The sequence below is a fragment of the Strix uralensis genome, chromosome 2, assembly GCF_047716275.1.
Source record: "Strix uralensis isolate ZFMK-TIS-50842 chromosome 2, bStrUra1, whole genome shotgun sequence".
Taxonomy (NCBI): Eukaryota; Metazoa; Chordata; class Aves; order Strigiformes; family Strigidae; genus Strix; species Strix uralensis.
In genome coordinates, this window is record NC_133973.1 from 7,292,112 (window position 1) to 7,855,590 (window position 563,479).

A 563,479-nucleotide genomic window follows, 5' to 3' on the forward strand; every position below is an offset into this window, starting at 1 on the left:
TGGCCGGTCGGGCGGCAAAGCATGAGGTGGCTTTTTGAGACAACATCGCGGAGACCTGGCTAATCCAGATCCGCGTAATCATCCTGGGGACCTCGTAAGATAGGGCCTCGTGCGGGCGGAATGTGTCTGGCACGACAGCCGCGTCCCTGGGGAGCTGCCCCGAGCTCTGATGGGAGCACGGTAACACGTACCGGTACCCTACGAGGACACCTGGCTGCCGGCCCCCGGCGCGGTTGTTTTCACAGAATCACAGAATCATCTAGGTTGGAAAAGACCTTGAAGATCCTCCAGTCCAACCATTAACCTCACACTGACCGTTCTCAACTCCACCAGATCCCTCAGCGCTGGGTCAACCCGACTCTTCAACCCCTCCAGGGATGGGGACTCCACCCCTGCCCTGGGCAGCCCATTCCAACACCCAACAACCCCTTCTGGAAAGAAATACTTCCTAAGAGCCAGTCTGACCCTGCCCTGGTGCAGCTTGAGGTCATTCCCTCTTGTCCTGTCGCTTGTTCCTTGGTTCAAGAGACTCATCCCCCCTCTCTGCACCCTCCTTTCAGGGAGTTGTAGTGGGCGATGAGGTCTCCCCTCAGCCTCCTCTTCTCCAGACTAAACCCCCCCAGTTCCCTCAGCCGCTCCCCATCAGACCTGTGCTCCAGACCCTGCACCAGCTCCGTTGCCCTTCTCTGGACACGCTCGAGTCATTCAATGTCCTTTTTGTAGTGAGGGGCCCAAAACTGAACACAGTAATCGAGGTGTGGCCTCACCAGTGCTGAGTCCAGGGGTAAGATCCCTTCCCTGTCCCTGCTGGCCACGCTATTTCTGATACAAGCCAGGATGCCATTGGCCTTCTTGGCCACCTGGGCACACTGCTGTCTCCTTTCAGCCAGTTTACTGGAGGGCATCGACCGGGATAGCAGAGCTCCCTGCCACTGCCAGCTGCCCTGGGACAGCTGGGGACCTGCTAGAAATAGTGCCAGCTCTTCAGTGGTGTGAGCTGTCCAGCTCTCCAAGCCACTTCAAACCCGTGGGAATGTTAAGGCAGAAGAGCAATGAGAAGGGGCGTTGATGAAGTGACAGGCAGAAAACACCTGCATTACCCTTTATAAATATTAAAGGTGACCAGTTTACCCTGCTCAGACACAGTTTGCTGTCTGCATGCATGCATAAGGGAGAGTTCCCCGGGCTGTAAAGGGTTTCATGCAAAGCGAAAGGAAAGGTCAAGCAAAGGCCTAGATAAGGTAGCTGCAGGAACCGGATTCAGAGGAGTTAAAAGAACAAAAGCAGGTCCATAAGTTTGGGAGACAAGTTACACCTGCAGCTCTTTTCAAAGTAGGGTGCTTTTCACCTTTTAATGATCTAACAATAGCACTGGAGCCTTGAGTACTCCCAGATGATGGAGAACAGAGTGTGTTTAGCCAACCTGGCAGACAAGGCAGAATCCCAGCCAAGGAAACAGAAAGGCAGGGGAGAGGACAGGTCGGTTCAGCCTGCTGAAGTTAGCTGGGCTGGAGAGGACTTCCAAGGTGCAAAGCAGCATCCCCAGATTGTGGTCGGAGTGACAGGATGAGAACTGAATTGAAGCAGCAGGCAGCAGCTCCCTTCAGGGGCCCCCCCCAGCTGAGCTCCAGAAAGGTGAGAAATCCAGTCTACAGGTGTAAATGCACAAAGAAAGCGAGAGAGAAAGCGTTGAGGCATGTGTCCTGCAGGCAGACGGAGCAGGCACAGAGCCAAGAGTGGCTTCCACTGCCAATAATGCTGCCAGTGCCCATGAGTGGGGTGCCCTTGATCCCAGTCACAGCAGCTGCTGGTATCTGAGCATAGGAGGTTTGATAAGAGTAATACCAGGCATTTAGGTCTGTTATCAGTCTTATACTTTGCTTTAAATGTTTTGAATCTTTGGGGAATTAGGCTGGCCTGTGAAAAAAAGTCCCAAGTTCAGCTGGACATGCTGAATTAATGAAGGTTAGCACTCAGGTTCTGGTCTGAGTGTGGTGTAGTATGGAAATTAAGCTCTCAAGAGAGGTTAATTTGGGAGCATTCCAGGGAGGGAAAGCAGCTGAGCTAATAAAATAACCTCTGATGGTCAATGTAGTGGCACAGGTGTGGATGGGTCAAAAAAATCCAGTTTAATAAACACTTAGGGTCAGTCAGGTTACCTGAAGTTAACTGATCAAGGTGAAGGAGACCATCTTCTTTTACATGAGACTAACTCTTCCAATCTGATCACTCCCTATATCCTCACATCCAAGCTATGAATCGCACCTTGATGAATGTTTTTGCATAATGTATCAGAGATAATGGCCTTTCCCATCTGTCCACCCAGCTAAACTCTTCCATCAACTTATATTTTTGCTTCCTCTTCTCTGGTTTTAACAAAGAGGACCCACAACAATGCCACGCAGCAGGCAGCTGGACCCTGCTCACTAATCTTGCACTAGTAAAAAACAGAAAACAGAATAAAGTGAGAAACTCTGCCATGAGGTGATAAAAACCAAAGAACCAGAGTGTGACAGAGATACCAAAGAGAGGGCATATATGAAAAGAGCTGTATTATCAATGGTACTGCAATGCACTCCAACCAGTACAGCAACTAAACCTGACATTTTGTTGTTACTACAGGATCAACAGGCTTCAACTGGTCTGCTGGCCACTTCAGCTGTCTTCTAGTTTTGATCTGGTAAAGTGTAGTATCTTCAAATATGTTCAAGTCTTCACTTGTTAAATTGCTTTCACACACAGTCTGAAAAAAAAGATCAGTTCATGAAGACTTTTGTTCTTCAGTCTTTTTGCCCTTTGCTTCACTCTGCCAACTGCCAGTTTTTCTTTTGCTTTAAAAGGCTGAGCAGAAGCTTCCAATTTCTTTATAAAATGTTTCTTTTTGTTTAGTTCATTGCAAGGAAGTGACATTTCTTTAGGTTTTGTAGTTTATGATGACCTTTCCAAATGCTAAAGCATCTGTGTCTAAACCATGATGAAGTTTTGTATTTCTACAATTTTGTGCTTGTTTTCACTTCCTTACACTTTACCAAAGACTAAGAGTAATTCTTCATCCTTTGGTTCTGTCATACTGGGTAATATGCATATCCCTGTAAGTCTGCCAGTGATTTTCCATGCTGCAGTGGTGTTGTTCTGTAGCTGAACAACATTAAATATAGAACTATATTGAATTAGTTGTTTTTGTGAGCCTGTGCTACACTATATAGACTCTGCATCTATTAGTGTTTTCTCAGAGATGCCCAGAACATTCTCAGAAGTGTCCTGCGCTGAAACTTAAAGGTTTTCACAAGAATCAGGAATTTCCTGCACTCACCGCCTTGGCTTTGATCAATTACTAATGTAACTGGGAGCTTGAGGTGCAAAAGTTCTTGATCATCAGCACTAAAGTCACTGTATTTCCACAGGCCAACATTTCTGGAAAGTTATTAGGGTAGTTCACATTTTTCAAAGGCAAAGTAAGTCCTGTGGAATAGATCCATATTCATGTATTACTTCTTTCTTCTTGAAATGACCACAATGATCCCTTCTAGCATCGCAATCTGAGCACACAGTCTGCAGTCATTATTTGCAAAGCTGCCTCTTCAGTTTTCTTCCAAACACTTTCCAGTCTTTCCTACGGCTCCCACGTTCCATGGAAAGTCTGACACAGCTTGAAACACCATTCACATCCTCTCAGACCGGATGGTGACTGGGCTCCAGTAAGTGCACTCTTTGTGAAATCTGGTGGTTCCTGTGACTCTGTCTTCATGTTTCTCATCCTATCCTTCCAATCATTACTTCACCCACAGCCAAGCTTTGCCACAGGACTTTGGTCTTTGGCCCATTTCACTGCTCTCTCTATACCTCCTCCCTGTGTTGCTGAGTGTATGCAAGCATATATTTTACTATTATTTCTATGTGGACAAGTCACAAATCAACCTCTCCAATTCAGATCCCGGTTTGTTCCAAACAACCCCTACCCTTAGATCTTTATGAGGAAGATCAGTCCTTGCTCATCCTCAATGTGGCTATAGCAGGATGATTAATACTGCCCTAATCTCACTACATAAAGGACATTGAATTACTCGAGTGTGTCCAAAGAAAGGGAACGAAGCTGGTGCAGGGTCTGGAGCACAGGTCTGATGGGGAGTGGCTGAGGGAACTGGGGGGCTTTAGTCTGGAGAAGAGGAGGCTGAGGGGAGACCTCATCACCCTCTACAACTCCCTGAAAGGAGGGTGCAGAGAGGGGGGATGAGTCTCTTGAACCAAGGAACAAGCAACAGGACAAGAGGGAATGACCTCAAGCTGCACCAGGGCAGGGTCAGACTGGCTCTTAGGAAGTATTTCTTTCCAGAAGGGGTTGTTGGGTGTTGGAATGGGCTGCCCAGGGCAGGGGTGGAGTCCCCATCCCTGGAGGGGTTGAAGAGTCGGGTTGACCCAGCGCTGAGGGATCTGGTGGAGTTGAGAACGGTCAGTGTGAGGTTAATGGTTGGACTGGAGGATCTTCAAGGTCTTTTCCAACCTCGATGATTCTGTGATTCTGTGATCTCATTCTCCTACTTCCTTGCTTGATCGAGGTAGAGAACACAATCTTCTCCTAATTCAGACCCATAGCCCATGCATGGTCTTCTGCTCTGAATACTCCCTACATCCTCACATCCAAGTTCTGAATCACAGAATCACAGAATTGTGATAAGTTTTTGTGTGCAACTGCCCTTACTGTGTCACTTCAAGCTTTGCATCCTCCCAATCTTTTCTGACATGCCTCCCCCCTCTCCTAGCATTTCTGATTCATCACTAAGACACCAGCTCCTCCTACACCCAGTTGGCCTATAATACCAGCCTCCAGCACCTATTCATTAACATTTCAAGTACTTCCATGCTTTCTTCTGTGCTTCCCTATGGCATGAAAGGACTTGAACATCAGAAAGGAATTTGGGAGCCGTGAAAAAGTATTAGACTATACCAGTAAATTTGCAGCTATGAAAACTGAACTTACTCATGGCAACTTTTGTATAGAGGCACAAAATGGGCATAAATATCAGATTGTAAAAGAAAACATGAGATCTACAAGTGTGTATTGGGATCAGCAGCAGCACTGCCATTCTTTGGCTGAGAAATTGAAAATAAGTTTTCCACAGATGCTCAGAAAAAAGGGCCAAGAGCTGCATGGCTTCAGGACCTTCAGACCAAATAGTTGCCTGTAGTGTGCACTGGGAGCACCATCCCTAAATTATTGGAGCTTGTTAAAAATATGGAAGAGATTGTATAACAAGTTAAATATATCATCTGCATGGTGGTTTGGGTTTGCATATGATGGGACTTGATGACTGAGGTTGTCCCTGGAAATAAAACCCAAGCTGATCATTCAGATGGACACAAATCTCACACATTTGACGTTTTACATCCAAGCACAATCTGCTTTAAAAGAAAAACAGGATTTATGCCCCATTTGTGCAATCCTAAAAATAGAATTGCTAAGACATCTTTACGATAATGGAGATGAGAAATTTCTAAGTAAATAAATTATAGCTTCCCGTTGCCAAAAGTTTATTACAGAAATGAGTCAAGATAAAGATTTTCAACATTATAAAAAACAAGTCAGAGTCCTCTTAGAAACATAATTAAAAAACCTGTCACCCATTGCTACAGGCATAGTGAGATGGACAACACTTAGCAGTGGCAGATCAGTCGATGTTCAAAAGGCTCATGTTTTTCTTAAAATTCCAGCCCAAGTCTGGTAACCACTACAGGGGAGCATGAAAATCAGCTTCATATTTCACAGTGATGTGTTCTTCTATTCTGGAGAGGGCAGATTAAAATTTGGCTAGAAAAGAGAGAGATTCGCTTCCTTACAGCTATGTTTTAGAATATCTGCATGTCCCTGTTCCTCGACAGAGATCTTCATGCCTGCCTCAATGAGCCTTCCTGCAGGCATATGGGCCCAACTGCACTGATTACTTTGCAGAACTGGGGGTTAGAAATTACAAAGCCACATGCTTTATAATTGCAAACTCCCTAACTTATCCCAGTCTCGTTCAATGATCTTCTCCTTCCCAGCAGGGCCCATCTGTCACCATTTCACTGACTCCATGTTTTAATGAGATCCAATTTCACTCTTTGCTTTCAAGTTATTTTATTCTATATCTGTACATTGAAAAAAAATGTTTTCTATTAAAAGAAAGTCAGTCATAAATATGTAGAAAACTGAAGGGTCCCTGCATATATTGCCATTTGACATTTTATGACTGCATTGTTGATAGTTCTGCATTATCTTCATTCCATGCTAAAAGAGTAATTAAAAGACATTTCTCTTTAGAAAGAGAAAACACATGAAAGAAAGATGGACATTCAAATCTAAACTTCCTTAGAACTACAACAAGCTGATAAACCAGTCTTTTGGAAGCCTAATCTTCAGGTAAAACGTTATTCAGCTCATGCTACTGAATTAGACTCGGTCCATGGACAGTCAGTGAAGAATTCTGCTGTTAAAGGAGAATATACCACTTGATGTAAAAATAACATCAAGAAGAAAGGCTCTACACAAAAAGAAGCTCTCCCAGGCTATATCTATATTATCCTTATACCTGGGATCTCCTAGGCTAGCTCAAGCTTGATGGTGGAGTTGAAGGCATCGAGGCAAATTGACCAGCCACAGTAGTTGTCACTGTGGACTATATGAAATTCATGTACCAATGCTCCCTTGTTTCAAATGAATCAAAAAAGCCAGATCATGAGCACCATCACCAGCTACAGTGGGCAAATGCATGACTTTGTTGCATGGACACTATGCTCAGCCAACAAATTCCTGGCATACTATTGTCTAGCCTGCATGCACCTAGCTCACTGCGGACTGACATGTGCAGCAGGGAGAGCAGCATTGCTGTGGCCCAAGCATTGTGGTCATCCTTGCTACCTTGTGAAGCCATCAGGGTGCCTATCAGGACTGGCAACAGTAAGGCAGGGATTTCCCATCCACCTCTGTGCAGGTTGAAAGTCAAGCCAGTGGAACTGGTTTCCATGAAAGATTATATTCATCACCTGAACACAAGGCCTTCTCTTGATTTGTCAGTCTACCCATTACGCTTTTCAATAATCCTCCCCCTGACTTATCTAATACCTTCTCCCTCTCCCCCATCATTCTCTCCAAGTCATCTAAAGCCACCCAGCCCTCAGGTGGCCACCGTTCTTCCTTCCCACAGTCTCTGAGCTGAGTTTGTGTTTGGCTCTGTAATTACACATACCCAAACATCAGGCTAGCACTGCAGGGCTTCCCTGCAGAAGCTGCAATGGAAATTTATCCAGCAAAGGCCCTACATGGTGTCTCCAAAGTGCCTCTAGTCAGCAGCTAGGATGTGCCTTATGCACCTTCTAATACCCTCCCCGCTCCCACTGCATGAGGCTTTCTAGCTACGAATCCTGGTGAGTCCCTGCCTGTATTCCAGCTGTGCCATGTGACACTGAGTGGCCTCCCACTGCTGGTCTAGGATTTCCCAGATGTACATAAGTGTGTGTTGAGTAGTAAGCCTGAGCTTTTGGGTCATACTGCATTTATTAATGTATGAATCAGAGAATCACAGAATCATCAAGGTTGGAAAAGATCTTGAAGATCATCTAGTCCAACCATTAACCTCACACTGACCGTTCTCAACTCCACCAGATCCCTCAGCGCTGGGTCAACCCGACTCTTCAACCCCTCCAGGGATGGGGACTCCACCCCTGCCCTGGGCAGCCCATTCCAACACCCAACAACCCCTTCTGGAAAGAAATACTTCCTAAGAGCCAGTCTAACCCTGCCCTGGCACAGCTTGAGGCCATTCCCTCTTGTCCTGTCGCTTGTTCCTTGGTTCAAGAGACTCATCCCCCCTCTCTGCACCCTCCTTTCAGGGAGTTGGAGAGGGCCAGGAGGTCTCCCCTCAGCCTCCTCTTCTCCAGACTAAGTTCCCTCAGCTGCTCCTCATAAGACCTGTGCTCCAGACCCTGAACCAACTTCACTGCCAAAAACGTATTTATGATCAAAGTCATACATACACAATGAACCAAGCAGTTGCTGGAAATGCTGGTCAGGCTCAACTGACTGAATAGCAGATGGATGGTAACTGAGTCCAGGGCATCCCTGTGGCGTTAGCTCTACTTGATGGGTATGCTCAACTGTGTGAGGTCTGTGTTTGAAACCATCATGACTTCCAGACATACACCCGCACAGCTGGAACAACTATACAGGAGAGTTGCAGCCACTTGGATCTACTAGATACACTGAAATTCCAGCAAGTCTGAAATTCTGAATACCAAAACAGAGCTTCTCTGGGGAAATCTAGGCATGTGACAACAGGTGAGGAAAAAAACTGTTTCTGCTACTGCCTTTACTGGTCGTGCTGACCAGTGTTGCCACCATCACTGGAAATACCCACAGAGATTAGACTGGGAACTTCTGCTCTACTATATCTATGCATATATACCTTCATCGTCATTATACATTCTCTTTCTTTTCCCTTCCAGAAACACACACACACGTGTGCACACACTGACAACTAAGAACACTGAGCCATCTCCCCTCAGGAAAAATGAAACCAGCTTCTTCCCTTCTCTCTCAAGCATGAATAAAAATCTGCTGATCTTACCTGAACATCTTCGGAGCTCTGCAGCTAGTCCTTTCATGCCTCAGGGAGCCTACCCAGCCTCCCTATAAAGGCTGTGATGGAAGTTTATGTTCCATCTGATAGTTAAATAACCATTGGCAGGTTATTGTGTTGTACCATTGCTAGATTTTCACATACTCCTTCATGGATAGATGCAGAGGCTGAAGTCAGGCTGAAAGATAGCAGCATGAGTGCTGTGCTTACTGTTTATGTTTTTCTTTTTGTCACCTAAAATTTGCATTTAATAGGACTGGAATGCAATGGAATCCTTGAAGTGGAAATCACAAGTCCCAGTAAATATAGGAAAAAGAACAAGGCAGTGGAAAATGATGCCAGGTCCTGCACTTGAGTCACAGAAACCTCATGCAACGCTACAGGCTTGGGGAAAAGAGGCTGGAAAGCTGCCTGGTGGGAAAGGACCTGGGTGTGTTGGTTGGTGGCTGGCTGAATATGAGCCAGCAGTGTGCCCAGGTGGCCAAGAAGGCAAATGGCATCCTGGCGTGTATCAGAAACAGTGTGGCCAGCAGGACTAGAGAAGTGGTCTTATCCTTGTACTTGGCACTGGTGGGGCCGCACTTCAAATGCTGTGTTCAGTTTTGGGCCCCTCACTACAAGAAAGACATTGAGGTGCTGGAGCGTGTCCAAAGGGCAACGAAGCTGGTGAAGGGTCTAGAGAATAAATCTTATGAGGAACAGCTGAGGGAACTGGGATAGTTTAGCCTGGAGAAAAGGAGGCTGAGGGGAGACCTTGTCACTCTCTACAACTACCTGAAAGGAGGTTGTAGCAAGGTGGGTGTCGGTCTCTTCTCCCAAGTGACAAGTGATAGGACAAGAGGAGATGGCCTCAAGTTACCTCAGAGGAGGTTTAGACTGGATATTAGGAAAAATTTCTTCACCGAAAGGATTGTCAAGCATTGGAACAGGCTGCCCAGGGAAGTGGTTGAGTCACCATCCCTGGAGGTATTGAAAAGACATGTAGATGTGGTGCTTAGGGACATGGTTTAGTGGCGGACTTGGCAGTGGTAGTTTAATGGTTGGATTCGATGATCTTAAAGGTCTTTTCCAATCTAAATGATTCTATGATTCTAAGATATTGAATGAAAATTACTAGCTTCAGAACAGAAAAAACACAATAAAAACAGAGTTCCAAAGTCTCTGGTGTGACACCATGTAAATAATCTGGCAGCTCTAAAGATTACAAGAGATGCTGATGAAATCTTGAAAAAGTTCAGATTCAACCAGCACTTTCTGGTGCGCATGAATATCATTAGGGCTAGTAAAACGGATGATGATTAAAGGAATGGCACTGGTTTGCGGAGTATTGGTTGAATTTCATATCGGGAGATAAAGGGGAACATTGTTTTGAAATGCTAATGCAAAGTTAGGAAGAACATTGTGTCCATAGGAAGAATTGCTACCCATTTTCTCCGTAAGAGTTCAGAAAAAAAAGAGGAAGTAGGTTTTTTTTTCCCCACTCTGAAGAGTTTTGCTGTTTATTGTGGGGGTTTTAGGGTGTTTTGTTTTCGTTTATTTTTTTAATCAGCTCTATTCATTAATGATCAGAAAACCTGTGATTCTTTAAAGAAAGGAATATCTAAAAGACCACAGAATCAAAATCCCAAAGGCCTTTAAAAGGCAGAAATTACGTGATACTAAGCAACCCATTTTAAACTATTTCAGTAAAGACTAGTAGGAAAATGAAATATCAAAGGAAATAAACATGCCAAACAATGTCAGCGAAACAGCAGCTGGCAGGTGTAATAGAAAATGTTCAAATGCCAAGCAAAAGCCCAGCAATTGTAGTGATGAGCCCAACTAGCTCACAAAGATGTACACATAAGACAGGAAAATATTTGGGTTAAAGATGGAATGAGTGGGAATAAGCTCCTCATAAGCAGGATAAAGGAAGATTGTGCATTTTCTGAGAATACCTAATAAAAACAGGCACAAATGGTTCATATTCTAATGTATAAAACGGACAGAACACCATCAGGGAAAGTGAAAGCAGAAATAGAAATAACTGAAATACAATTATTTAAACACGGAACAAGCCTGAAATGTCAAAGAGTAAAATGCCATGCTGGGGGAGAAATTCCAGGCCTGAGTAACCAGGCAGCATCAATTCAGAGAAGAGGCAAAATGGTGAAATAAAGGTGCAGGGGTATACCCAGGCAACTGACTAGTTTTCATCAAAATCTCAGGGGTAGCACATGTGTTTGGCCTAAATAAGATGTATGCAACTACAGAAAATCAGCTTCCTTAACAAACCTGACCCAGATCTGAGCGAGCCAGCTGCGTCACACAGAGTTGTACTCACAGGAAAGAGGTGTCTCTCCGAGACAAAAGAATATTTATAGAAGGCCTTAGAGATCACTGTAACTTGCAGGTTTTTTTTACAATTGTCCTTCTGATGTGTGTGGTAGATATTGCGTCACGGAACTCTTTCATAGCATGCTCTGTGGGTGTGACATTTCTGTGCAGACACAAAGACCTGTGTAGCTATTTCCAGGCCTGGTTTCTACCTGATGCTTGCTCCTACACTCCTTCTCTCCTGGCTGCTTGCTTGCATAGAGGAGCAATTCTGGCAGAAAGCCTGTGGCTAAACTGATGCCCTCCCCAACCCGTTGCTCTCCTATCATTAGGTCTATCAGTTTCTCAATTTATCAGTTATATTTTTATGAGTTTATGACATCCCATGTCCACATTTGCTGCCTCCTTTGTGCTATATTTGAATCAACCTGGGTTGCACCTACATCTCAGTGTGCAAGGATGTTCCAGAAATTCGTTCTTCATTCAGTCTTCTAGCAATTCTGGTTTTAATTTGATTGGACTAATTTATAGCCATTAATTTTTGCTCAATGCTACTGTTAAAGTACTAGCATTATCATTCAGTTTTTATTTCTCTTTAGGAAGACTTTGAAGTTTAGTTTTGGCTGAATTTTTCTCATGGCAGATATTCAGAGATTGTTCATGGATATCCCATAATAAATAATGCAAATGCCTGTAACATTTGGTGTAGATCTGTACCTGGTATAGTTCTGCTTATGCTATTTCACTTTTTTTCATGTCTATTTACCTAATTACCAACAGGTAGAACAAATGTGTTGTTTACATTAGACAGAAGGTTTTAAGTACAGCTTTATAGCACTAAAGTTCATGTAGAGTTGGTGACAGTACATAAATCTTAGATGTTCTCTGCCATCAGCTACACTTCATATCCCTCACAGACATTGTTTAACAATTGAAATGTATTAGGAAACTAATTTGGCACACTTTTAAAACCATTTAAATGTACACAGGAACATAATAGTCTTGGCACAAACCCTGGGAAGCAAAGAAATGAAAAGTTGGGGCAAGCAACCTACTTCCACCTTCCACACCTCTCCCAAAGGCATGTGAATTGTACAAGTTACCCTCCAAATTAGCAGCTCAGCTTCTCATCTTTAGTTGCCTGGGGACCCCCACTACCTGTCTCACCAGCCCCCTCTGCCTCGGGGACACAGCACCAAAGAGCCACACCACCAGTCACAGACAATCCTTTAGTCCTGCTTCCCTTTTTGTCAGTTCTTTCTCTTCTTAGAAATGTGCTGGCACTGCTGCACTCTTCACTGCCTGACACGAGGTATGATTAATGACAGTTCTTAAAAACTACAAATGCCTTTTTTGTCAGCATGGCCAACAACTAGTGTTTCATATGCTAGCAGCTTCATCAGTCTTCAAGCAGGAAACAAATCATGACACATTCCCCACAGGTCAGAATAAATGTTCCACTGCGGAACATTTATTCTTTATCATTACCAAAAGAGAAATATACCTAAGAAGAAAGCACCCAAGATTCATTCTGAAAAATCCTTCAAAAATTCCCTTTAGTCTGCCTTTGTTCAGTGCTCCAGCACACAGGTTGTGGGAAGAAGATAAATATGTGTCTACACTGAGCCCTTTTTTGGAAAAAAAGAAAAAAGATAGAAAAGTTGAGATTAAACAAATCTCAATACCTACATCATTGACAATATAGTTTTACTGAATCAGTAATGATCACTTTGGTTAGGCTGCATAAGGGTTTAAATTCTAATCCCTTGTTTGCAATTACCCATAATTGTCTGCTGACAAAAATTTCCCATGCCTGGTTTATCCCGTTGCTGAATTTTCTTCTGTTAAGTTTAAGTAAAACCAGTTTCAGCCTCTTTCATCAGGAAACCAGGGGGAATTCCTGTTTTGTTACCATCTTATCTCCAAAGTATCTCAAACTTGAACAATGAGTTGAAAAAGTTCTGATTTAATTAAGTGACGAGACTTTGAAAATGATGCCTGCAGTCAGGGCATTTGTGCCACAGCCAGGGAGGATTCAAGATGGCTTTCCCACCAAAGAAAAGCCAGCCCGTTTTTATCAGACCCTCTGTCCTGATTTGCACCGAGTTCTCCTGAGCTACTTGTCTACAAGCATGGTCTATCAATCAACAAAAGTCTTCCACTCTTTTGCTAAGAAAATCGGTGTTTTCTTTCAAAACCGTCTGGTGGAAGCTGTGGTCCATTGTACCTACGGTTTTGAGCTAGAGAGATCAAGTGAGAGTCTTCGGGCTCTTCACCGTGCCTCACATCACATGTGGAACTGCACCACAACACGGGCCTGTCGAGCACGAACCCATCTACCAGCATGTGCTTAGTCACAGCGTGGCTGCCCAAAAGCAGACTCAAAGGAACCCACACCATACACAACCTGTCGAGCCCACTGCCAGCTGATGCTCACTGCTGAGTAACGAAACACGACTGCTCAGTGACAGCTTCTGCTTTGCAAATATATGCTGGGAGCCATCATTTAGCCAGTTATTAATCCAGTTACTGGGGGCCCTCTTCTCATTGCACTGTGCAAAGTTTTTGATCAGTGTAATGAGGTACTAAATCATCCATATGTACTATATCAATGTTGTTGTCTTTATCAGTGTAACTTGCTGTCTTCCCAGCACAACTGTTTGAGCTGACTAATTTCCCTAAAACTATGTTAAGTGACATTAATTACAATCTTACCCTTCAGGTCTTTCTCAGCTAATCCCTTAACCATTTTTCCTTTACTTTACCATGACTGAATCAGGGTGACTAACTTATAATTAGCAGTATCATTCTCATTTTCTTTGAATATTGACACAATATTATCACTGAGACTTGATTTTTCTGCTGTTTTCCCAGAATTGTTCCAAGATTTGTTAAAAATTAACAGAGATGCAGAAGTTAACTCGGCCAATTCTTTTAGGACTCTTAGGAGCAAATAATTTGGGCCTCCAGTTTTAACAATGTTAGCAGCTGTTACTTAACATGCCAATAATTAGTGTGTCACAAATTAGTTCATCAGTCTAATTACTCATACATCTATCACACTGGTTTCTTCCAAATGTAGTAAAGAAATTATTCTGTCTTTTCAGCACTGTTAGAAGCAGTTTTATCAGCTGTATCTAGCTGTGGCCAAACATTTCTGGGTTTATTTTTTTTCACTGTTACTGTTCTTAAATAACTTGATGTTGTCCTTAGACCTCCTTCTTCGTCAGTCTTATCCTCCTGTATCAATTCCTCAAGATTTGTGGCTCCTCATTCATCATTCTTATGATCTGTTTCCAATTTTTCCATTTGTTATAAATAGTTTATTTGTTTCTAATCATGGCTTTCCCTTAGCAACTGAAAATAGTATGGCCAACGTTCTTTTCCCTGATGGTGACTTTTGGACAGTTAATAAACCCTCTTCAAGAGCCACCATCTTCCATTTACATCATTCTACCCAGATATATTTCCCCAACTGATTCTGCTTATAACTTTCTTGAGATTTGATAAAATAAAGCTTTTGAAGCTGTCCGTGTTTGGGTCTTGCCTGTGGTTGGCCATGCTAAATATAATCAGGCTGTGAACACTGGTCTCTTGGCAACCCCAACTTTCAATTCAGCAACTTTCATCTTCATTCCTTGTAGTGAAGTCCAGAATATTTACCTTATGCTAGCTGGCTTTTAAGTTATGTAAGTGGCATTTTACCAGCTTTTCAGAGAAAGTGGTTAGGTCACCATCCCTTTGAATGCAGAAGACAAGATTAGATCTCTTTTTAAAATATGTTCTTTGATCTAGTTCTGAAAAAACATTATCCAGCCTCTGCACAGGGAGGGTCAGCCTAGGTGAACAGGGAGGTCCCTTCTGCCCAGGGAGTCTGAAAGTCTCTGAACAAAAAAAGAAACTCTATTGATGTTTAATTGGTAACTGCAAATCTCCCAGTTTTTAATTTCTTCATAACAGTGCAGGTTTGAATTCTGCCTATTGTAGAAACCTGCTTAGGTGTAACTCATCAATGTGGCTGCTAGCTTTCTAACCCTTCTAAGTTAAAGGGTTGGCACTTTTCATATTCCTCTTATTCTTTCCTTCCACCCTGCTACCTCAGTTGTACTTTCCTAGACAGTGTTAGTTGGCGCACTGGTCTATAGGCATTCAGGAATCTGATTTATCTCTTCTTGTAGGTGCACAGCAATAACATGAGAGGTGAAAGACACAAGTTAGAACATGAGAAATTCCAATTACACAACAGATTTTTTGTTTTGCTTTGTTTTGTTTTACCTTGAGTGTGGTCAGATACTGGAAGAGGTTGCCCAGAGAGGCTATAGGATCTCCTTCCCAGGAGGTGGTCAAGACTCAACTGGACATGGCCCTGAGCAATCTGATCTAATCAGACCTGATTTGAGCAGGGAGGTTCCCCTAGATGATCCTCAGAGGTCCTTTCCAACCTAAAGTATTCATGGTTCTATGATCTACAGGCCTAAAACAACGTAGTTGTATCTTCCCTTTATAGTCCTACCGCTGAAACTCTTTCTTCCTCTCTGTGCTTAATCACACAGCAGAGGTGTTAACATTCAAGTCGTTAACATCTGAGCAGGTCAATGTCATTGATAATGTCAGTGAAATTAAAATGACTTTTTTATAAGGCTGTTCAATTTCTTCAGATCTTTTCCTCACCAGACTGCAAAGCAATGCGTCATAAAAACAAAGTCTTTCAATACATGTGTTATTTCAAATGTTAGTATGCCACAGTACTGCAGTACTCTAATGCTGCTCATGACTTTTTGTAGGGTAAAAATAGTACAGAACAGAAATAATGCACTGAAGGAGGTGTTTGAATGATACTACACATAGGCAGACACATCTGTCTCAATTAAAGAGGTTTGGACTCTACCATTCTTGCACAACACTAGTTTTGGTACGTTGCTCCTTCAGGCCTACATAAATGAATGCACTGGGCAAGGCAGGTGGAGTACTACAAGGTATGCAGGGCTTTCTGAGCTTTGAAGAGCTTGCCTTGCAATATAAATGTAAATCTAGAATGTATTAAAAAAATATATTTGTGGATCATAATGATCCTTTTTTTGCACATTCTGATGGACTAAATATTCCAGAGCATTGCTAATAAACTCCACAGCTTTTCACTTGAATTTGCCAGAACTGAAATGAGATAACAGAAGTACATTAAATAACGCTGAAGAATATTTCAAGATCCCTTGACTGTTATATATAATGCAATTCCAAGGTGAAGTACAAAGTGAGTTCTAGAAGTTACAGTAGTCCAAAGAATAGAGCCTAATGATGAGGGATGACAAAATACAATGGGAACTGCAGTGTGCACCAAATAGATTTTTAGGAGACCATAACTACACAAACAGTCCATCAACTGTCCTGAATTTATATATAATTAGGAACAACTGGGGTTTTTTTCCCAGTTCATACACTGTTAATATAGTATGCACTCACACACAGGTGTATATAATGTAATGGTCTTAAAAGATAAGGTGAGCAAGTGTCTTACACAGAAGTGTATAATGTACTGTGAGGAACACAGGTACACATCAGGAGATAAAGACAAATATTCACCATCAGGTTGACTATAGTTTTTACAACCTTACTGCATTTCTGAAAGGAAAAAACCCTACACCTGTGAGCCTTTTACAAGGATGATTACCTATTAATAAACAAATAAGCTTAAAATGCATTCATATCTGAATAAAGCAATATTTCCCACTACACTAACTAAAAACAAGCAAGAGAATGCTCAAATTAACATTACAACTGGAATATGGTGAATTAATATATTTTTAAGGTATAGTATGAAGTCAACAACTGCACTTCAGATGAGTGCAAGTGGGATTCAGATTGTGAAATTACCTGTTTGAGCCTTAAAAATGCATAATAATGGTAATAAAACAAACATAACCTTCTTTCAGTCTCTTTGAGGCAGCTGCTAGACATACCAAAATTGCTGTTTATTGAGCAACTTCTGCCATTTTCCATTATTCAACCTAATTGCTCCCGTTTCATTCAAAATGGCTTAAAACCCTCTTTCCCATTTTGGCAAGCTAATACTCTACAAACACCCTCGCAATGCAAGATGATTTAAGATAGCAATTTCTACATATTTGGACACGTACAAGCTGTTGTGCACACACACTTAATCACAGTTTCTAAAGGTTACAAAAATTACTCACCAGTAGGCAAGCTATCTGTAGGCTAGTTTGCAGAGTCTTGAGCTGTCGTCTGCTTTGGATTGGCCTCAGGACAGCAGTAGTCTGCATCTTGCTGGTCCAAGAGGAAACTACCTGTGCTGCTTACCGTTATGGATGGGATCCTTCTTTCTCTGTAACCCCCCAAATGTACTGAGGGATGTCACATATTGCATCTCTGAAATATGCTGTTTCGTCTCCTTTTGCTGTCCCCTTTGACTTCAGTGGATTATCTTCAATTTAGCCCCATGTCAAACCCTGAAAACTGAACAATTTTGCTGGCAGTTTGCATATTGTCACCCTCTTTTAAAGCAATGATAGAAGGGTCTCAAAATATGAAGCTTTCAGGATAAGGAAGACATTACTGCACAGATCTTTTCTCAAATCCCACATAGGATAAGAGATGACTTGATGATGATGACAGTTTCTCTCATTTCCTCTGGCTGTTTAGTTTCATAATGACCTAATTCACCAACATTTTCTCTGACTTCATTGATACACCCAGTGCACCTGTCAATATTTTGTGTTCTCTCAACAGTTCTTCCTTCGTTCTTGGTCCTATTTGTAAAGGGTCAGGGAACTAAAGTAATTTTGTTTACCCTAGCTAGAGAAAGGTCACCCGTGGCAAAAGAATTGTCTGTAGTTCCATTAATAAGAATTTTAGCTAAACAAAGAAAAACAGCATTAGCAGAGCATAGCATAGGAGAGTATGGAAAGAGAGGTTTAAATACCCAAGCTTTGTTCAAAGGGACTTATTATTTCACTGCTACTTCCAAGGGATGGCTTCAAAGAGAAACTAGTTATTCTCCAAACTTACAAAAAAACCCACACAAAAGTGATTGTAAATTGTCAACTTAACCTCTTATGTGATTATTTCTATTTTTCAGCAATGAGATTAATTTATTTTAAGTTACATATAAAAAGCAAATCATTTAAGAGCAAAATCATCTGTTTCACATGCCAGTTCTCTTTTATAACATTTCCACACAGTGGACTTGCACTGTAGAACAGACTACAGTCATGTTATTTCATTTTCAGCCAGTATTTATTTTTTATTAGGAGGAGTGCTAGATTCTCTTATGCTCTGGGAGAACTTGAGTTGAAAAGGATGTGCTTTCTGCTCTGGTCTCAAATATCATAATTCTTCCAGTTAGCATAATATAGAAAAACAGTGAGTGAGTCTATAGGATGCATGGGCAGGAGCACTTCAGTACATCAGCATATATACAGGGTTAAGTAACCTCATTGCCTGAATTTAAATTTTATGTATTTAATTTCCTTGTATGTTACCATCACTTCCACATCAAAGAATCACATTTTGTTTAAACAAGTTGCTAAACCAGAAGCCATGAGAAAGAAATCCTCTCCAAATGCACTGGATACTTTAATCTTCATCTCACAAAACTCAGGCATTGCATATTAAATAAACTTTGCTCCCAGTTTAACTGGAACATCCTGTAGGACACAGCCAATTAAATAACCTTAAGGACTGAGGTAGTCCTTCAAATGTAGTTCCCCTGCCCCATAACAGAAACTGCTTCTTCCTCTGAATCAAAACTAAACAGGGTGTGCCTGAGACATCTAATGCAATTCTCATTCCTAGACAACTGTTACGACTTGCTGAAATGGGCCCTGGGACCAGCAGAACTTTAAATCTCAGTATTTCCTGGCAGCTAGAGTGTTTTCCCAGGCACTGCTGGCCATTGCTCCTAGGAACTGCAGTAGGTACCTTCTACGAGATTTTCTTTAATCTCCAGAAGTTTTTGCCATACTATGAGATGAGATGTGGGATGTTGTTTTCAGCAGGCATTGGTAACCCCCAGTGACCAAAGACCTAACCAAAAGCAATGCAAGAGCTGCCTCTGGCCGTGAGAGGAGGAAAAAAGTCTGTCCAGTTAGGGCCAAATCCATGAAAGTTTCTCAGTACCTAAGATGGCTCTTGGGCTGGATTTAAGACATCTGAACACAGAATGACAAACATGAAATCCCCTTTTCAGATGTTACTTAACCTAAATTCCATAGACCTCCAGGGTTTCAGGTTTCCAGGTGACAAAACTTGAGATGCTTAGAGAGGGTTTATTAATTCAGGCCCGAGCAAGACCCAGTCCCAGCCAAAACCCAGGAGAAAGCCTTTTCTCTCTTCGTTGTGTTTGATGGACTTGACATAGTTGTTTGTCTCAGAACATATTTATTGAATCAGTCTGCACAAAATCAGATTGCAGGCACTTATTCCTTTTGAAATATGATTAGAAGGACGATGTGTCTCTCTGCCTATTAGATTGGGACTATTTCTACAGCTGCTTAGTGGTTAGAGTCCTCATTCAGAGGTGGAGAAGGTGCAGTACAATTCCCAGTCCTGCCCGTGAGATGTCTGTATCCTTTTTTCTCTCACGTTACGGAACAGCACTGTAGACAGCGATTCCCTGGTAGACGGCAATTCTCAACCACTCCTGAACCTGTGAAGTAGAAAGAGGGAATACTGCTTTAGCTGCATGATGAGATCAGTCACACAGAAGAGGTCATTCTTGGTCTTTTCTTCTCAGCCCCAACCCACTGTCAATGCATTTGTCATAATTATATTTAACGCAAAACTCTTAATACAGTCCTGGGAGCAGCAATATAAACCCAGAGCTCCCATGTCCCTAAAGAAGCACTAGAAAATGGAGGTCATTCTGCTCCTTCTACCTTCTCTGACCCAGAGACTTTGTGATTCTTCTGTGCAATGTGGAACTGGTTCAGAAGTGATTCGGTCCTACTCTAGGACTGCCTTTAGCCTGGTACCTGGTCCAGCAGTGTGAAAAAGTAAGTCAGAATCTTCTCATGAGGACCATGAACCTGGGCCCCCTGTGTCCTGAGTGAGTGGCCCAGCTCCTAAAGAAGAGAAATGGGATTTACTTGCACTTTTCTGAGTGATGCATCCTTCTTTTTAAAAGAAGGTGGTGAAGGTGCCTGTTAGCAGAAGCTTCTAGACTGTGAATCCTGAGGGAAAGCAGGTACATATTAACACCAAATAAGAAAGCCACATCCTTGAAAGCGGTCAGATTGAAGACACGTTTGTGCGGGCTTCTCCCATAGACTCATGTGGGTGGCTCCCTCCTCAGTGTGCTAGTTGACAAAATTTCCGTTCTGAGGTACCACATTCTCCCCATGAACTGTGCAAACTCTATTTTTAGCACCTCTTGTTTTCTCAATGTGGGCATGCAAAGCCTTAATTATAATAGCAGTCTTGCTGTAGCCAGGATAGTCTAAGTGAAGCAAGATTTGTAGAGAGATGATGTTTGCTATTGGAGCAACTCATATAACAGGAAAAAACAAGCAGGCTCTCAGGCCTTTTTCAAGTCTTTTCAAGCTCTTCCTGTTTTTTCCACCAATATTTGGCTCTAATAACAGATATTTCTCCGTCTACAAAACTTGCCTTATCAATTTATGGCAAAGAATGTATTACCATTTTTCCTAGATTTTAAAATTTGTCCTGTACAACCCACTTGGTGAATACTCAGGGGTTGCTTTCATTTCTTTGAGTGAGCTGTGGCTGAAGCAGTATAAGCAAGACAGCTTGGTTTCTCAATCTTTTTGTGCTTTGTACCCTCAGGCCACTTAGTAGAGGTTTTAGCCTTACTGGTACCCAAAAAGACTCTAGAGGGATGATTTCATAATCGTACCTCCATAGTCTCAAGATACCTCCTAACAATGCCTTGGGTACTTCCCTGTTGTTTACTGCTACACACCTTTGTCTCGAGCTCATCTTGCTTTTTAATCAGTCAAGCATCATTTCTGTATCAATATTTAATGTTCTGGGGCTAATGAAGAATGTCTTGGCATCCCTTGTGCCTTTAACAGAAAACTGAGATCATACACAGGGCTGAGAGGGTTCTCTCACCATAAACTGGGTTGTTCTCTGCCACAGCATCACCCCGGATCTGGGCTGCTCACAATTTCCCACCTGCCTCCCAGGTGGCGACTTCAGCCTTAGGCAATGGATCACACAGTTCCTCTGGAAGCTTTCTGGGCTTCCCACGGAAGGCAGCACTTACTCACTTTCAGGCACACCATTTCCTAGATCCCCTCCTTCAGGATGTCCTTTACCTCCCTCCCAGTAAAACCCAATACCAGCTTTCTGAGAAAACCGCTCCACAACCTCACTGTGATTCTGTACAGCAGATCTGCTTGCCTTTGACCATTTTATCCCATGCTTTTCCCACTCTGGCAAGTATCTACAAAACGTCTGCCTACCAGAAGTAAAATCTACTTATAACACTAAGCTGGTAAGTAGTACCTGTGTGTACAATAACCAAGATTTCTGCCATCCACACTTTGACCCTCTGTCAGCCTGGAGCATCTACTGAGCATGGGGGATACAGTCTGAGCTGCATTCACACCCACGCTGTGAGTGGCCCTGTACGTGTCCACATGTGCTTCCATTAATCTCTTGCACATCATCTTATCATAATGTAAGTGTCCTGTGGTATCACAAGCAGCTCCAGACTGGCAAATCTTTTTAACCTGCACCCCTGCTGCACAGTTGTGAATTTCATCAAGGCTCTGTGCAGTCCGTAGTATCTTGTCCTTGCTGCTATATATGTCCAGGGGAAATCTCACAGAGCAGGAATCTAGGCTGCAAGGAAACATCTTTCCAGATAAGTGTCAGCTTTTATAGTTGTGCTGTATTAGAAATAGACACAATGTTTAGTATGACTTATTTCAACAAAGAATGTGTTTCCTCTTTGCTAACTTGGAGATCTATTTTCAATCCTTACTTTGTTCTCCATGTCGTTCCTTCAATTTCAAAGTTTTTCTTTCAGAAACAAACAAAAAAGTGGCTGAACAGTTGATGAAAATTCACTCTTAAGCCTGGGTTTTCAAGTTCAGTCTGTCTTTTTGAATAATTGCTTACCTTTTCTTCATGATCTACCATCAAGTTGGGTTTTTTCCCCACTAACAGTCTTAGACAGTGTTCTCACTAACCTCTTAAAAACCTTATCAGCTGCCAAGTCCTAATTCTATTCTACAAAATTCCCCCCTCTCTGTGGTATTCTTATGTAATTTTTATGTGTGTCAATTAAAGACTGATCTAGTTTCTTTTTCTTTGCCTACACACTGTCTCTGTCTTGCTCCAAGCATTTTCGATTCTCTTCTGAATTAGCCACATTGGTTTCCTATTTCAGGTGCCACTCAACAAGTTTTTAAGGGAGAATCACAGGCAATACATCGCAAACTGAGCTATCAGCATCAAATATCTATTATCACCTATAACGGTATAGGCAAGGCTAATCTATAAATGCATAACAAAACTTTCACCATGAGCAAGGAACCAAACCCCACCGCATCAAAAGTTATTCAGGCTCATACAAAGGGCACTACGTCCTCATCCAACTGCAACCAGCCTGGCTGGCTGGTGATTTGGCTCAGATGAAAACTGAACTCAATACATTTGGATGACATTCAGTTTAAATGGTGAGACTCTGTAGGCAGAAAGACAAAGAATATTTAGCATTTCCAATCTGATTACTTCCAGTACAACTTTTATGTCTCATCCATCATTACTTTTGGTGATATCTTAAGAGGGGGGGGGAGATGAAAATCCTATGCAGCTCTCCTGTTTTTCTTGGTAACTACAAGACAAAGTTGCAAGCAAGTTAAAAAAACTGAAGCCTGTAAAACCTCCTAGGTTTTAGAATTTTGCTGAACTTGTTTGCAAAACATTTAAATTAGATGCAAGTAGTTTTTAATCAATCTAGTTGAAGAAATTATTCTTTTGGTTGCTTTCACAGGAAACTTGAGTTAAAAGCATATTATAGTTCTCTGATTGCTACAGACTGGAGAAAAAACTTCCCCTTTTTCACTCATAGCAGCCTTCTTCTCTATTTTTATTCAGAGCTGTTGAGTAGTTTGTCCTGGACAAAGAAAGATGTGTATAGAAACTGATTTGGAATTAATTTCTAATAATGTTTAATAAGCAATAGATACAGGATGGATTTTTCTCTCCAGACAGCCCCTTTTTGAATGCCATGTATAAACTGTGATTCATACAAAAAAGTCTCAGGTGTGAATAATGTTTGATCTACATCTGGCAAGCACAACTGCAGTCATTAAGCTGGGCTATTATGAGGCTCACTGCATGCTCATAAGATAACTTAAAACAAACCTTAATGGATGATAAAGTTGCAAGTTTTACTAAGCTGTCAGAATCAAAATGAGGTTACAGGAGAAATCAATTCCATGTAAATGTTTGGCAGTACAGGAAAATGAAGTTATTAATTTATCAAAGAATTATACATATAAATAGTCAAACACATAAGAACAACTTCTTTACTCAGTCATATAGAAAAATCAATTAGAACATGGCAAGCATGGCAGCTGTGGTAAAGGTATAGTCTTAAATTTCTCTAATTTCCCATAAATGTTATGCAGTCAGTCCCACTACCACCTTTCTTATATAACAATCCATTCAACTGTATTTTTAATGTGTCATCAGATCTTAAATTAACTTGGTGACTTTCAGCAGCAGAGTATTGGGGAAGGACAGAGAGTTTTGTCTAATCTCATTCAAGAAACTTCAGTCCTTGTCAACAAATCTATTATTTCTCCTTCTATTAATACAAGACCTATTTAAGAAACGAAAGTGAATGGAATTTGCCAGCCATGAAAACTAAGCCTAATCAAAAAGGGTTATTTCCTTCAGGCAAAACCCAAGTAAAGGTTTTCTTGAAGACCAGGGCTACACAGCAGCTCAGGGACACTGTGAGTAACACTGACACTTGTGAGAGAATTAAATGTACTTTGAAGGAAGGGGAATTTCAACTTAAAAAGAGGAAGCTTCTTTTGCACAGAGGGTGCTTGCTGTAAGAAGCACGTACATATTTGTGATAGGAAAGGGTTGATTTTCTGTGATCTAGGCTTTCTGCATATGGTGGAGAACAGGCACTGAGGACAGAGGAAAGAATGAATATTTCTGTTGTCAAGATCCATACTGGAGTATTTTGCTGCCTCTGAGACAGAAGTCTGGAAAAAGAAATAAGGTACTCCCTAGTATTGTAATAATGCTTTTGATTGAGTGGTTTTGCTTTTTTATTTACCTGATAATAATTTGAGCAGTTACTGAGGCAAGCCTCTGTAATGCTTCTATAAACAAATAGGATCATACATTTGTAAAAATGTAATTGCTATTAGTAAAGCGACTCCATATCTGCTCTCTATTTCATTTGAGTCACAGCTGCTAATCGTAGCAGCCTCACACACATCCCTTATTTCCTAGAGCAAGCTGACCAACCCATAGCAGAATGAGCCAGAACCCATTCTATGGTGGCATCAATGTGATTATTTCCTGAATTTCTGGAACAGAATGTTTATAATCAGAAACTGGGCAAAAGGACTAAAGTGGATCTGCAGGGCATTTTCCAATTATGCATGTTATAAGGATGGCAGTCTTAATTTACAGCAGTACACAGGAGAATCAGGTCCTTTCTTCCCAGCTACTGTAATTCTGGTGGTTGAAGGGAGGCACCCAAAAAGAAAAGGCAAAACCTCTTCCTTTAGCTTTGTAAATCAGTTAACGTGTCATGAGAAACCCTGTGAGAAAATCAGTATGTGTTCCCAGAGTGATTTCTGCACTAGAACTGAGAGCAGAAGGGCTTGACTCATTTAACTGCACTTCTGAATATCACATCTTCATTTCATAATTGAGATTAATTTATTACGAGAAAATGTAGCTCCTGATCAGTGATCCTCCTGTTTAAGAAGCAGCATTGAGGTTTGTGTCACATGCCCAGCTGGTTATGAAAGACACTGAAAATAAAGAATGTAATACCTGAGGACTAAACATATAATATATTGTATAGCTGCTAATCCTTGTTAGGTGTGTTTGAGTGTAGGTTAGGAAGCAACTACAGATTCATCCTTTTGCGTACAGAACATATCTTGCCATCAGAGGTGCCCTGCAAACTGTGATTTGAGATTATGCCTGTACTACATTGTGTAGCCATGCTGCCATTTCCAGGCAAAGTGTCCTGTGCAGAAGTAGGAGACTCAGAAGAGGGACAGCTTCAGAGTGGGCATTTGAATTCCCTCTTCTGTATCATGACTCTTGAAGAACATCCAACAGATGACTGGTATGTTAATCAGCTGGCATCTCTAAATTGTCACCTGTGTGGGAACAGGGGTGCGCTCCTTCTCTGTTTCATTGCAAAGTCAAGCAGGTCAGTGTGATCTGTTGAGAAGTCAATTCAGCAATTGCTACTTCCTATCTGACAAGTTCACCTGACTATCCTTGAGGCAAGTGTGAGGACTGGGAAAGGAGGACAGACATCACCTGATGTGGTACCTGTGATGCAGAAGTGGTTCAACCAACTTGCCAATTCTGTGGCCAGGTGTAGCTTAGAGTGTGGAAAAATATGTCAACCTGACCTGTCCTTTAGGTGGAACTCAGAATAACCACCACAGCTAATCCCAATGAATGTCTCATTCTGGCTGATGACGTTCTTCCCCTCCGAATTTCCCCTGCAGTTACACTTGTGTGAAGTATGTGTTCGCCTCCTATGATTTGTGCTGTGGGACTGCGCGTCGTTAGGCAGTCGTTGTGCTGTCTTTCAGAGATACCCACCCTTTAGTTGTGGATGAAGAATTCTGCTTGCAGAGGCAGTGGAATGCTCCATGATCTTTGGACCAAAGGTATTACTGAAATAATTGATGGTGTTTAATTGTTATTAAAAGAGCAGTTTCTGGATGTTAGAGCAAAGTGATCTCAGAATCATAGAGAAAGTCATAGTCCTCCTGAAGATCTTAGATATAATAAAAGGATATTGTTGAAAGAGGAGATGGTGGGAAGGAATATAAAATGTATTCAGAAATCAAAAATTACAGAGACAGAGGGTTTTTTTAATGTAATAACAACATAATTAAACAACAAGCCCTGATTTTTGAAATGTAACGTGAAGTAAAAGATTGTTCTAAAATAATGAACAATAGAAAAAGTTTAGCAATTGGTTGTAATAGTGCCACCTTCTAACTGGAGAAGCACATAGGAAACAAGTTGCCTGGATAGTGGTATGTTTTTAAAATGTGTCCCTTATCGGATATTTATATGGCATAGTATTTGGATGGAGAGCATCTTAGAAATCTTTGACCTTGCCACGTTAAGGGAATCTTAAGTTATGATTTCCTTTGATAACACTTGTTCAAATGTGTTTACAACATGGGAGAAGGCTGGCAAATGCATTTTTAGCAGAATTTCATTTAGAGGTCTCTAGGATAGCGTTCAGGTCAGCGTTGGAAAGTCTTAGTCACAGATGTCCTGTCTCCAGGAGGCTCGCAGCACTGCTCATGGAGCTACTTGGTGTTGCAACAGGGTGGAAATTTTAGAAAAACTCCCTACACTAGAAAAGTCAAGAGTCGCTTACTAGCTCAGTGGCCAGTTTTATTTTGAGTTCATTATGAACTGTGGGGGAGGAGAGTCTTCTCATAGAAGATACGTACTTGATATGAAAAAATCAACTAATTACATGTAAGAACATGTAAGAAAGGAACATTTTGAAAGGAACTGAAGGGCAGTGAAGGAACTTAGGAGTCAAAGAGCACACATTTGACAGTGTCTTTCAAAAGATAATGACTACATCCAAAAATGAAAACAGGAGAAAAGAGAGCAAATGAAAACACAGGCAAGCATACCAGATATAAAGCTCTTGTTTACTCCAAGACCTTCACTCTTCACTGTGCATACTGGGTTTTCGCATGCTGGATTCACATGCTGGACTGGGAGGAACAAGAGTCAGAAAGCACAAGCCAATCTGAAAATAAGTTGCACAGGGCTTTCTGGCAATTGCCCTCAAAGTAAAGGCAGTGAAGTTGCCTCTTTTTCCTGAACATCAATCTTAGAGTTCTTCAGGGAAGTACTTGGCTGTACTCAGGCAAGTGGGAACTACCTCATGACTTTTCTCAGACTGGTTTGGGCCAAACCAAAGCAGTCATGAATAGGGACAATAAAGTCTGTGTACTCACAGGGTTTCTTCTCCTTTCAGTGATTGGACTGCAGAGATAGTAAATAAAAGATTGAGTGTCACTACTGACTGCATACTGACATCATTTCAATTAATATACTTCTCCATTTTTCATCTCTGACATGCACACATGATTTGTAATTGTGAGGCCTGGGGACATCTCCAGGAATGGCTGACAAAGCCTCAAAAGACAACATAGTTCTAGCCTTATTTAGCAAGAAGAAACAGTTACATCCCCATGGACTGCCCTCACATAATTCTGGATGTCAGAGATCATTTTTAAGCCATGGGTCTTCAAACCATTCCCATCTCATCAGTTATCACTGGCATCATGAAAAAATGCCACTTGCACAGCAGGATGCAGCCAACATGTGAACAGAAAAACTGCACATCCACACACAGTGCTCTGAAGTGGAGCAGTGCCCATGCACTGGGCCATGGCCATGAAGAGGGCATTTGGCCTGCACCATTTGCCAGCCATGGGCCATACCCTGTAGCAAAGTCTATCTTTCCCCTCTTACCTAGTCCCATTTGGCTGCTAAATATTTCTGGGACATAACCAACCTTTCAACAGGCTGCAGATATAAAAGAGAATTGAGCACAGAATTTGTATTGAATATGTCAGAGACATGGTGTAAGTAGCCATCACAGAGACTGTGTAATTCTCCTCCCTCCCCTCGGTCTTCCGGACACTGGCTCCAAGGATTTGCATTTGTGGTTCAAGGCATCTTGTAAAAAAGGGGAAGAGAAGCTGCTTGCAGCACTGAGGTTTCAGTGTCCCGATTCATGATTCAGCAGCTCTCTATAAGGCAGCTTGCGTGAGAGAAGCAGCTTGTCACACTCAGTGACCTCCCTCTGCAGGGAACGTGGGTGTACCCTCCTCTGCAGACTCACGGGATCCTTCATGCAGTCATCCCCAACAACACACCTTCTCTCGGAAGACAGCTGCCAGGTAACCATGTAGGATCTCTGAGACTTCTGTCCTCACAGCTCCACATCCAAACCACAAAGAAAGGCAAGACGTGTTATCTGGCATTTTTGCCTGGGTTTTATTTCTCTCCATTATTCTTATTTTCAGTTCTGGTTTTGGTCCTTGCTGTTGTGAGACAGTCTTGCAAAACATGATTATCTTTAGCAGTACACTCTCTCTACTTCACTTATACTTCCAGTTGCTAAATTGTTTTAATTTCTCCTCTTACACACCTGCACTAGATCCGAAAAATAGGGCTATCCTTTTTTTTTACTTGACTGGAAGCAGAAATTCTTATGCACAGGAGGGAAACACGACTACTGAGGAGGTTCTGTAATTTTCAGTGCTTGGCACAGGCAATTTTATTTAGGCAATCAGTTGTGTGGAGGAAAAAATAAAAGTTCACCATGTAGTAGGGTGGCTGGAGCAGAAAGAGAATGACCTCTGTCTACAACAATGGATTCTGCACCAGCCCTCCCTCCTCTTCTGCTACTACAGGTGGATCACAAACAAAATTATATATATTCTCTGAGACATTTGGGCTTCTTTCTCCCCTGTTCTAAGAAAAGTCAGGATGAATCTGATCTAGAAAAAATACCATTCACAGTTCTGTACGTTACAGTGCACACGCAAAAAAACATGTCAGCAGACTGAAGGGAATTCTGTATTAAACAGAAGAGGCTCTTGCTCCTAGAGACATGGGGGAAAGGTAAAGACCCAAGTGTACCAGCTTAAAATAAAACATGACAAAAAATGGGAAACCATCAGGAAGCTGTACTACCAGTGAGGACAGCAGACAGCAATCTCACTGTTTTTAAGTAGTATGAGAGCTGAAGAGTTTTTACATCTGCTCCAGCAAAAGAGGATTCTCTGGAGCTATTTAAAGGAGAGTGAAGAAATATATGGAGAAGGTACAGGAAAAACACAAAGGTGCTGCTAAAATGCAAATCAGCAACCACAGGCCAGTCAGATGCAGGTTCTCTCGCCAGTGCATGGGAATGACATTTGGCTGTTTACCAGGATTATAGACCATTATACCACATGAACCCCAGCAGCCATACAAGTATTTTGCTTATGAGATAAGTAATAGGGTTTTTTCTTTTTTTTCTAAACAGATGTGAGCTTTTCTTGACCGCAAACTATGTGCTGTTTAGGCTCAACTCTTTAAACCATATACGACTTCTCTCAGTTGTCTTTTACTGTTGTGAAGGATAGGTTCCTGTTACAAAACTGAAGGTCACACACTTCATCGCTTCTGGTAGTTGACATCATCACGCTCTCTCCCCACCTCCTCCTTCTGTGTCACCCTCTCCTCCCCCTCCACTTTCAATTCCCCCATCTTCTTCCCCACACTGCCAGGCCAGGCACGCGCCCCACTCCTCTTTCCTCCGCATCAGGCATTTAGGGTACTCATCCTGTCCTTAGCACCCTGGGGGCTTTGCGTTCCTCCCATGGCATACCCCGTCTGCAGTAATCTTGCACCACTTCACCTTCTCTGTAAACCAGAGATCTGGCATGGCATGCTTCTTGTTGCTAAAGGCTGTGAAGAACAAAGAAGTCCTTGCACCAGTCCATGGGAAAAGGTGAGGTTAACATTCTCAATAGTCTCTCTCTTGCTAAAACTTCTTACCACTTCTTTGGGAGTACTGGAGAAGGTACTGGAGTGTTTTCAACCTCTAAAATATTTATTTCATTCTTCCTTCTTACAGTGTCATGGAGGTCTGCATATTCTTCCTTCATGCTATGATACTTCTCCCAGGTAAAAGACACATTTTTAATTGTAAAAACTGTTTTGATTATTTGTGTCCCACTATGTGATACTTTCTCATCCACTAAGTTGTTCATTCCTTAGTAGTAATTAAACATTTCTGTGGCACAATCAAGGTCATATAGCCTATGTGACATGTATTTAAATTGTGTGCAGGGACTCTATAAAATATATAGTAAGTACTTTCTCTCTTCAACTTTATATCTTTACATTACACTTATTTTATGTTTCTTTAAAATTTTCAATTTAAATCTATTTTTAAAATGTGTCTATATCACCTCTATATATCATAGAGCAGAACAGTATTAAACTGAAAACTGATAGTTTGTTATGGGATAACTAGAGTTGTAGGCAGCCGTGGAGATAATTTTGCAGTCTGGTGCTCTCAAAGAGCAGTCAAAACTTTTCACCAGAAGAGAGATTGTAAATCTTCTCCTCCTTTTGAGCACAGCAGAGGTGTTTGTATCTTCTGGGACAGAGGAGTGCATTTCTCACTCCAAGAAAAGAGAGTCCTCCTAGCCCATCGCCACCAATAATAATGGATGCATGCACTGATGAAAGCGGGAAGAAAAATCATCCCTTGTGTAATATGGTTCATGCTTTCTTTGCATGAAGGCATAATTGTGTTTATTGAGTATTTCTGTTAGCAAGATCAGCAACAGAACAGTTAAATTTGACATTTAATCTGTCATTAAACTCTAGATTAATTACAGAACAGTTAAATCTGACATTTAATTTCTCATTAAACTTTAGATTAATTCTTCAGTGAGACTGAAAGTGTTCACCTGTTTCTGACCTTCTGGTCATATATTCCCTAGACATCAACATTTACCACACAGTGTGCACTTTACATTTTCTTCAAAACTGCAATGCTGTGTTATTTTATTAGGAGAATGAACTCAACTTTTTAAAAAGAAATTGTGCAACTCTATATCTCCTTTGTGGCAGAATCGCACTACACTCAGGATGCTACATACAAGAACGGTTTGGACCTTTTGCCTGCATTTAAGTCCTAAAATATAGATGCTCACAACCTCTGTGTGGTAGGCTTTCCTTGGAAAGTAAAATATAGGAAGGAAAATAAAAAACGGTTTTATGACCTGGACTCCACAAGACTAAGTGAGTCAGTTTGAAGAACTATGTGTCCTGTCATACCTAGTGGGAGAATTTGTGTCTAAATAGTGGCGTTTTTATTGCTGCTGTTGTTAAGTGTTGCCTCTGTGAGTGCAAATACTTGGTGTTCTTTCTTAGCTGATGGAAATCTTAATTTCTTCTCTCTCTTTGTCTAAGGTATTGCTGCCAATGTGCATCAGGTGAAGTCATTTCTCAATCACACTGCATACCTATCCTGCTATTTTCCAAACTCTCAGAAAACAGACATAAAGGATTTAAGAGTTTTTTGGCAAAAAGGCGCCGTTGAAGTGGTGCATGAAGTATACTATGGCCAAGAAATTCATGATAACCTTAGTCCTAAATATGTAAATCGCACCAAGATGGATATGGACAAATGGACCTTGCAATTGTCAAATGCAGGAATTGTGGACGAGGGACAATATACATGTATTATACAGCACAGAGATAAAGGATCGCCAAAGGTCATACACAAATCTGAGTGCTTACTGCACATCATTGGTAAGCAATTGGTTCTAATTGTCATCTGGTCTGGGTTTTTTTGTGGGGAGAGGGGGTTCGGTGTCACTTTGTTCAGTCCAGAAATGCATGGTAGTGTCCCCAAGCCACTGAAAATGTACCTGCACTGGAGCAGAATTTCTAAAGATGCTTTCTAAAGAGCTTCTCCATGGAAAATCCTCAGCTCTGAATGAAAAGTTCTCAGGTGGAAGCAATTAGAAGAAGTAGAAAATGAGGCAATAATTTGCTCAATATTGTATCATTCCTGATTCCCACCCTGTCATACTTTACAGTGAAAACCATTTTGCCTTCTTCCTCTTGCCTCCTGCAAGTTTTATGGCTTTTAGGACTCTGGAAAATACACTTCTTTATTTGCATCTGATGCACTGCATTCTATTAAAAGCAATAGTAGTTAACATCGTTGGTGGTAAATTACAATTGAAACATAACAAGATTTCTGCAAGCACCCAGCTCTTTTATGATGATATAAATTGCAGGGAAAATAAAGAAAAGAGCAGCTTATATGTGGAGGAGTAGAAATTCATATGCTCAGTTAAAGTAAGACTGAAAATATCTCTGAAGAAAAAATGCAGGCATTGATGAGATTCAACCTGATTTCTTGCATGTTATCAGAGGAAAAGGCAGAAAATCTTTTAACAGGGGAATGGGGTTCAGTGAGGAAGTAATCTTTTCTTAATATTTTCTAATATTCTAGTAATTCCTAATATATTTTCCTAATGTTTTTCTATTTTAAGCTGCTCTGCTAGTAACGTTTGTCTGTATGCCTGTGTTCTCTTCCACTATGATAGTGCTAGTCATTAATAATAACAGCTTCTAACTTCCACTAGTGTTTTCAGGCTTCAAAACTGCTTCAGAAGAGAACAGGCCATGGTGTTACAGCACCCAGAAATGGAGTACCATGACATCTGAGCCTATTTAGCTTTGCTCTGTCAGCAGGCGTTCCCTCATTTCACAGATAGAAAACCTAGATTGTTAATTTTGATTCTGCCAGAATCTACTTGACGAGTATTTTCAGCAAAGTTTTAGAACTCAGAAACTCATAATGTGCACCCAGTAGCAAGGCCTCTAATTTAAGAGATGCTTAGCCTCAACTGTTCAGTTAATTCAAGCAGTTAAATTAGTTATATCAGCTTAGCCAACATCTGAGCAACGTGTTATAGAAGTCTCATACTTAGGCACTAAAATTCTCCCAGACCTTTTATGGTTTAACTTAGGAAGACTGCTTTAAACTCTGCTGCTGTGTTCCTTCCAAATGATTCTGTTCACAGAATCACAGAATCATCAAGGTTGGAAAGGACCTTGAAGATCATCTAGTCCAACCATTAACCTCACACTACCAGTTCCCATCTACACCATATCTCTCAGCGCTATGTCGACCCTACTCTTAAACACCTCCAGGGATGGGGACTCTACCACCTCCCTGGGCAATCCATTCCACTGCCTAATAACCCGTTCTGTAAAGAAATACTTCCTGACATCTAGTCTAAACCTTCCCTGGTGCAAATTGAGGCCATTCCCTCTTGTCCTATCGCTTGTTACTTGGTTAAAGAGGCTCATCCCCAGCTCTCTGCAACCTCCTTTCAGGGAGTTGTAGAGGGTGATGAGGTCTCCCCTCAGCCTCCTCTTCTCCAGACTAAACCCCCCCAGTTCCCTCAGCCGCTCCCCATCAGACCTGTGCTCCAGACCCTGCACCAGCTCCGTTGCCCTTCTCTGGACACGCTCGAGTCATTCAATGTCCTTTTTGTAGTGAGGGGCCCAAAACTGAACACAGTAATCGAGGTGCGGCCTCACCAGTGCTGAGTACAGGGCTAAGATCCCTTCCCTGTCCCTGCTGGCCACGCTATTTCTGATACAGGCCAGGATGCCATTGGCCTTCTTGGCCACCTGGGCACACTGCTGGCTCCTGTTCAGCCGGCTGTCAATCAACACCCGCAGGTCCCTCTCTGACTGGCAGCTCTCCAGCCACTCCTCCCCAAGCCTGTAGCACTGCTGGGGGTTGTTGTGGCCCAAGTGCAGCACCCGGCATTTGGCCTTATTGAACTTCATACAGTTGGCCTGAGCCCATCGCTCCAGCCTGTCCAGATCTCTGCAGAGGCTCCCTACCCTCGAGCAGATCAACACTCCCACCCAGCTTGGTGTCGTCTGTTCAGTAAGTTCCCAAAGGAAGGAGCAGTATAAAACCATATTTTAAAACAAAACCTTGAAAATAATTAGAAGAAAAATACAAAGGTACTTGTGCTTACCTACTGTTTCTTAATTGGAATCTCATATCATACGTGAAATGGTTTTTGTAGTACAGCGTGTCACACTTAAAATGGACATGAGAAAGATTGAGTGCTGTACAAGAATGACAGGGCAGTCATACAAAACTATCTAGATCACCTGGTGACCAAGCCCATTCAGAAATACTGAAGTACAGAAGTACCTTCTAGTACAGTTTACATGTGCTATTTATATGTATTACATTAGGAAAATACATAGATAGATACATGTATATTATATGTATTGGATAGAGTCAGGATGATTTATAAAAGAACAATGAACACAGATCATTCTCCAGAAAGAAAGGAAGGCTTCACAATGGAAAGCTTTCGTTCTTAAAACAGGCAAGGTAGGGACCATGGTGACAAGCAGCTTAACTGGAAATTCTGCTGCTGTAGCATGGCTCTAGTGCTTCCTTTGGATGGATCAATAAGGGAAGTAGGTGACACTAGGGAAGCTGTGTCAAAATATGCGCTATTCAAAGAGTTGGGAGTGAAACTGATGTCAGAACAGAGACTCTACAGTTTGTGTCCTCATTTTAAAGGGGATGTTTAAAAAGTTAAAAGCGTGGAGGTCTACTAGAGTTATCTGCAGGCTGGAAAAAATACGGTCCAACTGGAGACATTAAAAGATCGATCTGGTTACCTTATAATGCAGGAGACTGAGAAGAGTCTTGTTTTCAGAGTGTGGGAACCTGAAATACACATAAAATACTGGATTTTTTTTTTTTTTTAAAGCTAATTACTTCAGTGAAGATATAAAAACAGTCAGTGGCTGGAAACAAGTGAGAAGTAAGGCACATTGTCACTTTAGAAAATGGAACAAAACCAGGTAGGATGATTAACCCATTGAGGGCTTAATATTAAGGGCTTGATGGATCTGCTGTCTCTTGAGGTATTTAAATCTAAGCCCATAGCCTTTTTGGAAGACATGTTATCTTTAAATGCAAAAGACTTCCTGAAACATGTTTTTCTGTTAACAGTCCAAAGCTTACATATATGTAGGCCACACCCTTCATAGAACCAACATCACTTTTCAGTAAATTGAGGTTCCAGAAGCCATAAAACCAGAAGTGCTTTGATCAGGGTATATTCCACTATTTCCACTTGTTTACTGTCAATAAGATTGAAACTCTTAAATCGCTTGGATGATCTGGCAGGTTTCACAGCCATGTATTGCATTCCTACCCTCCCTATAAAATGCCAAGGAGAGAATAAATACTCCAGACCAGAAGCTGGACTGAGCAGTCAGCTAAGCAAGTCAGATCTCAAGGAGAAAGAGGAAACTTGAGCTCTTCTGAGGGACAACTTAACTAAGTTTTGGGGTATGAAAAAGGTGGGGCTTCTTCCGTTTTGAATTCACAGCCATGGACTCTCATGGGGCTCTAAGTGACTAAGCTAAATCCTTATCTCTGTGTGTTGGCATACAGCAAATAAAAGCAACATCATATTTCTTCATTCGTATCAAGAATTCACTGGGGCAAGGATTAGAGCCTGGATCAAACATGTTGAGTGTGTGTGCAGAAGAGTCAGACCTTCTTAGGCTCATATTTTTCTAAGAATCCTTTTCCTCTTCTCCAATATTTCTCCATACTGTCTTTAGTCCTACTGGCACTAAAATAATGAAGTATTTTCAATGAAGACTTGAGTCCGTTTCTTGTTTTTTCTTGTGTTTTTTTTTTTAACTTGCTGTATGCCAACATGCAGTCAGTATTATGTCTACATTCTCTCCTTCTCCTTTTCTGTTATAGTCTACTATTTCTACTACAACCTTTTAACCGAACAAATCCTGGTTAGGAATATTTGGGAGATTATTTAATAGAGAGTATTAGTTAAAAGCTTCCATTTATCATTAATATTTTATGTCTAAATAATTCTTTCCAATGCTGTTTCACTAATTATTTCTTGCCCGGGAAACTTGACTATTATAAAGCAACAGGTATGTTTTTAATTGACTGGGATGAGCTGAGCTAAGGGAGGCCTACTATCAAGTTGAGTGAATTACTTTATATGCTGCAAAATGATTACTCATAATACTGACATACACCAAGGATATTTCTACCTATGACAGCACTGGACGCCCAACCTACCCAATCTGAAGTCCCTCAGATAATTTCTTTCTCTACATTTCATGGTTAGAAGTTTCTGGTTTTCCCCTTACTTAAAATCAGGAGGTTGAGAGTAGGCAGCACTGTGTCCCATTCCCATTTTGTGCTTATGCACTGACTTGCAAGCAGGCCAGGTTTGATTATTCTCAGGTGTCAATGGACCTAAAGGAGGTGGGAGAGACAAGGGCCCATTGGCTGACTGATTGGACTTGTGTCCTTGAAACACCCTGAGGACAAGGAGCAGCAAGTCTACATGTACACCAAAAATATAACAAACCCTTCTTGGGACTCCCATTGTTTTCCTGGGAAATGTGTTTATACTTACTTCTGCCTGAAAATCTTAAATAATTGGCAGGAACTGTCACAAGATGTGGTATGTCTGACTCATGATGCTTTCTCTTTGGTCTGTTTCAGCCAACTATAGTCAACCTGAGATAGCACAGCTGAACACTGGGGAACCAAAGCCCAACGCATACTTGAATCTTTCCTGTTCTTCCAGCGGAGGTTATCCAGAGCCCAAGAATATGACTTGGCTAATTTCACACGAAAACATAACATACAGGCGTATGCATCACATGGATGTTTCACAGGATGCTGTAACAAAGCTGTACAATGTTACTACCAAGCTGAATATCACAGTTCCTACAAACACCCTCACTAATATTAGCTGCTTGCTTCACCTTGGAGAGCAGCTGGGGAGCCTTGTCTCAGTGCCACTAGGCATAGGTGAGTCTCCATTCGCCCATTCCAATTTTTGCACGGGTAGGAGCAGTGCACACTGCAATAGAGCTGATCACAGATAGCAGCGTAATCAAGGTAGGGAGTAAACCCTAAGTAGCAGTAGGAGTTGGTTACAAGCCTTGTATGTTCACCAGCAGCCATGGCCACCAAATTCCCTCTCCTTTTCATATGGGAAGTCTTATTATAGCAAGGAGAGAAAACAGAACAAAGGCTACTGCTACCCAATCCAGAACACAGCCCTGTTCATCCCCTCCTTAGATGCTGCTGCAGTAGCAACAAAACGACCTGGATGTCAGGATTAGGTGGCAACCAGTCTCTGGAGGTGACATTTAGCTGTTAAGAGAGGTTGCCACTTCACAGAATCAGAGAACTGTTGGGGTTGGAGGAGGCATCTGAAGATCATCTAGTCCAACCACTCTGCTCAAAGCAGGGTCAGCAGGTAGCACAGGGCCTTATCCAGTTCAGTTTTAGAAATCTCCTGGAATAGAGACTCCCCAACCTCTCTCAGCAGATTGTTCCAGTAACAATGCCCTGACAGTAAAAATGCTTGTTTTCTGATGTTTAGGTGCTTGAGCTGCTATTTTTAATCATTCCCTAGAGAGGGGCAGAAGGCTAAACAGAAGAGTCCCTTGGACCAGATTTGGCTCACAAACTGCCAAATAGACTGTGCTGAGTTTAAGTGTAAAGGCCATGAAACTTTGACTAGTCTTAGAAGCATTCCTGGTGGTTTTCATAACATTTGGCAGAATGAAGTGCGCATTCCAAAATGACTATTTGGGGATTTTCTTTCTCTGGGATCATGTCTTTTTTCGGACACCTCTTGCAAGAAAAAGCTGGGGAACCAAGTTCCAGTAAGACTTTACTGCTGGATTATGTCGGGGTTCCACATGACTGATCCTTTCTTTAAACTAAAGATGCATTTTATTTATCTCCTAGGACAGGAAAACATCCTTTGACATATTTTTGTTCATAAGTTATGGCACAAGCGTATCAAAATAAAGACAATTCCCATATGGCTTGCACATGTCTCCTTTAGACAGTGTTGAAGAGGGAGAGCTGTGCATCAGCTGACAGGAACAGGGAGCCAAAAGGGAATGGTAGCACTGCAGGAAAGTCTACAGGCATGCACCTTACTATTGCAGATGTAAAAGAAGCTTGCCACTCATTCTGAAAAGAAGTTCCACAGTGCAGTTTTCTTCCTATAAATTTAGCTAGAGGGTTAAGTCATCAATGCTAGATATTCCAAACTGCCTCTGATGTCCTTACATTCTAGGATTTTTAAATAGTATATTAAAATACAATACAGAAGTCTTCTGAGGTTTGCACAGCTCTACATGTTGCTCATGAGTGTTAACGTGGCTCTATTAGCTATAGTGCTGCATCCTCCTCTTCCCTGTTGAATTCTTCTTCTCTCCTTCCTGGCTTTATGAAAGTAGCCACCTGATCAGCAGTGATGGTGGATAAGAAACTAGGAACTCCACAGAAACAAAAGCTTTGTTTGGTGATAACTGAAGCTCTATCAGTTGCTGACCCTGGCAACCAGAACCTCAAAAGCACAGTAACCAGAAACAGAGGGAAACTCCTTTGCATTCCCTGCTACTTTCACATCCCTTATGGCATTTCACTAGGGTTTGATCATCATTTCCAACAGATACCAAGTAGTAACATATCCCAGGTTCTTCAAACTTGCACAGTAGCACAGAGTAGCAGCAGCACAGTAGCAGCCTCATAGGCTCTTGTATTAATCAAGTCACTGATCTCTCACATTACCCAAATTTCAGAAAGAGTACTTTACCTTACTGTTGTTGAAGTGGCTGTTAAGACTTGGTAGTTTTGCTGTTTATTGGAAATTGAAATAAAGCAATGTGGATAGTGATTTGCTGACACTATTAAAGCACTGTAAAAGCAAAGGCTGCTGAGGGCCTTTCCCTACACTTCTAATTCACATAACTTTGGGACAGGTTGTTTAAGCTAACTGTCACCAAATTAAATCTTTGCTGTATCTCCTCTGTTTTCTTATTTAGAGATACAGGGGGAAGAAATGGAGCAAGTGAAGATAAATTTCTTTGGCCCACTTATAGCTGTGATTATATTGATCACACTTCTTCTGGGTTTTGTGATATTGAAGAAGAACAGAAATATCTCATCTAGCAATCAGAGTAAGTTATTACTTCTCAGTTTCAGCTTTACTGTCCCTCAAGTCACAGGTTTTGCTCTTTGTAATCATCCCTTTACCTACATTCAAGCTGCTGATAGAAACTTAGGTTTCATGCTGGACTTAAGCTAAACTTCCTTGGACAATTTATTTCCTGCAACGACTTAGCCCATCCAGCAGTAAGTCAAAACACCTTTCTCCTGTCTTGTCCTGGGATCCACCTCTCCCTCTTCTTTATGCTCTGTGAGACTGCCATGGCACCAGTTTACCACTTTTTCCTGCAGTTTCATCCTTTTTTTCTAGTTTATTGGTAGATTTGGCTCCTAAAACCATTGAGCTGTATAAACCTTCCTTGTCCATCACCATGTATAAGAAAGGTATAGTTGGGGAGGGATGAGATGAGGCTTCCATCAAGTGCAAGTATCTTTGTCATCAGAGCTGAAGGATCCAAGGCATCGCTCCACCACAGGCTGCGCAACACTGGACTGGAAGAATCGTCTTGTACTAGGAACAGAATTTGATCTTTGCATTGCATTTCTCTATTTTGTTCCAACACTAGGTTTCAGCAGTCCAGGATTTATTCTGCACTGAAAGGATACTCGTGCTGACATCAGAGTCTCTTCTTCCTTGTAGCAAGAGGGAAATGTATTCCTTACAGTCAGTCCTGTTTCCTTACACAGCCAAGGGTGCTGAGCCCCGTCTCATTCTTTCTCCAAATCCTAAGACAACTAGACATTTACTAGCAACTCTTTTTCAGCTCCTATTTCTCACATTTCTGTAAATCACATATTCATCTATTTTAGGTGTCAGCCTAGCAGTCTAGAAGCCATCCAGCTTGAAACTGAGGCCATCAGCCAGACTGCTGACTGGGAACCAACTCTGCACATAGCAAGGCCTGAGGTCCTGTGTTCTTAGATGCTCTGCCAGAACAAGAATCCTCCCCAGATACCCTACAGAACAACATGCAACTTTTTTGTCTGGTGGCTGAAATCCACTGCCCAGTCTTCTCTGCTTTTATTTTTGCTCCAGAATGGTAGTAAATAGATGCTCTGCCTGTCTGCATGACTATCTTCTTGCTGTATCTTTCACTATGCACCGTGACATTGTAAAATCCCGAGTGTCAATGAAGAAAGCAGAGCTGCGTGGGTTACAGAAGAGAATCTCAGAAATAGAAAGAGTTAGGCCACAATCTGTGAATCATAACCATCACTGGAAACATGATCAGAGGCAGGCTATTAATCATAGGCCATGAACGCTTTTGGCAGAGCCAGCGTGGCTTTGTACCAGTAACTCTCTTATAAAGCTCCACAGCAGAAAGAGGAACTTCAGGGCACTTCCCCATCTTCTGAGAAAAATCGTGCAATTCCTATCAGGCATTTGAAACTAGAAATCACCTGAAGGAAAGACTTGCTTTAAACATAATTTCTGGTTCATTTTTTTTCACTACCATTCAAGCTTCATATACCCAGACAGTTAGTACCTCCCTACTTTGTTCCTCTGTATTCTGACTGGATAGAACATGAAAGCATGAGGTATCACTCCTATGTGTATAAGTCTACATATACAAATTAAGCTAAGCAGATAGCAAAAAATATTATATAAGTAGGTCATGTTCCAATTTGGTTGACTGCATTCTCCCTTCCTTAATTTTGCTTCAGACCTTGAAGGTAGAACAATCCGTATGCTATGGTATGCTCAGCTATAGGAAGTAGTTTTACCTTTCAGAAAATATTCTCCATTTCACTCAAAATGTGCCAGTTCTCCAATCTTGAATGGTCTCTGCACTTTATATTCTTCAATAGCATTGACATCTTTCAGGAGAAAGAATGCAATAGAATTGAGACAAAATTCTTCTGAGGTCTTGATTGTATTTGCAGGTCTGACATTTTCAGCAAGAGCAGGGACATTAGCATCACATTCTCAAGACAAATTTCAGCTCAGAGTTGAAGTTTGGGGACATAAATTCTCTACAGTTTCTGCTGGGTACAAATATTATTTTCTGTTAAATGATGTTGTGAGTTGCTAGGTTCCACCTCAATTTTTGTTCCATTTTCAAGTGTGTGAGAGAATGTGCACGTCCTTTTGAGTTAGCTAAACCATTTGAGAGTCAGTTTTTTAAGCTATCACACTAACATTCCAAGTATTTTCATTCAGATTAATATCATTCAAATTTTATTAAAAGTTAAAGGTTTTATTTTTATGTAAAAGTTTATATTTGCTAGCAAACTTATTTAATGACTTATTAAAATATATGTCTTTTTCTGTTTCTTGGTGTTTTATTCTCCTGCCATTAAAGCAGTATTTTGGGGAATAAATGGGGAATACCCACATTTGCTGTTCTCAGGGAGGAAACACTCCCAGATTTTTCTTGGAAGCAAATGAATAAAAAAGGTATTGATGCAATGACCAAGAATGGCACAATTGAAGGTTTTGTATGTTCATTCATGGAGCTGGATATATGTGCACAACTCTTTGTATATGTACCTCCTTGACCTATACACCTCAAAGATTAGATACAAAATTCCAGTCTGAAAATTTGGCCTTTTGATTCTATGCTGCAGGTTGTTAAACATACCTCCAGGGCGTCACACAATCTTCTCTAACTCTTGATTAACATTTGGTTCCTTAAATGTGTTTAACTATCAGGTATAATAAATCAGGTAGATACTCACTAGGTTTGTGTTGTCTCTCCTGCTTTTTTTAACACTTACTGTCATTCAGTTAATTTTTTTCAACATTTTCCCTTCCCACCCGAGTCATCCACCTCAAATCCTCACTAACATTGAGCTTGTCAGAACAACAGCTAAATCCTACTTTGCTCCTACCCAAACAACAAACTTTGTGAGTCTTTTGTCTTCTGTATGACTAAATTCACATACATACACTCTTGAACTCACAGTCTTGGAACTCTCTTACAAGTCCTTAAATCCTGATGTGCTGCTTATCTGGTCAGCTTTATGCACTGAGGAAAAAAACCATCACCAAACTTTCATGTTTGTCTATAGGAGAAAAACAATAACCAGTTCCTCTGTATCTGGATAAGATACCTGGAAATCTATGGACTCAAGAGTCCTTCTCTAGAACTTCACTTAGCAGAAAAAAGCAAGAAATTCTGAGCATTTGGAAATTCAGCAGTTTTTGCAACAGGTCTTAGTACCTCTGAGGGGGCTTTCCACCCTGATACACTTCTACTATCACTATCAGCAGCTGTAACTAGTGGAAAAAGTCACATGGAAGGTTCGGTTTATCTTTTGACAACTCCCTTTCATCCTTAATTTGTTCCTAATTAGTGAAGTTGTTTGATTTTACCCCTTGCCATCCCTCTACTTTAGGCTGCCAACCTCCTTCTATTACCTGCTCAATTTCTCTACCTCCTCTTTTCCTGCTCTCACAATCAGCTCTAATTCCTTCCTTCAGCTAAAGACAGTTAAGCAGAAAAATGCAGAGGGGCTTCAGGGAAAATCTTAAGTTTGTCTCTATCTGTTCAAAGGCATTAATCCTCTGTGCTAGCAGGTGTATGAGCACAGTAGCAAAGCACAAGAGAAAGCTCATGTGCTGGCATTTTTGTCCTCCATACAAATACATTCAGATTTCCAGACTATCTCCTCACCCACTTTGTAGTTTTTTCTTTGACAGCATGCTTTCAGTCATTTAGTGACTCTATAAACATGGCAAGCAAACAAATGAGCATACGCCCACTACATACCACAGCATGTAACAGCTTTACTTAAAAACACCATTCCTTTATTTTTAGGTGTATTACATATTTCAGAAAATGCTAACAAAGAAATGGAAATGGTGTGTTAAACCAGTATCCAACGCCCAAAGGTAAAATCCTGTCATCAGACTTACAGTTATGATAGATGGCTTCAGGTTCACTGGTTAACCAGGACTGAATCACAGAATAGTTGATGTTGGAATGGACTGAGGGAGATTGTCCAGCTGAACCCCCCTGCTTGAGCAGGGTCACCTGGAACAAGTTACCCAGGTCCATGTCCAGACAGCTTCTGAATATCTCCAAGGAGGGAGACTCCATGACGTCTCTGGGCAACCTGCTCCAGGGCTCGGTCACCCTTCACAGTAAAAAAGCATTTCCTTATGTTCAGAGGGAACATCTTGGGTTTCAGTTTGTGCTCATTGCCTCTGGGCCTGTCACTGGGCACCACTGAAAACAGCCTGACTCATTCTTTTTTGCACCCTCCCTTCAGGCATTTATACACACTGATTCTCATCTCCAGGCTGAACAGTCCCAGCCCACTGAGCCTCTCTTCAGAGGAGAGATGCTCCAGTCCCTTCATCATCTCTGTGGTCCTTGCTGGACTCCCTCCAGTATGTTGATGTCTCTCTTGTTCTAGGGAGCCCAGAACTGGACACAGGACTCCAGGCAGGCCCTCACCAGTGCTGGTAGAGGGGAAGGATCACCTCCCCTCAGCCTGTGGCAACGCTTTCCCTGATGCAGCCCAGACACTGTTGGCCTTCTTTGCCACGAGGGCGCACTGCTGCCTCATCTTCAACTTGTCCACTAGGCCATCCATGTCCTTTTCTGTAAAGCTGCTTTCGAGATGATTTGCCCCGGCCTGTACTGGTTTATTCCTCCTGAAGTGCAGGTCTTGGAATTTCCCTTTGTTGAGGTTCCTCTCTGCCCATTTTTCCAGCCTCTGGAGATCCCTCTGGATGGCAGCACAACCCTCTGGTGTGCCAATCTTCCCAGTTTTTTATCATCTTTAAACTTGCTGAGGGTACACTTGCTCCCATCGTCCAGGTCATTAGTGAAGAGGAAAGTCAGTTAGTTTTACTGCGGATTTCTTAGTGTCAGCCAGTGCTACTGCAACAAGCAATACTTTCCTGTGGTCAACAGGTGAGGGGACAGACAGTGAAGTGTTGCATTTCTAGAATATTCCACAGTCACTTCTGAGAGGATTGTCATTAAGAAACCATCTCATGGCAAACATCCCTTAGTGGACTTTTTCCTCTTCAGGTGAATTATTTGCTACTGGAGGTTACGTTTGACCACAGAAATATGGCAATTCTATTAAAGAAATATAGTTCCTGTGTGTATTACCTCTAAGTTTTGGGTTCAAATTCTCTTTCTGCCTCCTTACCAAACTCAGCAGGAAAAAGCAAAAAATTTTGAATATGAAATATTTATCTACACTGGAATTCTAGGCTGTCATAATTCATAACTGGTCTCTCTTTGCTTTCCCCTCTTTTGCACTGGGAGGGCCACAATGCTGGGACTGGGAAGGGTCTAAGGAAGACCCGTTTTCTGATCTCAGGATAGGCTACCAGAAGGTTCTCAAAAAATAGAATTAGGCAGGAAAGCTGGTGAAAGAAGAGAAAGAGGGGGGAAAATGGATGAGGGCTGACAAAGTTTAAGGAAAAGAGTAACACACCAGACTGGCTTGCAACAGGAAGCCCACATGCATCAAGTGCAGAGCCCAGGCACAAGCCCCTGGAAATAAAAGGTTCTGGCAGCTGTCTGCCCGTTGCCTTCTGGGGAAGGCTACTCTCCAGCCAGCAGCAGTGCCACGAGCAAGGAGAGCTTCTGCACAGAAGTCCTGAAGTCCATATTCTCATAGTCCTTGGCTTGCCATACCTTCTTATATACTTGTGATTTTTATGGCAGATATGCAAGATCAAATTTTCCTGCACTTGGTGTGTGCTTGATGCTGAGACCTGCATACATTTTGTCCACTGCTTTTGTTAATAAAGCTCCTAAAACAAAAACTCATTAAAATCATAAAAATTATGCCTAGCAACCCATTTCTAATAAGCAGTGCTTGCTATTTCAGAAGGACATAGAACTAGGAACAAATGGAAAGATGAGGTGAGAATAGCTCCAATTGCAGTTACATGCATACATGCACAGCTGACATACCAGGTATATTACCCACCCTCTTCTGAAATACACAAATTAAATCAAAAGCATAACTAGTTTGTTTTGGAATAATTTTCTAAAGCTTTCCTCAGCCTAGGTCTATTGCTGTTAGCAAGAGAAACTGCTCTGTTTTCAAAACTGTGTTCAAAACTGAGCATTCAAAACTGAGAACCTCTTTACCACCTCAACAACTTTCTGTTACACCCTTTTTCATCTTTGGCCTTCCTCTGTCCTGCAAATATTACACAATCCACAATCTGAGAGGGACTCTTCTCAAGGGTCTCAAGATGCACCATGAAAACAGCTTTCACTTGCCTTTCAGTTTGCCAGAACTACAGTCTGTTTCACAGCTGAGAGGGCTAATGCAATCCCTGTGGGTGTGAAAACGGGGTTATGATGCAAAAGCAGAGGAAGAATCTTTTTACCTTGCACTGTTAAATGCACTACTGTATCCAGAACCATATTTCAAAAAGATGTTAAAATATTAGAAATAGAAAAGAAGTGATAAAAAGTGACTAGGGCTCTAGAAAGCAAGTTGACAATGTGAAGTTTGTGGAGTTCAACCTATGCAGATGATGAAGAAATGGAGAAAGGGCCTGATGAATCTGTCTAGCATTCCAACACTTGGAATGACTGGTTAGGTAAGGAAGATGTGAGAGATCCCTCCTACTGGGTGACTCTTGTACTGGGGAGCCCAGAACTGGCCACGGTACTACAGGTTTGGTGTCACCAGAGCTGAGCAGAGGGGAAGGATCACCTCCCTTAGCCTGCTGGCAACACTCCTCCTAACACAGCCCAGGATACCATTAGCCTTCTTTGCCACGAGGACATGTTGCTGGCTCATGTTCAGCTTGGTGTCCACCAGGACCCCCAGGTCTTTTTCTGCAAAGCTGCCTTCCAGCTTGTCAGCTCCCAGCATGTGCTGCTGCATGGAAAGGAGACAAAGAAGTTGAGTTAAAAGAGGCAGAGTAAGCAGGTTTCTAGAATGTATCTGAAAGAGACAGCGTATAGTAAAGGTTTGTACTGTGGAATAGAAAGGAACAGATTTTAAAAAAATTAGAGGGAGAAAAATTATGACACCTAGCGAGAGACTCTGTGTGGCAAGAAAAGCCAAGACAAACCCAAGAAAAGAGGAGGTGCTCAGTAGCACATTCCCTCATCACTAGATAGCTTCTTGACAGCATTATCAGTGGTCACAGCTTCCACTACTCCAACTGCCTACAGCAACAGAGCATGTTGTGAGTGAGGTAGAAATCAAGCTTTTCCTATCAGATTAGACATGTAGCAGAGGAGGACTCTAAAACTCTGAGATCTTCTTTCTTCAGAGATTTTCTTTCTATGTCTGGGATATTGTACAAAGATCCACTCTCCGAGTACTGTTTGGAAAGTGTCTCAGATGAGGTTTGGTCTGATTGGATTGGCTGAAACTGGCAGAATTATGCTGATGGGTAACAACAGATCATATGGCCAGTCATCTTTGTCCAGATGTATTGGAAAAGATCATTTAAAATAATGGACCTCTCAACTAATTAATTCTTCTGCTTTAGTTCAACTATGGTTAGAGCTGATTATACTTAAAAAGTAAAGATATTGCTTAACATCTTTGAAATCATGGGGAAGCAAGTTAGAAGTGCTCAGGAGTGAAAACCAGATTGCAGACCTAAACCTGTATAGGATTTGAATTAGACTATAAACACTAAGAAGGTGTTTTTTTTCAGTTGGGTCAGTGGTTAAGTCCTTCAATATTATGTATTGAAGAAAATGCAGAAAATGTATAAAAACCACTGTAGTACAAGACAGAGTAGGTTTTATCAAGCAAAATATCAAAATGTTCTATCAGCATAACACACTGATACATCAAAACCCAGCTTCCCCTAAAGTAATGCAAAGCAGCTGCTTGATCCCAGAAACCAGAATTAGGAACCATGACACATACTTATTTTCTTATATCAGTTTTTACCACTCCTTACCTTCCTCTCATTGGCAAAAAGCAAGTAGAAAGCTGGATTCAAGGGTATCACATCCCAGACATTCATCTGCAGGGGAATTTTGGGAGGCTGACTGTAACTGGCCTCTCTAAAACCCAACATGAGCACCTGCAGCAGCAGTACACCACTGAGGAAAAATGCCTTATCATGACAGTCCCTGGTCATCCCGGGGTTGGCTCTTTATTTCCTATTTCTTCTCCTTTGCTTTCATGGAATGCTTGACCTGCAGCGTGGACAGGCTCCTGAGCAAACCTGGTGGCCTCCTCCCGCCCACCCAACCTCCCTGAGGCAGGGAGCATCTCCCAGGGGGCCCGAGCTACGACCTATGGCCTTTGTTCAGGGAAAGGCCACCGGTGCTCACCGGTTACACTGACACGCCATTACCCTTTTGATTCTACATCAATTTTTTCCTTAAAGAAAAAGAAGTGTGGGGCAACCGTGAGGGCTGGGCAGCCTGTCTCGGTGCCCTCCCCTGTAGCAGCTCCCCTCAGGGGAAGAGGCCTGGCTGCCCTGACAGATGGAGGTGCTGCTGTCAGAGGGGTTTATGGTGAGGCGTGGGGTCACAGGCTGAAAACAACATCAGGAGGTTTCCAGTCCACTGTTCAGCTCCAAACAGGGTCGGCTCTGAGGCCAGACTGGGCAGCTCAGGGCTCTGTCCAGTCAGGTCTTGAAAACCTTGAAGGATGGAAATGGCACAGCCTCACAGGGAGACTTGGTCTACTGCTTGACTGTCCTTGGAGAGAAAAAATTTTCCCTTAGACCCAGCCTGAGCCTCTCTTCTTTCAGTTTCTGTCATCTCTCATCCTCCCACCATGCACCCCTGTGAAGAGCCTGGCTCCATTTTCTCAATACCTCCTTGCAGCTGTTGGAAAGATGCGACCCAGTATCTCTTCTCCAGGCCAAACAAAGGGAGCTCCCTCGGCCTCTCCTCACAGTGCAAGTGCTCCAGCCCCAGCACCACCTGGGTGGTCTCCCGGCAAACGTGCCCCAATTTATCCACGTCTTTCTTGCACTGGGGAGCTCAGGACTGGACACACTATTCTAGATGTGGTCTAAGAAGTGCTGAGTAAAAAGGGGTAGCATCGCTCCCCTCGCTCAATCTACTGGCAGTGCTGCTGGCCATACAGTCCTGGATACCATCAGCCTTTTTTGCTGCCAGGACACTCTCCTGTCATCATCCCACCAACATCTTCCCCCCTACTGATGGGACTCTTTTCATCTTTCCCCTAGAAGCCGCTAGCACTTTTGGAGATGAGATATTGAGAATCTACACATTTGCTCTGCCAGTCCTTAACGTTACATTGTAGTTTTCTTGTTATTTCTCCTCCTCTTCTCAGGCCTGGCTCATGGCCAATACCACAAGTCTACCCCACTCTCATCAAATTCTTTGCCATTTGTTCCACTCACATTTTAGGAACTTATCATGTAAAACTAGAGAGTAGCCAGAAGACACAGACAAAAGGAGATTTATTCACGTGAATGGAACTGTAAGGCAGTCTGAGCAGGAAAGAAACCATGGGATAAGAAGACTGAGGTTTAGAAAAGCAGGGAAATTAATGATAAGGTGTGTTTGAAAGAGAAAAATATTCAGATAACAGAATGCAACAGGGAGAATGGAGTTCACACAGACCATTGAGAATCTGGACATCAGAGACATGGACAGAGATTCTGTAAGGGGAGAAGTTCCTTTTTCATGAAAATATAAACCCTGCAGGTAGAAATTGCAGTTGCTAGAAAGCAGTTTACCTCTCAGGGAAAATGTTAATAATTTAAAGTTTACTTTTAAAAGGGAAATTATGAAAAAAAATTGTAAAAACTGGAAAAGAATCTAGTCAAAACATTTAATTTCAATAGTGTCAGTACTATACAATCCAAACAAAATAAGGATCAGAATGAGAACATATAAAATATCAAAATAATTATTTTTGAGTTTTAATTATTTGCTCCCCCCAACTTCTAAAGACAATTTTTGCAAATGGTTTTCAGCGTTTTCCAGAGGAATAAAAAATCTGTTGAAATTTTATTTTTAATACCTAAAGGCTTCTCTGCACTGAATTCTCTTTATGGGCTGATTTCAGCTGACCGAAAGAGAAACACTGGGAGATTGATCTACCAGTGATAAAAGAGGCCCGATAGTTTTGGTTAGATAGATTCCACTATCTAACATGTGTCATTAGACATGTATCAATATAAGTAGAGTGTTTTTTAAGCTACGTAGTAGAGTACAACTCCATTGTGTATACTCTTCTCCATTGGCTGTATTTCCTAAATCTTTTGTTGGTGTGAATAAGCACCATTTCAAAAATAAATATCAATATGAAAAGAATGCAAGTAAGGAATACTGCTAAGAGCAAGAAGGTCAGACAAGAAAAGGCCCTCTAAAGAGTCTTCATGTGGCAGAACTGTGAAAAAGCAAGAAGTGTAGTATTAAATCCTTTCAGTTTGCACTAGCACTCCATACAATCGAACATCAGCCATCTGAGACATGAAAATCCATTCTTTTACATGCCTCGGACAATTTCCAAGCGTTTAGGTAGGTTGAATAGGCATTTGTTGGGGAAAGCTCCAGCATCACTTTTATTACACACGCATAAAGACTCCCGCTGTGCAATGTAGCATAGTACTGGTAAAAGTGTGAAGCTGGGTAGGGGTGTCACAGCGACATTTTGTGAAGCTTTCTTTTGCCACATTCCCCAGTGACCTCAACATCTTAAGGAAAGATAGTGTTATCATGTCCTTATGGCATTACCTAAGGCAGCAAGCAGAGGAGATGTAAGGCTCTGTCAGAATGAAGCAAGTATTCCTGTGATTATGGATTTTTAGCAGCCAACTTTTGCTTTCCCTGGGCATTTTAGGAGGTAAACTGAAGAGCACACATGTTTGAAAGTCCTGGAGACATTACTGTAATTATTTATTAGGTTTGTATAAAAATGTTACTTACCTCTTACTGATCTCCTCTGAGATACTTTATGTACATTCCTACTCTGGCTATACAAGCAATGTTAACTGAAGTTTTTGCCTTGACAATATATGAAAAGTACTTTAAAACTCCACTCTTTTTTCTTCCCTTTCTCCCTCTAACATGTGCAGGGGGGCGGGGGGGAAGAATAGGGAATCCCCCACCCAGTCCTGGCAGCAGCTCAGCAGCTCTGCACATTCCAGGAGTACCAAATATTCTGGAAGAAAGCCATAAATATAATTTGAGCTGTTGCAGTTGATACCTTGATTGTAGTAAGAGCATCCTTTTTTTATCTTTCACTGTACATGTCTGAGCAATTTGAAGTAAAATAACAGTCTCTGTGCTGATCTCAGCAGCCCTTCGGTCTCTTTTGCTCAGAAACAAAAGTCGCTGGACCCTCCATGGACTTAGCCCTGCTAATATGAGAAGAAAAAGCTGCCTGAAGCCAAACTGCACAAGAAGCTTCAAAAACATGCAGGAAAAGCATTCAGAGAAGTACATTTCCTGATTCAAGTGCACTTCTTGAATAATCTCTAACATGTTAACAAATATAGTATTTTGATGGCAGGCAAATGCAATGGGTCTTTGCCTCCCTAGCTCTTCCAGGTGATGCAAATACAACCAAAGTGTTGTTTATGTGAAAAAAGGAAGAAGACAGCAGATCATCACCAGCTTAAGTGATTTCTCCACAAAGATTCTGAGTGAAAAAAATTGAGATCCCCTGCAGCTCCTGATGAAAAGTTTCTGAGCATTAGTTAGGTAAATCTAGATCTTGGTGCATCAGGACCTTCACAGTAGCTCAGTGAGAGAAAATCAGGAAAAAAATGCATCTCTCAGTGTATTTTGGCAATACTGCTACTGAATGCGTACTCAACATTCATTGGGAAGATCCACTGCTTTTATTTTAAGCAAGTAGACCCATATACCTGGTAAAAATACGGTGTCTGGTAAAAATATGGTGTCTGGAAAAAATGAGTTAGATTTTACACATGGTAGAAACTGCAGATTGTTCTAACATGCTTGTCTGGTGGTCTTCTCCCACTGATTAACAGAATTGTCTATTATTGAAGTGGAACAAGCTTACTCTATTCCTCATTCTGAGAGCTGGAAGCAGCTGATGTGATTAAGCAGCTGAGTGATAAAGCCACTCTTAACTGATCTTAAGAAGATCTGTGAGAAGAGGCAAAATTCTGAAATTTTGTACCAGAAAATATAACAGGCCCTGGAACCAATCATGCATGAACCATGCTGGGAACTAGTAGAAACATCATAGCCCCATCATTTATCTTTCTGATAAGTACACATAGACCAGCATCAGGAGGAGAACTTACCTGTGTGAGTTTGCATATTTGGAAATGTGGGTGTTTTCAGCTTCTTTACTGGGAAGGAGTAAAGACATCTGCCTGAAGCTCCATTCTGTTCAGAAACTTCTGCAGCAGAGTGCTGGGTAGAATTTATTTTCAGTGAAAGAGGAATGTGGTTGCCCTGCTAGTCATCCAGCCTAATGTATAATTAAACAACTTGTGTGATGTATCATAAGACAAAAAGTATTAAGATGCATTTTTTTGTGGGAATCCTTTTTAAACTAAGTAAAATTTATTGATTCACAGACCAGAGGAGGAATCTGCCACCTTTAAGTCATAGAAAAAATGAATTACAGGGTCCTCTGCAATGTCCCTGGCAAGAGTGAAAACCAAGTAATTGGTGCTGCAGACCCTTACCCTTAACAACTTCTCTCCTGCAGCCTAACCCCCACATGACAATAGAGAATTGAGATCTGGCCCAGAGTTATCTTCTACTGGTTTTCCAGGAGACTCTGCTATGGAAACACATCCTGAGAATGACCCTGCAATGGAGTGTCAGCCACAAGGAAATGCATCTGAGAGATTAAGTTGCCTTCAGTGAGGGAGCCACGTGAAGACCTGTCTAATTCTGTACGTGTCATATTCATCCTGTGGAGGAACAGCTCACTACTGAAATATCTGAGATGGACCACAGCAATTGTTTAACATTGCCTACAGACAAAAGGTTCAAAGGAAATTAGAGGGACAGCTGAAAATTCCCAGGAGCTTATTTCCTGCATTTGAAAGTAGATAGGAAAAAATTAAAATGGCTGTTACCATTAGCTGCAATCTGATTTACAATCTGGCATAATGAAACCTTTTAGCAATAGGGAAAGCCTGGAACCGAAACAACAGAGCTAAACAGCTCCAAAGAAGAGCTGAGGAAACACTTAGGAAACTAACTTTAAGGGAAGGCATTTGTGAAGGTCCCGGTGTCTTTGTAGCACCGAGGTGTATGTCAGGGCAGATACAGAAATCGGCATTGGAGCTATGTAGTCGTTTAGGTGCTCCATTTGTCAGCATCACTATAATATGCAAGCAGTTCCCAAGGGAAGCAGACAAGTACCGTCATGCTGTGCCAGCCATGGGAGAAGTGAAGCGCAGGGTTAAGCAGTCAAACTGAAGCCATACAGGAAGGCTGAAAGAGCAAGGTACTGAATCTGATCTCCTGAGAATCACTCCACTGTCTGATCCACAAGGCCATTCTTCCTTGTTGAGCCAACTACTCAGCAACTGATCTCAGTCACTGCAGATCACTTTTCCAACAGGAAACCCACATTCTGGGCTTTGCTTGAACCAGGTTAAAAAAGGATGTAGATGTTTCTGAATGGCAAATGGATAATAAGCAGGTTTAGAATCTGGGCAGACTTTGATCTGCAAGGGAAAAAGAGTACAGCAGAGGAAACAAGAAGAAACAAGTCAGGTCAGAGGCTTGAAAGTAGCAGTTTGGCAAATGTGGATTAAAGGAAGTATTGGTTTATCGCTTTAAGCATCCTATATTCTTATCAGAATATGCTTTTGTACTGTCTAGAGCAAATATCCCTGCTTGTCATCCATCCAAACAAGTATATTTAATCTTTTATTAATAACTGCATCTCTTAAACCAGCCATTGGCATTTCCATGGCTCCTGGATCCTAGACCGTTGTACATGTGCAGTCAGTACACAGCAGTGTTAATAGATTTTCCATGGTAATCCTTCTGCAGTTCCTTAGAAATGCATTGCATCAGCAGTACAGTGCAGATACAGCCAGTGGGAAGTGCCAGGAAGCTGTCAGTAGGCAGTAGGGACCAGTTTACTAACCCGATCAGGAATTTTTGAACTTTACCATGCTGGGGACAATATAGAAATAGATAGATTGCCTTGTAAATAATTTCTTGTATCATTTGCAGCCATAGGGAACATGCTTCCCTGTGTGCACAGCCATGTGGTTAATTGATGCCTCCATTAATTCCAGCCCCTGTAAAAAAACCTTCTTGTTATCATCTCCTCATCTTACGTGGTCAGGCCTCCTGCTCAGGATACATGCATCAGCACCTTTTTTTCTGTGCTGGTCTTGCTGACCTGTACCTTTTGACAGCTCTTGATAAAAAGCTAGTTACCACCGGGTGATGATATGTTTGTTACTGACAAACAGCATGTGCTCCCAGGCCCCGTGTGAGGAGTTTTGCATTGCTTTTAAACATAGTCCTTAAAACTGATTATGGATTTTCTGAAGTAGCATTGTTCATTAGGAAAAGCTAATTCTTTGAAACCAGCCCTGCTAGTGAGAAAGAGCAGCTTTTCAAAAATTGACTCAGTAAAAGTCTGGGAAAAAAATTATGTGGTTATGATATCTGAATTTAATGTTTTCAGAATGAAGCCTTCTTTTTCAACTGGAAAATCTTTTTGTTTCCAATATTTATGTTTTAAAAGGTTTAAAATATTCAGAAGATCAAATGGAAAAAGTGGGTTTCAAAATCAGAGTAACAATATTTCAAATCTCCCCAATCTTTTTTTCCCCCCACAGAATTTCCATTCACTATGTTTTATAAGTGTAGGGTCTTTCTGCCACTTCAGGAAGAAGAAATGCTTCAAAATCAGACCTTCACAGGAATAAAAAACAGCTTAAGACTCCTCTGTAAACTGTCTCTATTGTTTTCACATCATTGATGCCTATCCAGATATTGCAAATCAGGCACTCTTCTAGCGCAGTTCTTATTAGGGCCTTTGCCAATAACTTTGCCTATTTTCCAAACATCTGCTTGTGTTTAGTGTGGTTCATTTAAAATCACAGACACTGGCGAAATGAATACATTCCATCATACCCTTTTCTGTAGATCACTTGGGTACTCTAGGTGTTATTCAGACTTCCTAGATCAAAGAAACAACCACTTCATATTTCAGTTCCAGGGTCTGAAATGCTGCAAGAACAATCTGATATATCTGTAGAGTATTGTGCTATTTCTAGTTTCATTCCGGGCTGATGAGGTCAAGTGAAGAGCTACGTAAGCACTCAAAAGCATAAATCGAATTTGAACTTTGAGCACTCATGTTTAATACATTGGACAAAACATGCCCGGCATTGTCAAGCTCTGTATTCAGTAAATAACTTCTTCTATACTGGCTGCATCAGTACTGCAATGTACAGGGTCCCAGCTGGAGATTTGATACTTGGGGCTCAGGGAGTCAATCAGCCTGCAGTAAGGCTAAGATTTAAACAAAAGTGTGGCTGCATTGTCTAACTGCATGTGTTTCAGTATGTGTGCTCTTACAAAGGTGGATAGAGTAGAGGTGTATACGCATAGAAATTGTTGCAACTGTGGTTCATTCATTAGAACACAGCACTGAGTGTTGAGTATCTCATCTCTAAAATAGGAATAATAATACTTCCTTGCCTGGGCAGGGATCAGTCTCCCCTTTGGTAAATCGCAGGTATTTCACTACAAAGTCACATTTTGGTGGTCTTTTTGGCTATAGGAAAGGCTAGTCAGTTACTGATGACCCTACTAACAAAGTATTGGCCCTTTTAAAAATTAAATCCTTGATGCTGCAAGGACAAGGTCCACAGAGAAAGGAACAGTCTCTGCTGTTGCCAGCCGTTGCTTTCTGATTGCTGACTTGACTTTGCACCTCAACTCTCTGCACATTAGTGTCCCTGATTGTTAGATAAGGTAATGGTCCCCCAAGCTACAAAAAGGCTTCAGCATCCCTAGACAAAAGGCACTGTGGAAGCACAAAAGAACTGTTTACATGAGTTAAAAAATAACTTTTAACCTTTGATCTTGAAGATCTATTTCACGTGAGCACCATATGCTCAAAGGCCTGACAGCTTCAGCCTCACCATTTTCCTGTGGATGCACACTTTGACTTCACAGCCCTTATGCTTTTAGCTTGATGGCATCCAAGATGTTTCTTAGCAATCATATTCTGCCAGCAACACACATTCTTTGCTCCTCAAGATCTGGGAAATTTGCTGCATTCCTCTCTTTTCCACACTGGTCTTTGGAGGAGTTAACCTCTGAAGAAACCCAAGCAAACAAACAAGAAATCCCACAAGCATAAGGGCTTTGCAGCATGTTGAAAATGCATAGGGGTGGAAAAACAACTCTGTAGTTGTCAGCTGAACCCGATCCAAACAATCTGATCAAAGATGATAACTTGACTTTGTTTTGTGCAAAAAGACCTTTGTTTATACATCGGGTGCACAACATGGGGAAACGGTTAGGCAACATTAAAGTAGCTGGCCTGAAATAATAAATATGATGGCTAGAAGAGAGGAACAGCAGCCTGCAGAAGAAATTAAATTTTTATAGGCCTTCTGGTGACAAAGGAGATGGTATGGAATGTGGAAGGTTTACTTCAGGGCAGATATTTTTGAACTGATATCTTGTCTCTAATATTTGATTTAGGGAATGTTGTGGGGCTATGAAAGGGGCAGGAATAGGAACAGAGATGGCCACAAACACCTTACATATGCACCTGTATGGTGATCATGTTGAAAGATTTAAGAAAAAAAAAAAAAAAAGGAGAATGCTTGCCCAAGCTGAAGAGTCACAAAGAGAATGAAAACATGAGAAAGACAGGAGACCAAACAGCAGCCTCACACTGAAAGCTGTGAACAGAGCCACTTGAAAGTACAGCACAAGGAGAGGAAAAGGCAGATTCTTTGCCTGCTCTCCTCATCTCTGCCTTTCCCGCCTAGCAGTCTACTATCACATTGCTCACATATGACTTGATCTCATATCCCAATGTATTCAACGCCCCTCTCCATCTCTCCCTCCCTGGTCCCAACCTTCCTAAGCACATAAGAACAGCCATCCTCAGTTGTAGGAAAGATTGACTTAGGAAAGTAGCATACTGCCTCTGTAGGCCAGTGGTAAATGCTGAGGGAAGGAGTATAAGAACAGTCCAAATGATGTTCAGTTCTCTCTCAGGTTTTAGAAATCCATCAGCTCAAGTCCTCCCCACAGGCCAGAACAGTCCTGGGTGGAGCTTCCTTTCATGAGATTGTCAAATCCCATTTTGAACCCATTCATACTTTTGGTCTCAATGACATCCCTTGTCACTGAACTCCAAAATCTGTGTGGAAAAGGCATTCCATCCTTTCGTTTGTTCAACACTTCTCTATATCGTTTCCCTTGCCTCCCAAACCACTTCTTGTATTATGAGAAATGGCAAATTCTTTTTTTGCTTTTTTCCAGACTATTCATGATTTTGCAGACCTCTATCATAACATATCTCAGCTGCCTCATCTCCAAACTGAACAGCCTATGTAGTCTCTCCCTGTACATAAGCTGTTCCTGTACATGGATTATTTTTACTCCTTTACTCTGTGACTGTTCCAGTTCCAGTATATCCTGGTTTTGGTGGGAGAGACCAGAGCTGAGGACAGCATTCCAGATGTGGACACGTGAGGGTTTTAGTCTTCCCATGGCATCTCCAAGTCTACTGAATTCAACAAGACGCTGAAAGGCAAATAGCTGATAGCTGAATTGAACCACTTGTAATCAGTGTAAGTCCTCTTCTACTATATAAGTACTTCTGAAAAAACAAAGAATAAAAAAAACCCAAATTAGCGACCATCAAATTATCTTGCTAGGCCCTTGTTGTGTATCTTGTAGGCTTGTTAACTTCTTTCTGCTAAAAATCCAGAACTATCGGTGTCATGACAATAGGTCCATTTGGGTTTTTTCAGTAGTGACTTAGTTATTGAATCAGCTACCAGGCAGAGGAGTGGATGTGGCCATGCAATCAGTTAGTTAAACCGGCCAGTCACTGACAGATAATGAGGTAAACAAGATCATACCAAGATTTGTTACAGACAATTAGACCAAGTCACAGCTGGTAAGGTGGAGAGGTTTCCAAATACCCAGCACTAAAGGCCTATGTAATATATCACTGCCCAGCAGGAGAGACTGTTTGTTTGCAGAGTTACTCATTCTTGTAAGCATTTGAAACTAATCTCTGCAATACAGAATATGGACATTAATTCATGAGTTGATTCCTATTTGCAAAGAAGTGGCAATACTTAACCAAGTGTGTCTTTGGAGCAAAGGACTTTTCAAGAAGCAAAATACTTCCTTAATTGAGACGTTTTGTCATAGAACCTATTACAACTGATGTAGAAAAAGAATGTAGTAGGACATATAGCTAAACGATAACACCTCTTCTTCCCTTGCCCTTCAAACGTGATGTCAATATTGACCGATAACTGAGTATTTAAAGGCCACCCCGAAAATTCTCATTGTCTATAAAAGCCTGAAGACTCACTCTGCCTAAAAAGTATGTTCTAAGGCATGATAAGGGTGCAAAAGTATATGACAAAAAGTAGGTGCAATACAATAACAACATTTTAAATTACTTTTTATGTTTTTAAAAGGAAACAGAATGTACTTTCTGATGTACATTATAGATCTATCATCCCATTAGCAGCTGTGACACGGAAGACAAGAGGAGATTAATTATTTCCTTTCTTTAATGACTAGATTTATTCAGTAATGGATGAACAGTACGTGTGACCATTTCACAGGAAAGCAGAGGTGGCTAATGAGAGCTTCATTAAGACTGATGATCAAACAATACCGTAATAAAGGCATAAATTCAGAGGCTGGGATGTTATAAAGACAGGAGAAAGCATTGTGAATGTGTAGTCTGAACTCTTCTGTAACAGACTGTTGGATTTGGAATTAATGTCCTGATTATTAAAAAAAACAGTTTTGAATTTAAAAGATTTCCATTGCAGGAGATTGTATCAGAAATTGTTGGTAATTGTTCTGACAACTATTTGCCAGCAATATTACAAAATTTACCTTATTTCAAGTCTGAATTTGCTTAAATTCAAATTCCAGTAAGTGTCTCTTGCCCTGCTAGGTGTCTGAGTGTAAATGCAGGCAAATGGATGTGTGTCCATTTCTGAGGAGTTGAGGTCTTACCCATCTCTTTTTGCCTAGCTTGGAACACCAAACAGGTAAGGTTATCTACTTTTTGCCTTACCACCATAAAATTGTCTTTGGCTTTGAAACTGAAGAGCTCTTTATTACCACTTCCCCCTCCACACACCCCCCCCCCTGCCATATTGATACTTGATGGCTGTGATAAGCTCACACCTTCACCTTCCTTTTCATAAACTAAACAAACCTGTCTCTTTCAAATTTTCACTGAGGCATTTTTTCCAAATCTTTAATAATTCTTATGTGTTTTTTCTTGCTCATCTCCAGTTTTAAGGCCATCTGTCTTAAAGTGAGAACATTTGCACTTGATACACTATTCCATCTGTTGGCACAGCAGTGCAAATCAGAGGTAGAAGATCTCCAATTTATAAATTAACAGTTTTCTGTGCAGCATTGTTCAGGTGAAGCTGATGTTCATCTACATGTCCATTGAGACGTCCAACTGCTTTCATAGAAGTTGAGGACTAAGCCATAACGAATACATGCACAAATATCAGTGTGTGTGGACTTCTCATCATGAATAACCAACATCAGCTGAAGAGATTAGATTGTTGTGAATGACTGAGTAGAAGTGCTGAGCTAAGACTGATGGCATTTTGTGTGAATCTAAAATGATACTGAGAAATACATTCATCCTGGTTTTAATTTTTTTTTTTCCTCCAAATTTTAAGGTCCTCACTGAAGTATCTTGGTTAGAAGCAAAAATTGCCCCGTGCTGCCTCTCTACTCCATAGAGACAGACACCTCCAGGGGGTTGTTCAGATCTTTTGATGGGGCCTTATGCTTTCACTCACCTCTGTGATGTGTGATACAGTAAGTATCTTAAAGGATCTGCATTACAGATCACTGCTTGCACTGCCAGTTCTTCATCTGTCTATTGTTATTAGAGAACAACAGGAGACAGCAACTAATTCGTAGAAAGGCCGATCCCTGTGATTTATATGGAGGAGTGCATTAGCATTCAGCCTTCACTACAGTAAAAACTTCCACTTATAAAGATTGTAGGGAAAAGTAGCTATTAACCTTCATCATCATGAATAATTAACCACGCCAGCAGCTGAACTTAAGATTCATCTCTCAGTTAATGTTTGTCCAGACAGATAATACCTGAACTGACCAAAACGAAACACAAAACCCACACCACACCCAGCCAGTCAAAATCTGCTCATGCCTGCAATCGCATGAAGCAGAATTGACTCTTTAAATAAATAACATTTTAAAATTATTTTTAGTGTGTGAGCTAATTAAGATCCTTCTGTGCTTAGAAGGCTGTTTATTATTCAAAGTGTAAATTCTCTGGGAATGCTACAATTTTGGGACAGAGCATATGCACAATTCAAAAGTGGAACAGAAATTAAAAGAGAAAGGAGTTGGAAGAACAACCCAGAAAAACGATCTTATGTGCATATGGCTAGAAAACTGGCTAAAATGCAGCACTTCTGTGACATGGTCTCTTAACAGAAGTGCAGCAGGACATCAGGCAGGACAGAAGCTAAGGAGCTGTGGGAAACCCGAGGGGATATCAAGAGGCTTCCCAAGAGTAAATGAGCACTTAAGGTTTAGTTTTGACCTTGAAGTTTTTGAATACATACATATAGGTCCTCCAAAAGCACTTCTAAATACAGGGGGGAAACATTCTTAAACTGTGCAGCTGTAACTTCAAAGTCTTCTGATTTCAACATAGTTCTATGTTTGTTTTGAATCCTATGGTATAACATTTTCTTGGGTTGTCAGTGCTGAAAGGATGTTTGGAAGTCTCCTTTGAGGTCAGATCTGATGGTTCTCCATCCCAACATTTCACTTGCACCAACTGCAGACTAACACAAAGGGAATAACGTTCAGGCACCTGCAGACTTCATAATCACTATTGCCTCAGAGAGATGTGCTGCCTTTGTGCTTCAGTCTGAGGAAAAAAGACAGGACAGCATGTGCAAGATTTTTCTGGAGCTCTCCTGAACCAAACTTTGGAAATATAGAGAAGAAATAAAGGTATGAAAATGAGGGAAGACAGTGAGAGAACTAATACCAGAAGGGGAAAAAAAAAAAAAAAAAAAAAAAAAACAACAAAACCCAAAACCAAAAAACTGACTGAGGAAAGATCAGAGAATACAGGAGGAGCCTGACTGGAAAAAGCAAACAGCCAGACACTAGTAAATTTTGCCTTCAGTTCAGTTATTGTGCTAATGCTGGAAAGCTTCATCCTCGGTGGCCTGCTTTTTCACACTAGTTGTCTCTCTTAATTTATGAGCAAACAGAGATGCTGTTCACCACACTGATTTTTAAACAGTTGTTAACAGGCTTTGGAGCTGAAATGTGGAAAGCAAGTCCTACCTCTCAGAATTATTGTTTGAAGCTGGCAGCCTTCTGGTGCGTATATCACTACATCCATTTTGACTGGCTCACATCTGAAAAGTTTTCTTTGCAATCATACAATGTGGACATGAAACTGTTATTTTATCCATGGCTAGCTCCTGAAGTACAAGATGATTCTGTCATGAGGGAAAACAGCCAGCGCACTAAGCTGCCCCAAGTAGGCCAAATGTGACCTATAGATCAAACAAATGGAGGGACTGAATAATAAACAAAGCAGCTACAATAGTTATAAATAACATTTTTAACAGAAAATTCATTGCTGAAAAGTGATAGCAAAGTAGATTTTAAGAAGAGTGTGCTTGGCTGTGATTAATAGAGGGACAATGTTCTCTGTGTGCTTCTGCTTTGATATTCAGCAAATACCTTGGAGCTTTTGTTTTGGTTTTTCATACTCCCCAGGGCAGGATATTCCAGGGTTGCTCAACAAATAACTGCTCAAATGATATTGCTTGGGCTGCTTGTATCTGCCAGAGTAGCCCTGCCCAACTGGACGGATCCTTTTAAAAAAGCTAAGGAGGGAGAAGAAACACTTAAGGATAACCAAATAAGAAGTGACTGTGCCTGAAAAAGGAATATGAGAACAAAGACGGTGAAGAGGGAAAGGAGTAACGAAAAGGTGAGAATGGACATCACCAGCTATTTCCAGATCTGTACATGAGGAACACAGACCCTCGCCAAGAAAGTAGAACATTTCAAAATTAGTTTGGAGGTGGTCCTGGAAAATGTACATGCAGAGTGATTCTGCAATGGCAGCAGGGGGGATGGACTGGATGTGAACTTACCAGGTCTCTTCCATCTCCAGTTTCTATGAAAACAGTCACCATTCTTTAGCAATATGATAAATATTTTAAAAATCATAGATACAAACTAAATAAAACATATTAAATAACAAGTTCAGCCAATTTAATCATGACTTTTCAACTTTTTAAACCAAGACAGCAGGGAGGAAGAAGGAACAGGCTTGAGATTTTTAGTCCTCTTTGTTTAAGGCTAATTCACATAGGACACACCTTCATGAGACTTGTTCAATAACATTTGTGGAGCTGGGCTGGAGTTGTTGTTGGATTGTCCTCAGTCCACAGGGCTGCTGGTTTTGTCCAATGCACACTGGGTGCTGTCTCTCTCTAGCAGCCTTTAATTCAGATTTTGCCTTGTTTATGTTTCACTCCTAGGCTGGACCAGTAGATTTCATTTTGGATAGTGTAATACCAGCCTAGTCCTTTCAGCATTTAGTCACCAAAAGCTGATTCCTTTCTTCATTCCTGCACTGACCAAAACAACATCAACTGCCCTCCAAGAGCAAATCTGCTCCTCTGTAAGTAATCCAGATACACAGACTTCATGGTCCTCAGCAGGGGAAGAAGAATTTTTGCCTTGAAAAACAGAACTAATTATTTGAGCACGTGGTGTATCCATAAAGTCTAGCTGCAGCAAGGGGACTTGTGTTCCATGGGACAGCCACTAGACAGTGATATAGGCACATCTACACAGCCAAAGTATGTAGGCTTCACACCCCTGTAATAGCCCCAGCCTCTCGCTAGCATTTCCTTCACAGCCTAACAGCTCAAGTTTTCTCTGAATCCCTGTCAAAACTCAGCTTGCATATGATCCTTCTGAGTACTCATTGTTCAGTCCTAGCAGAGAGGAACAAAGGCTTGAATATTTTCTCCTACACAAGCCAAAGATGAGGAACGTTCTGGGGTAGAGGGAGCCAGGGATATGACTTGCCTCTGGTGCTCAGCTTGTCCAATGGAAAGAAGACCTCAGCCTTCTGGCTTGTCAGTCTTGAAACTATCAGTCTAGCTTCTTTTATTAGCAGTAAAAGAAGTTTAAGAAGTTGAGGCAGACATAGTCATTATCCCTGTCACATACTTCCCTGAATTTATGTAACAGAACAAAACAACGGAGAGCCTTATTTGGGCTTTATCAGTATAATTCTCTTCAGCACATCAGGCCCTGGGAGCAAGACTCATCCATCAATAACCTGGCTCAATTTTGGGCTTCAGCTTCCCAGGCAACTGCCTCAAGCCACTTACATTCCACACCACAGAGGTATTAAGCATACCTCTGGCAAACACCAGCCGCATCCTCAGAAAACTTTGTCAGAATGAACATCAGATTTTCCAGTTATCCCATCTCACTTTGTGTTGCATTAAAGGGTAAGAGTGTTCTAGCCAGTCCTCAAAGATTAGAGGGACTAGGGGAGGCTGGACTAACCTTTTAATAGGCCAGTTAGTCATGCCTATAGGTCTGACACCAGATGCACAAACAGCTCGCATGCTGTAGGTCCAGTCACGTTCAAAAGAAGCAGTCAGGTATACTCATAGTACGGTCTATTCTGATGCAACATTTACAGACTTTTTGAGATTGCCACTGATAAATACACTAAACTGCAGAATGGCTATATAGGTCTACAAACAAAAACGCAACTGATTGCAATCATAAGCTTAATTTCCCGGGTAGTCACTCAGCCTAGCTGAGGTCACAAATCTTACCAAATGTTGTCCCTTCTGAGGGGCAGCAAGGAGAACAAACCCGTCGATCTGTCCCTGCCATTTGGTGTCAAATTCTCATCCCTCTGAGTTAGCTGCGAACTCAGGGTAGTATTTATCCACTATTGTGCCAAGTGTGTATGTGTGGCTGGGTGGGACTGTTGTCAAGCCCCTGTACCTTGAGCTGTAGCACAAAGCATTTCTTGGCATAACTTCCAAGAAGTTGTGCAAAACATTTCTTGGGAAAAGCTGAAGAATGGGACCGTGCGCTTCCACCTCGCTTCGCATTCCTCCTCAATGCCATGGCAACACAAACCACTGGATCTTCACTTTGTACTGTGCCTGCTCTAGGCAACAAGTGTTCGGCCAGTGTGGGTTTTGCAAGTTTTTTCACTGTTTTGTGCTCCCAACACTTCCAACACTTTGCACCTTGCCATCTAGCCTTTACACCTTCTTCCTGACCCTTTATTCTTCCCCAACCACATTCACATCCTGGATAAGGGACATATAAAATGGAAGAGGCTAAATTACAGGAGCAGCAAGCCTGTCCGAGCACCAGCGCACCCTCCTGACTAGGGCCAGGTTGATCAGGAAGCATTCCAAGCCCTTTTGGAGAGATGCCTGACTGCTGCACTTGAGAGCTGCAAGAGTTCTGTTTGGGATGTCACCTATGCCTTTGTCCAGATGATGGACAGAGTTGTCCCTCTGCAGAGTTTCTCCAGGAAAATGGGATTATTTTGTCCTTCACACCTAGAGGGGACCAGCAGCGGGTGGACAAAATGCCAGTATGCAAAGAGCAACCTTCAATAAAAACTTTATTCTCAGCTTTATAAACTGACACCTGCCCTGTTCACATCAACACATGACCTCACCGCTCCCCATGCCTTTGTGAGACTCCATCACCTCCTGGCACCTGCACACCCCCTACTCTGGCTACTCACTAGGAGATTAAGTTGGAGTGGCGAAAGTCATCCACAGTGTAGGGTGGGTGTGCAATATGATCCAACAGAGTCGTTATCCTGAGCAGGGATCATTAGAGGCATCATCAAAAGAATCAGCAGCTTAACATAACTTGTCCGACTATGCCCTAAAGGACAGTCCATGAGACCCTATTTGCCTGAATTCTGCACAATAAGATGCCTAATAAGATACATAAATCCTCAGGAGGTCCAACTGACTACAGATGCCACCCCAGTCAATGATCTCCTCCAGGAGTTCTTCCCAGCAGTTGCCCACCTCTCTCCCAACCCATTTTCACCTCTGAATTACTAACATGCCAGGGCATCTGATGATATACAGTTGGAAACCATACCAGCCCTGCAATCAAACAAAACCCTTGCAAGAGAAAAGTAGCTGTTTCTGAGGGTCCTTCTGTCCTTCTGAACTCTCTTCTTGTTCTGTGAGACACCCCTTGTTAATCCCTGGATTATCTCTCCACTGACACCACAAGTGTCTTTCCATCACAAGGGACCTGCTGCAGGCTGACAGACTTGCTTGACAATACAACCTTTGATCCTCTGAAATCTAACCCTGAAGGACACAGTGCAGCAGAGCTGACCACACTACCCTGGAAACCAGAGAAGTCTCTTACCATCTCAGCTTTTCTCTTCTTTACCCTTAAGTCTGGTGCTCCAGCTTGGCCCTTCCTGGCTTTTCCTTGTTTAACTGCTTGTGGTACTTCCATGAAATATTCAAAGTTGGTTTTGACTTGTAGTTTTAAAGGAACAAACAGCTTAATGTTCTCTGTAGTTCTGTGTATGTCTTTTCACTCTCACATGTGCCTTTGAGGTAGAAGTGATCCTCAGTATTTGTTGGTTTGCTTCTTTCACAGGCATGGTATCACTGAGCTACTAATGCTGTTCAGTATTACAATAAAAAGGGAATTAAATAATAACAATAATAATAACAATAACAACAACAACAACAACAATAATAAAATATTTGGCTTTTACTTGTTATTATTATTGTGTCTTTTAAGTGTATGCTGCATATGGCAAAGACAGAGAGAAGCTGGGATATAAGGACTAACTCCCAAATCAAGTCCCTACTGAAGCTGGCTTGGATCCAGAGTAGCTACTAAAAATGGCAGCTTCATCTGCAGAAAGGGTGATAATGACTGAAATCAACTGTCATTAGCACAGGACTCAAAATATTAGTGTTTCCCTGGTGTAAGGAACTTACTCTTTCTTTTTCCTCCCACCTAATTCAAAATAAAATGAGGCCATGTGAAACAAAACGAAGGATAGCATGGGTTTCAAAAGGACAGCAGGGTAATTCTTCCTCTGGAAAGCTCTGTGGCCAGCTGCTTAGGCTATTTCCTTGCGAGGTGAGAGATGTGGGTTCCAACCTCCTTACACACAGGAGGAGCTGAGTCTTCTACATCCTGGTGAGCTCCCCAAACACTGGGATTTGAGGGTGCCCTGACAAAGCCTGTTCTGGTACAGTCTGCCTGAACACTGTAGACGTTCACTTTGTTCCCTTCGTGAAGAACACCTGTCGTGTTGCTCAGGCTTAGATACAAAGGCCCCGGGTGGATGTAGCTTTACTACTTTCACTTGTGTAGCTAAGCTCCAGAAAGCAACCAGTTGTCCAGCCAGAGTACAGAAGCTCCCTATGGGCTTGTCCTGTTGCCCCTCCATTGTCCCATTTTTATCGGTGGAAACAGTTTTTCTCTGTTGCTGCTATCATGATGAAAGAAGCAATCACAGAGTGATGAAATGACCAATAATGGGGAGCTACAATTAATATCAAGAGAAATCAAAAAAGCAAACCTTCTGTCACACTGTTTCCTATTTGATACAAACATGCCTCAAATACGGAGCCACACAAAACCTATGGCATAAATCCCATGGCTGGCTAAGTGGGGGGAGTGCAGCAATGAATACAGCAATGTCTGACTTACAGATTTTGTGGAAGAAGTTTGGAAAGATACCACAATCTGACATCTGACCTGGATCATTTCCCATCTTAAAGGTTTTGTTTTCTTCCATCTTTTCTGTCTCTGCCCCATAACTACAGCTAGATGATTACTTGAAATAACTGACTCTCCCTTCTCCTCCAGTTTCTGCACAACCAGAGAACAGCCTTTAAAAAGTTGTTTTATTGCCATGCTACGGCATAGTCCTGAAAAACCTGACTCCAAATACTCAGTGTACAAAGAAATCTCCACTGTTTCTTCAAACAAGAGTTTCTTTTGATTTGGGATTTGAAACAGTAACACTTTTGACTGCTGCAGGGAAGTGGAAGAAGTTTGCTTGGGTCCCTAAATGAACATTTAGTTTGACCTGAATAGGGAATTCTCTGAATTTCTAGACCTTTTATCTGGAGCCATCACCAATTAAGCATGATTAAGAATTGAGGAAGCTATTCACCTTTGCAATCAGGGTTTCTTTGTTTTGCTTTGGTTTGGGTTTTTTTTTCATCATCCTTATAGCTACTATAAGGATGATGAATTATTTCTTGAAAAGTTAGTGTACTGCAGTAGGAGTGGGAAAATAAATACAATTATTTACCAAATTTAACTGCGTTCTGATACACAAAACACTACTTGAAGACTTAGGTGACTTTAAGTCCGTTGGTAATTCTGCAATACTACATGGACTAGCCATTTACTAAAAGTTAGGTCCCGTGGATCTCCTTCAGAAGTAAAGGTCTCTGTCACCTCTTCAGGGTGAAAAATACAATACACTTTTAACATATTCTAAGAGTCGCTCTCACCAGTACGTCGCAACTCTAACACCATTTTTGTTGTTTTTATTTGGGAAAATGAGGACTGGACTCTCAGGACAGATGCAGACCACTGGGGTTGGGCTGTCGAATGGCACCTGAATCTGAGAACAGGGCTACATGCTACTTTTCCTTAAAAAAGCATTTTATGAGGTTAAGAGATTTCAGGCATAAACTGTATAATGATCCCAAAAAGACAGTGTTACGCTCAACCAACGTTGACAGGCCTTCGGGCGTGAGAAGCAGTGTAATGGCAGTGCTAGCCAACGATGACGAGAACATTTTGTTCTCCGCATTTTGATTCTTAAGATGAAAATAAACTGCCCATTGGGGTGAATGTCGCAAATACGTATCCGCACAACCACACCACGCAGCTTAAACTGTGCAGAGCGAGTTGAGGATTGTCTGCCTCAAGAGATGCGGGTGTCTGGTGGGGTCCCCCGCGTGGGTTCGGGTACCGGGGAAAAGCGCAAACCAGGCGGCCAGATTTTTTCGGTGTGAACTGGCACAAGCTCCCAAGTCTTGAAAAAGACACCGGAGCGAGCGCTGCTTTCCTTCCCCCCGCAGCAGGGTTCAGAGCTCGGGTACCAACCCACCGACCGCCGCTGCCCGGGGCCGCGGGGGGGGAACCACCGGCGCCCGGCAGCCCCGCGGGCACCACGGCCGCACCCCGGTGCCGGGCAGCGGAACTTGCGCCTCGGCCGGCGCAGCGCAGCCGCGGGAAGGTTCCCGAAGAGGTATCGGACTTCCCGGCACCTGCCGGCCGGGATGCGGGATGCCCCGGCCGGGGCGGAGCGGTGCGGAGCGGAGCGGGGCGCGCCCGGGCGGGTCCCCGCGGTCGCCGCCGCCCCCCCGCCTTGCGTGGGCCGTGGGAGCGGGCCCGGGTGCCGGAGGCGGCGGGGAGGGCTGGGACGGGGCCCTGGCCAAGGGGTTTCTCTCGCCCCCACCCCCCCTCCTCCCCTCGCCGCCGGTTCCCGTGAGGCTGCAAGTGCCGCCGCGGCAGCTGGGGGGGGGGGGGGGGGGGGGTTGCGGCGGGGGATGCTGCCGCCGCCCTGCCCAGCGCCGGAGAGAGGGCAGGAGCTGGTGGCGGCAGGAGCAGCCCCGGCGGCGGGACGAGGTGAGCGGGGAGCGGGCCCCCGGGAGCGGGGCCGGGGCGGGCAGGGCTCCCGCCGGGACGGGGAGCTGGGGGGGGCACACGGGGAAGGGACGGAGCGCAGCCCTCGGGGTTCGCACTGGGGCGGCAGGGAAGGAGCGGGGAGCCCGCCGGTGCCAGCGCCGGGGTCCGGCTTCGGGGGCGCAGAAACCCGGAGGAGCAGAGCCCCCGGCGAGGCGGGGTTGGGGCGGGGGGGGGGGCAAGCCGAGGGCGGCGGGGAGCCAGGGGCATTTCAGGGCTGAGCCCGGCCGGCCATGCCAGACGCAGACGTAATTGCACGGAGGGACCCCTCCGCCTCCCCTCCCCAAATCTGGGGCAGGGTAGCTTCTGATACATGTCGGCTCAGGCAAAAGGAGAAATTTCCGTAGAGCTCGGAGGTGTTTTCTCTGGCTGAAGTTATCTAGGAATAATATTGAGGGGAAGAACAGTAATTCATAACAAAACTTTAAAGAGCAACAGGTTGTTTTACTGAAATCGCACGCGCTGGGAAAAAAATCACTGCGAGTGGTCCTGATAGAAAACGGCTAATAGCAGTGTCGTGCAAACCGATTTATAACACAATTAGGAGTTTGGGGAGCTCCTAACACAACTCAAACCAAATTTCACCGTACGTCTGAAGCGAGATTCTAAAAACTAATGAATCTGACCTTAAAAAGCTTCATTTTTGACTTCTGTGGATACAGGATATGAGCCTTAGAATTACTTTCATATGTTTAATTGTTTGAAGTGTTTCCCTTTTTACTGATGTTTTTCCTACCTGAAACGCATGGTCCATTATGCACAGCCCTCCTGCTCACTGCCAGGCTCGGCCCCCCCAAAACCATCCCTGGGTGTCTTTCTGTGCAGTCCTGGTGCAAATTACAGTTAACCCCGATGGACACCCCGGGCTAGACTCAGAGGAGTAGGGGAGGTCATGGGCCAGTAGCCCTACATCTCCCAGCCATGTCCAGTGCAGTGCTCCTGGCCGGGCATGTGCGGGGTGGGGGAGAGTGGTTTTGCAGGCTTTTCCTGATTTCCCCTTTCGAGTAGTGGCTCAATCAGTCAGGACTTTTTTGCCTCCTACTCGAGTTTCACCATCGGGTGTAAATGCAAAGAGGATGTGCTGGGAGGGGCAAGGTCAGAGGAGCATTGGTGAGGCGTTGCTAAGGCCATTTCTTAGGCAGTGTAGTGTCCCTGAAAGTGTTTATGCTAATTGTGGAACTTAGAGCTCTTAACTCCTTTCTTGATTTAGCCTGGGGATGGGCAACTGTGGACTCCTTTCACTTACTGTTCTTACCTTCTCACCTCACCACGCTGCAGGACTGAGCTCTCCTTTCGATGAGAAATGCAAGTTCCAGCCCCCAGGACAGGACCCAGTTCTGTTCCCTGTGCATTCACTGGGGTCTGGTCATTGATCCCAGTGTTGTGAAGTCTGAATCCATACATCTGCTCTAGTTGCGAGAGTGGAAAAACTGGGTAGGATGATTATTAGGAATATTTTTGCTGAGGTTTACTGAGTGGTGGTGAAGGGATCTGACGGCTGTTCAGATGAAACGCTGTTTCAATAACTAGCTTACATTTAATTAACATAATTTAAGTTGTTGAAGAGTAGCTCATTTTAAAGCAGATTGATTACGGCAGGTTGGTGATGAGAAGGCATACAGAGCATCCCAAAGTAATTTCTTTTATTCTAGGATATGACATGGCTGATGTTTAGGGTCATGTATAAAATCATTAGGGTGACCCCAACTCTATGCCCAAGTGTGTGTCAAATCTTATCACAGTATTTGACACCAGCCTGTCCTACCCATAACCTCTCAAAGAGGCTAGTGATGGAGTGGGTGGTATGCAGGCAAAATTTTGACATCATTCTCAAAGTAGCAAGAGAGCAATGTTGACGGAGAAGGTCGTAGAGTTACCTCCTGTGCTAAACTTTATGGCTCAATGGAAGAATTCACATCACAGGTCTGTGAGCCTGATGCCCTTTGTGCCATTCTCAAACCTCAATACTTTCTTGATATTTGATAAGCTTGTTATAATTGTCTTCTGAAAGGTAAGCAAAAATGTCCAGTGAGACAGTGGGAGCTTTTCAGTCCACTCCCATTCCATCTGCATGTTGGTTGCAAACTGTTGCATCTACAGTTAGTTGCAAACAACCTCTTCTGCATAACTTGATAGGCTTTCTCAGTCACTTATTAACTGCAAGAGTGTGGAATGCTTTACCTGCACTAATTTGTGCCAACAATTGTAAGAACATTATTGACACTCAAGTAGACTGAGGGGGGCATTGACAGAGTGGTGGTAGGATTAGTACCAAAATCTTCTCTGCTGATGTACCAGGGCTAATTCTGTATAAGCACATTTTTTGTTCAGCTGAAAAAGTTAGGATAGATGAACTGCTCAGCTCACAAAATATGAGAGGCTGTAATCTCTTCATGTGTATGTGAAATGCTAGTGAAGGCAACGCAATCTAGTGACTTAATTGTAAAGACGATTCCAGAATCTCTTCTGGGCTTGGACACTGACCTGGGGCAAACCATTTCCTCTCAGTTTTCTGGTTTCAAAAGTGGACATAAGAACCATGCCTCATGGGGTCTAGTTAGAAATGTCATGTTTAGAAACAGGGGGTTCCAAAGCACACTGGAATTTCCATGCAAAAAGCTCCGTATTGTTGTAAGGTATGGTTACCATATGGGAAAAGGCAAAGCAGAGGGGTTCAGAAGTTTCTGATCCTTTTTTCTTGCCATTTTCAGGAGGGTTCAACTGGCTGTTGTAGTTCATAGGGTCAGGTGACCACTTCTCTGTTCTGCAGTCTTCATGTGGACCTTATAACTAGATCCCCTCTACCTGAAACTAGTTTTACTGATTTAAATCCATTTTGGAGTTGGAGGAAAAACTTCATGCTGCTGAACTTGATATTTTCAATTTATTAATAGTTAGCTTGGGGCACTTGGGGCTGCTGTATTAACCTGTCTCTGCCTACAGTGCCTGGCAGTGGGACAGTAACTACTTGGTGCTGAATACTTTGGTGGACAAGATACTGAATACCTCGGTGAGTCTCTGATATGGGTATTACAGTTAGTAAGTGCCTGGGTTCTGATGTTTGCTTCTTGAAAAATGTGGTGTTAAATACAGCTGTGGTATTGCAGATAGAGATATGCAATATTGTCTTGTGCAGAAAGTGAGGGCCGTTGTGCTGTGTCCTAAGTCTGGAGGTAGATTTGAACCATTGCTCCTCAGGACTTGTCAGAGTGGAAGTACTCGTGGTTAATTGTGGCACTTCACATGCTAACAGTGACCATTCCAACACATTGCACAGGGAATGGGAATTTGTGATGGCCCAAAGAGAAGAAAAAGATGACAGAGAAAAGAAAGAAGGATGGGGAAGGAAAAAGAGACAGGAGCAAGGGTGGCAATAATCCTAGCAAAGTGAACATTTTCCAGTAAGCAGTTCTGAATGTGATGTAAAAAATAACAACTGAAAGTTTTATTTTACTACACAGAGCCCAAATTCTTCCTTTGATCTCTGTACAAGCTTCCTTTTGGCATCTGTGGGAGATCAGTGGAGAGAGGGGAGTGTGTAGTCTTGAATTTATGATGCAGCCCGTGGACAGTCATGAAATGGAATTCAGTCCTCTCAAAAAATGAATACATAGCCGTGAGTCAACCAGAAAGGTACACTCATGGTCCTGAAATAAGTGATAAAAATCAGTCTGTTCACATACATTTTGCAACCAAAACAGTAGGTAAGTTATCTGAATACTCTGTTCATTGCAGCTAAACTGTTGGCATCTATTTAAAAAAAATAACTCCGTGTCCATGCTACTGTCTACAGGAATTCCTTAATACACTTGGTTTGTGTAATAGTTTACACAAATACTCTATTTTTGAGACTTTTTCCAGTATTCAGCATCTAGAAAGAGTTATTTCAGCTTAGTCAGTTAGGAACACATTAAGTGGCCTCTAATGAGTAACAATAAATACTCTACAACACTGTCTTAAATTATGGGATCAGTTTAGGAAATTTTGCTAATTAAACTTATTACTTGAAAATAGCAATATGTGAGCTTTAAAAGGTAGGTGACAGATACATCACCCTTTCTAAGCAAACCAAATACACAAGAATTCATAGAACTTAAGATGATTGATTTCAGGATTTTTTTCAGGTGTTTATCATGAATAATCAACATATAGGTCTATTCATCTACAGAAAGCCACTTTAACTCAAAAGAGTTTGACATCTGATGCTTCTGTTTGCCTATTGTGCCACTGCTCTACTTGGGCACTTGATATCTTGAATTAAAACATTGGGAAGCTAGGGGCTTTGGGTTTTTTTACATAAATTTTATAAGAAGCAAAACATTTAGGAGGAACCCAAAGCAAAATCTAACATTAAAGTGTGACTATGAATCATCCTTGCTCTGAGAAGCTCTACCTCCTTTCTGCCTTCGGTCAGCAAGTCCTTCCAGCACCATGACACTACTCAGGGCAGTCTGCTGGGTTTTGCAAGGAGTAAGGCTGCTGACCTGTTCCTGTTACCATTACTTGTCTCCACTTAGGAGGACATCTCGTAAAGGAAAATAGTGGTCTACAGTATGCTCTGCAAACAGGAAAGAGACCTGGTCCCTACCATAAAGTGCTCTCAGGCAGATTAGGTTAAGGACATGAAAGACATTTCATCTTTCCATTTCCCGTCATGATCTCCTCAAGGCAGAACTTAACAGATGTAGTCCTTTTCTCCAAAAAGTACCATCTAACCTGTATTTTCCTCTTTCTGCTCTCTGTGCTTTCTTTTTACATCGTAACATTAATCTTGAAAAGGGGACATTCATTCCCCATTTCTGGGGGATGGCACCATTAGTTAAGCATTTGCTTGTGAAGTTTCTTTGTTTGAGAATGGCCTGTGCTAAAGGAGCACCACTGAAGACAAGCTCTTGGAGGAATGTAATGTTATGGGGAGATTTCCTCTGGCCCCATTACTCCTGGCTCCTCTAGTACCAACTGGTAGCATGAGGAGGGGATGGAGATGGGAGCAGACTGACTGTTTCAGTGAATGTGCAACAGATCTGCATCTCTTATACTGGCTGTTAGTGTCAAAGCATTCAGCAGACTCAGGAGCTCTCCAGGAGCATCCACTCACGGCTGTGTTCACATGGTCCATTGCACAAAACTCTCCACAGAGGCAGGGCAAAAAGGGAGGTTGAGATCTGGTGGTGATGGGTTTCATCAGTGACTTTACAGGACTGAGGTCGCTGATGGGTTGTTCATCCAGTCTTCTACTTAAATTCTTCTTTGAAAAGCCTGAGCTGATCTATAGCTTGCCGACAGTTTTGTTGGCATCCTTCCTTCTTCTAAGGAAGGTTCAGGTACCTTTAAAATACATGGCGAGTACCATTTCAGGTGCACAGCAGTATGCCACGTAGCCTGCAGCCGCTGCGCCCTGGAAGGACAAGGGTCTTTTGCAGGTCCTGTGTCATGTCTGCCAGACCGGTGCGGTTCTCTCTGATATTCTAGCGAGGCACAGTGTAGGCAGGTTTAGATGTCTAGACTAGTGCCTCAGTAGTTGGTGCTTGTGGCAGGAATCGCCTCCTTGTTCCCATCTTCTTCCATCTCTCACCTCATTGCTGTCTTTGGCACACGCAATGCACATTTCTGCTCAGTTCTTTGGCACCACTTTGTAGGAAGCCATGACTGAATGGGTCCACATGTACCACACTCAGTCTGCTATGGTAGCTGCTTTCAAAATGGCCCATTTAGCTGTATGTGTTTTTAAATATTTTGAACATGTCATAATTGGTTCTCATTAGGAACTTCTGACTAACCCTGAGCTAGCCAGCTGTCCAAGCCCTGCAACAGCAATCCAGTTTTCAGATCTCTCTCTTCGTTTATGTTTTAGAATGTGTTTTACATTTAGCCTTTGAGGAGGAATTTAACAAAGCTGTACCCAGTCTACACCAAGCAGTACACTCTACACCATGTAGTGTTGCAGCTGTTCAGATGCCATTCTTTCTACACAAGTGTTTTGAAAGTATTTTGAATTGTAGAGGTAGTTCCTTCCAGGAGAGTTTGTACTGGAGAGACAACAGTCTGCTCGAAGGACAACTAATCTACGCTACATTTAAGTCCCACAGGTATTTTATGTCTTCTGCATAGCCATATATTTTGCAAGACTGTCATATTCTTGCACAAATGATAAAATGTCAAACCCTGCTGATGAGTTTCCTCCATTCAGTGGCCTTCCATCTATGGAGAATGCACAGATTTATAAACCAAGCTGTAATCTTAAATCTTCTGCTGCTTGTATTTATTATTTCAGGGAACCTGCCTACAGTCCTTATCTTACCTTAGGGAGGCAACTGTAATTCTCCAGTTTTATGTATTAGAGATAGAAGGGGCTGGATCCAGTTAGTGAATGATAAACTGGGTGTAAAACTCTGGTTTCTAAACAACTGAAATAGGTTCCACCTATTGCGCAAAAATGTCCTTTAAATACATTAAATACTCCATATGATACCCTTGTCTAAAGCATTGTAATGAGGATACAAACATTAATATCAACAGTAATGTGTGAATGTATTTATGAATGTATAAGCATGAATTCATGATATGATTTAGACTTCTGTCTTTAACAAACATACCTATAGCAGATTATGCTTCTTTTACTTCCCAGGATAGTCTTAGGTTGAACAATTGTGGCAGCTAGCTAAGGTACAATTGCTGCTGCTTCCATTTCTGATGAAGCAGTGTTTGCACAGTTACTGGTCTCTGATGTGTCATGTCCATTTTCATGGACATTTGCATACCTAAGCCTTTGAAAGCAGCTGTCAGTCAGAAGCTCTGCTTAATCTTAAGGAGAAGCCTTTACCTTCCTTCCTCCACAGTTAGATCAGAGCATGTCCTTTGAACATGCTGCCTGGGAGCTTTCAGTTGAGAGCTCTGAGCAGAGTCTCTCTACGACGTGGTGCAGGAGGCACAGTGTGAATGTGCTGGCTTGCAGAGATGAGATCTCGACCCTCTAGGCTTAAGCAGCAGCTGGATGACACTTCTGAGGGTGGAAAAATCTCTGTGACTAAAGTGGATGATGAATATCTCAAGAACCTCCAAGGACCTGATCTTTAGTTCCTCAGTGTTAATAACTGCAATCCCTTCCTCTTCTGGAGTGCCTGCAACATTTACTGTATCTGTTTCACTCTACTTAAGTGTTGAAGTTTTGGGTCACAGACATGAGAGCTAGAAGTGTTTAGTTTTAATGGAAAACTGAGGTTCAAATGAAACCACATGGTCCCTGATCACCAAAGTCATAAGTACATTCTTGCTGAGTTTGTGCTCTGACCACGGATGCATCAGTAACTCTGTGGCTGGAATCTCACACACGCAGGATCTGATGCCATATATTAGAAATAGCCAGAACAAAGCAGATTAAGTTTTTTGGGAGTTGTTTTGCTGTAGTTATTTCCATTGCTTTCACAGAGTCTATTTCAGTTTTCAATTGGGGCAATTAAGTATTTTATGAAGGAAGAGCAATAAAAATTGGCACTCTTAATGGGAAGGAGTTCACTACAACCAGAAATATCCATATGTACTGGCCAGTGTCATAGGTAAACAGTATGGAGAGATGTGCAGTGGTTCTTGTTGTTGGACTTCCTGTGTGCAGTTATAGAGCTGGAGGTACTCAGGTAGGGGCCTGGATCTAGCCATTTTTCAGTATTTGTCAAAGTGGAATTCCTCTAGCTGAAGTAGGACGTGTCTGATGTTATATCATCAGCACTGGGGGCAGCCAGCAACACAGTGCAGTGAGAGATGCTGCGGTGGTAGCACTGAAACCAGCAGTAGTGAGAGGGTCCGGAGGAGATGTGGAGACCTGAAACCAGCAGTAGTGAGAGGGTCCGGAGGAGATGTGGAGACCTGAAACCAGCAGTAGTGAGAGGGTCCGGAGGAGATATGGAGACCTGAAACCAGCAGTAGTGAGAGGGTCCGGAGGAGATGTGGAGACCTGAAACCAGCAGTAGTGAGAGGGTCCGGAGGAGATGTGGAGACCTGAAACCAGCAGTAGTTAGAGGGTCCGGAGGAGATGTGGAGACCTGAAACCAGCAGTAGTGAGAGGGTCCGGAGGAGATATGGAGACCTGAAACCAGCAGTAGTGAGAGGGTCCGGAGGAGATGTGGAGACCTGAAACCAGCAGTAGTGAGAGGGTCCGGAGGAGATGTGGAGACCTGAAACCAGCAGTAGTTAGAGGGTCCGGAGGAGATATGGAGACCTGAAACCAGCAGTAGTGAGAGGGTCCGGAGGAGATGTGGAGACCTGAAACCAGCAGTAGTGAGAGGGTCCGGAGGAGATGTGGAGACCTGAAACCAGCAGTAGTGAGAGGGTCCGGAGGAGATATGGAGACCTGAAACCAGCAGTAGTGAGAGGGTCCGGAGGAGATGTGGAGACCTGAAACCAGCAGTAGTGAGAGGGTCCGGAGGAGATGTGGAGACCTGAAACCAGCAGTAGTTAGAGGGTCCGGAGGAGATATGGAGACCTGAAACCAGCAGTAGTGAGAGGGTCTGGAGGAGATGTGGAGACCTGACAAGAGGCAGCAGTGTGGTGGGAGTTGAGGTGGGCACAGTGCTGGCACTGTCCGCTCTCTTACAGACCCACCTACGTGAAGTGTGGGAAGAACATCATCCTGTACGTGGCTGTGGGAGTGAACAGGGTCAGCGAGGTGCAACAAGGCCGAGTGCTCCCCATCTGTTATTTGTATGAGGATGACATGCTTTTCCTCTGCAATGCTTGGTTCCTTTCTCCCCTAATAAACTATTCCTTGCTTTGTATGTCAACATGTTATTTGTAGAAATAGACTTATTGCCTGCTAATGACACTGAGACATAGCACAATTTCTGTGATTATAGGTGGGGACTATTGCTGGTGATAGCTGCATTTGATGGGTTCTTTTAAGAACCTTTAGATTGGTGGCAGTGCCTGGCAAACGCCACTAAAGATCCCAATGACATCTTGTGAGAAGAGACTATTGACAAAGATTGTTATTGAGGAACAGATTATTTTAATGCTACTATATCTAAATAATTTAAATAACTCATTCTGAAATTAATTCTTTTTCCTGAAAGTTTTATCATTTTGCCAAAATATCTTTCCTATAAGCAATGCCATGATATTGTTAGAGTTTACAATTTTTAAAGTGAAATCTTATTCTGGGAGGTGATTTGTAGTAGTCTCATTTTCTTATTCAATAAGTCTGTTGCCATATTTGTCAAGGTGATAGCTGCAGTTACTAAAGACTAAAACAAATCTTGGGCACTGTGGATTCTATTTACATTGCAAAATCGGCAGAGCTGACACAACAATTTGTATCCTCTTGCTTCATGTGCATTGCCTAGAGAATTACTGACTTGTAATTGAGAATTGTTGACAGTTGTGCCAACAAACCGAGGGATACAGAGAAGTGTAGGTGACACTGAGGGCGCAGTTTGTTCTGACAGCTTTCTGTTGCTGTTAGCAATTTGCAAACTGGCAGGTAAGTTTGGAGGGATGGCCATTAAAAACAATAACATCTTGTAAATTTTAAAGAATACACTTGCACGCAACACATGTGGACTATTAAGATTTTGTTTTTATAGGCACTTTTTGAAACAGCCCTATGTTAGATGGCCTTGTTTGAAAGCTCTGCTTGTAGTAAATCAGAGCACATTGAAATAGCTGTCTCAGAAATAAGAAAGGTTGATTGAGACAGGATTTGAACATACAATTCCAGACAGTAAAAATAGTTGACAGCAGCTTGGCACCCAGATACTGTCTTTCATCCAAAGATCTAAAAGAGCTTTTAAAAATGTCTAATTACAGCATAATGGGTTCCCATTTTGTATCAAGGATTATGAAAGCCGAAAAAATACACAACTATAATTTTCAGGTTTGGATTTCTATTGTTGGGTACTTACATTCATACTATACTTCATGTGACTGATCTAACTGTGGGTTTAGATGACAGTTTGCATTCAAGTTTGAAAATGATCTGATCTCCAGGCCCAGAGATGAAAAGGGGGAATTTTTGATGAGTGTATAAAACATCTAAAAGCCTAAAGTATTTTGTTTCTCACTGTGATTTGCGCTTTTTTTTTTTTTTTTGATAATTTGTCTCTGACTTCAGTCTGTAGTTGCCAGCTAACATATCTTTATGATGCTTACACTAATCACAGAATCGTCTAGGTTGGAAAAGACCTTGAAGATCATCCAGTCCAACCATTGACCTAACACTGACAGTTCCCAACTACAGCATATCCCTAAGCGCTAAGTCAACTTTACTCTTAAACACCTCCAGGGATGGGGACTCCACCACCTCCCTGGGCAGCCCATTCCAACGCCTAACCATTCATTCTGTAAAGAAATACTTCCTAATATCCAGTCTAAACCTTCCCTGGTGCAATTTGAGGCCATTACCTCTTGTCCTCTTGTAATGTTGTGCCACCTTCTTCAGAAGCAAAGCAACTACAAAAATTATTCAGGGAACATTACAGGAACAATAACTAGGAAGGAAAAAGAAGTCATGATTCTTAGTTAAGCATGTAACAGAGCCATGCTGGTGTGTACTTAACAATGTGCATTTCCTCCTAAATGAAGGATTTTAGGTGAGCAAGAGTTCACATCCTGTTGGGGAAAGAGATTATCAGATCTATACCTCTTAATTAAGGGAACACAGTTTCACTAATACAGCTGGCGGTGGAGCTAGATAACTCATGGCCCTAATCTTTTCCTTTTGATACTCTGGACTGATAGAAATTGAAGATGAACACAGTGATCTACGGGCACTCTCTGCTTTGCCTATATACTTTGTCCAGTTTAAATCTGAGTGCTCTCATGTTAATTTTACAGCATTGTTTCATCCAAAAAGTTAATGGAGCACAGTTTTTAAATTGAGATGTTTCTAAAATCCAGACACCTACTTCCTCAGTACCGGCCAGCTTCCTTAATGTTTCCTGTACCTGTGGAAAATACCTGTGGGAATTAAAGTTCACCTTCTCCCAGTGGAACTCAGTTATCCAAAACCCTGTTGGAACCGCAGGCAAGTAGGTGATGTACAGAGCGGCCCTGTAGCTACATGGTGGCACGCAGGGCTGGGGCTGGCCTCCCTCTTTGTTACTGGATTTGGGCAACTGCAGAGGTGGTGGCATAAAGCTATTTTTGTTTCACCTTCTCTGGTCTTATGCCAAGAACAGCTTGGAGAGCCTGGGTAGGTCTTGTACAGCAACATTTACTTATGTGTAATTGTTCATTGCAGCACATAGTCCCTTCTCAGTCGAATGTTTAAGCTAAGCTTTGTAACAGATGCCTAGATTCATTGTTTTCTGCTATTTTTAGCTTTTATTAATAAAGTAATAAAATCCTTATCTGCATGGATTGTGTAAATCTTGGAGGAAAAAAATAAATCCCTTTTCCACTGTTTATTTAGTTTGTAAAGCCCACTGCAGTTCTGACATCTGTTTAACACAGTGCACGTTTACAGTGCAACTTAAATGGTTTAGAGTAATAATTACATATAAAAATATACAGATGTCCTCACTCTGAACAAAATCCATAACTATATCAAATGGCAAACCTTATCCCAACTCTTACTCACTATAGCTCTATTCTTCCTAAATGCCTGCGGAAGCAGAAACAATCTTGTGGTTCCCCTGCAGATTTCTAAATGAACTAACCTGCTTACACTATCTTCTTGCACCATTTCTTCAGAAATATTCTGCAGGTTCCAAGACTCAACACTGATACATATAAAATTACAATAACAGCTGCCTGACATGATATTATTCTAGGAATACTGTATGACTGTGTAAAGATTGCATGATAATGCAAATCTCACCTAGCTGAAAAATCAAAAGGTCATTCTCATTCATTCTATACTGAGATGAAAAATGAAAAAATGGATGAATAGAGCAGTACAAATTTGAGCTCATGTGGAGCTGAGCTAGTTAATTCTTCAGCTCAGCTCTAGTTCATGTGCTGCTATGACTGAAGTTATTTCATCTCATTTAAACAAATAGCAAAATAATCATTCAGGTTCAGCTGTGGCTTGAGGAAAAGCTCCTTCTCCCTGGTTACAGGATGGTTTAATACATAAGTAATCAGATAATTACAAATTGAATATAGGTAAAATTGATAACAGGTACTGAAATTTTAATTAACTTTGCACAGATTTTAATATTTATTCAGAAATTTGTATCAGGAATGAATTTCCTTTGCAGTTCTTCATGTATTGTTTGCTATTCTGTAGTCTTAAATCATTATTAGTTTAGAAATTAGAAAGCACGTATGCAAATATTGGCAACTTCTGAGGTCACATTATAGCAAGAGAAAGAAACTTCCTCAAATGTCATTGGTCTGAACAACTCTTCTGCACTCACAAATTAGAATAGAGTTTGAACCTTTGTTCAAAGCTGTGTCCTCTTTTAATCCACCTCCTGGCTTCTGATTCTGTGCCTTTTTCTCACACTGCCCCTAAATCTCCTATTGTCACACCTTCCCCACGTTGGTAGGTTTAGTTCAATCCTCTTGCTGTGTGGTCTGGCCAGTGGCAGAGTGTGTTTGAACGCTGCAGATGAGAGATTTGTTCTTCAGCCTAAGTTAAAAGCCCTGCTTCCAAGACCTGAGCCAGGGGTCTGAGCTATCTGCCAGTGTGTGTGTGGGTACGTTCACAAACAAAACAGCAGGTTCTTGTGGCTTTGTGTGAATAGGGAAGAGGGAGACTGAGAATGTTCTCGATGATACTGCTCTGAAGGAAAAATGAGGGTAGGATATGACAGAGAAAGTGAAATAATGTCAATCAAATCATGGACGCATATATAAGTTGTGTTGGGAAAGGTTTTTTTCAAATACACAATACAGTTTTGGGTCAAAAAGAGGAAGACCCATTTCATAATTGAATGACTGTAACCCAATGTGCAGGTGCCTCACTCGGAATGTAGGATGGCCTGGTTCTGGTCTTTCAGCCAGATCAGGGCCAAGTAGACCTGGTTGAACTCTGGAAGTTGTGTGTTGCAGACAAGCACCCACCTCGCCAATGGCACTGGTGTTCCTGAGCAACGTTTCTGACATTTCTGCCTTAAAGCTGGGAAAGGTCTTGTAGTTCGTCTGATATGGAATGGAAAAAATATCTTAAGTTCTGACAGCATTCATTACATGGGGGAACTTTTTTTGACATGGCTTCGTTGTAGGAGTGGCTGACATGGTTTCAAAATTCTGAATGACACCTACATGGTAAACAAATACTTGGACAGGTGTGAGCCAAACTCCTGCTGCTTTTCAGCATCACTTGGGTTCTCAAGAGTCAGATTTTTAGACTTAATCAATACCTAAACATTTGATTAGTAGCCTATTGGGCTTTTTCAATGTCCCTAATCACCTAGCTCTTTCTGGGCTTCATCTCCCCAGGTTTGAGGACCCAAGTCTGGAGTGTCCTTTGAAATGGCATGTGATTATGGTGTGTCATAAACTATTAGTATTTCTTTGATTAAATGTAGTTTAGAATTAAATATATTCTCTCTCACTGAATCTCCAGTTCTTACTTTCAGTTCTTAATTTCTTCATTTCCTATTGTTATCAATCATAACTGTCTTTATTCAGCAATGTTTTTGGTGGAGGTGCATCAGAAATAGGCCTATATAGGTATATATATATATTTGTAGGTCTATATAAGGCACTGTGGCTTAGGGAAAGCTAAACTAACTACAGTGATTGATCCATTTCAACATGTGTCAAACACATTGACAGTAAATGGTACTTGAACAGATGCCTGTCTCAAGGCCTGAACTTAAGATGATGGACCTGTGTAACCACATTGGTTTGGAACCCATGTCTTTGCAAATGAGACAGCAGGTTTTTTCCCTAAAACCTGTGTTGCGTTAAAGCTGCAGGTAAAGATCACTTTGCTTATTTTTACTGCACTGACATGATGCAAACTTTATTCAACGTAGCTAGATCCCAGAAGACACAGCATAGCTGACAGATTTACTAGCAAGGCCAAAGCCGGGAACAGCAGTCTGGCAGGCAGACACACTGCTGGGTTTATGTGATTCTAAATACATAAATACATTAAATACCTGAATATAAACATATGTTTATAAATTCAGAAATATTACCCAAATATATAAATAGGAACAGTCATGGTATCTGATTCATAGTTCTTGATAGAAGATATGATGACAAACACATGGTAAGAACAATTGAGTTAAAAATGGCACACCTTTGAAAAAGGAGAAGGAAGAGCAACAGCTGAACTTGGGTTTCTGGATTTCAGCAGAGCGTTCCTCATTTTTTGTCTCCTAAGTACAGTTTGAGCATTGTCTCTTCCTGATGGTCTTAACATGCACAATAATACGTTTGGGGACACTTACCCAACTCCATCCTTCAGTCGGGAGAGACAGAAAATCAGTACAGGTTTTTAAAAACACCCTGGATATATATGTCAGTCAGTGGAAAATTTAAGCACCAGAGAGAATTTACTGGCCCAAGAATATAGCAGGCTTGCAAAAATGATTTTTTAAAACAGTGATGGTGAATAGTCATAACAGTAAGAATATTCACTGCTAACAATGACACTTATTGGTAGAAATATGAAGTCCTTTTGCCTCAGTGCTTAGACAACTTATAACTGTTGGAGATGAAGGTGGGATCTGAGGTTGGAGGTTAATTATCCCTGCTCAGCCTATCTTGTTCTGAAATGACCAGCAATAATTTCTTCTAGAGAAAGAGCCCAGGCAAGTTATAGAGCGATGTGGATCCATTTTATTTCTGTGTCTGTACATTAATTTTGGTGCTCTTACTGGGATGCTGATAATCAAAATAACATGCTCTTATACTCCCCTCTTACTAATCTCTCTCTAAAATAAATAGGAGAAATCTTTTCTGTCTCTCGAGAAAGTCCTTTGCTGGCTTCCTCTAAACTCTGAAGACACTTACTGTCCCTTGATACTGATGTTCCATGTTCCAGACAGAGCTATTAGTGCTGAGCCTCCAGACACAGAATTGAATTTACAGGCTCGATGTTTTAAGGCTTCAAAGAGCTGAAAGGGTGGAGAGAGGCTGGCATGAAATGATATACTTTTCCCAATTTCACTTTTTGAAAATCAAATAAACATTTACAAATAAAATCATGAAAGCATTTTTTTTAAATTAGATGTGTAAGCATTAGCTTTTCATTATATTCTCCCACTTGCAAATTGTAGCAAAGAGCCATTTGTCTTCCAAGAGTGTGGTGGCAAGGCTTAATTTAATGTTTGTTAGGAAGTCTTGTATCCTTGGAGAGAAGCTATGAGAGGAGTATGCAGTATCATTATAATATATGTAATTATAGTCTTTCTTTTATTTTGCTGAGGAACAATGATGCAGTCTCAACATCCTCTATCCTCCACAGAAGAGGTCAAAGCTAATTGTTTTCTCTCTATTTACTGGCTAGGGAACCAGAGATTTCTTTCACTGCATTCAACATCGCACAAGAAGTAAATGACTGAGCAAGAAATGAAGCTGGCAAGAAATAAGGCATATACAGTGAGCACTCAGAATCTTACTGATATTTACTGGAGTACCTCCTACTACCGTTTTCTTAGCGATGTTTTTGGATTAAGCTCAGAAAGAGGTTACAAATGCTAATGTTAGCTTTGTGCTCTCCTTGATTCCTTGCAGAAGGACCAATAGGGGGGTGCTTTGTTATGTTTGAAATTGTTTCCTTCAGCTTTGCAAATAGCAAGAGATGAATATGCTGTCTTCTGAAGGTTAAGGAGCAGTCTGTCTTAACATTTTATAATTTGAAAAGGTGATTGTGCTGAGTCTTTAGCAAGGCTCTTTAACAATGTTATCAGATATAATCGAGTAAAGCAAAACAAAAAAAAGGAGAACAATTTGATTAAAATTTGCTGCTCCCAGTCACTTTCTAAATGTTTGTTGCCTTGACTGTTGTGGGGGTACTTTTTCACTGCTGCTCTGATATTTTCATAGAGTCTTCTAGTTTAAAGAAATCCAGATTTGCTCAAGTGCATTCCCATGGTACACCTTAGGTCTGTCTTTTCAATAGCAGGAAGGGAGATAATATGACTATTTTTTCCATTGATAGATTAATTTTAAGAGTATTCACTTTGTATCACATCAAGTCTTTTAGCTGGCTAGAGATCTGGTAGACTTGGGCTTAGCAAGGGTGCATTTTGAATATTAAATCTGTACAGTCAAAAAGAGGAGAAAACAGGACATCACTTTAATGAAAAGCCTCAGGAGGGTTTAAGAACGAGTTTTCAGGTGCAGTGTTTGCACTTCCCCTTGAAAGTATGGGTAGCTCTCATGAAAGTGAGCTATCAGTGAAATGACCTCTTGCTCGTCTGTATTTATTCTCCTTTTGAGGCTTTGTCTTTGCTCTATTCAGTTTGTAAGTCAAAACAAAGTATCACACCGTTGCTAACACTGCAGGTTTAACCTGCTATCTGAACATCAAGCCAGGCTTGTTCTGCTTCACTACAGTAGCACCCACAGGAAAAGGACTCTGGATCTGGAACTTATCAGGGTGTTTTGTTTATGCTCGAGACAAGTATACATGTGACCTAGACTTCAACTTTTACTGTGCTGACACTATAGGAAACACTCCCCTTGTCAGTAAATTGTTATGTCAATGCCAGAAGTAGTTACAACAGTTGTAACTAGTGGCTACTTTTGTACCTGGTTTTCTGGTCATTTGTTTAGATACTCTAAGAGTACTGCCTGAACAGCTGAAACATGACAGCTCTGCTAAATTACTTAATTTCTCAACAACCAAAGTTTAGATAATCTGCAGCAGAATTCAGTGTCACATCGTTCTCATTTTGACAGTGACACATCTGTAGCATGCTCTATACACACGTTGGCTTTTGTTATGCCCCCAGGCTTGCGTTATGCCCCAGGGAGCTTGCAGTAAAACTGCCATGAGACATACAACATCACATATACCCCTCCTTTACCCAAATACTATGCATGTTTTTTCCCCCACATTTACTCAGAAGAAACAAGCCTCTTTTGAGTTATGCAGTGATTGCATCACCTGAAGAAATGTCTTATTTTTTTAAGATCTTGTAAATCTATCAAATCTCTGGGTTTAAGTTGGTTATTTGCATCTCCCTGTGCAAGTCTAGGGAGATAAAAAGAGAAAACAGTGAGTTAGCTGCACTTGGGATTCTCGCCAGTCTTCGTGGGATGGAAAATTCCTTCTTAATTCCTTATCTGACTTTAAATTTGACCCTCAGCATGTGAGCAAGATAGACCAACACACGCACTTCAGAAAAAAAAGATCCTCTGTGTCCTAGCAGGACACTGGTGCAACTTTTCCAGGGTCCCAGTCTAGCTGCTGCCAATCAGTGAAGCTTTGTCTTCCCTCAAGCATCCCAGAGCGTGCGGGTAAATTGGGCATCAGAAAAAAGAACTGTCCTTTCCCTCCTGCAGGCTGTCAACAGAAGCCTTGAAACATGAGATTTGGTTATAGAGTTCATCTCAATGCAGAGCTACCAGAAAGATGAGTGTGTTGAGCACAATACAGAAAGCCAGTGGTCCCCAGGGGAGAGTTGTAGATTTGTATATTCCAATGTTAGTGATCACTTATACATTAAAACTGTCTTCTTCACTGCTAGCTTTTGTGTTTATCTCAGTTTTTAACAAATGTGGTTTCATTTTACTATCTAGAGGACTGATTAAAAAATATTGAGTAGGGTCAGAATGGGATTGACCTCTGAGTGATGTCTTTAGAAATTACTCCACTCATTGATATCATCCATTTAACAAAACCTTTGAGATCTATCCATAAACTAGTTTTGAATCTATTAATTGCAGTTTTTTAATATGTATGGCCTTGGAGAAGTCCGTATTGTACTCTACACAGTTGCCTTTATTAAGTCAGCTTCTCCTAAAAAGAACAGTGGGGTTTTTTTGACAAGATGGTTCACATTCATTGCATTTTATCCTCATTGATTTTTAGAAAGAATGCTGACTTAACTAATGTCATTATGGTATCCAAAATTGATACTGGGGTATGATGCCTATAATTTCCTGGGCCTTCCTTCTTTAGTAGTTATTTAATACCTAGCTACACTCGCAGTTCTCTGACCCTTTGGAATTTTCCCATTTTTCCATGAGTTGTTCAGTATCAACACTAGTGGTTCGGAGAACTCCTCATTGAGTTTATGTAAGACTTCAGGCCTGGTGATTTGAAAACATTTAATTTTAGCAGATCTCGTCTCACATCTCCTTTTATTACCTACAGTGAATTTTGTTGTGCTGACGTAATATGGGATGATACATTCTCCAGCTTCATTCCAAGGACAAAACAATGTGCGAAGGACAAAATGTTTATTGGATATTTCCGCCTTTTTTGGATTGTCATTTACAGTTTTATCACCCGTATGTAGCAATGGGCTCATGGCCAGTCTCAAGCACACTAATATTTACAAAAATATCTTTTTTGCCTCTTTACCTCTGTTAACTATTAATACTCCTTTGATTTTACTAGCTTGCCTCGTAAGTTCCCTGCATATTGTATCTTAGAAATTGTTATTAACTTTTATTTTCCCCTTTCTTCCACGCTACACATAAGTGATTTTTATGTTTTATTGCCATCTTTTATCCCAGACAGTTTCTGGTTTAGTATAAATATTTTTGTGCTTAGAAGTGTGGTTTTGGCCTGTGATTGGCTAGGATTAACACTTTATTTTACATTTACCATTTGATTTTACACTACCAGTCAATTGGACTGATGATTGTTCTCAACTTTCAATGTTTGTCCTGTTTAAAACTCCAAGTCTATCCTGTGGAACCAGTCCTCTTTTACTGGTTGATGCCACATTCTGCTTGCATATTGTAATGGTAACCAAATCACCAGTATTGGTACCTAGGCAATTGCTAGTTTGAAGAAAGCACTTAAAACTTCTAGTCCATCAGAAACAAGCCTCTGGCTGACCTGTTCCAGCTTCCACAGGGAAACTTTTATGTTACCACTAGAGCCCTGGGAAACTTAACCATTGTTTTGTTACTGGCCACTTGACAGGTACAGCACATACTCTTCACAAGAGCACATCCCCCATGACACGGTTTATTTCAAGTTAAACACAGTTTATTTCAAGTTACCAAGGAAATTGTAATAAGAAGTGGGTCGGAAATGTGAGTACAAAGTCATTAGGAACAATTCCAGTGAGATTCCCAAATGAAGCATAAGGGGCTGCCTGAAAATCCTTGATTTTTTTTCCTCCCACTGGCTGCTCATGCTTGCTCCGTATTGTTTGTCGCCCCTGTTGTTGTGCTAGTGGAAATGTTTATAGGGCTGTGCTGTAAATAAGACCACCAAAACCCAATCAGATTTTTAAAATGTCACCAGTGAAGATGTGTTCTGATTTATAGCAGGGTCCCCTGGAACTTTTATCAGCCAAATATCTATTCTTGGAAGTTTTAATACTAGACTGAAAAAAGCACAGCATAGTATATTTTTGTACCAGTCCCTAAGGCTAAAATGGATATAGGTTGTCCTTTACACAGTGACAAGTATAGCTTTCACGCTCACTTCCATAGCTTCAGTGCTGTATGAACAGTCTTGGCTCCAGCCTAAGGGGACTCCACTCTGAGATATGGTAGGGCTCCCTCACAGAGAGAAAAGGAAGAAAAAGTCAGCTGAATACTTGAGGTCTTGTTGGGGATGATGAAAGCACATGAGAAAAGGACCATCAGGAGGGAAGGCTGTCCTTTCCACTATGAAGTACACTTTGGGTTTATCTTTTGGTGAATGGGAATCTGGTTTATCCCCTGATCCTGCACTCACGTCATTACTGGAGAACAGATCCCTAAATGAAGAGGCTCCTCACCTTTTGAAACTTAAAAATGGTCTGTCTTGCCTCCTTCCAGTTCTTTTTCTGAGATTTCCCGAGGGCAGAGGTAATATTCCCTTTAGGGGTTTTATAGGCTGTCAGGAAAAATTACAGGAGTAGCTCAAGAGAGGGCAGGATGTTCTTCCTTTGGTAGGGAGCAAACTTCCTCCAGGAAAGGCAAAAGTATGGCTAAGAAATGGTAAACAAACATTTGGTTAATGGCACGAGCTCCTTCTATCCTGTGTCTGGAAGTGACTCTTGTCACTCGAGTTTCTTCCCACTTGCCTTTCCCCTCCCACGTAGATAACAAAAGCACACATTAACTCTGCCCCTACTGAGAACCATGTGGGGATGGAGTGAAGCGCTGTGGACAGGGCGATGACTCCCGTGGTGAAACACGCATCCAGGTCTGGCCCTCTTCTGGCATTTGTTCATTTGCCACATTAATCCTGACAACAGCACAACCAGTCAGCATAATGCCCCATTATAAACAAAGATACACACATAAATATCTAGTTGAGGTAGAAAATGTGGATTTGTTGGGTTTTTTTCCTTTTCTGCTCTTTTCTGTTCTTTTTCCACTCACTTAAATAAGCACAGCAGAGCTGTTTTTTTATCACGCTCCTGCTCCTGCATTTTTCCAACCCAATTAGGCCATTACCAGGGCTAAATGAGGCATGGAGCTTCCAAAAGTCACACCGTCGTCCCGGAGATGAAGCGCGTATAGCTGCAGAGTTGGCAGGCGGGCGAGGTGGCTGGGACTCACCGGAGTGTGACCCCGGGTGTTTTTCTGTTCCAGAAAGATCACCTTCAGAAAGGAGGTGGGGGAAAGTCAATTAAAAAATATTATTTAAAAAAGCACTGTGTTAACGAGGGGTTGCCACGTTGTGGTCAATTAACGCAGCTGTGTTTCTTAGGGATGTACAGAGAAAGTGGGTGGCCACAGCGTCTTCTGATTTCTGGACGGTGTGGCAGATAGGGCCGTGAAGACCATGAAAGCCTTCATGTATCTTCCAGTGGTTCTGGTATTAGTTTTTTCCTTGCTGGTCAAGAGCTCCCTCCCCACTGCAGCCTGCCCCCAGGTCTATAGTGCTCCTGGGCAATCCCGGTCTGCTGGAGGACAACTGGTACTCCAGCAGCCAGGCTCCCTTTCCAGCTGAGGGCCTTCAAGTCATTTGTACCGTGCCAGCTTGTGCAATAAAGCAGGGCGCTCTTCAACTCTTTCCATGACACAAAGCTCGTATTTGCTTCTATTCCCAAGCTGCTGGGAACTCTTTGTGCTGGATCTAGAAATGATGCAGAGGAGAGGGTCATCTGTCCTGCCCTGAAGCTCTGGTAGCCCTCGCCAATCATTCTTAAATTATGAACTGGAAAAAATTATGTCGTAAGTGTCTAACACAAGGGGAAAAAAAGGCTCCATTTAGAAAGACAGAGAATGCAAAACCTAGCAACTAGACTCATCAAAGACAAGCCTGGGATCTCCTGCTTTTTTTCAGAGAGGAGCTCTGCCAAAAAGGATTATAATTTTCTGTCATACACTGTTTTAAGCACATAAGTTTTTGTGTGCTGAAAGAAAAGTAACACATGCACTTTTATGAATTTTATTTTTGTACAATGAAAAGAATGAAGTCCTTTGCTCTGAATGCAGATTATTTTAGAAGCTGAATTCCTTGTCCCTAACTTCACCTCAGTTCTGCTGTCTTTACTCACACTGAGCAACATCTTAGTTACCAGCTAAATCATATGAAACTTCTTGCAGAATGTGGTAGCAGAATCAGATGCAATACTGAATTCACCAGCTAAATAATTCTGGAATTGAGAAAGATGCAATTTGTAGCCTTTTTCTGGTTTAAAAGAGTACTAATAGATCTGTTGAGATAAATGTAGTCAAAAGAAGCCCACACTTAGGCATTATTAGACATGTTCTTCTGAATCTAGCTGCAGCAGTTTGAGGTGTTATTCTTACATCAGCATGCTCTTCACCTGGGCAGTCTCCCCAGCAAGAGCCACGCTCCTGATCTGCTTCAGTGCCAAATCTAGCCAATTTGGTTAATCGCATCTTCACAGCAGTTTGAGCTGTACTGCCAGAATTTGCAGGAAAAAGCTAAGGTGAAGGCTCAAGATCTATTTTGATGACTCTTTGGAGCTCCCGATGACCTCCAGTAGTAGTGCAATAAAAAATCACTGGTGAGATTGGTACATCTTAGGTGATTGTATCAACTGAGGAGAATAACAGGGAATTTCCAATAGGGGAATATCACTCAGGGATATATATTTTCTTCACAGGAACGTGTATGTCTCAGTTGTGGAGAGAAATGAGCTTGAAAAAAAGTTAAGGTGGTGATTATTTTATTCTATGGCTGTTTTTCACAAAACTATTTGCTTAGGACATTAACCAACTGCTGACTAGTGGAGCTAGAAATGTTCTAACTACTGTAACTGTCTAGCACAACATTTTTGAAGCAGGTATCACTGGGTACTGCTAGAGGCAGGCTTTTACACCAAATGGATTTGAATCTGGATGGTAATTTCCATCATCCTCATACATTACAGGGCAGAAAAGCTGCATCTGTAGAGTTCAAGATGAATCCCTAAGTGGGATTATTGAAAAAATGTTTACACTTGTCCTCTCTATCTTTTACAAATTATCATGGAAAGTTTGCTTCATACGTGTAAGTAATATGGTGCATCCCTGAAGAGGGAGTGCTACGCTGGGTGCTTGCATGTTGCTGCTTTGGTGTTGCTACTTGCCAGTCAGTACTGGCTGTATGTCATGGGTCTGTGGTATCACCTTACTGACACCTTTAGCAGGGAGCTGCAGCCCCACACACCCAGCCAGCATTTCTTAGGTGAATAATATAAATAATTAGAACTGATAAACAAGTCCTTGCATATCACATTGATCTTCCAGTGCATTGCATAGGCAGATAAGGGTCACTGTTCCTATTCAGGGGTCAGTGTATACTGTACAATATTGTATTCCACGCTGTGCTCCGTCCCCCATGAGACATGCTAGCACAAGCCGGTTCTGCAAGGAAGAGTCAGCATAACGTGCCTTCTCTCGCCATAGGACTAGAGTGGGACATGTGCCTGTCCGTGCCAGTTACTCACCTCCCCTCATGCCCACATTTCTACTCTTGATTTTCTTCTTTGCCTTCCCCTGGTCTATGTTTAGTTATTTTATGGGTCCAGCAGAGCTTGTATCCTTGTTAGAGTCCAACATTTCTGATGAGCTTACTGAGACTCCCTTTACATTGAACTTATTTTTCTTTTCTGAGGACCCTATTCACTCCTGCCTTCTTTAACAGGAAGAGGTTACACATAGTATACAGGCAAAAGAAATGCAAAAATAAGAAAGAGTGTTTTGGCGTTAGAATGAATGGAGGAGAGAGAAGAAAGCTGGAGAACAAACAATAACTATTCCGTTCAGAAAATCATAAAATATAGCAAATAAACCATGGAAAAATAGGAAAAAAATACATCTGGGGACAGTAGAGAACTAGAAACGTAAGATAAATGGTAGAATAAAAGACCACAAACAATCTATATGGATTTATTAATAAATCATGCTGGACTTAATGTAAAAATAAACCATCCAACACAAGGAAAGTGTTTATTTGTTTTTAATAATAGTATAAATGAGAATAGAACAGCCAGCCAGGGGCTACTTTAGTCTCTGATTCAGCAAACCACTGAAGTACATGCTAAGCTTTTAGAATCCACTAAATTTCATTAAAGTCAAGTCTCACTAAAGTTGAGCGCATACTTGAGTGTTTTTTCTGAATTGGATTTATGTTGAAATTGGCTCAGAATTACAGTTGTCCTTATTGTTTGGTTCACTGAGGATTCTGCAGGGAGAAAAAATGAGATCAAATACAGTGTTTTGCTTCAGACGCAGAGGTTTTAAAAATAAAATAAAGTAAAATTAAAGTAAATTACTAAGCAAAATTTGGTTTTCACTTGAGAAAGGTGAATCGGAAAAAATGTTCAACTCTCAAATCTGTATTTTATTTTATTTTTTTGCTAGAGAAAAATCTGAATCAGCTTTGATTCAGGTGATATTCAGTCTGACATCTGTTGACATGGATGAAGCATCACATTTCTGAAATTATTTCTGGCCACTATTACAAGTTGGGAAGCCAAGCTCCAGACAAAGAAAGTGATTGGCATAAGGCTGCCCAGCCAGGCAGGAGAAAGAAACAGGTATCTTGTCAAGGATCCTTCCCCACACCAGCTCTGGGAGAACATCACTTCCAGCAAAACCATACCACGTTGTTATCAGAAACCTGTTATCCTAGTTTATTTAAAAACTGCACTTCACAGAGAGATTGACTTTTGTAGTGGCTTGCACCTAATACTGATGCATCACAGAAGGTTTTGGAAAGAAGAATTTTGCTGATACAAACAAGATTCTTCTTCTCATGTTTATTTACATGATCCGAGCTTATTTGCTCCTGCTATTTTGTAAAAGAATGATCAAAAGCTGGCTGATTAACTCAGAGAAAGATAATTATGCTTTTCCTTATTCTAGTGTTCTGATTCTGTTATTTCATGTTCCCTAACCTTTCAGCTTGCTAACCAGCAGATCTTATGCTGGCCAACCAGAAAGTGTGACATTTCTTTTGAATAACACTGCACTAAATTGTGTAATTTTAACTACTTATAAATTACCAACTACTTTGGCATCATTCCACCACTCCTCGGTTCTTTCCTGCCTCACGATGTAGCACAGAAAGGAAACAGTTTAAAATGGCCTGATCCTGGTGACTGTCCTTCTAACCTATTATTTTCTAAACAGAAGAGAGACAAAAATTAAAGACAAATGTAGGGTATAGTGCATCCAGGAGTTGATAACAAGGCTAGTTCCCTCTTATTCTTTCCAAGCCAGAGTAGAGCAGCACAGTTTCATAAATTATGTTCTTGGATTGGCATTCGTTGGCATTCAGTAATTGAGCTGAAGCCTCTTTTCATTTGCTTGTAGAGAAGTGCATCTTTAAAAAATGCCCTGACGCAAAGAGCATAACACAACCATATTGTTTTATGGGCATGCCTAGCAAGGAAGAAGGGCTGTGCTAAGGGGAATTGAGCCCTCATGTCAACCCCAGAGGTGTTCCTTGTGAGAGAGGAAAAAGACAGACTAGGAGCTAGGAAAGATGGAGAAACTTCCCAGTTACCTACGCAGGGTTGTTCTGTAGAGTAGCCGTGGACTTTACGTCTGTGGGCTGTGAACACAGTACCCATTAACACTTCTGTATCTTCTAAACTCAGCCCTAGAAAAGCTATTAATCCTGCAAATTAGGAATTAAGAGCAATTCAGTTGAGTGACACTTGCTGGCAAAGCTTCTGCATTGGATGTAGGAGGAAAGGCTTGCTTGAGATGCAGGAATGTATATATAATATGCAGGAATGTAAGGTACCCTGAAAGGCACACAGGTTGAATGCCTGGCTGTTTCACCTGCAGGCAAAAGTCTGAACTAATCAAATTTTGCAAACAACATCCCAGTGCCATATGCACCATCCCACAAGGATGAAGAGTGTCTTTATTCTACAGAGCATCCCCCAGGCTTTTTTTCTCCATATGTTCAGGAGGGTCTAGTCACTTCCCAAAAATATAGGGTGGGGTAAAATAGCTGTGACTGGAATGCACATTTGTTACTATGGTTGGTGGGACTTTCTTCAGAAACAAGGAAAGTTAAGGAACCAACCTCATAAAAAATTGTAATGTTAGCAAAATATTTCACTTCCTATTTTATTGCAACTCTTAAGGGTCCTAATCTTCCCTGTACATGAAGACAAAAATCCTTGAAACTACTGAGAAGCCTTAGACTGGTATTATATCTAAGGTGTCTTTTCACCCACTTTAAACAACTGAAAAGATGGTAGGCTCTTATCGGGAGAGGTAGGAAACAACCAAGTTAGTAAACCATGACACAGCAAGAGGTCAGAGTCTGGAACACAGAGAGACAAAACATGGCAGCTTTAAGATGTAGAGTAGATGGATTCCCTGGTACATATATTCTCTAAATCTGAGATTGCTCGACGGTCCAATGCAGCTCCCAGCATAAATTAGGGTAGTCAATAACTAGTGGGTTTATGGTGACTTCCCAAAAGGCTGCAGATGGGCTGCTGTGCCTCTGGAACTCCCTAGGACTTGGAAATCCCTCCAAGCCCTGCTGTTCTGCCACGGCTTCTGTGCAGCGCTGTAGCTCCTCAGCATTTCTTAGCAGTTCATTAAGCAATCTAATGAATTTGTCACATGTTGTTTCTTGTCTAGTCATTTCCCAGTGAGCGCTGGGGGCACAGCAGAATGCTTTGCTTGGTAGGATGCCATGATAACCTCATGCATCTCAGTACTCCCTTTTATGTATACAGACATGCACTTTTGTTGCACTTGTACTGAAGAAGGCACAGGAGTGGAAAGATAAGAAGTTGCAGAATCGCTTGATTCCCTTCTGGTATTTGTTTCAGAGCTTTGTGATATGTCTTATAGGAATAAGCTTTAGCTCTTACGGCAGAAAACTCTTACCTTTCAGAGGAATAGAAACAGTCATGCCTATAAGGCCCCTAGAGCTGCCTCTCAGGGTAGCTTACAGCCACACCTGTGTAGAAATGGCTCCAAAGACATAGGTCACCCTCCACATAGATTTCCACCGAGCACTCACTACTCAGAAACCACTTACAGCTCTGTGTCTGCTAACACACCCCTGTGTCTGCTAATGGTGTTTGCTGAGTGCGTTCAATGAATCTCTAAGGTATTTTCTATTACCGCTTCTGTTTCTGTTTTTTTGCTTCCCACCATCAGCAAACAGAATTATTTCCACAAAGGGTATAAAGCCATGCAATCCCAGCTACATTGTTTGGCATGTGATGGTGTGCGCTTTATGAGCCAGTGCTGAAGTGTGAGGAAGATCAGAGACCTCGTAATCACACATTAAATCCACACATGATAAATACTGGCTGTGGGCAGGTTTGGATTTTTACTTGGTTGTGCAAGAGTCAGGAGCTGATGCTGTTACTACCACCAAATTTGTTTGAGACTCCTTGAAACAAAGTGTTCTGGTTAGTCCTGGCTCCTTTTTCCATATCTGCAGTTCCCCAGAGGCTCAGACATCAGTCTCTAGCAGTTTAAGCTTCCTTGTTCTCAAGTTGCTGTGTTGAGCAGAATATCAGCAGTGATACCCTAGGCATATTTCTGCCACTCTGGTATTTTGTAGTGCTAAACACAGATCAGGGTGTGACTCCACGCTCTTTCGTAGTAGGCTCTTTACTATTTGGACACCAGTCCGTGATTTTAGGAGTAAAGAAAAACTAATTATATGAGTGCTACATGAAAATAACGTTACAGGTACGAAAATGCTAGAAACTTAAATGGTAACTCACTGACAAACTTAACAACATCGGGCATATCAGATGTAGCAGAATTAAATGTGATACAATTGCCTGGTTTACTATTTTTTTTTTTAAGTTTAGCTTATCTTGGAGAATTGAAAATGTTACTCTAGGACAAGTGCTTAGGTTTTTCTTGGCCAACTTAAACACGTTCTTAGGCCTACTTTTCCTTCTGCAGGCTATTCCTCCCAGTGCTAAGAATATGGCTTTCTTACTTTGAACTGGTCAGGTCTTGTTATTTATGAGCCTCAGCAGATTCTTCAGTACCATGGCTGATTTTTACGCAGTATTTTTGTCCTCTTAGCTTTTCCAATGCCAAGTGTGACTGTAATGTATCTTTTTTTAACTTATATTTTCTGTAGTGTAATAGGATATTAGCATCCTGATTTCTGCTAGCAAAATTCCATCAATAACAGATAACAGCCCCTTAAGCTAATAGCAGGGCATGGAAATACTGTCCTGGCGATGCTGTGCTGATGGTCTTGATGATTCTGTAAAGTATCATTCTCAGTAAAGCTCTAACATTCACATTTTGTATTTAGTTCAAAATCAAGTGTATGGGTAATGTTTTTAAAACAGAGTCACTATTGTAGACCTGAGTTTTGCTCTACAGTCTTCTTGTCTCTGAACTCTTCAAATTTTTTCAAGGCTGAGATTCCATTTCCCAATCATGCTATTTGTCCAGACAAAAATCTCCCTATTTTGGGGAGTGTGGTGTGTAAGAATTATCTCTTTTGACATTGCCAGTAAGTACTTTATAGTGATTTTCAGTTAACACCTGCCTTCTTTAAAGACCGAACAGTTACTTCCACAAAGTTCAAACACAGCTCCTCCCTTTGAGCACACTAGCAGTCTGGGTTTGATTGGTCTTTGCATCCCTCATTTTGACCAAAGAGGTACAAGAAGGCTGAGCTAATGCCTGCTCTGGTGACATATGGGAACAATTTACTTTTTCTCACATTGTCATCCCTCAGCACTAGAAGTCTTGCCTGGTTTCAGAACTATGAAGACTTGTGTCCTGTGTCCATTGTCCACTTCACAGAAGTGCCCTCCTTTAGCTGCCTTGAGCAATGAGATCGGGCACAAAGCTGACCACATATATCCTCCCTGATTTCTATTCTACCTGAACCTCTTCCTTGACTGTTGAGGGCAGGTGTGTTGCTCATGGCTTCAACCTTACCATGGTCTAACCGTATGCTTTGCATTAATAAGAGAATTTCAAGGTACAGCAGGATATCTTCTGAGGAGTTTCTATCAGTTTAGCAAATTACAACTCTCCATTAGAGTGAGACTTAAAGAATCCCAGATTTAAAAGCCACAAAAACTCTAATGATTCTGCCACCTGCATTACACAAGGTATAGGACTCCAGCCAGTAATTATTTTATCAGATGCACAGCTCCAGACTGAGCTATGCTGGACCTTCTAGAAAGGTGTAGAAACTTTGAGATTTCAACAAGCAAAATCTGGAGAGGGAGCACTCAAGCATCTTCTGACAACGCAGCATTTCATCAGAAAATAGTGATTTGCCAAAAGCAAGAAGCTCCATGGAAGTCTCCTGGTGGGGCAGTGCTTTGCTGAAATGCAGCTGGAGTTTCCACAAGCTTTTGCTTAATGTCCAACAGGCCCCAAGGGGTGGGTGAGCAGCTTGGATCCTCCAAACCACCCAACATCGCAGCTCTGGGGCAACCTCGCCTGCAGGCTTTTCTGGCCATGGGACGTCAGGCCTTCCAGAAGCAGGACAACCCCGCTGAATAGGCTGTGTGGGAGTCCAGGGTCTTTTGGGGACTGGGAAAGCCCTGTTTCCATGGCCAGGATCAGGAATCTTCCCCAGCTCTCTGCTGTAAAAAGGTCCTGAAAGTCCAGGAGACTCAGCTGAGCCTGAGCGTGCTGATTCCTTGTTGGTATTCAGGTTGATCACATGAAGTTTAGCAGGTTCTACCTTTGGGTTGAATGGGAGGGAAAAGCTTTTGGAAGATGAGAATCTCTTGTGAGGTTTCATGGCCTTGTGGATATTAACATGCTCAACTTTGCCTTGTGTTCAGCTGATGATCTACCATAACTTAACAATGTCATGCTGTTCCAAAAAAGACAAGTGCCACGCTGAGATGTATAAACAGGGCTGTAGCCTGCAAGACACATGAAGTAATTCTACCACTCTGCTCAGCACTGGTAAAGGCCCAACAAGGACACTGTGTCCATTTCTGGGCACTGGTCTGCACTAAATGTGGAGACATGCTGGAGAGACGCCAGAGGAACAAAACAAGAATACTCTGAGCTCAGAAAAGCATCTTTATGAAAAAAGATTAAATTAATTTAGTTTGCTTGGTCTAAAAGAGAAAAAGGGGAAGTGAATTCAAATCCCAAATAATGCGATTATGAGGAGGGAGGCACTGGACTGCATGATAGATTAGAGAAGACAACAGGCTTAAGTTGCAACAAAAAACATTTGAGTTAGATGTGAGAAAACATTTGCCTTGGTAAGAGCAGAGAAGCATTGGAATAGGCAGCTCTGGGTGTCTGACAGGTCTTCTTCCTCAAAAGGATTTAGAGAAAATATGCTGGGAACAGCACTACTCCTTCTGAGTCCTTCTTGGGCTAAGGGACAGGGTGCGTGACCCCTTGAGATCCTTTCCAATGCAGCTATTACATGAACTTGAGCAGCTGCTGTTTAAAGTTGTGGTTAGTTACTGTTTGATTGAGAAGTACTCCATAAGCAGTATGTGCCATGAGTGTGCCATTCAGCTTCTTTTCACCCAAAGAACAAAGATTTATTGAACATTTCTGGCTTTTCTGCATGATTTAGTCTGAAAACTAAAACATCCATTCAACTAGCAAAATGGTACCGATTGCTGCAAACCTTTCAAACGCCCACAACTCTACCCTGAGTCCCATCTTTCACCCCCTCAGGTATGGTTTCTGCCATGACAACAGTAGCCTGATGTCTCCCCCTGTTCCTGGAACCACTTTAAGTTCCTCCACTGAAGGTTAGGTGAGATAGCTGCCACTTTACTTCCACTTCCCAGAGAGTTCAAACCAAAAATGTCTGATAGTTACAAAACAGAGTGGAAAGAAAATATTAAAGAATATTTAAAAAAAAAGGGGAGGGGGATTAAAAATAAGGCTGTGTCAAAAAAAAAATGGAAATGGCAATACTTATTTTTTATATTTTTCTTGCAAAAGATCTTATGGAATTGTCTTTTCTGAATACGTATACAGAGAAAAGGTGTTCTGCATTAAAGAGCTTATAATCAAAGAATTTATGCGCTAATACTAAATAATGTTTTAAATGTAAAAGTATTTGCAAAGGGAAAAAAATAGCAATGGCTTCCAAGCTTCCTTCTTAATTCAATTGCTTCTTAATTTAACCTTTTTAATTTATTAGCTGAAAACTACAGGACTGCAGTAATTTGTTCTTTTAGTAGTACAATTTCCACATATATTTTGCTAAGTTTTATGTCTTCAGGCATGCGTTAGCAGGTAATTTAATCTTTGTCTGCATAATGCTTTCCTTTAATAAGGAAGAGGCTCATAATCTTAATCCAATTAAAGAAAAGAGAACTGAAGGAAGATTTGCCACAACAAAAGATGATACTAGAGGGTATTATCTTGGGGTACGGGCAGCAAGCTAATAACTGTTCGTCAGGAAATCAGCATCTTCAAATATTTTTGACCTCAGGCGTGAAGAGCACTTGAAAGCAGCTGGGAGACCTGTGTCTCCTATTTAACGAGATACTTGGTTTCCCAGCTATAGTTGATATTTAAGTATGGGGAGCTGTAAATTTTAACACTGAGATTTACAAGGAGTTGGGCATACACTTAGTTTTGCTGCTTCTGGATATCATTTTGTGCCAGTGCATCTTTGGACATTTATCCCTCAGTTTGCTGCCTCAGGGATGTTTTTTATATATACACAGTCCATCTGGTTCACAGACAGCACCTCTGATATTTCAGTTCTGTGGCCTGTCCCTGAGAATAGCTAGTTCCAAATTATTCAGGGGGATACCAAGTATTACCCTATACCATGACTGAATAACTCTGTTTTCATTGTTTAATCCCTTGCCATGCTCTTGAATGACATCTTGGAGTACTGAGTGCTGTAAATGCTGTTTTAAAATGAACCCTATTTTACCAGTTTAGATCTTTCCACTTTGCCTACTGTGAGAAAAGAAAAATAAGAATGTGAATTTACTTTTTCTACATTTAATACTTCAGCCACGTACTGTCTGGTGGCAAAAAATGGTTCCTAAATATTCAATAGCATCAGCTCAAACCCCTCTGTAGCATCCCAGCAAACTAAATTACATTGTCTGTTCATGATGAAAACGCTTTCCTTTTTCATAAGCAAAGAACCCCGAAGGTAAAAGAAAGCCTTATTAAAGGAAAAGCAGAAAAACAGAGTAATAAATCAGCAGGCTGTGGTCTCGAGCTCACCCTCTTCCCACAGCAGATGGGGAAGTCACTGATCCTGTCCCACCTTGGCTAAGTCCTACGCGTGGTTCCTTGCCCAGACTCAGGGCAAAGTTTTCAAGCAAATTTCTTGAGAGTTTTTTTTAAACCTCCGGTCATGCCCTTTTTATTTGCAGAAGTTCATCATGGCTTTTAACACTTTATAATCCTCACAACACTACTGTGATCCTAGAATCAGGAAAACTGTTGTTTGTATGCTGCTTCCTGTGCTTTTCTCTCAAGTTGGTACCATCTATTTGGTAGGAGGAAAACACCGGCCTTTATTTTTTCCAAGTTTAGATGGCTAACTAGCCATTTTAAAAAAAAATCTGTTTCTGCTGCGTGCTTTGGTATTGCAAGGCTAGCTGTATTTGCCTACAGATGGGATGGAAGGCCATTGCTGGCCACCTCCATCTCTGCCCCTGAAGGAGCATTGCAATCCCCCAGGTCTCTTTGCCAACTGGGAGGGAGGTAGGGGAGGGGATGCCCCAGGCTAAATAGCATTAGTCAGACCATCCCATCTCTGCAGCTTCTCTTCAGAAATTACTCACCCTGCTCCAAATGCCTGGCCTCTAAGTGCTGGCCCCACCTGTGCCGGGCCTCACCTCAGTACACTGTATCAGCTTTTCTTTTTTTCCTGCTTCTTTTTTTTTTTTTTTTTGGTAACTACTGAAGAAATGAATATCCAGACCCCCTCTTCCTCTTATTTCCCTTTCCTAGGACCCCTCCCTGCTCTCCTGGAAGGCTACATTGCTGGCTGGGGTGACGACTCAGCCCTGGGGTGACCCCCCAGCCTGCCCTTGGTCTGGGCACAGCAGGATTTGTCCATTCCTTAGCAGATGTGATTGGCAGCATTTTATTCATGCTATCCTCAAACCTGGCAGTATTTAAACAAGAATGCTCTGCCTTGGCACAACTGCTGTGCCTGTGATGCCGTCTCCCCTGGACACCCTTGCTCTGTAGCAGATGTGGGCAGAGGGCTCCTCACAGAAAGTGGCCTCTGGCCAAAGCTCCAGGCTGATCTTCTTTCCCTTTGCCCGCAAGTGTCAGCCATGAGCTCTTGCCTGCTGCATCAGCCTCCATGTACTGTTCATCATTTCAGATCTTTTCTGCTCTTCCCTTTCCTTCATATCCTCTCTTAATTTAAACAGTGCCAACCTTTCCAACCATGAAGTCACTCCTGGACACGTAACTTCTTTGTTGGCTTTCTGAGCTGCTTTCATACGTGCTATATGTTACACTGGGACAGGTGTATCTGAGCCAACACTACCTGCAAGCATATTTAAATTTAGTTTAATAATACTGCCGCATTACTTTCCAGTGTTTAATCACACTTTGCTACCCAGGAGAGCATTTTACTTCCTTTTTGGCTGCTATTTCTTACTGAATTGTCCAGAAGAGGACCCAATTTTAGCCTGTTGTTACTAATTTTCTTGTGACTACTCATTCTGGAATATGCACAGAAGCTAATCAAAATGAGTGCAAAAATATTTTGTTCAACTCATAGTTGCTTCTAAGAACAGAAGCTCCCAGCATAGCTTTACATGCCTGTGCCAGACAGAAATGGTGAGAGATGTCTACTCAGATAGATCAATGAAGCAGGCAAGGAGGCAAGTGTAGTCAGCTGCACCAAAGGCAGAGCACCCTGCTCCACTGGGATGTGTCATTCACACTGGGACCAGCTGGATCAGAGCTCATGAGACCGGCCTCACTTGTCAGTCCCAGCAGCCCCACAGACCATTTGCAGGCCCCACAGCAATTCACAGAATCACAGAATCATCAAGGTTGGAAAAGACCTTGAAGATCCTCCACTCCAACCATTAACCTCACACTGACCATTCTCAACTCCACCAGATCCCTCAGCGCTGGGTCAACCCGACTCTTCAACCCCTCCAGGGATGGGGACTCCACCCCTGCCCTGGGCAGCCCATTCCAACACCCAACAACCCCTTCTGGAAAGAAATACTTCCTAAGAGCCAGTCTGACCCTGCCCTGGTGCAGCTTGAGGCCATTCCCTCTTGTCCTATCACTTGTTACTTGGTTAAAGAGACTCATCCCCAGCTCTCTGCACCCTCCTTTCAGGGAGTTGTAGAGCGAGATGAGGTCTCCCCTCAGCCTCCTCCAGACTAAACCCCCCCAGTTCCCTCAGCCGCTCCCCATCAGACCTGTGCTCCAGACCCTGCACCAGCTCCGTTGCCCTTCTCTGGACACGCTCGAGTCATTCAATGGCCTTTTTGTAGTGAGGGGCCCAAAACTGAACCCAGTCATCAAGGTGCAGCCTCACCAGTGCCGAGTCCAGGGGTAAGATCCCTTCCCTGTCCCTGCTGGCCACGCTATTGCTGATACAAGCCAGGATGCCATTGGCCTTCTTGGCCACCTGGGCACACTGCTGGCTGCTGTTCAGCCAACAAATTCATGAGGGTCCTGCCCACCTTTGGATGTGGTTGAAGAGCAGACTGCAAAGCAGGTGAAGCAGTTCAGCTGGGGAGCAGATCACTCTTTTTCTTAGGGACTCCATGCTGTTGGTTCACCCACTGTTGGGAGTGTGCCCTTGGAAAGACAGCAGCAAGGAACAGATTGAAAGTAGTAGAACAGTTTGACTATGTGTCTCCTTCCTGCCTGATCCGAGCAGTGCTTGGGGAAAAGGACAGGCAGAGTAGCAGCAGGGATGCTCTGACCCTGATTCTCCATGTGGGTGGAAACTTTCCTGAGTGGTCCTCACACTGGGATGGGGAGTGGGCTGTCAGCAGATGTAGAGAGCATGACCCCCCCATCTGCAATAAATCTGATGCACTCCTGAAGCACTGAGCTTGCTGCACATTCACCACCTGTCTGGCTATATGTGCAGGAAGGCTAGCATTGTGTCAAGGCAGTGGGTCATGGTGTAAAGCTCTCTTCTGCAGCTGGCAGTCCACACCTTACTTCCTGTCACAAGATCAGACACCCATTCTGTAGATGAAATTGTAGATATTTACATGGGCCATCAGATAGCAGGAGGGCTTTGTGAACCAGGACAGAATGGAAAGTGACTGCAGTGACTGTTTGCCTTTCGGTAATTTGTCCCATAGGACCTGGCAGATTTAGCCTCAGTCAGCTGGAGAGTGAGAACATCACTCTAAAACATGTCTGGTATGCTTTTACATATCTTTCCTGAATCCATAAGTGGTGGGAGGAAGATGACATTTCCCTTAGCTGAAACGTGACAAAAGTGTTCCCTTCCTTATTCTGTTGGGCACCGAAGAAGCAAGAACCACCATCCATCTGCCAGGAAAAATGAGAACCCAAAAGCTTGGGGACACTCCCTTGTTGAACTGCTCTGTCACCTCCTAATCCTGGCTTGGGTTAAAGTTCTGTCATCTTGCTGTTGCATGCCAATACCAGAGGCACCTCAGTAAAAGGTACCAGTCAGATGTTAAGACAATGTGCTCACGAGTGATAGACAATACAGGATCCTGGCTAGAGCAGCGTGACCAAACACTTAATTGCTTGCAGAGAAACATCCCAAAGTGTTTTCTGACTGCCAGTGTCAGCAGCAGCTTGACATTTCATGTTTCAGATTTTGAGGATGGTGTTGAAATCGCCATTCAAGAGTGGGGATCTAGCAGTCAAGTTTGTCAAAAATGGGAGTTTCTGACTTTGGATTGAGTCACCTGGATGCTGCGAACATGAAATACGTATTTTTTCATATGAAAACCAGGATGTTCCTACAAAATCTTTCAGTGTGACTCCACATTTCCTGGTAGAAAATTGTTTGCCTAGACATATTTTGATCTCTAGCCAAAGATTTGATTGGTCTTGCCAATAAAAATGCTCTTGTTCAAGCCAGGACCAAAGAATAGTTTCAAGTGGACCTGCCACAGAGAAGTGCAGCGTCTACCCAGCTGTGTAAGTGTGTTGACCTCAGAAGCATAAGAATGATATGAGCTTTTTCTCTCTTCTCCCATTGACTGCTGCATCTGGACCTTCATTTTAACAAAAATGTATGAAATATTTTCAAATGCTTGGTGGTCGTACAGCATGCATAACTATTAAGGTTGTCTACTATAAGAACCCCCATGATCACAGTGTTTCCCTGCAGTAGCTCCCTTTTTGACCTAGGTACATTTAGCGCATAAGTCATCCTCCTAAAAAGGTTCTCAGCACTTGAGAACTCTTGATGACTTGCTTCAGAAATTAACTGTCCTCAGGTTTAGCAACATATGCCTAGCTTCTATTCTGAATTTGCCTACCTTCAGATTTTTACTACGAGTTTTTAAACCTATTCCAAATAGGCTGAAGAGCTGTTTATTGTGAATTTTTCATGCTACCTCCTCCCCCATAGTCATACCCATTTTCATACGCCATAATTAAGTTAGTTCTTCATTTGGCAGGCCTGTAGACGTGCCGCAGGGAAAATGTATTGAGCACAGAGAACCTGCAATATTTCTCATCCCCAGGATGCAGGCTTCAAAGCTCTACAGCTAAGCTTGCAATGACATGATCACCAAACATTTCAAGCCTTCATGATTCATCATGGACAAGTATCTTGATTTCAGATGCTTCCCTGGAAGTCATCCTCACTTTCAATGTGAAAGAAGTCTTTCTTGTGACCTTGTTTCATTTTTAGCAAGGATAAGCTCAAACTAAAGAGTCAAGAACATGCAATGGAAAGGAGGGGATGGACCGACACCACACCAAAAGATTATCATAGTTATTTGCTTAAGAGAAAGGTTTGATTCTTACTGCATTTGATGCTTCCTTATTCCCCCCCTTGCCCATCGAAGTGTCTCACAGTGTGCTCTGTTCATGGAGGTCTGGTCACAAGTTTTACAGGGTCTCCTGTGACAGTCACGCAGAACCATAGGAAGATTTAGTAACCCACCTTGTGCGTGTGATAGAGAATTAGGCATCTGACACTTGTTTGAGGAGGTGTAGCTGGCAGCACCAGGGTGCCTGGCTTACTCTGTCAAGGTTGGTATGTGTCCCGGGTGGGTTGTTGAGTGGGGGCAGCCTCGGGGGCATACTGAAGGGTTGATCTGACAAAGCAGAACCACTGTGGCAGTGTGGGGCCCTGGTGTGTAGCTGGGATCACTTTTCATATCTTTCTTTTACAGTTCCCAGAGATGGGCTCTCCGTAATGCTTTGGTTATGAAGAAAGAAGGACCACTGAATTGTTGTTTTGCAATGGAGAAGACAGAGGGAGAAACACCAGCACTGTGGCTCCCCCCTTGTTGCTTATCTCCCTGCAGACATGTGTCCCAAATCCTCTCTGTGTTGTATTAAGGAAAGGAAAAGCTTAGACATTACGACATCTGCTTTCTTACATCATCTTTTCCAATTTTGCATCCTATAACCCCCTGGTGAAAAGAGGAACAATGACTTTATATAGCTGCTGCTTGATTCTTTTGCTATTTACCTGGAACACTGCTGCCTATGGGCCAAACCAACGGGCACAGAAGAAGGGAGACATTATTCTCGGAGGATTGTTCCCCATTCATTTTGGAGTGGCTGCTAAAGACCAGGATCTAAAATCAAGACCAGAATCAGTGGAGTGTATAAGGTAAGCCACAAAATGGGAAAATAAAAAGCTTTGGTGGAGAAGTCTTGACCTTTCTCGACCTCAGGTGACATGCTATACATTGTGTAAATATGGTCTGTGATTTGATGCTTGTAGAGGCAATGGGAAGGTATGGTGTAAATAACAGAAAAAACAAGTGTGTAAAGACAGGAAGTACATGTGTTAAACAGTAACATAAATAATATTTGGACAGTGAAAGAGGGCAATTTTTGTCTTACCCAAAGCTGCCAAAACATGAATATACTGATCTATCTGGCCGTTCACAGTGGACATTTGAATAATATTTGAAAATGAACCTTCCTAACAGAGGGACAGAAAATAACCCATAGTGCTCTTCAGTTAATTTGATTACAGTCATGCATAGCAACATGGCTTCGAAATCAATTTTTTTTTTCCCAGTTCTGCCTCTTATTTTCTAAGACTTTACAAACTGTTTAGTTGCCTAAACAAGTGAACAGGTGAAAGTGAGATAGGTCACCGCTTTTGAAAAATCCCAGTGAACACATAGATGTCTCTTTAGGACCTTTACAAAGTCCCAGACTTGAACTCCTTACCTAGGCTTTCCTCACCCAAAGTCCTTTTCTTCTGTGTAAACAGTGCATACAGGTTTTGTCTTAAGTCTTTGACAGTTAACCTTGGAGGGAGAAATCCACATCAAAACAAATTCTCTTATTAATGAAGTGTACCCATTTTTATGATGAAACATGAGGAATTTTTAACCTTACAACCCTGCACATAACACACATAACAAGTAGAAAGTGTGCCAGAAACTGATTGCAACTGAAATGTCATATAAACAAAATATAAGAAATTGATGTGGAATTTTGTCATGACTATGCATGGAAAAAATACTTCAGTGTTATGGGGCCTCTTGTATAATCATATGTGGAAAAATGTGTATCTGGAGTTATTTGGACCTCTCATCCTAGACTGGGGATCTAGCACAATTTTGTCGCAGATGGCAATGAAGAATGGCTGACAGCATTCCTGCTATGCTTACAGATTTCAAGTGCGGTTTCACGCCGAGACACTGAGCAAGACTCATCCATCTAGGTTATGAGATCATCCCCAGATGCTCTCATAGAGACCACCCAGAAAGAAGTGTAATTAAGCAGGGGTTCATTCAGCTTCTGTGCATGCACAAGAAGGTCATGAAGTAAATGTATGTGGAATGTCTACTTCATGGAGCAAGAAGCTCTGCCAGATTCTCGGCAGTTTTTTCTCTCCCAGATGCAGCATTTTAAGAGTGGAATGCTGAAAAGTGATGGATGTTTTCAGCTCCGTTGTCTTCTTCACCTGCTCCAGGTGGCAGGCAGGACAGTGCTGATATTTGCAAACTGAACATAGCTTTCATTTCTGTCAGCGCTGGGTCAGCCTCAGTGACTGTCTTGCCATGGTCACATTATTAGAACAGATCACAGGAGAATGTTCCCCCATGAGTACTACAAGTGTATGGTTACCAAAAGATTTGTTAATGAGGTAGCACTGCCAGCAACAGGCAAATCCTGAAAAGCCAGACCAGCTGTTTTAAGGACACAATGGGAGATCCTTCTGGGTGGCATTTGATCTGCTAAAACGTGTCTTCCACCTGAAATTTGCCTGGGTAAAATCTGTGTTCATCTTACGCCTGCACCAAGAAGCTGCAGGTGCAAAAGAGAGGAGTGAAGAGGCGGGCAGTCATGGCAGTTTGCAGCACTCCGTCAAGGAACTGGATAAATTGTGAGTTGATAGCATAATGCAAATAGAGAGGGAACGCTTAATGCAGGTCAGAGATCTAGCTGCAGAGGTAGTAGTAGCTACGATAGGAACAAGGGGATGATTGGACCAGAGATGGCTGGAAGTTCCTTCATGATACACGTTTTTACCAGAAAATGTCCATTTCCAGGAAAGGTTTAATTCGAAAGAGATTGAGTTGAGAAGACTTTTTGAGACTGGTCATCAGATTTGAATGATGAAGACAGGACAGTTTATGTGTATTCCTTGTTATTGGTACATGTTAAATTGAGAGAAGATATTTTTCCTGAAAGGATTTTCTATTTTAAGCAGTATTTAAGTCAGAAAATTCCTTTGACTGGGCTTGTACAGAGATCTCGCAACACAACCATGGTGGTCCTTTTCGGTTTTGGACTCTATGATCAGGTAGTAGCCTGTGGCAGAGTTGTGCATGCTGACTCTAAGAGCCCAATACATTCTTCAAGTCATGAGCTGGAGTCTTTCATGTCACATTTGAGTTTCCTTGCTTCTGGGCAATTGGTTAGTCTGGAAGGATCGAACTCATATTTTCAGGGAAAGAGAGAAAAAAAACAACAAAAGGCTCCAGTTTCTTCCCAAAGTAAAATTTCCCTAGTCTTGTAGTGTCAAAAACTTTTGTAGGGTGGGAGGTCTGCTAGAGGAGCATAACTGTGGCTGTACTTGGTCAAACCAAAGGTGCCCAATCTGTCCCATACCTTTGACTGCCCTTATTGCCCTTTTCTGAGCCTTCTCCAGCACTGCTGTATCTTTTCAAAGCTGAGGATAATCAGTTTATACCTGTCCCCTTTTTAGATGGCTGTGTACAGCTTTTAATCTCTTTATTACATAGGAAAATGTGTCTCATATCACATAAGAAAATTAGACCCATGTCACTCTAGAAGTATGGGCATCCTCTCTCTTTCCTCATACTCTCCTCCATTAGGTAGCAGCAGCAGCATCAGACCATACAAAAACCTGTAGCTTTGAGACCAAGAAATGACCTAAGGGTCCCACTGAAACCCTGTGGGTGGTTTCCCCGGGTCTCTTCTGGGGTTCAATATCAAGCAATTTATAATGTGGCTTTTCTTTCTTTTGAGCTCTTTCAACCTGATCTGTGCTGTTTGGACGTTTCCCTACACATTTAGCTGTCTTCAGTGCCATACCTATGCTCCCAAATAGGGATTCTCAAAATGGGCAGAGCAGTTTTTTCTCCACATTTTCAGTTTTCACACTCTTCATACTCCTGTGGCACGGCACGTTTCTCCCCAGCTCAGCATGAAGTGGCCTGAACCTACTGTGCATACCTTGCACCTGATTATTTGGAAAACTATATACATAATTCATCAACGAAAGGAAGGGGGAACAGTATTGATCTGTTCTCCATTCTTTTTGTGCTGTTTCTACTGAAAATGCATCTTCATGCTTTAAGCACTGAATTGTAGAGTCCAGAGTGAAAACTTACTCATGATTTTGCCACATCAAATGTCAGATAGGAGCACAGAAAGTGAGACCAATTTTGTTTCCTGTTTATTGTTTAAGCAATCAAGTATCCCGCATTTGATATAAATACACCTTCTGTCTTTGTATGTCTCAGGTGCTGTTGCAGCAACTTTCTTTGCAACATTTGCTGATGCCTATCTGATGTGTGCAGTGGAGGCAGAGGCTGAGCACAGCACAAGCAATCTCTGACCCCCATTCCCTGTCAGCACCCACAGAGGCCTATTCATAACCTCATTTCTCTGTCCTTTCTCGATTTCAGGTAGATTAGCAGTAGTGGTGGTGGTGGTATCGTCAGTATTATTGTTAGCATTGTTGCACAGATGGGCCATAGCCATGTATTCCTCTTACTGTAATGAACTGTTTGCAGTGAGGATAAATCTTTACTGAGCTGACATACAGTGTTGCCAATATGGTATCACTAGGTCATCATTTTTAATGCATATTTGCTGTGTTCTGATCAGCTGTCTAGCCAGGGTCCCGCACTGTGACACATAGCTCTCAGGCTGTGAAACTGTGGTGAGACATCATCCCCATGTCATAGTGCAGGACTTCACAGAGCATGGGTCTGGGACACTGTAGCTCACTGACTTTGTCTGTCCATCTGACAGAACAGAGAGTTTTAATTCTACCCCTTGCTGCTGTATTTGCTAATCCCACTGCAGAACTGAATGCATAACATGGTATTTAGAATTTCCTCTGTAAGACCAAATTATTTGCTTTTCCTCTTTCTTTTCCACCCACCTTCTGAATTTTAATTTTTCAATTTTCTTTGGTCTGCACAATTTGCCTTACCCATGCTTGTAAGAGTAGTAAGCAACTCATTATACCTACTGACTGCAGGAATCCAACAAACGACTGAAGGTCTCCCCTTTGCATAGTTTAGTAATAGCAGTGGTAGTAGCAGCAATAACATGTAATTAATGTACTGGAAACCTAGAGAGGACAGAGAAATTAGTATGTGTATACAACTACTAGAGAAAGAGGAGTACTGGCGTGAGCCAAGAAGCATATGCAGGCTTTGCCACCATTCTTGAACAAAAGTACCCGTCGGATATGGGAGGGTAAGTGAAAGCTGTATTTAGAGTTTTCACATTACTTTCTTCTTCTTTTCCTTCATATTCTATTGCTTTTAATTTAGTGCCTTGCAAGTGTTGATAAATGAAGGTCATGAATTCACATGAGGCTGTGAATTATTCCTTTATGGAGACCAACAGGGATCAGGAATAATTTCCCTGCTGGATCCAGACAGTAAGAGCTGTTCAAACCAAACCAGACAAACAAACAAGTAAAGAAAGAGGGGATGGAGCTATGGGGAGCTTAAACCACGCAGTGAGCTTGTGTCCCTTAATTTACATACCCTTGCTTTGTAACACTGGCTGAGACATTTAAGCCATCCTGAGCATCCCTTGACAGACATATTTATACGAACTAGAAAGAAACCTGTGGGAATCAGTGAGATCTTGCAAGTTTCCTATCTAGTAAACTGGGCTACTGCAAAGATAATCTGTCCCTGCAGATGTGACAATTAAAATGAGGATTTGTGGAGGAATTGTTTCTGATTTCTTTTTCCCAGTTTGTGCTACTGCCTGGGAATAAAAAGATCAGTGACATACTCTGGCAGTTGGGGAACAGGCATCAGAAGGGAAACCTTTAAAGAGCTGAGTGTAAATAAAAATTCCTATCTACACATTTGGGCACTGAATTATTTACATTAAACTCTCATTTAGAGCTTAATGGCCACTTTTCATAGCACCACATCTCAGAAATGTTAAAATACAAGACTATGCCAATGTACCTGAAAGTACCATAGCAGAAAATAAGTTTTGGAGGCTGCTTATTTTCCACCAAAATACCAGTGGCTATTTAAAGATTCTGGAAATGTAATGAAAAGTTTGCTTCTGTTAGCAAATCCCTTGCAGTTTCTTCACGGAAATAACCAGTCAAATTTCTGCATGGTTGACAGAGCGTTCCAGTGATTAGTCATATTTAGTCACAGCAGCAGCACGGCACAGGCAGTCAGCTGGATCGGTGTAACCTGCTGCCAGGTTCAAAGGCTGCTCTTACCCATGTACACACCAAGCCAAGAGGAACCTATCTGTAGCCCCTTGCTGAGGTCTTACAACACAATGGGAGATAATTTATCCACAAAATTTCCATTCACAGGGATTGAAGGAATCATGATATATTGCTTCATTGAGCCTAGTTTAGTGGCACTGCCTTTATCTGACCGTGTCCGTGTTACAGCACTGACACAACACTGTATCAGTTAACAAAATGAGACCTTGTCTGAAGGTCTATCAGGTATTAGAGAAGACAGAGTGAGGTGTGTTTGTCTCCATCTATCAGATCCTCTTCTGACCTGCTGACGCTGCTATCAGCAGAGGTGCAACTGAAGAGAACTGCAGGTCTCCCGCCCAGGCTAGTTTGAGGTAAATTATCAAAAGCGTTTCAAAGACATTTTGGAGTCTAGCTCCCAGAAAACACCCCCTACTCTCCGTTTTCTTCCAAAATAAAACCGATCCAAACGCAAGTACCTGAAGTACAGGCCTTAGGCTGTAAATAAACATTCATCAGGAGCGTATGTCAGAAAGGAAAATAAAATCAACTGTGTATTGTGGGCCTTAGTCTGCATTTACTGAATTAAATGGCAAATATTTTCTCTGAAGTTGAGGGGAAGACAGTCCAGTTCTCACTGCTTTTGAAGGTATCACCTGAAGATACCACGTTGTGACATTTAAAAAAAATTAAATCAAATTGCTGTCAAACAGGCAAAAGAATTTTGTGTCACGTTGCACCTGTATAATTTAATGTGAGCAGGCTTAAATTTAGTTTTACACATACTCGAATGTGTGAAGCTTTTCACAGAAGTACAGTAGTACCTTTGAACTTCCCAGCTTCTCAGCAGTCTTCCCTTTAAACATAGAAAATGCTTTCAGATTTTTTTTTTTCACGAGGAGCCTGAATATAGTTCCTTGCTTCAAATCCTATTTTCATTTTAATTAAAAATATCTGTAAATACATTTAGCTTTTTTAAAAGAAGTGTCACAAAACGCCTCCTTGCTGCCATTCATCCCAGTGAGCATTACTGACCACATGAAGGAACGTGGTGTGCCTGGCACGTCTCTTTTCTGTGCACAACACGCACTGCCTCGTTCACTCTGAGGCTTGCCCTTTTATTTCAGAGCTTTCCCATTGCACCTCGCTCCTTATTGCTAGAGCAAAAAATACTCTCACCAAATTACTTCTAACGGTAACCCACACTCCTGTGTCCATTTTCTAAAGAGTGATCTTTAATAAGCTAACTGTCATTTTGGTCATAAGTTATAACTAAGGATTTTTATTGGCCTCAAACTTTTTGACTTGAATAGATCTGTACTGAAACCATGCTGCCGGGTCTTTGAGATACAACCTCAGAGCAGAACCTCATTTGGAAGTTGGCCAAAGATGGCTGGAGCAGGTGAAATCAAGTTGAATAAGTGAAGTTTTTAAGACTTAAAGATAAACTTTAGATGTGATATCTTTAGCAATTCTGATCCCAGATGAATCAAATCAAACTCCTGGAATGGGAGTAATGTGTCTATGTTCATTCAGCTTTGAAGAAGTCAAACATAGCTAACATCAACTTTGGATTTTAATCCAGCATTTAATCCAGCAGTTAAAAAATGTTCAGGTCCTATATCTCAGGGATTGAAAGTTTGTGATTTCATGAAGCTTATCTTGAGAAATCTTCACCTTGGTAATGGCAACACCTCTCAAAGCATTTCAGAATGGCAATCATGTGAAACCTAAAATTTACCATTTTATATAGAGTCTGTTCTTGGGCAGGCTGTTTCCCCAAGCTCTTCCAGTTCCAGGGCCCATCAGTTTTCCCAATGGATCTCAGTCGTAACAGCTTCCCGTTTTCAGCAAACTAACTGCTGTCCTGACCCATACTGCATTACATGGAAAGGCAGGTTTCAGTTCATGAAAGATTCTGCTGTACCAGCTGAATTACCCTAAAACACAGCAGCTTCACAGGCACACAACTGGTTGCTTGTGCAGCTTTACAGGAGAAAACACAGTAAGCAAAAATTGAGAATAGCATGTATCAAAGCTACTTTCTTCCTGCTGCTTTTCACAAAGAAGCTTCTCTCTTTTCTGGAGAAATAGTCACTCACCCTGCATCAGCTTCTTTCACTGCCAGCCCATGGGATGCTCTAAAGAGGGACTCCCAGGTCCTGCATTACACTTGCCACCATTCCCCAGCTCTGGTTTAGCTCTATGCACAGCTGAGAGTCAGAAAACTCAGCTTCTCCATTTCAGAGAACAGAGGAGGCTTCAAAAAACAGTTTCAATTTCACAGGCCAGCTCTGATGGCATCTTCTGAGCTCGTGTCTAAGCCAAATGTATGAGAGCACTATAATAATGAGCAAAGTTATTCCTTGAAGGAAAGCACTGAAATATCTAATTAACAACTTAGCAAGTTACACTAGAATCTACATGTATAGCATGTCTCTGTTCTCTGGTATAAGCAGGCTGACATGCTCTCTCTCACAATGTGAAGTGTGTGATGTGAGGCCAAATTTCCCTGAGCAGGGCTCCCAGGCACCTGTGCATCCAGTGGCATGCCAGTGCTGTGTCTCAGCTTGCTCTGCCTGCCTAAAGCCCTGAGGAGCTGACACACCAAGTATCCCTGAGCCCAAGTCCTTGGCAGCTTCGTGCTCAGCACAAGCTTAGCAGACACTGCCATCTGCATTCAGAAACATGTCAGAGGAGCCTGGAAGGAAAGCTGGTAGGTGTAGCTTTGTGTCAGAGCATTTGCTCAGGAATCACAAGATCCAGGTTTAGGGTCCTGAGCAGAAGGGACAGGCTGGAGCCAACACCCCAGGTATGCTCTCTTTCAACCTTCCCAGACTTCAGGGGACTTAGAAAGTTCATCTCATCCTCAGGACCTTTGAAGAGAGCTCCCAAACTAAGAGCTGAAAACCAGAACAAAACCTTGTAGCATGTGCACACCTCTTCTGTAACCACTGAAGACAGAAGCAAAGCCTTCTAAATTTAGTAGGATGCAAGAAATAGCATAAATTGCTTTTGCCTTTTGTGTCTGGAATTCTCCACTCTGTCTTTGTCTCAGTCCTGGTCTCCTCTCTTCTGCTTCCCTCCTTCTCACTCTATTTTATTTTTATTTTTACTCTTCCAGGTATAATTTCCGAGGCTTCCGCTGGCTCCAGGCTATGATCTTTGCCATAGAAGAAATAAACAGTAGCCCAACTCTCCTTCCCAACATGACCCTGGGATACAGGATATTTGACACTTGCAATACAGTCTCTAAAGCCCTGGAGGCCACACTGAGTTTTGTGGCCCAGAACAAGATAGACTCCTTGAACCTGGACGAATTCTGCAACTGCTCAGAACATATCCCTTCCACCATTGCAGTCGTGGGGGCAACGGGCTCCGGCATCTCTACCGCTGTGGCCAATCTGCTGGGACTTTTTTACATACCTCAGGTACGCTTTCACCTCTCTTGTTTAGGTTACAGAAGTGGCCTGCCTCTCTGCTCTGCAGAGATTAAACAAAGATTGTTTAATCTTTGCCGTTTCCAGTAGAACCTCAAGGAGAGAAACAATACAAAATATGAGGCTTTCTTATGGTAGAAATATGTCTTGCTAGCAATTTGCAATCCCCAAACACACAGGTTACCAAGCAGCCAGTAACAACTTTCAGCCAACAGCAACTTAGTCTAGAGGACTAAAGTCGTCTAGAGTGGTTTAGTCTGTGACCACAGGTACTTTAGGTCAGCCATTGGCAGTTGCCAGCCTTGACAAGTTAGTTGTGATGTTGCTTCACCATGGTCACTGTCTAGTCATGCCCAACTCCCACAGAGCCCAGTTAAGGCATAACTGAGTCATTGCCAACTACTCTTAGGTCTCTCATCATCTCTGGATCATTCAAGTAGGTGATCTGTAAAGTTGTTCCTTGTGCTGTGAAGGTTTCTTCTGGGCTGACATGCCTTTCTTTTGCCCTAGGGTCTCCAAAACAAGGTTTGTGAAAGCATGTGGATATGCTCTCCCTTGTCCTGGGATCATCTGTGTGGTGGTGTAGTTGTGCCAGCTCCTGTGTTGCAGCTTCCTTCTTGCTGTCTGCTCACTCTACTGGGGCCAGTGCCAGCATCCATGGTCCCATCCTTTTGTTTAACAAGCTTGTTGCTCTGCTAAGACCCCAAGCAAAGTTATAGCTTAATGTTGTTGCTCTTGATTTTAGATTTCCACACTGAAGACAGCTTCGGAAAAAGTGCTTGACCTTGTCCATTTCTGTGTTGCCTTGTATAGACTAACATTTCCAGTTCCTCTTCTAAATTGAATACAGGTTCCAGAGCTCACAAGAGTCCTCGTAACAAGATTGTGTCACACTGCACTCTCAGTCTGTCCTGAGAGGGTATATCTTTCCTTCAGCCAGGGCTCCAATTCCCATCTGCACCACAAATGAAGAAGGAAGGATTCTTGACTGCCTGGTGCACAGTAGTATGTCTTGTCTATTTAATGTTATCAGTCTGACTTCCTTGCAGGAGCCTGAAAAAAATGGCCATTTGGTCTCTGAGCAGGGCAAGAATGGTTTAAGCTAAGACCAGTATGTGCTATCTAGGTATTGCCCGGAGTAACATTGGAAGGTGGTGTGCAATAAACACCATGATGGCATTTTAAGGGGTATTGTTGATTTACACATCACATTACCGGGTGAACAAGGGCAGCCGAGAAGGGTTGGTGGGTTAGACTGAAGATAAGAGGTGTTTGCAGTTCTCAGACTTTCGCTTTGAACAGGAAATGGCATTTGTGCTATGAGGCAGTAGTCTTATCTAGAGGTTGCAGAAACGGGTAGATGTCAGGAGGTTCAGTTCTAGAACAAAGTCTCATCCAGGTGGCTGAAGTATGGCAACCGAAAGCAGGCTTTTAAACTGGGAGCTGTTGGGCATTAGAATACACATTATCACTGCCATTTATAGCAAGGCCATTAGCAAAACCATGCTTAATAGATCCTGCATTTCAGTAGAAGTTGGAGGTTTTACAATTACAATTAATGTGAGGCTCATTATTCATTACATTGACATAGAAACTGAAAATGTTTTGACTTTTGTTCTGTTTCTCAGTGTCTCACCTCAGTGTTCCCTTACAGCACATGCAGGAGCAGGGTACCTTGCAGGAGTGGGGTACCTTGCCTCTACCTCCTAGCAATAGGCTCTAGGAGATGAGAGTAGCACTTGGCAGGAGCTTGTCCAGGGGAGAGTATAGCTCTGTGAAAGGAGGATTTAATCCTGTGGCCACTGAAACTGCATCAGGAGACCTCCTTCTCTTTCTTCTTGCAGAAACATTAAATGCCAGAGTTTAAGGAGGAGATAAGGTTTTCTGCAAATTTCCACTTTGTACAAAATGAACTGTTTATAGAAGACTTTTTCAAATGAGAGTCAGTACTAAAGAGTTCAGATACCGATCTCAAAATGCAAAGATAAGTGACTTTTAAAAGTTCTCTAGATCTTTAAATTATTCTCTTCTGGGTTTTATGGTTTTCTTTCTACTTGTAGAAAATCTAAGTTATATCTTAACAGCATATGGCACTTGTTCTGATTAGGAAAAAAAATATATTTCTTGATAGCTTTAGAAAAGGAAATAAAATCCCATTTTAACTGTAAAACATGGTGGCTCATGAAGTGTGGAATGCCTACTGGCTCCTTTGCTGATTCTGGCTGGCAATCAGGAAATACTGCTAAGATGGAATCAACCGGCATTACCATAACACTCCGCAGGGTCAAGGCAACTGATACACATCACACTCTTCGACTGGCAAGGATTGTATATCACATGCATATGGTTCCTGATGGAGCCTGTTTAAGGATGGAGACAGAGGTGAGAGACGAGGAGAGACAGACAGAGCAGGTTTGGGCCAGCAATACCGGCCTGCTGCCTCATGTCTGGTTCAGGGCAGAAGAAGCCTGCATTTTGTCTGAATTATGTGCATTGCCCTCATTGTCTGAATCATGTGCATTGCCATTGTTTATCTAAAAGATACTTTCTTCTTGTTTCTGGGTTCAGCAGGAAGTGCAGCAAGGTGCATGTAGGCCCCCCATAGCTCACCTCTTTGCCATTACTCCAAGCTAGTGTCAGTGTCTCTGCACCTCAGATCCTTACAGGTGGACAAGATCTTGCTGCAGCCTCTCGGGTCTGAGCCCCACTCCTGTATGTGCCTCTGTAAGACAGTCACAGCTGCAAGAACATACAGACTTTCAGAGTGGATCATGTGCAACCACAGGCTAAGAGTACGTGACTGCCAGTGTGGTGCTCAGCTCTCTCTTCATCCCAACCAAGGTTACACAGGTTGACAGTGATGCTAGATGAATGTAGGCAATTTGATGCAGGCATTTCACTTCATGGTGTGTTTTGCTTGTTTACTGTGCTCTCACAGGTCAGCTATGCCTCATCCAGTCGTCTCTTGAGTAATAAGAACCAGTTCAAGTCCTTCCTCCGCACAATCCCCAATGATGAACATCAGGCCACAGCAATGGCAGACATCATCGAGTACTTTCGCTGGAACTGGGTGGGAACAATTGCAGCCGACGATGACTATGGCCGGCCAGGGATTGAAAAGTTTCGGGAGGAGGCAGAGGAAAGAGATATCTGCATTGATTTTAGCGAGCTCATCTCCCAGTACTCGGATGAAGAGGAGATCCAGCAGGTGGTGGAGGTCATCCAGAACTCCACAGCAAGGGTGATTGTTGTTTTCTCCAGTGGCCCAGACCTGGAGCCTCTCATCAAAGAGATTGTCAGGCGAAACATCACCGGCAAGATTTGGCTGGCAAGCGAGGCCTGGGCCAGCTCTTCCCTGATAGCCATGCCAGAGTTCTTCCGTGTCATTGGCAGCACCATTGGGTTTGCACTGAAGGCAGGACAGATCCCAGGCTTTCGTGAGTTTCTGCAGAAGGTGCATCCCAAGAAGTCCACCAACAATGGCTTTGCCAAGGAGTTTTGGGAGGAGACGTTTAACTGTTATCTACCCGATGGGTCCAAAAATTCTCCAGCTTCAACTTCGTTCCACAAGGGCCATGAAGAGGGACTGGGAGCTGGAAATGGAACGGCTGCCTTCCGACCTCCGTGCACAGGGGATGAGAACATCACCAGTGTGGAGACACCATACATGGACTACACGCACTTGCGGATATCCTATAATGTGTATTTGGCAGTATACTCTATTGCCCATGCCTTGCAGGATATATATACCTGTACCCCTGGGAAAGGACTCTTCACTAATGGATCCTGTGCAGACATTAAGAAGGTTGAGGCATGGCAGGTAAGTCCTTCATTTGTGTGCCTGTGTAATATACTCGCAAAAAAAGAGAAGCTGTCTCGGATGCCTTTTAGGGTGCCTTTCATAATCCTGGGTTTCAGACACAGCGTAAGGCTCCTGGGATGTAGCACATCGCTGCATGTGGGTTAGGTGCACACTCCCACCCCACAGGGAATGTAAGGTAAGTTGTGTTAGGTTTGCCTGCAGTAAAAGGGGCTTAAACTAAGTTAAATTTTCTTGCATTTGCTACAGGCCAAAAGTGCACACACAGACAATTACCACAGTCTGGCTGACGCAAGGTAACTTGATCATATATTGAGCCCTTACATAAACAAGAGGGCCTGGAGAGAGCACATAAACAAGGAAAACAGTTTTTAGAGTTCATTTTCTTTGGCAAGCTCTACATCTTTTGCAATCCCACAGCAATTTTCCATACAGGCTGTATTTTTGCCCCACAATTTTAAACTTACATAGGATCAAACTAAAGCAGGTTGAGTAATGAAGGAAAATAACATGTGGCTATTGGGCAAATAATAGATAGCTGCTTTGATCTGGCAGGGATATTTCTGAACTGATAAAATGATACTAATGACTTAGTCACATTTACCCATTCATTCAATGTGTTCCACCCACCGGCACATGAATGGTATTCTGGCATTTTGTCTTCTGATCCTTTATGAATACCCTATACCTTACCATATGTTTGACTGTGCTATCCGATGTGATATTTGTTTTTAATATCTACTGTATGTGTTTTTAATATCTACTGCATTCTTAAATAACAGAATTAGGTTGTAAGGCTATCAAATGAAGATATTGCAAATATGTAGCAAATTCTGTTTGACCCTTTCTGGTCATCACAGAAAACTGGCCCAAACATGCCTGAAATTGGAACAACACGGGTGAATATGAGGATCACATACATACCCATTTGCATGTGTAATTTCCTCTACTTGGGATAGTCTAACCAAAATAAAGGCTATCCATGCCACAAACTTTGCAGATGTTGGGTCAGCATTCACATGTGGGAACTGCAGTTTGGTTCCTGTCCAGTATCAATCAACTCAAAAACATCAGTCAGACCAAAGTAAAAGGCTTTGTCTTGGCATTTATTGGAAATCTGCATTGCTCTAGGTACCTGATTTACTGAAATCACTTTACTCAGATGAGTGCAGGTTTGACCCTGGTTTAGGGGAATCCTGCGATTGCTGGCTCTCTCTGAGGTTTCTGTCTTTCAAAGCTATTCTGCTTTTCAGGAGCATACTGGCAGAAGTGGGCAAGTCACAGACAGATTTAATTTTCCCTGTGTTGGTAAAAAGGATCCAGAATAAACATATTTTTAATTTTTCCTTTATGCCTTGTCAACTTGGGAAGTAAAGCAGGATATTCACAGAAACACAGAACCATCTCGGTTGGAAAAGACCTTGAAGATCCTCCAGTCCAAACATTAACCTCACACTGACCGTTCTCAACTCCACCAGATCCCTCAGCGCTGGGTCAACCCGACTCTTCAACCCCTCCAGGGATGGGGACTCCCCCCCTGCCCTGGGCAGCCCATTCCAACACCCAACAACCCCTTCTGGAAAGAAATACTTCCTAAGAGCCAGTCTGACCCTGCCCTGGCGCAGCTTGAGGCCATTCCCTCTTGTCCTGTCGCTTGTTCCTTGGTTCAAGAGACTCATCCCCCCTCTCTGCACCCTCCTTTCACACCGTTCATATCATAGCTAAGTAAAATAATGTGGTGTCTGTTGAGGATTCCCCAATCAGGAAGAATGTCCTCTCATTTCTTGGCTGGTGCTGAAGGATGTCTGCATCAAAACATAAAGCATCCTGCTGATCTAGGCTTTGGGGTATGCATATTTACTTTAAAGGAGGGAATCAGCATCAAGAAAGACTATGTGGGGGATAACATGACTGGGCTGGAATAGCGGGTGCTACAAAGGAACAGGTTATACTTGAGATGACCACCATTATGTGGTGTTGGTCATCAAGCATATTTGATATTTGTGCATTTTTTCACTTCATTTCAAAATCAAACACATGAATAGCAGGTAAATGCCAAATTTGTGTGCACACCTACTTCATATCAGGCATTGCGGCCCATTACCCTCGGGAAGCTTTCCTCAGCCCTGGGAGTAATGAGTTCACCTCACAAACGTGCATCCTCCAGCATCCCCAGAGTGGTTTTCTGACAACCAGACAGAAGAAAATCTTCCCACTAAAGTCAATCTCATTTGTAATGGTACTTCTGCCAGTGGTCAGTGCCAGCTCCCTCTTCTCACGATCAGCTCAAGGGTTTCCTGAGCAACCTGAGAGAGCGAAGGTGGCGTTAGGAAGTCTCCATGCCTGAGACTGGAGGCAGAAGCCACTAATAGTGTCTGCAATCACTGACCAGGTGGTGTGTGGGGCAGATAAGGCAAACCCGGTGAACTCATCGCTCCATTAGCCTGAGCTCCTGTTTAGAGCAGCCCTTGCCAGTGGGGTTGGTGGCTGAGGGGGATAAATGGTGTGTTTCATAATTTAATTATGTACCATTTAATGGCATTATCCCATTAACATATACGAGTTATCATCTATTTGTTGTCTTCTAATTGTTGATTTTATGTACTCGTAATAGAAACCTCTTGGAGGAACTGTTTTACATCATTTGTGGAGGGTGCTTGTGTGGGTCTATATATAAAAATAACATTTTTAAGTCAGTGGTCAGCTCATCTGAACTGGACAGCAGGAAGCCTAGCACAGAATTACTGTCAGTTAGTTAAATTGGGTGCCATTCATCCTATTAAGAATTTACCATCTACAGCTTAAGAAGGCTCTAAGTATGCTTCAGCATGGAAAGCATGGGATTTTTCTGTGTCTCCCAAGCTGAAATATCACAAATTAACAACCTTCTTCTTTGGCCTGTCAGCTTGACGTTGGTGCCCAGGAAGCTGATGGAGCAGCTCATCCTGAGTACCATCACACAACACATGTGGGACAACCAGATGAGCAGGCCCAGTCAGCATGGGTTTATGAAAGGCAGGTCCTGCTTGACAAACCTGATCTCCTTCTACGACAGGGCGACCTGCTTATTGGATGAGGGAAAGGCTGTGGATGTTGTCTACCTTGACTTTAGTAAGGCCTTTGACACTGTTTCCCACAGAATTCTCCTGGCAAAACTGGCTGCTCGAGGCTTGGATGGGCACACGCTTTGCTGGGTAAAAAACTGTCTGGATGGCCGGGCCCAAAGAGTTGTGGTGAATGGAGTTAAATCCAGTTGGCGGCCGGTCACGAGTGGTGTCCCCAGGGCTCGGTTTTGGGGCCACTCCTGTTTAACATCTTTATTGATGATCTAGACGAGGGGATCAAGTGCACCCTCAGTCAGTTTGCAGATGACACCAAGTTGGGTGGGAGTGTTGATCTGCTCGAGGGTAGGGAGGCTCTGCAGAGAGACCTGGGCAGGCTGGAGCGATGGGCTGAGGCCAACTGCATGAAGTTCAATAAGGCCAAATGCCGGGTGCTGCCCTTGGGCCACAACAACCCCCAGCAGCGCTACAGGCTTGGGGAGGAGTGGCTGGAGAGCTGCCAGTCAGAGAGGGACCTGCGGGTGTTGATTGACAGCCGGCTCCACAGGAGCCAGCAGTGTGCCCAGGTGGCCAAGAAGGCCAATGGCATCCTGGCTTGTATCAGCAATAGCGTGGCCAGCAGGGACAGGGAAGGGATCTTACCCCTGTACTTGTGTGGTGGTTTAGTCCCTGCCGGGGTCCGAGACCACGCAGCCGCTGCCCCTCCCCCACAAAGGGAGTGAAATACAAAGCCCCGGGGCTGAGATAAGGAGAGGTTTGATACAACAGTGCAACAGCAACAAAACAAACAACAACAATAACAGTAACAGTAATAACAATGAACAGAGCAAGATATCTACCGATACAGCAGTGAGAGCAGAGAGATTGCATAACACACGCGCTCACCGATTCTCCCGCTGATGTCAGCATGGTATTGAATAATCCGGCTAGAGCTTCCCCCCCACTGCTGGGGAAACTTAACCCTATCCTAGCTAAACCAGGACAACTTGGCACTGGTGCGGCCGCACCTCGATGTGTTCGGTTTTGGGCCCCTCACTCCAAAAAGGCCATTGAATGACTCGAGCGTGTCCAGAGAAGGGCAACGAAGCTGGTGCAGGGTCTGGAGCACAGGTCTGATGGGGAGCGGCTGAGGGAACTGGGGGGGTTTAGTCTGGAGAAGAGGAGGCTGAGGGGAGACCTCCTTGCGCTCTACAACTCCCTGAAAGGAGGGTGCAGAGAGGGGGGATGAGTCTCTTGAACCAAGGAACAAGCGACAGGACAAGAGGGAATGGCCTCAAGCTGCGCCAGGGCAGGGTCAGACTGGCTCTTGGGAAGTATTTCTTTGCAGAAGGGGTTGTTGGGTGTTGGAATGGGCTGCCCAGGGCAGGGGTGGAATCCCCATCCCTGGAGGGGTTGAAGAGTCGGGTTGACCCAGCGCTGAGGGATCTGGTGGAGTTGAGAACGGTCAGTGTGAGGTTAATGGTTGGACTGGAGGATCTTCAAGGTCTTTTCCAACCTTGATGATTCTGTGATTCTGTGATGTCTGTGCTGTCTTTATTCTGAGCAATGTATATGCCTGCAGCTGCCATGTTTTAAGAACCTACCCTGCTGCCAGGCAGAAGATAATCCAGGTGCGCAGCTTTGCAAAGAGCAGCTAGTATTCTCTGCATGTGCCATTGTTGTATCCTGTACAATACTGATCAAAATCACACTCATTACTTCTTTTTGCAGTGTTTTGTTCAGGTAACAAAGACATGCCGGGTAGTCCAGAACAAAATATATAAGCAATTTCTGTCACATTTGGAAGAGGCAAAATTTTACACAAAGCACTAAGGAATAAAGTGCATGACTGTAAATAGCACAACAGAAAGAATCCTCCTAAAGGACTCTGTCACCTCTGATTATCAGATGCCCATTCTCTTCTGATGGTGGGCTGTGATTTTTTTTTTTAGGAGACTGTATTGAGTAAGGCCAATTCTGTGTTTGCTCTGGTTCATGGACTGACCTCCCCCAGATAGGAGCTCTCCCATAAGCTACAGAATAGCAATGGGAAGGTATGGAAAGAGGTGGGACATGGGCTCAGGACTCCTGTACTGATATTCCCTCTTTGTCAAAATTCCCTGCATCTTTGGCCTGTTTCTCCATAACTGCTCAGTCTGCTTTTGAAGCCCATTTTTCTTAACACCTTCCTTGATAAGATTTCCCAGGTCCCTCAAGTTCTTTCATTTACTTGATCTCTGCTCACATGGCTATTCCCATGGTCACTTCTAACAGCAAGTCCATCTGTTCTTCTTTCAATTCCCCTCTGAGTGAAGATTTATAACGCTTTGGGGCATTTGCAGGAGCATCTCTGGTGTCTCTCTCTCATTTCAAACACTGGGTAGTCCTGCAAAAAATAAGGGGAAAACTGATAGGGGGTCTGTCCTGCAGAGCAAATATTTACTACTTCATATTCTTTCTGTGTGAGAAGAGGAAAAATCTGTCTTTTCTTCAGACAGAGTTCACTCTGTGTTTCTGCCCATTCATTTGGCTTCTTGATGTTTGCTAAAAAGCAGCTGATGGTCCTCTCTGTCTCACAGTAAAAGCATTGCGATTAAATGGGGAAGAGAGGTTCCCGTGGATTTGAGAAGGCAAAGGTGCACAGTCACAGTGTCACAGAGCAGAGCATCCTTAGGTGGACTGCCAGATGATTTGCAGGTTGTGGTTACACTAGAGGCTGTGAACTTTGGCAGGTTCATGAGTGAAAAATGAGATAGCTCATCTAGGCACCACGGGAAAGCATGCTGACAGGCTGAAAAATGTGCTGCCCTAATGATTAACGGGTTAAAGACATGCTCGTGTAAATTATTGTATGCCTAGAAATCTCATTGACCTCAGACTTAGTGAAAAGCTGCCATATGCTCTTCCACAAAATAAAAGCAAATACAAATTCACTTCACCTAGCAACACCTACAGTCTTTCATTACACTTGTGCACCTGCCAGCCAGCAGTTCCTTCCTCTGTGCTGGTGATACGCATTATGAAGAGGTAAAAATGGATTGGTGCCTTCTCCAGCTTTACTTTTAGGTATGTCTAGCTGGCTGGAAATTGATTCTGCAAGGCTTTAAAGAAGTGAATGATGCCTTAGGTGACATACATCTCTCCAGACCTTTTAGCCTAATGTCTTATCTAATCAATTTTGTGTCTGTTGAACTATATAGGCCTGTTCGAACAATTAAAGTGGTGTATGGTAAACAGCTGCTTTGTGGTATAGAGACTGAAACAGTAATAGAACAGGTATTAACTGAGAGTGGTCTGAAAATTAGTCATTCCGGAAGAATTGAAATGAAGGCAGAGGAACCTGCTGAATATCAGGCAACTGCAAAAGCTCACCTAGTCTGCATTACAAATGCAGTGGAGAAGAATTTGTTATGAACAGAAAGCAAGCATTCACCAGTGTGCCTTTGTTGTGGGAGACCAAATTGAGAGGCAGATGACTTGAGCCACACACAGAAATGTGCAGGTCAACAGAGCAAACACAGCTGTTTCCCCACAAGGGCAGTAACAGAAGATCACTTATTCATCAGTTTGGAGATAACATCAGCTGAGAACATCACTTGTGAGCTCTTCCACTAAGCAGACAATAAATGCAGTATTATTTAGATGGCTCTGCAACTAAAAGGAGAAAAACTTAACTGGACCTTACTAAAGATGGGGTCCTGTAACATCACCAGTAGAACATGTGCAGGGAAACCATCACCCCAACAGGGTTGCTAGAAGAAGGGTGGATGAACTGCATGCAGCAAATACACAACCTCTATGTCATGAAGTAAGGAGTTGTGGTTATTAATTACTTAGTAGAGAATGGCTGAGATTCTTCTGAATCGGGGTAGTACACACTGCATGATGACAAAAAAAAAGCAGTACTCCTGCCCACCCCCAAACGTGTTAAATTTTTCATAAAAGTAATTTTTAATATAGTCACTTATATGCTGCATTGCAACAAAAGCTGTATTTGAAAAGAAGCATTTTCTAATATTTATGAAACTCATTTGTACCTTTGTTGCTTGGGGAAAAGAAGGCAACTTTGCAGCCTTATTGGACCTGGGAATTTTAGGGAAGGCTCCATGAGATGCTCATATAATGTCTCTGTCTGTAGTGACTTCAGATAATCATTATCCCTTGAATTACCAAGACATCGGTATCTTTTACTAAGACAGAGAATGTCTTTGTTACACAAAAGAATCTTCTTCTAGGACTGACCTTGCCTGATGCTACTCACAAATGGGGCTGGTGACAAAGGGCACCTTGAGAGCCCCCTAAAGGCACTCAGAAAGTGAGGCGAGGAAACAAGTGGATTCATGAAAAATTCAGTTTCATGTTATAATCATTCCTCTGACTTGGCTGATTTCCATTTATTGCAAGATAGGGTTGAAGCTAACTTCAAAGGCATGATAATCATAGCAAAGTTTATTATTTCTTTTCTTTCTGGGTGGTCAGCCATCTTCACAGACACTTTACTAACCAGCCATATAGTTTTATCCCCAAAGTGAACTTTCATGCACTATGAAGGACTGGTGTTGCTTCATACAGTGGATGAAGTTTCAAGGAAGGAGAACAAATTACCTTTTATGGCATATAAAGGACCCTTTTGCCTTGTAGAATTAAAAGAGTGATCTCCTCACTGGACGAGAAGCCATAATTTGCTCAGAATTCTACCTGTGTCTCTAGGAGGAATTACGTGAAGGTTATTTAGGAACTGTAGAAATCAATGCCTTGACATGAGATTTCTTGGCCAAGACTTATACTGGTAAAGGAAATGGAAAACACAGTTTTAAGCTAGTAGTCAAGTGGAACACGTGCCCAAACACAGTAACAGTGAATCCACTGGGACTTCAGTTGACCATTGATGAAACCTATGACTGTGCTTGCAACAGATGCCAATTCTAAATGTCCAAAATGGTTGCATGAGTTCAGTCAACTCAGTGTGACTATAGGAAACTTTAGGACTCTTCCTTTTTTTTTTTTTTTTAATGGATAGTGGTTCTTGAATAGATTATAAATAATCACTGAACTCAGGTTTGATGAATGACCAAAAGAAATGACACCAAGTATGTTGGTAGTATCAGTTGGTTCTCATTCTACCAGAGAGAGGCAGCTTACCAAAGCATTGAAGTAATTCATCCTATAGATCCAAATAGGAAAGAATTTACAGTCAAAAGCTGACTTCCTTCTGGCCTAGAGAAAGGCACAATTCTTCAAATCAGTGTCAGCAGTGTTCTGTGCATGATGCAGTTTCAGACCTTGTTGGGACTTTGAAGAGACTGATCCATAAAGGGCTGTTAGAAGAAAGCAACAGCAAACGGGTGCAGAGACGCACATATACAGAGTCGTTCTCTGCACAGCTGAGTAGAGACAGCATTAAACACCTCCCAGAAAAGACATTTCGATCAGATTTTGATTATGCAAGACACTATATGTGAATTATGCTACGTGAAAACACTGAGCTTGTAGGATAACCATTGGCTCTATTATTAGCTTTAATAATTGGACAATTAATTATGTATTATTTAGTATTAAATTTATAATTAAATTAATAAAAAGAGCCCTATCTTAAGCTTTTAGATACTTCACCATAACAGTTATTGTGCAGTATGATGACCTCTCAAGAACATTAAAATATCATTTACTCAGTCAGAATTTCTGCCAATAGTTCCTTCACTGTTAGTACACACGGCACCCTGGGCCATTGTACCCAATGGATTTCTCCACATTATATTTGTTACAAATGAAGAACAAAGCAATTATGGCACTAAGTCTAGACTAGGTGGCCATGATGGTTTTTTCGTATCATGGCTGTAGCTAAAGACAGCAGCATACAGAGTCCAGTACAAAATACCATCTAACAGCACTGACAATTAGCTCTCACTCTACCTGTACCATTGCCTTTGTCTGTCCAAAGACCACCTCTTTCCACAAAATCTTAATAGGAACCTAAAAAATGTTCAAATGGAGTCACTTTCCAAATGATCATGCAGTTCTAAATCCTTTGTATAATAAACTATGTAAATTTAAGCCACATTCAGGGAAGTAATCCTGATCCAGCTAAGGGATGCTTCCCATTGGAAGTCTAGATATTTCACTTCGGAAGGGCTGTGTTTGCCAGCCACACTTGTATTTAACAAGATTTATTTTCCCCAAAGACATGCTGACTAGTGGACCTTTTTTATTAGTATGATCCATGTCAGGTCACATCTATTGTCGCAGATCGTGTCTTATTTCTAGTTGGGATTCAACTGACCTTTAGTTTCATTGGTCCTTACTTGGCCTTGCTCTATTAGATTTAAAAGTCCAGATGAAGTACTCATCGTTTTTCTCCATACGATATTTATGCACACTGATCAAATTATTTCTCGGTCTTATCTCGATAATTTAAACAGAGTGGGGTTTCAGTCATAAGATATGTTTTCTGCTTTATTTCTGTATCTTGCCCATTTACTCATCCTTCTGTTTGGCATATATTCAGTATTGCTTTAACAGCCTCCGCACAGCCAGACAATGAAAAAAGTCCCACATTTACATACTCTTATTACTTCCTCATTTATACGTGCACAAGTTACATTAGCCTTCCTTGCCACAGTGTGCAATGGAAAGGTCACGTTAAGTTGGCAGTAATACTTTGCAGGATGTGGTACCCTTTCTGTGCTGGTGGCTTGAATTTCTTATGCCTTGATGTGTAAGTCTGAATTTCACTGTATTAAACACAGATGTTTGAGAGCAATCTGAGGGAAATACTTTGTCCTGATAATTATTTACCATTACCGTATTCCATGCATTTTCTGCAAATCTTCCCAGCAGCACTTTTGTATTTTCTGCTAGAGTATTGATGAACATATTGGGTAACAGTAAGTGGTTTACTGAGGCTGGAGGAATTCCCCATAAACTGATCATCTGTTTCTGTTGGTATCTGTTTTTACAAATCTGTTGGGCAATTCTTGGTCCATGAATGGATGCTTTACATTACATGTAAAGCTCAGATATTTCACTTTTAAAGGGATGTGCTTGTCAACCAAACTTGGATTTAATAAGATCTGTATTCCTCGAAGCTTTACTGACTGGCAGCAATTATGTTTCTGTCCTATAATCTTGTATTAATTGATTCTCAACCCAAAATTCTTGTTTTCCCATTGTTTTTCCTGGGATTGATGTCAGGCTAACCAGCCTTTGGTTACAGAGGACATCCCTTTGCCTTTTACAGTATTGTCTTTGCTTGGCAGCTGCTGCAGCCATCAGAGGCAGACTCTGGAGCAGCCACTGAAATACAAGTCTCTGTAAGAGGGTTTAGCTCTGATTCATGCCCTACACGGACTGACATGGAGGGAACCTTCACGCACACTGTTGGGAGTGCATTACACGTGCATGGGTACCAGAAAGGTGGATTGGGATTGCTGTGGAATAATATCAGATAGCATACTGACTTCATTCAAAGCCAGTGGCATTTGTATGCGTGTATCATAAATCTACTGTATTAGAGCTCTTTTCATTGCTTGTGGAGTGCTGTGATGAACTGTCTGGTTCTGCCAGCCTTTTAGATCCAATTTAAATTGCTTGGGCTGTTCTCTAATCTCTTTTTAAGGACCTTCTACCTCCGTTAATGGCACATTATGGCTCCAAAACAAGTGCCCTTGGGATAAGAATGTCCAGGCTTTTTTTCTGATAGCAATGGCAATAACATATCATTCATTTAGCTTTCCCTGCTCCTCCTTAGCTGTCTCTTTAGCTTGTCATCCTCTTTAGCTATCTCTTACAGCCTTAGGTCATGAGGATCTAGCATACATGACACCTTCCAATTTTAATATGTTCAAGAAATTTCTTAATATGTTGCCCGGTGATATTTTCTTCTTTGTTCTCCAGTTTTTTTAATGTTCTACTTTCAATTAATATACTACTTGTGTTTCACAGCCTTGTTTGAATGGCTGTTGGATTAATGCTTTTAGAGCACACCATAATAAATACTGCAGTTTGAGCTTTATTTATATGATGAGGATAGCAACATATCATTACCCCTCAATTAATGAGCTTTTATTTTAATGAACAGAGCCAAATTTCTGAATTGATAGTGGGTTTATCATGCATGCAGTACAGTCATTCAGTCCTTTCCTCTAGCTTGTCCATGGATTTTCTCCATTCTGTTGGGTACAGAGACTTCCGTCATCACTGGCCTACACTTGTACATCACTGGGGCAGAGACTAGTCAGAAGCGTGATTGATTTTGTACAGCATTATATTTCACATCTAGGGATTCTCCACAAGACATTATTTTTCATTTTGCTACCATGATTTTCGTCCTGATTACAAGAAACTGCATTAATGCTCACAGTATTTGTAAGGAGGGGAGAGATGCTGTCACTCCAGCCATTTTTCTCCAGAAAAAATCTACTGCAGTCAGTAGATCAGATTAAGTCTGTTTGGGATGGCACTGAACTGGGACCGAGGCTATTCCACATGCCTTAACTGCTGAAGTTTCTTGTAGGAAGGGTTCTTCTGGACTCTAGGGAACTAATAGTAAAATATCATACTCTGGGCCATGCAAAAGCTGTACCATCATACAGCTGGATCTTAATTTAAAACAGAAGAAGGAGAAAATGTTAGAGGAAAAAACTCTTTGGTCATCTCTCTTCTCCCCTGGAGTTAGTCGCGCTCACTAATAGCATTTAATTGAAGCGACACCATCCAAACAAGCATTCTGACAGACTCAAAATTAAGTTTCCCCTTTTCCCATTAAAAAAGTAATTACAATTAAAAATGAAATTGTGACTTGAAGGTTACATTTTTAAGTCTGACTTTAAAAAAACATATTTGCACTAAATTTCAGTTGACTGGATTTCACGTGATGTTTTCCTATGTAAATCTTTGGTTTCAGAAAATCCTGTAGTTGAGATGTATGCAGAGGATGTTCCCACTGTTTATTTCCTCATGTATCATGTGGATCCAGTCAAGGCCAAGCACATGAAAACTTTCTTGCTATATTTTCCAGTCACATCACACTTAGCAAAATCATTATCCTTTATCATAGCAAGTTTAAGTGATGTGCTGTTAGCTTTGCATTAAGGGTTGACCCAGCGCTGAGGGATCTGGTGGAGTTGAGAACGGTCAGTGTGAGGTTAATGGTTGGACTGGAGGATCTTCAAGGTCTTTTCCAACCTCGATGATTCTGTGATTCTGTAAGCAGTATAAGCTCAGGACTTGCATTCTATAGACACTTAGAACAGCAGGTGTGCACATCGTCAGCAGAAGTTTTGGAGGACCTTCAGGAAATGAAATATCCTGGTCCCATCCTTACTGTGTCCTGTGACCTCAGTCTGGAAAACCAGCCATGCAATGCCAAAATGCTGTAAGATCATTTCTTGATTCCTTTGGGAACCTCTATGACTCAGCAGACAGGTCTTTCTGAAGCATTTTAGACCCAGTTTTGTAATGGCATTTAGGGAGTTGCAAACACCAGTAAATATCTAATGGGATTTTCTAAATTATGTCAGTTAGACCCGACTTGTGTAGACTGTTGCAAAACCCACTAGGCTTGTGTTTTTGAGTTCTTTCTGGACATCCTTATAACATAGTACTGTAGTAAATCTGACCCTAAATCAGATTAGTCCCATTTTATATCAAATCCCATTTTGAAATGCATGCCTTTGCCATTTTTGGTTTAAGTGACTTGCTCTCACTGTTGTAGCAGCTATTGCTTTGTTACTTCTGTCACCTTTCACTGTCAAGAAAGCATCAAAGCTGCTGCAGTTTTGAATCAGCAAATCAGTGTCCCTTGGTCGCTGGCTAGAAAGCCACATAAGCTAACCCATCGAGCCTGATTACAGGCAGTCCAGCCAGTCCTTGTTGTAGGAAACTCCATCAGTTTCCAAGCAGACTGAGCACTCACAGCATAGCATGAGACAAAGGAAGCACAAAGCATCTTCCACTGAGCAGCAAGTGAGGTGTTTCCAACACAGTCCATCTGAGTTCCACCCTCTCCCAATTCCTGCAAATTTCTATTGGAGAACCTGCTTCTCTCTGACAGAGAAAAAGCAAAATGTACGCATGGATGCCCACGTCAGCACTCGAGCAGAGGGCACTGGTCAATGGAAGAGGGCAAGAGAACCATCTCTCAGCTGCCTGGGGATCTCCTATCCACGATGGAAGCAGAACCAAACCAATTACCAGTTAAAATATGCCAATCAGCACATCTTGTAATGGCAGCTTGATGTCCTGTACTTCTCTGGAGACCTGAATAAAGTCAGTCAGCTTTGCAGGGAAAGGGGTCTCTGCTTCTGTGAGAATATGTCACCTCCTTCCCACAGATCACTACATGTGTCATAAACAGTTAAATAATCCTGCACTTTCACTTCTTTTCAAATGGAAGTCAGAATGACTGTCTAAGAGCTATCATCACCACCTCTGGACCTCTCTAATCTGCCTTTTATTCTTCTTTTCTGATCAAGTGACTAGAACTAACTGCATTTTCCAGGGGAAACTGTACTATCGATGTACATATTGGCACCGTATTTTCAGTGCCATTTTCTTTCTTACTTTCATATCCTAATATTTTGTTTGCTCTTTCAACTGTGTAATGCACAGAGTGTTTTTACTAAGCTGCCTGCTATAATGAATGAGTCTTTGTCTTGAGTGGTTAGTTAATTTAGTTTCCAATAAAGCTTATGAATAGCTTCAATTATTACTTCTAACATATGGCACATTGTCATATGCATTTAGCCTTCAGTTGTGCTGTCCGTTGACCTACCTTGCTTTACGAGGATGTCATTCAGCTCTTATCAAAGCATAACAACTTTGAATGTTGTTGTGTTATTCTCAGCCTTTCTACAGGCCTTCCTGAGTCTTGAACTAACTCTTTCTTTCATCCTGTTTTTCAAGTCACTGGTAGATCTAGCATTTCACCAGAGCTGGGATGTCCACCCCACGTTGCCAGAATTCCTTTGCAGTATTGTCACTGAATCTCTGGCTGACTATCAATGCTCTCTCTCTTCAACTCTTTGACACCAGCCCTTCTTCCAGGGTTTATCTCCCTTTGTTCATCTGCACTGTTACCAACGTGACAGTTTCAGTCCTGGAGTAAAGCCCAGCCCTTGTACAGTAGGTGATGACTAGTCTTCGTTATTTTAGCATGAAGTGCCCAGTATCCCAACTACAGACCAGGCACTCCTTGGGCACAGGACTGGACACGTGCAACAGAAAGACATGCCATTTTTTGGTGAGGTGTTTACAGTGAGAATCCCAGCTCTGTTCCTGGATCACTTTCAACCTCTCCACCTGGGTTACCCTTATAGTGATAAATAGTATTAACAGTCGCTTCTTCAGAGCAGAAAACCAATAGAAATCAGGCATCTTAGGTGGAATGTGGTGTGCAGTAATGAATCACATCCTCCACTGGCTGAAGAACTCTGTTCTGAATGGCCTTCAGAAAAAGGTGAGATTGATGGTGTTGGCATATCCTGCCAAGTTGGTTTTAAAAAAAACCATCAGCACGACATGTTGCCGCCATTGGTGTATAATGGGCAGCAGGGGAGGAGGAGAGATTATAGAGCAAAAGGAGAGTTCAGCTCCTGCCAGCAAGAAGAATGCTGTGGGCAGAAGAGCTGGGTGCAATTCATCTTTCCCCACCTCATGCTTCTGGAAACGGGTATTAGTGACTCAGGGGGCTAGTGCCTTCCTGCCTGCTCAGGTCCTTCATGTCTGAACTGGTTGATACTGTGATGATGGCCTTTGGGAGAGCCTAAGAGTTGGCCCTACATAAAAAACAGGCAGAACGAGATAATCCAAAGTAGAGAATGCAGCAGGAATTAAACATTGATATAGACAGTAAAAATTAGAGCTTTACTAGCATGTAAATAAAGATTCACATATAGACAGATGGAAACAAAAGGGAGACAGAAAAATAAAAACCAATTGCTTCAGGGAACATTTATTGAAAAGTATTTGACAAATGGCTCTTTCAGAACTGGCATGGGCATATTTCCTTCTGATACTTGACCACTGGCAGAAACCAAATCATGTATGCCATGACCACTGGGCTAATGTGATAGCTGAGCTCTCAAGTTCTTATGCCTAGTACAGCATTATGAAAGTATCTTCTCTGGGTGCTTTATTAGGAATCTGAAACAAGAGGGGAGAATGGGCCCTCAGCAATTCAGAATGAAAGGAGAACTTGTCATCTTCAGTACAGTTGCCAGCTTTTCATCTTCACATTGAGCCATGAAGTGGAACTGTTTGCTGCTTTCAGGATGGACACCCTACCAAAGCAAAGATGGTACGTTTGGTAGCCATCGATCCAGAACTGTTTTACAGGCCTGAAATACAGCTAGGTAGAGAGAAATTAAAACTCTGTGTGGGCAAATGTATGTTAACTGTCAAGAGGATTCCTTGTAACTGCATGTTAGGAGTGGGAATCGTTTGTCTTTTATGAGACAGACACCTATAATGTGCCCAGGTTCACTTCCCTTGCAGGACCATTTGACCTAGTGAGGAAACATGCTGGAAAGAAACTGCAGAAGGAAGCCAAGGATATTAAACCCTTGCTGGTATATGGAGACTAGTTAAGGACCTGTCACAGCTGAGACAGAGTAAATGACAACCCATAGCAGATCTGGATACTGATGTTTATTTAAGAATTAACAAGACTAGAGCTTTTAACCTGCTTGGTATCTCACACACTCGTTTGCTTTCCCCGCACCATTACATTCACTAGATCTCATCTTCCCTTCGTAGCAGGGACATTGTGTCTGTCAAGGTGGCAGTTGTCAGTTCATCCTGTGCAGCTCCTCACAGTTACCAGTCTCGAGCATTACTGGCCAAGGTCACTGGGCATCCCCCAACATTCATCTCCACACATCTCCTTCATCTCCAGGATCTTTCTCCACTTCCAGTGTTTTTCATCCAGACATGATCTTCACCTTCTTCTTTCTAGCCCTGAGCCCTAGGTTTTGGTTGCAATAAGCCTTCTAACTGGTGGTTCTGTCTCACATCTTGTTACTAATTGGAGGATTCAAGACATGCCACTTTGTTTAGTCCAGCTGCTATCAAAAATGTACAACTAGTACATACTGCTTGCAGCTAGCCTGTGCTCCAGAGTACAAAAGTTCAACTTCGGACATTCATACACACACAGTTATCTGCTGCCTGACTGCGTTTATAATTTAAGTGGTTTTTTTTGCCTGCCACCAGCCCTAATACTAGTGACACAAAGTAAGTGTCTGCTGCAGATCAAGGTGGAGAAAGGCTAAGGAAGCTGGCAAGGCAAAACACAGTATTAAGTGGTGTTTATTAAAAGTGAGACAGCATCCTTCAAATCACTGAGTTATGTCCAGTGAATAAAATTGGAAGGATCATAAACTCTGGCGGGTTAAATGTAAAAATAAAATAAGGCAGGCCGAAAAACAGAATAAGGAACAGGCTGTAAACGGATAAAAGCTCATAAATTCTTTTTTAAACACTTCAGCAGTAGGACTGTCTGTTGAGCCATAGGTTATCACTGCAAAAGACAAGGTAAGGCCATGGCAGAATAGAAGTGTGCTCTTTATGGGCAAACTTGAGAAGATTACTGAGTTTATTTATTAATGGGGGACTTGTAGAGGATCTGTTTGATTGGAGTGACTGTGGAAGAAGCTATGGGACACAAGAGCAAAACGAACCTTCGTACCTCAGTACAAGTGAATGGTGTTCACCTGAGAGCTCAGCCAGAGCTCACAGATGAAGTAGCTGAAGTGCTGGCTACAGTGACCAACCACTCACTTGAAACAGTCATAGGCCCTGAGACCTAGAAAGCTGAAAGATGTGACATCAATTTTCTGGGGTTCTGGAGGAGACCCAAGGAATTAGCAGAGCCTGACTGAGCCCATTATTAGAAACTGTAGTAAAAAAAAAATTAAGAAGGAGGGGAAAATAGAATATTCTGAGGAGAAGTCACCATGACTTTTGTAAAGAGAAGCCCTACCTCACAAACCTCCTGAAGTTCTTTGAAGGCTTTGGGATGAATATGGATAAGGGAGCTCCTATTCATAGAGTATGCTCCACCTTCTAAAAGGCTTCTGGTGGTCTGTCACCAAATTCAGTCCTCGCATGGATGAACAGTTGGTTGAAAGATAGTCAGCAGAGGATAAAAATAAATGGTGAGTTCTGACTAATCACAGATGAGATCTTCAAGCTTGAACAGGTCCTTGGGTGGACACTCAGCTCTGGCTGAGTAGTCAAAGAAGCAAATGCACTGTCAAGAATAGTCACACTGGAAAAGGGAGAGGTAAACAGAGTGCCCTGGGGCCACTTCATTAACCCTTGGTGCACTTCATTATCGTGTGCAGGTCCCAGAATTGATGAAGGACACCAGGAAAGTTTGGAGAAGGGTCAATGGAACAGCTTCTGTACAAGAAGCAACAAAGTCAGGGGAAAGAGGTGGCTGAAGAGAGATCTGACAAAGGTTTGTAAAATCCTGAGAGGCATGGAAAAGGTGACTTGCAAATGACAGTTCTTTTGTCTTTTCCAACATAAGCATGAGGGTCATCAAAAGAGATTAGTAGCTGCTCTGTTCCAACAGGCAAGAAGAGCTGCCTTTCACATAAAATGTAGATCTCCTTGCAGTAGGAGACGTCAATGTGAAAAGTTCACACAGGTGCACAACACAAATGTGCAACGTCATGGAAGAAAAATCCACCACAGGTTATCAGGTACAAAGACCTTTGGCCCAGGAAGTCACTGAGCTGCAAAATATGTGAGAGTATTCTGGGGAAGTATCACGTCCCCTTCTTCTCTTTTGTAGGCATTTGCTGTTGGCCACAGGTCCTGGGGAGATGGGCTGCCAGTCTGAGACAATACAACTGTATTTATGTTATAGTTTTATGATCCTTACGTAAGAGCGGAAACCACATGACTCTGAGTATCTAGCCCGGATAAAGCATGGGATGCTACATGGCTGGGAATGGCCTTACCCAGAATAATGGAAGGGTGACCCAGAGGGCAGCTTGCAAGTCCTTTCTGATGTTTTAATTAAAAGGCATTGCAACATGGAGCTTGTGACAGAGGGAGAAAAAAAGAAGGAAACATTAGAGAAAGAAACATCTGAAGACAGCAGCTTGCACAACTCTCTCCCTGCAGGCTTCCACCAGCTGCTGACAGTGTATTCAAGCCACGAGGTCAACACTTCTTTTGTAAACTCTTAGTTCCAGGGTATGATACATGCACCCCTGGCACATGCTCTTGCCCTCACTGAAGCAGGGTCTTTTAAGTCTTTGTGGATTGAGTCCTGGGTATTTATGTTTCTATCTTTAGTTACAAAACACAGTGACACATTTTTAACTGTAAAGCCTTTAGCTAATCATTGATAGACAGGTGCCTATAAAAGAGTTCTGTAGTTATTCAGAGTCTACAACTTCCTCTTTTAAAGTTTAGTGCTTGTATATTCCTTGGATGTTTAAACCATATTTTCATCCTATAGAGAGCAGAACTTGTGTGATATACAGATATTATCCTGGGATTTTCTTACTGTCTAGAACAGGAACATGTCCTAGCAGCCGTTCAGTTACCATTTCACAAGCTGCCCCTTAGAAAATGAAGGCAAACTTTGGTACTTGCTGGAAAGAGAAATCAAGTTTTGTTACTCCCGTTGCCCCTCCATTTGGGATTTTAAATAGGGCATTTGTCTTTTCTGCATGAGCTGATACACCTGGGCTCTCCCGCTCCCCAGCTATGGCTGCATAGCTGAAGCTGCTATTCTGTGCCTGGGGAAAGACAATATTACGTGCAGATCAGTGCTTTTATATGAATATTTACCCACCAGCTGGAGAGATCAGCTCATACATGAAATGGTTTATAACCTGAATACTCAGGTGTAGTGTGTGTGTGTGAGACCAAAGGAAACATGCTGCTAAACTAATCCTACAAAACCCCACCAGTAGCCAGGGGTATATATCACTTTCTAAGAAGCCTGATGTCAGGGGGTAAGGCAAAGGAATAGACTAATTGAGCTGAATGTTATGAAATTAAACAAAAAAAAAAAAAAATGCATCCAGGGAATCCAGAATTTTCTCCACCTTTCATCTCGCTGACCGTAAGACCAGCCAGCCTCCTGCCGCTGCAGCTGGCCATGAGAGGCAGGACTTAAACTGAAGAATCTTCAATATGGCACTTGCAGGATTGTCCCCTAATGTGTGTAGTAACTGTAATCAAAAGAAGTGCAAGGTCTGCACCTCCTGTCAACCCAGTCAACCCAGCAGTGACACCCAGTCAGGATATCCTGGCGTCATTCAACAGAGTGCTACAGTGCTGCATGAGAGTGCAATACTGAGCGGGAGTGAGGAGAAACGTGGCATTCAGCTCAACATAACAACTTAAATCTGATCTGGACATCAGAGCTGTGGTAGGTGCTAGAGCCTGCAGAGGAATGCGGGTTATCTGCCTGGGACCTGCACTGCTGACGGACAGAGTTCCTGCTAACACGTCCAAGATTGCAGCCCCACTGCAGATGAGGCCAAAGTGAGTTGATGCAGTACAGACATCACCGTGGATCTGCAGACCCTATGTCACCTGTTCCGACCTCAGAGCTGCCTCTGCTCTGTTCTTGCTGCTCCCTGATGGAGCTGGGCAAGTAGCATCTTCCTGGGTGCCCCTCAGGGATGAGGGGGAGGAGAGGGAAGCATTCTCCTCTTTTCTTCCCTACAGCAGGCAATGCCCCAGCTCTCCACAGCAAAGGGCCAGAGCAGAACACCTTATTTTGCCGTGTCCAGAGGGTGAGGTCTTCCAGGGACAGGCTCTTCAGTGAGATCATTTCAGCTGCACACCTTATGGGGGAGCTGGTCTACAGAGGAGGGCCAGTGGGGATGAGAAAGACAGAAAAAAGTCTTATCTCCACCATCTCAGCCATTATTCAGACTGAATACTGTGGCTATATTTTGATGTACTTCCATCAGCGTCACACAAAGCTGAAAAGGTATTGCCAGCCATGTCCTCGTAGTGCTACTATGATTTTTCCAGACTCTCTCAGGCTGCCATCGGTATAGGCAGTGAGAGGAGGGTATCTCTGTAGCTCTGGGGATTTTAGCTTGAGATAGAAGGATCCCAAAAGGAAACAGAGAAAAATGAGACAATTTAGCAAAACTGACAGGAATTAATGAAGTTATTCTGCTCCTCTGTCCCTGTGTTTCCAGGTAAAAAGGCTTCATCAAAACAATATTGTCTGTTCTATGTGTATGGGGTGAGGAGGGCTCTGCCTGCCCAGACAAATTGATTTCGTTTTGATTTTTCTTACATTTTGCCATTCAGGACTGTATGTTTGGGCACTCACAGGTGAGAGAGACAGGACTGGGCTTACATGCTGTCACAGGTGCTAGAACCAAAGCAGCAACTATGCCGCAGTGGTCTAGGGGCAGCTGACAGCCAGGTGCCCTCAGAGTCACCCCAGCTTTCCACAGATCAGCTCTACAGAGAAACTAATGAAGACTATCCATTAAATGGGGAAAAAAAATCTGAGAAGTGCATAAACCAGCAACTAACTTTTGAAGAAAAACATGATGTGGATGAATCATATCACAGTTGCCAGTACAAGTTTTCTTTCATGCTGCAGTTTCTTTGGTCTACCTGTCAGGCTATCTAGATTGTGAATTTTGCAACTGCAGTTGTCCCTGGGATTAACAGCTCTTGTCCACAGCATATGACAGTTAAGGTGAAAATCACAGGAGTCAACATGTGGGGACAGGCTGAATGTGATTACTTGAAACTATGCGACCAGGAGACAGGCACCAAAAAAACCTGGTATGAGTTCTCCAGGCCTGCCATGTGGCGAGCAAGCTTGATTTGTTGTTTTTTACTGAAGTCATTGGGTTTGGGGGGTTTTTAATCAAAAGTCAAGTTTCAATTGTCTCTCAAGTATTCCTGTTTCTGAGTGATTGATCCTTCAGAGATGAGCAATGCCAACTGAGAGCGTTTATGCAGAGTGGTTGCAAGAGCAGGGTGAGAAGGATGCATGCGTGACTGAAACACTTCAGTGGATGCTGCCACTTCTGTGCCCCTGAAGAAGAGCTACGGGCTTGCAGAGGTGGCTCAGAGGGACTGAAGAGGAATGCCAAATGGCTGATGGGGTAGCAACTGGTAAACACTACAGATGGGTGCTGACCACCCTGAGGACCATGATACCTTGTGCTGTCTACAAGGTTTGTACAGGCTCTGTGTGTGTGTGATGACTATGAGAGAAAGCCTGATACTGTTGTGATTAACTGATTTTTAAGAGCTTAAGGACTGTAGTAAAGTGATTATTTCCAGTTCTGTCCCCACAGAAGATGTGTGCTGTGGTAGGGTTTTGACACGCAGGCATTCACAGTCTCTCTCTTCCCCTCTCTCTCTCTCTAGGTTCTCAAGCACCTGCGACACTTAAACTTCACCAATAACATGGGGGAGCAAGTGGATTTTGATGAGTTTGGAGACCTGGTAGGGAATTACTCAATAATCAATTGGCATCTATCTCCGGAGGATGGCTCAGTCGTCTTTGAAGAGGTTGGGCACTACAACGTTTATGCCAAGAAAGGGGAGAGGCTCTTTATCAATGAAAACAAGATCCTATGGAGTGGATTCTCTAAGGAGGTAAGTGCTTAAATCCTGACAGCAACATTTCCCAAGTTTCCACAAGCTCAAATTTGAACTAACCCTGCACACTCCTCGTATTATGGCTCCATGTCTCATTAAAAGATCCATTCATCTTACTGTATACATGGTCTCTGCCGTAGTCTTTCACACCCTCGTTTATGCACTTCTGGAAATAACGGGCAGCTGCTTCTCCCCTCCTATACATTTGATGAGCCCAGGTATTAATGGTTCAAATAACACCTTTTTTCTGACCCATGTAGATAGCTTGGAATTTTGCAATGCTGGTTCCACAAGGATGAGAAATTCATTACCCAAGTCTGATTGTTGACTAACTCACATTTTCCTGAGCTCAGTAGTTTCTTCGCTGAGAACAGTGATCTCTTCCACTCCCACTGTGTCTGTATCAAGAAGTGTCTCTTCGTGCTCCTAGTTAAATTCTCAACTCTTTCTGCTGGCTTCACCCTCCAAGTCCAGAGCCACCTTTGACTTGTAAACCAAACAGAACAAGCCCTGTCAATCTGCCCAGGTTAACTTGGACATGGTGCCCAAATAGTGGAGATGCCAGTGCCTGCTACCTTTTTATAAACTACCAGAAGGTGCTTGTGCGGTCTCAAAAGTGTGTGATGTAGCCATTGACTTCAGTCAGGCCTAATTCCTTTTCCGCTTTCTTGCATATGTTAGATCTTTTCAGCACAGCTGTCCCATCACTAGCAGCCAAGGCTGTGTCTCCCCCGCGTGATGGGAACATGGTGCAGAGATCTCCAGATAAGAGCCAGGTGAACTGCCGTCATAGCTGGTAGCAGCCCACTCCAACCCAGACACCCCAGCTCCCGGCGGAGATACTGAGCAGGCATCTGGGTTGTGGCCTGGGAGGTGACAGGGAGCGTTAGCTTAGAAATATCGCTGCCAGGCCCTGCTGCAATGTTTAGACATGTTAAATGAGCACCTGATCAATGAACAAGGCAATTCGCTTCCAGGTGATTATTCATGTTGGCTGGCATATCAGGTAACTGCCTCTGCAGTAGCTACACTTACCTAATATATTTACACCATCATTTAAGCCTTACCTTTACTCCAGATACTCCAGCTTCAGTTATGGTTTAAATCCAGAGCTCTCTGAAGGAGGCATGGGTCAGGCAGAGCATGTTACCACAGAAATACTGACCTCAGGCTTTTCTAAGCCCAGCTGGAGTCTCTGAGCACAAACTACAAGTGGAATTAAAAAGACCTGATATTCTAACCCCTCCTTCTGATCATTGCAAATGCCACTGGCATCTTTTCCAACAGTTACGATTTTATTGTTTTTTACTTAAACAGAGTAATTGGGTTCTCTTGGTCTAAATCCCTCCAACAGTTCAATATTTATCTTCATTCTCTGTCTTAAACTGGTAAAAATGTGACTGGATGTTTCTGAAGTGTCATGCCAGGGCATGTAAATTGTGTGCCAGTGGAGGGGCTTGTGATCTCTTTGTCTGCTGCAGCCTTTTTTTCAGTTTATAGAGTTTGAATTTCTTCCAGATAAAAGACAGTAGCCAATACTTCACTCATTGAAGCCTTCTGTGCTTCTGTCGTCCTCAAAAAAAGATTAAATGTAGTTAATTTTAACACAGGAACTTCAGCACTGGCCAGACTTGCAAAAGAACAAGTTAAAGAGTAGGTAAGATGAATAGATTCATTTTGGCAGAACTTGATGAAATTCCCCACAGAATACTTAAGAAGGCAGCCAAAGCAATCTCAAAAGTACTAGTAATTCATCTCTGAGAAACGTGGGGGTTGGGTGATGTCTCAAGGGATTAGAGGAAGGTAATCGTAATACCTGTTTTTAAAAGCAGATACAGGAGAGCCAAGGGAATTACCAACAATTGGGCTGAGCTTCAGTAACCTGAAAGACTTGATAAAAAAATTATTAAACAGTTTATAAACACTTAGAGGATAATAAACTGATAAGAAAAAGCCCACACAGATTTGTCAGGATGAAATCATGCCAAACCAATATAATTTTCCTCCTTGGAAGCTCAATCAGCTTAGCAGATAATGGGGAAACAGTGCATGGCTTCAGTCAGGCCTTTGATTCAGTCTGTTCAAAATCATCAGTGGCAGCCTAGGGAAAGACAGTCTAGACTGATGAACTCCTCTCAGTGGGTGCACTACCTGCCTAAAGACTGTCCCGAGGAATAGGTATTAACAGCTCAGTGTCTTAATAGCAATAGGTAGTAACAACAAAGAGTGTTTCCAGTGGGGAGCTGCAGGGATTTGCCCTGGATATGTGTCTGTCCAATTAATTATGCAATCCTGATTAACAGCTTAGAAACACTGTGCTGCTATAGTTCAGAGTGAAGGGCAACGGCAACCACTGTCAGCTGCGGGTGAATACCTGAACCGCAAAACAGGCATCTCCGCATAGGAGCTGCCGCTACCGAGGGCTTGCTTACGCTGTGGCTGAGGTCAGTGCCTGCACGCAGGCAAAAACTACACCCGGGACTCACTGCCTGAGTGCATCCACACAGGAGGTTCCTGGAGATCAAGCAGCACTTGGGCAAACTAGCAGCAAACTTCCAAAAAGGTGAACGGAGGTTTCCAACCAGAGCAGCTCTTAAGTATGTGCAGCTCATGGTACTTTGCTGGCAGTGGAAAATGTGGGGTTAACTCCCCTGAGCTGAGAAAGCCATGTTCTGTGTCAGCTCTCTTTCCTTAATTTAGTTGGGAAAAGGTGAGCTCAACCTCAGGTTATGCTTCTGTGTAAAAACAGTCCAGGCTTCCACTTACTGTGCTGAACTCCTTGCTGCCAGTGTGCGTTAGGCATGTGGTGAGCATGCCTGTGCAACCATTTGCTGCCAGGAATCCAGGAGCATGCCCAGGTGGGCTCACAGACAGCAAAATGCCTAGCCAGCAGGTGACACAGCTCAACATTTGCAGCAGCAGAAGTCTGGAAGCCTTTGGATCTGCATGTAGCTGCTGATTTGCATCTTTAGATGCTTAATGTTCTAAAAACAGGGCCTTTCTTTCTTTCATATGAAAACTCCTCTTGCTTAGTTAATTTGCCTTTTTTGTTTCTGGGTTTGGTTTTGGTTTCTGGGAGAGGGTTTTCAAGAGAACAGGAGGAAGTGGATTCCAAGAAACTGTTTTAAATCCCGTAAATCATTAGCAGTCAATATGTAATATATGGAATTGGGGATCAGCAGTCAGAGCCCATCATCTCCAAGGGTGACTCAAATTCCTGCCAGTAGAGATTGTCTTTTCTTTTAACCATATAATGACTGTTTACCAGTGTGTGTATCATGGGTCACATATCAGTTCACAGTGCCCGCAACACAGTAGAGATCACGAAGATCTGCTTATCTTCCTTACCATCCCTTGATGTGTTCTTTCAAAACATCACTGCGGTGGGTTGGGGAAGGACTATTGTGCAAAATGTGTCTGTTCTGTGGAGGGAAGAGGTGAGCCTAATCAAGCAATAAGAGCCTCGGAAGGAAGCCCAAGGTCCCACTGTAGAAAGGCTGCGTGTGTGGCACTGCCACCATTAACCCTCCTCGGGCTCTTTTCTTGCAGGTGCCTTTCTCTAACTGCAGCAGGGACTGTCTCCCAGGCACGAGGAAGGGCATCATTGAGGGAGAGCCCACCTGCTGCTTCGAGTGCGTGGACTGCCCCGACGGGGAGTACAGTGATGAAACAGGTAATCCCCACAGAGAGAGCTGAAATCGCTTCTCTGCAGTGCTGAGCTGGAGGCTTCTTTGCCTGGGGGGCTTCATAGGAAATCTGGAGGGAGTTCTTCTGAAAAGCTTATGGGATTTGAGTCCTGTGGTCTTCAGGTCCTGTCTTCTGCTAAGCCTGCTTGTCCCTTCTGCTCTGAGTTAGGAAAATTAAGGCAGAGAACCTGAAAAAGGACTTGCATTTAGGAAGCCTCTCTCACATCCACAAGCAAACTACATTGCACTGTAGCAGTAGCTTTTGTTCCTCCAAAAGCCTGGAGGAAGAAGACACTCCCTACTCTAATTCTAAATTCTGTAGTTATCTGTCTGCTTTTCCTCATGTTGTCAGGGTTTTATTTCATGTTTTTAAAAGAAATAAAGTCCATTCCATTCCTGACTTCACAAGCAGAGAGAGATATTTCCCTTTATGGGGTCACCAACCACTGTTTCTGTTGAGCACTGGCACTGCAAGAGACCAGAATCTCTGGGTCCTATCAAACACACATGGACATCTTTGTCATTGGTTTCAGTAGGAGCTTGGATCAAGCCCCTCAGGTTCTGCAGTGAAGGGAAAAGGTAACCTCAGTTTTAGAGTGGGCTGAAAAATTCTGAATTTCCAACACCATTAGCTCTCCCTCAGTGTTGGGCATCCCCAAGGTAAGGAAGGCAAGTAAATCCTGTTGGAACAGCAGTCCCCTGCATACTGCAGAGTGCTCAGGATCTCCTCACGCCCGCTCCGGCAGCACCGTCCCAGCGCACGCTGCAGACCTTGACTGAGATGAAAGCTTCAGTAAGCTGCATGCAAGACTGAACAATTGTTCTCCTTTGGGATAATCTAATTTGCATCCTATCAGACAGGAATGATAATTTTTTTAGCACACACATATAGTACTACAGGATGCTTGGGAGTAGCATTTTCAAATTAAATAGAAGTAATTCTGGTCATGTGTAATAGGGGTCTTTTGGTGTTTTTCACAGCATTTTGTGAGCTGGTGTGCTGGTGAAATTTGTGGGTCTGAGGGGGTAACTGCCTTCTGACTGCTGCTATTTTGGCTGACAGTAATGCTCTTTATTTCCTGTACTTGCCAGTTTTATAGGCATAGAGAGCAGTTTTACAACCAGTCTCATCCAGCTGAGACGGTGATACCACAAAAGGAGACAATCTGTCGTGTCCTCTCCCAGGTGTTTGCTCCCACCGTTTGTCTGAGAGCAGTGCTGGTACTCCTGTGACCGTAGAGCGAGTTGGATCAGGTTTCTGGTCCTCCTGAAAACAAAGTCTTAGCTGCATGACCTCTGGTGGTAACACAAAGGAGGGGGCAGGAATGAGCAGCCTTGGGAGAGGAGGGAGATCTGGCTTACTCCCTTCAGTAGCAGCATGGCCTCTTAAGTCAGCTCAAGACAACATCTTTAGGATGCAGAGCTAAATAGCTGCCCCGTCTCTCATAGAGGTGGTTGAATTCTCTGGTACGTGAAATTAGCTCTGCCTTGCCTGCAGTTTGCGATAGGTCTCCAGGTTGCAATAGGCCTCCAGGTAAAAGGCACAAGAAAAATCAAAATGATCGGCTGAATGGAGGTAAATGAAATGACATGTGGTGATGGGAGCTTCTGACTGAGCTTTTGCCTCGAGTGAAAGTTTTTCACATGAACAGCTTAAGGTGAGGCAACCAGTCATGAGGAAAGCAGTATCATATCAGGTCACGGATGCTCCCTATGACCACCCCTTCAAAAGAAGAGAGCTTGAAATAGGATCATCTGGGTTGGAAAAGACCCTGAAGATCATCTAGTCCAACCATTAACCTCACACTGACCGTTCTCAACTCCACCAGATCCCTCAGCGCTGGGTCAACCCGACTCTTCAACCCCTCCAGGGATGGGGACTCCACCCCTGCCCTGGGCAGCCCATTCCAACGCCCAACAACCCCTTCTGCAAAGAAATACTTCCTAAGAGCCAGTCTAACCCTTCACTGGTGCAACTTGAGGCCATTCCCTCTTGTCCTATCGCTTGTTACTTGGTTCAGGAGACTCATCCCCACCTCTCTGCACCCTCCTTTCAGGGAGTTGTAGCGGGCGATGAGGTCTCCCCTCAGCCTCCTCTTCTCCAGACTAAACCCCCCCAGTTCCCTCAGCCGCTCCCCATCAGACCTGTGCTCCAGACCCTGCACCAGCTTCGTTGCCCTTCTCTGGACACACTCGAGTCATTCAATGTCCTTTTTGTAGTGAGGGGCCCAAAACTGAACACAGTAATCGAGGTGCGGCCTCACCAGTGCCGAGTCCAGGGGTAAGATTCCTTCCCTGTCCCTGCTGGCCACACTATTGCTGCTACAAGCCAGGATACCATTGACCCTCTGGGCCACCTGGGCACACTGCTGGCTCCTGTGGAGCCGGCTGTCAATCAACACCCGCAGGTCCCTCTCTGACTGGCAGCTCTCCAGCCACTCCTCCCCAAGCCTGTAGTGCTGCTGGGGGTTGTTGTGGCCCAAGTGCAGCACCCGGCATTTGGCCTTATTGAAATTCCTCCAGTTGGCCTCAGCCCATCGCTCCAGCCTGCCCAGGTCTCTCTGCAGAGCCTCCCTACCCTCGAGCAGATCAACACTCCCACCCAAATTGGTCCTCTGCCCTCGTTAGCTGGGCAATCCTGACTTTCTCATTAGCATCAAGCTCTGCTCTGGAAGCTATGCTCTGAGTCTCTGTCTGTGCTTAGGTGCAAAGCCCAGAGGGACGTTGCTGCTAAAGGGGTTTTCTGAATGTTTGTTCCCAGAACCCACTGCAGCAACCCACTGCAATCCCATTGGGATCCCGGAGGCTGAGGTAGGTTGTGACTTCCACTCACTGCTCTCAACCCCTTTCCACTGCCATCAAGGGAGTCATGACCCTCCCCACTGGAGCACAAGACCCATTTGGGTCAAAGAAGAGCAGAAGCGGCAGGTCCTTGCCTTTGATCATGGCAGCTATTGGAGACATGCATTGTCATCTCAGCAGGCACAACTAGCTTCATGTAGAGGAAAGAGATGGAGGCACCCATTTTCCCTTTGCAAGTATCAGTGGGACGCTTTGCTGGGTGTGGGGAGAGTGATATCATTAAGACGCATCTCCCCCTGATGTTTCGATATGAAATGGGAGTGTGCTGGGAGTCAAGGGCATTGCCTGCCTTCAGGGAAGAGCAATTGAAACACTTCTGAGACTCGCCTCCGTGGCATATGAAATAAGCTCTCAAAGCACTTAAGGAGGCAAGCACGTTTTTAATTTTCTCTGTAACAGAGACAGGCAGGATGTTTCAAATGATGATAAAAGTGTGAGAGGTATGAAGACAGGCAGAAGTAGGTGATAAAAATGAAGGAAGAAGAAAGAGAGAGGTGCAGAGCCTGTGTAACAGCCAATAGCAATCAAAGTTTGCAAAGTTTTGCCAAGAAATGGATTCCAAAAATGTGAGTGCAGGGGCAGGACATTTTTAAGCCGGAACTAAGCATGCTTTGTGTTTTGCTATATAGTCCATGGGAGGCTGCTTGTTTCAGTGTAAAACACCCTGAGACACCCACTTATGATTCTGGGAACCTGAAGACACCTGAGGGGAACACCCCTTATATTTAAGGTGAAGGCCTTAGCTGCCATATATCATCCCACATTTCAGCCTCTCATTCTGACAAACATTCCTTCTCCCTATCACTTCTTTTTCAGATGCAAGTGCCTGTGACAAGTGCCCTGAGGATTACTGGTCCAATGAGAACCACACATCCTGCATCCCCAAACAGATAGAGTTTCTGTCCTGGACCGAGCCCTTTGGGATCGCTCTGACTCTCTTTGCTGTACTGGGAATTTTCCTGACTTCTTTTGTCCTAGGAGTCTTCACCAAATTTCGCAACACGCCCATCGTCAAGGCCACAAACCGCGAGCTGTCCTACCTCCTCCTCTTCTCCTTGCTCTGCTGCTTCTCCAGCTCGTTGTTCTTCATTGGTGAGCCCCAGAACTGGACTTGCCGTCTGCGGCAGCCAGCTTTCGGCATCAGCTTTGTCCTCTGCATCTCCTGCATCCTGGTGAAAACCAACCGTGTCCTGCTTGTCTTCGAGGCAAAGATCCCCACAAGCCTCCACCGAAAGTGGTGGGGCCTCAACCTCCAGTTCCTCCTGGTCTTCTTGTGCACGTTTGTGCAGATTGTCATCTGTGTGATCTGGCTCTACACGGCCCCGCCATCCAGTTACCGAAATCATGAACTGGAGGATGAGATTATCTTCATCACCTGTCACGAAGGCTCACTGATGGCCCTCGGCTTCCTCATTGGTTATACCTGCCTCCTGGCAGCCATCTGCTTCTTCTTTGCCTTCAAGTCTCGAAAGCTGCCTGAGAATTTTAATGAGGCCAAGTTCATCACCTTCAGCATGCTGATATTCTTCATTGTGTGGATCTCCTTCATCCCTGCTTATGCCAGCACATACGGCAAGTTCGTCTCTGCCGTGGAGGTGATTGCGATACTGGCTGCCAGCTTTGGGCTTCTGGCCTGCATCTTCTTCAACAAAGTCTATATCATCCTCTTCAAGCCCTCCCGCAACACGATCGAGGAGGTGCGCTGCAGCACAGCTGCCCACGCTTTCAAGGTGGCCGCCAGGGCTACACTGAGACGAAGCAACGTGTCCCGCAAGCGCTCCAACAGCCTGGGGGGGTCCACCGGCTCCACCCCTTCCTCCTCCATCAGCAGCAAGAGCAACCATGAGGACCCTTTTCCTCTACCAGCCTCCGCTGAGCGGCAGCGCCAGCAGCAGCGCGGGTGCAAGCAAAAAGTCAGCTTCGGGAGCGGCACGGTCACCCTGTCGCTGAGCTTCGAGGAGCCGCAGAAGAATGCCATGGCCAACAGGAACGCCAAGCACAGGAACTCCCTGGAAGCCCAGAACAGTGACGACAGCCTGATGCGGCACCGGGCCCTGCTCCCCCTGCAGAACAGTGAGCCCCTCAGCGCTGAGCCCGGCTTCCAGGCAGCTTCCAGCCCAGAGACCAGCTCACAGGAATCGGTGGTGGGAGACACCAAAGAAGATGTACCAAGCCCTGAGGCGGAGCCTTCCCTGCCATCAGCTAACTCCCGAAATTTTATAGGCGCTGGAGGTGGCTCTGTCACAGAGAACACAGTACATTCCTAACGAAAGAAGATCGTAAAAAGCACACCAGTCCCCAAGAGGAACTTGCTCACCTCTTGCTTCTGAACGGGAAAGACAACAAGGACACACTCCTGTGACACAGCCCCACCAGACCTTACTGTTAGCGCCGGCAGCGTAACACACGTGCCTCCAGAGGAAGGACTGTGTCTGGGGAGCCTTGGGCTGAATTTGCATTTGTTTTGCTGAAACCAGGACATCTTAGAAGGACAAGTGAAGATCGCCACTGGTGGGGCTTAAGCAGAAGTCTGCATGCTGCCTTGCCTCCGTAAGCTTTTCCTGCCAGACTGCAACTCGGCTGACTATGGGAGGCACTAGGCAATTCCACTATACTCTGCTTTTACATTTATGTATGATATTCCTCTTTCCCACTATGTATAATATTCCCTCTTTATCCAGTATATGTGATCTGTAACCATGTGCATCAGGACTATCAGCTCTACAAAAGCAAGGTACACGGTTTCACTTGGGGAAAGCACGGTCATGGGGAAAATAAAAAAGCCCCCAACATCCTGCATGCTGTGTACAGCCAAGGGTGTGAACATGTAAAGTATTTAATGTGACAGAGCGCCCTGCTATTTATATTTAGTAATGTCCCGATCTCTCCTTTCTGCCCAACAGGAAATATTGGACAATACTCTTCATAGACTCCATTGCACTAGACCAAGCTACTAGGTTCCTACTGGTTTCCTCCAGCTGAGGTGACTTCACCTCCAGCCTGCCTGCTTTGGTGGAGGGGGAGAACAGCTTGTAAATTCCCCCCAGAGAACGTTGCGAGAGCACAATGAGATGTATCCATGATTGATTATGTCGCTAGTAGTTGTATGCTTAACAAAGTGTTGCTGCTGTACTATTCCACATGGCATACATGGCTAACCCTTTCACACCATAGTCAGTGTTGTGCTTTGCCATATTAATCTGCCTCACACCTACACGGAGCATTGCGCTAGTTGTGATGATACTGGTGGGCCTGATACAAAGCAAATGAAACAAGGTGAAATGGAGGAGTTAGGGATGGAGAAATAGCTCCCAGATGTGGTAATACGATTGTAGGAGTGGATGAGTATCTGAAGTGTGTGTGCTGGTAGGTGACTGGATGATGTAGACGTACAGGCCTCGGCTCTGAGACACGCACAAAGACAAATGGATAAACTGGGTATGTTTTGGTTCCTACAGGCCACCTACTAGGTTATTTCCCTCCTGGCCCATCTTGAAGAGAGGGGACCTAGCACTGTACAGGTGGTCTGCACCTAAAGAAAAACAGTAAGGACTTCAGCAGAGACACTTGTCCCACTCCCCCAAAAGCAGACATAAGTGCTCCTGGTTTTGCAAGGCATGCCTGGTTCTTCTCCATCCATGCTGGAAAGGTTGAAGTAAGAGAGTCATTAGAAAAGGTATTTGTTGCAGCCTGATGAGAGAAAAAGCACCCCTAGACAGCCCAGAAGGACGGGGTGGGGTTATGTTGCAGAATTTATTTCCCTCTTCTCACATCCCAGGTGCAAGAACAAGCGTCTGATGTGAAGATGCCAGTACCCTCCCTCATCAAAGATGAAGGCAGTCTAGACCGCTATGGAAAGGGAGACGGGCCTGCACCTCGCTGTGAGCAGAGACGAAAGGACTGTGTGGATGCGTTGGTGAAAATACCACAATTCTCTTGTTACTGTTTTTGCTTGGTTGTTCTTTTGCCAGGGCAGGCAAATAAAACTTACAGGTGACATTACTGCATAAAAACTTTGTTTTGCCACCTCCACTTGTTGCTGACAAGGAAGAGGAGCTTTGGCTTAGGAGAGCAAAGTGGAAGCCCAGAACCCCCAGGAGCACCCCATTCAGACAAGTTATTTTAACCCTTTTGTTGATCTGATACATTCCCCTTGCAGTGGGCTCAAGTTTTAATTACACCATGTAAGAACCAATCCAACTTTAACTGTAAGGCCTGCAAATTACAATATTTGATTAATGCTGTGGCACAGCTGGTTAAAAGAAAAAAAAAAAAAAAAAAGGAGTTCGAAAACACAAATCCTTGTGGCCACAATTTTGGAAACCGCATTCTACTGTTGGACCCAGTGAGAGTTGCTCACTGTTTCTGAAAAACCAGGTCCCCTCCTCAGGCTGCTGACTGTGACCTCTAGGCTTAGTTTAGGCTATGGAATTGAGACCCGTGGTCTCCTGAGTTTAAATGCATGTACGGAGATGGGCGCTAGATGGCAGAAAGGGCTAAAAAAAGCGTTTCAGTTATGACCCACTCTTCCAAAAATTCCAGTAGCCAAATAGTTTTAGTGCTAGTGAATCATTCCTACGGGCCAAACCCAGTGCAGTAGTCCCTGAAGCAAAGCTGACAGCTCTGAAAGCATAGAAAGAGCTTAATGAATGAAATGAAAACGACACAAGATACAAACCGAAGACTGCACGAACACACGCGATGTGAGAAACAGAAAGTCACATCGCTGCCTTGTTCTCAGAACAATATTCACAGGCTATGCACACAGTAGGTAATGTTGACATTTGGGTGGTTTTCATTCTTTGGGTGGTTTTCATTCTTTAGGTGTTTTTCGTTCTTTACATCTACTTAAAAGGCATTTGTACGCTGGCATACAATGAGGCTCCAACAGCTGCCATAATTTTATAGCAACAGACCAGCCATGCTCAGTTTGCTGGGGAACCCCCATCCACCCTCACTGCACACACACTGGGACCTCTAAGCCTCAAGCTCCATGTGCTGTGTGGGAGCCACTGCTGCAGCTCATTGTAGTGAGGCACACGCTAGATGCAGAAGTTCAGTAAAAAAGGACCCCCTTTGTGAAGGTGATTTGCAACCAAACCCTTTTTCCCGTGCCAAGTCTAGGAGAAGAGAAGGTTTGCTCAGACACCTGTCCAAAAGCCTGTCTGTGTGTCACACAAGACAACACTGATGAAAACAAGTTGGGTAACATCCTTCTCTTGAAAGCTCAAGCCTGAGAACCTCCACTGGCATGTCCTACCAGAAGCTGCCCAGGTGAATGGCTGCCCCATCCCACCCCTCACGGCTCAAAAACCTGCTGGAAAGAATGTGCCAATGTGGCCTTTCCTGAACCATCCGGTAGCGAAGCAACAACAGAGTATGTCAGCTCTGTGGTGGAATTTCCTTGGCTGGGGGGCAGGGAACCATCCCAGCGAAGAGCCTGATCCTTCATCCCCACCCTGCTCACAAACCCGGCAGAGCTCTGCCTGCCCAAAGCCCCAGAAGAGCATTTATTTCCTCTTAGCAGAGAGATGATACCATGGGAAAGAAATCCTTTGTCCCTGTTCCGTTTCATGCTTCTCACCATGTCATCCCCACCAGTGCAGGGGGTCCATTCAGTACGCAATACCTGCTGCTGTTAAATTTAGGGTCATATTTACCAAATTTACCAAGGGAAGGGGGGCGGTGGGTGGTGGGTGGTGTGTGTAGGTTTTTTGATGTTGTTGTTGTTTTTACAAGGAATCTGAATGTTCAAACTGGGGGAAAATTTGGCTAAAGACCTGATCATTCGAACTGAAGTCTCACCAGGGGGTTTCTTGAAGGCGGATAATTCACCACAGCCTTCAGTTTGCTGGCTGAGGAACAGCAAAATCAGCCTGGGAGAAGGAATGATGAACATGGTGAATGAGTGAGTCCCGGAGATGGCACTTTCCACACTGCTAGAGCAAACATGTCACGTAGGTGACAGCTGCTGGAAAATGTAACACACTAGAAAAGAAAAAAGCTGCAGTTCAGGACAGCCCTGTCCTCACACGGGACTGTCACAGAGGCGTCACCCGCCGAGGCCAGGCCGCAGGCCTTCCGTGGATCATTCTGCACGCAGTTTTTATTGCAACTCTGGCTTTTGGCTTTTTTCTTTTTTAACCGGCTAGCGGACTGCGGCACCTTCTGCCAAGCCCGAGGAGAGCCGGTCCCGCCTGCACTAAAACCTCCCCGGCCTAAGGGCGATCGTTGCCCCCGCCGCGCTGAGGCGGGGCCGGGCACTCCCGCCCGCCACCCCACAGCTCGGAAGACCCACACGCAGGTTTAAGCCCCCGCGCTAGGCCCAGGCCCGGGCCCAGCACCGCCCCCGGGTCCGCCCCGCCGGTAGGCCCGGCCCCGCCTGAGCGGGACGGACGGGAGCGGCGCGGGGGGGAGCGGCAGGTAGCGGCTGCCGCCATGTTGTGCGGGGGCACCTCGGCGGCCCGGCCCGCCACCGACGAGACGCAGCGGATCGCGGACGAGGTGAGGGGGTCGTGCCGTGCCGTGCCGTGCTGGGGCTGAGCCCCGGGAGGGACCCCCGGGCCTGGGAAGGGCCTGGCGGCGGGTCTGCCGGGGGCTTCTCCTGCCGGGCCTGTTGGCGGCCCGAGCTCCGTGCGCCGGGGGGCCGCCGCTCCAGGTTTGGATGCAGCGCTCGGGCCCCGTCCCCCGGGCGGGGGGGGTGGCTGGCGGCCCAGGTGCGCGGAACAGGGAGACGCCTTTCCTTCCCCCTCGGCGTCAAGCGGGAAGGCTGACAAATTGGGGGGGTGTTACCCGGAAAGCGGGTCCGCGCCCGGCGTGCAATCAGCCGAACTTAACACACTGAGGAGAGATGCTGTATATATTCAGGCCTGGGTACTCGGTGGACTTTTCCACAAATCAAGCACCACAACAGCAGGTTTCCATGCTCCTTTTATACACAAAAATCAGAGGTTAGTACTTTTCCAAATACACCTATTGGTCGGTTAGTGATTAACATACAATTATAATACAGCTCACATAATGCTTCTACTACTACACATGCTCAAAAGTTAGTTTCATTGCCAAGTTAATTGAAGAGTCACTTTACCAGGTTGTCAAATAACTCATCCTCAAGACAATCCCAGACATTCTCTTTATGGTCCAGGACATTCTGCTTGTCTTCTAGGGTTTGGAGATTAAAGCCTATTCTTTACGAATTTTTTACTGCTCTTGAGCACGCTTCAACATCTCACTTGACCAAGCTTCAAGAGCTCGAAATTGTCCCCATATGTGTGGTAACTATAGCTACTTGCATAATCATTAACCATGGCTACTAGCAGATGTAGTGAGTGGTCACGGGCTCTCAGGAGCCCTCCCAGTGCCTGCTTGGCCTTGTGTAGTTTTATTGACTCCAGGCAGAGCGGGTTCAACATTTTAAGAGGGCATTTTCAAGGGATTTAGAGAGGAACCGTAGGTGGCGTTGAGTGCTGGGGGAGGGCTGGGTGCTGCCAGCTCCAACCCTGTGTATGTCCCGGCCCTAGAAGGTCCCTTGAGCTTGAGGAAGGAGCTCAGATGGTTGTTAAAAAGTGTAAACCTTGTAGCCACAGGGTGGGTTGGTTTTTTGTTTTGGGTTTTTTTTTTTTTGGGGGGGGGGGGGGGCAGGGAAATAAGCAAGAAAACTTCTTTGCTGCTTCTGCTCTTCCCCCTACACAGAATTCAACTTTAACCACTGCCAGCTCCAAATCGTGATACTACTTACAGTAACTTAAATTACTGCCCATGTTAATGAAGTACATGCTTTTGCTCTAAAAATGCCAACGTATAGCTAAGTTCTTTCAAAACACAGGGTCTTGTTTCAGTCATGGGAACTCAAGTTCCTCCTGCTTTTTGGTTTTATCAGCTAGGGTATGTCATGTCAGTGAAGAAAGATGAAGGACAAGCTCCAGTTTCTTATGCTCTTTGTTCCCCAGGATTTGGGGATCCTGGGGAACAAATGGCTGGATTTGTTCCCCAGGCTGTAGCAGTTTATAAACACATACAGAGCTCCCAAAGGCAGAGCAGTCACTGAAATTAACATTTAGCTTGTAGAATCTGATGATTCTGCATTTAACAAAAAGAGAGATGTGCATCTCCTAAGCTCCAACCCGAGTTTGCAGAAATGAGTACGTTACTGAGAATTGCTGAGAGTCACAGTTACTGTTTTGACCTGAAAAGGCCTACTTGTCATGTTAAAGATAATGCAAATATGCAATTAATGTTGCACGTGGACTGAAAACTAGGTTCGAAATTCTGAGTTTCTGTTCTGTGGCAGACTGCAGTGGTTTGGTAGTCCAAAAATAAGATGAAGAGTAAAAACGAAACCCACTTGGATTCAGAAGTGAACAGAATTAACCAAAAATCTGGCATTTCCGTTTAAATCATGTAAATATTTCAAAGTTTGTCCAGCTTGTTTTGACTGCCAGTTTATTTAATGACATACAAGTGGGAGAACCCAAAACTGAAATTCGCCCATGCAGTCATAGCCTCGTCTGGATACAGACTGTGAAGGAAACTTTAGTTTTGTTAAATCAAGGTAGACTTCTGAAGTTGTTGTGCTTGCTTAAAATCAAATCTTTGTGCAGATGTGTTAGAGCCTGCCAGTTCTCTTGCCATAAATACAGTTACTGTTCCTGCTTTTCCAGTTCTTGTATTCTTTTGTAAGAGTTGTGGCACTGGCTGAACGTTGTTCAGATTTGTGGCCCTGGCAAGTGCTGCTGCTCGCCCAGAGCAGGTACAGTGTGAGACAGAGCAGGACAGCTTCCTTCTGACGGTGCCTGGCTTAGGAGGCCCATAGGACCTGCCTCTCCACAGCAAGGATTTCCACCCAGGCCTCTTCAGCCTTTGGCTTCTCACTGGCAGCTGTGGCAGAGGTTAGTCAGGGTGATTTTGAACCATCTGCTTTTTACTAACTGCTCTGGGAGTAAGCAAACGGGCCCCGCAGAACAGCAGAGAGCCTTCAGGGGGTGATAATTTTCAGCCCTGTGATTGAATCACAGCTTGTTTGAGTGGGAAGGGACTGCACCTCCTGCCCCAGCACAGGGTCAGCAGCCCCAGGCAGCTTCGGGGCTTTGTCCAGTCAGGTCTTGAAAACCTCTGAGGGTGAGAACTGTACAGCTTCTCTGGGCAACCTGCTGTACTGCAGGAATGTTCTCAGGGGAAAATTTTTTCCTTATATCCAGTCTGAACCTCCAGTTTCAGTTTATGACCATTGTGTCTCATTCTTCTGCCATCACCCCTCAGTAAAGAGCCTGACTTCTTTTAGGTACTGGAAAGCTTTCCTCAAAGCCTTCTCCAGGCTGAGCAAGCTCATTTTCTTCCCCTTCTCACAGCACGAATGCTCCAGCCATCCGCCCTCATGGTGCCCTTCTGCTGAGCTTGCTGGAGTTTATTGACATCTTTCTTGTATTGGGGGCCCAAAACTGGACACATTATTCCAAATGTTCTCTAACAAGAGAGGTGATAACCACTTGCCTCTCTCTTTTTGGCTGGGCTCCTGCTGACACAGCCCTGTATGCTGTTCCCTTTGTTACCACCGCGGCACAGCATGTGTTCAGTGCACCAGGACCCCCAGGTCTAGACTGAGATCATGAACTTGCAGGGTGGGCTGATACCAGGCCTTTCAGAGAGTATTCCTCTCTGGGCTCTCCCTCCCTGTACTGACTCCGGATGCCCATTTGTCACATGCTGGGGTGAGTCATGGCCACAGGAACACCCTGACCAGCTGCCTCTGGCTGAGCTGTCTGCAGTCCTGAATCCAGAGTTTGCTTTCTGGTGGAAATACAAAATGTGCTGAGCCAGGGCGATTTTGAGACCTAGGAAACCAACCTTGCACAGCGCCTAGGATTGCTGAGGGAGCACGGGACAGGATGAGGTCAGGGGGATACTTATGTCTGCCCTCTCCTCTGCTTCTTAGAATTTGTCATAGCAGCTCTGGTGATGGAAACAAACCACTTGCTCCATCCTCTGACTCAGGAGAAGGGGAGGGGGGAGGACTGAATGTCTGCGCTTTCTGGGGCTGTGCCCTTCCTTGCATCTTAGACTGCAAAGTTGGTGGGTGCACTTTGATTTCCATATGGCAAAAAACCATATGTACAAAAGCATCCAAACATCACTGTCTTGCCTTTGATGTATAGTTCGCAGCCTGGAAGAAGCATAGAGGTGTGACCTCTGAGAGAAGATGTACAGTATGGTCACGGCCCCCAGATTAGTCACTGGTGAGCTGTCTTGGAAAGGCACTGGCATTCGGTCCTGTGCCCTCTCGGTGCTGGAGAGGTGGGAGAACTGTTGCAGGAATTGTTTCTGTTCCTACGTTACCTAGAGCGCCTGAGCAGTGGCAAACTGGCACTTGTTTTTCCCCAAAGAAGCAGGTGAGATTCAGGCAGGAGAGCAAATGTGTTTATTCCCCTTGAATTTAGGAAGAAGGGGAATTCACCATATAGCTAGAAAGAGAAAATCTACTCACTGCTGGTACCATTGCACTGGGACTGGAGGGAGGGCTGCATAATGATGTAGTGCAGGAGGTAAGGCCTGGGCAGAACTGCGCTTGCAGCAAGGACTCCAAGACTAATTCATCTTGCCCTTATAAACAAAGCCTAAAATCTTCTGCGTTCCTGACCAGGAATTTTACTGTATAGGTGTGATGTTATAGAGAGCCAAGTGTGGGAAAGAAGAGCTGCAACTCTGATGAGCTTGAATGACTCGAGCGTGTCCAGAGAAGGGCAACGGAGCTGGTGCAGGGTCTGGAGCACAGGTCTGATGGGGAGCGGCTGAGGGAACTGGGGGGGTTTAGTCTGGAGAAGAGGAGGCTGAGGGGAGACCTCATCGCCCGCTACAACTACCTGAAAGGAGGGTGCAGAGAGGGGGGATGAGTCTCTTGAACCAAGGAACAAGCGACAGGACAAGAGGGAATGGCCTCAAGCTGCGCCAGGGCAGGGTCAGACTGGCTCTTAGGAAGTATTTCTTTCCAGAAGGGGTTGTTGGGTGTTGGAATGGGCTGCCCAGGGCAGGGGTGGAGTCCCCATCCCTGGAGGGGTTGAAGAGTCGGGTTGACCCAGCGCTGAGGGATCTGGTGGAGTTGGGAACGGTCAGTGTGAGGTTAATGGTTGGACTGGAGGAGCTTCAAGGTCTTTTCCAGCCAAGATGATTCTGTGATTCTGAGCTCATACCTCCCTCCGCAAGTTCGTCTGACTTCTTGAGCACTGGTTTTATGCTCTGGAAACTGGGGTGATAACTCAGAATGCTTTATGGTTATTTTTTTGGAAAATATTTGCAGTTTGGAAACATTATAGATTCCAGCAGACATGCTGGAAAAACTGTTAAAGCATTGTAAAACCTTAGGCTTGGGTAGTTTGCTTTCAGAGCTTGATTTTCGGATGTCTGTCTGTTCTGTGATGCTGGGTGACTTGTTCTGAATTTGAAAAGAGAGCTAATGCTGAAGACCCTTTTTCTTCTTGTAAGAATGATGTATAACTTCTCCTTAAAAAGACCTGTAGTGTTGTGCATGTAGATACTGAACCACTTTACATTCATGGTTAGGTACACAGGATGGAAAGGGAAGCTGAGACATCAATAGAGGAAATTGTTTTTCACAATAAATCTTTCAGCATACCCACGCAGTTCTCTTTTTGGAGGCTCCAGACTTGGTGTCAGTCTGCGGTGACTGAATCACATGGCTGTCTTGGCTTTGCTGCCTGTCTAGATTCTGGTCTTACTTTAACACAAAACTTAACATTAGTCATTTTAATCTTTTAATAACTTGGAAAAGCAGGCATGCTCTGGGAATTCAGCAGTAGTGACCTGGGGGTACTGAGGCACACTGATAGTGTGGGCCTTAAGTCCTGAATACTTGAATCTTGCATCAGTCTTAAATAACCTGTTGTTTCCTTAAGGTGAAACCTCATCTAGAAGCAAAAGAAGGGAAAACGTTTGATGTCTTCACTGCAGTGGAATTTAAAACTCAGGTGGTTGCTGGAACAAACTACTTCATCAAGGTAGAGGACACTGGGCAAAGCAATTACTATTTTTTTAAAATAACACGTGTAATGTTTGGAATGGTGGGTTTATTTTCTTTACTTATCTACAGAGGGATACTTAGAATTTGGCCTTAATAAGAAAAAAATCTGTACATTAAAAAAAAATATCCATCCCCCCACCTCTCAGCCGATCTCCCTGCCTGTATTAAATGGAGATAAGTGTACTCCTCTATTTTTGTAATGATTTTTACTTTTCAGTTATTTTGTGAAACTTGGTTTTGGGGATGATTACACATCTGTGCTGTTGAGCACTAATCCTGGATTAAGTGATGTCCGGATGCGTAAAGATACGGTGAAGTATCAAACCTGCTCTGACTCCGCCTGTAGTGATGCCACACATGAAAATCAAGCAACTCTAATCAAAGCTTTTAAGTGCTTGTTGTGCCAGATGAGATTAGAGCATTTTGCATTTATTTAATATATTAATCACTTCTATGCAACTCCATTTCCCTACCTGTACATGCCCTGTCTCAGGGATGGGGAGGATTAACAAGCATAGGTGGTATTTCCACAAAATCATGACTCCCAGACTGGTTTAAAACAAGACCACACCTTCTGAGGTGGCGGTTTTTCTTACTGCCTCTCTGCTTCTCCAGCCTGACAACACCCCAGTCTGCACCGTCCCTCCTGACGCATTACTCCGTGGAACTCACCGGTTTTTGTGCTTTGCAGGTCCATGTTGGCAACGACGAGTTCATGCACCTGCGGGTGTTCAGAAGCCTTCCCCACGAGAACCAGCCGCTGAGCCTCCACAGTTACCAGAGCAGCAAGACTAAGCATGACGAACTGGCTTTTTTCTAGCAAGTTTATCTTGTGCATTTTCCTAATAGTTCCTTATGTGCATTTTCTATAGGCTGCAAAATGTTGATTCCGGTGCCAACAAAGGAGAAAAGAAAGTGTCTTCTTTTTTTAAACTTAATGCTGGAAAAAGTAATTTCCTTTTATGCCATTCCCTTACTGTGCAATATCTAAATTCTAGAGTCACACAGCTCTCCTTTCACCTCTGCTAATGCAAACCCAGGTAAAGTGCACTGACTTCAGTGCAACTTAACTGGAATACCATGGCTGAGTCCTGTTTGTGGACTTCCTTAGTCTGGGAATTGAAAGGGCAGTGACAGTAGCACTCACATATTTGCAGCAGGGAGCAAGAGGAAAACCTGAATCCTTTCTGTGCTGTTTTGCAGCTGTGAATATATCTGTAAATGTAAATTGTGCTATGTATTTTATAGGCAAAGACCTGAAGAGAGACTTGAGATGAAGCGATTTTAAAGGAAGAGAATGAGGGTTATGATCTTTTGAAACAAGCATTCCCTTGGTAATCATATTTATTCTCTTGCAGCAGTAGGAGATAATGTCCAGTAGAGGGTGTACGCATTAAAAAAACCCAACTTCTGTACTTTCTCAGTCCTAAGGAAAAGTCCTGGAAAGGAACTTAAGCTGGACAAGCCTTTCTGCATTAATAACAATAAATATTTCTCTTGAATTGAGATGGCATATTTGACTGGCGTTTCGCTGTTCTCTTTACTGGTTTTCAGTGTTGGTTATTACCTTGTCAAGAGTTTTTTTTTCATGAGTGTTTTTCATATTCCAGATAACCTTATGTTTATTTTGTGTTTTAATTAGAACCTGAGAGAGACATGAAAGATAACAAGAAAGGCTTTTGCAGCTATAGCAGCAGCAAAAGGGACACTGAGGAAAATGTGGGCTCTGCTCAGTGGAGCCGGGACACAGAAAAGGCTGAGGCACTCGCTGCTGCCTGTGTCTCGGCCTTTACTGGCGGGACTTGCCTTCAGGAATTTGAGGTCCCTAAGGTGAGTGGGAAAGTCTGGAGAAAGGAAGACTTCCCTCAGCAGAGCTGGATCAGGTTAGGGAAACACTTAAACGAACTGGACATAGACAGTGCTGTGGACTTGAGGGGCTGCACCCACGGGTGCTTAGGGAGTTGGCCAGTGTCACTGCAAGGCCACACTTCACACCCTTTGAAAGGGCAGCAGGGCAGGTTCCTGAGGACTGGAAGAAAGAAAATGTTCAAGAGGCGCAAGAAGGAGAATCTGGAGCACTACAGGCTCATCAGCTTCACCTCAGTCCCTGGAAAGTGATAGGGAGCCATTTCCAAGCACATGAAGGACAAGAAGGTGAGTGGAAGTAGCATATGGGTTTACAAAGGGGAAATCATGCTTAATCAACATGGATATCACACTGGTCTAAAATCACAGAATCATCTAGGTTGGAAAAGACCTTGAAGATCATCCAGTCCAACTGTTAACCCAGCACTGACCGTTCCCAACTCCACCAGATCCTCAGCGCTGGGTCAGCCCAACTCTTCAACCCCTCCAGGGATGGGGACTCCACCACCTCCCTGGGCAGCCCATTCCAACGCCTAACAATCCGTTCTGTAAAGAAATACTTCCTAAGAGCCAGTCTGACCCTGCCCTGGTGCAGCTTGAGGCCATTCCCTCTTGTCCTATCGCTTGTTACTTGGTTCAAGAGACTCATCCCCAGCTCTCTGCACCCTCCTTTCAGGGAGTTGTAGAGGGCGATGAGGTCTCCCCTCAGCCTCCTCTTCTCCAGACTAAACCCCCCCAGTTCCCTCAGCCGCTCCCCATCAGACCTGTGCTCCAGACCCTGCACCAGCTCCGTTGCCCTTCTCTGGACACGCTCGAGTCATTCAATGGCCTTTTTGTAGTGAGGGGCCCAAAACTGAACCCAGTAATCGAGGTGCGGCCTCACCAGTGCCGAGTACAGGGGTAAGATCCCTTCCCTGTCCCTGCTGGCCACGCTATTGCTGATACAAGCCAGGATACCATTGGCCTTCTTGGCCACCTGGGCACACTGCTGGCTCCTGTTCAGCCGGCTGTCAATCAACACCAGCAGATCAACACTCCCACCCAACTTGGTGTCATCTGCAAACTTACTGAGGGTGCACTCGATCCCCTCGTCTAGATCATCAATAAAGATGTTAAACGGGAGTGGCCCCAAAACCGAGCCCTGGGGGACACCACTCGTGACCGGCCGCCAACTGGATTTAACTCCATTCACCACAACTCTTTGGGCCCGGCCATCCAGCCAGTTTTTTACCCAGCAAAGCGTGTGCCCATCCAAGCCACGAGCAGCCAGTTTCACCAGGAGAATTCTGTGGGAAACAGTGTCAAAGGCCTTACTGAAGTCAAGGTAGACAACATCCACAGCCTTTCCCTCATCCAATAAGCAGGTCACCCTGTCGTAGAAGGAGATCAGGTTTGTCAGGCAGGACCTGCCTTTCATAAACCCATGCTGACTGGGCCTGATCATCTGGTTGTCCCGCATGTGTTGTGTGATGGTACTCAGGATGAGCTGCTCCATCAGCTTCCTGGGCACCGAAGTCAAGCTGACAGGCCTGTAATTTCCTGGATCATCCTTCCGACCCTTCTTATAGATGGGCGTCACACTGGCCAGTTTCCAATCTGTTGGGACCTCCCCGGTCAGCCAGGACTGCTGGTAAATGATGGAAAGCGGCTTGGCGAGCACCCCAGCCAGCTCCTTCAGCACCCTCGGGTGTATCCCATCCGGTCTTGTGTGTGTCTATGTGATGCAGTAGGTCACTGACTATCTCCTCCTGGATTGCGGGGGGGTCATTCTCCCAGTCTCTGTCCTCTGGCTGAGGAGGCTGGATTCCCTCAATACAACTAGTCGTGTTATTAAAGACTGAGGCAAAGGCAGCATTAAGCACCTCAGCCTTTTCCTCATCACTCGTTACCATGTTTCCTCCTGCATCTAGCAGGGGATGGAGACTCTCCCTGGTCTTTCTTTTGCTACTGACATAGAAACGTTTCTTGTTATCCTTGATTGCTGAAGCCAGAGTAATTTCCAGCTGGGCTTTAGACCTCCTGATTTCCGCCCTGCATAGCCTCACAGCCTCTTTGTAATCACTGTGAGTGACTAGCCCCTTCTTCCAAAGGCTGTAAACTCTCTTTTTCTCCCTGAGTTCCAGCCAAAGCTCCCTGTTCAGCCAGGTTGGTCTTCTCTGTTACCGGCTTCTCTTACAGCACCTGGGGACCACCCGCTCCTGAGCCATTAAGACTTCCTTCTTAAAGAGTGCCCAGCCTTCCTGGACCCCTATACCCTTCAGGATCGTCTCCCAAGGGATCCTTTCAAGCAGGTGCCTGAACAAGACAAAGTTAGCCCTTTTGAAGTCCAGGATGTCAATTCTGCTGCCCCCTCTCCTGGCCTCTCTAAGAATAGAGAACTCTATTATTTCTTGATTGCTGTGCACTAGTCGTCCTCCGACCGCCACATCAGTCCTTCTCTGTTCACAAAGAGGAGATCCAGCAGGGCACCTTCTCTGGTCGGTTCTCTCAGCAGCTGTGTCAGGAAGTTGTCTCCCACGCATTCCAGGAATCTCCGGGACTGGTCCCGCTCTGCTGTGTTGTATTTCCAGCAGATGTCTGGGAAGTTGAAGTCTCCCACAAGAACAAGGGCAAGCGATCGTGAGATTTCTCCTAAATGCCTATAGAATATTTCATCCACCTCTCTGTCCTGGGTGGGTGGCCTATAGTAGACTCCTACTACAGCATCTGCCCTGTTGGCCTTCACCCTGATTCTAACACAAAGACACTCCACCCTGTCTTCACTACACTTGTACTCAAAGCAATCGTAACAGTCCCTAACATACAGCACCACCCCACCACCTCTCCTTCCTTGTCTGTCCCTCCTAAAGAGCTTGTAGCCATCAATTGGCACACTCCAGGCATGGGAGACATCCCACCATGTTTCTGTAACAGCCACTACGTCATAATTTTCCTGTTTCATCATGGCTTCAAGCTCCTCCTGTTTGTTACCCATGCTGTATGTGGACATTTATATCATTGTTTCTAAAGAGCCCTTTGTTAAGAGGTAATCTGCTCTTCATTTAAAATAAGTTGCCCAAATAGTGGGGAATAGGACATAAGGTTCTATTGTTTGGTTCATTTTCGAGTTGTATTTAATGTTGGGTGATGCGAGAAAGAATCTTAATCCTTGTTCAGCGGACTGGAGAAGGGCGATGCCTATCCCTTGGTTAGTTCCATTCCACATTTTTATAAACCCAAGAATTAATTTCCACACAAGGTTTGAAGGAGTCTTACTTCCACTCCCACCTTGTTTTCCTCTCCCAGGAGAGGAGGACCAGGATCTGCATGAGAAACGGTAAATGCATACTAGAATTATTACTAAAAATTACAGCTGATAAACTGATACCAAAATACAACATTGACAGTATTCGTTGGGGTCTGACACTCTTTTTGACGAGGCGGATTTGTTTGGCAAATGATGATCCGGTTTTCTTCCTGTAAGAGAAAAGGGAAAACGTGGTTCTTTCGAACCGGTTTCAAAAAGAAGGGATTATCCATCTAGTATTAATTTTGTGGCCTTTTCCACTGGCATCAGTAATCATCAGATCGCCCTGTTGATTTGTGGTGAACTGTCTTACATAAGTCCATAAGCTATCACCTGGCTCACCTGGTAGGGATGGCAAAACGGGTTTCCTGGCTTAACTTCAGAGCCCTGGTGTTCCGGAAAGGGAGGTATTGGTCAGGGCATTTTCTCATCTAAAAGTCTTATCTGGGCCTTTCCACACTTTTATTGGTGATTGTAGGCTAGTAAGGGGTAACCCATCCATAAGCTCCCTGGGGATTTCTTTGCATAGGACATCTTTCCAAAGTCAGTTCCTTGTTATCCCTGACCCGTGGATTTTTCCAGGGTGGTGGTTCTTTCAAGGGCCAGTTCTCAAATTCCACTCTCCTAACCTCGGCTTTGCCTCTTTGTTCCCCCCCCCCCCAGATTCCTACATTGTAGCAGTAAATTCACAGAATCACAGAATCATCTCGGTTGAAAAAGACCTTGAAGATCATCCAGTCCAACCATTAACCTCCCACTGCCTTTTCCCAACTCCACCAGATCCCTCAGCGCTCTCGTGATCAGCAAGTACAAACCAGCCTTCTTCCTCAGTTGTTCCAAGTTATTACCACCGTGTATACATTATTCCACAAGCTAATTGACCTGACAACTACATGTCACTGATCTCTTCCAAATAGCATACTTAAATTTTATTTTAATACATTCTCTAAATAATGTTTATCACTGTATCTGTCAGGTGGTTGTTGTCCACACTGTATGCTGTAAATTCCTTTAACTGTTCTTCCCATGTCATACCTTGAAATTCCTCTACTGGACTTGCAGCCCTCGTCTGGCATTGTTCCACTTTATCTCAGACTTTTGGAAGCCAATGTAGATCCTATTTCTGCATGTCAAAACATTTGCAAGGTACAGCAGGAAATGTGCCACTGTACAGAATCCTACTCTAGGCAGAGCATCCATTAGACAAAAGAAACAGGAGAAAATTCTGTTACCTGACTTAATATCCACGAAAAGAAAAATCACTTCATGATGTTTATGAACTCTTTGGGACAGTCTGTGGAAGCAACAAAATTTAACATGAGCTTAGAAACCATTGTGTCATTTAAGTAAACGGTGGCTCCCCTGCAGTGCTCCAAGCTAATTTGTTGTTTTTCTGAAGCCAAGCATTTTTATGTCTGAATATATATCCATGAGGGAAATGTATACATTAACGCATACATATGTATAAAATAAAACCAAGCAAATAGTAAACCAGTCACTATTAAGAACTGAGTTTTTAAAGACTACAAGAATATACTGTGGAGATAAAATAGGTGCTGTACTCACTCATGTCTCTATGAAATGTACTCATTCAAATCAATTATCCTTTCACAGATGTGATTCCATAAAGGGATAATTAGTTCATGTCTGTTACCAACTCCTGTGCAATCTCTCCCCAAGTGAGGGGGAATTCCGCCAGGGCAGGTTGGGTTTGGTTTCTTCCTGGCATTAACATTTCTGCCAAGCGCTCAGGGGTTGGGAATGCCACCCTTAAAGGGTCTTGGATTGGTGTAGCACATAGTTTTAGGGAGTCAGGAGGCCCTTTATCAGAGGTTTCATTCGATTGGGGTCAGCTCTTCGCAGCATCAGGGAGGGTTGGTCGGGTATTAGATGCCTGTTGTGCATAAACTGAAGACAAGCAGCTTTCTGCACACTTTGGGTAATTTGGTCCAGCCCTGGAGTCCACCACTCAAATTTAACAGACCACACCCCCCCTTCCTCTTTTAACAACATCATATCTAAAGCTAAACGGGTTTGAGGTGTCATCTTTGATACTTGTTGGGCTTGTAAATTCAGTTCTCCTAAAGCATAACTTGTCCAGTTACTTAGAAGCTGGACTTGCCCGGTGATGTTTTCTAGAACAAATTGATATCACCTCAGGGTTACAGATGGAGTAAAGACGTTTTCAAACATTAGCGCTGCTAATTGTCCGTGGGTATAATAATCAGGGATTTCAACTCCCCTCATTGCCCATTTAGGTCAGGCCTTTGGGGCATCTGCTGTTTCTCTACGCAGCCATCAGGAAGGGGTAGTAAAATTGGAAACACGAGAGGGGCACGTGGACAGGATGACCAGTCCACGTTTTAGGCGATGAGATAAACATCTTGGCAGAGGAGAGAAGATGGGTGTTATTTACCTTGAGTTTAGTAAGGCTTTTGATACTGCCGTCCATAGCATCCTCATGGGCAGACTGATTTAAGCACGTGCTCGGTAAGTGGGCTGCAAACCAGCTGAATGGCTGCGCTCGAAAATTTCAGTCTGGCTAGAGGTCGGTCCCCAATGAGGTAGCCTCGGGCTCAAGACTGGGACCAATACTGCGTAACATCTTCATTAATGACCTGGCTGACGAGCCCGAGCACCGCCTGAGCAGCTTTGGTTATGACACAAAATTGAGAGGAGCGGCTGATACAGCGGGTGGAGGAATGTCATCGGGCTGCAGCGACAAGCAGATGAGCGTCTCCCAGCTGTCAGCAAAGGGAAATGCACAGTCCTGCACAGGGAGCGGGGAGGAAAAACCAGTAAAGGGTAGGACCTGGGAAGCAGCTCTGCAGGAAAGGACCCGGCCGTTGTCTTGTTGACTGCCAAGGTGGCCAGCGGTAGCCACGGGCTGCCTTAGGCAGCGCACTGCCGGCAGCTGGAGGGGCTGTTCTTCTAGCCAGCAGGGATGAGGCCGCATCTGGAGCACTGGCCCCTGTTCTGCACTCCCCGGCACTACACTGACACGGGTGTACCACAGCTGGGCCAGTAAAGGGCCACCAAGACAGTAAAGGGAAGAGCCAGGCTCTTCTCAGTAGCGCTCAGTGCAGTGAAAGGGCAAGAGGCAATAGCCACAAACTGAAATACGTAAACTCCATGTAAATACAGGAAAAAAAATACCTTTTTTTCTCTTTAACAATTGCAGGGATGGTCAAACAGGGGACCAGGCTGCCTGGAGAGGTTGTGGAGGCTCCATCAATGGAGAGTGCCAAAATTCTGACTGCACACAGTCCTTAGGCTCTGACCTGAGGGCAAACAGCCCACACTTAGATGACACTGCTGCGTATTCTTGGCCACAGGCTGAAGAAACAACGAGCAGCTTTGAGAGGCGAGAGCACAGTGACTTTATGTGAGTATTATTGGGCTTTTTGTTGCAGGCGTGCTCTGTGTATAACCAGCACTGCTTAGGAAGAGCCTGTCCCATCTCCTGATTACTAGGCGGGGCTTACTTGCTTTTGCTCATATCAGCCCAAAGAGTCCTCACACCCCCCTTGTAAAAGGAACAAGATTTTAGAAAATTCTTTTTCTCTTAGGCTATTATTAATAGCAGGAATAATTAATAAATAGATATTGGTCTATAGGTTTAATTACAGAATCACAGAATTATCTAGGTTGGAAAAGACCTTGAAGATCACCTAGTCCAACCATTAACCTCACACTGACCATTCTCAACTACACCATATCCCTAAGCACTATGTCAACCCTAATTAATAGGGTACAGGTGCTCTAGGAACAACACTGACAGTTCAATGCAAATATTGCTCATTTGTCCCCTCTACAGCCCTCATCATGGCGGGCTTAAAAACCAGTCAAGCTGAATTACCAAAAATTAATCTTAGGTATTAAGTTTTAGACATAACAAAAGATAAGAAATAAGTGATTAACTTGGGGTAAGCAATTTAGAAAGGCTAGGTAATTAGAAGCTAGACATTGATTAAATATATGTTAAATAGAACATCTTGAGTCTTTTCTCAGAAGTCTAAAGGTGAATTATGGTGAATAATTTAAGAAGATGACTGAAGACTGCATCAGTGAGCAGTGGCGTCAAAGAAGAATTGGAACGGAACGATGAGAACTAGTTGAAGCTGTGGAATAGAATGGACTTTTGAAATTGATGATGAATTGAGAGCTGAAAGTTCCTGGGAAATCACCAAAGACTCTTTGTATTGCATGACATGTAGAATCATACACATAGAGGGTGCTTTTTCTCAACTGGTGCCACTCACTGAGGTCATGGCCCAACTCTGAGTTGTTAATAAAGCCAGCCTAGAGATATCCGCAGTCTGGTGAAATTCTTTAACACCCTCCAATATGGAATAAAGGGAGAGAGTGAGTCTGGCTTATTATAACACTTCTTGTTTTGCTAAAATAAAGTAGGCTTGGAGACACGGGGTCGTCTTTGGTGCTGGTAACTCCCCACCCTGAAGTGTTTTCACAGTTCAAAAAGCCAAGTGTTACCTCCAAATGCTACTCTGTGAGAGTAGGGTTGCAGTAATAATGCAGGACTTGCTGCACCTGAAAGATTTGTAACATTAGACTGAACATGGAGCTGAAATGGGTGTGCTCTGTCTTACTGCTATAGTACCTCAGGTGGCAGAAATAGCCTTGAGTAGTATTTCAGAGCCCACTCAAGCTTTACCAGGCAGCAGACCCTAGACAGGACATGCGGTAGATTAACAAATAGCTTTCAAAACTTATTTTATTTTCACGTGTTTACTGACACAGGCAGAATCCACATGCGAGTTGCAGAGGTGAGGCACCATTCCACATCGTCTCTCAGAAGTAGTCGAGAGGATCATCCCTGGTTTTGCCAGTCTCAAAACTGACAAGGCTGGGACCTTGGTTCTCATGAGGAAGGCTCTGAAACACCCTTAAGTGGGCATAGCCAGTGTCGGAGTCTTGGACCTAGAAACCAAAACAGCGGGCAAGTGAGGATCAAAGCAGGTTCAAACAAAAGGATGCTCTTTACATACTTGGAAGAATCTCTTTCCTCTGGAGCTTAATTTTAGGTGTATCTCCCTTTTTACTTCAACAGCTCTTAACCCAAGTCTGGACAGTAACTGGTAGCGGAAACTGTCTACACCTGCAGAAAACTAATAAAAACTTTCTGACTCATGTGAATGGAAAATGAGTGGGACTGCTTGGGTGTGGAAGCACCAGAAGGCGCAACAGGAGAAGGGTTTTGATAGCATCCTATTTCAGTCATCAAGATTCCAACACATCAGCTCACAGCTTCTTGGGACACTCAGGGTAGGAGACAAGAGACAAGTAAATCTTAATGACTCGGGGGTGGGGCAAGATGCAGAGACAGTGTCAGCTCCTAGAAGGTACACAAAGGTCTATCCACAACTGGCACATGGTCCTAAGAAGCAATGACAACCTGAAAGTCAGGAGCCCTTGTCTTCAGAATTACTGCAATCCGTGCCTGAACAGACAGCTCAACACATCGCGATGCTTGTGGGAGTGAGTGTGAGTGCCTGAAATACTTTTTAAAATGAACTCCCCTTCCCCTGCAGAAAGTCCTCACATAAAGACTTGCTACAAAGTTGTATAATTTCGTGTACACAGAGCCAAGCACAACAGGTGCTAAACTCTCACTGTGTGAGGTGTATATATATATATTTCCATTAATAATAGAAAGTTTCACGCCTTAAGCTCTAAGAGGTTTTTACGTGCTTTCTGGTGGCTGCGTCGTGGCACTATGTTTGCCTTGGTCTGGTTTACATTCAAGCTGTAACTCTGTTGTTGGTAAAATAGTAGTGATGTGGAAAATTCAGAAGTATAAAAGAAGGAATCTCATGACAGAGCTCATTCCAGTTAATGCTAAAATGAGTAGCTGTTTCCTGTCACTTGCAAGATTGGGAAATAATCTGTTTTCAGTGTTGTAAGTGGATTTCTTCCAAGTTTAGTAACACGTCAGTCTTCCTTTCTGAGTAGTTTGGTCATGAGGCTTAGCATGGACAGCAGACAAGTATTTTACATTGCTTAGGTCAGCAGTAAGATGGAAGAAATGCAACTGGGCATGACTTCTGGCTTTGCTGCAGCCCTCCTGTAAATTTTCACTAAATCTTCACTACTCAGTACTTTGTCCACAAAGCAAAAGCACATCTCCCAGGAGCAAGGGGAAGATAAACATCATTGATGTAAGTCTCAGACTAGCCATATAACAGGTAGTCTGTCTGCGCAATCCCCTGGTGCCCACAGAGCAGAAATAGCTGTTAAGAGTTATTTTCAGGAAGGACCTGGGAAAGAAGAAGGTTTGGCAGCGTCTGTCCTTCCTGGGATCAACCGAATATGAGAAACGTGGCGCCAGTGCTCATAATGTCTCTCTGCAGAATTACTATCCCCCAAACCCCACCTGCCAATTCCTTTAATAAAAAGATTCTAACCCTTGTCAAGGGAGCATATCCGACCAGGCATATGTCTGCACACATGTGGCGTTAAGATACAGCATGTTCAGTATTTAAATACTTAAGTACTTAATATACAATGTTTGTATATTAAGTTTGTACTTAAATACAATGTTTGATCTGCTTCCAGAAAGCCAGCCTGCCACTAAGCAATGCTTTCTGGCCTTTGCTTGCAAAATATGCCCAGCAATTTCTTATATGTTACTTCACAGAAAGCTGCTCAAATCCACAGGTAAGCTTTTCTAGTAGACAACAAATGGTGCTATCAGAGGGCTCCAAATTAAGCGTTACCCGTTCTTCCCCCACAACAGAAAGGGGGTTTTGAAAATATAGGAAGAACTAGCAGGCAAAACTGTACCTCTGCAGCACCTGACACAGAACCGAAACATCAACACACATGCTTGCATGCACAACTAGTCAGCAGAGTATCACATAATCACAGAATCATCTCGGTTGGAAAAGACTTTGAAGCTCCTCCAGTCCAACCATTAACCTCACACTGACCGTTCTCAACTCCACCAGATCCCTCAGCGCTGGGTCAACCCGACTCTTCAACCCCTCCAGGGATGGGGACTCCCCCCCTGCCCTGGGCAGCCCATTCCAACACCCAACAACCCCTTCTGCAAAGAAATACTTCCTAAGAGCCAGTCTAACCCTGCCCTGGCGCAGCTTGAGGCCATTCCCTCTTGTCCTGTCGTTTGTTACTTGGTTCAAGAGACTCATCCCCCCTCTCTGCACCCTCCTTTCAGGGAGTTGTAGAGGGCGATGAGGTCTCCCCTCAGCCTCCTCTTCTCCAGACTAAACAACCCCAGCTCCCTCAGCCACTCCTTGAATATGAGATGAGTATGAGATGCTTGCATTAGATTTTTTTAGATTTAAATTAAATTTGCTCTAACTCTCCATCAGATCCTCAGGCTGACTTCAAATTCATCATAATAAACACAATTGGAGGACACAGAGGCAACAGGAAAGCTACTTTGCCTTAAAAGGAAACAGGAGAGCAGAGCTATGACTAGTTTAAATAATTGCAGCTGATAAGGCAATCTTTGAGGCTTTGAGCAAGATGATCCTAAGAAAGTTATCATTCACATCTGAAGCAGCACAGTGCAGGTTTTATACGTTTTCATATTCCTGTTCTACAGTAGCACCAAACAGAGCAATTTTATAATCACCTGGAGAGAGTCCCTAACTCTATTAGTGACATCAGATGGTCTTCTACTACATTTGCTTCTCTTTCTTGCTATAAGCCTCTATATTGTTTGACTACAGAGCGCTCCCTCCTATGATACATACAAACCTTAATAAAGTAGTTGATCCCAGCAACCAGCTGAGTCCTATACACTATGGCTTGAAAGATGCTGCATGTCCTGTTTACCCTGCTTTCAAACTGTGGCTTCACCTGTAAAAAAGAAAGGGAAAAATGGTTGGGCAGGTTCATATTTAGGCTTTTCTTTCAATCTGTCACTCCGATTTTCATCCTTTCAAACACACACCCTTAATCAAAGGAGCGGAGAAAGAAGCGGAGAAAGGAAAGGAAGAGAGTCACCACCACTTGATCCAGCATTGTCTCAGGTCCAGTAATCTTGGGTGGTGGGTACACACCCAGTGAAGTTTTCTGTCGCTTTTAAGTTCCTCTTATCAGCAGATTAGCATACTAGGCAAAGAGAGGCAGGTCTGTGTGTGCGTTGAGGGAGAAATGGGGTGCATCCAATTGAGTCAGTGGTTGTGCTTGCCCTGCCACCTTTACTTCTCCCCCAGTTCCCCCAGATTTTTGCTGACTTCCTGCTTCTTGAGCAATCACCTGGGTTCCTAGGGCAGGATGCTCACCTCTTATCAGTTCTTACTACCTCTTGGCAAGGTCTGCATGGTATCGGCTTACACAATGGAGCCACAAAGTATCTGGCTTACACAATGGAGCCAGTGACTTCCCTCTGAGGCTCCCCTAAGGAGCCTGTCAGTACAACCATAAGGGAGTGGGGGGGTGCAACCTTCAATACACTCCTGCTTCCTTGGGTGACATTCCTGAGACTAATCACAAAGGCCACAGCTTGTCCTTGAGGTTTTCTGTGTCGATAAATGCTCGAGGCATTAATTCTTTCAGTTCCTTACAGCATTGCCTCCAGCTTTCTTTCAAATCCTGTTAGAATTAGACTCCTAGTTGACTCCCCCGGCCCCAAAAGCTGTGCAGCTAAACTGCCTCCTGCTCAGTATAGGGAAACTGCCACCTGCTGCCCTTTTAATTCTGTGCCAAAGGAACTAGGTAGCAAGCCATGCTCCCTAGCAGGGTACAGCCCACAGCAGCCCCAGGTAGAGAGCAGTGCCTGGAACACCTGCGCCCCTGCCAGCCAGCCTGGGAGGCTGCAGACCCCCGTTGTGTTTCACAGCCTCAGAGCTGCACTCGATCTGTTTAATGTTTTTCTTTAAGGGCCTGCAATAAACAGGGTTATTTGAGGGTATCAAAGACAACCACCTGATCAAGTAGTTCCTACGAGTTATTCTAGTGCTGGTGGAAGCCCTGCAGCTAAAGCTGTAATTTAAACTAAATACAACCTTAAACATCTAGAACCGTGTAAAATACAAACTGCTGTAATAGTTTAGCCCAGGACTAAACTACATACTTGCATCTCCCAAACTGGAAGTACAACCTTCAGACTATGAGCCAGAAATCAATCCCAGACCTGCACAAGCATCATTAGTCATTTACTGCGTAGCAGCTGCAGATACTGTAGTTCCAGAAGAAACAGTGCTCTGTGCTGATAGCATTTATGCTCACAGCTCAGGTAGACATGTTTATGCACAGTACTCAGTGTAAGCCCTGTAGATCTTAAAATATGCACAGTTCAGACATCTACAGCCTTTTTGCATACATATTAAAAAAAAAAAAAAAAGGTGTAATAGTTTTTCCTGAAACACACAAAGTATAGGGCAAGTTTTAAGTTCACCAGCAGTCACAGTGGTATTGTCCTCTCAGAGGTGAAACATCTGTGTAATTACTAGGCTGAAAGGGCAGGGGGATAGCAGGGGAGACAGCTGTGAGCAGCAGTGGAAGCCTGGCCAGGTGTCTGAGGCATCATGATTTAGGTACCAGTGACTGTTTTACTATAGTTGTTTGCATCTGATGACACAAATTCCCTACAGAAAAGCAACTGCAGTGAATGTAACCCGAAAACTTGTTTCTGTCATCTACAAAGCGTAAACACTCGCCCCCGAAAGGGGCCGGCAGCATGTCAGCACTTCTCACCACCCACCTGTTCCCCAGAAACGCACAAAATTATTTGGCTTTCTCAGCACATCTACCTACAGCTGGCTGCCACTCCCCTGGCATTCCTTCCTAGCAGGCAGGTCCTGGAAAGCACCCTAAGAACATCCAGATCAACTATTGCCAGAGACAGGAATTAATCCAATTCAGCACATTCAGGCTCCTCATGATCTCTCACTCTGCTCTTCTGAGCAGCTTCCACAGGGTTTCTGTAACAGAGAGCCAACAGCTATACTTTCAGCTCGGGAGCTGCTAACTCTAACATACCAGGGAAACTTCATTTTCCAACCCTCTTCCAGCTGGCTGGGTCTGGGGGCTCCTACGATGCTCCTAAGCGGCAATTTTTGGTAAATGTTATTCCTCTCTCAGAACAAAACAAAGCCAGTTCTGTCCAGATTTATGATCTCTCCCAACCTCTGACCCCTATGTCCCCCATTTGTTATTTATTGACAGAGCCTTCAGTAAAATCAGGCAGGCAGACAGCTCCTTAATCCTCAGATGGAAAAATATAACACTCCTAAGCTCTTACCTAACAGCTCCTTAAACCCAAAACATTCCTCAGTTTTAGGCGACAGCTGTAAAGCAAGGAGCCTGAATAAATAATATTCCCCAGCTCACTAAGGATGACTACAGGCAAGGCACAGGTATAAGTAAATAATTATGTAATCCCAAGAGCAGACAGACCTTGGGCATCCCAAGGTCTGCAGATGCTCTTCACAACTTCACTCAAATCACATGAATTGCTTCTCTGCTTAGCAGAGCATAAAAACCCACAGAACTGCACCACTAAAGCGTGACGCCGTTATCTGGCTGGAAGCAGAGCAGGATTGCCTCAACGTAAGGTGTGTCTCCACAAGAATATTTTCCTTGGAGAACTATACCAAAGGCTCTGCAGTGAAGTGTGACCTTTTTCAAAGGAAAAGGACCAGGAAGAATTCTCTTTCCAGAGCTCAGTACAAAGCAAACATTTCACCTTGCAGAAAATAAAGAGCAAAAAATCATGTTTTCATTTTCCTGAAGTTACTGAGAATGGAAGAATACCAAAATTAAGACCAGTCCTCTTCTGGAATCAAACAGAAAATCTGTACGTCCACATTTCAGATTCCCTATTTGCCCTGTACTCTGTGAGCAGTAACACAGCCTGAAATGAACGTTCACATTTTTAAGCACGTTTGCCCACTGACAGTTAAGCACCATGGTTTCATCTCTGATACACACTACAATAGGGTAGGCTCTTTTGATCACACATAACACAACCTAGCATTAAAAACAGAGCTTGGTACCTGGCAGGCTACACTGTCCTAGCAGTGTTCAAAGGAGGCCCTTAGGGTACTTCATAGACTCATTAGTCAAATTTCACAGCCCCCAGATGGAGACATTGCCCTCCCTGTCTTACACATGAGGAAATAAGAACTGCAAATACACAAAGGTGCCACAAGACCCTGCCTAGGATCTCCCCTCCAGAGGTAAAAGGGAATTTCTGATCTTTGCAAGTGCTGCTCCTTCAACTACTTGTGCCAGCATAGGACAAACAGCGATACTGCTCCTGAGCTATTCAATCACTGTCCCCCAATTTTAGATAATCCTTTCCTCTTTCTGTTCTGCAGTAAATTTATCTCCCCTCTGACTAGCCTGTTATCACATATTCCAGCCCTCACCCATGTACACATGCTCAACTCTGGCAACCCCAGCTGTGACTGATCAATAAAGCCTTACAATGGAACAAGGCTCAGAGGAGGTGGGCAAGGGCGATGTGCCTACAAAACGCAGAAAATAGTGCAGGGTGTGACTGACCACAGCTTCTGCAAAGAAGCTGATTTTTATCTCAACACAAAGAGGATCAGAGGCGAGCAGAGAGTGTTCATTTTAGATTATCATCTAGTTGAGTGGATCAACTGGTGGCGTAACTCCCTGAGTTCATTAGAAGAATGTGAACGCCATTAGAAGAATATTAGCCAGACCAGCATGGGGGCATGAATACATGGCTGTGGCCAACACAGAGTATAAATCTAAGCAGTGACAAAAAGAATTTTGAAGAGAACAGCGGGCTTGAGCTGGCTTCAACCCACATACTTCTTCCTGGCAATGCTGTGACAGTGAGCAGATTATAGAGACCAGTAACGGAGAGCACAGTGGTACTGTGATTGAACTGTGTACTGTAATTGCTGTACGTTGTTAAGAGTGACTTACATCTGTATTGTGTTACTGGTCTATTTGTATCACTCTGCTAAATCAGAAACCTCACGCAACATCATATATATTCAAGTAAACCGGACATTAAACATCATACCCTCCACATGCGGAATATCTAAAAGAACCTGGTCCAAGTACTGGGCTCCGGCATCAGGCTACACATCCTGCTTACAGATATCTCTTGGTGGCTCTGCCTCTCCGCATGTGCAGCCCAGCTCACCTTAGTCCGGTTTCATCATTGCCTGGTCTTTGTAAGCTCGTGGGAGACGTGGAATGGTGCCAGTGCAAACTGTCCTCTACAGCACAGCAAAGGAGGGAGCTGGGAGCCCTGCGTGCACAGGAGTGTGCAGCAGTATTGGCCAACACGTCCAGCCCCACTACTTCCAATTTGTTTCTTTGAGGAAGGCATAAGGTACGCTTTGTGCAGTTGCCAAAGGGGGAAATGCTCATCTTCCAGAGCTGGGAGGGTGAAGGGGATTGGGTGGGTGGGTAGGAACACAAGATAGGAGACACGAAAGGAGCTTTCCCATGCCACATTGTTCCCCTCCTGCTCTTCAGGATGTGCTTTACACTCTTTTAAGAGCTGCTGCACTGCAGGGTGTTAAGAGTATCTGCAGAGGTGGTGTTCACACAGCTGCTTCCAGCACAGGACTGCTGCCTGTAGCCAACCACCATGGCAACTGGCCTCACCCTGCCTGCCTCATGCCAAGCTCACCTCGCCCCGCTGGCTCACCCGCGGCCCCTGCGCTAGATGCCAGCAGAGAACACGCTGTTTATCCATTGCCCTCTCCTGGATGTATCTTTTTTTAGAGCATGCTACCACATGGTTTGTCCTATCCACGTCTTTCAGTGAGGGATTAATTCTACCAGGTACAATCTTCTCCCTTCAAATACACCACCTTTAATTTCAAACTAGTGACCTCAGAGCTGGCATAGTAGAGCTGGTCTTTGAATTACATGCAAACATTAACCGAAGGCAGCCAGACAAGGATGAAACAGCAAAGTGGTTTATCTCAGTCTTACCATACACTGTGCAGAACGCTGAGGGGATCTGCATTTTCAGCACTAGCTTCTTCAGTTCAAATAGTGGTACAGAACCACCACCTGGTCTCCCAGTCTTTGCACAAGCTTCCAGACTCAGCCCTTCACACACAGAGACTTCACCTTTAGATAGGTTGCAACTCACCTGGTTAACAATATGCTGGACTTCTGGAGTAGCAGGCTTAGTGTCTGATAAGCCCCCAGTCATCATGGTGGCAGGTAACTTCTTTGAAATGCTGGGTGATTCTGAAAGAGGGAAGTTCAGCGCAGTCTAAGCAGTCACCAGGCATCTCATCTATATATACATGTGTCATGAAGTCATATGACCTGTAACATACGGAGCCTACCATTACTGAACTGGAGGAGAAAAATGGGGAAAATGGGGAAAAAGCAATGTAAAGCACTGATCATATTAACAGTAAATGTAAAAAGCACTTTAAAATCTTAAGTGTATATAGTCTTCACATCAATAAGAAAAGCAAACAGCCTGCAGCCACCCACAACTTAAGACAGTTGGTTTGGGCTGAAACTAGAACCTCTTGCCTCTCCACCCATGTGCGGATGACTAGTCTGTGCACTTAGGAAACAGATCAAAGTCACACCCAGTATTTCCCAACACCATTCAAGGTCAGAAGAAAGCATGCGGTAATTTCCTTAGTGCAGCTCCCATTCAACTTGAACTTGTGTTGTCTCAACATCCTTCCGAGTACGAAACGGGAGCAGACTGCAATTTACTTTCAGTGACTTTACTTCCCTCTGCCTGACCGCAAAGGTGCTAAGGTACACCAGAACCAGAAGGGGAAAAAATTAAATCCTAAGGTCAGGTGAGTACTGCAAATAAGTTATTTCTGCTTCCTTCCTATCAAACTTATAGTTGCATTCAGGCAATCATAATAACAACTGAATATGCAGTACCATTTACATTTTTATTGAAACTCTGGTGCCAATGTCCTGGAAGACAAAGTACAATCCCTCTCACTACAGCAGTTGTGTGTGCACAATAGCTGTTCTAATTTCAAGGTACTTACATTTCACACACTGTTGAAATATGTAACACACAGAATATACCGTCGGAAGTATTCACTCTGCAGTTACAGTCACAGTCATGTTCATGACCATTTATGAATGTACAAAGCTCAAAGCACATGCAACCTACTGAGAAAAGGCTAGCAACTGTTAGCAGCCCTACCTGGTAAGGGCTTCAAGACCACAGAAAAACTAGTCCCCTTTGGTATCCCTGCCATCCCCCTCTCCAGCAAATGGGAGGAATGTTGTTCCAGAGCTAGGACCACAGAAGTAGCAACAGGCCAGACAGTTTTTAGTCCCTAGGGGTGGGTCTATGGGAGGGGTGAAATGAGAATACACACTGCACACAGGCAACGGGCATTTCTGCTGGAATTAGCATTGGGGAATTTACTAGAAACAAGCCTGTTCACAGCCAAAGCAACATTGGTCGTGCAGCACAGACTTATCGGTGTCCTAACCAGCCTACTAACCCTCCTCAAGGATAACAAGTGATGCAACAAACTGTAAACAAGTACTTTATATTTAACTTCAAGGCCTGTTCTTGGTACAAAGGACTGGAGATTGAGAAACTGAGCCTGTAAGGGCCCTAAACTCAACAGATCAAGGCAAGAGCATGTTACCGATAAGGATGTTGCAGAATTTCCCGAACTTGAGTGGCAGTGTTACGGAAGTGGATGAAAGGCATTTGAGGAAAAACAGTTGTCCTGAGGCAACATCTTTCTGAACAGAGAAGAATGTTCCCAGTTCTTGAGAATAAAGGGAATGGGAGGTGTTAAAACTGGAAGTCTGCCTCTTTCTCCAAATTCACCACCCGACATGAGGAGTTCCTCGCAGCCCAATCTGCAGAGTTGACAATTCAAGCTGATGAACTCAAATGCCATCTTTTGCACAAGACCCTGCTGATTCACTTCAAATGCTGATCATCTTCCACCATGTTCCTACCATGCATCTTATTCACACAGCAGGACAGATGAGCTAACTTAACTGGAAGAACAAGCTCACCTTACTCATGCCAGAAGCCACAGAATGCATCCAACAACCATACAGCACCAGTGCTAAATGAGGGTATTTTTATAAACTTCTCCACTCACCAGGATGCTAACTCCCCTGGGAGTAAGCAACTTCCACTAACTCCCCTGGGAAGGGATGTTGGTAAGATCCCCAAGGCAGCAGTGCCTCCCTGGAGAACTCTTGATTCTGATTAGTAAGAAATACACTGAGCACAAAGACTAGGAGGACTAATTTATAATCTTGGGGAAACTCTAGGTGTGAAACTAAAGATGTTAATGTTGTGTGGAAATCATTCATTGGACTCCATATTTCTGGGTTTTCTGGTTTTTGACTTGAAAGCATAAGAGCTAATTTTTTTTTCCCCCAGAATGCACAGAGTTGTGCAGAAGGGAAGGGAAATCAACACTAATTGTCAGTAAGCTGATGCTGAAGTTTACACAGGCCAATCGGCCTGTCTTCTTTCTGTGGGAGTGCTAATGGCTGTCCCAAAATCTAGTGGTATTTCTAAGACCGGGATGCAGTACTCATCCTGCACACATAGTTCACGAAGTCACTTTGAAACGCTGACATTTCACAGACCTGCTATTGAGGATGATCCATGTCGACGGACTATCCCAGGCAACCCTCATCTACACACCTCTCCTCATTAAACTTTGGAGCTAATGAAGCAGCATTTGGAACATTGCCTTGAAAAGAACAGCTGTTCCCATTCCATCTCTTGCACAACACCGACAAGCTAGTGAGTGTCTCCACTTCAGTATCTGAGATGTGTTTGATATTACATACCATTCCAGCCTACGCTCACCATTTGCACAGATGGCAATTTCTCTTCACTTAACAGTACTGCTGCTAACTTGGAGAATCTGTGCTGGGAGAACAGCACTAGTATTCATCGCAGTTTTAAAGCTGAGTAACATCTCGCACTATGTACTATTCCAATAATGAAGAAACAAATCTTTACAGCTTGCAGGTCACTACTCTTTGATCCTGTGTAAGCAATTTTAAGAAGTAGAAGCTACAGTCAATAAAAACACCGGTACAGTAACAAATCAAAGCAAAAAAAAACAAAACAAAACCCCAGGGTTATGTATTTATGAGTCATTTTTAAATAAGAAATTAAGCCACTTCTAGAAATGATTGTGAAAGCTAAGCCAGTAGGTCAGTCTTCCAGTTTCGCAGTGACAAGACACGTAATTGTGACTGGATGAAATGACATGTGGTCTGCATCATTATAAGAGCTACTAAAGGAAAGCAGCCCTCCATCTACCAATTGAAGATCTACTTGTCATCATCACAGTAACAACACCCTTGAATTTCAACAAGCTTGTCTGAAGAAACGGTTTCCTGCTACCCACTGATTTCAAAAGATTTCCAACATTGTACATCAACTAGGATTAAGAGAAACCTGAAATTCAGCAACAGATAGTTACCACGTCCCCACCTATGCTAAGCCTATGGGACCAGTAAAAAGCCTCTTCGCCTCGGTCTGCTTCAAGACAACCAAATTCTATCCTTATAACAATTGTGTGAAGTAGGTACTTCATCAGTCTTGACTGCCTACAGGCTGCAGAAGACAACAGCACTGAGTGCCAGAAAAAACACGCCTCTTTCTATTTCACAGAAGGAAATAAGCAGCACACGCTTGAGAGGACTTTCCAAGCTATTCTCCATTCCATATTCTCCATTTCCAAGCAACAGGAGAGCCCCAGAAGGGCAAGCCACCTGCAGGAGATCTAGACTCTAGGCAGTTGTGCTTACTTGCAGAAATAAAAGCCAGAACCAGGAAAAGGATGAGATCCTGGTATTTGTGGGGTCCATTGTTTGATTCACAAACAACAACAACCAGCCCAGTAATTTTGTGATTACCTTGATGCTGAAGTTGAAACAGGACTCAACTGCAGACTAAGCATGATCCTAGAATGGACAGGAGTCACTAGACAGACATTTTACCTGCCTTGGTTTAGGATGGCTCAGACCAAGGCCATTTGCGTACCATCACAAACCATCCCACTTCACAGGCAGATCTGAAGTACTCAAAAAACAGCAAAGCCATTTTCTCCTTCCCTGTACCCCCAGGCATGGCATGCAATTCCAGTTACTCACCTTAACGTTCCACTAAGTTCAAGAGCAAGATTCAAACAGTCTCTGATCCACACGATTTGCCATGTACTATAAGATATATCCGTCTGTGCTCAGAGCAAACTAAACAGAGTAATTCAACTTTGTAGTGCAACCCTCTGTATACAAGCTGCAAACACCTGAAGAAGGGATGTTTGGGACCTAGAAGTCTTCTTATGGTGTCAGAAGTTTGTCATATACAGGTTTGTATAGAGCTACTTGTTTGGCCTTATATTCAGAGGAAAAATAGTGCTATGTTGGGGTTGGGTTTTGGTTTTTTTTTTTTCCATAGTTCTCATAAGAAATGCTAGGCTGGTCTACTGCAAAAAAAAAAAAAAAAAAAAAATCTGTGTATATATCACACATCCACTTCACAGGTCATTTTCACAGCATCTGCTTAAGTGAAGAAGTTTTCCCACAACAGCTGAGCAAACATCTGGATGGACAGAGGAGGACAATGATTAATTCTCATTACAATCTTTAGTTTCTACAGATATACAATACAAGCTTAAATTTCAAGAGCAGTGATGCCAACTCTATACACGCCAGCAGAAGTTTCTATCATACAACTGGCTTAAAAGGAGAATTTGTCCCTGCAGTTGTAAATCCAAGCCCTGGAGAGAACAAATATTTTAGACACCTATATTAGAGGTCAGTATTTGAAATCAAAACTAACTGTTCTCAACAACTCATTAGTGGACCACCTCCTGTGGAAACTAGGTTACTGGCAATTCAGCCCACAGTTCTGAGCAGTATTTGATTTCCACTTTGAGGTTACACAATTACAAGAATTTAACCACTGAAGAACAAATATGCTTTCTGCTGTCAGAGTTGCAGAAAAATGACGAGAATACTTCAAGAGTGAGAAGAGCGCTCCAACTGGAGTAAAGTTCTGCTTAGAGCAGTTGCAGTACCTTGGGAAAAAAAGGGAAAAAAATGAAGTTTGAACATTAGGATTTACATCCTCGAAGACTTAAAATAAATTTCTGCCTCGTTCTCAAAGAAAAGTGAGAATAAATGACTTTGCTGCCTAAAAATAAAGGCCGCCAAGTAGTCCGAGTCTCTACTGGACAAAGAACTATAAAACAGATGATGCTGAACAGAGTTTAGTCAGCTTTCAGTAACACAGGTACGTTCCTCCATTTACTTCCCACCTCCCATACATGCACAGCATTTAGGGAAATAAGAGTATAGAGTATATAGTCATTTCAGTGCCATTACTGAATTCCAAAGTGTTTGCAAGATAAGGCCTGTATTTTTAAGGCTCTGTTCAAGTTCAATGGTTCTTAAAGACTTATCACTAAGTAGTAAAACAGCTAGCAACAAAGCAGTAATGTAACAGCCAGCAACCAAGCAGACCTTGTCATTTGACTGTCAGCCAATTAGCGTGAGTAAAAAATAAAGGTATGATTATAGCAATTCCGCTTTCCTCCTACTTATCTGCTTTTAAACGCTGTGTTGCTTCAGCGGTGTTGCATTAAAGCTTTCTAAATACACCACTGTGGCCAGAATCAACAGGATCAGATATACACAGCTATTTTCTCAGTTCAAATACAATTCACCTGTAGAAGGATCAGCTGTTTTCTCAGTTAAAATGCAATTCACCTATAGAATTAATTATAAAGGTTCATAAGGAGGGACAAAAATGGGGCCACCAGATAGTTAACTGTCTCATTCCCAAATGAGACATATCTTTATCGCCAACCCAAAGTGGTTTTAATTGACACCATGTTCCCTATTTAAAGAAAAAATCCAGAACTTGGTAACACAGACCAAAGGCCAGCATGCAACAGACGCTGCCTGTCAGTTTTGTGGGAAAATGGCAAACCTGTATCCACATGCAACTCTGAACCAGCGCTGCTAGTGCTGAGTAGTTCAGAACAACGCCGGTAGCTTCTTACTTTCAGGGATGCTGAATCTACGCTTGCTGATCATTCTGTAATTTTTACCTCTTTTCAGATTTTAGTTGGTTATTTGCACAAACACGCCACGTTCGCTGATAGTTTAGCAAGCACCAGTTCAGGGCTCGTCCCTGCTCAAGGCTGGTTTTCACACTTTTTTCCCCTCTAGGACTGCTGAAGCTGTAGAAATTCAAGAAAGATGCCAGTTTCGCATTCCATTTGAAAATTATTTTAATACTATAAAACTCATTTGTTCACATATTTTGTACAAAAGATGAGTTGTTTTCTCTTAATTACAGGAGAATCATTTCAACCTTGATATTTCAGCTAAGTAGGTCCAAAACAAAATAAGACTGGGTTCTACTGGTTCTGGAGGGTCCCAATACAGCTCACCCAAGGTCTCTTTCCAGTTTGGCTCTCATGGTTATGGACCACCTTGATGGAAAATACCCCACATCATTGACTCTTCGGAGGCTTGTAGTGAATTCGGCAACGCTCATTAAATACCTGAGACACCAAAACAGAAGAGCAAAAGCAAATCAGCCCTCATCCAGGAGATGAGCAGAACTTCAGAGCTAGTTCAGGCAACTACCTCCTCGCACAGCGCCCATCTCAAGCTGCCCAGCCCTGCCGTACCAATACATGGTACTTACCAAGGCATCTGTCTCCATTCACCTTCTCTCCCGGCTTTAGTGAATCCAGAGTTTGCAGCCTGATGCTGGGGGACTGCACAGCACTAAAAGTGTTCTCCCTCAGATAAGGCAGGCTTATAATCCTGGTAGTCTGTCATCCTCAAAGATGATAATGCCTTTTTTTTTTTTTTTTGAAGTGGAAGGCTCCTGACCAGCTGTGTTCTGTTAAATTCAATCTGGCATTTAAATTTGGACACTGTATTCTTCTCTTTCCTGAGCAAACGCATTTTACATTGTTGTGACAGCTAAGAAGAGGTGCAAGGGCTCTCGAAAGCCAGGTTTGCACTTTTACTTATCTAACCACAGGTGCTGATGCTGTCAGCCCTCCTATTGCAAAGGGCACACTGCTCTCACCTCTGGCAGCTTCCTGGGTAAAATTTAGGACACAGAACTAGAGACTGAACTGCAGGCCTTGTCAAGCAGACTGCTTACCCTAAGAAAATGTGACTATTTAAAGTAAGGCAGTCTGAATCAAAAGCACAACACATAGGCTCCACAAAAGTTACAGGTGCTCTTTACAAGCGATTTTGGCTCCAAACTTTGTCCAGCGCACGTCCTGAAAAGCGACACGAGCACCACCTAGCACCAAGTTGAGGCACTGGCAGTTATTAGTTGCCCCACCAGCACTCCTGCAAGAGCAGGAGTTTTGCCGAGCTGTCCAGGGACTTTTCAGATCCAAATGCCTGTGATCTTCAGGATATCAAGTTTCATGAACTCTCCCACTGGCTTCACGTGCAAAGTGAGTGGTCTTGTAATTTTGGGGAAGTTATGCATCACTTTATATATTTTAAACTGTATCTTCCTAGAATCTTCTACAGCTCACCTCCTTATTCAGAGTTCAGAACATACGGCAACTTCAGCAAAAGTGAAGTTTGGAGCATGCATTAGTTTTAGCACTGATTCTTAAAAATTTTTGAGTAATTTTCAACTTATTTTCAAATTTAATTTACTTTAAGAAACAGACACATATTAAAAACTGCTTCATATTGCAGAAAACAAAAGTTGTGATACAGTTTCTTTCACACACACGCAGCCAGCCTGTCCCATTACGTTACCACATGCAATGGACACCTCTGGAAGAGTTAAGAGCATGTAAAGGTCTGAGATCAGATAAGTGATAGAGGAAACTGTAGAAATTAAGAGCCACAAAGGGTTCCCATTCAGAAACATTTTAATACTAAGCAAATTGCACCACTCTTGTCCATTGTCTGTCAGACATTTTAAGGGCGTATATGTCTTAAAGGGTACTGGAAATACACTCTAAGACACCATGAGGGACTCTCGCATCAAACAACAAACCAGCTTGCTGTCATGAAAACTTTTAAAGCATCTTTAACAATGACTCTGCAGCCTGTGGAAGATCAATACTGCAATCTTACTAACCAACTCCTACTTTTAGGATCACTGACCCACAGATCTCAGTGTGTTAGTCAGGCCACTTAACTCCATCAGTCTACCTGGGAAATGCTACGCTAATTTTTCAGACAGGAAAAACAGTGTCTGAGAAACCTTAACATTTGTGTTACTCTGCAGAAGTTTGATTCTGCTGTCTTTTACGTATTAATACAAAACACTGCAATGACAAACTCCACTGTGGAGGTGCTGTACAGGGACTAACGCAAGTGTCTTGTTTTGGAAGTCAATTCCTTGTTTGGTATCAGCCAAACAAAATTCCACTGCATGCATTTCTATAAAGCAGCATCTTTCTGTATGCCACTATTGCAACAGCTACCCACAGTGTGTGTTTGAAAATAACTGTTTCCTGATCAGATTTTTCCAATCACTTTTCAGTTGGTTAGGGTTAATGTAAATATATAAGTGTACTTTCCAATTAAAAGTCTGCAACAGTAAAATAGAGTGCAGTTCCTCACCTGCAAACCAATAACCACTTCCATGTAACATACTGCATTCAGTTCACAACTATGGTTCTAATTCCTTCCGTGACATATTTTTACAGGCAGCTAAATGCTCAAATATCCCTGCACCATGCATACCTCACCGTTTATAAACTCTCCAACTCCATCTTCAGAAAAAATTAGACATTTCTGTCACTAGCAAAAGCTTAATGCACCTACAGGAAATTATTGGCATCAGTGCTAAGTTTAGTGCCAATTCTGAGCTTCAGAATGAAGACAGAAGCAGCTGTTGTCCCCCTAGAGCAGAGTCACCATAAAATATTTGCCACTGGTAACCTGCAGCATGTTGTTAAGGCTGTGGCGCTGCTTAGTCATATCTGAACTGGTTTAAAATTAATTAAGCTTAAGAGCATGATTAGCTTTTTCAGACAATACAGAGGTAGTACTGATGGCAAAACATACCTGGACAACCATGTAAATTCTCATCTAATCAGCCTGCATTGAGCTCTACTGTGGTGACTAGACCTCCAAGAATACACAAGACTTAGAGCTGTATTGCCTTTACACTGATGCAATCTAGGGGACTAAAATCCTGAAGTAGAGATTAAAAAGACAGCTGCAGCTAGTACTAGCTATTCGTAAAAATCCTTTTTGCATTTAGAGAGGGCAAGAGGTTCTCTACACAGTACTGAAAGCTCTGAAAAGCTGCAACAAACCAGAAGAGGATGCTAGATGTGAAATGCTGCAGTGACAGAATACAGCCACCTCAGAATTTAAGTTCAGTGTTAAAATCACTTTGTAACAAGACAGTGGCTGGGGCCATCAATCCAGAGGGTGATCTGCCCCCTCTGTTGACACAGGAGAGCAACAGCAAGCCTGCCCCTTGCACCAGGGAGCATCAGTCTGGACTTACAGAAGCTCTATCAGGAAAAGGTTCAACTTCTACAGCCCCACCCTCCTCTGGCCTCTGCTCAGAAGCCCGATCATTACCAAACACGGACAAATTTGAACGACTCATCACTCCAACATTGTTAGAGACCCAGCAAAGCTTTTCAGACAGGGTCACCACAGAAGTCTACAGAGTCCTTAGCTACTAGGCAAGAGGAGAAAGGGAGTACTCCACAGTCCTTCCTCCCCTCTAAATCAGATGCTTTTCTTTTCTTTGTAGTGCAGCTGAAAAGCTTTGATCTCTGCATCCAGAACTGGGAAAATGACTGACCTAAAACGTTTTCCCCAGCACTGCCCTCCCCTATTTCTAATTAACCTGCCTCATAAGGCACCAGTCCCACATCTCCAGTGCAGGACTGTCTGTCAGGACAGAACATCATCGCTATTTTAAATGACTGAGTACCTTCCAGCTTCTGTCGTTTACCACTTCTTCAACATTCAGCTCCGACTGCATCAGTTTCAACTGCAGAAAGTAACAGAAAGAGGGTTATTGTCAAACAGGCCTCCCTGCAGCCGTCATTATTTACTACAGTGGCAACTTTCTAGACCACAACCCCAGGACCAGCTGCATGTCCCCTCCGATAGTGCAAACTGAAGGGCACGATGCGTAATCCTCCTGAAAGCCTGGCCAATACGCAGGGAGACCGAAGTCTGCAAGGGCATGGTGAAGGCAGACTTGCCATGCAAGCCTGGCAGAGGTAGGTCCTGATTACTAACGCTCTGTTCTTAAATATTGCCCGTCAAGATTTGCCAGCAATTAACTGATTAACGTTGATGGCTTCACAGACAAAAATAACTACACTTAATTCAAGCACTCGGCACAGGGAATGCCAGTGCTGGGGTTAGCTCTGCAGCCCTGAGTTGTCAATTCCTCCACACAGGCATTATTAGAGTAGTATAGGGAGCTGCCAACAAAGCTAGGACTGAACACAGACCTCAGATTCTGGATTTAAAATTAAGATCATAAAGAGAGCTTCTCTGCTTCCTTTGCTGTCTATTCTGTGCACTGACCAAAAAAGGGTCTACAAGAACAGACCACGTATGTTCACGCTATCTGAACCAGTTAATGTTATGTGATCACAGTAGGACAAATCAGGTTTACACAGATGCAAAAGCTCCGGCAAGAGCTACCACAATGCACAGTTCCTCAGCACTCACTCAATCCATGAGAAATCCCTTTGTTTTGCACCCATTAGAAATTCCAAGGGGCTGGTGTGACAGTTGTGTTCAGGTGACCTGTGGTAATTTAACCCTGCCACAAGGCCCTGAAGCAATAGTAGGAGATATAAGAACCATCTGCCATTTTTTCCCTACATTTAGGATGTACTTTTGTTGGAGTCTTTAACGCAACAGACTGACGATCGGAGTTTATCCATTTCAAAGACATGGTTCCAATTAGAGTTGGTGAACAGAGGTGCAAGCCAAGACAGCAATCCCATCAAAAACCTTCCAAGTAAGATGTCCAGACACACACAGCTACTACAGTTGGTGGATGGACTTTTACCTACTCAACAGGACTTCAAACTGTTTGAAATAACAACCCAGCATCCACAGAGAGACTAGATGACCAGGACTAGTCTCTATGAAATAACCCAGAAGATCCCTGGCAGTTCAGAGAAAGGTTTTTCCTGCTGGAGGATGTGAATAGGTTTATAATCATCTGGACTGTCACATTAATTGCCTTTGACACCAAGCCTAAGTAAAACTACTATTTTAGCCTTTTCCTCAGAGTTACAGACCTAAACACCAATATAGCATCAATCAACATGGCTACAGAGGAGGATTTGTTGTTGTTTCTAAAATATACTCTGACATTTTAACAAGTTTTCCTAACTCACTTGATAAAGCTAATAATCACGATACTGTATGTTTTGGATTTCCAGAATTTATTTGGTTGGATATTTTGACACTTCATTCAAGTAAAGATGATAAAAAATTAATACGATAATCCAATGATGTGTTAATGTAAGCGGATTCAAACAATTGGCTGCCAGACTGACACTACTCCAAGTTTTCTTATTCAGTGACCTCAAAGTAATAATTTTGGATGAAGTCCTCCAATATGTACCATTAGCAAGGTAACAGAAACACAAATAACAAGAGAAACCAGATCAGTATCGCAACCAAGTGAATATACATTTGAAATGCATAATCTTAAATGTAGGATGTGTTCTATCAAGATAGGTTATTTGAGCTGTAGGAAAAACAGAAAAACAACTTTCACACAAGAACCAAAAAAAAAAAAAGCGGGGGACTACACCTCATAAAGTCCAACTGCAAATTTGAGGCCATCTCATCAAAAGATTTCTGGGATGTTTCCAAATCATGGATTGCTTTTAACATTTGAGATTACCTCCAATTATTAAACATTATCACTGTGATCCTCCTCATGGTTTCAGTGATAGGTTTTGGGCTCAATAATTAAACGATTTAAAGAACTGGCTCTGCAAACAAAATTTGTAGAAAATACTAAGCTACCATTCTAGTTTTCCAAACTAATAGGGATGCTTGTTAGCAGTTCCACAAGTGAAGCTTTAAGAATAAAACCACTTGCCTGTCACCTGCTTCCTTAAATCTGAGCTCGTGACAGAGCACTTCTCTGAAGAGCACATGAACAAACAGTTCACTCACGCAGTGCCCGGGAAAAATCAGATGTTTGAGTTCAAATCATCCCCTCAGGAAACTCTTTTACTACAACTGCATCAGCATCCAGCTGCTCTTTGAAACGGGGGCTACAACAGGCTCCTCTTGGAAGTACGTGGTAAGTGGATTTTTGAGGTAGTTCAGCACCGCAAAAGCAACATTTCAAGACCCATCTCCAAGTCTTGTAGTACTGCAGCAGGGAAAGCCACGCCCAGGATACAGGACCATTTATATGTATATATTTATATAAATGATGGTGGGATGTCTGGCTGTTATGAGAAGAACTCAGTGTTACATTGGAAACGCGAAGTTTAGAAACCCTGGTTAAGATAGTCCTCAACAGAGGAAGGCTCACTAAACTGCTGAACACAGACACACCTAGCCAGCATATGCAAAAAAAGTAATAAGCTTATTTAGTACGTGCTGCAAGCATACAGTGTGGAAAAAAACGTAAAGTAAACACGAGCCATGAGGAGCAGGTCTGGAAGAGAAATCAATGGAACAGTTCACGTCCCTGCTAATCTCTGCTCCTAGAGCTACACATGTGGTATCCTTTCCCCTATAAAGGAGGCCCTGGAATGAGGAAAAAGAACTTCAGTGGGATTCCCTTCTCCAATTCTGATCCTCCATCTAGATCACCTCTGTTCACCTCTGGTTTTCATCCAGAGGCCAGAAGGTTGAGAGGACGTTTGCACATTAAAATGCCTTCTGTAAACCCAGAAGTCTCTCTCACACCATCACAAGGTACTCAAAAAAATTAATCCAAGAAATACTAAACAATAAAGAAAGTTGGTTAAGTGGATTTCAAGGTTGCCTGGCAGCTCCTCATAGAGGACAGAAACTCCAATTAATACGCCAAGTAAGAACGATGCTTCTCAGGGCAACAATGAAAAGGGACAGTTTTAAGGCTGCGTAACCACGTGGTGCAAGAAACATATATAAAAGCCATATTTCATTATCTTCTGGTGTTTGCATCTTGGCACTCATACCTGCTGTTTGCAGACATACTAGTTTGACAAGATCTCAAGAAGGCAAAATGAACCTTCAGGCATTTTGAAAGGACTAAGCAAGCCCCAGGTGGGGCTAAGTGGTGTCAGTCAGTGAAGGTTAGAGCCACCACGGGGAAACACACGTGTTTGTCTACGGCATTTGTGTCATCGGATCTCCAAAAATGCTCCACTTGCAGGGCAAAAGCAGCTCTGTTTTGAGGGCTAGGGCACATGGTTGTTACAAACCCAGCCAACGAGAGCCTTGGAAAAGACTGGGTGAGTCAGTTGGAGTCCCCTTCAGGTTGTCTCCATCACACTGGTCTTTCTGCTTGGGAAACACACCCTCTTCTTCCTCTCTAAGTGATCTCTCAAAAGCTCCACCACTCACCTTTGTCTGCTCTTTCCTGAGTTGCTTTAATAATGCTACGTCATCCTGGGCCTTTTCCCTCTCTTCTCTGAGAGTTTTCACTACACTGGAAGTCTGAGCGATGCAGTTTTTGATGATTCTCTCTCTGCTGGTGTGAGCATCCATCAACTAAGTGGGGAGAGAAAGAAAGTCACAACAACTCAGCAGAGAGTAAAAACCTCCGAGTTACAAGTTAAAAGAGAGACTTTCTAAAGTCAAGGTGTTGCTGTGCCTATAGAAATCCCTTTGACTCTATAATCTGCATGTTGAAAGCGACACTGCTTTGAGCAGCAGCTACCAACGTGATCCAAAGTCCAAGATATTACAAACAAGGAGGAGTCCTGCAAAGTAGCAGGAAAAGCGTGCTAGCACCCATTTCTAAAAGAAAGGAGTGGACTGGGCCGACACCATCCACTGAAGCCTGAAGCACACCTGGAAGGCTTGGTACTGCAGCACAAATAAGTTCCCTGCGTGGTTTTAAACCGAAGTAGCTGTTACATGCACGTGGTTTAGGTGCGTAGAGAAGTCGAGCATGTCAGTTAACAGATACATGAGGCACGATCTATCAAGACAGTGGTTTTCTTAGAAACTGAGGAGGCTTTACTGGCCACTGCACATAACAAAACCCCAGGAAGGGAGCTGGAAGTCAGAGGAGCACACACTCACAGACTGGTACAGCTCTTTACACGTCTGGCTGGCATCAATCTTCCCCACAAAGGAAGCTGTCGGGATCGTAGTGTTTAATTCGTGGACAATTCTGTCATCGATCGTCCTCATCACCCTGAGCAACTCCTGTATAAAAAAAAAAAAAAAATTGCTTATATCTCTGAGAAAAGCCTACTACAAAAAAAAAAAAAAAAACCCAACGCAATTGCATGAGTCTTTTAATAGAAAACTATGTAGATTGCTTACAAACAGCAGAAAACCCCCCACCAAACAAACAATTTCCACGTGCAGGAGTACCTGCTGCAAACCAACTCGTTTCCTTAGCAGCCAAGGCCAGAGGTGGGGAGAGGACTAGTCAGTGCCGATTAACTACCACCCCCTGAAGTCCCCCGGCCCCGCCGCAGCAGCCGGGCCCTGCTCGCCCCGGTTCCCTCAGGACACCCGCCCGCGCTACCGCCAGGCCGGGGGGCCGCTGTCCAGGGCCCCATCCCCACCCGGGAACGCTTCGAGGCGGGAAACCGGGCACGACCTGCAGCAGGACGGTAACTCCGACTGCAAAACCGCCTTTTTTTTGTGGGGCAAGATATTTGAGAAACAGGCCAGTTGCCTCCGCCGAGGTGGACCCTGCTCACGCCGCTGGAGACACGCGTGGTACTTCACACCATGAAGCCGCCCACGGAGGTTCCCACACAGCGGGCTCCCAGGAAGGAGCCCCGAGAGGGGGATCCCCCGCCCCGCTCCCTGCCCGAGAGGGCCCCGCGCTTCCGCCGTGGGACGTGAGGGGAAGGCCGGGCCCTGCCCCCTCCTCGCCGCCGCCGCTGCATCCCGACCATTGCGGGGAGGGGTGACCTCGCCACTCTCCCTCGGGGCCGCGCGGTGGCGGCAGGAGCGCGCCGGGCGCTGGCAGGCGGCGGAAGCGAGCCCGACCCCCGCCCTCCCCGCCCCTCCGCCCCGGCCCCACGCGGGTTACCTGGAACTCGGCGAAGTCCTCGCAGCTCGCCGCTCCGCTGGGCGCCGCCATATTGGAAAAGCCGAGGCCCGCGGCGGCGGCCAATCCAGCGGCGAGGCGGGATGACGGGCGGGGCGGGGGGCGGGGCCTTGATGGAGCTGCGGGGCGGGCTCCGGCGGCCCCCTCAGAGGCGGGCCCGGGCCGCAGCGCGGCGGGGCCGGCCGCGGTGCGGGGTCCGCGCGTTCCACCGCTCCTCTCCAATCGCAGGCCCGGGGCGGAGCGCGGCGCCGGCCCAGCGGTGACATTGAGGGGCGCCGGGCCGGGCCGAGGCCGCGCGTTCCGCCGGGGCGTGAGGCTGCGCCATGTGGGGCCGCGCCGGTGAGTGACTGCGCCGGGCCCGAGCCCCGGGAGGCTCCGGGACACGGGCTGCCCGCCGGTTCGCCCTCTCCCCAGTAAGGCGGTGGGCGAGGCGGCGTTGTCAACCCCGAGGCGGCCTAGCGGTTTTTTTTTTTTTAAAAAAAAAAGATTTCTGCCTTTTTTGCCTTCTCTGAGGACCTTGAAAAGGGTTTGGTTTCGTTGCGGTGGGGGGGTCGCCTATAAATGTAAATTTATCTTTTTCAGAGCTGGAATGCATTATGCCTAGAAAATAAAGGGCAACAGTTCCTCATAGGAGAGACCTTTTCAGCCAGCATAAAGAAGAAAAAGAACTCGCTTGATATTTTTTAAAGGGCCCTTTTACCTTTCAAAGTTGTTTTTTGCTCCCTCGGAATTTTTTCATCATATTAATTGATCCGTTACAAGCTCGCTCTTGAGCGTATGTTTTCATATATACGGTGCCCTGTCCTTTTCTAATACACTAAACAGTAGGTATCTCCGTACGGCAAGATTCTGCTTTTTTGGCTTATTTCTTGACTCTGTCAAGTCTGTGACTTGCTTTTGGGATGTGACAAGATTGGTAGAATGATGGTGTGTGGTCCTTGAAATAGCACTGTCCAAAGTATATCTGAAGCATGTAAATAGATAAGTTCCTTGAAATTGTCACATGCATTGTGTTTTTAAAATTGCTTGTAGGCTGTAATCGTGCATTCCTGTTTTTCTCAATAAGGTTAACGGGCAAGCTCAAGTCATAACTTATAGATAAGCTTTAATTTCTTTGGTAGGCTCTGTTACAACTAAATCTGTTGTTTCTTGATAATATTAGATTTGTACCTATTGTTTTTCTTTCTTCTTGTGTTTAAGAAGCCCCAAACACTTCCATTTAAAAGCTAGTATTCTCACTTTCCACTATTCTGTGTTAGATTTGGCTCTGTTGCATCCTCTGCTTTCTCTTCCAGATAGGGCTGTTAAACTGCTGGGAAGAAATATTCCCTCAATTCTGAGGATGACTAAAGGAGTGGATCCAAAGATAAGCAGAAGGCTTTGTATTAAACCCCAGGAAGAAGGTCAACTTCAGCCAAGAAGTAAGAGTTTTTGATAATGATCATGCTATGTTTCATGCCACAAAATACTTAGATATGCAGGCTGCAATCATCTGAACAGGAATTTTTGGCTGATGTAGATGCTAATGTCCCTGATTTTGTGAGAGAGAATTCTCATCTTTATACTGAAAAACTCAGCATTAAATTTAGCAATAAAATCTTGGTTTTTAACAAAGCTAGGGGCCAGTATTTCTTCTTGTGACAATAACACAGCTTTTGCTTTGTAGTAGGTCACTGGTATCTTATCTGACATGCAGTGTTACATTGAGGCTCTTCAGCTGTGCTCTAGAACTGACTGTTCAACCCCAGAGTAAACTGTCGATGTCTAGGGATGTCGGATGAGCTAAAATAACGTCTGCAGTTTTTCATAGTACAACCAGCTGCAGCTGTTCACAAAATTGAATGTGCCCAGCAGAAGAGAGTCAGTCTGAATTGTTGGGTTGGTTCACGTTTGAAGGTGGAGTTGGTCAGGTAAAGCTCAGGCCATGAAACAGTGTTTCACTATATATGGGACAGTTAGGATGCTCTAATCAGGCTTACTGTGTAATAAGTTCCTGTCATGGCCTACCGATGCTAGATAAAAGGAGCATACAAATGTGAAGCATTTTGCATGCTTCTGTCTTAAAAACATCATGCAGCTGTACTGGGTAACAGCAAAGCTCCTCCTAACAGCGCGGTGTCTCCAGTAGTGGCCAGTAAAGGAGTTCCCTTACATTTCTGTGAAGACTAGTAGGAATGGTGACCTACTGCAAGTATCTAAGGAAGAGGGCAAACATAACATAGTGTTTCTCCCCTACACTGCTGTCCCAGCGGTGGCATCTTTGTGCTCAGTAGTCCTCACTGGATTTTTCTTTCATAAATTTGCCCAGTCTCTTGAGCCTGGATGTATTTTTAGCATCCACATTCTCCAAGAAGGAATTCCTCAGCTGAACCATGCTGTGAGAAAACAAGTACAGTCTTGTCTTTGTTTTTGAACCTGATGCATTCTTTTTTTCAGTCTGATGTTCCTTTATTCAGTACCCTTTCCAAAGCAGGACTTGTTCCTTATAACCCACGCTCCCAATACCACTTCTGATTCTGGTGTCCTCTGTTGTGCTGAGGGGAGCTTCAATTACTGCTTTTCCAGGCCAAAGGCTCTCAATCAGTGATACTGTTTCTTACATGGTGGCCATTATATACCTGTGGCCATCCTTACCAATTTTCTCTGTGCCCGTTCTATTCCAACTATTTCCGAGATGAGGGATCAGTATTTCACGTGCTTTCCAAAATGCTGGAGTCACGGTTTTATCCAACAGCATAATAATGCTTTTGTGTTGGCCTGTGTTCCTAATCATTGCTAGTAATGCTGTTTCCCTTTCTGACTATTACTGAACATTTTGCCAAAATCTATGAAACCCTGAGGACTTACTCCTCAGCAGTAATGGTTAGGTTAGAGTCGGTCATTTGTACGTGAACTGGAATTGCTTCCTCTTTATATACGTGGGGTTTCACTGGCCATCTCATTAACTCAGGATTCTGAAGCCCTGTGGCTCTTTGCACCTAGCCCTCTTCTTTGTTTTTGAATAACTTAGTGTTGTCAGCAAACTGTATATCCACCCCACTTCCTAGATAATTCATGAATTCACGAGACAGCACACATCCATACAGGTTACCTCCCATTGTTTTAAAAAAAAAAAAAAAAAAAAAAAAAAGCTGTCTATCTTTGCACTTTGTTTGCTAGATTTTCATGGTATGCTTCGTATGGAAACCTTCCCCTATTACATTCTCAATATTTTGTATATGGAGTTTGAAAGACTGAGCTGAAAACTGAGGGTCTGCTCTTTGCCTATGGTCATCTGTTTGTTTATACCCCCAGATAAGATAAAATCTTACACTGCCTGGAAAAGTTAACATTTTGTGATGTAATGGTGCAGCATATTGGCTTGTTTGTAGAAGTTCCATTTGATTTTTATTTTTTTCTAAACTAATTTAAATGTAATAGGAAAACTGTATCATAGCACCTTAGGAAGCTTAGATGCTGGAGCAGGTTATGCAGATTTATAGAGCTACAAATATACAGGTCTTGGGCAAGCTTTGGCTTTCCCTACCTGGCCTCAGTTTAATCAATATTTACAGGTTTGTTAATCTGACTGTGATATACTTTTTGTTCCCTAACCAACTCTAGCAATCACACTTAAAATTCTGCATTGCTCTTCCTAACTGGTTGCATTACACCTGTGGCAATTCAGCTTCTCTGACTGTTGTTTTTGGTGGTTGTTTGGTTTTGTTTGTGCGTTTTGTTGGATTTTTTTTTAGGTCGGTCTCCTTTGAGGGTGCCTGGACACAAGCCTACAGACTGGGAGAAAAGATTTTTGTTGTGGGCAGGCCATTTCAAAAAACCAGAAGATATACCAGAGACTGTCTCGTAAGTGCCAGTTTTGAAGCTGTAAAAGAGACATTGTCTACACAGGAATAAGTTACTTGAACGCAAGTCCAGAATAACTTTTCTTCAATGGAATGGGTTTTCACAGCTGAAAATTCTTAACGCTGCTGTGTTTGGTGTATCGTCTTGTAGATGAGATGACCTGAGCAATTCTCTTTTGCTGAGGTAATATATCCCTTTGGCTTTTTTTCTGAAGGGATGACTAGCATTTATAAGTTGTTTCATTAGAAAAACATCACAAACGAGTTTATACTCTTCTCTCCCAATCAGAAAAGCTTTTTGCAAATGTTAGTGCAAGCATTTTCTAGCATTTTTCTTTATATGTCAGTCTCCCATTGTGTGAAACTTTCATGATGTAGGTATAAAATAACTGAAACTCATTTAAAAATATCTATTAATGAATGTCTAGAGGGCATGGGCCAACTTTCTTTACTCTTGGAATTTAAACTGACAGTGGAAATACACAGTCAAAATTTCCCTGTTACTGGTGGAGTGCAAACGGCAGTGCTTTGCCCTGTGTGAAAAGTAGAAAATAAAACTGGATGTTCTAGCTTGCCTGTCTAAGGTGAAGATCAAACTTAACAACAGGCAATTATTAGTTTAAAAAACATTCCTGGTGGTAGTATAGTTATCTTTTAAAACATGCTTGTAATACTTTTAGATATATTTATTTATTTAAATTAAAAAGATAGAGTAAATCTTGTACTACTTGGGTAAAGAAACTATGTAGCTGCCTTCTAAAAGATACTCTTATTTGTTTGGATGTACTGTATGGGAATTGAAAATCCATCCGTGTATCTTGAGTTTCTTCTAAATGTATCTCAATGGATAAATATTGTAAAAACAAATTCTTCAATGTTGTATTGAATCGTTTTTCTTAAAAATACATTTGAAATACATGAAGGCATACATTATTAAAATCTATAGTCAGTTCATATATTTTTGCATATCAAACACTTGTTATGAGTGTTTTTAAGAAAACAGCGGAGTGATTGAAGCCATTTCAATGGTTTATTGAAAGGACAAACCGACTTCTGATAAAAGCTGACCGTTTTTGCAAGTGCATAGGGGATTCTTGTTTTTATTTAGGCAAATAGTTCACTCAAAGCTGAGAAGACAATTGAGAACTATAAAAGCACAAAAGCTCATTTTCCAGTTCTGAGCTGAATTAAGAGTGGGTTGTAAGGGCTTGTGATAGAACTCAATAATCTTGCACGATGTGGTGATCAGAAGTAACTCATTTATTAAACAAACGTTAATCTTAGCCACTGAATTGATTTAAAATGCAAACCGTGTTCAGGTAACTACCTTTTCCTCTTGTGTATTCTAACACATCTAAGGTACTTCAAAAAATACCTAAGTTTTTAAATCTTATTTCTGTGCATTTCAGCTTAATTGCAGTCTGCACCCAAGTTGTTCGTTGCAGATTATTAGCAAAAACAATTAACCTGGAAGCTAAATGTAGCTATTAGTTTCACGGTAGATGGATGTGTTCCCTATGATCAGAAATCTTGTACTCTGATCGATATTCTGAAACAGTGATCAAATCACTTGCCCTCCTCTTGAAAAACAGTAGCAAAACTCTCTTCAGTTCTTGGGCCCCATGCAATTTACCTTGTTGAACTATCATGGATCCTTCAGTATCTTTTCTTCCTCCAAGTATAAGGGTGAAAATGTCAGAAGATTCCATATTCACTCACATTTGTGTACAGTGATAATTTCCCAGTTCCATTAAATCCACTGCCCATGTTAGTTTTGAGGTTTAATTATGTAGTTTGATGCATTTATTCTTTCATCCCATAATGTTGATGCTTTTCTAGTCATTTGTAACTTTGTAATGTGCCAAGTTTAATCAGTGAGAATGTTAGACATCCTTGAGAAGGGAGTCAACTGCTCTAAATTCTGCAAGGGGAGTTAAATATATAGGGTTATTGTGGAAAGCACATCTAAAAGCATTATGCTTCATTGGCCCTTCTTGCATTGGTATCTCTAATATGAACTTTAACTGCAACTGAGATGTCATTTGGATACAATGATAATTTTCAGATGACCTAACATGATTTTTTTGTTTTAACTCATCCCGTGTACAGCTGGAATGCTTTAGTAACTGATAGTCTTCTTGTGGAAGACTTCTGGTTTTTAAAAGGTAACAGTAGACTAGGCAACAGGTTTCCCAAAGGAGTAGTATAGCTACTGGTGTGGCTAGATAAGCCCCCTAAAATAAAAAAAAAATAAAAATTTAAAGGAGTCCTCTGTCCAAAGCTGATGTTGGAAAGCTTACAACCCTCCATGCCTCCTGAGTTTCTTAGGAAAACAGATTACTTGAAGACTATTTACTCTAGCAGGAGGGAAGTGGTAACCACTGCTCTTTTACCAAGTCCTATTCAGAATTTCTGAGCAGTATTACCTTCAGCAGCCAGCGTGTAATCTGTAGCACTATCAAATCCTGTAGTAGAGGAAGCGTTCTTGCTGGAAAATAGACTGCATCATAAATGAAACTATTCTAAAGTTCAGGCAGAAAGAATTGCTAAGCTATGATAATGCTTCCTTCCACCCAAGAAACTCCAACTGTTATGTATTTTATTCCTGCTGACAAATGGTTTTTACCATGCTTTGCCACTGAGGGAAAATGCATGTTTTACAATGTTAACTACACCACAGTTCTAATATGGATGGAGTGTTCCCTGGCTTTGCAGATATTGGAAGGTGGTAGTGAGCACAGAGGGAGCTGACATGAAGAAAAACATCATATTAGTAAAACTATCCCTCTCTTTTTCCTGTCCTCTCCATAGTGAACATAGGTACTTAAATAGTGCAGCCTTCCTCCTCTGCATTGCAGTCAGGTGGTCTGGAAAGGCACTATGGTCTCTTAACAATTCAATACCCAAAGTTAAAAATATTGGGGTTTTTTCCAACTGCGAGAGGAACGCATTTGTGACCAAGTATCTCCCAAGGTAGCTGGGGATCAGCCTTTCCCATTCTTGTAGAATCTTTTTGTGAAAAGAGCCAAGTACCATTAGCATTGTATGAAACTGTATAGATAGCATGCTAGGAGAAATTAAACAATTAGCCAGATGATTTATTTGGGTGTCTGATAATGAGTCTGTTCTTTTATTATTATTTCTTGAGGATTGAAACAATCAGAGCAGCAAAGACCACACTGCGTGTGAAGTTCAGCTACGTAATGATTGTCTTGACAATAGTGGGATGCATAGTCATGGTGATTAAAGGGAAGCAGGTAAGTGCAGATTTTTGGCTGGCGAGTGCAAATCAGTCTTCACATAAACTTCTCAGTCCCTCCTGTCGATTTTTAGTATTGTTTTGTTTGGGTTTGTGGGCTGGGTTTTTTTTTCATTTTATCACTGAGCAGAAATTAAAAATAAGTCCTCCCAGAAGTGACCCTCATTGATTAATTCCCAAGTCAGAAAAGGGTGATGGCACTGTTAGACAGCATACACTTCCCTTAAAAGGAAAAAAGAAAACTCTTTTTCTCAGTGCAATACTGAATTTTAGCTTATGTTGGTTTAACCCCTTAATTTTGCTGACGGGCTGCCAGAGTTCAAAAGGAAAGAGCACCTTCTGTTGTGAGGATCTGGTAGGCAGGTAAATGCTCCTTGGGCCCTATTACAAATGCCTCTCTACACACTGCAACACTCTAGAATCAATATAATGGAAATAGCAAATGAGTATGTTTCTCCACAGACAGACTTGGTAATTCTTAAAAGTCTTTTTAAACAGTGACGCGATGGTCAGTAATAATTCTGTGCCCTTTAATTGCGTTAGAAAATAGTCTTTCTTGAGTGTGGATGGAACAAGTTTCCCCAAATTATCATTTGTTGAATTGAAAAACTTTCAGAGAAAAGCTCCCACGTCCTGTAGGTGCTGAACATCCTTCACTGGTGTAGAATTTGGCAAGACGCCGAAGAAGTTCAGCACATGGCAGAATTAGGTCTACAATTTAATTTGCATCATATGAAGAGAGTAAGCGTAAAGTTAAGATTCCAAGTGCAGCAATGGTTAGTCATGCTTTAATTTTATGTGTTTTTTAACACAGTTGGTGAACTATTAACCTTGAGGTATTTCTATAAAGAAGCAAGGAGCGCTTTGTGTGTACTGAAGCCAAGCTAAAACCTCTCAGCAGCATTACTCTTAAAATCAAGGAATGTGAATATAATCTGTGCAGACTGTCATGTTACTTTGGATAAAAAGCACAGTGGTAACAGAAAAAGAGTCCACTACATTCTTTTAAGCATGACTGGAAGCAGAAAACCCTCAGCTTAAAGCATCTATATGGGCAGAAACTTATTTGTATGCTGCCTTTCTCTGAAGCAGTTCTTCTGATGACATTAATGTTCAGATCTTGTTTCTATAGACCACTAAGTGTTCCAGAGAAACCTTAAAACTAGTAACAGGGTCTCAACCCCAGCACTGTGAACTGTTGAAGTGTCAAGTGACGTTTCTGTCAGCATTTGCCTATCAAAATGAAAAGGATGCAGCACTCTGGAACAAAACAGTGGAAAGGTTTTTCCCTGACTTTAGCAGAAGAGATCAAACACTGACAATTAAATTAATGACCAGATTAATGACCAGTATTAAACGCTGACCAGAAGCACAGAATGTATCTCCTAGTGCCTTAACAAAAAGGTTTAATTTATTCCCAGAGAAGCAATGAGTTTTAAGCCAAAATTGTCTCTGGATGTTTTAACACTCTTTCTCTTCCTGGCATTAAAGTTGACAGAACTGTGCCTTGGTAAGGACAGGCCAGGTATTTTGTAAGCTATTGATTCAAGTTTCATCTCTGTGGTCCTTTAGGTGACAATTACTGCTCTTGCTTTGTCACTATGTTGTAGGCTGTGAAAAGGCATGAATCTCTCACAAGCATGAACTTGGAGAAGAAAGCTCAATGGAGGGAGGAAGCTACTCGGAGCACATCTGCTAAACCTTAGAGGAGGACATGAAGAGACCAAGGACGGGGGAAGAAAACCTGAGTCCTTTTCAAGCACTGGAAGGAGGATATAGTTACATCTGTCCTGTATGTTAGTTCTGTACTCTCATGTTAAGAATGAATACAGGATCTTGTAATCAATAAAACCAGAAATACCTATTTTCTTTTCCTAACAACTTGCCCTTTCTGCCAAACTCTCCTCTTCAGGGTTAGCAGAACAGGACAAGTGAGCAAACTAATAAACAGAAGAGTTGTTTCCCACATGTGCCATGCACTAGACTAGGCATCTTTTAAAAGACCGCAGGAGCTGGACCTGAATTCTTCATACCAATCTCCTTTAGGAACTCTTACGCTCTTACTTAGAAGAAGACAACTGGGACACAAAAGGACAGCCCGTTAGGTTTCTGCTTGTACATCCATACTTGCACCAACAAAACACCTTCACTGGGCGGTCATCTGCTAGCACTATCTGGGGTTCCTTCAAGGCCCCTCCAGTAAGAATGGTGCTGTATGTAGTCTATATTGTTACTGGGGATATACTGGCTTCAGATATTCCATATGTTCCTCTTTGTGCAAGACAATTCTATAGGGAGCCCTTGGGTCAAGAATAATTGTATGACCTGCATTAACATCACTAAAATGATCAGTTATTAGAAAAATCTGCTTACCTGTTCTAGGTCCAGTATATTCTGGCTGCATTTGTGTAAGTGAAGAATCACTTTTGGTGAAGAACTGCCCTTTAATGAAAAGAGGAGGGAGGTAGACAGTGAAGTGTCTAAGCACCAGTGTGTTGCAAATGACAATCTACGGTTTTTACACCAGAGCTGGCTCTGATGAGCAAATGTCCAAGGTAAGGGAACAGAGATGACTATTTTGAGGAATACTGAGCAACAGCTTCAACCTCTGCTATCAGATTTACTATTTAGAAGCACATGAGTATGAGAAAGTCAATCAGGCATTCCTGCTCTCTGCTGCAGAGTTCTTTTTTCCAAGCCTTTTAGATTTATTTGCATTTTCCCCCCTTTAAGTCGTCATCTGTGCTTTCATGATACAAGCCCACTTAAAGATCATCCGCCTCAAGTTTTAAAAGCAGCAGACTCAGTAATACCTGCAAAGAACAACTCCCAACAGTCCTATTTCTGGCATTCATCCCAGAGGAGTCACTTACTGTTCACACTGAACAGCTTGCAGCAACTGGAGACAGTATTTTTCCTCCTTTCAGTTCATTTAGAAGGAAATGCGGATTGGAACTGTCAGGACTGCTCAAAACTCTGTTCTTTCACAGGGCTGCCTGCTAACTGGCCCTGGGGACTCCAGATTTAGTCAAGATTTAGTTTATGAACTTCCTGATACTGGGAGGCAGATTATTTTTCTTGAAACTTTCCTGATTATTTTTGTTGTACTACTAAAAATTAGTCCTATTGCTGAATAAGTTAAAAGCCCTACCAAAATGCAGGGTAAATCTTGTCTTTATACCTGGAAAAGAGAAGCAGTAAGGTATGTAGTGCAGTCCTCTCTAGCACTTTGTCCTTTAAGAGCTAGAAAATAGCTGCTGCAGTCCATCTTTCTATGAATTGTATTTCTGGGTACCACTATTGACAAGATCTAACCAATCAAACAAGCTGTGCAGTCATTCCACCACAGAAGTTGCAGCCTTCAGGTGATGCCACACCTGTCATCAGTCACAGATTCATCGAGGTTGGAAAAGACCCTGAAGATCATCCAGTCCAACCATTAACCTCACACTGACCGTTCTCAACTCCACCAGATCCCTCAGCGCTGGGTCAACCCGACTCTTCAACCCCTCCAGGGATGGGGACTCCACCCCTGCCCTGGGCAGCCCATTCCAACGCCCAACAACCCCTTCTGGAAAGAAATACTTCCTAAGAGCCAGTCTGACCCTGCCCGGGCGCAGCTTGAGGCCATTCCCTCTTGTTCTATTGCTTGTTACTTGGTTCAAGAGACTCATCCCCCCCTCTCTGCACCCTCCTTTCAGGTAGTTGTAGAGGGCGATGAGGTCTCCCCTCAGCCTCCTCTTCTCCAGACTAAACCCCCCCAGTTCCCTCAGCCGCTCCCCATCAGACCTGTGCTCCAGACCCTGCACCAGCTTCGTTGCCCTTCTCTGGACACGCTCGAGTCATTCAATGGCCTTTTTGTAGTGAGGGGCCCAAAACTGGACCCAGTAATCGAGGTGCGGCCTCACCAGTGCCGAGTCCAGGGGTAAGATCCCTTCCCTGTCCCTGCTGGCCACGCTATTGCTGATACAAGCCAGGATACCATTGGCCTTCTGTCTGTCTCTGTAATCATTGCAAGTATGCCGTCAGTTAAGCAGAGCAGGCTACCACAGATGTGTCCACTCATTTAGTGCTGAATGCAAGTCACACGTAATTCCACCGCAGGTACGTGAACGGATCTTCTGTGCCAGCTCTGGTTCTTTGCCACACCAGTGGGCACACAGGTGGGAACCAAAAAAAAATCTTCCCAGATTGTGTGCCTGCGCTCATGTATGTATTTAATGAGAACAAAAAGGAGACTGTTCAAACTACTTCAGGTTACCATGAAGAGAAACTTGTGATGTGATTTATGCTTGGTGACTGCAGAGCTTAAAACCACGCATCTCAAAAGTATCCCCCTTTCAATAAGCGCCTCTGAGTGCACTCTGTTCATGGAACTGGGAGGTACCTCATCTAGTTTTGTAAATAAAACTATACAGACTCATGCAGCTGGTAAAGTCTTCCAAATAAAAACATGTAAAGTATCACTTAGAAAGCAAAACCTCAGAGCAGCAACGGTCGCCAGTTTTTCATTTTACTTAAATTTCTATAAGCCTTATGCCGTTAACTGAAAAATTGAACTCTGGTTCAGTGATTTGACAAAAGCTCCATGTAGAAATCACATATCCTTTCCTCTGTCACACTGATATCACCACCATTTCAGTATCTCCCATTAAAAACTGCATTGCTGCGCACCCTGTGTTTTCTTTCAGCTTCCACGTAGGCTCCAGAGTCTCAAATAAAAGCCTGAGCCACTGGGCTTTGTGCTGTCTCCAGCTCACTCCCAACCACTGCAGTATTTTCTTTGCAAGTAGTTGGGTCCTAGAAAAATGACGTAAACCTTTCTCAGGGAGGCAACGAAAGAAACCACCTCTTTCCTAGTGTGATGGCTTCCAAAAAAGCACTTCTAAACACAGACAATGGTTAAAAAACCAGCACACGTTTCTGGCCTAAGCAGCCAATCTAGCTGACTGGAACTTCTTAATACACCTCGGATCACCTAATGAGCTCACAGCTTTAGCCTACAGACTTTTAACAGTGCCTGATGGAGAGGAACATAATAAGCCCTTAACCAGTATTTAATTTTCTTTCTCTCCTTTGGTCTGCAATAGCATTCATGTTTATTCAAAAAAGTCAGATTATCTATCCTATAACCATACGCCGTATCACTGTACCTGTTACAGAGGCAACTGAAAGCTCCTAATGCAACGATCAATCCAACAATTCGAACAGTGTCTCCAAAGAGCATGCAGGATCCCTACGGACGTGGCCATAGCAGTACACAAAGAGGTTTGTCTATTTTTCTGCTAAGATTCAGAAGCAAAGAAATCATACTAAAGCTGGCCCAGAGAGGCAAACTGCCCAGAGGTAAGCCAGCTGTTCTGGAAATCCTGGGAGAAGCAGAGAGGTGTATTACCGGGAGCACTGTCACATGTAGGACCGGGTGGTGCAATTTGGTTCTTCAACAGCCTCAGTGCCGACAGTTAAAAGAAACGCAGGTTCAAGAACACGGAGGTTTTCCGGGGTCACTGCTTTCCTCCCTTCCTTTAAGATCAAGTGAAGGGACTTTGACCACCAGTACTTGGTTCGCATCAAGGAAGCAACAGAGGAATTTAAGAATAGGCCGAAGTCTCTAAGCAGCAGTTGCCTCAAATGATTGTTTGCGTGTGTGGTGTCTTCCAAGGAGTCCCAAGCACCGGTCCTAGCTTAGGTACTGAGCTCTCAATAACCTTCTGCCCCATCATCTGTTGTATCTTCCTGAATCCAAGAGAGTGGCCCTGCCTGCCACGTTCCACTGGGAACTTTACCGACAGAAAGAACGATAGCTCCTGTTCACCGCCCCAGCAAATACACAACTTAAAAAGCATTATAAGTCTGTGGACAGGACTGCTGGATAGCAACTCCGGGCAGTCCTGCATCTTCTTTTCTCTAACACCCAGTTTAAAATTAGACATTGTTAAAACCTGAGTGTCATAGTTCCACCTCGTTACTGACGCGGTAATAAGAACTCACGAGATTCCTGGTTCTCACTAATCACAGAATCATCGAGGTTGGAAAAGACCTTGAAGCTCCTCCAGTCCAACCATTAACCTCACACTGACCGTTCCCAACTCCACCAGATCCCTCAGCGCTGGGTCAACCCGACTCTTCAACCCCTCCAGGGATGGGGACTCCCCCCCTGCCCTGGGCAGCCCATTCCAACGCCCAACAACCCCTTCTGGAAAGAAATACTTCCTAAGAGCCAGTCTGACCCTGCCCTGGCCCAGCTTGAGGCCATTTCCTCTTGTCCTGTCACTTGTTCCTTGGCTCAAGAGACTCATCCCCAGCTCTCTGCACCCTCCTTTCAGGGAGTTGTAGAGGGTGATGAGGTCTCCCCTCAGCCTCCTCTTCTCCAGACTAAACCCCCCCAGTTCCCTCAGCCACTCCTCAATCTCTTCACCTTAGCAGCCTGTGGGGCTTTTGCAAGGTGCTTAGATTGAATCTCCACAAGCAGACAGAAACAAATGTGTTCATTTCAATTTTTAGGATAAAGGAAGAAGAAAATAAGTGAGATCACTTTTCTGGCACTACTCACTGCATGGCAGAGCTAAGAGAACCCAAGAACTCCAACAGCTCCCTGGCCTATCCTCTACACATGAGACCACGCTGCCTCCTACTTACACACAAAACAAGAACTGATTATTCAAAACACAGTGTGACCTTCACAGAAGTGGAAGCTAGAGGCGTTCCCTGAGATAGGTCCTGTCTGAGCAGCAGCACATCCTTCACGAAAGCAGAGAATACTGGTTTCAATGTTTCTAGCACAGGACATAACCCTTGTTACTCTCATGTCAGTCTAAAAAAGTGCCTCGTTTCTCATCGGAATGGAACTTACAACCTTTTTACAGTTCTTGCTGTTTCCAATTTTTTTTGCATCCTTTAACCGCTGATAGCAACACTGAGAGTGTTCCTGTAAAAAACTGTTTCACCAATGCCAAATATAAAGTTAATATAAATTCTCCATTTATACTAAAGATTTCTTTTTGTACCTGTGAGCATTACACACAGAATCATGTTAGGAAGCAGTGTTCAAGCGATAATGTGTAACAATCCTCGTAATCTTTCAACGGCACTTTTCCTCCAAAACAGAGTCCTTCACCTGTGGCCTGAATGTTATTTATTAGACGGGTAACGTTACACTACACATTTGGCTCTATTAAAATGCAAATATTTTACTTGCCCTTGGCTTACAAAGTAATTCTGATCAGTCTGTATCAGTGAGCTGTTCTTTTCGTAATTCACAAGTCTGATCTCCCTTCCGTACTCATAATTTGCAGCCTTTGTTAGAAGTAGGTTTTGTTTCTTTTCAGCCTATTAACAAGGCTGAGTAAAGCAAGGCCAGGAACTGGTGGCTGGAAGATCCTGATGGAAATACACTCAATTAAGCGCCATTTAAAATTAAATTGAGACCTATGACTTAGCCACATTTTAATCCATTTAATGTGTGCCATGTTGATTTTTGTATTGTTTTAGTTTTCAGTCAAAATATTACGCAGTACCAGTCAAATGCCTTACACAGTCTAAGTATATATGACAACAACATTACCTGTGTCAACCAGGCCTGTCACTTCAAACAAACATACCAAGCTTAAAGATTTATACTTATCTGCTCTGAATTCACACATCCACGGCAAAAGTAACAAACACTGGCCAGGCTCCTTACACAGGAAGGCACACCATTCAGCTTAAATGGACTCTTTTTTAATTCACTCATTTAGAGGCAATTGTCATTATTTTCTTGGGGGGCAGGGGAGGGAAACGCCAATGCACCACATTGTTTTCACTAGCCTGGAAGAGAAAACACTTATATATATATAGATATATAGATATATAGATATGTATATATATACACACATATGCACGTGTGTATGTATATACGTGTGTGTGTATATATGTATATATACACACTAGTGTATATATACACAGAATATACATATATGAATATACAGAATATATGCACACACACTTTGCTCAGATTTGTTTACAAAATATGTAGCATTTTTATACCATCCAATAAGAGGTACATGATTTTAAACAAATCTTATAGAAATGACATGTTATTGGAAATTTACACGTAAAAAAATCCAGCACAAAAAAATCCAAAAGCTAAAACAAGATTTTGCTACTAATCAGTGCTTCTATCACCCTTCAAGAAAAGAGAAACACAGTTATTTTTATGTGATGTAAAGGCAACATTGAGGGGTTTTTTGCTTTTTTTTTTTAAATTAACCACCAAATTTAACCCCCTAAAATTACAAAGAATCGAAGTCCATTTACAGATCAAGTGCAGTAAACTAAATGTTCCTTCAGCACAAAGCAGCACTAGAGAAAATAACTGGGAGAGGGAAGGTGGAGGCCAACTGGCTTAGCTAGGGAGGCAGCAGGTGGCTTCTGCAGTGGCCACACAGGTCAGAGTCTCCATCCTGAAGCACAGACAGAACTGAAGACTGTATTTAAATAATGGTCACACAGAGCTGATGTTCAGGCCTTTGCCTAGCTTCTTTCAGCAGTTTGACAAGTGATTTCTATATTTTTATTATTCTGTATTCAATGGGCTGTTTTTACTTTTGCAGTGGCTTGTCACTGAGAGGAGTCACGAGGAGGATCTTGCAGACAGTTCTGCCACTAACATTTACCACAGGTACACGACGCTGCAGTTGTCGGTGGCAATTTTGAAATGTTTACATTGGACAAATGCGTGTTCCAAGCGTCCAAAACAGCTTGAAAGAACATAGCCCGATGCAGGGGGGAATCCATTGCATTTACAGAAATGGAACTGCCACTTTCAATCCCGTGGCATCTCCCCAGTTGTGTGAAGAGTTTGGCGTCCGTGTCAGCTGAACTCGGTGAGGAGTGGCTGGCCTTCGCATCAGATGTCTGTGATCCAAGCGGGTTGCGGAGCCAAGAACATGCTGCTAGCAGAAGGGCAGTCTGCAGCTGCGGGTGACAGCTGTCATGCAGTCAGCGATGCCTTAGAGATGTCACCTGTAGGAACCATGCGTTCCATGCTAATTCACCTGAAGTCCCGTAAACAGCAAGATAGGAAAAAATTAAATGAAAGGGCTAGGCAGATCTGGGCGTCATATTACTATCCTCTGAACGTAGTGTCATTTTAGTAGTTAAATACGGGGCTTGACCAGGAGGACTCTTATTTTCAGGTGAGCTGGCAGGAAGCTCCTGTCTTGTGAAAATGAAAAGGAGATCTAATGCTCCTTGTGCTAAGTTTTACAAATTAAGATTTCTGTATTCAGAAGGTAATTTTTCAGAAGGTAAATCTGTTCAAGTCACGCTGTGTAAAAATGTAAAGAGGCAGACAGGAATTTTTCAGCCGTTAACTATAATACCGAGGACCAGACTCTGGAGCATGAAGTCAGAAAGGGCTCAATTTTTAAGGAAGGCCCAGCTGCATCAAACTGTGCTGGCAAGCAGAAGTGGGGGAAGCTTCTCAGTTCTAGAAGCCCGTTTGGAAAGTCATTTCTGAGGAGGCGGTAAGAGTGACCTATTCACAGGCTCTTTTTTTGTGCATGGAGAGGAAAGACTGGGAAGGGTATACAAATCTCCACAGTGGTCTGCAATCCAGCTTGGGAGCTCAGTGTTCAGAAGGGATGGGGCCAGATGTGTTCAGTATTCTTAAGAACCAGAAAACACGTCCATTGCAGCCTGTTGTTGCAGGGGATAGAGAACTTACTCCATTATTTTTAACATGTTCTATATGCCAATAACCCCAGCTGGCACATACAGCAAAGTAGATCTATCGCATGTGAAGATTTAACGCATCTCACACGGCCATCCAAAGAGGCATCCAGGGAAGAATATGGGGAATGAATTCAGCTATGTTCTCAGAAAGTCTGAATGTCTCCCTGGACTGCAGGCACACACTGCAGCAAATACAAGAGAAAGGCAGCCATATCTTGGATGCCAGGAGTGTGAGGGCTAGTGGAGGAGGGATTATTTTCCTGTAATAGGAGCAGGGAATATCTCAAAGTATAGAAAGGTGCCTCAACTCCACGAAGATGACAGTGGAGAGGTTCAGAATCTAGAGGAAAAGGGTGATTCTGGTGACCCCTTGCCAAGGAGGGGGCATCCTGCCACAGAGAGCCAAAAGTTTTCCAGACGTATGTAAGAGCATGTGCACAAGGCAAGCAAATGAGCGCAAACAGGGTTATGGAAAACATTGAGAGAATCACTCCACGGGTGGCTTGTGGCTCGACAACAGGATCGGCTAAGGTAGAGGAGCACACAGCACAGGGGCACCTCAGAGCTGGAAGCCTTCCATGGGAGCCTCGCACTGCTGGAAGATGTACTGTTGCTGGTTGAGGTCCACCTGTGGGGCAATGCTGCTGTCTTCATCCTCTGTTCCAAAGTAGTGCTCAATCAGATCAAAGGCCTTCTGATAAATCTCTTGATTCTCATGGCTCTGCAGGAATTCAATCTTGTCCAGGCCTGCAGAGAAAAGAAGTACATAAAAGTTAAAGATCAGTGAAAGCATATGACCACCACCATTTTCAGTCTGTTGTGAACATCAAGTTCCATGACAATTCTCTCCCACCTTCAGACATAGCTTCGGGTTGACATAGCACTGAGGGATCTGGTGGAGTTGAGAACGGTCAGTGTGAGGTTAATTGTTGGACTAGATGATCTGCAAGGTCTTTTCCAACCTTGATGATTCTGTGAAAGAATGGGTGCCTCTATGGAGACCCTTACCCAACTTGTACTCTCTACAACCAAGGAAAACCAGGTTTAACTACAGAGTTCCCTGTTACTGTGTGATGTGTCTCATACTTTCTGTCTGCCTCTACCCTTTCACTCAAAAAATGAAATTAACAAGCTTGAATGTGTAAAGAACAAGGCCTCAAAGACTTTTTCTGAGGAGAATTTTAAGACCATGTTTCCTGAAAGTGTGTCATCACAGCGCTTTGTTTACAAGGACCATTGACTACAGAATCACGTAACTGCAAGCTGGAAGAGATTTCTAATAATCATCTAGTCCAACCTGCAGCCCTGCCCAGCACTGCTGCCACCACCAGATTAGGCCAGCTGTGTCTAGCCAAGTCTTCAAAACTTCCAAGGATGGAGACTCCATTACCTAATCTGTATTACATGTATATACAATGCAGTTAAACTCATGCAACCAGTTTTTGGGCAAACATTAAGCAGATGGGCAAACTCAGGCCTTGTAGTCAGAAACAAATGAATATAATGCAGCAAGCTAAACTATCTTTGATACCTAGGAATGATGCTACAATGAAATCCAAGTCTTATCACTCTAGTAAATCTCTAATACTGGGAATTGTAGTGGCTTTCTTGTCTGCTCCTTTTACTATGTATGAAGACTAGAGGAAACAATTCTCCAATACTCTATAGGCAACACTGACATGAAAAGGGAAGTTAAACCCTCAAAGCAGGCAAGAAAAAAATCCTATTCTGATCTAACTCTTCCCTGGAAGTCAAGGTAACCATGAAGGGAAGCATGGTTCAAGAAACCATTTTCAGTGATGCTATCCTCTTCTATACTGCTCTTAATATCACATTTTTATTAAGTACTAGAGAATTGACAAGAAAACTAACCTTAAGAGCAGCAGTACCTCAGAACTGAGGTGAAATCATGCCAGTACATGCCAGAACCTCAGCACAGCAAAGGCAAACAAGGAAGTTGCTGCTGTAATTCTACCGGGCAGCAGAGAGGGAAGGGAAAAGTTTGAAACCTGAGCAACAGAGCAGTGCACCTGGACTTTTATCTGCTGTGGAGTGAAGATACTGAGGCTGAATGACACCCAGAAGGCTCCCTCAGGGTCAAAAGAAATTAAGAAAAGAAGATCTGCACACACCATCTCTAATCTACATGCAGACAAAGATAATGCAAAAGATGGAGTACACTGGTAAATGGAGACTTGTCAGAGAATGGTTAATTTTCAGATAATAATGATGAGGAAATTAATAGAATTGCATCTACTGAAACTCTAGTGGGTTCCTGATCATCGCTTTAACCCTTGCCTCCCACAGACATTTTGTTCATACCATACGCTTCTTCAATAAGAGCGCAGTAAGGATTAATGCCCGTGCCACTGCGTTTGGACTCCTGCTCTCCAAGCCTCAGGATGTTCTCCAGCCCGTTCAGTGCTACTTGCACAATCTTTGAGTCCATTACTGTAAGGAGGTCGCAGAGTGGTTTGATGCATCCCAGTTCTACTAAATACCTGAAAAACACCGCATGGAATCCAGTAAATTGTCTGCAAAATTGTAATTGGTGGAGCCATTTAAGCACTTAGCATGAAGGTCTAAGAATCAAAACAATCAGATAAAATATCAATTTGACTTGAAGAAACTGAGAAATTATAGATATCTATTTGTATCTAGTCAATTCTGCTGAAACAATGAAAGTAACTTTAAAATACCTTCTCTATACAGAGAGATGAAATAATAATTTACTTTTGTAATATAAATTTATAATTCTATAACTATACTTTATATTTTATATTAATATCAACTATATTAATATTTCTATTTTTATTATTTTATACAAAACTGCATATACGCATAATGCACCAGTATAAGTTAAACACAAAAAACAGTGCACACGATGCCCTCGTCTGAGGGGCTGAGCTAGTCCTCTCCAGACTGCTAATGCACTGTTACACTGTACAGTGACCACTAAGAAATTAGTTTAAAAGTTGCATTTAGTTTTTTCAGATAACAGAAATGGTTCAATTAATTAAGTATTACAGCTGAAATACTTATGTGATTTCTCCCTGAAGGAAATGAATGGCTTATTCACAACTCACAACATTCACAACATTCAAAACAAAGCCAAGGTCTCTCTGGATACAACACTAGAAGCATACAGAAAGTATCTGTTTCTAGGTTTCTAGGTTATCAGTTGGATGTCTTGCACAAATAGTAATTTACTCAATTGCACTGAAAGGTTTGAACTATTTCGTACTTGATCTGTTCAGCAGAGCCTCCAGATGTTGCATTTGTGATTGCCCAAGCAGCTTCCTTCCTTGTCCGAAACTCAGCCGTTTGCAAAATATTTATAAGAGCTGGAAAGATGTGGGCATCTATGACTGTCTACAAAAATAAATGACATGTCAGGGTTATAATAAAAATCAGAAATAACTTCCTTGTCCTGAGCTAATTAATGTCTATGCTCAGCACAACACATTAAACAACGAAATGTTACTTATCATGGATCAAAAATCAGTTTTCAGATTTACATTCAAAACCCTAGTTATTGCCAGGGTCTGTGCTTATCCCAAAAGAATTCAAAACACATTCAGACTGAAGTGACTGCCATATATACTGTGTTACTTAATCATACCTTGACAGCAAAAGAATGCCATACTTTCCTTATTTTTCCAAGCAGTGAACCACTCAGCTATTAAGTCAGTAAACCACTAAGTCATTAAGATCCCTTAAACAGAGAAAAAAAAACTTAACAAGCCTGTGTGTCATACTGCATTTCCACTGGGTGAGACAACAGAGCAAAGCGAGAATGTAATTGTAAGAACTCCTCAAAATAAGCAAGCAACAACATATTCTTTCCTGGTGAAAAGACAAAGGAAAAGATGGTTTGGTACTATGGTTAACTGCTTGGCTCACCAAACTGATGTCAGTGAAATGAGTCAGCAACTCAAAGTTTCTAGTAACTTCTTCTGGAAAGAGCTTTTTGCAGTAAGACACAAATAAAACCAGTTTAGTTACACATATATGACAAGGATCCGAAACACTGTCATAAGGATCATTCATAGAAGGAAGAGTTCAGCAGTACATTTTTAAACTGCCGTTTTACAAATATAAGTCATCACAGAACTGATAAAGGCAAATTCATAAAAAGCCAGAGATCCTTTTCAAGGAGCTCCACAGAAGAAAGCTAAGATCAGATACAGCAAAAAGCTATAGTCAAGTCACGGTGTGGATGACTACTAGTGGGAAAAAAAAACAACAACAAACCTGTTTGATATTTCTTTTACCCTTACTGCATCCACACTGCACCTACTTTGTAAATCCATATCACGTATCAGTTGTACCAACAGTCCCATGAACACTGTCCTTTACCACAGAATTTGCACTTCTCGTAGAGCAGTCTGGGGCCCTCAAGGAAAACCACTCAAGACTTCCATCATGCCACGTTATATTAAATTTGTACTTTGCAAAGAATATATGGCAAAAAGTCCTTAACTGAAATTTTTGAACGTGAATGCTGGAAGTGGTAGGTCATAAACAAGAACCAGCTACTTCAGAAAGCCAGAAGATAAAAGAAAGTATCTTCAAAAAACAGAATGCATTTTCCCCCCTGACATATTTTACTGGGAAAAAACAATTTTTAAAAATATACAAAAGCAACACACTGTAAGGTTACGTGGAACATGAGAGCATCTGCTTCATTAAGGTTATCAGATCAAGGACCTTTTCAGCTCAGAGTGAGATATAAGTAAGGGAAGGTGATAAATAAAACACATGGTGACACAAACCTGATAGACAAGGGATAAGAGAGACAATCACAAAGAAGGAAAGACTCTAGTCACTAATTAATGGGCCATTAAGAAACTACAGGCACAGCTTTGCAGAGAGCCAGCCTGGACTTTGTAACTGATAAGATGGGGACAAGTGGGACTGTGCAAAACTTAGTAACAAATCTTTTCTTGACTATTTTACTGATTGAATTTGGGCCAGGAACTGGATCAGACCCTGTGTCTGTGGGTCTAGCAACTCGAGTGGGTGGGGGTGGAGGGGACACAGACTAGGGAGCATGTTTCTGGGGTGTCTAGAAAAGATTAATTCAGGGACAGCAACTGGTGTCAGACCTTGGGTGAAAGGGCCCCTGCACCTGGAGCAGTGATGGTCCCGGTGTCAGCCACTGGCACAGGATTGCAGTCCACACAGCCCAAGTGGCTGGATGCCAGCTACTGGGGGGACTGGGCTGAAGCTGAGTGAGGGCCTCAGACCCTCAGCTGGAGTGGGATTGCAGGTGACATGACTTATGTGCCTGGGCACCAGCTCTGTGCTGATTATCCACAAACATGGTGGTGGGAGTGGAGGATCACAGTGTACATAATTTGCTGGCAAACTGGACTAGACAGCAAGTAGGAGGCCCAGGATCCAGGTATGGCCAGAGAGCCTGTGCTCATATTCAAGGGGTCTGCAAACGTGGGGGATGCTCGAGACAAATCTGTGCATCTGCTAGCAAGAATCAAGCTGAACTACCCTGTGAGTAGGAGCCAAGTACAGCAAGTTAAGAGAGCTCAGGATCCAGCCATGGACAGCAGAAGGGCAGAGAGCCTACACTGATATTAAAGAGATCTGTGAATGTGCCTGTGAGGACATGTCTGTTTTCACTAGTGAACTTCAGTCCTCATCTGCTGGAGAGGAGAAAGGGGACTTCACATTCTACACTTCTGTTTTATATGAGTCCAGGTAATGCTATACAAGGGCGTTGTTGAGCTGGAAGCCCTTACAAAGAACAATGTGATACGGGATGTTAAGTATTCTCTGCCAAAAAAGCTTGATATAGATCTAGGATAGGATACATGAGGGCACTAAATCAAAAATCTCATTATCACTTCTTAAATCCTCTCCCCAAAGAAAATGTAATTTTACATGAGATTTATTTCCTTAGAGAGTGTCTTCTTAAAACCAACATTTTTAAGTACTAAAATCAGAGTAAGTTCCATGCTACCATGGAACTAAGTCAGCACATCTTGGCTGACAAGCAGTAACATACTTTGAGACTTCTTAATGCCAAAAAAAAGTTACCTTAAAATGTTTAAATTGAAACATGTAAAATAGTAGGAGAATACCAGAACAAAGGGAACTAGCAATGGGAGGGCAGCAAGGGGGAGAATCACAAAGATTGTTACTGTTTTCCTTCTGGCTCAATTTTGAACTCTTCAACGCAAAGACTGGTGGGTAAAATTACTCTCAGAAGAGTGGAGAAATGTGCCTTTGAACCTTTTCAGAGGGAACTTAATCCAGATCTCATTTCTCCTAGGTGAGTGCTCTTATTTCGATTTCTATTTAATTCTATTTCTTATCCTATTGTATAAAAGGCTACGGGCACCCTGTTTACTTTCAGCTCTACAGTGAAGCTGGCTATTGTTACCCAGCCAGCATGGGTTTAAAGCACCTCTCATAAGGCACTTCACTGAAAGAGACTGGCTCAAGAGAGAAGCAGATTGTCAGGTACTATATTTTTATGTTCCCTACTGCTTGACATGCAGCCTCCTCACCCTAAAATGAGTTTCAGTTAAAGGTACTTAATCATCCCTCTGTGCTACAGCAAAGTTTGTCAACTAGCCGTCTGCTGAGAGTTGAAACTCTCAGAGCTTAGATTAAAAAAAAAAAAACAACCCACAATCAAAACCAACATTAACTCAGAAAATAGTTTGCTTTAACCTTAATATCTTCACTAGATTTCAAAAGTCCAGTTAAGCTCAACAAGGGTGGAAACAATAAAACATTAATACAGAGAAAGTGCTAGCAGCATCTATTATTTACACCCTGTGTCTTGCAGCCTTGCCCACAGCAGTTATTCTTGAAAGCAAACTAGAATGACTAAGGATTCTTAGCTCTACGCTATTTTATGTGGGAACAAGTTATTGTGGAAACAGGTCACGTTTCCCTTTCAGTTAAATTCCTTCTAAGTGATAAAAAAGTAAACTGCTGAAATAGAATTTGGTTTTGGTTTTTTCTTGAAGAAAAGCAAACCTCAAGCAGAGCAAAATCCTAAAAGACTGTGGCAGGATGAGGTACTTAAAATTTCTGAGGATTTACAAAGTGTTAATTCAAATTACTTCACTTTTTTAGCATTACTATACTGTGTGTGCCTAACACGTGGAAGTGTGTTGAAGACTAAAGTTAATGTAGTGCATATAAAATGATCAAGATAAACATAGCTTCCAAACAAAATGAATACAGTTAAGGGATTTCAGTTCAACAAGATCTTCAAAAACATGAAAAATAAAAAGGAAATGAAAAAAATCAAGTTGTAAACTAGAATTGATGTACAAACTACTGCAGATCTCACTCTTTGTCACCTGTTCAAATGTTCCACTATTCCTCAAAAAATTAAAAGTGCCTTGGCCATTCATGAAAACCGTGGGCAACTGCCTCACACGTGCCATAAAGGATGTTTAAACATTCTTTCTGAGCAGCTGATGCATTGTTACACTCACATTTATGCCCTCTAAAGGTGACCAGAATTTTTCAAGTTTAACAGTAGGCCAGCAGGGTAACCAACACTTAAAGAAACACTCTAAAACCTGTATCCTTTTTAGCAGTTTTATATGGATTTTTCTATGGATTTTTCCAATCCAAATCACTCCTGTGCTTGCATGCAAGAACATACTAACACCCTGCGTCCAACAGCAGATGCACAGGAAAGTGTAAGCTCTAGTCATGTTTATTTTTCTTTTTCTGTTTAAGTATTCACAGTTGCAGCAGTGAGCTCCAGTTAGACTACACCTGTATGAGAAGATATGTGCTCATCTGTCCTAAACGCAGCACCTAGTAATTCTTTGAAGCTTCTTCCTTCAAGGATCTTGCTCAAAAAACAAAGAACCATCATTCCCCGTTCACCTTCTCAGATGTCTCTTGCATTGCTACAGCATTCTGCCACATCTCCCTTTGCTTGTCTCAGTCTGCTGAGCTGTTCCTCTCATGGAATCCAGTTGACATTTTATGGTTCCTCCTTACCATCCACTCTTCATCCTCTGAAGCTGGATCTACATACAGGGCTACAGTGCAGATTTATACTAGAACAAGAATAAGGATTCCCCTTTTGGTTTTTTTTTTATCCCTTTCCTGATGATTTTTAGTATTCACATTGGTTTTAGGCTGCTACTACTAGGCACTGAAGTGGTATCTTCAAAATACATTAGAAATCTCTTTTCTGCATAATAGGTAATCCAAAACCCAACATTTAATACATTAAACTAACACTGAAATTTTTCCCAACTGCATCCATTTGTATTTGTTGGAAATGAACTCCATCTTGACTTGGAACTACAAGTCTTTCAGAAAACTGAAACTGAATTTTAACTGAAATCTTAATTTTCAAATTTAATTGGAAATTGAATGGAATTGTAATGCTCAGTTCTTCAGCATATCTGGCCCCCACTTCTGAAGTGTCAGCTTTTTTGTGTTTGGTTTATTTATTTATTTATTTTTAATAGGCAGTATCCCTGTGCTTGTGCCCCTCCAAGGGGGTTGCCCGTTTCTTGGAAACATTCTGTCCTTATTTATTTTAATCAAGCTTCTTCACTTCACAGTATTTGATTTTTAAAGAGTGAAGCTAGGTAAAAGTGAATTTTCAGAGTTTTATTACATCTGCATGAAAGTTGAATCTAAATACATTGTTGTCACTGTTAGGGAGCAGGTCTTCAGCAGCAGTATATGAAATTAGCATTTTGAGCGGGTCAGTACCAAGTGAATTTGCTTCTCCTCCTTTGGGCTCCCATCAATAAATCATGGTATGCAAAAATACATACATACATTTAGTATGCAAGTGTTGGCATCATATGTCTACGTATGACTCATCCCATAAATGTGAAAGCATCCAAGTCTTACAGCATGACTCTTTCTGCTCCTGCAAGCTCTCACATTACCTTTAACAAATCAAGATTGCAGTCACCACCCTGGCTGGCAGCTGTGAATACAGCCCTACTGCTATGATCTCCTCCTCCTGGCTGGAAATTTCAGTTCACAGAGGGTTCTAAGTTACATGTGTTCCAGTTACCCTGTTTATTGATTCAATTTACAACTGCTTTTTAAATAACATAGCAAATATTTGTAAGCCAAAGCCACTTAAGGTGATGGCCTGAGTACAAAACCACTGCCATCTGAAAGCCAGGAAGGAAGCACTTCAGGTCTCAGATCTAATGGATTTTTATGTTGTTGACACAGATATGTAAGCTTACATACTCCAAACTGTGTATAAAGCAAACTTCGAGCCAGTTTACACAAGGTTGCTACTGCTGTCAGGACAAACCTGCACTATAATGAACAGCACCTTGTTGAAAGGTGTCTCCAGATTTTAGGGTCTGTCCTACAAAAAAAGGTAGCAATATACACCACTGACTGCTGAGGTTTTCAGGTAGAATAAAGGAATTGAAGGTATTCTAGCTCTGCTGCCCTCAATGTGGTACGATGTATGGGATTCACCACATGGTGAAACCTGAAAACAGATTTTGCACTTAAACGCCAACTTAACCCTGAAAGAGATTAATTTCTGACTTTCACTGGTCCCTCAAACACATATGACCTTGTCAGCAATGACAGATTTTGCTCCTAATTGAAACCCTTTTTGAAGTCCTGCCACCACAAACAGCATGTGAAGATTTTAGACCACTCGTGCAAACTATGGCATAAACCAAACACACTTCATATTTAAGTAATGTGATACACAGTTTGCCTGTGTAAACCACAACTCTGTGTGAATCATGTTACTCCTTTTCCATGTCCCCAGCGTTACTGTGGTCTTTCTGGAGAAGAGCCTCTGACAATTCTTACCTTTTATCTCTTTTCCCCAATTTATAAAAATGTGCTTCATTCCAGAGTTTTTAAAACTGACAGGCAATGTATCATCTGCTACACTTGCCCATGTCCCATTTCAGCAAGGATAAGAAACCCTAAAGGAGGAAAAATATGGCACAGATCCTGTTGCTACCATGCCTAGGGGTACTCAGGTTTCCAGATGTTCTTGTGAGAATGTCAGATATATTAGAAAAGAAGTGATAAGTTTCTTAACCTGTCAACAGGAGAGAACTCCTATGATGTCTTCACTGTCAGATATGGAAGATTGTGTCTGATGTACTGCCTTTCAGAGCTTTTCAACGGGTTGCGAAGTTAGACACAGAACATTTTCTGAGGTATGTGATAGCCTTTCATACCCTTCAGAAGGGTCGACAGTCAGGATTTAGCTTCAGTTGTGCAGTTCTCCTTCTGACTCCCAGGAAGATGTAGTTCCCCTTCTCCCTGACTGGGGAAGCTATCCACTGAAGTACAGCAAAGCTGTATACAAACTAGGAAATTAACAAACAAAAACTATACTTAGTGACAATCACGACTGCATCAGGATATACACATCCAACCCAAACCTTAAAAGCACAGAAATAAAGAGGGGAAAGACTGCTGTATTCCACCACGCTTTTCTGTTGCCTAGGCACTGTTGATAACACACTCGTAAAGGCTTTCACTTCCACTTTTGGTGGGGGAAAAAACCCAAACCTCCTGTGCTTTAAGATGAGCTACAAAAGAAAGTTCAGCACGCACTTACACACAGTTCATGCATGTTAACTTACATTGCCTTAGCACTAGAAAGACTTTACTTGATTGTGTTTGAGTGCAAATCTAACGGTGACAGGCTGCTGCCTTACCTTTAGAAATGGCAGTGAAAGCCTCTGGAGTGTGCTACCAAACAGCATTGCAGGCATTATGAAAGTGGAAATGAATATAGAAGTCCTTCCCTCTAACTTTATATTTCTATACTTTAGAGTGGGTGGATGGAGGGAGTATAACCCAATGCAATCTCAAACAACACTAAATATAGCTCTGTCTGTTAATATATGTTAGGTAAAATGCCTATTAGATTTATCAAAATATTCCATTTTCTTCTTGGTGTGCAAAAGGGATTACTAGATTACACCTTAGGGCTTGAGCACTGCTGAAAGCTTCCATAGTATTCTAACATCCCAACTGCTCTGGAGCAAAAACCCACTAGTTACATCAGCTGGTAACTTGCAATAATGTGGTTTACTATGCCAGGCAAACATTTAACTTTCAGGAAAAAAAAAAATAATTACCATGTGCTGAAGTTATTCTTGTCTGATTTCTGTCTAAAAATTGTGCATGTTCAAAATCCGATTAGTATCACGGAGGCTGGAATAGATCTGGCTACAGTCTATGACCTCTAGTAGGAACTAATTGAGTAATTTGGAGGGACTGGGGAGAAAGGAAAATAAATTATTTATTTAGAGCTGCATCTAGTATTTTAGAAATCTGTAAGGAAGACCAATTCTCAAGAAGTAATGTTTTAATTCATCACAATGTGAAATTAATTTAGAGAAAGAAAAAAGTTTTCAACTCACAGATGAAATGGGTTCATCCATGAACTTACTTAAATCAGACATTCTTCCCAGATGGGAATTCTCCTTTGTCCTCACAGCTACTAAAACAGACTAGGCTTTTATCTCCATTTTAGCACATGACCATCTTCAAGAAACACTTTATCAAACAGCATTTACCAACTTCAGAAATTATTTTAAAGTGTTTTTCAGCTCAAATGTTTACAGTGGTTTTGACATTGCGTAGTTGTCTGAAGTAATACCTCAGAGAAGGAGTTTTCTGAGACAAGCAGACACATCAGCTCTGGAGCTAAAAGGAGGTTTCATCACACCCTGCATCGCACATGACATTCTCTAGGTTCAGACTAGAAACTAAAGAATTAGAGCCTTTCTGGAATTTGTTAATACATCTGCGATGAAACCTTCCTTTCAACATGAGATTATCTTTGCAATTACACCTGCAATTGCCAATTTTATTTCCAAGAAGCAGTGGCCTTGAGATCTCCGATCAAGCATGTTGTAAACACTCTCCAATGTCCTTTACTTCACAACTTTCCTCTAACTGGCCTCCTTGTGCAGTTCCAAAAATCTAAGCCTCATGACGGACATGATTTGCAGTATGTCATAATTACCAGGATAGTTATCTCCTGCTCAGAAACAGAAACATTCTTCTTTAATCTCATTTTTATAATTGCCAGTATAGATTAAACTGGGCATGCATTTAGGGCAGCCAGCATTTCACTATATAGCATATGTGTGCTCAGAGTTCAAAGGCAGCTCAATTACTCTGAATGGGGTCTGTGGGATTCTTAAATGAACTATAGCTTTCACTTTTGAGAAGCTGCTTCTCACATTTTTTCCCTGGACTCAAGTAACACATCTACATGCTTCAAACCTTGTCTGTGACATATTCTAAGACAGCTGCTTTAAGCTGGATTCTTTTAAATCTACGTGTATTTTGGCTATTTGGCTGACCCTGTGTTTTCTTCCTGATGCAAGAATCCTGAGAAAGCTTCTGTCCACACAACCACAACAACAATTTTGTATGCAGGTAAGGGGTTTTTGTACTTGTAGAGAATCACCTGCTAGAAATGAAGGTGCAATATTAACGGTTCATAGCATGAACCGTTAATAACTTCCCTCTCCCTGCCTTCCCACATCAGAGCCATTCTAACCTGTTCTCAGTAGAAAGGGGGTTGATCTAAACTGGTGATAAGACACCCCAAAACCTTTAGAAACTACTAAACACACACATGCATAGATGTACCTGATGATTTTATTTAGCTAGATTAGGCAAATTTTGTTTTAACAAAGAAGAGATTATTTTACCCGTACTTGTTTTCAAATGTGACAACAGTTTAGAAAACAGGATTACCAAGGGTATAGTTAAGACTGTCCACCTAAAGCCTCACTTTTACATGTCTGAATAGTGGATACCAGGTGTAAGAATACTGTGCAAACAAGGACAGGCACTTACTCCTTCACTTGAACAGGACGATGTGGTACAGTGAATACTTATGTAGAAGTCACAGAAGTGAATACACTATCGAAATAGCTTCTGGTGCACTAGAATTTAAGTTACCTCAGGACTCTTCACAACTGCATCTTCAGTGGATCAAGAATAGGAAAATAGAGATCCTAAAGTTTTGAAAAAATACTCTAATAACAAACTTTCTGTTGGCACTTCTGATACTTATTTCTTTATGGAATGACTTGTGCGGATATCTGATTTTCTCAAACTCTTCTTTTTCTTAAGTCTGCAACATTCCTATATGATTGTGCATCCTGAAGCAACTCTCTGGTATGAGTTGGGAAAAATCACAAAGTTAAGAAAATGTATTGGGCTGGATTGTTCCCCAGAACCCTCTTAGACTTCCCAGGAAAAGCTGAAATGGCCTTATAGAGAGAAAATACTGCTCCTCCCTGTTTCTAAGGTGGTAGCAGCATGGATAAAGCAGCCAAAAGATTCTTCACTGCAAGAAAAGCAAGGCAAAAACATTTTTACCTTTGTACAAGCAGTAGTAACTACCTTCTCTGCACTGCTAATTGCACAGCAATTACAACTGCTGATGCAAGAAAAAACAGTGGTACAGTTGCTGATTTTACACAGCACTTTTTGTTAGAAATTCAGCTAATCCACAGATTAACACACAAGCCACAATAGAGGCAGAATCAAAATTCTTGGAGCTCTACCAAGGTTAGATTAAGTAACCATATCGTCCTCTGTATCTGACAAAACACATGATTTTCGATGGTAAAAGTAAAATCTTGACTGAGAAAGCCAGAGCAAATACAACTGTAGGAGGTTTCTTTGCTCACAGTTCCACTTTCATCTTAGTCACATCGTTACATCAGACAAGAAGGACCTACACAGCTTTCCATCTTACTAGGTTTTGTTTTCTTGCCTACTCATTTCCTAACATAAGCATCTCTGAAGTTAGATGAGCATTCACTCTTAATTCCAGGAAGTTTAGCAGAGACCGAGTTATCTTCCACAAAAGTCTTAAATTCCTATGCTTTCTGAGATGAAGACCTCATTTAAGGTATTAAGGCTTTACACTGCCCCTTCAGCAGCTGAATGGTCTTTGCAAGTGCCGCCTGCAAAGGATATGATATACTTTTCCTCAGGAAAACCATGCAACCTTTTTACAATCTCCTGCGAGTTTTCTGCAAAAAGAGAAGTAATTCCATCCCTTCGGTGAAGAGGGAAAACCACTTCATGCTAATTGTGATCATAGAGAATGAATATTCCAGAGCCATCAGATATAAGGCTAGCAAGTGTCAGGCTGTCTTCCAAGGAAAAGGATATGGAGGAAAGAAGTACTCCTTGGCCACTTTTGCCAATGTATTATGGGACTTGGTTTACTTTCTGTGCGAACATGCATTGTTTCTGCCTGGTTACTAATGAGTGAGATAAGTATTTCTGATATTTAGTACTTCTGCTATTTATTTCTATTCCTCAAAGAATATACCTTCAACTGCCCTTTCACGCATCCTCTGCCATCTCTGAAAATACTCTCTGTATCCAGTGAGGGAGAAGAGCATTGAGAAACTTAACTTCTTAAATTTGATTTACATGAGGAGACTTTCATTCAATTGACTTGATGGGAACCTTATATATTTATCAGATAAAGCCTGGTTTCAATACAATCTGTTTTTCCATCACTTCTAAAAAAGAGAAGGCATTGTCCTTGAAAGACAAGCATAAAACTCCCCTAGTATTAGCTGTTCTGAAAACACTCCATATCCAGGGAAAATAAAATATATTTATCAGCTTCTTCTTTATCTAGTCAAAGAAAAACTTTTCTTCGGGGAAGAGATAGTCAATCTCTCATTTATAGCATCTGGAGACAAGTCCTGGGATTCTCCCTGATGACTGACACTAAGTCCAGACTCAGAATAAAGATGTGGTCTTTTGGAGGCCTAATTGTAAAGGCTGACAGAAGGGAGTAACACTTTGATTTGCTTCTGTGTGCTACCACTTAACATGAAGGGATTACAAAATTTGGTATAAACAGAAAGGACGAATCCCAAAGCAACATGTTAGATATTCAGTTTAATAAACAGCAATTCTAGATTTGGCTAAGCACAACTGCCTGTATCAGGAATTATAAGAAAATATAAACAGGAATAAAGAAAGTATTTTACAACGTAGTTGTCCATATCTGGTGGTGAAGTTACTTGATTCTCAAAGTTTGTAGCTTACTCTTTTCATACTTGAGAATTTCTGTATCTTAGTGATTGTCAAAGGCATGAAGCCAATTATTTAAGACAGTATGAGCTTAGCCTCATGTTGTCATTCTCTAGCATGACCATCTCCGCCCTTATAATCTGTAGATGATTATAAAATTAAATAATTTGAATTTGAGAGATGACTGGGCCACTGAAATATTCTAATTATGCACAGAGCCTGTAACATACTACTACTTATATGTAATTATATATCTGTGACTGTGCATGCATATAAATATGCACTTTATACACAAAAACCAGTGTACCGCCTGATGTGTGTTTCTTCTAGCCTGCAAGACAAAAATTACTGATCATAGCTGAAAAGGTTACCTGGATCTGGGCTCTGTTTCCAGCTGTTATATTAGATATTGTCCAGCATGCTTCCTTTTTGATAGATTCTTTTGGGCTGCTTAACAAGTGCAGTAAACTCTGCAGGGCTGAACAATTCAGAATTACCTGAATACAAAAGAAAAAAAAAAAAGGGGGGGGAAAAATCCACAAAAACACAAACAAACCACACCTTAGAGGATATTTAGGATAAAGAATCACAGGAACAAGAAATACAATGTCTTCAAAATCTAAAAAGCATATCCCATCAGATGATCCCAAAAAACTTAAAAAAACCCCAAACATAAACAAAACAAAACCAGCAAGATCTACGAAATAAATGTTTGCAGAAAGCTAATGAGCAAAACAGCTGAGTAATTCAGGTAAGACATCATGCCTTCATTATGATTTCAGTGTGACCTGAACACAAGAAGATACATTACGACCAAACAAAAATGACAGTATTTTGCTGTTGGCTTGTTTTCTGTATTCTTTTATACTTGGAAGCTCCAACTACTTCTGTTTTCCGTATCAGCTGGCACAGTGGGGCAGACTGATGCCAGCGTTGTGTCCAGTGACATTATGAATGGGCAGTTCTTATTAAAAAAACAATTGTAAAAAATTGCCATTTTACAGAGCAGAAAAGTTGCCGGAAAATCTGCATTTCCAAAAATCAAAATTTTAAGTGCCCAAAATACAAGAGAAAACGCCCCAGAACTGTTATTAAATGTTACAAGATAGAATATTTAATTATGTCATGTGTGACAGTGAAGGGCTTTTTGACCCTCTAAAAGGACATAACAGGATTCAATGACTCAAAAAAATTTTTTTTTTTTTCTTTTTAATTAAATTCCAACTTCTTACAAGTAAGTCGGAAACTGGAAGAGCCTACCAAGAAGCACAGTAGTTTTTTGCCTTGTATGGCAAAAGCAGTCAGCTTAGAAAGAACAGTGTGGTAATAGAATTTCATGAGAAATTCTTCAGTTTGTGGGGGTCAAAAGGATGAGAGAGTCAAGCTGAATCATGGTGATGACTTCTGATTGTGGGATCTGTGGACTGAATTCTCTTGCTCATATCCCCACACAACACACACCTCGACACATATTCTTAAAACCTTTCTACTCCACATTGATTAAAAAAAGCAAAGATTATGGTTCAGCATTTTATCAGGTAACTGCTGGGACAAATTATCTTTTTCTGGATGCATACTATCTATGGGTTTGGCCATCTCCAAGCACTGGCAATTAGTAGTTGGAAATGAGATGTAAAGCAAAAGTGGGTTTGTGCTCTGAGGTTGTACAGGGAAGTTTCCAGGCAACTGGTCTTGTATGTTGCATTCATATTCAAAAATGTATCAAACATCAAAGCTGGGCTCTTCCTTCTGATTAAGGATTTTTATAGGCATTCTGTACCCCTCTTCAGCATACAGCACAATCTGCAGACAGGACTATAAAGCTATCCTACTTACAGAGTTCTCTAGAATTTTAGGAAAGCTTACGCTATGCTCCTCTGAAAAAACTGTGCCCAACAAAAAAGTTTAATCATTTTCTTGAATTAAAATCTAAGATTTATGCAGTATTTAATAACCTGCATTACATGTGATTTAGTGATCCTTTGTGGATTTGTTTTTCATGAAACTATGAAATCACAAAACACACCTCAATCATTATGACTGATCTGCAAAACAGATGCCACTGAAAAAATACAAGAACGCCTATGCAATTCAGCTACCCAAAAATTATTGTAACAATCAAAGAATCGTGTTAACCTCCTCCTAGCAATAAGATATTCAGTGTCCTGTTGCCGCTAACTCATCTTTATCTCTGATCTGTCACAGAACTACAGAATTCCGAAGGATATATTTTTATATATATATATATAAAAAAATAAGCATTGCAAGAAGCTTCAAGATTAGGAACCCAGATTTTAACTTTGGCATAATTTACATGGAAGGAGCAATTTAACACTTTGAACGGGGAATCATAAGCTTCATGCATCGACACCTCACTGACAGTCTCTTTTCTCCACACTCTTCACATCATCTCATACCTCTAACTGCCACCACTGCCTCCCAGATGTCCATTTCGCTGCCTCCACTACACACACCTCCCCACCTCCCAGCTACTACCACTTCTTGATCCCATTTCTGCTATCAGCTTTAGCAGAGTCAACAGCCCACCACAGCAAGCCTCTTTGAGCCTGTCACTTCAATCCAATTTGGTTGTGCATTTCCCAGACAGCTCCGGACCACATGGGCATGCTTTTTAGTTTGTGAACTAGAGATGGAGGCCAAGAGTCAGTAAAATTTCAAAAACTGTAGCCTACTCTGTACTTTTCATAAAGAAGTCGGAAAAAACTTTAACATAAGGTACAACAGCAGAAGCCCGGAACTGAAGCTTCTGCCCTACATGTAAAAAGAGACTGCCACCAGCCAGTGGATCACAGGTAACACATGTATGCAAGGCACAGACTCTCTGCTCCCACAGATTTTTAAAACTGCTGGGAGCTGCTGTCTCTTGCAAAACCTACCAAGAAGCAGGATGACAACCTAGTGCCTCTGAAGCACCAGATTTCCTGGCTCCCAGTTTAATTCCCATACAGTGGTGGGAGTCACTGCCTCCTATCAATGCTTCTCCAAACACATGCCCAGACACAGCTACATACCATCGAAAATCTGACCAGACACTCGGTTTTGGTATATTCATCATAGACTGTCAACAGCATCAAATGTGACAGACCTTCGATGGCTCTACCACGGCACATTATTCAGCATAAAATTCAGCCTAAGAGGCAGACTTGCTTTAAACAAACCAGGAAAAACAACTCAAAGGGTAATACTCAACTATATACAAATCCCAGACGTAGCTATGTAAGAAACACCAGTTTAAGACTGAACAGAAAAGCTATGAAAACCACCACGTTTTGAGGCAACTAGTGTCATCAATCCTTCACTTTCAAATTCCAAAAGGAACAAGAGGAGGTGCCTGTGAATAGGTTACCACAACTAACAGAAAGATGAACTGCAGTACAACACAAGAAAAAGTGAATTCATACCTGGGTCTGGATATCATCTCCTGTGACGATGTTCCCAACAGCTCGTAAGGCAGGAGATACAACTTTGTAGTCATTGTGCCTAAAATTACCAAGGAAAGATCTAAGTGTTAACCATCCTGAAGCATCTCCATCTTTACATTCTCAAGGAAGGAACACCCATCAGCCAGGAGAAAACTTCCCTGCTAAACCTGACTTAACTCTCATATCTGAATCAAAACACTCTTTGACTTTAAACTAATGGTAAGCCTTTCTAGGGTTTCTAAATATTTAGGCCTTTAGATATCATTCAGCAGCATAAAAATAAAAGATTAAAAAATGCAGTTACTTCAGAATATAGGCATCCTTGGGAGGGAAAAAGTAGAAACACTTAATGTAGCATGCACAAAGGCAGAGAACGAGACAGAGGAACACTGATAGACGCTGCGTGTTTAACCCATACAGCTGTTTGACCATCGTCCATCATCATATTCATCCCTCCATCATCATTGTTAAATCAGGATTGGAATAGGAAGGGTGAAGTAAGGAATTTTTTCTCAAATTAAAACACTTCTTTATAAAAAGATACCTTAAGTAATACATTCTATTCATTAATGCAGCATCTGATTTGCTTTAATCTTAAAAGCCAGTATATATTCAGATTTTATAAAAATCAGCAATTATGTGCAGGAAAAAAACCTCTTAAACAGCAAAACTAGTACAAGAAGAGTTCCATTGTTTCTGTTACTCATGACAAATAGAGAAGACTGAAGACAGATAGGTAAAATTAAAACTCAAATCTTGCTTTCTGGAAATTACTACATCTCAAGACATATCTAATTAAACTTCCTATTGCTGGAATCTTGGTTTTAGGGAAGAGTGCATAATGCATTTGCTCAGAACAAGTTTCTTACATTAGCAATTCCACAAGTCTTCTGCAGACTCCTGCATCAATCACAGCCTGGATTTTATCATTGGGGCCATCAGACAAATAGGACAAAGCCCAGCAGGCATCAGCTAATACATCTGTATCATTAACAAAGAGCAGCCAGGAAAGCACACTAAGACAAGGTGAAACCTGTAAGACATGAAGAGGAGATACAGACATTGTGCAATTAAAACGGCCAGAAGATGTATTAACAAGTCAGTTAATTTTGTATGTGACATTACAGGACAAGGCACTGCCATCTCAAGGATCAATACTCAGAAAATTTCAGACCTAGGGTTGCGCTTCTGTGCAGGGCTGTAGCTACATAAGCACAGAGGAGCATGTCAGCAGAAAACACTGAGAATTCTTCAGCCTCTACAGTACAACGTCTGGCAACTTAAACTCATACTTGTCTGCTAAGATGTGCCATACTTTGCACTACAGGAGCCAAGACGTACAGAGTTTTGTTCTGCTGTGGGATGGACATCTCCAGTTCAGGAACAGTAACAAAAAGCTAGGAGGCAGCTATATTAAAGTAGTTTATTCAGTAGTTGTGAATGTCTGCCCAAAGGAACATTCAAAAATTTCATGTGCAAGAAGCCCATGCAAAATTCTGAAATGTTTCTGCTATTTAGTTTAAGTTTCACCACCCTTATTGCTTATTTGGCTACCATCACCTCACAATACATCTCCTTTGAAACACCTCTTACCTTGGCAAAATCTGGAGGAGGATTTTTCCCTCTGCAGAGGTTTGATAGAGCCCATACAGCATTTCGGGTCATAGTGAGACGGTTCTGTTTTGAAAGCAATCTAAAACAAACCAACAAAAAATTCCAACCTTTGCTTTTTAAAAATCAAAGCCAGGCAACCATGTAGGGCCAACCACATGAATCATTAAAATAAACTCAGGACTACATTTTAACATACACCAGCGCAAAATATGCTAGATTTTTTTCCTATAAAACTACATCCTGAGGAAAAATATGTTTGTCAGCTGGATACTAACACATGTGCTAGACACATGAATCTTAGTATCCTGACAAGACAATAATCGTTACACTAAAAGTGTGTTCATTGAATTGCTTAGATACTGATGTGGCAGATTAACAGTCATAAGGCACAAGAACTGTGACAAAATTAAGTAGAAGGAAGTGCAGGTAGTTTTGGAGAATACTCTTTTCGCTCAGCTGCATTTTTATGTCAGTCTCAGACTATCAGCCCCACTTTTACACTTTTCTACGTTAACTTGGGAAGGAGAACAAAACTTATCCTCAGGAAACGTGTGTAATTGGGTTTAGGGCTTCCCAAACATTCAAGACAGTCACATATCTCACAGCAAGCACCATTCACAGACTTTCTGTGCACACTGGCTCCAGTTCTGGCATACGAGAGCCTTGCCCACTGGATTCCTGTTAGAACACAATTCTGCAGACCACCCCAAACCAGTCTCTTCCTGCAGTTGTTAAGGGGTGGCATGACACCAGCTGCAGGGTTCAGCTTCTGCTCCCTAAAACAGAGGAAGCCCAGCAACGTGATGAACTGCAATATTGACACCTTCATGAGATCTGTACACCAAAACTGCCCTCTCACATTAGGACTATCCCTGGCATCAGCCACTGTTACACTGTGAGTCCCCTTATGTGAGATCAGTCCTAGCACTGACAAAGATGCGTGTGGAGTTCATTAATTAAGCCACTGCGAAGCCTCTAAACAAGGCATCTTCCTGACAACTTAGGAAAGACTAGCCACAGTGCTCTTTGGCCTAGGAGGAATGCAGTAAGGCAAGACCTAGTTTTTCCACAACTGTAACAGCTCAGTTTCTTTTTCTCATAGGCACCCCACACTGTACCAGTGTCTTTACGAGAGCACTGGAGAACTCCACTGCTGCAAACAGAGTTTGTGAAGGACAGAGACCGAGTAATCCTAATTTGGACATGACAGCACAAAATGGTGTCACTGCTTCAGCAATAATATGTTCCTTCAGCAGAGGACCATCAAGATAATTAGCAGACTAGAGAAATGACACACAACAGGAGGGTTAGAGACCTGGATTTGTTCAGCCTTAGAAGAAGACTGTGTAAGGGGAGATATAACTGCTGCCTACAACAGTTTAACAGGTGGATACAGAAAAAGAGGAAGCCAGATCCTTCTCAAAGGGGCACAGTGACAGGACAAGAGGCAACCATCACAAGGTAAAACATAGAAAATTCTGGTTAGGTATCAGAGCACTGTTTTTCACCATGCCATGGTCAAATACTGCAGCAGGTTGCCCCAAGTGGTTACAGAATCTACCTTTAATGTTCCAAATCTGACTAGTTAAGTAGCTGAGCAATCTAATCTGATCTCACCTGCTATGAAGAAGGGCTTTGCCTAGATGACCTCCAGAGGTGCCTTTCAACTTATGTTATTCTATGACTCTATAATAAGCCCAGGCATCCACCCACTCTGTATAATAAAATATTGTATCTACTAAATATAGTAGAATAAAATAGTTCCAGCTTAGCTACTCCTAAAACATGTTTCCAATTTAGCTCCATTACAAAAGTAGTTTAGGAGCTCCCATTAAAAAGTCTGATTAGTCCATAATAAAATAAATCATTATTATTCTTCCAAGGCAAAAAACCTTCAGTCTTAACACTCAAGCAAAATTCTGGAAAACACGTTAAAACAGACTTACTGCAATAAAGGAGGCAGGATATTACAGTCCAATACATAGTCTCTGCACATAGTGCTGTCTCCAGCAATGTTGCCAAGAGCCCATACTGCCTGCAATGAAAAACAGAATAGTAATGGCTTTTATTCTCACAATTCAACCAGTTCAGTGTATGTATTAGAGTGGGAGATACTCTGTTCTCACTGTTAGATCCTGGACAACGTACAGAAGGGGAATGCATTCTGGTTCAGTATTACACATATAGACCTGAGTTCATTATATGATTCAGGAATATTTACACAGATCTAAGAGGAATACAGCCAACACGTATGTCTCCAAAGGCTTTGCAGGCAGACATAACCTTGCTCTGTCCACAATGTAAGAGATGAGCTTATCTCCTCAGGCTTAGGAACATACTAATTCTACACCCCCTCCTGGTTCAGAACTGGTTCAAGTCCAGATGTTCATAGAACATGTCAAGTTTGTATCTATCCAAAAAATGTGTGTGGAACAGCCCATATTAGTATTTCCTAAGAAGCCATAAAAGCATGCGTCACTTACACAGTCATATTAAGAATGCCAACACCAACTAAGATGAAAATGAGAATCTATATGCAAGATAAACCAATATTCAGAATCAAAGAGTTCAAATGGACAGTGGCATATATTCTTTAAGAGAAAACTACACAAGACAGACCAGTGTTGCCTATTAAGACATATGCACGGCAAAATGCAACAACAGGTATTTTCTCCCTTGGACATCAGTACTACTGTAACCCTTCATTTTAAGAAGAAAAGATCTAAAATACCACAAGATAATTAAAGAAGCATGAAAACCACCTTCTGTAATATGATGAGAATAAAAGATTTAATTGGTTTTGATTTATATGTTTAGGTCAAGTGGTGATTTAGATATCACTGTCCAGTAGTATGAGAGCTATAACTAAAAAAATTAGAAGTAGTCTGTATGAAGTATAAAAAACATTCCATGAGATTTACAGACAATATTTTGTCACACAAGAAAGTGTATGGAACTCATATTTGCTATTTATTTCAAGTTAGCAGAAGGCTAACTACCAAATAGATACATGTATCTACTTATTTGGTAAGACCCATACAATGTCTACATAATCACTGGAAATACTTCCAATACTGTATGTAGAAGACAAAAGCAATCCTATTTATCATGGACAGCAGCTGGATGTCCTCCCCAAATTTCTCTTCAGTTGAAGACTGTGTATTTATCTGCAGTAAAATGTGCTACAGTGCGTAACTATTTCTCCAACTGAATGTAGGTAAGTTTCCCACACAAAATAAAAGATGTTTTTCTCTCTGTATCTCTACTTGAAATAAACTACTCCTCTAAAAAAATTGACAAAATAAGCCAAATTTGTTACCTAAAGGAAATTCTCGGATAATCTGAAATAAACCTATTTATTCATTATCCATATGATGTCAACTGATTTGTGCATTAGATTTCTACTGTAACATGTTTTTAAATGGTGGCAAAAAGATGCTACTTTAGAAAGCAAAATCCAACCACTGCAGAGGCCTAAAACCACTAGCAAATCCTGCAAAATTAATACAACTAGAACCAGATGTAGATCCAAAATGTAGATCCAAAATGTAGATCCAAAATGTAGATCCAAAATGTAGATCCAAAATGTAGATCCAAAATGTAGATCCAAAATGTAGATCCAGATGTCAGCTTGCTAGATACAAAATAAAAAGATTCCTCCTCTGTACCAGTATTACCAATAACACCATAGATTGATTGGAAGTCCCTAAACTGCAAGTTGGTAAGAAACTAGGAGACTATTCTGGGGAAGGATTAGTTTGTTTTGTTCTCCTACTGTTTTCCAGGCTTCTGCTGTCAGCTGCAGTCAGTGACAGGGCACCAAGCTATACTGACCTTTGCTGTGAAGCAGCACAGCCATTACTATGCAATGTCCCCCCCCAAACTGATCTTAATCATGAAAACTTACTTTTCATTCCAATTCTTATTATTTTACAACTGTTGTGACAACAGTTTGTTTGAAATAAAGTATAACCTTGGGTCTGGCAGCCTCATGGACTCAAGATGAAGAAGTCAGCTACTGGAAAAATTTAGCTCTCTTATGTCTCTCAAATGTCTCTCAGAGACATTTTGCCTCCTGCAAAATGTCATTTGTATCGGAATGATAAAAAGCCACACTCGTCACTCACTGTGATGCTTGTATTTCTGCTGCAATGAGAAACCTGCGGAATGAATCAAAGATTTTAGCTGGCCCTGAAAAAATTTGTGGATCATCTAAAAACATTTAGAGGTGAAAATGTTAGAATTTCCAATAATTTTCTTTTATTGAACACGTGGGTAACTTTGTATGAAGATACAATCTTCTTGCCTGGACACCCTTACACATGTTAAAACACCCCTGGAAGCCATATTTCACTTGTCTGTGGACTTTTGTTTCTGCCATTATAGCAATATCTATTTTTAGGGTTGACAACAGTGATAATCACTTAATCCAAGAATCCATTCTGACCCTGAACAACAGACTGCTTTTGCAACAGCAAATCTCACATCAAAAAGTCTGACCAGGGGAGTCAAATAGCATCTCTACTGCTTTCCCAGTCTTGATTTTTTTTATGGCAAGAGAAGTCTGGCCAAGTAGTCTGGTATCACAGGACCTGGTAAGAGAGAATGTTGTAAGAAATCCTTGTAATGGTAATGACTGATAGTACACAAGATGCAAAGAAACTGAAATATCTTTAGAAAAGTATGCAAGGGTTCATTCAACAAGATATCTTTCCTTAAGGAATTACTTCAGCTCTTCAGATAAGTGAGGAACATAAGTAAAGCTCATTTAAACTCTTCTCGTCAGACACTGCTATAAATACAAAGCTCTGTCATGGTTCCCACAGATGACATGTGAACTGGTGTCTTCAGGGTTTGTTTGTCTGGATAATGTTCAATGATTTCCACTGCTGCTTCTGCACACTCCTCAAAACACAAATGGCTTGCTTCCCATAACATTTTGGCTTCATTCTACACATCCCAAATGTTTTTATCTTCTTTTCTGGATAGTTGCAGAAGTAAAAGGATATTTAATTCCATTAAATTTCAGAGTTTATGAAATTTAAAAAAAATTTTACTCTAAAAAAATTCCATTTCAGTACTTTCCAATATCTACATCCAGACCTGAAGATGAAAAGAACCTGTAATTTTAAGATGTGTGAGCTGACGTTTCAACCAACATCTTGAGTAGCAACGTTGTGTGTGAACTGAAAATGCAAATGCTGCCTTGTCAATTGACAGCATCTATTTTTATACACCTGTATAAATTTCCATTCACTGCTAATAGTGGAGTAGGGATTGTTGCAGGTCTCCAGTTTATTTTGCTCATCATTAAACTCCAGTATTTCCTCCCGCAGTGCTGGACAACTTCAGTAGCCAGTAAAGCACAAGTTTTGTAGAGTATTGCTGAGCCATATGATGCCTTCTGCGAATAAATAATCCATGTGTTTTCTGACAACCTTCCACTTTCCCCTGATTCTGAAGGCTCTCAGCCATTATTTCATTAGGCCTTCAGATATTTAAACCAAGTGCTAAACCAATCAACAGTGCGTAAAGTCTGTGCCTCTTGGTGAAGAAGAAATACTATCAAGCGTGAATCAACACTTTCTATACTTTTGGCCACTGACTTGGGAATGGATCTAATGCTGGAACGAAGATGGTGAATATTAGCTTGCATACAACTGTGACTGGATAAGTGGACACAAGGAAGGATACCAGAAGGCCAAATCTTTAAGGAATTACTTCTACTATGTCCCAATACAGAAAACACCTTTCTTTCAGTGGCTGGGGTGGTCATCGTTCCTTATTTCTCACATCTCATCCATCCAGAGAAGGCAGCTCATATTCATGCCTCAACTGTTTTTCCTGATTTTGATTATTAAGACCTAGTTAGAAGGACTGCTGATGTAAAAGCGAAACAGAACTTGGACACCAGACTCACAGGTCACCTCTGCCAAACAAATGATGGTTACTAAAAGGAACAGCAATACAACTAGAAATGGAAAAATACTGAGGGAAAAACACATTGGTTGCTTTAGCTGAAAATGCAAACGTTTCCAAAGGAGAACAGGGCAGCTGGGGATGCTCCTGCCACCGGCTGTCCAGCCGAGCACAATGACACGTATCTGTCACTGTGACACAATCTCCATCATCTCAGGCAAGAAGCATAATGCCTTACATGGTTTTTGAAGGAAATTCAATGTTCATCAAGGAAACCCAAGTTGACATCTGGGTTTTAAATACCTCAGCAGGGGAACTCAAGAAAGAACTGCAGCTAAGACAGCACTGAAGCTAGATCAACCTTAAGCATAGCTTTGAGAGAGTCCCTCAATATAAATAATTTCAGGCATATTTAAATTTCTAGATCTCTTTTGGAAGAAAAAAATGTGATAAGCGGAAGAAGGCTAGGACATATGCCACTGACTAAATCTAAAAATCAGTACACACAAAAACAGAAATGGGGAGATGCAGTCAAAGTGCTTTTCACAAATAATGAAGATGTAGTTTCTGTAATAAACAGTTTCTTTGACAGGAAAAATGGATGCCAAATGATTTGACCACTGATCACAGAGAAAGACTGATACACAATCTGAGAAAGACTGATATACAATGCAAACAATGAAAGAGTTAAAAAATGGTACGGTAATTAAATGTCAGCCTGCATAGCTTAATGGGAAACAGATCTTGCAAAAAGACATAATTTCATTAAAACACATGTTGTTTAATAAACATAGTTATAAAGATTCCCTCACACAGACTTCTATGAAATCACTGATTTAGAATCACACTAGACTCAGAAACTAGCATATGCAAAAGAAACAGTGCAACACATTAGGTTAAACCTGGTTTATAAATATGAAAAGTAACTGTTGGAAAAATCATGATCAGATAAAGCAAATTAGTATCTGTTCCTGAGCCACTGCTAAGGGAAGTTTGAAATAAGAGAAAAATTCAATGGTGTAAGTCTGTAAGACTGACTTACTGTAACACAACAACGGTGGACAACGATTAGCCAGTAAGTCAAATTAAGATAATATTAAATATAAATTATTTTTATTAAAGATTATTTTTTTCATTTATGTTATGCTACATATTCAAAATTATATTACCACTAACATTTCCTTCTACAGAATTACTAACCCACTTAGCACAAAGAATGGCTTGCTAAACCCAGGTTTCAATATCTCTTTTTCTCTTCATCCTTTACTATATGGTTGCAGGACTAGCTTCTGGCCCATCTGCCCTGAACATTTTCTGTATTTTCCCATAATTTTGAAATTTGTTGCAAATGTACTAAGAGTTGCTTGCAAATAATAATCTTCACAATACTACTGTGAGAAAAAGATAAGAATCACCACTTCACAAGGGAGGAAATTATGGCCAAATATCTTCCTGTTTCAGAAATCCAGCTTGAGAAGTCCAGGACCAGATCTGCTCAAAACACAGACCTAACTACAAAAGTCACTTGCAAAAGTGCTGAGTTGTCCTCAACTACAAAACGAAATGGAAATATTTCACATTGAGCATTCAAAAAACACAGAACTAGTATCCACTTACTGAAAACCGATATAAGTGGATTGTCCAGCATCAGACACTAAGCAGAAGATACATTTATCTCAGAAACCTGCAATCGCTTTAATCATAAGAATCTCTTCCCTTTTCTCCTTCATTCACTATAACATGTTCCAACTTTAACAAACAGGGCCACAGTGTGACAAATAAAAGCCTCCTTTACTACCCACTTATTTGTTACCAGGGCAACAATCTGTACATACACTGAATGAGACAAGAGTCATCTGGAAAAATACTATGCAATTGTGTACTAATGCTATCCTGTAATGCAGAAGTACGAGACCTAACTTTTAAATGCTTAATGCTTTTAATTTTTGTTTTCGTAGATATTATGGTGAAACGTTTGGGATTTTTTAAAGCTATTGGAAAAAAGCCAGAATTTCTTTTATGTTGGCCTGCATTAAACCCAAAGTCAGCTGTGAGCAGGGCTGCAATCTCTACACCTGCAACACAGAAACCCACTATGAAAAAGCGTAGGTAACACTTCACAGTGGTATATTTGTCTTCTTTAGCACAGCTTACCACAGAGCAATTTGTAACTGGTATTTAGAGACTTACTGGTAACAGAGAGATCATGGATTCAGCACCTGAATTGCATAGAAAAATATTTTCTGGTAATTACAACTCACTCTGCCTGCTGCAATCTGAACTTTAACATGTCAGCAGTTTATTAGGAGGCAGAGGGGGAAGGAGACAGATAAACTACTTAACTGTGGCCCCTAAGCTCTTCTGTTAATTCACACATCTTAAGGCTGAAGGCTGCACAACTCACTCTAAACAGGTTTGCTCTTCCCACCAGCTCTCTGAACATCAGCAGGGATAACAACAACCACCTAATAAAAAAATTTAGCTCTTGCACAGAAGATCATTAGGAGCAAAAAAATGGAGTAGCCCTTCCCACACTCAAAGTACCAAACATTCTGCAGAAACAGCACTGTTGGAAAGTGATGCCACCAATTTCAACCCCCAAAAAACAAACTAAAAAGCATCATATAGCTAAGTCTGGATGGATTTTCACATGGGCAGAACACAGCATTTATCTGCCATTTTGGCAAGCTCCCTATCCCATTTCTAGTTTCTACAACAACAGACTCATTTCCTCAAAGGAAGATAAAAAATGGACAAAAAAATATACTTATTCCCTTAAATATAATTTTCTCAAGCACCTGAATTTCTCTTAAAAAACCTTTTCAAAAATAATTCAGCCTTAGACAGACTGTTGAAAATGGAAAGTTGCAGAGTGGAACAACTAGAAAGCTATAAGCAACTGAGAAAAAAAAAATCTGTCTTGTGGAAAATGTTAGGCAACCTCAAGTACAGGTGGTACATTCTGAGCCAGCTATAAGAAAGGCAAGTTACACAAAGCGATCCAATGCTTATGAGTCGGGACTCCTCCAATCATGCATCTCAATACAGCCAAATGCAAGGTCAGACATCTAGGAACAGAGAATAGAGGTCACACTTACAGGATGGAGAACTGAACCCTGGAAGTCAGTGACTCTGAAAAGAACAATGGATCATATTGGATAATCAGCTTAACCTGAGCTCGCAGCCAGCTTGTGGCAAAGAGTCCGCAAAGACATCTTGGATATTTACACACCAAAGTATCAAGCAGAAACAAAAATGAGGTACTACCTCTGCAAACAGCATTGCTGAAAGAGTGCTACTGGAATATCCAGTGCTTTTAATTTCACCACCACAAAAGGATATTGAAACAAAGAAACATTCAGAAAAGAGTCACCGAAAAACAAACCAACCACCACAGAAATACCCTCATAATAAGAATTCAGAGCTTAATTTCATTTGCTCAAGAAAAGCTTAACCTATGATCTGTAAACAGCTATAGGAAAAAACAGAGAGCTTACTAATTGAGTAGACAGTGAAAGAAAAGCAAATACCTGGATCCAAAGCTAGTCAAATTTGTATGGTAAAGGTACATACTTTCAATTTAGGATTAACTGAAACTCTATTTGTTAACATATTTCATCACCCTAAGTCTTCAAAGTAAGATTTTATGTCTGAAATACATCCTTGCTCAAACACAAGCTATGGACCTCATGCAGAAATTACTAAGTCAAATGCTTTTCACGGATCCCTTTGGGCCTTTAAAAATATTCATCTACTCTGCAATGAACATAGAGAACAAATTATAGTTTTCTCTATAGAGAGCACACTATAAATTCCACTCATGCTTTATCTTCAGGAGAAACAAGCATGAACATTTCATCTCTAAAGCAATTTTTTTAAACAAGGCTTGTTGAATTCCTCAATACACAGAAAAATATTAACCCATTAGAGATCAAAATGCAGTACACCATTGGCTGTTGTTAAATATGATTTCCAGAAAAAGAAAAATAGAATGCTTGCTTAGATATCTTAACACATACTAGGTAGAAAGGTACTGTTCTTCAAAACTGCCAAACACTACATTTCCTCTACAGGCTTTCTTACAGGATAGCCTTGTTCCTTTTCTGGCAATTAAAAAAAAAAAAGCCATAACAAACCCAAACAAACAGAAAAACAAAAAACTAAAACAAAAAACCCAACCCCACAAACCAACACACACACAAAACACCCAACACCATTCTTATCTTTACCTGTTCCTGTACATCTTCAAACTCTGAACTAAGCAGCTCTATGAAGATGGGGACGGCTCCTGCTTGGATCACTATTCTAGTCTGAAGAGAATTTCCCGAGGCAATATTTGTCAGCACCCACGCAGCTTCAAACTGCAAAACAAAATACAAAAGAAAGTTTACTAGGAGACTTCTGTGCCACGCCAAAAATGAAGACTATGTGTCTTTTAAAGACAGAAAGAATTAGCATAGGGAAGGCACAAGATATTACTAATTAACACAAACAATTTGTAAAGTAAGAATCAGAGTGAAGAGTTATCAGTATCACTTGAAACCAAAATTTGCAGAAGTTCCTTATAAGAACAAGATCAGGTTCGCTGTGGCTTTTCAAATGTTATTTTTTGCTATGCAATTACATTACCTTTGGTCTGTTCTACTGCCTTTCCTTACTAGCTAAGGACCTATACACAAAAAATGAGTCCTCCTACAAGACATCCGATACCTGCATTCACTGAATCAGCAATGATATTCCTGAAGATGCACAAAGAGACATTGTTTGACAAAGCTTGATTGATATAAAGCAAACAAAAGCCATTAAGACAAAAACAAACCCCTAAATAAAAAAAGGGAAATGTGATTTCAAAAAAAAACCAAAACAACAAAAACCTTTGTGATCACAATCTGGTAGAACTCTACAACTACAGCAAAGTACTCCAACTCTGGTGATCAGCATTGCTGCCAAGAGTTATTAGCGTATGATATTTTTATTCAAGACTTGAAGCAAAACTGAGATCCTGAATTAACACTTTGTATCTTTTGCTTTAACTGTTTTTGTAATTTATCTTTATTTTAATTTCAACTTAAGCAAGCATTAACTTTTTAAGCCAAAATGTAAATTTTAACACTACCTGATACAGAACTCAGAAAATACAATTTTAGTAGATTTCTGCATGCTTTTCAATCCAAAAATTATTACACTACACTACTAAATTTAAATCCTATCAGATACATTCAGAATCTAGAGAATGAAAAGACTGCTAAAAGTTGAGTGAAAAGGTAAAAATGACCTAACAATAAAAATGGAAAGTTGTATGGTATAAATGACTGATTTTGACATTACTAATGAATTTTATTAAGCTGATGTTGATCCAGCAGTATTCCAGTGAAAATCCTGATACACTTTCCAAGACTAGCTATCTCTGAAGAGCAGCAGGGACTTATATTTAGGATTTAATCATAAAAGCAACTCCTGCTAAGGAGATGCACAAAATCCTGAAATGGGCCTGAACTAAGAAGTCAACAAGTAAGCCGAGGCTTGTAAGGCTTTTCATTTTTAAGCGTTATTAATTATTAAAGACTTCGGTTTTAAAAATACAGTTAATACTGCCCTCCTGAACAACTAAAGGAGACATTATCTTCTGGTAAAATGTGATCAGAATAAACAATTTCAAAATACACCATTGTAATACACAGAGTATAGGCTGCAATAACGCAGAAACACACAACATCAAAACTGAAATACTCATCATTAATGAACTAGAAGCAAAACATTCAGGCCAGAGTTTAAGGCCAACATAAAACATACTTGCTTTCATGCAATTTTACTTTCTCTGAAGTGAGTATCCAGGGTTTTGTGATACAGTATAACAGGATTATTAGTCATCTTTCAACCACAGAGGTTTCTTACTCATGTTTTAGAACTTGCCCTTTGGCTTCCTAATGGATGCCACCAAGTTGAACTAATCACAGCTCTGAGACTCACACTGTCTCCAGTCATATACCCATAACAGAAAAGAAACACTATGTATAAACAGATTAATCAGACCAAATAGCAGGTACTTCTTGCTCAAATCTGTACTTTACCTCAAATATTTATAAAATAAGTTTTGATTATGAGCTAATCACAAGATCTCCCCATCTTTTGTGGAATGAAGTTCTGCTAAAACTGAGCTCTTCCCAACATCTAACTAGAATAAGGGTGAATTAGGTGATGCACTTGTGTGAGCACCACTGAACATTTCAGATGGTGTAAGTTACAGAAAGGTTAGTTGAGTGACAGTTTCTCTCCTCCCTCTCCACTGTGGACACCTGATGCTCCAGGATGTATAAACTAAGGAACAGCCATATACAAACAGCAACGGACAGAAAAACAAAACACTTCATGGTAAGTTAATTAACAGGAAGAAAACCTCACCCAAGGGATGATCTTGGTATCTCTGTGGTATTGTTCTTTAAGATTTCTCTCGCCATCACAAAAAGATTTTGTACATGAGACAAATGTACTTGTTCACGTATGGTTTAAGTGATCATGGAGAAGAGGGGAGCTTTTTTTTAAGTCTTGAAATCACTTGAGTAAAAACTGGACAAAGGAATTCCAAACAAATTAGGTCTTCCTACCACTGATACCAGAAGCTCAGTTTTTACTGAATTTTCCATTGACAACACAGAAGAAAAACTGAGCATAAAGTCACATAAAGTTCGAAGTTCATCAACATAAAAGTTTCCATATTCAACTGGTGATAAAAGTGCCTACAGTATCTGAGCAAAAGAAAATACTTTAGTGTTTCCAGACTGAGTTGAAAACCCTTTCCTTCTATAGCTAAACTAGAGTCAGGAATGCCTAGAATGGCAAGCACAAAATCTATGCTGGTGCCAAGGACACTTTTGGAAACACCGACAGTAAAAACAAATACAACAAAATACAAATACAAGAAAGTGAGGTTCCAAACTGTTCACAGCAAAAAGTTCTACCTGCAGACCCTGAACTGCCAGGCAGGCAGACAGATTAGGCAAGATGAAGGAAAATTAACCAGTTGGAACGGAACATCAAGAGCAACGTGCTCAGGTTTATATTTTCAATGCTGTGTTACAAAGTCTTTAGGACAAGCTTAGAAGTTTCAACTTTGACTGTTTTTTGCTCTTCCCATGCCAAAACCAATACATGTTACACCAGTCAGGCCATGAGAATTTCACTCATTCTATGATTGCTTTTGAAGTTTTTAAAACTAGAGATGTACCTGCATTTGATGAAGTACCCTCTACCCTTGTTTTCCCTTCCTATTCAAATACATCCTTCACATTTATTTTAGGAGTTTGTTGCCCTTTACCTGACTGTCTCAGGCTTTCATGCTAGAGCCCTATACATAATAAAAAGCATTCCTTTTTTTTAGTATCACATTGCTTACAAACTTTCCACTGGAGTTGCAAACCAACTGACATAGTCTTAGTTACTGTCCACAGACTGCTCAAAGGTAGACCTTTGGAATTCTGTGGATATCAGTTTAAAAAGTAATTCTTGTAAATGATACCTTTTCTCTAATGTGTAAGAAAGTATCAATTTTTTGCATATCTCCACTCACCAAAATTTGGATTTCACATGACATTAAAAAACTTGTTGCCTTACGCATTTTGAAAGAACACTGATTCTAACTTATGTATTGCATTTCATGGTTACTGTTAAGATTTTTTTTCCTTCCTTTTACTGAATGATTCATTTTCTTTCATTTTTTACCAGCCCAGAAGAAAGAACTCTGACCAGAAAAAAGGACAGATGGAAATGAAACAAAGCTCAAATAAGCAAGTCCAAGCAAATTAACCACCAGTGTAACAGACACCATTTTTTCAAACCAAAGCAAGTAAGTTTCAAAGTTTCTGTGTTTCTCATTTTGGATTCTAATTCTAAACTTTTATTAATTTAATAAAATTTTAAGTAATAATTCTAAAATATTTAAAACTGTCTTCAAGTAGTACAAAAAAAGACAAACACTGAAGTTTAGCTTAAAGGCTTTTCATCCATTGAGGTCCAAATTTTAAACTCTGTTTTCGTTACATGACAAAGTGTTCTCATCCTATCAATCACACAATGCAACTCAGAGGTCTCTCTCTCTCTCTCTCCTGTCCCCAGAGGTCCTGCTAGAAACCCTGAAGATAAGATAGCTTTTTTAACCTAGTGAAGAAAAAAAGAGGAAGTACAGATAATAAAACAAATCACTGGGGTTTTTTCCTACCTAATTTGCATCACCAAATGCCTTCATAATATAGGAAGACAGATATATTTATATTTGTATACCTGTAATGTACAGTTTTCTTTTCGTTTGAGGAACTCCACAAACCTGGCCACCACTCCTGGTGTGCTTATGACTTCATCTATTGGGGGATTTGGTTCTATTTAAAATAGAAAGCATAGTTAGATACATTTCTTTGTAGGGAAATTCTCAAATTACTGCATCAAAATAATACCCAATGACATACTGACTCCTCTTTTCTGAGAATGTGTTCTTTTTCTACAATACTGCTTTACCTTTACTAAAAGGCAATGGATTCCTATCTGTCACTGTAAGAAGACTCCAGCCCGAATTTTGAGGTAATGAGGTAACATGATTCAAAACACTAATGCACTCAGTAATTTAGGCAGACCAGCTTCACAGCAGTAGTTCTGTGATGTCACTCTGGCATGCACACATGCAGAGAAACTTCAGTATATCAGCATATTTGAACCATAGAGACACTGCCTACAATATTTAAACTTACATTCATATCTGCACCACTTAGTAGATACACAGATGTCAAGAAAAAAAGTGACTATTACATACATCTAAGCTGACATTTTGCAAAACAGAGTTTCATCCAGAAATTTCTGTATGAAACTCAATTTTTATTGCTGTCAAAGTGAAAACATATGCCAGGGACACTTCTACATTTTTCTCCAAGAATTTCAGGCCTTACCTTTAGAAAGCAGCTTTCGGAACTTCTGGGTGGCTGAAAGCTGCTGTTCTGGACTATTGGAGAAAATCATCTCAATCATATCAGAGGTGATGACTGCACTCTAGGATTCAGGTAGGGGAGACAGAATGAGAGTGGTAGAGAGCAAGAAGGAAAACAAAATCAGGATTAGTGGTTAAAGGGTACAACATTTGCTAAATCTGTACCAAGTTCATCTCTTACTGAGTAAAAACCTAGATAAGACCATCATGGACAACAAATGAGTCATCATACATGTACATCTACATAAGCAGCATCATTCTTAAGTGTAGTCTTTTGTTTCTGGAAGCCAAAATTCAAATTTTACTTAAAATACAGCAAGAAAATTACTCTTCAGAACCTCTTACCTGTATTCTCTCCCCCTTTTTTCTATCTCCCCTCCTCTAAAATAAGTGTAAAATTGTCAGCTTCCACAAAAGGGAGTGCAAATTGGAATAGCAATTACTGTTATACAAGAACACCATTTTGATTAAGCTATTGCTTAGACTTCTGTAACATGTACATTTTGACTCATCCTCTTACACCAAAATGTATGGGATCTGTCATTTCTAGAAGAGTTGACAAACCTAATGCTTGTCATTGTAATCAAGTAAGAGTATTAAATCTTCCATAATACTAAGGGTTTCCACTAATACAGCCAAATGAAATCAGCAACCTTTCTTATGCCAGGTAAAATCTGACATTCTGTTCATCACACATGCAAACCCATGTAGAGAAGCATAAGGAGATTTTTTTCTTCCATTTCTGATCTAAATCCTTAGATAGATCTGATCCAAACCCTCCTTTAGATAGACAGGGAGATAGACAACAGTGCTGAAAATATTTAAGCTTTGTCTGCAACAGCTAACAGCTTCAACTGTTAAGACCCTGAAATAAGTGATATTAAATTAGTAAACTGTATAATGGTAGTATCCATCTCAATCAGATATGCTTCTTTCCTTACTTTTTACTATCTATTAATTTCATATAAGCTTCCACACAAACGATTAAATGGTATTTAGGACTTGTCTGACATTTAAATACTATCTCAAAGACTAAAACAATATATTTTACTAGTGATCTACCACATTGTTTACAGGCATTTCTCTGTTTCTCCGTAATTTTCAAGGCTGGTATAACCACCAACAGAAACCAAGCCCAGCCCAATTTCTATGAAAACATCATTGGCATACTCTGAATACAGACACAAGTGAGAAAGTCCACACAGCAAGTGAGGACTGCACTTTCCTTAGACCTCTCTGTTACAGCCTGAGTCCCTTCCCTTACCATTTCTCTTTCCAGGAAGAGGACTGTGGTAAAGAAACAGGGGGAAAAGCAGAAAAGTCTAATTTCCACTAAAAGATTTTCTGTAGATGAAACTCCATCTTGGAAAGGATGCAGATAGACAAGCTAGGTTGTTTCCAACACCCTGGCGAAAAACAGTGCCACTTGAAAGCCTGCTATCAAAGATTTTCACTGAGTCCCTTCTTACGTTGTAAACTGCAATAACACATTGCCTGATTTGTATTTTCATGTTTCAAGCATTATGAATTTCAGATTAAAAAACCCCAACAGCTGTGGGCAACAGTTGACAAAAATCACTCATAATGGTGAACATCAAAACCAGGAAGTAATCAGCCTGCCCAGAACAATGACATGTTATTTAATTTTCTTGAAAGCATACCCACCTAGCAACCACTCATTCTATCTGTAACATTTTTCTCTCATGTAATCTGTTTCAGGGCAGTTCACCGAGACAGGTGTTTAAGAGCTGTCCATAAGCTCTTTGAATGCCATTTTTCACATTCTTCTGGAATTCCATTCCCCTCAAGTCACTGCACAACAGGCCTTCCCAGCTTCAACAAACAGTGTACTCCTTTCTCATCACTTACAGAAGTCATCTCCATGTTGTTCATCTGAGCCTCATGGAAGCCACCATCTGACATCACTTCCTCCTCCGCTTCTTCCTCAGCTGTTGCAACATTTCGGCGTTTAAACAACTAGAGAGAGAAAGTATTTAATATATATTATATAGCCAACATATGTACAGCATGTCATGTTAGGCTGCAGTAAAAATGACATACACTATCACCTGAAAGCAGCTGATATACTGGCTACAGGACTCCTCTTGACAGTAAATGGAGAAAGTTTAGTCATGGAGTAAACAAAAACAGCAATGTGCTAGAATACTGTTTCCCAACATTCCTGAAAAATTCCCACTGATGCTCCTTTCTCTGCTGTCCCCCTCCATCCCCAGGCTATCTCTAGCTTGCAGACAATTGCTTTCTTGCAGAGGATGTTGGGGCTTAAAGACCTGAAAAATTGCTGTGTAATAGATTTTTGTAGAACACTGCAGAGGCTGGGACAATTGAGGTGACACCGCAAAGAGAGGGGTTTGGAGGATGATCACATGGCACTGAAGTTATACTGGGATGAACAGAACCTGGTTGCTACCAATTTGAGATGTCATAAGGAGAACTAGAGAGGCTACAGCTTCTCCCCTTGATTCATCTGTCTCCTTGGAGGAAACACTAGCAATGACAAGATGGCTTTGGGGGTTCTGCTTGACCTGTCAAGTTCAGGAAGCGGGACTCCAGCACTGAGCCATGGCAGATTTGCACCACTGCAGACAGGCAAGACAGGGTCCTGACATAGACCTGCTGTTACTCTTCTCTCCAGAGAAATTGGGAAGGAGACAGTATGAAAAACTGCTAAGTCTACAGCAACCCTAGGTCAGTGACAGGCATCCTTACGGGATGCTATTCCTTCTAAGCTACTGGATGATGCGCCCACTCAAGCTCAACAAACACGTGCCCAAATACAATCTTCAACCAAAATTTATACATTGCCAAGTTATGTGAAATTCAGAGGCCTGAAGTTGTTTTTGAGGGGTTGTTCATCTAAAAAGACAAAAACAAAAAGCAAAAAATGGGGAATTTAAACTTCAATGAGCTATGTGCCAAATACGTAAAGGAAAAGTACCTGTACAAGGTCTGAACTTGTAGAGCTGCAGCTCTACTTGCAACTCCACTTTTCCTCCATTGTTAGTCCAGTCAGGACTAACAATTTTCCCTAACAGAAAGAAATACTGCCACATGCTTTATTTAGCCAACCTGTGGTAATCAGGTCCAAGGGAGGTTAGAGGCACAGATAAGACAGAAGATGACTCATCATTTTCCTAATTTAGTAACAGCTTTACAAATAAGAACGACAACATTCTGTGCTACCTGTAGTCTGGAAATGCTACCTGTAGATACTGAGCAAAATCAACAAGTATTGCAATTCCCTCTCAGAAGCCTTCCCTGCCCTTCCTTGAAAGCATCTGATAGTGACACTGTGAAAACAACATTAAACAGATTAGAGACTTGACCTACCACTCCAAACACAAGCATATTCCTGTCTTCATTTGAACTCCAGAAACCTCCACACTGATGAAAAAAGCTTTGTTACAACTTTGAAATGGAATCAATCCCTTAAAGCTTCCAATGAACACAACTAAGAACTAAAGGAAGAACTGTTCAGTGCCATCTGTTTCTATCAGAAGATGGTTTTTATCACATCTTGTCACTGCTGCTGTTTCTTGATTAAACCTGCAGAGCACCTGCCACTTTGCAGTGTTAATGAAGTAGCAAGACATGAGCAGGTAGAGAAGCTCCATTTCCAAGCATTTTTCTCAATCACTTTGCTTGCAACATACACTAAATCCACTACTCAAGGTACCAGCCTTATGGGCATAAACATCAACTCAAGAAAAGTTTCCCTCAAGAAAAATCATTACTGCAACTTCTAAGTACTCAGTCAGACCTTCTCCTCCTCCTATTCTAGCTGCAACATTTCCTTCCATTTCACCCCAGCTTATCACTCTTTGAACAGAGATAGAAATTAGAGCCACCACAACTCAGGTAGAAAAAAAAAAAACAAACACAAAACCCCCACCATAAACAAAAAGCAAAACAGGAGTTCCTCAATCACCTTCAGTGCAAGCTCAGACAGCTTTGTTCAAATCATCTTTAAGCTGCTCTGGCCAATCTTACACTTGAATGAATGAGGAGCACTCTAAGTTTTGTAGAGTCTCCAGAAGAGGCATTGAAGTCTGCAAGTGACTCTGATTTCAGACTCACTATGTATGAATTTGGCAAAGCAGGAACAACCAGGAATGGGCTTGAGAGACGCAAAGAGCCAGAGACAGTGCAAGACAAGACTGTTTAAGGGCTGGTTACAGTTACCACAACTGTAGTACATTACCTGTTCCTCCCTCTTTTGCTTCCGTAGCTGAAGACCCTCTTCCTCCCGCCTGCGACGCATCTCATCAGGGTTTAGAGATTTGTTCTTGTAGCTCTTCAGTCGGAAATTCTCTTTTCCTGAGGTCGTCATGATTCCTTGAAAATGCAATCAAAAAGAGAAGTCAGAAAATAATTACTCTTCAACAAGACATCACTTTATATTCTGTCTCCATCTCTTAATCTCTGTAGCCATGCGCTTCCAACCGCTCCCCTCCTGTATCATCACTTAACTTCCAATAGCTTGGAAGGTATAAAGCAAAATTTCACCGATGTGTCACTTCAATGTGCCAGTTCTTCATATCAGACCAACAAACTTGTATTTTACTCTCCGAGGCTGCAAGTCATGAATAAGTGAAATATTTTATTAAGGAAGAACTGAAATCTATGGCAGAGCATATAGCCTGGGCTAAAAAGATTACTGCACTAGTAGATCTTAACATTTCTTCACATTGGGAATTAGTCAAACTAATTATATTCCTTTGTTTTCACTCAGAAGTGAAGGGGTCTTTGCTGCTTTTTGGCTTAATTCACTTTGCAAGTCAGTACAGGGGCTTTTTTGCACTCCAAATCCACATTTTAAGTTAATGCAACACAGCCCTGTGTTCTTTCTATCCAGACAACGCCTGCAAGAAAAATGAAACTGAGTGAGAAATTTTAGGCGACGATGGTTTAACCACTGAAAATGCTCACTCCTGCAAAGAAAGCAGCACCATTTTTCCTCTCCTCCCCATCCCTAGCCTCTAATCCTGCCACTGTTTATGCAAAGGGGCCTTTTTCCAAGTACTGTCTTATGCAACTCAGTGGATCAGCATTTATAGCTACCCATGATGATTTTCACATGTACAGTGCTGCACTTTGGAGCTACTTAGCATAAAACAATAGCTATAAAACTGTGTGGAAAGAGCACATCCCCCCTTAAATCAATGGGCTGTGGATCAGGTCTCTACTCTTAGTGCTCCGTTCTACTGCTACTTCTCTCCTTACACCTCTTCTTTAAATCCAAAAAAGGTTGGGAACCAAATTCTAAACACCTCAGTATTTCCATGCATCTAGATACAAATGCAGAATCTCAAATACATTGTACATACCCGCAACTCTAATTTAGGAAACTACACTATATATAAAATTACTCTACAGGGCTAATGTGCTGTATTAAATATGCTACCTACCTCAAATTCCATAAGCACAGAATCACCAGGTGAGAAATGATCTCCTGTGTACTTTCTACTTTAAAGTGGAGCAACATGAGTGCGTACAGACTCTCAACAGGTTAGGTTTCCTATTTAAAATACATCAAACGTACAATTGAGTCTACTCTAACCTCCTCTTCTTTCAGATAGCACAAAGAGTTTTAAGCGATTAAAAAAAAAAAGAGGATACCCAAATGTGCTTCTTATTAGAGCCTCCTTTTAAGTCGTGGCTACCTGACAACCACTTATAAGAATTCTGATGATCAGAACTGACTTTCACAGAAGACATTTCAGGCACTACTTCAAGCATTATTGTATTCTGCCAACTGAGATTTAAAAAACTGTTAAGCAACATAAAACTACTGTATTCAAGATCAGTTAGTCACAGATTGCACTGAATGCAACATAAAAACCTGATTATATAGGTAGCAGCCTAATTATGCTGAAAAGTCTCTTCCTGAAATGGCTTTTTTTTAAAAGCTCCTACAAAAAGACAAATTTCAGAGTGCCGGAAGTTCCCTCCATCCATTATTCTTAACAGCTTAGAGACCCCTTTTCTTCCTGTGTTTAAGTGACTGAGCTTAAAGTATTCGTGCTTCTTGCAATACGCTTAGCAATAACATTTTCTTCCCATTTTTAGTTTAAGTGACTACTACCTGTATATTAAACATACAAACTATTTGGGGAAGCCCTGGATTTTAACTGTAAAAAGAAGTTCAGGCTAACAAATACTCAAGAGTACAAAATTTCTTTTGTTTCTAAAACATTTTGAAATAAATTTTTTATATTTTAGTATTAGCAAAATTACCTCAAACACCAGATGGACAACCATGAGCTAAAAAGATGTATCTAACAGGAAAATGGCTTTGCAACCACTCTAGTCAACTTACCCTTGAACGTGAACAAACACAGGCATACACAACAGCCAAGATAAGGTATCAGGCCTTCCATGACACTATTAATAATTATCCATTTTTATCTGAAACACGTCTTCTCGAACTCACAAGATTGTATTTGCCTTTATTTGGGATTTCAGGACTTTGATAGCTCCTGTGGTCATTTCACACCTTCACTTTCAGTCCTTAAAGTTCTTAATTTAAACAAATCCTCCACATGGAACATCTTCATTTCTTAATACTGAATTTCACCTCATTTCTATTATGTAGCCCCTTCATATGATGTTCCAGTGTTTCTAAACATCAGTGACACCATCCAACATCATCAGCAAGTTTCCTTAGTGTATTCTTCCTTATTGTACTTATTTACCTAGTCTCCCCTCGTCTCACAACTTGTGTATTAATTTCTTTCAATTAATTTTGCTTCTGACTTTAAGGTAATCATTTTCATTTTCCTCTCAGAGCTCTATTAACCCTCTCCTTTTGTACTTTATATCATTGTTTCACTTACTGAAAATACAGGCACAGGATTTACTTGAACTCTCTGACTTTACCTCAACCCCTCTACCTACTGACTTCACAAGAATAATCTTCTATTAGTTACATCCCTTTACAAGCTTTAGCTGCAACTTTTGGCTATGCTCATTTCTGACATTCAAGACAGCTCACTTTGCTGACTAACCCCTTCTTCTATTTTCTGAGTAATCTGTACACTTAAAATCCTTTCAAAATACTGTATTCTATTTTACCGGGGAGTAAAGCCTTCCTACAAATTCCTACCATCAAATGACTGGGAAGACAGTTTCTTCTATTAAAGTTGAAAAAATTAAGCTTCCTTCATCATCGAGAAGTTACCAATTCAACTAGTGATGAGTTCAATAATTTATTTCATAGTAGTCTCTCACTGGTAGTAAATAAACAAAATCCCAACACAGCCACATATCCATTTTATATACCTGCCTATCTAACCTGTATAACTATTAAATCCAAAGTTATTTTCTAAAAGCAGCTTTTGTAATATCCTCAAGATCTCCCAAAATCAATTCTTTCTTCATCATTCTTTTACTAGTTCCCCAACTACTGGTGAAAAATTCAATGACCACATCCAGGACTTCATCTAGCCCGCATTTACTGCTAGCATCTTTAGACCTATTCAGTGTGAGCACACAGATTATTTTTAGGACTGAAAACACAGCAATCCTATGTCAGTTGTTGCAGTCATCCAAGGATTGTTTGCTATAAATCTCCTCTTCCATTTTCAGGATGTAGTCTTTCCCCCAGGCTAAACCACAGAGCCAAAACAACTTCAAATTGCCTCACTCAACTTCCGCAGCTTTGCTGTGGCTTAACTGAAAAGCTTTCAGTGGTCACTTTAAATTCACCAATGGTAATTTCTTCATAGCAAATAGCAAACCCTGGATCTTCTCTGCACTATCAAAATGAATGCTACTTCTGGTGAAAATCCGTGGTGGTTGTCATGGAAATGTTCTACCCATCTTTTCCTTCCTAAAGATAGCATAGTATTTTCCACATTTTTTTGGATACTCCCGTCTACAGATAAAGACCTCTGGTGACCTGGTGATGAGTTTTCATGGTGTATTCTTTGGGGTTTTGTGCAGCACCACTCACCCACATGACACTTTCTCCTCCTCTGTTTGGCTGCCATGAAAAAATGATTTTTAGTAAAATTAAAAACACCGTCTATACCCGAATAGATTTCCCAAATGAAATTATGATCCCCAAATTATTTGCTGATCAAGACAAGTGCCCTACCAAATATGGATGTGTTCTAAGCACACATTTCTAGGAGAAAGGAAAAGTACTGCATTTCTCCTTGCTCATCAAGTCGAAGAAATTCAGAGGCCCTGGAAACACAGAGTCACTTACTGCAATGACTGACCTTGTCCCAAGCAATCATCTAGATAGGAACAAAAATGAACTCCCTGTCTTCTTAAATCAGATATCACTGTCACTAGACTTAAGGGCTTTGCCAGAAGGAATGCCATATGACTAATACTCTTGGATATTCCACACGTCAGATGCATCCAGATGTAAAAATAAAGGCCTTACAAATCAAGACCTGCATAATGGTATATATAACACAGGTGACTGAAACTAAGATTATCAAACACACTGCTGATATTAAAGACTGTTAGAGACAAACTGCCCTTCTTCGGCATTAGGGGTGAGAATAAGGGAAAAAAAAGTATTTCAGAAGTGCAGACCTGTACAAGAAATTCTACCTTCCAATGCAAATGTATCACAAGAGGAAGGCTTGAAAATGAAGGCGGACAAGGAAGTTGAAGAGAAAAGGTGTTAAGTGATAAAAAAAGTTATCCTGAAGATCCATGATCCAACAAACTACCAGTCTACATTTCCTAACTAACACAGACAGAAGGAAAGGACTCACTGGAAGCATACTTGTGAGCTCTACTGTACTGTGAAACTGTTGTCTCTCTTTTAGATTGCTGCCAGAAACACTGAAAAGATACGAGAGGCACTGTCAACCCCAAAAGGACAACCCATGTTGGAAACAGCACTGTCGAGACAGAACTCCAAGCAGTGAGAGGAGCTGGAATTATTCAAGGTAAGAAATGGCTCAGCTATGCTACAAAACCTTTACTTCCAAGGAGATTTTTGTTTGTTTATTGGCTCTGCATAGGACTCTAGACCCTCTAGGGAATTAAAGTTTCCTCACAATCATGCTTCTTGACATCATGCCAAATACCTACAGCCTGGACAGATGTTCAAGCAATTCACTGAGCTCTGATTACAGGATGCATCATCTTCTGACACTCTTAGTGAGAGACTAGAAAACCTATCCAATTTAAAAAACTATCCTGAAAGCAGCACTTGGTTATTCGTTACTCTTATCAACACACTCCCTACAAATCCAACGTTTTGGCCACAAATATGTTTGGGTCTTCCCCCATGAAGTGTAGATTTTGGAAACTCATTTTAATTTGCTTTTTTGCAATTCTAAGGCAACGGGTTCAGGATGCTAACATGAGTATTTATATCTTGTGGAAGTAAACTGTCAGCTTTCCTGGATGTGACAGACAACAAAAGGTCTTCATAATAAAGCCATGAATAATATAGGGCATAGAATGATAAAAAAATGTCACCTGGGATTAATGCTATTTTCCTGGAAAAGCTTACAAAGCAACATCCTACATCTGCCATCATCCTAGAGAAATGAAAACATATCCACCAAGTCTCTACACTGTTGACAGTGTTATCTGAGGGAAAAAAGAAAATCAGGAGACTGACCTCTCTTCACTGCCACCTCCTGTTGTTTGAAAAACTGGCTCAACCAGATAAACATTTTGGTGAAGCTGTATCTGCTGCTTTTCCAAAATTATTTGAGAAAGCATACTGGATTACAGGGAACTATGGGAATGCCCATCAGTAGAAACACCCATATTACCTGAGGGACAGGGATGTTACTTTCTAACTTCAAATGCCTTCAGACTCTTGCAAAGCGCAGGACATCTAGAGGAAAGGATATTTAATCATCTGAACTACAAAAAGCTATTGTTCAAGCACAATGTAGCGATTTCTAAAACCTTTGCTTAACTTTCTTTAGCTGTAAAACGGGATTGAGAAACACGACTCACAGTCACTATAAAACTAACAGTTACAGTATTTGTAATGACCTGCAAAGTAAGTTTTGCTGATGATATATCAAAACCTAGCATCAACGAGAATACAAAACGATCACGTGAATTTCATTTTCTGTGGCTTGGAAAAGCTGCAGCAGCAGGCATGAGTGCTATTCACTAGCAGGAATAATAGACTTCAGTTTATGTAGAATAGCAGGGACCCACACTCCTAGAGCAAACATCACACAAGAACGATGGAGAAGAAACAGAACTACCACCTTCTGCTCTCCAAAAGGCCAGAAGATTAAAGGAGCTTCAAATGTAACATGAGTTGTAGCCAAACACAGTTAGAATATATAGCCCTGAAACAGGGTGCAGACTTTTAGGGACTTTCTGTCAAAACTAGAATAAGAACGGGACTTCATGGAATTGCTGTCCGTCTCCGTATCTTTCAAATCTGCTTTATTTTGCAGGCTTCCTAGTCCTGTTAGATTTTTCCATGTTCAGTAGTAGGCCTTAATTCACAATTGTTTCTATTTTAGCACCTTCATAAACTTGTGAAATAGCAAACCCAGTACTAATCCATCTAAACTATAGCAAATTTGGCATGTTCTCTTTCTAGGCCACTTGGCAAGTTTGACTGGTACTTGCTTAAAAACGAGAACAATCTTAAAGCTTAAGACAATTAACACAAGGCCTGAAAAGACATACAATTTTGCACAGTATGGAACATGGTATTACAGACAAATTAAAAACCTCAATATTGACTGTTGCTCAAAAGCAAACGAAAAAAGGAGAAAAGAAAATAAACTGCATTATCTGAACAATGTTAAGGATCAAGCTTGTAGGAATGTCACATTTCAATAACGGGACCTCCTCATCTTCCACAAAAGTAAAAAGGGCTGAAAAGGTGGTTAAAATAAAAATAAAAACCCACCATATCAAAGGTATTTCTGCAGAATGACTAATCTTGAAGAGTCAATTGAGTATACCCCCAGGTAACATTCAGAAAGATCTTTTGTGCTTCCAAAAAAATAGGGTTTTTTTAAGAGATATGCCTAAAATCAGGCCAACATCAGCTTGACAGGCCCCTGATCTTCCTTTTTTTACACTAAAAAACACACTGAAAGAAACAAAACAAAACAATCAAGGAAGCATATTTCTGGTTGAAGAAAAAAAAACACTAACAGAAATAGAATTACTTGACACTTAGTGTTTTCTCAGAAACTGATCTGACACATCAGCCTGTACTACTATTTAAGCACAGACAGGCACACAACTAGGCACTTAAGTCAATCTTCAAAAGTCTAAGGATTATGCTTTTTTTTTTTTTAAGAAACATCACTGAAGAGATTTAGTAGTAATGCATTTACAAGGTTTATTGGAAAACAGTTTTAGAGGGGCGGGGGGGAACAATAGAAGATTATACACAGTATATCTAGCACTTCATTATACATTTACTGTCACAAAAATAGTTCCAAGATGTTTTGAGTTCCACTTTTTTAAAGATCCATTTCGACTTAACGAGGCAGCAGATACAGCTTTCAAAGTTCCAGAAAGCTTTTCACTTGAGCAAGAGGGCAAAAAACCTGACTCTCAAAGCCAGGTCAACTGAAAAGGAAAACATCTTCAAATTTGTTAAATGAGTCCTTCTGATTTGAGTTGCAAACACAAAATTCCTTTACTGCATTCAAAGTCATTGCACTGCAATAAATCTGTTTAAATGAAAAAACCTCACGCTGATTTCTATAACCCCACAGTCCACAATCAACCTGAAACCAAAAAGTTCCCACAAGTCATAAAACAAAGCAGCTAGTGATGGGGAATTAAACTTTTCAACTGCACAGGATTATACTAACATTTAAAAAAATAACCTCACATTAACGTGCCCATCTACACAAAATAACAGAAGCGATTAACCCTGTGTGCCAAAATAAAATGTAATCTGTTTTTCTTTTAAAGCAGAGATTAATTTGTATTTTGATTAAGATTACAGCACATCCTCCCAGCACTTACAGAACGAGCTGACCCACAATGTATTTTCTGCAAAGTCATATCTAAAAACTGGACTGTTTGAAAAACAAGTCATCTCTATCGTGTAACAATCATCATCTGTCAGGAAAAAAAAAAGCATCCTAACATTTGTAACATCTTAACATGCCCCAAACATTCTTTATAAGAGGACAAGAGTGCACCTTGCAGCATTACTTATTTTCAGTATATAAAATCCCAGACACTTTAAAACAAATTAGGTTAAAAATAAACTAAAATATTAATTCAAGTTAAATTAAAGTTGACTTTGCAGTTTCGAGCAACTTTTGTTTGGGGTTGTGAGTATCAGAAGGCACTGAAACCAAACCTGCCTCATGCTTCCCCTGATAACAAATCTGCCTTCAACAAATTTCTTGGTTGCTGTGACTCAGCATTATGGAAGATACATGTGCAAAAGCACAAAAAAAACAGTAAGTCAAAATTCTACTGATTTCATACTAGCTTTGGACATCAGCAACCAAGAGAGTCACATCAGCCGCATCAAGCCAAAACGCACAGGAACTTCGAAGTGGATGATGATGCTCATTCTGTCTCCCTCATCCCGTTTACACCTAGTACCCCTCTGACCAAAAGCTCTCGAATCCAGCACACAGCACATTCACCAAGACACCTCTTTTCCCTTCTGATCATTTCTCAAGACAAACCAAGGTAAAACAAGAACTCATAGGCACTTAAAGAGGTGATCACATGAAAGCTATACAAAGGAGTTTAAGAGGCAATCTCATCCTGCTTCAGACAAAAACCACAGCACAACAATCTAATACTAATCACAACATTATGATCTGACTTTACTTAAAGGTAAGTTGTGGTTTGTGTGCCACCAAAAGGTGGCTTGTTTGACAAAATGACATTTTCATGTATCAACAGGTGAATTTGCTTTCAAGTATAACTTCAGATTTGATAGGCTTACATTCGGGATGTTTAGCCACAGGATATTTCTAAAATCAGCATATCACTTCTGTATAATCTCAACTTTATGCCCAGACTGTAAAAAAAAATAACATAAAGATCTGCGTGTGTCAAACTGGTTAGTTTCTCACAGAACATATGAATCCTCCTGCTGAGCCTGGCAAGCAGTCTGAACTGCCAAATAAAAATAGAAAAAGAGAAAATAATTACTCTAGATCATAAGGAAGCTTTCAGCAGCTGGTGACTAGCTAAATCTCAAGTCTCATCGCACACTCTTAAAACTCAGAGTCTATTACTCTCCGTATACATCCAGGAACACAGTCGTATTTCTTTCAATACTAATGCTTTTAGCTTCTGCCTCCTCATGACACTAAGCATTAATTATGTTTCAAGAAAGTATTCACTTTATCACAACTTAAAATTTCTTCTGTGTCACTGAACTCCATTTACTCCTGTCTTACATGAATGGATCAACAGAAGTGACAATGTGATGTCCAACCTACCACTTTTTCATACCCTCCTCCTCCTAACATCCTTTTTAAACCAATTCTGGTGAAAGGAAATTTACTGTCTGTCACCTGCCTTAGACTACCTCTGCTTTTTATCCTCCACATGAATTACTAAGCCTGCACAACCTTTAACACAGCTCAAGACATTCATGAGGTGGCATAATATAATTCCAGTCCTACTGTTCTACAGGTTTTATATCTAGCAGAGGTGTTCACTGCATGTTTTAACAAAAACATGTTTTACCCGAGTTCCCCTACCTTCTTCAACATACTTTAAAAGTACTGATATTTCTATGCGCCTTGCATCCTACTGCTCACATTTTGTATCTTGGAAAAAAAGAGCAGCTTAATCCATTACTTGCTAGGTAGACTTCAAAAACTGTAGCAGACTAAGGATAGATTTTTTTCCTCAGAGCAGAAAAAAACTGACTTGCTATCATATCACTGCCCCTTATCTCTGCAATTTACATCACCATTTTTTTCATTGGTATTATTACATGATTGAAACAAGGACTTCCATTATGCTTTAGCCCCTTACTATGAAGTTGGATAATTTTCATATCAGTTCAGCTTCCACTCTTGCTCTCTGAAAAAAGAGGTGATCTGGTCTTTCTAACTTGTTGTTTGCCCATTACATCACCCAGAACCTCCTGTTTGGATATTTCAGCCACTCACAACATTTCATCAAGTCAGTAATTCCTTTAACATCTTTTATTTTTCTTGACTTGCTCATCACCTGCTAGGCTCCCTCACACCCCTATTCCCTTTGGCCATCAGAAGTATTTAAACAAATCCATTAAATTTAGCTGTCTGTTGCTGCTCTTCTATTTTCCCTTATGTTTCCAATTTACATTAAAACCCCTAACCCTAATTCACATCACTTTTTTTTTTTTCTTCTATCTGCTATATTTTACACTTTTTCACATTGATTCAATTTCCATTTTTCTGGAGGGCACTGTTTTACACCTCTTGCCACAAAGTTATGTTTTCCAACCTAGCAACTTCTTTACTGTTGCCTTTAAAGGTGCAGTTTCCTTTTGTGTTCTTAAGGATATGAGTTAAACCCCCCATTTGCCCCCTCCAGGTCTTGTAAAACACTTCAGAAGAAAAATTCCACAATCTTGTGGAGGGACAAATAGAAAGGACAAGCCTGCCAGACACAAAACGGTCTAAAACAAAACGTACCATTCTGTTCACTTTAGCTTATTCAACAGAAGAGGAAAAAAAAAAAAAAAAGAAAAAGAAAAGAGCACTGTATTGAAACACTGAAGTTGAAATAAGACTATCAAACAATCTGGTTAAATAAACATTTACACTTAGAAGTCTCTATAAAGAACCTTTCAGAAACTGCGACAGTGTCTGACTGTAGTACTTTTAGTTCTCATAGTGTCTTTGGTCAGTGCTGCTGACGGGAGCTGTTGCAGCCTTTCCCTTTCTAAACGGACTAAACTGTGACTTCTCCAGGAACCAGCACTCAGCTAAATATACAGGACCACATAAGCAAGCCAGCTCTGAAGACATCAACACAGAGAACATAACATCAGAAAAAAAAAAAATTCAATTGATGGCACACCAACAGCAAAAGGTAAACATCCTGGTACAGTGTTAGACTGAGAGATGGGATGTAACAGACTCAGTTTAGAAGGGTTTGAGGTTGGGGGGGGGGGGGGGGGGCGCAATCCCAAACCCCCAAAACAGCCATATTTCTTGCAAATGAAGCATTATTGCATCTGTTTGAAAGATTATGACAAAGGAACCCATTCTGAGAAAAACCTCTACCTCGCATGTCATCTTATGTTACCCTGCCTCAAGCCACCCTTCATTTTTCCTGGCCTATGGGTATGTCTAAAGGGTAATTAAAAGGTGCAACCACAGTTCAAGCAGAAACAAAGTTGTTTTGAACGAGCTAGTTCACGTGTCAATGCACATGGTAATGTTTCAGGGAGAACAACATAATGAAGTTACAATAAAAACAAGGACGGATACACCAAAGATTAGCTTGATTCAAACCATTCATTTACAGAGTGGCCTATTAACTATACCACTATAACTATTAATTGCCACAGGTATATATACAGAATAGCCTTAAAATAACTACTTTCTAGGGATAAAGCTGCAATCCCGTTTCTAGATAGCTCACAGACATATCCCAACTTTAAATCTTTCATTAACATTAAGCAGTCAGAGCAGAAAATATGCCAGCAAACAAAAAAAATCCAGAGAAACGGCAGCTTGAATAAAGGATAAAGAGACTATTAAACACAACCATTCAGCACCATTTGGGAATTCTGCAGAAACAGCAGCCCAGTATTTTCACAGCTCATGACATATCTTTTCAGCCTGGAGTTTCAGTTTTCACGAAACGCCCTCAAGAGGCAAAGCTTAAAATCATCATTACACGTATTCTTGTACGAGCAATACGAATTTAAAGATTATGAATGGGACGAGTTTCCGCTGGTTCTAAGGGTCTCTGGAGACATGACAGTTGGAAACAGCCACGCCGGCTACAGAGAAATCGCAAACCCTTCATCACATATAGTCAAAGAGATAATGTTGTAGCTGGGGTAATGTGAGGCTACGAGGTGACGTTTCCGGGGAGAACGTATAGTTTTTGTAAGATCGATTAAGATCGCTAGGGGAAAAAAAAAAAAAAAAAAAAAAACACACCAAAAAAAACCAAAAAACCCGTACAAGCTCAGAAGACCCAGGAGAAAGTTTCCCCTCCCCTTCCCCTCGAGCTGAGGCGCTGCCTCTCCTCGCACCCCGTCCCGCCACAGGCCAAACGCGGCCGGTCCCGCCGGCACGGAGCAGCACCGAGGAAGCCCGCCCTTGCGGCACGGAGTTACCCGGCTCCCCGCAGCCACCCCGCCGACTTTTTAAAGACAAGACTGCGGCGCTTCCGCGAAGCGCGGCGCGCCACCGGCACCAGCCTCGCGGGTGCTCCCGGGATAGGACCGGCCCGGCCCGGAGCTCTCCCGCTTCCCGGGAGTACCCCCCCCTTTCCCCCTTCCCGGGCGGGTGGACGCGGGGCCGGCGGGACGCGACCGGCCCCGCCCCGCCCGCGCGGCCCCCGCCTGTTGCACGCGCGCAGGCCGGGGGCTCCCGCAGCCGGCGGCACCCCCAACCCGGGCCTCCCGCAGCCCGGGACGAGGCACCCCCCGCCGACCCCTCCGCGGGGACCCGGCCCTCCTCCCGCGCTCGGCCCGGCCCCGCTCACCGCCCGGCTGCCGTTATCCCCGCCGGCTCGGCTCGGCGGGGCGCGGGCCCGAGACCGGGGCTCCCCGCTTCCCGGCGGCGCGGGCGGCGGCGCCCTCTTCCCCCCGCCTCGCCCCGTACCTGCTGCCGGCGCGGCCCGGCCCGGCCCCGCGCTGTCTCCTCTCGGGCCCGAGGCGCGCGAGCGCCGCTCCCTCCCTCCCTGCCTGCCCAGCGCTGGCTGCCGCCGGCACTGCGCGTGCGCCCAGCCAGCTGCGCAGCTTCCGGCCTCGCCGCGGCGCCTTCTGGGAAGGCGAAGCCCTTCCGGCGGCGGCGGCGGCCGCCCCTCGCGCGGCAGCGGCGCCCTCCTCAGGGCGGCGGCACCGGTAGGCCGCAAGGCCCCATGGGAAAAAACTACGGCTCCCGGCAAGCAGCGCGCGGCCCCCGCGCAGCCGCAGCCGGGGCGCGCTGGGCCCGCCGCAGTGCGCCGCGAGGCATGCCGGGAGCATGCCGGGAGCGGTAGTGCGGCGGGCGGCCCGCCTGAGGGGAGCGGGGAGGAGGCGCCGCTTCCCCGCCTGAGGGGCGGTGTGGCGGCGGCCGGGCGGGTCGCAGGCCCGGGGATGGAGGCGGGGGTGCTGCGAATGGCAGGGCGGTGTTAGGCGGCCGCGGGCCTCAACCTGTCAGCGCTGCCGCCTGGGAGCTTCGTGACAGGCCGCTGTCAGAGACAGGGACCACCCGAGGGGCTTTGACAGCCCGGGATAACGTAACGAGCTGGTATTTCCACTTTCATTAGTGCTTCCTGCCATGCAGATTGCCTCGGTGTCACGACGAAGCACGTCACTGCCGTCGTCTGCACACGCGGAGGGGTACGGGTGGAAAGCGAAGCCATTTCACAGTTTCATGGGCGGCGATCGCGCAGTAGCACCGAAGGCAGCGGAGTGGCAGTAACAGAGAGAGTGGCGGTCACTGGTCATAGAGTCAGGACAAAAAGCCACAATAGCTGCTCATCAGCCACGGTGTGTGTTTGGATAGATACATACATCAGGCTGTGTGACAAAAGTTCACTTGCGCACCCACAGAAGAGCACAGGGAGACGAGGGCAGGAGGGGGATCCCAGCCAGCACCCTGCCGGGCTGCTCCCAGGCCCACCCAAGGCCCATCTCAAGGAGCACAGGGGCATGATGGCAAGCGGGGACCCAAATTACAGACAGAGGAAGGGACACCCTGTCCGGGCCCCTCCCAGGGGAACCTCAGCCCCAGAGCACCTTTAGGGCTGAGGGGAGGTTGCTGCGTACAGGGGTGTGGGACACACGATGGGGTGCAGGGGAAGAGCGTTTGGGGATTGCACAGGACTCATTCGGGGATGTTTAGGGGAGGAACCAAAGGTGGGAAAAGGAGGATCAAGTGTGAGAGAACAGAGGGATACGGGAATAAAAAAGGCTGGTTGCCTGTTAACTGGTTTGTGATGGTTTGTCTGGCCACGCCCTGCGCTTCAGCCTGTCCCGTCTTCTCATCAAACTCCTCCCGCACTTTTCCCGGGGTGAGGGACTCTCGTTACCATGTGCAGGGGTGTGTGGGGGGTCTGGGTGCCAGCGGCAGGGACTTGTGCCTGTGGGGCAGCACCGGGCATGGGGGCGAGTGGGTGAGTGGCATCGAGGGTGCAGCTGGAGCAGCCATCAAGGGGGCCTGGGGGCTGCGAGGGGGCTGTGAGGGAGGAGACAGCTGCTGGGGGGACTGGGGGAGTCCCGGCAGCTGCCAAAGAGGCTGGCGGGCCTGAGGGTCCCTGGGGGTGAGACCATCACGGGGGAGCTGGCTACTGGGGGACCGGGGGGGACTGGAGAGGCTGGGGTTGAGGGGCAGCTACTGGGCAGACTGCCTGAGCCCAGCTGCTGGAGGGAGCCACACTGCACATACGTATGTGTATATATATATATATATATATATATACACACACACGCATGCTCACTAGAGCACCTGCATCCTGCTCAGCCAGAGGAGGGGGTGGGATGAGGCAGCTGGTGCTGTGTTTGTGTGAGTGCTCTGTGTGACCATCCATGTATATATGTTTAAGTGGTGTATGTGTGCATTTGTGTCTGTGCCTACTGGGAATACAAGCTCAGCCTGGCTGCTGCTTGGACTGGGGGGCATGGAGCTGCAGCAACCTCACCTCTCTCTCAGGCTACAAGATCTGGCCCGATTTTCCCATATCAATAGATATTTCTATACGTATATGTATATAGATATATAATATACATATCATATACACAGGTATATTTCATAGGGTTTCTGTATAGCACAGCATTTCTACCCATAGAATCGAGATATGAGACATTAAAGCAGACAGGCAACAGCTTTCTCCCAAAGCATTTGCACCAAAAAATAAATGAGTTACACTTTTCTTTCAGAGATTTCACGTTTCTTGCACCCTACCAGTAAGCACATCTGTACTGCAGCAGGAGGTCTGGTTGCAGTATTGCTTGGCATTCCTGAGAGACCTTGAATCAAATTAGCACAGGTAAGCGTGGCAGCAGAGATCTGCAAGTTGTCCTTTTTTTTTGCCGAGAGTCTGGTTTCAGGTGCAGCTGAGCTAATACGATGGTGTGCTGCAGGTACAAGGATGAATTCCTGTCACCCATTGCCTTCGCTCTTCTGCTCCCTCCTCTCCACCACATACACGTTTTCAGGCACGGTGAACTATGTTCGTTCTGTGTGTCTTGTGATACCCTGCCCTAAAAGACCACCGCAGATGATGCCTTTTTGGAGTACAGCCATCACCTGCAGGCAAGGATTTACAAAACTTGGGGCTCGCGTTACACGAGGCTGCGAGGCAGAGTATGGAACAGAGTGAGGCAGGCCCAGGGCAGGCTGTTTGGGTCTGCGTGATCACCGAGCAACACTTGGAAACAGTAAAAAACGCCACCAGAGTTCAGACTGCCTGAAAACATGGAAATCTAAAACCAGGCTGACATCAGGTGCCTGTAAAATTAAGACGGAAGGTAGCTTCATTTCTGTCAACAGCTACTTCTGAAGCTCTACGTATTTTAGTAATCTGGGTTAATTCAGCTGGAGGGTGTTTACTCCTAAACCAGTCATACAGAATTTTGAGAAGAATTTTTTACTTCATATAAAAGTGAGGCACGCCAGCAGCATGTTTTCTAAACACAGTCTAAAAAGATGACAACATTGAGGGCTGAAGAATGACCCTGAACTGTGGAGGGTTGAGAGGTGGAAGTGGATGGGGTAAACAGATCAGCGATCATCTTGTGATTAGGTGAAATTTGGGTTTAGGCATATTACCACTGGCCCCTGTTTTCCTCAGTGCAATGGGATGACAGAAAATGGTATCACGATAATACAGCCCTTTCTAAAAAAGGCCACGGAGCCAGACTGCTAACCATATTTAGCACTACTAAATTACGATTGGCACCAGCAAGCCTTGGTTGTCACCTACTGACATTTTGTTCAGCCCTAAAAATGAAAACACAGTTGCCTGCACTGTTTCAAACAGAGAGAGTCACTGGGGACTCGCAGATAGGGAAAGAGAAAGAGAAGACAAAGGCATCAAGTTTATCGTGACTTAGGATCTCAGAGCCACCACCGCCACAGCCAAAAGAAGTTGTTGTGTGTTTCTGAGGTGGTGAAAAGTGGTCGCATACAGCAGCAGGGTCATAAGAGGTGTCTTTGCATCCAGGCAGGGTGAGCACCCACCAGGGAGAAGCAGTGCCCGCCCCATCTGCACCCCTGAACCTCACTGACATGTGTCCGTATGTCTGTACTCACCGTGAGTAGGCAATGCTCACCATGAAATTCATGAAACTCACCATGAAATGCTTTAATGGATCCATGCTGATGGTGAAAAGGTATTTCTCTCCTTTGCATCCTCAGGTTTGGCTGAGGAAAGGTGACCCTTGGAGCTGCTTCCTCCCAGTGGCTGGTGGGACCCTCTCACTGTACTGTGGAGGGCCTGGAGCTGGGGAGTCTCCTGGGGGTCCCTGGGAGGCAGACAGGGTGACCTGCCCGGCTGCTCAGCTCGGGGCCATTCCCCCTCTTTGCCCGCCCTGCCCAGGCCGATCAGAAACCCGCCATCGCTGTCTGCACCAGTTGGTGATGATGGGAGCCAGGAGCACGGCAACAATTCCAACAGCAGAAACCACAAACTGGTGTGGGCACCAAGGGGAGTTAAGTCATAAAGGGCAAACCTCCATCAGAGAGCAGCAGGGAGCTGGCAGAGGGCTCTGGGAAGGGTTTTGATCTTTTCCTCTCATGCAGGGGGCACAGAGTATTGTTGATACTGCCTCTCACAACTTCTCTGCGAAGTATCACTCCAGAAGTGACAGTGTTAACAAATACAGTGGAAGAGACGGCTCTGTAAGCTGAGCTACATGGTCACATGCACGGGTTTTATTTTTAACATCCCAAAACTACTTGATGTTTCTGCCTGGGCTTGCTCCGTGTCCTCCCATTCTCTCCTCTTTCTTTGCTCGCAGTTCTCCCTTAGCCACCTCACTTCAACTCAGCTGAGCACAACCAGGAGAGCAAGTGTACACGCACAGGGACTCTATGATTAAGGTAAGGCTTTGTAAATAGAGTTGGAATCTTTATTAGTCAAACCTTATGCAATGTTTACTGTATCGAGCTATGAAAATCAAGACATCTTCAAAACAGCCTTAGTAATTAAGATGAAGTAGAATAATCAGACACAAGATGTCTTAAATGACACCCTAAAACAGAAGCAGCTGGTGAATGTGAACGCTTATATGACATGCTACTCCAAAAAAAACCCTCCATAATATATTCAGTGGGTTAGCCACAGTTTGCAGCACTGTATCTGGGGTTTTAAAAAACTAAGATGCTGATTCTAAGATGGGAGCTTCAGTAGCAGGACAGATGATAAATCAAAAACTCAATTTCTTTAATTTTCAAGAAACTCTGAGAGAAGTGAGACAAGGAGATACAGTAAGGGTCAGAGAGGCAAGAGCAATCTTCTGGCAAAAATGCTAAGACTTAAAATCCGGTGAGTTTTATAGATTCAGACTGCAAACTGTATGTTTGTAAGCCAGACTGAATAATAAAATGGTAAAATAAGAATCACAAGTGTTAGAGGTACTACTGTACTACTTAGAGTTGTAGCTGCTTCACAATTTTTATTCAGGAATCTTTTCTTTTTTGTTTTTATGACTTAGACTTCAACCAATAGCTCTGAAATTCTCTATGCAGTGCATCTGCCTTGGGCTGGATTTCTTTTGTTTGCTTAAAACCGTTCACTTGATTATCTCAAGAAGTTTTCAGAAAAGTATGTTAATGAAATTGTTACCAAGGCGTAAAATAGAACCTGAGCCCAAAGGAAAAAAAAAACCAGTTTGGACCGTTGGGGTTTTTTTTTCCTCAAACTGGAACTAAACTGGAACCCGTTATTTCAAAGCACTTGCTGGACTCAAACCAAAACCAAACCCATTTCCCAGTTATTGATGCAAAGTGAGAATTTGCCTGACTATGCCTCTACCAAGGGACGCCTCCCATGCAGGAGGAGCAGCAGAGCAGCTCCATGCCACAGCCTCCCCCTTCTCCCTGTCCTGCCTGTCTCCCACAAGACTCCCCAACATGCTCAGCACAAGATCCTGCTGCTGGGCTGCCCTTGCACCCTACCACCAGTCCAGGGGACCACTTCAGCACCTGAAATTATTGGGTGGGTTTGCCTCAGGTGAGCTATGGCTACGTTGCACCAGGTAGGGAGGAGCAAGAAATATTGCTGATCCAGGTCTGATGGGGGGGTGCAGTGCGGGGTTTCTACCAGCCCTGTGTTACCCCTGCCTCACTACTCCCTACTCTGAACTCTCCCTTACTCCTCACGTAACAGCATGAGTGTATTTTGCTGGACAGAAATCGCATGAGCAAGTTTCAGTGCCACTTCACTGCCTGTGTGCAGCACAGATTTACCAGGTGAGGGGGAGGCGTGATGGTGCGACAGCTTCTCTTGAGCTCCGTGGTCCTGCATTCCAGGTTTAGGGAAGCTGAAGGGAAGCTGATGTGTCGCTGTGAGAACCTGAGCAGCAGGTATGCTCTGGAAGAAAAGCAAGGAATATTAAGTCTTTGCCAGACTGATCCGCTATACTGTGGACCTACTCCATCCTTGTCATTTTAAAGCTTTTTTTTTTTTTCAGTATAAAGCAATTCCAACCCATTCAGTAACTCTGAACTAGTGGTTATTGCCATGAAAAAGCACAGCCTCAGCCAGCTGGTCCTCAGCAGAAAATACAGGGAGTAGCTACCTTAATTATCACAGTTAATTGTTCCATCTTTGGGCTAATCTAACAGGTCAGTTGTCTCACGGAAAACCTTTTCACTCTGCATGTCTTATACTGAGCATTTGAGATTCACCAGAAGGATTGCCCTGGAATCAAAGTGCCCATATAAAATCCATGTGAACTTGTTCAAGGTCTGAGCCTCAAAGAAACTGTCTTGCACATGCTTACTAGAAGGTTATTAGTGTTATTGATAAAGATTTAATCTATACCCTTTATTCTCCCTTTCCACCTATCCTGAGCTGTACCATATTTATTGCCTGACTCATTTAAAGGTTGGTTGGCAACATGTATGTGCAAGATCACTCTGAATGGTGAGTGCAGGACAGGTGTACCACGAAGGACAGTGACCTCACACCAGGGCGGTCAGGCTGTGGCTGTCCCTGCTGTGGGTGTTGAGATGTGGGGCTTGACTCACTTAGGGGTCACCGTGATTCCAGGTGGTAGCATTCTTGGATTTGCTGTTTATTTTGTGTCAAAGGACAGAACTTTAGAAAACTTAAGACTCCTGAGAGTCATGTACAAATGTGGTATGGTACAGTTTCCAATGGCATAGTGTTTTCTTCCTCAGCTCCAAGAAATAAATATATCTGTTCAGCAAAAGGAGACCCAAGCCTGATTTCTTGCTGAGGTTGTTAAGTATGTAGTGATTGAGGAAGAGCGCTGCATGAAAAGGGAAGAAAATATCTAGTTTAAGGAGACTTTGATGCTCTCCTAGAACATGTGATTCTACAGCTCGCTCTGCCAGGGTTTTTGTGCAAGAGGCATGCAAATGCAAGTGAAACATCAGAACCTGAGCATCTCCAATATAAATATATATTTATTTATATAAATATTATCTTTAATTCTATTTATTTCCATCTTTCTATACTTTAATTCTACACCTGACAAATAGAAGTAATAGTATCTTTTAACCTCAAGTGCACCTCTAGGTACCGCAAAGATATATTCATTATTGGTTGTGAACCCCCTCAGATACTAAGACAGTAAATGTATTGAAAAACCCTGTAAGGAAATTCATAACTCTGTATTCAGCTGAAGATTTAAGTATTGTGATAAAAAGTAGATAAATACCATATACTGGGTAACAAGGATTAAAAGAAATAGAGAATATCTCCTATCTTCCCAATACACTTCACCGAAAGTATTCACATTCTTTGGAAATATTTTCCTGTTGTAACATTATATATAACTTTAACATTCTTGGCTCCAGCATCTGGATGCAAACTTTCCTGAGATTTTTTTAAGAGCTCCTTATCATGTTGTAAATCTTAGAACGATTGTTTTATGTTCATTTGGAACCTCATCGCAGTGGCACTCTTTAAGGGGGTTTCTGGTGGCCCTTTTTGATGGTTCCTTAAAATGGGAGGCATCCCTTGATTCTGTGTGCGAAGATCTCAGATATGATGCATAACCTTAGTATGTCCTATGATCAGTCACATATAGCAAATACCAAATAAGAAAACAGTTGTATTGTTTTGGCTCATTGACTGCAATTGAATTAAATATATATTTACTGAAAATAAAATGTAATTGGTTTATAAACTGTAAATTAATGTCACTGAACAGATCTGCTCCAGACACAGACATATCTGCAGTTAAAATAGCAGTTGTATATTTTTAAACCTTACTTGATTTGCTGTCATGACAGTCTAAAAATAAAGATTTACCAAAATGGACAGACTGTGGACTGTAATTTGCATCCTTTCTTTCCACAATAGCTTGAACATGATTCAAGTAAGCATTTTTGGGTTGATTTTTTTCTAACCCAGCTCTTAGGAAATTTTGCAAGTTGCAGGGAAGCAAGAAGTGTACAGATTTAGATAAATGCTTCATCACCTGACATATCTGTGTGTCACCTGCCTTTGGATGACATGTACCAAACTTACTGAGGCAAGAATTTGTAAACTTTCAGCTCAGGGTTTTGAAAGTTGTAGTTTGTGTACTGACAATAATACCATCAACTAAACCACAGAGCTAACTAGATCATCAGTTAAAATACAGAGCTCCTGATTACTGGCATGTCAGAATAAAAAAAGCATTCAAACACTGATAAATATCAGAAAAATTCTCTATCCCTCCTTCCTGTCCTGTCCTGTAGCTTCACAGATTTCATAATGAGAAGAGAGGCATATAAATCATTTGTCTGAAAATAACAGCATATACAAGTTAGAGATGAGGTAAACTCAACTAAAAAATACCTGAATAATGATGAAGACTGATTCTAGATCTGAGTGCTCCAATATGGTCACTTTTCATAAACAAAGCATGTATTTCTTTCTCTATATGTGATTCAGATGTGGTTTGTTTCAGCATCCAGCAGGGTGAAAGCAGGCTCCTCTCCAGAAACTTTGCCATCAGCCCTTTCTGTGTTTTGGAGAACCATAAGGCCCGTGCCTCTGATGTATTTTTATTTATCAGTTATTGCTCTCTGAGAGTTACTTTTGCAGTGGAAAGTATTGTTCACACATTCATGTTTTCATTGCAGTGTAATGTACCCAGCCTTCCTCTGACCTTATGCAAGTCATAGCTGGGACTATTTTTAGAGATTATATTTGCAGCAAAATGTTACAAGAATGAGAGCAGCAAGGATGCTGCCAATGTGAAATAAATCCATCTGTATCTCCTGCTTCTCTGAGCCACATAAAAGTAGATGTAACTAAACAACCTAAAGCAGGATAGATGCCACCCTAGACCACATGTATTTAAGGGCTGGATGTGTCTGGGTCCACCCAGGGCAGCACCCTGGTGTCACCCCTGTGCAGAAGCCAGTGCTTCCCAAGACGAGGCAGAGAATGTTCTACTAGTTCTAATGTTCTAATAGTCATGAAATACTAATTTTCTGCATTGCTCTCTCTCTTTTCATGCAAACAAAGGTGAAGGTACCCAAGCCTTATACTCTGTAAGTTTGTCCCTGGGTAAAGGGACCAACAAGAACATGTTGCTTTACTCTGCAGGACCAAGGAGGAATGGGGTTGATTCATTAGGAGGTGTAAACAGGTATTGGTCAGCGCTGAAAGTTGGCAAAGGATGGAACGAAGATGCGTTGAGCAATTAACGCACACCAAATTCAAAAACGAGTATGTGGTGTTTAGTGACTGCAGGAACCCACAAGCATTGCCTTTCCCAGACATCTTTCCTTCTTCAGTGTTGTTCATGACTTCCACTGCCGGGGTGTGAAAGTGTGAAAGAGGAGAACTTAAGACAGTACCTTCACCAAAGAGAGGGGAAGCAGCTTCACGCAGTGTCTCTTCCCCTTGAGCCTGAGCCCACTTCCTCTGCAGCACAGCCCTCCTCAGGGCCAGGTCACTTAAGCCTGGGGTTGCAAAAGCACTCATATCTAGGTAAATGACACTACTGTATTTTTTTTAACCTTAGGAAAAAGTCAAAGTCTAAATTATTTTACTAACAACTTCTATTTTTTCCCCAGAGAGTCTGCTGGGCCTGTAGTAGTTCCTACTGCATAGAAAACGTGGTGGGAAGACTTGTCAAAAATCTTTTTCTCGTTTTGACAAAAAAAAAAAAGCACCCTGAGTCCTGTTTGGAAACAGAACTCCAGTTCCTCCTTATTATTAGCTTTTTCCCTTCCACAAAGATTTTCAGTCCCTACAGTACGGAGTAGAAAGTCAGGAGTTTTCTACTTGCAGCAGCTCTTCTTTGGGCCAAGTTACTGATACCAGTGGAAGGTATCCAGGGAAGTAGCTCCAAGTAATGATTGAGCAGCCTCTAGTTCTCTAATCCAACAACTGTGTAAGAGGGGAAAGGACCACAGGGGGTCCTACATGTTGACCCTTAACAGCATTTCTTGTGGACATTGTTGAAGAAGACTGCTGGGCTGGATGGACCACCGGTCTGACCCGGAATGTCATTTCTTAGATTTTTTACAACAGAAGACATGCCTTATGCTAATCACCATCTCCATTTACTTGCTGTCAGACTCTGTGCTTCTGTTTTCCCATTTTTAGGAAGGATTAACAGATATTGCCAGAAATTATTGCAAAGGTAGAGATATTATAAGCAAGGGGAACTGGGGACTTTTGGAAGCAGACTTCATAAATGCATTATTTTTACATTAAACTGATTTAATTAACTGGGAAATAATGAAAAACACAATAATGAAACCAAGCCAGTGGTTCATTATGACACAAAACCAGTAATCTGGTACTGACAACTTTTTATATAAGGATCTTCATACATCATGTTCTTGTACTTCTGCTTTTTGTTGTTGGACCTCAGGAAAATTGTATGTCCTTTTTATAGCAAAGGTTTTTAAGAGGAGGAGAGGAAAAAAATTATATATATTTTGAAACCACGTTAATATGGAAGTGTGAGAACAGAAATGCAGTCTTCCTCAAGAAAACATTTAACCTGTCTATATAATAAAGCTGGTTGAGATTTCTGAAACATTTGGTTTGGCAACCTCAACTTGTTCTTTTAATCCAGTCTGTCAACTGCAAAATGTTAAATTCATGGAGCTGTCTGGTGGGAGCTGAATATATGAAACAGAGACTGATATTGTTTATTGCTTGTTGCCTGGGACCACTTCCTCTATTTTCTGGCCCCTTGCGGTGTCACTAACACCTTCATAAATTGAATCTAACATATGATCAGCTCAGGATCACCTATTCAGTTCTGGATAGTGTGTGACACTGACTTGTCGGAAGTATGTAGGGTGAACTGAAAAACTAGAGCAGCGGTGACAGTTTTCTGTAGGATCATGCTCTAAAACAAATCCCAAAGGGGGAAAAATGTATTCTTTCTCAAAGAGACACCCTGTAAAAGGAATGCTCAGGCTGACTTCTCCCCTGCACCATCACAGGAAGGGAAAAGCTCTGCTGAGGTTAGACCTTTGTCGCTCCCCTTCTGCCCTAACTACACACCTTCCTATCTACTCAGCACTCACTGGTGACAGCAAGGGGAAGAAAGGTGAAAGGCAGGCTGTAAAAAAAAAGTGAAAGAAAATTGATTTATCTGAGTGAGTATAACCTTGCAACAAGCCTCCACTGCACTCTGGAGCTTCTCTCGAAAGCGCAGACCGAGGCATTGCCTTATTCTGGGTTTTGACACCTGAAAGTAGATGTAGCAAATAACCTGCCTGAAGGAAAGTCCCCCCCCCAGTCTTTGTTCCACAACGTGCAGGCATAATCTAGGAGTGTAAGGGTAAATCAGGAAAGCAGAGTAAAGCAGGCCAGGCAAATTAGCCTTTACCCAAGCTGTTTTCCACACTGGAAAGTGGGATCATGAAGATAATCTTCACTCTCAGCCTTGCTGGTGTAGAACAAAGGGAGATTCATTTGCACAATGTCTTTACGGGGGGATGACAAGACATGTAGGCCGAACGACCAGCTAGTTTTTCTACAGAGGAGAAAGAAACATCATCTTTCCTACTCAAGCAGTGTTGCAGAAGTGGGAAGCTCCCTCGCTGTGCCTCTGGCACTCTTGATTTCAGCAGCTCGGTATTGATAGACCCAGTGTAAATACTCAGTGTAATACCCAGTGTAAACCCAGTGTAAAAACAGCTCTCTCCCAAACCCTGGCTGCTTCTGCTGGGCTAAAGAGTAAAGACCTTACTTATATCTGTGCCGCTATCAGGCCACGCTGTGCCGCAGGGATCAGTACTGATACGTGACTGTATGGAGCTGGCAGAGATTTGCCCACAGCCTTATTCCCGCTAGAAGTGCGTGTGAGCACCTCACGTGTAGAAACCCAGCACAGGCACGGAGGGTCTGTGGCCATCCTTGCTCCTTTGGGCAATAACTCTTGTCTTCTTGTCTTTGCTACACACAGCACCGGGCTCAGAAAGCTCCCCCTGGGCAGCACAGGCACTGTGAGAGATGTTTCAGCCGGCACTGCCGCGCGCCGGTTGAGCCCTCCGTCTCCTGCATGGTGATCAGCTGCCGCTTTCACTGCGGGGCCACCTTCCACATGTGCAAAGAAGAGGAGCATCAATTGCTCTGTCCCTTAGAGCAGGTCTCCTGCCTCAACTCAGCCTACGGCTGCCCTTTTTCCATGGCCCGCTTTAAGCTGGCGAAGCACCTCCAGGTCTGTCCAGCCAGTGTTGTCTGCTGCTCAATGGAGTGGAACCGCTGGCCAAATGTGGATTCAGACACAACCCTCCACAAGAACATCATGAAGGAGACCTTGAACGAAGAGTGTCTGGACACAGCTTTGGCGCTCAGAGACCAGAAGATACTTTTCAGGACTTTGAAAATAGCTGACTTGTTTCCAGAGTGGAGGAGAAAGGTTGAAGTGGTAGAGCTAATGGATGAAGCCATGGGTGGGGAAGAAGGTGCTGTAGGAGGAGTAGCCTGTGGTTCCCAAGAAGGTGACAACCAGTTGTCTGAGCTCAGCCAACGTGATCGTGAAGATCTGGCAAAGGACAAAGAGGGAATGGATCTGGGGAGTTACAAAACCTGGGAGAACATTTTCAGCAAAGAGCTTCTGGCTTGCAAGGTAACAGGCTCAGCAGCCAGCACGGGACAAAAGACAGAGGAGGCCTCCAAGAAAACAGCATCAGCCCCTCATGCTGACAGTTCTGCAGAGAAGGCAAAGGAAGTACCTGGTGGTGCAGAAGAGGCGAAGGACCAAAATCCTGAACAAGTAACACCAAACAGAGAAATGACAGGACTGGCTCCCTGGCAAGAAGGTGTCCTGGAGAGGCTGAAGAAGGAAGTCGGTGTAGGTGATTACAACATGTATCTGGTACATCATGGGGGAATGCTGATCCGCTTTGGCCAGCTAGCTGCTTGCACTCCCAAAGAAAAAGACTTTGTCTATGGGAACTTGGAAGCACAGGAGGTGAAGACTGTCTACACCTTCAAAGTGCCAGTCAGTTACTGTGGCAAAAGAGCACGACTAGGAGATGCACTGGGCCACAAGATGCCAACTTCAGACAAGTCAGTGGATACCTCAGAATTGGGAATAAACCTAGAAGAACTACCTAAGGCAAATATAGTTAAAGCCACACTGCTGTGTGCACTGGAAAAAGAGCTGAAAGGCCATGAGATCTCCGAAGCAAGGGGTATCGATGGACTTTTTATGGATTTTGCAACACAGACATACAGCTTTCCTCTGGAGCCCTTCTCCTCCAATGCCGTTCTAGCAGATATTCTGGATGAAGAAAGCCCACCAGAACTCCACGTGGAGCTCTACACCGAATGTGTAACCAGAAGACACAATAAAAGCAGTTCAGCTTTCACATTCACTTGCAGTCATTTCTTCAGGAGGGACGAGTTCCCATCCCACTTCAAGAATGTGCATGCTGATATCCAGTCATGTCTGGATGGATGGTTCCAGCATCGTTGCCCACTGGCCTACTTGGGATGTACTTTTGTTCAAAATCACTTCCGCCCTGATGGACTTAAGGCCAAGGTTATATATAGCAGGCCTCTCAAGACATTTGCTATTAAGCCAGAGGTGGACACCCTCCTTTCTGAATCAGGGAAGTGCAATTCCACAGTGGCTAACCAAGGGAGAGATAAGGACTTGCTGAGCAGCCTCCCAGTAGAAGTGCTCAAGTACATTGCGGGGTTCCTGGACAGCTTCAGTTTATCTCAGCTATCGCAAGTGTCAGTGCTGATGAGGGACATCTGTGCCACTCTTCTTCAAGAGAGGGGAATGGTCCTGCTGATCTGGGAGAAAAAAAGATATTCCCATGGCGGTACTTCATGGAAAGCTCGCAAAAAGGCAAGTGATGGTGACACCGGGAAAAAGACAGTCATGGGTTCTCTCCAGATAAAACACAAGTGTAGCAAGAGATGCTGCATATAAGCATGCAGATGTGGGGAAGGTTCACAAGGTTGTGAATTTGCACCACAGTTGTCAGGGGTCAGGACTGTAAAATGCAGTACCTCTAGCAAAGGTAGGATGGTGTAAATGGACATCTTCTGACTAGCTGAAAGTCCCCACTCAAGCTTGTCTTGGGTAACCTGTTTGCATGTGCACCATTTTTAGACACCAGGCACTGAGAATTCCTGATACCTAAGGGTTACACATGGATTTTTGAAGAACTTGAAGTTGATACTTTTTCTCGTTCTTTACAAGCTGATCTAGCCTATGTCAAAAGTAAAACATGATTTAGAATGCCAAAAAGGTAAAGAACAAGGAAGTATGGCTGTGAAAGGAGCTCAGGTGTTCGCTTCAAGCCTCAAGGGCTTTCATGATTACAGTTCACAGGACTGCCATGATTTGTTGGGTTGTGAGCACCTGAGGGAGCAGCGTGGGGACAGGAAGCCTTCTGCAAAGCTGATCTCCCACTGTTTGTGCTGGAGAATTACCACCTTTATTGGCTGTTGAGGTAGTCTGAAAGAAATATGTAATCACAGCTCAGTCTAAGTCCTAGTTGAACAATAGTTATTCCAGATTTTTTTCTGCTCTAACATAAAACTGTTCGGAAGAATAACATGAGAGACTCCAGCATGACCAATCCGACAAGACAGAGATCTAGGAACAAATAATTTAGAGATCTAGGGAAGTGTCTAAGGACCTGGCTTTCAGGTGGACCCCTGAAGATCTCCACCTATCAATTCTTATCAAATGGAAGCTCAGCAGTTTATTAAGAGAAGGTACTCTTTATTAAACATGAAGCGTGATGAATTCAAAAATCTGTGTAACACAGTTCAGTGGCTGTAGGTTGAATTAGCCCAATCCAAAACAGGAATTAGCCACTGAAATAATTTATTGGAGGATGTGGCTTCCTTCAGTAAAAGGAAGACATTTCGGCTAAGCAATGATACAGCGATTAACTTCAGTTATTTTAGCGCAATTTCAAACTAGCAGCATTGAATTTAAGGACTATCTAACCCTTTTCATGTTAGCTCTCTGTACTGGCCACACAGGAATTTTGTCTCCAATGCACAGACTCTGCTTGAAAACATTCTGTTTGTAATTAGTCTGAATTTCTTGACTACTGTGTATAATAGCTATGATTACTTAGGACTAAGACAGGGTCAGGTAATCTTAAGCATAGTACACCCACATACTGTCGTTCTTCCACAGGAAGAAACACTTTCAAGGAGAAGAAATCCACTATGACTTTAAAAATTCAGTTGATTTAACAGTATGCAGCAAATACTAAAGTGGCTTAATCACAGTCTGTCACTACGTTAGTATATCACTAAATGGTACATGGTATCACTGCAAACGGAATTGGAAAATTTTAACTGCACGTTTCTATTTTTCACAAGCTTGTATGTCCTCTAGGAATAACTTTAACCATAGATTTCCCAGGCTTGTGCTGGGGTGGGGTGAATAACAACAGTGTTGTAATGTTAATTACTTTGAAGTTGCTGATAGATGCTTTGGAAGGTCTTTATGAAGTCAGGTTTCTTTGAGATATGGATCACACAAGCAAGCTGTAGTCACTTTGCTTTGTAAAGCTCTTGGATCACACTGTACATGCGACGGAGTTTTCTGTAGAGGTGTGGTGGTCAGGTGTCCTGGATTTCCTCATGCCCTGCACTGGACTGCCCTACACCAAAAACTGTAGGAGGATACTTTCCCATTAAAAATGGCAGGTGATGGCTAAAGCAGCAAAGCCAGCAAGTACGAGGTACATCACAATACAGATCCCATTTTTGCTTGTTATGCCAGCCCTGCACATCAGATGTTCACCAGCCTGTCCAGTACGAGTAATGCACACCCACTATAAACATATACAGCTTTTTAAAATCCTTTCTAAGATGGGAAACAGGAATTTTACCAACATTCCCGTTTCCCCTCCCTAATTTCTCTCTCTTTTCCCATATTAGATCTGGCAGTTCAGCAGCCTGTTCTCCAGAGTGAACAAATGGCAGCGCAACGACGTCGCGTGCATGTCGGAGCACCTGAAGAACTGTCCCTTCTACCAAGTGGAGCACAAGACAGACCCCGTGCTGCTGACAGGCATGTGCGAATCTCGAGAGCAGACTCGAAAGACTTTGGTTTCTACTTTCAAGCGCCGAGTCTGAACAACCTGTTTCCCCTTCGCCGTGCTCCTTTCGGAGCCCTTGAAAAGAAGATTTAGGAATTTGGGTGTAAAGATTGTTGCTTCCAACTCTCCTTTGGATGTACAAAACTGGCTTTTCCCCAGCTGTGTTTGAAACATCCTGCATCTTTTTTTTTTCCCTGAATTAATTTAATTGTTCAGACTTCACTGCTCACTGGTATCACGTGCTTTCTGCTTATGTTTCTGTTCCTTGCTTAATATGGCATCCCAAAGAAAGCAATAAGGAACTTGTTTGAAAACAGCACCTTTGCAACCTTGAAGGTAGGCTGCTGCTCCTGCACCGTGTCCCTGAGAGAAGCAAGAGCAGTTAATATACCTAGCTTGACTAGGTCTGAAACACCTTCGTTTTGGCTGGAAAGCCAAGTTCTAGGAGCACAGGTAGATGCCCTCCTGCCTGGCAGACCTAGGGACTGCTAATCTGTTCTGAGACACGGTCAAAAGAAAAGGACCCCCCAAAATTAAGTGAATTCATGAGAACTCCAGTGAGGACTCAGGAATTCACTGCATAGCCACAGACCATCATTTAGGACCCCAATTCAGGCAAGCGTGCCTAGTTGAGCACAAGCCTAAAGCTGAGCTCATGGGAGCATTCAAACCAAACCAAAGCAAACAAACTTGCTCTTTGTTAGAAATAACCAAGTAGCAAACAGTTTTAGGGGCTCAACTGGCTTTTTTTATTTTTCAGTTAATAACTTTCTCTGGTTTATTTAAAAATCCATTGAAGCCATCAAAGAATATTTGAAGTAATTTTTAGAATGCCTTACCTACTCAGTTTTGCAATTGTAAATTGCAAATTGTAATTGTAAGCAACTGGAAACAGTATGTCAAAGAAATACTATTCTTTTCTGTAAAAGAAAAGGCATTTGGCAACCCATTCAGTAATGGTACGGGTGATGTTTGCTTCAGTTAAATGGGCTGGAGTATATGATTTTTTTTCATTATTTACAGAGCAGAAGGGTGGTTAGGATTTGGTTTATTTCGTAATAAATACACTAATTTAAGAACAGAATGAGCTTGTTGAGGCAACAGATGAGAGCAAGTGGGCATGTTACCAACAGCGTCTGTCTTATTACACTATTTAAACCCATTTCAGAGGCACTAGTTAGAAATGTTAGTTATTAGTTGTGGTGGTGGGTGGGATTCCTCTGAAATGGCTGTAAACTGATGCAACAGCTTACAGCTGCTGCAGAGCCACAGCAGCACCGACTCACACCCCTTTCTTTTTTAAGCTCATGGTCAGAAGTGCTATCTCAGGACATGAGGTCTGGCTTTCATCTCACCGTCTCAGGCAGGAGGACCTCACCAGGAGCTGGGATGTCTGCTGGCCTGGATCACTGCTCTCCTCGCCTGGGCTGGCCAGGTGAAAACTGGCCCAGGTGGATGGACAGACACCGCGCTTGCCATCCCCAGTCTTGGTGCAGATCTAGGGTGAGGTGGCTATGCAAGAAGGAGCCCTCTCTTACCGATAAAGGTTGCTGATGAACCTGAGCTCAGAGCTTAGTAATGGAAGGCATCACTTGCGTGGTGACCAAAACCACGCTGAGTGCAGCTTGTCCTTGTCTACACTTCCAGCTTAAGTGGTCCCTGTGAGATTTATAACCATACAAGGATGTTTTTCTTCTCCAGACACACGCTCTCAGGAGCATATGGTCTGAGTTGTGGAGACAGGGGATTGGTCCCCGGAGCAGGAGTAGCAGCAATTACTTTTTTTTTCTTTAATGCTATTCTGTTTTCTGTCCTTAGAGATCCTTTCTGGGAAGTCTCATAATGCTTTACCCATAAGAATAAACTTGTCTGTGCAGGTATCCTGCGGAAAACACAACAGGTACATCCCAGTTTTATGCAGAGGAAACCGAAGTGAATGAACACAGGGAACCTAAGCTGGGCCAGGAGCAGTTAAAGCTGGGTGCTCTGATCCTTCAGCCACTGTGCAAAACCAAACTGGCCATCCTTTAAAGTTGCTTACAAAAACTCACCTGTCCTCAAAACATCCCATATAAGTTGCCCAATATTATCACTCTGTTTTACACAAGGAAGTTAACAGAAGTGAGAACAGACAGCCAGACTTCCTAGACTGGTCTCTACATCAGGGCCTCATCCTTTGCATATCATGTACCTGATTTTGAAAGATGCTGAGCACCCAACTGTAGCTACAGACCACAGTAGCTGTAAACACATGTCCAAAATTCGGGTGCCAGTATCTATGCTGGATACTTAAAAATGGAGCCAGTCAAAACTATGGGTAATCTGGTGAGAGGAAAAAAAAAAGATGCTTAAATAATAGGGTCTCAGAGTAAGTCAGTGTTCAAGGCTAGTGTAAGAGACCATGAAAAATTTCAACCTGTGAACCATCTCTCACCAGATCAGCCACTTAGCTGCTGTAAACTGGTATAGCTGCCCTGAAATCGTGGCTTATGGTAGGTATGAATTGGGCTCGTTTTACCTTTAGTGCCAGTGTCACTGGCACTGCTGCTATTCTGCTTCTGGCCTCCTTCTGTTGATGCCAGAGGATTTAGTTCTGGTATCTCCCTGCTCCTGGAGATCGTATGACTTCAGTTGCAGCCTTGTTACCACTGATCCTGCTTCTTCCCTGTGCAGGAGGTGTCAGAGTCAGACTACGGGGAGGTTGCAACCCTTGCAAATGTGGTGGTTAGGGTGTGGGTCGGAGATAGGAACGTCACAACCTCTACCTCTTGGGATCAGCCAGGGTGTGCATACAACATCTAGGAGACTGGATCATTTTCCTTCTGGTATTGCTATAGGGTACACTGGAGAGACACAGGCTGTTAATTCATGGAGGGAGAAAGAGACAAATTCGCCCCTGTCAATATATATGTGTACTTCTGTAAACTGCAAATTTGGTTAAGTAACCTTCAGCATACACAGCAGAAGCTGAAAATCCACAGTCATCTTCAGGTCAGTCTAGTTAACCCGACCCTGCAAGAGGGAAAGCTGTACAGGGAAGTGGATATCACCCTTATACCAAAGGGCAAATGCCAGCTGGTAGCCATTTCTTACTTTAACTCGCATTTAATGTGGGCTGGTGTCAGATGCAGTTTAATTAATCAGAGCATGAATGCCAAGCTAGGTCAATGTTGATGGTCCTGCTCATTAGCAGAGTCAGCAGAAGCTTTGGAGAGCTGCAAGGAACTGAATTTTCCTGCTCTGTTCATCTTGGTGAGGACAATGCCAGCTTAGGTAAAAGGCGAGAGGCTTCAGTTTGGGTTCAGCAAATCCTTAGGCTCCCAGTTTAAGCTCGTAACTTGACCAACGGAAAGTTAAAACTCTTCCTAAATTTCAGCTTGAGGGATTTGATTAGAAGAAACTGGGCATTTGGTGTTTTTCAAAACAGGTCTTTTGCTGTGGCAGGCTCTGAACTGGAAAAGGGGACCCAAGCCTGGCAACTGAGGTTGCTCTTGGTCCAGATCACACACTCCAGACCTCCATGACTTTTGACCCCATTTGTGCAGCCCACACGTCTTGTGCAGGGTAAGAGCAATACTCCACACACTCCAGGCTGATGTGCTTTGCAGTGTTTCCACTTGTTCGAAGAACGGGAATAGAAATGACGGCATTGTGGAAATCAGAGAGGTCAGAGCAGGGCAAAAAGGCTTGGGATGACAGAGCAGAAAGACGAGAAACAGGAAAGGTAATGGGTTTGGATAGAGGAGACCTGCCTGATGGGGAGAGGCAAATGGAGAATGGTAAAAAGGCACACCAGTGAAGGGAAGTGGGTTGTGGAAAAGGTGATGGCAGCTGCAAATGTTTTAGGAGCAAATGGTTCAGGCACTAGGAAAACAGGAGTGACATTTAGGAGAACAGAGAGTAAGGGGAGTGGAGAGTTTCTTTTATTTTGTTTCTACTGACAAAGTAAGATATTTGCATGAGCCTGGTGAACTCAGTTAAAATGCCGACTCTGTTTCGAATTGTAATTTATACAGTGGACCTCACTCTCTGGCACAGCCTCTGTTCTGGGTTAGAGTATTCAGCCAGCAGATTGTTGAAACATGAACTAAGAGGCCATGGTAAAACCACAAAAAATCACAGATTTTGATGCTCCTGTACACTGATCATTTGCTACCAACAACCGACTTTCTGGATAAATGCTTCTCCTTGAGGAAGGGGCTGGAAATTCCCCATCAGTGTCATACACAAGGCAGATGATAATTCTTAAGGGGTGAAAGGGTAGGTTACCTGCTGACACGTCCCGTAAGTCCAGGTTGGAGGAAAAAATTACTTGCCAGGTCTCCAACTCCAAAAACTGAGTGAGCGCAGATAAGGTAAAGTTCATCTGAACCGTGTTTGTTATTTTGCAAAAGTCTGTAACTCCTTGTTGCTTTCTTAAGAATAAAAATTATTATGGTTTAAAAAAATCCAGCAAAATCCAAGTCTTAGCTTGTGTTCTTAGATTCATCACATGTATGTTTTCTCTGTTTTCAAATCAGTTGTGTTAGTTCCTATACCCTCATATTCATTACACTCCTTTCCTCTGCTCCACACTTTACTATAATTTTCCTGGTTGAAGACTATTTTATGTTTATTTAATTTTAACAATTATTTTTATTTTTGACCCCCTCCTCTTTGCATAGCTACTTTCTCCTTCCTGGTTCAGTTACTTATGTATATGAAAAACCTTCTCTTTTTTAAAAAATCTTTTTTGCAGATTGACATTACATTACATCTACATTATATCTACATTATATCTACAAACATTTGAAGAAGAGTTTTCTTTGCCAATCGCTCTCCTTACTCTTCCCCTTGCGACTGTTCATCCAGATAGCTACAGAGGGACTTCTTTACTTGGGGTGCAAGTTCCACAGCCACTGTGCATCTCTCTCAGAAATTCTGGACATCTTTCACATCCAGTTTCCTTACTGCTACAGTCCACATTAAAGACTCTTCTTAATTCCTTGGGTTTTAATTTCTTTTAAAACAGAACCTGCATGTATAGTACAGGCCCATTCTTATTTAGCTTCCCACTTAATTTATATGTAAGGAAATTATGATCACACACTCCAAATTTATTTCTGATGACCACCTGCTCTATGACTTAATTGCTATTTACAACTAACAAATCTTTTGTGGGTTCAGTGATGGTTTTGTGAAGGAATTTGTCATCTGTCATATTTGGAATTAGAGGCCTAAGGCCCATTATGATCATGAGAGATTATTCTCTGGTCCATAGCTCTGAAGTCAGTTTCCCCAGGCAGCGTAGTGCTTCCTGGGATTTACCTCTTTTAATATTAGCTGTCTCCCTACATAACCAGTTATGAACTTGAGCAGTTCACAGCTGACACCAAACTGCACCAGACAAAAGCCTCTTTTAACTTTCTGAGTTTCATCTAAACAACATATAACATCATTCATATGATGCTAATGCGCTATTTTTATCTTCCTTTCAGTCCTGAACAGAGAATATTTTAATACCAGAGATGACTATTCTTCTACCATATTTCTGTTACTTGCATGCTAGCTAGTTTACATCCCATATTAGTTGTTCATAATTTCTTTCCCACCAATATCCGGAAGGTAGCTACAAGTATAATGGAGCCAAAGACTTCTTGATAGTGGCAGGTGATATAACAAGGGGCAGTGGCAACAAGTTGAAGCTTGGCAGATTCAGGGTGAACTGCAGGAATGACTTTTTCACCAGAGGGTGAAACAAGTACCCAGAAAGGTGGCAGTACCTCCACCCTTGGAGGGTTTCCAGACTTGGTCAGACAAAATCATGGTGACCTGATTGAGCCAGAGATCAGACACCTCTGGAGATCTCCTCCCACCATCACTTCTCTGATTCCACAGCATCACCTGAGATTCCCTGTAGCACATGGGCATCTGCCTCCTTGGCCTCACCTGCTTCCCTTAGCTGAACTAGCCCTGTGGCTACTGGTATTTGCTGCTGCTTCTTTCATCACAATTATTATATTCTTTCCCCTTGTTGTCTAGGCCTCTGCCCATTGATACCTCCTTACCTGTCATCACATAGTTATTTAACTGGTTTTCATCTCCCTGTGTAGGAAAACAGATACGCAGCCCTGTCCCAGCAGTTGCAGCAACACTGAACGGCTCTCCTGAACATGATACCTGCACGGTAAAGTTATATTTACCAGCTAGCTTGATAAGCTGCACAACTTTTTACCAGAGCAGTTCTATTTAGCCAGCCTGATCCAGCGTACAATAGATTGCAGCTCTGGAGAATGGAAGAGAGTCCCAGCTTTAGCAGACACCTGGAGGGATTAGATTACAGAGAACAGTCAAGAAAGGATTACTGCTCTGTGAAACAAAGTCTATCACAACTGTGAGCTGCGGTGGAGCCTCTCTGCAGGCAGTAACCCACAACCCATTTCACAGCCACAGCACAGGCTGCAGAACTCCCCCAGCTCCTCTGCATAAACAGCTAATGGGCAAATCTGCTGAAATCCAGTTTTGGCTCCACCGGAGCAGGTAGAGAAACAAATCGGAGAAAGGAGCCTTGCCTTAGCAGACACTGCAGCAGCATTTGCCTGGGATGAAGGAGTTGCAGACGCTTGTGCTCTGCTTCGTTGCCCTCTGAGAGCACAGATAACGCCGGGTAATAACACGTAGAGCCCGGGAAGCAGAGATGTGTGCATCTCAGACTGAAGGGGGGGGCACGGCCTCACAGGGTGTGTTGGTCGGTGTGTGATATTACCCCGGTGAGGCAGCGGGAGAGCTAGTCAGAGCGGCTGGCCACGTCTGACAGCTCAGGGCTCCTAAGCATAACTTCAGCAGAAAGAATTAATAATCCTTTTGAGGCTTTTCCAAGAAGGACTGAAGTGGTGAGGGAGGATGGGATTGGGATGCAAGGGGGAAGTCTGTATCAGGAACCCACGTCTGGCCAGCACGAGGTGCTTCTTGGGCTGGGTGTCAGGAAATTGTACTGGCAGAGCTGTGGCTGGGGGTTAGCACGGTTTCCTGCAGGTGTGTATATGTGATTATAGCAAGCCACAGCAAGGGCGAGTTGTGTTACTGCAGGGCTAGCGAGACTGTGAAGAGAGGAACAGACCAGCAGAGAAGCAGCCGTTTTCTCTCCACGTGTCTGAAAGATGGGGGGAAAGTGGTTAAAACAGCATCAAAGCTCACCCATTTCCTCTCTCACAGTTTGTTTTTTTTCCCGTGATGTTTTTTCCCACAAAGCCAGGGATGACTTGGCAGCTGGCGGTGGCACCCCACCCCGCCGGGCTTGGGGGGGCTGCCTCACACCACCCCAGAGCAACCGGCTTCTTGGCAGTTATACGAGGTTTCGCAGGGGAAAAAATCAACCAAAAGCAACAAACCCGTTTCAACCTCCAAGTCTTTCACTAAGACAGTCAAAAAGCAAGCAGACAGAGAAGTGACTGCTTTCAGAGGCTGCTCAGCAGGGCTGGAGGAGATGAGCTCGCCCGCAGCAGCACGGTGGGAAAGGCTGATCTAACACTGACTTAAAGAGGGGCGCAGCAAGAGCAGCCCAGCCACAGATTTGGGGATGCTCCTCGATCCCGGCTGATCACGGCCCTGCTTCCCTGCTGCCTCACGTCTCCTGTGTGTGGTAAAGCAAGAATTAACAGCTTTAAGGGTTGGGTTGGTGGCTTTTTCTCCCCCCGCTTCTGCTTTGTCAGAGCGAAAGTGAAACGAAGCAGCTGGGGTCGGGTTTGTTTCTCGCGAGGGTTCCAGGGTTTGGAGGAGGCCGGGGGGCTGCTGCGGGGCTGGACGGCCAGGGGGGCCACTGCGATGCGGGGATGGATGGTCGGGGGGCTGCTGCTGTGCAGAGCCCTGCTGGCCCTGGCAGCGGGTGAGTGGCCGGGGCGGGGGGGCGCGGGGCTCCTCCTGCGCTCACCCCCACCCCACCCCTTCTGTGAAGGTCTCCTAGGGAAAACTAGGGTATTCCTAAAGGTTAACGCTGTTGCCAGAGGAGGGGGGTGTGGGGCTAGAGGGGGCTGCTGCCCGCAGGACTGGGAGAAGAACCCCAAAGAGCCCCCGCCTCCCGATATTTATCCCCCATCCCAGAGAAACTCATACGCTCTTCTTTGTTTGCAGTGGGGTTTGTGCATTCAACCAGCTCTTTTCCCTCCCTAAAGGGCCAGCGCAAGCACCCACACCAGCGCCTCCGTTTCGCAGGGTGGATATTGCCCTGGGCTGCTCCTATGTGGGGGAAGGTGTGAGGGGCTTGCTTCGTGCTTTCAGTGCCTCAGCCTCTGAGCATCCTGCCACCCTCGTGCTGAGGGGTGTCCTTGTCAGAGATGTCGGGAACTTGGATGATGTAACTGAGTACAAAGTCCCACAGGAAAATCCTGACTCCTCTTCTCCCATTGTCTTTGAAGCCTCAGGTGAGTTGGGGAGCTGGGGTGGGAGAGACACCGCTGGGGTTTGGACCACTTACATGCACCAGGCTTCTACAAATTTTTAACTGAGTTTAGACAATTAATTTTTGAATGGCCACTAAAGTTTCATGCATGATTTCCTGAATTCAATTCAACAGTTGAGACTTCAAGGAAGGAACTTTGTGGAAGATGTTAGCAAACCCTGTTGAGGCACCTCTCTCCTACTGGGGCTATCCTAGATTGCCTATCTCTTGGGAAATATTTTGTCAAAAACAATTCAGGAATTATTCCACTATACAGTATTATTGCACCCATAAAGAGCATTCACATCTTTAGTCATACGGGTGTTTTTTGTAGCAGGGAGTATGGTAATAAGTGAGCATGAAGCAGAAGGCCAGCAGTGTGTGACTCAGCTCTCCTTACGTCACTTGTGGGTGCCAACCTGCAGTCCAGCCTCTGTAGCCCTTGCTTCGTGAGTAATTTTGCAAACACAGACAAGCAAAGGTCTGAGTCTGTACTTCACTAGGGTCTTGTTTGACACCTACAGTGGTTATCTGTGAGCATGTGCTCCCGTACAAGCTTATTTGAGACATTTTCAGAGAGCTGAAGGCTCAGCAGGATCCATTAGCCTGGGTCCATGCCCTTCTTCAAGGGGCGTGGATGGACTGGGCATGGGTGAGGTCAAGCACACTACAGCCAGGCATTGCAGACACAGAGTTAATTTCCAGTGATGTCTGTGGAAAGCCTATAGGTCACTAGGATGCTTACACCTGTGCTTAAGCCCATGCTGTGGTCTAAGGCACAGATTCAGTGTGTCTCTATGTCCAGCCACTCCTGCCTTCCTGCCACCCTTTCTTTCCCTACCTGGGATGCTTCAGTGTCCTCTTCATTTCTGGATTCAGACCTAAAAAGAATAAACATTGCAGGTCTTTATTAGGCATTTCACATACACAGGTTACTTTCTTGAGCTAGCTAAAGGGAATCTGTTCTGTTTATGCTCCTTTCCTAACAGCTTCCTTTGCCCAGCATGAACTCTGTGTAATCTGGCAGGATAAAATACAACCAACAGACTGAGGGATGTAAGACAGTCATGACAAACCTCTCATACTCTTTGCAGGCCTTCATCTATTAAACCTAGCCTGGTATTTCTGGGCTCTGACTAACCCCCGCAGTGCATGATGCTTCTCCAAAATATGTGTCTCATCATCTTGCACTTTCTTTCCCCTTTTGGATTCACATGGTTAAACCTTTTCCTCTATCCCCACAGCCCAGTCGGTATCCATCCCACACGCAGAGGCCCTGCTGCATGCAGACTGTGATGGGGAGGAGGTGACCTGTGAGATGTCCCCGTACAGCTCCCAGCGGGCTGGTGAGGGGCCCTGCCATGCCTCCTGGTTCATGGCCACCCTGCGGCTCTCCAGCGGGATCAGTATCGCCCTGGTGCTCAGAGGACCCCACTGCAGCAGCCAGGAGGAGGAGAAGGAGCACGACGCAACACTGCATCCAAAGCTGAGGATACCTATGAGCAAGGAGGGGACATTGTTGACCACAGGTGACCTGGTACCCCCACAGCACCGAGGGACTCCCCAGGAGTCCCGTGCCCCACCTCACACCAGGACCTCAGGACTGCCAGGAGTTGGTGCTTAGGAAAAAAGGGGTCATGCATGTTGCCCCCCACCCTGCCTCCTCTCAGGGTTTCCCATGCCCCAGCCCCTGAAGATGACAAGCACCTTCAAGACCATGATATGCACTTGGTGTCCACCTGTCTCCCTGCCCCACTAACCCCACCGGGGCTGTCTTCCTCCAGCTCTTCTGTCCACATGGTCCCTGTGGCATTGAACAGGGTGCCTGTGCCTCCTCCTCCTCCTCCAGGTGGGCAGTTCACTGCCACCCCTTCCCACAGGAGGGTGCCTTCTTTAACCACCACATCTGTTTAACAATCTGCTTGCCTGTGTTTCTCTTTCCAGTTGAATTTCAATCATCTTCACGCAACACTTCCCTGCGCACGCATCTTGGCAGCTCAGTCACCCTTGACTGCCGCTTTGCCTTGGCTCCCAGCTCCTCGCTGTCCTTCCTCGAGTGGAGGAAGCAGCACCGAGGTAGCGGCCGTAGTCTTTTCCGGTATCAGGTGGGGAGCACAGGCCCAGCAGCACAGCCAAAAGTCCACGTGGATGTGGGGGATCTTCTGGGGAGTGGAGATGCATCGCTTAGCCTGCAAGGAGTGAGCGTGGAAGATGAAGGGACGTACATCTGTTTGGTGTCCACCCCGCTGCACCAGGCCCAGCACATCATCCAGCTGCGTGTGGCCGGTGAGGAAGGGAAGTGCCTGGGGGCAACAGGAGTCCTGTGTCCCCAGGCACTGAAATTTTTCCCTGCACCCTTATCCCATCGCTTCCAATACTCATCATCACAAGCAGCTCGTCTTGTCTCCCTTGTGGACAGGGACTTTTGTACTCCACTAAGTCAATTCCCTGTTTATCTCCTCCAGAGCCTCCAAGAGTTCGTGTCATTCCAGCAGTGGTGTCATTCGAGAGAGACGTGATGACTACTCTGAGCTGCAAAATTACTGGCTATTACCCCCTGGATGTCTCGGTGAGCTGGACACAGAAGAGTCCTGAAGATGACACGGAAATCCCTCTCTCAAACGCACGCTTCTCCAGCCACCGGCAAAGCCAAGATGGCACCTACAGCATCACCTCCTACCTCAGCATCAGCTCAGCCACAGCGCGGGCACCAGCCACCTACAGCTGCCATGTTTCACACATGGCCCTGGCAGAGCCCATCTCTGTGAGTGCCCATCTTAAGGCACCAGGTAGGTGTCAGGGGCAAAAGGATGAGTTCTTCCTCCTGCCCAGACCTCCTCCCACCTCATCTACCCACCACAGGGATCAGAACCTCTGAGTCACACCACATCTGCCTGTTTGTCCGTGCTTTTCTTCTGGTGTCCTCTCACACCCATCCCCTCTGTCCTCCTCTTCCCTTTCCCTTTCCCTTCCTCAGCTTTTATTTCACTCCCTGAAGCTTTTGGGGAGCAAGTATCTCATTTCCTTCAGGGGAAAAGAGATTTTATGACCGAAAGTGGAGCAACAGAGCAAATGTTTGTAGCACATGAGCTGGACCCCACTGGACAGGCACCAAGAAAACAGCTACCCCCCAAGGAGTTAGATACCCAGCTGGACTTGATCTTCGGCTGTAGACTGATGCTGCTCGAGAACTATAGCAAAAATCAGAATCACAGAATCATCTAGGTTGGAAAAGACCTTGGAGATCATCCAGTCCAACCATTAACCTCACACTGACCATTCTCAACTCCACCAGATCCCTCAGCGCTGGGTCAACCCGACTCTTCAACCCCTCCAGGGATGGGGACTCCCCCCCTGCCCTGGGCAGCCCATTCCAATGCCCAACAACCCCTTCTGCAAAGAAATACTTCCTAATATCCTGTCTTAACCTTCCCTGGTGCAGCTTGAGGCCATTCCCTCTTGTCCTATTGCTTGTTCCTTGGTTCAAGAGACTCATCCCCACCTCTCTGCAACCTCCTTTCAGGTAGCTAATCCTTCCCCCTGTTGGAGTTGTTGGGGTTCTTGCTCTCCTTGCTGATGGGAGATTGCTCCTCTGTCTCCTCCTGACCCAGAAGGGAAAAGCAGCAATCCTGCAGTTTAACAAGTTACGACACATCAGTCCAGCCAGTATAACCTGGCCCTGGGTCTGTGTGGCTCATGTGTGTCATGTCACATCTGTGTACCTGACAAGAGCAGGCACATGGTCAGTTGCTGGGGGAGCTCCTTTAACGGTGACAACTCAATGGCTGTCCAGCCGCTCCAGCCAAGCTAACGTCACCGATCCTCCTCTTCCTCTGCAGAGCAAACGGGATCGGAAGGACTGGTGGGGAGTTTCATTGCTACTGTCATTTTCATCGTCGTCCTCTTCATTGTGCTCAGGAGAAGAGCAGGTAGGAGTTTAAAATGCTGAGCCACTTCCTTCATGTCTGAGATGCAGCAAGGAGCATCTTCCTCTCCCCTGCACCCCGTCTCAGGAGAGATGGAGGTCAGGATATCCTGGAGGGAGACTTGGGGAGCAGATGAGCTGGAGACTCATTTCGAGTGGAAGGCAGCATGAGGTGATGTTTTGGTCTTCCTGCATCTTGCTTCTTTTTTTTTCTCTCTTCTTTTCAGCGAAACCAAAGTCTGAGCAACCTCTTAGAGCTTCAGAATAGAGGACACCCTTGTGTCACCCACCTGCATTCCTTTGTCTCCCATCCCTTGACACATCCTGCTCAGGAGAGCCAGCCCTGTCCAAATATTAACAAACGGAGCTATTGGTCAGTATGGGAGGAGTAGGACTGCCCTTGACGGAGGAGCTGAGTGACCATTCAGAGGTGGACTCACCGAAAAACATGTCTTTATCTTGGGAGGGCAACTGCATTACAGGCAACATGCATTGTTTCAGAGAAAATTAAATTGTATATAGACAAGTGTTTGTATGACTGTATGTATGTATGTGTGTATACAGATATCTGTATGTATGTGTACATGTAAATAGGTATACAACATTTACACATGTATGTAGGTGTGTATCTGTAGATGTATATAGTACATTTGGTTAATGCCCATGAGGCAGGCATTTAAGTAAGATATTTATGTATGTGTGTGCTTTAACTGTGAAGTTGGGCAAATATGTAGGCAAAATTGGTGCTTCAAAATGGTAAATCCTCAAACAGAGGAAGTTATGGGTTAAACTGATTGCAAATCAAGCAGTTAGAAAAATATGACTCTCCAGGAGAAAGTTACAGTAGGATTTTTAATAGAAATTTCACTGCTAGAAGTTTACAAGGTGGAGAAGATCTGTGCTTCTGCAGCTGTAAAAAGACAGATATGATTAAATGCTTTTCTGGCCTAACAGGGAATTTGAAGGTAACACTTAGAATATAACCAACAGTGGGAAAAAAAGCAGAAGAAAGGTGTGGATGGAAAGGAGGTATATGGCACCCAATAAAAGTGAGAATTTATGAAGCATAGAAGGTGATAAGGAGTGTTCAAAATAATCTGGAAAAACTGGATTGCTGCAAGTACTAATGGCACTTGGAGGGAGTTTTTTCAAAATACATTGAAAATCAAGACATTCTAGGCTCTTACTGGATGGGTATAGGTAAAACTTTGATAGAGAAGATTTTTGATGGAGGCTTTTTGATAGAAGATAATTGTTTGTATACAGAATGAAACAGAACTGTGTATTGATACTACATGAGGATGGTAAACAGCTTCCTAATCTATTTGAAAACTGAGGAAGGTTTTAACATCATCTATTAAGCACAGGTATTTTCAGATCAGTATCCAAGAAAATTTGCATCTCAGAATCATAAAGATTTAGCTGAGAAAACACCTGGCCCAGTGGAGTTAGGTATTTAAAAATCCTGGCATACTAGAGAAATCACAAGATCTTGGAAGAGCGTGTTGTGCCACTGTTCACAGAGAGAAAGCGAGATGACACCAACAACTGTTAGATGGTTCCATAGGAATAACCGTAGGTAAGAGAGTGTGAAGTTATTACAGGTTATCTAACAAAGGCTTCAAAAATGAAAATAACATTAATAATTTAGTATCTTTTAAAAAAAAAAGAATTTGTGAGAAACAAACCTGTCTTCATTCTTTGACAAAATAATACATTTGGTGGATAAAAGCACTGGTGCAGATTTAACAAACCAAAAACTATGTAAATTCTGAACAAAAAATAATAGTGTATGTATACATCATAATTGGCATTATATGGATTAATTACTAGCTGACAGACAAATGGCAAAAATTCATTGTCCAAAAAGAAGCAGCAATCACTGCTGGAAGCGTGTGCCTCTGAAAAAACTGTGCTGCTTAATATTTGCGTCAGGAGATACAACTGTAAAAACTATTGTTTATAAAATTTGCAAACTGCAAGATCAGTAGCTAAAGCAGAAGGAGTCCTTCAGATCAACAAAGTCACCTGGCCAGCTGAACATACCCAAACAAGAGAAGATGCTCAGTAATGCCAGTGAAGTCTCCTCAGATGCTGGACCACCATGCTGTCTCAGTGCTGTTGATCCACAAATCCCTACCCATTGCCTGACCTGTGGGAACACGTAAGAGTGACCATGGGCAGAATGTAACTGCTGGTGGAGGCAGTTTTTGCTTGTATCATTTTCTCTTCATTTTTGATGTGTTACCAATAAATATCTTTAGTTCCAACAGTTGTCTTCTGTCTGTGCACCTCCTGCACCACTCTGTGGAGTCAAGCTGACTGCGTGGCTCCACAGCCGGTGACCAGGCAGGCGGAGCCCCATGCAGAGGGGGGAACCACCAGGGACTCGGGATGGGGAGCTCCAAGGGACCCTGGGTGCCAATACCGGTCCCCTCGCCCCCAGAGGCTGCTACTCTGGAGCAGGACTCACCGGGGGCATTTTGTAGTGCCTGCTGGATCCAAAGACGCCCCCAGATAATGGGTGGACCCAGGGAGCAAGGACAAGCTGAGGAGAGCAGAAACCTCCTTGGCAACCACTGGAAAAGTCACTGTCACCTGTGACTGACAATGCTGAGTTGGAGGCCCAGCAAAGCCTGAAGATGCAACACCCACTGGCAGTGCAGGTGCCCATGTGGGGTTTTATTACATTGAAAGCTTGGAGGTGGTCCAGAGCAAAATGATGGGACCAATTAGGAAGGTCAGAAAATGCCTTACAGGGGGCACTTTGAGGCATTCCTCTGGTCTTACTAAACCAGTATCTCTCAATCACACCACAGAAAATAGAGAGTAGAGGTGGCACCGTAGACTGCAGGGAAAGGCACAGTGAGAATCAACAGCTGCAAGTTATATTTAGGCATGTTCAGAGTAGAATAAGACATAATATACTCAACAGTGAGGATGATTGTCCTAGTCATCTGTCAATAGAAATGGTAGGCTATCTCTCAAGATCTTCAAATAAAGGCCGGGTTACTTTTTTTCAAGCTGTCCGTTAATAATAATTAAAAAAAGAAATAATGGCATCAGTTACAAGAGACACTAGGTAAAATTCTAAGGCCTGTGTTATACACGAAGTGAGAGTTGGTGATTTATCTGCCTTTTTGGCCCATAAACTGACATAAAGGAATGAAAAATAATGGAGAGATGGAAGAAATGCATTAGGAGTGACTGTATTCCTTGTAAGGAGAAATATACCATGGCACTTGATTTTATTAGACTACCAGCTCTCTGATGCTCCCCACTAGAGTTGCTATGGGGAGTCCACAATTGCTGAGTCTCTGAAGGTCTCATGCTGAATTTAAACCACAAAAACAAATAAAGCATATACCCTAAAGGAGAAAAAGTAACACTTACTGATAAACAAAGTGACCTTGTGTTTAACAATGTTCCTTACATTTTAAATATAAAACACTTATTACAGAAAATGTCACTAACAGACTAAAAGTCCATCAAAGATAAACTTGATTGCATTAGAAAGACATGGATAAACAACATTATATATTCTATGCCTCTGGGAAATAGCCATGCTGCCTTCCAAGGTCAAATGTGCCGTGGCCAAGTGCCACATGGCATCACTGCCTGGCCACGTGAATTGAGAGGCAGGAATCTGGTCATCATCTGATTAGCTGCTAGGCAGACCACCCTGTTATAAGGTACACTGTGTCGATACAAATCGGTATTAAATGTAGGTGTTTTAAGCTAGTTCTTTAGGAGAATTATTTTATATAAGTCAAGAAATTTGATACACATTTTGTCAACCTGCAAAACATAAGGTTAAATTCTTTGAACTTCAGTCAACACAAGATTACTTAGGGGCTGTGGCTGCATTGTATTGTGAATATGGACAAGTCAAAACTTCTAATGCGGTACTGGAAGAGCAATCATTTTGCAAACAATAAAGCCAAGCTCAAGATTTCCACATAGGTTCCTCTTGTTTGATCATGCCTCTGCTCATTCAATTTAAGCTGGCAAAATAGATCCAGCAGTCTAACTACATTGGTTTAGATGCACTGTATGAGCGTAGCTGAAGCTCAGCTGGCATGTGCCTCAAAGAGAACATGCATTAACTAGAAGTATTTAAATAAACTGTCTAGTATTAAAATAAACTAGTATTTAAATAAACTGTCTTTACTTCAACCTCACACTGTATCATAATCGCATGTTCTGCAGCACTTCCAAAGCAACTGTGGACAGGTAGCACAGCTCAGACCCTTGTTCAGCCCTTTTCTGGAACATGACAGACACAGTACAAGAGGCCACTCTCGACCCTGAAGGTCAGCACGCAGGCCCTCTCCAGCCATGCAGCTGCTACCTACACGCCATTAGAATGCAGTGTAAGTGGCCCTGTTGCAAGGCGCAACAGTAAGGACAGGCTTAGCTAGGACTGCTTTTTAAACCATAGAGATGTCACTCTTGAAACATTTAGGAATGACATCTCTGAAAATGTCAGAAGTTGTGAGAGCTGTGCTCACCATTACATGTAATTGCCAAGTTTATCACAGATCAGCCTAGGAAGAGTTCTTCTTTTGTGCCTGAAGGGTTACAACCACGCAGCTCCCTGCAGTGGGGAAAGCTGTCCTTTTTAAAGCTTGTTCCCGTTTTGGTACCACGTGCTCAGGCTGAGAAGCTTCAAATTCCACCTGTTACCCTCAGCCTCTTGCAGACTCATAGTGAAGTGTCTAACGCACAGGAATCATTCCAAGCTAAAACCCCTCTCCCACAGTCCACCAGGCAATGACGGACTGTAACTCGTTCAAGCCTAGCATGCCACAGGAAACAGATTACCACACGGACCGTAAACATAATACTAAACTTTTCCACATCTCCCCCATCTTGGTCAATGAACAGCAAGTAATCACTGCAACCTGCTTGCTAGGGGTAGGCCAAGACAAAGCATCAGGGCCAGCATTCATGCTCTCTGGCTCTAAATTTCTTCCAGACCAGAAGCTTGAAGCAGGAAGCTCCGTTTCAAGAGCTTGGCATCACAGTCCTCGGTTGGATCGGCACAGTGAGCAGCGGGCGGTTCACACATATACAGAGTAAGATGACTCCCACGTGGCTGCAGCTTCTTGAAAGCCCACAGACATCAAGCAGTTCTTCTCATTAGCTGGATACCTGTTTTTATAGAGGTCATCTGAGCTATACATTGGCTGCTTCTCCTCCCTAGCACTGCCTGCAGGAACACCGCCCCGGGGCTTCTCTCTGTGAAGAGTATGAAATGCTGACAAAAGACACGTCTTCATTAGTACTGCACGTTTGCTTTTCTTAGTAACAGCAATCTTCTGTAGTGATCACTTTGTCTGACCTGTTCTTCATCTGGACTTCACTGACATGAGGAATGATAAGCTACAATGGGTAATGAAGCTCCTGTTACATTCCACACTCTCTCCCTCTAAAAAAACAAATCAAACCAAAAACAAACAAACAAAAAACCACCAAAGAGAAAGAAAAAAAAAAAGAAAAGGGAAAAGAGAAAGGAGAAAAAAAGAAAAGGGAAAAGAGAAAGAAGAAAAAAAGAAAAGAGAAAGAAGGAAAGGGAGAAAAGGGAAAAGGATTGGGCTTTTCTTTTCCCAAAGCTTCCAGCTCTGTTACAACCACCCCCTAACTTGTGTCCCATACAAAAGCATAGGACACATGCTTCCCTCCAGAACATGATGTGTCACACTAAGTCAGTCCAGCTCCTATCCACCACCAAAACATGCTCCTCCTCCCAGGTCAGCTGGAAATTCAGCTTCTCCCAGCACACAGAATGGTGCGTTCCCATGAATCTCCTTCAATGAGTGATGAGTGTATGCTGAAAAATGGCAGATGTCCCCTCTGGATAAAAAATTAACCGAGAAGCTCAAAAAGTCCATCTGGAGTGGAGAGGGCTGGTTTCAGCCTCCAGGACCAGCAGTAGTTGCCAGCAGTTCCTGGTGAGGAGAGACAGGAGAGAAATTAGGACCATCCCCACCCCATGTCCCCAGGTAAACGCAATGGTGGCAGCACTGGGAGCTCCTTCTGCCCCTGCAACCCCTGAGTCGGGAGAGGAGAACAGAGAAGGCCACCACCAGCAACTTCATTCCTGGTGCTGACACAAACACACCCCTCTGTCACTGCTGCTGTCCCCTTCAGTGGTAGCTGGATCAAAGTGCCTGGACCATAATACCCGTTATGTCCTACAGCAAGAGCCAACCACTCTGCAGGTCCCAGCTGGCTCTGACGTTACCGGGCAGCATTGATCCAAGCACGCATCCAAATCCCCAGGAGGGGGACCACAGCACACGCCTTCCGCAGGGTGGCAGATGACAGTATGGATTTCACAGCCTGCTTGGGAAATAAGCATCACGGAGTAGTGCACCAGGCTCAGGCCACCTTCTAGTTCCTCCACCCTCTTGGACTCTAGCTGTACTCACCTCTCATCTTTTTATTTATGCTATCTTCATCTGAAGCACAAACAAGTCCCAGAACCTCTTCCATCACCTGCCACTGGCCAAACCAGCCACCTGCAGCTCCAGAAAGAGGATATTTGATTGCAAGGGTGTTCCTGGTCATTGCACAGCCTATTTCTTGTGCTGTTACAACTCTATGCAGAGGATCACAGGGCATCACCCACCACCTGGCACCCTCAGATGCCTTCAGGAAGCATTGGATACTATTGCAGATGCTGTGCTCTGTGACCCCTCTTAAGTTTCTGATTTATGTTTTCACCTCATCCTCTCCCCTTCTTCACTCGTTCCTCCCTGTAAGCATTTGATTTCTCCCTGATTTCTCTTCCCCTATCTTCCTCCTCTCTCCTTCTCAGGGAGAGCTCAAGATTAAGGGTAAGCATATAATAATTCTCAATAATACTCTTCCAGCCTTCAAACACTTTCAAGTGAGGGACTTCCCAACTGGATGTGGTTTATGTGGTTTAGTCACCCTCTGTAGATTTCTTTTCCATGAAACTGTCCATTCTCCCCTTGAGCCTATGTAAAGTCTAAAACTTGGCACCACATTCACCACTTTCCCCTCCCCAGGTACCACACTAGCAGTAAGCATGGGTTACACACTGCTCGGAGCAGTTCAGCTGTTTTATTCTTGAGTTCCTTTAAGACTCCTGGATGAATGCCATTGCTCCCAGCAAGTTGTTACTGTTTGCTTTGTCAGTGTGTTGAACAGCCTTTTCCACAGCCGCTTCAACTTCAGACCTGTTCATTGGTGAACCCCACCCTGCTGAAGAATGGTTTCTGTCATGGATGATCTCGTCACTCAACACTTAACACAGATGCAGAGATTTCTGCAATGGCCTTATCTCCCCTGTGCACTCCTCTGATCACCAATTTGCCCTTCAGAACAGCTGGCAGGTTCCTGACATGTTTCAAGAAATATCTAAAGCTAGTTTTGACTCCTTCTGCTAGTTGTTCCTTGAAGCCTTGTTTAACCTGACTTACTGTCTTTCTACATGCAACGTGCCAAAGTTTATATCCTTCTCTGCTTCTCCCATTGTAAACAACTTCAGCTTTTTTTGACAGATACTTTTTGTGACTTCCCTTACCTGACTGAACGATGGTTTCTGTACCCCACATGAAAAGTGTTCATCCCATTTTTCATGAGCATGCCTGGTTAGTAAGGATGGCAAAGGGTGACAGAGAGTGAATTCAGGCAATGAAGATGAAAATATAAAAGGGGTGGCACTTTTGGACACACAGAAGAAAGGTGTTGGTATAGGCCATCAATGCTGGGCAACGGGTCAAAACAACAAAGGCTGCCAAAGCAGAATGGGAAGAAGAGAAGTGGCTGGAAAACAACAAGAGGTAGAGGACAGGATGTTAGCAACAGTGAAGACATCAGGTGGGAAAACAGGATTATGACCCTGAGCCTTGGGATGTCACACTGAGAGGGGGAGTGAGAAGTAAGAGGGAACATCAACATTGCCTCAACAGGTACAATTAATGTAGCGTTACAAGAGGTAGCGGACAGGGTTAGGGGTGACAGTGAAGGGCACAGGATTGTATGGTACAGTAACATTGACGTGGACTGTCAGTGAAGCAGGGCAGCACTGGACAGTGCTGATGGACAGCCAAGGAGAGGCCCAGATAGCTTGGGCCAAGGATTATAAGGTGCAGCAAAGGAAGAGAAAATGACTGCAAAGGCAGGAAAGGCAATATGTCATTGTTTTAAGAGTTAGCAGACTAAGTTCAGCCTCCTGCGCTGCAAACTGTCTGGCATGAGTCATCCGCTGGGAGATAAGTAACTTGTCAGCATGTATTTCAGTGTCACTAGGCAATGCAGACCTTCCCACCACAACCAGGCACAGTTCGTGGGGCAGTAGGGCACGATTTTCTCCTTTTTCTGAGTTCATTCACTGCTGTTCTTTCCATTCATCTCCTTCTCCTTTCTCTGTTTTCAACAGTATTTTTTACCATTTTCTTTTCCCTCTTTTTCAAATACTTCTAAGTCATGGGTTTGCTTAGTATACATTTCTTTATGAATTGCTGTTTTTTTCTTCTCTTACATTTTTGTATATATTCAAATCATATTCACACACCTGCCCTCCCATGAAATACCATCAACGTCTTATTAAGTCCTTAGCATGAAAGATCAGTTGCCTCAGTTGATAAATATGTGTGGCCTCATACCAGGAGGTATGCTGCAAATGCTTTCTGGCAGGGGATTTAGAAGGCAAAAGGTCCTAGACTCTCTTTAGTGGACCATTTTTAAAGCTACAGGGGAAGATTCTTTCTCTCAAAAGAAACCCCAGCAAAATCCACCACCAACCCAACCCTCTGTGTCTTACTTGAAGAAAATGCTTTCCCAACCCCAAAATTTGTCCAGGAATATAAACTTCTTGATATGTGAGGTGTATCTGAAACAGTTTGTCTTGATATAAAGTTAAAAGGAAAGGTGACAGAATAGTGACCATAAATGAAGAAACCTCACTCTTCTCAGTATCACTAGAAGTGGTCACATGGCTTGAGTAAGATTCACGTTTTGTTGGCCAACCTCTTCTGCTTAAAAGAAAGGATGAATAGCAGAAAAAAAAAAATCAAGCTACATCTTCAGAAAAAAATGGGTTCTTTGTCTCATGAACCATTCCAGATCTTCATGTCGCTGCTAGCCTGAGATCTTCTGAGGTTTCATAGTGCCTGGGAAGACATAAAACCTCTCAAGCAGTGGAATGAATTGAACATGTGTGAACAATTAAAAAGGAGATGGGAAAGGGGGGTGATGCCTTCTGCTCTGCCTTTTGAGAAGGGTGTGGTGGGAAGTGTTCCCTCAAGCCATTTGGCTATGAAATCTGGCCTTACCCATAAAAGAAATGGGATTTATGGATTAAATTCTCTTCTTAAGGGCTTAATTCCCCATGGATTCCCTTTTTGAGGGCATAACTTCTAGTTTATATTCCAGAGGAGGAGAGGATCACCATCACCTGAGCAGAGCCGAGAAGCAGAAGCAACATGAAACCACTGAGGTGGGAGTGACTGTGAGGAACGCCTGGAGAATTCCACGGGGCAGTGTCAAAACCGGAGGTCAGCATCAACTAGGTTGTCCTAATGTCAGCTCTAGCAGAGCTCCAGGTGGGCAGCAGTGAGCATCTGTGTCTGTCAAGCAAACGCCCGTTGTGCTGTGCTGGATGCTGTGCTGGCCCAACCCTGAGATCTCTGTTGGCTGGGGAGCAGCAGGTGTCGGAAGAAAAACTGGTCTGAGGTGGCTGCATCTGCCTCGAATTTCCAGGAACACGCTGGAGAGATCACAAAAGGGGTGGGGATGCAGGCCTGGGGAGTCAGGTGACTCTGATAATAGTTATATTGTTAGGGCTGGAATGAGGAAATTAAAGATTTCAGCTGGGGAGAACATGGAGAGGGGAACTCAAGGAGGCTCCATCTTGATCTCCCCAATCGTTAGTTGCCCCTCATGACAAAGCAGCCAGAGAACTCACTGGTTTTGACACCCAGTCCTACAGCTTTGCTCTCTGCTGTTTCAGCCTGGACTACACACCGAGTTTCCAGACAGGCATTAGTCTTAGTTTAGCTATGCCAGTGGGCGGGAATTTTCATCTGGCCATTTCCACAGTCAATCCCGTTGCAATAGGAGTGGATTGAGTAAATGGCCTCAAGTTGCACCAGGGGAGGTTTAGATTGGATATTATGAAAAATTTCTTCACCAAGAGGGTTGTCAAGCACCAGAATGGGCTACCCAGGGAAGTGGTTGAGTCACCATCCCGGGAGGTACTTAAGATATGTGTAGATGTGGCACTTAGACACATGGTTTAGTGGCAGGCTTGGCAGTGGTAGGTTAATGGCTGGACTCGATGATCTTCTCCAACCTAAATGATTCTGTGATTCTATGATCTGAGGAGCTGTCAATCTGACTGAGTGATCCTACATGAGACCCTGGTGTTAGGGAATACATAGCAGAGGTAGAGCCCATCTTCAGCGCTTCGTAATTTTCTCATGGAGGAGAGGTAGGAACTAAAGTGGCAGCTCACTCGGACACAAAGTAGTATGGCTAACGTACCTCAGGGTCTGGGGCACTGGGCTGCTTCAGCACCCAGACTGATTCTGCATTTGCAGGAAGCACTGTCCCTCATCCCACAATACAGGTGGGAGCCAACTACATTTTTCAGGAGCTAATTCAGATTTGCCAGCTGAGGCAGAGCATGAGTAGCCACTATCCAGGCTCTCCTCTGGGCTTCATACTGCATTAGAGCATGCAAACAGCAATGAAAGAGGATCCATCCAGGTCTTCTGGGGACCACTCGTGTTAACTTCATTCTCCTAGGAAGAGACACACAGTTTCCAGCAGGATCTGCTCAGTCCTACAACATTATTTTCATAAGCTCTACCCTGTAGTCTCCCACCTTTCATGCTGAAAGACAGGGATAACACACACTCCTCGGTCTTCCTCCAGGGCTCCCTTTCATGTCACCGGAATGGCTCTCTGCAGCCACTCTACAAGGTAAAAATTAATAAATACATTGAAAAGCAGCCTCCTCGGGACACAAAGGAGTGGGGGTGTGTACGTGGACATGCTCTTGCTGCTGTAGTATCACTGGTTATTTAGGATAGACACCATTGCTGCTTGGCAAGTTACACCAGCAGCAAGGGAGAAGGCATTCAACAGCCCATTAGATGGGTTTGCAAATCCCTGATGGCTTTTTAATAAGGATCCTCTTTAGAGATCACCACCTCTGCCTCAAGGGAGCCCATGAACCCTGGGTAAATAACTCCCTGTTGAAGAGCAACAGCAGTACATAGTGTAGCTTCACGTCTACCCATCTTTATCAGCTACTAGGCTGGTGCTTCTTTGGCCAAACACTGCACCATCTGTGCTGCTATTCCTTGACTGTTTGGGTTACTAGTTTTAATGCAGAAAAATATAATCAGCTGTAACTAATCCAGAAATAATCCAGAAATAATCACTGGCTTCTACCTTGCAACAGAAGGAAAACACAACTGCATATATGGATATACAAAAGAACTAAACTGATCCAAGCAGTTCAGAAACATGTATAATTTGTTACATTTGGAATCCAGACCAAACAGCAAGAGACTTTTCTTTTTTTTCCCACCACAGTAGCAGCGTGTTGAAAAAAAGTTTGTTCTATTTTAAAATGTTGTGTGCACTACAGATCATTATCACATTCCTACCTGGGCAGATAATAGACATAGCTGGTAAGGAAACATTTCAAATTTGATGCCATAAAAAATGATTCATGTTTACTCAAAGGTTGCTCAGTAGCAATAAAAAGCAGTCATGCATTCAGCTTGTGAAGGCAGAATATACAAAAGCACTGTGCAGAACAACAGGACGCTTCCCGTTTCAAAAGAGAAGGACCTAGTGACAAGCATCTGAAGGAAAAGGATCTTTTCAGAATAAAGCTCCTTGGATTTAAAATGTTGTTAGAGGTGATGTAAATACTATGAATCAAAACTTCCAAAGAGGTTTTGTAGTGCCTGATGGAAGACCTTTCATCCTAATGCAAGACTCGGGATTTCAGAAGACCATTTATCCCATAATTGCCAAGCCTGAATGGGGTGGGGGAAATAACCATCAGTGTCAAAACCAGTTGCATCAGGTGTGACTCACCTTGATAGGTCAATACATCGAATACATATCCAGAAACTTGTAGATGGGCAAAATGCTCAGACGACTCTTGTGGTAAGGGAAGTTTGAGACAGGAGTGTATCTAATCACCTAAATTATCAACAGGAGTCGCTTTTGCAAACTACACTAATAATTCCCTGTCGCTATCTTTTGTTACAGTGAAGCGTGCCTGAGGAAAATGGTACTGTTTATGACTGACAATCTTGGTCAGAAGATGGTCACTTGAGTGACCTAGTTCATCTACGCATTGGGAAAAAAGTAGAACAAAAGCCAGGAAGATGTAAGTAATCAAAAAAACCTGAAGAGTTAGCAAATTCTGATGTTCTGCAACTGGAGATGGAAACTGGCAGCTGAGAAGACAACGGGAGATTTGTTGTTTGTATTGTTCCTAAGGTATGTGGGGAATCAAGCAGTAATTGTGGTTGTAGAAATGTTAAAAATAGATTTTTGGTTCCTCTGTGAGTTGGCAATCAATCTGCAGCACATCTGTGTGACCACGGGAACTTACGGACTTTTACAAAGCCACGGCCAAAGCGTGATGTTCACATGACTGAAGCGACTGGAAGTCACCTCAGGGCTGATACGTGCTCTGAGGTGTGCCACGACGGCAGATAACGTACGGCAGCCTGAGCAGCTCACCGGCGTGAGAAAGCAGGAAAGGGGAATTGCTTAGATCACAGCTGCACGGCAGCTGGAAACGGTGAAAGAGCCAGCAAGTGGTTTTTTAGTTCTTTAGGAAAAAAAATACAACATATGTCAAAAGTCTTCTGAAAAATAAAACAAATATGTACCTAGACGTGCACACAGACATACACAGATCTATAATGTACCTCATTTATAGACATTTAAATACAAAACATGCAATACATGCACCCACACCCTAATCAGCTGCTATTCTGGTCCAAACCAGCAAAGGCCAGAAGTTCTCCCAAACAACATGGTGATGGAAATTGTCAGCCATGTCAAAATGCTGAGAATGTTGCTTTAGACTGTCATTTGGCTACAACAAATCTGTTCAGATGTTTTGAGTTTTTAATTATTCCTCGAGTCAAAAGAAACCAAAAGAAGTAAGTTACCTTTGTCTCACACCCAGCAAAAAGGATTGTGTTTCTGAACTCGTTTGCAAAGATCAGTTGAAGACAGTTTAAAATGCTTTTAAATATTGTGGAAATCAGAGAAGGTCTATCAGCGCTATCAAATTTGGGTGTCAACTTTGCGGGTGCTGTTAACTTAAATGAATATAAAACAGGCATTTTCAGAGGCAAAATCATTTTTGTCATTCCAGCAAGACAGAGGCACAATTCCAGTAAGAGAGAGGCAGTTAGTGTACCTGAGTATTTTCAGGAAATTACAATAATATAAGTCAAACAAGTTATAAACATGAAGTTTATGAAGTGACTGGATCATAGCTCCATAGGTTACACGAAGTGCTGATGCTGCATAATTGTTAGTACCTCTGTGTATGTTCACAGAGCTTAAGGCATAAGCCACAAGGCTGGTTCAAAACGTTGATGCGCATCTTCAGGGATGCTCCAGGTCTATCTGAGCACGTAAAACACACAAATGGCCCAAGTAAAAAAGAGCTCACAACCCTCTGCTAAATTACATCTCCTGTGGCACTGCCCCAGGTGGGATACGGAGCTGCACAACCCGTCAGCCCGACCCAGAAGGGCATTTCTAATGCTCTGGGGAAGCTGCTTTGTAACAGGCATTTGATACGGTGTTAGTTCATTCCCTCTGTTTCTCCCACTTTTGGCAACTCATCTTTGATGGACGTTCAAAATTAATTACTTGAGATATAATTAAGTTTAGAACTGCAGAAGAAACGAAGCTTTTGCCTTGCACTGCTTTTTGTCATGGACCAGAGCTAGAGGAAAGCTCCAAGTTGTGGCTGTAGGTTTGTAACAAGCAGCTGTCACGAGGCTGTTCCTGGCATGCTGTCACTTAACTGCCGGCCTCAAAAGTGGACTGTTTGCCATTTTCAAGCATGGTATTTTGCAATATGAAGAGGTAAAAGTGGCTGTGTATTTTGAGTCATTAACCAAATCACTGCTAACTCCAATAAGGATCGAAATTCAGGGACAGATGACCCTGAACAGGGACTGATCTGAAGGAGGTATTCATAACGGACAGAAAGAAGTGAAAACCTTGGAGAGAGCTAGTTTAAGAGAAAATAATTTGGAGAAAGGATTGGGAAAGAGGTTCCACTGTTACAATGGCAGGGGGGCGTTAGGGACCCCTGGTCACATTTGGCTATGGGTGTTCAGTTCCATGGTCTGAGGAAATGTTGCAAGGCTTTGGGTAACGCCGGGAGGCCTTGATTTCCCAGACACAGATCAGTGAAACACGTTCCCACTCATGTTTGGGCCAGGTAGTTCTGGATACGAAAGATTTCTTTAGTTAATGACCCAGCAAAAGCGATGCTACCTCATGCGTATCAGCCACCGGCCTTCTCTGTCCCAGCCCCATCCCTCTTGCCGGTCTCACCCCAAACTCTCCACATACCTCGGCTTTGCCCTTGGAAAAACACAATTTGGCGATTACAGCCACGTAGGAGACCCCACCGGCCGGGGAGCGTGTGCCCCATCCATGGGCAGGGCAGGGTCCTGCTGCCCCCGGGAGCTTGGGGGGGGAGGGAGGGGGGGGGGATTTGGGGGGGGGCCGGCCGGCCGGTGCTGCCTCTTTGGGACAAGCGCTGCCAACTCTTTCTGCATCACCTCCGCTCGCTGGGACGCCGTGTCCCCGCCCGGGGGGAGGCTGGGAGGAGGAGGAAGAGGAGGAGGAGGGACAGGCTGTTCTGCAGCCGTACCTGGCTGGGGCAGGGCTCCCCTTGGGGCGGGGGGGGGGGGGGGGGGGCCTCTGCTGCCGCCTTAACCCCCTCCCCGGCGCCGCCAAGGTCACCGTCCCGGCGCGTCCCCCGGTCCCTCGGCCGCCTCTGCCCGGGCGCGGACATTTGAGAGTTGAAAGAGGCTTTTCTTCCCCGGGGGGAAGGGGCAGGTGCGGGAGAAGGAAGGAGGGGCGGGCGGGGAGAGGCTGGCAGGGCCGGAGCCGGGCGGGGTGCTGGCTCCAACTGGAAAGGAACCGGTCCCAGCCCAGCCGCAGAGGCTGCGGGAGAGCCGGCAGCGCTCGGGGAGAGCACACCGGCCCCGGCCCGGCTCCGGCCCCGGTCTCGGCCCGAGCGGCCGCCGCCCGCCATGGGCACGGCACCTCGCGTCAGTCCGCGGCCCCGACGGGGCGGGCGGGGGGGGGGGGTCGGGGGTCGGGTGTGGGAGGGCGGCGGGGGCTGTTCGGTGGGGGAGGATCTGCCCCCCCCGCCCCGTCACCTGTGGGAGGGGAGGACGAGGGGGGAGAGTGTGCATGGGCGGCTGGGGACCTGCAGCTTGGGGTGGGGGTCAGGGAGGAGGGGGTGAAAGCATCAAGGTTTTGGGAAGGTGGTGATGCAGGGAGAGTTTTTGCACCGGGCGCGTCTTCCCGGAGCCCGGGTTGCCCCCTCATTCTGAGTTTGTGCCATAGGGTGGGTCTGTGAAGACAGGGAAGATGCCAGATGGGGAGAAAACGAGGCAGTGTAAGCAAGAAGAGCAGCAGCAGCAGAAAGAAGAGGAGCGGGAGGGCCTCATCGAATTCTACGGTTCCTACCAGGAGTTATTCCAGTTCTTCTGCAGCAACACGACCATCCACGGGGCTATCCGCCTGGTGTGCTCCAAAAAGAATAAGATGAAGACAGCCTTCTGGTCCGTCCTCTTCTTTCTCACCTTTGGCTTAATGTACTGGCAGTTTGGGATCCTCTACAGGGAGTACTTCAGCTACCCTGTCAACCTCAATCTCAACCTTAACTCCGACAGGCTGACTTTCCCAGCCGTGACGCTGTGCACCCTCAATCCGTACAGGTAAGAAATAGACTCCCGGAGCTGTCAACTGCCTTGGCTTTCATGGGCGTAGGATAAAAGCATGTACTCTTGTTGTCCTCGTGGTCCATGACCGTCCCCTTCTGTAGCCACACCAGCAGAAAGGACACTTTTCACAGGCCTTTGCTGCTGCAGGGCATTCACAGGAAGGCATGTTAGTTTAGGCAGCTCCTTTTGGTTGTGTATGTTAGCAGGCTGCACTATAAACTGCCACAGGGCAAAAGCAGGTGGGTTTACTTCTCTTCTACAAGGATGGTGGCCTCCAGCAAGGGGTTGCATTTGTAACTGGCGGCAGGAATGCCTGGACTGACCCCAGCAAACTTTGCCGCGTGTCTTATTCAGAGCTGTTTATGTGCATCCAGCCCTAAACCTGTGGGCTCCTCTCTCCCCGTATAGATACAGTGCCATCCGGAAGAAGCTGGACAAGCTGGACCAAATCACCCATCAGACACTACTAGACCTCTATGACTACAACATGTCTCTGGCACGAAGCGACTGGTCTGCACCATCCACGCAAACACGTAGCTCAAGGAGCCTGCTCCATCATGTCCAGCGCCATCCACTGCGAAGGCAGAAGCGGGATAACTTGGCCAACTTGCCAGAGAACAGTCCCTCAGTGGACAAGAACGACTGGAAAATTGGCTTTGTTCTGGTGAGATCCCTAGATAACCCTGTGTCCTACCCACTCCGGTCTCTGCCTAGTTACTTGTTAGACCCCTGGCCATGCCTTTCCCCATGTAGAAGTCTGATTAATCTATACTGGGTTTTGCTAATGACAGATAAAGGTAGAGCTGAATCCTTTGCCTGATGCAATCCTGCTCCCCAAGTCCTGTCCCTGTCCATGTGCACCCCAGGAGACTTGCCCACATCAGTGCCCATCTTTTCATAGGTAGAGCGGGGAAACCTCGTCCTTCCTGAAGGCTACATCAGCCTTGCAGTTGCCTTTGGAGAGCCAATTATTAACATCAACCGCAGTGTTGGCCAATAATAGCAAAGCGGAAAGTATTGAATGGCTGTGGGCCACGTGAAACGTGGTCATGGTTGCATTTGCTCCTAGGTAGCAGCTTCTTTGCCCTAGGGTATCTGCGTTTGCATTTAAAAAGGCACTAAAGGACTGAAGCTGATGACTTGCCAGTTAACTGGAGTCCCCACAGGATCACAAACGTTTTTCTGGACACACCCTGAAGGAAAGGCTCCCCATGCAAGAATTTAAAGCTTCTGGTAGAATGTATGTGCAGCAGATCACCCTGCACACCTCACAGTGACCTGCTGCCTCCTGGGTTTTACTCAGCTTGCTCATTCACCTGGTGTTTTCCTTCTACCAAGGAGCTGCCCTGGATTTGCTTTCTCACATCTTGCCGATCACCTTTTTGGTCAAGCGCGGGAGCCTTGTGGAGCTCCTCCACTCCCTCAGGTTCATCTCCTGCCCGTGCTGAGGGAGCACAGCTAATCCACGGGCACAACCTCACCTCCTGGATGAGACTTCTCTGACATGGCTGGTTTTCTCCTTCTCTTCTTAACAGTGCAGTGAAAACAACAAGGACTGTTTCCATCAGGCGTACTCCTCGGGGGTGGATGCCGTGCGGGAATGGTACAGCTTTCACTACATCAATATCCTGGCACAGATGCCTGATGCAAAAGCCCTGGATGAGTCCGACTTTGAGAACTTCATCTATGCTTGCCGCTTCAATGAAGCAACATGTGACAAGGCGTAAGTGGTGGAAACGTCCCACCGAGTCTTCCTGAAAACACCCCTATTTTGTGCCTGGGTTCGAGAGGAATCAAGAAACCCACATTAGAGAACCTCTTTCCCAAGGTGGGATCATTCCTTGTTCATTTCCCATTGTCTCAAATTATGTTTCTTGAGTCTTTTTTGTGGGTTATGCTCACCAGGGTCACAGTCTCTGTGACCTGAAACTATGGACCTCAGAGGATGGTTTCGCCTTTTCCTGGGTTTCACACAAATGAAGTAGCTATACTGGTACAAACCCCAGAGTGAGTACAGATGTACAGTGTAGAAGTCTCTTTATTTTACTTTCTACAGTGATAAAGTGGTACATATCAGCCCACATACAGAAGGAGGAGAAGAGAGAGTTGTTACAATAAGACAGTAAAAAAATATCCTGCTTCTCTCCTGCCATTAGTGGTCAAAAAGCCCCAAAGAGGTAGTGGAATGAAACCCATCAGCAAGGGAGGAAAAGGGGTGGAAGAGCTAAGGGTTTTGTCAGTATTAGGAGGATAATACAGTAATTGGTAGTACTGCTAAAACCCACTTGGGCTCTCAAGAGTTAGCAGTATGAAAAACCTGTCCAGCTCCAGGACATTTTTTACAGCATATTTTAATTGCTTTTCCCCTTTGGGTGAGTTTACATAACAAATACTGCCCATCTGCTGTAAGCCCCTCTCTGTGCAGGTGGAAAACAGAGTTGTTCCTTTCAGAAAGCCCTTCCCCTTGGTCTTGCAGCCCTTCTCACCTTGTGTGAACGTTTCTGTTCCCCTCTCAGGAATTATACCCACTTCCACCATCCCTTGTATGGGAACTGCTATACCTTTAACGACAACAGCAGCAGCCTGTGGACGTCCTCGCTGCCCGGGATCAATAATGGTGGGTGAGAGGCACTCTTTGGTGAGTAAGGAGAACAGCTTAGCTCTGTTTTCCCAAGGAGTTATGGGCATCCTGCTGTGCCTAACGCTGCTGGTGGTGGATTGCAGCCCTGCTCTGTCTCACCAAGCTCTGTTGCCACCTATATGGAAATTGCTGTCTCATGGACATGGCTGTCCCCACTGCTGCTCCCTCCCATCAATGCCTGATCCTTACGTTTGTTGCTGCCTCTGGACTTGTGCTGGCCCTTCCTGAAGTCCCCTGTTGAGCTGTAGTGCTATGCTGCTAAGAGCCTGGTCTTCACCTCCTCCTTCCCCATTTTCCTGTTTCCAGCAACTGACCTGTTTGTTCCCAAACACCCTGAAACTTCTCTAGGCCCCATCTTCAGGCTTTTCTTCCATCCAGCTCCAAGTGTCTCCATGAAATCTCTCTCAGTTCCCTGTTCTGCTTTTTCTAAGCCACAGTGAAGAAATCCAGTTTTCTCTGGCCTCTCCTGGAGCCTCCAGCTTTGTCTCTGGACTCCCTCCAGACACCCTCCATTTCTGCCCAGCTTTGGTGCAGCCCTGGTTGATGTTTCTCTTCCCTTATCTCTTACGGACTCACTTCTAACCATTCTGCTGTCTCTCCTCTCCCGCATGATGGCCAGCCATGACCTCCCTTGCTCTCTGACATTTTCTCAGGTCTCTCTCTGGTGGTGCGCACCGAACAAAATGATTTCATCCCTCTGCTGTCCACGGTGACAGGAGCCAGGGTCATGGTCCATGATCAGAATGAGCCAGCCTTCATGGATGATGGGGGTTTCAACGTGCGTCCCGGTATTGAGACCTCCATCAGCATGAGAAAGGTGAGGAAGCAGGAGGGGTAAGAGCTGTGGATGTGAGGTTATGGGGGAGGTTTAACTTGGTGGATAGACACAGATGGGTTGTCATGGGCCTGGTGTGCATTTAAGGGAGGGGATTAATCACATGGAGTGAAGGGAGGCAAGGAAAAGCAGCTTACTGGACTAGATGAGAAGCATTTGGCTGCAATTTATCAGTGAACAATGAAGTGGAGGAAAGCAGGGGGAGCTGGCATCTCGAGGAAAGTGTAAAGAGCAGATACTGACGGATGAGCAGTGTGTGGCATGGAAGGGTAGAAAGAGAACCACAAAGTGCCTGTCCTTCTGTGTAACGACTTTGATATTTTAGGAGATGACCATGCGTCTTGGGGGCAGTTACAGTGATTGCACAGAGGATGGCAGTGACGTGCCAGTGCAAAATCTGTACTCATCCCGCTACACCGAACAGGTAACTCATTATCACTGGGTCTGTGGCAGCTTGTTTCACAACTTTCCTGAAATGTTTCAGTCCTGTAACAGCCATGCTTGTCCATGGGCTCTGTTAATAGTATGATGTCATACAGGCTGCAGTGGGTTTTCCCTTGTTCAGCCTTTTCCACCTTATATGCCTCCCAGGTCTGCATTCGCTCCTGTTTTCAGCTCAACATGGTAGAGCGCTGTGGCTGTGCATATTACTTCTATCCCTTACCCGCTGGAGCAGAGTACTGCGACTACACAAAGCATGTAGCCTGGGGTAAGTGGACAACTGTAGAGCTCATGCCCACCTGAACCTGTTTGGTCCACCTCATGTCCCAGCACATCTCCTCATTTCTTCAATGAGCTTCCTGGTGTGGGACATTGGAAAAACACTCTTGTCTTGGACCGTTAGTCCCTCTGAGCCTGTGGAAGGAAACCTTCTCTGGATTCCCCTCGCTGTTGCACATCACCTTTTGTATACAGATACTGTGAGCTTACCTGGATTTACTTTCTCTTCTGCTCAGGCTACTGCTACTACAAACTCCTGGCTGAATTCAAAGCTGATGTGCTGGGCTGTTTTCGCAAATGTCGGAAGCCTTGCAAGTAAGTTTGGTCAGGCAGACTGGAAACTCTTTATTCCTAGAGATGTTGGAAAGCAAAGGGTCAGAGGGTAAAAGCTTGAGTCAATAGCTGAGCTGCAACCCAAAATGATATTTCTCCCATCAGGAAGCCAAAATGGCTGAGGAGCATCAGTGTCGGCTTGGGGGTGAGCTCCCGAGGACTGTGCAGAAGCTCAGTGGGAAGTGGGCAGAACTTCAGCATGGGAGGGAGTTTCCAGCTGTGCCTGGGGATTGAGAAACCTGGCCTTGTGGCACCTACAGCTTCAACAGCTAACACGGCCTCTTGTCTTCCAGAATGACAGAATACCAGCTGTCAGCTGGATACTCCCGCTGGCCTTCTGCTGTCTCAGAGGTAAGGAGAGGGTGTCCTGGCTCCCCAGCACTGCTCTCGCTTCCCATTTAGTCCTTCCTTAACTGGTACTATATCAGGAAGTATTTCTTTCCAGAAGGGGTTGTTGGGCGTTGGAATGGGCTGCCCAGGGCAGGGGTGGAGTCCCCATCCCTGGAGGGGTTGAAGAGTCGGGTTGACCCAGCGCTGAGGGATCTGGTGGAGTTGAGAACGGTCAGTGTGAGGTTAATGGTTGGGCTGGATGATCTTCAAGGTCTTTTCCAACCGAGATGATTCTGTGATTCTGTGTGTACTAAACCTACAGGAGGTGACTGTGATCATGTAACGCAATGTATTGCACTTTCATTTCAGGACTGGGTTTTTTACATGCTTTCACAACAGAACAAATACAATATCACATCCAAGAGGTGAGAACCCCTAAACAGAGGTTGCGTCCAAACCAGCAACCATCCCAGTGGAGTGTGCGTGTGTATTAAATCACCGATGGGAAGAGATTAGGCATGGGACCTGTGAACAAGGCCAGTGGATTTGAGTCAGAATAGAGATAAACTGAGACTTCCACAATGACTGGGAATCCAAGTGAAGAATCTGAAAAGGGTCAGATGCTAGTATGAAAATAGTGAGTCCCAGGCAGCTGCTGTGTGGTCTCGAGTCTTGGTAAGGGCTCGTGGAAGAGTGGGAAGGAGAGCGACACAGGAGCTTGTACGTAGCCAGCATAGGATGTCACAAATGTTGGGTTTCACAGTGCAGTCTCAGAAGTGCACTCTAAGTACCAAAGACACTATCTGGTGCAGAATGAGGGAACTGCAGAGATGGATAAAAGCCTCTGGGTGGTATATGTGGGAGGAGAACAGGGAGGCAGAAGGGGACAGAGAAGACAATTACACTTGGTGAAGAAATGCAAGGATTGGGGATTTGGGGTTACTGAGCCCCATCTTTCATTTACAGGAACGGAGTTGCCAAAGTGAATATCTTTTTTGAGGAGTGGAACTACAAGACCAATGGGGAGTCTCCAGCCTTCACGGTACACACTTTACTGCCACGTCCTCTCTAGCCATCCCTTCCCCCATGTTGGCATGCGTTTGCTCCAGCAGCGTTGCTGGCTATCAAGTCTCCTTGCTGTGGCAGGGTGGGAAGAACCTCCCAACACCACGGGGGCACTGCTCATGGGAGCAGGCAGGGAGGCAAAAGGCTCAAACAAGGGCTGTCCTCACCGCCCTTTCTCCATCTCTTGCAGGTAGTGACTCTGCTGTCCCAGCTTGGGAACCAGTGGAGTCTCTGGTTTGGATCCTCTGTCCTGTCTGTGATGGAGCTTGCAGAGCTGATTCTGGATTTCATTGCCATCACCTTTATCTTGGCCTTACGCTGGTTCCGTTCTCGGCAGCAGCTCTCCCCACCAGGACCCCCTCCAAACAGTCACGATAACACTGCTTTCCAAGACGAGGCGCCAGGTCTCGGTGCTCCACACCGCTTCACTGTGGAGGCTGTCGTGACCATGCTGCCATCCTACAACAGCCTGGAACCACGCGGACCGAGCAGGGATGGCGAGGTGGGACACGAGTGAGGCAGTAGCTTATTCCACAGCTCCGATGGGTGGCAATTAGAGCAGAGACTGCACACTTTCTCTGTGGCATTTTGTTCTTTCTGGGGTGCTCTACCTGGACCATAGCAGAAGACTGCACTGTGGTTGGTCTGGGTTCATTGCTTTTACTACTGTAGGTGAATCCTTCAGTCTCATAAAATACTATTGCTCTGGGGATCTCCAGGGATGAGAGCTGATCTAGTGTGTGTATGGGGGAGATGTCCACTTGGTTTCCTTACACTCCTTGCGTGTGCACACCTGCACATGCATGCATGCTTTCTTTTCCATGCAACAAGGATTCTGCCACAGTTCTGGTCTGTTGTTAATTAAAGAGGTTTGGCAGGCGTGACCAGCCTCCTCTGTGGTATAACATGGGACAGGAGTGGAGTCTCAACGGGGGTACAGGCTGAGCTTTGTTAAGCTTTCCCTAAGATTGGAAACCGGTTGCTCTTTCCTAGTTCCTAATGTCCAGCTCTGATCCCAAGACCAAGCCACCCACCCTCTCCTTCCCCCAAGGACAGGCTACTTGTATAGCCCTGAGAGATGACAGCCACTGATATAATCTCAATCTATATTATGCACAATACTCTGGGGATGTGGTTGACGCTTGCTGTCACTCTGGGGATGTGGTTGACACTTGCTGTCACTCTCAGGTCAGGACAAAACACCCCTGGCAGAACAAAGTCTCCCTTTTTAAGCTGCTTATGTGACACTGGTAGATCTTAGCTATATAGCAGTCTCCTTCCTTGTCATATACCATACACGTATTTTGAGCCATTTGACCATCTGCCAGAGCATTCAGGATAAACTGATCTCCACCTAGGAGCTATGGAAACAAAGCAGCTATGCACACCCTCAAAAACATTCCAAACACTACCTCTGCTGCCATGAGATCCTGCAAAAGAGGATCAGGATAGCACAGGTCATGCAGTGCCTGCTCTGCTCCACTCATCCCTTCTCTGGTTCACCCACAGAGGCTCTCCTGAGGATTGTGAAGCAAAGAAGTGCTGCAGGCTTTAATCTAAAATCCTTTCAGGGCAAGCTTTAGCCTATTGGAATGGACTGCATAGGTAATCAAGGCCAGGACAAAGATGGTTGTCTTCCCAGGAACTAATTTGGGATCTTCGCAGAAAAGCACACATCTTCTTGCAGCAAACTTGCCATATTATTTTTTACAAATACTCAGAGTTCTACTGCAATGGTGTTTACACAGCACTTTATGTGGTATCAAAAGAGCAAGGGTGATGTCTTTAACAAACAGGATTATCCACTTGACCAGGTACACACAGATACCAGAATTTAAGCATCTAGTTTAGGCAGAGACCTGTGGTACCATGTACCCAATCACACTGCAAACAGCCTCTTTTGAATTTAAAAACTAGTTAATCATAACCAAAGAAAAACTTCAGATATTTTAAAAATTAAGGTAGATGCACTGCCCTTGGGAATCTGGAAGATTTTACTGCACTATGTAACCTGTTGCCTAATTCTTTCCTTTGAGATGTTAAACACATGCTTGTTGTACTCCTCTTGCCTTGGTTACCTAAAGGCACTTTTCACTTCCCAGCAGAGAGTTATTTTCTTTCTCCTCAGACATGAACACTATATTATTTTATTACACAAATATTCATGGTTCTTCAAACTTTATCCCAGTGCTCAGCTGATGCCCCTTGTTTGAAAGAGGAAATGTTGTCTCTCTGCTGGGAATACAAGCGAGAGATTCAGGGGGTGTCCTCCAGCAATGCAGGCAGCCTGGCAGGAGGGAGCACCCTGCAACTGTGGGCACTTACAGGTGTGAGAACATGTATTCTCCCGGGAGACCCCCCGCTGGAAAAAATTAGAACGTCTACAAACATGAAAAAAAAAAAATCCACTTTCTGTGTTTATGGGAGATTTTAAAGGAAATCAAAACCTGACACTGGACACAAAGCTGTTTGCTTCAGAAGAGCACCTCCAAATCAAGAAAAGAGAAGGAGCAGGTGCAACATCTAAAGCAGTCTCTGTATATCTTAAATATAAGATGATTCATACAGTGAGCATGATCTTTCCTGAATATCCAAAGAGTAAGACACGATTCTTCACATCACACCTTGTGATAACCGTAAGATTGATGTGACCCACTGCATCACACATAGTTGAGTAATTAAAGGAAGATTAATCAGAGGCATAACTTGAAACATTAAATTCTCTTCAACGCCATAAATAAATATAGCTATAGAAGAAGGTGATTTATTCCCTAGGGGAAGCTTGCACCATATTATCTCCCTCTTCTGTAAAAGCATTAAAATAGGAAAAAAAAAACAGCTTTGGCTGATGAACTCAAAGTGATGGCCCCATTCTGGGTAGCTGTAAATCCAGAGTTCAAAGTCTGTACAAAGATGAAGCTGTTATATAAGTTGGCAAATAGATTAGCCCTCCCTGTCCTGAGGATCAGTGCAAAAATTGCCATCTTGAGAGAAATCAGGTGATCCTCCCAGGAACACCCCTACACTTCTAGGCTGACAAGACCACAAATTACCAGCTCAACAGATGTAGAGTGAGCTTGGTCCAGCTGAAAACAAGAGGAATCCTGCAGTGCTGGAATGAGAATGCAGGAAATGGAGTGTTTCACTGAGAATGTGAAATATTAGAGAAAAGGGAAGAAAATGTGCATTTAAAAGGATTTGTAAGTCAGCAAAAGGGGAATTAAAGGTCTGAGCTGGGGTGAATTTGTGCAAGAAGAGAAAGTTGAGGGGATGTAAATGCTCAGTAGTTGTAGGTATGTTATAGTGCAGTTATTTGGAGGACATGGAAAGTGTGCAAGAAGCAACTGTAGGTCCTAGGACACTGAAGCAAAGCAAGCTGTGTCTTTTTGGACTGGGAGCATCTCTCATGTAGGGGGAAGGCAGAGAAGTAGGAAGACAAGTGCTTGAAGTGGGAAGGGAAGCGCAGGAGAAAAATAATTTTGTGGGTAAGCTGGAGTATTCAAGTGGTTTTGCAGGGGTATGCAGCATAGAAATGGGTAGTTCCACATGCTTAAGGAGAAGAACGAGGATGAGAAAAAGGTTTATACAATGGGGAAATTACAGAGGAATAAGAGGGATGAGTGTTTAGAAGCTTAAAAACGATAGCAGAGGATCTGTGGAAGTGTTTGGTATTGCTGAAATACAAGGCAAGAGCTGAGCTCTTGTGGGATGCAGAACAACCCACAGACACAGGGTATAAGGGGCTGCAGTGTCCTGGTGGCCAACATTTGCAGGTTGATTGTGGGTTAAAAGCATTTGGAAGTCATGTGCTAGCAAAGAAAAGGGTACAGACAGTCTGGGAAATGTAGGGACACTGAAGTTTGAGGGCTCCAACTGTGAGATCAGATGAATTTGGAGGATCTGAGAACCTCTGAGGAAGTTTGGCATGTAGTGGGACTGGGAGAATGGGAAGAAGTACTGGAAGAAAGGAAAGAATGGGCCAGCCCCTCAGGAAGGAGGAAAACTAAGGAAAACAAAGCACAGGATGGTTGGGAAGGCAGGGAACACAAGGGCAGTTCTACAGGCAGGCATACCCTGCTATCTGCTGAAAACTTGTTCCTTGAGTGTGACAGTCACAATTTGACAGACACCAAAACTATTTTTTTCCATACTAATTAAGGTAATAGAGGAAATGCGTGGAAGTACAATGTGTCTAGAGAAGCTAGAAAAATGAGAAAGCCAGAAACCAGCTTCAGAAAATAAGCAGTACATTTAGAAGAACTGAACTCTGCTTGCTGGAGTGCTTAGAGAAGCTGGACAGATAGGTGCAAGGGTTCTCTGCACAGACCTCGGTCAAACCTAGAAGGAATTTGAGGAAAGTTACAAGGCTCTTGGGTCAGGTTCAATAAAATCTAAGGGGTGGAGATGTGCTACATCAAGAAATGAAAAGGGCAGCAGTGCTGTTGGTGAAGAGACAGCAGGGAACCACAGAGATCAGAAGTACAGAGGGATGGCTGTGTTCAGTCTTACAGTTCTTTATACTTCACAATGTGCAGTATTTAAAGGGGTCTAATGAGCACAAGAGAGGAAAGCGCCTTTCAACTACATGTTTAAAGGCAATGAACTAAAAATAGCTTAGTATCTGAAGATCATGGCAAATTTATAAAAAAAATGGCAGTACAAGGGCTTTTGGAAAAGATGACTGGCAGGAAAGAACATGAAAAGAAAGAGTCATTTTGGCCTCTGCAAGAATCATTTAGCACGTCTATGCACTGAAGGAAAGGATATTATGGGGCTGTTTCATATTGGGAACCTGGGGAGCAAATAAGGGTGTTCTGAAGATCTCTGGCAAAAAAAGTCAAAGGTTATCAAAAGTATGAAGGCTGAAGTGCAACTTTATTTCAGCCTGTAAAGAGGGAAAGTTTTGTGAAGGGACCCAGTTACTTCTTCCAAGAGCAAACATTATAGGTACCTGGAGGAAACACTGGGCTAAACTCCAGAACATCTGCGTTCAGACACAGATGAGTTGCCTATTTGGTAAAGCAAAACCTTACCTGTTACATCTCTGAGAGTGTAATTATTTGCTTAGAGGTCAGAACAAAGCTAAACACTTCTGTACTTCCTCATTATTGCCTCTGTTCACCAATTTAAGGCTGACTAGGTTAAAGTCAGAGAAGGGACCTCCGTCACTTCACAGGGAAGCTAGGTCCATTAAACAAGTGTTGATGCAGCGTTCCTACTCTAAAGAAAAATCTTTTGTCTTCCCCACCATCATTTGGTTGCTTTCCAGCTAAGAGAAGAAAACCACCCCCCCCCACCCCCCGCAATGATAAGAGCATGCAGCCTAGTTTGATCAGTGCACAGAAACCTCAGGAAAGGCCAAAGCAAGCGTAGGGCATACAGAAACATGAAGGCTTAAGGCATATCCATAGAAGAGCAGTATAGTTGAGGCTTTTCCCCCACCAAATCTGAAGGTGTTGGGATGATGCACTTGATATAGGAGCTGGATGTTTAAAGGCAAAGCTTGAATTTCTAATTAGACATACAAAGAACTACTCTGCCAAAGCTTCAGCCTTGCTTTTAGTGCACATTTAAAACCATGTTTTGTCCAGGATAACAGACTCTGCAGGAGCAAGAGAGGTGCTGATGCTTTAAAGGATGGCACCTCAGAAAGTGAGTTCCCAGCAGAGCGTGGTGCTTTAAACACCTACTGGAGGATTTATGGTTAGACACGCAACTCTTTGTGAACATGCACAACGTGACTCAAGTTGGGTACAACCCTGGGGCAACTTTCAGCAGCATGTTGAGCGCCAGCTCTGGGCTCCAAAGCTGGCTAGCTTTGGAAAGTGAGCACTCCAGTCCCTAGGTTTGGAGACTGTGTAGTCAAGAGTCTGGAAACACATCTGTTCTAAGAAAAAGTTTTTCCTACCCCCCCTACACAAACAAGGCTGAGAACTAACAGGAAGACAACACACAACAACTTGGCAGGAATTGTAGCATGACTACTTCATTCAGGTTGTGCAGGCCTGATCTGTGATGAAGTTTTGACTGTATGTGCTGCTTTAATCCACCAGCCAGTTCAGACACCCTCCTCTCCTGGGAAGCCTTTCATCTCTGAAAGCATTAGCCAAGCTGCACTGCTCCAAATTCACCACTGACCATACACTTTTCTGGTATAATTTTGGTGATGTTTAAGACTGGACAAAAACTGACCATAAGCCACAGGGTACTGTACTGTTTTACAGCCTTAAGTTTGTAACTGCAGAGGCAGGTAAGGGCACAAGTACCTCATTTTAAAGTAAGTCTGAACTGGACAAAGCGCTGTCATTTCTTAATGAGTTTCAGGGGTACAGTGAAGCAAAACAAGGAGCCACTTACCTTTATTCCAGCCATGCTCCAAGATATGCTGTGAACAGCATCCTACTCTTAGAGGTCTTCATTTGGATCCTGAACATATGTCCCAACACCAATGGAGAATTGTTTTCTGGGTTTAAGGATCTTAGGGTAGGTGATTGAAACCCAAAGGCAGCACAGCCTGAGGAATGAGAGCTACCAGAACACACCCTCCCATTCAGGGGACTAACTCAGAATCACAGAACCATCTAGGTTGGAAAAGACCTTGAAGATCATCCAGTCCAACCATTAACCGCACACTGACCGTTCCCAACTCCACCAGATCCCTCAGCGCTGGGTCAACCCGACTCTTCAACCCCTCCAGGGATGGGGACTCCACCCCTGCTCTGGGCAGCCCATTCCAACGCCCAACAACCCCTTCTGCAAAGAAATACTTCCCAAGAGCCAGTCTGACCCTGCCCTGGCGCAGCTTGAGGCCATTCCCTCTTGTCCTATTGCTTGTTCCTTGGTTCAAGAGACTCATCCCCAGCTCTCTGCACCCTCCTTTCAGGGAGTTGTAGAGGGCGATGAGGTCTCCCCTCAGCCTCCTCTTCTCCAGACTTAACAACCCCAGTTCCCACACATTGCACAGTGGCTGGAAGTTGCGTTGGTTTGGGGAGCCTCTTCCCCACAGCTGCTGGTTCATGCATCTTGTTACAGACTTACCACAGAGTCAGTCCTTCACATGGTTCCAGTACAACTGAAATCACCATCATTGCGATGGAAAACCAGCCACTGCTTTGAGGGCCAGAACTTCAGGTGTATGTATAGTATGGAAGCGACAAAAAAAAGTATTCCAAAGCCAGTTTGGTATCCCAACCCCTCCCCACCCACTGACAGACCAGACAGACTCAGTAAGGTGGTGAATTGTGTTTCTTAGAGACCATTTAAAGTACATGAGCTGATTACTATAACATGCCAGAGCAGATTACAGTTGTGTTTATAGAGGAAGGAAATAAACTGCATGTGCCTGAGTGGCTGTAATGCTGTGGACAGCAGAGTCCCTTGCTTTTACTCAGAGGGCCTTGGTGTTTGGGGGGGGTTTTGCCCATGCATAGAGACACAGAGGGGAAAGGGAGCAGAAGAGGAGGCAACATACAACATTTAAGAGAAAGAAATGGAAGAGACAGCCTAGGGGGACCTCAGCCCCCAGAGAAACAGGAGGAACAGGGCACCAAAGGCTTATTTAGAAGAGTTCAAGAGAACTGCTGGTCTGGGGGCCTCAAGCTTGTATGCCCACCCCCTAAAATGATAGCAGTAAGTAGTACAAGCAGGCCCTGGCTCCTCTTCAGTAGACGCACTTCTGACCATCCATCACATCTCAGTTCCACAGGGAATGAGGGAATTGCTCAGGGGACGAGGGCTGCTTCACTCCAGATCTTCATCTCTGCCCTCACCCAAGGTGGAGAGGGATGGAATTGCAGGGAGATGAACTCAGCGCAAATGAAATGCTGGGGCATGGAAGTGAGCATGCAAAACCTAGCCCCTTCCCAGATGCCCTGTGAGGAGGAAAGGGGCTTCCCTGGCACACCCGATGAAACAAAAAGCATCTGCTCCTCCCATCTTTTGTACTTCACTCCCATCTGGGAATGCCAGTGATGTTCTCCCCTGCCTCCCCACATGCCCTTAAGCCTAGGCAGATCCCAGTGTATTCTAGAACCAAGGTAGAGCTTCCTAAATTGAAGGCATGCCCTCTTTCCAGTCTAGATTACAGGTTACAGCTCAGCTTGTAATAAAAAAAAAGTACATTCCTCAGAAGGCTCTGCAGAAACCGAGGAACAGGGCAGCTCATTTAACCCCAGGTTTGACAACACATTCAAGCAATTCACAGCTCTTGTTATTTTTGATGAAGTAGAACAAGGGGATTGCTTATAAAAAGCCACAGCATTCCACGCTGCAAGTTTACTTCCAACAGAGATCACTTTGGATCTAAATTGAAGATAACCCATAGCAAGTAGGATTTCAGTTTGATAGGCAAGATCTAAGCTGCTAAACTGGGACATCTGATGGCACTTTGCAATACCCATGCCCAGAGCAGCATTTCCCTTTGAATCCCTAGCTAACCATTCTAAGTATTTTCTAACTCCTGCTGAAAGTTAGGGCTTTGTGGTAGCAGGAACAGAACAGGTATTCTGAGAAAGCTACGTGGCTCATTCAGTCTCATCTGGAATACCTCCAGCCTCCTTCACTTTCATCTGCTATGTAGTGGACTTCCTTTGACATTCAACCCAGTAACACAAAAGTAAAACACCCATTCCCCTTCTGCCATGACCCCAAAGTCTTCCAGAAAGCTACAAGATAGTAGAAAGCCATAGGGTCCCAATTTGTGTCTGCATAGATGAAAGGAATATTTGACAACTCCTACCAGACTCCTCACTGTTGATGTTTTGTTCCTCGTGGCAGGAGATTTTACTCCCACACATGCCTTTCAGATAGTAACAAAACTCCTTTCACTTAACTGTGTTTAGTCTGTTGCACATGACTGAGGTAATCATGTAGGCTCTCCTTTATAATAACCAAAATGGCCATGTTCAGACAGCAAGTCACCTGAAAATAAGGACAGGTGGAATAAATTGTTTCTTTAAGTGCTCATCTCTCCATAACTAGAGAAATCTAGATCACTACATCTAGCTCAGTCACTGACCAACACAAACTAGCCTTTATTTCAGAAGCTCAATGAAAAGCTTAAGACATGCTGCCACTCTTTTTAGGCAGAACATTAAAGAATCTCACATGCTGAAGTCCTTCATCCCCAAAGGCACTGCATTAAGGCATTCTTATTTTGCTGGAGTCCACACAGGCACTATTTGACAAGCTCACACCCAAAAATAAACCATAAAAATTCCCTGCAAAAGAGCAGGAGCAAAAGCTACCCACTCCTCTACTTCCCTTTCCTCTAAACTCAGATGGACCCTCCCTAAAGCTGCAGCAGCTGTTGAAGAATCTAACCATGTTCAGTAGAGCAATTCAGAGTCCTATACAGAAGACAAATTAAAACCAATAAAGAAATCAATGAAGAAGCTAGGTGGAAGGGAAGATAAGATTCAGGGGAAAGAAGAGACAGGCAAGGTGGCAGGGGACAGTAGGTTGCAGACTTGAAGGAGCTACATTCAAGTAAAAAAGTAGACTGGAGACAAAGCAATAGGGGAAAAAAAAAAGGAAAGAACAAAAGGGCATGTTACACCAAAGATCCCCCAGACACCTCCAAATCCCCCACCAGGGAAGGGACTTGCCACCCCACCCACTCCAGGGTAAATGCCCCTCATACTTACAGGTTTACCTGACCTGGCAGACAGAATTCCCCATTTCTACAGTGATGGCCACCCCCAATTCCTTCTGTTGCTATGTAAAGCATACCATTTCCACCATAAGCGTGGGAGTTCTGGCAGCACCACCTCCCTTCTCCAAGGACTGAAGATAACACTTATGCAACAAAGACCCTCCAGATCTCAAACCAAAAAGGAAGTATTCTAGAGCTAGTGTTCTTCACCTTTGATCCTGGGCTTTTCAGTACTTACTTGCAATCACCACCACCACAATGGCACAAATCACTCCCATCATGATCATCATCTGGAGAAAGAGATTGTCAAAGAGTAATACTCAAAACAGATTGACAAATTCACATCTTCCCTGACAGCCAGGGAACATAAGCCAGACCCTGAAGGTTGGATGGCCAAGGCCTCAAAGTACTTCCACAATCAACAAATCCTAAGCATGTGAAATCATTATTAAGCACCAACTATCCTCTCAAAGCCCTGCAATAGAGGACTAGCCCAATTTCCTTCTGATAAAGGAGATCACGGCCCTATGAAACTCACCTTGCAGTTCTTCCACCAGTACTTCCTTTTGAGTTTTGCTGCACTACTTTCAAATTGTGAAGCACCGGCCTGGAGCGCGTCTGCCCGGTCATCCAGCTCTGACAGTCTCTGGTCTCGTTCCAGCACCTTGTCTACATTTACACACATTATATCAACGACCTGTAGAAGGAAGAATAGCAGAAGCAGTTGTATTGGTAAAGAGAGTTGAAAAAGTAAGAGGAGTAACTTGGCTAATAACAGAGATACACAAGCTAAAAAGGTCAGGATAAGGAACAGGTCTCAAGTCACTGCCCACTTTGAATTGAGGAAAAAATCCTAGATACGCTGTAAAAGTATCAGTTTGAGTACACTTAAACCAGGTCCTCGGCCCCACATTCACACCCATTTTTAAAAGCTCTCAAATCCAGCAAGCCTGAACCACCACGCTCAGGAGAGTAATCATAGCTCATTTCCTGGGCACTGCAAAAATAACTTAAGAGCTACATGTTGCCGCCCCAGTGAGGCATAAAGGCGTTACTGCATGTCAGCAGCCACGCTACAGCCACTGACTCTGGAAAGTCAGGCAAGGTTCCCCGCACACCACACACACTTGAAGCAGCAGGCAGGAATTAAGAGCTGTTCTGGGTGCTGTACAGCTTTATTTCCATAACAGATGCATGAGATGAGGTATCAAAATTCTTACAGGTCTGCTCCTTAGAAGTCATATCTGGAATTAAGCAGCTTTTAAACATAAAGCAGTCTCTCCAGCCTCTTTGTAAGTTATAATATGTACCCTATTTTGAGTATAGAGTATCAGCGCACTGCATGGGCGTGACAAGAGCATCCACCCCCTGTCAAGCCCGTCGCTGCTGCAGAGCAGTAGAAGAGTCCAGGCAGCCTGCGGGGAGCCAGCACGGCTGGCAGAGCTACTCACCTCCTTCACTTGGGCCTGCGTCTGCTGCAGCCGACGGTTACTGCTCTGATTGGGGGGCGGCCCGGGGGGGCCCCCACCCGGAGCTCCCCCTTCGGGGGCCCCGGGAGCAGGTTGCGGAGCTGGGTCAGACCTAGGGAAACAGAGAGAAAACCCAGCCAGCCGCTCGAGGGACAGAACCTCCACACACTCCCAAATCCACCTGAACCCCAGTGTCCCCATGCCGACAACAGCCCCAAGGCCCCGCGCCCTCCCTGGAACCCCCCGCACCGGAGGCAGGCCAGCTCGGGGGAGAACTCGGAGCAAGGACAGGCCCGGGAGGGCAGCGGGGAGGGCCAGCGCCGGGACGGGGAGTAGGGGGCTGACGGGTGCGGCCATGACCGGTGCTGCGGCCTCCCGGGGGAGGCAGGATGGGGCCGACAGCCGTCTGGCCGCGCGGAAGGGACCGGGAAGCGGCCCGCAGCGTTCCGCAAGCGCCGGGCGGAGGGAGGGGAACGGGGCCAGGCCGACGGGGAGGCAGCACAGGAGCGGCCCGGGGGGCGGCTGGGCGCAGCGGTGACCGCCGGCCAGGTTGGTGCTGGTTGGGAGGAGGTGCGGCGGCCCGGGGCCCCACGCATCACCGGTGGGGCAGGGCCTACGCACCCACCGGGCTCCTCGGCGGGGGAACGGGACAGCCCGAGGGCGGGAGGGGGGGCGGTGCGGGCAGCCCTGCGTGCAGCTGCTGCAATGCGCCACTCGGCCCCGCCGCCGCCGGGCAGGACGCAGGCTCTCGGCGCTGGCCCCTTCCCTCCCGCTCCAGCCGCCCCCCCGCCGCAGCCCGCCCACGCTCGGGGGGGACACTCACATCGCCGAGCCGGACCAGGACCCCCCGGGCACACCGCCGCACTCAGCTCCGCACCGGCACCGTGGTACCGCCCGGGCCCCTTACTTATAGGAGGCGAGGCCCCGCCCCTAGAGCAAACAGCCAATGAGAAGTCTCCGAAGGAACGACTTGGCCAGGAACAACAAATCAGCACCACCTTCTCGTTCCTCCGCAGCCAGTCAGCGCTGCGCGGCCCTGCCGGAGAGAGGCGCCCTCTGAAGACGCTTTAGCCGAGCCCCGCCCCCTCCTCCGCTCCGGACTTTCCAGGGAACAAGCCCCGCCCCGCAGTGACTCGCCCAATAGGCGCAGAGCCCGCTCCCCCCGCTCGGCATGCGCGAGCCGCGCCCCGCCCCTGCGGAGGGTTCGCTAAGGGGCTGCGAGTGTGTCCTTCCGCTCCGCCGGGCCTGGGGCCGCCACGGCCCCGCTCCTGCTGCCAGTCGGCCGCCGGGGCCTTCCCGCGGCCTAGCGCTGGACCCGCCGCCCCGGTCACGCAGGGTCTGCACGTGGTTACCTGCCCCCCCGCCCCCTTCCCCGACCCAGTTTTGCCCTTCGATTCCGGCCCACGCTGGCGCAGTTGCGGGTGGGGGCTGCGGTGCGCCGCCGTGGCGCGGCTGTTGGCTGCGGTTCAGGCGCTGTCCCTTGCAATTAAGATATGGCGTTGCTGGCCCGCTGCCGCCCTACGGCACGGGGAACCGGGATAAGCCCGAGGCAGCAGCCTTGGAGCCTCCTTCGTGGGTAATGGGGCTCCAGCAGCAGCCCCAACAACAGCTGCACGTTTGGTTTTTTTCCCCTCTAAAAGATTGTGAGAAGCCTGCCAGATCAGAAAGGAGGATTCTTCAATTTGGAATAAAACAGGAGGCAGGAGCATGGAACAAGAAATCTCTCCATATGGCACTGGGTGTGGTGAGTAGGGTGACAAGCAATTGGTTTACATCTACGCTGAACTACCTTTTCCTTTCATAAGGTGATACAGGCCATTAATAAAAGTGTCAGATTTTATAATTAGTAGATACACAAAACAGTTACATTATAAATTACAGCCTGGAAGCCTGTGGCTACAAGGAAAGTGAAGACTTAGTACAGGGTTGTGACTAGAGCCAGGTCATTTGCAGATAGGACTGCCGAGGGTTAAGGAACGCCCTAGCACTAGCCTCAGTGGAACTGAAGGTTTTTAAACTGTACCTTCAGACAAGCTGTGAAGGGACAAGCCACAGAAGAAGCATCAGTGGCTTGGCAACCTTCCCGCCGCAGTTTGAGGACCATTCCAATAACCATTGCAAATAACAGAAGATGGAGCTTGTGGAAGTACTGGCCCACAGAGCCCATGCCAAATTGGTGCTTAGGGACTGAAAGGTGACAAAGGGTGCAAGATACTTTTCTCTGACACTTCTCCAGTTTCTGACATACTCTCAGCCAAGGATTTGATATGTAATAACCCCCGGCTGCTCTCTTCCAGGTGAGCGCTCAGTCTCCACTTGAATCTGTGCCCATTTCCTGAATCCACAACACCTTCTGGCAGGAGTCCCACAGATGTGCCGCCCTGCTCCTGAGAACGTGGACTTCAGCTGCTTGACCAGAGCCTTTGGGTTCACCTTCCTAAGCCTTAGACCTAAAGTTCTTTTCATTCCCTGCCACTTCCAGCCACATGCTTCTGAAGACAGAGTAGCATTGCTCCATAACAAGATACATCAAGTCAGCAGATAACTCCCCAACTACCTAGCAGCCAAATTAACAACTAAGGGAGAAGACAGGCAAACACCTGCTCATCGTAAACACTTTCCTGAAGTATATAATGGTCTTCGTGATGCTGGACTAGAAGGGTGCCAGCTTTGACTCACCCTTATTTCTTCTGTAAAGAAACCAGTAACAGTTGTAGAAAACTAGAAGCTAGAGTTTTTAAAAAACAGTTAAGTACCTGAATTACTTTTGCAAATCCTGACAATTATAAACAAAAGGCCACTTAGTGCCATTAGTATGGGGTTAAGGCATCATCAGTGTGAAAAAGACAAATCCTGTTCTTAGGTTTTGATGCCTTCCAACTAACATTTGGATCATTCGCTCAATCACAGGTGAGTGGAGGACAAGGGGACAAGCAGTGAGCAGGAAGACATACTGGCAGGCACTCTTAGCACTAACTTGAAAATTTAGCTATGAGGAAAAATCTAAGCTGGAGCTTGCTGAAATTGTCAAGTAGGATGTGAGGACCTGGGGCTTGGAGACTGTAAGGATGCTAGAAGCCTGGCCAAAAAACAGGACTCTCAGGTCAAGTTCAAGGATGCAAGCTGGAACAGATGTCTGTGAGAAGTATGTCAGAAATGATCGAGGGGGCAGAACTTTGCGGCTGGGCCAGAAATCCCCAGCGAAGGTTGCAGAAAGCGCTAGGAACCCAATTGTGTGAAAGCTGGCTTTATTCTGACCGCGATGCCACAGAATCATGCTCCACAGGCTGAGCCCACGGTTGCTCCTAACGGTGCTTCCCAGTGCGATTGAAGCGCCTGTACAAGAACCGGATCCTCTTGCTGAGTTTGTGGTAGTCCTCTAGAAACATCCGATTTCCCACCACCTGCTTCTTGCGGATGCACCTCTGCAGCTCATTCCCCCGCCAGCCTCGCAGCCACTTGGGTCCCACGATGAGGTTCTTTGGGTGGATCTGGAAGCCACCTGGGAACGGAACGGCAGAGCAGAGAGGATGAAACCAGGCCCTGGAGGAGGCTGTTCCCAGGGCGGCCGGCCCCCATCCCTGCCGCCCTCTCGCTGCTGGAGGAGCCACTCGCCCGCAGGTGGGTCCAACCTCCGTCTCCTCCTGCCCTGGGGCTGCAGCGGGGAGGGGGGGTGCGCGTCTTACCCAGGATCCCCACGTTGTCGTAAACCCCAAACAAGGCCCGTTTTTCCGTCCACCGATCCACCTGCTTGGGCTTCGGGGGCTCCTTGATGCGGAAGGGCCGGGTGAGCCCTGCCAGGGGCGAGGAGAGGGGCACGGGGAGGCCGGGCCGCACGGGCCCCCAGCGCGCCCCGCCGCCACCGCTAACGCTCCGCTCCGCCCGGAGCGGGGGCGCGGCCCAGCCCAGCAGGGCTCTCCCCGCCGCCCGCACCAGCGCCGTCATTGGGGTGACCCCGCGGGAGGTTCCCCCGCCGCTGCCGGGAGAGGAGGTGCCGCCGGGCCGCCCGCCCCGTGTGCTCCCGCCCCGCCCTTCCCGGTCGCGGTGGCCGTTGGGAAGCGGAAGGCCGCGGTCGTGACGTCGCGCTAACGGTCGAGGAGGGCAGGGGAGCCTGTGATTGGGCAGGGCTCTGGCGCGCGGCGGCGCTGATAGGCTGGGGAAAGGGGCGGGGCGAGCGGGGCCCGCGCGCGCTGGTTTGAGTGCTCAGGGCCTGCCCGGGCGGCGGCGGCCGCCTGTGGGGTTATGGTGGGGCTCATGGCGGCGGCCTGGGAGTTCCACCTGCCTTTAGTCCCCACCGACCTGCGGCGCGACGATGGCCGTGGGGGCTACATCGTGCAGAAGGTGCTGTCCGCCCGCGAGCTACCGCCCGCCCTCACAGGTAAGGCCTCCCCCCCTACCCGCACACCCCCCACCCCCCCTCCCCCGCCTGGCGCAGGCCTGCCGCCGACTCACCGTGTGTGTCCCCCACCCCGCTCCTCTCCGTGTTTCCCCGCAGCTTTCCGGACTGCCTTCCGGACGCGGGGCGGGCTGGCGGTGCTGCAGCACTTCGACTCCCTCTACAGTCTGCTCCAGTGAGTACAGAGCGACGAGCGCGGAGCCGGGGACACCGGGAGCAGAGGCGGGTGGAGGAGGGTTGTGGAGAGGCTGGTGCCCCTGGGCGCTCACGCCTCTCCCTGGTGGTGTTTACTCGCTGCCTTCATGCCTTGTCCTTGCCCTGCAGCCACTTCCAAGCTGTGGAGACTGCTGTCAGGGAGGATGGCCTGGAGCTGATGATGCACGGTGGGTATCCGCTGTTTCCAGCTGAAGCAGGAATAAAACAGAGGTTGCTCTTCTTCGGCAGCTCAGTGATGATATAAAGGCTAATGTGACTTGACCAGCTGGGTTGCACCCTCAGCCCATTCCAGTAATACGGGTCTGTAATCTTGGTGGACAACGCTGAGCTGTGCGTGTTCGCTGTAAGGGCAGGCCGACAGAAAATCCCCTTCCCTGCATCCCTGGAAATCTTTGGGACGCATCAGCTCTAAGCAAGTGTTTCTGTGAGCTGACTTGGGGCTGTGGGGATAGGATAAGACAATGTGTCCAAGGTTTGGGTTGTAGGGGGCAGCCCAAGTTACAGCTGGTGAGATGTGAGCACACATCTTTGGTAATCTGATGACTGCTCTGAGTCTCCAAAAGCGAGGATGGATGAGGTGTCTGGCAAGGAGCTCTCACAACTTTCTGTCTCTCTTCAGTGGTGTCCCATCATTCCAAGGAACTTCCTGCCATCTTGGGTGGCTCTGGGCTGAGCCAGGCAGACCGTGCTGCTCACCTCAATGCTCTCAAGATGAACTGCTACTTGCTAACTGGCCTGGTGGATGCCTTTGAAATGGAAACCAGCAGCAGTGCTTTGTTGGAGGTGGATCCTAGTGGGAAGGTAGGTGAGGGGACAGGGGGGAAAACAAGATGATAAAAGTAGAAAGTGTGTAAGCTTGCTGAACTCTGATATCTATCAGGTGTTATAGCTGCGTTTATATAAACACAATGCCAGCAGGAGCAGTGCATAATGGGGAGTACTGGTATTTCTGTGAAACTGTACATGGAAAACAGCCAAAGGGACAATGTGTGTCTAAACATCAGCAGGGACTCAGATGCCCAGGCCTCTTTGTTTCACTCTTCAGTGTTTGGCTGGTACTTAGTGTGCCAGTATTTTCTTAGTGGTCTAATATGACAGCAACAGTCATTTGATGTGGGCATATAAGCTTCTTGTACATCTAACTGTATGTCTCTCAATGCTGTAGAATTTAATAATTTTTTTTTTTTGAGGGAAGCAGGGTGGCAGTGGTGTTCTTTCTTTTGTCAAGCCGCTGATGGATGTATTGCATTGTGTAATCTCCTTTCTAGAACAAGAAGAACCGTACCAAGATCTCTGGATCCTTGTGGGAAGAGGAGAGGGAGCCGCTCTTACGGCTGCTCACGCAGCTGCTGCAGCTGGATCTCCGTCAGCTTTGGGGTGGTTTGGTGGTGGAAGAAGACTTTGTCAGGTGTGGGATGGAGTGGATGTAGAGGTGGAAGGAGTGATGGTGGTTTTCTGGAAGGGGTAGGGTTAAAAGTTAAATTTGGCAGTGAAGTGATATTACAGCCATCAGTGGAGCACAAATCACTGGAAACTGAGGAAAGCATCTTGAGGCAGAAGTGCTGTGTTTAGGAACCACTTCCTTTCCTCATGTAGGCCTCAAATTCAGACGTTTGTTGCTTAGGTTTTTTATGGATACTGGAGAATCTCTCTGGTTTGCCTAGTGCAGTGTTCTGGAATGATGTTAGTGCAAGTTGTGATGGTGAGGTTGACTATCTCTCTTCTGTGGCTTTAGCTTAGTGACAGGAAGCTGCTACCGTATCCTGGAGAATCCAAGTATTGGTCTTCAGAAGTACCGGGCCACGCGGGAGGCTGTGACACATCTGCTTGCTGCAGCTCTGATTCACTACGATCACATGTTCAGTGAGTTCCCGCTCTTCTGCCTTCTTCCTGAAGCCATTCCCAGTTGCTTTCCCTGACTGCTTTCTTCCTTCTTACGTGCGAAAGGTGCCACTCTGAAGATCACACAGATGCTGCAGCACTTTGAACATGTAGCCCCAGTGTTTGCGCAGGCTGTGAGCCTCTGGGCCACAGAGCATGGTCTGAAAAGCCTGGTGGGCGAATTGCTAAGGTGAGAAAAATACCCTGAGGCTTTTTCTGTGCCTTGAAGCAACTTGAGGCACCCTGTTCCTCGTTTCATCTTTCTGTGCAGGGAAATCGGACAGAAACATCAGCAGGATCTGGCTCGTGATGCTTCTGGAGTCAAGGGTTACGCTGTCTTTATAACTGAACTGGCTGAACAGATTCCAGCTCTGGTGTTATCCCACATAAGCGTTCTTCTGCATCACTTGGACGGGGAGGTATGTTTGTGCATTATTACCTGTCCAGAGAAGTCAAGTGGTGGAGGTGCTGCTCTTCAGTTTTTCTGTTGGAAAACACAACCTCTTTCACAGAGATCCAAGCGGCCAAAACCTGCCCTTTGGGAATAAATTCGGCCCTTACTTAAAAGATGCACAGGAAACAGAAACCATGACATCTATTGTTTGGTTGTCACTCCAAGATTAGGGAATGGAAGACTGCTTACTGCTCTGAGATCCCAGCTGTTGTCCCTTGTTCTTCAGTACTTAATGACTTTGTCAGTGTGTTACCTCTTCTTAAACTGCCCTTAAGTCATAAGTGTTTCTCATGTCAGTTCTTGAGTTCTGTGGACCGAGGTGGATAGCAGGGTTGGATTACTCTCCCTTGTAGGCACAGCCATGATCACCCAAGGTTAATACAGAGTCTATAATGGAGAAATTCACTTAAGGGTGGAGTGTGGGACTTAGAAGGCCCAAACTCTGGGCTGTCCTTCCCCTTGGCATATCAAGTCATGTCTCTTTGTCTGTTCCTGGCTCAACAACTCTCCTTTTTGCAGAGTTACATGATGCGAAACGCCATTCTGGCGGCTATGGCAGAAGTGCTGGTGCAGGTGCTGAATGGTGACCAGCTGGAGGAAGCTGCCCGTGGTACTCGGGACCAGTTCCTGAATATGCTGCAGGCCCACGTCTGTGACGTCCACAGCTTTGTGCGCAGCCGCGTGCTGCAGCTTTTCACTCGAATCGTTCAGTGCAAGGTAAGTCTGTGCTAGGGAAATGGTGTTGCCTCAGTTGTCCCTTTCCTGTTGTGTTTTAGAAGGGAATTTCTGTCACCCCGTTCTTTGTTTGCAGAGACTGAAGTTTAACAGAGAAAGGTATTGTCCCTGTGTACTGTGGTGTCTGCGGTTCCTTTTTCCCAAGAGACCAAAGATCCTGGGGGCAAGGGAACTCGGGAACAGAAATTATGTGCTGCCTTTCATTACTGGGACAGACTAGAGGGAAGAGCACAGTACGCAAGCTCTTTTTGGACATTGGTATGGGAAAACATCACCCTCACTAGGTAGACTAAAACTCGACTCAGCAGGACCCTGGATGACCTAATCTAAGTCCTTGCTTTCAACAGAGGTTGAGCCAGAAGACATCCCGAGGTCCCTTCAGACCTAGACTTTTCTATAAATCTATAACCTGTGCCTTTTAGTACATTAATATGGCTGCAGGAAAATAACTTTCCTGACTCTCTAGGCCTTCTTGGTAACTTTTCTGTGTTCTTATTTTGTGCTAGGCCCTGCCTTTGACTCAGTTCCAGTCTGTGGTATCGCTGGCTGTTGGGCGGCTCAAGGACAAATCTGTGATAGTGGTTAAAAATGCAATCCAGGTCCTGGCTGCGTTTTTGTCCAACAATCCCTTCTCCTGCAAGGTAATTCTGACTAGTATGATGGAAATGCTAGGGGTCTGCAGGCTGAATATCTGCAGTGTGCTATAGCCAGGGCAGCAGCCTTTCTGTGTCTTGTGGGAGGGACAACGTTAGTCTTTATTTTAACTCTGCAGTTGGGAGCTTTCTGGTTTTCCCAGATTCAGATCTTGCTCTTCCCTCGCTTGGTGTAATTAGTAGGTATGCTGATGGCCAGGAGGGGTGTGTTTGATTGTGGAAAAACCTGCAGCAGTTTGATTTGGATCCACTGTGGGGTTTCTTTCCTTAGGATCAGAATTAGTCTTTTAGAACATTCTGCACAGAGCTGCAGCTCTTTGTGTTGAACTGCCCCTTCTCCTGAGCTTCTGAGCCTCAGACTGGCAATTTACAGCCATTTCCATTCTAGAAACTACTCCAGTTTCCAAAACCAGGGTTATCTGAGGGGATTGATAACTTAAATCAGGGAGTGGAAGAGAAAGGAGAATTCTCTAGCATTTCAGAAAAAGGAGGATAAGTAGCATATTTCTATTTCTCTTCCTGGCGTCTTCAGCTAAGCTGTACTGACTTGGCTGAACCACTGAAGAAAGAGGTGCAGAAGCTGCAAGAAATGAGGGCCCATGGCAGATCCACAGCAGGTAATTTCCCTTCTTCCTCTTTCCTCTTCCCAGGGCATACCAGGGTTTATTTTTAACCCATCTTAAATTTGCTCCTGGGTTGTGGTGGCTTCATACAGTGGTGTTATAAAAGGACCACATCAATGTCCATATCTAGATCAACAGTCCATTTAGCTAAATACCCTATTTTCAGGGTAAGAAGTGAAAATACTTATGAACACCCTCCCAGATTTCTATTTTCAATTATTCAAGAACTGCTTGAGCCATAATTATTAGTCAGATATTAATTTAAACTTGATTAGCCTTGGACCTGGTGCTGCCTACAAAACAATAAATATCAAATGACGGTTCTCTCTTACCTGTCATTTTTTTACCTTCAGTGGTTTCTTTTTTTATGCCAAAGAGTTCTTGTCTATTCTTACTGCAGTCTGGGTGGGATCAGCAATGGGAATAGTGCCTGCTGGGGGTGGGGAAGTAGAATTCCGAAGTTGCAGATGAGTTTCTCTCCCCATTAGGGTGTCATTTCAGTCTCTGTATTCTTCATTTCCTCTGTTGTTCGGTTGTTTTTTTTAACAGCTCCAGCGATCGGCCCAGAGGAAGAGTGGGAAGCGATGCTGCCAGAAGTTAGGGCTGCCACACAGCAGCTTTTTCAGCCACTGCAGGAAGGGGAAGAGGAGGAGCTGGAAGTTGATGAAACAGTGGAGAGTACACTGGAGCAAATCACTGGGTTGCTGAGGAAGCTGAATTACAGGTAAGAAGGCTCTGTAGTTTGAGAGAGTGTTTACCCCAAGGGATACATCAGTCTCTTGTTCTCTGTTCGAGAAAGGTTTGAGCTCCAGGCTAGAGGGATGATTTCCAGCCATATTACTCTATGGGAAGAGATTGACATGGGCACTCAGCAGAAGATGCTGGCAGGAGCTGCTTTTCCAGGTGTTCAGGGCAAAGTTGAATGGCTTCCCCTTGGCTCTGCCCTAACGGGTTGCTAACGTTCTCCTCGGTGATGTTGTTGTCCAGGAGCGCAGCCCACCTTACGCAGAAGGCCCTGTGTCGCTTCCAAGGGAAGGAGCCCTTCAGTGGCCCTGCAGAGGAAAATGAGGAGGCGACAATCCTGGGTGTTCTGAAGAGACTTTACACAGGTAACTGCTTCAGATCATTCTGTCTCTTCCCCAAGTCCAAGGCGATGCCAGAGCTAGACCAAAACCCTCTGGAATGCCCTGTCCCTCCTTCTGACCTGTGCAACTCAGTCTCTGTGTACTTGACAGCTCATAGAGCTGCACCATCTCTGGATCATTTGCTTGTGTAGTGACGTGGTATTTTGCCTGGATCACATTAGTCGTGTTATTTCATTTCTGATTGGAACAGTTCCATGTTCCCAGTAGAAATGTATTTTTGATGCTTTAACTCTCACATAGTATCTGCTGAAGGGAGTGAAGCCAGTGTTATCCACTCACACCCTCCTGTCCTGTCTGGATTTGTCAGGAGTTCTGCTTCCTGAACAGGTGGTGGCACATAATGCTTACCCTTAGCAGCCTTGACCAAGCATCTGGTTCAAGCAAAGCCTTGCTTATCTGTGGCTCAAGCCTCTGGGCATGTTTTTAAGACTTCACATGCTTTATCTCCGATGTTGATTCAGAATAAGGTTTCCTAGCCAATCCCCTGGAGCTCGTTTCTTTCAAAACTCTGCCATCTAAAAATCTCAACTTTATCAACTCTCCACACTTGCACAAACTTTGCTAGGGAGTGGTAGTGTTTGTCTTCTCCCTACTCTGCCCCAATTCCCTTTTAGGGCCTCATCCATCTTTGGGGAGCTCTCAGGTTCAGATTAACCCCTTCAGCATTTTAATGGAGTTTACCCCAACTGGACCATGCCTTTCTCCACCCGTGGATGAAGTTGGTATTTCCGTGGTACGTCACACTGTAGTACTGGAACTTGCTCTGCAGCATGCTGAGATTTTGTCTTTGTAGCTAAGACTGGTGGCAGACTTTGGATTTTTGTCTTCTGGCTCTTGGAAGGTGTCACTGTGGGGTGGAGAGAGAAGGGTTAAAAGGACCTGGACCTTGCTTGTTTCTCTCATACCTTCAGTACTGCTCACAAACAAGTGTTCATGCTGTGCAGGTTCGTGCCCAGGTGAGAACAGTGAGGATCCTCCACGTGACAAGACTGAAGAAGTTGTGCTAGAAGAGCAACAGCAAACAGAGCTGGTCAAACAGAAGATGTTGGTGCAATACCTGCAAGATGCTTACAACTTCTCAGCGAAAATCACAGAAGCCCTGAGCCTGATCAGCAAGATGATGTATGAAAACTGTGTCTCAGGTGTGTGAAATAACCATGGGGCCCTTTCTCTCCCATTTAGCATTTCCAGATCTTTCCCCTTGCTGGAGAGGAGACGTGGGAGTGGCAGAGGGCAAGGGGAAAAGGTTGGAGGAGCTGCTCTCCACTGAGCAGATATCCCAGGCACTTCCAGGATCTTAGAAAAGCAACCAACATCTAAATGGATGTCGTGAAAGGGTTGTGTTAGGGCATTATCAGGCTTTTTAGGAATCTTGTTTTTAAATATCAAGGTTGAAAATGTTTTCAAAAGCCAGGTGACCAAAACTACTTAATTCACAGAAGCTGCCCCACCTCCTGTGGAAGGCGGGATATAGGTTTGTCATCTCAGCTGAAGCTCTCCCAAAGGAGGCATGGCCAGTGAAGCTGGGTTCTGTTACCTCTTCAGTGCCCTCGTGAAGCTTCAGGTGTTATGCTGGCCACAAGATGGGAACTGAGCAGCTTCTCGTCCACCTCACCTTTCCTTAAACTTTGTTCTGTAGCTAAAAGTGATCCTGATCAACGGGTTCTATGGCCTGGTCCTCTTCAGTGCTGTAGTGAAGGGTGGTGATGAGTAGGCCTTTGAGCTAATTCAGCTATTCATATTTAATATTAGAACTACTGCAACCAGTTAGACTTTTTAAGTGCTTATCCTAAATCAGCACCCCCAGTGGGGCTGGGGCATAGAGGAGGACAGCTCCCTTCTCCCCATTCCTCCCTGGCACATCCACTTGCGTGGGTCTGGGCACCACAGTGCTTCATGCAAGCACTTCTGAGGTTCCACCTGTAGTAAGAACTCGTACATTACCTGCGGTGAGTGTGTGGGCTTCCCCAGCAAGGTCTGGATGTCATTAGCTATTTGAATGCACAAAAATGAACTCCTGAGTTCAGCGTCTTTACAGGTCATTTGAAGCTCAAGGCTGAGAGGGTGCCCCTCACCTGATAGTTAAACACCTGGGTTTTTTTCTGTTTGATTTGTTGTTTTTTTAATGGCTGTGCAGATTTTACTAACTTTCCACCTCCCCGTTCTATGCTGTAGTGTAAGGAAGGCAAGTTGAGTGTCTGCACAGCTGACACATTTTGAGATGTTCTCTCCATTTAGAGACAGTATGCTGCTGGGTGAGGGAGTGGTGATAAGGCATGTGTGTGCTCAGATTTAGTTTTTTTTTTAATTAAAGATTTCATTTTATTTTTTCTTTTGCAAATATGTATCTTCTGGTGTTACTGGGGGCAGGGGAAGCATACCAGCTTGTCTGATCCAGGATCTTTATTCAGATTTATAAGCTGGGGCTTATACTGGTGTAAGCTCCCACTTAACCAGAGGTCAGACTCTATGAATTGTTCATGTACAGTGCCTCTAACCGTTACTGTGGCTCTCTTGTGAATGCTCTCTAACTTAATGTTTTTTCTTGTCTTATGAGCAGAAGACTGGGCAGTATATTTTGGGAGCACTCAAGCTGGAATTAAATACCTTATTCCTTTACCCATTTATACATCAAATAGCTTAGTTCCTCTGGTTACAGCATTGCACTGGGACTTACATTCAGCGGCTCTTGTCTGCTGTCACCATGAGATTTTTTTTTTTTTTTTCCAAAGCTACTGTTGCCCAGAACAGAATTTTGTTCTTTCTCAAACATGGGCTCTGTACTGCTCTTCTAAATGTATCCCATTAGATTTAGCTGTAATCTTGTTCACCTATGCCTGTTTCCTCCAGGACATTTACATCTTTGTACTAGTGGCTCCATTCTGACTCTGCAGACAGTAGCAGTGACCTTAGATGCTTGTAGGGCTTGCTGTGAGAGCAGTACACCTGTGAATTTGTTTTAATGGCCTCTTTAAGGAGGATTAGGAAAGAACTGCACTAAGGCAACTGTTCTTCTCTCTGCAGTGGTGCAGGAAGCCATTGAGTTCTTTGTGACAGTCTCAAAGTTTGGTGTGCCCCAGGCACTGCTCGGAGTCCGCAGGATGCTCCCCCTCATATGGTCAAAAGACCCCGCTATTAAGGCAGCTGTGCTGAATGCCTACAGGCAGCTCTATCTGAATCCCAGCGGGGATTCTGAGAGGTATGGCTCTTCCTAAACAGAAGGGTTTTTTCTCTTACTTTCCTTTTTTCCTCCCCCCACCCCCCCCCTCCCTCCTTCCCCCCACCCCATTTCTCTTTTGGGGAGCTCTTTTGGGGAGCTGTTAGTAACAGGGTGTGGACAGGAAGAGAAATCAAAGTCGCCATGCTTCATGCTGAGCTGAAACATAAGTTACATGTCTGATTATCCCAGTTTTCCTACTGCTGAGCTTCTGCTCTTGGTTTGTCATAGTGTTCATGTGTAGGAAATTAATGCAGCAAAACTCCATGTGAGACCTTGTGGAATTAAACTGTTAGCAGGCACTCACAATGTTCTCATAAATTCCACTCTCATGCAAAGCACTGAAGCAAGATACACGTGCCCAAATTATCTGGGTAGGGTCCTTATGTGATAGGGAACAAGGGGTGTCTGTTATGAATTTTGTCTTGTCAGCAGGATTCTTGATTGGCAGCAACGAACTGATTTTTTTGGACGGCTATTTCAACCCGTTTGGGAGTCAGCTGTTGTTACAGAGCCATCCCACGTCTAAGAGTCTTGCATGCTTCACCTTCAGTGGGCAAAGTTGTTGCCCAGTGTCTCTTCCCCCATTTTGGGTTTCTTATGGCTGTGATTGCTCATCCTCTTGGGATAAGAGGAATGCTGTACAGTGTGGTCTAAAGTTGGAGCTATTTTTCTCTTACCAGAGCTCAGGTTTTTTGCTGACAAGCCACGCATGCTGTGGCCTTATCTGAGTGTAGGCATTCTACTTCTGATCTACACAACACATTCCTCAGTGTTTACTGGTTTTCTTACTGTGAGTTGTGTCCTTGATTGTTCAATACACACTGTTTCTTTATCCCTCACACTGTACAAGGTTAGTTGCTACTATTATCGTTTGGGTGCTTTCACACACATTTCTATTTGTATTTCTCTCAGACCGATCTTATGTGGTTCTGTAACAAATCTCTACACGTGGCAGATGAGAGGATGTTAATGGGGTCTTTGTTGCTGATCCTCATTGAAGATTCAGGGATGGGAACAGGGTACCACGTGCATGCTTGTTTCTTCCACACTAGACTAGCTGTGTCTCCTCTTTGCTGTGGCACTTGCTCTTTTTTCTTAGCACTTGCCCACGTGTAAATCCTGTTCGATACACGCTCGCTAAGATAAGTGTGATCCCTGGTGAGATGCACCGTACTTCACCCTCATTTGTACCATCAGGGCAATAAAAAGCATCCACTGCTTCTAGTTTCTTCTTCATAGTATTGTCTGGAGACAACTCCGGCAGTTTGAGCTCTGGCATTATTTGTTCATAGAGAGATTTTCCGTTTGTTATGTTCTAGGGAACAGTACTTCGACTTGTGGTTGAGTGTCTCTTGCTGGGTCTCTGAGCACAGGGAGGAGCAACGGTGCACAAGGCAGTAGACTTTTGAGTCCATGTCATGCTCACGAGCTCGGTGACTTAGAGAACTCCAGCTTGTGGAGGGGGAAGTTTTCCTGTTCCCAGGGATCAGCTCTGTTATCTAACAGATGTCCTCAGCTCTCTGAATAGGAGAGTAATTGTGACAGTTGATTTTTCTTTTTCTTTACTTTTTTTTTTTTTTTCTCTTCCTTTTTGTTTTTCCCCCTTCAAAGGGCCAGGGCCCAGGGCCTGGTGCATTCTCTCTCTCTCATCATGGTGGATGCATCACTAGGAACGATACAGTGCTTAGAAGAAATAGTGAGTACTTGTCTTGCCTGGGTTTGAATTGTATTTGTGATCTTAGAGGTCTGTTGTATTAAAATAGTAGTCATTGCCGTTAATGTCTTTGAAGTCCATCCTCCTCTGCCTCTCCCTACTTGCTTTATTGCATTTCTTTTCCAGATCTCGGAGTTTGTGGAGAAGGATGAAATAAAGCCTGCTGTGATCCAGCTGCTTTGGGAGCGATTCACAGAAAAATCTCAGTGCTCGTCGCTAGAACGACGTGCTGCTGTGATGCTGCTGGGGATGATGGCACGGTGAGCCCAGGGCCTGGTTTAATCCTGTGAGTGGGAGGATGTCCAGGGAGTTGATTTTTATTGAAGAACTGTGGGTGCTGCATCAGCTGGTCATTTGTTTTGCAGCTTCAGAAATAGTAACCATGTCATGGGGTAACAAAGCCTGAAGTTAAACATAGTTGTGGTGGGTCCCACCAGTAGAGTCTCTGAGTATGACAACGTTACTTTCTTTGTATTCTGAGTGTCCGTTTCTCCTCAGAGCTTACCATGTCACAGCTCTGCAGCTTTGTCTGTGTTTGGACAAGAACAGTGAGAAGCTGCTGAGCAGAGGTGTCTGGAGCTTTTAGCATGAAGGGAAATGAATCTGCTTCCCTTCCGGGGCGCAAAAAGAGTGTAATTGCACTGTAAGGTTTTCATTTTCTGTTTCCCAACCCAGTAACCCTTTGGCATTTAGCTTACCTGCCGATTTCTTCTTGCTCTTCCTACTTCAGTCCTTCATCAGTCAAAAATAGGCCTGCCTAATGGTGATCTTAAACTTCTGGGCTCTGGAGCTTCAGCCAGTTCCTCAATTTGAGTATTAGATATTCCTTACAAGTTATTTCTACTGCCCCATCCCATGTGCTCATGGCAGAATTGTGGACATCGTCTCAAAATTAATATCCTTCCCTAAAATCATGTGATTTAAAGAAAACTCTAGGTTTCCAGGGTATCCCATAAGATTCTGTGTTGAGTCCATGGGTATGTGCGTGTGTGAAATAAGAACAGCATTGCCTTCTTTGCAGATGTGCTAAGGGAGGTGATTTTGCTTATGTCCTATAGATTCTCTTTTTAAATACATTAGATTCTGTTCTTGCCTTCTTCACCCAGTTAGTTCCATGTTCTTCAGATCAGGCCTGGTCTGAAGAATATACAGTTCTACCTTTCACAGTTAGAGCAGGGGGGGTGGGCATGGGTTTTGGGGATTTTTTTATTGTTGTGTTGTTTTGTTTCCCACGGTAGGGGAGGAAGTGGCACATGTCACCAGTCCTGAGCTGCTGGACTCTTTTCTATTTTGCAACATTTTTCTTTGTCTTTAAGTTTTGCTCCTTTCTGATAAGAAAGAAGAGTCAATAATCTTCTTTCTTTACAAAGAGACAGTGTGCCCAGTGTTGTTCACTTTGGAGAACCTCATCTCTTAGTGGAGTGTGGATTATACTGGGTTGTGTGGAATATTGCTTGCTGCTCCTATAGCTGTATATTGAGTCATTGGCTGAATTCTTTTTTTTTTTTTTTTCCCCTCTTACTTAAACCACTGCCTTCCACAAGGCACAAGGAGTATTTCTCTTGGTTATCCATTCTTGTGTAAACTTTGAGCAGCAACTCGTGTAATACCCCCCATGCCTTCCATTCCATAGAAGGAAGCCAGAGATCATAGGTAGCAACCTGGATGTCTTGGTGACAGTAGGGCTGCCTGAGAAGCTATGTGAAGACTATCGCCTGGCTCAAGAAGTATGCAATGCCATCTCCAGACTGGCCTGTAACCCTAAGGTAAGACTCTTAGTTTGTTCTTGAGGTCAGGGGGAAAATGGTTTGTATTGAGAAGAGAGAAAAGTGATTAAATTTTTACCAATTTTGAAATTAAGTAGGTTGAGACCATTCAGCAGCACTGTCTGGAAAGCTTAGCACACATCAGTGATCATGTAATAAAAGAATCTTCATTAGGCAACAGGCTGAATTCAATTACTAAAGAGTTCAGTGCACAAGAAAATCTGTTTTTCTTTCAATTCTATTCCACAGACTCCCAGTTCTAAACTGATTTGTGTTTCTTCAACCATGAAGCCCTTTCCTCTACTGATGTTTTCTGGTGTTGTGATTCTTTTGCCCTCCCTATTAATTGATATTTGGGAGTTGTCAGCTGTATAGCTGAATATAAAACATGAAAGGTTTTCAAACCTGTCCATGTTGTACTTATGACAACATGACAGTCAATGGCTTCTTTGTCTGGGGAATAATTTATACTTTTTTTTCATTCACTTGGGGGAAAAAGAAAAACCTCTTTTGTTTTTTGGCTCAAGTATTTAGGGCATTTTGGTGCAGGAGTTCCAGCGTGAAAGCATCCCTCCTTCACACAGCACCATCATTCTGTTTGCCCCTTCTACTGGGGACGTTACTGCAGGACCTTCATGAATTAATGTGTATCATGACATTCATAAATGTTCTGAAGACAGTTGTAATTCAATTTTAGGCTGACTTAACTCTGCAGTTGTTTGTATGTGAGAAGGGACAATACTGAGCTGTAGATATTTGAATGACAGTGGTAACTCCTCTTTCCCCTCTGCGCTCAACCAGAAATTCAGTACAGAGAGTAGAATTGTAGTGAATTGAGAAATTCTCTTTCCAGATACTGAAAGCTGCTAAATCCTCAAGCAGTAGCTTGTTTTGGTCAAGTATATATTGATCAAGCAGACACAGATGTGCTGGGGTATCTCAGGCGTTGTCATACTTGGTTTAGTAGTACTCTGGGTTATATTATTCCCAACCTAAAATGTGCTGGGACTGATACAGCATATGTGCAATAGCCTAAGTGCGAGGTGTTGTTGGATCCAGAGCTATCCTCTGTTATTTTTACTGATGATATTTTGCTTTTAAACAAAACCTCATGGTTCTGGAGTACCCCCAGGCGAGGGCATCTAGCTAACTTACTGTTGATAACTCTGAAGATACTCTAAAAGTTTCCCCCTTTAGAGCATCTTTAGGGAAATGCGTTGTGGATAATGAGTAAATAATATCATATTTAAAAAGAGTCATTTTGAGATTTCAAAAGAGTTTGGTTTAAGATTAAAGCAGCGGAACTGTCTGGGTTGACCTGGGATCATCATTTGGCCAAGCTTTAAATGATCCCAATGCTGCCATCATGCCTTCAAAAGTGACAGTAATGTCCCCACCATGGGCCTAGTGTGGGTTTGACTAGCATTGTGTACACAGAATCATCAAGGTTGGAAAAGACCTTGAAGATCCTCCAGTCCAACCATTAACCTCACACTGACCGTTCTCAACTCCACCAGATCCCTCAGCCTGGGTCAGCCCGACTCTTCAACCCCTCCAGGGATGGGGACTCCACCACTGCCCTGGGCAGCCCATTCCAGTGCCCAACAACCCCTTCTGCAAAGAAATACTTCCTGATATCTGGTCTATCTACACAGGAAGGGCGAGGGGGATCTTTTACATGGTAGGAGTAACTCATCTGTTCTCTCTGCAGCCAGCACTAGGGAAGAACAACGCACCTTTTCGGCTGCCACAGAACCACATGCTCTTTGATTGCCTGAGTGAGACTGTGAGTAAAGGTGAGCTCAAGTCAGCAGTAGGTTTGGAGGGGATGGAGTCGGGCTGTGAGACAGCCTGTGTTGTCGCTGGTGTGTGTGGTACATCGCTCCGTCTTCTTGTCAGGCTTTGGCCAGCCGAGTGCTCACTGGATTCCCTTCATGGAGGCGGCAGTAACGCTCATCTACCAGCTAGCAGAAGGGGCAGAGGAGATATGTGCTCACATCCTGCAGGTGTGCAGTCAGCAAGCTCTGGACAAACTGCAGGAGGCTGACAGGCAGAAAGCTGGTAAGGAAAAAAGCTGGTGCAAGAAAACCTGTACCTGTGGTTTCTAGCACTGCGATTGGGTGGCCTAGAGTAACTGCAGGAGGAGAACAGAGCTGAGGTGCTAGTGGAGGTGTTTGCATGGAAGGGTGCAAGTGCTCTGAAGGAGTCTGTGGAATATGGAGATGGGTTACACAGTGAGACTTGGCAGTAACTGATGGGGGAAGAGGTCTAGATCAACCCTGAACTGTAGTAATTTTTCTCCACTAGATCCAGGGGTTTCTCCCAGCAGAGTCTCTGATGGTGCTAGCAGTCTCCCCACATTTCTGCTGGTGCATCTCGTGTCCCTTGTGGGACAGGTGGCACTGCAGCAAGTAGCATATTTGGAAGTGTCAGTGAGTGCAGAGCTACGTCGACGCCGTATCCTCAGAGAGGAGAAGACCAAGAAGCGTTCTGGCAGCAGCGTGAAGAAGCAGAGACCCCAGGTGAGAACTGAGGGGTTTTTTCCTACGGGCAGCTCTTCTAGTGTCCCAGCTTAACGGCCACAGCAAACTTCTGGAGAATGCACTCCTGAGGATGCATGAAGTCTGGGTAATGCATGCTCTGGGAATAGAAATAGACATGTTGGTCGGGATTGACAGGGAGAGCTGAGGTCCTCGAATGACCCTGTTCAATAAAACTCCCACACTGGTCTTGCATTTTGAACAGACAGAAGAGAAGGAATGAAGAGTGATGTCCTGGCCGTACTTATCTTCCTGCTTCAGGCAAACATTTCCTTTCCACTCATTACCTCCTTTCTTACTAGTGCAATCTATTGCAATTGCTGCTACTGGTGAAGAACACCCATTTGTGCCCTGAGTTTTGGAAAAGGGCTTCTGGAACCTTGGTCTATAGGGCTTGAGGGGTCCTATCCTCTCACGGGTAGTAACGATGAAAGCTTAATAGAAGCCTTCTTAATAGGATCTGTATGATAGAAATACCCTGTTTGGTTAGGTCTACCTCAGAACATTTTCCAGAGTGTAGTGAGGCTGACTTTCTTGGCTGAGAATAGAGGAAAAATATGTGTCCCTAGGTATCCAGTCTCTATTTAGACACCTACACTGCTATGTCCAGAGAAATTTGTTGTTCATTTCCTCATCTGCCCTGCTTATCGGTATCACTACCATTTCCCACACAAAGGAGGTTACTGTGAGACTTTCCAAGAAGCAGCAGTTGGATGCAGATTTCATCCCTGTGCAACGCCCACGTCTCTTTTCTTCCCTTGTGTTGCTTTTGCCTTGTTATAAGGTTTCCCATAATCTTGCTCACAAGACCAGCAGTTCAGAGGCCACTCTGAACTTCTTGCTTTTTAGATGTATACATGTCCCTTAAGTTGTGCCGGACTCGGGCGTTGGTGCTGGATGTGTCCTATGTGTGTCTCAGCTTAGTAACTTCAGTAGCTTTAGGCTTTCTTTTCAGTGGTGTTCTGTGACACTTGGACTGGCAAATCCTGGACTACCCTTCACAGCTTCATTCAGTTCTCAGGGAAAAATGGGTTATAAAACTCACCATAAGTCTGTTGTTCTCAACTCTAGTCACGCTGCTGGTAACATGCATGCACCCCTCACCTGAGAGAAGAGTACTTCATATAGGAAGGGGCTGTAGTTGCCTGTCATCTTTTTTACAGTCTTCCTTTCTGCACAGAGCATGGGAAAAGAGACCACTATGGAGGAGGAGCTGGGCCTCGTGGGAGCCTCGGCTGATGACGCAGAGGCTGAGCTCATCCGCAGTATTTGTGAGACAGAACTTCTAGATGGTAAGTGTGGCTGCCGCTGAGGAGCACTGCCTCCATTTGCCTGTGTGAAAGAACAGGTACAGCGGGTAACAGATCCAGAAGGAGGAAGGCTGTTTCCTTCAGAAGGAAATGCTGTAATTTTTTGTCCAGTGTCAGCCTTTGTGTAGGCTGGCTGTTTCTTTGCTCTGCCTCTCTGGAGGTGGTTTTTCAGTGGTGGAAGTGAGTCAACCAGTTTCTGTAGTTTGCAGGAGTTCTGGGATAGACTGAGTAATTGTTCTTGAAGGGATGCACAAACAGTGCTCTCATACTTGCTGTTTTTGTCCCCACTCTCTAGGGAAGCACCTGTTCTCTGCCTTTGTTCCACTGGTGCTCAAGATCTGCAACAACCCTGGGCTCTACAATGATTCGGTGCTCTCGGCTGCTGCAGCTCTGACTCTTGGCAAATTCTGCATGATCAGGTAATGCCTAGCTGTGCCAGTGTTCTCTGCCCAGCCTTCCTTGTACAAGCAAATCACAGAATCATCTAGGTTGGAACAGACTTTGAAGATCATCTAGTCCAACCATAAACCTAACACTGACTGTTAAATGTTAAATGTTGCAACTCCTTTCCTGTGGAGTGCACAAACACAAAAGAGTGTTCATAGATATTTTTTTTTAAGCTCTACTCTCTGAGAGGTGGGATTTTGGTATCTATGTCTTCTTTTCTGTACCTTATCTTGTCAGCTCTGAGTTCTGTGACTCCCACTTGCGCCTGCTGTTCACTATGATGGAGAAGTCCTCTTTGCCTGCTGTGAGATCCAACCTCGTTATTGCAGCAGGAGATCTGGCTATCCGTTTCCCCAACCTGGTGGAGCCTTGGGCATCGCATCTCTATGCCAGGTAATGCTACGCTCAGTGCTGGGAGAGGACAGGTGATGAGAGCTCTGTGGAAGGGTGACACTGGACCTCGGGAAGGTGAGAATAACTCAGGAAACCAAATTTGAAGGTGTTGATGAAGGGAGACAATAGACCTGGGCTGTGGAGTAGGCTGTCATGGATATCAGTACCTTAGAGATACTCACTCAGCTGCTTTCTGTGATAACTATATGCTTTTATCAGGTTGCGGGACCCCTGCCCGAGCGTGAGGCAAACGGCTGGACTGGTGATGACTCATCTTATCCTCAAAGACATGGTAAAGGTGAAGGGCCAAGTGAGCGAAATGGCAACTCTGCTTATAGACCCAGAGGAGGCAATCGTGGGAGTGGCTCAGAACTTTTTCAGTGAACTCTCCAACAAGGCAAGTGGATGCTCAGGAACCTTAGTTCACAGGAGTGGGGAAGGGCTGGTGGAGACTGGGTCAATGACTGAAGAGTTTTGTCTGGAGAAGGTGTGTCTGTTCCTCTTTGTTGCCTGAGTGAGGGTAGATAAAGGAACTTTTGCAACACGAGTTTTGTTTCGACCCTGATGTTGCTGAATTTGGCCTCATCCATTCACATCGGAAGGCAGGCACCAAACGAGTGCCCCGTCCCTTTGCTTTCTTGTAGACGCCTAGCACAGGGTAGGGAACAGTTTTCTGCAATTTAGGCCTGACAACAGAGTTCCCTGACCCTCCTATGGCTCAGGCAGTGCATCATTTCTGAAACCTTTCAAAGTTGTTGGCTATGTGACACTGAGATATTTGAACTGAAGCAGGTGCAGCCCAAGCAGGTAAGCACAGTAGCAGCATTACCCCCTGTACACTGTTTGAAATTCACTTCTGAGTTTGAGATTTACTGCCTGAGAAGCTGCTGTGATACTGGGGCTTTACTATCTTGGCTTGCTCTGTTAAAACCAGAGTCATCCACCTGACTGCACTGACTTTCTACCTTTGCGGTGTCTATGACAAAACCACATAAAAGCAATGGGAAAGGGGATCTGGACTGGGCCTTTTCAGGCAAGGTGGGAGGCAGTTCCTTGAGCTGAACTGCTGCTTAAGTTTCCTTTATCAGAAAGCTTTTGTGTTGGGTTGTGACAAGATTGAAAAGCAAAGAAACTGCATCCAAATCTGCCAAAGAGGAGAGCTGTTGCAAACCAAGGGTTGCAGTTGTTGTTAGCTTGTTGGTTGTTTGGTTTTTTTCCTCCCTTAGCTTCAGCCAAGTAGTCCTGGATAGGTTTATCTGGCTGTGTACGGCTTGTTTCAAAAGGCTGATGTTTTCAGCTAGTAGATTTGGGGTGGGGAGAAAGGAGGTAATTTTAAATGGGCAACTGATTTGGCTTGGCTCGAGCTGTCCTTCATAATTCTGTATCTCATATAGAACTTTGTATTCTGCACAGGGTAATGCCATCTATAACCTGCTTCCAGACATAATCAGTCATCTCTCAGATCCGAACTGCAGCATAGAAGAAGAATCCTTCCACACTATTATGAGGTATTCTGGGGTTAAAAAAATCTCTTTTGACCAAGACTATATTTATGCAAGGAGGGTGACAGATCCAGGGAAGAGAAACTAGTGACACATGCAAAATGCTTTTTCAGTTGTTCTTGATCTGGCTTTCTCAGTCTGCATCTGAAATGGAGTCATGCTGAGGGGAATCAATTCTAAAGCCACATAGCTGGGGGTGAGGAGAGACTCCACAAAGAGTTTCCACTAGCTCATTCAAAATTACTTTCCCCTAGAAAATGAAAACAGTTGGTTTTGTGCATGGGAATGTGGATATACAACATTAGGATAACACAACAGATTTTAAAGACTCTGCTGCCTTTCTCATTTTGGTGACCTACTGGATTTTTGTAAGGAATTTTAGTAAAGCTGTAGTTAAAGTAACAGGTTTGGGTTTGGGGTTTTTTGCTTTGGTTTCTTTTTTTCAAGAAAGCCTTACTCCATAGTATAGAGACATATTGGAATATTTCAGTCTGAGGGTATGGGTTGCTCATAGACAGCACAAGCAATGTGTTTAGTGGTAAATTACATAAATTTTCCTCTCATATCTGAAACTTAACCATATGAGGGTTTTTCTGAGTTGCCTGGGTCCCTGTGGATTACAGAGGGGAGTGTTGGACATAACAGAAGTACTGCTGTTGCTGAAGGGAACAATAAAATCTTCAGTGATTTTTCTACTAGCCTTTCTGTCCATGAGAATCCAGTGCATTTAGGAAGAGGGGTGAAATTTTGGACAGGTAGGAATTACAAGGCACAGAAAAAGTCTGTTGGTGAGGCTGAAATTAAGACTGAAAATTATGGCTGCTAAAGTCAATGGATGTTTTGTTTCAGCTTTCAGTAAGGAGGGTAATGAGAAATACAGCATGTGGCTACTGACAGCACATGTAGAAGGGGAAGTTAGTGTCTGAAGTAGAAGCAAACCATCACAGAGAAAAAAAAGGCAGCATGTATAAAAAGAATGGGACGTAACTTTGGAATTTTCAGTACAATTTTTAATAAATGTCAAGCTGGAGGTGTTACCACAGACCTAGAGAGTAAGTGTCACACTTGCATTAAAGTGTGATTAGTGTGATTGACAGCTATAGATGGACTTTTCTGATTTCCAGCAACACACAGGGAGAGAACTGGAGGTGCCTGGCAAATCAGAGAAAAGGCAGTATTGATTTAACAAAGTAGATAGGTATCAAATTAGTCTAAAGCTAATTCATTTTAAAGACCTGATCATCAGTCAGCACACCACATCGTATCCTTTAAATGGGGGAAAAAAGGAAATAGTGGTTGAAACTGAACTGTTTCCCCATGTAGCACTATACAAAATGCTTACATTGTGGAGAGGATCTGGCTTAACTCAGAAGCTGGTGGACAAAAGCACAGGCTGGGAAGGAAGCAGTGGCTTATGCTCCAGGGATACTTGCCAAAGTGGAGAATAGGGGTGTGTAAAAAAGATAGGGGTAGTGGGGGGAGCATCCCTGTTAAAAGGACTAACTCATGGAGAATGAGAGTGTTACAGGAATAACTGAGATGAAAACTAGCAAAACAAAGTGTAAGGTTAAATGTTGAGAAATTGTTTAACCTCCGCCGTAAAGCTATGGCTAAAGTTAGAGGTGTGTTCCACTTGCTATTTTAGCAGTCAAGTTATTTCTGGTTTATGTGTAGGGAGGCATTGGTAGTGCTGGTGAGACCTTGCACGAATGCTGCTGTGGTTCCAGTCACTTAAGTTAGAGAAAGATGAATTGATGTTGGAACAAATGCAAAGGGAGGACTCTTGAGGATATGTTCTCTGTTCCATATCTTAGAAAAGAAGCTTGGTATGGTGGATGTAGACATAACAAAGATGTGCTCAGAGACATCAAGGCCAGTGGCAACCTGACTGAGCTTAAGTTAACAGAAATGTTGGTACAAGAAAAACAGAGGCCAGAAGGACCTTCTTAATAAATAGAAGTTATTCAGTGATTTCTATGAGGAAGTACTTAACTGAGTTAAAGTCCATGTGTCTCTATTCCTCAAGAAGCTAAGAAAAACATGGGATCAGCATTTAAGCATTTAAGTTCTGTTAGATTTTGTTCCCACTTTAGTGCAAAGTAATTGTATTGATCCAAAAATCCAGCAATACACCTTCAGCAAATTATTAATGAAAAAGTTACAAGAATGGTTTTGAAGGGGAAAAAAAAAAAAGTACTGCATGCCACCCCACTCCCCTCAAGGTCTGCTTGTCAGACATACTAGTCTGCCAGTGCAACTTGGGAAGTGAGGAAATTGTCTGGAGGTGTTGTATGCTCTTAAAGCTGGGTGGAAGGAGTGGATCAGAAGTCAGCACTGCAGGCTTTTCGGTGTCCCTCCTACTCAGACCCTGCACAGACATTAGCACTTCTCGCTTCAGATCTGCAAGGGTCTTTGCTTTAGCTGGATTTCTTCATTTCATCCTAGGCAGGTGCAGTTTTCATTATATGTTACATCATAGCAGCTGTCCTCCAACAGCGACTGTCATTACTATTTGAAATATATATATATTTATAGCTTCTCCTGAACCAAGTCTAAGACATGCAGAGCTCTCTTTTCTTCTTTTGGAGGCCCATCCAGTTGACCCCTGGGTAGGATAGCTGCAGGCATCCCATGGTGTAGGCAGAAATGGGGTTTCCTCCCTCAACTTCACCATTTTTTCCCTTTGCAGACATCTCTTCTCATATATTACAAAAGACAGACAGACAGAGAGCTTGGTGGAGAAACTTTGTCAACGATTCCGGACTGCCAGGTGGGTTGTAATCCTAATTTTCCTGACAAGTAAGTCTGCTTCTTGGGAATTGTTAGAAGAAACTAGCTTGTTATACGGTGGTTCTAACAGGTTCCCATCATATTCTTCACGTGGCAAAGTGACAAATGCTGACATAACCTGGATTAGGTCCCTTTTTCTTTTATTTTTTTTTCTTCCCTCTATCTTCCTCCTAAAAGTACATGAATAAATACGTATAAACTAGGGCTTCTGGTTTTATTAGACTGTGACTGGCCCCTCTCCCTTCCCTGCTTTCTTAGGGCAATTTAGATCTTCATTACAGCTGAGCAGGGAGACATCCCACGTGTGGGTTTTATGCACCTTTGTGGTCCTTCTCCACAGGCTTTTCCCTTGCACCGGGGCTTTGAGCAACCTGGTCTCGTGGAAGGTGTCCCTGCCCATGGCAGGGGGGTTGGAACTAGATGACCTTTAAGGTCCCTTCCAACCCAAACCATTCTATGATCTCAGCTTAGGAAATCAGCGCGTTCAACTGAGAAGTTGGGATCTCCCCTGCAGTCCTGTCTGGGACAAGCTCAACTATCTAGCTGATACAGGCCTATCCTTGTTCTGAGTGCATGGGCTCAGTACTAACTCTATGCCTGGGACTCCGTTTTCTCATTCAAGGGCTTGTGCCCCTACACACTTAAGCCTTTGCTCTGCTCTGTCTGCAAGATGTGTGTGCCTTGCCCCTGGTGCTAATGACAGTATATAGTGCAGGACCCATGCCTTGAATCTGGGATTATTTTTTTTTTCCAAGAAGAAAGATAGTAGAAATGTATCTGCCTCTCTGTCCTGTACTTTCAATGATATCTTGATTTTACCTTCCACTGGATTTCATGCATCTGGCCTTCCTCCATTCCTGTGGTTTTTCTTCTCCATCGTTGTGGCTTTGCCCTTGAGGTTTAAGCTGTGTCTGCTTATCTTGGCCATTCCTACACGGTGCCTGGGCATGTGACCTGCTCAGCTGCCTCAGGGAGTTGCATATTCCCTAGAAATATTTGGATTTTGTTTCCTGAGCTGGAGTGGCGAGTGGCCCGTCTCTCCAAAATTGCCTCCCAAGAACACTGGTGAGCTCTTCACACCACATTTGTAAAGAGCAATCTGCATGTAAGCCATGTCTGGCCTTTACTAAAATGCCCTAATATTTCCGTACCACCAAGATGATGAGTTTAATGCACACTAGTGGTAATGCCAGACCCTCACTCCAGGCTAAAACAGGAGCTTATCAGAAAAGATTTTGCAGCCGCCGCCACCACGCTCCTCAGCATTTCTGGAGTTCTAAACGTAGCAATGTGCCAGGTATCGTTCAGACTTTAAATGTGGAAACACCTGGATGCTGCAGCTTTGTTCTCCACCTGTCTGCGTTTGGACAGTGCATTCTAAGAAAGTATACGTAGGACAGACTTCTGGCCCTCTGCTTTGTATATGTTAATGACAGGGGCTTCAGCTGAGCTTTTTTCCCTCATTCCATCACAGTGAGCTACATTAAGGATGTTAGCTTGCTGCTTTTTGGTTTTTTGCCTTTTTTTTTTCCCCAATAACTTGCTGGAATTTGAATGTAGTCCTCCTTTGATACAGCAGTTTTTATTTGTTGACTTAATGAAAATGGCCTTCTTTATGTAACTGGCCAGAAGAGAGAACATCAAATACAGCTTCTGCTTGAGACTATCTCAAACATGCAAAAATGAGCAGCCACGTTTTTTTTTATTATTCAGTTGAAATAAGGCCCTTCAAGAGGAGTCCTCACCTCACTGAGTGTATTTTTTCCTCATAACGAGCAATAACTTCTCACACTTTTTGAACAAGTGACTGTGTTCTTCAACACTGAAGCCTTCATGTTTTTCTGACAGACATGAAGTCAGTGTCTTTGGAATCCAGTGGTGGTTGTATCAGCACTAGCGTGGCCAGCAGGGACAGGGAAGGGATCTTACCCCTGTACTCAGCACTGGTGAGGCCGCACCTCGATTACTGGGTTCAGTTTTGGGCCCCTCACTACAAAAAGGACATTGAATGTCTCGAGCGTGTCCAGAGAAGGGCAACGAAGCTGGTGCAGGGTCTGGAGCACAGGTCTGATGGGGAGCGGCTGAGGGAACTGGGGAGGTTTAGTCTGGAGAAGAGGAGGCTGAGGGGAGACCTCATTGCCCTCTACAACTACCTGAAAGGAGGGTGCAGAGAGCTGGGGATGAGTCTCTTGAACCAAGGAACAAGCGCCAGGACAAGAGGGAATGACCTCAAGCTGCGCCAGGGCAGGGTCAGACTGGCTCTTAGGAAGTATTTCTTTGCAGAAGGGGTTGTTGGGCGTTGGAATGGGCTGCCCAGGGCAGGGGTGGAGTCCCCATCCCTGGAGGGGTTGAAGAGTCGGGTTGACCCAGCGCTGAGGGATCTGGTGGAGTTGAGAATGGTCAGTGTGAGGTTAATGGTTGGACTGGATGATCTTCAAGGTCTTTTCCAACTAAGATGATTATGTAATTCTGATTCTGTTGTGTATGGTATGGCACAGCACTCAGTGCCTGACCTGTAACACAACAACCTGAATCTCATGTTGTGCAGGGCAAAAGCACCTGCAGGAAACGCTTTATTCTCATGTGCTGTAGTTCTAGGTAGCACATGCTCATCCTTACACACCCTTTTTTGTAAGATCTAATGGCAATCTCTGTCTTTCCCAGAACTGAGCGTCAGTATCGGGATCTGTCCTACTGCCTTACTCTGCTTCCCCTCTCGGATCGGGGCCTTCACAAGCTGCAGGACAACTTTGACTGCTTTGCAGACAAGCTCCAAGACCCAGCCGTCTATGGTTATTTTCAAGCTGTGCTGGCTCGATTCCACAGAGCAGGTGGCAAACTGGAGACTAAAGTAAGGATGGGGGGCAAGTGTCCAGGCCAGGAAAACAATAGCTTTTTACACACGGTGATTGGAAAGCCCTGCAGTTCTCCATTTTAAGCAGGCTACTCCTCACCCCCAACAGCATAAGAGAACTTGATGGCAATCTGCTATGGATATAACATTTCTCTCTCCTCTCTCCCCACCTTCTCTCTCTCTTCCCCTCCACTGTGTTACATCTCCCTCAGGCTCTGGCTGAAGAGCTGGAGCAGAAGCTGTCTGCCTGCCGTAACCGAGGGCTGGATTCAGCAGAGACGTGCCAGGAAGGCAGCGGAACTCCAGTGCCAGAGCCGGCCAAGCAGAAACCAACAGGAAGTACGTTCCTTTTGTGAGACTGCAGCCTTCCCCCTGATCCTGCAGTCCAGCAGAGACACCTAGAGACTTTTCCTCACCCTTACAGACAGAATGGCTGCTACCTTTCTCTTTTTTTCTTCTTTTTTTCTTGGCAGGTTCACGCCGCCGGCCCCTGAGCACAGCCAACAGGGATGAAGATTTTGTCACACCTCAGCCTCGCAGCCTCCGAAACCAGAAGCATGCCAAAAAGCACCCTCCACCCAAAAAAGCTATTATTGCCTTCTCCAGTGATGAGAACAGCTCTGAGGACGGTAAGGCATAGTACAGGTACGTTCAAAAGGTGAAAGAAGAGAAGTGGAGAAAGACTATAGGTCCTTTGATAATGGGCAGGCAGTGTGTAGGGCTTCAGAGCGCTGCCTAAGCTGCCTGCAGATTCCTCTGTTCAGCACTCCACTGCCTTGGTTATTCACACATTTTACTCTCTCTAGAGCTATCAGCAGAATTAAGAGAGGAGGAAACCCCCACCAAAACAACTCCCATCACCAGATCTTCAGCCCGCCGGCTGCGCTGAGGGAACCATCTGCCACTGTCTTTAACTAAAAATAAAACTCACTTTATGCAGCAGTCGTCTTCTGTTGTCTCAACTACCCCATAATATGACAGTGCTTTAAATGAGGACAAAATGGAAGTTACGCATCAGGCTAAAGCAATTCCAATCCTGACTTTTGATATCTCCACAAAGAAAGGCAGTGGTGAACATAGCTGCCAGGTTTGCCCTGGCTTTGTAGATGAAAACAAGCTGCTCTGATAAAAAAAAAAAAAAAAAATCTTTGGAAGAAAGTCTTTCTAAGAGCCAAACTAACCACCAAGTACCAAATGCTCATTCCCTCCCCCCTTTGCACGTGGTTGTAAGTATACCATTCAGCTCCTCTTAACGTGGGACCAATACGATTTTGCTGGGTTTAGGCCCTTTTGTTTGATCTTTTTGAAGCTCCTGCCCTGCAAGAGGGGAAGTAACCTGCATCTTTTTCTTGTACAGATATCTTCAAAGAAGAGTTGAGGGATTTGGGGGGTGAGGGAAGAGGAAGAATAGCTGCCTTAGACTATAGTGAGAGTACAACAGAGAATATGCAAAGTGAGTAGGAAAAAAATACAACTGTTTTTTTAAAAAATGTAAAAACAAATATAAAAATTTCAGAATTATCTTTGCCTAACTCTGATTTGCTCAAGTTACCAAGTATACTGGTAACGTTGGTTGTCTCACTGTGCTTTTTGGAATGTATTTACTGCCAATCCAATTATGTTTCAAATAAGTCTGACACTTAAGCTCTTTCCTTCCAGGAATGCCACATCAGTGTTCAAGTCAGTCCTGGCACTCCTTGGACTGCCATGTGAACACGAAGTGCCCTAAATCTGAATTTGTGTTAATCACATAAACAACCTTTAACCTCCTGTCTCACAGGCAAATTGGCATTTGTCCCAGAGCTATTAGTACAGAATTATTTCCTCTTACCTGTGAGTTGCCTAGAAAGCAGACTGGGTGCTAGCTGGGCAGGAAGCAGGTTCCTGTGGATCTTCTGCGTTCTCTGTCTGAGGATCTACCAAGTTCCTCCCAGCTGTCGTGGTTACCCTTGTTTTGCCACTAAGTAGATCCTGCTGCTCAGTTCTCCTCCAGCCTGGGCTGCATAAGTAGCGATAAAAGACTACTGTAGCTTATTTTGATACCTATTAAAAAAAAAAAAAAAAAGCATTAGGAATGGTTGGACTAGATAATCTTCAAGGCCTTTTCCAACCTTGATGATTCTGTGATTGAATTGCCTTGACCTGGGCATACGGTTTTGAATGTCACTACCTGAATGGACATATAAGCATGTTGGATGCTTATAGAAACAAGTAGATGAGGGAATGATGGGGTGATGGGTGTATTTACTGGGCTGGGACATCTGGGCCAAACACCACACTCGAGTCCTAGGACTCAGGGGAAAGATCTGCCCGATTGCCATCACTGGTGTAACAGCCAGATACCAGTATAGACACCCTCCCCAACTCCACAGCACCCCAGTAAGAACAGGACAATCGTGTGAAATACAAAGATCAGAAAGCTGCAGCAATATTGTCCCCCTCTCCCATCCTTCCTGATAAAACAGCGAAGGCTACGGGATACAGAGGCAGCAGCTACAGCATTAACAGTAAACACGACACACAGTCGTGCATCCTGTACGTGATTCCCCCACCGCCGCCCACAGGGTATGTCACTCACAGATGGGAATGCAAGAAAAAGGACAGCATATATGGATTTCTCCCCAGGCTGAGACTTTACAAGTCTGTGCAGTAAATCTTGCGTATATGTGAGATAATATGTTGACAATCCTGCGGTGAGGGAGATAGGAACGGATGGGTGGAGAAAGCAAGGTGGCCATAAAACTAAGCCTTGGCTTACCTTCAGGCCATGCTTTTCCACTAGAAGTAGTTAAACTTTTTCCTTCAGGAGAGCCGCGCAGCCGCCTTTCCGAGACGGGAGGGAGGTTTGGCAGTCAATGGACTGACACAGGGGCTCCTTCACTGCTTTGCAGTCTGTCTTCTGCTCTGTCCTGGGCACAGCTCTGCCCAGCCAAAGGAGAGGAGAAGGTCAGTGAGCCAGAGCTCCTGTTGGTCCCTTTCTGCAGGCTGTTGAGTGGAGCATCCCCCTCTTCTTGCTGGCCTCTCCTGGTATTAGAGAAGTTCATAATCCTGTGTCACGGACAAAGGAAGTCCTGCAGAAAGATGAAGCAGAAACCAAGAGGGGTTTGGACAGCTACACAGTGGCTGCTGCCTTAAGCAGCTGGTTGCTGCCCTTCTCTTCCTTGCAAGCAGCTGTGACGGTGGCTGTTGTGATGACCAGGAATTGCGACTGAAGGAGTAATCCCGCTCCCTCGCTTCTGAGGCAGTGGGATGACTCAGTGCCAAGATCAGTGGTTGGACTAGATGATCTCCAAGGTCTTTTCCAACCTAGATGATTCTGTGATTCAGGGGGGTTTCCATTCTCTGAGGACCTCCTGACCACGGTGGGCTCCAAATGTCTGCACGTGGTACCAGTGGAATGATGTGAATATCGTCCTTGCTGCTAGAGCCTGCAGCAACCCTCAGCCCTTTCCATCACCGTGGGCCAAGGGGTGTTCCCCCAGGGTACTTCACCCAGTCCCTAGTCCCCCCCACTCAACTGGAGTTGCCTTGCTCCTTTCCTTTTTAAGCAACTGTTTGTAAAAGACTGATGGTGATTCAGCAGGACACCACTTTTCTGGTTGTCTTGCAAGCTCTAGAATCAGTGCCCCAGCATCAGAGGGGGAAGGGTTTTTATAGAGGAAACTTGTTAGCACCAGAGAGGAAAGAAGGACAATAACCTATTTGAGTCTGAGAAAACTGGGGCAACTGGGGACTCGTTGTCTGCCAAAGCCTTTTCATTTCACAGTCATTGTCAGGGCATGTCAGGGCGACTATTCAGTTCTACCGCAGTCCCAGCAAGGATCTGGGGCACAGAGCAGTTTCACAGCACCTGAGTCATTGAACACCTGCAATTTATCGAGGCCTTGCCGGATTTGCAAATTTGCAAGAAAATGTGCAAATCTTCTACAGTCTCTGAAGTTTCTTGCTTGGTATGGGGCAGTGATGACTCCTCCCCTCTTGTTAGCATGAGCTTTTGCTGGACCCAAGGAGGGGACCTGTCACTTGAGAGCTCAGTGTCTGGCCATCCCTGCAGGGCTCACTGCGTGCAAGTGGGCTGGAATTTGGAGCAGTTACAAACACATTTCTGGCATTCTTGCAGTATGGGGGCCACCACATTCAAGGGATGCCAGATCAAACCTCTACTACATTTCATACCAAAAAGAAAGCGTTGTTGCTTTTATACTTACCTTTTCCTCAGGAAAGCTGACTCCCGGAATAGGTGTGTTCAACCTGAGATGCATCTGTTTGCAGGGAGCACAAATGCTCTAGCAGACTGACTCAGCTACTTCTGGATGGTCTAATGTGACCAGAAAGTACAGAACAGCATCCCCTGAGACATCTTTCGTGTGGGATGAACACGTGCTCGCTTCCCATCCTCCTTCCTCTCTTCCCTACCCCTGTGAAACTTCCATGCTGCAAAGCTCCACACCCGACCGCATCCAGCCCACATTTGCGCACAGGCACGCACGAACAGCACGTCCCAGGACTCTCCAGCAGTCACCTGTGCTTTGTATTCAAAAAGCTGGTGCGAACGCAATCCTGTTGCCTAGAAAATGTCTCTTTCTTTTTACTTTTTTTTTTTTGCTGGCATGTCCTGGGAAGCTGGTCCAGCCATGGGGTGACAGGGGACTGCCAGACAAGATCACCAGAGCCTTGCTCTGGAACCAGCACCACGCATGGGGCGCAGGTATCAGGTGGAGCCGACCTACTTGGATGTCCCCACCTGTGCAAAGTCTCTCCTGCTTCCAGCATCAGTGCTCCAGAGCAAAGCCCCACACTCACTTTCCATGGACTGGATGCAAAAGGGTTCGTAAAACTTTCTGGCTCCTTCAGCAGTAAAGAAAGGGACCCACAAATCTGCATCGGCAGGTGCAAAATGCTGGGAGGGAAGGAGGGAAAGACAGGGCAAATATCTGAACTGTGACTTTTGTTATCTCTGCAAAATACTTTTTTTTCTAATTTTCTTCTTTCCTTAAAAAAAGAAACCAAAAAACAAAAGTAGGTAGCAAAACACTGCACATCAAGTTTTGACCCAATTGCTTTGTGCAACAGCACTGAAGAAAGAGAAGTTTAAGGTGTTATTAAACTCACCCAGCACACCCACTACTAATCCTGTAGCGGGGTACAGTCCCCCCCATTCCTCTTCCCTGACAAACTTTCCTGATTAGTTTCTGTCTTCGCACCCAGGCTGACTTCTGCACCCTGATCTCCAAACAGTGACCTCATTGCCTTGTTCAACTGGTGAGAAACTACAGTAAAATGGGAGAGGTAAACAAAGGGGGGGGAACTAATGGCCAGAAGATTTAGGAGGTAGGAATCTGCTCCTTGCTGTCCCGCTTCCATTGTGCGCCTGAGCTTGAGAAAGTGCAAGCTGAGCCTCGACGAGCTCTTTTCTGTGCCGGTTCCTCTGGAAACTCAGCCCAGCTCGCCAGATGGTGACTCAGGACAACCGGCCCGCAAGTTATATGCCCGCTACTACTAGACCCAGGCTCCTGTCACCACTACAAATCCTGTAGAGTTAGTGCTGGAATTCACACACCTTCTGCAGCAAGAGCTCTTCATTCCCAGGCCAACCGGCTCACTAAGGTATAAATATTAGAAGCGAAAGCCTGTGTTGTCATAGAGCTGAATTTGTGTCAGCTCCGTGCAGCCAGCAGCGTGCCTACCGCTAGCTGAGCTGTAGTTCCTGCTCACACTGATTAGAGAAATAGCATTAACAGCAGCCTAGGAGGAGTATCTTCAATATTACTATGCATGCAGCCTTCAATAGCCTCGTTTGGGACGTGTTTCAAAGTGTCACCCCATTCCTGACCCTGACAGATACCTCCAGGTCCTGGCCAGCAGCAGCTCAACTCCCATTTGTCTTCCCAGACACTCAGTAAACACCTTTGTGTCCTTTTTCTTTAGAGGAAGGGGTCTTGCTGAGCTCACCCTGAAATATATCACCCTAGACAAAAGGGCTGAAAGGTTAAGGAGCTCCAGGGGGTAGTTCAGCAGAGAGCTGGGGGCCTGGCCCCTGCCAGAACCAAAGCTATAAAGGCAAAGAGGGGCGAGGGACGGCATCTGACACGGATGCTGCAGGTCCCGCCTCACCTCCCACTAGCCCTGGGATAAGAAGATGCTGAGGCTCCAGTCGTGGCCTTGCTCACTTTTCCTCCTCTTAGTTCTGCTCTCTGCCAGCGCTCAGACTGTGTCCTTACCGGGACAGAGGCTACAGGTAGGAGGGACTGGGAGAAAGCTGAGGGAGGTTTCAGGAGTGGAGGGGCAATTTTGGGAGGTTGTGTTTGAACCTGGAATGAGTGGCGGTCCCAAATTCCAGCTACTGGAGGCTGCTGTCTGTTCTCACTGCTCCCTCCCCTTCAGTCCAACAGCCTCAGCTCTAGGGTGACTGCATCTTTATAACCCAGCCCCCAAGGAGCACTGGCATTACGAGACAGCAGATAGACAAAAGCCTTTCAGTGCTCTCTGGTCCGGGGCAGGATGCCTGTGCGACTCCCCACGTTGCCTGCAGAGGCTTTTAATGGTAAAGAGACTGGTCCTGTCTAACTCTGCCCTGGGTCAGCAGCCACCAGAAATTACAGTCGTGTCCCTCATCATGTTCAGTGCCTGGTTCTGATGTTTCAGAAGGTGCTTGCTGTTAGACCAGGATTTTCATTCCTAAATTCAGTACTAGCCCCCAGTAGCCCCTCTTTAAGGCCAAGATCCCCTGCCAGGATGCCAGCTAAGATGTACTTCACTTAGTAAATCTTTTATCTTCAGCAACTACAGCAATAATACTTTCGGCTTTCAAATCTACCCACCTTCCTCTTACCTGAGCCCTATCACCTTGCCTTCGCGTCACCCTGGGAAAGCCACGGGGAAGTAGTTAGGACGTGAACTAAAATCACAAGACTGATCCTGCTTGACTCACCGCTTTCACTCCTCGCTGAAGATGCCCGTGTCCGCTTCAGTTAACTCGCTACCGCAAAGAGCTGCACAAAGACATCTCCAGCCTTAGCTCAGCACCCACGTGAGGGACAGATGTGGAATGGCTGCCGCAGGCTGCTTCCCTGGGCAGCCATGCCATGCCTCCAATGCACCTCCCAACCCTTGTCTCCTCACAGCCAGAGGCTGCCAGCAGTCCCAGGGGTGTACAATCAGCGCCCGCCTGCACAGATAACCTAGAGGATTCCCAGCAGACGGGGAGTCCCCCTTCCTCACCCCTGCTCTGCTGCTGCCTCCTCTTCATCTTTAGCAGCAGGTATTCAGGGCAGGCCTGTCCTCCCCACCAGCCCTCTGGAAAAAAAAGAAATGCCACACAACAGCCTGAGCACACAGAGGGGCTCAGCATCAGCAAAAGGAGCAAGGACTGAAGCCTTCCAAGTGTTGGGGGGGAGCAGTTTGACAAGAGCAGGGCAATCTGCACACAGGCAGATGCTCAAAGCAGTTGCCTGCCTGCTGTTTTGGACAGCAAAATCATTTCAGGCTGCAAGAGCTGCTGGTCTAGGCCTTCCCTGTGTCCAGATGCAATGTCACAGGCACAGTGCCTGCGTGCAGGCACCATTTTATGTCCTGGCCAAGCCCTCAGAAAGGTGTGGGCAGTGGGGTACAAGGGGGTACAAGGCCTATCGCCCGGAACGCAGGCAGCTCTGCTCTCACCCCCCTCTCCTCTCTGTTTACCCCAGATGCTCCTTTCCCAGTTGCTGCCCCTGGAGCCCAAGTCCACGCTGGCCGAAGAGGACACGAAGGAGGGGTCCGGCTTTGGCCCTCAGTTGCTCTCCTCCACCCTCCCCTTCCTCCCGGCAGGGGCTAGAGCTGCCCGTCCCTCTCTCTGGCGCAAGACCCTCACCAGTCATAAGTGGGCACTGCCTGGAGATTGGGCCTGGAAGGCCGTGCCCAGGGGCTGCTTTGGGCTGAAACTGGACCGGATTGGGACCTTCAGCGGTTTGGGGTGTTAGCCTTGGAGGGGCTCTGAGGTGAGAGGGCCAGCAGCGAGGGCTCGAACGAGTGGGCAGGGAAGAATGGGAGACCTGAGAGCACGGATGGTGGGGAGGATCAGGGCTGAGGGGATGGAGGCCACCACCTGCCTGCAGCCGGGGCCGAGGCTGAGACGCGGGACCACCCGTGCTACCGGGGGCCCAGCTGGGGCTGCGAGAGCAGCCGCTGGGAGGCTCACCAGCCCCGCTTCTCCGCAGCCAGAGGAGACCCGGCTGCCCACAGCACCAGCTCAGGAACCGGCACGGCGTGCTGCCTGCAGCTGAAGCGTGGAAGCTCCTGCCTTGAAGGAGAGCGGTGGTGGCGGGGAAGCGGCGTGGCGGTACGAGGAGGAGGACCCCTGCTCCACCGGCAGCCCCCTCCCTCCTCTCCGTGCTTGAGGACTCGCTTGTTAATTAAACAGAGCTGTACTAATTTCCGCATCCAAGCCTCCGCAAGAGCCCGTGGCTGCCGCCTGGGGCTGGGGGGCTGGCAGCGGGGGGCAGGCTGGGCGATGGCGGCAGAGCCCGCTGCCCCCGGCCTCCACGCGTGGGGGCCATGTTGGGTGCACGCCGCCATTCCGGGTGGGCCGGGCGGCACGTGCGGTTGCAGCGCGGTGCTGTGGCAGCAGGGGGGCGGCGGGGGGGGGGGGGGGGAGGCAGGACGAATGGACGGCGGGCAAGATATCGACCGGTCACAGGGGCAGAAGGGCCGCGTTGGCTCATCCCGGCCGCACTCTGCCCCCCGGCACAGGACACCCAGCGCTGCGGTGTTTGCCAAGCAAACACAGGGGCCTCCTGTTTGTGCAGAAGCTGGCCCTGAGAGCCCCCCCCAGGCTCTTGGCGGGCTGCAGCTGGGGCACCGTGAACCCCGGCGCAGGCTTGCACCCCTCCAGCCCCACTACTGAACCATGCGAGCCATCATCCCCTGGCCTTTAAGAAAAGGTCGTAACCTTGGCTGGGTCTAAACATAGCCGCTGGCCCCTCGGCAGCACCGGGAATAGCAGCGGTATAAGGAGAGTTGGGTTACGTTCCAGCTGTGTGACCCCCCCTCTGTCCCCCGCCCTGGTACCTGCATGGCTCTCCCAGCCTGCTTTTCCTTCCTCATCCTCAAATCCCTGCCGGAGCCCTGCTCAGCCGAGCAGCTGGAGGGACAGCCCTGCTCCTACCACCCCCCATCTGCATCCCACACCTTCCTCCGTGTCCCCCTCCCCAAGGGAGGGAGGCTTTCGGGCACCTGGGCTGCGCAAACCCTGCCGAGCCAAGCTGGGGGGACGCAGCCCGGCACGGCTCAGGCGAGGGAGCCCAGCATGGGGAGGTGATGAGCCGGGCAGCAGCGGCAGCCATGCCGGGAGTGCTCCCTTCTCGCAGGCAGCCGGTGAAGGCGGGATGAGGCAGCCGACGGAAGGCCGGCGGCCGGGCAGGATTTCCGCCATCACGTCCCGCGGGTAGCGGCGGTGCCGCAGTGCCTCATTAAGATGGTGCTCACGCTGCGGAGCGTGGCCTGTCCACGGCCCCAGCCACAGCCCGCCTGGCTAAACCCACCCAGGGGAGCCAAAGGCAAGCGGGGGGAGTCCCCACACTGGGGGTGAGAGACCCCCCAGCCCGCACGTACTGCCTCCCAGCGCGGGGGGGAATGAATGGGAGATGCTTGGGGACCCTCGGGGGTGCCCCCAGTATCTCTGCAGCCACGTTGGGGGGGGGGCAGGCGGGCTGGGAGAGGGGCGCAGGTTGCAGCCGGGGTGTGTGTGTGTGTGTGTGTGGGGGGTGTTTCTCCTTTGTTACCAGGTGAAGGCAGCACACGCCATTCCCCGCGGCGCTGGCGACAGCGAGCCCCGAGGAAGCAGCCCCTCACCGGCCATCACCGGGGGGCGAAGCGGCGGGGGGAAGAAGCGGCGCAGGGGGGGGGGGGGGGGGCGGCCGTTCCCGCCTCCCCAGGCAAGGACCCCGCCGCCCCTCCCCGCCCTGGGGAACACCTCCCCGCCGCAGGGCGAGGACCCGGCTTCCTCCGGGAGCTGGGGGGGGGGGGGGGGGGCGGTGGTGTCGGAGGGAAGGTGCAGTGCGCACCCCCCGCCCCACGGGGCACGGCGGCGGGGACCCCTTCCCCCCCCAACTCCCGGCGCGGGGCCTTTGTTGGGGGGGGGGGGGGAGGCAGCCGCACCCGCAGCGCGGGCGCACGTAGCCCGGCCCCGCCCCCGCGCTCCCATTGGCCGGCGGCGCGGCGGGGCGGGGCCCAGCCCGTCCCCTCCGCGGGTATAAAAGGCGGCGGAGCGGCGCTGCGCCACCTCCTCACTGCGCGGCGGGCGGTTCACGGCGGCAGGTAACGGGCGGCGGGAGGCGTGGGGGGGCCGGGGCGCGGACACGCGGGGACCCCACGCCACCCCCACCCACCCGGGGGAGGAGGGGCGTGAGGCGGGGGTGGCGGGCGGCAGCCCCCGGGCGGAGCGGGGCCGCGTGGCGGCGGGCACAAAGGCAGCGCAGGGGCGAGCGTCGCAAAATGGCGGGGTGAGGGGGTCGGTGAGGCGCTTGTGGGGCGGGCGGGGGAGGCTGCCTGAGGGGTGGGGGGAGATCGTCTGGGGGGCGGGTTCTGAGCGCGTCCGCCCCCTTCCCTCTTCCCTCCCCACCCCCCCCCACCCCACCCCCCCCCCCCCCGCGTTAATGGTGCCCGCGGTGGGGGGGCGGTGGCCAGTTTCCCGCTCCCCGCGCCTCACCGGACGTTTCTGCCCGCAGGAACACCCCGAAGAGACGAAGATGGTGAAAGTCGGAGTCAATGGGTGAGTGAGCCCGGGGCAGGGCTGCGGCACCGGGAGGTGCCGTGGGGGGGAGGATGAGGGAAGGGGGAGACAAGGTCGCCTCAAGGGCGCGGGGGGGGGATGGGGGAGGGATGGTCCTGCTCCACCGTCGCCCCCCGTGCTGGGCTGAGGGGCTGGGGCAGGGCGAGCTGCTGAGTCACTTCCCCCTGCAGATTCGGGGTGACTCACCCCGGAAGCGCCACTGCTGCACGCTTGCCCCGGCCACCCCCCCCACCCCCCCTGGGGGGTTCCCGCACCCCGCCGGCGGGCTGCGGCCCCCCCCCACCCCCCCGAAAGGTCGCCCGGTGGATCGTGTGTCGGCGGCGGCCCTGGTGGGATGTGACCTTCTCCCACCGGGCTGAGGAGTAACTGGATCCCCGGGGGCCCTCAGTAAATTTAGAGCTTGACCTTTCCGGTGCGAGGGTCGCTCTTAATCTTTAACCGAGGTGCATCAGCCTTTGGACGTGGCTGCTGGGCAGGAGGCGGTGGATGATGATCCTGAAGCAAGGCAGCAGGCCATGCCCAGCCCGGCGGCTTTGCTGTGGCTCCTCCTCACCGGTGTCTGTCTCTCCCCAGATTTGGCCGCATCGGCCGCCTGGTCACCCGGGCTGCCATCCTCTCTGGCAAAGTCCAAGTGGTGGCCATCAACGATCCCTTCATTGATCTGAACTACATGGTGAGTTCCTTTGCAGTGCCTCCTCCAGGCCTCGCTGAGTAGGACTCCTCTGGCTCTGTTCTAGTAGCTTCCCAGGAAAAGAGGTGTGGGGCTGGGAGGTTCGGCAGAGCCACTTCCAGTTGGACAAGGTCACCGGGGAGGTGGGGAGCTGAGACTGCGGCATAGGCAGCGTGAGGCTTGGGATGATGGCAGCTGGGGTGTCTGACCTTCCCCCTTTCTCCCCTTGCTAGGTTTACATGTTCAAATATGACTCTACTCACGGTCACTTCCGGGGCACTGTCAAGGCTGAGAATGGGAAACTCGTGATTAACGGGAATGCTATCACCATCTTCCAGGAGTAAGTAGTTCTCCCTTTTGCCCCTTCGGAGAATGAAAGCAAGTGCCTTGCAGCGCAGCTCGTAACAGTTTTGTCCCTCCTCAGGCGTGACCCCAGCAACATCAAGTGGGGAGATGCTGGTGCTGAATATGTTGTGGAGTCCACTGGTGTCTTTACCACCATGGAGAAGGCTGGGGTGAGTGTGGCACACGGAAGGGATGCTGCTGCTCCTGCCTGGAGGGTGCATCACGAGTGCACGGAGCTGCTTGAGATGGGGCTGGGAGGAGAGGAGGTTGTCTGAAGAAGTGAGGTGTTGGAGGGATTCTGGGTTATCTAATCTTCTCTTTTTTTCCAGGCTCACCTGAAGGGTGGTGCTAAGCGTGTGATCATCTCTGCCCCCTCGGCTGATGCTCCTATGTTTGTGATGGGTGTCAACCATGACAAGTATGACAAGTCTCTGAAAATTGTCAGGTAAGGAGAGAGGAAGATTCTCCCTGGCCCGGAGTTCTTACCAGCTATGTGGGCTCTCATCTCACCTTTGTAGATGTGTTGCCTCTGGCTGATGAGCCTTCCTCTCTCTTTCCCCAGCAATGCTTCTTGCACTACTAACTGCCTGGCGCCCTTGGCCAAGGTCATCCATGACAACTTTGGCATCGTGGAGGGTCTTATGGTAGGTCTGGAGCTTGCTGCTCAGGAGGGTGCCCTTTCCCCAGGTCCCCTCATGTGAGGAAAAGCATCTGTACTCCCTGTGTCCCTTGAGATGCTTTTTCTGGAGAGCACTGGCTGTGTCCTTACCCCTGTGCTCTGTTTCCCCAGACCACTGTCCACGCCATCACAGCCACACAGAAGACGGTGGATGGGCCATCTGGGAAGCTGTGGAGGGATGGCAGAGGCGCTGCCCAGAACATTATCCCAGCATCTACTGGGGCTGCTAAGGCTGTGGGAAAAGTCATCCCTGAGCTCAATGGGTGAGTGTTGGCCCTTCTCGGTTGTCAGGAGGCCGCAGCCAGTGCCTGCCCAACTTGGACCCATTCCAGAGGGGTGCTGGGTGCTGCTCCCTGCTGACTTACGTCTCTCACAGGAAACTTACTGGAATGGCTTTCCGTGTGCCAACCCCCAATGTCTCTGTTGTGGACTTGACCTGCCGTCTGGAAAAACCAGTAAGTGGTGTGGGCAATGCCCTAACAACCTCCAGACCTGCCCCTGCTTCTTCTAAACTTCTCCTTTTTACCTGGAATTGCCCTCTCTGCATCCATCTCTTCCCTAAGATTTGATCTTCATGAAAATAGCACCTGCCATGATGCTCCCATGTGTCTCTGCTCCCTCCCCCCAGTGGACATTTTGTGTGAGTTGGGATCTAACCATCTTAAATTTCTCCTCTCAGGCCAAGTATGATGACATCAAGAGGGTAGTGAAGGCTGCTGCTGATGGGCCCCTGAAGGGCATCCTGGCATACACAGAGGACCAGGTAAGTAAATCTTGGTGGTCTTTGGCGCTCACCTCATTTTTCTGGTGGTAGCAGCCTTCCTGGGGTCCTGGTTTGGACACTTTGGTTCAGGCTGTGGGTAACCTGTTAACAATTTCCATTCTGTTCCAGGTTGTCTCCTGTGACTTCAATGGTGACAGCCATTCCTCCACCTTTGATGCGGGTGCTGGCATTGCGCTGAACGACCATTTTGTCAAGCTGGTTTCCTGGTAGGCACAGCCAGAGGGGTGAGGGGGGGGAGGCTATGGAGTCAGGGCTGGCACAGACTTGTCCTGTACATCGCTGCCGGCTGGCGATGCGGGGTGATATGTCCCTGCTGAGTAGGGTGGCTCTGACATGTAACTCTGGAGAGAGATTGCATCTTCCCTGAAATGACTGTAGCTTTCTCCTTCCCCTCCTGGAGAGTGGATGGTGAAACAAAGACATTGACTCAACAGTAAAGTTTCTTTACTGTTAAGCAGGTATTCTTTATTAGCAGTGCTGGGGTTGCCCTGGGGATTCTCCACCATAAGGGCTCCCAGGAATTAGCAAGGGACATCAGTTTACATACACACAAATCATATATATTAGTTAGATCTCCTAGAAAGGGGTGTCTTATGATAATGAGTTCCTGGAATTAGTTTACGTAGTCTGAGCATGCGTAGTGGAAAATAGGGTGAGGGTCTTTACTGTGAAGTAAAGTCCAGGTGCCTCCTTCCTAAATCAGCAGAATCATCCTCCCTATAACAGGGTCTCTGTGTCTCTTTGTTCGAGCCCCCCTTATCTTAGTTTTCCCATTCTAGGAGTTGCCCAAGTGTCCACTGAAGGCCTTGAGTCTGCTATCAGTGATTTACGTAGGGACCCTGACGAGCATTTCAATCTTACCTAAATAGACAAAGGGGCCTAAGGAAACAGTTGAGGAGTCAGGAGTCCTTGAGAAACAAATGAAGCAAAACACGAGCAAAGCTTTCATACATCAATTTAGTCTTAATAATTGTCAAATTCCTTTGTTTGAGCCCTTTCATTCCCTTCCAATGGGAAGTTGTTGTGTGGGATGGACCAGAGGAGCAGGAACAACGGTGGAAGGGGATGCAAACGGGTTGGTCCTGAGAGTGCTTGTGTTTCCGTCCCCAGGTATGATAACGAGTACGGATACAGCAACCGCGTCGTGGACTTGATGGTCCACATGGCATCCAAGGAGTGAGCCGAGCACACAGCCCCCCTGCTGCCTAGGGAAGCAGGACTCTCCTCCGCCGGAGCCCCTGCCCTTTTCACCACCGCTTAGCTCTGTGTCCTGCAGTGAGAGGCCAGTTCTGTTCCCTTGTCTCCCCCACTCCTCCAACTTCTCCCCGAGCCTGGGGGAGGTGGAGAGGCTGATAGAAACTGATCTGTTTGTGTACCACCTTACATCAATAAAAGTGATCACCATCTGAAATGCCTCGGCTGTCTCTCAGTGGGAAAGGGAAGAAAGTCGGGGAGGTGTAATGAGTGAGTGGAGGTGCTGGCTTTAACGTGGGCCTTGCAAAGAACAGTTGGTGCCTGTCCCCGTGCTGATGGGGTGGTGAGCTACGCCTGACAGATGCGAGAGGCCAGACTCCAGCCCGCAGGCCAAAATAAGGTGTGGTGCAGGGCTGCCCTTGCAGAACTGCTGCCTGGTGGAGTTGGAAGGCAGCTCTGCTGCTCTGTCCACCTTCTGCCTTTCTGGATTTGCTTGTCAGATGGGTGTATGCAGAATAAAATGCTGAGCAGATGACTTTTTTTGCGTTTGGTTTGGCAAAGGAGTGCAAGAAACAGGAATTATTTCTCCTTGCCTTAGTAGAAATGTTACAGGGAGGATTTTTTTTTCATTTGCTTTTACCTCTTCAAATGAATCAACTTGCCCTAGAGGAAATGGCTGCCTTGGGACGTGTTGGGAGGCCAGTGTTACCATGGTGCTAGTTAGTCTTAATTCTGGCTTAATTCTAGGTGGAAGGAGGGGCAGTTACAGTTAAGCTCCTGAGCGGCAAATCTCTGCAAGGTGAGTGTCAGCCCTTGGTAACTGTCACCTCCTGGAGGCACGAATGCTGCCACACAGGGGCTGAGCCTTCCGTGACCTGTGAGCGCTGGGGTAGATAAACCAAAATTGTGTGTCCCCCTGACTTTTAGCAGCTCAATTTACTGTCTCTGGGGTGATGTGTCATTCTCACCCCGGCAGGCAGGGTTGGAGCTGTTGTCCGGGCCCCAGCTGCTTCAGACCCTGATCTGGAGCAAAGACTTAAGCTGGAGGCCTTAAGCTCCCAGGATCAAGGTATGCTGGACACAGTTTCCCAGAGCCGCTTATCTCCAGCGGTTGGGCTGCGTAAAAATTAAATGTTTACCGGACTAGAGGGCAATGACTCAAAGTTGCTTTGTGAAGAGGAGAAGGTTGAATAACCTGCCTCTGGATAGCAGTTGGGGCTAAGCAGCTTTAGACCTGGACCAGAGCAATACCTGGCTTAGCCCACAAATGGCCCTGTGGGAGCTTTAGGTAACTCTGGAGTTAAATGGGAGCTGCCTGATGCTGGGTCTAATTAGAGGCAGCCCTCCTGTGGAGCTGGGTTTGCTGGGGAGAGGTGTAGCCTGCAGGCCTGTTGGGTTTACAAATGAGTCTTGGGTTGGTCCCATCCTGTCCTCAATTGCTGCGCTTGGGTGCTTTGAATGGCTGTCCTGTGCACTGCTGCCTGTGTATTTGTGTGCGTGCCAGTGAGCGTCTTGCTAGATCATCTGGAAGTGCAGAGAAGCTACTGAAACACTTTGTTGGATGTCTGTTTTCCTATGTAAAACAAAGATATTTTTCAGCTGGGTTTAAAGTAGGAACATTTCAGAGTCACCTTTTTCCTCTATGTTTCCTGAGCAAGATAAGTCTGCCTGAAACTTCACCTAGAGCAAACAACTTTTCTTATTTAACAAGAAAGAGCCCTATCCAACCTGAGATCAAATTGCTGTGGGAATGAGCAAATTCATACAACCTGGGCGGGTGGGGTGAAGGAAGAGTACCTGCTCTCAGACTAACAATTGCTGGGAATGTTTCAGATAAAGGCTCGCTGTGTTTTAAAATACTCTTTCAATCGTTTACAATCTTGCTTGAAATTCCTGGAAAAAATATGGTAGCTAGGTGAGGCGAGCCAGGAATCACGGAAATTAAAACAGAGTTGCTCCTGTATGGAAACAGGGAGAGCGAGTGTGGCAAACGAGTCATGCAGCCTCTGGACCGCCTGAAGGGCTTGGTTTCCTCTCTCCTAAATTCCTGAAAAAGCACAGCTCTTCTAAATCCTCATTTTGCATCCAGACACTGTGCCTGCAGATGGCACCACAGCAAGGCCCCTCCGGACAGATGGAAAAGCCAGCTCAGCGGCCAGCCTGGCCAAGAACTACAACCCTGCCCTAAATTTTTTTTTTCAATTTGAAAAATTGACATATATGACTGCAGCTGGCATTGGGATAAAGATGGGAGATCTGCTGTGGCAGCTGCTTCTCTCTCTGGAGAAGGTTTTTCTCCTAAGTAGGGGAGATCTAGGATTGCTCTTAAAGCATTTCCAAGGAAAACTGATAGAAATGGTTGGTCAGGGAAGGCAGGCGGTCAGACAGACATAAAGAGGCAAAGGAGCTAAAAGCAATTGTGCCACTCTGCCAGGGCAAACTGGCTCCAAGAGCAGCTACGATAAGCCAGAATCCATCCTGGTTTATGAACACCTTGCTAGGGGAAGGTATAGAAAGTCACTGATCCTGGCCAAAGGCTCGACTCTGCCTTCCTCAGCTGGCCAGCACCAGGGCTGGCCGTGCTGGGCTGTCGTGGGAGAGGGATACACCTCAGAGACGGGATCACTCCTTTGCAGGGCTGTGCTGACACAAAGCACTCTGGCCCACCCACAGGACAACTTCTCTGATGGGCAGCCAGCCATTTCTAGGGGTGGTAAGCTGCACCTTTTGTTTTCTTTTTTAAGACAGAGGAAATTCAAATGATACTGAGGTATGGTAATTAGCAATGGTGTTACAGGAAAATTCCCTTTTATGGCAACTTTGAATGTTTAGAGAAATTATTTTATACTTCATTTGCACACACTACCAGCCATGCATTGCTCCCCTGAGAAATGGCTAGTTGTCCTCAGACCACCTTCTTCTCAAGATGTCAGCACGAAGCTTCAGCATTAAGGAAGATGCCATGTAGCGAAAAACATCTTGAGCAGATGTGAAAACTTGCTTGGAAAAAAAAAAAATCACACCAAAGTGTAACAAAATGTGCATAAGCACAGTAAAAAAAGTCTTGGATGTTTAAAATACACTCTGTCCACTTCTGAAGTAATGACTTTGAGCAAAGCAATCAACAAGATCTGTGCGAGGAAGAGGAGACACAGGTCTCTGATAGGAAAGACTATGACACAAGGCATATATTGCACAGCCGTGTAAGATAAACATCTTAAATGATAATGTTCCAAACTCCTTTGTAACAGATGACATTCACAAAATGCACGTTCACCGCTCACTTAAACTCAGGGTAGGCAAACACCTCTGTGGACACCAGCAGTACTGGCAGAAAGCAGGCGTTTCACCAAAAACAAGCTGCCTACCTTTGGGCAATTGTACTGTATACACACTGCAAAAAAAAAAAAATTTGTTATTTACTCTTCTGAGCTGAATGTAGTTTCTTACTACAGGACAGCTAACTACCCTCCATCATCTTATCTTACTATAGAAGTGTTATCTGCAGGGAGTTTTTCTCAATTAAGTGTTCCTAGAAGGAACAGTAGTACTGAGTTATACTTTACCGAACGAGATTTGAAAAGGCAGCCCTCAAAAAGCCGAAACCGTAGTCAAATGAAAATGGACAAAAAAACTCATAAGCACTAGCAAATCAAACTTAAGAGCCTAAAAAAAGGCAGATTTTTAGGAAACGATGTGCCAAATAGAAAAGGTAGTATGAAAACATTTTTCAAATGCATCTTGGAGGCAAAAAAGCTGCCAAAAAGCTGTAAGATGGCATCACTTAGGGATGCTAAGGCTGTGGCAGAAAAGTAAAACTGTTGTTTTGCCATCAGAGGAGCTTTGTTTCCTCAGCAGCGATGAGATGAAGCCACTGTTGCAAACCGAAGTATCAGGACTTGAGAACACGTGCGTGACATGAAGGGCAGCAAATCCTCAGTACCAGGTGCCAGACTCAGTTGGTCTCCAGTATGAAATGGGTGAACAGGTAATTGTGCTGTAAGTAATTCACCACTGCATCAGCCTCCCCACTTAATGAAACACAAATGGCTGTAGGAAAAAGCAGACCGGCAAAACCTTTCAAAGAACCTGAACTGCCCCAGGACAGGGAAAACCACCCTTTCCAGACTGAGAGAACTAGTGGGAAGGCTGGTGGTGACTGAGAGAGAAGGTGGGAGGGACCAGGGTCTGAGGACATCTGCCCCAGGGTCATTCCCATTCAACACCTTCAGAACAATTCGGAGCATAGGGCACCAAATTTTGCTGATTATGCAAAATGATGCAGGACACTCAACACTGGAAATGTGCAGCAGGATCTTGTGACCAAGCAACTGGGTTATTGAAATGGTGGGTGAAATTCAAGGTTGCTAAAGGAGAAGTAATTCATGTAGTGGAGGGGCCAACTCTGACATTGCAGGTCTCAAAGCTCTCCTGTAACGTTGCCCAACTCCACCAAACAGGCCAGCAACCTTTGTTGGCCTTGCTCTGAGACCTGGGATAGAAAAAAACTAAGTAGTTTGTAATGTCTGTAATGGCCATCTTTTCAGTTACCAAGCTGGGTACTGGTTTAGGTGCTGGACCCCAAGCAGACACTGAAATCTCACTGAATGCGCATGGCCTCCAGCTTCCCCATCTCCTCAGACTCCTAGTATGCCTTTCTCAGCTTGACTAAACTGCCATCTAGACCATCATCACGAACTGACTTTAGGCACTGGGCAAAAATGCTCACGCATTTTTTTTTGGTTTTTTTTTTTAAGGAGCAAAATAACTAAACTTTTCACTCTCAAAACATTTTTCTCCAGCCTGGAATCATGGTTAGGGGTCTTTGCTCCATCTACTCCGACTTACAGTGCAAAGCAGGACAAAGCACACCAATGTCACACGGGGATAAAAGATATTTAAAGATGCCATCAGCTTCAGCGTCTGTCTGAGAACTCGAGATTGCTTGTGAGCCCTGCCCTCTAAGTCCTTCCAGCCCTCCTGTTGTCCTGGGGATGGTTAGTCACTCGTATTTCTTTGCTTTTAGATCTGTCTGTGCTTAAATATTGGCTATGTACGTATGGCAACAGAACCTATGTTTTGACTCTATTTAAAAATATATTTTAATGCCTCTTTGCATTTTTGACTAAGATATTTACTCCTTTTGAGAGTCTGTATCACTTCTACGTATAAAAATGGTGTCAGCTTTGTCTGTCAGTTCCTTGTCCCTCCATAGATCTGTGCAGGTTTTTTTCCATTCCTTTGGGATTTCTACCCTCCTCCCTTCTCTACTGGTTTCTCATTGGTGTTCATACATGGCCTGTCAGACTAATCACTGACGTCATTTGTTCACCCGTCCACACAGTCTTTTTTAAATGTCTTCCCCCATGCATTTAAAAATTGACATCAGCAAACCATGGATTTCAGCAGCCAACGCTTTTTCGTCACGGCTGAGGTTAGAGCGCTTTGCAGAACACCATTTGCAGGAACGCGGCAACAGCGCTGTGCTTTTTTTTTTTCCAGCATCCCTTACTCCATCTCCCCAAGCAGCCTCAGGCTTTGCGCAGTGGCTTGTTCACTGTTACAGCACCCCATGCACCTCTACGTTAGCATTCTCTAGGGCATCTGTGCCTGGAAATGCAGAAGTGTTTATTCTGAGAAGATCCTGTCAAGGATCCTCCTTAATTGCTAATGGCCTGGAAAGTGCTTCATCATTCCCCTCTGACCACATTCTGCTCTTTCCAAATACAGAACAGACGTATCTGGTGAGTACTTCTCTTTTTTTGCCTTTTTTTTTTTTTCAATTTCAGCCAAGAAAAAGGGTTTATATTACTGCTAGGATTGATTTTTCTTTAAATATAACTAGAACAACTTGTTAGTGTCCTTAGGCATCCAGCTGTTGTTATTTTTTTCTTGAGGTGATATGAGTTGCTGAAGACTTTTTTTATACAGCTGAGTTAGTTTGTTGTCCCTCCCTTCCTTTTCCTCCCACCCAGGGCTGCTGCAGTTGTTACAAGGTTTATTTTTTATTAATTAAGGTCAGGCTTTATTATTATTTTTATTAGTTATTCTAAGTACTATTGTCACATGGTCACTGATTCAAGGAAGTAGTTTACTGAAAGCTATCTTCTCATGCATAATAAATCACAGGTTTTTTGATAACTGGAAAAACTCTCTTCTTTCCAAAGATCTTCCACTTAATCATACTTTTTAAATACTTCCCCTAAACAATTTCACTGTAAGAAAAAGCTGCAGAACACCATGCAGTTCTCCGTTACAGCATTTCTGTTCTGGGTGATGTCTTGATTTGTTTCTCAGCTGATGCCTTGTCTTTAGGCAACCATGAATCCTAACCCCGTCTTCATCTGTCACAAGGACATCTAAAATTATTCCCTTACTTGGACATGCCATCATTTGTAAGTTGATGAGAAACTCTCCGTAGCACAGCATATTCTTCAGTATCCCCAGCCAAAGTCTTGCATGACAACATAATTTTCCTTCTCACACAAAGCAGAGAGGTAATCACCACGTTTTGTTTGGGGCTTCAGGAGTATATAAAAGACTCTTCAATGCTTTGATGAAACTGTGTGTCAGAGCATGTTGTTTGGCTGTTAGCTCTAGAGCGGATGTGACTTCTAGCACATCTTCCAACTCCAATTCACAACTGCTCTTGCCTATTCCACTTCTACCCAGTGGGTTAGGTGGGTGAGCTAGCAGTTCTACAATGTCACTATGAAGATTAAAAATATCAATTAACCACATCTCTTCCTACCCTGAGAACTTCTATTTCCTCTTGCACCTGGTCCAGATGCAGTCTGCTGTCAAAGCTGAAAATGCTGCCTCTCCTCATCTGCTGTGGTGTTGGTTCAGCTTAGTCATGATGTGTTTTTGTGGCTGCTTGAGCTCCTTTTCCATATTGTTACCTTAGTACTGTCCCAGCTCTTATAGCTGCTCTCCAAGCTATGAAATCTATACCCCCCCTCTACCAGCGGACCTACAGCATCCTCTCCTTATTCCTGTCCCAACAGAAAGTGTCCCAAGCATTTAGAAAATTCACATCTAAACCACCTCTCATAGTCTCATACACCCAATGGAAGATTCTCAGTGGTGACTGGGCTTCCCTAAAGCTGTCTGCAGCCCATCCAGCTCTCCATGCTGTCTCACTGTCGCGCTCAGCATCAATCGCCATGCATAGGGGCTTGCCAGGTGTCTTCAGGAGCCTGTCCATGCATCATCCAGGTGCATCTCCAAGGAGACAGCACTCCACTGTGTTCTGCATTAATTCTGACCTCTCCTCTCAAAAGGAGGTTTCTTACCTGTAACCAGATTATTTGACATACTTGATCATCATGTGCAAGTTCAGGAACAACTCTGTGCCACAGGTACCTGTGATAGCAATAACCATAAACATATAAAGAATATGGCCTTCTTGAGAACAAACGAAGCTTTTGCAGCAGAGGTACAAGGCTTAGGAAAGCCAAGCTCAAATCCAGAAACAAGAATAACTTCCCATGCAGCTTTGACTTCTCCTACCTCTTGGCTAAGAAACAAGATAAACAGAAGAATAAACAGGTTACCTGGGAATCAAAAGCTGCTGCAGCAAAGGCTGTCAACATCGTATTTAGGTCCCTCTAAAGAATCCTGAAACAGGGAAAAGCTAACTCACACAAAGCTGAGTTGTGTGGGACACGTGACAAAGCGCCTACAGCAGAAGGGTGCTGGGTGGAAAATACAGAACCTTAACTGAACGGACAGACAAGTCAGACTCTTTCAGCTCTGAGATACAATCTAAAATAGATGGGATCCAAGAATAGGTGAAGGGAGGGAGCACCCTTGCTTAACACAGGGAAGATCTGGTCTACTTAGTGGTTAGGTTGACTCAACCCTCTCTAGAGCCAGTAAGAACATCCCACATCGATGCGGTGAGGTGCAAGGAGGGTGATGCTCCCCGCTGTCTCTATGGGAAAATCTGGTAGTCTTCATCAAGAAACTCAGTGGGCCTGGTCTCAGAGCTACTAACAGAGCCAGACAGGGTCTCCAAGGATGAGAGCTCACCTTTCAGATGAGTCCCAGGGAACTTCACTAGGGAAGGGGCAGGGGCAAGGCCACTCTGCATGCCACAGGATCAGAAGCGCCGCTGAAGTCCCTTGCCAAGAGGCTGATCTCAGCACAGGGAGCACGGAGCACAGCAGCCACAGCAGAGAACTGCACCTCTCACCCCAGCTCAAAGGCTGATTGTGTCCCTCAGCACCTCACAAGTGGGTCTGTCCCAGCCCAGGGACAACTCTTGCCTCAAGGTTGGGTTTTTGTGCCACTCCCACTGCTGATATAGAAGTTGTGCCTGTCCTCACCTAGACAGAAAAGTTCAAATGTTGGGGAGGGAGAAGACAGAGCAATCACTAGCACGTTTCCAGACTGCCCGAGCAAGTCTCCACCAACAGGGACTTCTGTAGGGTGGGGAAGCTGAACCAACATGCCTAAATATTCAATGGGAGGACCTCACTGCCAATCCAGAGAGACATGATCATGGAGGTCAACCAGAGAGCAGCCACAGTCCCAAGACAGATGCTGACAGAGGAACGGTCTGGATGCATCCTGCCATGGAACCCCATTCAGTAAGACACATCCGTGCTTGGACTGTACTTGGGCAACAAACATTCACATGAATGCATGGACACCAAGTGAGGTAGGACTTTGTCCCCTGCATGCCAAGGCCTGCCCTGGTGCACTAAGAACCATACTAGACTCAGCTGCAACATGCTCACAGGTGAGCACAGTCAGCTGGAATGACTAACTGACCTGTTCCTCCAAAGTTCATTTCATCAATTCATCATCTTGGTCAAGAATAGGAAAAGGCACACTCCACCTGCAGCCAAGCTGCCCCTACAACTAAGTCTTTCAGAGTTTAGGCCAAAGATTTTGGAATGGGCTGGGGTCTAAGGGTAAATGAGATACGATTATTTCCTTTGAGATGAATGCGGACCAGCAGATGTTCAAAAACCTGGGTCTTCGCTAGACAATTTCTTCTGATATTGCTTCCTGAGCAGACACTGCCGAGAGGTGTCCTGGAAAAGGGATGAGGTTAGGGACACGAGAAGAAACACAGCACTGAGCAGTTCATAGATGCTACAGTTCCCACCAGGGCTCATGGTAGAAAAAAGCAGGCTAGATACTCCCCAAAGAATGGAGAGGAGCCCACAGAGAAGAGTTAAATAGATGGAAGGTCCACATCTCCTCATATCCAGCACTGATGGACATGTAGATGCAGGGAAGATGGTCTGGCTAACAGTGGAGGCCTTGGGTTGTGCTTCTCATGCAGAGACATCACTGAGGCAAAGGATCGTGTCCTGCCAGTGAGATCTTGGGGGCTGTCACACTGGTTGGGGGATGGAGCCTATTGCTGGCAACACAATTCACCAGAGAACAGCATCTTGCACACATGGGCGGGGGAGATCTCAGTTTCACTGCAAATGAAGTTCTGACAAGCAGTGTGGGACTGGGGTCCCCATGTGACCTGGTACACGGGCATCTGGCAGCACCAGCTGCTCCTCTGGGCAATGACTGCTCAAGGAAGAGATGTCAGTCCTTCTGTGCTTCATGCTTGAAATCTCTCAGGGTACATGTTCTACAGTCCTGTGGGTTTCTTAAGCGGTACCGAGAGGCCAAGGTATGCACGTCATGGATTATGCACCAGGGAAGCCAGACTTAGCCAGCCACTCATGGAGATCTCCGCACCAGAGAAAGAGCGGAAAACACTGCAGAGACATCTACAGGAAAGGGGATTTGCATGAACCAGAAGAGCCTCCAGGCATGATAGAAAGTGATCCCTGATCTGCGTGTGAGGCATCATCACTCAAAAGAAAACGCCCAGATTAAAATATTTCCTTTGGCTTTAGCTCTTTTAGGAAAAAAAATAAAAAAGGGAAGAGGGAAAGAAATGGAAACGGTTGGGCAAGGTCTTCGCCATGGGCCTCACCTCCACGCCCTGTCTCAGGGCAGGCACCGGGGCACTCACCTCCCACCCGTCCGCAGAGCCACACGCAGCTGGGGCGGGGGGAGCACACCTCTGCTGCTACCCAGCACCCTGCTGCTCCCACGAAACGCTCTCCCCGCTTCCCCCTGAGAGCTGGAGATGGCATTTGCCAGCCAGAGCCCAGCCACAGCAGACCATGGGCTGAGGGACTGCCATTTCCCAGCACCAGCAGCAGTGCCCCAGCTTCTCCTGGCCTGGAGGTTTCCTCAGCCGCCAGCTTCTCCTGCCATTTGCAGGGCCTTGCCTCCCTGCCGGCTCTAGGCAGCCAGCTTAGCCCACGCTGTAACGCCGACGCATGCCTTAACACGTCTCGCAGGCACAGGCAGAGGACCTCACCCTGCCCAGACCCCGACCCTGTGTGCTGCGGGCACGCCGGAGCTTGCAGCTCAAACACGTGGCAGCCTGAGCTACCCAAGCCAACCCACGGAGATAAACTGTTGCACCCCTCAGCCCCCATTTTATCTACCTTACCTCATCTTAAGAGGTGATCCAAAAACTACTGCCATCTATTTTCTCTTTCCTTCAGGATCTTTTGTGAGCATTTTTTCTCTGGAGCTTCACCTGCCTTGGCTGTGCAGCCTGGGTCCACTGCTCAGCAGATGGCCCTGCAAAACGCTGCCTCTCAGCAGGCTGCTCACCCCCTCCGGCCACCCTCCCGTCACTGGAGGAGCACATGCAATGGCCACCCAGGCAAACGCAACAAAGAGATGCCGGTCCCCTCTGGCACGCCCAAGGGACGGGAGAGTCCCATGGGAAGCCCCCATTGATGGGGTCCGGCGGAGAACACCCCCCGCCTCAAGCTGCGCCAGCGCCCGCGGCAGCACAGGGAGAGCCCACACCCAGCGAAGCTGTAGAAAAGGAAACTGTCCCATTTAATGACCCCTCACCCCCGTAACACAGACGCGAGCGCACCGCCGACGTCTGGCAAAAGCAAAGTGCACGGTGAGCGGGACTCGGCCCCCGTCCCAGAGGAGGCGGGGAGGCTCAGGGTGCCCGGCATGGAACGGGGACTTGCCGGGCACGTGGCCAGCAGCAAGGAGAGAGCCTCCAGGCTCGGTCCAGTTGGCACCAGTGTCAGGTCCAGTTTGCAGGGAGGTACGGCTCTCGTTTGGCTCCGTGCGGTGCAGGGAGGGCAGGGGGCAGGTCAAGCGTACCAGGACGGATGATGGATGAGGTGGGTCTGGGAGGGGCCTTGGAGAATGCCGCCGTGGCAGGTTTGGAGCCTCCCTGCCCAAACCGTGGTTTAACCAAAGTAGGGGAAGGGAATAGAGAAGGGGCTGGAGGCTGAGCAGCCCAGGTGAGGGCACTCAGGTCTATCTAGCTATTCCCATTTGCAAGATATCCGGTGGCGGGGGGGTGCGGGATCTGCCAAGCACCCCAAAACAGGAGTGAGCCTGGGCGACAGGCGTTTACCAGTGGCTCCACATCCCTGACAGTCTCTCCCAGGCGCGGCTCGGGCACCCCCGTGCCAGGAAGGGGGTCCGAAGGAGCAGGGCCTCCCCTCATTATCTGATGGAAGCGTCGCTGGGGGGGTCGCGGTCGGACTCCTCACTCTCCTCGTTCGGGGCTGACTCGCTGTTGGAGGCCGGGGTGAAGGCAGGAGACTTTCTGCAGAGAAGAGTAAAGGGCAGCGGTCACAGCACCGCCCAGGGGGAGGGAAAGGACCCAGTTCAGTGTGGGCAGAGAGCACCAGCCCACACCAGGACAGAAGCTGAAGTGCTCCCCTGGGGCACGTGTGGGTCTGTGGGAATCCTTGGGTGCTGGGGAGGGTGTCCCAGAGGACCCCAGTCCAGAGCATGAAGCAGGGCTGGGGGAGATGCCTGCCCAGAGCAGGACCTTGCCAAGACATGTGAGGCTAGGGGCCAGTGAAAGCCCACCACAGAGGTCCCCAGCCTGGAGCCACCCTGGCTCCACACGTCCGCGAGGAGCTACTGTGTCCCTGCACAATGGCAGCTCCTCTCTCCATCACGGGGAGATGGCTTCACCTGTCAAAACTGACTCCTGTGCACAGCCCACCTTCTGCAGAGGCAGCACCACCTATGCAGAGGCTGGTCACTCTGGGAACTGCCCCCTCTCTGTGCCACACCAGGGCAGGGTAGGAGTGCTACCCGGTGCTTCAGCTCCCGCTCACCACCACCCCAGCTCCGGTATCCCGGCCCTCCCGCTGAAGCTCACCTGTCCCCAGACTGGGTGATGAGCCGTCGGCAAGTCTCCATCTGCACGTCCAAGCCTCGCTTCATGCTGCACATCTCCATGTACTCATGCAGGTGCCGGTTCATGTCGTTCTTGGCCGTGGCCAGCTCCAGCTGCACGAGGGAAACGGCGCAGAGATGAGTCCGGGGCACGATGCAGGTCAGGAGGCATGGCCAGACCCAAGGCTGCCACCTCCCACTACCAACTACCTGCTCCAGCATGGTGTCTCCCTCCCCCGGTGACCCACTCCCCCACCATTTCACCCCATTCTGTGCCATGTCCTCCCCACCTCCTCCTCCCACCTCTATTTGGTCAATGGTTTCCTGGTACTCCTTCTCACGGCTCTTGAACAGCGACTCCGTGTCTTTGATCACCTTCTCCAGGCTGTCATCCTGCTGTTGGGGAGAGCAGACAGCATGTTTAGAGGCAGGGAGGTGTCCAACACGAGGAACCAAAGACAAGAAAGAAATCAGAGAAAGAACTGGCAGGAAAAGAGGAAGAAACATAAGCAGTGTATAAATAAGGCACGAGTCAGTCCTGCCAACACGGGGTAGAGACCCAGGACTTGCCACAGCCCATCAGCCCAGAGCAAGCCTAACAATGTGCAGCTTTGGAGAGCACAGACCATCCCCAAGCGTGACACATCACCAGGGGACTTCTGAGGGCCGAAGAAGTGGGATGGCGAGGGCTTTGGCCAGACATTGAGGCCTCTGTTTGGGCAGTGTTGCTGCACAGTGGGCAGGTGGGTTGGAGACGCTGAGCAAGGGACCACCAGGGACCAGCCCAGCCAGAGGAAATCTCTTCTGAGAGGGTTGTGGCTCTCCCCACACATGTGGACCATGCCCTCAGCACATCTTTCAGGTCCCTGGTCTGTCTAACAAGGAGACCTTCACAAGGATGTGGTAACGTATTCATGTAGAAACGATGGGGTATAGAGGGGCAGCATCTGTACAGGCCTGCAAAGGATGGAGGGGCTGAAGTCTGGTCTTTGAGGGAGCATCTTCCCAGGACCGAGTGTCCCAACCCGGGGCTGGATCCTCGAGGGGACCTGACACCACTGTTACCTCCCCCTGCACCTCTGCGGCTGCAATGGCGTATCCAGAGAAGTCCTCCCAGAGGAGCAGCGTTTCTTCCGTCTCCTCCCACGTGAGGCTGTCACAGTCATCCTCAAAGTCATATTCCCTCCTGGGGGCAAGGGAACAGCACATCAGCACCCAGCAGGAAAAACCCCTGCAAGGCAGAGCCAGGCAGGGGGCTGCATCAGTGCCGAAAGCCTTGCCCCTGCTCACAGGCAGGGCTGCAGCTCTTGAAGGTTTAGCCAAGGTGAGCTCAAGTGCACCCAAACCCAACGGTTGATGGGGAAGGAGCTGGCTTTATGGCAAATTCAGGCAGGGACTCCCAAAGGCAGGAATGGGGGCAAGAGGAGCAGAGCTGCTCCCACCCACGGCATGGGTGGGCTCAGGTCTCCCAGGGGGTCAGTCCCACCGTGCTGCAGAGCGCAGGACGTACGTACCCCGCAGCAGCACCTCCCACCTCCCCTCCCCAGAGAAGGGGATCCGCAGCCTGACCCTGCCCTCCCCATCCCAGGCGCCGGTGGGGAGCCGGGAGCCGGAGCCTCACTCAGCGCTGGCAGCAGAGGTGCGGAGCAACCGCACTCACAGCTGGTTCAGCATCCTCTGCATTTCCTCATTGATACTCATGGCCGTGGTCTCGTCCTCCTCTTCCTCTTCAGGTTTTCGGGAGGCATCGCTCTCTGAGAGTGAGGTGTCTTCGTCGCTGACCTGCTTGCGCTCCCGCTTCCGCCCCACCGAGGCTGGGACCTTAACGGGAGACAAGTGCAGAGACTACAGAAACGAGGCCGGGTCCGAGGTCGGGGGCAGGTAGTTGGGAGGAGATGAAGGGGAAAGGAATGGTGGAGGGATAGAAGGGCAGGGAAAGAGAGAAAGAGAGAAAGAAAGAAAGGAAGGAAGGAAGGAAAGAAGAAAAGCAAGAGAGAAAGAGAGAGACGGGCTCATTATGATCAGGTTAAAGATGGTGCAATGGATAAAACATGGCTTTGGCATTTTCTAAAATTAAAACTAAGCAACTGAAGATGGAATCTATGAATCCGATGAGAAAAAACAACATGGTTTTACTGCAGAAAAACTCAAATTGCCCACCACCCCAGTCCAGAGACAGGGAAACACAGTGACAGAAACAGGAAAAAAGAGACAGAGTCTGAAAAAGGTGAAATATGTCAATATTTACAGTCCGACCTTATTTATAGAAAGTTTAAAATTTGTACACTTCCCCAACTGAATGGAACTAACCAGTTGCTTCTGTAAGGACAAAGAGAGCAAGACAGAAAGGCAGCAACATCCAGAGAGAGAAGAGAGACAGAGACAGAGAAGAGAGACAGAGAGAAGATGACGGAGAGGGGAAGGGGAAGGAGAGAGATGGGGTTAGAGACAGACACTCAAGCAACAGGTCTCCCTCCTGCAGCTGCTCCCCTACCACTGTGGGGTCCCCCGGCCCAACACAACAGGTCAGGGAGAGGTTGAGGGGCCTCTCGATGCTCAAAGCAACATCTGGGGCTTTCCACCTCCTCTCTGTGCCCTTTTGCCTGGTCCTCCCGAGAGAGACGGAGAGCAAGGGACCGCAAGGAGCGAGGGTAAGGGTGACCAAGCGTCTCCCCTAGCAGGGGGCTGGTGTTGTCTCTTCTACCTCCTTCGAGAACTCTCCTCCCCAGAGCCGGCAGCTGAGCCGGGAGCAGCAGCAGGCGCTTCTCACCTGAAACATCTTGATCATGTCCTCGCAGTTGCGCTGCTGCGCCACGTCGCACAGCTTGGCGGTGATGTCGATGCGCCGGCAGATGTCCATGTCCACCTTCATGGCCTTCTCCTGGATCTTGGTGTCCAGCTCCGTGATGTTCTGAACCCACAGTGCCGCAGGAGGGGGGACAAAAGGAGGAAGATTAGGCAAGGCAAACAGCAATCAGAGTCCCCACGTCCCCCCTCTGTGCTGCAGGACTGCATCCGCACCCCCACTTTGCTCACTGCACCCCCGACCAAGCACATGCCCCACCAAGGAACTGCTTTTCTATGCAGCCCCACCGCTTGGGTAGGACACTGCTGCCGGGTCGGAGAGAGGTTAGGGACTCACATTGCTCATCAGTCCCTTGAAGACAACAAGCTCTGCCTTGAGCTGCTCCACCTTCATGGCCAGCTCCTCCTGGCAGGCTTCAGCCTCCTGGGCTTCCTGCCCCGGGTGGAAGGAGATGTGCAAATCAGCGTCAGCACAGGGCAGCTGGGTTGCAGGGGAAAGGGTGGGGACAGCGATGCTCACCTCCTGCAGCTCAGTCACCCGGTCCTGAAGCTGGACACGCACCGTGTACTCCTCTTCCCATCTAGGGAGACAAACGCACCATTCAGATCCCGGCTGCCATCGAGAGAGGAGGGAGCAGCAGCTGCTCACCCCAAAGCTATCTGAGAGGGGGTGATGACGGCACCGGGGCGGGAAGGAGAACGTGCTCAGGAATGCATCGCTGCTTGTTTCCAGACGGCAGCTGCCAAAGGCCCATCAGCCCCCCCCTTCCCAGCCACAAACTCTGCCCCGCCACACTCTCTGTCGTCCCCGCTGTGGGCTGGCCAAGGCTGCCTGCTCCACGACAGGGGGAGCTGGGGACACCGACCGCAGGCTCCGCACAGCAGCTGCGCTGCACACTGCCACGCTGGGGACGATCCATGGCCGGACGCAGCCCACCAGCCTCTCCATCCACCTCCCAAGCCCCTTGGGTCACATTAGGTTCAGCTCCAACCCTCGGAAACAGGCTTGCTGAAGTGCTAAGGCTTGGACAACAGGCCCAAGCCAGAGCTGACCTACAGATGAATCCTGTATATTTTATAACTGATAACCGTTGTGCTAGTAGGTGATAGGTTATAACAAACCACCTATGCTATGTAAAAAGTGCCAAAGTGTTTAAGTATTGAAGCCTGAACAACAGGCCCCGAGCCGAAGCTGCTAACTTAGTATGTAGTCATTAACGAAGTATGTATGCTCACTAGTGAAAGATGTAACTTAGAATATAATCAGTAGTGAGGATGAAATGCTGAGAGAATGTATCCAACTCTCCTTGCTCAGCCTCGTTCAAGGCTGAGAACCCAAGTATTTGGCTTTGTTAGAAACTCCCTTGGTTTTCCCCCCCCGAGCCCTGGCCAGGCTTTGGGTGGAATCCAACAGGAGGATGAAATCAGATATTTCCGCTCAAAACAAAGGTGGAAGTTATTCTGGCTTGCTGATTTTTGGTACCTAAGGCTGGACCCGCTCACAGCGACTTTGGATGCCTCACCTACAGATGGACACACCGCGTAGGACTTCCCATGTGCCGGGAAAGGCTCTGCAAATCCTCGCTGCAACCGGGGCTGTCCAGCGCCTGCGGGTCTGGATGATGGTAACGTATGCAAGTGGTGATGGATCTTTCTTAATCACTATTCTCTCTCTCATACAGTAATGATTTGATGCATTACCCTGTATTTTCCTATTTGTTTGCTTTAAGTGCATTATTCTGTCTTTTTTTACTGCATGTTTTCTGTATTACTCTGTTACATTATTTAGTTATCCCCAGTAAAATACGCCTGCTCTTTTCACTCTGGTGTCCGAGTTTAATTGGTATCCTTAATCAGCAAAACACTTGCAGATATTGCAGAGCTGCCCCCACCCGCATCATATTTGCGACAGTGTTTGCGTGTCTGCAGCGTTGCAGTTCAGGCTGTCCAGAAGCACAAAACCCAACCTAATACCAAACCACGCCATAGCGCAGGTGGCCATGACGCGCGTCAAGATGAAGGGCTGCTCTTCTGCCTGTAGCAGTGCAGAGGGCTGCCCTGTGCCGGGCCGTGCTACCCGGGCAGGCTGCATAACAGGTTGGATTAAAGAACACTGTTTCATCCTACAGGGAAGCGGGATGAATTGTCCCAGTTTACGCCACATTGGCCGGTGGGTTCTGCATTAGGCTCTGCGGCTTTGCAAAAGGCTGCGCTGCAAGGTGCCCGGCCTTGCTATACAAAGACACATCACCTAGCAATTATTATATTCTATTTTGCTGTGTGAGATCATCATCTTTGGCCATGCTGCGGTGTTGGCCCAGCCCACGGTCTGTTGGGACGCCACCAGGCTGTACCGCTCTTTGCTAAATGGCTATCCCATAGAGCAGACGGGTTGGCATGCGCTGCGGTGCGGCACAGGGCAGGGCTGCTGCATTCTTACCCAGCTCCTGGCTCTTCTGAGAAAGCCAGTTTTCTCTGAGGAAGTGGGATTTCCCTGGGAAAGCAACCAGAGCTGGGCCCTGCCTGATGCTGTGATCTCCAGTTTCTATTTAATGCTTGCAAGCATCAACACAGGCACTGCGACCCTGCACAAGCATGTGAAAAATCTCTCCTCTTGCTTACTCACACCAAGTTTGAAAAATAAATCCTAAGGTCTAGGAGACCAGAAAGCATATGAAAAGCCCTCGCACTTGTTATCTCAGGGTATCAGGACAATCTGATGATGTGGGAGAGTCCTGGCTTACGAATTTCTAATCTTTTAAGGTTGGCAATGCTTACTCAAACAAGGACAAAGCGCACAGTCCTCATGTTGGTGTTGGCTCCATATCGCAGCTACAAAAGGGGAGTCAAAGGGGGTTCCCATCCCTTTTGGGAAAGAGGGAGATGAAGAGAGAGGGAAGGAGAAAGCTAAAAGGTAGAATTGCCCTAATTGCCCTTATATGGGAACTATTCAAACACGGCCTCCCTCCCTGGGGAGAAAAACGCCTTCCACCGTAAGAAAAAATTTTCAGCATCTTTCTCAGCGTGGCACTTCCTCTCTTTTTTGGTCCCCGCCTCCTTCCGGGTCTCTGTATAGCCCGGACTTACTGGGGGAGTAAAAGCATAGCTGCAAATCCTTGGAAGAATTCATTCCGCACCGATGCTACGGAAGATGAGCGTGGATCAGATAAACACCGATTTAAAGGCAGGAGGCAACGGCAATTCACTCTGCAACGAATCTGCGCGCCCATCTGTTCTGAGCCTCTCTCCTGCTTGCCTGCTGTCTGGCTCCTTCTTCCCTGCTCCCTCCTGCAATGCACCACTCCTAATAATAACCCGCCTGCAGCACCACGGCTGCTGCCAGGTCACTGCCGGCTGGAAGCAAGGCTGCCCCACACAACCCCACGGCCACTGGTGCACGCCGAGGGGAGACGCACATCCTGCCCAAAGGCTGAAATACAGGAGAAAGCAGAGAGCGACGGCAGGAGGGTCCCAGAGCTGGCTGCAGGCCAGGCCTCCCACAGCTGGGGATGTGACAAGATACAGTGCCGTCCCTACACCCCAGGTGTGTCCCCTCAAGAAGTTCACTTAGCAAAATAAACAAAACCTCCCACACCTTTAGAAATCCTGTTCCCTGCAAAAGGCTTTACCCTATGCCGCACAGTTAGTGCACGCTGGTGCTGTGGGGCTTTGAAGCTGCATGTTTCCCTCTCCTGCCGTGTTTGAGCTTCACCTGAATGGTGAATGCCTGGCAACCTGGCACACCTCCTTGGAAGGCAATTACAACAACAAAAGATCTTCTTGTGGACTTTCAATATATAAAAGAGGCTTATAAGAAAGATGGAGAGAGAGATGGAGAAACAGGATGAGGGGCAACGGCTTTAAACTGAGAGAGGGTAAGTTTAGATTGGACATAATTAAGAATTTTTTTACGATGAGGGTGGTGAGACACTGGAGCAGGTTGCCCAGAGAAGCTGTGGATGCCCCATCACAGGAAGTGTTCAAGGTCAGGGCTTTGAGTGACCTGAACTAGTGAAACTCCACGGCAGGGGGTTGGACTAGATGATCCTTAAAGATCCCTTCCAACCCCAACCATTCTGTGACTCGAACACGCTGTGCTGTAACACTACTCGCCCCACACCCCCAGCGTGTCCTTGCAGCATCCCAGATAAAAACTGCTTGGGAATACAGTTGTAGCAGATGGCACAAACCTGATGAGACTCTCAGATCCCCAGCGCTTGGATGATACTCGCAGGCACCCTTTGCCCCTCTCCAGGCCACCTAGCCTCAGCCTGCTCCTCCCAAGTGCAAGCCTCTCCCCTGCTGCTGCATCTCTTCTCGTCCCTCCCTATTGCCCCCACACCCCTCCTAGATCCCAGACTTGAATTTCAGGCCTGCATATCCAGAGAGAAGCTCCTCCTGTGGCACTGCTCCACATGTCATGGGGTGCACGGTGGCAATGCTGCCCTGAAGACAGCGCAAGCTCAAGCACCCAAGCCACGGCTCTGAGAACCGGGAAATCTTGTGTTAACACGGTCTCTTCCCTCTGCCCCCAGGCAGGTGGCAAAGGGATGACACCAGCCACGCAGTCCCCGTGGCAGAGTGGCAGATCAGAGCCCGCCATGGCAGGGAGGTCTCTGCTCCCGGGAGATGTCGGGGTCAGCCCTCAGCATGGGGAAGGGTGTGGAAATGGGATCCTCCTGTCCCATTCCCCTGTTTGGGACCTGGCTACACCCGTCAGAAAGTTCCCAGTGCTGGAAAGGGTCTGGGGGTGGGGTCTGCTTTCCCCCAGCTCCTGGTAACACAGTCCAAAAATAGATCCCACCAACAACATTGGCCTGCAGCAGCTCGTGGTGCCCCCCTGCCTGCCCACAGCGTCCCCAGTCCCTCCAACACCCATCCTGCAGCCTTCCCCAAAGCCCACTTGCCAGAGCAGGACAACCCTGAAAAGCTCTCCTTTCTCCCAAAGTTTCAGCAGCACCAACAAACCCTACTTGGTCCCCTCTGGCTGACCCAGTTTGAGCAGGGGAGGCTCAAGTCCTCCAGGCCAAAAAGGTGGCTCTAGCTCCCCGCTCTTCGATCTGAAAACATAAGGCAAGGAGAGCTGCCTGCCCCTGGCTTAATAATAAAAGGCCTTAGTTACAGACAGCAATAGGTGGGAAAGAAGAGGTGCCAACTCTTCCTTTCCACGTGCCTTGCTTGGTGCTTTTGGAGCATCCAACAGGCAAGTCTGCTCAGCCAAAGCCTTATAAAGCCGAAAACATAAGGTGTCATCTTGGATCCCCAGCCTTGATTTGGCACCAGAGCCCACGGCTGTGAAGCACAGGTCAGCGGCACGGCTCCCGTGAGTAGAGCACACCGTTTTGCTCCCTTGGGTATGTAATCATTACTTTTTAATTGCTTCTAAAGCATCACAAAGTGACTTCTCTTCTGAAAAAAAAAAATAAATCAGTGCTCAGGTGGCGTCAGTCACCAGCGATGGTCTCGCCCGTCCCCGTGCCCTGGCCCGGCGCCGCCAGCCCTCTGCCTGATCTCATCCTACGTGCGGATCTGGGACCAGCCTCGAAAACTGGCTCGAAACAAAAGCGCCGCCGGCGCGATGCGAGAGCGGCAGCCGCCCCTCACGGGAAAGAAGAACCGGCCAAGAGATTAGCTTTGCATTCTGCTTCGCCCTTCTCCGAGGCACATGCCAAGCCGCAGCTATTTTGGGTGGAGAGGAAAGCCCCTGAGGAGTGGGGTGCTCCTGCGTGGCTTGCTGCTGCTGAGGCGCCGGCTGGGAGAGCACTGGGGAGGGAAAGGGCCCAGGGGAGCCAGCCGCCCTACCGAGGGGCTTCTCGGCACCTTCCTACGTAGCCAGAGCGCTCTCCTCCTCCCAGCAGTCTTTTCCAACCCAAACCCACTCACTGCTCCACGTTCACCTTCCTCACCTACTTTCTGGCTTGCTCCTCCTTCCCCAGTGTTTCCAGATTCCCTCCCCTTTCAAACGCCAGCTCCTGGAGTCACGTTATTTCTTCCCTGCTTGGAAAACCACTTCCAGCTTCTCGCACCGGGTTGGTAAGACAGGAAAAGGTGCAGCAAGCATCCCGAGAAGGTTCAAACACCAGGAGGCAAGTGAGGAGACCCAGGTGCAGACGAACGCTTCCAGGGGTCCACGTTTTTGCCTTACAACCGCCTCACCTCACGCTGCCTGGAGCCCGCACTCCCAGGAAGCCAGGCCAGGGCTGCCTCTCCCCCGCTGGCCGCTTCTCCCGCCCCAACCCCGCAGCCTCCCCGGCGATGGTGGGGGTCCCTCGGGGGGTCCCTCGTTCCCGCTGCCCCTTCTCACCTGCGCTTGTACTCGTCGCGCTCCCTCTTCACCTTGGCCAGCACGTTGTAGAGGGCACGGATCTCCGGGGTGATGGTGTCGATCTGCACTCCCACCCCGTCCGGGTGGACCCAGGAGACCCCCGGTCCCTGCACCAGGGTGGTCTCCGGTCCCGGGCCCAGCCGTCGGGCTTGCGAGAAGGACCAGATGGTACCGGGCATGAAGCGGGAAGCGGCCGGGAAGGGAGGCGGCGGCTGGATGGGGGCACCGGGGCGGCAACCGGGGGAAGCCAGCGCCCGGGCCGGCCCCAGCCCCAACCCCAGCCCCAGGGTGCGGATGGGGCCGACGAAGCCGGTCTGCACCGCCTGGTCGCGGCGTGGGGGTCCACGACCCCGGCCCCCCCCTCCCTCCTCCAGCGCCTGCTGCAGCTGCTTCTCCAGCTGCCGGTTGCGCCGCTCCAGCTCATGGACCTTGGCCAGGAAGCAGCGGAACCGCAGGTTCAGCGTCTTCAGGACGCTGATGTTGGAGCCCAGATCGTTGCGGAGGGCCATGGCGGCGGGCGGCGGAGGGAAGGGGCCGGGGGGCGGCGGGGCGGCCAGCTCCCCCCCGCCCAGGGGCTCGGCGGGACGCGGCGCCGGCGGCGGCGGCAGCTCGGGGCCCGGCAGCCCCTGCTGCTCCTGCGGCAGGAGGAAGAGGTTGGGGCCGAAGAGCGGGTTCATGGCGGCAGCGGCGGGACGGGGAAGCTGGGGGGGAGCCGAGGCCGCCGGCGCCAATCACGGGGGGCGGGATGCGCCGGGGGGGCTGCGCCCGGCCGGCCCCGGCGGCGGGGGGTGCGGCTTCCGCTGCGGCGGGGATGCGGCGGCGGGGCCGGACAGCCGCTCCCCCCCCACACCCCCCGCCCGGCCCCGCTCCCCCGCCCCGCCAGCCCCGGGCGGAGCGAGCGGAGGAGGGGACAAGGCAGAAACAGGAGGGGACAAGGCCAAATCCTCCCTTTCCTCGCCCGGGCCGGGGAGGGGGGGGCCGCGCTCCGCGCTCCGCTCCGGCGGGTTTCGGGGCTCCCCAGGGCAAAGGGATGGGGCCCGGCCCGGTCTGGCCGCTGGTAGCCCCGGGGACGGGCCCCTGGCCAGCACCGCAAGCTGAAATCCCGCCGGGCCCCGATTCCCGCCAGCACCAACCCGGTGTGCCTGTACCTACTTTTATTATTTTTAATTGTTATGATTTTTTGCATAGCCTTTAGTGCTTCCCCCAGTGCTGCGCCCCTTAAAAACAGTACAACTCGCCCTCTGCACCCCGAAGCCCCCCTCCAAAGGCAGCCCTGGCCCTGCTCCATCAGCAGCCCGCCTCCGGAGAGCTGCCACCAGACAATGGCGAGCCAGAGGGCAGAGGAGGTGGTGCGGAGGCAGCCAGCCTCTCAAATATCACGCTTGGCTTGCCACTGACTTTCTCCTTCATTTTTCACAAAGCAGCCTCGGACCTTGTTTCCTGCCCCCTATTTTAGGTCTTTTTCCTACAGCCTCCCACCTTCAACGCCACGTCAATGTTGCAAAAAGCACTGGCATGCTCCCTCACCCCGTTACCTGGGGCGATCAGTGTGGAGCACAGAATCGCAGAATCATCTCGGTTGGAAAAGACCTTGAAGCTCCTCCAGTCCAACCATGAACCTCACACTGACTGTTCTCAACTCCACGAGATCCCTCAGCGCTGGGTCAACCTGACTCTTCAACCCCTCCAGGGATGGGGACTCCACCCCTGCCCTGGGCAGCCCATTCCAACGCCCAACAACCCCTTCTGCAAAGAAATACTTCCTAAGAGCCAGTCTGACCCTGCCCTGGCGCAGCTTGAGGACATTCCTTCTTGTCCTGGCGCTGGTTCCTTGGCTCAAGAGACTCATCCCCCCTCTCTGCACCCTCCTTTCAGGGAGTTGCAGAGGGCCATGAGGTCTCCCCTCAGCCTCCTCTTCTCCAGACTAAACCCCCCCAGTTCCCTCAGCCGCTCCCCATCAGACCTGTGCTCCAGACCCTGCACCAGCTCCGTTGCCCTTCTCTGGACACGCTCGAGTCATTCAATGTCCTTTTTGGAGTGAGGGGCCCAAAACTGAACCCAGTAATTGATCAATACATAAACATTTATGAATGTGGACACCTGTGTTACCTTGCCCATCTGTGTGCTCGTAGCCCCTTCCCCCAGGACTTGCCCCGTGCAGCTGAGCACGATGCTTGTGCAAACCAGCCTCCGAGATCTCAGCTGAGCTGCCAGCGAAGGACGAGCGAGTGATGGGTTTGAATTCAAGGAGATGCCCAGCACTGCACTACATTGAATGCTGTGGCAGGAGGCAGGCAGGCTCCAGTGGGGTGATGTGCTGCAGCTCTTCCCTTGGGATCTGAGGTACAGCTCAGTCCACACTTCCAGAAACTTCCTGGACCCACTGAGGATGGTCAGCTTTGCTAGTCTTGACTGGCAATCTGGCTATTGCATTTTCCCTGCTGCTTCTCCTCCAGGCCTACAGGATCCCTCCATCCCTCCATTACTTGCCTGGGAGCAGACCAAATCAAATTTGTCCCCCTCTCCTGCCTTGCTGTTTCCAGCATCAGTTCTGTCCTGTGACCTGCCTGGCTCCTCTGTCCTGCCCGCAACTCTGGGCTGCCCACAGCAGCCCCCATTTGCATTTATAACACCTCCTCTCCCACCAGTAACCTGGCTCCATCCTCCATGGCACACCCATGGCCACTGGAAGTCATAATTGGATGTCAGTCCCTCCCACATGGAGCTTACAGGGGGAAATGAAATTAGCTTTCCTTCATCTGTCATCTCCTTTTTAATGTTTTACCTCTTCTTAAGTGGCTGTTCCCTTGCTCTGCCTCTGACCAGAGAGGCTGAGCCACGGCAAGCAGCGCTTTTGTCAAGGGAGAGGAGGGCAGGAGGGCTTTCCTCACAGATGGGCGCAGGAGATTCCTGTCTTCCAAAACCCCTCGCTGCAACAGCAGCTGGCAGGGAGCCCTGTGCCCAGCAGCAATAGTACCAAATAAACAGCTAGAGAAAAGGGAAGGACAGATGGACAAGAAGAATCCTGGGCAAAAAGCTTGTTTTGAAGCAGCGGCGGCAGCTCCAGCTCAGAGACCTCCCAGCACATGCCCTGGAAACCATCACTGACTCCCTCCTGCGTGCTGCCACGTCCCTTCACCCGCCCCCGTGCTGCCGCAGCCTGCACGTACGCAGAGCAACCTGTGTTTTCTGCCAGCATCCTCCCCCCTGATTTTATCCCCCATACCTGCCAGCCTGTTTGCAAAACCCAAGCAGGGTCAGGCAGCGGGGTGATCTGCTGCACGCAGCCAGCGGGGAGCACAGGCAAGAGCGAGGCCACAAACTGTGGAGCAAGCGCTTTCCTAGGCTCTGCTCGGCCTGCTTCTGTCCTGCTGGGGAAACCTGGCAAGCGTTTATTGATTAATGAAATGCCAGTGGAGGGAGGCATTGCCATCCATCAGGAAAAGCTGTTTCACCGGGAGGCCAGCACAGCGCTCGAGCAGGTGGTGGGATCTCCATCCCTGGTGGTTCTCAGGGCTCAGCCACGCAGAGCCACAGCGCTGTGCCCTAGTGCTGGGACAGTCCAGCTTACAGCAAGGGGCTGGAGCGCTTCTTCCCACCAACACCCCTGTCTCCTGGAGAAGACAGGGCAGGGTGGAGCCTCCTTTTTTCCTAGCTTCCCTTGCTTGGGATACTTGCTGGGATAAAAGATTCTTCCTGAAACAAAGAAATGGACTCAACAGTAAAGTTTCTTTACTGTTAAGCAGGTATTCTTTATTAGCAGTGCTGGGGTCACCCTGGGGATTCTCCACCATAAGGGCTCCCAAGAATTAGTAAGGGACATCAGTTTACGTACACACAAATCATATATATTAATTAGATCTCCTAGAAAGGGGTGTCTTATGATAATGAGTTCCCAGAATTCATTTACATAGTCCAAGCGTGCGTAGTAAAAATAGGGTGAGGGTCTTCAGTGGTCGAGGGAAGAAGTAAGTAGTCTTCTTCACAGTGTTTGCTAGTTGACCTTCTTTCCAGAGCGTGTGCTGTGAAGTAAAGTCCAGGTGCCTCCTTCCTAAATCAGCAGAATCATCCTCCCTATAACAGGGTCTCTGTGTCTCTTTGTTCGAGTCCCTCCTTTACCTTAGTTTTCCCATTCTAGGAGTTGCCCAAGTGTCCACTGAAGGCCTTGAGTCTGCTATCAGTGATTTACGTAGGGATTTACATATCAGTGATTTACGTGACGAGCATTTCAATCTTACCTAAACAGACAAAGGGACCTAAGGAAACAGTCAAGAGTCCTTGAGAAACCAATGAAGCAAAACACAAACAAAGCTTTGAAACAAACAAAGCAAAGCACAAGCAAAGCTTCCATACATCACATCACAGTTTAGTCTTAATAATTGCCAGAAATTCGTTTGAGCCATTTCATTCCCTTTCACTCCTCATGCAGAAGATGGCTTGGGCAAAGGGCCAACCTCTTCCAGTTACTCCTGAGGAAGCCCAGAGCCTAGAGACGATCCTACCCAGGGGACCACAAAGCTCCTCCACTGGGCCTCAGCCTCACCCCAGCACAACAGCTCCTCCTCAGCTTCACCAAAAACCCCTGGCACTTCTCCAGACCCTCTAACAGCTCTTGCTCTGAGTTTTGATAAACTCATAAAACTCACAAAACTGAGTTTTGATGCTCAGGCTCAGCAGTGGCACTGCTGGATGCCATGCTGCTCACTACACCTCCCTGCAGCTCTTAAAATTGTACCTGTAGACAGTGCAAAAATAGACTCTTATTCACAAACGTGCTGATATTTATCTTATTTCCACAGATTTTTAAGGTCAAGAAAGAAGCACCGCATTTTCTGGCCCCATGCAAAACACACTGTGAAAATCTCTGTAGCTCAAGTCAGGTACTCCTCGTGTGTCTCTAGTTGCTGACAGCACGGTAAAAAGAGATTGAGCCTCTACCATTACCTTTCATAGGCAAATCAAGGTAGATGCCCCAGGTGGATAACCACCTGTTAAAATCACATGCCTTGCCTTGTATCATCTCGTTTGAATTTGCCTGGCTTTAACATACATCACCAGTTTGAGATGTTCCCCCTCTCCCAGGTCTCAGAACCTCTTACTAGCTAATGCAGCCTCCTTGCAAAGGTGCTTCATAGGTGAAACCTGTTCAAATTAGCTCCACAGCTTCCCTTGAGGCTCTTTTTTTAAGGCATAAGTCACATCAGTGTGTGTATACCCCGCCTACCTGCTCTTCTTCCCTCTGAGTACCCCAGCACTGCCTTCTTCCCTGCACCACACTGCTGGAATATTTCAGCATAAACTCTCCAAGTCTTCCAACTTCTAGGATGCCTCACTAAAACTGACCCCTAAAATTCCTTCTATCCACAACCAGAGGCAGGTGCTGCAATGAACAAACAACTTTTGGGCACCTTGCTGCCTAGCAAAACCAGCAGCCCAGAGTGAGCTGCCTAGATTTGGTCTGAATGGGGAGAACAGAAGCTACATGATAACCACACTAACCAACACACAGAAATGTCCCTATCTAACAGCAAAGGAGGGAATGGATTTTCTTTTTTAAAAAGACCAAATACCAGTCCAGGAGGGAGTTTTGTAGCCAGGCCTTGCATGTGGAGACAGTCCCAGGAACTACAGCCAAGAGCCAGGGACCTAACCGACCTTCTCAGCAATTCCCCATCGACTACATCAGGCAGGTAAAACTTGCAGACATCCTCTTCGGGGGCTCTCCGCATCCTCCCTAGCAGGGATGGACAGTCTGGGGGAGCAAAACCTACTGATGGGAGCTTGGTCATTTGTGGATTCAGCCACTACAAAAGCGTATATAACTACGGGGTTACGTGCAACAGAGCACATGCGCAAGGATTTAATTTTATACCCAAGTCCCCGAAACGTGCAGTGCAGGATTTCAGTCCCTTCCTCTGGATAGAGCCTGATCTGAGACAGCGCAACCGCAGGCTGCCAACCCGGCCTGGAGCAGACATTACAGTCTATGACATCACTGGAATTAGGGACCGACCCGCATTGCTACTGGAGTCTCTTCTCTTTCTGCACTATTGTCCCCAGAAGTCTTTGGTTTCCTTTCCCCGCCGCGCCAAGGGTGCAGCAGTGCAGGGAGGACACTCCCTCCCGGTTTGCAGGGGTGAGCGGGCAGCGCTCCAGAGCCTGGGAGGCAGGGGCTGCCGGCTGACCATCTTAACTGTACCCTGATAAGCCTTCTCTGATAGACTCGTTCATCTCCGTTCGGGGAGGAGGCTTTGACAAATCCTCATCGAATTAAAGATTTTATAACGTACATGATGTTTCTCCCACCGCGCTGGCAGCCATTAACACAGAACCTCACCTCTTCCATGCATCAGGTTTGTTTTGCACGCTTCTGGCCTCGTTTAGCCTAAATAACTTTACAGCACATGGCAATTCTATTGCAGAACTGCTTACCCATTTTTTTTTCTCCAAGTCATTAAATACCACCCCAGTAACATTTGTGCACAGCACAGTGGAACAGATATCATGACATTACACTGACTTCTCTCAACCAATTTTTAATTTATAACAGCATTCTTACTCCTCAGATCTGCTTTCATCCCTTGCTTCGCCTCAGTTCTTGCTTTCTTCTGTCTCAGCTCTTGCAAGCCATGTTATCAGCAGCTTTCAGATATTAAAAAATACATTAAAGGAAGGTATTGAAGATGATCCAGTAGTCACATTTTCAAAAAATCACAGCTTTCAGGTAACAAAAGATTCCCAGAGTAAGGCAGCAGCTGCAAACACAAGTCTGGTGTGACCAGCAGCCTCCTGCCAGAATGCAGAGGGAAGACACCAACCTTCATCCCCAGCTGCTGCATCCCCAGTAGTGCCTCCAAAGCTCTATAGCAGCATTTCAGCATTATCTCTCTGAGCAGTGGTAACTGTAATGGCTGAAATAAACAGCAGAAGGGGAGTGACCCCAAAGAGAGCTGAAAGTTTCCTCTGTCTCGCCTCAGCTATAACAAAAAGTTTGCAGGCAAGCAAAGTGAGGGGAAGTTTTCTTGACATGGTTAAAGCAGCATCTATTCGCACCTTTCAGAGCGGACTGACATAATTTGGAGGTACACCAGAAACCAGACGGTTACATTGGGATCCCAAACCAGAACTTTCTATCCCTGCTGCTGGGGTTATCAAGATAAATGGGTTATCAAGCTATGCTATACACTAGCATAGGCAGCAGCAAAGGTTAGCATCACTCCCGAAAGGACAGGCTTGCTGGAGGTAAAAGTCCTCCTAGGTACAAGTCACCCTATAGCTGGAAGGTTGCTATATGGTTCCTGTTTTGAGTTGTACCCTAAAATCCTGTATTTCATCACTCCCAGGGAAATCCGCTAGAACTGGAAAAGAAATAAGGCTGGAGGAGCAGAGGCAGGGCTCGGCCTACCTGGAAGCTGCCACAAGCAACGCAAGCCTTGTGCAGCAAGGAAGGAAATGAGGTGTGAGGCAGAGCTCCGGCCTCGCCTCGGGAGCACTAAGGGCAGACGCCGGAGCGGGACCACCACCCAGGGACACAAGGACTGCTCAGCTGGGTCAGACCAAGGGTCTATCCAAGCCCAGGAATCGGTTTCCAGCACAGGATGAGGACAGAGGCGCTTGTGACCAGGGCAAGCGAACAGCCATCCCTCCTCACAGCGCTCTCCCAGCCTCCAGCAGTTCACAGCCCGTGGATTTTCTGAGCCAGTTGTGTTTACCAGCTCTTACAAAAAACACTCTTCCCTTGTGCATACAGCTGGGTTTTCAACCTACGTAAGCTTCTAGCATCCACCACACCCTGCAGAGAGCAGTCTCATGGCTACCTATACCTTTGGTGCATATGATGGGTCCTAGGGTTTTAGTTTTCTGTGTTTATTGGAAAAGAGCAAGCAGTTGTTCCCCACTCATCTTCTCCATGCCACTAAATTTTACACAATGTTATATCACTTCTTTCCCCGTGGTCTCTTTTGCAAGCTTAAAGAGGCCTAGACTCTAGCTGTTCCTCTCACAGAAACCATTCTGTAACTTAGGCTGTATTTGTCCTCCCTGAATATTTCCCAGTTTTACAACGCTTATTCAGATGGAGGGCACTAGAAATGCAGTATTGAAGTGCATGTTCAGGGAGGTAATTTTATACAGGGAGGCAATCATTTTCTCCATTTTGCTATCTAATAATCCCTTTCCTAATGACACCTAGCATTTATTTAATTTTTCTGAAAGACCCCAGAAAGCTTCCCTCGGGTCCTATATGTCAGGCAATCCAGAAATCTCACCCCACAAGCCTGGAGCGAGACGGTCACATTCAGAGGCTCCTCCCTGCCCTAATTCACTGAGAAGCATAGGGAAAAGTAATTTTCAGCTATAAGAATATTTGGTTAATGGCTATTCAACACAAAAAGACAAAGTCCCAAAACAGAGTTATAATAAATTAAACACAGAGATACATAAGCCCTAAAGAGCAAAGATAACATAGGCTTTAACAAAGACCAGGACTCCACAGACACTGACAGATTGAACCATTACAGGAACCACTCAAGCGCAACCTGGAAAAGCTTCAGCCAGAAACTTCACAACTGATAAGAAAGCAAAATTATCATGATGTGCTTCATGAGAAAGAGTGAATTTATGGGGTGTTTGAGGGGAATTGTGGGACTGCATAAAGTTTATCATGTTTTAAGGAAGATTATGGGAGCAAAACTTATTATGGGATGTTTAGGGGAAGGATTGGAGGGGAAAGGGAGACATCAAGCTAGATCAGGGAGAAGTGAGCAAGGGAAATGGAGAGAAGGAATAAATAGAAGGGGCCAGTCACACAGAGAGCGTGTCTGGCTGAGCCCTGTACCTGATTACCACCATCTGTCCTGGCCTCGTATTAAACTAATCCGAGATGTTTCCTCTGCACGTATGCACATTTGTGATCTGTTAGCAAACTGCAAGCTGGACTAGCCCGTAAGTAGGGTAAGAGGTCTGAGAGGCAGATACTGGGCAGACCACAAGTCCGAAGACCAGCTAGCAGCAATCCACGAAAGTGTGTGCACGTGATCCAGAAGCACGCTCTCAGTTAGATGGGCCAGGGAGTAAGAACAGGATTAGGCCTTTTTTGCCATTCATGTTTTCTGAGAGCTGTTTGTGTTTTCCTGGGCACGTACCACAGCACTTTCTTTGGTTTCTGCTAATCGGTCTGCGTTGGGTTGCATCTATAGTGCGTGTGCCTGTGTCCGAGGGAGTTTCTGGAGTCCACGCTCGGCCTCGCCCCTTGCTGAACCTGGCAACATGGGAAAGCAGCAGCCTTGCACATAGCAAACCAGGACAGAAATGATTCCCTAGATCCTACGGTCCACTGCCTTCAGCTGTCCTGAATACCAAACACTGGAATAGCACAAGTTGTCCCATGAACCCAAAGCTTGGCGGGGAAAACAGATCAAAGCAAAGGCTCATTTGCTGAGATAGCAAGACAATTACAGAAATGAGTTATGCCTCAGGACTGTTACACACCCAACTCCACGCACACGGGGGTGGAACAGAAGCCAGAGAGCACACTTGGTAGAAAGCTTATTAATGAATTATCTCTAGAAAGATTTATTCACTGGAGAGCAGAACCAAAGAAAAGAATATCAACTCAACATGAGCTAGCAGTGTGCCCAGGTGGCCAAGGCAGCCAGTGGCATCCTGGCTTGTAGCGATAGCATGGCCAGCAGGGACAGGGAAGGGATCTTACCCCTGTATTTAGCACTGGTGAGGCCACACCTCGATTACTGGGTTCAGTTTTGGGCCCCTCACTCCAAAAAGGCCATTGAATGACTCGAGCGTGTCCAGAGAAGGGCAACGAAGCTGGTGCAGGGTCTGGAGCACAGGTCTGATGGGGAGCGGCTGAGGGAACTGGGGGGGTTTAGTCTGGAGAAGAGGCGGCTGAGGGGAGACCTCATGGCCCTCTACAACTCCCTGAAAGGAGGGTGCAGAGAGGGGGATGAGTCTCTTGAATCAAGGAACAAGCGCCAGGACAAGAGGGAATGGCCTCAAGCTGCGCCAGGGCAGGGTCAGACTGGCTCTTAGGAAGTATTTCTTTCCAGAAGGGGTTGTTGGGTGTTGGAATGGGCTGCCCAGGTCAGGGGTGGAGTCCCCATCCCTGGAGGGGTTGAAGAGTCAGGTTGACCCAGCACTGAGGGATCTCGTGGAGTTGAGAACGGTCAGTGTGAGGTTAATGGTTGGACTGGAGGATCTTCAAGGGCTTTTCCAACCTAGATGATTCTGTGATTCTGTAACTCACACTCACAAGGGAAAGGGACCTGGGCCAACGTTTAAATAGGAACAGCCCAGACCACTGCTTGTTATGTCTGAAGGAGAAGCAACCACATCTGGGTGAACAAAAAGGCAAAAACCCCTGTGACTGTGCAGCTCCGGGACCAGCAGCAATTCCTGCTGCTGACTGGAAGGCCATGAACCAAGAGGTTGCTGGGGACCAGCACAAGGGTGAAGCAGGGACAAGGAGAGCAGTGAACTGTTTTAGCACACAGTGACGACAGGGACCAGCACAGGACCAACTGGCTGAGGAGTTCCCGCGAGGATTTCAGCTCCCACCGCTTCTTCGCAAACATCCATGTTGCAAGGCGTAGAACAGGCACGAGAAATGCCAGAGCAATCAGATGGGAGGGGAAGGGGTTGCTGTTGCAGAGGAGGAAGGGGACGCAGAATTCTGCATTCTGGTTCAAGGGAAAAGGACAAGAGTTGAGGAAGAGTATAAAACTTTTAATGGGTCAGCGCATCAGTCCTTGATGCGGAGGGAAAGGAGCAAATGGGGCTACAGCTGCCCCAGGTGCTCAGTGCCACAGAGATTATCTGCACAGAGCAGGAAAGATGAGGTGGAACAGGCACAGTTGCAGCAGCCCCTTTCTTCTGCCCTCCAAGGAGGGGACCAACACCTGGAAAAGTAGTTCCTCTCACTGTCCGTTCCGTTTCACTCTGTGCTTCTTCCTGGTAGGGACTTGAGGACGCATCATTTTGGGAGAAGGCCGGCCAGCCTTCAAGGGTCTCCTCTGTGCCTGCAATGAATGTCTCTTCTTCAAAGCAGGCTGGGGTGGCTTCTGCTCTTTGTTAACTTTTGATCCCTCAAGTTTCTTCTTTTTTGGCTGAGGCTCCATGACGGTATCAGGGACAGCAGATGGAGCTGCTGCTTCCACAGCAGGTTCTTCATCTGAAACATGAGAGAAAGGCGCTGTAAGAAGAACCCGCCTGGCTTCTGAGGGCAGGCCGACAGCTCAGCTGAGCTCCAGCACTAGGTTACCTTTTTGTGCCTGGGGGATGGCATTAGAGAATTTCTTGAACTTGGCAATGAAGAACCCATCCATATTGTGCGTGTGGGGATAGAAACGCCGCGTAGACTTGAGGGAGGGGTGGAAGCGACGGTCCTTGAACCTGGAGGAGGAAGTGAGGTGAGAAGTGATCGAATGCCCTCTGCTCAAACCCGGCCACAAAGTTCCTGTGACCTGGCACACGCACCTGGTGAAGCCTTCCTTGCCAAAGTCCAAACCTGTGGCCACCAAACGAACGTTACGTTTCTTCAGGGCATAATCCACAACCCACTCATTCTCCTCCACCTGCCAGAGACTGAGCGTTAGGATTCAAAGCTCACTGGTCCCCCACGTACAGGATGACCACAGCAGAGACTTACCGTGATGGAGCAAGTGCAGTAGATGATGTAGCCCCCTGTCTCTGAGGCAGCATTGACCGAATCTATAGCGCTAAGAATCAACTCCTTCTGCAGGTGAGCACAGCGCAGGATGTCTTTCTCATCCTGAAAGACAGGTTAGGATGCCAGAGGCACAGGGAAGCACCCCAGGCCTCTAGTGTGGAGGGAGGGCTGACAGTACAGTAAAGCACATATGATACAGAAGATTCTGGAGTCTCCTGCAGAACTAACCTCAAAAAACCCAGCTTTGGTACAGCACGCAGAATAGGAAAGTGAAGGAAAAATCAGTGTCTCTAGTTGCAGGCATCTCTCAAGAACAAAGCTGCCTCAAAGCCCTTCCTCCCGTGACTCATACTTGAGTCCCCATCTTGTGTCCCCACTGGTCACTCACCTTGTTGGTTTTGACAGCAGGATCCTTGGAAATGACGCCTGTTCCGCTACAAGGAGCGTCAAGCAAGACACGGTCAAACCCTCCAAGCACCTACAGGCAGATGTACGTTTGGAATTACGCTCCCAGGCGGGAACTCAGAACAAAACCAAAACTAGAAGGGGAACCGGAAGACTGGGAAGGCAGGAAAGATCCCTCACTCCTCCCTGTCCGCCTTCCAGTCTCCATATCAAATAAGAAACACACTCCCCACGAGCTCTGCCCATCCTCCTGGGACAGGTGGCTTTGAAGAACACAGCTATACTAACGGGACAGCACAGCAGCTTTAGATAAGCGTGGTAAGGCCAGCCCAAAGCAGGCAGGAACATACCTTGGGGAACTGGCGTCCATCGCAGTTACTCACTACAGCGTTGGTGACTCCCAGCCGATGCAAGTTCCCCACCACGCTACGCAGCCGTTCGGCATTGCTGTCATTGGCCAAGATCATACCTGTGTTCTTCATCAGCTGAGCTGCCAGAGGGCAAAACACATCAGCAAGGGGCTGAAAAACTCCTGTGCTTTTTTACCCCCCATAGGGACAGCCACCCCCTCTCCTTTCCCTGAGTTCAGCCCCCCTCTGTTCCCCCTTTCCATACAGACCAGTGGAAACTCATCCCCTTTACAGAGCCAAGCCTCCCAGGCAGTACCTATGTAGCTGGTCTTGCCTCCTGGGGCACAGCACATATCCAGGATGCGTTCGTTCTCCTGGGGAGCCAGAGCCATAACAGGGAGGAGGCTGGAGGCTCCTTGCAGCATGTAGTGCCCAGCCAGATACTCAGGGGTGGCACCTGGGCAGGGAAGGCAGAACAAAAGATGACATGTGAAAGAAAGGGAGCCAAGAGCGGGTCATCTCAGCCTTATGATCTCACCGATGGGCACAGAGGAGTCATAAATAACAAGTCCTGTTTTCGACCACTTCCCCAAGGGGTCGAGGTTTACACCACGGTTGATTAGAGCCTGCAAGACAAGGAGAGGGGACTGAGACACCGCCCCGTGTGATGGGAGGCGCAGGAGACAACCAGAGCTTCCCACCTACCTGCGCCAGGTCCCGTCGCCGTGTCTTGAGTGTGTTGGTGCGAATGGTCACAGGGCGGGGAACCTCATTGGCTTCCAGGAAGTTTATCAGCTGAATGAAAGAAGGGACAGAGAACAAAGATAAAAATGAAGACTCAGGGAGGCAGCCAAATCCTCATCAGTCAGCAAAGATGTGGGTGGGGCAGGATCCTACCTCAGGGAGCGGGAAGATGTCCATGAGCTTCGTGAGCAGGAAGTCACTGTAGGAATAGTAGGCAGCCATGTCCCGGCGCAACAACGCCAGGTACTCCTGTCGCGTGCGCCCTTCCTCCCGCTTCACCACAAAGTCCTGCAGCACCTCCATGTTGCCCTTGATGCGCTGGTGAATAACGTGCAGGTCAGGCGGCTCAGCAGGTAGAAAGACCATTAAGGAATCATAAACAGCCAAGAAACTCGCATGCAGGCTCTTTAGAAGCACAATCGGTCAGGCAGGACTCCTTCATCGCAGCAGCGCCCGCACCAGAAAGGCCTTGCTGGAATATGCTTTCACCAGAGCCCAGCAGGGGTGGGGTTCAAAGGACAGAACTGAATGAAAAAGTTCATGAGGCAAGAACTACAAGTTAGTTAGTTTAGATAAACAGAAAAAAAACAGGAAAGACAGCAACAAAAAAAGTCTTTAATAGTGAAAACATTACCTGTAGCAGAAAGGAGACTAGAAGTTCCCCAAGAGCAACTAAGGGTTACGGAGGAGAAGGAGAAAAGGCAGGATTAAAGTGTACGTGGGGGTGGGCAGGAAATTAAAATCACCAAAGCACAAGAACAAGTGCTTTGGATACTGGACTTGCTGTCATCAGAAGCTCTAGGAACGGGTTAGACAAACACCTGCCAGGAAAATCAGAGTACAGAGGAACAAACTACGTGATAGGATATCCCCGTGCATTTAGGACTAGAAAGGAAATTAGGGCAGGCTCCAATCTCCATACAGGGCATAACAGATTTCCTAACTATGCTGTACAGAAGCACAGCATTGTATGCTATCTATTAGAGCAGCTCATCTAAAAATACCTTGTCGTGCACAAAACACTCTTGCTAAGCAACGCTCAAGATAAAGTCCAAATGAAACTCTTTGGTTGTGCCCAGGCCCCGTGCTGCTGCATGCATATGGATGTCACAGATAAAAAGGATATCCTCTCTCTCAATCTGTTCAGTAGTTGGCAGTTTAAATTGTTCTTCTATATCCAGGTTGAGCTGCAGATCTGGGCTCTCTTCCTCCTTCTGTCCCATTTTCTGCCTGCCTGTCTCCTCTACCGCCTCCTCTGCCACCTCCTCCTCCTCACTCTCATCTTCACTGAGGTCTCCCCTAAGGACAAAGAACAGGATAAGCGTTTTATACAAGAACAGCATCACACAGGCACTTCACAACTACCATTTCTTAGATGTCAGAGAGGACAGAAGAACGAACAACACAGGCTCCTCATCTAACCAGGAACAACACTGTGGACTAGCAATGTTCTCAAATCCTCACCTGTCAGACTTCTGCTTCAGGGCAGCTTTTTCAATAGGCAGCAACTAAAGAAAGACAAAAGATTAATGAAATTATATCCCCAGGTGCCCCCTTACTTTCACCATCTGTGAAATTTACCCACTCTATTTAAAAAGGATAACAAACAAAAGCACCAAATGTTACACTGGGATCAGTCACTAAACTTGAAACCAATCTTGTGAAGAAGAGGAAAGCTCTCCGTCACCTCACCATCCACCCCCCAGCAAAGTCACCCGCCTTCCCCAGGCCTGATGGGTCCTTCCAGACAGCAAAGTCAAGTATTTTTTGCATAATTAAGGGAAAAAAGCTCCTACCTCTTCTTCCCCTGATGATGAGGCACCATAATCATCCACCATCTCCTCGCTGCTCCCATCTTCATCCTCCTCCATCTCCCAGCTGCCCTCTTCCACCTCACCATCGCTGGATAACTCCACGTTTTTTCCTTTAGATGGGATTTTCTTGGCTTTGGCTGGAGCCAGCCATTTTGAATTGTCATCACTGAACCCAGACCGGCCACGAGGGGTTTGTCCTGCTGCTTTTATGGCATGTTTCTCCTTCTGAGGGGATACCTGCTCTTCAGCTACACGCAGAAGAAGTGGTTAAAAGTTAGGCATTATTCTCAAAGGCAGCTGCCCCGTGTTTTTTAATTGTTAATACAAAAGAGGCCTTCATCCTAGTCCCGAGCTGCCTGTCTAAGAGAAGGGGCTGCTGGCTCCCTGCATGAGTTTTCCCAATCGCAAACAAGGGCATATTCTCACCTCTCTCAGAATGAAACTGTAAATGGATTTAGTACAATTACCAAAGAAAAACACCGCTACAAAACTCTTACGGTATTTGCTCTGACATGTTACAGTACCCTCCTTCCTTCTTTCTACTGCAACGGCTTCCTACGCTACGTAAGAAAGCTTAAAAGCCTCTGCTACCCAACTTGCCTGCAATAACCTTGCTGGGAACAGAGAATAAATCAAATGCGGCTTTAACACGTGGAAGAGAAACCTACTGGTTTGTCCTTCAGACAGCACTGCCGCCTAGCACGGCAGTAACCAGAAACCAAGAAAAAAATGGGTTTTTTTTATAAATAAATACACCTTTGAATAAAAGAAAGACCGGAGGCGGGGGGGTGGCGCCCCGGGGGGCAGCACGACAGGGTGGCTGCCACCCCCTCGGCCCGCACTGACCTGCCGGCTCCCGCCCTCCTCCTCCGCCGAGAGGCCTCCTGCCCGCCGGGCCGCCGCCCGCTCCCAGCCGCCTCTTCGCAGCCCTGGATCGGGAGGGGAAGCGGTAGTCAGGCCCGGCCAGGGCACCCCCAACGCCCCCCCCCGCCCCACCGGGCCGCCACCCTCACCTCTTCCGCCCGTGACTGGAGAGCTTCTTCCTGCCGGGCTCCGGCTCTGAGGAGAGACACGCGGCGGTCGGTCGGTCGGTCGGGCAGCCCGCACCGGCGGCACCGGGCGCGGCGAGGCGGCACCGGGCCGGACTTACCTGGCGGCAGGAAGCGGGCCAGCTCCACCTCGGCCCCCCGCTGCTTGCGGGCCTTGCGCCCGGGACCGCGCTTCTCCTTCCTGGTGGGGTCCAGCTTCCGCCCCATGGCGCCGCGGCAGTCTCCGGCGGCACCGGGCCCGCCGCCACACGTGCAGCTCCGCTCCCCGCCGGCGCACGCGCCCGGCCTCGGCTCCGCCCCCGCCTCCACCCATTGGCTACTGCCGCCGCTCCTGCTCGCTCATTGGCCCGGCCGGAACGTCAGTCTGCTCGGCCCGGTGAGGCGCTTCCGGCCGCAGGCGGCCGCGACCTGGCCCCGGCTCCCGCCGCCGGCGGAACAGGGAGGGAAGGGAGGGGGGGGCGGCCCCAGAGGGCACCCCGGGCCCTCCCTGAAGGGCTGGGGCCACAGCAAGCCCCAGCCTCCGCCTGTGCGCGTGTAAACACACCAGGAGGACGCGGCAGAGAAAGGGCTTAATGCATACAAAAGGAGGCAGCAAGAATTCAGAGATGTGGGGTACCCCAAAACCGGCTCCCAGACAGAAAAACAGTGGGTGAGGTTTGAAAAGGAATAGTGCAGGGCTCACTCCCCCACCAGGGGCAGTCCCCACCCCCTCTTCTGCTAAACAGAAGCAACAAAATAAAATACAGGGAAACTTTTATTTTTCAGTTTCACCAAGGTTTTGCTCTGTTTTTTGATATTTTTTTTGTTTTTGTCTTTAAGCCGCTTATTAGTGGACAAGTCCGGTCAGTTTTTGTATTAAAAAGGATCTTGATGGAGGTAGCTTTGTCTCTGTCCTGGCTTTCGCTTGGTCTTGCCTGCACACTCGTCTCAGTAAACAAACTCAAAATAAAATTAAAAACGAAAACTGGAACTCCAGGCGGAGGCAGCGAGCAATGCAGCCAGGTTCTCCATGTAACAGCCATGGCGCTGTGGCCTCCAGTCACTATATACAGAGTCCATCATACATCCCCCTCTCTCCTAAAAGCACACTCCTTGCTCCAACGGGCTGGCTGCAGCGGAAGGAGTTTCTTCTCCTCCCCAGAGACCTCCGCAGCAGCTTCCATGGAGGAAAACAGCACCCAGTCAGGAATGTCAGGCAGAGGGGTAGAGTGTGAAGGGGTGGGGTAAGGGGGGTCACTTCAGCTTGGCCAAGAGGTCAACAGCACTGGGCCAGGGACTCACTGCTGCTGGGCCACCTGTAGAGTGAGAAAAGATGATCCGAGACTCAGCGCTGGTGAGGGGAGGGTGGCCTTCCCCACAGAGCACCCCCAACCAACTCCTTACTGACCAGAGAGGGTACGTACTTGTTGGGGAGGGGGTGGCGGGGGGGGCTCGCTGCTGCGGTTGGCCAGCCGGCTGAGGATGTTGCGCTCGGACATCTGGAGACGCACGGCCACGGGGGGGATGCGGGCAATGGTGGCGGGCAAACGAGTCACGTCTGCCTTCATGTCACTCAAAAGCTCCTCCAGCTGCTTCAGAACTGGAAGAGAAAGGGACATCTGTTCAGAGGGGAAAGGGACGCCCCATAGGGAAAAGAGCAGAGGACCCATCTCTGGCCAAGGCCCAGCCAATTAATGATGGTGGCTGTGTCTCTGTGATAATGTATTTAAGAAGAGGAACCTGAGGGGGACTTCGAGGAGGAGATACGAGGGCACCTGTGCAAACACTGAGGTCAGTGGAAGGAAGGAGGAGGAAGAGGGGAAGGTGCACCAGAGCAGAGACACCCCTGGATCCCGTGGTGAGACAGCAGGGATGCCCCTGCCACCATGGAGGTCACCGGAGGAGCAGAGATTTGCCTGTGGGGGACCCCCAGGACTCTGTGGGAAGAAGCAGCCCCCACTGTTGTAGTTCAGTGCTGGGAGGAGACCCACGGCAGAGCATCTCCAGAGGATGTATCCTGTGGGGAGGAGTCACAGTGGAGAGAGGCTGTGGAAGGCTGTCTGCCATGGGAGGGACACCCCGCGGAGCAGGGGGGAATGCAGTAGAGTGCTGCCCCCCTACCCTGGAGGAAGAAGTAGCCCCATCCCCTGGCACTGAGGTAGAAATATCAGGAACAAAGCTGGGCCTGGGAAGAAGGGAGGTGCGAGGGGAGGTGTCTTTTAAGATATGGTAACACTTCTCACTGTCCCATTATGTCTGTTGAGTATTGTTTTTGTTAGCATTTGAATTAAAGCGATGTTCTTGTCTTCTTCCCCTAGCAAGCCTGGGTGAGCGACTCCTCCCTGTCCCTGAGCCTTTTTGTTTCATTCTTCTCCTTCCCAGTGCTGGGGGGAAAGGGGTGAGTGAACAGCTGCCCTCTGGTCCTAAACCACAACAAACACCTATCCCACCCTTGTTTAACACACTTACCTTTGTGCAGCACAGCATTGGCTGGTTTATTCCCAGCCATTGACTCCTTGGATAGGTGCTGGTGGCTCTCAGCCAGGCATTCCACCTCTGCGAAACGTGTGTTCAGAGCCATAGATGGATGAGATGGGTCTTCTGACATGTTCAGATAAGCAGCTCGCCGCAACTGCTCCTCAATCACCAGTGCTTGCTCCAGGAGCTACAAGACGGGGCAGTAATGAGAAAAAGACTTTCAGCAGTTGCCCGAAACACAAGTCTGTTCGCACCCCTGGTCTCTCCTGATCCAGTTCTCCACTATCTCAACAAGGTGAGATTCTGCAGCTGAACCTCCTTTCACCAGCTTCTGTTTTATACAGAGTAAGGCCTAAAGACCCCAAAACAATTCAGGGCTCTGTTAAACTAGGCCAGGTACATAAGAAAGCCAGATTAACAGAAGACTACCATAAATCCTGTAGGATTCTCTTTCCTTCTCAGATTCTAAAGACCAAGTTGTTGGCTATTTTACTCTTTCTTTATGGAGAAAAGGGGATAGAGCTTTCTCTTTGAACCCAAGTGAGAAGTATCCCATGCTACTTTTAAGAAGAGTAAAAACTGTTAAGCACGTCAGGGACATTTGGAGAAATCAGATTGAATTCTGTTAGTGCAGAACTGATCAGACAGACTACACTGAATTAATGTTTTGCCCCAAGACTGAGAACTACATGGCCTTTATTTGGGTTGTTCTTAAACCACTCCCAGAACTAAGCTACAGCCACTCCCAAACAGGCTGAGGCCAGGACTGTCCATACAGTGTTTCTAAGTTCTGCTCAGGCACTCTGAGGCAGTTGTAGCACACCAAGCAGAAGCTGTGCTGGAAACAGCCACTTCAACATTAAGCCTCCTGCACAGTAGTTGTTCAATACACATTTGGAGAGAGAGCACAGAACCAAGCTCCCCAATACCATTTCTAGAGTAAAGGGAGCTCCTATCACGGAGCTACTACATGACCCTGAGAGATATCACTTATATCCCCCCACCCCCGCAAACATAAAGGCACTGCAGAAGCCTTCACTTAGCAGAAACTCAGAACAGCAAGCTCTCATTCTTAGAGGCCCAGCTGGCTGAAAAGCACTTACCATACTGAAAATAAACCCTTACCTTAAATCTCCTTGCCAAGAACTTATTCTTTATTTCCAGGAAGTTACCCCTGTTCATCTCACCCTTGAAGGGTTCATTGAGGATGGCGTAACGGGGATCATTCTGAATATCCTGCCAACGGGCATAGCCATGACTGAGATGGGATGAGCTCAGGCAAACAAAGGCAGTGAGAACAAGGGAATACACGGCCCAGGCAGATACAGTTCTCAAGAGGGGGTGGGGCACCGCGGGTGCAGAAAGGGGAGGAATAGGAGCCAAGGGAAAGGAATGAGAACTATGTCCTGCTAAGTCATAACCATGCTGGCAGGAAACTCCTCCTCCCACCATCACTTTCGCTCTCGTGAAAGAAGATAAAGGCGCTCTCTCAATGTACTCCCGTCAGACCAGGAGAGTCACCCTCACAGTGACAGCTTTATATAAAGGGGAGAGAACCAGTCCGTCAGGGTAAGGATACTTGATAATCCCAGCAAGGAGCCAGTAGTCATGACGCCGATGCCAGATCTCATAGGTCTTCTTTGTGACAGTTGCAGCCCGCTCTTCATTCTGCCACAGGGAGTGTAGTTCTGGAAAGGCAAGAGACACCAAAACAGTTGAAAGTTGTTTCACAAACACAAGCAGGGGCATATAAACAAGTTCAAGCATATAAAGATTTCTCATACCAGTGAAGCCACCATCTGCTATGTTGAACATGAAGCGCTGCTTTACTGCCTTCTTGTGCCTTTCATCCACCGACTCTTTCAGCATCTCTCCATTCTGCAGCATCACCACATCTCTCTTATCATCCTCCTTTTTCTCATCTGTACACACAGGAAATTATTAGAAAGAACACAGCAGATACCACAGCAATGACCCGCAAGGAATCCCTGCAGGAGAGGGATTAAGGAAGAGAATGGAATTATCATGACTCACCTTTCTCATCCAGAGTGATTATAGGAGGTTCAGGGGGATTCTCAACAGGCGCCCTGTCTTCCACTTTCTCCACGTCAGCTGCAGGAGAGAAGGGCAACATGAGATGTAGGGGAACACAGCTAGTCCAAGGTTTTGTTCTTCAGTCTGTGAAACCTAATGTTATTCAAAGGAATAGCCCCAGATTGTCTACATTTATGCCTGTTTCTTTAGGATGAAGCGCTGAAGCAAAGATGATGCAGCTTTAGGAAAATAGTATTCAAGAGGGAGGGGGGGTTTATTGCTGTTCAAGGTATTAAACAACCTCCCTAGAGATACCTTTGCTTTCTACTTCCATTGGCTCATCTGGTCTTTCCTTCACCTCTGGTTCCTCTACTTTTTTTTCATCTGCTTCTGTGGGGTTCACCGGGGATTTTGCTTCCTGTGGCGGTGTCTCCACAGGCTGGGCACACTGCTGAAGACAGAAATCAATGAGAAGTGAGGTAAAGCAGCACATGGAAACAAGACAGTTGCAGCAGTTTGGAAAGATGCACAGAACTGTCAGGCCAATTCTGAGGACCTGAGAACTATCTTTAAGTACCATTTCAAGAACTTACCTCTGTCTCAGCAGCTGAACAACACAGAGGAAGCAGAAGTAGACACATTTGCAATTGCATGAGGCAAACAAGCAATCCAATACTCACCTCCATAGGGACTTCTGTTTCAGTAGCAGCAGCACTGAGCTCCTTCTCTGGTTCAGATGGCTCTCCTTGCTCTTTAGCACTAGCTCCTTCTTCTACTTTTACTCCTTCTTCTGTGTATTCCCCACCCCAGCAGACAAAAGAAGAGAAGCCATCAGTAAGGTCTTCCCCTCACTGTTCCCAAGTACCCATCTCCTTTGCTCCCAGAGATGAGGCCCATCAAAATGGGACCAACATCACTCAAGATGACTCCCCCTTTCCTGCCCACTACGAATGCTGGGCTTCTCTTCTGACTGAAGTCAGCTCATACAGGGGAAGCTGGTGTCCTCTCTTGCCTTTAAGGGCTTGCACATGTCTTTGGCAGCCCTCCTAACCTGAGAGGTAAGTTGATCTGCGTCCATCCCCAGACCCCACCACCACAGCTCCGGTGAGGGGAACAGCCAGGATGAGGTCAGGACGCAGGACTGCACAAGAGGGGAACCCTCACCAGGTGGAGGCACAGGGGCAGGCGTATTTGGCTGCGTATCCCCCGGTGTCGAAGGAGTTGGAGTTTTGGGAGAGGGTGAGCTTGGCTGCGAGAGTTTCTTGTTCTCCTCTATCTCTGCCAGTTCTGGCATACTCCAACGGCCATTCACATGCTCAAATTCCTGCACCTGCATGAGAGGGAGAGAAAGTCCTATCATTGGAGGAGTCATACAAAGCTTGTCCTCAAACCAGAGGAGACAGACCACTCAACATACAACAAAAGTAAGTGTGAAAGGAGAAGTAACTCACTAGCTCTGGACACCAGTGACTACAAGTTGTATGGAAAGCAAAGGCTACGTTGCTCTGCTAGACACCTACCTTTTTGCGTATAAGTGACATGACCCCAATGCGAGTCAGGACATGCTGTCGAGAAAGACCTTCCCGTGGGACCCCATCTGCAAAGGTCTCTGCACCATCAGCTCCAGGTTCACATAAATGGCGCATGAACAGCGAGACGTACGCCCTGGAGAAGTTAAGAGACACAATTAGACTGCAAACCAGGTGAGCTGGAGATATGCATTATCAGACCCCTTCCAACTCCTAACCTAGAGTAGCACAAGTTCTGGGGTTCCAGCTTCCTTCAAGGAACAAAGTCCTGACAGAATTACTACATACATAAAGCTGACTTAAGAGTCTTGAGCCAGAAACAATAGTAAGCTCAAAAAGGACTCAGGGAAGAGTAGTCATTACATGCTTACCTGACCATGCTACTCCTCTAAAAGCATTTGCTTTTGGTGACTGATGAGTCAGGTCCAAGGAAAAGAACTGGAAACAGGCCCCTGTCTCTCCCAGCTTATACTTCAGTCCCCCACAAAGAATCAACACATTAAGGAAATGTAGTCTCTAAGTAAAGGCCAGAAAAAGCCCAGTTCTCATTCCTCCCCAAAGGGACTAGATGTTGCCAGTCTTCCATCCCTGCCTAACGCAGACTCACTTGAACTCTTTCTCTGACTTGCCACGGAGGTCCCGAACAAGCCACTGAGTGGTGAAGGCATCCTGAGGTGGCATTCCATAGCGCATGATAGCATTGAGGAAGGCTTTCCGCTGGCGGGCATTGAAGCCCAAGACCTAGAATAGAAGACAAGACAGATATGGCAAGAGCTATACAGAAGCAGCTAGGACGCAGACACCTACCCTGGTACTACCTACCTCAATGTTCCCTCCCACACGGGCAAGTAAGGGAGGCAGAGGTTTATCCTTATCATTTCTCAAGCCTTTGCGGCTAGGCCGACGAGCTGCTGAAGAGAGAAATGCAGCTAAGGAGGAGAGACAATGCACAGCATATTGTCGTGTGAATATTTCCCTTGCAGAACAGCACCACAAAGTGTATAAATCACACAAATCAAGTCCCAGCTGTTCCCACACTCAGAGAAAGTGACCCAGGAACTCTGGCTTCACCAGAACTTACCTTCAGACCTTTCATCAAAGTCCTCGTCTCCTTCTTCAGAAGCAACTGAATAGTCTGACTGATTATCTGACTGGTCATCCTGCCAGTCTGAAAGAAAAACAGCACGTGAGCCTGAGACGCTACTCCGTTACTTCCCAGCAACATATACTTACACCCGTTTCTCCCTCAGGTTCCTGTGGATTTGTACCTCTATCCTCCTGCGAGCCATCATTGTAGTTAACTTGCTTGCGAATACGTTTGCCCTTGCCCAGATTCCTGGCCAGATCCTCCTGTTGCTGTTCATAATGGTGACGCAGCAGTTTCTCCCAGTAATCAGGATCCACTGACTCCTCCTGCTTAATGATCTCCCGTTCAACCTCCTCTTCCTCCTGCCACAGAGAAGTAACAAATTTAGAGACCTATGCTCCAAATCCCAACCTGTGAGCAGATACATGCTTGCGTGCCCTTAAAAGCATCAGAGCTCAATTTGCTTAATTGATCCTACATCACTCAGCAGAAGATACTGACATCCACCTCATACTCACCCCCATCTCCTCTTCACGAACCACATACTGGGCTACCTTGAAGGAGCTGAGATACTCATTCATGCCCTGCAGTTCTGTATCTTCTGTTTCATCCTGGTTCCGATCCAAAAGACGCTCAATGGCTTTGTCATCGTAGTGGATGACACTGCTGTCCTCACCTTCTTTGTTATCCCCTGAGGGAAGAGCACAGGCAGGGTTGCTGTGTGGCTCTCAAGGGACTAGGAAAGGGAATGCCACCCTGGACCTCTCTGTAGAGCTAGAATCAACACTGTGCCTACAGTCGCTTGCTAAGTAAGAGCCAGACCTCCCCACCTCCTTCAGTTCTATTCCCAGGCACTCACCCCCCTCAGTAGCCTCATCCTTGAAGAGCTCTTCAGTGCCAAATTTGAGAATGTCATCAAGTTCCTGTTTGGACATGGAGCCTGTCTTGGAGCCCAACCCTGGTCTCACTACCAGATGAGTTAGCATCATTTTCTTCTTGGCCACCTGAGTGATACGCTCCTCCACTGAGGCCCTTGTCACAAAGCGGTATATCATCACTTTCTTGTTCTGTCCAATTCTGTGTGCACGACTGAAGGCCTAGAAAAGAGATGTGCTCAGAACAGTCTAGAGCTACACAAGTAGTAGTCTGATACACCCTGCTGTGTTGGGTTGTGTGTGTGGGGGGGGGGCAGGGGCTACAGCAGTGGCTCCTGTGAGAAGCTTCTCAAAAGCTCCCCCGGCTCCAAGACAGACTCGCCTTTGGCCAAGGCCAAACCAATCAGCAATGGCAGCTGCACCTCTGTGATACTGTATCTAAGAAGGGAAACCTGGGAGAAGGAGCTGGAGTTGTGAGGAAAATACCTCTGCAAACACAGAGGTGAGCGGAAGGAAGGAGGCCGGGGAGGTGTGCTGGAGCAGAGACCCCCCCTGCAGCTGGTGGTGAGAGAGCAGGCTGTGTCCCTGCCCCTGTAGCCCACGGAGGTCACTGGTGGAGCAGATGCCGACCTGTGGAGGACCCCACGCCAGAGCTGTGCCCAAAGAAGGGCTCTGAGCTAAGCCCCTGCTATTGTAGTGCAGCGCTGGGAGACTGTGACACATGGGAGACCCCCACACTGGAGCAGGGGAAGAGCTGTGGCCCATGGGAATGACTCACGTTGGAGAAAGTTTGTGGAGGACTGTCTCATGTGAGAGGGACCCCACACTGGAGCAGGAAAAGAGTGTGAGGAGTCCTCCCTCTGAGGAGGGAGGAGCAGCAGGACTGACCACAGCCCCCATCCCCTGCCCCACCTGGGGTGTTGGAGGCAGAGAAATTGGGAGCAAAGCTGAGCCTGGGAGGAAGGGAAGGGTGTGAGAAAGGTGTTTTTAAGATGCGGCTATACTTCTCACTGTCCTACTCTGTTAAGTGGTGGTGGTGCTTGAATTACTGTTCTTTTTCTCCCCCTAACAAGTCTGTCTTTTGCCTGTGACCATAATGGATGAGTCATCCCTCCCTGTCCTTGCCTTGATTCTGAAGCCTTTTGTTGTATTCCTGAGGGGGAAGGAGTGAGCATGCAGCTCAGTGGTGCTCAGTTGCCCTCTGGGCTCAAACCATGACACCCGCCTACCTCCATAAGTTTCCCAGTTGCCTTCGTGCTGGCTCTTAACATTAGCAAAGGCTGGGCCCTGGAAGAACCCTCTACTATTTCACTTCCCAATTCTACCCATCCTCACTGCTCTAATTTTGCATATTTCTAGAGGGGAACTCTCACATTCCTTCACACCTCCCGATGATTTTATTTCCCCTCTTTCACTGGATTACTCCATAGTGAGTGGTCTCATTCAGACTCACCTGGATATCGTTGTGGGGGTTCCAGTCTGAATCATAGATAATCACAGTATCTGCTGTGGCCAAGTTAATACCAAGACCCCCAGCTCGTGTTGAAAGCAGAAAGCAGAACTGCTGCGCACCAGGAGCTTAGACAAAAGGAGAGAACAAAAGTAATCAACGGAGAGTGCATTACTCAAACAAGGATTTGTATCTGACCCGCATCACTTGAGGGGGAATCGTTACAGGTTTAAGGTTCCAGGAGAGCAATGGAAGACTTGGACCACAACAATCCTTAAGTGCATATAAGGCAACAGTTTTCATTTTGCAAAGAAAGTAGGAGACTCCATACCATTGAAGCGATCAATAGCCTCCTGACGCATGTTGCCTGTGATTCCTCCATCGATCCGCTCATATTTGTACCCTTCGTGCTCCAAGAAGTCTTCTAGAAGGTCCAACATTTTAGTCATCTGCATATCAGAAAAACCACATCAGTGTGAGGGACAAGAGGATACCAGATCAACAGGTTCCCTTCTCAGAAAAAGAATTCCCAACCTTAAGGTTTTTTCCCCATATACCTGAGAGAATATGAGCACCCTGTGACCTCCTTCCTTAAGGTTCTTTAACATCTTCTGGAGCAGCAACAGCTTTCCAGAGGCTCGAATAAGAGCACTACCATCATACATGCCATTCGGCATTTTTGGAGCTTCCTGAGAAAGAAAAAAAAAAAAAGAAAAAGGAGTAAGAGGTGGAGTGGGGAAAGAAAACAGCTTGAAGGGATGTAGGTCTTAGTTCCTAGCTGTGTTCATCAGATGCTGACTCACATCTGGTCATTTAGCTTGGCACAACCACAGTCTGTAGCACTACTTATCTGAAACATCAGTGCTACCCTGTGCCTCATCTCTTGCAATTTGACTCCTACATGGCCTCCTCTTTCTTACTGACTTAGTCCCTACTCTTACTGTCTTCACCACCTTGCGTGAGTCACAAGATGCTCCTGTCAGATATACTGGAAAAGAAAAGGCCTTCCAGCATATTGGGTCTACATAAAGACAGGATGAAAAAGATATAGGAGCAGAAAGAGAGAAAGGGGAACCCCTTCATGCTTCACTAGGGAGCTAAATGGCTCCCCGATAACAGCCAGCAGGGAATTTGCTTATACAGAATAAGTGACTGGACGTACCATAGCAGCCACAGGAAAGAGGTAGGGGTGGTTACAGCACTTCTTCAGATCCATAACAACATTGAGCAAGGAGACTTGGTTACCACCACCCCGTGCATTCAGTGCCTCAAAGTTTCTTGTCAAAATGTATTTATAATATTTCCTGAAAAGAAAAAAAACCAAACTCAGACACCCCTCATGAGAATGACTAACATACTCTCTTGCTAAACTCTGCACAGCTCCTGGCATTACCTGCCAGCTACCTAGGCTCTGCCTGTGGCATTCACTATCTCTTTATCCCTTACATCAGAGCACAGGATTAGTCCTCTCTCTGCTGTAGTGGCAGCAGGAAATGTTCCTCCTATCCACTGTGTAGAAAGCCCTATAGTGAGGATGAGGCTGTTTCAGATCCTCTTTGAAATAACAGAACAGAGTAACAGTAGATCAACAGCAGGTGCTCTCTTCATCCTCACACTCACTTCTGCATGGGGCTCAACTCCACTCTGACAATGAGTTCAGTCTTAGATGGCATATTCTTGAAAACATCAGCTTTGAGACGCCTCAGCATGTGTGGGCCCAGCATGTCATGCAGCTTCTTGATCTGATCTTCCTTGGCAATATCTGCAAACTCTTCTAGGAAGCCCTCCAAGTTACTGCAGAGAAACAGACACTCAGCAAAAGCCACAAAGGAAAGAGGGGGAAAAAAAAGCAAACGAGGAAGGGGGTAGGAGTGACAAGACAGGCAAGCTGACTTGCACTGCAAGACATACTGGAATCTCTCTGGCGTCAGGAAGTTCAGCAGGTGGAACAGTTCTTCCAGGTTGTTCTGCAGGGGAGTTCCTGTAAGCAGCAGCTTGTGCTGGAGGGAGTAACCATTCAGCACACGGAAGAACTGGGAAGTAGAGAGCAGGGAAGAAATGGTGAGGGGGGAAAAAAACACCCACAAACCCAAAACCACACAAACATGTCAAAGGCTTATTAAGTCACAGGCCTACAAAAAAAAGTATTTCTGCTATAAAAAAAGTTGACACCAAGCTAGGGTTCAGTTTAGATCACATTAGCTGTTTGGACAAGAGCTCCAAGTAGTTCACATTCCAGTTAGGGTCACTAGACTGATCTCATTTGGATCATTGTTCTGCATACCTAAAACATGACTGCAGCAAATCCTACAAGCCATCAGGTGCCAGTAGGTTTCCTTTGCTCTTTTAAGTTACAAGCTCTTTCAGACCACCAATCATTTCCAAACTGCTGTACTATGTACTTTTTCTTGCTAAATTAGTGTTCCACATTCTTACAACTACTCTGCCTTGAGAATTCTAGAAATAGCTAAGTCACTCTTCCTATTCATATCAATCCTGGCAATGTTCCAGAGCTCTGAACAAGCAGAGGAGAAAAGAGCTAAGGATCTGCCAATGTGCCTTTAAGGTAATTTGTGCTGGTTTTCACAACAATTAAGTAATTCCAGACAGGAGGCACTGAGCAGTTAAAGTACTGAACTGAAAAGCACAAGTGTACCATGTTCACCAGCACAAATTGACAATAAATCAGTTACTGCTTTATAAGGTTGGCCATTTCTTTGCTTATTTTACACTGAGCATGATACAAGGTCAAACTTGAAAGGTAGCTTAGCTTGTACTAGATGGCAAACAAAAAAAGATGAGAAACCCACCACCACTTATGTTTTGGTTATCACATCAGAAGGATCCTTCTAGTGGCCTCCACAGCGATTTATCTTTCTACATATAGTTATACCCAAAAAACATTCTCATTTTAGAATCAAATATGGAAGTTACTGATTATATCTGCAAAACTTTGGTAGATAACCACAACCTGTCAAGAAGTGTCTGATCTGTCTTGCAGCCAAGCAGCTGCAGCTGTCCCTATGGGACAGGAAACAGCTCTAGAAAAAGATAAATTTAATGGTCTTGGATAACCAATCATAACTATCAGTCATAGTGTAACCTTGAGCCTTTACATCTTCTTTCAATTAATATGTATCAATAGTAAGCAATCATTACTACTTCCAATAATTTCAGTGCTAAGCATAGAATGACATCCAGTCTGAGTGCCTACAATAAAAAAAAATATCCAGAAACTGGACTGCAAGCACAGCTGTGATATCTCAGAAACACACCTCACACCAAGGTCCGAAAAGCTAAAGCCATTTAAACAAAAAAAGATACCAAGAGGGATTTTTTTCTTAACACTGTTTCCAAGAACCTATAAAACCAGATTTCCAACAACAACTGTTTTTAGCCTACTGAGCTCTAGAACCCAGCTGAAGACAGACCAGAATTAAGGCACAAGGGCTCAGGGAGTGGCTGGATTAAGAAAATACAGTCAAGTCTACTGAATTCAAACGAGCTTAGTCAAGGTGCAGCCTCATACAAAAGCAGCTATATGGCTTTCAGCATCTACCCAGGCATTTTTGAACACCTCTACCCACCTCTCCCACGTCTACAACGTTTAATTAGTTCTGCTACCAAGCTAGATGAATGCAGAGAGCAAGCCTACTCTGGAAGCAGGCTAACTGCACTCATGCAGCTTGTTTCACACTCAGTATGGTAAACCTTTCCGGAATAGAGACGGTGCAGATATATGATCTGCTTTCAGAGAAGCCAGTTTGTATAATACAATGACACCCAGGCTGCTTCTGTTTTCCAGTACACACCAATTGCCGATTCACCCAGAGAGAAAGCTGTTTTAACCAGTGATACAGATAAAAGTGAAGTTGTTGCCAATGATAATCGATGTCCAAATGAGGGCTGATTTTTTTTTAATAACATAAACTTACTACTGAACAAATGACTAAGAGTTGGCAGAACAACTTATGTGCTTAGGAGCAGCTATCTAATCTTCTGAACACTCTGCTCATTCCTCTCTGCCATGCCTACATGCTCTGTACCTTAGACTGATTGTTCTTCAGCCTGTGAGCTTCATCCACAATGAGACAGGCCCAGTCAATAGAGCCCAGTATGGCCATATCGATTGTGATCAGTTCGTAGGAAGTAAGCAGCACATGGAACTTCACAGCAGCCTCCTTCTGCAAAAGAAAAGTACAAAAGCGGTAATGGGATAGGGGAATGCCCCAGGACAAAGTAGATGCAGTGTTTCTCCAAGTTATTCTGATGAGGCCTGGTCAAACAGCACATCAAAAACGTTTCACACCCACGGTTTCCTGTCACAAGATTCAAAACGCGACCCAAACCATTCCAGCCCTTTCAGCCCCCATTTCTCTCAACACATGTAAGACTCCTCAACCCCCTCACAGTACCTGCTACTTCTGGACAGTTGCCAAATATTGTAACAGAGGAGTTTAACAAATAAACAGAAAATAGAGGCGTGTTCGGGAAATAAGATTTGGGGAAGAGTGGCTCATCAAAAAGCTAAGACTTAAGCAGATAAGTAGTTTATTGTGGAACTTTAAATTACTGTTAATACTTAATGCGGTTCAGTTTCAAGAAAGGAGTCCTACCTATTTCTGCCACTGGAAAAGCTTTAGCTCCCATCTTGCTTTTACTAGGAAGTCCAAAGTTCTACAAAAACCAACCACCTAGATCAGGCTCAGAATGCAATTTCCCAGATGTCTAGGCCTGTCAGCCAGTTCCTCAGAGGGATTAAAACATTCACACTGTTTTGTATGTTTGTCTTTTTCATACAATGGCAATTCTGACATTGACTTAGATCCATAGAAGCAATACACAGCTTCACAGATTAAGGAGAGAAAAGAGAGACTTGCCTACGGTCAGTACTACCTTAGTCAACTCTCTTTTTCCAGTACTGAATTAGTTCAGACTAGTAGGAGTGTTTAAACAGTCTAGAGCAGGAGTCTAAACACCCACTAGTCATCAATTTGCAGTCATTTCCCCTTGGAAACTACATGTATAATCAGTTCCCAGGGACATCAGAGTATCTGAATCTCAGCTGCTCAAAGTCAGTCTAGTGCATCTCTTCTTTCAGTTCTGGCTTGCATTACAGCAGAGTTCTGTACCTTCATTCTGGATGCTTTTTTGCCTCCACGTATGGCATTATCCTCGAAAGTGAACTCATTCTCACGGATGATGGCCCGACTGTCTTTGTCTCCGACATAGGTCACTACATACATATCTGGGGCCCACATCTCAAATTCTCGTTCCCAGTTGATGATTGTGGACAGTGGGGCACTCACCAAGAAGGGACCCTTTGAGTGGCCCTATGAATAAATCAGTAAGAGCATTAGATGAACGCAACCACTAACACAGAATCTCCCTGGGTAGTCATCTCCCAGCTCTCACCTCTTTGTATAAGGAGTATAGGAACACAGCTGTCTGCACAGTCTTTCCCAGACCCATTTCATCAGCCAAGATTGTATCTGTGCCCTGGGCCCAGGAGAAGCGCAGCCAGTTCAATCCTTCCAGTTGGTAGGGATGCAAGGTTCCCCCCGTCACATCGAGGTACTCTGGTTGCCGGTCATACTTCACTGTCGGCTACAGTGGAAAGAAGGAAGAGTTGAGATCCTTCAGCTTAGCTAGACAGCTACCTAGACTCCTTTCCCAGTCACCCACATATTCCCTAGTGCAATGAGACTCCACATAGGACAACCAGTCTAGCACCAGACCAGATTCCCAAATGGCCAAAGGTATCCACCAAAAAGCTTTTTTTTTTAATAAAACCCTTTCACCAAGAGCCAGTCAGCGTCTCACACAACTGAGAAGGTGGGCCTTTGTCCAAAGGCTCTATAACCCATTCCTTCTTTGGGCCACGAAGGAACTCTAAACCATATGCTTTTCACTGTTCAGTTTCCCATTTACCTGCCTCCCTCCCCAAAAATAAGCAGCTGTATCAGATGGCTTCTAAGCAATGAACAGTGACTTACATCCACTGTGGGAGTCTCAGGGGGCCTTTCCAGTTTCCGCATCTTCACTTTCTTTAACTTCTTACCAGGCCTGCCCTCTTCACCTCTCATCAGTTCCCTGTGCAAAGACAGTCCCAAGAACATGCAAATTTAACAGCTTTTACAAAAGACTGAGGGAAAACTATTGCAAAGAAAAGGAGGGTGATCATTCAACTCAAAACAGGCTCAAGAGAACAGGGTTGGAACCTTCATGAACTGGTGGAGAGGCACAAGGCCCCTGCCCAAAGGATTAAGTAGTCAGCACAAGACACTAATTAGCTATCTCCATATATTAATCCAGCCAGTGCTGGGGGCTGACATACTCCAGTATTTTCTCTTGAGGGAAGGGAAAGGAACACAACCTCTAGATACTTCTCTTACCTGTGATTCCAGTAGGCTTGCTTGTAGAGGTCATAATCTTGGATATCCACATCTTCACTTTCCCAAGATGCCTGGTCATAGGGTAGATCTCTCCATTTAATCAAATAGTGGACATTCCCCTTCTTATCCACACTGTGGAAGAAACCAGTAAGTCTTAAGCACAGTGAAATGACAGTATTCACACAACCCAATCAAATGGGAGAGAAGGAAAGGATCCCTTAATGAAGCAACAGAAACAGAAGAACAACGTTTGTCATACCGACAAAAGAACTCCCACTGTTTCCCCCCAGTCACACTGCAGTTTAGCTCATCCACTCTCCCTTAGCCCTGCTTAAGATCTTTGTTGAAAATGCCCTTTGCTACCTCTCCTACCTATGATTAAGGATCCTGTGGATCATCATCCACTCAGGCTTGATCCCGTATCGATAGAAACGCTCCTCCATCTCAGCGTATTTGGGGTCCTTGTTTTTTCTCTTTCGGCTTTTCTCCTCTTCCCCTCCAAAGTCTCCTGAGGGTGGCTCATCCATATCGTTTTTGCGTTGGTAGTTACGAAACATGACCTGACAGTGCAGCTCCAGCTGGAGTCAGGACAGAGGCAGTTAGTCAGTGTTTTCCCCGCAACTACCCAAAGTATCTCCCCCCATTATCCACCCTTATGACATGGTTAGAGTCCTCCACTCACCTGCAACTCTGACACCCAAGAGCAATGCCAGTAGGACATGCCCTGCCATTTGACAAAGAACTGCCTTTCAGGCCGACCCTCTAGAGGCTTAGGGGGAGGTGCATTAGGGTCTGCATCGGGTGGACGTGGTGGTGGGGGGCCAACTGGGGGCTGACCCCATTTCCAGATCAAGATCTTCTGCACTTTTCCTTTCAAAGCTGGGCACTGAAAAAAGTTAAACAGAACTTGTTACATCAGAGGGAACGTACTCTTAACACACAAGCACTGAGGAGTAGAAACATACAGAGTCACGGTTCTCTTTCTTAGTTATAGCTTTACTACACAGATGGAATTTGCTTTTTGGACTTGGAAGTTTTCACCCTCTTATCTTCAGTATTTCTTTGAGCTTTCTCCAGTTTGACTTTTTTCTAGGACTGACAAGCCCCAGACTGAATTCAGCATCTCAAATTGGTCGTCTCCCAGCGCCACACCAGTTGAGAAATTCTACAGGAAATACAGGAATTGATAGGCTTGATGAGCCCAGCAGTCTATCCAACCACAACTCCAATGAAAGTTTGTACAGAAAATATTTTGCTGAGGAACTATCACCCAGCATGTCCTGAAGCAGCTTTTTTGTTCATCATCAAAGTCCTTGTCACCTAATGAAAGCACGTAACACCATTTATAATATTTCATTTCAAGAACTTCCTGGAAGACTCTGACATTTCTCCCAACCATCTACTAAGAAAGGGCTTCACATTACAGAGCCTGCAGTGTAAAAAAACCTGCTTGGCTCAGCATCAGTCTAAAATATTTTTTTAAGCACTGAATTTGCTTGCACTCATTCTCCTGCTTCTACATACATATAGGATCCAAGAAAAATGAGTCTTGGCATCCTGGACCCAAAGCTGCCCAACTACTCTGAGCATGGGCAAGCCTCATGAGACTCAAATGGCTGTATGCCTGTCCTTCCAGCTGTCTGGAGAAAACAAGGCACAATCCAGCCACAAAGTGCCTTGATGTTTCATGACAGAAGCGTGAGAGGAGACAGTTGGAGGACTAAGCATTTCTGGGAAAATATGCTGATCTAAAGGGATTAGATCTATCAATCTCTTGTAGCAATAGGAAAATGGTACTAGCAGAAACTCACAGTGCAGCGAGGACACAGCCACTCTCCGTTGGGAATCTCTGGCAACGGGGGATTCAGACAGTGGATGTGATAGGACGAAGGACAAGCATCACAGCACAGCAGCTCTCCTCCATCCTTGCAGACTCTACAGAACTCCATATGGTGGTCATCCTCCTCCTCAGCATCCCCCACAACATCCTCCAGGATTTCCTCCCCTTCAGAGTTATCCTCCTTTGCCTCCCACTGGATGCCCTCTTTTTCCTATAGGAGAAGGAAATCAGAAAACTGAAGTCACACATTTGTGATTATTTTATCACCACAGAAGAGCAGCCCCGAGTCACTTGACATCCCCCTCCATGACCCCTTGCACGGTCTGGGGGAAGCCAGTACTCACACAGTGCGGGCAGCTCCATTTGCCTTCTGGGGCTTTCTCCATGTCTGGGTCCAGGCAAACCATGTGGTAGGCACGAGGGCAGGTATCACACAGTATAATTTCTCCTCCCTGCTGGCACACCTCACAGTAGTCCTGGTGATCAGTCTCATAGCCATCCACAGCCACTGTGGAGTCCTCCTCACCTGCAGAGGGTAGTGAGGAGTTACAGCAGCACAAGCCACAGGTACAGGCTTCCTACAGCAAGGGAGGGTACTCTCCCAACAGCCTACAGTAGTAACATAGAGATCCAGAATACAAAATTCTTGCTCTGCCTATGTAAGCAAACAGGGCAGGGAGCAAGAGCTGGAACAGGAGTAAAACAAGCCCCTTTGTGCCTCCTTCCACCCATGAAATTAAAGGTGTAGTTGAGGCTAGGAAAACTCAGCACTGTGTCTGTTCCCCTACCAAGGTGAAAAAACTCCCAAAAGCTTTTCCTTATTAAAAATATAATCAGATTCTTCCTTCAAGAACAATTCTCTCACACGTGCTGTTAAATATCCAAATTCAGCACAGACATTCCTCTAATCTTTCTACACACTTAGCTGCACTTCTGGCTCCAACTGACAACAAGCATCAATACCTTTCTTTTTCTTTTTCCCAGCTTTGAGTTTTTTGCGACTGCGGCTACTACGGCTTGTAGATCCATCTGAAACAGAGTAGCTGTTGATGCTGGCATCATCAAAGTCTGACTCCACATCCAGATCATCATCTTCACTCTTAGATAAGAAAAAAAGCTATGTTACTCAGGCACGCATGCTGGGGGCAGCAACCAGACATGCATCCCAGCACTTCTAACACATCATCACCTCCTCTTCAGGAGGTCAAGGAAGGAGTGTCACTTACTGATGATCTTTTACGCTTGGAACCAAATCCTCCCAGTTTGATTTTCAAAGGTGCCACCTTCTTTGTTTTAGGTTTCTTGATATCAGGAATACGAGGACTGGCCTTTGGCTTCCGCCGGGCATTGGGTCCTAGGAACACAGGAGCCTGCGAGTCAGGAGGACTACTGCCTTGACACCACTCACCCTCTACCATCCTGCCAGATTCTTCATCTCACCTTTGCCCTCCTTTGTCTTGGCTTTCCTGAGCGGCACATCTACAGGGGGCTGTGGCAGGACAGCATCCACATTTGTCACCATACTCTCCACTACTGCAACAGCTGCAGCAGCAGCAGCTGCCACAGATGCACCTGAACTTCCCTTGAAGGGGTTGTTTGTGCTAAACTCCCTCCATTTAGCTCCCAGCACCATCATCATCTTCGACACTGCTATTTTAGGGTTCTTGGCTGCAATAAGTGGCCTGCGTACAGTTAAGGAAGGAAGAGTTACTGAACCACCCTGAAATCTAGATCGTTATTCCTCCCCGACACCCTAACCCGTCTGCCACCCCCATCAGCACCTCTATCTCAAACTACATTCCTTTCTAATCTCTGATCTCAACAGCCAATGAATCTCTCCACTCCCATCCTTCACTCCATGTGGAAGATGCAAATGCTCAGGGGCTTGGAAAGTGAAATGGAATTTAGCACACTAGGGAAGAAAGGACACTGGGAGCGAGGACTTGCATCATCTCGATCACTGAAAGCAAAAAAAATATGCAGATCAATTATTTAACTGTTGCTTCAGTTTTTGCTCTAGGTAGAACACTAGTGTCTCAAATGTGCCTTGAGGTTCCAAAAACAAGGAACCTAGTCCTTGTCCCAGCTCTTTGGTTTTTTAACTCCAGAGTCCTTCCAGGCTTGCGGTTCACCTGACAAACTGGCTGAAAGCTTTGTAGTTGGTGAGAGTGCGGTAATCCTCCTCTGTGAAAATATGATCAATATCCTCCATGCCCCAATCTTCCAGGAGCTGAGCAGATGACTTCGGCTCCTGTGCAAAGAGAATTGCAGCAACTCTGAGACAAAGCTCTAGTTCTGCTCTAAGAAAAAGCAGAACTTCCACACATCTACAGATGACCCAATGGGTCAGGATCAGGGGATTTCCCCCCCCCGCCCATTCACTTATCACAGCCATAGGACACAGCCTCAGTAGAACATCAGTGGAGGTGGGAAAAGTCTTTGGATTCAATATACATTCTAACTGTGTTTAAGGCAGAAGGGAAGGAATGCATGGTGGGAAAATGCCTAAATCAAGCAGGTCTAGTGGAGGAAGAGGAGACTGAACAGCCCCAACTCCACGTGCCATCACAAATGGAGAGGACAATGATCCCCAAAATCAGATGCATGGGAATGAGGAGCAAGCAGTCAGTCACCAGGGTAGCTTCTCACCTTGGAGTCATCATCTTCCTCCTCTTCTTCCTCCTCCTCCTTCCGCTTGGCTTTGTTTTTCTTTTCCTTCTTGGGCCCTAATTTCTTCTTTTTCTTCTTCCCAGGAGTGTAGTCACTGCCCTCACTGTCAGAGCGCAGAACCTCCTCTTCTTCCTCCACAAACTCATTCCCCTCACCAGAGCTGTCCCCCAGCTGGGGAGGGAGGGAGAGAGAAGATCAGGCAGCTGTGAGAAAATACCCTGGATAAGCACTAAACATCACACTCTCACCAAGCTCTAGAGGGTTCATACAGATGATTGCTGCCATAGGCCAACAATAACAGTAAGCAGCCTCACCTCATATATCTGTTTTTTAGAGTGTCACCTTAGGCATCCTTTTCCTTACCTCCTTCTTCTGACGCTTGCTGAGCTTGGGCACTTTGGGTTCCTTTAGTTTCTTGGGCTTCTTCTTCTTCTTGATTTTGGGTGTCTCTGCCTCTGACAGAAGCTCTTCTTCTGGCTCTTCTTCAGGCTCTGGAGGGCAAGAGGCAACACGCCTCATTCAAACAGCATCGGCACACTACAGCATAGCCCACTCCTCACAGAGATCACTCAACTTGTTTACTTCTTGCTAAATACTTACAAACTTAAGACATGTTTACACCTGCTTAGTCTGTTACTGTTCACAACAGATACCAGGAACTGGTATCATAAGCTACCACTGCACATGGTCTTCCCCCTCCCCCCAACACCACCTATTTCCACAACATTCCTTCTCCAAACAGAGCTGCACTCAGATCTTGCCCTAACCCAATGAGAAGAGGAAAAAGCGTGGAGTAGACAGCCGTGTGTAAAGGACACAAAATGGTGAATGCGCTTGAGAACCTGACTAGGATACTGTTTCAGTCCACGGGCCTCCAGGAAAGAAACCCACAACTATCTAGCCTCTAGAGCAGTACAGAGCATCCTACAGCCACATGCAAAATACAGGCCAGTAAGCCACTACTTGTCCTCCTCCATAGTAAAGTTGCTACTCAGCAACTCCATTCTGACCCCAGTTTGATACAGCCTCCCCCCAACCCCTTCCCTCCACGCCAACAGCTAGCAAGCTCACTGCCCAGCCAGAGGAAACACATGCCAGCTCCCCGCCACCGCAGGCTCCCATCTGTGTGCCCTCAGTCCCTGCCTGCCCCCGCCCGAGGGGCAGGGGGGGGCCAGACAGCCCTTCCCTTTGTGGCAGGCTGCGGGAGCAGCCCGGCCACCCGCCCTCCCCGCCGCCCCGCCCACCGCACACAGCCAGAGTCACTCCTTCTCCCTCCAAGGGAAAATGGCCTCCTGACCACAGGAGCTGGGCACGGTGGAGGAAGCCACAGGTCAGAGGAGCTACCGCAGCCAGGGGTGAAGCGGCAGAGGCTGAGCTCTCAGAACCTGGGGTCCTCCACCTGGCCCCTGCCATATCACCAACCAATGGATGTTTCTTCACTCCCACAGTCCTGCAACACCAGGTCCTTCAGGTATTCCACCTCTTCTCCCCCAAGTTCTGATTTAGAGCCTCTAGTGTCCTATCCTTTCCAACAGATTACCTAAAGCTCTCCAGTTTGCAGGGATTTTAACAGTTTTTCTTCACCAAGATTTTCCTTGGCTTACTGACAGTCCCCTTCAGCCTAAGATTTCAGAGGTGCCAGAAAACCCTAGAGTCAAAGCTTAAAAAAAGAAAGCCAAGCAAACAAAAAACCAAAAAGCCCACAACACCATTTTCCCTTTCCAGTCGCAACATTTCTCTTGTATGACACTGTAACACTACAGCATGAGTTAGAAGGAAAACTCAAACTTGTCTTACAATCCAGCACAACAGGATATACGTTATCCGTTTTCATAAGGAAGCGGAGAATCCACATGTAGGTCCACAGAGCAAGCTGTCAACAACAACAGCAGCAGCAAAAAACCCAAAACAAAAGAGTGCCCAGGGCTCTAACTCAAGTCTCATGTTGATGATGAGGATGAAAACACGAGGGAAAAAGCAAGGTACAAAGACTACACAAAAAGCAAAGGTGAGCAAGCAGCACTGAGCGAGAACCCCAAGAAACCTCAATAATTGGGTGTGGTGATGAAGGAAAGTGGGTCACGCAACAGCCCAGGGCAGTTTGCTCTGGACGTCAGTCGGTCTATGTTCCCAGATGAAAGCAAGCCAGGCACCCTGCCCCTTCACATACTACCCCCACTTCTGCCTCCCCATTTATGAACTCGCAGGCGTTTTGGTTCCCCATCAAAACGACACTCTGCTTCCACCCCTTACACCTCCTCAAAGCACAGGCCCCGACAACCTGCAGCAGCTTGGAACAAAATCGGCTCCACCTGACACAAAGCCACAAGCCTCCCACTCCAAAGTAACCCCAGAACTCATGTATCAAAATCAAAAACATGTGTAACCCATAGTAAAAAAAAAAAAGGTCATTCCCCAGCACATCATGTATTTCACATATTCAGTGTGAGACCAGCATCACTCCCATTTCACAGGCATGCCCTGCAGCCTCTCCATACCTGGATGCTGGGGGATAGCGTTGTTCAACAGGATCTCCATCTCATCATCATCGCTGCCCGCTGAGCACGGCGACGGAGATCCAATGCCCGATGCCATGTCCTCCAAGCTGGGGGAGGCCTGGGCTTATACACGGTGTCGTCTTCTTGCCAGTCAAGCCAGTACTTCATTGAAAAGAAAAAGAGAAAGTTACAGCAGACCTGAACTCCGTTTTCCCATGCAATAGTGCTACCAAGAGGATCCGTGAGAAAGCTTAGACAGCAACTTTACTGGATTTGGAGCCTACGGATAATAGAAACACCGGCAGCAAGTATCAGCTTAGAGTTGTGATGAAGCAGGCTTTGAAGACACCAGATATTAAACTGAGTCAGCAACTCAGCCCTGGCGAGAAAGCCAAAACAGCTGTCCTACAGGAAAATTCTCCCGTCCTCTGCAGCCGGGTGCCCTCGGTTATTTCTGCCTTGGGCTGAAGGAGGCGGCGAGGCAGCTGGGCTTCCAAAGGAGATCAGGGGCCAGCCGGGACGCTGTCAGCGAGCCGCCGGCCGTCCCCAGCCCGCCCGCCCGCCCAAACTTGGCGCGCCGGCCCCGGGCTGACACCGCCGCGGCCGGGGAGGCAGCCCAGCGTCGTCCTCCTCCTCCTCCTCCGGCCCCACACAAAAGGCAGGGCAGGCTCAGCGGCGCCGGCAGCCCCGAGCTGCTGCCCGCCGCACCCGCGCCCCCGCCCGGAGCGGGGCTGCGCGGCGCAGGGCGGGGGCGGCGGGAGGGGGTGGAGGGGAGGGGGGTGTGGAGGGGAGGAGGAAGGGGGGGGCAGCGTCTCGTTGGGGCACGGTCTCCCGGGCGGGGGCGCGGGGCGGGGCCGGGGAAGTCCGGCTCGCATGCGGTGAGGGGCCGGCGCTCCTCCCCAGGGACAGGCGCCGGCCGGGGCTGCGGGGACCGGCGGGGCGGCCGCTCCCCGGCGCGGTGTCGGGGGGGGGGGGAAGGACGGGGGAACGTCCTGCGGCCGCCGGGGTAAGGGGACGGTGCGGCCCCCCGGGGGGAAGCTGCGGCTGGGGGCCGACGGGGCGCCCGGCGGAGAGGGGTGCCCGCCGGCAAGAGACGCCCAAGAGGCGGCGGAAGACCCTGCCCGCCCTCGTCCCCTCCCGGCTCCTCACCCGGCTTCAGACCCCGGCTCTTCTCTCACCGCTGCTGCTGCTGCTGCTCCTGCTGCTGAAGGGAAAATGGCTCCGGCCCCGGCACCGCCTCTTAAAGGGGAAAAAACCCGGCCAGGCCCCGCCCCGCTCCCGCCTCCATCCCATAATATGCCCCGGGACCCCGGCAACAGGCCCCGCCCCCGTCTCCCAGCAACACCACCCCCCCCCCCCCCCCATCCGAGACATCGTATAATACTCGCCCTCCCCTCAGAACTTCCCACTCACTGCCCGGCCCGGCATCCCATAATAATAACCCCTCCCGCCGGGAACATCCCATAATACGCGCCCCCCCCCTCATCCCCCCGCCCCGAGAAACATCCCATAATACTCCCCACGCTCGCACCCCTCCGCTCCGGCATCCCATAATACTCGCCACCCCCCCCCCCCCCCCCCCCGCCCGGGACCCCGCGCCGGGGCAGGCCGCCCCCCGCGGCGCGGCCCCTTTCGCCCGCACGCGCGCGCGCCGCCCGGCCTGCCATCCCATAATAGGCACGGGGCGAGGAGGGGGGGAAGGGGGACACACACCGCGGACACTGTAGTACCCCCCCGAACATCCCATAATAGTCACACCCGGGGCGCACATCCCATAATATTCTCTCCCTCACACCCAGAGACACACACCCCCCCCTCCTCCCCCCGCCCAGGCAGGCATCCCATAATAGTCGCCGGGAGCCACCGTCCAGCCAGCCAGCCCATAATACTCGCGGCCGCCCGCCCCGCAACCCGCGGGGCTCCGCCGCGCCGCCACCGCCCCCCCTCCCCCCAGCCCACCCCCGGCGCCCGCCCCGCCCCGCCCCGCCCGCCCCACCTGCCCCGGGGCCCTGCCCGGCCCGTGAGGTCCCGGGACAGCGCCGGGGCATCGCCCGGCCCCTGCGCGCCGCCCGCCGACACAGGCCTGGGCGGCCCACAGCGGCCACCGCGGCCTCGTTTCCCCGCCGGCGGCCCCTCCATCTTGGGGCCCTCGCTCCCCTTCCCCACCGCACGCCCCGACAGGGCCCTACGGCCTCTGGGCGCCATTGTCGCCCTCACGCACCACCGGGCCCCATCCCGCACGCTCTGCCCGTGGGGTCCCTCCAAGGCCACCCCTGCCACCGTGTGTGTGTGTGTGTGTGTGTGTGTGCGCGTGGAGCTGCAGCCAGCTCCGTTCCCTCCTCTCCCGCCCCTGGTACCTACACAACTATGTGCACCCCAGGGGTACGCGGCAGCTCCCCGTCCCTCCATTCCTCCCTTCACGCCATCCCTTTCCAGGGCCGTGAACAGCCCACAGGTATAAATACACCCCAGTTATGCACTTGATCATTAATTAAACAAAATCACATCCCATAATGCTGCCTATTCCCCGTTTCGCATCTTCACAACGCTATTAATCTCAAGGAAGAGGCACGGTCCTGCCCACCTCTCCCGGTCAACACGTGAGTGTCGATGCCTGCGCTCGTTCCTCCCTAAACCAACGCCTCTCCGCTGTCCCGTCCCCGGCGGTGCATGTGCCCGTTTCACCCCGCCGCGGCGGAACACCCCGGAACACGACTGGAAGATTTACTGTTACAGACCGCGACGGGTCGTTACAGATCCCGTAACGCGATCCATACTTTGCCCAACCACGCCAAAAACACCTCTGCGCCTACACCCGGCACACGCGTGTGCTGTAACACCATCCTAGGGTGTCTCGGGACTATCGGCAAACTCTCCCTACCACCCTCTTCGCGCCAGCACCCCTTCACTGAGATACCGTCAACCTCCACCATCTTGTCCCTGTGCCCGTCACCACCGTGTCCTCCAGCACGGTCCCACAGCGCCGATTAACGTGGGCAGCGTGAGCCACCGCTCCCGCCACGCGTCCCTCCCGCCTTGCCAGCAACGACCAGACCGCACATCCCAAACCGCCGTTGTGTTTTCACCTTCTTCCACGTATAAAAACCAGGCGCTATCCCTGTCTGTACACCTTTGCCTGAACACCGCTGCCGCTATCATTTATCTCAGCTCCACGGAGGAAAAGCGGGAGGGAAGAGCCACGCTACCCCTCCCAGACGCTACCCGTGCTCCGCGCGGACCCGGACTATCCAGCGCTACAGAAGCGTACGGTGGGTAACGCCGCCGCCAAACTCACGCGGACCCCCGCAGCACTTTTCATTCCCTCTTTTGTGCGCTGACAGCCGTAATCCTCTCTAATAGGAGCCAGGCGGACAGCCACGCCAAATTCCCCTCCTGAGCAGCCCGGCCCCAAGCAGTGACACCCGGACACCGTGTGTACCTTTCACCTGGTGGTTTGGCGGCATGGTGAGAGAGAGAGCGCGGGTGAAAACCCCGCCAAACGGAGTTAGTCACTGCGGCTGTCTCTACAGGTGCTCCCCGAGGCTCTCGCCAGCAGGGTTAGGATCTGGAGAGGGCTGTTCGCGACCAGTTAGGCGACATGTACCCCAGAGCCTCAGTCCCAAAAAGCACCAAGCTTCCCAACAAGCCGCTGCTCCCCTGAGATCGTTGTATGACACCCCAACGCATCTTTTATCGGAAATGCCCCCAAGGTTCCCCACCTCACTTCCAACTCCTTGAAGTTTCTCAGTCAGCGGCAGCCTTAATTTTCACTCTAAAAAAAATTCATGCAGGATATAAGTGATTATGATTACGGTGTTTTTAGTGTTTGTGAGGGGCAAGTAGATTAAATGGATTTTAAAAAATGAGACTTCTAAATGTTTTCCTTTGAGGATAACACTGCAAGATAGATTTCCAGCTGTTTGGCTGCTTTAAGCCTGAAGTTACCCTTCCTTACCGTGGTTTGATTACTTACCCGGTTTAACTGATTCTTCTGAGTTTATAGCACTTGGCTTGGAAACAATTACAGCAAGAGCTGTGTAATACAATCTCCCCTACCTGCTGATGTGTGCCACTGCCCCAAACAACCCCACATCGCGCTGCCGCTGGCCAAGAGACCTGCAACATCCCCTTGCTTCAGCGCTGCACCTCTGTTGGGGAAATCCAAACGAACCCGAGGACCCTCCCCACACCCCTGCCCAGCTCCGCTTCCGACGACAACTGTGTGAAGCGGGCTCTGTATCCCCACAGCACCGTGCTGGCGTGGCCTCTAAATTATTCCTGTAGTTTTGTGCATGGTCCGAGACACGCAGGGTTCAGGCCCCAGCCTGGGGACACAGGAGAGTGTCCTGCCCCACCTTCCTCCTCCTCATGGGCAGCCTCCCCTGCCCTGGCTTTTATCAGGCCCACAGCCCTTTCTCGGTTTCACTTTCAGCAGAGACGTGCTTCTCCAAGTTAACAAGGAGAGCAAAGTGTGACACTGTTTCACCCTGGTACTCCTTTGGTGTTTTCACTTGGGCACGGATGGAGGCGAGAAACCTCCGTCCAGGGTATTTCAGTGCCGTGCAGTGCGGGGAAAGGACTCCGGAGCATTTTGGAAAGAAGGGAAACTTTCCAGGCTAGTGTGAACCGTTTGTATGGAGGACACAGATAACAGACTATAAGCACGACTTGCTGGTGCTGCAGACAATGTGATCTTAAAGATCAGTTTATGGTCTCTCAGGTTATTTTTTGTATGGAAGTCCTTTCGTGTCCATAGCAAAGTAGAGGCGTTAAATGGGTGCTGGATGTTGTGATGCTCCCGCTGCACTTTGGGTTCTGGGATGCCGTTCCTCGAAGGCTGCAGGTACATTTCACCTTTCCCTGTAACTTAGTTGTGACCACTTGTAGCTAATCTGGATGGATTTACCCCTTGTATTTTCTCTTCAGCTGCCCTCTGGGCTCTCCTGACTCTGCCATGACTCTGAGTTGAGATCTTACAGCTTCTGCCAATTAACCTTGAAGAGCTCAGGACTTCTGAGAAGGCTTGCCTTTCGTTTTTCCTTTGGTAAGGCAGAGAATTTTGCCCTAGACCATTCTGAGAGGACAGGGGTATCAAACTCCCACATAAGTAACTTTTACTTCGAAATTAGTAAGAGACTTGTCCAAACTTTCACTCAATATTCAGGTATTGCCCCAAAGTCTGTGTCTCTTCAACCCCCCTCCCCTCCCATTTTAAACTCTCATGTGAGAATCCTCCATCCCCAACACTAGCCAGAGCAATTGTCCTGAAATCTGCAAGTCTCCCACAACGCTACAAAGCTCTTTCCTCTGCCTGAGACACTCTTTTCCACTTCCAGATTTCTGCAAAGTCTTCATGGCAAGCTAAGGAAATACAAATGATCCATTTTCATTGTTGCTTTCTTCATCGTGCCCCCTACACCCACTCTAATTTTTTGTTTTGTTTTTTTACAGAGAAGCGTGAGATTATTTGTTTAGCACAATGGAAGTATCTTTGCTTTGGTGTCAGACATGGAAGAAAATGACACGAGAAACAGTCTCCTTGTCCTGTGGAGAAGAGACAAGAGCCCCTCCTGCAATGTCCAAGAAGCTGTTCCTGCAGCAAACAAATGCCACTGGAACAAGAGGCAGAGAGAGACTTGCACACAGAGAATTTGGGAGTATACAACCCGAACAAGAGCAAGAACCACCGAACAGACGATGCCTGCTGCTCCTCTGAGAACAACATTCTAGTGTCAACAGCGGATCCAGTCTCTCTAACAGCCACCTAGGTGAGGACTGCCCATATGCCAGCATGACTCTGCATCTACTTCCCGTTAGAAGAGCAGCAGTTCAGACTTCACTCGGCACTCGTCATGAGCCTCCTCTCCTGTTCTGCCAGGAGAAGGAGGGGGCAGGGTGAATGGTGCGGCCGCGCAGCCGGAGCCACGTCGCGTCAGCCAGACGTGCGCGGTGCATGAGGCAGTGCTAGCGGCAGAGAACTGAGTGGGGGAAGAGATAGAGAAGATTGGGGATTGCTCAGCCCCCTGTAAATCTGAACTGTCGATCCCTATCTCTGTACGCTTTGCTAGTTTGCTTGCTTTAAAAAACATCACAGACATACTTGGTACTGACACCTATAGCTAAAGTTACTTGATATTTTCCATCACAAGTCTGTTTTCAGTTACTCAGAACTTTGCCAGACATCAGACATTCAGATTCGAATTTTCCATGTTTATCTTCACCTTTTTTCTGAAGATGGAGGCACTTAGTAATACGTAAGAAATAAATGTTATTTTGCAATTGAAAAAAATTGACTTTGAAACATTACCAGTCTTTTAACATAGAATTTTGTATACAATGAATAATGAAAGCTGGAAGCGATACCCCAAAATTAAGGATGCTTATTAGTTATCACTTTTAGATTCCCATTTCCCTAAAGTGCCTTAGATAGAGATGCCCTGCTCCCCTCTCCATGAAACAAACAGTTGGATCCAGTCAGAGAAGAAGCAAGTGGTCTCAAAGGGACGGCAGTAATGGCCTGTTGGTCTGAGCTGCCTGGATTGCAATCCTGTGATACGTATTTCTGTGCGCCGTATTAAAGCTGGTGCACACTGACAAGAATTGCTAACACTGAAACACATCTCCTCTTGAGCTCAGTTAGCAAAAATACTGAAAAAACAGGCTGGGACAGAATTCTCCTTCATCTCCTAGCTCCAACTGGATCTGGGAGAGGCATTTCCAGCACTGCGCCCAGCAACAACTGTGCTGCAGGGAACAGTGCAAATTATCCTAGAGGTTGTATACCCCATTTGATGGGGTGTGAACCCCAACCGCTGCTGAGCAGAGCTGATGGGCTCAGGTTTGCTTGAGAGAAGGACAGAGGAGATTCAAATCTCAGTGGTGATACCTACTAAGTCGCCTTCAACTCAAAACCAGCCAGAGGTCTGCAAAGCTGAGCCACAGGTGTCTGGAGGAGCTTTTCTCTTGTCCTGTAAAAGGCAACAACCACCCAGGTAACTTTGGAGCTGTGCCCTCAGTGCAGAAACCCACGATCACATATCAGGTCATGCTCTGAGATGGACTACTCAGGGACGGGTCTTGCTTTGTGCCATGCACATTCACGTTTCATGAAGTTGCCAGCTCCCAGCTGTGCAACACTTGGACTTACACGGCAAGTTTTTTCTTAAAAAAGATACATTTGGGACCAATGTTTAAGTGCCTTACTGCGAGTCACTGGGATGCTCTGGACCCCCAGTTTGAAGGGCTGTGTGTTTTTTCCCTTCCTCAACTATGTAGGCAACAGAATTTGCTCTGAGAGCAAGCAGAAGCCTGCAGACTCACAGAGGCGGGAGCGCCCAACGGCAGCCTCACCGTTCTGGGGACCCAGCCGAGGATTTCTATAAACCCCACGTGAAGTTGGCAGCCATGGCCCCCACTACGTTTTTCTCTCTGCCTGTGCCTGATGTGTTGGCCCGTTCGCACCCTCCTGCCCTCCCTCTGCTGAGGAGCGGCAGGGCCAAGGCCCCCGAGCAACTCTCCTGGGCAGCCCCACCCTGCCGAGCCGGCCGCATCCCATAATAGTTCACAAAGGCGAGTCCATCCCATAATAACCACCCACGGGAAATGCTCCATAGCAACCACCCCCCCACCCCCACCCCCCCATCCCCACATCGTGGAGCAGCCATCCCAGAATACCCTGCCGGCTTTATTGGTTATGACTGCTGAGAGGCAGGGGAGGGGGAGCCGGGGCGAGGGGCCCCGGGGCGGGTGGGACGGGGGCACCGCCAAGAGGCCCCGGGCGAGCGGCGGGACGTGGGAGGGGGGGTGGTGTCCCAGCGGGCACCGCCAGGAAGCCTGGCCGGGGCTGCAGCCTCCCCCCTCCCCGCCCCAGGCTGCACCGACATCCCATAATAACGCTCTCCCTCCCCCCTCTCTCTGTTCGCTGCATCCCATAATATTTCCCAGGGAGGCAGCCCGCCGTAGGTACAGAGGCATCCCATAATAGTCGCCCGGTCACACGCACTGGGAATGGTGCCATCCCATAATACTCCTCTCTCCCCTCACGCCGGCTGCGGCGGGCCCTGCCATCCCATAATAGCCGCCTCCTCCCCCCCCCCCCCCCGCCTGATGGGGCATCCTCATCCCATAATACTCCCCCAGCGGCAGGAGGGCCTGCCATCCCATAATACTCCCTGCCACCCACCTGCCCCCCTCCGGTCGCGGGAGGCCTCGCCATCCCATAATAGTCGCGGCTCGCCCTCCCCCGCCGCAGAAGGGCCTCGCCATCCCATAATACCCGCCGCTTGCCCTCCCCCTTCCCCCCCCCGCTCCCCCCCCCCCCTCCCCTCGGGCCTCGCCATCCCATAATAGCCGCGGCTGAGGCCTGACCCCGTGGGCCGGACCCCGGCGGCTCGGCTGGGCTTGGCTTGGCTGGGCTGGGCTTAGATGGGCTCGGCTCGGTTCGGCTGGGCTGGGCTCAGTTCGGCTGGGCTCGGATGGGCTTAGTTTGGCTCAGCTCAGCTGGGCTCCTCTCAGTTCGGTTTGGCTCGGCTGAGCTCGGCTCAGCTCAGCCCTGATGCCCTTCCCCACTCGCCCCTTGGCAGCCACCCCACCAGCCCAGCCACTGGCCACCGGCCACCCCAGAGTCAGCAGAAACGCACAAAGCGGGCGCAAGCGCCGCTCAGCAGCATGGCGGGTGCGTGCCCACGCCCGCCCGGAGCCTCGGCCGCCGTGAGGCGCCGGGGCCGCGCTGCCTCGGCCTCCCCGACGCCGAGCCCTGGCCTAGTTGTGCGGGCGCGTGCCGCCGGCCGGGAGGTCTCCCCGCTGCTCTCCGGCGGGTGCCGCGTTCCGCTGGGCTGGGAGCAGCTCTGCAAGCGCTCGCGTCCGCTGGGAAGAGAACGCCTCAGCTCGCCCTCCGCTCCCATGAGCGGAGTTTGCTTCTGAAACGGGGTTTTTACCATAGTCTTTGGGTTTTGCGTCCGGCCCCGGCGCTGCTCTTGCGCCCCTGTTGTGTTTAATGTTTGTGACGGGCTCGTTGTAGCGATCCCGAGCTACTCCGTGGTTTTACCGGACGTAATCACCACCCGCCCTCGCAGGTACGGCCCAGCACTTGCCGCGTTTACTTCTTGTTAAACCCAGCCCAATATCCAAGGGAGGAATAGAAAGCAAAAACCCCAAAAGCTGAAATAACAACATGTCAAAGGTTTGTACGCACAAAAGAACAAAAAAACCCGTAATTTCCCGCATTCTGAAGGCACCAAAATGATAGACTTTGTGGATTAAAAGTAGCCAGGGCTGAGAAACGCGACGGCGAGGTAGCGAGGCGTTTCCTTGGCGTGAAGGCGGGTGGGACGCAGCGAAGGCGCCCGCGTCCGTTCTGCCCGATCCCCGCAGAACACGCGTGGGGGGACGTTTCTGGCGCAGCAGCAGCAGCAGCAAGTTTGGACGCCGCTGCAAGGAAAGGCGGGAAGGATTCTGTTTTCCCCAGCCAGAAACCCGCCGCCGCTGCTTCAGGGGGAAGGCTGTCCCTCCGGCCTCCGCCCGCTGAAACTGGAGAAGGGGTCTGCCGGAGCGCGCGGGTCACCGCCAGCGCTGGCGAGGTGTGGTCCCTTTGTCTGCTGGCTTTTCCGGCGGCGGACGCAGGAGCCCCCTTGGCAAACTCCGTGTTTTACAGGCAGTCCCCCTGTGGCGGATCCGTTACCAGGGAAAGCGGCTGCAGGGGAGCGCGAGGCGGCGGAGGATGCAGCCGGTGAAGTGCCGCGCGTTTTCTTCTGCCTGTTACATGTTTTGTTCGCGGGTGATCTTCTGGCATCGGTTAGAAATGAGCAGGCGAGCGAACACAACGCAGCGCTCCGCGGTCTTGGAGAAGGAGCCCTGGACTCGGAGCCTGCGAGCGCTGAGTCCTTTCAACAATCCTCCCTGCCCATGTTTTTCACGTTACCGTGCACTTGGGCACCCACTGAGTAGGTCTCCACTCTGCGTTCTCAGGGATGTAGCTGCCTTTCTCTTCTTCTACATGGAGAGTAACTGAATTAGACTGGCTCTTAGGAAGTATTTCTTCCCGGAAGGGGTTGTTGGGTGTTGGAATGGGCTGCCCAGGGCAGGGGGGGAGTCCCCATCCCTGGAGGGGTTGAAGAGTCGGGTTGACCCAGCGCTGAGGGATCTCGTGGAGTTGAGAACGGTCAGTGTGAGGTTAATGGTTGGACTGGAGGAGCTTCAAGGGCTTTTCCAACCGAGATGATTCTGTGATTCTGAGAAGGGCCAAGTGAAGTCATGTCAGGCTGAGCTTTTGTTTGCAACGTACGGTCCATTCCGTACCATCTGCACGTGACGTGTTTAGATCAACGTTACATCTTAGTGAGACATCGAGAACACCTAATGCAGAGGAGAAACTTAAACTGCTGCAAGCCTGGCTTTAACTGGACAGATGTGCGGTTTGGGCACACGCTCAGTGGAAATCCATCGCAGTTTGGGTGCTCCTGTCCCCTGGCTGTCCGCTCCTGACCCACTGCAGTAGGTCTGGCGCCAGAGCAGAGGATGTGCACGCTCGGTGCCTGCTCCAGCGCGAAGTCCAGCGCTTCACGGCACAACAGCTGCGGGAGGAGGTGTGAGCTAAGGCAGCTGGTGGGACCTCAGCGGCTGTGCTTGGACCCCAGCGGGGCACCCCACTTTTCAGGGCCTGCCTGCCCTGCCAGCAGCCACTCCCTCCTCTCCCCTGCATGCCCTCCTTCCCCTCTTCCTGTCCTCCGCAGCTCCCACCGTCCCCCTCTCGCACCCAGAAGCAGGGCAACTGCTACAGCCAGGCTGCTGCCCCGAGGAGCGGGAGCCGTATTTCTGCTGGGGCAATAGCTGCCACTCAGCACTTGCCTGTGGCAAGCGGGCACAGGAGGGGCATTAGCGTCCCGGGCAGCGAGCCACGCCAGCCCGCAGGCTCTCCGTTTGATTGCACTAACAGGTGCCTCATCCTTTGATTTAAGAACTCACGAAATTGAATTATACCACTTCAAAATGTTCCATCTTAGGTGAAGCTTGAACATGTCCACATGAGCTGTTTTTAGAGGTGTAACAAGACTGTTTTAAACAGAACGATTTACATCGATGACATTGCTAACAGACCAACCGTATTGTGAAGTACTCCAGGTTTCAGGTTTGCCCTTCTCTCTCTCCACAGAAATACTGCAGGCTTTGTGTGCGGAGTAGCTGTTCCCAGCTATCAGGCCTTGTTTCTCCATCTGTCTCGCAGTTCAGACAAAGCTTCGGAGAAGCCATGGTCTACAGCAAAGCAGGCGCTGTATTTCTGCCTTATTCTGAAGTTGCTAGGGAAAGCGATGTGACTGATCTGAGTGGCAAGTTCAAACTGCAGATTTTTGCAAGGAGAAAGTTACCAGCAGAGCTGGAATTAGACTGTCTGGGTATTCCTGCTGTAAACCGTTCGGTTGCTTATAACTTTTATAATTGGAGCTGAAATTTTCCATTCTGGCTGTCTGCCTACATCTGACTTTTTATAATTTTTTTTTCTTTTTAAATATGGCTTCAGCCTGAATATTTAATCTACTCAGGGAAAAAAAAGGCAGAGAAAAACATTTTGGTTTAGACCATTAAAGAGTACGTTAAAAAGAACAGCCCTTTACTATGAATGCCAGCGCAACTGCTCTGAAGCCGAAGCCTATGAAGGAGAGCTGTCCTCACAACAGAGCTACACTACTCACTATCCCCAGAAAAATCCATGTGAAATTTAGATAAATTATAAGCCTTTCAAGATAAAATTTAAAAAATCCGGTTCACTTCTGTAGGGACACTTCAGACTTTCACCATGCGGTTCTTTGAAGATCCACATTCAGTGACCACGGTCTCACAAAGGTGGGAGAAGCGTACGTGCATGTCATAGGGCTGCGAGGAAAGCCGCCCATCCTCTGCAACCCCTGCCCTGCCGAGCCGCCAGAGCGAGCACCCTGCTAGTACTGACTGCTCTGGGTCCGGACGGGGTAACGGGGGCGCAGCGAGTGAGAGGAGGACACCAAGTCTCTTGGGGAAGGGAAGCACAGAGAATACCTGGAGCACAGGTCTGATGGGGAGCGGCTGAGGGAACTGGGGGGGTTTAGTCTGGAGAAGAGGAGGCTGAGGGGAGACCTCATCACCCTCTACAACTCCCTGAAAGGAGGGTGCAGAGAGCTGGGGATGAGTCTCTTGAACCAAGGAACAAGCGATAGGACAAGAGGGAATGGCCTCAAGCTGCGCCAGGGCAGGGTCAGACTGGCTCTTGGGAAGTATTTCTTTCCAGAAGGGGTTGTTGGGCGTTGGAATGGGCTGCCCAGGGCAGGGGGGGAGTCCCCATCCCTGGAGGGGTTGAAGAGTCGGGTTGACCCAGCGCTGAGGGATCTGGTGGAGTTGAGAACGGTCAGTGTGAGGTTAATGGTTGGACTGGAGGATCTTCAAGGTCTTTTCCAACCGAGATGATTCTGTGATTCTGTAATAGATGAGGGCAAGGAGCCTTCAGTCAGAAGGAGTTATTGGAAAATGAAGGGGTGGAAAAGGGAGAAAAGAGCCTTGACTCCCTGAATAACATGACTAGATTGAAAATCAGAGTACATGGGGTTAAAAAAAGTCAAAACTGATAGCTCTAGTGGAATCTAGGCCTAGAGAGAGGGAAGACTAGGACAAGTTGAACAAGCAAGCTAGTCTTGGGAGCTGTGGGGAAAGCAGGAGTCAGGAGTCAGTGAAATGAGGAGAAAAGGTGAGGTAGAAGTGGTGGGAAGGGTGTAACAACACTCAGCCTGGAGATAGGAAAGAACAGGCCGTGATAGACTCATTAGGGAGCCAAAGAGCAGGAAAAGCACTCAGATAACTGAGCAAAGAAGTCTGAGGTGGAAGGGTGGGCAAGGAGCTGGCCAAGCAAGCACCAGTGTCTATCCTGTTCCAGGGGCATAAGCAAACCCTCAGGTTCCTGCATCTCATCATTCCCGAATCATGACTGAGGAGTGCTGAGGCTGGCAGCACTGCTACCATGTAGTGCTAAAGCAAAGAAGGAAAAAGAGAGTAAGATGAAGGGGATCCTACAACAGCTTCTGACTTGCCATTCTCCACTGAAAGAACACAAATGAGTTACTCCTAAAAAAGATCTGCCTCCTTCACCAGCTGATAAATGACATCCTGAGATCATCTTATGGGCAAAAGAACATCCCTCCTGCTCCCCCACGACCTCATCCACGCCCTTTCCAGACTCCTTGGTAATGTCACAGAGACTGAACCAAATGAATGAAGATTCATCTGTTTTAAAGTCTTTGGTGAAAAAATCCTACACCTTTTGGTTTGGTTTTTTTTTTTTTTTTTTTGGGGGGGGGGGGGGAGTTAGCAGACCAGATAGCTCTTTATGTAGAAAAGGGTGAGTAAGGTGTTCCCAAGATCTGTGCTGTACCTCTTCCTAATTCCTACACACTCTGCCCACTTCCCCTTACAATTACCATACCTGCCCTCTGCACCTGGTTTACTGCCCAGACTCTAAGGGGTTTCACCAGAATTGCTGATGGGGCAGGTGACTGGGATGCCAGAGCTGGATGGGGTCCACCCAAAATCTGTTGAAGGCTGTGATTCTTCTCCGTTACCCATCCTCTTCAAAGACTGTAATGCCATGGAGGGTAAAGTGGGACAGGCTGAGAGTGACTGAGCTCTACAAGCTGTGCCATTCTCAGACGTGTTTCTCTCTCTCTCTAACACTACCTGGTATGTTTGCTGACAGATGCACCTCGGCTTGAAGTAGAAACAAAGATGGCATTAAGGAACCCCCCTGAGCTGCACATAGGAACAATGTCAGATGATAAAGTCAGTCTTCAAGTCTTTGTGGTATCAACTTCTCTAAAATAATTCTTTCATCAACAGCCAAATGAACTCCGCCAGCCAGCCAAAACAAGGACGTTGCACCTTACCAACAAAGTTTCCAGTTTACCCTGCAGTAGTTGCATGTACAGCCAAGTGGAATCTCTCTTTTTGTACTTTGGTCCCTTTTATGGATGCTCAGGCTTTTTCTTTCCTTTCTTCCACCTGCCCATCCCCCCCCCCCCCCCCCCCCAAGAATCTGTGGGAGCAATGAAATATAAGAAAGGGATGCTGACTTTCCTCAACCAGCTCTCTCTTCACTCCCCAAGCTATTTGGGGAAGGAACTTGAGATGAATTTGATGCAGGTTTGGTGCAGGACAAGGAGTATCAACTGGCACTCATGAGCTACACAAGATTGGGAAGCTGTAAGCTCCAAATGGCTGCAGGTTCAGACACAAGCAAAGCCCCATCTCAGATTCCAGAAGCATCCATCACTGTGGCGTGAGTCCAAAGAGCTGAGACAAAAGACTGTTCTGGGCATCTTCCCTAGCATCCAAGCATGGAGACAGTGCTATGAAGATCCTGCGGTCTTGGTAGGGTCACTGTGCTGTCAGCATCTCAAAATGTTCCTCTGATGAGGAGCACAAGCATCTTCTCCAGTAGGTCTCAGAGCTTTTCCTATTCCTTACAGGCTTTGTTGCAGCGCAGTGCCTGATGTCTCACAGGCAACCCTGGGAATCTGAAACATAAAGCTGGACAACTTCCCTCCACAGCACTTGGCTGCTACCAGAAACTCTGCACGGGTAAGAGCTGTCTGTCACACTCCGAGATCGCCACCCACCGCCCCTCTCAGCTCTACAGGCAGCTCAGACGGATCAAACCACCAGCGCTGAGGAGGTTACTTCTGAGGATCACTAACACCATCTCGTGCTAAACCCAAGCCAGTAGGAAACACTTTTTTAAAAAAATTATTTTTTATTTTTTAAACTGGTGAACGCTACCCCCTATAGAGGGCTACGGAAAGCAACGCAAGGACCAAAACAGAAGTGGTGAAAAAGGCAGGCACAATCAGCTTCATCCCCTGTTTTGGTGTCCCTGGGAAGTTGCTCTTCCAGCTAAATTATGTTTCTGGTGCAAAGTGACTCAAGTTTTTGGAGGAGAGTAGTTTTCCTTAGTACTTTCAGACTGCATGTCAAGAAAACGACAGGAGGAAGGACAGCATGGAGGGAACAGAGTAGCACAGGCTCAGGTTTGAAGAAAGCAAAATGGAGAACCGTATGTATGACAGGGCCCTCCCAAGCTTCAAAAATAGCTCAAGTGATGAGCCTGACCATTTCTCTTTGAAGCATCGATGTCACCCTGCCTGTGGCAATGATCTACTTATCAGATTGACAACATATTGCTACTGGCAGTTACTCTGAAACAGCTAGAGTCAATAAATACCATTTATAGATTAAGTAGCCAGAGAATTTTCCTATTGCTTCTGCTGTATTTAATTCTTCCTTGTCCCGTAAGTCACGGTGTCTCACCCACTGGCTCTCCTTTCCCTCACCATTAGAAAGTACAAAGTGCAGAATGACACAATGACCCATGTCACCTTTTTGACTGTCTTACCCTTTTACTTTCTAATTTTATCATTCATATTACCTCTGAACTAAAATGGCATTTTCTTGTTGATTATAGAGGTGGGTTCTGTGGGTAATAAACTTTGTGCAACCAACCTCCAGATCTCACTGGTATTTTCCTGTCACTGTTTCTTCCCCACTAATTCCCCACATCACTTCCCTCCTCCGGAGGCAGGTCCTTTTGGAGCACCAAGTGTGGGTGTTGGTGGTTCAGGTTACGCTCCAGATGCTCAGATAAGGCAACCAGGTCATGAAGACAACCTCCAACTCCCAGGCCAACAAGTAACGCCTTGCTACCCACCACAATGCACCCCAAAACCAAGCCAAGCTTGTGGCAGAGCTGATCCTGACAAATCATCGCCAAGAATTGTGGCAAGCGCTAATGAGGCATCCTCACTGCGGCTGCAGGAGTCTCCAGCACATCTCCCAGATTCGGGTCTCTCATAGGCCCCAGATTCAGGTGTCCCATAGCATCCCCCCCCGGCCCTGCCGTCCCCACCCCCCCGGCTCCGCAGCCTGCCAGGCACACTGCAATGCTTTCAGCGGCTGCACAGCAGCGACTGCTGTCCCTAAGCTGTAGCAGCATGTTTCCCCAACACTTCTTTTTTTTTTTTTTTTTTTTAACCTCCCTGTCCCCTCTGAATAGGCAGTAAGGGGGGCTCAAGCACTGCAATCATGCAAATCGTCCCGCCAGGTTTTTTGTAATGCTAATTATATCAAATGCATGCTCATCAATGAGAACGTCTAATTCCCCTTGATCATTATCTAGATGTTGGACACTGATAAAGAAGCATCTGAAAAAATTAATCTCCTCGCAACACAATGTTTGTGAACCCCTTGTTGCCACTTTTGCAGCCCGTGCCTCTGTCCCAGAGCCCCCAGATGACACTGGGCATCAGCCCATGCACGAAATTGTCCCCAAAAGCCATCACTCCTTTGCCCCTTCTAGTAAAAGCTCTTGGCTTGAGACTTTGGTGTTTGATTCACAGAACTGCTTGGTCTTGTATTTGTGACTGAAATCAGTAGGAGTGACACGAAGAATGTAAACGTGCTATATAGCAGTTCAAAAAGTGACATCCAAAGTAGTTCAGAACACACAATTTAGCTGCAAAGTTTCCTGCCTATAAAATAGTAATAATACCATAGCGGCTTATGGGCCTCTTGTAAAAGAAGTTAATTCAAATTTATGAAGCCGTTGGATTCAGGGATGATAAATACTACAGAAAAGCATGAGAAGATCAGTAGCCCTGTTTGTGGAATGGAGTTCGGATATGTGCAGTAAATAGCTGATGGATTTGTATACTGCATGTGGAAAAAAAAAAAAGAAAAATAGCAAATAGCTACTTTTTTTTTTTCTCTTTCTGTGAGCGGTGTTCTTCCTACGCAGGGAACAAAGAAGGGACTTCGTGGGGAAAACAATCTGTCATTGCGTAACCAAGGACAACCGTGACACCTATGCACAAGGAGCCCACAAGGAGAAAACTAAGTCTGGCGTTTCCGGACCCAAAGTGCAGGGCTTCCAAACCTTTTTTTGGTGCGTGTTTTCATTTCTTGCAGCGCTCCGTAAATGTGCGAGTTCAGCATTTGCCAGGCTCTGATCAGGTAAAACCCTCACGGCAGACCTGACCTGTGTGATGGGTGAGATTACTTCCAAATGTTTTTATTGTTGTTGCTTCTCTGTTCTTTATCTCCTACTGGGGTGTTGCTGTCCTGACAACAAAATTAACTCCCCTTCTCGCTCCCCCTCCCGGGGAAGAAGAACTCACACCTTTACTTCCTTCTGTTTTAGAGTTTCTTGCCTTTATTACATTTTTTTTTTTTTTAAAAATTTCTTTTTCCCAAAGGCTGAGAGGAGAACAAGAACCTGCACAATAACGCAGGGCAATCAGCCTCGACGGCCGCAATCCCGGGAACGACCCTCCCGGCTGGCAGTGCCGTCGACCCCGTGGGGTCCCCCTGGCCCCAGCCCGCCCAGGGGGGCCGCCGGGGAGGTGGGGTACCCCTCCCCTCCGCCCCAGAGAGCCCGAAGGGTCGCTGCGAAGCGCAAGCCGGGGTGGGCGCCGGGCTGCGCGGGGAGCGGCTGCCCCGGGACCCCCCACCGGGCTCCGTCCTCTTGGGGACGGCGGTGGGGGACCCCCGTGCGGTCCCGGGGACACCTCGGAGGGGGCCGGTGCTGCAGGGAGCTGAGCCCCCGGTTCCTCCCCGAGGCCCTGGGGCGAGGAGGGCGGTCCCTGCGGCGCGGGACAGAGTGCCGGGACCTCCCCCCACCCCCGTCGGGGGGACGCGCCGGTTCGGCCCCGGGGAGCCGCGCAGCCGCCGCCGCCGCCGCCGGGGGCCGCTGTTGGCCGCGGAGAGCGCGGGTCGGGCGGGGAACGGGGCGGCGGGAGCGGCGGGGGGGCGGTGGCAGCCCCGTCCCCCCGGCTCAGAGCCGCCCTCCCGCCGGCAGCGGCTCCGGGGCGGGGGGCGCCGCCTGCCCCTCCCGCCGGACACCGGGGCGGGGGGGACGGGGGGAACAAGGGGGGGGCCGTTTCCCCCCTTTACATCCCCCGCCAACCACGTGCCTGTGCTGGTGTGCGTGGTCGCTGAGGGATGTACGGATGTTGGCTTGGGTCTGGAAATTCTTTTGTTGCTTCAGATTACAAAAAAAACCCCAATCAACCCAAAGGAGAAAGCAAACGGTAACGTTGGTCACCGGAAAATTTTTCGTCACAAAACATTGACTGTGGTGAAAGCATCCCCTTGGTTTCAGCTAGCTCTGGCTACCTCTGGCTGGGTGTGTTTTACCCACACAGACTCCTAGGAGGGCAAAGAATAAGAGGCTGAGACCCTGCAGGTATGCTCTGAAGCTGGGACAGGCTGTTCCAGGTGTCACACCGTGTGCGGAGGGTTTGGTCGTGTTGTCTGAGCCCGTTCCTGGGGCAGGGACAGGTTGCTTTATAGCCCAGTGATGTCTGTACTGGTTTTCTTTTTTTTTTTTTTTTTTTTTTTTTTTAAACCCAGAGTCAGAAAAGGCCTTTCATCATCACTTTGTGGTGAAAAGCTTGAACCTTTCCTTCCATCCCTTGACCTCCTGGAGAAAAGCACTTTCTTGTTCCCTTGTATTTCAGGGACTGAAGTGGAGAGTGACTGCTTGCACTTCAGGGAGTAGTATTTGCAGGGCAGGGAGGTTTTACAGCTAGCGTGGAAGGCTTGATCACCACTGCCTTGTCACTGTTACTATCTGAGTGACATAGGTTAAAGCAGCAGTAGTGATGTCTGGCTTTAGGACATCCAGACTCCCAAATATCCTCAAACAAAATCAGCAGCGTAGCAGGTTCTTCAGTGACATTACGCTATTTCTTCTTATTTTGTTTGGGAGCCCGCAGAGACCACTAGGTCGCTGCGGAAGGTGCTACGCAAGCCAAACAAAACATGATCCACACCCAAAGATCTCAGTGTAAGAGCAGAGACAGCAGGTGACATGGAAATGTGGGAAACCGCAAGGGAACCCTGAGAGGGTTTTGGTCAGCAGGATGTACGGCGGTTTCAGTGCAGCGGCAGCCTGGCCTCTGCCGAGATTCTGTTAGCATTGCAGAATACGAGAGTTTGAAAGAAAGGCTTCAAAGGGAAGTCATGAAATGCGAAGCTTTGACTGTTCTCAGCCTCAGGATCAAGGACTCTGGCTGCAGCTGGACGGCAGGCGGGGTATGGAAAGCGTAATCCCAGCGAGAACAACTCTAAGTGGGAATGATAATGAAGAAGCTGAAAAAATGCTTGGGATATCAGATCAGCATCTAAAACACAAGGTCAGAGAATCACACAATTATTGAAGTTGGAAGGACCTCTGGAGGACATCTGCTTCAACTCCCAGCGAATGAGGAACAGAGGGCTTAAGTTGTTCAGGGCGTTTGTAATCAAAATACATGTTTTGTTGGGGGGATACATCAACTGGTGGGAACCATATACAGCCAGGAACGGTGGGAAGAACATAAGCAGTGATAAAAGTGATTTGAAGATTAAGTCTGGCTTGCTGTGGGACTTCTGAAACATCTTTTCAAGCTGACTTATAGAACCCAAAGTGTCAGTGGGCTTCTAGAAAGTATAAAATGCATTTAAGATCAAGTTTGACAGTCATAACAATATGTTTCTATACTATCCAAATAAGGAACCATTTTCAGAAGTGACTGGCATGTCTGTTCTGGAAGTCAAAAGATCTGAAGTCCTAATGTATTTATGCATTTTTGCAGATACCCTGTCTGATCCATATAGAATAAACATTCTGTGCTCCTTTGCCATCCCTCTGACCTTTCACTTGTTTAGTCTGACTTGATAAGAAGACATTTAATGTTCACATCTGCAAATGACACAAAGTACAGGGAAGCAGCGAATGGCATCTTCTACCCCTAACATAGTTAGGAAGAATACTAATTGAAGAATTATCCCAGTAGGATGTAGACACAGGCTGAAAAGACTTTGCTGAGCTTATATTCCCATTTAGCTTTCCTTTCTTGGATATCATTGCTTCACATAGTTTGTTCCTGTTGTTTTAAACACATGTTTTAAAGTGGTTCCATTTTGTAGAAATTGGTATTGTTGGACACCATACTTTCAGATTTGTTTGTTTGGCTTTTTTTTATACATGCTCATTAAACAGAAGCTATAAAGCAAGATAGAGTGATTCATTTCACTGAGAGGCAGTACATGCATGTTCTCTTCTTTATCACCACGTGATGGAATAAAAAATTGAGGCTAACAAAGGCAAAACCGCAGAAGCAGAAGACCTAGGTGATTCTGGCAGACATGAAAAATATCCAAAATCCCCTTCAGAATCCAAAGTGATTCAATTTGACCAGAATCCTCAAAAATGAAACAAACCCAAGGCAAGCTGAAAAAGATTGAAAATCCAAAGGACAAAACGCAACAGCCCACACTGGGCACACCATTGCCTATATATAACAATTAAGGAAAGCCTTTAGAAACCCAAAGTCAGGAAATTTTCTGCTGTGTGTAGCATGACCAGCAGCCCCCTTTATTGTTAAACTGGTTGATGAGATTCATTAAGAGTACAGCTTTTCAGTTATTTATAATTTTGTCAAAATATTTGAGCTAAAATTTCCTCTGCTGGAGGTGGAATATGTTCCAGGTAAAAATAGTTCTGCTATTTTCAGGAACGAAACTATAAGAAAAGATGATGTTTTCTGATGTTCTTTTTGGGAAGTTCTGCATTGTGTTTTGGGGGGAATACTGCAACTTTGGCAGAGGAGCAGGCTCTTCCAAAGGAGTGACGTCTGCCACCTGACATTTCATTCATGCTTGGTGAGCTTGCCAGGAGAGGACCAGACGCTGCTCTCAGTGGCCCTGAGAAAGCACAAGAGGCAGCAGCCATGACTCGCAACAAGGGAGATTCCTGCTGAGCTTTAGGAAAAGCCTCTCCCCAGGGCATGTTTCAGCACTGGCAGAGGTGTCCTGCAAGGCTGAGGAAGCTCCATCCTTGGAGGTGCTCAGAAGATGCCTGGACATGGCTCTGAGCAACGTGAACTAGCTCGGGGTCGTGAGCGCATCCTCCCTGCTCCTGGGGCTTTGGCTGTGTGAGCTTGGGGCCGGGTCAGAGACAGTGCAGCTGAGGGCTGCCCCTTCCCTCTGGTGCCTTTGGGGAGACTTTCCGGAAAGCTGTACTGGAGCTGCAGCCAGGGCTGACCCCCTTCCCCAGAAGCTGCTTTTAAGCTGGTGCCTTTGCCCTTGGCTCCTGCCTGAGAAGTCTTGGCTGTGGCTGACCGTGCACTGTGTTGATCTAGACCCATGGACAGGCTTTCTGGCTTGACCTGAGCCCTGCCTTGTCATGATGGACTTGTCTGGCAATCACTGGGCTGTGGCTCACCCTGGTTACTGCCTCCAGACCTGATCCTGATGCTGACTTGACTTCTTAGTTTGACCTTGGACCTGCCTCGTCACCACAGGCTTGTCTGATGATCTGGATTCTCAGCTGAACCTGGCTATCATCACCATACCTGTCTTGCTTGCCTTGCTCAGGTGCTTCCCTTGCTGGGGAAGCCCCTTCCTCTGCCTGCCTTTCTACCATGCCTGGCTCTCAGCTGCCGTTCCTTTGGGGAGAAGCCAGCCCTCACTGCCCTCAACAACCTGCTGTGAGCAGGGAGTTGGGGTAGAGACCTCCAGAGGTCCCTTCCCACCCAAATCTTTCTGTGAATTTATGACAGTGCTCTAGCCAAGGTAAAGAAAAATTCAACTTCTCTGGGCAGGGAAGAAAGCATAGCAGTAAAGGTGTTGTGTTGATGCTCAGGTGCCTGGCATATTAGATTTGGGGAAGGGAGAAAGGACCAGAGGAACAGGGACAGGGAGAGGGGTCTAGGAGAGAGGAAGGTGGACGAAGATGTGGAAATGGATAGCAGTGCAGCTGCTGTAATACCACTTCACTACCCTGTAAATCCCAGAACAAAAGGGTAACATCAGACCCTAGCAGAAGATATGCACGCAGCTCTGTTTCCTCTCCAGCTGCACTGTGTCACCAATGATTCACAATCACATGGCAGTCCTGAATTTTCAAAATAGAAATACCTACTGCCCTGCAAGCCCTCCTCCACCTCTCTCACTGCATCTCTCAGACACCATTAAGCGTCCTTCGTTTGCAGACATATTTCAAGGCTGGTCTGCTGGTGATGCAGAGGGTGAGAAAGGGGACTGATCTGACCTACCTAGGGCATATGCCTGTGACACAAGGATCTCTCTGTGGAGAGGCTCATCATCTTCTGCAGGTCTTCCTGAAGGCCTGCTTCTACAGTCACCTGTAGTAAAAGAGAAGGTCTTCAAGGGAGACTGGAAAGATGGATTTAAAACCCTGTGTCTCCTAAACTGTAACAGAAAACCATGCTGCATAACAATACATTTATTCCCACAACAGTCATGAGGCAGGGAGTTGAAATGAGATTCGTTGCTAACTTAGAAGTCTAAGAACCAGGACTTTACCCTGAACTGCATTTCATGTCACTTTCCCTTTAACATTTTCCAAAAAAGTTAAAATATACCATAATGGACCCACTCTGGGGTAGCCTGAGTCCTGCTGGAAGCCACAGAGTGGCTGTTTTACAGTGCAAGTGGAAAGACAACCCCTGGCCACTAGCAGGAGTGAATAACTGGGGTTTCTAGCACTGCCTGTGTACAGCTGGATCTCTCGCTTCTGGGGAGATTTATAGGACTTTTGCATACGGTGCAGGCTGAAAAAGCATGTACAAACAGTGCGAGCAGATATATTTTACCGCAGCCTCATTCTCTGACATCATTTCTTTTTAACAGTGAAAATCACTCAGACCCGAAATCAATCACACTATGGCTGAGCGACAAGAAAGTGCAAAGCCCTGACATCAATGCGAGCTTCAGAAACGACGACACTGAGGGGTATCCACTCTTTTTTCTGGTGCCATTATGAATGTCAGGTGTATTTTTAAGTATGCTGGTGTTTCCCAAGCCATTTTGCTTTAGGTAAATGTATAGCCATTGTGCTGCGCCCGTGTGAGTACAGCTGTACAAGCACATTTGACATACCTCCTAAAAACTGTTTTGCTAAGGTCTGTGACTTACTGTACAATTAGAAAGCTATTTTCTGCAAGAGTACTAAATACTCAGCTATTCTCCTTGACCCCAACAAGGGTTGCTAAATGCTTCAGGTCTTTTGGAAAATGAAGATGATTATTTAGGTGCCCCAAGCTGGACTTAAGACTCAAATTGAAGCATCTAGTTAAAAAAACAACAAAGTTTCCCTCAGTCATCACTACTAAATTCACCCGGTCAGCAGTGAGTACCGTATCTGTGCTCTGATTATCCCCAGAACTGCTTCATGCTACAGTGCAGACAGAAAGTGTCCAGGCAGGATGGACTTGCTATAGGAATCTCTGCTGACCAGACCCGGACACACACTAGGTTTGTTTCACATCCTTGTTTGCTACTGTTTCCTGTACCAAAAGAGTCAGGAGGGACCATGTCACCAAGATATCTCTGTTTATTCAAAACAACCTTTCATCCTTCAGCGTTGTATCATCACGTTCACCCACATACAGTCTGCTGGGCTCCCTCAAACAGTTTGCTAAGTTACCCTGAGCTGTTTCCCACAGTCTTGCTGCAATCACTGAATGGGTGGCTCTGCAACTCTGCAATGGTGTGACCTTTCTGGTGGTTATATTTCCGAGTCCTCAATAGGGCCATTCAAAAATATTGCGGTAGGAAGTGGTCGCACAGATTCATTGGGACGGATAAAGTTTTCAGCTGGGAACTGTTTTACTTTTGAGACAGTGTGGTTTCGGATTGACTTATTCTCCACAACCTGATTCTTGAGCATCCCTGTATCTGAGTCCCAGGTTTGTCCCCGCCGCAGTTTCTTAAAGGTGTTACGGAAACCCTCAGTACTAAAGTAGTAGATCAAGGGATCCAGCATGCAGTTCATGCTGGCCAACAGCATTGTCATAATTAACACTTGGCGCACGGAGACCTGTGTTTCTTGCTCAACCTTCATCACCCGGGCCTTTATCAACCCATAAACAGCCAGGGTAGTGTTGTAGGGCACAAAGCAGATGATGAAGATGACCAGATTGACCAAGAGGAGACGGACAGTCTTCTGCTGTCGCAGGGTCTTTGGCTGGCTGTCCTGGCAGAGCTCCTGAAAGATCCGGATTGAACAGTATGTCACACAGCTGAGAGGCAGGAGGAAACCCAAAATTTCAGCCAGGACAACTAGGGGGAAGAGGTTATTCTGCCACATGTTGTCACTAAAGCTTTCAAAGCACAGATAAACTGTCTGGTTCTGTACCTCGCAGTGGTTTTGCTTGTGGACTATGGCTGTGGGGATGGAGCCCATGAAGATCACAAGCCAGACGATCAGGCAAAGGAGCTTGGCCACCTTGGGCCGCCGCAGATGCCGCCAGCGAAGTGGGTGGACAATGGCAACATAGCGATCCAGGTTGATGCACATGAGGAAGAGGCAGCTACCATACATGTTGATCTGGAAGACAGAGCCAGAGACCTGGCACAGGGTGTTACCAAAGGGCCAGTGGTGGTTGGAATAGTAGTAGAGTCGCAAAGGCAGAGGAAGTGTGAAGGTGAGGTCGCTCACAGCCAGGTTGAACATGTAGATCATCACCACAGACTTCAGGCGCAGGTAGCGGATGAATATCCATAGCGCCATCACATTCAGCATCAAACCTGTAATGAATATCAAGATGTAGCCAGGCAGGAGGAGGTGGTGGTTGAAGCTGTAATCCTTGCATGTCTGAGATTCATTGGAAGCTGACATGCCCAGCGGGGATCCAGGGAGAGTCTTGCTGAGATGGCTGAGCCTGCTGGTGGGCTAAGGAGGCACAAAGAAAAGCATTGAGAGGTCATTCCCCTCTAGGAAGGGACGGGCAGGTCATTCCCCTCATCTGCAGCTGAGACGTAGATGGGCACACCTCTCTTGTGACTGGTGCTGCTTTGGATTGCTGGTCAGCGGTCATCTGGCAGGGATGGTAACGTAGTCAGCTGGAGTCAGCTTCTGCCTCTAGTTCAGCAATTCTTTCCAGTGGTTATGGTGATGCTGATGTGATGGAGGGACACTGCCAGTTGTTGAATGCCAGCACAGTTCCTGGTTAAAGTGGAAGACCAAGAAAGAAGAGCTTATGTTAGAGGGGGAAATCTCTTGAAAGCCTCAAAATCCCACCATGATGTCTTGTGCTGCAAGAACTCACAAAGAAACCAAAAGACTAAGAAAAGTGGACAGGAGAAAAGTGAGTAATAAAATGGCAGAAGAAGCCAGAGCAGAGAGAAGGTAATTGTAGTACAGAATCATTTATTGCTCAGCACCAGAAAAAGCATGTTGTTTTGATCGCTGCTGGGAGCACATGTATACAAGAAAGGGACAACACAAGAGCACACAGGGAAAGTAGTCAAGGCAACTCCAGAAAAAAGTGAGAGAGGGAAAGAAAAAGAAGAGAGCAAGCATTTTGAGGGAAAAATGCTGACTGGAAGGAACTTAAAATAAAAACTGCATAGATTGTTTTATATCAGAGAAATAGGACTTTGTACATCCATTGCAGATAAAAAGAATTATACTACAGTTAGACTTGACTCCACCTTAGCGCCTTTTCCTAGGTGAAACAACCCCCACACACCTGAGTCCCAGCTAGATGGAGTTCCTTATGTTACTTACATTCATACAGTTCCTTTGGATTGGATGTCCTCAGATCGTTTTCCTGCTTACAACACCATAAAGGATGAAGCAGCCCATGTCCCACAAACACAGAGCAGCACAGCTGGGTAAGGGAGCACACGGTAAAGCAGGAAGGGCCATGAGATTCATGTGGACACACATACCTGTGACTCCGAAGTGGTGTGAGGCTGGTAACCGCTCTAGATACTAACGGTAGCACTGCCTTGCCAAATATTGATCAACTGGAGTGAGGCCAGTGGAAGACCACCAGAAAGGTCTGGGGGCTGGAGCACTTGCCCTGTGAGGAGATGCTGAGGGAACTGGGCTTGTTCAGCTGGAGAAGGCTCCAGGGGATCTAATAGCAGCCTCCCCATACCTGCAAGGTGGTTACTGGAAGAGGACAGAGTTAGCTGTTCACAGCAAGGCATGGCAGGGGTTATAAACTGAAGCAATAGATATTCATACTGGCTATAGGAAAAAATGTTTTCACTGTGTTGACAGTCAGGCACTGCAACAGGTTTCCCCAAGAGGTTGTGGAGTCTCCATCCTTGGAGGTTTTCAAGACCAGACTATAAAGTAGAGAGTAGCCTGATCTGATCTGATCTGATCTGACCTGATCTGATAGCTGACCCGCTTTGGGTAGAAGGTTGGGCTAGATACATCCTTAATTATTCTGTGATCCTAAAACTAGATATCTGCTCTCAAAGCTGTCACAGTGGAGCAGGGGCTGGTAAGTATGACAGAATTCCGCATAGCTGTTTGCAGGGGTTAGATAGGGACTCCCTCACAGAGCCCATGTAGAGTGTGATTTACCTTGAAATGAAAGTAGAATTTTCTGTCTAGAGGAAAATTTTACGTAAGGTTGATATTACTGTAAGAGGAAGCTACTCAGCAACATAACAGTCATGACAAGCATGTCAGACCTTTTAGATGGCATTGTGGGTCTAGAGGGAGGATCTATTAAAGACAGAAGAAGCACATGCTGACTTCATAGGTAGGAAAAGATTTGTCTACAACACTGTGTTAAACAATGACAGTGGAAGTCTAATACAAGAGAGCAGACAGCTATCAATTTGACCATCCTTTGTGTTGTTGGGCAGGTCCACCACCAAGGCAGGTTTCTTAGAGGAACTTCTACTGGTTTGTAAAGTTACATTCTGAGTGGCTTTTACCCTTCTCTGACAAAGATGGATGAAAACTTTGTGTGAAGACTTGCATAAAAGTATAATATAATCCAGCAAGACAAGGCAAATGTACAAGAATGTTGTTGGTTTCAAGTGAAATTATTAGATGCCTCAAAAAAACTCAAGGAAGATATGTCAGCTTTTGCTAGAGCCAAAACCTTGAAATGACTGCAGACTGAACAGACTGGTGAGACCTTTGTTTTGACTGAGACAAAGTGAGTGAGACTGAGACTCTGAAAGACCATGACCTGCTCTAATGTGTGTGCCCAGACCAGCTAGGTGTCAGGTGAAGGTGACTGTCTCCACAGACAAGCTATTTTTATCAAGAGGTATTCAATAAACACCTCTAGAGAATATAATATGTAAGCACAGTCCATACTGTGTGAGATCAGTGGTCTATCTACAACTACTATTCTGTCTCAAATTGTGGATGGCCAGGGGGAAATGTAAGAGCAGTGCAAGCATGTAGTTATCCTTCCTCAAGTTTTCTTTCTGCTTCCAGCATATTGTAGCCCAGGGATTTTCTGAGCCAGAGGTGACCTATTTGTGTTCAGTAGTCCTTGGAGAATTATTTTTTCCAGTTTCTTTTTGCATCAATGTAAAATTTACCATCTACAACATCCAGTGCCAAGAGTGCCAAGAAGTTTCACAGCTTAACTGCATCTCAGATGAAGAACCACTTCCTTGTACTCATTTTTGAATCACCACCTGCTAGATTCAGTTCCCAGTTTTAGAGCTGGAAGAGACAGTGGAAAAAACATTCACCTTATCATTTATGATTTTATAAACATCTACCATATTCCCCATCAGTAACCTTCTTATTTTTTTGAGGCTAAAGGGTCCTCGTTGTCACAGTCGTTCCTCACAGAGGAGTCTTTCTGTCCTTGTTGCCCTTCTCAGTACCTTTCCAATTCTGCTACAGCCTTTGTGAGCTCTGTGGTGGAGTGCTCAAAATGTACACAGTGTTGATGATGTGGGTGCACTGAGCTGAGTAGGCGCAGATCTCATTTGCAAGGGGTAATGGTCAGTTCAGATTGGTTTTTCTCATTACTTCACCAGATGAAATTTCAGCTGTTATTTTAAGGCCAGTCACTCACACTTCTCTTAATCTCTGCAGTCCTTCACAGTCAACCCTCCTCTTTTCTAACTTGAATAATTTTATGTCTCCAACAGATTTGTTATTTTATTGTTCATCCTTCATGAATAAGTCAAACAGTCCAAGCCCCAGCACTGGTGTCCTGTAACTCCACTGAGAAAACCAATCATCTACCCTCATTCTCTGTCCTGTCTTTCGGGCACTTTTTGGCCAGGTAGGAACATTTTCTGTAAATTTCTTTAAGCACCTTTGGTGAGAGCCCTTTTGAAAATCCACACGGGCCACTGTTCACGTGCTTGTTGACTCCTTCAAAGAAGGACTGTGAGACACAGCACCCCTTTATAAAAGCCATGATGATTCTTCCCCAGTAATTAGATGTGACTGCGTGCCAATTGATTTTTTCCTTTATTATAGCTTCTACTAATTTGTTCAGCACAGACATCAAGCTCCAGCTCCCTGGTCTGAAATCCCCCAAGAACCTTTTCTCAAATTGTGCCTGCTGGTGAGCCTTTAAAAGCAGTTTTAAACAAATGTTTCTACACCACAGTTAGTCAGGTCTTCCATCCTTTAGTTGGTTTTGGACCTCTGGGGTAGGACCCATGTGGTTTCAGCCACTGCTTAGTGCATCTTGCTGCTCCATAACCGTTTCTGCCACTGTTTTGATCAGAGACAGTCCTTTGATGACTTTCCTGCTGTGAAATCTCCCAGGCTTTCCTGCCATGAACACCAGTGCAAGAAATCTGTTTAGTTTTTTGCCTACCATCACCTTTCTATTTCTCTGAGTGGTCTTTCCTTACAAACTAGCCCTTCAGCCTTCAAGACACCAAACAGCAGAGTTCTAAAATGTCAGCAAAGTTCACTGAGAGTGGAAAATAGATTGGGGTTTTTTTGAGTTGTTTTTTTTTTTTTGTGAGTGGATGGAAACACAGAAGCAAGAATCTACTAATGGTGGTGTTACTGAAGCTAAGCTGATAGTCTCAAATCTGGTGTAAAAGATACTGTAATCAAGATCTCAGAGACCTGTAATGAGATGTGTACATGCATGGTCTTTGGAAAAATGAAGCTGTGGGAACGGAGCATTTCTCTGCGGAGCTCTGAGGGTACTGTTTTGGCTGTCTCTCACTGAAAAGGAAAGTTACGGGTAAAGCAGGCTCGTAGCAGGGAGACAGAAGAGCTGAAACTAGTTCCTTTTGGTTAATGTCTGAGAGCCACAGGCCATGTTCTTTGTGGCTGCTTCTAAAAGAAACTCAAGTACTCGAAAGCTGCTGCAAGGTCTCAAGTCATCATTGTGTGAGGAGACAGTGGTACCACAGCTGAATTGTCATCTTCCTCATGATGAGATGCTGTCTTGAAATCCTGAAGGAACTTTCTGTTTGGTGACAGACCTAATGTGGCCCGGGAGGTGGAGGAAGCATCTTTTTACCTCTCAGTGAAGATCAGTATGAGCCCCTGAAGGCCATCTGCCGAGACCATGGCCTTTTCCCCAGCAGGAATGGAAAAGAGCAATTCAAACCATAGATGCTACCTAGGCAGATACTTCTTTCTGTTTTCAGGTGGAAAATTAGTTTGTTGCTAGTATTCTTGCTCTGGAAGGGGGAACAGGGGGAATGACATAGACATGACACATGTGTGCATGTGCACGTATACACACACACAGACACACACTATGAGCAACTGCTGCAGGAGAGGAGAAGCTGCAGAAACTAGAGGGCAAAAACACCGGTGAGGGAGGAAGAGCTGCTGCTACAGGTGTGACATGCGAGCAACGTCAACTGCTATTGCTGTGTGAGGGGAGAGTAGAATGTGATGCTGGAGGGTGGGCAGACATCCTCGAAAAACAGCTGAAAAGAATGCACCATCCTCTGCTCCCACACACCTCCTCCTGTGGCCTCCCCACTCAGATGACAACCATGTGCCTTCCTCGAGCACTTGGGAGCTGCTCAGGGCCCTGGCTGGTGTGGAGTGCTGGTCTGAGATGAGCCAGAGGTTGGGAAGACAGCTAGAAAATTCTTGCTGAGCATGCCACAAGGTCAGTGTTTCCAAGAGCGACTTGTCATTTAAACCCTGGAGCGCTCTGGGGATGCAGACAGTGAATGTGGCATTGAGGTACAAAGCAGTGCAGCTGAAAACGCAAACTGCACAAGCTCACTTAGTAAATCTGAAACCAAGAGGAAATAACAAATAATGCACCAAACCTCAAAAAAACCACCCAACTTTGCTTTAGAAATTGAAGGTATATTTTTTCATAAATGTGGATGCTTTTAACCTGCTGTAGGTGATATTTAAGCCCCACTTTCCACCTTTTTTCCAACCAAAAAAAATTTTGATTATTATGATGATTAGAACCATGAAGACATTCAAGACTTAGGATGGCTTGTTTTTAACGAGAGATACATGACATCAAAGCTGAGACCTCCATATTTAACTCACGCGGTCTGATCACACTGCTACTGCTTACTCCCTAGAGGTGTCACCCCCCTTCATCTTCTGAGGACCCCATAGAAGAGGACTTCCATTGTGGGCACCTTGGCAAGTAAGCTCTTGCCAACACAAGCAAGCTGCCCGTGCTGTTAGTATCACAGGATCCCAAAGAAAACCTCTGTTTGAATAAATATTGAGATTTGCCTTGCACCTCTGGGTTCACTAGGCAATTGAAGAGGCATCGAGGGTTTCCCGGTGCTCTGTGGTCAGGTCTGGCAGCGCAGCAGCTCACGGAGACCAGTGCCCAGTGAGCCCAGACCATCCATCTCTCCAGCTGTTTCCACCTCACTTACCTCTGCTGGTGAAGAGCCAAGGGTGCACGAGGGCTTTCTGGCTAGTGATCGCTGTCACTGCAGAGGTCTTGATCCAGGCACCAAAACTGCAGGCAGCTTGAATTAAAACAGAACCAGGAAGGCTCTTTGACTACTTGTTCATCCAAATCATAGCCGTCCTCTACTGCGCCATGGCTTGTTCTGCATCTGTCATGCTGCAGTTTGTCTCCCCTCCTTCCTCACTTCCTGATGCGCTTCTGGCTGGCCACAAAGCACGAACTTTGCTATCCGAAGCTGATAAGCTAAAACACATCCTATGAAAGCAAACGTAATCATGAAAGAAGCAACACCCAGGTGTCCTTGCAACTGAGGAAGTCTGCCCCGGGTCATAGTGCCAAATACTTGCTGGTCTTTGCTTCCATGCTAACTCAGCCACCCCCAGGACTCATGGGGGAAAATGAAAACATCCCCCTCCCCAAAATATTGCCAAACACGAGGTAGAAGTGAAATACAGGAAGTGAGAGCAAAGTTGATTTAAACACTAGCCTGTTCAAAGGCTCAGAGTCCTGTCAGTCCCATGGGCTTGGGCGCTCTGGGGCCAAGCTCCTGCCTGGGGGCCCTGTTGTGCACCGCTGGCATGTGGCAGGGACCCAAAAAGAACCAAGCTCTGAAGAGGTGTCAGTGCTTGCAGCAGGCAAAGGCATGTTTGCCACAAATGTAAGTCCCTGTCGTTCAAGGCTACAGGAGGCACAGTGCTAAGAAAGTGCAAGGGCTGATTTAGCAGGACATCTGCAACCGAGCACACTGCCAAGTGAGGCTGGGAAGGGATCTGCCCTTCTGCAGAGCCCATCTGGCATTCTGTTCCTTCAAGTCCTATTTCTGCTCTGCCAGTCCCAGCACACCTGGGAGAATAGATGGGTCCTGGGGACACTCCTAATCCTACTGTCATCCTTCCCCCAGAGCAGCTGCCCCGAGAAGAAGATGCCGTGCCTGTGGGCTCCCTCTTTCTCTGCAGTCCTTGCCTGGCTCCTCTGCCTGATGGCTGCTGCTGCTGGTGTTTGACTTTCTCACTCTCTGCTTGCCTTGTTCTGCTGTCACTGCCTCCTCATTCAGGGAGTGACACACCAAGGGATATATGTTCCTGCTGCTCATAAATCCTTGGAGAGTACAATAGCACCCGAACCGCTGATCTCACCCCGCTCCTTTTTAGTGCCTCTCTTTTAACCAGACCCCCTCTCTCACTTCCTAGTTGCTGGGATCTTTGTTCTCACAGCTTTTTGTGTCTCTTCAGTTCCCATCAAGGCTCTGGTACTGATAAAGACTTGCAGATATGCTGGGGAGTGTGTGTGTGTGTCCTTCTCCCTTTGCAAAAGGCGTCTCTGACACCGTCTGTGGGAACTTTCCCCTCCCTGGTGGCCCTCACGCCCTGCACACATGTGCACACGCCTGGCTGAGCCTGGAAGTCCTGGCTTTACTCTGTGTGTCAGAAGAGGAGGACGTGGTGGCACTTCGCCTCGCCCCACAGCATCCCTCACCCAGCCAGGTTCACTCACCTCACCGGCTCTTGGTGCATCAGCCCATGAATTCTGTCTCCCCCTGCCCAGGTGGGCTCACTCCTCTGTCCCTCGCTGTATCTTGGAGACTCGGCTTGTTGGGAAGAGCAGCACAACCCTTGGCATTTCCTCACTGCTGTCTGACTCGACAGCAGGTAAGACCAGATTACTGGGGTGTGTGTTGGAGGCTACACCCTGATGCTGCAGATCCCAACATGCCTGCCACCCCAGAGTGCTGACTCCAGAAAACAGGAGCAAGGACCCAACAGAACGAGGGACGCAGGGAGCTGGGAAGGCAAGGAGAGAGGTCGAAAGCGTGCTAGAGCAGAGGGGCTGCTCAGGTTTGAAAGGATGACTGATAAACCCCAGTGCTCTTCAGACCTCTTCGTGCAGGGAAATGTGGAAGAGGGCAGCAAAGGGGTGAAACCACATGTGGGGCCATGGTGGAAAAACTATAGCAGGGCCAGGGCAGCCGTGTTTCACTTTCTGAATGATTCAGACAGGAAAAGCAGAAACCTTTGGGCTGGCTGTGTGAGGAGTTTCACTTTCCAGGGTGGTGGGGACATCTGGCACTGCCCAGGCCCACTGGGGGCATGGTAGGCTTTTCTCCCAGGACATTTCATCTCCCCAGTCGCTCAACTCACTTTTTCCTGGACTCCCAGGAGCTCTTAGGAAAGGGCTACCCACTGAGAAGAGGTGTAGCCACCTGATCACACCTGCTAAGGAGAAGGGCAAGGACTGTCTCTCTTGCCATGGGGAAGAAAATGAGGGGTGTGAAGGGAGACTTGCCAGGGAAAGAGTTAAGAGAGCCAGGGGGCAGCCGGGCTGTGTCTGTTTGCCGTAGCTATGTGGGCTGCAGGGTAGAAAAGAAGAATCTCCAGCCTAGAGAAGACAGATGAGGGAGGGTCTGAAAGGACGTCAGCTGGGGATAAGGGAGGCAGCAGGTCTTCCCCTCTCAGCTCCCATGAGCTGTCACTGCGGGGAAACTCTCCGGCTCTCTAAAGGGCTTTGTGACAAAGCGATGACGAGCTGGTGGGTCTAGCAACAGCTGCTTGGTGCTGCCAGGTTTTTCTTGCGTGGAAATTTCTGTCTGCTGCTGACTGGGTCTTGGACTGGTTTCTGCTGATGAAGTGACTTGACTGTGGAGGAAGACAACCAGATCGTCTGCTGACAGGACAGCAGAGGCCGGGGGATGCTGTCCCCAGCCATGTGAGCTTGCTCTGACGGATGCCCACCCCAGAGCCCTAGTTCAGAGCTGTCCCACAGTGCTACCCGACCTGTGGGGAGGGACCAGCACCGGCGTGGGTGCACTGGCAAGGCCAACCCACCAGGTTTCTGTGGGCTACTGGGTCTCCAATGCTGGCAGGCACACCAAGGCTGCCCATGGTCATTGCTCGGGGCAGGGGCTACCCGTGCTTTGCAGTGCTGGGCTGGAGCTGCTGTGAGAGTGACTGTTGGGTGCAGGAGGGGATTCAGGCGGCTGCTACACCGTGACTGAAGGTGGAGGTTTGCTGGGGACAGGATGGAGATGGTGCGGCTGTACGTGGCACTGATCCCTGTGCAGCATGTCCTTGCTGTGACCTGGCTGTAAGTATGCTTCGCACTTGTACTGTCTGGATTGGAAAGTCACCTGGAGAGGTGCTGTCTCCCCAGAAAACAGGCAGATCTGTGAGAAAAGGGTGGAAGAAGGAACCTGGGCAACCTGAAGCCAGCACATTAGAAGGGGCATCTCCGGGAGCGTGAAGGGAGAGGGACGATGAAGCCGAAGAGGTGCATACCAGGATGGGGAGCAGGAATGTCCAAATTCAGCACAGACAAGAGGCAGCACATCCCATTCTCTGCCCTGTTTCTGCTCTAAAATAAGGCTATAGAGAGCTAGTCCCCTGCAGACATGGCCCTGACTCTAGCTGATCTGCGACTGAATCTCTCCCCTACCCCACAGGTACCTGGCCAAGCAGCCTTCTCTGCGGGCCATCCTCCGGGACCCCCGTGGCTGCGAGGGTCTGACAGGGCTGGTAGAAGAGCAGGTGCGTGTTTGCCGGCGGCAGGTGGAAGCCATGGATGCAGTGAAGCGAGGCGCAGAGTTGGCTGTTGAGGAGTGCCAGCACCAGTTTCACTCTCGCCGGTGGAACTGCTCCACGCTACAGGGGCTGCAGGTCTTTGGCAAGGTCACCATCCAAGGTCAGCAAGGGGGAGACAGTGAAGACAGAGGTGGCATGGGGTCCCTTCAGTGTGCCCACAGGGTCCCCTTGACAGATCAGCCTTTCCCGGGCTAGCATGTGAGTGTCAACTGGGCCCATCCCCAGAGTGGCCCGTGCCTTCCTCCACATGCTAACAAAGCTGTCAACACAGAGCAAACTGAACCAAATGCACATGCTGTTACAAATATTAATATTCTGGCCAAACTTCTTCCTCATTTGGTCAGGCTTGGCTTTTTAGTCCCATCTGGACCGTTCTGGGTACCATCTCTGCAGATCGGTAGATCTCCCTCACCCTGCCACCAGCCCAGACCTGTGGAGCAGCAGCTCAAATCAAACCTTTTCCTCTGATGCTAGAGTCCTTTTTTGTTGCAGGCCAGAGAAAAAGGATCTTCCTATTCCCCCAAAACAGCACAGAACAGATTTTGCATGTGTTTGGGCGGGAGGAGCCAAACAGGGTCTCTCTGGCTTCTAGAGACAAGGCACCAGGGAGGACCCTGAAAAAGCCCTCTGTGTGGGAGTCTTGGCCCCTGGCATCCCCCACCACAGCTCCCCTTTCACTTCCCTTGGGGGCTGCTGACTTCTCTCCCTCAATGGGCTCCCCAGCCCAGGAATTGAGGGTGCCAACAGTGGGGGCAGTGAGGCAGAAGGACCCCACAGAGCCATCTCCCTCACTGGTTCCAGGCCTTGGGAACCGCAGCATCGTGCCAGTGATTTCTCCTGAGCAGTCTCTGTCTGAATACATCCTTCCTGCATGCAGTCACACCTCTTTCCCCCGTGTTGTGTGCTATCAGTGCCTTCCCCCTCCGCAGACTCATGCCATTTCTCACCCCACTTCAGGCACGCGGGAGTCTGCTTTCATCCACGCCATCTCTGCCGCTGGTGTTGCCTTTGCTGTGACTCGTGCCTGCAGCCGTGGGGAGCTGGAGAAGTGTGGCTGTGACCGCAAGATCCGAGGAGTGAGCCCCGAAGGTGAAGGAGGAAGCCAGTGGCAGGAAGGGGGTGGCAGAGGAGAAGATCCTTGGGGAAGACTCTCACCAGTGGAGGAGACATCTCCCTTCTCCACAGCCCTCAGCCCTTTGGGAGCTCCTTCCAGGGCTTCTCCTTCTTCATCTCATGGCTGCTTTCCTCTGCAGGTTTCCAATGGTCGGGCTGCTCTGATAACCTGTCGTATGGGATTGCCTTTTCTCAAGCCTTCGTAGACAACCCCGAGAGGAGCCGTGGTGTCTCCTCCAGCCGAGCACTCATGAACCTGCACAACAATGAGGCTGGGAGGAAGGTAAGGGCAGGAACAAGGGCTGGGAAAGAAGCCCAGCTTCAGGGGCTTCTCCCTGGCTAGGCGGACCTCAGTCCATCTCCCCTACCCCAAGGAGCAGTTCAGGGCAGCCACAGGCTCTCAGAGCATGTCCTGCTGCCTTTTCTGAGCCCAGCACTGCGCTGCTCACACCGAGCTGGCTCCTCGCCTGTGTGGAAGGGGGTCCCAGCCTCCCCTACCTGCTTCTGTGCAGTCTTCTTTTCCTCACAGAGCCCAGGTGTGATTTACCTTCCTTGGCTGGTTCTGCAAAGGAAATAGTTTCCCCATTCTGCTCTGAAGGTCTTCCCTGCCCCTCCAGCCCCTCCTGAGCAGACACCGTCCTCTGCAGGGGCCATTATCAGATGTGGTCCCTTGAGCATCCTCTGCCTCTGGGCAGATCTGTTCCCCTTCCCACAGTCCCGTGGGTCAGAGCAGGTCCCAGTCATTTCCCTTGCCTCAGGGATTTCTCTTACAGACCCAAGCCAGCCTGTTTCCCATAGAGTGGGTTCCCTTCTGTTTCATATTAGCTTGGCTTAAAAAGACTTTTTTGCTCCCTTCCCTTCCCTTCCCTTCCCTTCCCTTCCCTTCCCTTCCCTTCCCTTCCCTTCCCTTCCCTTCCCTTCCCTTCCCTTCCCTTCCCTTCCCTTCCCTTCCCTTCCCTTCCCTTCCCTTCCCTTCCCTTCCCTTCCCTTCCCTTCCCTTCCCTTCCCTTCCCTTCCCTTCCCTTCCCTTCCCTTCCCTTCCCTTCCCTTCCCTTCCCTTCCCTTCCCTTCCCTTCCCTTCCCTTCCCTTCCCTTCCCTTCCCTTCCCTTCCCTTCCCTTCCCTTCCCTTCCCTTCCCTTCCCTTCCCTTCCCTTCCCTTCCCTTCCCTTCCCTTCCCTTCCCTTCCCTTCCCTTCCCTTCCCTGGTTTTGGGGGGGAATAGTGGCTGCTGGGGGGCCCGCAGGCAGAGGAGGTGTAGGGAGGGGTGTCCTGGGTCTGGCTGGCAGCTTCCTCCTGCTCCCCAGGCTCTCCTGGCCCACATGAAGGTGGAGTGCAAGTGCCACGGCGTGTCGGGCTCCTGCGAGGTGCGCACATGCTGGAAGGTCATGCCTCCCTTTCGCAAGGTGGGCAACATCCTCAAGGAAAAGTTCGAGGGGGCGACAGAGGTTCACCCCAAGCGGGTGGGTTCCCGCAAGCTCCTGGTGCCCAAGAGCTCTCGCTTCAAGCCCTACACAGCTCACGACCTGGTCTATCTGTTGGCCAGCCCAGACTTCTGCGACCGGGACCCCCGGCATGGGGTATTCGGCACCTATGGCCGTCGGTGCAACCGGACGTCCCCGGCCATGGACGGCTGCGAGCTCCTGTGCTGCGGCAGGGGCTTCCACACGGCTCAGGCAGAGGTGGTGGAGCGGTGCAGCTGCAAGTTTCGCTGGTGCTGCTCCGTCAAGTGCAAGCAGTGCCGGCATCTCGTGGAGGTGCACAGCTGCCGTTGAGGGGGAGCGCAGGGGGGGACTGCAAGGCCGCGGGGAGAGGACAGCCCCGGGGGAGGGACACAGGGAAGCAGGGGAAGGTGTGGGGGAGACAGAGCCTGATGGGGAGCCAACGTGGGGTTTTGCTGCCCTGCCAGAGAGCAGCCCCTGGCTCCACAGGTGCCATCAGTTCCCCACACAGCACCCTCTCGCCAGCCTCGTTGGGCTTTTTGTGGTTGGAATTATTTTTCTGGATGGAAGTTTGGAGGACACAGTCCCAATAAACCCTTAAACTTAGAAATAAATGAGCTGCAATGGAAAGCAAAGTGTGTGCATCAGGTCCTTCCTCACACGCTGCGTTTGGGACCTGGAGGGTACCTGGCTCTGCTCCCTCCCGTGGGCTGGGAGGGGACGAGGCCACGCTGGAGTCTGTGTGCTCAGTGGCCACACAGGCTGCAGTGAGTGAGAAAAATCAGGGAGCAAAGCAGGGGGGAGTGGGGAACCCCACTCAGACGTGAGAGGGGTCACCGAGGGGTGTAATAGAGCGGCAACATCAGAGAGAAAGGAGAAAATTAGGTTTCCCAGGTAGAGGGCTCTTTATACAAGAAGACTCACTCTTGTGAGAACTATTGACTGGTACAGGCCTACACGGGGAGGGAGGTGAGAGATGGCTGGGGGTTTCAGACAAGGACGCTTGAGCCAGTGTCTCTAAATCCAGGTTCCCAGGGCTGATGCCTTCTCCAATGCTCAGATGCAACTTTGGCTGGAGAAAATGTTTTCAGGAGGAGTTCCAGCAGGTGCTGCAGTGAAATGATGCTGAGTGAGGGTCCCCTCATGGTGTGCTGCTGGATCTCGGAGGATGAGAGCTGGCTATGATGGTCTGGCTAGTCAGCAAGGGGTCTGGAAAGAGCTGTCCAAGTCTATCCAGGCTCTTTGCCCCACCACATCCTCAGAGAGACTGCTCCAGAGTCTGGCAGTTCCTGAACATCCTCCCGCTACTCTCCATCACCCCTTGGAGAGGCTGAGGAACCTCTGCTGCCACTGCTTCACCTTCTCCTCTCCCTCCTTCTCACTCAGCACCTGGTACGTCTCGTTTCTGTGGCAGCCGCGGCGAGACACCTGCAAGGAGAGCCTGAGTTTAGAGGACTGATACCACTGCCCATCCTTTCCCCAAGTAAGGAGGATCCCCATGATGGATGGCATTTAGAGGCTGGGATGATGGGGGCACCAGAGGGAAGAGGGGAGAACCAGCTGGGAAGTGGGAGTGAGAGGATGATAGCTAAACTGTGTGTTTCCTAAGATACAGGCTAGTCCTCTGTCCTGCTCTGATGTTCTTGGTTTTTATTACCACCTAGGAAGCATCCAGTAGATGGGGAAGACCCTCCCTTGCGGGGATATAGACCCTGATGGGTGGGAGGCTCCCCACAGCTCCTCTGTCTCCACATCAGGTAATGGCCTCAAGTTGTGCCAGGGCAGGGTCAGACTGGCTCTTAGGAAGTATTTCTTTCCAGAAGGGGTTGTTGGGTGTTGGAATGGGCTGCCCAAGGCAGTGGTGGAGTCCCCATCCCTGGAGGGGTTGAAGAGTCGGGCTGACCCAGCGCTGAGGGATCTGGTGGAGTTGGGAACGGTCAGTGTGAGGTTAATGGTTGGACTGGAGGATCTTCAAGGTCTTTTCCAACCTTGATGATTCTGTGATCAGTGACTGTCTCCACTGCCACCTCCTACAGTATCTGTGCAAATCCCACTGCCTCAATTACATGCTAGCTGCACTTGGGTCACTATTTGTCATCCCCCCTGCACAAACACACCCAGTTCTCTCCTTCTGGAGGGAAAAGCAGTAGGCCAGTGAGTCCTGCAGGGACTTGGGGCTGGCTGTGGAGGGACCAGCCGTGGAGGAGAAGGCTATGTAAAGGGCAGCACAGGCTGCTTCTCACCTTCTGGTTGTAGAGGCTCTGCTGGAGACACTGGTGGCTCTTGAACACGCAGTAGCTGGGGTGCTGAACTCCTCCTGAGTCACAGATCTGGGGAAATGGGAATGAAGGCCAGAGAAAGAAGAGGAGAAGGAGGGATGGAAGCATCCATTGGGCACCCACCTGGCGTGGGTCATCTCCATCTTGGAAGGTGGTGTACTCTGCCTTCAGCCAGAGGGTCACACGAGGGTCCTCACAGCCACGGATCGCTATCCGGCTGCACCAGTACTCCATCCTCATCCCTCTGGAGAACTCCATGCCATAGTGCTCTGAGGTGTCTGGAGGGGTGGTCTGCAAAGGGGTGGGATAAAGAGAGCCGTGTTTCTTCCTCCCCTTCCCCACCACCCAGTCAAGGCTCCTCCTCAGAGGCCAGCAGGACATGCATCACGCTCGGTACCTTGTTGCCTGCAGCCCGGCGCTGGGCTGAGATCTGAGGGCTGATGTAGGGGATGAAGCCGCTTGTCTCACAGTGAACACGGTTCAGGTTTCTGGTGTTCTGACACTGTTCCATCTTCAGCGAGCAGAAAGCACAGTCAGGGCACAGGTCCATGTGATGCCGCCCGAGGCTGTCACACACCTAGGGTGGATGCAGTGGGGAGGTCAGGAGGGAAAATGAGACTGAGGAGCTCCCATATCCCTCGCTTGGAGCTTGCCTCTCTGGTCACCCAGGTCAGCTTCTCCCAGGAGGTGGCACCTCTCTGGCTGTTAGAGCACTGTGGTCAGCAGCGCAGGGAGCCCTGCACACAGTAGGGATCAAAGGTGGACATCAGCATCTTTACCGAATCTCCGAACCCAAGGACTCTTTCTTCCATCTCCTTCCAGGCCTCAGTGACCACTGACAAGAGACAGTTTCCCTCCAGAATTGCATAGCACAGGATCATCACTGCTTCATCATTCTTCAGGGCTAAAAGGCTGACAGAGAAAGGGATGAAGGAAGTCAAGTCTCATCTCTTGTCACAAGTGGAATAGACCTTCAGTTAAAAACTGAAAAGGGGGAAAACAATCCCAAAGCACAGCAAAAAAAAAAACCCTCCCAAAGAAACCTTGGACTTCTGGCCAAGCCACGTGGAGGAATGGGGGTGTCTGCAGAGTCTATATGTGCCTGTGTAACACAGAGGCTACAGGGAGCACGTGAGAGGGACGGGATGAGGAGCACAGCTTGAGGAACTTTCCCAGGGGCCCTGCAGCAGCTGCTGCATAGATTTGTCCATCTGAGTGCACACCAAGGAGGTGTCTGTCAGAGGTCTGCTGAGTGTTGACCATGGAGCAACCCCATTTGGGTCTGGAGTATGTAACTTATTAAGCCTCCCTCCTGCTTGAGTCAATGTATTTGACAGAAAGGGGAAAAAATTGGTAACAATGAACTAACTGTTCATCCCAACCCTCATGGGAAGCTAAAGGTGTAAAATTTAAGGACAGTGGAACAAGGGCAATAAGAATATTTTACATCTTTTAGGAACAGAAGAAATTGTACACATGGTACAGAACTGTTACTAGACAGGGGTGTTATGAATTATCAGCAATGGTGCAGAAGAGGTAAAAATGCTGATTAAATATTTGCCTTCTATGTCTGGAAATAAAATAAATGATAAATAAATTTTTATCTGGCAGAAAGTAAGAAAAGGTAAGAGCAGCAATTGCTTATGTTAAAATGCTCTTAAAATCCATGCATGGGCTAACCTGCATGGAGAAATTTTCCTAAAAATAGCTGAAACTTCTTGGAGACCTTCAGATTATCCTTGAGAAAATAAAAAAAAGTGGTGGAGAACCTGGAGGAAGATCATGAAGATCAGATTTCATAAGGCCTGGAAAATTCCCATCTGAAGCAAGAAACCGAAGAACCTTTAATTAGCTGAGCAAAGGCACTAGTGGGTGGCCACTCAGTCAGTCTATACTTTTACCAAGATGGGGATAGCTGTAAGGCTCTCTTCATCAGCAGATGGAAGAGTAATGACTTTTAGTGACTGTAATTTGGTGTAGAGATCCATTAAAACCAGAAATTAGCTGCATGTTTCTGACACGGAGGGTATTTAGCACAGGAGCAGCTGATGGGGTGGTTTCTCCAGAGATTGGCAACTTCAAAAAGATATCCCAAACTTCTCTTAGGAGAAGGATCTGTAGCTCAGCCACATGATACTGGTTTTGCTTCAGAGGTCACTAGGCATGACTTCATGTCCTGTGCTGAGCAGGAAGGCCAGGGTGAGCGATCAGAGCAATTGCCAGGCTTGAAGGGTAAAAGAGATCAACCTCCTGCCATTAAGCTCTTGTGATTACACGGTGTGTGAAGAAATCAAGCTGTAAGGAGTGACTGGTGTTCACAGATCCATGGACGTGTGAGAGGCGTAGACCGTATGCCCAGGAACACACAGGTTCTCGGCATTTGCAGCGGGCTTGGGTGTGTGCTCACATAGGAGAACGTGGGTGAGCATTAGGACTACTAACAGGAAGAAGTCTTGTGCACCTCCTTAACAGATCCCCGGGCCCTGCCATACACCGTGGATGAAGGAGCTCACAGCATGTGCTCTGCACTTGCAGCGCGTCAGAAACAAGTGATCCTGTACCCAAACAGTTCACACTATCCAGCAGCAAATGAGTATGTCAGGATTTCTGAAGGCATCTCTCTCACTTAGGTATTACAAGAGAACCTGGAAAACCTTAGTCACAGAAAATATAATGAGTGCTAGATTTTTTTAAAAGACATTACAGTCAAATTTGTTTTATCACAGTGCAGCAGATGCTGCTCTAGCCTGCACGGAGGCAAGCGAAGATGTTCCTTCAACACACTGTCCTGTACTGTGCTGTGGACAGGCTGCAAATGGTATTCTGTGGATACAGACACGTGAACAAATTACCATGGTGCCGCCCCACAGCACATCAATCACATCCACTGAAAAACCAAGGACAGCTGAAAACCTGGAAATCTGCGTATTGCAAGCCTGTGCATCTCTTACTGCGATACACCATGGTGTGACCAACCTGGTCAGAGGTTTGTGGAGGGAAGGTCCGAGTTCAGAGAGGACAAAAGAATGCCAACTGAGGACAGCGGTGACAGATACCAACTCTTTCAGGCAAAGCTGGAAAGATTTAAAATGTGCCAGTAAAAAAGAGAAGCAAAGCCCACCTATCCTGCAGAGAGCACTTCCAGAACCTGTAGATCCCTTATGTCCACTCCTCTATCTCATGTCTCCACATGATCCTTTTTATTTTTGGTTTTTTGTTTCCTCTGTAAACACTCAGACTGTTTAGGATACCAAGAAGAACAGGAAATTTTAAATTTAGAGCAAAAAGTCTGTGCTCATCCCACTTGAAAATCTTGTCTAAGGTTGTTCAGTTCAACCCCCTCAGCATTTTTCTGTGACTGGGAGCTGGACATTGCTGAGAGAAGAACCAGTGACAGCCCACAAGGCACACCTAGCATTTCTCTTCCATAAAGGATTGCTCTTTGTCTAGGGATTACCTAACCCTGACAATTTCTCTCTTAAGCAGTCGTAGCCCAGGAGAACCAGTGTTTGGTCCACTTTGCTGATAAATCTGTGACAGCCGAAGGGGTCCCTGCCACCACTCAGATGCTTGACTGCTTAGGCACAGTTGGATCTTTGTCTCTGGCTGGGTGATCTTGATGGGACTCACAAATGTCAACTAATAACCCTGACAGTATTCTCCAAACTCATCTGAAAGAATTTATCCACAAATATGTCATTATTGGCTATTGTTTCACTACTTGCTTGTTATTCCAGTGACACATTGTGATTTGATTGCTTCTTCATCACACCAGGATGATCAATCCAGTAAAGTGAGAAGCGCGTTAACAGTCATTAAAAATGATATGAATAGCTCTGGTGTTCTCATCACTGAGGTATAAAGAAGAAGAACACTGTCCAACTTGATGTACTTTTTTAAAAATAGCAGATAAATAACAACCTGAGGCTTAGAAAGCAACTGCTAATAAATGGGTTTAGCAGCCTTTGCTTTCTCCAACACACGTACTGGTCCAACAAGTACAGCCCGAACAAGATACAAATAGACGATTACAGGCAAAAGGGACAGTACAAGGGAACTCGGCTCCAGTCTTTTCTAAAAAGAGCGCTTCCATAAGTAGATCATAAGGAGCGATAAAACATCTGCTGAGTGTTGATGACCTACTTGTTCAGAACAGACGCAGCCAGACATGGGTAAGAGCCTCTGCTGCACAGCAAACTGTAGATTTATAGACCGTGTTCGATGTGATCGGCTCATGCAGATCAGAAAGCCTCACATCCCTGCGCACCACCTGCTGACACTTTGCTGTTGGCCATGTATGCAGATGCACGTGAACTGTGTTCATAACATCCCCTCGTCCCCTCAGGAAACTGAGCCACACCATCAGCCCGAGGTTAACAGGAAGTTCTGCTGCTCTCTGTGTCACATCCATTTCCTCCTCTATCTCTGTTCTCCATCTCTGCTGGGAGGTTTTCTGTCCCCACAGTTTCAAATTTATCAGTTGGTTTACCACCTCTGGGTGAGTGAGATATACTTACATCATCCCCAAGTGACGGTTAGTTCCTGAAAGCTGCTGAGAGGTGTCTTGGGAAGGGGTCCCACCCCCCATCCCCAGACCCAGGGATGGGTCCTGGGCTCCTCCTTCGCTCGCAGGCACCTGCAATCCACCACTGGGTGCCCTGGGGGATGTCCCTGGGTTCCTCTCTCATTGATGCCCAGCGCCCTGGCACCACAATTTGGTGCATCCAGCCACTCTCCCACTGCCTTACAGCAGTGCTGGGGCTTTGTGTCCCATCACAGAGGCATTGCAGGCAAATGGTATGCGCTCGGCAGGGTAGAACAGCACTGCTGCTGGTCCCCTGCACTCATTGACACGCTGCTGAGCTGTTCATGGATGTGCAGAAGTTCCACCATGCATCAGGGAAAGTGATAGGTCTGTCTAAAGCAATTTCCTAATGCAAATCTCTCCCCAGTTTAGCACCTCTGCATGTTAATGTCCTAACCGCTGCCCTGGAAAAACCTAACAGGTACTGGGAGGCAATGTTTCAAAGGGAATGTAAAAAAAATAATTAAGAAAAATCTGTGGGCCAAGGTCAGTAATTGCTCGAAGGCAAAAAGAGAAAACTTCAGATAAAAGCCTATCTTGCTTTAGCATCTCAAGATGTGGCGCAACACACATAAAGCCTACTTCAGCGGTGTCTCCGAAGAGTGCTGGTTAACAACATCCACTTCTCCCTCAATGCAGTGACAAGGATTTGGGCCATTAACTTTCAGCTGCTGAACCTCCCTGATATTGGCTGGCTGTGTGAGGTGGAGTGAATACCTGAGGCAAGCAGAAAAGAAGATAAGGAGCGAACAGCAGCTTTCCAGCACTTTATAACTTCTGATTTAGGGGGGTTGCTGCAGGAAACTAAAACCACTAAGGAAAAAGCGTTCTTAACAGCTTCAGAAAAGAAAAAGTGATCTTGGCCTGCATGCCAAGGCAGCTGGCAGGTTGGTCAGGTACCTGACAGATCAAACCCCAACACAGGAGCTATTGGGAGAACGGGAACGTAACACCTGCCCAAGGGCTGGGGGAGCACAGACAGTGGGAAAAACTGTATTTCGTAGATACATCTCTCCTGATGAGCTGCATGATATTGCAGCCGTTTACCTTTTTTCCCCTGGGACACTGAAAGACCTCTGCTTTGGAAGTCCCAAAAGCCTGGGAGCATGTGAACTTCTTCTAGCCTGGTGGCGAGAAGACAGTCTGCCTCATCACGACTCCCCTTTCACAGCTAGCCACGCACAGTAGCAGTATAGAGATACTACATTGGGCCCTGGCCTCACTGAATGTCCAAAAGATACCTCTACATAATCCCCAAAGTGACAGCTAGTTCCTGAAAGCAGCTGAGAAATGTCAGGGGAATGGGTCCCATCCTGCACCACCAGACCCAGGGTAGAAAAGTAATTGTGAATGAGCGTTGATAATTCAAAAAGAGTGTTCTTTCTGGGGATAGTATTTTTAATGAAGGGTCTGGTCTTAAAATTAAAGCTGCCAGGGATGAAGCATGTAAGCACCACATGGATTGTTTGGAGGGGTAAAGCAGGAGGAGGAGGGTGCAGCCGCTGGGAGGGCTCGGCTCAGCCTTACTGGGGAAGCTGGGCTCACGTGAACCACAAACATCCACGGGCAAATACCAACAGGATGAGGTCTGTATCTGGGACAGCCGTGACGCTGAAAGGGGTGTAGGGGTCGTAGTGGACAAACAACTCAACAGCGGGAAGCCCTGGGAAAAAGGGCAAACGCAATTCTGGTGTGCAAACAGAAGAGCAGGGAAGGGAAAGGAAGCTGACCTCCTTCTGTGTACCCAACTGCTGAAACCCATCACTGAATGGTGCACACAGAGCTGGATCATGTGGATGTTTTAAAGGGACACTGAAAATTGCCGCAGAAAATGAGAGTTGCATGGGCTTTACAATGTAAGAGCTACAGAACTCTTTTTAGCTTATTGCAAGACTGAATCATGGTGCATAAGTAACTTTGAGGAGAGGAAGCACAGGGAAATAAATATCTATTTAATCATGGGGCAGAAAGCAGAATAAGGACTAAAAATTGAAAATAAGTGCAATAAGAGACATTTTTTCCCCCCATAATGAATCGCTGCTGGCAGAAAGACCACAAAAGCGTGCTGCAAATTCTTCAGCTTGTTATATTCCTACCTTTGCCCTGTGTCTCTCTAAAGGTCACAGCTAGCTTTGCCAGGTACTAGGAAAGCTAGTAGAGCTTCCAGAGCAGCTGCCACGAGCAGGGATGAGCGAGAAGGGATGGATGTCCCACTGGACATAAGACCCTGGGGAAGACACACAGCCCTGGGTTTGGTGCCCGTCACAACCGTGCACACCTCGTGTTAAACCAGATGCTGAACGGCACCTGTGCACACCGACCAGTCCCGCCCAGCACTGCTCCTCTTGCTGGAATGGAAATGCCTCAAAGCATTTTTCCCCATTTTTAGGTCATGCTTTGAAGTCCCTTTGTGAGGAGGCAGGATGTGGCGAGGAGCAAAGCTGACAGGCGCGGTCTATCTCACCTTTTTATCCTCACTTGAGTTTAAGCTTTGCTTAGCATGATTGATGGGGCTCGGCTGCCAGGTTACAGACACACAGTCAGCATTAGTGTCTTTGAGAAACTCTGCGGCAGAATAGCGAGTGTCATCTGCAATCACAGCAGTCCCTCAATAATCCCAATATAACTAAATCAGAGCAAGGCTCCATTCCAGAGGCAGGGAAAATGAACATATCCTCAACGAAACAGAATTTTGACTTAGTAGAGTACATACACCAGGAAAAATTTGCCTGCCAGTAGAAGCCTCCTACAATATTAGGAAGGAGGATGACATAAGTTACAGCCTTGCAAGAGAACAGTTATAGCTCAACAACATGATGCAATTCATTTTTTGGTGCAGAAGTGAGATCTCTGGCTCAACTGTAGTAGTATGCAGTGTTTTTAATAGAAACCACAGATGTGCAATCATGCACAAAACCTGTGCACTTGCAGGACCACTAGCTAGCAACAGAGCAAAACCAAAATTACTTCTGCATGAAAACCACATCCAGACAGCATTTTTTTTTGCTCTTGGCAAGCAAAATAATCTTTGCATCTCAGTCAAGGCAAGTGGTCCTCAGCCACAAGGTACTGAAGCATCAAAAAGTAAATTTGAGTGAAAACATACGATACTTTTGCAGGTCTTTTCTGTTTGGGCTCACCAGCCCCAGCTGCCTGAGGACAGAGGTGAATGGATCCTGGCAAATCAGCTGAGAAGAGCTCAAGTTGCTCGGCGAGCTCCTAGAGCATCCCTAGGCCAGAGGAACTAAGAAGGGTGCATAAAAGGATTGCAGCAAGCCAGACTGTCGCAGGGCCCTTTGCTGAACTGGCATGCAGCTGCTTTCAAAGCCAGAACAGCGCACCAGAAACCCCTTAGGAAGAGCAATGCACAGATCCAGAACGCAGAGAGGTGCACATGCCCGAGAAGAAGTAGTGGTCCTGCACAGCCAGGAGCAAGGCTCTGTGCTCCTGTCTCCATTTCCTAGCCTGGGGCTGCTTTTGCTCTACCTGGGTGAGGATGGAGCACTCCTTGGAGCGCTCCTCGGGTCAGGCTGTCTTAAGAAACATCTGCTTCATGTTGCATGCAGAGAGGTGAGGAGCGCAGTGAGACACATGTTTCCTCCAGCATCCCAAGGACCCATGTTTGCAAGGAAGCGACGCCTGCAGGTCATCCAGACTCCTGGGAGACAGGAGTTGGGAGGAGGATGAGTGCAGAGGTGTCTGCACACTGCAGATGGCCACAAAGTGGGGATACATGTGCATGGGATAAAGCCCTGCCTGCAGCTAAGGTCCAGCCTAAATGCACTTTGCTCAGGACACAAGGACAGTAACACTGTTGGGCGCTAGTAGTGCTGGGTCACCCTCTTGCTGATCACTCTGTGCTGGAGTGGGGGTGTCTGAAGGGTTCCCTGGGTACATTCCTGCTCTGCATGGGATGATTTGCTCCACAAACCTCCTGCCTGCGCTCAGGCATGAGTGCCGTGGGGCTAGCAGCCAGCGTGCATGAGGACAGCCCTGCGTGGATGGCAATGTGGTACCCTGCTGAGCAGGGGGATGGGTCTTCCGCTCACCTGCCACGGGGGGCCGTTTCCTGCACCCCCTTCTCGGTGCTGCCTGATGTGCTCCCAGGGTCTTCCTTGATGCTGGAGTTGAGAGAATAGCCCTTGGTGCCCAGGGACTTCTCCAAAGAGAGGGCCAAGCGGATCAGCTGCCAGATGCTCCTCTGCAGGCGTTGCTGCCAGGACTCCTCTGCCTGGGCAGGGGATCCCAGCCTGGGAGGCAAGGAGGCAGGGGGAGCAGTTGGAACTGGCAGGATTGGTGGGAGCACAGGCAACTTCCCGTTCTTTGGGGGTTTCGGCAACCCTAACATGGGCAGAGGGACCTTCTTCGGCAGCGGTTTCTGATTCGAGAGCGCATACGAGAACTTCAGGAGAGCGTCCACGTTGGTGCGCAGCAGGGTATCAACAGACAAGCGAGAATCCTGAGCTGGAGTTGGGGAGAGAGTGGGACAGGACGGGCTTTCTGAGGCCAGTCAGAGAGCTGCTAAGGAGGAAGAGTAGCTACAGGAGATCAGCAGGTGAGCAGGGGTGCCCAGCGCAGCTTGGTGCAACCGTACCTTCTTTCACAGGGGAGCTTTGGCCCCTTGTCCAGGAGTCCACAGCAGGGGGTTGCTCTGTCGAGAGTTTTTTTGGAGGAGACAAACTCGGACATGGGATTCGCTGAGCAGAGGAGAGAGGGAGAAACATGAGCCCTGTTGTGTTATCACCCCTTCCTCCTCACCCCTTCCATCTCCCTAGAGATGGTCCCCCCCGCCCTGTCCCTAATCCTGCTCCCCACCTTGGTGTAGAAGTGGCGCTTCACGCAGCGGTATTGGGCGAACTTGCAGAAGGTTTGAAACCACGGCGCTTCTGGGAATTCAGAGCAGACCGGCCCTGGAGAGGGGTGAGAGAGAGATGGGGGCAGGCTGCAGGTTTTGGCATCTGCCCCCTTGGCCTGGGCGCAACAAGAGGTGGGGACCTCTCAGATAGCTGTTTTCAGAGCGGCTTGTGGTCGAAGGGAAAGTGAAAGCTCTCTGCACCCAGGTGGAAATCACAGCCTTGTGCCCTTATAGCTCCCAATCCCAGGTGTCACATGCACTTTCCACCCAAACCACCCAGGGTTTCAGTTTGTCCTTCTGCCTTTTTTCATGCAGTTATCTTCCCTTTTATAGAGACCCAAACCTCCTATTTTCAGAATCTGATCAGGACTCTGTTATTAGTCCTTGAAGGGTTTTTTTTTAAAAAAGACAAGTAGTGATGTAATGGGTTAAAAAGATGACCAGACCAGGGCTGGGAACACCAGAGGACACAATATCTTCAGGGAAAAGTAGTTTGACATTGATTCCAGCCATGCAGAGGATGAGATGCTGCTGACAAAGCCTGTGGCCGGACACACATGCACCATAGTCTTAACCAGCACTGCCGACACTACTGGCTCAAAAGCTGCAGCTCTTCCTGCAGCGATTGCAGGGTAGCTGAGGTCATGCAGGAGAGCTGAAAACCCTGCGAGATTTGGGAAGGGGGGTAATCTTGTGCTCCCTCTGCTCTGTGAGTGCATGGCCAGCCCTTGGCGCACACTGAACAGGTCAAGCACTAGCTGAGATGGAGGAGGTTAGCAGTGGAATTGTACACCATCTTTTACACTGTACGCACTTCTCTTGTGCTGAGCATACGGCTTCACCAGCAAAAATAGAATTTCAGGTATCCGCTGGTATCCCTGCACAGAAGAATGCCCAACTTGTAGGGAACACAACAGATCTCCACCCTGTCCTTTGGTGATGCCCTATGAAATCCCTCCAGGATGTGGGGGACATGGACTTGGCAGAGCTGCAGAGTTACTCTCCATCACACAGCCACTGCTTGCAAAGGAGCACTGCTGCCCTTGGGTAGGGTTGGAAGCCCAACCATTGGCTAACCCCAGCGTTAGCCTGGCTCTCCTGGGCCAGGATTGCATCCCCAGCAGCACATCCAGGCCAGGCTTGGAGTTTTACAGCTTACTGTGTCCTGTCACAAACCATTCTTATGAAGATACAGGAACTTCCATTTTGTGGTGGGGGGAGAAGAAAAGCACATTTTCATTCCAACATCTGGGAAATGAAGGAAAACTTGATACATATAAACTTTCCCGTGGGGTCTCTGCGTTTGTCTTGATTTTCACCATGGCTCAGCTCTCTCACAGCCTGTTGAGCGCTGATGACATGGTCTGACAAGCACCTTGCCTCCTTTAGCAATGATCCCCATTTGCTCCTTTCTCTCAGCTTATCTCCCCTATGGAAATACTCAGCTTTCTTTGAATCCTCCGTCATTCCTGTCAAGGGAAGCTCTTCCTAGCACCTAGTTTAATCAATACGATCTTTTGCCTCTTTCCTCTGTTCCTCATGCCCATGTGTTTGCTGCAAACAGCTACAGCTTCTGCTGGGTGTCAGGAAGCCTCTCCCCTGGGCTTTGTGGCCACCTTCACCTGAAGGAGCTCCCAGCATGGCGGGGGTGGGAGGCAATTAATTAACAATTCCATCATCACTAAAAGATGGAACTAGCCAAGATATTTGCATACACTCATCAGGAAATATCCTCCTGTCTCTCATCTTCCACAACAAAGAGCATTGAAAGGCTACGTGTAGGTTTCCCTTGTTTAAAACTCAAGGTAACTCAGCACTGCACCTGAAGAGGCACAATTAACGCTCATGAATAGCTTGAATATCTGGATGTAGACAGCACTGCCATTCATCTGTGAGGACCGTAGAGACAAAACATGTGAGGGCACATGCTCTGTCACATCCACTCAGCCTCTTAGCCTGGCTGCAACATGTGCCGAAATAGCCCCAAAACTGGAACAAAGGAACACGGAGGGGAATAAAATCTTTTGGATGGGTCTGTTGGGGTGAGGGATGGAGGAAAAGAAGGCAAAGAGGGCATCTTGCAAAATTGTCCCATCTCCTGGCATTCCCAGGTGATCCCACTCTTGGCAGCTGAGCCTCTGAAGGCAGCAGCAGTGGAAGTGTGGCTGGATATGCCAAAGAGCACTGCCAGGGCACTGGACATCACCGAGAGAAGAACCAGGGACAGACCCCAGGGGCACCTAGTGCCACAGCATGGTGGATGGCAGGTGCCCACAAGTGAGGGAGGAGCCCAGGACCCATCCCTGGGTCTGGTGATGTGGGGTGGGACCTGTTCCCTGACACAGCTGCAGAAACAAGCAAGAAATAGTTGCCCTCAAGCTGCAGTCCAAATAAGCACAGTTGGCTGATCATTCAGTTCATTGACGTTCATAGCTAAATATAAAGACATATTTTTTATGAGAAAATTGTTCCTATTTTTTTTCCTCTGAAGAAAAATACAACAGAAGTAGTCCCAAGTTTTTCAGCTGCACAGATATAATTATGCCACTTAAATTCTCTGATGCAGGGGTGCAGGGAAAGTATGACTGCAGTGATTTAAAGGGTGCTGTTGCTATGGCGCTTTCTGAACTGGGATGTTTCTTGGCTCCTGAAATGTTAAACACTTAAAGAAGCAGCTTATCAGCTCAGGCTTTCTTAAAGGCCCACGAGAGCCCATGAACCAAGCTTGTGTTAAGCCCCAGATCAAGCTGGAAGGAGCTGATTGGGTTGTAAGAAGAGCTGTTGGGAAAAGATGATGAGCTTCAGAGAGCTTCAGAAAACTGGCCTGTTTATTTCTCCACCAATGGAGAAACTGAAGAGCTCAGCGAAGGGCCACCAAAGTGGCCATGGCTTTCAGCCCATGACCTATGAAGAGAGGCTGGGGCAGCTGTGCTTGTTCAGGTGGGTGAAGAGGAGATGGGGAGGTGAGCTAATGGCAGCCCACAAGGACCTGAAGGAGAGCTACAAGATGACAAAGTCAAACTACTCTTTCATTCATTCTTGCTTGTGCCAGACAACACAAGAGGGAAAAAAATTGCAAATTCCTTCTTGGGAGGTTAGGACTGGCCTTTAGGAAAAGTTTGTTTCTCCAGGAAAGCAGTGCAGCATTGGAAGGGGTGCCCAGAGAGGCCACAAAACCAAACTGCCTTGCACAAAGCCAGAGTGCTCTAGTGCTGGGAGTGTCCTGCTCCGAGCTGGAGTTTGGGCTGGAGACCCATTCCACCACCATTCCTGCAATCCTGTGGCATTTGGGGCAGAGAAACAGCTGGAACTGGACCAGCTGGGGCAATACTGGCCTCTGTCCCTGGATGTGGGGTGATGTCCCTACCTTCGGGGACATGGCCATGGTTCTCCTTCTGGTCCAGCTTCAGGATGGTGGGGCTGAGGCAGCCATGTGCCTGCCGCAGCTGGCAGGATGCATTCGCCTTCCAGGGGGGTTGCAGGCTGGCAAAGAAGATCTGGTACTCTCTGTCTGACAGCGGGCTGCCCGGAACATGAGGCACTGGTGGAGCAGCAGAGGGCATCAGCAAGGTCAGCAGCCCTGTGGGAGAAGGCAGGCTGCACTTAACCCTCCTGAACGGGGGCAAGCGGTGGGTGGAAACAAAAGACTGGCTGGTGGGGCGGCCTGCTTCCGTCTGCTGGTGCTGAGGGGGGCACAGGCATGAGCTGGCCTCAGGTCTTCCTCCATCATCCCTGCTTGCAGGGCCCTGGGGGAACCAGGAGCTCTGGGGCAAAAGGGGGGGAGAAAAAAAGAAAAAACAGGGAAAAAAAAGGGGGGGGGGGGGGGGGGGTGGGTGGAGAGAGAAAAAAAGAAAAAAGAAAAAAAGAGGGAAAAAAGAGGAGAAAGAATAAAGGAAAATAAGAAAATTAAAAATAATAAAGAAAAAAGAAAAGAGAAAAAGATAAAAGGAAAAGAAGAAATTAATAAAGAAAAAGAAGAAAAAGAATTTTAAAGTTGGAGGTTTTTGTGGTTTGAGTGGCAGTTGTTTCAGCTTGGTTTGGTTTGGGAGAGGGATCGTTTCGTTTTTTGGTTGTTTGCTTCTTTGTTTTGTTCCCTGCAAAACCCCAGCCTTCCCCACCCGGCAGGCCCCACTGCCCACCCCTGTGAGCCACCCCCTCCACCACGCCGGGGGCTTTGCCCTTCCACGGGAACATCCGTCCATCCCCTGCGCCCCCTCCACCTCTCCAAGGTGGCCCTGGGAGGGTGGGTGTTACTCACCGATCAGGCAGGGCCATGGTGCCATGGCTGCCAGGGCCTGGTGGCACTGTTGGAATGAGGAGGGGATGACATCACAGTTGGGGTGATGGGGACGCGGTTGCCAGGGGGTGCAGTGGAGGGTTGCTGAGGCACAGGCTCGTGCCTGTGGGGGTGTGAGGGGAGACGAGCACCCCATGAGGAAGGAAGAAGCCAGGCCCATGGGGACAAGGTGAGCAGGAGCCAACCTGGGCCCTTCCCCCTCTGCCTGGGGACATGGTGGTGGCTGGCAACAACCTGCAACAGCACCTGAGGCCTGGCCAGGCTACCCTGGGCTGAGGGTACCCCAAAAGCATTACCTTTGGGGTACCTTGCACCCCAAAGCGTTTTGTGCCCTTCTGCAGGAGAAAGGGTACAAAATCTGTTCCACCTGCAGGAGATGGAGATGCACCTGTGACTCCCAGGGAGAGTCCAACTTGCTTTAGGGCATGGTGGGAAGTTAGCTTGACCTCTCCCCGACAGCCATGCCACTTTCTGAACCCCCAGCAAGTCACAGGAGCACCTGCTGCTCTTCCTCTGCCTGTGGCGTGGGTGCCCTGAGTGCTGCTCAGTCTCCTTGGGCAAAAGCAGGAATGGTGTCGTCAAAGGAGGCTTTGGGACCACTGGTGTGGAGGTGCCCAGAGCCCCACAGGGCTGGTTTTGAGGGACACCCACACCCACATGCCCATGCCCGGTTCTTACTCCAGAGACCGAAGTGCAGGGCACAGACAGAGCCACCCACGTGTGGGTCGCAGCCGACACAGCACTTCCCAGGGCTGGGCACTTTCTGATGTGAAAGGGAAAGACACGACCATCACCATCACGGGCAAGCAGCTGTCAGGGTGGTTGGAAAGAAAATGCTTGGCACAGCAGCTCCAAGAACTGCAGCCGTAAGCAAAATGCAGGGTGGTATAGCAGCTTTGTGTACCCACCGCATCACCCCACAGCCTCAGCTCGGCTGCGAAACGACACCCTTGCAGAACTGAGGAGGAGCTGCAGGCAAAGCAGACAAAGTTTTCAACAGTGTAACAGGATGCTACTGAAGAAGTCGCTTCTGTCGCAAATCCTGGGAGATTCGAGCACCTCCGCTGTACGCAGCAGCTGCGGGGAGTGCTGCGGCTGTGCTGTCAGTGATTGCAAGGCTGACACATCACCTGCCGTACCCTGAGTGGCCATACAGGCTATTGAGGTGACAGCTCAAATCACTCCAGCCATGCAGTCTATTCAAAAGGTGTCTGGCATGTGTCCTTGCAAGAGACAAGCTATAGTTTGCTCTAAGGTGTTTTGTTGGAAGGTAACGCTTCTGAGAAGCTTGAAGCCTGACCATTTAACAACAGCATTGAATTTTAGGATGTTTTTGCAGCTTCTTAGAAGGACAGTGAGCAGGAAACATTTTCCAGCTTGGTCATTCCCCTCACATTAAAACAGGCAACACTGCTGGAGCTTGCAAGTTTTAGCCAGTTCCTAGTCTTCCATTGCTTAGCTTGAGACATATTGCTTATTAGCTGGTTTTAGACAAATCCAGGGCCTTCAGCTCCTCAACTCTGTTACAGAATCACAGAATCATCTCGGTTGGAAAAGACCTCGAAGATCCTCCAGTCCAACCATGAACCTCACACTGACCGTTCTCAACTCTACCAGATCCCTCAGCGCTGGGTCAACCCAACTCTTCAACCCCTCCAGGGATGGGGACTCCACCACTGCCCTGGGCAGCCCATTCCAACACCCAACAACCCCTTCTGCAAAGAAATACTTCCTAAGAGCCAGTCTGACCCTGCCCTGGCGCAGCTCGAGGCCATTCCCTCTTGTCCTGGCACTTGTTCCTTGGTTCAAGAGACGCATCTCCCTTCTCTGCACCCTCCTTTCAGGGAGTTGCAGAGGGCGATGAGGTCTCCCCTCAGCCTCCTCTTCTCCAGACTAAACCCCCCCAGTTCCCTCAGCCGCTCCCCATCAGACCTGTGCTCCAGACCCTGCACCAGCTCCGTTGCCCTTCTCTGGACACGCTCGAGTCATTCAGCGTCCTTTTTGTAGTGAGGGGCCAATGTTAATCCCGTCTGCTCCCCCATGACAACGGAGCCAAGGCTGAGTTCTATCATCCTGACTTGAGCAGCTTCCCAGGGGAACTCAGTGCTGACCTCAGTGGCTGATGGAAACACATGACCTAGGAAAGCACACCCACGTGGCATGTCACGCAGTGTTATTAATGTCTGGCAGGTGCTGGCTACATGGCCTACATGTGCCAGCAAGAGATTTATGGCATGTGAAAACGGGAAACAAGAATGCACAGACCAGAGTCCCTGGACATACACTGAGAACTGAAACACAAGGCAGAAGATGAAAGAGCTGCCAAAGAAGTCATCGTTGGTTGATACTCTGGTAGCAATGCCTGTTGGGAGCTACTGCACATTTGGAAAGAAGGTGGTTAGTGTTGTGAGGATGGATTGGCTACTTAGCACTTCTCGTGCACTGTGGCACACCCTGGATTTGGTTCAGGTTGTCAAAAATCCTTCAGGGAACTCTCATGGTCCACAAGTGCATTGAGAATCCAGCTAGTCTGTGACACGCACCCAGCAGAGTTGGGAACCTGCGAGTACAGGAGACACCGCTGTTGTTTGGCTAGGTTTGTGCCAGATGGCTATGGGGAACTTGTGCTTTAAGTTTCCACAAAAAAGAAGTCATCTCTGGGGAGGGATGAGGACAGGAGGAACAGTAGTTTGGACAGGACACATCAATGCCGCAAGCTCGGGGGAGCCTACTCCCTACTGCAGCATCAAGCTATTACAGTGGTCAGTAATGCGCAGCACAAGGGTGATGTTAATTCCAGTCTTTTCTGATTTCTGAGGGTTAACTTGCCACCTTTAAGGCTCTACTCCTGATCACACATTACAAGCTGTATAATTTTTGCACTGAAGCAGATTTTCAACCTTGTTTTCTGAGCCACCACAAAATGGTGTTTTCTGCAGACGGCGTTCCTGGGCTCTCCTGAGCTCAGCGGGCTGACGTACCCGGCTGTAACCCCCGGGCCTACAACATGCCTGACACCAGCAGTAGGGATGTGCAACAGCAGAATAACAACTCACTGGAGTTGTGTTTTCCATGTTGCTATATGATTGCCATGTTGATTCTGAGCTTCCGAAAAGCCTGTCTGGTTTGTGAGAGACCACCCTTTGGCAGACAAGCTCCTCTTCCAAGTTAGTCTTCTTGTTGTCTTAAATACTTCGGCTGTTTCTCAGCATTTCCCTCTCTGCATGTTCCACCACAAACACCACTGCCAGCAGCAACGTCTGAAAGCCTCTTGAACCAGGTCTGTGGCTCACAGACCCTTCCTCCTCTGCTACAAGAGTTATATTGCTCCTTCCTTCATCAGGTGATAGAAAACACCAGACGATCAAGATGAGCACCCAAAAATATCACCGTCCTGGACACGACACGCTGATCCAAGCGCCCCAACCCTTGGTTTCCCCTCTACCTTGTGCAGGTCCATGGCGCACAGTCCTGCAGCCCAGGACAGATAAGGGCTGTGACCAGAGATGGCAAATACAGCCAGAAGCAGCTGACTTCGCTGTAACAGCACAGTGCCAAGCCAGACCTTGGCTCTTGTGAGCAAAAGACCAACGGGGAAAGAGTGACTGCAGAGCCAGGTCACAGAGGTTCCTCAACATGCACACTGGCCTAACGTGCCAAGAAAAAAACACACTCAGGCACATCGAGCACTTAACTTAAGAAGAAGGAATGAGGGCTAATGTTTGCTAGATTGTGACAGCTCTGTGAGTTACACTGGGGGGGCTCGGGAGGGAGAAGATGTCTGATCAGCTCAAAAACTCGTAAAGATGGAGGATACAAAGTTTAGCTGTGAATTCCAGACTCAGTGCCTTGTCAAGCAGCATCCCTAGAAAGCATGTGTCTTAAGTAATTTGAAACGTAAGCAGAGTTGATAGAGAAATGCTTCCAAAAACACCTGTTATGGGGGAAAAAAGTTACTTCAGAAAAGAAGTTCTGGTAACAATACCTGAATCTCTTTTCTCATGTTAACTGGAGTGAAAAAAATCAGAGTACTGGTACAGCTGTAATGGTGTTGTTAACTGCAATATGTTTGTAGATCACTATGTTGCTAGAAAATAAGCACTGCCTGGTGCTTATGGAAGGGACTGTGAGCAATTCCGCTTGTGTAGTTGTTAGGACAGACTAAGGAAGGGGCCAACAGAGCCCCGGGTATACGCTAGGTGATTTATTCCTTACAGAGCACCAAAGGAAAGGGAAAACTCTGGTACCTTCATTTATTAAAACATACACTTAAGAGAACAGGTAGAAAAGGGGGTCCAAATCCCACCACAGTTCCCCAGCAGCATGCTACCCCCTCCCCTCCATGGATGACAACATTCAACAGCAACGGCTCCGGCTCTCCTTGGGGTCCCTTCTCCCTCCTTGCCCACCAGGCTCACTTTCTTGCTAGATCTCTGTCCTGGTTTCAGTTGGGATAGAGTTAATTGTTCTTCTAGACTTAATAGTTCTTCTAGCTAGAATAGTGCTGTGTTTTGGATTCAGTATGGAATTTGGTATGAGAAGAATGTTGATAATACACGGATGTTTTCAGTTGTTGCTGAGAGATCAAGGTCTCTCTGACTCCCCATGTCCTGCCCGTGCACAGGTACACAAGAAGCTGTGAGGGAGCACAGCCAGAGCACTGGACCCAAATTGGCCAATGAAATATTCCATATCATACAACATCATGCTCAGTGTATAGAGGAGGGGTGGCCAGGAAGGAGTGGGGGTTCTCTCTTGTTTCTGGGATTGTGATTGCAGGATCTTGGTGTTTTGGAATTGCTATCTGGGAACAGGCTGGGTATCAGCTGGGGGGTGGTGAGCATTGTGCATTACCCATTTCTACTTTCTATTATTGTTATTGTTTTATTCTATTTTGATTATTATACCGTTTTTATCTCAACCTACAAGTCTCCCTTTGCCCCTTCAATTCTATCTCTCATCCCCCAAGCCGGGGAGGGTGAGTGAGCTGCTGGCCAGGTTCAAACCATGACAATCCCAGTTCCCAAAGCATTTGGTTTTGCTCCGGTCTCAGCAATTTGGCAGCTCCCAGGAGCTCAGGCTCGCAGAGGTGCCCTTGCTCCATGCTGGCTGCAGCTCTGTTGGTGACATTGATGGGTGTCACTTGAGGCTGCAGCAGCTTCAAGCAAGAGCACATCTGCTCCATTCACATGAGGTATTGGAGAGTATGGAGGAGCCTCCTTGATAAAGCAGGGCTGGCACCTACAACCCTCTGTGCATCGTACGTCTGATCTCCCCTCCCCAGGCCCTTGTGCACTTTGTGTGCTCAGTGCAGGCCTCACCAGGGACTGTAAAGTCACAAGCAAAACCAGCTGCAGAGCCAGAGTTCAGCCACTTGCCCCACAAATCAAACATGCTGGTGGGGGAATCTCAGGAGAGGAGGAAAATGAGAATAGTTGAGATGTGAGACAATGAAACCTCTGGCTGAGACAGCAGTCCCTACTCCAGTGCCTACAGGACACGGATTTAGATGTCCCCCAGGGCTGCATCTGGAGGATGCGGGGCTGCATCTCAGGAGTGTTTCTGGGCTGCGAAGACCAGCTGCCATCTCATACTAACAGAAGAGCGGACAGCCCAGCCAAGAAGTCATCAGAGCCACTGCACAGCGGCCAAGTAAAGGTCCTCTTCTAGTTCAGCTCTAGGTCTTCCACGGAGCAGAGACCACTTCAAGAGCTCAGTGCTGAACACTTTCACCCTGGTAGCTATGGCCCTGTGGGAAGGGATGTGGGTACCAGCCCACTCAGAGCAGAGCTGAGGTCTCCATCTCCACTGACAAAAGCATTAGAGAGTGTTCTGATTTAAACCAAAATGATGTGAATTGCTGACTTTAATCACAGGTTAAATAATCTTCATTCCACAGTTGTACTTCATTTTGGTAGGTGTACTGTCACTGGCTGAGAGCTATGCGAATATGCTGATAAATATAGACTTTACATTAAAATTGGCACTCGTTTTAACTTGGTGGATATGTAAATCTATTCACATTTATACAAGCACCGTACAGTTATAACATGCATTAATTCAGATACTTAATTTACATTTTATTTTGTTAGGAAATAGTGAATGAAGCATTTTTTACTTGTCATTTAGAAAATGGAGCATTTAATTGATTGCAAAAACAGCATTTAAAATTGGTTTCTTGAATTAATAATACAAACTAAAATGGAGTGGATTCATAAAAGCGTGCTTGAATGAACTGCTCTAGTCTTTTTAGGCAGACTTGTTCAGTTCAAGAACAACCTGATCTAGCCACAAAGTTATCCCTAGTGCAAACAGGGGCTTGGACTACAGAGGTCTAGAGAGGTCTCTTCCCACCTAAATCTTTCCGTGATAAGTAAATGGGTTCTTCCAATGACTGGATCCTTCAGGCTTTTGGAATGAGGAAATCTCACGGTCTCACACTTTTTTTTTTGCTTGTCATGTGTGAAAAATAATTCCAGCCTTTTCTCCTCCCAGTCTGGTTTTCAGCTTTGAATGAGTTATTCCTTCAATGGCAGCAACCCAAACCACTGAAATTAAATTCTACAACTGCAAAAACAGACCGAAGTGGGCAACTTGCTGAACATTTTTTTCACACCAGGCTTTAGGTTTGCCTGACTTGAATAAAAATGTCTTTTTTAAACTAACACTTAAGTTTCTTTTATGTATTCAGAAAAATAAACATAGATTAGCATAAATTAATCAAGGAGCTTGACTATTTTTATAAATGAAATGCATTTTATTTGATAAAACCAGTTATATTCTGATACTGTAACTACTAGGCAACGGAGTTGGAGAAACTTCTTTCAGTTGTCTTTGGAAAGGAAGATAGGGCATTTTGTTTCCTATTAGTCTTTAACTTTTTTAATGCTGCAGTCTTCCTTGCCTACTGCCACTGCTTTAGAGCAGTCAGGGATTGCACGTTCCCCAGACTTTGCCACTCAGCTTGTCAACATCTCCACAGTTTGTCCTCCTGGTTCACATGTCAGGGAAAAAGTAGAGCCATGGTTGATTATACAAAGGCCAACGGCTCAGAACTGTCAAACCAGGCAGGTCTGCTTCACACAGGGCCCTCTAAGCTTGCTCAGAAGTTTGGATAATCACGCTACGTTAAATGATCTACCGACGCGTGGTTGGTACGTGACTGGCTTGCCTTGCTCTGCTCCAGGAGATATGAAACATTCGCACAAGACCGTTCACTGTGTTTGCATTGCGGTCTGGGCGCAGTCACCTCAACGGCCTGCTGTGCTTTAGCTAAAACTTCACTTCGCCAAGTGAATGACTAGATATCCTTCATATCCCTCCTTTCTGGGACTTGGAGAAAGTGCCACTCGTTCCTCTGTAGACGTCAGAGGGGAGCAATCCTGCTGTCATCTGTAGCTACCACTTCTCGGCAATGTGTACCTGCGTATCTGCAATGAGAAACATCCTGGGAGGACCTGGAATTATTTTCAGCAAGTTACCTCTTGGAATGTTTTTCTTCTCCACTGCCAGTTTGAGACCTCTGGACTGATTTGGCCAGCATTTGAATTGAGCCTTAAGATCTTCAGCAACATCACCTTTCACCTGGAGCCATCCAACTTCTGCTTCTTATCCTAGTTCACTCTGCTGCAGAGTGTCTTGCTACCCAGCACGTCTCTGACCTGATTTAGGACCAACAGCAGCCCTGCTTTGAATCACAGAATCATCTCGGTTGGAAAAGACCTTGAAGATCCTCCAGTCCAACCATGAACCTCACACTGACCGTTCTCAACTCCACCAGATCCCTCAGCGCTGGGTCAACCCGACTCTTCAACCCCTCCAGGGATGGGGACTCTACCCCTGCCCTGGGCAGCCCATTCCAACGCCCAACAACCCCTTCTGCAAAGAAATACTTCCTAAGAGCCAGTCTGACCCTGCCCTGGCACAGCTTGAGGCCATTCCCTCTTGTCCTGGCGCTTGTTCCTTGGTTCAAGAGACTCATCCCCCCTCTCTGCACCCTCCTTTCAGGGAGTTGTAGCGGGCAATGAGGTCTCCCCTCAGCCTCCTCTTCTCCAGACTAAACCCCCCAGTTCCCTCAGCCACTCCCCATCAGACCTGTGCTCCAGACCCTGCACCAGCTCCGTTGCCCTTCTCTGGACACGCTCGAGTCATTCAATGTCCTTTTTGGAGTGAAGGGCCCAAAACTGAACACAGTCATCGAGGTACAGCCTCATCAGTGCCGAGTACAGGGGTAATATAAGGGAGAAGCTGAAAGATGAGGGAGAAGCTGAACCAGATGACCTCCATGGGTACCTTCCAATCGGTGTTTCCAGTTCTAAGATACATGTATTTATATGCAATAATTGTCTCATAAGAATTGATCTGCAATTCGGTGAGTATTCGGTGAGTATCACCGAAAGACGCTCTACAATTGAGCCTCAAACAGTCTGTTTAAGCACAGAAGCCTTACACAACCTGTTTAACAGACAGTAAGAGACTGCCTACCACATGGCTGAGTGTATAGTTGGGTAAATAATACCTGAAGAGCGCTTAACGAAAGGCTGAATGCTGCTGGGCTATAGGGCTAGTTTAATGGCTTGCGATGTTTGTAACAGATGAAGAAGGTGGCCCCAGCAGTGGAAGGCGAGGGCTGTGGCTGGGACAGTTTCTGTGCACATCATGCAGTGGCCGTGGCAGTGTCAGTGTCTGGGGGGTGGGAGCTCACTGAGCACATCTGCTCTCTGGAAAGGGGAATTCTTTGCTGAACAGCCTCATCGACCACACTTGCCCAGCTACCTAGGAATGATGCCCCACAGCTGGGGCAATCACAGCTGGACAAGACAAACCGGTCATTTGTCTGCATGACCAATTATTATTAATAAACGGGCTTAAAGAGGCTGGCAAAAGTCTTCCCTCTTGTTGCGCTGTACAGCTCCAGCTTCTCAAAACTCAGACTTTGCTCATCAACTAGGTTATTTCCAAACACTTTAAAAGGACAATTTCTCCAGCTCCGTTTTAGAAAGTGTTTATGTTGCACTGACCGCTGTTCCAGGAAATCTGCAAGCTAGCCAGTTCTTTAAAGGAGTTCATGATTACTTTAACTTAGTGCATCCCCTCTTTAAGCACTTCAATTCTAGGTGAAGTAAACTTTTCAGATCGCATCATCGCTACAGAGATACAGGTAAGTATTAACAGTGATCTTTTAAAAAAAAAAATCAAGTAAATTTTGACTTTTTTGCTACTTCTAGTCAAACTGATTTTATTATGTTGACCTGGATTTCTTGCTTGTTTTAACGAGAGGCGATTTACTTCTCTGCTGTTTCAGTATTTCACATCTGGATGGCTATGGCAGCCTTCCTGACATCATTAAGGACCAGCACAGAGCTGGCTCTTTTCCAGCCTTGCAGGCTTTCCCTAGCAGTCCAGAGCCTGACAGAGAGCAGACCACGGACGCCTTTGGGTGGCTTTCACGGGACAACAAGCACCATTTACTGAAGGCTGCTGATCAAAAAAGCCTTCGCCCCAATAGATGCTATTTAAAATCCTCCTTACTGTTTGCCTAGGAAGTACATCATTCCCATATGACACCAGCACCAACACAGAATAAATATTTACAGAACACTTCCCCCTCCTCTCATTACAAACAATTCTGCTATCTGCAGTTGGTAATGGACATGTGCCATGTTCAATTCTATCAAAAACAAAAGGCATTCTAAAAAAAGCTGCTTATGTTTCTAGTCTTGTCGCTTATAGGCTTTGTTCTCACTGGCTTAATTTTTGTACTTTGTAATTTCTAGCTTCTACTGATTCTTTTATTTTCCTCCTTTGGTGATTAAGTATTGCAGAGTTACTGCCCTTATTCCCTCTTCTCCAAGGTTAGTTTTTAATGTCCTTTCATTTGCATTTATACTTGTAAGCCATTTAAAAATTCTTGGGTTTTATCCATATTTTTGTCCAAATTCCCTCTTCCTGTAAGTTAGACCATTCCCTCAGCTGCAGCTGCTGTCCCCCACATGCTCCACGCTGCTGGCTGAGGCACCCCTTAGGACACCACAGCAGAATGGTGAGCGAGTGGAGCTGCCCACCTCATGCTCCCCGCCGCTTTCTGGCACTGAATCAGAACCCAGCCTAGGTGCTTCTCACGGGTTTTACGTTAAGTCATCAGAATGCCCCAATTCTCGGTGTGCCAAGAAGCACGACAGTAACCCTGTGGCTGAGCTTTAGCCTGAAAACAGGAGCGTTCTGGCCTACCTCCCCCTCTCAGCGTCCTACACCAACCGCAGAAGACCTGAGACTTGCATTTCCCAAACCAGAGCTACCCTGATCAGTTACTCCTGTCCACTAAGCACCACCTGAACAACAGGCCGGCTCATTTCCTAGCTTGGTGTGCAACACACCCCTGCCCGCTCACACTTTTTTCACATTACAACACATGCATTTATAAGCTGCTTATTATCCTTCATGAGCAGTGGCTTCATTACAGGGCCACCACTTCAAACACCTCTCTAGCCCACAATTCCTAGAGAGTTTGCTGCTAATGGCGGCCATTACAATCCAGCGTCTTATTGCATCAAAACCAAACCACTCAGAGGAGTGTTTACACCCTTTATCACCCTTGCACTTTGCCCAAAGCCTGTTTTCACATTCAGACCACATCCTCCATTTGTTCTGTGAGTTGAGCACCCAGCTGATATCTGGATAAACCCCAGCTGAAGAAATTTGTTCCCCTGCCACAGTCTCCTCCCCCACTGGATGATGGCACAGTGTCTTCTCTTACGAAGACTAGACCAGACACACAACCAACACCTTCCAGAATTTACTTCCTTTCTGTTTAAGGAGGGAAGCCCCAGGAAAACGGTCTAAGACAATCTGGGAATTGAGATACGGACTGTGGCAAGTGATACCACAAACCATGAGAGCCACGTCTGGGTAAGAGCTTACAGATATTTTTTTCTGTGCAAAAGCACACTGATGCAATGCTAACTCACTTGAGCAGAGACTTAACACCAGTTTCTGAGCTGATGGCTTTGACGGGGTGCCCATACAATTACAAGGCGCGAGCAGCATTGCTCTTCACCTACACAGTCCTCTGGATGGTTTTAATAACGAACCGCTAGAAGAGCTTTGGGTTCCTGCTACCAAGTCCTCCTACAAGTCATCTATGCGAGGAAAACATTTAATGTTTCAGGTGAAAAGTTTAAGCCCTCCTGAATAGCAGAGAACAAGCAGGAAGAACAGACTCAAGCTCCAGGCCGTGCCAATGGAATTGATAAAGGGGAGCTTCAGCATGGATCACCTCCTCCCAGTTCGCTGCAGACACAACGAAGAGACAATCAAAAACGTCTTCAGTAATTGTTTTGGAGCCTGACATTATCTTAGTAACAGCAGCTGGAGTTTCTGGCAACAAGGTGATCCAAGGTGAAAGCAACCCCCTGGGGAGCAAGTTATCAGGGTATCTGGAAAATCTATCCACGTTCTTGGATGCACATGGTTTGTGCTGATGGCTTATTTTCTCAGCTGTGCTGCCCAACAGAGTCCTGAGTCTCTGAGTCCAGAGAGGGTTGGCCTTCTATAACCTCCACCTCTCCTCATTTAAGAGGAGACAACGGATGAAGTAAATGATCCAACAAAAATGTGAATGAATGTCCACGCTCTTGTGAGGGCATGACTGAAGGGGCAGGTTTTTTTCACAGCCACTTGAAAGCTTAGTAACCTTTTGCAAGTATTTTCAAGCCTAACTTAGGCAGAATGTCACTTACTAATGCTGTTCAGGACTTACATGAAAAAGCTGAAAATTCATCGTTTAGAATAAAAGCGGAGACAAGAGAGGAAGAATAATGAGACCAACTGCCTCAGTTTACTTTGGCGCGGACAGCAAGGCAAATGGAGTATTTGTTTCAATGAACTTTATTTAATTCTGTATTATACAAGTGGGATCTGAATCCCCAAACTTCCCATCATCAACATAATGGAGAAGCACCACTGCACAAAAGGAAGGCAGAATTTTGGAGCCAGAAGACAGGCTAGATCGAGCCATTTCTCCCCATGTGGTCAGAAATTCTTCCTCCTTCACACAATGTACTTCCCAGACCAGCAAGTTTACCCCAGGAATAAGAGAGACAAAGCTAGCTCTAAACACTCCCTCCTCCTCCTCCTCTCCCCAACAAAAGAGGCTGCTCAATACCAGTAGTGGAATGGTTAAAGATAGGCAGTACATTAGGTTTTCAGTCTCTCAACCAGCCCACTAGATTAAGAAGTGGCCTGGTTACTCCCTCTCTCCTGGAAAAGATCCAGGAAAATCAAAGACCTAAAATGCTGAAGACTTACCTCCTTTCCTTCCCCCATCCCATAGCCTTGTTCTCTAAGCAGAGAGTAGGCAATGAACTCTGAGGAGGCTGAAGGAAAGCCAAGGAAAATCAGGGGCTACCTGAATCCCTGGGAATCTGGTGGCTACCCTGGTGCCCTCACATTCATTCCCTTTGAGGTTCAGAGACCTGTTTGGAATAGTACAGAGAGGGCTTCCCTTAGGGATTCGGAGCAACCAGGGATACAGAACACACAGGAACCGCCGTGAGGGTACACACCATTCCAGGGATGGCCCAAACCACAAAGAGGTCAAGACTCCCCCCAGCCAAGGCCCCAAGGGCTGGGGGAGCTGGGACGAGGCCCTGGCAGGGGGAAGAGAGCTCCTGCAGCAGTACTGAGGGCTCGTGGGATTTTACTTCTTCTTCCTCTCCTGGGAACAGCGAGGGCAGAACCTGGTGGAAAGGGAAGTAAAAAGCCAGCATTTAGGGACTGACAATGAACCTTGAACATACAGTCCCAAAGGACATTTTCCAAGGTCCCCGACAAAGCCTTAATTCAAATTTTCCTTTTTGAGAGGTATTCTAAGTCAGTACTCTCCCTTCTGCCACCCAGGACCTCCCCTTTCCAAAGGCCAATGCGTCCTCCAGGTTGCTTGTTCACTCACCATTTTCCTCTTGGTTTTGTTGTCAGACCCACACAGGCAAAATGAAACCATTCAATGGAACACTGTTGGGATGGAGAGCAGTCAGTTAAAGAGCAGTCTTCTTTTGAAATCCCTGCTTCTGGGCTACTGAAGCTTCCCCACATTTGATCACTAACTCCTAAATCTCTAGCAGTGACCAGGGAATGAACTCACGCCCAACCTACACATTGTCAGCAAGGAGAACTCCTCTTCTCCCTTGCTAAGTGTGGGGGCAAGAAAATAACCTGTCATTTTAAGGAAAACCCTGAAGAAAGAGGCACTTAACAGGTCACGGCAAGCCACCCCTCTGCCCTTCCAAACCACCCAAGGTATAGTCCTCTCCTTGTCACTGCTTGCTGCATCAGGCCCCACCCAGGCAGGACAAGACTTTCTGTGCAAGACTCCCCTCTATTCCCTTCTCCCTCATTTCCAGCAAGCTCTTACATCGGGGTTGTCGCAGCCGATCATCTCCCCGTAGGAGACCTGGTGGCAGAGGCAGTAAGTAGGCTCATTGGGGTCCACGGGCATATCCAATACATCTGAAGGGTGCACATTTCCAAAGGTGACTGAAGGCATCCCATACTCTGTGCTACTGCAGGACAGGAGTAAAGTAGGTCAGCAAAATAACTGCCTTTGAGTCCCTTCATGCTTCCCAAGACATGTTTCCCTTGTTTGCCAGAGACAGACACTCCTCTATTTTTAAGCACACATACACACAACTCCACTGAAGCGACCTGCTTTCCTCTTCGTGTCACACTCCCCTGAAAGAATTGAAAGGTCTCCATCTTCCTGCTTCCCAAGGAGGGACAGGGGACACACCGTCTAGTCTGAGCCTTCGCAGGGAAGTCTAGCTAGGCCTCCCTTGGTCTGATTTGTAGTGCTGCTCCTCATTCCCACAAATCTCTCAAACACTTACGTGCGGACAAGCTTCAATTTCTTTTGGGCAGTTTTTGGCGCTTCCTCATCAGAGTTCTTCCCTTTAGAGCGAGCACGGGCAGCTTTCTTCTCTTTCTGGGCTCGGCCCTCTGGTAAGAAGAGAAAGAGGTGCTGCATCTGCCACCCCATCAAAACAGACACCTGACAGCAACAACCTCTCCAGCACTAAAATACACTCCTACTGCGGAGTGTATATTGGCTTTGGGCCATGCACCCCATCTTAATTTTATCTAGTGGCCTTGAATATGCTCACACAAGAAGAGCCCAGGTCACCATCTTTTTACCTGTCCTTCAGATTCCAGCGTAACAGTCTGTACCACTCCAGTGCCTGCCTTCATCCCCACCACTTCCATAGTCACTTGGCTGCCTCCTGTATCAATCTGCAGCCCAGTGGTGGTACTCACTCTTCTTGCCCTTGCTGGAAGAACTGTCATAGTCACTCGACTCTATCTGCTTCTCCTTCAGGTCTGCTTCAAAGCGAGCGAGGTCTGTGTCCAGCCGCCGGATGTGCTTATCAACCTGCAAAGGTGACAGGGACCAGGAGTCACACAGAACAGAGCCCAAGAGGGCAGAGAGGAGCGGGCACAGGGCTTGCACTAAGAGCTGGGAAGCTAGAGCGAGTAGGGCCTAAAAAGAGAGATCAGGGCCTCCCAAGATTGGGGGTTTAGTACAGTCTTTCATACAACAAGCACTAGACACTTCCCTTCATACCATCTCGTAGGTCTGCATAGCCAGCTGGACCTTGTCGTCCCCAAATTCCTTGCATTTCCCATAGGCCTCCTGGATTTGCTTGAGAAGCCCCAGTTTTTCCTCCGAAGACAAAGTCCGTGCATTGCTGATATACTCCGTGGCCAACTTATCGATCTCTGACTTGAGGTCTGAAACAAGTTTACCATTAAATATGTAAATACACATACACACATACTACAGTGCCTTGCTCTAAGAGATGGAAGGATCACAGCAGAGCTTCCTCCCCTGCCCCGAGATCCCCATCATAAAGGCAAAGGAAAGAAAAGCTGGTCAAGCTGCGTACTTCCTGTCTCCTCAACAAATCACCTCTAATCCTCACCTTCTGTCCTCTGATCCAGATCTCGCATGAGCTGGAAGTTTCTCTGCAATTCAAACGGCAGGTTCTCAATACCTGCAGGGAAAGGAGGGTACATGGAGAAGTCAGGTTCCTGTCCACGATGCCAAGGCAGAAACAAAGCTAACTGATGACATATACACCACTCCCGTGATACCCAGTGCCCTTTCCTGGTGCACATCAGCATGCTTCCATTTGTTGTCAACTCCAAAGGAGACAAGACTATAAAAATATATTTAATCCAGGACCATAGTTCTATAATACATACTAGTTAACAGAAAACTGCTGCTATGCAGAAAGGCCTACATTAAGAAAGCAGAAAACCAAAATTTGTAATGAAGTGAGTCATTATAATACAACATATCCATCCAAGAACTCCATTCATTAATGAAAAAAATAGTACAACAGCTGGTAAATAATGCCATCTAGGTATATCTATAACAGGATGTAAAAATTTAAGCTGATCAAATGCTAATTCACTGAAAAGTGAGTCCATCTTAGTGCATCTATTTTACATGTAGGAGACAGGAGATACTTTGTGCAGAGCCAGAAAACAAGTCTGAGACAGGATGGGGAGCAGCGAACAGCAGTCTTAACCCCCCGTCACGTGTTCCTTGTTCTGCCTTCTGCACCATAATCTCAGTGTGGTCTGTCAAACACCTGGAAGGATGCTATACTTCGTGAATAATAAATGCTTGTAGGGCTCTGAATGAGCAATGTGAAGTTGATAGTCAATTAATTTTCAATGCACTATGCTACTCACCCCCTAGGCATCACCAGATGCTCAACTGACAAAGCCGATAAAAACAATTCTTATTTTTCCATGCCTGTCTAATCAAACTGAGATCTAGTGTCACTGCATTAACCTGAAGTCCAAGCTTGACTGTTGTCACCTTTATACCTAATAAAAAATATAAATCTCTCTTGCAGGTTAAAAAAAAAAAGGTGGGGGGAAAAGCTATTCAGAAACACAACATAAGCATGTCTGCTTCCTGAGCCCACTCCCCAACACATAGGGAGTGTAAATAAAGGTGTGCCTACCCATCATCAAAACTGTCTAATACATCAGTCCCAGCAGCAGTCTCTATTTTCGCTGCCACGTGTTTCTACAGCAGAGACATTTCCCTGAAAAGCAATCAACCAGCAGAGAAGTTTTGTATGCAAGAGGCACATTTTAACAAGTACTACACATGGCCCATGAAATTAATTCCTGTAAGAAGTGAAAACAACTGTGGGCCGACCTGTGCTCAGAAGCTTTAACTTATTTTTTTGCAGAGTATAGTAAGTTATATACAGAATCCTCATAAGTAACCAAGTTATTGCTTCAATAAATTTATGTTGATATTTCTAATTTAAATATCTGAGAAATGCTCAGATAGCAGGTGTCCTTAAGCACCCAGATACATAATCACACAGCACATGCACATCGTCCCCCTGCATTCAAGGATAGTTAACAGTGCAAAATCAAATTCTCAAAAAATTAGTAAGCAGTAAAATTAAGCCTGTCTGCACATTCCTAAATTTGATACTTCCATGGTAGTCCAGCATGTCAGACTTCACACAAGGTTCAAGGAGCCGACTACCAGATTACATCCCTATGGCTCAAAAAAGCATCTCGGAAGACAATGGTGACACAATGCTGAAAATTATCATTGCTTACAACAGGACCTTATGGCAGAGATGAAATCCAGCTTGGGAATCTCAAGACCAAGCCTTTTTCCTTCCTGCAATCCCCAGCCTCATCAACTCCAAACCTTTCAATTTATACAGCAAATGAAACCTGGGTCATACTGCAGCACGCTGCTTTTCACTCCTCTCCAAAGCATCCCCTGCAGAAGACAAGACAGGTATCCTCTAGAGGAAAACAGTATCTGTTCTTGCACTGCACACAATATGTCAAATTTACAGCAAGTTTATTAGTCCTGGAAGATCATGACTTCTAAATTCTTGACTTTGTAGTTTTTAAAAAAGATTAATGCAATTTCTTTTTCTCTTCTAAAAAGGAAAGTTGGTAAAAGCACAAATTCCACCGTGTACAGTCAGTTTTCCCTCAGCAGGGCTAGAAAATTTAGACAGAGTGAGCACCTAGGCTAGCACAAAAAAACAGTGGGATGCTATTCTCTGGGCAGAACAACGCCACACGAGCTTACGGCCATGTTTCACAGTGATATCCTCGCAGCCGGAGAAACTCAGGCAGGAGTCTGCTTCTGCTACAGAACCTGAAAGGGACTGTGCTTTATTTTTTACAGCCGTTACTGTAAAAATTGGCCAGCACATGCCCTCGCCTGGAAAACCTCTGTCTTCCCTCTGCCTCTAACGTGCCTGCTCTTGTCTTTTCAGCTGGTGCCATCCATCCTTTGGAGACTCTCTCTTCCCAGCGCTGCCTCCCCTCGCTGCCAGCCCCGCACAGCCCGGCCAGGGCCTCTCCTGCCTTGTTCCCTGCCTCCATGCATGCAGAACGCCCGGCTCCCGGCAGCTCCCGGCAGCGCCGAGAGAGGCATCATCCAGCGCTGGCCAAGCAGACGCTCAGCAGAGACCCAGTTGGCGGATCATTTACCAGTCAAGCACGTAGGAGCAATGATCTTCCAGAGGCTCATTAGCTGGGCAGGTTTCCACGGGGACTGATGAGACAAACCCCTGTCATTTGAATTCCTTCCCTGCTAAAACCAGCAAAATGATTTTCTAAAACCCCAGCAAAACGTTTCACTCTGCAAATCTATTATCGGACCAACATTCTGCAATTGCTTCATCAATAAATTGGGAGAAAACAAAACAAGTGACAGTACAGTGACTTTATAATCAGAACTGTTATAAAGATGCTTTATCTATTCAACTGAAAGTGGAAAGAAGCTGAGTACACTGTTACAAATTATGATCCAGAGAGTTTGGCAAGAACAAAAAGCATAAGACAAAGCTGCAGCTAAGCAAGTTTTAACTGAGCAACAAACTATTTGTACAGTATATAGTTTCATCTAACTACAGGGAAGTTTTCTACTATCTGCAGCTTAGCTCAAAAGCTCTTGTGTACCCTTAAACAAAAGCATCACAGAATTTATCACCGCGGTCAGTATCCTTGCTGAAATTGTCTGGTCTGTGCCATGCTGGCTATCAGACATCACCACCCTAACAGTCCCATTAAAAAAAAAATTCTAAGATTTAAGTTTCTATTTCCTCATTCCTACTAATGCAACACACTTCAGTCCTTCTAAAAACATTCATGTTATTTTGTTTCATCCTGAATGACTCCTTTTCATTTGCTCTTTCTTCTTATTGTAAAATGCACCTAGAACTTCTCATGACTAAACAACTGTAAAATACCCAAATAATTCTTAGATTCTGGAATGGATCAGTGTAAAGAAAAAACACCCTAGAGGCATCCTTGATCACTTGAGGGGCAGAGAAGGGCAGTCACTCTGTCCCAGACAGGCAACAATCTGACAGAAAAATAAAAGCAAGGGCCTCTTTCAACACAAATGGCATAGCAGCAAGAGTGGAAGAGGAAGATCTGCAGTGAAAAAAATGCTCGCAATGCCAGCAGCTTCGCCCAAAGCATGGGCTGGCATTAATGCAACTGCAGCCATCTGCACAGATCCACGTGCAGCCCCACTGTGCCCCACTTGTTCCTGTCACAGTACGATTACCCTGAAAATCATCGTTGCAGGTCTCTCTGAGTTTTTCCCACCCCTTTGTTTTCTCACTCTCGTTTTAATTTCTTATCACAAGTTAAAAGTCTCTCTACATACCTTTGTCTTTCCTTTCCTCAACTCCTACCACTTCACTACTCCCATTCTTTGTTCATCTGTTATTCTCCTCTTTCCTTGTCATTCCTTCCCTCATTCATTCTTCTGCAGGCATCCATAACCATGCTGTCTTGTCCCTAAAGAACCACACGCTCTCACTCTCCACAAGTCAGGATCCACCAAGACCCTCCTTCCCCTCCAATTATTACTATTTACTTCTTTTTAGAAACACATGTGGGGTGTCAAGTGTAGGCAACTGATATTTAAACTTCAGCTACTTAACTCAGATGTTAACTCTGACATAGACACACAGAGCGCAAGCCCACACATCCCGACAGCTTTCACTATGCTTCAGTCCTCCAGAGCATGTCTTTTAACTGTGCCAAACAATAGGTTTGTACTGTCACAATGTCCAAATTCCTAAACAGATCCATTGCACCAAGCACTATACAAATAGATGGTCCCTCTCCTGAGACATCTGTTCACCCACCATGTTCAGATGCATGTTTCAATTTATTAAAAAATGTGAAAATACATTTTGAAACATAACCACAGTTGCTTTATTGAACAGCACAGATTTCAGCTAACACTTTAAACACCACATTGTGAAGATAATTAAAAAAAATCCTGCTTGTGCCAGGGACTGCCACAAAGAAAGGTTAAGTTCTTTGCCCCCTGAGATAGGAAATTGGCTGGTATCTTGTGGGGGAAGCACACAGGACTTTTCAGTACTCCATGATTCTCATAATTTTGTAGCATTTTAAGTACACTGCAGGACAACTGGCTTAGAGCAATTTTCAGGAGCTTCCTTGCTTCACAGAATCACAGAATCATCTACGTTGGAAAAGACCTTGAAGATCATCTAGTCCAACCATTAACCTAACATTGACAGTTCTCAACTACACCATATCCCTAAGGATTCCTCATTAGAGGGAAGATATCTTGTATATCCCTCCATCCCTCTTTTTAGAGGGTATAACCCTTTTAAACTGCTGCTTCTACTCTGTCCTGCACTCTCAGCTAATTATTTCTCTTCCCACACAATTTATTGAAATTGGTGGATGTGTATAATATATACCTTTCTCTCTATTCATATATAACTCAGCCCTACTGCAATAGATGCATCTTAACCTGTAACATCCTCTCAACAGCTCTGTAAGGGATAATACTACCTACATTTCTACAAACAGGGTACTCGGGTGCATAGTAGACTGCACAGGCACCCAGGAATTCTGTGGCCATGGCATATACCCCAAGCTCTGGGCCAGTGCACTGGACACCAGTCCACCCCAGCACATCTACTTCAGGCACTGTCCAAAGAAACAGATTATCAGTCAATGTAACAGCCACAGAAACCTAATACTCCCCCAAAGAGTGAACCCTTTTCTCAGGGTGGGAGGGGCTCTTTTTCTCTCTTTCTTATTGCATTAGTTCAATGCTACAGCATCCACAGCCAAGATAGCAGGTGATGTTGTTAAGTCTCAGAAAAGGGATCTTTATTGCTGTGTTAAGATCAACCTTGATTTCAGAAGCTTGGAAGACTAACATGTCAAATGAGACTTGCACCACTCCAGGCATTTCCAGCCTGTCACAGATCTCCAAAGGCAGGGACCACCACCAAGGAGATCATAGGGCTACCTGACAAAACGGTCAGATCAGATTTGCTGTTGGGTAAGTGAAGAAATGCGGAGAAAATGCAGTATGCTTTGTCTTGTAACGCCACCTTGTATCAACTCTGCTAAAAATACCAGTCAACAACAAAATCAATTCTAAATGAACTGGTCATTAACAATTATAAATGTATTAGCTTAGTGGGGGCTGTGCTAGTAGCTTTCACAGACAAACAAATGATGCCTATGAATCACTAAATCCTCTCCCCTGCATGAGATCTTTTGTAATTTTCCAGAGATCATGTGTGCTGCATCTCAGATGCAACTAATCCAGTCTCAGTAAGGTGAAAGGCATCTTTCACTCCACTAAAGCAGTGTTAAATATAGAAACATTTTATTAAGAGATTTGCATATCTGAAGTATGATGTGAGAAACTTGAGAGGCAAGAACAGGAGGGTATGGCCACATGCTACATTGGGGAGGGGCCAGAGTAATGACTGTAGGTGCAGTGAGAGATAAAAGAACCTGGGGAATGTGGAATGCAGCCAGGCCTGGGGAGGAACCGAAGGCTAGCCTACAGCTAGTTCTGACATCACACCCATGCCCTCCAAGAGGATTAAGATGACAATACACATCATACCCTCATTTGATGAAGCTATACAGAGGAAAATCCAGACAGATGTAGCTATTCCGAAAGAATAACCCTATTTTACTGGGTTAGCTAACGTTATCAAGGAATGAAAGGACATTCCCATATCAGTTGCTGGAGAAAGACGACTTTCCAGAGGGTGTATGCTGCTTCTGTTGCTCTGTGCTTATGCTGTCGTAAGTTTTCTAGTACTGACAAGCCCTGAACTGGTGCAACTCTATGTGCCTATTGACATACGCAAATAGAAGGAGCAAAGAAAACTTGACGCCTCCCTAATCAGTACAAAAAAGGGGAAAAACCCCAAAGAAAACAACTACACAGTACCATGTTAACTTACCAGCTGAGGACTCCTCATCTAAATCTGCTGTCTCCATCATCCTCTTCACTGAGGCAGATATGTCCTAGTGTCTGCTCCTGGAACAGGTCCTGACTGGTGGCCTCCAAGACAACGGAATTAATATCAAGCAGCCATCTGAGTAGACAGGCCAGCAACATTCTTCTACCTCTCAAGATCACCAAGGCTACTAGCCCTCTGCTGATGACTCTCCCAAGCCTTTAGGTCTAATTCAGACCAAATGTTGGCAGAATCTAGGTCCTCAGAGGTTTGGGGTGGGGGAAGATGGAAACACTTTTTATTGTTTTGTTACCATTCCTTACCAACATTTTACGCTGACATTTATTCAGTAACAGACCAGTTTAACCATATGGAAATTTGAACTTCCTTCCAGTCTGGCACACACTTCTCAAGTGAAACAACGCGTGCTCCCTGTTCAGCAAGGCAAATAAAGCAACAGCCTCATCAGCAGGAACATATGTGGTGGACACATAGCTGGAACCATCAGGGAAGGTGTTGTTTGACTCCTTCAGAAAGCACACCCACAAACACAACCCTTCCATTCACCTCAGCTGCGTGAGCAACCGCGCAGATGCGTCCTCAGCAGTACAGCACAGGTAGGTGAGCAGAGAAGGCATTTCAAAATAAATTCAGGCACCAGAGAGGTGAGGAGAGGTACACGCCTTGGTTCTGTTGCCTTAAAAGATAAATCTGTGTTTTGTCACTAAATATGCTTACTTTATTCTGATACCCACTAGGTGGGTAAACAGGGAAGCACTGATGGTAGAAAATACATGCAGTTGCACAGCAGTTCTCTTTACTATAAAGACAATCCCTACACTCATGGCACATTCACATATAAACAGAGACTTGTAGAAAACTATCTGGGACTGTTTTCTGAATACCTGTACTTCAACGATGCTCATTACAAAGAAGCTCTGCAATCCTCCCAAAAATTCCAAACATGAAGAAAACTCAGTGTTTGCATCTCATCTTCTAGAAAATCTGTATTAGTCACCCTTCCTTTCTCCCCCTCAAAGCCTCCACTACAGTATTTCTAACCCAGTACGAGAGCAGATAGTGAGCCAAGCACACTAACTCACGTTTGAGCAAGGACAAACTGCTCTAATGAGTCTTCATGTGCATTCAATCTTCTCATCACAAAACACCGTTTTCTTCCTCCTTATTCTTCCTCCATTCATTTCTACATCTCTAACTCCTTTGCACCCACAGTTTTTCCCCTACTAAATCTGCACTGCTTTCTTGGCATGAGGGAAAGCTCTTCAGTATCTTCCTCTTTCCCCTCAGAAGCAGTCACAAAATGGTTTAGAGACCACAAAGACAGTATTTGAAGAGATGGAAATCTCTTCATGCTTAACTTCAGCCACTGAAGAGAACTGAGGAAAGAGCCATGCTCAAAGAAAAACACCCGGGAAGAAGAGATCTGGAGCAAGAAACATTCATTCCTCTTCTTCCCCTTCCCTGAATCCTTTGGCTCAGTACAGTCATTGAAGGGGCAGCTTCAGTAGGATGAAGGAAGGAAGGTGATCAGAGCAGACAAGATACGGAGTTCTTCTGTCAGGATGTTCAGCACAGAAGGAATGTGCATATTTTTCTGCTGCAAAAACATCTGCTAGGAGCATAACACATTTCAGACAGATATGCTTTGCAATTAACAGCTTAGAGCAAAAGCAAGGGCATGTCTAATCCTAGGTCTAAAGCCAGTTTCAAATTACAGCAAGGACTTGAAAGCTACTGAAATACCAGACCCAAGAAGCTGCCAGACACCTTTTACTAAGGTAACTTGGCTGTTCCACAAAAATCTCCTGGAAAAGAACTTTAGATGTCCAAAGGAGAGGACTCAAAATTTATGAACTAAAACAACTGAGGCTGTATGTATAGCTCTGTCAGACTGCTCGTGCATTTTAAAATACAGTTTTTAATTACCTAACTGCATGAGATTTTCATATGAGGCAGTTCTTATTCCCAGTGACTGAGCAGTGATTCAAAGGTTTTTTTTTTTAATCTTTGCTCAATACAGAGTCACACATACACGACCCAAAACCCAATATGAAAACTGAATTGGTAATCAGCTTTTCAACGTGTTCGTTATTGTGACATTAGAATGCTTTTTCACAATGTTGCTGTGGAGCAGCCCACTTCCCTTACCAATAAAAAGAAGGTCAAGAGATTTACTGAGGCAGAGAGATTAAAGCCAAGAAGGCCAGCTCATTACAAACACACCTCTTGAAATGTCTAAAAATGCTACATAGTCTGACTTTTCAGAATTATCTGTTCAAAGCAGACTTCAGTTGCAGCTGACTACACATCTTCACTCATAATTTGAGGGAAACACAAGCCATGCAAGGAGAACCTCTAAAAAGCATGACCCCCAAAATAAACACAAACATCAAACTCACTTTGTCAGAGTGGTATTCAACTGCCTCAAACATGAGGCCACTTTTTTCTTCTTACAATCTTCACTTAATTCATTACATGCCTTCCTTTCTTCAAGGATATGAAGAGGTCCTACAAACAACTGCCCTCTTTCATCACACACTCCTCATTCATTCCCTGAGCAGATCCAGCCAGTAGAAAGAAAATATGAAAGAGAATCTCTGTGGGAGGAAAAAAAATTCAACCGAAAACTGTGTCTGCATTAGCACTATAATACTAAAAGAATTCCATTCCAAGATATAAATATTAGACATTTTTAGAAGAGCTGGCCAAAGGTTTTGGCCTGTTTGTATCAATTTTCAGGAAGTTTTGGAACATTAGTGAACTACATCAAAACTGAACTGAATTTTTTAAAATACTGAAATAATGTGAAAAAATAAAAAAAGGAAGGAAGGAGAAAGGAGGAGCAAGGGGGAAACTGAATGTTGGCAGGGAGGTATGAAAAGAAATGGAATAGCTGATCTGAGATCATCTCAAAAGAATTAAACGAGGATGAAAATATAGATTAAAGGTTAAACTTGCCTAACTGGACATTTTTGGTAAGAGTACACATTTCATTAGTGAAAATAATTTTTTGAAGTGATTAAATTACAACTCGTGACAAATACTTGATGTAGTATCAAAAAGTATCTTGCATAACAAGCTAGAATAAGAAAAAAAACAAACATAAGATCTATTAAAAGTACTTTAAACAGCTACATCAGTCTTTAGAATGCATTACAGAGAACTATCAGCTGTGGCTGTACCACTTGTGCAAATCACACAGCAGTTCTTGATCCACCAAAAGAAAAGTTAGTCACTTATAAGTGAGATGCAGACTGGAAGAATGAGAATGGAAGGAACAGACCACTGGGACAGCAAAAGACAGCCTGTCTGCAAACAGATACTTTCCATCAAGTCTTACAGAGGGTAGTACATTTAGGAATGAGCAGCATCTGTGATGGATAAAGGAGCTGGACTGTATTTCTCAGAAACAGAAAGACTGTATCGTATCAATATCATGGTAGTTACCTGAATATGAGCTCCCAGCTGAAATGCAATGGTGAGCGTACCCAACAGAACGATAACCTGACTGCTTTAGATAGTACCATGAAGAACACTGGTTACTAAAGAACTGTATGCATTTTCAGAGTCTGAAGTTCAAGTAGGATGTCAAAAGATTAGAGCAGGCTTGGAGAACAACGATATGGGTAACTAGAAAACTGAAAAATATGTTATCACTGGCAGTTTTTTTTTTTGCTAAGTTATCAGAAAGAAGGCTAAGATTTAATCAATTACAATCTACACAAGGAAGAAATTTTTAATAAGGGGACACTTCAACATGGCAGGTGAAAGGCATTACAGGTGCAATGACTAAATATTGGAACTGTGAAAAGTAACTACAGAAAAAGTCACAAATCCATAACAGCAACGCCTATCAGTAAACCAACTTACTGAAGACTGAGATGGATACTCTTTCACTGTAAGTATTACAACTCATATGATGGGCTTTTCTGAAAGAAACTCTAGATTAAGCACAGCAATTGTCCTACAATTCGCTATAAAAGGGAAATAATGTGGCATATACTATACAGGACACCAGACAAAACTGAAAAAGGCCTTAAGAGCTCTAGAGTATGCAAAAAGGGCTAAACCATTGCAGTTAAGATTGCTTTGTTCTTCCTAACATCTTTGTAGCCAGATTTTTTAAAGTACTTTTAGATTGTACACATTATTTTTTTTTAAGCAAGATACCTTAAAAATGATAGTTTACACCACCATGTAAATATCAACAGGACGAGAATCTCTACTTCAATTGCAGGACCACACATCTCAGCTGAGAAAGAAAATATGAGTTTGTAATTTTCTCTGCATGCTTGTACTAGAGGGGAACAGGAGTTTCCAGGGGGTTCACTGATTTTAGCTGACAGTGACGATGAGATCCAGAAGTGTTTGACTTTGGTGGGAGCACTCTCTAGCCACCAAGCTCAGCGACAGCTTCCTTTCTCTCCGACCTGGTATCTACCATGTCTCTCCACACTCAGTGCTGCATCTTTCTCATCTCTGCCTACCATCTGCAAATCCCAGTCTTTCACTCCTTTATCTCTGCACTGCAGTTCTTACTCAAAATACACTTGTGCTCTCCCAGTAGGAAAAACCTGCGCCCTCCCCATGCACTTACTCCTTGTCCATCTGCTTCTTTCTTCTCTAGCCCCCGTCCTCCCAGCTCCTGGCCATCTTTGCTGAGGAGCCTCAGTCAACTGCATTCTTCCACAACAGAGTGAGAAGAGCAGAAAAACATACATCTTTCTTTGCTCAGCCAATCCTTGCTCCTCTCTAACAATCTGCCTCCTCACCCAACTCTTCTTCCTGGCTTTTGCATCCTCCTTCCTTGCAGCTCCTAGATTGCCTGTTTGCTTCTGGCTTATTTTCAGCTTTCAGCAAAATTTGTTGTGGTTCTTGAACTTTCTTAACTTAATTCACAAGAGGTTTCCTTTCCTAATGACAAAAGGAGCACTGCAGACACAAGGAATGAGACCCTTTGTCTCCATATCAACACCGTATCAACTCTGTACTGGAAGAACCCTAGTGTAGCAAAATTTCTGAAGAACCAAGCTCCAAAGTTTCCAAGCATATGCAATCAGATAGCACGAGATTTAACTTGGCCAGGTGAAGTAAAAGACATGTTACCAGAACTACCACGCTTTAAACACACCACCCCATCATCATGCTCCCCCGTATCTGATGTTGACACCAGATCAGAAAGAGAAAATGAACAGAGCATTCATCAAAGAACAGGTTACTAAACCTTAACTCATTAGCACATTCCTTCAAAAGCAACTCCTCTGATTAGTCTAGTTGACTATTTTAAAAACACGGGAGTAAAACACGCATTGAAAGTCATCCCCGAAAGGGCAGAGTCCGACAAAGTTATAAGCACCTTAAAGCAGGATGGTATCATAGGGGGGCTCAGATAACGTTACCAACTCCGTTAGCATTTACAGAGCGCTTCTCGGACCAGCGAAACAGGACTGCCTTTGTAAAACGACAGCGAAGGAATCTACCGAAACGACCTTCCTACAGCTACAAAAGTTATCTTCGGCTTGATTCCCCCAGCCCTACAGTTTATCCCGGGAAAGCCCCTGACAGCCGAGCTGCTGCTCCCGAAAGGCGGCTGCAGCCGCGCCGGGCTCCTTCCTCCGCGGGGCCAAACCAAGCGCTGGCCGCTGCCGGACCGCAGCGGGGCCGGGCTGCCGCAGGAGCCCCCGCCGAGCCCTGCCCCACGGCGGAGGAGCAGCCGGTACCGGCGCTCCGGGCGGGCCGCCGGAGCCGCTGCCGCCCTTTGTAAACGGCTCCAAGACACCTCTACGCGTCGGGCAGCGGGCGGGGCCTCTCCGCACGGCCCCAGGACCGGGCGGCAGCGGCGGGGCCCTCACGGCCGGGCCGGGGACAGCCGGGCAAGGCTGCCGCCCGAGAGGCTCGGGGCAGGCCGCGGGCGCGCCGGGGACCGGTCAGCCCCCAGGCAGAGCTCGGCCGCCGCGGGGCCCCGCCCCGAGCCGCGGTCCGTCCGTGCCGGGGCGGCCCCAGCCGCGGCCCTCGGCCCCGCCCCCGGCGGCTCTTACTATCCAGGTAGTGCTCCAGGTACATCCCCGCCGCCATCTTGGGCCCCGCACACACGGGCGCTTCCGGCGGGAGCCGGACGCCGGCGCCCACCCCCCCAACCCGGAAGCGGCGCTGCCCGGCTGCGGAAGCCACTCCCGCTCCGCTCCTGCCGCCATTTTGAGCTCGGCGGGGCTGCTCGGGGCGGCTCCCGCGCTGCCCCCGTTCCCGGAGGCAGGGCCGCCTCTTCGCCCGGCCGGGTGTCGCCCGCCGCCTCGGGGCTCCGCCGGGAGTGGCGGAGGGAGGGTGCCCTTGCGGCATCAACGTGGGCCGCTCCGCTGCTGGTTGCGGGGAGGAGGCGGCTCGGGGAGCGGCGGCGGGAGGAGCGGGGCGAAGCGGGCCCGGCCGCAGGGCCCGGCGGGGAGCAGGCCCGGGGCTGCCTGGGTCCGAGTCCCCTGAGCTGCGGGAGGGTAAATACCTGCTGCCTTCATCTCCGCGCCAAAAGAAACGGGCTTCGTCTCTTGGAGGCTACGGAGGTCTCTCCTGGCTTCAGATAATTTTCAGCAGCTGGCTGGGCACTCCCGCCGGGTAATCTGGGTGAGGAAGTGCTGTTAGTTTGTTAGGGCACTGTATCTTTCCATTCCCCATGTAACTCGACAGTGAGGAGTAGCTGCTGCTACATCGTAACAGAGACCATCTTTGCTGTAAAATGATGGTGGTACAAACTTAGCTAACAAACCAAACAAAGCAGTGAAGTCACACATGGGACCATGGTCTCTTTTCTGCACCTTGCCCGACCCACTTTCATGACCATATACCACGAGTCACTTGTAGGTAGGAGATCCTGCTACAGCATTCAGGAGCCCTTCCCCAGACTGTCCTTTGCTAGTGATTGCACAGGACACGGTACGGTTTTGTGCTAGGTCGAGAGGGTGAGGTCACACGTGCGATTACAAAGGAACTGAGACAAAACTACCTTCTTTCGGTCCTTAGGGTCTATATAATATTCAGGATTGTTGTTTCAAGAGGTCAGCGTTAATTTAGCATCCTATACAGTTTAGGAAGCACGGGGCTGATTTAGAAAATGATATATTTAATTCACCTCCTGCCAACTCACCTACATTGAGTAGGTGAGTATACAGTCCCAATACTTTATAACAACAGTCATTGCTCAGGGCTGCGTGCTGCTAGATCCTGGTCCTGAGAAGAAGTGACCCAACTTGTTTCTTCTTTCCTCCCACAGATCTTCCAAGACACCATGCCTTTATTTATATTGATATACTGGGATAAGGATATACTGGGATTAAGTCTTCCAGCAGCCTGCAATGCAAGACTGAGGGGCTGTTATAAAAATTAATTGCAGCTGTTTGAACTATCAACCATCTTGCTGTTAAACAATTTGGTTAATTCAGAAATTCTCTGTGTTCTGAAGATGCAGTGTTTTCCAGTCCTATTCCTATAGTCATTTATTTATGACATTTTAAATTATTCAAAACACATTTCTTGTTCTTTTCAGTTCCCGTGTGAAGCAGCTGGCTTTAGTTAGCTGAACATTACTGTTAAACCTCACTTTGTTTTTAAAGTACTTCAAAATCCTTGTATAAATTGTCTTACACTCTGCATTAAGGGGAAGGATGTGGCTGTTACATTAAAAAAAAAAAAAATCTGCTCCCTATACCCTGTCACAGTATCTGAATCCCCCAAATGCATCCTGCATGGAGCTACCAGGATGAATGGAGCTGATGTTAAGAAACAGGCATTCTCAGACATTGCCAATTTGGTTAACAGACCACCTGGGAATCCTATTTTATCCACTAAGCCAAGGCTAGGGAAATGTCAAAATACTAGACCACTGAAATAGAAAGACAAGCTTCCTGTGGACTTGTTGCCACTGCTGATACAAAAGACAGGGAAAAGAGGAGACACTTGTGAAGTGTACAAATGTATCTTTAACTTCATTAACTGCCACTGTGAATTTGGAAAACAAAGGGGAGAGGCAGTTTTGTGTACCTGTGTGGTCTTGTGGCAGTAGAAATTCTTCCAATCCAGCACAAACTAGTTCCTGAGCTCTGAATCTAGAAAAGTTGCTCAGGGTTCCAGAAGCATCCTCACCTGCAGATGGAGTGTTACCACGGTACTTACTTGGTGAGAGGTGTATTTTTTAAACACTTCTGCAAGTGAAAGTCCTAGCATGAGTGCAGATGATTTTACAGGAAGGTGCTCCCCAAGTGGAATATGCTCTAGAGGTACATGACTATTTATGTCTACCCCCCACCCAGCCTCATATATTGATACTCAGGTAACTACTGTAGTGACAAAGCCATGTATGCTAACCTCAAGGGTTATCACACCCCCTCCCCACCCCCCAGAGTTCCCTACTTCAAATACATCCTATTGTTAAACCGGTCAAGTTAGATGAAGGACTGATGAGCGGGCATACTGCCCAGAAGGCCTACGCATCTCACAAAGGGAAGCTAAACAGCCTACTGAAGTAGTCTAGAGTAGTGGTTCTCAACCTTTATTGATCTACAGATGCCTGTGTATTTTCCCTTGGAAATGTAAACATCTGCACACCAAATTTAAGCCTCCAGCTTTTCAGTTACCTTACAGACCTCTTAAATGTTGTCCAAGGACCACAAGGTGAAGGCCAGTGCTTGAGAGGGATCCTTACACACACCCCAGCAGGAGGCCTACAACTTCAGAGCCTTGTTTGGTTCCCTTTTTGCTGTAGAGGTACATATTCAACTCTTCTCTTTTAATGTTCTCAGTTCAGAGGTCCCTGCTCTGCAATTCTTTCTCTTCGGGAAAGACTAGATGTACCCACACTTCATTCGCACAAACATCAAACAATTGATCTGCAGCACTTGACCCCAAGGTGGTTAATCAGCTTTACAAATGAAAGAGGATGGCAAAGGCCCCAGATTATAGCTGTGTCCATGTTCCAAAAACATACCCTAATTCAGTAGCAAAACTAGGCATAGACTCTAGTTCTTTGGTGTCACGATTTCTTTTCTTGCAGTTTTTTTTTTTTTTTTCCCATTCATTACATAGACACTACATGAAATCGAAATGTTTGTTGGACCAAGTTACTACATCTCTCTAGTACTCTGGTGTTCTACTATACAGAAACAAGAAACCATGCACACAAATGTAATCTGTTGTACCTGAAATGACGATTGAACAGGTACCTATCTTGTAGTTAAGGAAGTGTACAGAGCAATTTCATTCTATGTTCTGAAACTGCACTAGTAAACTTGGGCAGCTTTCAGGTACGTTACCTGCAAAATATTAGAAGAAAATCCTAAACATGATATATATCCTTTAGTTGATATAAAGATGATAAAATAATCAATAAAAATATAGAAGACAGGCAGAATCTCATAATTATATTCTATATAAGGAAGAAAGTTGGATGATGTAGACAAATCTGTGAAGCAATGAAATATTACCTATTGCCAATGAGATTTAGGAAGATGTTTTGTTCTACCCATTAAATAAAACATCCTAAAAGTTGCATAGCTAGAAACTGACAATCAATAATTTTAAAAGAATTACCTGGCAAACAGATGGAAGCAATGGGCTTTCTTTTCCAAACAACTTTGGAGCTCTGAATGTGTTCCAGAAGACCAGCAAATACTTTCACTTAAAAAGTATTTGAAAAGTAAATGGGATCATCCAGGTTGTTGTAAGACAGTTAATCTAACACTGATTTGGCAGAATCACAGTGTAATTGATAGGGGCTGCACTCAGCGAAGAAAAGAAACATAATGCTATTTGTTTTAATTTAAAGAAAAAGATCTCATTAAAAGAACTACATGTCCTTTTATGGCAATGTAAGTTTGGTGGCTCAAGATAACCATCTAGGTCTAATGTAGCAAGACTTCTCACTGAACACTGACACAGCCTGGTCATTCATAAAGAAGAAAGGCAGGCAAAAGAGAAGTACTACGTGATGGAGCCAAGCCTTATTGTGAGACACCTAAACCAGCTCAATTTAATTTAGCTGTTTGGAAAGATGAATACAGTGACTTGATCATGGTCTGTAATTCATTACAAAAGAAAAAAAGACTTCCTAGAGTAGAAGACTTTAATGTACTGAACAAAGGCATAACAAGACCCTATGGTTAAAAAAAGAAAAAAGTGGTAAAATAGAATGGCAGTTTTAATGGCAATGATAACCAACAAAAACCTCTAATAAGGGACACGGTTGATTAACCATAAGGCTTTAAATTATTAAAATCTTAAATCTTTCTTGAAGATTTAACTGAATTATAGACCAGCAATACTATCATTAGTCACAGCTGAGATTCAGTTACTGTTTGTGGGTGACTTTTCTAAATGATTTCCAGCCTACATGATGTTTCTTTTTAAAGCAACAATAATTTGCAAAATCCAGCTAAGAACAGACAACAAATTCAGTAAAGGACAAGAAGAAAAAGTGCTACCACCTTCCAGCAAAGATACAAGATGCAACCTAATACAGAACTCCATACTCATTGTGAAGTCTTCTTGGGTACAGACATACAAAAACAAATGGACTGGCATCACAAAGAAAATGCAGGGTCACAGAATTCAGGGAGCTGACAAGGAAGGACCACAGGATCTTGTTAGAGAATCTTCCACTCTTGTGAGTGGGAGTTAAATAACTGAGCCATTGTTGGCCTGAGTGCACAAAGCTGAAAAGCTGCAGACTGTGGAATCTGAGGCTTCATCTCAGCAAGGAAGGATTTTGTATAGATGTTACATTTTGCATCCCACAGGTAGCAACTATACTTTTTAAACCACCTGAAGCACTTTTGAGTACATTAAACATTCTTCGGAATCCAAAGAGGAAGACCTAATCCAAACTCAAATAAGTGACAACGGTAATGAGAGTAAGATATCTTCAATTATTTCTACACCAGCAACAGGAGTCTGGGTAAACAGAGACGTAAAATTCTCACTGATGAGAAAAAAAAAAAAAAAAAGAGGCCTGGAATAAAGTGGCATTTCTGAAACTCAATGAGAAAGTCCCTTAGTGAAAAATCATTAGTTTCTTCCTGGGCAACAGTAAAAGCTATAGGTGTAGCAGCAAACTGCACAAACACAAGCAGTAATACCTTTGAAATAACTGGCAATACAGGAATTGTACAGCCTTAAATACATATGGATCCCCATGCTAGGTAGCAGATTCCAAGAAGGGGAAGGATAGCAGACATTAGAAAACAACACATCAAACCAGGGGCTAGGAAAGGTGATTTCAAGCACCTTTAACACATCAAATGAAAAACCACTGCAGGGAATTTTAACTTGTGAGCCATTCCCTGAGGAATTCAACCAGTCAGCAAAACATCTTTTCAACTTTTAAAACTGTAGCTTTCTTAATACAAGACACTGCACCCAAAACAAGTCCATGTTTCAGACTTCAAGGTGATGCATACAAGACAAGATAATAACCTGAGTGATACTGGCAATTTTGTCCTGTTCGTATGGAATATGGACAAGCAGAGGAGAGCCACAAGCAGTAATAAACCTGTGCTGAGTCTGTACTAATTTCCGAGGTGAGCAAAACTACAAACTGAGTTGTCCATGAGAAAAAAAAAAATAAGGCAGAAAAATGTGAATGAAACTCTTCTGTAAGAAAAATTTATTATGTGGCCAAAAAAGCCCTAATTCCACAACCAAGAAAGAGGAAAACTTTTGGTAAAAGCTCATCCTGGGTTCAGTGAGAAAGTCTGTGAGCAGGAAGAAACAATTTAAAAAAGACAAACCTGAAACATAACACACAGAAAAGAGGAAGGCCAGACAGCAACCGACATAAATTAGACATAAAATAGAGAAAACCGTTAAGGAAAGCTTTGTGGCTAGCAAAACTACTGGCAATAGGAAAGGGATTTTGGATCTTTCATTCCTTTCTTTAAATAAAAAAAATAACCAAAGAAATCTTACTAATAGTACTGATCCATGCTAGATAAAAATGGCGAAAATGCTAGTGACGCAGAACAGGGGAAATCAGTCAACAAATACTTCCAATTCCATATTCAGAAAGAAACTGGATGTGGCAATCATACGAAAATAGCAACCTCTATCCAGTACCTTAGTATCAAAGTAGGAGATTAGACAACATCTACCAGGGATGTATATTTTTAAGTCAGCAAAGAAACAGGAGTCCTAAAAGAGCTCACTAACAAGCTCTCTAGCCCATTGATTCTGATTTTAATTAAACTTGGGATATTAGAGAAATACCTTAAGACATTCATGAAGGTATTCCCAAATGGCAAATGAAATGACTCAATGTCAAAATTATGGAAAAGCTGTTGAGATGAAGAATGAGTGAATGAAAAATAACACCTATATCCCAAAGATTTTATGAAATACAGGTTTTGTAGAAAAAAGGAGAAGAAAAACCCCAAACACTAATTTCATTTTTAGATGACATCATTATACATTTGGTTTAACAAAGGGGACTGCATAGGTGCAACATACTTAAAATTTTTTGTAAGGCATTGACCTAGCACCATAAGTCAAAAAGATTTACTGTACATGATCACATACTAAGAGGATTAAGAAATGCCTAGCCTGCAAGTCTCAAAAAGAAGCTAATAAAAAGTTGCACTGAATGATGCTTTTCAAGTTAGTGTAGGTCAGATGCAATATAGCATTTTCAACCTGGATCTGAAAGTAAAAAACAACAACTGATACAGTTTGCGGGTGACAAAACTGGGAAAGCGGCGAGCAACCTGGTGCATCAGTAAGCCAGGTCCATTCACACAAACTGGACTTAGATACAGCCTCACGTTAAGTATCTAGGAAATAAGAACTCAGACCATACCTTTAGAAAGGGGGAAATGCTATCACGGAAAGCTGAGGCTTCGGATGATGATCTAGGGGTCACACCAGACAAGCAGCTAACGTGAGCTCCTGTATAATGCTGCGAGAAAAAGGCGAACGCAATCCTCTGCAGACTTAAGGCAAAGGGCAGGGGGACCTTGTCCATGGCACTGGGGCTTGAACACTCAATTCCGAAAGGAACGTTTTCACAAGGTACTGAAAAATTTGACAAGATGTAGAAAGAAAAGACAAGAATAATTCACGGGCTGGAGGAAATCCCTTACAGAGGAAGATTTAAGGGGTCCCATCTATTTAGCTTGTCAAATAGTGGATTGAGAAGTGACATTACAATGTTTAAATACCAGTCCAGGGGAAAAAGCCCCACTGTGCTCTAAGGCTCTCTGAATTGGCGGGATGGACGTATCCAGACTAGCAACTGGAAGTCAAAGCCAAGCAGATCCAAAGGAGAAATTGGGCTTAAGTATTTAAACAGCGAGAACTCAAAGCCCTTGCAACAGGCTACCAACAGAAGGGATTCTCTCTGTCCCAGTGCCTCAAAATCAAGCCAATGCATTTTGTCAACACGTATTTCAAACACACATTAGTTCCTGGGGCTCAAATACAGGACAAATGGGTGAAATGTCACCTGTGAAATGCAGGAGTCAAACCAGACAGCTTCTTCTAGCCTAACCTATGGATCTACAAAACACTCCAACCGTTTGTGGCCAACCGTGGTGACTAAATGCAAAGAAAAAGGTTTCTGCCACAGGCTCCACAGGTGTAGAGCACAGAGGGCAGAGCTCCTCGCTTTCCCTCCGTGAATCTCAAGGCTGCCCCGAGGCAGGGATGCGCTACCCTCGCGCCGCCCGCACAGCCGCTCAGGCCTCCCAGCGGCAAGATGCTCGTGCAGTGGTCTGGGGCAGGGGGAAGGAACACACATCACAGGGGCACGGTGCTCACGGCAGCACCTTCAAGGAGCCTTTTACACCAATTTATTTCTATACAAGGTGGTTAAAAAAAAAAAAAAAAGCCCCTATTTGTTGTTCATACAGAAGTCTGGGATTCTATAGGCTTTGGGTGGGTGATTGATTTTAAATCCCAACAATACGTGCTTTTTCCCTTGCCTTCTCATTCTCTTCCGAGTCAGCCTCCATGATCCAAAGAAACTAACAAGTGACACACAAGACTAGCAGTCATGTGGACCAGTAAAAAAAAAAGGGGGGGGGGGGAAGGAGAATTGAAGACGAAGAGAAAGGGAAAAACAAACGAAGATTGAAAATAAAAATTCGCCAGGATAATGCGTTTTATAAACACAGAGATAGAAACAGTTACAGCAAGGACAGAGCGGGCCAGGGGTGGGGAATAGATATTTATATATATATATATATATAAATTCAAGGGGCCTTCAGTTTATTCTTGTTGGCTCCCCCTTCTCATTAGATTGGTCTCTCTGTGGGGATCTTCATCCCCTTCTCTCCACTGTCCACCTTTTGGGGATTCTCTCCCATGACCAGGGTCCAGAAGAGGCCACCATTGCCATGTGAGTCCAGCCCGTCTTGGCAAGAGGGATCCTGGGAGAGCACTCTGCCGGGAGGTGAGCAGGAGAAGCTAGCCTTTCCCTGCCTCCTGCCGGCTCCTTGAAAAGACTGGTCTATTCCTCCTCCTCCTTCCCTTTGGGGAACTGGGGGCAGGACAGGCATGTGAGAGTCAGAACTGCTGTCGTTCCGCCTTTCGGGAAAGGGAGTAGAGAGAAGGGTGATGATTATTTTGGCAGTCTCTTACCCTCCCTCCAGTTGCTTTTTGGTTTGTTGTTGATGCCTGCAGGCTTTTCTGAGGAGGTAGGGGGGGCGGGAAGCAGGAGGGAGAGGAGGAGGAGTACAAGCTGCTAGGACATCATCCGCAACGGGCAGGAAGAGCATTGAGCAGGAACCCACATTCCTACGGGGCCTTGGCCATCGTGCTGCTCAGACAGCTGGGAGAGAGAGGCAGCAGCCAGTTCAGACAGACTCCTCTCTATTGCTCTCCACCAGGGGAGGAGAAAGAGTGCAATACTCCACAGCCCTCAGGCAGCGTAGGCACCTGTCCAGCCCAGAGAACATGCCTCACCTCTCCCCCCTCACCGGTCTCACCTTCCACCAGGGAGAAGGTTTCTCCCATCCAGTCCCTGGGGCAGGACGAGCGACCCCTCCTCCCTTTCACAAGCAGGAGGGACAGGAATGGATATTTCTCTCTTAGACACTCAAGGAAATCCTCAAAGAACCCCATCCAGCTGTGAACCCTGCCACATTCTTCTGTGGCCTGCTGAAAGCATGTGTCCGAGCCCCTGTACGTACAAGGACCATCTCTCCATCCCATCCACCATGCATGTCTCGACATGCACCCCCCCTTCATACACATCCTACAGTGAGAGAGAAGGCAAAATGGGGGCCTTTCTTTGGGTTTGAAAGGAGGGGCTCTTGCATGAGGAAGTGATCCCAGCACAGGAAAGGGGCTCTTGCACAAGGAAGCATCCTCCTACCAGGCAGGCTGTTGCACAGAAGGAGCACCCCCTTGAGACAGGCTGTTGTTCAAGGGGCTGCCATGAACAGGGTTACACGGCCAGAAGAGGCTGTTGCAGGAGGAGAGGCCGGAGACTGTTGCACGAGGAGGGCCGCTGCACAAGCGGTGCCCCTGGGCGCAGGCTATGCACAAGAGGCTTTCTGCTCCCTGGGTTGAGGTCTCTCTAGGAGCTGGAGAGGTGCTCCACTTGGATGGCGCTGGTGCTGACAGTGAGGCAGATGTCCTTGTGATGCTCTGAAGTCTTGTAAGGAGTCAGGTCAAAGGAGCACTGAGGGGGAGGGTTGGGTTGGTTAGTGTCTCCAGAAGGGCCCCCTGCTGCCCCCCCGCCCTGCGGCTGGAAGTGCTGCTGCTGCTGAGAGGCCTGGGCTTGCGCCTGAACCACCTGCTGCTGGGGGTCAGGGATGTTGTGTTTCCGCATGTGCTTCATCAGGTACGTCTCCTGCAACAGGAAGAACGGTGTCAGAGGAGAGACGTTCGAAAAAGCCAAAGCCAGTGGGGAGGGACACGACAGCTCAGGGGGCTGCTCCTGTTAAGATCTGGAGGAGCTACTCCCTGGGAAGCATGTCCGCTTCTGCTAACCCCCAGGGCAGCACTCACCGAAGTGTAGGCCCGGCTGCAGATGGAGCAGGTGTAGACCTTGGCGTGTTTCACCGTGTGTGTAGCCAGGTGTACCTCCAACGAGGCAGCATCCGTGTACGCACGGTGGCAGTTGTGGCACTTGAAAGGTTTGTCTTTGTTGTGCTGCCGTCTGTGGGACTGGGAGGCGGTAGCAGGGTGGAGGAACGGAAAGCAAGCGCAGGGAAGGGAGCAAGGATTAGTACTGGAAGAGGCTTTACCTCTGACACCCACTTCCAGCAAGGCCACAAGCTCCCTTGGCCCCCCCACCCCACCTGCTGTGGGAGGTGTGCCTGGCTCCAGCCCATCACATCTTCCCCATAGATGCCCTCTTTTTTCTCAGGCATACTAGGCATTTGAAAAGCGGAGTCTCCTAACTCCCCATGACCCCCATCTTCTCAGTCTCCACGCAACTCTTTCTCACTCTTTTCCTTTTCTCTCCTCTTCTGCCTCCCTAGATATTTGCTCCCCCCCATCTGTCGCTGCCCTTCGGGGCATGATCTGCTTTAGCTACTCACAGGCGTTTACAGCTCTTTGCCTTTTGGCACACCCTGCAGTTCACAGAATCACAGAATCATCTAGGTTGGAAAAGACCTTGAAGCTCCTCCAGTCCAACCATTAACCTCACACTGAGGTTCCCAACTCCACCAGATCCCTCAGTGCTGGGTCAACCTGACTCTTCAACCCCTCCAGGGATGGGGACTCCACCCCTGCCCTGGGCAGCCCATTCCAACACCCAACAACCCCTTCTGCAAAGAAATACTTCCTAAGAGCCAGTCTGACCCTGCCCTGGCACAGCTTGAGGCCATTCCCTCTTGTCCTGTCACTTGTTCCTTGGTTCAAGAGACTCATCCCCCCTCTCTGCACCCTCCTTTCAGGGAGTTGTACAGGGCAATGAGGTCTCCCCTCAGCCTCCTCTTCTCCAGACTAAACATCCCCAGTTCAAGAGACAGTTCCCCAGTTCCCCTCCTCCAGGATACTGCAACAGGACACACCACCTCTGCTTCCCTAAATCCCTATACTTATGCCCTCCATTTCATTGTAAAACAAAAACTCTTGCCCCAGCTAAGTTAGAAAACTGCAGAACAGATGGGAGTACCTTTATCAAGGCCTCACCGCTTTCAAGTCAAGTTTACAAGATGCAACTGTTTATGTGACTTCTTTGGGTCACTAGTACCACAAAAGCCAGGAATCTCTCCCCTGCCCAGGGCTTCAACAGCTTTTCTGTATTCTTTCAGTATCCTCCCAGCTGCCCCAATTTCTCTATCTCCTCCACCACAGGCAAGGAGCCTCTCCTCCCACTTGACAGCTGCCCTTGCCACCCTCACTGGTGAGCAGGACAAGCCCAGCCCCTTACCTGCAGGTTGGAAAGCTGGGTGAAAGCCTTTTCACACCCAGGGTGAGCGCATTTGTAGGGTCGGTCCCCGGTGTGGATGCTGTTGAGGAGGAAGAGCACAAATGGGAGGCAGTGAGCAGGCAGGCAGGACAGACTGCCAGGGCCTGATGCTGGGATCAAATCTCACAGCCACTCAGGAGAGCAGGGAAGGGGGATGATGTTGCCTCCAGATGTTGTTCTATCTGGACAGAAAGAGCTCTGCCCAGCTCCTGTGTCCAGCTAGAAGTTAGACAAGATAGGCAGTCAAGCAGATTTGAGAGTGACTAGGACTGAGGAGCAAGAGCTTGTGAATGCCTGGCCAGCTTGGCACGTGGGCCACCTGGAAATGGGTTGGGAAGGGGTCTGGAGGTCCAGGCTCCCTACTCCACACCCAGGAGTCCCACATGACCAAGAGGAGTCTGTTCTCTTGCTTCCGCAGTACCAAGAAAGCGGCTCTATTCCTTCTCAGGATAGACACTCCAACACTTTTCCCTTCGCATTATCAGGCTGAGATCACCTACAGCGTTTTATCTGTCCCTGTCCCCCTGCAATGCCAGGAGAAGCTTCCACACGCTCAGTCCAACCCCCATGGTGCCAGGCTGGGATCCCCTACGGCCAATGCCTCTCTCTATCGCTCTCTCTCTCTGTGCCCCCCGCGGTGCAAGACCAAGGATCCCCAGGGACAGCACGTGCCCACCTCAGCCCTGACGTGGTCAGTGTCTCCTGCGCAGCCTCCACTCCGTCCACTCTGGTTGGGGTCACCTCCTTCCGAGGGTGCAGCCGGCCGCGTTCCCCGCCCGCCCCCCGCATGCTTGGCGCGCGTGCTCCACAGGTGCATGCCGGCAGCGCGGGGGGGCCAGGGCCAGGCCCCCAGCCTCCTCTGGCCCTTACCGTGTGTGCTGCTGCAGGTGGGAGAGCTGGCGGAAGGCCTTCTGGCAGTAGCGGCAGGTGTAGGGCTTGGCCCCCGAGTGGATGCGGAGGTGCTGGGCCAGGTAGGATGTGTTGGCGAAGCTCTTGGAGCAGTGAGGACACTTGTGCGGCTTGACAATCGCCGTGTGGAGCTTGGAGTGGATCCTGCCGAAGAGGAGGAGGAGCAGCAGCAGTTGGACATGACCGCCATCTGGCTAGTGCTGATGGAATGAGGGCACAAAGGGGGTGGGACAGCACCACGCTATCTGCTACACGGAGGAACTCCAAACACGGCACGAGCTCACTCTGTCTCAAACCGTGCTCCCCTTGGATTCAAGAGACCATGGTCTGTCCGCACCGGGGGAGGATCCAGAGAGAGGAACTATAGAGTTTGGACTGAGGGGCATTGGCAGAGCTGTATGTGGGAAGCCTACGGCTGAAATAGCAGGGGGGCTGCAAGCCTGGACTGAGACGTTTGGCAGAACTACGCTCGGGTGACAGGGAACAGTCCTCCTACGCCCACTCTACTCTCACTCTGACACAACCAGCCCTACCTCCTGTCAGAAAACATCACTCCATTGCAGATGCCCCTTAGGGTGAGCAGCGCTAACCTCTGTGCACACCCAGCCCCTCACAGCAAGCGACAAGTCTCACGTGTCGGATACCGCTGCTGCCGGTTTGTCGTGTACAAGACCTGACCAGCCTGCAGAAAACAGCGAGGTCTCCCCAGGCAGTCGCCCACTGAGGGTGCTCACAGCATGCTGGGATGACGGCAACATGCAGTGCGGAGGGCCCCCAGCCTCCTCTGGCCCTTACCGTGTGTGCTGCTGCAGGTGGGAGAGCTGGCGGAAGGCCTTCTGGCAGTAGCTGCACGTGTAGGGCTTGGCCCCTGAGTGGATGCGAATGTGCTGGGCCAGGTAGGAGCTGTTGGCGAAGCTCTTGGAGCAGTGAGGACACTTGTGTGGCTTTGTCTCCGTATGGGACTTGGAGTGGATCTGCATCTCCGACTTGGAGTAGAAGGTCAGCGAACACATCCGGCACCTGGGACCGGGGCGAGGGGAAGAGACAGCGTCACACGGGGGCAAGCCCCAATAGGTATCAACTCTAACTGGATGGGGTCTTCCACACTGAGTGAAGAAGGGACGTTTTCTCACTAGGTGGTTCTGGGGAGGTTTCTCCCGGGGACACTGTGCTCGGCTGCGAGTACTCCAGCCCCAGGGGGACAAACTTAAGCTAGGAACTGGCTGAAGAGACCAAATGGTAACTTGCAGCCAGACAAGTAAAGGTCTTGGAATAATCAAAGAGGTTAATTTATTAGGCTTAAAAGGGAGACAGGGCAGCGCTTCAGAAGTTTTCCAACAGCAATCTGAAGGGGACAGGCATAATAATTCCCAGACAAAAACCACTTTGTTCATCTATGATTTATTTCAGTCAAAAAAAGGTTGGAAAACCTGGAAATCCCAGGTTAAGGTTCATCTTCATAATAAAACTTAATTCCATGTACTGCACAGTCTGCAAAAGCAGTTATGACCAAACCCATTTAACTCTGCTCCCATTTTCAGAGAAGACACTCGAGTATTTAGAATACAAAATGCTGAGAATAACAACAGTGCTGCTTTCCTAGCGGTTCTCACAAAGGTACTCTGGATATCAAATGTGGTATTTCATTGGTCTAATGGGCTTTCATCATTTCAACCTTACTGATGTGATGCAAAATGTTTTGTCTAGGAGTTTGGATCCATCTGTTCCCATAATGATCAGAAACGTATTTGGTAACACACAGACTCTTTGAAGAGGAAGAAGCAGTTGGCATCTATCTGCTATGGATGCTGCTGTTAAAAATGTTCCTCCATCATGACACCAGGCTGTTGAGAAGCTTGCACTGTTTTACAATTCAAGATGGTAAAAGCTTTTGTGGTTGATAATTTGACAGAGAGATAGAAGCTGCATCCAAGTTACTGGACTTTTTTTTTTTTTTCCAAATGTGTGCCAACCAAGGGGCAGAGTTAAGGTTTCTCTGAACTTAGTTTTTCCATTTGCAGACTTTTCAATTAAGCAAGACAAAATTGAACCTGCACTTGGAACTTCCAGGGTCACATTTGAGAGAAAAATTGCCACCCAGAAGAAGTCTGGCTAACAGGAATTCAACCTTCACATCAGGTTGACTTATGTTTTTGTCTGGGAATTTCCTCACATTTTACAAGTGTTTACAAAACTGCTCAGTGACACAAGTCTCTACAGGTATTACAAGCCACAGAGAGTTGATCCTGCTCTTCCCCATATCCATTTCCTCCCAGGAGGATACTTCATGACATCTATTATTGTGACTATTTATGTTGGAGCCAGAAGCTTTATGAAGTGTGCAGTCTGATTAGCATATGTAATGTAGACAGTATTTATCCAGCACCTACCTTAACCTCCACAGGCCCTTCCAAGCCACAGCTTGATTTTAAGCCCTTTAACTGGAAGCCATGCCTCCCTAGCATTCTACCACGCATCTGCTGTAACACTTTTTCCTCTCCATCACTGCTCTTTTGCATTCATTATCATCTCTAATAGTTGTTTCCACGTTTCCTACCTTCATCTTTCTCTTAATCCACTTTAATTGCAAACCCTAACAGAAAATGCAAGCTAAATACATCCTTACACAAATCCCCCCTCACACACACACACCAATCCCTTCTGGAATCAACAAACAGAAGCAATTTGGCTGTTTATCCCTAGGTCTATTAGAGATACGAGGAGTAAAAAGGAACATCAGAATCATCTTTTTAAAAAAGTAGCTCTTGGTTTATAAACCCGACTACCTCCGAACATTTGTGCAGTCTGTTCCAGACTTTCCAAAATGTTTAAAGCTAGGCTTCAATACAGCATATGCATTTTGCAGTCATCGAGTCATACTTACAGGATGAGGATTGCATCCTTGAAAGCAGCAATGCTAGAAAGAACTTTGAGGTGAATACTGAACTGAAAAATACCTCTGAGTCGGCAAGTCCAGTCTCCTGCTAATGCAAGCTCCTTCTCAGCAGATGCTTACTTCCATTACTCTCAATTGAACTCTGTTCCACAATATCAGCCCTCTGATAAGGAACCATTCAATTGAGAACGAGCTCCTAGTGCGATGCTGTGCTAATATGGCTAACCAAACCAAAGGGGAATAGCAGGTATCATTTTTGTAAACAGGAATGGTGCGACTATTCTTGCAACAGCACATCTAATTCTGAAGCCCATGTAGCCAACAATTATTGAGAAACTCAGACAAGTTCATCAAACCTAAAGAATGATGGCATGTGGAAAATTGGCTTCTCAGTAAAGATTCCCTGAGCCCAGTCTATCTAGGTTTGCAGAAAAGCTTAGAAGATAGCTTGGTCAACACCCACATAAATCTGTGTAGGGAGAAAGATATCAATTACTAGGGGCTTGTTTTATGAGCAAAGAAAGGTATAATGAGAAGCAATAATTGACAGTAGAAGTTAAAAAAATCCAAGAGGAAATAGGATCTTTCCAATCATGAGAATAATGCATCTTTGGAACAATGCTCGGAGGCTATAGTATGGTTTCAATCACTTGGCTCCTACAATCAATATTTTGAGAATCCAGCTACCTTTCTGAGAGAAATTTCTTTCTAAAAGTTTTGCTTTAGTTTAAATACAATGCTGGGCTCTAACCTCTTCTGTGCTGTACACGTGACTATATATTTTAAACAGCCTATTCTGTTCTGAAAAATTCATGAACTTTACTATGTCATCAAGTCTAAGTAGTCCCATGCATTAAATCTGTAGTGCCATAAAGCCATCTACTTTGTTTTCCATAAGTAAAGGAAAGAATGCACAGAAGTTATTTGCTTTGTCAGGTATCTGCCTTCAGGTCAGAAATTCCCTAAAATAAACTTTAATGAAGAGAAACAGACTGAACATCCTTTTCCATTTTCGAAATAAAATTGTAAAGAAGGTATCTTAAAACCTCTCTGGCACTTGCATAAAAATGGAAGATAAATCTGACTGTTAGCAAAAACATCCCCCTCCCCGCCCCCCAACCCCTCTTGTCTGAATTTAGCAGCCATAGACATTCCAGTATTGTTTTTCAAACAACATTTAAAAAGAAAGTCTTGCAAGGGCTCATTTTCCAATCATCTAATTAGCATCAGCCCTGAGAGAGCAAGAATGTTATGTAGCATTAACAAATTCATGAGCCTTAGGAGTTAAAAAATACCCTGGAATATAGCAGAAAGCTGCATTTCAGAGAGTTTTGTATTGTGTGGTATCAGGCATTTTCAAGGGAACAAATGATCCATTTAATTAAGGGCTTCGCATTCTGCCTCAGACAACATCAAATATTAAAGGGGAAGATGCAATCAGCCCTCTAGTGGGCAAATATGGATCCAAAAAATGTTAAATCTATATGGATAATGAGAACATTGCATCTGACACCGGCAGCGTTTCAGTATTGTACTTCAGTGAAACTCTCCTGGCTGGGGAGAGGAAAAGTTGGGAATGCTCCTTGCTAAGCATGAACAAAACGCTATATGAAATAATTGATTTTTTTTCCCCTCTGTTTAATATCCATTTTTAATCTTTTCTCCCCACTGTGCTTCTAAACTACCACCACTTTCATTGTATTCTTTCTGAGAGCAAGTAACAGAAATGACTGCAGCATTCCCATTGACAGTGTGACACAACATCCCTACAGCTGCTTGTTATGGCTCTGCAAATTTAGACAGCCTAGAAGAACATATTCTTAATAACACAGAGGTTCATATAAATAGTTAATTTAGTATCCAGCCATATGCCAGAGATCAGAAGTAACCCTTTCCAATGTTTACAATCCTTTCTTTTTATAGGGAATCTGCAGGGAAATAAAGTGAGACATTCAGAGAATGTTCATGTTAGACAGAAGCACCCTCAAAAAATCATGAAATGCCAGTAAAAGGTGGATGTACAATTCTAATTCTGCTCCCATATGAAAGTCATCACGATGAGTCATAAACAAAATGATGCTTATAGCAACTAGACTACAACTCTGTGGCACACAGGGCCATTTTTTTTCCACTTTTCATGGAATGTTCCGCCTCATTCATCAGATGCTGTTATGAGATAAAATACCATCTGAAATACCAGCTCATAGTAAAATCTGCCTAATGTGGATTAACAGCATTTTTCAATCAAGTGTTTAATTAATCAGTATCACAGTTGTGAAAACTATGTAAGCTTTCACATGGCTTTGAGAATTCAAATTCCTAGTATCTACTGAGATTAGTCTTAGAAGTTAATTGAGCCCTTGCTCCTTGTGTTAGGCTACAAATACAAGTTAGATCACAAGTTTAAAAAGAAAAAATCATCAAATCAGGAAGGTCTGAAGCTAAACTAGATGGTAAGAGTAAGTTTAGGCTGTCAGATTCAGCAGTTCATTTAGCAAGGAAAGAAATGTACTGCCTTTGCAATGCAGAGTTAATGAAGTAACTAATGCAAGCAGAGCATAATAATGGATGCACAGTTCGTGATAAATGCTAATTTAACCCTTGCATGCCCTGATTTTTTTTTTTAAAACCTGAAGTTAAACATTGTCTTGCTAATATTTTGTAAGAGGCAAGGGAAAGGAGACAGAACTAACATCCAAGACACACAGCTCAAAAACTCTGGTAAGACCTAAATAAGGCCAGCAAGTATGAAGATGCCAAATGAAAGCATATGAATTGTACCTCTGCTTTCACACTTCTACACCCAGCATCATCTCCTATTCAAAAGTTAACACTCCTCTTCCATTTACCAATTTACACTACCGGCATGTATACTCTCAAATCTATCAGCTACGCTCAGAGATCTTAGTTAACTTGTTTCCACAGTCCTTCAGTCACTCGGTGGCTTGGTAAGGCATACTCTCCTGGCAAGGCAGCAAGTTTTTAAATGCTCTCACCATATAGCACTCTTCCAGTTCTCAGATTTGAGGGCATTCCTGCATTTTGTCTATTCTTCCAAATGATCTTAAAAATACCAGACCCAGAATTGTGGTATTTCAGCATGCTTCACAAGTTGCCTGTCTTCTTTTAATGACTCCAGCATTTATGCTTTTAACAGTTGGGTTTTACCCTCTTCTGTCACAGCCTCGCACTTGGAGCTCACATGATGTCACTTAATTCCTGAAAGTCTTTTTCACAGTCATTGCTTTCCAGGATACTGTTTCCCCATATTCCTTATCTTTAGATCAAAGACATTCAATAGTATCCAACAGGACACTTTGTCTGATACTGTTTTCCACTGTGCCCAAACACCTAGGCCTCAATCCCTGACTGCTGGAGGAGCCACGCAGTATTACCCAAAAGGCTAAGTCTTCCATTAGGCTGTATTAAAATACATTTTGCTTCAATAGTTCCAATTTAACAACTACATAAACCTTCGCTGTTGAGTTTGGGGGGGTTTTAGCTATCCACCAGCATTGCTTCTATCTGCAAGTTATCAGCCATGACTTTCCGTGGACCTCCACATCATTGAACATCAGGCCTAAGACCTTGCCCACCATTTTTTTAATCACCATTAGCATAGAAGACCAACAAACCAATAAAACACAGCAAGGTGTTTCCTAGTATAGTGATAACATGCAAAAGCTAAAATTAAAAGACTACAAAAGGCCCATGAGAAAGCATTAGCAAATTTGGAAACACCAGAATTAAGGTCATCTATGTCACCATAATTTGGCTCTGCAATGCAGGTGCGTTCTGATACAGACTTATTGACTGTTTCCACAAAACTGCATCCTTATTATGTTGCACAGACAGATACTTAACAAGCAAGTGTTCAGTTTTTTTCATCACCACTCTATGTACAGCCTCAAGCCTCATCGACCACATGCAATTCGAACCTCATGAAGCAGAATCACTCATCTGTTGTACCCTCCACAGAAGTATCAGTGCTCCATAAGCACTCATCTATTCCCACAATGTCCCTGTTTTATTTTTTCTAAGGAAAGGGAGTGACAAAAGACAGAAGAGTGAAACACATTTAAGACAGACATGCCTGCTAATTCCGAGTGGCCAAACTGATACCTGTGACCACTTTGTTTCCTTTAAAGGAAAATTCATATTATATACATTCAAATCACAGCTCCTATAGATTTCTACGCTACAGCTATGAGATGCAATGCTTCTGCAAAGCAAAACAGAGTCTGACATGTAACAGAGGACTATTCAATGATACTTGAGAAGAGATTACAGTTTTGGGAACACCAAATGTTAATTATTTCAGGATAACTGTGGTCATTTTTAGCCTGTGGCAAATGCAAATCCACTGAAGACTAGACCTAACTCGTATTTGCACACTCGTCAAGCCAAGATTATCTGCAGGCCATATGGCTGTAGGGTACCATAGCAAATCTGTTGCAGAGGCAAGCATAACCTACAGTTCTTCAGACTAGCAGTCAAATACCTTCCTCAAAACATCCTTTCCTATTCTGCAACCCCATGTCAATGTATTATTATTTTTTAAAATAAAACACTCCTTTCAGGTTCTCTGAGTAAACATGCAGGACTCCAATGGGCCATGATGTACACAATAACTACAATCACATAATCAAGGATGGTATCAAAGTGCATTGACTCAACAGGGCCAAATTAAGGTGTGATCAGATAAGACCTTCAACAGAATAGTTTCAAAGTTCTCTCTCCCCAGTTGAAACTGTAACTGCCCCCCTCATTCCCTCACACACACTCATTCCATTGACATGCAAGTAACATGTACTAAAATTAAAACTCATGACTGCAGAACCCTTACTGCTAATTCCTTCTGCTTGGCACTATGACGAACTGCGCGTGTGCACACGCACACACAGAGTTACAACATCTCAGCAGAAGGGAGAGAACTTACCATAATGCAAGTTTTTACCTTATTATATCCCGAGGCATGTGGTCAGTCTTAATTCTGACATTTTCTAACCTCCAAGCACAGCGTTCACATACAAAGCAAAGCTTATGTGTACGAAGTGTGTGTGTATATATGGATATGCATGTGCACCTGTCTTCCTTAAGAGTTTTGAGTTCATAAGCCAATTTCAACCAAATCTGGAAAAGGGGTAAGGATCTTAAAGTCACCACAACTTTCATAAAAATATGCAGCTGGGGAAAGAAGAGAGACCCTCTTGGAGCCCCCTGCTGAGGGAAAGGCTAGTAAGCTCACCCTTGATTAGACATCAGAGAATCCACACAGGAGAGAGCCGCTGGAAACCAGGCTTCATTAGTTCCGCTGCTCACGGAACTACTTGTTAAAAAAAGCAAACAGAAATTCCAACATGTGGCATCACACTGACACCCATGTCGGTCATCAGCAATCTTAAGATCCACTGCACAGACCTCTGCCACTGCAGCTAGGATGATAAATGACAGCAACGGTAGTTTGTCACCTCTTTCTCGCCTTAGAGGGGGGTGAGGTTCTTTGCCAGAGGAGGTCACATTCTTGTGCTGACATCAGAGACATGGCAAAATTTAGAAATACTGGCTTTAATATTTCTAGGCTTTGGAGGGAATGTGGCCAAACTTTCTGCCTGACACTTCAAACTTAATTCCCCCTTTGCCCTCAGTCTTCTAGCCTGTTGCAGTCCCCTCTCTCCCGCACCAAGACCCAGGCCCAAGCTCTTTACCCACACACGCCAGCATCTTCATCCTCTGCTTGCAGTGGCTCTTCCCTATTTCATTCCCTCAACCACCTAACATTTCTCTCCTCTCCCTGCACTTCTATTGGTCCACATCCCATGCTCTTGTCCCCATCAGTTCTGCTAAATCTAGGCATCTCCTCATTTTCCAGCCCCTAGCAGATCTGATTCCTTCTTTCTCCTCCCTCAGTCTTGGCCCTTCATAGCTTATCTCTGTGCCATCTCTCCCTTGCAAATAGGCTTCCCATCACACCCTCTGCTACATTCCCTATTTTGGAGGCTGTTTTTTTCTCTCTGTTTCTTTCTGATTGCCATCTCTGCTCTTTCTAGACCTCCCGGACACCATCAGCTCCCGGCCCTGCCCATCTCTCATTCTCGTCCCTACTACATTTGAACACAGCAGTTTCTTCTCACAACTTGCCTTTGTACCCACCAGAGTGGGGAGTTTCCTCTCAACACTGGGCACAAAAGACTCCCTTCTGAAGCAGAAGGAGCAGTAGTTGTGACTGAAGGAAAAGCAGGCTTGGCCCTTCAGCCATAGTCTAGATGCTTATTGCTGCAGCAAGTCCAGCTGCACCTGTAGTCCAGCCTCATACAGAAACTGAGAGGTTAGAGTGTATCTCTTTTGTGGAGACAGACAGCCTAGTCAGTGCCTGGAGTCACGGAAGACTCAAGAAACACTGAAGAGGATATAACCTTTGCAAATTTTAACTACCAAACTGTAAAGCATCCCAGAGCGTGCTTAAAGATTTTTTTTCCAAGCCTACAACTTGGCCAAATTTGACCATATTTTCACAGATGTATGTGGCTTACAAAAGCCATAGCCACCGGATTTCAAATCTATTCAAAACCATGGGAAGTTCACCAAACACCAATGCTAAATCCAGTACAGGGCAGAAAAAAAGGCTTAAAATGGGACATGTCTGAGAACACACCCACCTGCGGCATGCAAACCACTGGCTCCCCTTGTGTACCTAATTTCCTCACTAAAGGGGGCCTCCATCCCGCTTCTTCCCCTTCTACAGCTCAACTCTGCTTCTTGCTAAGCTTCTTGCTAAGCTTTCTGTAGGCTTTTGCACACTGGACTCATCTCAGAAGCTTCCTATGTCCCTCAGCTGCTTATTGTCTCCCAAACCCCCGCCTTGCTGTTCCCACAACCTAATGAAAGTAGGGAAACTCAGAACTAGCACTGGGGAACAGACAGCTTGTTGGTTACAGTATGATGGCAAGGCTCTTCTCGAGCCTACAACCCTTCTGTTGGTATCCTAGGCTCCAAAGCACATCTTGCAAAACCATTCCAAACTAAAAACTGGTATTCATCCTAGCCTTTGCAATCTTAATACTGGAAACAAGCAACACCTATAGAAAGCTCTCTTCCTCTTGCAAAGAAGAAACTATTTAGGCAACTGTTTGTAGAGAGAGAACAGATGATCTGCCCAGAGAGGCTGCACCACTTCATCAGCCTTGCTCACTGATCACATCACACTACAAACTTCTAAAAGCGCACAGGTACAGGCACCAAAACAGTACTAAGAAACGATACTACTGTCTCCAGGACCTATGCTCCCTCTCTCTTCCTTGACATCTTTTAAAGTACTGAGAAGAAGCCACTTGCTTCACACTGCCAGCATCTTACTAGAAAGACTCTTGATGCCTATTGCATTTTCCACAGAAAAAGTAAATTCTACAAAGATGTCAGGGAAGATTAACAACCAGCTGACAATGAATCCAGACAAGACTGAGGTGACATTACTCATGAAGGAAAATGCTTCACAGGACTGGGTTAGATGCTGTCCCCTGCAGGTGCAAGCATTCTAATAGCACGAAGCAAAGCACCAAGGACTATGCCAGACTAATCCTAAGGCTAAATGTCCAAGATCTGCAAGCAACACCATCATTAGCAAAAGCCTCACACCTCTTCCCACAAAGAAAAACCTAGTCACAAAGATTCTGGCACCATTTTCACAGCAGACTACTAATTTGCTTCTAGAGATGATACAGCAGCAAAACAGCTGGAGCAGGAATCTCTACATTCAGTAGAGAATAGGATGAGCTGCAATAAGTCTATCACCTTTGTGCTCCAATTCATTCCAAGTCTGCTTTGCTATGCTGTCCATTCAAGGCCTTACTCTGTCTTCACAAACACACTAAGAGTCAGAAATTATGGCAATTAGCCACCTGCCCAGGCACTCAGGACAAGAGAGCTCACAGAGCTCAAAGAAACTAAAACCAAAAAATAATTAAATTTGACAAGATGATACCAGGCTTTGGGAATTGGGTATTTTTAATTTTTTAAAAAAAATATAAATTAGATTTAAAAAAAAAAAACCGTCACATCGATCAGTACAGTACAACTCCTTTCAGGCATCTATCTGACTAGATTGTCCTCAGTGCATCATCATAAGAATCAGTGAAATCATACAAATGTAGACATATGAATACCACAAGCAACTCCTCTTCCAGCCTGAGAACGGAGCAGGAGAAGATGAACCTCACCCACAGTCCTAATTTAGCTAGGATATGTCTGCATACTGTAGTAACGGCAACTACCCAAATCATCCTCTAGAATACAGAAGGAACCCAAGAGTTCTCAAATTTTTAACTTGCAAGTCTGTTCACAGGCATATTATGGAGAAACAATTTTACTGATTTTCACAAAGGTTTTCTCTCCCACAGCTCCAAGAGAAGACAGCATTTTCCTCTGTTTTCTCAACAATCATTTTTAGTTCCAAACTTGCACATAGGAAGCATCAGCCAAAGAGGTGATCCCAAGGAGGGCAGAAGTACTCTTTGGTGGTCTTCAGTAAATCCCAATTTAGCTATCTTGCACCTTACACTGCTCAGAGGAAGGCCTGCTTGGGATGGGGGCTGAAGAAGAGGCAAAGGCACCGCACTCGGACTAAACGTGAAGACAGGAAATCTTCCTGATTACATGTTCCTACATATAAACTCATTCGTTTTTTTTTCCCTGCAAAGTCTTTTTCATGAGCTGTTACACAGACTATGCGTGTTCATAAAGTTTCTGCTGAGTCACTCCACCTGGTCTTGGGCATTTTTTTCCAAACTTACAAGTAAACAAGGAGCTATAATTAAAGCCTTGGTTCAGCTTTAATTCTAGTGTTCACTGCCAATTGTGTCCCCTGTAAATACATATTTAACAACCTAATTAGCAACCCAGACTGTAAGCAGCTTGAGTAGTGTGGAATTGTGGCTAAGGCCCAAAATAAATGGTGGGATTACAAATAGCAAGCTACCTAACACTCCCACCCCTCTTCACCATACGCTGATTATATTTTCAAAGTGGAAGAACTGGGACATTGGGTAGGAGAATAAAAAGGCTGATCCAGGCTCTGGTTTTGTACCCATTTAACTGTATTGATTTAAAAATGTAAACATTTTAACAAATGCTTAGTTAAAAATGAAACAGTGCCTGGGGTGGATGCACTGATTCTGTGTGTTCATATTGACTTAATTCCAGAAACATAACTAAATCTGTACAAAAAGAAAAAGAGTGTCTAGGATGGTAAAAGGGAAACTGTTTGAGACAGGATCATTGGCACATAGTAGGAAAGTGAGAAGATCTAGGGATCATCTTCTATTTGTTTCCACCTGGCTACTACTTTGCCTCTTACCGATCTTAATCCATAGTCAGTCCCTCAGAACCTACTGCTAAATCACCCCTACGTGCTCCTGCTTACCAACTAAGACAGACCACCACATTTCCTCCCTAGCGCTTGCCTGCTCTGTCCAGTTCCCACCTTCTCTAAAACACCCATGCTCCTTATCCTCTGGCTTAAGTATTTCCTCCTAGCTAATCTCTCCCTTTCTCACCACTTGCTTTTAAACTCAAGCCACATCCCTCCAAGCTCAGAAACCCAACCTCAGGGCTCAGAACTCTTCCCCTCCTCTCATCCGATACCCCTAGGGCTCAGAAACACCCTTATACCTAATTCAGAAATACACCTTTTTTTATGTTTTGTTGGGAATGTTGAAATAGGAGATCACAAGGGGCAACGCACACAGGAGCAAACACTATCACCACAGTTCACTTCCAGCTCTGTGTGCCTCCAGTTTGCAGTCTTTACGCTGGACAGACTGGAGTCCTAATTCAGGAGCACCCAGGTACACGAGGGCTCTTAGCGCTGCATTTTGCTGTACACCAACCATACTACCCAGCTGTGGATACAGTTTTGCCTCCATAATATCCTGGTCATTAACTAACCTGTAACATTAACATCTGTATATTCGGGAAATCAAGGCTGTCCACTAAGAAGGAGATCCTTAGTTTTGGGTCAACCCACCAGCTTGCAAACACTCTTGATTAGAGAGAAAACTCTTTCTGCAGCTGAAAGATTCTCTACTCAGGGACTCTACAGGGAAAAGGCAGAGATCTCTTCTTCCCCACGTGACCCTCTGAAGGGTTAAATACACCCCCATCCCCATGCAACGTTACAGTCAAGGTTTAACCCCGCTCCCCACCTGTATGTCTTGCCATCCTTGTGCTGGTCCTCATCATCCTCGTTTGACAGCACAAAGGGGTCGCTCATCTCCGGCAGCCCCGACTCCTGCAATCGTTTCTTCTTCCGGCCCCGGGGTGGTTTGGGGGCAACTCCCCCACCCCCGCCACCCCCACCACCTTCGGAGAGGGTGGTTGTCCCTTTCTTCGACAGGTCAGGAACCACCTGGAGGGCTGCCTGGGAGCCAGGGGGGAGCGCAGAGACAATCATGGGAGCTGAGATGGGAAAGGTTTGGGCAGAGGCGGCTGTGGTCACCAGGGAACCTGATGGGGAAGTTATCACCAGACCAGGACCTGCAAACAACGAAAGATGGAGGAAGTCAGTTATTACATCTCTGATTACGCCCAACCTCCTTATCCCACAGAAGCTTTATACACCTACTTTTGCCCACAATGCAAACAGAAGAGCACCTTACCCTCCCCAACACGCTCCCAGTCTCCACTGCTGGAAGTCAAACTTCCCTGAAGAGGGTGGATGTGTGGAGTGCCTAGAGATTCACAGTGAAACCATGCCAAGGCAGTCCACACCATCAGGAAGGCTAGGAATTACCTACAGCCCGAACACGATTCTCCAGGACGCCCTGTCCCCCCAACCCAGCAGGTGGCTGAAGTTTTTGGAGTTCCCTACCTGCTGTCATGAGCCCAGCAGACTGCACTGGTACCACGGTGATGTTCTGAGTCACAGGGGCTTGGCTGTGTGGCGTCAGCTGCTCCGGCTTGGTGTCGGAGTCCATGGAGATCCCAGTGGGTAGGGCCACAGAGGTGGGTACTGTCAGCAAGGCAGGGTAGTGGGGGGGAGCCAGGCTGCAGCCCTTCTCCGTGGGCAGTAGCTGCTCCTTCATCTTGTTAATAAACATGGTGTTCTCAATCTAAACCGGGTGGGAAGAACGGCTTTTAGAATACCCTGCTACAGCTTCTCCCAGCAGCTGGCTGAGCAAGGAATGCAACAGAAACACTTATCATGCATGAACTTCTAAAAGGAAGCAAGACCAGAGTAATAGGTTGGAAGACAAAGATCTTACCTGTCCCGAGACGGTGGGCACTGCTGGCCAGAAGTACGGGGAGGAGTTGAAATGAGATTCTTCCATCCTAGCTGGGCACAGGGGGGAAGAGGAAGGGGGAAGGGAAGAGGAATGGAGGAGAAGGAAGACAGACAGACAGACACACACACACACAAAAAGAACATTAAACCCAAAGAGACTCCAACATGGAACTGACTCAGTCTAACACTGTGACAGTTCCTTAATCTCCCCTGTCTTACTCGAGCAACTTCTCCCCATTTTTGAGCTATCTGCCCAAATCAAAAAATTATTTTCAGGGGAAAAAGGTGGCTGCTATTCCCACAGGCTTGGGTCCATCTCAAGCGCCTCCTGCCCAACAGTCCTCCATGCAAAAAAAGGACTGACTACAAACCCAGAACACCTCCAAAATTCCCCGATTATCATCCACCCAAGTACGTGGCATAAATTACAAAATCTGTGCATCTGCAACCAGGCAAATACAGCTGAAAACCATTTTGCACTGTCACAGACAGTCTGACCCCACAAGCAGTGAAAATTTTGGACCTTGCCTGTCCCTCCACCCCAGCTCAACACTAAGGACCCAGATGCAGCAAGGGGACATTAGCATTATGTTACACAGGAAGAAGGACAGGCAGAGAGAGGGAAACAGACTTGCCCAAGATAACACACAGCCACAGAAGACCAAGAAGTCAAACTTAAGGCTCCTAACTTCCTGCTGCCCACCGCTCTGACCACCCCAGCCCAAACCTCAAAAGAAACCCGGAAATATCACTCAATATTCCAAGACAAGATCCTCCGCTCTCACCCAATGAGACTAGGCAGTGGGAAAATAACCTGACTACCCTGCTCCTGAGATACCCTGTTTCCAAGTGAGATCACATCACGGCTCCCTATTGCCCATTTCATTCCCATCTTTGGGACAAGATTCTGTAGGACTCTGTGCCCAGCCAAGAGCCCACTGCTTTTTCTCAACACTCCATGCAGGCAGAGGACCAGTTAGACACCAAAAGATAGCCCTCTCAAGACAGAGGCATAATCTCTTTAGGAATACCTGGCTGAAGAAGTCCCTTCCCTTCTAATTCTTGCATTCCTCTGTGCAATACCATTAGCAGACAAACTTTGTTACACTTGTGAAAATGCTACCCAAAAACTAAAGACGTTAACAAAACACTATTTCCTGAAGCAGAAGTTACACCTATTCCTGAAAAACTACAGCAAAACTGGCAGGTAAAATACATGTGATAAAAACTATGTTCAGAGAACATCTGGCAGAGCAAGCTGCTTCAGCAAAGCAAGCATTGTAGGTTTCTCATGCAACTACCTGCAAATTGTCCCACTCCTAGTTTTGTTACGATGTGGCAGTAGTCTAATTAACAAGTAAATATTGTTTCTTAAGGGCCTATCTCAATCATCAGATAAGCTGAGGAGCATGCCCCGAGTAGCATGAAACACTTACTTTCCAGAAACGTATTAGGGCAGAATAAATACATGTGGAATTGCTGCGTGTGAGCCAAAACGCAAAGATAATTTTCCTCTATGTAGAGAAGCAGTATTTAAATGAACCAAATTACCTGATAATTTTGTTTTTATGAATTGCTCACGCAACAGCAAAGCCAAGTATTCCTGCCTCACTCGCTCACTACAAATCAACCAATAAACACACTTAAGGATGAATTATTTACCTTGCATCAGTGGCATGCAGTCAGACAGCTAGCTGCCTGACTGAATTACTGTGGATTTACATTGCTGTGATTCAATCAGAATCTGATGGGGCAAGACTCTTACCTTCCTTCCTCTGCTTTCTTTTCTGAGCGAAATTAATTATTAAGTACACTGCCCACAGCAAGGCTCTATGTTTGTAACACTTAATTACATGACTTTTTTCTTCCACAGGATGGGCACACATGAAGAGATAACGCGTTCTTGGCAACTGAGCACCACCCGAATCAAGAGGGGGTTTTTTGTTTGGAACGTCAAGTTTGGGGTTTTTTTGGGGGTTTGGTTTGTTTGTGTTTGTTTTTAAAATAAGTAAACCCTTATTTGCTTAGCTTCCACATCAAAAACATCAAAGTGAACCTGATTCCGTAAAAACATGAAGTCTCATATAATAATCAGATGCATTTTCCAAATAAACTTTGTAATGGTCCAAGACTCCCTTGGATTCAACTACAAACTTCAGGAATTAAACAGAAAGATGCCAGTTTAAACAAAAATCTCACAACAGCTTTCTTATTTAAAAAGGAATGAAAGGCAACTCCGTTTCCAGACTCTTAAAATCCAGACTAGCACAGGCCAGGGCACTCAGTGGCTGCCTGTCTCCATCTATTTCCCCACCAGAACTTCAGAGAGCACCTAACTTTTGTTTGCTCAATTTACAAAGTGCACAAGTCAAAATAAGGCTCTTATTGATTCTCAAGAGATGACTACACTGTTTTCATTAAACTCTTCGAATCCACCTCCCCATCCACAAATCTTCACGCCTGGGCGGACATCAGGCCTCAAAAGTTTTGGCTTGAAAGGCTGAAGTGTGATGAAGTTATAAGAATACGGAGGAAAAGGAGAAATGGTGTAAGAGTTGAAGCTTTCATGCAATCTCACTAGCAAGCCAGTCTTCCAAAGGGAGAAAACAAAGATAAGATTCCTCCACCAAAGTACTGCCCTAAGACCCCCAGCTGTCCCTCCCCTACCCCACTTTCAGGCTAAAGGATATTTTGAAAACATGCACCCCTATTCGCAGCCCCCACTTTAACACTGCTTACACTTACTTTACCAGAACTCTGCACGTAACCCTTCCAATTGCTCTATAACTACCAGACATGGGCTGGAGCTTCAACCCTGTACCACAGCACGTTCCCACTGCAGTGCCTTCATCATCCCAGCTTCCACAAACAGGCCAGAGATGGGACCTTCTTCCTATTCACCAGTCTAGTATCAGACAGATGTCAACGTACCCTCCTGATATAAACCAAAAACACCTTCTATGTACAGACCACAAATGTACATACACCAAATAAACAACCGAGTGAACCAGCGAACTCACAAGGGACAAGGAATCTGGAGTTTAGATCTCAGAGTACTTCACAGAATCACATACTTAACGTGCTGGGCTTATACTTCTTTGCAGGTCATCACTTTAATCATAAACAGACAGATAAAAGCACGTGCAAGTACACGATGAGGTAGAGGCTGTGTTTCTGGAAGGCACAATCAAGGTTGGATACGCAGGTATTTAGAGGTTGTACTTTTAATATGTTTTTCTTTATTCTCCAGATACCTAGCTTTTATTTTCTATTTGGTGGAGAGTTTTCAGTTGACAAAAGACCCCGAATACAACACTCGGGTGTGATTTACAATGTCGTTTTATGTCTGCCCCAGACCTTTTGCTCAATAACAAGGAGCTTGTAGGCTTAATTGCTGCAAAATACTAAGGATGCTGAAGGCCACGGAGGCCATTAGGTCAAATGCAAAAATGCTTCCACTAAGCTCATAAGCACCAAAAAGTTCAAGCGCCACTACATCTTTAGAACAAGCACATCTGGATGCACATCAGGAATATCCCAAACATGCCGGACAAAGTCCTGAATCCCAAACCCACATACCAGAGCTAGAAGAACTTTGGTGCCGTTCCGCTACATGTGTAGCCTCCACCCCAACCGACCGAGCCTCTGTCGGAACAGGTGCCTGGCAGGGGACGTACCCTGCGCCTCAGCTCCTTCCAGGCGGTCAATCCCCTCTCCCGCACCCTGGAGCTTAAGGGGCTTCGAGCCCCCAGCGCCGGGACCTGCGGCCCATCCCACCCCATCCCGATTCCCCGCAGCGCGGCCCGGAGGGAGCCCGCGAGGCGAGGGGCGGGGGTCACTCACGCAGCTCCGGGAGCTCCTTACCCCTCTCACTCTCCCTCCTCTTGCATTTCTCCTCCTTCCAGAGCCGTCTCTGCAAACAAACCGCCAGGGTTACGGGGCCGCCCGGGGCCCTGCATGACAGCGGGCGGCGCAACGCGGGGCCCCCGGACCCGCCGGCCACGTCCAGCCCCCGGGGGATCGGCCATGGGCGGGGGAGGGCGCTCCCCGCGGGGCCCGGCCGGGATGGGGGAGGGGGTGGGGGGGGGGGGGCCGGACCCACCTCCCCCCGCGGGGCCCCGCGCGCACACGGCGGCGGCGGCCGAGGACGGGCAGCGCCGCCCGGTCGCCCCCCCGCGGCGCGGGGCGGGGCCGGCCCGCAGCGCGGTTCCCCCCGCAGAGCCGCCGGGCGCGCTCTGCACCCGACACCGGGACGGAGGGACGGGCGGGCGAGCGGACAGACAGACAGACAGCCCTCCTCCGTTTCCGCTTCCGGATCGCCGGCGGCCCCGGAAGTCCCGCTTCCCCGGGCCCCCTCGCCCCCACACCCACCACCCGGCAGATTACCGGGCACCACCCCCCAGCGGCGACCCCGACCCCGACTCCAGCGGCGGCAGCGGCCTCCTCACCGGAAAGAGGAGCGGCGAGTCGCTTCCGGGTCAGGGGGCGGAGCGCGCCTCAGCTCTTCCGGGGCGCCGACCGGAGCGGAACGGCGTCATCGGCGGCTTCGCTTGAAAAAGAGGCGGAGCGGCGGCGGCCGCCAGCCCGGGGCAGGTTTCCCCTCAGCGGGGTCGCTGCGGGGCGGCCGGGCCGGAAGCGGGGACCGGGCGGCGGCGGCGGGGAGGGTGGCGGCGGGCGCGCGCTTACCGGAAGTGCGGGGGTGCCGGCGCGCGGGGAGCCCGGGCTGGAGGAAGGGCGGAAGTGGCTGTGCCGGCGGGGGCGGGCGCGCGGCGTCCCCGAGCCCGGCCGCCAGCCCGCTTCCGGCCGAGGCGGCCTTGGCGGCGTGACGTGAGCGGGGCGGGGCGGCGGGAGAGAGAGAGCGAGAGCGCGAGCCGTGCTCATGAATATTCATGAGCGCTCATGAATAACTCAGCCGCCGCTTCCTCTGTGCCTCCCGGCCCGCCGCCATCCCGTCCTTGCGGGGCAGGTGTCGGCGGCCCCGCTGCGGCTCCCGGCTGAGGGGGGCAAACGTCAGGGTGTGCCCGCCCGGCCCGGTCCTCCTGTCCCGGCGAGGCCCTTCGGAGAGCACCGGCTCCGCCTCGGCCCGGCTGCCCGCCGGCCTGGTGCACCCCGCGGCCCAGCAGCAGAGGGGCCCGGCTGGAGCCTCGTCTGGTGGCAGCGCGGGAGGGGGTTGCTGGGTCAGCTCGGGCTGGATGGGACAGCTTGGTTGTTACAGATGGGTTGACCCAACGGCTCGCAGCCACCACCTGGGACAGTCCCTGCCAGCCCCTTGCCGTGTGCTGGCTCTAGGACTTTCCTGGCCAAACACCTTAGTCGCGCTAACTCAACAGGAAAGACTTGTAGCGCGATGCTTTTCTGCCAGGTCGGCAAACTGGACCATCTCAGTCACACAAGTCCCGCAGAAAACAGGAGAGTGAGGCCAGGCGTGGAGGGGAACAGGGTAACCCTCCTGGATTCCACAGTTACAAGCCAGTGGCTCCATATAACCATGCCCAGCTACTAATTTTTTTCATTTATAACTGTTCACAACTTGACCCCAGAGGGGGTTGCAACTCACCCTTGTTCTCGCTCATTGAGAATTCCATTTCACAGATTCAACCCACCTAAGTTTTGGCTGGCAGTTTCCCCCTGTCTCCCGTGTGCTGGCACTACCAGGCGTGTTGCTGTGCACTGAGTTACTGCGCTCGAAGCAGCAGGTGGTCCCTTGAGCCTTGGCAATGGTGCAGGAGAAGGCACGAGGCTGTTCCTGGAGAAGAAGACACGAAGGCACTGCACGAGATCACTAAGCCAGGCTGGCTGATCGCCCCCACCCCAAATTGGAGACACCCCGTAAGATCACCAAGCCCAGCTGGCTGTTGCAGCTCAGCCCTGCCTTATGCTCCAATTTCGGTGGAAAGAGACCTTTAGATATCATCTACTTCATTCCACCACTCGTAGCAGGGCTAAGTTTGGCACTGGACCCACCTCCCAGGTCAGGTTAGGTTTTACCTTCCTCACCTGCAGTGTTGCTCACTGGGCACTTGGCTGAGCCGTTTCAGTGCTCTAACTTGGGAGAAATCGTTTTTTTTAATTGTTGCAATGAGTTTTCTGCCAGCTTGGCATGCTGGAACAGCTTCTCAGAGCCAGCATGAGTAACAGGGTGGGACCACGGAGAGCACGACTGTAGCAGCCAGCGGTTAGATTGGCTCGGGCGATCGTGAAACCGCAACATCCGGAGCAGTGGGCAAAGGGAAATCTCCTGGCGGCTGAGAGGCAGGCGGCTGGAGCCGCAGCGCCCGCCTGTCCCCAGAAGGTGCTGGGGTATTGGTCATCCCAGGCAGCACAAAACTTCCTCCTGGGAGGAGCCAGGATTAGCTCTGCGCTTTTCAGTAGGAGTCACATGAAGGCAATTGTTGATTTATTTAAATAAAAGGAGTTGGCAGCCTAATCAGTTTGGAAATTAATTTCCTTGTTAATTTGGGGGTTTTGACTTGCTCATGAATATTCACAAATGCTCATCTCTTTCTTTTTTTTTCCCTCCTCTATGTAATTTATTTTTGTGATTGTCAGATCACCTCTGAAGGTGACATTTCTCTTCTCATTCTGCAACACGGCAAATGTATTCAATTTTATGCCCTGGAAGAGGAACTCTGGCCTGGCACTGACGTCTCTTTTGCCTCTTCTTTGCCCTGGAGGCCCCTGTAGCCTCTCAGCTTTCCTCCTTCCTCTCTCCACCTCCTTCTCCTCCTCCTCCTCCTCCTCCTCCTCCATGCTGCCTAGAAAGAAATAAGACCAAGAGTCTCCTCCAAGAAGAGGGCTGGCCTGGGCTTGGTAGCTGGGAGAGCTTGTCAAAACGCCCTATACTGGATAAGGAAAAGTGGTAATTGCCAGCTGAGGAGTGGGACAAAGTGGTTAATTTTCTCTTACTGTGCCTAGAGTTTTCTGCTCCCCCTCCCGCCCTGCACTGCTGAGCACCCTTCAGTAGCACGTGAGGCAGCGTGACTAACATCTGTCACAGACACTTGATTTCTCTTATCTCCTTAGGAGGAGGCAAAATCAGAAAAACACGGGTGTGCATCTCTGGAGAGTACAGGTGATCTCTTCACCTTCTTTCCCAGCTCTTTGTTGCCCCCTCTTTACTTATCCTGCCGGCCATTGCTCCTTTTCCATGCCAGAGAAGAGCATCCTGGCCGCCACTGCAGGTTTCTCTCCGGTGAGGTGCGTCCGTGTCCCACACATGTTTAGGGCTTCTGGCATTTCATAACATCTACCAGCTGGGCTCGATTGAGGGTTGCGGCAGTTAAAAATCTGAGTATAATTGGTGGTGTTGGGGGTGGGAGGAGAGCAGTATGGGCAGCAGGGGAGTGAACTTGTGCACAGGGGCAAGCTTGGCTGAGAGCTGACCTCTGGGCAAGTAGCATGATGCATGTAGTGGAGACCCCCAGGCCCAGTGGCTGCTTCCAGACCAGCTCATTTCTTTAGAAAAGTCAGTTTTGGTACAGCCTCCATCTATACAGCTTGTTCAGAGCATGACATCTCAAGGCTCAGAGCTGTGCGAGGAGGGGCTGCCACACTGCACCAGCCATGGGGTTCACCCAGTGGTACTGCCAGCCCGAGCTGGTAGCTGGAAAGGGGGTGACTGAGAAAGGTTTACAGTTGTGCAACAAGAAAATAAGCCAGCAGCAATGTAAAAGCAACTGCAGGAGGTAACAGAGCCCTGGAGTGGGTGGTAAGTGGAGGTTAGTGGGGCCTCCCTCCCGGGAGTAGAAGCATGCAACTAGCACAGCCAGGTGCCCACCTCCTGCTGAGGGCACCAGCTCCTGATGAGTTCAGAAAAGGAGAAGTGTGGAGAAAGTCAGCTGAGCCCAAAGTTACCACGGCACTTGCTCTCTCACAACCTTTGTAACAAGCTCTTCTATACAGCTTTGACCCCAGAGGGTGGCAAACACACACTCCCATGCTGGCTGCCTGTTCCATCTCCTATCCTTGTTACCTCCTCCACAGTCACATCTGACTGTCACGTTCCCACCTCAGCTCATCCCTTCTTTTCCTGCTCGCCTGATTTCATCTCTCTCCTTCCTCACCACTCTAACACAAGGCACCCACCCCTGGACCTTCAATAACGATTACAGACCACCCGCTCATGGTGCCACTGTATGCTCTGTGCTTGAACACCTTTTGTCTGCTGTGTGTAAACAGCTGTTCACAACAGCCATTCCAGTAATATAGGTGGTACTTTGTGTCAAGGGATCCTGCTTGGCTGCTTCTAGTGCTGGTAGACCTGGCCTGACGTGTTCAGTCTGTGGTCTCTAGTGGTACCTGAATTTGCTGGGAGTACCTGAGCAGTAGGCAGAGATGGACAGGTGGCTTGGAAGGTGTGATGATGTAGTGACACATTTTAAGGACGGAGGCTGTTCATTCTTGCCCAAATTTTCAACTGCTTGTGGGACAATATTAGGTTTGTCCTGAAGCTGATATTTTAATCTTGTGAGTACATTTCTCAGCAAGGCGTGTTGTCCTCACTCTTTCAGGGAACTGACATCTCTTTGGCAATCGGCTGATTAAATCCCCTGGCAGCACACAGCAGAGAGCATTTCAGCACGTCATTCCTGGCTTTTTTTCTCTGCATGGAAATAGACTGCATCTTTCCCTGCTTGGTAACTTCTCCGATTAGTGTTGTTTCAGGTTTGACAAATACACGGTAACGGAGAGTTACGGTGCACGTTATCCTGCACATGCTTGCTGCCTGAATCGTAGTGTTATAGTGGCACCTACTCTCTTAAGGGCAAGGAGCAGAAACCACACACCTGGAATACACTTTGGAATTTGAAGTATATGCAACAACAATCCAATGCTTTTTCACTGAAAGAAGTAGGTTGCTCTGGAGTTGGGGATGTGGGGGTCCCTGTTGGGCAGGAACGTGGTAACCCAGGATTGATCAACCTTAACTACAGACTGAGCTCATTTGGCCACTGTTGTAAGGGCAGTTAGTTACTGAACCTTCTGGCCAATGTGCCACAAACACAAATCCCATAATTTGGAAGGAGGAACAAGTACCACTGGATGCATCAAGACAGCCCAAGGGGGTGTGCCTGAGGACGTTCAGCACAGAGCAAAAATCACAGTCACACCAGAAGTGCTTGAGGGGGATCTCTCTTGCATGGTCACAGCCAAAGCACACCACACATGCATAGGCAAAACCTGTTCCAGTGGGGTGATAGCTTCTCTGTGGCAATAACCCCAACAGGCTTAAACCAAAATGGATTTTATTAGATTGCCACAGAAAGTCTCAAGAAGCATTTTGAACATGATTCAGCAGTAAGCCCTTCAAGCAATGAAGGATCCCTGCAGCCTAGGCTGCGTTAGCAGAAGTGGAGTCAACAGATCAAGGAAAAGTATTATTCCCATCCATTTGAGAGGTGTGAGGCCCCACTTGAAAGATTACGCCCAGGACTGGCTCCTCAGTACAAGATGGATGTTGACAAATTGCAGCATGGCCAGCAAAAGGTCCCACAGTGGAGGGCTGGAGCACACAGTGCACGAGGAGAAGGCCTGGGGATCTGGGTTTGTTGAAGAGAGAAGGCCAAGGGGGCATCTAATTGCTGTCTGCTCCTGCCTAAAGGAAAGTTGTAGAGAAGGTGCAGCCAGACTCTGAGAAAGCAACATAGTGAAAGGACAAGAAACAATGGACATAAGCTGCAACAAGGGAAATTCTGTATGTATATATAAGGGAAAATTCCTTCCCCTTGAGAGCAGTTCAGCAGTGAAACAGGTGTGTAGAAAGGCTGGGGAGTCTCCATCCTTGGAGATGTTCAGACGTTGTGTGAGCAAGGCCCTGGGCAACCTGGTGTGGCTTTGGAGTTATCCTGCTCCTGCTTAAGCAGGCAATTGGACTAGAGACTTCTGGCAATTCCTTCCCACCTGATTTTTACTGTGGGTCAGTGTTTTTGTGCTGCTGATCTGCCATGAGCCAATATTCAGAGTCTTCATAATGCTGGAAGCCAAACAGGCAGTATGTTTGCTTGGCTCTGTGGAAATGCATCTATGTTGACAGTGGCGTTAGCATCTGTAAAGCCCTTCCACATCAGCATTTCTTCTCCAGCTGGCTTGCCACCCTCTGTAGCCCTACTTGACCCATCTTGTTCTGTTCCAAATACAGATGAATCTCCTAACAGCAGAACCTGGTTGGTTTGGGGGTGACTCCTTAAGCTGTGACATCCATGTTCTTCTGAATGGCACAGTCACCAAAATGCCACTTAAAGCTATACTGCAGCATAGAAGAGTTCCCCATACACACACCTCCTTCACCTCTTCAGAAGCAGAGAAACTTTAATAACTCCTTTACATTCTTGGCTTAGGTGTCTGCATGTTGCCGTGCAGTTAAGAGAATCTGTAACGAGATTCAGGGGATCTCTGTTCTCGTTCAGAAGTTACACAGTCACTTCGCAAGTCCCCCCTTTTTGAGAAACGCATCTCTCCGTTAGCCTAAACTGTAGCATTTAGTCCACAGGAGAGCATCGTGGTGGGTGCTTGGCTGATGCATTCCTCACACCACCTTCAGTGCTCACCACAGTGCTGCTAAAGCACCTCTGGGTCTTTGCAGCTGTCCCGTATCATTTCTTGATAAGGATGATGCTGAAAAAGGTGGGAGAAGAGGATAGAAGAAAGGGTGGAGAACAGTAAATTATTGTATTAAGGCAGAAGCAAAACTCGAGAAGCTCCATCACAGCAAGACTGGAGCTCACCACCTCACCTCCATATTTGCATTTTTTCAAAACTGGCTGAGGTAGCTGCAGGTTTGGGAGCAAAGATTTGCAGCATGTCCATCAAATTCAGCGTAAGCATGCCAGGGCTGGAAAAAGGGAGCTATATTTCAGAAAGAGAGAAAACAAAGTACTCTGGGCAGCTGCAAACCCATTAGTCTAGTCTCAGTAGAGCATAAGGTTAAGAACAAATTACAGAAAGAAAACAAAATTAAAGCTACAGCAGTAAGTGGAAAATGGAATCAAACACAGAATGGGTTTATCAACAAAAGAACTGTGTGCCCTTAACTCGATCCTTTTCTTTACCTCCTTTCCCTTACCTGGATGAAAAAAAAGCAATCGGTAAATCTAATCTAGCTGGAGTTTAGTAGGGCATTTGGTACAGTAAAGGCTGGAAGGCAGCTAGATAAGGTGAGGTGAAAGGAATTAGTAGGAGAATTTTAGGTGGGTAAAATGCTGGGGAAAGGCAGATGATGTGTGGAGTCAAAAGGGAACTGCCACCACGGAGGAATGTTACTGGCCTTGGGAATAATTCTGCTTGCAGTAATGGCTCTAGCTCAGCAAAAAAGCAGCATGAAAAGGAAGTTTGCTGATTAAATGCATTTAGAAGAATTACTCACAGTCTGGAGCGGAGAAGTGTGAGGTCCTGTTCTTCACTCCTGCTAACAGGAATGTCTTTTACACACAGAGATTCACTGGTTAGAAATGACAGAAGAAAAGACAGATCTGGGTGCATTCATCATTCACGAGATGATTATGAAGCTCCGATGTGACGTGATCACAAAGACAACAGCCTTAAAGAGATCATTACGTTAATCTTATTTAGGATGCTACATACAATTTGTCACCCATATTCGGAAGTGGGCTCGGGGCTGGCAGCAGTGTGGGGGAGCTGGAATAACAGAGTCTGTCTCCATGCCTCCCCCTGCTCTCCACATGAGCAGACGTGGAGAGGGGTTGGCTTCTTCAGTTTAGCGAAAGGCTGAAATGGGTGAACTTCTCTCTAGAAATCCATTTTATATACAGGGATGTGCCCAGCGAAATCAACCGTTATAGAAGGGAAGGAGCTTGGCCATGATTGAGTCAGGCAGTCCCTTTCTCTTCAGAGTTTGGCTTTTTTTAAGGCTGCACAGATTTTACCTCTCTGCAATTTGCCATGCTTCCTTGGTAGGCAGAGCAGGTTAGCACGACAAGCACAGCATTATAAGAAAAGAGGTGCTGAACACAGGCCTTCAAGCCCACATTTGCCTGCTCCATCCCCCAAAGAGTTTTTCCTTAAAGGGTAAGAGATCAGTCCAAAGTCTTGTGTTCTCTACGCAGGCGACTGCTTGGTGTTTCTCCCACATAATGCCTGCTCCCGTAAACCCTCTGAGGAAGGAAATGTAAAACCCAGTGTCTCAGAAAAGGCTTGGTTCTTTGAAGAAATACACAAAAGTCTGTCGGAACTAAATGTACCACACACACCTGTGCAGACAGCAGAGCCGAAAGGGTTTCATCGTGCTGGTTTTTCAGCATCAGGGGGACAAGTGATAGGTCCCAAACCTGGTTTACACCCGGACAGGGTTAGTGCTGATCTAACGCCTGACTTGGGGGGGATGCACAGTGAGTACAGCTTGCCGCGGCTTGCTTCTGCCAATGATTTCTGAGGTTTATTTAATTTAATTGGGGAAAATGAAATTGGGACGAGACCTCGGGCTATCATCTATTTCATCCTCCTGACCCAGTGACAAGATTAAGTAAGTACAACTCATCCCTGACAGATATTTGTTGAACCTGTTCTCAACAGCCTCCAGTGACAGGGCTCCCTTGGCCAATCTAGTCCAGCATTTTATTGCTTGATACTTAAAAAGCTCTTCCTACCACACAGCTTAAGCTTTCACTGATGAAAATGAATCTGCCGATTTCCACGGACCCGTTGGAAACTGCCTTTCCACTCTGACAGTGCAATCTCCCCAAACCAGCTGCATATACTTTTTGGCAATTGCGTGCACCTTTTGGCAATTCCGACTGTGGGTTTTTTCCATAGTTTGTTTATGAGAGCTTCATGCTTTTCGCTGTACCAAAAGCCTTGAAGTCAAGACATATCACATCTACTACACCCCCCCTCCAGTCCGCGAGGGCAGTTACTCTGTCAGACAGCGGAGTTAGATGCGCTTGATGTGATCTTCCTGATGAATTTATGTTGGAGGGTTTTTTTCAGGTTTGAAGTACACATTGGAGTGGAAGCTAGTTCATACACGCAGCTGCTGCCTGACAGGGATGAGAAAAGGGCTGGGGAGAGGGGCTTGGGGCTGTGGCAAGCTGAAGGGGCAGGAGGCAAATCCAGGCAGGATAAAATGCAGTGCTGGACAAGTAGTCTGCTGTTGGGGTTCTGGGGATAACAGGGTCTTCCAGGAGCCCCATGGGTAAGCACCAAAAGCCTGGAAGGACAGAAAACAAGCGTTTTAACAGTCTGTAACATCAGGGATGCATCAAGTCTGTGCACCGTGAACCCCGCTGGAATTCATTACTGACTCGGAGACACTGAGAGGTTTTCAGAATAACAGGCTTCGGCTGTGTCACTCTGGGTGGCTTTTCAGGTTTCAGCAGCTCTTTCCCCTTTATTGTATCCCAGAGCTTTCCCAGTGTCTGGAGCAGATCCCTTTGGGCAGGGCTCCCAAGTTTCAGGTAAACATAATGTTCAGGGAAGTAATTTTTTGGATTTGTTTACAACATCATCAGGGAAAACACACCAGCTGCCTTGCTTCCTCTCATTGTACCATGGACAGCTTATCTCCCAGGATTACTTCATCATCCTCCTCATGCTGAAGTTCCCAAAAAGCTAAGCTTAGCAGCAGTAGTGTTACCTAGTCACAGCACATCTTGCAAGCTTTCCACTGTTTCTCAACCCGTATCACATACCTGGACACTTCTTCTCCCCAGCAGGCAAAGGCGTGCAGCCATATGGCAGGAGGGGATAGTTCCCAATGAGAAGCAGAGCAAATTTCAGCCAGTTTCCCCGCCATACTGTCCTTCTTCCATGTATCGGCTCCATCCTTCCCTCATTCTACCTCTATCTGGGATGGGGAAGTCACCCCGCCCTTGTTGCAAGAAGGGACATCTGGGGACAGCCTCAGCCTGCCATCTCCTAAGGTGGTCTCCCAGAAGCTGTGACTGTATTTGTGCTACAGAGTACACAGCCCCAGGACACAGAGCTGAGTGGGGACCTGCAACCACCCATTCTGTCACACCGCTGGTGCAGTTTTAGCCCAATCCTGCTACCACTGCTACTGTCTGAGACAAAGCCCAGGCATGGCTGGGGGTGGCACGCTTCAGGCACCATTCCCAGTAAGAGGTTTCACAGAATCACAGAGTGCCTGAGGTTGAAGGGACCTCTGGAAGTCATCTGGTCCAACCTCCCCCTGCTCAAGCCAGTTGCCCTGGACTGTGTCCAGGTGGCTTTTGAGTATCTCCAAGGAGGGAGACCACACAACCTCTCTGGGCAACCTCTGCCAGTGCTTGGTCACCCTCACGGTAAAAAAGGGTTTTCCGGTATTCAGAGGGAGCCTCCTGTGTTTCAGTTTTGTGCCCACAGTCTCTGGTCCTGTCACTGGGCACCACTGAAAAGAGTCTGACTCCCTCCTCTTTGCACCCTCACTTCAGGTGTTTATAGGCATGGATAAGATCCCCCTGAGCCCTCTCTGCTCCAGGCTGAACAGTCCCAGCTCTCTCAGCCTTTCCTCATAGGAGAGATGCTCCAGTACCTTAATCATCTTAGCAGCTCTTCATTGGACTCTCTCCAGTATGTTGATTCTCTTGTACTGGGGAGCCCAGAACTGGACACAGGACTCCAGATGTGGCCTCACCAGAGGTGAGTAGAGAGGAAGGATCATCTCCCTTGACCTGCTGGCAATACTTTGTCTAATGCAGCCCAGAATACCATTTGCCTTCTTTGTGGCAAGGGCAAACTGCTGGCTCCTGTTCAACTTGGTGTCCACCAGGACCCCCAGATTCTTTTCTGCCAAGCTGCTTCCCAGCTGGGTGGCCCCCAGCATATACTGGTGCATGGGGTTGTTCCTCCCCAGGTGCAGGACTCTGCATTTTTCCTTGTTGAACTTCTTGAGGTTCCCATCAGCTCATTTCTCCAGGAATTTCTCCTCTGTTGAGGTCCCTCTGGATGGCAGCATGACTATCTGGTGTATCTGCTACTCCTCCCAGTTTGGTGTTGTCATCAAACTTGTAGAGGGTACACTCTGCCCCATCATCCACATCATTAATGAAGATGTTGAACAGGACTAGACCTGGGTTACAGGGGGTCAATACCAGGTACTGGCCTCCAACTAGACTTTACACCTCTGGGCCCAGCCGTTCAACCAGGTTTCACCCCACCTCACTGTCTGCTTATTCAGCCCATACATCAACAGCTTGTCTGTGAGGATCTTATGGGAGACAGTGTCAAGGGCCCTACTGAAGATGAGGTAAGCAATAGCCCAGCTCTCCCCTTGTCTAGCAGACCAGCCATTTAATCATAGAAGGTTATCGAGTTGGTCAAGCATGACTTCCCCTTGGTGAATCCATGCTGACTATTCCTGATGATTTTCTTGTCATCCATGTGCCTGTATATGGTTTCCAGGATTAGCTGTTTCATCACCTTCCCAGGGATCAAGGTGAGGCTGACTGGCCAGTAGGTCCCTGGGTCCTCTTTCTTTCCCTTTTTGAAGATAGGAGTGATGTTTGCTTTCCTCCAGTCTTCAGGTACTTCTCCCAGGTGCTATGATCAATCAAAGATTATTGAGAGTGGCCTCACAATGACATCTGTCAGCTCCCTCGGCACCTCTGGGTGCATCCCATCAGGATTTGATGTGGTTCTTCTGTTTCAGAGTCAAGCAGGTCCAGCTGCCTTGTATCTATAGGTGTGTTCTGTCTATTTGACAGAGTGCTGTCCTTTTTTCATTTTGTACACTTCATCTTTATGTTCCTCACACTCCACAGTGCAGTCTGGTTTTTTGGTAGTTTTCTACTATTCAATCTGAGCACACAATAGTTGTGGACTTACTCCTGGGGCCTCTTGATAGACCCAAAACGTAAGCTCCTGGATTATTTATTGTTTCTCCAGGTGGAAGCACATATAACTTTAAATATGGCTTTAGGGAATCCAGAAGTTGCCAGGTATTCTGCCCAGAGGGATGTGGGACCCAGGGGCAGAGGTTTCCTGCCCAATCCCTCATTGGAAGCAGCGAGTCCCTGGGTTAGGGCAGGTGAGTCCAGATCTTCAGCAGGTAGCACTCTGCAGGTTCAAGGGCTTCCTTCCCACTCAGCTGGCTGAGCTTCTCTTCCCAGGCAGGCTGGCATGATGATCTCCACATCCTCAGGGCAGTTCTCAGTCTCATCTAGATGCTCACAAGTTCCTAGAAAATCTTTTGCATCATTGCCGGGCCTCATTTTAGCAAGGACACTTGTGTTTTCCAGGGACTCCCTCAGCACCGCGGTCACCTGAGGCTTTGTTTCCTCCAGCCTTGCAGGCAGAGCAAGCATCTGTCACAGAAGCCTTTGGCTCTGTCTGGGGAGCAGCTGCCACCTGAGAAATCACTCCATGCTCATTCCCTCTCTCCTTTTTCTGGAATGGAGCCATTCAGGCCTGCCAGCTGACAGCCCGAGCTTCCCCCAGATCACCTCCCATCATCTGCATGGCAGGCACGGCCAGCTGCCCTTCTGGGTCAGCAAGGGGACCGTTCTAGACAGAGGGCAGGTCCTACACACAATCCGCACGTAAAAAACTATGGAAAGTAGGCGATAAATTGAAGAAATGCTGCTTGACACCCCAATGCTGCTGGAGATCAAGAGTCTTGTACAAAGCCTGGCTGGACAGAAGGATGCTGAACAGCCTGTCTAGGGCAGGACCAGATTTGTGGCTGCACTTTGTAAGGCACTGAAATGCATACCCAGCAGCAAAGACTGTAAGAAACCTTTTTAAACATTAGGAGTTTCTAAAGCACTAATGGTTTAATGCAGTGAGGAAGGTGAGCTGGAAATGGCAGCAGCATGGATAATTGGGGAGGGGTGTAGAGAGGGAGTCCCTCTGGCCATTCTTTGCTTCTGTGCTTGAAGCTTCTGCAATCACCATGTATTAAAACTGCCAAGATTTTCACCCCTGGCTCTTGTCCGCTGTGCATCTCCGTGGCCCTGCTGGCAGTCCTGGCCTGAATTCCCTGCTCTTAATACGGAGAGCCCAGGATGGGGCTGAAGCTCATGGCAATCTCCTAGCATCCTTCACCTTAGACACGGCAGCCTCCATGGTAGAAACAGCATGACTGCAACTGCACGAAAGGGCAAACAGCTTGCTGCTGCCAGGAATCGCACGAGTTCTCCCCAGCTGTGGTAGAGCCGAATCTGCTGGGCTGGCTAAACTTGCTGCTGGAAATGGCTCTTCCTGACCCCAGTGCTTTTGCAGTGAGTGGGTCAGGGCGTGCTCTCTCGGTAAACACTGGTGGTGTTCTTCCCAGAGCACTGATGCCACATGGATGCGTTTTTATGAGCTGATGCCTGCCAGAAAGTTTTTCCTTTCAGTGTTGTTGCAGAATGGAGTGCCTGGTGAAATCTTTACCTCAGGATGTCCTAATCGTGTATCATCTCCTTCTGTCCTTGAAAGTGCTGCACTGAAAGTGCCTGGGTATCCCATGGACAGAAACACGTTGCTTTTCGTCGCAGAGATGGGAGTCAGGCGTACCCCCCTCCCTGCCCCCAAGGGCCTGGCTCTCCTCTCCTTGCTCACCCCCTCCAGTGCTCACAGTCCTGCAACAGCAACATGTCCCAGGTAACGCTCCCACCAGTCATCGCAGAATGCTTTATACGTGACGCAGTGAATGCAGATGGAGAGCTGGCAGTCCCTCTGGCAGCTGCCAGCTCAGAAGGAGCAGAAGTAAGGTTGCCTGGGCATGTACTTTAACTCTAAATGTCCTGTTTTTCCACAAGTTTGCGTTTTGATGAACATAATGTTCTGGGAAGGAATGAGCTATCACCAAGCAACATTAACTCTGTGTTAACAAAGGGTTTTGACATTGAATTTAAGCCTGAGGACAATGCTGGCACAGGAATGAATTATCACAGGCTGGGCCATGGGTACGCTGAGGTTGGAAATTATAAGGAGCTTCCTACCTGCCAGTGCAAGGATCTGGAACAGCCTTTCAACAGCAGCAGTGAGGCCAGGAGACTGAATTTGTTTGGGGACTGGAAGTCTCTGAACAAGAGTATGCAATGGGGCTGCCTGCCTGCCGCAGGCCAGGAGATCTCTGCCAGTCCTCTCTTCTTATGCAATTGCAGGACATTTTCCTAACGACTTTGCTCTTAAAGCAGCACAGGCCAAGCCGGATGCCCAGGGCTCACCTGGAAATGATGCTGGCTGTTTGGGGCTGCGGGGATGGTGTCCTGGGGACACTGCAGAGAGTGCCGTAGGGCTGTAATTACCCCGGAAGGACAGGATGCGCAGCCTGGCCACGTCCAGTGGGTAAAGAGCTAGCATGGAAATTGGAGGGGACAGCATGTGACAGGCAGGCCCAGGACTGATTGCCTCAGGTGACGGCTGGGTGTCTTGCAGATCTGAAGGGATTTCTGACAGAAAAAGGCTCCTCTGCACGGTAGCCCAGGGGAGTGTGCGCCCTTGTGAGCTGGGCATTTAGGGGCTCTGAGGCCAGCTCCTCCACTGCCTTTGCTCATCTTTGTTAACCGAGGTTTAGTACCCAGCCTGGGCCAGGGCCCACCCTTCACCCCTTTCCCGGAGTTGGAAGTCAGTTGGATAAGACCCGCTTGGCACCGGACAGCAAAAGGGGATGAGAGAAGGGGATGCCCCAGGAGCAGCTGTCAAGGGGAAAGATGGCAAGCAGCTCTCCCAGGGCAGCCACAGGCTGGGTGCTACAGTGAACCAGCAGCATCTGCCTTGGAGCACCTCCTGCCCCGCTCCCTCCTGCCGCTGTCCCTGGACACCAACAGCCCTGGACACCAGCAGCCCTGGGACATGGCACACAGCTCCCAGCCATCCTTGTTTCTAGGCACCCGCCTGCACTCAACTGCCGAAAGCAGAAATCCTTGCATGAAACACTTCACTGCCAGATCACAGTGGATTATACGAGACGCGGATAAAATGGGAGTTACAGCAAACTCGGTGGTTGACTGTCTCTTTTCTGTTTTTTAATAGAAGATTAAGGCATTGCTGGAGTGACGTCTACATCTTCCTCAGTGATGAAGGTTTGGGGTTTCAAGCCTAGCTGCTGAGTCATAACCAGGCAGAAGAGAAAAGGGAAAATTAGCATGAAGAATGTTGCTGAAATGGCTTGTATGTGTTCAGAGATTAGTGTAGATATTGTATTGCTGCCTGTGTTATGGCTGGTGTGTTTAGTAGATGTTTTTAATGAAGTCTTATCTTTTTAAGACCATGGGGTACCAGCATGTAGAGCATTTGCCTGTATCTGCAGATCCACTGCCATAAAGGGCAGCTCTTTAAGAAACAAGTTCCTCCAGAAAGCAATTTTAATTCCTGACATTGTAACACCAGTGCTTTTTTCTAAGCCTAGATGCCTTTGGACATTTTAGTGAGCTATTGAACCACTGGATGGCATGTCACTGTCCAGAGTCTAGCCTGGCTCTGCAGGGATTAAAAATCGTTCCCCGTGAGTGCATGTCTGCAGACTCTTCTGGGACACGAGTTTGGTGTTCCAGCTTCCCCAATAAATACTCGTTCTCTGACTGCACTAACTGGCAAACTCAGCAGAGGCCTGGAACGTGACCTTCATCTAAGCCGCATCACCTCCAGCGCACGTTGCCTCTGGATCAAGGCTGAGGCAGGCGGGGGAGGCTCAGGCTGCTGCTCCTGAGATAACTGGAAGGATCAGGGGAGCTGGGTGAGTGCTCAGTCTAAACAATGGCTTCAGAGTCAGAGTTGTGATCATACTCAAATTAATTTCAAATATGCACAGTAACACAAGAAGAAATTTGCATAAGACGTCACATGGAGTTGCATACAATTTTGCATATTTAAACAAAATACAATAAAGCACAGCTTGGGCAGGTATGTGAAATCATTTGTGCAGCAAACCGTGCAGAGAAACGACGTACAATTATCACAGAAGAAGAAAACAAATGGCAGCAACCACCCAGGACACAAAGCCAGCTCAGAAATTGCGAAACACCAGCCTCTTCCTTCCATCAACCACCATCCTGATGGATGCTTGGATTCACATTACCATTACATGAGCATGCGCTACTTTTCCACCAGGCCCTTCTGGTGCAGAGGATGGTGCTCGCTGCATCATGCCACTACTCACTCGTTCACATTTGCATCCTTGGCTTCATCTTTGCAAAACATTTTTCTCATGTGTCATTCTTTCTGGGCTTTCTAGTGCATTCATCTCCAAGTCTGAGGGACTCCTTTCTCACCATGCACCACTCCAGGGTTGTGTTCTTGCCCTTTAGTGGTAAAGGCCGGAGGCTCTGGGAGCCCAGGAGCAGGCCCTGACGGCCTCATTTTTGGTGGTCTCAGTGCTGTGCATGTTCAGAGTGCAATCCCTGTGGCTTAGTTCTTGGTGCCCCTGTAGATCAGATGATGTGGCCTCCATCTCAGCTCCTGGAAAATGGTGACTGAAGAATTAACATTAGAAAAGGAAGCTGGCAAGAAGAGGAAACAACATCCCTGAAGTGGGAATGCATCATCCTTTGGAGCGAACATCAGGAGGGCTGAGACTTTTAAACCTGCAAAAAGGACTTTTACCCCCTAACCTACATTTTATGACAATCCTGCCTCTCTGACATGTGGGCTAGGTTTGCACTGCAGCAGTGAGGCTGAGCTCTGAGAGCTGAGCCATGAGCATGTACAGTCACATCTGCTTCCCCTTCCTTCCCCAGGAGGCAGCCAGGAGGGAATCTTGTTGCTGCTCCTGAAACAGCTGGAAGGATCAGGAGAGCTGGGACATAGGGATCAGGCTAAACAAAGGCTTCGGCGTCAGCAGCACCCTGATAACCTTGAGCTTCCAGACCCCTGCCACACCCATCTTGTCTTCATTTACCCAGCTCTTTTAAACCCCCTAGCTCTAAATTGCCATCCTGATCCCTTCCTCTGATACTACTTCCCCTTCGTGCCCCCTTTGTGCCCCATCTTTTAATCCTAAACACAATTTCTGGTTCTGTCCACTCTCTCCTCACCCTGCCTTCTCCTGTCCTTCCTCATGTTCCTGCTCCCTCATAACTCTCTTCTTTAAGGCCTGTGCTCGACAGCTTCAGCTCCTTGTATTTTAGTTAGGCAATTTGTTTCTCGCCGCAGGACTGCCTGAGCATCAGCAAAGAACTGTCACCAAAACCCTGGAAGAGGCAGTGTTATGCTTAGTCACCATTTCGTCCCAACCCTCCTCTAACTTGCAGGTACCAGGGGAAAATCTGTCTCTTCCTCATTTGCTGCACTCAGAATTACTGCACCGTGTTAGCTACAACTAAGCTGGCCAGCACGAGTAGCTAAAGAAACCCCCATTTATCCAGGACTTTTCTGGTCTTCAGTTGTGCCCTGATGCTTGGAATAAGGGAAATCTCTGCCACCTCTTACAACTCCTGCTGCATATACAGCCAATGCAGGGTAACGCTAAGCCGAGCCTCGGACCTCATTTCTGTGATGTTCACTCACATGCAATATGTCACACAAGAAAGGAGTTGGCAAAGCAGAAAAAGACATTTTAGAGAAACCATTTCAGGCTTAAATAACTTATCCTGGTGTCGCCAAATGGGTCTGAATCAACACAATGAGGCTGGCACAAGCCTCCACTGTAGGTGTGTTTAACAATCGCACTCCTGTGTTGTTAATGAACACATTCAACCAAAGCTGTGTGCATTCAGAGTGCACTAGCCTGGAATCTAGATTGATTCCCGACACTAGCAGAGGACACCCACCACTCATGGCCCCTTGATTTAGGAAGGGTTCAAAAAGCTCCTACTTTCTGGCTTACTTTACCAAGGCTCGAATGGGACCTGAGGGAATCACGATGCCTGTCCCAGCATCCTTCCTTAGGCAAACTAGCTGCAAAACCAACCATCTCTTCAGCCAGGCCAGGCTGTAATGTGGATTTGACCGGTGTGTACTGTGGACATCACACTATGTTCCTCTGACATTCAGAAAATGAGTCACCCCAGGCTTGTTTGCTTGCTTGTTTGCTGAACCCTCGCAGTATGTCCAGCCGTCGACAAAAGTCTGGGCTTCAAACTAGACTGGCTGCCCTACAGCATCTGCTCTCCTGCCACTGGAGCTCTAAGTAGGAGCCACAGAGATGCAGGACAGGTCCCTGGAGCAGACACCGGCATTTGTTTCCCTGCCATATCCCTTGTGGGGATTGATCTGAAGTTGAAGATGGTTTTGCTTGTATTCTGGTCACTCCCAGGGAAAGCTGGGCTTCGGATCAATGTGGAATGCGTCACTGAATGGTCTATTATTCACTGAGTGCAATGTGCATTCGGAGACACAGCAGCCCTCAATAAAGATTCAATTCTGCCTCCGAGGATCAAAGCAGGAATGAACCAAGGGAACTACTCAACTCCTTTACATGATGCTGAAATGAGTCGTTGCTCGTTTCAGGGCGATTCTTCATCACAGTTTGAAGTTGTCCGTCGCTCCTAATTAAATGGCCATCTACGCAGTCACATCCCTTTGGCAGGGTGCGGAGATACCTCTAACTGTTTGTTCCCTCTGCACCAAGGCTTACACTTGAGTGAGCTCGGCTCGTCCGTGCTGCCATGCCCAGTCCACACAACAGCCCCGAGGAGCACGGTGATGCCCGCAGCTCCACAGGTGCTTTCCCACCACTCCCCTCGTGCCCACAACGTCAGGCTGGCTCTCTCACAGGGCGTGCTGCGAAGGCACACAAAGTGGCGATAACCAAGAGGACAGGCCCAGGAAGGAGGGCAGAGATGGAGTCCTAACTTCCAGCCCCAACTCTGGAGAAGCTCCTTGAGCAGGGGGGAGGCAAGCAAGCGCTCTAGCTTGCTGCCAAATCCCTGCATTGACAGGCACTTCCAGCTGACAGTTGCCTGAGTTTTGGGGTTTTTTTCATAATGGGATAATTTATTGCAGGTTATAGAAGGCGCTCAGCTGGAGGGAATCCCAGCTTTGGGAGATGTTTTCATAATGTTTTTCTGAAGTACTCTTTCCCAGGAAACAGCAGTGGTCAACAATCCCTCGTGCTTGTTTTTGACCACTTGTTGGGGTGATTTTCATGTGTCTTGATGTGGTTGTACAGTTTTTATGTGTCCTTCTTTGATTTCAACGATCACATACATTCCTCTTATCTCTGCTGTCCTCGATCAGCATGCAGCTCCCCATTCTAGCTCCCTGTCAGAGAACAGGATGCTGGGGAGATGCTAGGGAAGGAGGCAAGGCTGGAGACCTGGAAGGAAGGGAGATGCTGGGGAAGGAAGCAGGACTGGGAGCAGACTGGAAGGGTGGGAAGTCAACATGGGCAGGTAGGCAACAGTGATGTAGTGGGGAGTGGTGATGGGAGGGGACTAGACCTAGTCGGTGTTTCAGGAAGCCGGAAGAAAAAGGGGCAGCTCATGGAGCTTCTCCTGTGAGGCAGAGAACAAGTCCTGGTGAAGAAAGGGAATGTTTGACTGAACGCCTGCAGCCTCAGCCTGTGCTGAGAGGGCACTGGAGAAAAAGCATCTGATGACAGAGAAGTCAGCAGGAAGGGCCGAAGCTCTGGCTGGAAGCAGATGAGGTTTGTGCAAGACATTTCACTGCACCGATGAGTACGTGAGTCTGTAATTTCAGCACAGTGAGAATCTATCGCCTCCTCAGTCAAGTCTCTCCAGCCTGCCCAGCCCCAGAGCTGCTGTATGCACTTGACTGGAGAGGATCAGCCGGGGGGGCAGGTGACCAGCCACCTAAAGCAACAGGGGTGAGGGACTCTGTCCTCCCACAGCTCAGCACAGGGGCAGAAGAGGTGCTGGTCAGCCTCTCACATGTGCATGCCCTGGGACAGCCATGGCAGGTGTGTGTCTGCTCTCCGGCGGGTCTGGGCCCACTGAGATCCAGTGGTGCCATGTGCAGGGATCTGGCCCCGCGGTGGGAGGTGGTCCTGGATCCTTCCAGTGGGCAGAGACCCCAGAACAGAGTTCGACGTCAGGTCTGGTCTGGGGAGCCTGCTCCTTCCTCTGACAGTAAAGCAGCGGATCAGGGAGACCTCCAGTGCCCAAAGGACTCAGGCAGCCAGTGGGCAGAGGGAGCAGGGGCCGAGGACCGTCCGCAGCAGCTAGCAATCCTCCTACCATTGCTGGGGAGTGGCCCTTCAGAGTGGCCACTGTGCCTGGTGCTGGTCCCCAGCACCCCCTCCGTGCCCACCCCAGCACCGATCGCCGCCAGGGCTCACGAAGTGGGGGAGTTGCAGGAGACAAGGATGCTTAATTACAGAGCAGCCCTGGAAACCAGCAACGGCAGCGGCACTGTGGCCAGGAGGGGAGGCAGCAGGGCTGTAAATAGAAATTGCGGAGGCAGCCGCGGGGAACAGAGTGAGGGAGGCTTCTGTGCCTGCATCGCTCAGTCTCCCTCCCTTCCCTTCAGCTTCTCTCACCTCTCCCGGCCACCCTGGCTCCCAGCACGAACCAGCGTGTGACAAGTGGCCCCAAAGCGTGGCTGGGAGGCAGCAGCTCCAGAGGCAAAACGGCCGCTCTGGGTGGAGGAGTGGGTGTGCAAGGCCTTCTCCATCAGGGAACACCTCCTGTGGTAACGTGTGAGGAGGGTCAAAGGGCCTCTTTGGACAGCAAGGAGACCAAGGTGAGACAGCTGCAGGGCCAAATTGCCCTGTCTACCCCCCCAGAAGAGACTGTGGGGTGCCAGATGTCTGAGCCTCTGTCCCACTGGGATCTGCCCAGGGTGAAGTCCCTCTCATCCCACTTTGACATTACGGTCTCTTCCACAGTAGCAAGAGCTCTGCTTTCAGTATTTTGCAAAGGTTTATTTAAAAATGTTGAAACTAACATCCCACAAGAATTGAATATTTCACCACAAGGAGAAGAGAAATCCTACAAAAATATATATCACAGCGCACAAGGGCAGGGGAGGGGGAAGAGCGAGACTGAGCAGGGAAGCAGGAGAGAGGACAGAGGGGAGGATGTGAACCATGGCAGAACGAGACCAAGTGGCAAAAGGAGAACAAGAGAGGAGTGGGGAAAGCGAAAACAGCAGGAAGGGAGAGATTACTGGGAGGGAGACCATGGTACAGGACAGGAGTGGGAAGCGGGCAAACAGTGGGAGAGGGAAAACAACTGGAAAAAAGGAGTAGAGAGCCAGCAGTTGGTGAAGGAAGGGGCCCCCCTCTATGGTCTTGCCAAGGTAGGGCCAGGACTACCGTGAGACATCAGCAGGGATGGGGTCGGGGAGCTGGAGTTTGGCCCAGGGCTTTTGTGCTGCGGGACTTGGCTCTAATGTTGTGCCATAGTTTAATTCAGAGCAGTCTGAAGGTGATCGTGTTTGAGAACTTGAGGGGAGTGAACAAACGGCTCCTTTCCAAGCATTTTTCCTTATCGGGAAAGGGAGTGGGAAATGAAAGGACCAGATTTGCAAGGGCACTTAGGTGCCATTGAGGAAGAGGTAGATAGCCCTCTCTGAAGTGGTGGGATGCTTGGCTGGATGTGAGTCCCTGTAAACTGGACCAGAGGAGCATTGTGGAAGCACACGCTGGGGGTCTGCTCCCCTGCCTACCAGTCACAATCGACCAGATGGGAAAGCCCAAGCAGGATTCAGCCTTGTGGTCATGCCACTCTGCTGGGTAAACAGAGTGAGACTCCAGTTCCTGCCCTGAAGCAACACAGGGCGGAGGGGAGAGGTTCTCCCCCAGTCCTTCCCTCCTTCCCACTGCACTCACAGAGGGACCACCCTTGTGTTAACAAAGCCACATCCCTCCAAGAGCTCAGCACAGACACAGTGCCTTCAACTCACCCAGGCACCCAGACATTTCCTTTTAATTACACAGAAATGTTGGGCAGCTCAACCCAACGCTATGAACATTTTCAGTCGTTTTCCCCACACACCTTTCTCTCTGTAAAATCTCCACTGGAAAAAATTAATCCAGCTCTTTCTCCTCCAGTCACCTTGAAGACAGGGCAACCTGATGGGCTGTGACTGAGAAGGTGCTGGCCTCTGCCCTGGCTTGGTGGTTGGTGCTGTCAACCCATCCATGTGAACATCTCACAGAATATTAGCCCGGGCCAGGGAAGAGACTGCAGGCACGCTCTGGCTCCAGTCTGCATAGGGGAAAATGGTTTATAAGGCTCCAGCCATGGAGAAAACAGATCCAGTAAGATTATTTATTGACTGGAAGAAGCTTGTGTGTCCACACGCATTTTGAATGTTTTTTTCCAGGGACAAAATGTAGCAATGAAAATTTGGGCCAGACAATGAAGTTGTTTCCCATATCTAACCTGTTTTGCATGAGAGAGTGAATTACTGTCATAAAAACATATTTGGCTGGAAAAAGTGGTCTTGAAAAAGATGTTCAGCATATCCAAACTTCATTGTAAGAGTTTTCTCTACTGCATTCCCCACCTTCCCCATTCCCACAGCATCTGTGAAAGGCTTCGTTCCCTGGAGATACTTTTAACAAAAACAGAGACACGTTAAAGGGGGAAAAAAAACCCCAGAACACCAAGATCTGATGTGTTTGTAGAGTTTACAAAAGCCTGGCCAGCAGAGCGCAGGGCTTCCCTGCATCAGGTGTCGGAACATGTTTTCACTACGCCTCCTGCGGTGCCCTGCCACTTTCTGACAGACCTTCTCTCCACTCAGCGTGCGGAAAGGGAAAGTCCAAGGACAGCCCTTGAAGTGGTAGAGTCTAAACTCTGGCCTTGTTTCAACAAGCACTATTGATCAAAAAGCAATCTAATTAATCTGGTCTGGAAGATTACTTAAACCAGTTCAAGGCATTTTATTGTAAACTGCCAGCAATAAGCAGTGCAGCATCTTGCAGGCTGCGCACAGATGTCCTTCCCCAGCGCTGATGTGTCAGCATGAGGAAGAACAGCCCTGTCCGCAGCTTCGATGTCCACCAAAGCCTTGAATGGATCCTGAATAAGGAAAAGGCTCGGTAAAAAATCGATCTAGGGTAAAGCAATAATATCCCCTGCTATAAGCAGAGACTCAACCTGTGCTTAGACTAGAGACCTCCAGAGTCCTTTTCCACCTACATCTTTCAGCCATTCTGTGCTTTTAATAAGCCAGTAATTTTATTTGACCTGTCATTTTCTCCAAATCTCTACTGTTTTTTGTGAAGCTTATTGCAATTTACACTCTCATTTAAATGTCCTTCATGGTGAGTCAGATGGGACCCCAGATCACCTAATAGTTCAGCTGGGTAAATGGGCAGAACCAGACCTTTTACAAATTTCCCTGTGCTTTGTCCTATAAAGAATAGGATTTTACTGCAGAGATAAAGGATGAAAGAGCCATTTCCTTTTCTCCCAACCTGACTTTTGTCAGAGACCTTGTATGGTGCATTAGGGCCTTCAAATTGTGGGTGAGTTTCCTGTCTCCGGCCATATCAGTCCAGCAGCTGAAGGTATTTGTATGGTATAGGGACAACCTTACCTAAATCTCCATGATTTCAGCTCAGCGGCTGTCAATGTGGGGTGTGTGAATTACTTTGAAGGTGTCCACAAAAAAACAAGGGAGAGCAACTATTGCCATTAAGCTGAAATTTGCCATTTCACACTTCCTCAAAGTGACACCCATGGGTCCACACGTAGGAAGAGGTTGAAACACACTGATCTTGCTCACACAAGTAACCGACAGTGTGGCTGCCTGCCCTACAGACCCCCACAGCTCCAAAGTACGTGCTCAGGCAACCAGTTTGCGCTGACGCCTGTGGGGTTTTGGTCCCCAACCAGCTGGGGCAATACACTCACAAAGGTTGGCACCCCAGATACCTCCTCTCTCATGCCCGTGGTGAGCGTTGCTTTGTGGGTCTCCAGTCACCTTGTATTCCAGGAGAGACCTACCAGCAGTACATGGCAACCCTTCAGATGTTTCCAAGGCCAATCGCTCTTTGTCATCCCAGGCACACAGAGTCATGTCTGCTGCTCATTGCCTGTGGCACGAGTGTCTGAAAGCAATTCCCTACCTCAGCCCAGCAAAACTCAGATTCCTCGTGCCCAGCTATATCTGCATGACATGCTTTAGTTGCTTCGGCAGTATCCCAATGTACAACACACTTGCTAAATAACATGATGGGCAGAGGGCTTCGCTTCAGATTTTCTAAAGAACATTACCATAAACTGATGTTCTTCAGAAAAACCTTGATGAAGGAGACCGAGGGGGTGGAGCGGGACAGCAAGGAGACTTCCAAGAGATCAAAATGTTTGGAAAGCTAAAGGAACCTTTTCCACTGGCAAGAGAAGTGGCAGGGGGAGGAACTGAGAGAAAAAAATTGGGGAGAGATGAAGAAAGATACAAGCTGAAGAGAAAAAACAGAGGAGTGTTAGGCAGAAAGAAAATGGAAAGATGTGAATATCTTCCATCTAGGGGGGAGGCAATGTTTCCTTCAAGGAAATGGGTTGCTGAGGGGGCCCAGGTGCTATGTGGGCCTCTTCTGCCCAAGCTTCACCCACCCTTGGCACCCCTGGGAGGGCCAAGGCCTCGGGAACAGAAGAACCTGTCACCACCCGAGTTGTGGCTCAAGGGAGACCAAGCCCCGGCGGGCAATCCTGCAGCCACTAAACTCCAGACGTTCACTTCAAAGCACACGACATGGGAAGGGACACACAGAGGGGTTAGGGCCCACGGGGACAGGGGTATGCCTTTCCACCTTGCCTACCCCCGATGTCAGGCATGCACTGGTGAGAGAGTCACAGAGATCCAAGTGTGTGTGTGTATGTGTCTGCGTGTGTGCTAGGAGAGGGGCTGGGGAGGCCAAGATTTCACACCATCACCAGCTGTCTTCCCTCCCACCATCCTGCTCTCTCATCACCCTGTCCGGTGTGGGCAGGGTGTGGGGGGGTCCCCAACCTTCCCCCAGCAGGAGGCTAAGGAGGCCCAGCTCGTCCATTTGCCCAGGCACATCCTGGTGGAGTTAGTTAATAATGGTGGTGGCGGGCCATGGCACAAGGAGGTCATTTTATCCTGGGGTAGCAGAGGTGGCGGGAGTCTGCACTCGCCGGCTGTGACAGGAGGGTGGGGGGGAGCCAGCTCTGCTTCTCCCGTCAGCGTCACAGGTTCACCAGTGGGATTCTGGGGGGAAAAAAGAATTGGAAATTAATTAGCAACAGGCACTCATGCTGCCCCACCACCCCCATCACCCGACTGGCGCCTTTGCCCTGCCTCAGCATGCCTGTCCCCCTGTCCCCAGCCACAACCTCCTGCCCCAGCTCACCGGCCACTCACCGGTTGAGCTGAAAGGCCGTGCTCTTCCCGTGGCCCCCCAGTTTCTCCACACCCTCCTGGCCCTGCCTGGACTCCTCCACCTCGGGTGTGGGGGTCAGGGAGTCACCGTAGGGCCCCAGGATGCTGACGGTGGTGGGGGAGAGGTCCGTGAGGGGCTGCTGGCTCTCCTGCTGCCTCCCACCGCTCTGCTGCCCCGAGTGACGCCGACGTTTCTGATTACGGTCCCAGCTTTGGAGAGAAACAAAGGGGGAGGTAAAGAGTGCTCCCTCAGACAAGCCCCAGCCCTTGATGACAGAGAGGTTGGTGGGACCCCTCTATGCTCAATGTTAGAGCCCAGTTTGGCCACATGCCAAGCTCGCAAGGGCCTGCAGCACCAGATCCACACCCCTAGGACAAACGGCACCCAAGCCCACAGTCCTCCTGCCCACCCACCTGCAGACAGCAGTGTGGTGACAGCCTCCATTAGCCCAAACTCCACTCACCAGAATTTGAATATGATCCCAGTGGCAACCAGGACAATGATGATGGAGATGGTGATGGTGACATACAGCTGGGGGTCCACACCTGCGAGACAGAGGGGGAGAGGGGGGGTGATGGCCACAGCCACCCGTCCCCGCAGAGCAGCAGTGCAAGGGGAGGTTCCCGCTGGGGGCCTCGTGAGTTTTGCAGACAGAGCTTGCTCCTGCGGGGATGGGGCAAGGGCAGGGTGTGTGTGAAAGGAGCAAAGGGCAGATTTACCTTCCCCCCGGGGCCCAAACAAGAAGGGCCGCAGGGTGGCTGGGGTCTCACGCAGGTTGAGCCCTGCGTTGTGCAGGAGCGAGTGGGAATTGGGCTGCGCCGTTGCCATCCCGTGTGGCGAGACAAAGGTGTATCCCAGCGGTGGGAAGCCTGGGTTGGCTGAGTTGGTGTCCCCTCCATCCTCATCGGACACCGTGGGGCCCCACACGATGGCCCAGGGGTACTGGGAGGAGGGCATGCCGTCCTCAAACCCGGAGGGGGTGGCAGGGCGGGCCCCCGCTGCCTGGCGCCTCAGCCGCACGACATGCCGCAGCTCTCCCCCCCGAGGTGCCAGGGCCCGCTGGCGTGGCAGGGCGAAGCGAGAATCCCTCTCCGGCAGCGAGGTCCTGTCCCAGATGCAAATGGGCCGCGGGGCCGAGGGGCTCCGACGGGTGCAAAGAGGCCGAGCAGCTGCTGGGCCCCGAGAGCGAAGAGACCAGACTCCAGGAGGAGGGATGGCTGAGACCAGGAGGAGGAGATGCCACAGCTGCAGGGAGTGGACGCAGGAGAGGAGTGGAGGCATCCTGCTGCAGGGCGGGGGGGAGGAAGAAGAGAGCTTTATCTGAAATGTCCCTCCTGCCGAAAGGCCAAGCCCGGAGCAGCCGGGAGCAGCCCGCCACCTGTGCTCCCGTCATCTTCCCGTGTCACCGACGAAGGTGGGAAGCTGTGAACCTACCAGGCACTGGGCTCCATCTCGGATGCAACAGCGTCTTTGCTCAGCGAGGATCCTGTCTCATCTTCTTCACTGGGAACCAAAAGGGAGAGTTGTCAGTGTCCCCTCACCCAGCAGCAACCGCTTTCTCTCCCCGGAGGCAGCGTGAGCCACTGCAGGCGAGCTCCTGGCCCCAGCACCCACACGTGCACCTACTGCAGTTCTCATGTCCCCCCCATGCCTGCGTGCTTTCCTGCACAGAGGTGCATTGTCGCCCTAACCCCAACACCGCACAGAAACACACGCATTAGCATACGCACACAGAAGCAAGGAGCGTTCTCTGGAGCACACGTGCAGAGGCACATGCGCAGCTTCCCCGGGGACTCTCTTGTCTGAGGGCCGAGAAGGGGATTCGGCATCTTTGTTTGCTTATCGCTGGAACAAGTTGGAATCTTAACTCCTGTGTTTATTTATAGTGTAGAGCATGTAATCCATTTATTAAAAAAGAGCCTCTTCATTGTGTGCCAGAGTGAGGGAGTGAGAGGGGAAGCATGAAAGTGATAAACCAAGAAGACTGAGAGAGAGTGAATCAGCGAGAAAAGTCCAGCCTTACTAAAGAATTTAAGTGCAAAAATATGCCTATCAAATATTTAGTAATTACTTTCCTCTTAGCTAACATGGAATTACCTTCCCACGCTCCTTGTCCTAGTGTCCTCTGCGCTGTCCCATCCCTCCCTTCCTCCCCTATTCCTTCTCTTTCTCTCCCACCTCCCATGGCCAAGCAGCACTAGGAAGCAGCAGTAACATGGAGTAAGGGCTGGATTTCTGCACCGGCCACACACCATCCGCTGGCATCAGTCCAGCGGTAGCATGGCTGCCCTTCATGCTGTCTGCCCCTTCTCGTGGCTGGGCACAGCGCAGCGCCAGCCCTTCCCTGGGCAGCTATTATGTGCCCGACCCAGGATCCTCTCCGCAACAAAGACCATGCACACACACCCCCCGAAAAAAAAAAAATCATTCAGGATATTCAACTCACTCCTTCATCGTGAAGAGGAAAGCATGAATGCCGGCAACCCCCAGTCGTGCCCCTCTCTGGCTGCCAGGATGGAGAAATGGGGCTGCTTGGCCGAGGGAGTCAACGCAGAGGCCAACCCTGCACCTCCAGCCCCCAGCCAGCTGTGTTGCACCTCCCGACTCCCAAGGGATAACTGCCATCCCCTTCCTGCTCAGTCCATGCCCTGAACTAAAACTGCAGCCCCTCCTGAGTGGGAGGCTTCTTCTTGCTGAGGGAAGAGCCCGGTGCTTGCTGTAGAAAGGGGACTCATACCTGAGGAGAGGGGCTGGGAGGAAAGGCATCCACGAATGAGTAGCTGTCTAGTTCCTGCTGCATTAACTGGGGATATTTTTAGTTTCCTTCTGTTAAATATTTAAACAAAGTTCACAGAAAAAAAGGAATTGTCGGCTAGTGCCCTGCCCTTCCCTCCGGGGCAAGATCAGTCTCTGGAGGGATCCTGAGATGAAGATGAGGAGAAAAGAGGAGCTATTCTCAGCATTTCTTTGTACTTTGCTCCTGAACCTCTAAGCCTCAGAGGAGACTTAGTATTAAAATGCAGCTCTGCAGAGAGACAACAGAACGGAGCAAGTTTCTTCCAAAGCTAGAGGCTGGCGAGATCTTGGCCATCTGGATTATGATCACGATGCCGTGGAAGATCATGTCTGGCAACACAAATCCGTGACAGAATTTCTTTTGGACTTTGGAAAGGGAGGGAATTCCAAGGACTGGGGGGACGTCCCCGTGTGAGTCCCCAGGCTAGAGGGCACACAAATCTCCTGAGTGGTTTCAGGGTGGCCTGGAGTCCCTGGGGCCATGCCTGGGACTCACCAAGGGGCAGTAGCTCCCTGGGGAGAAGAGCCTGCTCTGCTTGTGGCACGGCATTCTCAGTTCCAGCTCTGGTCCTCAGGGGCTGCGGGCTGTTCTGCATCAGGCAGCAGGAGATGTGGATGTGGACAGTGCCACC

The 563,479-nt window shown here is 46.1% G+C and overlaps 24 protein-coding genes, 1 long non-coding RNA gene and 2 other non-coding genes across 92 annotated transcripts in view; 13 read left to right on the forward strand and 14 right to left on the reverse strand.

Annotated features, from left to right (window-relative positions):
• The first annotated feature begins 29,565 nt into the window (after positions 1 to 29,565).
• Positions 29,566 to 40,141, forward strand: CD86 (CD86 molecule). Its single transcript, XM_074860856.1, has 6 exons — positions 29,566 to 29,679; positions 29,806 to 29,855; positions 31,155 to 31,496; positions 36,298 to 36,609; positions 38,649 to 38,783; positions 39,583 to 40,141. Exons 1-6 carry the CDS (start codon positions 29,612 to 29,614, stop codon positions 39,600 to 39,602), a joined length of 927 nt encoding a protein of 308 aa, XP_074716957.1. The 5' UTR covers positions 29,566 to 29,611; the 3' UTR covers positions 39,603 to 40,141.
• A 27,262-nt stretch (positions 40,142 to 67,403) lies between these two features.
• On the forward strand, positions 67,404 to 149,593 carry CASR (calcium sensing receptor). 3 transcript variants are annotated; one of them, XR_012626787.1, is made up of 8 exons: positions 67,404 to 67,586; positions 104,381 to 104,826; positions 113,255 to 113,561; positions 116,509 to 117,390; positions 138,810 to 139,040; positions 142,593 to 142,716; positions 146,408 to 149,267; positions 149,370 to 149,593. XR_012626787.1 is itself a non-coding variant. In XM_074853993.1 (7 exons), the coding sequence occupies exons 2-7, from the start codon at positions 104,642 to 104,644 to the stop codon at positions 147,856 to 147,858; spliced, it is 3,180 nt and encodes a 1,059-aa protein (XP_074710094.1). In that variant the 5' UTR covers positions 67,404 to 67,586; positions 104,381 to 104,641; the 3' UTR covers positions 147,859 to 149,593. The 3 variants fall into 3 exon arrangements, 1 of the variants encoding a protein (XP_074710094.1); XR_012626788.1 differs by having other exon boundaries at positions 146,408 to 148,325; positions 148,495 to 149,593; XM_074853993.1 differs by having other exon boundaries at positions 146,408 to 149,593.
• Positions 149,594 to 151,883: 2,290 nt separating this feature from the next.
• Positions 151,884 to 159,135, forward strand: LOC141936760 (cystatin-B-like). Its single transcript, XM_074854014.1, has 3 exons — positions 151,884 to 152,095; positions 157,498 to 157,599; positions 158,314 to 159,135. The coding sequence occupies exons 1-3, from the start codon at positions 152,030 to 152,032 to the stop codon at positions 158,440 to 158,442; spliced, it is 297 nt and encodes a 98-aa protein (XP_074710115.1). The 5' UTR covers positions 151,884 to 152,029; the 3' UTR covers positions 158,443 to 159,135.
• A 3,425-nt stretch (positions 159,136 to 162,560) lies between these two features.
• On the reverse strand, positions 162,561 to 180,094 carry LOC141936779 (cystatin-A-like). 2 transcript variants are annotated; one of them, XR_012626793.1, is made up of 6 exons: positions 179,854 to 180,094; positions 175,859 to 176,040; positions 170,518 to 170,619; positions 167,532 to 167,715; positions 164,007 to 164,068; positions 162,561 to 162,944 (listed from the first exon to the last, which is right to left on the reverse strand). XR_012626793.1 is itself a non-coding variant. In XM_074854047.1 (4 exons), the coding sequence occupies exons 2-4, from the start codon at positions 175,922 to 175,924 to the stop codon at positions 167,587 to 167,589; spliced, it is 297 nt and encodes a 98-aa protein (XP_074710148.1). In that variant the 5' UTR covers positions 175,925 to 176,040; positions 179,854 to 180,093; the 3' UTR covers positions 167,492 to 167,586. The 2 variants fall into 2 exon arrangements, 1 of the variants encoding a protein (XP_074710148.1); XM_074854047.1 differs by lacking the exons at positions 162,561 to 162,944; positions 164,007 to 164,068 and having other exon boundaries at positions 167,492 to 167,715; positions 179,854 to 180,093.
• Positions 180,095 to 180,178: 84 nt separating this feature from the next.
• Positions 180,179 to 191,025, reverse strand: MIX23 (mitochondrial matrix import factor 23). 3 transcript variants are annotated; one of them, XR_012626790.1, is made up of 6 exons: positions 190,940 to 191,025; positions 189,970 to 190,095; positions 189,286 to 189,432; positions 185,669 to 185,728; positions 182,163 to 182,276; positions 180,179 to 180,304 (listed from the first exon to the last, which is right to left on the reverse strand). XR_012626790.1 is itself a non-coding variant. In XM_074854027.1 (5 exons), exons 1-5 carry the CDS (start codon positions 190,988 to 190,990, stop codon positions 182,226 to 182,228), a joined length of 435 nt encoding a protein of 144 aa, XP_074710128.1. In that variant the 5' UTR covers positions 190,991 to 191,025; the 3' UTR covers positions 181,983 to 182,225. The 3 variants fall into 3 exon arrangements, 1 of the variants encoding a protein (XP_074710128.1); XR_012626791.1 differs by lacking the exon at positions 180,179 to 180,304 and adding an exon at positions 180,311 to 181,949; XM_074854027.1 differs by lacking the exon at positions 180,179 to 180,304 and having other exon boundaries at positions 181,983 to 182,276.
• Positions 191,026 to 191,117: 92 nt separating this feature from the next.
• On the forward strand, positions 191,118 to 199,922 carry FAM162A (family with sequence similarity 162 member A). 2 transcript variants are annotated; one of them, XM_074854124.1, is made up of 5 exons: positions 191,118 to 191,296; positions 192,253 to 192,378; positions 194,692 to 194,800; positions 197,948 to 198,056; positions 199,669 to 199,922. In XM_074854124.1, the coding sequence occupies exons 1-5, from the start codon at positions 191,281 to 191,283 to the stop codon at positions 199,762 to 199,764; spliced, it is 456 nt and encodes a 151-aa protein (XP_074710225.1). In that variant the 5' UTR covers positions 191,118 to 191,280; the 3' UTR covers positions 199,765 to 199,922. The 2 variants fall into 2 exon arrangements, with proteins under 2 accessions (XP_074710225.1, XP_074710232.1); XM_074854131.1 differs by lacking the exon at positions 191,118 to 191,296 and adding an exon at positions 191,614 to 191,781.
• A 5,576-nt stretch (positions 199,923 to 205,498) lies between these two features.
• Positions 205,499 to 259,624, reverse strand: KPNA1 (karyopherin subunit alpha 1). 7 transcript variants are annotated; one of them, XM_074854071.1, is made up of 17 exons: positions 259,528 to 259,624; positions 246,996 to 247,129; positions 244,643 to 244,750; positions 242,736 to 242,835; positions 242,080 to 242,174; positions 238,032 to 238,163; positions 232,011 to 232,043; positions 229,830 to 229,918; positions 228,507 to 228,659; positions 227,863 to 227,962; positions 227,139 to 227,302; positions 226,249 to 226,327; positions 223,198 to 223,323; positions 211,017 to 211,144; positions 210,095 to 210,273; positions 208,331 to 208,519; positions 205,499 to 207,093 (listed from the first exon to the last, which is right to left on the reverse strand). In XM_074854071.1, exons 2-16 carry the CDS (start codon positions 247,122 to 247,124, stop codon positions 208,332 to 208,334), a joined length of 1,803 nt encoding a protein of 600 aa, XP_074710172.1. In that variant the 5' UTR covers positions 247,125 to 247,129; positions 259,528 to 259,624; the 3' UTR covers positions 205,499 to 207,093; position 208,331. The 7 variants fall into 7 exon arrangements, 5 of the variants coding, with proteins under 5 accessions (XP_074710172.1, XP_074710166.1, XP_074710183.1 ...); XM_074854065.1 differs by having other exon boundaries at positions 205,499 to 208,519; XM_074854082.1 differs by lacking the exon at positions 232,011 to 232,043 and having other exon boundaries at positions 205,499 to 208,519.
• Positions 259,625 to 261,797: 2,173 nt separating this feature from the next.
• On the forward strand, positions 261,798 to 280,053 carry FBXO40 (F-box protein 40). 4 transcript variants are annotated; one of them, XM_074854136.1, is made up of 4 exons: positions 261,798 to 261,898; positions 263,871 to 263,952; positions 271,473 to 273,371; positions 275,435 to 280,053. In XM_074854136.1, the coding sequence occupies exons 2-4, from the start codon at positions 263,944 to 263,946 to the stop codon at positions 275,630 to 275,632; spliced, it is 2,106 nt and encodes a 701-aa protein (XP_074710237.1). In that variant the 5' UTR covers positions 261,798 to 261,898; positions 263,871 to 263,943; the 3' UTR covers positions 275,633 to 280,053. The 4 variants fall into 4 exon arrangements, 2 of the variants coding, with proteins under 2 accessions (XP_074710237.1, XP_074710235.1); XR_012626823.1 differs by lacking the exon at positions 261,798 to 261,898 and having other exon boundaries at positions 263,843 to 263,952; positions 275,435 to 276,048; positions 276,900 to 280,053; XR_012626822.1 differs by lacking the exon at positions 261,798 to 261,898 and having other exon boundaries at positions 263,843 to 263,952; positions 275,435 to 275,931; positions 276,900 to 280,053.
• A 3,270-nt stretch (positions 280,054 to 283,323) lies between these two features.
• Positions 283,324 to 290,206, forward strand: TAPBPL (TAP binding protein like). Its single transcript, XM_074854199.1, has 7 exons — positions 283,324 to 283,459; positions 283,746 to 283,994; positions 285,256 to 285,540; positions 285,956 to 286,297; positions 286,477 to 286,800; positions 287,851 to 287,940; positions 288,164 to 290,206. Exons 1-7 carry the CDS (start codon positions 283,399 to 283,401, stop codon positions 288,202 to 288,204), a joined length of 1,392 nt encoding a protein of 463 aa, XP_074710300.1. The 5' UTR covers positions 283,324 to 283,398; the 3' UTR covers positions 288,205 to 290,206.
• A 596-nt stretch (positions 290,207 to 290,802) lies between these two features.
• On the reverse strand, positions 290,803 to 321,874 carry VAMP1 (vesicle associated membrane protein 1). 5 transcript variants are annotated; one of them, XM_074854238.1, is made up of 8 exons: positions 321,806 to 321,874; positions 320,965 to 321,094; positions 320,052 to 320,210; positions 319,752 to 319,803; positions 308,344 to 308,484; positions 294,371 to 294,460; positions 294,124 to 294,284; positions 290,803 to 293,887 (listed from the first exon to the last, which is right to left on the reverse strand). In XM_074854238.1, coding segments are annotated over exons 1-5 (369 nt in total). In that variant the 5' UTR covers positions 321,808 to 321,874; the 3' UTR covers positions 290,803 to 293,887; positions 294,124 to 294,284; positions 294,371 to 294,460; positions 308,344 to 308,458. The 5 variants fall into 5 exon arrangements, with proteins under 5 accessions (XP_074710339.1, XP_074710316.1, XP_074710309.1 ...); XM_074854215.1 differs by having other exon boundaries at positions 294,124 to 294,281; positions 320,965 to 321,850; XM_074854208.1 differs by having other exon boundaries at positions 320,965 to 321,850.
• On the forward strand, positions 303,025 to 310,745 carry SCNN1A (sodium channel epithelial 1 subunit alpha). 3 transcript variants are annotated; one of them, XM_074854187.1, is made up of 14 exons: positions 303,168 to 303,256; positions 303,558 to 303,931; positions 304,346 to 304,601; positions 305,473 to 305,660; positions 306,454 to 306,554; positions 307,232 to 307,395; positions 307,739 to 307,837; positions 308,005 to 308,122; positions 308,370 to 308,448; positions 308,572 to 308,611; positions 308,760 to 308,817; positions 309,166 to 309,221; positions 309,763 to 309,838; positions 310,052 to 310,190. In XM_074854187.1, exons 1-13 carry the CDS (start codon positions 303,239 to 303,241, stop codon positions 309,793 to 309,795), a joined length of 1,584 nt encoding a protein of 527 aa, XP_074710288.1. In that variant the 5' UTR covers positions 303,168 to 303,238; the 3' UTR covers positions 309,796 to 309,838; positions 310,052 to 310,190. The 3 variants fall into 3 exon arrangements, with proteins under 3 accessions (XP_074710282.1, XP_074710288.1, XP_074710277.1); XM_074854181.1 differs by lacking the exons at positions 303,168 to 303,256; positions 308,572 to 308,611 and adding an exon at positions 303,025 to 303,041 and having other exon boundaries at positions 310,052 to 310,745; XM_074854176.1 differs by lacking the exon at positions 308,572 to 308,611 and having other exon boundaries at positions 310,052 to 310,745.
• Positions 321,875 to 324,213: 2,339 nt separating the features above from the next.
• On the reverse strand, positions 324,214 to 325,321 carry MRPL51 (mitochondrial ribosomal protein L51). The gene is made up of 2 exons (XM_074854251.1): positions 324,669 to 325,321; positions 324,214 to 324,484 (listed from the first exon to the last, which is right to left on the reverse strand). The coding sequence occupies exons 1-2, from the start codon at positions 324,925 to 324,927 to the stop codon at positions 324,288 to 324,290; spliced, it is 456 nt and encodes a 151-aa protein (XP_074710352.1). The 5' UTR covers positions 324,928 to 325,321; the 3' UTR covers positions 324,214 to 324,287.
• NCAPD2 (non-SMC condensin I complex subunit D2) lies at positions 324,458 to 350,560 on the forward strand. 3 transcript variants are annotated; one of them, XM_074854148.1, is made up of 32 exons: positions 324,478 to 324,603; positions 325,271 to 325,360; positions 325,478 to 325,553; positions 325,703 to 325,761; positions 326,214 to 326,395; positions 326,863 to 327,002; positions 327,330 to 327,457; positions 327,542 to 327,665; positions 327,747 to 327,894; positions 328,449 to 328,646; positions 329,171 to 329,305; positions 329,850 to 329,934; positions 330,490 to 330,664; positions 330,928 to 331,049; positions 332,030 to 332,227; positions 334,110 to 334,284; positions 335,917 to 336,001; positions 336,146 to 336,279; positions 337,653 to 337,785; positions 339,497 to 339,581; positions 339,685 to 339,846; positions 340,093 to 340,307; positions 341,506 to 341,617; positions 341,931 to 342,054; positions 342,320 to 342,475; positions 342,695 to 342,872; positions 343,889 to 343,983; positions 346,667 to 346,747; positions 349,432 to 349,618; positions 349,834 to 349,960; positions 350,095 to 350,250; positions 350,428 to 350,560. In XM_074854148.1, the coding sequence occupies exons 1-32, from the start codon at positions 324,513 to 324,515 to the stop codon at positions 350,508 to 350,510; spliced, it is 4,239 nt and encodes a 1,412-aa protein (XP_074710249.1). In that variant the 5' UTR covers positions 324,478 to 324,512; the 3' UTR covers positions 350,511 to 350,560. The 3 variants fall into 3 exon arrangements, with proteins under 3 accessions (XP_074710255.1, XP_074710249.1, XP_074710263.1); XM_074854154.1 differs by lacking the exon at positions 325,271 to 325,360 and having other exon boundaries at positions 324,458 to 324,603; XM_074854162.1 differs by lacking the exons at positions 349,834 to 349,960; positions 350,095 to 350,250; positions 350,428 to 350,560 and adding an exon at positions 348,616 to 348,713 and having other exon boundaries at positions 349,432 to 349,565.
• Positions 325,822 to 326,139, forward strand: LOC141940340 (small nucleolar RNA U85). The gene has a single exon (XR_012627967.1). It is a non-coding gene; the product is annotated as a small nucleolar RNA U85 (small nucleolar RNA).
• Positions 350,561 to 354,834: 4,274 nt separating the features above from the next.
• On the forward strand, positions 354,835 to 357,994 carry LOC141940072 (C-type natriuretic peptide 1-like). Of its 2 annotated transcripts, none has more exons than XM_074860858.1 (2): positions 354,835 to 354,883; positions 357,307 to 357,994. In XM_074860858.1, exon 2 carries the CDS (start codon positions 357,307 to 357,309, stop codon positions 357,577 to 357,579), a length of 273 nt encoding a protein of 90 aa, XP_074716959.1. In that variant the 5' UTR covers positions 354,835 to 354,883; the 3' UTR covers positions 357,580 to 357,994. The 2 variants fall into 2 exon arrangements, with proteins under 2 accessions (XP_074716959.1, XP_074716958.1); XM_074860857.1 differs by lacking the exon at positions 354,835 to 354,883 and adding an exon at positions 355,761 to 355,859.
• Positions 357,995 to 359,812: 1,818 nt separating this feature from the next.
• Positions 359,813 to 364,278, forward strand: GAPDH (glyceraldehyde-3-phosphate dehydrogenase). Its single transcript, XM_074854262.1, has 12 exons — positions 359,813 to 359,914; positions 360,325 to 360,368; positions 360,963 to 361,062; positions 361,293 to 361,399; positions 361,484 to 361,574; positions 361,734 to 361,849; positions 361,967 to 362,048; positions 362,195 to 362,346; positions 362,460 to 362,538; positions 362,763 to 362,846; positions 362,976 to 363,073; positions 363,978 to 364,278. Exons 2-12 carry the CDS (start codon positions 360,346 to 360,348, stop codon positions 364,045 to 364,047), a joined length of 1,002 nt encoding a protein of 333 aa, XP_074710363.1. The 5' UTR covers positions 359,813 to 359,914; positions 360,325 to 360,345; the 3' UTR covers positions 364,048 to 364,278.
• Positions 364,279 to 374,922: 10,644 nt separating this feature from the next.
• IFFO1 (intermediate filament family orphan 1) lies at positions 374,923 to 386,232 on the reverse strand. Of its 3 annotated transcripts, none has more exons than XM_074854294.1 (9): positions 385,375 to 386,232; positions 379,591 to 379,651; positions 379,408 to 379,503; positions 379,036 to 379,176; positions 377,926 to 378,086; positions 377,331 to 377,451; positions 376,569 to 376,661; positions 376,249 to 376,379; positions 374,923 to 375,681 (listed from the first exon to the last, which is right to left on the reverse strand). In XM_074854294.1, exons 1-9 carry the CDS (start codon positions 386,070 to 386,072, stop codon positions 375,579 to 375,581), a joined length of 1,605 nt encoding a protein of 534 aa, XP_074710395.1. In that variant the 5' UTR covers positions 386,073 to 386,232; the 3' UTR covers positions 374,923 to 375,578. The 3 variants fall into 3 exon arrangements, with proteins under 3 accessions (XP_074710395.1, XP_074710385.1, XP_074710376.1); XM_074854284.1 differs by having other exon boundaries at positions 377,343 to 377,451; positions 377,926 to 378,110; XM_074854275.1 differs by having other exon boundaries at positions 377,926 to 378,110.
• A 9,882-nt stretch (positions 386,233 to 396,114) lies between these two features.
• Positions 396,115 to 401,703, reverse strand: NOP2 (NOP2 nucleolar protein). The gene is made up of 16 exons (XM_074854308.1): positions 401,542 to 401,703; positions 401,405 to 401,450; positions 401,238 to 401,320; positions 400,374 to 400,639; positions 400,042 to 400,085; positions 399,704 to 399,876; positions 398,731 to 398,930; positions 398,539 to 398,628; positions 398,372 to 398,459; positions 398,150 to 398,290; positions 397,834 to 397,973; positions 397,467 to 397,556; positions 397,058 to 397,180; positions 396,886 to 396,983; positions 396,671 to 396,801; positions 396,115 to 396,580 (listed from the first exon to the last, which is right to left on the reverse strand). Exons 1-16 carry the CDS (start codon positions 401,645 to 401,647, stop codon positions 396,327 to 396,329), a joined length of 2,073 nt encoding a protein of 690 aa, XP_074710409.1. The 5' UTR covers positions 401,648 to 401,703; the 3' UTR covers positions 396,115 to 396,326.
• Positions 401,704 to 402,175: 472 nt separating this feature from the next.
• CHD4 (chromodomain helicase DNA binding protein 4) lies at positions 402,176 to 425,550 on the reverse strand. 9 transcript variants are annotated; one of them, XM_074854381.1, is made up of 40 exons: positions 425,425 to 425,550; positions 424,276 to 424,437; positions 422,141 to 422,268; positions 421,757 to 421,948; positions 421,240 to 421,358; positions 420,548 to 420,789; positions 420,334 to 420,461; positions 420,071 to 420,206; positions 419,452 to 419,633; positions 419,079 to 419,318; positions 417,950 to 418,153; positions 417,640 to 417,845; positions 417,268 to 417,399; positions 416,869 to 416,965; positions 416,288 to 416,479; positions 416,005 to 416,205; positions 414,919 to 415,056; positions 412,784 to 412,905; positions 412,493 to 412,666; positions 412,035 to 412,176; positions 411,430 to 411,561; positions 411,204 to 411,321; positions 410,876 to 411,000; positions 409,407 to 409,644; positions 409,066 to 409,238; positions 408,729 to 408,909; positions 408,542 to 408,628; positions 408,283 to 408,368; positions 408,068 to 408,201; positions 407,452 to 407,596; positions 407,096 to 407,261; positions 406,612 to 406,721; positions 406,247 to 406,382; positions 405,932 to 406,009; positions 405,682 to 405,819; positions 405,477 to 405,585; positions 405,023 to 405,155; positions 403,889 to 404,084; positions 402,844 to 403,019; positions 402,176 to 402,735 (listed from the first exon to the last, which is right to left on the reverse strand). In XM_074854381.1, exons 2-40 carry the CDS (start codon positions 424,370 to 424,372, stop codon positions 402,718 to 402,720), a joined length of 5,751 nt encoding a protein of 1,916 aa, XP_074710482.1. In that variant the 5' UTR covers positions 424,373 to 424,437; positions 425,425 to 425,550; the 3' UTR covers positions 402,176 to 402,717. The 9 variants fall into 9 exon arrangements, with proteins under 9 accessions (XP_074710482.1, XP_074710472.1, XP_074710463.1 ...); XM_074854371.1 differs by having other exon boundaries at positions 406,247 to 406,379; positions 408,283 to 408,371; XM_074854362.1 differs by having other exon boundaries at positions 408,283 to 408,371.
• Positions 406,929 to 407,068, reverse strand: LOC141940336 (small Cajal body-specific RNA 11). Its single transcript, XR_012627963.1, has one exon.
• Positions 425,551 to 447,664: 22,114 nt separating the features above from the next.
• Positions 447,665 to 455,141, reverse strand: LPAR5 (lysophosphatidic acid receptor 5). Of its 2 annotated transcripts, XM_074854404.1 has the most exons (3): positions 454,915 to 455,141; positions 448,487 to 449,296; positions 447,665 to 448,336 (listed from the first exon to the last, which is right to left on the reverse strand). In XM_074854404.1, the coding sequence occupies exons 2-3, from the start codon at positions 448,967 to 448,969 to the stop codon at positions 447,857 to 447,859; spliced, it is 963 nt and encodes a 320-aa protein (XP_074710505.1). In that variant the 5' UTR covers positions 448,970 to 449,296; positions 454,915 to 455,141; the 3' UTR covers positions 447,665 to 447,856. The 2 variants fall into 2 exon arrangements, with proteins under 2 accessions (XP_074710505.1, XP_074710496.1); XM_074854395.1 differs by having other exon boundaries at positions 447,665 to 449,296.
• Positions 455,142 to 457,968: 2,827 nt separating this feature from the next.
• Positions 457,969 to 461,412, forward strand: LOC141936973 (protein Wnt-4-like). Its single transcript, XM_074854416.1, has 5 exons — positions 457,969 to 458,033; positions 458,389 to 458,627; positions 459,485 to 459,616; positions 459,781 to 459,923; positions 460,945 to 461,412. Exons 1-5 carry the CDS (start codon positions 457,969 to 457,971, stop codon positions 461,410 to 461,412), a joined length of 1,047 nt encoding a protein of 348 aa, XP_074710517.1.
• A 664-nt stretch (positions 461,413 to 462,076) lies between these two features.
• On the reverse strand, positions 462,077 to 479,084 carry ACRBP (acrosin binding protein). Its single transcript, XM_074860748.1, has 10 exons — positions 479,028 to 479,084; positions 476,166 to 476,562; positions 472,759 to 472,853; positions 472,538 to 472,640; positions 471,993 to 472,407; positions 464,138 to 464,270; positions 463,756 to 463,935; positions 463,482 to 463,649; positions 463,323 to 463,409; positions 462,077 to 462,507 (listed from the first exon to the last, which is right to left on the reverse strand). Exons 1-10 carry the CDS (start codon positions 479,082 to 479,084, stop codon positions 462,394 to 462,396), a joined length of 1,749 nt encoding a protein of 582 aa, XP_074716849.1. The 3' UTR covers positions 462,077 to 462,393.
• Positions 479,085 to 488,965: 9,881 nt separating this feature from the next.
• On the reverse strand, positions 488,966 to 504,957 carry ING4 (inhibitor of growth family member 4). Of its 6 annotated transcripts, XM_074854576.1 has the most exons (9): positions 504,475 to 504,505; positions 498,419 to 498,519; positions 492,068 to 492,139; positions 491,710 to 491,876; positions 491,403 to 491,517; positions 490,979 to 491,087; positions 490,507 to 490,654; positions 490,045 to 490,106; positions 488,966 to 489,832 (listed from the first exon to the last, which is right to left on the reverse strand). In XM_074854576.1, the coding sequence occupies exons 2-9, from the start codon at positions 498,456 to 498,458 to the stop codon at positions 489,793 to 489,795; spliced, it is 753 nt and encodes a 250-aa protein (XP_074710677.1). In that variant the 5' UTR covers positions 498,459 to 498,519; positions 504,475 to 504,505; the 3' UTR covers positions 488,966 to 489,792. The 6 variants fall into 6 exon arrangements, with proteins under 6 accessions (XP_074710677.1, XP_074710695.1, XP_074710685.1 ...); XM_074854594.1 differs by lacking the exons at positions 498,419 to 498,519; positions 504,475 to 504,505 and adding an exon at positions 504,930 to 504,957; XM_074854584.1 differs by lacking the exon at positions 498,419 to 498,519 and having other exon boundaries at positions 504,475 to 504,552.
• Positions 504,958 to 506,939: 1,982 nt separating this feature from the next.
• ZNF384 (zinc finger protein 384) lies at positions 506,940 to 536,045 on the reverse strand. 26 transcript variants are annotated; one of them, XM_074854444.1, is made up of 13 exons: positions 535,601 to 535,637; positions 534,779 to 534,827; positions 533,935 to 534,088; positions 533,660 to 533,849; positions 530,895 to 530,961; positions 530,501 to 530,741; positions 529,836 to 530,166; positions 524,885 to 524,965; positions 517,536 to 517,760; positions 516,702 to 516,884; positions 515,793 to 515,871; positions 514,418 to 514,576; positions 506,940 to 514,259 (listed from the first exon to the last, which is right to left on the reverse strand). In XM_074854444.1, the coding sequence occupies exons 4-13, from the start codon at positions 533,710 to 533,712 to the stop codon at positions 513,984 to 513,986; spliced, it is 1,695 nt and encodes a 564-aa protein (XP_074710545.1). In that variant the 5' UTR covers positions 533,713 to 533,849; positions 533,935 to 534,088; positions 534,779 to 534,827; positions 535,601 to 535,637; the 3' UTR covers positions 506,940 to 513,983. The 26 variants fall into 26 exon arrangements, with proteins under 26 accessions (XP_074710545.1, XP_074710563.1, XP_074710536.1 ...); XM_074854462.1 differs by lacking the exon at positions 535,601 to 535,637 and adding an exon at positions 535,363 to 535,594 and having other exon boundaries at positions 524,885 to 524,962; XM_074854435.1 differs by lacking the exon at positions 535,601 to 535,637 and adding an exon at positions 535,363 to 535,594.
• Positions 536,046 to 554,274: 18,229 nt separating this feature from the next.
• LOC141937155 (uncharacterized) lies at positions 554,275 to 556,834 on the forward strand. The gene is made up of 3 exons (XR_012626867.1): positions 554,275 to 554,378; positions 555,221 to 555,433; positions 556,746 to 556,834. It is a non-coding gene; the product is annotated as an uncharacterized LOC141937155 (long non-coding RNA).
• The window catches only part of PIANP (PILR alpha associated neural protein), a 12,480-nt gene continuing 4,594 nt past the window's right edge, over positions 555,594 to 563,479 (reverse strand). The window contains exons 2-6 of the mRNA XM_074854628.1: positions 561,486 to 561,554; positions 560,771 to 561,336; positions 560,515 to 560,596; positions 560,033 to 560,260; positions 555,594 to 559,879 (exon numbers count right to left, since the gene is read on the reverse strand). Coding sequence (XP_074710729.1) covers positions 559,858 to 559,879; positions 560,033 to 560,260; positions 560,515 to 560,596; positions 560,771 to 561,336; positions 561,486 to 561,502 — 915 coding nt within the window. The 5' untranslated portion in view covers positions 561,503 to 561,554 and the 3' untranslated portion in view covers positions 555,594 to 559,857. The remainder of the gene's footprint in view (positions 559,880 to 560,032; positions 560,261 to 560,514; positions 560,597 to 560,770; positions 561,337 to 561,485; positions 561,555 to 563,479) is intronic.

Bases quoted from the DNA above. Each gene is read 5' to 3' on its own strand.
- CD86 (XM_074860856.1), top strand. From the start codon at position 29,612: ATGGCATGCTTCTTGTTGCTAAAGGCTGTGAAGAACAAAGAAGTCCTT. The intron at 29,856-31,154 runs GTAAAAGACACA...TCTTTGTCTAAG, and splicing joins TGCTATGATACTTCTCCCAG to GTATTGCTGCCAATGTGCAT. The intron at 36,610-38,648 runs GTGAGTCTCCAT...TTTCTTATTTAG, and splicing joins CTCAGTGCCACTAGGCATAG to AGATACAGGGGGAAGAAATG.
- CASR (XM_074853993.1), top strand. From the start codon at position 104,642: ATGACTTTATATAGCTGCTGCTTGATTCTTTTGCTATTTACCTGGAAC. The intron at 117,391-138,809 runs GTAAGTCCTTCA...CTCTCTCTCTAG, and splicing joins AGAAGGTTGAGGCATGGCAG to GTTCTCAAGCACCTGCGACA. The intron at 139,041-142,592 runs GTAAGTGCTTAA...CTTTTCTTGCAG, and splicing joins GGAGTGGATTCTCTAAGGAG to GTGCCTTTCTCTAACTGCAG.
- LOC141936760 (XM_074854014.1), top strand. From the start codon at position 152,030: ATGTTGTGCGGGGGCACCTCGGCGGCCCGGCCCGCCACCGACGAGACG. The intron at 152,096-157,497 runs GTGAGGGGGTCG...TGTTTCCTTAAG, and splicing joins CGCAGCGGATCGCGGACGAG to GTGAAACCTCATCTAGAAGC. The intron at 157,600-158,313 runs GTAGAGGACACT...TGTGCTTTGCAG, and splicing joins GAACAAACTACTTCATCAAG to GTCCATGTTGGCAACGACGA.
- LOC141936779 (XM_074854047.1), bottom strand. From the start codon at position 175,924: ATGATGACTGGGGGCTTATCAGACACTAAGCCTGCTACTCCAGAAGTC. The intron at 170,620-175,858 runs GTGAGTTGCAAC...TCTTTTTTACAG, and splicing joins TCCAGCATATTGTTAACCAG to GTGAAGCCACAGTTTGAAAG. The intron at 167,716-170,517 runs GTTTGTATGTAT...TTTGGTTTCTAG, and splicing joins GGATCAACTACTTTATTAAG to GTCCAAGACTCCGACACTGG.
- MIX23 (XM_074854027.1), bottom strand. From the start codon at position 190,990: ATGGCGGCGCCCAGCGGAGCGGCGAGCTGCGAGGACTTCGCCGAGTTC. The intron at 190,096-190,939 runs GTAACCCGCGTG...TTTTTTATACAG, and splicing joins AGGACTTCGCCGAGTTCCAG to GAGTTGCTCAGGGTGATGAG. The intron at 182,277-185,668 runs GTACTCAGTCAT...TTGGTGTCTCAG, and splicing joins TAAACGACAGAAGCTGGAAG to GTATTTAATGAGCGTTGCCG.
- FAM162A (XM_074854124.1), top strand. The intron at 192,379-194,691 runs GTAAGAGTTTTT...ATTTTTTTTTAG, and splicing joins AGGTCAACTTCAGCCAAGAA to GTCGGTCTCCTTTGAGGGTG. The intron at 194,801-197,947 runs GTAAGTGCCAGT...TTATTTCTTGAG, and splicing joins GATATACCAGAGACTGTCTC to GATTGAAACAATCAGAGCAG.
- KPNA1 (XM_074854071.1), bottom strand. From the start codon at position 247,124: ATGACGACCTCAGGAAAAGAGAATTTCCGACTGAAGAGCTACAAGAAC. The intron at 229,919-232,010 runs GTGAGTGACGAG...TTTTCATTGCAG, and splicing joins GCAGAAATACAAGCATCACA to GCAGTATGGGCTCTTGGCAA. The intron at 227,303-227,862 runs GTAAGAGGTGTT...CATGTCTTACAG, and splicing joins CTCCTCCAGATTTTGCCAAG to GTTTCACCTTGTCTTAGTGT.
- FBXO40 (XM_074854136.1), top strand. The intron at 273,372-275,434 runs GCAAGTGATGGT...TTCCCATATTAG, and splicing joins CATGGAAAGCTCGCAAAAAG to ATCTGGCAGTTCAGCAGCCT.
- TAPBPL (XM_074854199.1), top strand. From the start codon at position 283,399: ATGCGGGGATGGATGGTCGGGGGGCTGCTGCTGTGCAGAGCCCTGCTG. The intron at 283,460-283,745 runs GTGAGTGGCCGG...CCCTCCCTAAAG, and splicing joins CCTGCTGGCCCTGGCAGCGG to GGCCAGCGCAAGCACCCACA. The intron at 287,941-288,163 runs GTAGGAGTTTAA...TCTTCTTTTCAG, and splicing joins TGTGCTCAGGAGAAGAGCAG to CGAAACCAAAGTCTGAGCAA.
- SCNN1A (XM_074854176.1), top strand. The intron at 307,396-307,738 runs GTGAGGAAGCAG...TTGATATTTTAG, and splicing joins CCTCCATCAGCATGAGAAAG to GAGATGACCATGCGTCTTGG. The intron at 309,222-309,762 runs GTGAGAACCCCT...TTTCATTTACAG, and splicing joins TACAATATCACATCCAAGAG to GAACGGAGTTGCCAAAGTGA.
- VAMP1 (XM_074854223.1), bottom strand. From the start codon at position 321,339: ATGGCCGCACCCGTCAGCCCCCTACTCCCCGTCCCGGCGCTGGCCCTC. The intron at 320,211-320,964 runs GTGAGTAGCTCT...TTCCTTCTACAG, and splicing joins CGCAGGCCCAAGTGAAGGAG to GTCGTTGATATAATGTGTGT. The intron at 319,804-320,051 runs GTGAGTTTCATA...CTCTTTCTCCAG, and splicing joins ACTGGTGGAAGAACTGCAAG to ATGATGATCATGATGGGAGT.
- NCAPD2 (XM_074854148.1), top strand. From the start codon at position 324,513: ATGAAACCAGGCCCTGGAGGAGGCTGTTCCCAGGGCGGCCGGCCCCCA. The intron at 325,762-326,213 runs GTGGGTATCCGC...GTCTCTCTTCAG, and splicing joins CCTGGAGCTGATGATGCACG to TGGTGTCCCATCATTCCAAG. The intron at 349,961-350,094 runs GTACGTTCCTTT...TTTTCTTGGCAG, and splicing joins CAAGCAGAAACCAACAGGAA to GTTCACGCCGCCGGCCCCTG.
- MRPL51 (XM_074854251.1), bottom strand. From the start codon at position 324,927: ATGACGGCGCTGGTGCGGGCGGCGGGGAGAGCCCTGCTGGGCTGGGCC. The intron at 324,485-324,668 runs GTAAGACGCGCA...TTCCGTTCCCAG, and splicing joins CGACAACGTGGGGATCCTGG to GTGGCTTCCAGATCCACCCA.
- LOC141940072 (XM_074860857.1), top strand. From the start codon at position 355,761: ATGCTGAGGCTCCAGTCGTGGCCTTGCTCACTTTTCCTCCTCTTAGTT. The intron at 355,860-357,306 runs GTAGGAGGGACT...TGTTTACCCCAG, and splicing joins TACCGGGACAGAGGCTACAG to ATGCTCCTTTCCCAGTTGCT.
- GAPDH (XM_074854262.1), top strand. From the start codon at position 360,346: ATGGTGAAAGTCGGAGTCAATGG. The intron at 361,400-361,483 runs GTAAGTAGTTCT...GTCCCTCCTCAG, and splicing joins GCTATCACCATCTTCCAGGA to GCGTGACCCCAGCAACATCA. The intron at 361,575-361,733 runs GTGAGTGTGGCA...CTTTTTTTCCAG, and splicing joins CCACCATGGAGAAGGCTGGG to GCTCACCTGAAGGGTGGTGC.
- IFFO1 (XM_074854275.1), bottom strand. From the start codon at position 386,072: ATGAACCCGCTCTTCGGCCCCAACCTCTTCCTCCTGCCGCAGGAGCAG. The intron at 378,111-379,035 runs GTGAGAAGCGCC...TCGTTTCTGTAG, and splicing joins ACATGATCAAGATGTTTCAG to TCTCTGCACTTGTCTCCCGT. The intron at 375,682-376,248 runs GTGAGCTTCAGC...TCTTCTCTGCAG, and splicing joins ATCACCCAGTCTGGGGACAG to AAAGTCTCCTGCCTTCACCC.
- NOP2 (XM_074854308.1), bottom strand. From the start codon at position 401,647: ATGGGGCGGAAGCTGGACCCCACCAGGAAGGAGAAGCGCGGTCCCGGG. The intron at 399,877-400,041 runs GTGAGGATTTGA...CTTTGTCCTTAG, and splicing joins CTGAAGCAGAAGTCTGACAG to GGGAGACCTCAGTGAAGATG. The intron at 398,629-398,730 runs GTAGGATCCTGC...TCTTTCATTCAG, and splicing joins ACATCTTCCCGCTCCCTGAG to CTGATAAACTTCCTGGAAGC.
- CHD4 (XM_074854320.1), bottom strand. From the start codon at position 424,372: ATGGCATCGGGCATTGGATCTCCGTCGCCGTGCTCAGCGGGCAGCGAT. The intron at 418,154-419,078 runs GTGAGTTTCTGC...AACTTTTTTCAG, and splicing joins GGCTGTGTCCTCGCTGCACT to TGCCCAGCTTTGAAAGGAAA. The intron at 406,383-406,611 runs GTGAGTATTGGA...TTCTGTCTTCAG, and splicing joins AAACAGAAGTCCCTATGGAG to CAGTGTGCCCAGCCTGTGGA.
- LPAR5 (XM_074854395.1), bottom strand. From the start codon at position 448,969: ATGTCAGCTTCCAATGAATCTCAGACATGCAAGGATTACAGCTTCAAC.
- LOC141936973 (XM_074854416.1), top strand. From the start codon at position 457,969: ATGGAGATGGTGCGGCTGTACGTGGCACTGATCCCTGTGCAGCATGTC. The intron at 459,617-459,780 runs GTGAAGGAGGAA...TTTCCTCTGCAG, and splicing joins CCGAGGAGTGAGCCCCGAAG to GTTTCCAATGGTCGGGCTGC. The intron at 459,924-460,944 runs GTAAGGGCAGGA...CCTGCTCCCCAG, and splicing joins ACAATGAGGCTGGGAGGAAG to GCTCTCCTGGCCCACATGAA.
- ACRBP (XM_074860748.1), bottom strand. From the start codon at position 479,084: ATGACTCGAGCGTGTCCAGAGAAGGGCAACGGAGCTGGTGCAGGGTCT. The intron at 476,563-479,027 runs GTCTGATGGGGA...CTTTTGCCCCAG, and splicing joins GTGCAGGGTCTGGAGCACAG to AGCTCCTGGTTCCCCCAGGG. The intron at 463,650-463,755 runs GTACCGAGCGTG...ACCCCTTTGCAG, and splicing joins GCCGGGCTGCAGGCAACAAG to ACCACCCCTCCAGACACCTC.
- ING4 (XM_074854576.1), bottom strand. From the start codon at position 498,458: ATGATGGAGACAGCAGATTTAGATGAGGAGTCCTCAGCTG. The intron at 491,088-491,402 runs GTGAGTACCACC...TCTTCTTACCAG, and splicing joins TTCCAGCAAGGGCAAGAAGA to AGGGCCGAGCCCAGAAAGAG. The intron at 490,107-490,506 runs GTAAGAGCTTGC...CCATCCCAACAG, and splicing joins TCGGCTGCGACAACCCCGAT to TGTTCCATTGAATGGTTTCA.
- ZNF384 (XM_074854417.1), bottom strand. From the start codon at position 535,795: ATGAGCACGGCTCGCGCTCTCGCTCTCTCTCTCCCGCCGCCCCGCCCC. The intron at 530,742-530,894 runs GTAAGATCTTTG...CACCCGGTTTAG, and splicing joins TGCCCACCGTCTCGGGACAG to ATTGAGAACACCATGTTTAT. The intron at 524,966-529,835 runs GTGGGGAGCGGG...TTTTTTAACAAG, and splicing joins AAGGATGGCAAGACATACAG to TAGTTCCGTGAGCAGCGGAA.